General features: G+C 39.3%; 3 protein-coding genes, 1 long non-coding RNA gene, 1 other non-coding gene and 2 pseudogenes across 48 annotated transcripts in view; 4 read left to right on the top strand and 3 right to left on the bottom strand.

Moving 5' to 3' along the window:
• The window catches only part of Smarca2 (SWI/SNF related BAF chromatin remodeling complex subunit ATPase 2), a 226,474-nt gene extending 101,205 nt beyond the window's left edge, over window positions 1-125,269 (top strand). For 6 of the 20 annotated variants that reach the window (XM_087184032.1, XM_087184041.1, XM_087184036.1 and 3 more), the window contains exons 25-34: window positions 2,534-2,761; window positions 6,290-6,367; window positions 10,829-11,047; window positions 48,660-48,877; window positions 56,746-56,799; window positions 66,146-66,251; window positions 66,649-66,750; window positions 69,729-69,861; window positions 72,789-72,931; window positions 103,444-125,269. In XM_087184032.1, coding sequence (XP_087040158.1) covers window positions 2,534-2,761; window positions 6,290-6,367; window positions 10,829-11,047; window positions 48,660-48,877; window positions 56,746-56,799; window positions 66,146-66,251; window positions 66,649-66,750; window positions 69,729-69,861; window positions 72,789-72,931; window positions 103,444-103,572 — 1,410 coding nt within the window. In that variant the 3' untranslated portion in view covers window positions 103,573-125,269. Of the gene's footprint in view, window positions 1-2,533; window positions 2,762-6,289; window positions 6,368-10,828; window positions 11,048-45,449; window positions 45,591-46,831; window positions 46,928-48,659; window positions 48,878-56,745; window positions 56,800-66,145; window positions 66,252-66,648; window positions 66,751-69,728; window positions 69,862-72,788; window positions 72,932-74,528; window positions 75,433-103,443 lie in introns of those variants that run through there. The other 14 variants (XM_087184042.1, XM_087184044.1, XM_087184045.1 and 11 more) reach the window with 10 other exon arrangements.
• LOC147825942 (uncharacterized) lies at window positions 46,102-168,402 on the bottom strand. Of its 2 annotated transcripts, XR_015440109.1 has the most exons (3): window positions 168,048-168,402; window positions 104,911-104,990; window positions 46,102-63,688 (listed from the first exon to the last, which is right to left on the bottom strand). It is a non-coding gene; the product is annotated as an uncharacterized LOC147825942 (long non-coding RNA). The 2 variants fall into 2 exon arrangements; XR_015440108.1 differs by lacking the exon at window positions 104,911-104,990.
• On the top strand, window positions 144,629-144,735 carry LOC147825943 (U6 spliceosomal RNA). Its single transcript, XR_015440181.1, has one exon. It is a non-coding gene; the product is annotated as a U6 spliceosomal RNA (small nuclear RNA).
• Window positions 168,403-225,960: 57,558 nt separating the features above from the next.
• Window positions 225,961-226,068, top strand: LOC147825941 (small nucleolar RNA SNORA40; annotated as a pseudogene).
• Window positions 226,069-286,384: 60,316 nt separating this feature from the next.
• Window positions 286,385-485,494, bottom strand: LOC110347711 (uncharacterized). Of its 17 annotated transcripts, XM_087184028.1 has the most exons (11): window positions 484,550-484,714; window positions 410,674-410,849; window positions 402,395-402,487; window positions 399,138-399,179; window positions 398,890-398,934; window positions 397,967-397,996; window positions 396,561-396,726; window positions 366,093-366,267; window positions 364,467-364,546; window positions 289,182-289,271; window positions 286,385-288,229 (listed from the first exon to the last, which is right to left on the bottom strand). In XM_087184028.1, exons 3-9 carry the CDS (start codon window positions 402,397-402,399, stop codon window positions 364,509-364,511), a joined length of 501 nt encoding a protein of 166 aa, XP_087040154.1. In that variant the 5' UTR covers window positions 402,400-402,487; window positions 410,674-410,849; window positions 484,550-484,714; the 3' UTR covers window positions 286,385-288,229; window positions 289,182-289,271; window positions 364,467-364,508. The 17 variants fall into 17 exon arrangements, 8 of the variants coding, with proteins under 8 accessions (XP_087040154.1, XP_087040153.1, XP_087040155.1 ...); XR_015440104.1 differs by lacking the exon at window positions 396,561-396,726 and having other exon boundaries at window positions 484,550-484,774; XR_015440102.1 differs by lacking the exon at window positions 396,561-396,726 and adding exons at window positions 350,785-350,844; window positions 361,333-361,502 and having other exon boundaries at window positions 398,890-402,487.
• LOC110347710 (vesicle-associated membrane protein 4-like) lies at window positions 366,274-391,732 on the bottom strand (annotated as a pseudogene).
• On the top strand, window positions 485,431-520,263 carry Vldlr (very low density lipoprotein receptor). 8 transcript variants are annotated; one of them, XM_087184018.1, is made up of 22 exons: window positions 485,799-486,000; window positions 486,112-486,271; window positions 486,367-486,422; window positions 487,432-487,585; window positions 498,860-498,975; window positions 505,415-505,537; window positions 506,895-507,017; window positions 508,634-509,005; window positions 509,108-509,230; window positions 509,318-509,440; window positions 509,899-510,018; window positions 510,134-510,259; window positions 510,754-510,925; window positions 511,546-511,764; window positions 513,298-513,416; window positions 514,001-514,140; window positions 514,438-514,579; window positions 515,804-515,950; window positions 516,903-516,986; window positions 517,358-517,438; window positions 518,251-518,420; window positions 519,612-520,263. In XM_087184018.1, the coding sequence occupies exons 7-22, from the start codon at window positions 506,897-506,899 to the stop codon at window positions 519,645-519,647; spliced, it is 2,295 nt and encodes a 764-aa protein (XP_087040144.1). In that variant the 5' UTR covers window positions 485,799-486,000; window positions 486,112-486,271; window positions 486,367-486,422; window positions 487,432-487,585; window positions 498,860-498,975; window positions 505,415-505,537; window positions 506,895-506,896; the 3' UTR covers window positions 519,648-520,263. The 8 variants fall into 8 exon arrangements, with proteins under 8 accessions (XP_004838276.1, XP_004838278.1, XP_004838277.1 ...); XM_021252759.2 differs by having other exon boundaries at window positions 498,856-498,975; XM_087184019.1 differs by lacking the exons at window positions 486,367-486,422; window positions 487,432-487,585 and having other exon boundaries at window positions 498,856-498,975.
• The last annotated feature ends 56,453 nt before the right edge of the window (window positions 520,264-576,716 follow it).

Here is a 576,716-nt window from a genome sequence, read left to right as displayed (position 1 = left end):
GGAGCACCTGGCCAGATTTAAATCTGAGTGTGTCTGGGTTTGAAGAGGATCAGGATCGCAGCTCCACTTCCACTCCTGGCCCAGGTTGCCTGGAATCTTAGTATTGGGCCCATTACAGGAACTGTAGGCTGACTTTGCTCCAGAAGATCATGAAAAGGTTGGTGATGCAGAACTTGTCATCTTAGCCGTCACTTAGCTAGAGATGTGTTGAGAGAGATGGGGATCACAGGCTTGACAAGGAAGTGAAGGAATTTTTTTCCCCTCTGGGTTTTAATTACCCATCTCCTCTTTAGAAAATAATTTAAACTGGATGGGTCCCAGCTGTGTTCAAGGTTCACTATATTTATACTAACTTATTCAAATATCTTCTGAGAAAAGACTTTTGCCTAATCAGTCATGTAATTTCAAAGCTTTCTGTAGCAAAAATGAATCTCCTGAGCAGACTTTTGTCTATTTTCTTGGGCTGGGCCGGTAACTAAAGCTCCCTGGTCAAGAGGAGGGGTTTTTGAGCATCAGTTCTGTGCAAAGGATATTGCTAGGGACAAACTATTGCCCTAAATATGTGTGTGTATGTGTCTGTGTGTGGGGGGGGGTTGACCCAGTGAGAGAGAGTCTGATTGGAACATACGTAAACAACAGTCAACACTGGCCCAGCTCCCACCACAGAGACCACAGTGAATAAAAGGGACAGGCCAAATTTTTATCGAGGAGCTGTGAAATTAGATAACTGCTTCATAGATTTATAGAAGTCTTTATTTAAAGATCTCATTAATGCCTTTATCCTTTTTATTGCTGTTCTTTAAAAAATTTACCAGTAAATGTTTGTGATACATAGTAAATATATTCATTGTGAGGAATTGGTACATATGGCGTGGCATCTTGGTCCTTTGTACTTCCCCATCCTCTCCTCTCTGTCCCATCTCCCCCCGTTCCCAGGTCCTCTTCCCATCTCTATAAAGTCTATCTTTCTATTTCCTGTCATCTAAGATTAATATGTTTAAAGTCGGAAAATTGTTAAGCTGTGTATTAGCAAAGTGAAGATTAAACTGTGTCCATAATTTTATCACTGGAGATGTAAACATTGTTGGTACATTGGTGTCTGTCCTTCCCACCTTTTTCATGGTGTAAATAAATATCCAAGTGTAAGATAAATCTATGAACTCATTTATGTGACATAGTTTTCACTTAAAGCTTTGTGTCATTAGATTTCTACAATATAATTTTTAGGCTACTATGTTGGTATGTGTGTAAATAGAATACTATGATTTAATTAACCAATCTGTCAATTGTTGAATGTTTACTTCTACTTTTGTTTTTGGTACTGAGGATCAAGCTTAGGACCTTGCACTTGCAAGGCAGGTGTGGTGCCACTGAGCTAAGTCCCCAGCCCTACTTCTACATTTTATAAAAGTTATACATCCAGCTAGCCATGGTTGTATACACCTCTAATCCCAGCATTCTGGGAGGGTGAGGCTGAAGCATTGCAAGTTCAAGCCCAGCCCAGGGCACGTGGCTAGCTTGGCAAGACCCTGTCTCAAAATTACAATAAAGTAAAATAAAAAGAACTGGGCTGTAACTTATTGCAACAGCCCTGGGTCCAATCACTGGTACTATACTGCAAACATACACACACACACACACACACACACAATCACTGGTACTATACTGCAAACACACACACACACACACACACACACACACACACACACACGGTCAGTTATGCCAAGAAATCTTTGTGCGTCCTTGGTTGTTTCTTTAGGGTAGATTTTTAGAGGTGTAATTTCTGAGTCAAAGCCATACCCAAGTTTTCAACATTTTGGTACATTATGCCAAATTTCTATCCCCAAAAGTTTACCAGTTTAGTATCCCTTTAGCAGTCCTTTTCATTTCCGAAATTAAAGATTGAGTATTTGATAGTTAGATCCCAGAAATTTGGCTAGCTGAGCAATCTCTCTCTGTCTGTCATATATATTATGCTTATGTGCCTGTATGTATAATGCGTGTATGTACAACTGATGATGTTTTAAAAATCACCCTTGGACCGGGGATTTAGCTCAATGGTGGTGTGCCTGTCTCGCAAGTGCAAGGTCCTGAGTTCAATCCCCAGGACTGGAAAAAAAAAAAAAATCACCCTAACAAAACATGAAAGAGAAAGTACTTCTTGCAACTTAGAAGTAGTTGTAGGTAACATCTAAACCATACTTCTGACATCAGAAGTATTGACTTTTGCTGTACGTAGGGACCAAATTCAATGGTAAACCTAAGGGCAAATAAAAATATTTTGAGACGGTGTCAAAACCAGAGCTGTTATTTCAGTTGGCTTGGTTAATTTAAACCAAGCTTCCTCAGCTAGGAATGACCTTGAATTTTTTCCAAAGAAAGTAACTTGTGTAGTCTTTTTTAAAATGTAAGCAAGATTTACCTTGGTAAGGTAGATTAGATGGGCTTCCCACATTTCCCTCTTGGGGAGGGGCTTGTTTGCCAGGCCAATCCAGGCACCGCAGACCTCACAGTGTATTGCTTTTGCAAATAGGATCTGCAAGCACAAGACCGGGCTCATCGCATTGGTCAACAGAACGAGGTCCGGGTGCTGAGACTCTGCACCGTGAACAGTGTGGAGGAAAAGATTCTCGCAGCTGCAAAATACAAGCTGAATGTGGATCAGAAAGTTATCCAGGCTGGCATGTTCGATCAGAAGTCTTCAAGCCATGAGCGGAGAGCATTTCTGCAGGCCATACTGGAGCACGAAGAGGAAAATGAGGTATTAGAGGAAGTTGAGTTTATGAAATCGAACAATGACCTGTTGTCTCTTTAGGATTAAGAATAAACTCTTTGTTCTTTAAAGAATTTCCTGGGCTGGTGTTAATTAAAATGAATAAATTAGCTGCTATCTTATTTCCCAAGCACAGAAAGCCACTGAAAGTTATCCAAATGAATGTCTTAAAAGCTAATGCCAGAGGGCCCTCCAGACTTGTCCTATGGATGCTTCCAGGGAGATACTGCCAACATGCACATTGTATTGTAAACGCTGCCTCCTGTAGGATTGCTGTGGAACTGCAGGGAGGATACTTGGCAGACAAAATCAGCCAGAGGAGACCAGACAAACCTGGAAATGTCCCACCTCACTTTCTCTTTCTTCCATCCTCCAGAGGCCTCTGTCTCTGCTGCCTTTGCTCAGAGTTGACAGCACTTCAGCACGTCTGTAGGATAAGCTTTCACAGCTCTCTTTAGCTCACTTAGCCATACTTGCACTTGGAAAGCCTGACCTTTATCTCCTTTTAAAATTTTTCTTTAAGAGCTGACCAAAGGGCTATAGATATATCTCAAAGATAGAGCATTTTGCCTTTCAAGCTTGAGACCCTAGGTTCCATCTTCAACACTGAAAAAAAAAATCTGGCCTAAAGTTGCAAAAACTTCAGGTTTAAAAGTCTCTATTTGCCAACATGGTGTGAAGAGTATATTGACTATATTTCTTTTTAGGGAATCTTTAGATTTGTCATTTATATTTTTAAATTACCAACTTTACTGACTTTACACTAAATATTAATTTTAGGTCTAGGGATGTAACTCAGGGATAGAGTACGTGCCTAGTATGCCAGTGGCCCTAGGTTCTACACCAAAAAAACAAAACAAAACAAAACAAAAACCTAAAAATTGATATGAAATAGGTTTTAAAACATATTTATAGGGCCTGCAAAACTGTATAAAATACCAGCACCAAAACTCGATAGATGAACAAATTTGGTTTTGTATGCTCATGTTTATAAATTGAAGCATAATTTACATTAAATATTTACATGGAATACTATTTTCATTGCATATATTAGAGACAATTTGATTTTTTGTCTTTAAGTAGGATATGTGCTTTTGAAGTCTTCTGTAAATTAAGAACTGAATTCTAGGGCCGGGGATTTAGCTCAGTGGTTCCGGCACCTGCCTCACAAGCATAAGGACCCGAGTTTGATCCCTAGTACCAAAAAAATAAATAAATAAAAGAACTGAATTCTTTCTAAAAAATCTTACATAGTTTCCATTTTTGAAAAGAATCTAAATATGAAATAAAGCTTGATATTTTAGGGAATCCTAAAATGAATCCTTTTGCAAATCGAAGAGTACTTTGATATGATGGGTCCTAATTTGTCAGCTGTGTGTGTTTCATTAGTTATCTATTGAGTTTCATGAAAATGATGAAAAATACATACATACATGTACTCACACATAAACGCACATTTAAAGATTTTTGTGTCAAATAATTCACCATTTAGAGTCTTGAAGTTAAATCTTTGCTCCAGACTTAGCAGCAGGTTGTCAGGTGGTTTTGGTTGTCCTTTACACGATTTTTCCATGAGGCACTGTGATGAGCGCCCATCCTGTCACAAAGCAGATGTGAACAGAGCTGCCAGGAGTTCCCACTGCGTTTTTGCTCATTTGATTTTTGCAGGCCTTGTGAAAATACTGCCGGGCCTGGCTTAGATTGCGGTATGCAAGGAAGCTGGGGTTTTCTAGCCTTCCTAAGCCACAAGAAGATGCTGATCTGTCCCAGGCCTGGGGACCACCAGGTGGGGCCTGCTGTGGAATCTCATGCCAGCTGCTTCTAGCTGTGAGCAGCCCTGCTGGGGTTCCATGTTCCTTCCAGGGCACCAGTGTGTCAGACATGTTAGCACATTCTGGGTGGCCTGTGCCCCGATGTGAAACCAACCGGCGACACTGATAGGCTGCAGTCAGAGCTCTGGTCCTGACTCTCCCAGGCAGCAAAGTCTTCTGGCACCACAATTGGCACCCCATAAAGTACCAGGGCACAGAAAATCCAGGAAGATTTTATTGCAAACTGCCCAGGTGTTTGGTTCTCCAGGAGCTCAGGTCACGGTGGGTAGGTTTCCTATCAGCTTACAAAGAGAATCTTTTCCTCTTGGACATGGGGTCACCTAAGGACTCATCGTGCTGGGGATGAAAGAGTAGCATAGTTCTAGGAAGAGAGAAGGCAAAAGAGGACACCTGTTTACCTGAACATGCACTAACCAGATGCTTGGTACTGTCAGGTTTGACCCCACTCTTCATCTGAAATGTAATATTTAGACAAATTGACTCGAATCGATCTAGAGGTAAAGTAAAATAGAAAGTTTTTCAGCCGTAATTATTATCTTGAATCATAGGCTTTTTGCTTTATTGAATTGCATTCACTTCTAACACTTATTAAGTCCCTATAGTGCATTCAGATGTTATCTTGGGAACTGACATCGTCATCTCATTTAGGCTGCTAGTTCACTTATATTCTTTTTGTAAACACTTGCCTTGTTTTGAACATTTGATTTGTGTAATTGGATGTTTGAAGTTCTATGTTTTCCTCTTTCTCCCCTCTGCTGATACACTGATGTTCCCCAATTTGATTTTTAACAAGCCCACTCAGCATATGATAAAAATACTTGTGGAAAATAAGTCCTATACTATATGCCCAACTGTTAGAATCATTTTTTGTAAGTGTGTAAGTCATAGCATATCATTTCTGAGAAACTTAGAGCTGTTGGTTTCTGAGGAATTAGCAGAGAAATAATGTGCTTTAGTTTGACATAATATAAAGTGAAAATTTTAGCCCTTATGTAATTGCTTCCTCTACATCATTCAAATTATTTTAATTTAGTATAGTTTTGAGGGATTTTTGTATTTGATAGCTTTTGAATTGTCTTAACTACAGCCTTAACCCTTAGCAATAGTAGTACCTACTGAAATTGATTAAACATATCCTAAAGGTTACATGTTTAACACATATATATGATTTTCTGGTCTTCCACTGGGCTCAGTCACAGAGTTCCATATGTTCATATTCTTTGTAAGGCTTTGAAAAGAAGCATTAATATTTGGGATAAGGTCAGTGGCATTAAAAGAATTATCATTAAGTACTTTTTCCTGTGGATTTCTTTATTTAAGTCTTACATCCCCCCGTGAAGTGGATGTCACACCCACTTCACATATGAGGTCATTGAGGCCGGGAGATATTGAGTAACTTGTTATAAAAGTAACAGGATACAGATACACACCCAGGAGAACCAGTATTTCTTAGAGTACACTTCATTTCCTCCCTTTATAGATTTGGCTCTGTGAAGATGATGTGAAAAGCTTGCAAAATATGAATGACAAGTAATAAATTCAGGAACCCTTCTCTTTACTTTTTGGATTGAGAAATAGGACCCTTCTGGTGTGCAAGACAGATTCCCCTTCTGCATTTGTGCCACCCCTCAGCTGCCCAGCCCCTCTCCTAATGCCTGTTCAATCATTCTGTCTTTAACCCCAGGAAGAAGATGAAGTACCAGATGATGAGACTCTGAACCAAATGATTGCGCGGCGAGAAGAGGAGTTTGACCTTTTTATGGTAATGTTGCAGAAAATCATGACAACCTAACGCCTCCCTCCTCGGCTCCTTTTATCTGTTAACCAAGATGCTTGGAGCCTGTGTGCCCTGGCAGAACTTCAGTTGTGAAGCCTGTGCCTTCCTTTGGTTCAGGCTCTGCAAACTGGCTGGATTTAGCCTGCAGACATATTTTGTTTGGCCCACACAGCATTTGTTAAAATTTTGCATTTGTTGCCAACATGAAAAGAATCTTGAATTCTGGCTTCTTTTTAAAAAATGAGATTGGGCAGTATCAGTTGCAACACTCTGTATGGAAACAGTTGGCCAGAGCTGAGCAGCAGCTGTACCCTTGGGACAGGCCACGTGGTCCTATAGCCCCCACACCTAGACTGTCTAATCCCAGCCCAGTGTCATGCAGGAAACCTGTCCAACTCATGTAGGCATTTGAACACACAATTGGTCTAGCTGCCTCCTTCCTTGATGAAAGCAAATACACTCCATTTGTTGCTGAATGCCAGCTTGAGCAAATAGGAGCTTCAAGGTGCCTATCAAGAAAGGTGTAGCCATCATTTAAAGAGCAAAAGTACCTGGATTTTACTGGCACAAAGTAGGTGTAAAAGAACTTTGGCATTTAAGAAGTTAATACCCACTTTCAGCCTTGAAGTTCCATAATACATAGCACCTATAATTTTACTGAAACCTAAATTTTATTTATACGTATGGCCTGCTACAAACCAGGGTTCGAGGGGAGCAAGCTTGTTGGCAGGGAAGGCTGTGCAGCAGCCCACAGAGTGGCATTTACTACCTTCTTGCTCTTCTGTTTACTCTGTATCTTCACTGACCAGAACAGTCCTATGCATGTAGCTGTCACTTAATAGATATCTACTAAATGAATGGTGATACTGGCAAAATTTCAGACTTTTGTGAGGATGTCAGGATGGATTTGGATATGTAAAGTTAAGAGGTTCCCTCCAGAGCTTTCAGTCATTTTGATCTTTGTCAGAGACATTTAGCTTGATTGTGGAGGGACTGAATAAATGCAAACCATAGCTTTAGCCATGGAATGCTACAGAACCCTAAAATCAAAAGTCCTGAATTAGAACGCCCTTCAATCCCAGATAAGCAGTCTGTACAAACAAAGCAAGCAGAGAGGGTAAGTGGCTTGGAGATGCTGTGTCTGAGGACAGAGCTACAAGGTAGAAGTGTGAGAACCATGTAGCCAGAAATTATAACTTTGCAAGAGAAGTTGGAAATCTTCTTTTACATGCAATCTCAGGATTTCAGAATATTTGCAACTACATTCAGGGCTTTAAAAATTATTGTAACACTGTGGGCCAAGCAAAACACAACTGTAGCCCAAACATGACCCAGAGGGTTTGCAATTTCTACGTTTTTAGCCTGGACCATCTGAGTATGGAGCTATAGCTGTGTGGATGCTTATGGATTTTTGTCTGGGGAACACTGATTGTGTCCACGCATAATGATTCATGGTAAAAAGACCTTTAACTCTTTTTCAGGAAAACTGAGATAGCCATAGCAGTGACTCTTAGACTCCTAACGTGGGGCATGTAGTTCCCCTGTGCTCTCCCACCCTCCCCACAACAGCCACCTCACCAGGGCCAAGTCGTTTTGGAGAAAGGGCGAAAAGAAGACCTAGCCAACACAGGGTCTGCATACAACCCAAATTTCTTAGCTCCTACTGTCAGTCACCATCTTTATAGATTACTCTCTATTTAGGGAGGTTGGGGACACATGTTGGAAATAGACATCCTCCTCCTTGAGGAACTCATTCACATGTAGGTGGCATGTAGGCCAGAGGCCCTCAGCTTCCCTGACTGATCACTGATTGGCAGTAACTCAGCACTACTATGGCCTCAGATATTTTCAGGATGCAGGAGAAGATAAGCTGCCTGTCATTATGCAAATTAGACCAGGTCCAGAGTTGCAGAGTTCCATTGGCAGCCCTAAAATAAGGGAAAAAAGAATGTTTCTCCTTCCTTACTTTTGGGCTGGGTATTTGTAGAAATTGAAAAACCTCAGAAAAAAATATGAATGCCGCCCAAGGCAGAGTCTTCTTTTAACTTGGCAATATATTACCATGGGAAGAACAGGTGAGAATGGTTAGGGAACACATTTCTATAGGTATTTTGATTTTGTGAATCTTCATGCCTGTTTCTTAAAAGCTGGCTTCTGTTTTGGGGATTATGCAGATTTTTGTTTGGTTTAGTTTTGCAATACCCTCTAATCTACTGGCTGCCTTTGGCCAATTCACCGTTCATTAGCACCTCCACCAGAGGGCAAGAAATAAATTTTGAATTCTTGCCAGCTACTCATTAAAAAGTTTACTGAGAAACAAGAATGGAATGTGAGCTAGAATAAGTCTGTGGGTTTCAAATACTTAAACTCTTTATCAATTATTAGAAAAGAATTCATTCTCTATAAAATTAATATAATCATAGACACTATAAACAAGATAAGTAGAAAATTGCTTGAAAATAAAACCTTCCTTTTAAGCTTTTGTATTGCCTTTTCCGTCTAAAAATATGATTTCAGAAAGTTACTTTATCTATTGGTTACTTGTGAGTTTTACCTAAAAATGTTGACAGCCCAAGATACATATCTGAAACATTTTGCTAACATACAAACATTAGGCTTTTAGATACTGTGTTCTTTACAAAAGCAAGAAATAATTTTTAAAATTATTATACTTGTAAATACAAGGTTTATAATTAGGTCTCAAGATAAATATATTTACGTAATAACTAAGAAGTTATCCTTTTCTTCCAGTATTAAGATTTGTACCAGTTTGGTGCAAGTAGAATCTCTGGGGAGAGGTACTTTATTAGGACTTTAAACTTATATAATTGCATCTACCTTTCCAAAAGGAAAAAAAACCCCACACACAAATGTTTAATTTCCTCTTTGTATCAGAAATATTTATTCTCTCAATTTTTATTTAACTTAAGTAGTTTTACAGGGTTTGGTATAGATAATGGCACTGTAGCAATATTTTTAAAAACGAGTGGAAATATTTTGTCATGTGAGTGTAGGGCCTTAACAAAACATTTTTATTATTATCTAATAAGGGTTAGGAAGTTGCTTTAAGTAGCCCCTCTTTAGATCCTGCTACAAATGAACTATCTTTCACGTGCTCATTCTGAGGGTTTGGTTGATCCCATTTCTGATACTGAAGCATTAGAAGGCAGGATTAAGCAGAGCATTTCGAGCTAAGTATAACCCATGACAGAGCAGAATGGCCACATTTATCTGCCAATGGGACTTCACTGCCCGTGCCTACCCCATCCTGGAAGTTTGATTGTCAAAAATGTTGAAGTATACTTTAAGGAGCTTTGACCTTTAATTTTTACATAGATCCTAGAGGTCATATTTGGGTTCGAGTAGCAGATATTTCATTTTTAGCTTTAGTTGTAGCTTTTTAAAAACAAAAAATATCAAATCCCTGTTTCAGTACGGTAGAACCGAAGAAGAGGGAAAAGGTAAATAATTTAATGATTAATGGTCTCTTTGGTTGTGGAAATTATATCTCTAGCTAGTGATATATGTCATGTATTTAGAATTTCAGTGGTGGTTTTGTTCTTTTTTATTTCTCAGATTATTTAGTTATAGTTTAAAGCCAAGTATATTTAACTCAGTTTATTTAAAAATGAACTGGATTTTTCAAAGGAGAGCAGAGTGGGAATGTGGACATTGTGAAGGCTCAAAGAAAGCCATTTCGCATATAACTTGGTCAGTTAAGATTACCTCTGAGATCTGTTTCTCTGTGTTGTAATATTTTCATAAGAGCTAACCTTGTGAAAAGGAAAGAACTGAGGCGTGTTCTCACAATGTCCATGTTGTGTTGAAAATTCAGTCCATTCACAGCAACTGACTAAGCAAACCCTTTGTGTCCCTCCACCCACCCAGCTGGGAGTGGCTGTTTTGTGGTGATACCTTGGCTCACTTTTTCCCACTTTACTGCTTAATTACAAGAATGATGGGCCAGGGATTTAGCTTAGTGGTTTTGCCACCTGCCGTGCAAGCACAAGGACCCGAGTTCGATCCCTAGTACCAAAAAAAAAAAAAAAATTAGAAGCATGAACCCTCTTGAACAAAAGGAAATATATTCTTAATAAATTTTCTCTTTTATGTGGTCAACTCATTTCTTCCAGGAAATCAACAAATCATAAATTTTAAAATGCATCCCCACCTTGAATTTTCTCACTAACACCTAAGGGGATACTTTGCACAAACATAAGGAATTCTTGAAGGGTACTTTTAAATGCATAAATAAATTTAAAAGATTGGTACAGAGGAAAGGAAGGGGTTTTTCTTTGAGGAATCTTTCTTTAGACCCTGCTAGAACCAGAATAAGAGACCAAAGGGGACCCTGCAGCCATCTAGGAGGGCTTGTGAAAGTTGTAGGTACTGTAAGTTCTGAACCCCGTTCATTTCTCTTCGGTGATACTTGTGTGCATTCTCTAGCGAATGGACATGGACCGGCGGAGAGAAGATGCCCGGAATCCCAAGCGCAAGCCTCGCTTAATGGAGGAAGATGAGCTGCCCTCCTGGATTATTAAGGATGATGCTGAAGTGGAAAGGCTCACGTGTGAGGAGGAGGAAGAGAAAATCTTTGGTAGGGGGTCTCGTCAGCGCCGCGATGTGGACTACAGCGATGCCCTCACGGAGAAGCAGTGGCTCAGGGTAGGTGTGGCTTTTTTTGGACCGTCCATTGGTGGTTGGAATGTTTTTGGTGGCTTGGAGAAATCAAGAGCTTAAAACTGGAGTCTTGTGAGAGCTTCGAGTTGTCAATCAAATGGCAATGGATTCTTGAGGATAGAAGATAAAGTCATTCTGCTGGTGTAGAGGACTCATGCTATGTTTCAAGGCAGTGCTTGGAACAAAAATATATCGAAGTCTTTTTTTTTTTCTAGAGCAGAATAAGCCGTGGAAGCACAGGATTATTAGAGCTGTGACTGCCACTAATATTTTATTGCCTGGTCATGCCTCACTCTGTCAAACTGAGAATTGCAATGTGCAAGGGGACCTTAGAGATCTTTTTAATTGTTCCCCCTTATTACATGGTCTTTAATTGAAGTTTTATTTCTACAAGGCCTGAAGAGACAGTTCAGGGACAGCACTGCTTTCTAATTGAGTTATTTCATAGACCTATAACACATTTAGATATGGAAAATGCCTTTGTACTGTCTTGGTTTAGTGAAAAAAATGAAGCTCAGAGAGGTTATGTGAGTAGTCAGGACAGAGTTGGGCAGAATTAACAGAATCACCAGTGCATTTGCAAAGTCAGTTTTGGCTTCATCTGACCTGCCTATCACAAACACGTGGTATGGAGCCTGGGACTTGAATCACTGGTGGCTGGAAATATTTTTCTAGTTTGTTTGTTTGTTTGTGTTTTTTCCTTCCAAAAAATGATGATTTCTCACCTTGACCACAGTGAAATTTCACAGTGTTCCTTGTAAAACATACAGATACCAAGTGTTCATGGCAACCATGAGTATGGATATCAAGGGCATGTGATTCTTCCTTTTGAAGGTTTAGCTCTGCTTCTTTTATTGGGAGCAGACTTAATACTTTGACAGGCAGAGCAACCTGGGACACGCATTCCAGACAGGACCAGTTAATGCATGCTGAAAATAGCAAGTATGGTTGGGTAAAAACCAAACAAAATAGAAGAAATTGTTGGCAGTTGTTCATTTTCTCCAAAGGGAATATAATTCCCAAGCTTTGTAAGATGAGGGTTTAGGACCCAGGGCATAACTAGGTAGGTGCATGGAAAGCCAATGAAAAGGATTTTGAGATTGGATATCAAAGGCAGATGGGGCTTGGTACCACTTGAGATGTGATTTACTCAGGATGTTATATGATGAGAGGGATGTGACTTGAATTATGGAAGGATTGAATTCTGTGGGATTCTGAAAAGAGAGACTAGCAAAGCATTGTTCATATTTAGGGTTGAACAGTTGCATATAAAATGTAATATTTGTGTGATGGTGTCCCTGTCATAGCCAGTCATGTATTCTAGTGGCCTCAGAATACAAGGAATAATCAAAATATAAGGGGAACATTTAAATTTTTAAAAATTTATTACAGTAAAAGACACATTACCATTAATCCCCCTCATGTATTCTCCCTCACTTCAAACACACTTATCCCACCTTTCTTGCCATTTTCTGAAAGAGTTTTGGAAGTCCTCCTTTGAGCCTGTATGAGGTATAAATATATGGTAAATACATCCAGTGAAAAGGGAGGCATATAAAAACATTACGGTGCCCTTATCCACCTTATTCACTGAATCTGGCACCATTCAACTTCTGGTTCTTCCCAAATCTCAAAATGACCGTGAAAGATAAATGTTTTAAATTGATTCAGGATATCGAGGCAGCCATGAGAATGCAACTAAAGACACTCACAAAAGAGGAATTTCAGAACTACTTGAGAAAGTAGCAAGAATGATGGGACAAATGTGTTTAAAGTGAAGGGGAGTATTTTCAGGGGGATTAATGGCAATGTTCCTTTTACTGTAATAATTGTATAAAAATATTTAAACATTCGCTGAAATTTTTTATCACACCTCATAGGGTTCTATGGATTTTTCTTTTTTCACTATTGAGGTTATATAGTGCTTGTATAATTAAAGTCTGTTCTGTAATGTGAGGAGAGGTTTTTTTTGTCAGTTTAATATTCATTTCTGACCTCAAAAAAGTTCTATTCTGTTTCTGTTTCACTGAAGCAATAAATTGAGTACCTGGAATGTTATTACAAGGGATGAAACAACCATAATTTAGGTCAGTGATGGCAAACCTTTCAGCGCTTTCAGTGATAACAAACAACCCATTGTGGCACCAATGCTGGACTAGACCAAAGTTTTAAAATCAGTTTTTTTTTTTATATGAATAATCTGTGGACATTACAAGCAAAACAACCCTCACCACTAGGCGAGAATGCGCTGACCTTTTTTTTTCTTAGTAATTGTTGAGAATTGCTCTTCAGAAAAAGAACATGAATCTTAAGAAGTTTTCATATTTTGAGATACTTTATTTCTTTTCTTCTTTTTTATTCAGCTTATACTGCTGATGACTAGCACAGTGCTTCAGTGAATGCTTGTGAAAATGAAAGTATAATTTGGAAAGTAGAAAGTTAATTTACCAGTAATATTCGCATGGCATTTCTCTCCCTGGTGTATCTAGTAGACTTTTTATACACAGCAGGCACATCTAAAAATGGAGAACTAGTTTGTTATAAAACTGTGCTGTGAAATTGATGTTTATAAATTTAACCCTAACATGTCTTGCAGCATACCAAGTCATCCAAAAAGCCAAAACTGTTCTCCGCACAGCTTTACTGTTTCTGTATTGTGTCTTTCTAATTGAATCTCCTGAAAACTGTATGCCCATATTTCGTGAGAGCGGGCAATTGGCTGTTAACCAGGACATGTGATTAATACAGATGCGCATTGGCCTAACCACTCAGGATAGATGCTTCCTGTCCTCTGTGGTCTTGTTCACCAGCAGAAATCCCGTTTAATATCAGCCTGTTAAGTTTTCGCTGAAGTAACTGTGGAATTCAAGGGTTCTCATAGGCTGGATGCTGAGATTTTTCTCTCCTGGCTGGTGATTGAACATATTGAGTGAACCCAGTCAACATGCCAGCCTCGAAAGGAGGGTAGACAGGGACGGTTCTGTAAAAAGTGCTGGAATGGGGCTAAAATAATTCTTCTTTTTCCTGGCAATGTTCTTCAAAGCCTGCTAGAATGAAGCTTTGAAGACACGGAATCCCAGAATTAGAAGGCAGCTGAATGGAGCAGCTACCATCCGTGCTTACATCACGCTCTTTTGCAGTCCCCATACCAACAAGCTGGCTGTCCTTCCGAGGAAGCATACTATGTTTTCGTCTGCATAGCCCCTCTGGTTCATGGTCAGCCTGGATTGTTAGTTCTTTTTCCCTTTGGACTGAATTTTCTTTCCCAATAGCTCTTCCTCACTGGCCTCATTTCTATTCCCTGGGATGAATAGAATAATGTGCCCCCTGTCTTCAGTTAACATCACAGCCCCTTGGTTAAAATGTTTGAGGACTCGTCACAGTGGGGGGCGAACTTCCCTACCCTCCTCTTTATGAACATTCCTCATCCTTCAAGGCCCTGTTCATTTGCTCCCTCCATCCATGGGGCCTACTCAGATAAATAGGAATTGCCCTTTCCACTGTGTTGTCACGTTTCTTTGCTGGTCCTTCCATCACAACTCATTTCCAGTTTCCTAATATTCTGGGTCATTTCCAACCTGTCTGATTTCTTGAATAGCTCGTATGCTGTATCTTTATCTTGATACAATTGAGGACTTCCCTGGGAAAATAACAAGCGTACTCTGATTGCCACATTGTTCTACTAGGTTGATGTGTGAGAGTACAGACAAGGGGATAATGTTCCCAGCTACACCTCATGCACATAAACATGTACATTTTTAAAATTAAAAAACAAAAATGTATTTCTCACTCTCACAAAAGTCCAGATGTCTTCCCCACTGGTGAGGATGTTTGTTCTCCAGGGGGTGATTCAGGAATCCAGCCTCTGTAGCTTGGTCATCTCCATTCTCATGAGCTGGAAGTAGGGAAAGCACATGGGTGAGGAGGATGTAGAGTTCCAACTGGCTGTGCCTGGATGTTCATACATCACTTCCACTCACATTCCATTGGCTAGAACCTGGTCATGTGGCTTCTCCAGCCACCAAGGAGGCTGGGAAGTGTGGTCTGGTTGTGAACCCAGGAAAGCCATATTTTAGACAATAGCTAGCAATCTCTGCCTCAGCACATTTAGGTTAAGTTTAAGTGATATTGCTGCTTTACTTTAAAAATATATTACATGGGCTGGGGATTTAGCTCAGTAGTTTAGCTGCCTGCTGGACAAGCGCAAGGACCCAAGTTTGATCCCCAGTACCAAAAAAAAAAATATGTTACAGTTTCATCACAAACGAGTTTTATTCTGCAATCATACTATGCTAAAAAGAAATTCCCACAGTGTCCTTGAGAGAATCTGTTTGGATGGAGGATTGTTAAAAAAAATTTTTTTTTGTATTCATTAAGCTGGATCACAATTTCAAACACAGCTCAGTTTTTTAAAAGGAAATATTTTATGTTGCTTTGAAATCCTTGTTACCACTGAAACGTAAATGGGACCCTCATCCCATCTTCTTTCCCAAAGTGGTCTGGATATAGGAGGAAGCTGGTGTTTCAGCATGACCTTGGCAGCAGATGCCCTCGTTCTCCTCCTACCCTCTGGCTCTCTGTGGACCTCAGTGCAGCTCTGCTGGTCCGCTCCTGTCCCAGGAGGACATGACAAGCTGTTTTCGTCTCATGTTCTTGGAGACTTTGATGATATGTGCTCTTGAAGGCTTGGGTTCCCGGTCACCATCTCTAGCCAGAAGCTATCAGTCATTCTGGCATGTCATTGGGACTCCTGGTTTCTTTGGTCTCAGCTCTCAGGCCTTTTGTGACCTGTTTGGGAATCTATAAACTCTGGGTTGCTTCCTCCACACTGTTACTAGAACACTTGGGATGCAGTGACATTGGCCCCTTCCACAATAGCAGCTAAGTCACCCCCAAGAGTTTATCAAGGCCGAAGTTCCTAAAATCTAATGATTGGGTAGATTCAGGAACATTTCATTGCAAGCAATCCGAATGTCGTATGTTTACAAATTTTGTAAAAGTTTATGACCATATGAACACAAGGTAAGGGACTGTCCTAGGGCTTCAGATAGAGTTTATTAGAGCCCTGAAGCTCAAGCTATATGAACTTCACAATAAACTCACCTTTGAGTATTTTTAGTACCTCGTTCTCATGCTTCTCACTCCACCCTCCCCATCACTCAAGTTTGGCCTCTAAAGGGACCAAAACTATTCTATTTCAACCTAAACTATAAAACAGTGCTGGCAGTAAGTACGAATCCCATGAGTTAGTGGGCATAATTCCTAACAAAACTGCCCTCACTTCAGGGCCTGGCCACACTTTGGGCTCCCTAGGCTTTTTACACTTCTTTTTACACTTCTGGTTGTCTAGAAATGCAGAAGTTCCCATAAACCCTTTGGCCTCCATAATTTGTTAGAATGATTCATGGAATTTAGAAAAGTGCCTTTAGCACCTACAGGTTCATTAAGAAGTATACAATTCAAGTGGACCAGCCAAGAGAGGCAGAAGGTGAGGTCTAGAAGGGAAGCCAAGGTCCCCTGACCTCGCTCCATGGAACCAGGATACAAAGGCCCAGAATATCATCAGTGTGTTTCCCAACTAGGATGTCACTGAGCTTTAGTTCCATAGTTCTCACTGGGGCTTTATTACATAACTGTGATGGGTTAAACTATTGTCCATGTGACTGCACTCAATCTCCAGGCTCTCTGACCTCCCTGGAGATCAGGCTGGTACAAAGTCCAAACCTCCTGATGCCGATGTTTGGTCTTTATAGTGACCACCCCCCATCTGATACAATTCAGGGGTCCACCAGGAGTCACCTCATTAACATAACAAAGATATTCCTATCATCAGGAAATGCCAAGGGTATAGAAACACTATGCCAGGAACCCAGGAAAAGCCCACATTCTTTCTTATGCAATGGGTAGCAGTATCTTCAGGCCTGACCTCATTCTTGTCTTCCTCTTGCTCCTTTTCCCTCCATGGAAGAATGTTCTCTGTCTTGCCTTCCTGTCAGATAGCAACTTCTTGTTCCCTGTGTATCCCAAAAAGAGTGCTCCACACTGTGGCTTCTGGTGCCATTCTGATGATCTCACTCCACCAGGCTTGGCTTTTAACTGGGGAGGACCTTTGGAACCCTCTTTGTGGCCTCCTGGTGAATGAAAATCTGATAAGCACAGCCAGGAGAAAAAGGAATGGAGACTGGTTTGTTACTTGGAGCCAGAAAGGAGAGCACTGGAGTTAATTTGCAAAGCAGTTTTCTCCTCCAACTAAGAAAATGGGGGCTTGGGAGGGTGGCCTTTACATGTTCATGTGGGGAAGATTCATCATCACATGTAGAGATGGACACATCCATGAGCACACTAGGTTGAAGTCATAACTGTATGTTTTTTTAAAAAAAAGATGGAAGGTACATTCGTAAGCATGCTTAGTTGGGGTTTATAATCACAAGTTCAAAAGGAAAAATAATAGGTACAAAAGTTTCAGGGCAGAGAATTTTAACATTTTCATGAACAAAGTTTTCTTCAAGTCACCTAAAAAGAATGACCCAGAGTGACTTGGTGGTTTTGACTGATTCCTTTTAAGTTTCTCTGAAGAATCTTAGCTGAAATAAAAGGAAAAACAACTTTGAGGGAGCATTACCACACTTTTAAGGAGTAGCAGCTTTTCTCATCTAAGTATAGGACCCTGCCCCTAAAACTGCCTGCCTAACCTGGCAGCTGTCATCATCTTCTCTTTATCAGTGAAACCTGGTGAAGATCATTATTTCATGGCAGGTTCACGATCCTATTTTGGAAATCAAAGGTATTATTTGTCTTTGCACATCTACTTTATCATAATCTTTCTCCAGACAATGGGTCTTGCTCCTGAACAGGGAATGGCCCAGCTGGAAAATGTGAAAGAGAATGTTAATGTGGTGTAAAAATATTCTGTATATTACTGCTTGATAGCATGTTCATGATGTACCAAAGGCAATAGAAAATGCTGTGTTACTTATTCCATTTGTATGTGTGCAGTTTCACAACATGCACACACACACACAGTGATTGGCTTGTCTTGATAATATCTTGGGAAAATATCAGTGTCTTTAAGTGTGATAACAGGCATTTCATCTGCCGAGTTGGGAGAGACTTCAGACGAACCTGCTGGGCCGAGTTTTTTGATTTAACCTCAGCCATGTGTGCACTGGCCATGACCTTTCTAGCATCATAATGCTGCAGCCATCATTTTGAAGCAGGGGCTCTGTGAAATCGGGGTGACTGCAGAGCTAAAAAGTGGTCTGGAAGATGATTTCTGGAATGCCATTCTTACTCTTCTTCCCATTCCTTTGGTTCTTCTGCCAATTTCAGAATCGTTCCTTTCCTTAAAACACTTAGTGATAACCCTGAACTTATTTAATTGCTGAGTGAGTGATTTTTGCCCCATAGCACTTTAAGATAATTGGAATGCAATCTAGATTATGTGCTCTGTATAATATGTAATTGCCAGCCAGATGGGAGAATGAATTTTGGACAGTATTCTTTTGTCTCACAGTAGATCTGATGTCTTGAAACTAATTTTTAAAAGTCTCTCTCATTTGCAGGTGTTTCCTGTTACCTTTCTTAGGGCCTAATTTGTCTTCGGTGGGGCCTTTATGTATGAGTGTGTGGACGCTTCTTCTAGTACACTGAATAGGCTCCCAGTGTTGAAGAAAGATGGTCTTCTGTTTTGTAACACCCTGTGCTGTTTGGCCTCAATGAATACTTTGTAAATATTATTGATGAGGGCCACTTCCTCAGATCTGTATATCTTGAGACCTACACAGCTAGTTTTAGAGGCCCTAGGGTTCCGAGAGGAACCTTGAGGAAGGACAATACTTCCTTTTTCCTTGTTCAGTCAGCTATCCGATTAGAGATTTAGTTTCTCATGATTGATGTTCCTGAATGGGGCCTCCATGATCACTGTATCTGCTGCCCACTGAAAGAAATGTTGGGAGTTTTCTCTTCCCAAAGCTTGAAGTGGAGAAAAGAATGAATTTCTTGAAACCCATAGCAGCAGTAGGGAGTAATCAGTGACATAAAGTGTGGCACTGCCCAGTGGAATTTATTTTGGTGTCTTAAAAAGCTGCAGAGTGTTCAGGATGCACATAAAGGATTAGTTCCTTTAGTTGCCTTCCGATGACAGGTAGCCAAATTGCTAAATGCTACACAGGAAAAGGCAGACAAATCCCTGGAGACTTAAGTCACAAAGAATTGGAGAAAGAATGAGGAAAGGTTAAAGAAATTGGGCTTTGAAATATTTGAAGTTCAACTGAAATACACCACGAGAAGTAAAATATTTCCACACATATACGAATGGGAAGGCTGTGGATTTTTGTTTCTCTGGAAATCTTTGAGAGAAGACAGGGTCTCCCCTATTTGGGCAAGATGAATTATGACCCAGCCTGAAAGCATAAATGAACTGGCATCTCTCAGCTGAGAGAATTAGTGAAGGGAAATGTACCTTTCTCCAAAAACGCTTTGTTTTTATATTAATAAAATGTCTTGGATCTTGTATCTAAAGCACAACATATGGAACACTTTTAATATTTTCTTGCTTTTATTTTGTCACTTTGATTATTCCTTGCCTTGCATTACAAGATATAAAACTTCTAAGAATTGGTCTTTCTTTTAAAATCAAATGGCATTTTAGTTTTTAAAAATTAGGTCATCAGATTTACTGGGGCAAAATTTTCTAGTAAGCTGCATTTCCATTTTTATACACAAGGGAGAGCTAAGGCTCTAGAAAATAGATTTGGGTTTTACCAAATTCCAGGTTATTCAATACTTCAGAATGGAAGTGTTGAAAGAATTAATTATAGTTAAGAATTGTATACTGTTTTGGGGAATATTTGACAGTTGTAAAATGATTATAATAACTTTCTACAGTTTTTATTTTGTTATATCCATTTACTAGATTGCTTCAGTAGAAGTTGGATCCTAGAATTTTCTCTTTTGCCAGAATTCAGTAAGGTGAATTCAGAAGAAGAAATAGTCCTCAGAAGGCTGAATAAAATAAATATTAAAGGTTAAGAAATGAGATTCATTTCAAATGATTTTTAAAAAAACAAGCCTTTAATTCCTGGCATTTCTTGTCTTGAGTTTTAGCCTTTGAAATCAGGATTCAGCTCTGAAATCAAACAGTCATCAAAAGTAACTATTGAAAATTGAAAAACTAATGAAAGTAACTATTGCCTTATAGATACAAAAAAGGACCAGTAAGTTCACACCATCTTTAGATGCACTAAATATCATTTGTTTCTGCAGAAATAGTTTTAATACTATTTTTTCTTTTTTGAATCAAGATTTGGTTTTTGTCCCTTACTTTTTTTTTTTTTTTTTTTTTTTTACCTTTTTCTCTTTTAAATTTTTTTTTTGGTACTGGGGATTGAACTCGGGTCCTTGCGCTTGCAAGGCAGGCGGTGAAACCACTGAGCTAAATCCCCGGCCCCTAAATAAGGCTAAATGAGTTCCCGGGATTTAGCTCATTGGTCCAGCACCTACCTCACAAGCGCAAGGTCCCGGGTTCGATCCCCGGTACCAAAAAAAAAAGGCTAAATGAATAAAATCTTCATCCACAGTGTGGGATTGGAGGAGCATTTAGGAAAGTAGAGCCTGTGCCTGAGAGACTAGGTGGATACCAGAAAAAGAACTGTCGTTTTGCTGGCTCTGTCAGAGGATTTGAGGATGGTGGCTGACGGCATAAGCCTTGAAGTCTGATGATCCAAGGGTTTAAATTTCAGCTCTGCCTCATTAGTGTTGTGACCTTGAGTACCCTGGCAGCCTCTCAGAGCTTTGTTGTCCTGTTCTGTAGAATGGGCACTCCCAGTACCTACTAGAGAGTTTGTTCAGAGAGGTGCACATGTGTGTGATATAGAACATAGCATATAGGAAGGATCTAAAACAACGTATTAGTTTTTAAGAAAAACATTGTTTCTGAGAAAACCCTAATGGGTAATGGGAGAAGAAGAAAAAAATTCTATTGTGTATCTTTTTTTTTTTTTTAATGGTACCAGGGATCGAACTCAGGACCTTGCGCTTGTGAGGCAGGAGGCAGAACCACTGAGCTAAATCCCCAGCCTACTATTATGTATCTTGAAGGCAAAAATTAAGTACAGGAGAAAGGTAAAATGGGGAAGGAAGAGACTCTTTTCCCTCCTCACTAGTGGAGTTAAAAGAGGATATGTCTATAACTTCTGACTGTGTTACAGGACATGGACAGAGGCTTATGTACCTCAAGCAAAACAACCTAAACTCAGCCATTAGTTCTCTTTACTGTGGGTTTCACTTTAACCTTCCACGCCTACAGGAAAAACTTGGACTGTTATTCAGGAGCCTAGAGCGCAACCTGACCTATTGCCACAAGTGTGGTCTTGAACAGATCTCTTGACCTTCGTCCTAACTCCCAGTGTGATTGTATTAAGACCTAGCACTTTTGAGAAGTTATTCTATCATAAAAATGGAGCCCTCATGTGTGCGATTAGTGTCATTATAAAAGGGACCCCAGAGAGATATCTAGTTATTTTCTGCCAGGCAAAGCTGTAAGAAGAGGTCAGGCATCTGCAAACCAGACGAGAACTCTTACCCAACCCCCTCCATGGTGCATCCTGTTCTTAGACTTCTACCCTTCAACACTGGAAGATAAATTTATGTTTGTAAGATCCATTAGTTTGGGTTCTCTGTTTCCAAAGAAACAGAACCAAAAGGATATATATAAGAAGAAATAGGTTATAAGAATTGGCTCATGCAATTGTGGAAACTAAGAAGCCCCATGACAGTCCATCTGCAAGATAAACACCTGAGAAATCCAGTGTGTAATTTAGTCAGGGTGGGAGGTACTGATGATATATGTCCCAGATTCCAAAAGCCTGAGAAGTAGGAGCTCGGAAATCCAAGGGCAGGAGATGGATGCCATAGCTCCATCAGAGAGAAAGTACTCACCTTCTGTCTACCTTTTTGCTTTATTCTGGCCCTCGATGCAGATTGAGTGATACCAGTCTGCATTGGTGGGGGAGAGAACTTTAGTCAGTCCACTGATTCAAATGGTACCTCTTCCTGAAACACGCTCACAGACACATCTCTAAATAATATGGTACCAGCTATCTGGGCATCCTTTAGCCCAGTCAACACATAAAATTAACAATCATTTTAGCCACCCAGTCTTTGTTGTGGCAGCCCAGAATGACTAAGACATAGATCCTCTTAATAAACTTTGATTTCCAAGGCCTCTTCCACCCATCTAAAGCAAACCTGTAAAATTGCATGAAGCTGTTTTTACTTTTACTTTTTATCATGGTTTTAATAATGACCATCTCCTTTCTTATCCATGAACATGTGCAAATGTAATTCAGTATGTATTGAACATCAATCAGGTTAAGCCATACATACACTGTTTTTAAATAGGGAAGAGCAGTGTTGTTAGGTGTGACGGCTCACAGTCATGGCTGGCCCACCTCATTAATGCAATTAAGATCCAGACCCGAGAGGTGCCATTAGGAATGCTATTGCATAGTTAGCCAGCTTGAAGAGCTTGTCAAGAGCAGGTCTCTAAGTATACACAGATGGGAATTAACAGGGACGAAAACAGATTGTGAAATGCTCTAACTTGTCAGGTTCGTAAGTGTTCGGGAAATCAGCGGAGTTTAAACAACATGTATCTTACTAATGGTGAAGCTTCAGTGTCATCCCTCTGGAGGTGACACATACAAGTGTCCCTTCCAAGGTTCAGACTCCCAGAGGAGGAGAAGGCCGCTGCCTCTTGGGCCAGAATACGGTCTCCAGATACAGAAGGCAGCTAGGTTCCTCTTCCTGCTGCTGTTGGGAGAGGCCAGCTTTTCCAGGTGCAACAGCTGTGCTTGTATGGTTTCTACCAACCCTGCCTGTCCCTAAAGGAAGCAGAAATACAGCAGAGCAATTCATCCACCATTGTCCAAAGAAAAAGATAGAGGGTTCAGGTATTGAGATAAGCGTTGGGCGATGTGACATTTGCAGATCCCCGATGTTGCAGAGAATAGCTGTCCTTTTTGTTCAAAAGAGTTCAGATGGCAACCCAAAGGAGTCAGAAGGAAACTTCCAGAACAAATATTAGCTCTGATCACTGTCTTTGCATAACGCTCAGTGGCCTCCCATTCCAAGTGTCATGAAATCCAGATGCTTCAGTGTGGTCTATAATGCCACAGTCTCCTTCTCCCCCTGCTGCCTGGGCACCTGCCCCCCAGGACTGTCTGTCTGGTTCTTCATACTCTGGAAGCCTCTCTCCCAGGTGTTCACATATCCTCCTCATCCCGAGGAGCCCTTCCCAGAAACACCCTTCCTGGCCACCCTTGCTGAAGTCCATAGCCCCTGCTATTCATTGCCACCTCACATAAGTCAGTTTTCTACATGGCCATTGCTACTATTTAAAGTTGGTCTACTTGTCCTTTTCCACCAGTAGCAGGAAAGTCTGGGTCCTTGCTGTCTCTTTTACTGTTACACTGAACTACCTGGAGCAGTACTGTCCTTACAGTACGTACTCAGTGAGTATGTGAATAATTGAATGTACTAGACAGAAACAAGGACAAAGAGAGCAGATTTGGGCATATTATCATGGCATAATCAGAGTCTCATGCTTTCTTCTTTTTTTTATGGGTCAAGGTAGAAATCATTGACATTTTCTCTTATTAGATTCCAATGATCCATGTCTTCATGTAAAGATTTCTTACTTAAAAGAATTCTAAAGGTGTGCCATTTTGACATAAAAGTACTTTTTTTTTTTTTTTTTTTTGGTACCAGGGATGGAACTCAGGTCCTTGTGCTTGCAAGGCAAGGGGCAGAACCACTGAGCTAAATCTCTGGCCCCATAAAAGTACTTTTGATGGGCTGGGGATTTAGCTCAGAGGTTCCAGCACCTGTCTTTCAAGTACAGAGTCCTGAGTTCGATCCCCAGTACCAAAAAAAAAAAAAAAAAAAGTACTTTTGAGCTTTTTCAAGAATGTGAAGGCTCCATTCTAATCAGAACACATTGATAAAAGTTATTTAAATATGCATCAAAAGTACAGCCATTGCTTCAACCCCCCTATTCCTCAGAAACCCTCATAGATTTTATAACAGCTGTCCTCTAGCTTGGGTCCTTGGGTTTCTTTTTTAGCAAAAAAACTGGATTAATACAGCGCATCAAAATTAAGCACTAAAAGCCAAAAAAGCACTAAATTAATTGGGTTTCATTTCTCAGTCTTATATAAGTTCCCCACACGAGTATGCTGATTTGAAGTGTAATGCCATATTACCTTTTTGATGGTTTCCTTTCTTATTTTCTATTAAAGGATGAATTGTCAGAATCATGAAAAATTATGGATGGAACCATGACATTTTGCTTTAGGCAAAGCTTGATTCTTGTGCTGCCACTTCCACTGAAATCCAGTATTGAGGGTCATCACGTTCATAGTCTATCACAGAGAGCACATTCTAACATATGAGGCACTGTAATAAGAATAACTTTCCCTTGGACCTTGCAGAACATTTTTCCAAAGATTATTTTAAATGATGTCTTCTCCAAAGTTGAACTTTATGGAGCCAGCCAGTGATTCTCTTCCACTCTCATCTTTGGTAGCAGTGAAAGGACAGTGGATCAGACATTGAGATACAGGGATTCTGGCTGCAGATCTGTCACTGTTTGCCAGTGTGACATTCTGGATAAGTCCCTTTATCTCCTTAGCTTCCTTGCTGTACCCTGGAAACATGAATGGGGTTGGGCTGGGAAAGAGAGCACAGCCTGTCTTTCCTGCTGTGTCCTTGTTCAACTTTGCCTTTGGTGATCCTGAAGAGATCGCTGTGGGTCAGCCCTGGTTGGCTCCACTCTAGTGAGACAGTCCTCAGGAACTAGAACTCAGAGATTTGTCTCTCTGTTTTTAGACTTGCTCTCAACAATACATCTTGACAAAGGGTTCTGTGGTGTATCTGTGTATCTGTACCTGGTCCAGTATTAGATCTCAGTTCAGCTGGTTGTTGCACGTGAAGAGCTGCGATGAGTGACCCTGTGTGCTGATGGACTTGATGGATAGGATGCCAGCACGGGGCCCCCAGGGAAGGGGCCGCCTGCCATTGCACACTCCAGGGAGCTCTGTTCCTTTCACTGTGGTTGAGGGCTTCAGCCAGTCTGCATAAAGCAAGACCTAGAACTACCTAGCACTCTGTCATCTACAGAAACTGGGCATGGCGGGTGCGCACCTGTAATCCCAGCACTAGGGAGGGAGACTGAGGAGGAGGACCCCGAGTTCCAGCCACCTGGGACAATTTAGGAGCTTGGAGAGACCCTGTCTAAAAGCAAAGATGAAAACCCAGCAAGCTGACCAGCTGTCCTCTCTCTCTCTCTCTCTCTCTTTTGGTGGGGATTGAACTTACGACCTTGCACATGCTGGGCGAGAGTAAGCCTCCACATGCCAGCCTCCAGCTGGTCCTAACCTCCTGAGCACTATATAAAAGTGAACAGCTGCTAAATGGATCTGTGTTGTTCATTTTAAGAATCAAATTTCCCACAAATTATCAAGACCAAATCCATTCACATTTACTTTAAGTTGGAAATAAATCAGCACATTGATATCATGGTATAGTCAGCCCATGGTATCTGTGGGTTCCATACCCGGTCACTGATCAAAAATGCTGAAAAAAATGTGTCTATGCTGAACACAAACACGGTAAGATTTTTCTTGTTATTCCCTACACAACACATTGCAACAACCATACACTTAGCATTTACATTATATCATGTATGATAAGTGATCTAGAGATTATTTAAAGTATATGGGAGTATTGTGTAGGTTATATGTCAACACTATGCTGTTTTGTACGATGGACATGAGTTTTTGCGGGTTTTGGTGTCTGCAGGAGCCAATACCTCCTGATGCCGATCATTGGAATGAGTGGGGAAGGATATTGTGAAGCCCAAGGTGTTAACATTCCTAAGAGATCATTTGTTCTGCATTTATAAACCCAGTTTTGGGGTCAGCTGATAAATATTTACCATTGTTTTATCTGGCTACATGAATCTGGTGATTGACTCTCTTATTAGATGTATTTTTTAACATCTTAGAATCCTTATCCAGAACACATGGAGCTTTGTTGTTTTTTTTTTTTCATGTAAAGTTTAAAGTTTACTTGGAGACATTTCCTTGTCATAAAAGCATAATGAAAAATACAGAAGAGTGATGGAAAGAAAATAGAATCACCTACGGTATCATTGACCTTCGTGTATCCAGGATGTAGAAGGAGCCAAGGAAAAAATCACCGAGAGAGTTTATTTTGGTGCCATTCCATTCAGAAGTATTTTTAATCTGCTGGGAATCTTGGTTCTTTAGTTCTAGTGGTTTCAGTAAGGCCCAGCCCAGGATGCCTTTCAAGCCTCAGCCTGTTGGTGGTGTTTGCATGTCTTGTCTTTCCCCTCTACCAGGAGAACACCCTGTTTTACAGGGCATTTGTTGCCAGCGGACTGTCTCTTTGTTCTTCTGACCATATAGGGTATATGGGGGCATGCCTTCTTCCCACACTGGAACAGGGGATTTGCTACCTCTCCCTAAACAAGCCTCTAGTGTTTCAGAGGTTGTTTGTCCTTCTCTATTAGAAACAACTTTTCAGGCTCACATCTGTAATCCTAGCACTCAGCAGGCTGAGGCAGGAGGATGACTGTGAGTTGGAGGCCAGCCTGGGCTACGAAGCAAGACCCCTGTTTCCAAAAAATAAAACCCACCTTTTCACCTGTCTTGTGTTACGTAGTTTGTGCTTTTTTTACTGTTAAAAGTTAGCAAACATCACCCGTCTCCTCAATACTGAATTCATAACCAAAATTCCTTCCCATAGAATTTCCAGAACCTTTTTTTTCCCCTGTGGTACTAGGGTTTTTGCCCAGGGCCCCTAGGCAAGCACTGTCACTGAGCCACACACCCTTCACCCACAGGACCTTCCTTGAGCCCTTTCAGGCCCTTTCTCTCAGTGTCTGTCCTCATCTTTCCCTTCTCTGTGTTAGATAGTGCTGGGCAGGATGCTACAAATACACTCTACTTTTTTAGTACCCCCTTAAAGACTTGGACTAGGTATTCTCCCGTTTTATAGATGAGGATTTCAGCCTCCTGTGGAGAAGCCTCATGTTCATGGAGAGTGCACTTGTGGAATTTAGCATTTAGTTCATGACAGGTGTATTCGTTTTGCAAACTTGAATGCTGCTTATTGCTTTTTATGTTTGAATGAGGCATATCTGTGCAAGTCTGTGGGGAACCGACCACGGATGTTTGTAAAAAACAAATAAGTCCTATCCCAATTTACAGCCCCTTTGCCCACCGAGCTGACATCCTGTTCTCCTGGTTTGTGAATTCTGTCCACTTCTTGAAAAGGTGTAGGAGCGCAAGTGAGATGAGGGACAGGTGGTCTTAATGACCTGGGAGGTCTCTTGCTGGAAAGCTTTAGGACAGCCTCCTGGAGGGAGTGTAAAACAAATGTCAAAGGCTGTTAATCCCGCTCTTCCTATCGAGGATTCTCCATTCTTCTGCTGAGCTGCAGGACCCTGTGACATTTTAGAGCTGCAGGTCAGTTTCTCCAACCTGCTTTGGCTTTGTTTCTAGGGAAGGTAGGCCCTTTCTTGCCCTCTTCTTTATCTTAGACCTAGTCTAGTTATGCTCTGCTTTTGAACTAAGGGGTGTTGATCTCACTTCTTGGCTCAGGGTGATCTTTTTGCCTGTAGGAGTGTTTCTTTTTTAAGTCATTTAATCTCAAAGCTGAAGCAAGACAGACTATTGTGTAGTTACAGCTAAAATATAAAGGCACTTTAAAGAGGTAAACTGGAGCAGGATAAACTCTAAACAGGCCTTCATCTCGCCTCATTCATCTGGTTTATTCGAATTCACTGTGTAATTGTATACCTTCCTTTGACTAGTAATCACTTAAGCCCGGTGTTAGGATCTACTTCCTTGATAAACCCTGTCATTTTGAAAGCAGAGGAATAAACAATATAGACTTAATTTTATCTCACCAAGATTTTGGGGTCCCACCGGTGAGCGAGGCATCAATCTAAGTGCCTTTGGAAGCTTCTCTTATTAAAATACCTCTTTTTAAAAATTTCTGGAAGAGATTTCACTTACACGCAATTCAAATATATTTTTGAATAAAAGAAACTTCTACAAAACAGAATTAAGCCAATTGAGTGAAAGTATTTATGTTATGAAAGTGCAAGGGAAGGAAGGATCAGGTAGGATATTAACATAAATGGTATTTTAGCCCTTTCTTAAATGATGAGTGTGATTTGGATATGAATGGGGCATTAGGAGAATTCCAGGCCAAATGAAGCACAAGGAGACTTGAAAATAAGTGGCTCCTATGTGACCCTGCATATTGGAGGCCTAAGAGTTTTTATAGGCCTAAAATCAGGGAGGAAAAAGTAGGCTGGAGCCAGACCCTGGAGGCTAAGCATGGGAATAAACATGAGCTTTATTCCGGACAATAGAAAGAATTCAGAGGCCAAACAAATTTAAAGTGGGGGAATAGATGGGTGTCTGCATCCTTCCGAGCAGACACGGGATAATCATTTGCATTGTAAAGATTAGTTGAAAAGGCCCCAGAGAGAGAGGAGGTAGGGAAAACCCACTAGGCAGGCCATTAATTACATCTTACCCTGTGAGAGAGTTGGTCAAGGCGAGGAGACCTGTTCCAGTCTTACGTTAGAGGTAAACTATGGGGTGACTGCTAAGACTGCAGGGATGTGATGAGGGAAGCTGATGATTTTGACAGTCTCCAGACCAGATAATTGGGGGGAAAGGATGCTACCCTTAGATGAGACAAAAGGAGCCGGGAGGAGAAATATTTTCTTGGTTGGAGGAAAAATGGTTAACTGAATTTGGGGCCTCCACTAGGATAGCAGAAATCCCAATTGGTAACTCCAAAAAGAAGTCCAGGAAATAGTTTTTGAAGTGGTAAGGGAAAATTGGATCTCCATGGAAGACTTTTAACTCAGAATGAGGGGCTTGGTTCCTCTCAGGAAGCCGTACTTGAATAGTTAGGCGCTGCTGAGAGAGAAAGTGTTCACCAAGTGGAGGATCTGTCATCTCCAGGCTGCTCCAGAGTCTACCAAGGAGCCCTTCTCCAAGGAATGGTAAGAGTAACAGCCTTCCCAAGTTCTGCCTTCTATACCTTGTTTGGAAAGGCAGTTGTGAAGTCCTGCAGCAATAATTCCCCTAAAGGTCACTCGCAGACTCACCTTTTGCTGATGAGGATACAAAACTCTTTGATAGGATCGCTGTGGACCGAGCTGGGGCATGGACTCCTTTTGGTTATATGTTTGTAACACATGAGAGTGAACAGATAGGACTAAAGGAGAAGTTGGAGAATGTGCATTTGGGGGAGAAAAATGTACTTAGACAATTTAGGGAAACACAAAACTATAGCATTATAGGAAAGAGAGATTTTAAGTAAAAAACAGTGGAGGAAGAAAAATAAAATTGAGGCATTTGTAGGAAAATGGATGCACCTTGAGACCATAAAGTTAAGTGAAATAAATCAGACACTCAAATGTGAATATTGTATGGTTGGCCTTATATGAAAAATTTAATAGGAAAATAGAAACAGAAAAGAGAAAGAAGAAAAAAAGTAATTATGTTCTAAGTTTGTTTCTCTTGTCGGTCTCTGGTTTAACTCTAATGTGTGAGAGCTCACTTTGCAAGATTTATATTTCTTTGAATATGTTAAGGTCTTCATTGTTGTTGTGATCACAGTCTATTTTGAACGAAAAAAAAAAGTAAATTCCCAGAATAGGAAAATCTGTAAAGACAAAGTAGCTCACTGGTTATCTAGATTCAGCGGGGAGGGATGGGGGGATGATGGCTATTTGGTACAGTGTTTTGATCTGGGATGGCAAAAATGACCTAAATTTGATTGTGGTGGTTGTACAACTCAGTGTGCTAGGGGGTCTTACACAAGTTCATAAGTTATGCAGATTTGGGGTTTAATAAAGTTTCATTTGTAAAAAAAAGCAGTGGAGGAGAAAGTAAATAAAATAGGTCTTAGAGAAGATCAAGATGTATTGGAATTGGGAAGCGCGTCAATTATTGAAAAACTGTGTGCCTGCGGGTGCTGAGGAGCTGTACTGTGTGGTCTGGAAGTGTGATTGGAAGGTGACTCTGGAGCCCTGACAATGAAGGGAAGGGGAGCACACAGAGGTGCTAACAACAGTTTGATAACAGAGTTTATCATTCAGTGCTTGAAGATCACATAGTAATATCTAGAACCAATGTCCTTGAATTCATGATTAGTGTTCTGTAAGTGGATATACACCGAAGAGTAGTTTCCCCGGGGAGCTCTGTCTAAAAGTTGGCTTTATATTCAATTGTGTTCATAGTAGCTAGCCTACCCCTAGTACTCGGAGGTGTGCTGCAGGGGAATTGGGGAAAAATAAGGAAGGTGTGGCCTCAATAAGGAAAAAGCAGGATGACCTGGCACATCTGGGAAAGATGAGACGGGGATGACCCTGACCTCTGAGGCATGTGTTCAGTGAGCACAGGTACAGGGCTTGGAAGAGATGTTCTTGATGAGAAGGAGGGCAACCACAGCGGTGGGCAGGAATAAGGTGAGATCCTTCCGAGAGGCACTTTATGTATGTTCCTGTTATTTCCAGAATATTCACATAGCTGATATCTTAGTCCAGTCTTCTATAACAAAATACCTTATGCCGGGTAATTTATAAACAATAAAAATGCACTTCCCACAGTTCTGGAGGCTGGCAGACCTAGTTCAAGGCACCATTAGTCTTGGTGTCTGGTTGATATAGGACCTCTAAATAATCTAAATGGTGTAAGGGAAATATTTTAATTTCCAACCTGCTAGATAACCAAATGCCGAGTTCGTGTTCTCTAAAATTGAAGAATGAATTCTAGGAACAACGGAGGTTAAGAATAGGGGGAAGGTGAGAGAAAAATAGCTTCTGTCTGAGAGATGGAAGGGGGTCCAGCAATTGGGTTGCCCACCCACCCTGCTTCTCAAAGGTGTTTTATTGAGCAAAGCCACAAGGTGAGGCGGGTTCAAGGTGGGGCAAAACTACAGTCAGTTAATAAGATTACAGATATAGTCTCTTAGGTAATATTGGTCCAATAGGAAGTCATGAAGTGGGACAAAACTATGATCAACCAATAAGATTATAACAAGTATAGTCACTCAGGTAATAATGGTTAAATGGGGGCTCAAATGGGGAAGCAAGTCTCCTAGCAAGCCTACAGGGAATGAACTAGGATTTCCTGGAAGGAATGGGCTAGGAAGGTTTTGGTCCCTACCCAAGGTGATTGATACCTATTTAGAAAATCAATCACTGCTGTGCATCCCTAGAAAAAGTACGTGTATGTAGTTGTTCTTTTTTGAATCCTGGCCTTTAGAAAAATGAAGCTCAGGCCACAATTGCCTTCTGTGCTGAGGGCCCAGCCCTGCCTAACTGCCTTGTAATATTTTCTAACTGCTTGGCTGTCTACACCATGGTGATGCCACCTCCTGTTCACAGATGGCTTCATCCTGTCCTCCCATAGTGAGGGGGTGAGGGAGCCTCCTGGAGCTTGCTTTATAAAGACACTAACCCTAATCGTGACATTTCTGCCCTCATGACCTCCCAAATGCCCAAGTTTCTAATACCTTAGGGGTTAGGATTTTAACATAGAGATTCTGGGAGCAGAGCCTTTCAGACCACAACAGTGGGAAAAACGGCAAATCAGATTGGGTGAGAGAGGTCATCGTGATCTGTAGCTTCCAGATAGGCTTGGGATAGACAATGCTGAAGAAAACCTAAGAATATGGGTATGGCAGTAACCTGATGAAACAAGTAAAGATCTGACCAATGGAACATAGTCCGCAACTACTTAGAAAAAAAAATAGAGAATTAAAGCTATTAAGTCATGTTATAGCGGGGAGAAGGACAGAAACGAATAGGCGAGGTAATGTGACCTTCCTTGTGACCTCTCCCCTCCATTCCAAAAAGAAAGCACAGCAGAATCCTCCTTCACTGCAGCAATCATAAGCAGTGGTGTGTTGGTCAATGAACATGCCCATTAAGGTGAAAAATGGCCACTGGTGTGTAGATGATGATTTTAGTTGAGAAACGTGACATGTTTCTGCTGCACTTTTTGGTGTGAGGCTGAGGTTGCCCGTTTGAGTCTGTTGACTGGAATATCGTCTTCTTTCTTGCAAAAATGACACCCAGAATGTGTGACTTAGGATTTCCAGTTTGGGTGGTTTTAGAATGAGTGAGAATGTGATACTAGCCAAACACGCTGCATGTAAACTTCTCAAATTGTACCATCTCAGTCCTCACCAGATTCAAACATGTTGTTGGTGTTTTTAAAGAAATGCATTTTTTTGTGCTCAGTGTTTGTAGGAGTAAGAGCCCTGACGCGTGGAACTGTTGATAAGAACAGAAAGACTCCCTCAGAGAGGGTCTGAGTCAGCAGTGGAGCTCAGTAACGGAGCCTCTTGACTTCCTTCAGGTGTGGGGACTGTGAAGTATACACTCTCTAAGGTTTTTTCTAGATGGCTCAGTTTCTACAGTGTATTTTAGGGAATGCTTTCTATGTATGGATGACCCTGGCAGTTACAGCCAGCCCCTCTGTTTGTCTTTCTGTGTACATCATAGACGACGCTGCAGTTGACCAAGTCTCCTTGTGTTGCGTGCTCTGCCACCTCATTCTTCCCATCTTCATTTCAGCCTTTGATTCCTGGTAAAACTGCTAGTCCTGGCTTAGAATACCAAAAAAGTTAGGGAAACCAGGCAAAGCCAGGATAAAGCTGTGTTTGTTACTAAAGCCTGGTCATGTTTCCCTCAGCTTTTATTTCCTTGTTCTTTAAAATTAAAGATTTCTAACAGAGGAAAAATAAAATTTAAGATGAAAAGTTTACTGCACGGGAAGCTTTGTTTGAAGTGTGTGTGTGTGTGTGTGTGTGTGTGTCTGTCTGTCTGTCTATCTATCTATCTTAGGTAACCAGGACTGAAAATTATTTTTTCCTTTAGGATCATTTTTTCAATTTTGTTTTGAACTTTTAGCTTTGTTAAATAATGTAGGACAGTCATACTTGACAAATAACCTTAAAATATATTTAGGGCCGGGGATTTAGCTCAGTGATTCCACCGCCTGCCTCGCAAGCAGAAGGTCCCGAGTTCGATCCCTGGTACAAAAAAAATATATATATATATATATATATATATATATATATATATATATATATTTATTTAGAAGCACCATATAAACTCGATGTGAAATTACTGTACATTCCCATGTTGTCTTTTTAACTTTAATTGGAGTTAGACCTCCTTTCCTGACATTCTAGTAATATAAGTGTGTATGTGTGTAACAAGTTCATAGATACATATCTGAATATCTTGGATGAGTATATGTTTGTATCTGTGTATATGCCTCTGAGTGTGTGTATGTAATTCCAGCCCTGTAGGACAGCCATAGTATACTTGTTGCATATCCCTCATTGTCCTCTGTTTATCCATGCTTTCTACTCATAACAGTTTCTCTCTCTGGCTTGCATGCTTGTGCTTGTGATATTTATTCAGTTTCAGCTGCCATACCAGCCAGACATACTCTTTTACATCTGCATAAAAGAAGCCAGTCACTCTTCTATTTATGCAGAGACCTTCTTGCCAGGCTGTGTTCAAGCCTAGGGACTGGCCTCCGTGAGAATACCCATTTCTTTCAAATGTGGACAGGACAGAAATTGACCAGGAGGCAGATGCCATAGGTGGGGCTATTTTCCTTAGGTTAACAGTGGAGCATGAAAGACAACATCTCCTGTCACTTATCCACAGCAATGTGCTGTATGTACATCAAGGCAGTTCGCTTTGTACCTTTCCAGTATATACAGATTTCCATTACCATGGCACAGTTACATACCATTCCCTCAACAACAAATTTCAGTTACCATATGTATTAGCCTGCCAGGGCTGCCAGAACAGAACACCACAGACTGGTGGCTTAAAAAACAGGTATTTATTGTCTCAGTTTTGGAGCCCAGAATGCTGAGATCAGAGTGTTGTCAGGTGTGATTTCTTCTGGGGCCCCTCTCCTTGGCTTGCAGATGGTCGCCTCCTTTACACATGTTCATCTCCTGTATGTACCCGAGTCCTAATCTCCTTCTTGGCAGGACAGCAGTCATATAGGATCAGGGACCGCTCATATGGCTTAGTTTTCCCTTAATTACTAATTTACAGGCTCTGCCTCCAAATACAGTCATGTCCTGGGGTGTTGGATTAAGACCTCAACATACAAATTTGGGGGGACACTATTAAGCTTATAACACTGCGCCATAATAATCCTGAGTCATAGCATGTAAAATATAGGCCTTGCCTCTAGCTCTCCGGTCCTCAGATCACTGTAAACAACATTGCACATTATGGCCAGTGACCAATCACCTCACTTCTTTCAAAAGTATGCGATTAGTCTATGAGCATCTGTTAGTCCAGCCACAGACAGTGAAGTGTGTGGTTGTGTAGCTTCCTTACCTCCAGGTGATTAACCTGTGAGATATTTTCTAAAAGTAGTTCAGAAGGAGAGGGAATTGGCCTCCAGAGATAAAAGTGGAGCAAAGAAACAAGTCATAAGCAGGAAGTGAAACTGCTTCCAATTAGGAGATTTGAAAATCACAATACCAAAATGAAGACCACAGGGCCTGGGCCTACCTGGAGCTGTAGTACAAAGCATACTGAAAAAGTTCAGTGAGTGTGGAAAAACAAGGTGAAGTCTTCTCAACATATCAGTTTAAATTGCAGTCGAATCAGAAAGCCTTTTAATGGTTGAAATTGAGTTTTTACATCCACTTCAAACTGAAGACTATAGTAATAATAAAGCCCAATCAATTTGACCAGTATTCAGGCCAAAAGTATTGAAGTTAGTTGCCTTATTGAAATAAAACGATAATTACATGGAGACTGTAGAAAAACCTTTTACAGAGAAAAACTTGTTTCATTATGTCAGAAGTTGACATGAATTGGTTAATGTTAAAACTGTCTTGTGAGATGCTAGTGCACATAAGGACACTTCTGTGACATTTGCACCTGGAGTCTAAGGATTAGTGAAAGAAAGCAGGTTTATAATGATCCCCAAATATTTAATGCTGACGAGGTAGACCTTTTGGAAGACATCCTCATCAAGAACTTAGGTGAAGAAAGATGTAGGATTTCAAAGTCTCCGTTAAGAGACTCAGCCAGGAAACTTGTTGAAAAAGGTTAAGATGTCCCAGAGGAAGTACACCTGGCCAAAAAACTTCACATTAAAGGAGCTCTGAGGTATTTCAGAGCATTGAAAGGGCAGAATGATCCAAATTTAGGACTGTGGCAGTTTGCCAAGGCATAGAAAGGATGTTCGCTGCATGTCATGTTATTTCAAGAGGAAAAGAAGGCAAACACTATTCAAAAGGCTGTTGGTAAATTTATTACAAAGAAAGAAATACTTCAACATTTAGTTTTTCTCTTGTTAAATTGTGTACTAAGTAAGTGTTCATTTTATTGCTTTTTATTTCTACATACATAAAACTGACAGTAAATCAGTTTTTAATGTTTTGATGTGTCTTTAAAAGCCATGAGCAATCATAACTTTCCCATTGATTATTCACTGGCTTTGCACTTTCAACTTGCATGGATATTTCTGTGGTCTCACATTTCCATGCACAAGAAGGATTTTGTGTATTCATGTCTGTGCATGTCTGTGTGTGAATTTTGCTGGAAGTGTTCTTGGGATGTACCATGTTATGTTTTTACTTGGAGTTTTTACTGTGTCTAGTAAGTATATCTTGGTTTCTTCACAACGGTTCAGTCATTAAAAATAGCACTTACTATTGTATATTATCGAGTAGACTAGCCTGCTAGTGAAGGGTGTGGTCTATGCAGCCAAACTTCCAGAACCCAAATACTGAGTCTGGACTGGATTAAGACAACCCTTTTGCACTCTGCTTGACTCTGGGCAGCCATTGAAGCTTATCTTGTAAATCCTTATATGTTTATGTATCTTGTATTATATCTGTTTCTCTAGTTGGCACTCACTGATTCAGATTTTGGTACCTGGAGTGGCTCTAGAGAAACAGTTGCAAAGATGAAATTCTTTCCTAGCTTTAGTGGTTCCTGGAGTTGGCTGTGGTAATTTGATGAGACCTAAAGATGCCAATAGCCTCTCCTGGTAATGAGTGGAATACTGATAGTCATTGGTGTGAACTGTTCACAGTAATATGCAGTGTAGATCCATTTGGTTACCCTAATTCATACCTGCAAGATGTAAGGAATTTAGTGACTCCATATATGAAACTTTTAGCTATTTTTGGCAGAGTGGGAAATATAACAGTGCTGGCTGCTTGCTCTCAGCATCTCTGCACAAACTAGTGAAGGAAAACAGTGAGCTCAAAACATCCATAGGAAATGTAAAGTCTTCTGACTGTGAGGACAAGTTAAGAAAGGAAGATAAGGAGTTCAAAGATTCAAATTCCCAGCTCCAGACACATATAAATAATCAAAAAGTTTCTCAGTGTATCCTGAAAGAGAATCTCCTCTCCTTTAGCCACAGGGCTAAGATTGCAGAAACACAAACACAGGCCCTCATAATTTGATTGGGCTGAAATACAGTAAATTTAATGCCCACCTTCACAGGGTATCTGAAGTAAAGGTGAGAGCACTGATTGGAAAAGGACAGGATTTTGTAAATTGGGATGGAGATGTTTGGGAGGATCCTGACAAGGCTGAGGGTGTTGAGCTCCTGGACCAGTGGTGGTGAACCTATGGCACCCATGTTATTTTTCTTTTAAAGACAAAAGATGTTAATGTATAAATTGTTTTTTCTAAACTAAAACCTCAGTATTGAGGTTTAATTGCAGTATTTGCATTTTGCAATAAATAAGTGGGCTGTGGCTTATAGTTTGAGCACTCCTCTCTAAAAGGTTCGTCATCACTGTCCTAGACTCTAATGAGATTATTTTGCCAGAGGAAGAGATTTCCCCAACCACAGTGGAGGAGGCATCCCCACCCCCACCCTCTGCGGTGTTGGCCTCTCCTAGTGTACCTGAGGAAGCTGTTCCTGTGTGGACCAAGCCTGATAATGCTGACCCTCCTTAGGACCCACTCTCACCACTGCTTTTTCCTCTGGGCCTAGGACCAGACTCAAATCACAGATGGCTCTTGAGGGTGAGAGGAACATAGTATGATAACCCATGAGGAAGTCAGCTATTCTCCCAAAGAACTTTCAGAATTTTCTAACTCTTATAAACAGGCCCGATGAGCAAGTTTGGGAATGGATTTGACAGGTGAGGGATAATGGTGGCAAAAACATACATCTGGAGCAGGCTGAGTTTGTCAGTATGGGTCGGTTAAGCAGAGATTCTGAATTTAATATTGTGGTTTGTGGAGTAAAAAAGGTGTTAATAGTTTATTTGGCTGGTTGGCAAAAGCGTGGATCAAAAGATGGCTCATTGTGAATGAGTTAGAGCTACCTGATATTCCATGGTTTACTGTTGACAAGGGGATTCAAAGTCTCAGGGAAATAGGAATGCTGGAGATGATTTGTCATGTTAAACTTAATCCTCCGCACTGGGAGGATCCAGAAAATGTACCTTTGCTACCATCTTGAGAAACAGATTCATGAGGCGAGCACTCGCATCCCTGAAGAGTCCTGTTACTGCTGTTCTCTGTATGCCAGACCTTACAGTGGGGACCAGGATTACTCAATTAGGAAACTTAAGGGAAGTGCATTTAATTGGATCCCAGACTGGCAGGGGTAGAGTGGCAGCACTTAATTGCCAAAGGCAAGGTAGGTGCACGCACTTATCATAATGGACAGCAGAAGCAGAACAATGATTGGAATGGTCTGGTGCATGTAGACCTATGAATTTGGCTGATTAGGCATGGTGTGCCTGAAAGTGAAATAGACAAGAAGCCTACTAAATTTTTACTAAGTTTATATAAGTGAAAAAAGTTAAGGGCAAATGAACAGAAACCTGCTTCAAATGGTTGTAATGGAGAATGATGGCCTTTCAACCAATTACCAGATATGAGCCAGTTTACAGACCCAGAGCCCCTTGAATGAAAGGGAGTCTGGGTCCCCTTGAGGAAGAACTTTGGTACAACACCAAAAATTTTACAGTCATTCTTTCTCGCATCTTTCCCCAGAGGGACCTAAGGCCTTTTACTTGGGTAACTTTCTACTGGGGGAAGGGAAATTATCAGACATTTGAGGGGCTTTGGTTCTGAACTGACATTGATTCCAGGGGATCCAAAACATCATTGTTGCCCTCCAGTATAAGAGTAGGGGCTTATGGAGGTCAGCGGGTCGATGGAGTTTTAGCAAAGGTCCAACTCACAGTGCATCCAGTAGGTCCTCAAATCCATCCTGTAGTTATTTTCCCTGTTCTGGAATGCATAATTGGGCTAGATATACTTAGTACTTGACAGAATCCTCACATTGGCTCCTTAACCTGTAGTTTGAAGGCTATGACGGTTGGAAAGGCCAAGTGAGAGCCATTAGAGTTGCCTTTGCTTGGTAAGATAGTAAACCAAAATAAGTATCTCCTTCCTGGAGCGATTGCAGAGATTAGTGCCACTCATGAGGACTTGAAGGATGCAGGGGTGGTGGTTTCCACCACACCTCCATTTACTTTTCCCATTTGACCAGTGCAGAAGATGGATAGGTCTTGGAGAATGACGGTGGATTACCATCAACTGAATCAAGGGGTGACTCCATCTGCCGTGTCAGATGTGGTGTTCTTGCTTGAGCAGATTAACACATCTCCTGGTACTTGGTATGCAGCTATTGATTTGGCAAATACCTTCTTCTCCATGCCAATCCAATAAGGCCCATCAGAAGCAATTTGCTTTCTGCTGACAAGGCCAGCAGTACACCCTTTGTCCTACCTCAGGGTTATATTGACTCTCCAGCCCTGTGTCTCAACTTAGTTTGCAGGGATTTTGATCGCCTTTTTCTCCCGCAAGGTATCACACTGGTCTATTACACTGATGATACTCTGCTGATTGGACAAAGTGAGCAGGAGGCAGCCATTCTGGATTTGTTAGTAAAGCATTTGCAAGCCAGAAAATGGGAAATAAATCAAACAAAATTTAAAGTTTTTCTCCCTCAGTGAAATTTCCAGGAATCCAGTGGTGTGGGGTATGTTAAAGATATCCCTTCCAAGGTAAAAGATAGTTGTTGCATCTGGCTCCCCCTACAACCAAATAGGAGGCACCATGCCTAGTGGGCCTATTTGGATTTTGGAGGCAACACATTCTTCACTTAGGTGTTTTACCCTGAACCATATCTCCAGTGAGTGACTTGGAAGGCTACTAGTTTTCAGTGCGACCCAGAATAAGAAAAGGCTCTGCAATAGGTCCAGGCTGCTGTACAGGCTGCTCTGCTGCTGAGGCCATATAATCCAGCAGATCCAATGGCACTTGAAGAGGCAGAGGTAGGTAGGGTTGCTGTTTGGAGTCTCTGGCAGGCCCCCATAGGTGAATCACAGCGAAGACCTTTAGGATTTTGGAGCAGTGCTCTGCTATCATTTGCAGACAAGTACTCTCCTTTTGAAAAACAGCTCCTAGCCTGCTATGGGGCCTTAGTGGAAACTGAATGTTTGACCACGGGATACCAGGTTACTGTGCCACCTGAGTTGCCCATCATGAGCTGGGTATTATCTGATCACCCAAGTCATAAAGTTGGACATGTACAGAAGCAGTCAGTCATTAAATGGAAATGGTATATATTTGATCAAGCCAGAGCAGGTCTAGAGGGCACAAGTAAGTAACATGAAGAAGTTTCCCAGATGCCCATGGCTCCTACTCCTGCCATTTTGCCTTCTGTCTCCCAGCATGCACCTGTGGCCTCATGGGGTATAATGTATGATCAGCTGTCAGAGGAAGAGAAGGCTAGGACCTGGTTCATGGATGAGTCTGCATGTTATGCAGGCACTACCTGCAAGTGGGCAGCTGCAGCATTACAGCCCCTTTCCAAGACATCACTGAAGGGCAGTGGTGAAAGGAAATCTTCATAATGGGTAGAACTTTGGGCAGTATACCTGCTAGTAAATTTTACCTGAAATGAAAAATGACCAGATATGTGATTGGCTGGATGGTCAGGCAATTGGAAGGAACATGACTGGAAAATTGGTGCCGCAGATATTTGAGGAAGAGATGTGTGGATAGACTTTGCATATGGGCAAGGGATGTAAAAATATTTGTCTCATGTAAACACTCAACAAAAATTGACCTCAGCAGAAGAGGACTTTTAATAAATCAAGTTGATAGGATGGCCTGTTTTTTTTATCGAACTCAGGACCTTGCACTTGCCAGGCAGACACTGTGCCACTGAGCTACATCCCTGGCTGGATGACCTGATCTGTAGATAGCACCCAGCCTTGTCATTACCCAATGGGCTCATGAGCAGTGTGACCATGATGGCAGGGATGGAGGTTATTTATAGGCTCAGCAACAGACTCCCACCCACCAATGCTGATCTGGCTACAGCCACTGCTGAATGCCCAGTGTGCCAGCAGCAGAGACCAATGCTGTATCCTCAAATTGGCACCATTCCCCGGGCTTATCAGCCTGTGATGTCGTGGCAGATTGATTATATAGGACTACTTCCATCATGGAAAGGTCACTGCTTTGTCCATACTGACATAGACACTTACTCTGGGTATGGATTTGCCTTCCCTGTACATAATGCTTCTGCCAAAACTTGTATCCATGGTCTTATAGAATGCCTTATCCATGATCATGAAATTCTATACAGCTTTGCCTCTGACCAAGGAACATATTTTACGGCCAAAGAAGTGAGGCAATGGACTCATGCTCATGGAATTCACTGGTCTTACCATGTTTTTCACCATCCAGAAGTGGCTGGATTGATTGAAAGGTGGAATGGTCTTTTGAAGATGCAGTTACAGTATCAGCTAGGTGGCAGTAGCTTGCAGAGCTGGGGCAGGGTTCTTCAAAAGGCTGTATATGCTTTGAATTTGCATCCATTATATGGTACTGTGTCTCCTGTAGCCAAGATTCATGGGTCCAGGAATCAAGGGGTAGAAATGGGAGTGGTACCACTCACAATTACCCCTAGAGAAATGTTTGTTTTCTGTTCTCTCAGCCTTATGCCCTGCTGACCTAGAAAGAAGTCTTAGTTCCAGAGCAGGGAAGGCTTGTACCAGAAAGCACAACAATGATACCATTGAACTGGAAGCCAAGAGTTCCTCCTGGTCATTTTGGGCTCCTCATGCCTCTGAGTTAACAAGCTAAAAATGGAATTACGGTATTGGCAGGAGTGATTAACCCAGACTATCACAGGGAAATTAGACTATTATTCTGCAATGGAAAAAAGGAAGAATATATTTGGAGTGCAGGAGATCCCTTAGGGTACCTTCTAGTATTACCATGACCTGTTATTAAGGTCAATGGGAAACTACTACAACAGCCCAATTCAAACAGGATGACAAATGACCTAGAACCTTCAGGAATGAAGATGTAGGTCACCCCACCAGGGAAAGAACCAAGACTTGCTGAGGTGCTTGCCGAAGGCCAAGGGAATACAGAATGGGTAGTGGAAGGCAGTTCTAAATACTAGCTATGATCCTGTGATCAGTTACAGCAATGAAGATTGTAATAGTTCTCTCTTCTGCTTCTAATGCAGTATAATGTTGATAGGCATAATATTAGGTCTTAAGTATTGTTAAATCTGTTATAATGTTCAAATTATGAAATGTTAGGAGTAAGCATCACTCAAAACTTGTCTAAAATTCTGGGGAGGAAATGAGTGCATATTTTTACACACAGGGTAGTTGTAACATGTTAGGTGTAATTATGAACTCTGTATCTGGAGACTAAGTATGGTTTAAGCAAATGTGTCTTCTTGTCAAATCGACAAGGGGTGGATGGTGATAGTGAACTGATTGTGTCAATCTGAATGAGAAACCCCCAACTAAATTGGATCAGCATGGCTCTGGATGTGGCTGAAGGGATTTACTGAAGACAGTAAATCCTGGATGTGAGTGGTACCAACTAATAGGCTTCTTGGCTGCGTGGAATAAAAGGAAAACAAAGGCACACTTCTGTTTCTTAGGAGCTCCAGTCTTCTTTCACTTTCACTTTCACCTTGAAGGCCTTGTCTCCTGGCTTCCAACGCAGACTCTTCAACCTTCCATTGCAGACCTCCTGGTACAGACTCACACAGGACACTACAGTGTACTCTAGACCTTGGACTGGATTCTTCAGGTTTCCAGTGGGTAGACAGCCCTTTTGTCCTCTTACACACCTGACTCTGCAGGTGGCCATTGTAAACCTATCCTGTAAATCCTTACATATTTGTACATTTTGTATTATGTGTTTCTAGTAAGCACTGACTGATATAATCTGTAAATGACATTATAGTCTTAATCATTGCATTTTACTTGTCTGTCTGAAAAAAATATTGGTACTCATTTAAAGTGTAGAAATTATACCACAATGTGTTACTCTCTCTTGGCATTTCTTAGCCATTATTTTAATATACTGACAAAGAGTAGCCCTGCTCAGGAGCCAAATGGGTGGAGTTCTTGGCTCTGTTGACAATTGAGATTAACTGGATGAGTGGTCTCTGGATAAAAAACTGAAATGAATTTCTTGCTGTTCTTCACTGTATCTCTGAAGCTCTTGCAGGCTTGCAGATTCTCTCAGGTTCTTTCATTCCACCCAAGGGAATATTTGGTAGGCTCTTCAGGGCCAGATGTTCTGGGGGCTGTTTTCTAATGAACCTAAAAGTTACTCCCAGAATATAGTATTGAGCTTAATAGTGCTCAAAGGATACAAGTGAATTCTTAGTTGATCTCATGGCTTAAATAATTTAGTATTTGTTTCATTCATTCTTCCAAACTTCCATTTACTTTTCTTACAATAGTATGGTTTATCTCAGATATATAAATTGTGGTTTCCCTGGTCCCCCACAACCTTCCACTCCAGTTTCTTTATGTGGCTTCTTTATGCCATAGGGATAAAGAGAGAGCCTTGTATTCTCTCCCCCCCCCATACACCCAAACTGATCTGAGAATATTGAAAAGAAACTGTAAAACTCACTGTACCAGAAATTCGTTAATCTGGAGCCCAATTCACTTCTCACCTGTGACCAGCATTGTACATTTCAGTTCAGCTCAGGGAGAGCTGAGAGTGCAGTTGGCAGGCAAGTAGCCTGACAAATGAGTGAAATAAGAAATGAACAGGGCCTGTTGAATGAATATAGCATCAGTTCATTGCACCATAGGGTGGGCAGGGAGCTATATTCTGAACCATCCTTAGCTTTCAGATCAGCTCTCTTCTTGAATACTCGAGGCATTTCTTAACAAACAGAATTTGTGAATAGGTAAGTTCTAAGTATAGGTATTTTCTTACGTCATGGATATTTCATTACTAACATTTTGAATGGTTTTATAAGTGGGAATTTTCAAAAGCACTTCTAGTCATTGGCCAGGACAAGACCAAACATGTTACATTCTAAAATACTGAAAGATTTGAGCTCCAAAGAAAAGCTACTGAAATGTCACTGGTCTTGTGGGCAATGAGTTGAAGTGATAGGAATTCTTATGAATCTGTAATTCCAGGGTTTTTTTTATCACTATGAAGATAATTGGATATTTTGGGTGTATTTTTTCTTGTGGTAAAACACACATAAAATGTACTATTTTAACCATTTTAAGGGTACATTTGAGAAACATCAAATGCATTCCCATTGTTTTGCAATCTCCAGGACCCCTCTCATCTTCCCAAAGTGAACCTGCACTAGTTCAGCACTAACTCCCCCCTCCCCTTCCTCATCTCCCGGTGGGTGATCAGTGTCCTCCTCCTCATAGTAGAATCACGCAAAATTTTGTTCTTTTGTGCCTGGCTTATTTCAATTCAGTGAGTTTTTGATATTTCTAACAAGTTCCATTCAGAAATTGTAATATTGAAAATCTTATTGAACAAAGTCCTGAGTCTGAAATTCTCCATCCAAAAGTGTTCGTTTTTCTTACCCTAAGCAACTAACATGGTGTGTCTGTCATATTTGAGGAAGAGCTCCATATTCAGGATTTTTGGGGGGTGGGGGTTTACTGTTGAATATTCCTACTGTAAGAACTTTCCCTGTATGTAAGACTTTAAATTTTCATTAAAATTTCACTTTTTTGTTGTTACTGTTGCTCTTCTGCTTTGGGGGAGAGCGTTATCTGTGTTATGGGATTCCAGGCTCTCAGCCTGGCCCCAAGCAGGGAGGGCCTCCTTGAACACTGGAGTTTTCTTTGGTGATGTGTGAGTTGTCCTCTGAAAGCACAGGTATAATCCCAGCGTCCTAACCTGCTTTCTCTACTGCCCAGCTCTGAGCTCCCACCCCCAGCAGCAATGTGGGGTCCTCTCCTGGGGATCTTAATTACAGTGCCTGCCAAGGGGAGAAGGACCCCTCTCTCCCAGGAGAGAGAAACAGACCCATTTTAGTGAACAGAAATCACGTGATCTTTAAATATCAGCGTTAGTATTGGAATACTGATTCCCATTTCCTATCCAAGCAATTTCCCATGCATAGTCTAGGCAGCTTTACAATTGCTCCTGAATTTCTTAAGATGGCTTGTTCCACTGTGAGGGCTGCACCACACTGCTTGGTGGACTTGGAAAGGCAGAGGTGGAGACAATGCGCTGGAGTTGGCTCGTGGCCTTTTGTTTGCATGTCTGTGTTCCGCTGTGATATTGGGAAGTCATACATAATAGCAGCTCATTACCCCTGAGAACAAGCAGAGCACCTACGTTTTGGACCTGCCATCATTCAATCATTCAGTAAAAGATGTGGTTGATGTGTGTCATGATGACAGAGGGCCGTGACCGGAGCCACGTGTGGCCGATTCCTGGGTCTGCCATGTGCTTTGCAAGCTGCAAAGCTTTTCCTCCAAAGCAGCTAATCCTGTCTCACCACCCCCTGCATTTGGTTGTCAGAAGCCACATGCTGCTTTCTTAAGAACTAATTGAAGAGAGAGCCTGTCTGTATTGTGTTCCTGAACAGCCTGTGTCATGAAATTGTATTTTTCTTCTAAGTAAAATTGAAAGAAAGAAAGAAAGAAAACAAAAAAAAAGAGAGGGAGTGAGAGAAAGAAAAAGAGAGGAGGAAAAAAAGGTTGCCATCCAGTGGAGGAAGGCGTAATTTCCAGCTTCATTCAGGAAAAAACGCAGGCTGAAATATGCTTAACTCTTTTAACTTGGCTGGGGATTTTTATCACCAAATGAGGTTTTTTCTTGACATCCAGAGCTAGCGGGGTGCCCTGTCCCTTTAAGGAAAGAGGTGCCTGACCAAACTTCACTGTAGTTGTGTGTCACCGGCTAGGTAGGGAAGGAAAGTGTTAATTTCTTATTTGTACACTTTTTTTCCCCCGACTTCCTTCCTATTCACTTCATTAAATCTAGAGGCAGTTCAGCATGGGAGCCGTCTGTATGTTGAATTAGGGCTCGCACTCTTGCGCAACACGTCACCAGTCGGAAACTGGGGGTTTGCTTCTGTGATTTATTTCATTATTGTGCTGGTAAAAGGTTTGGAAGGGAATTCTTTTTGGGGGTAGTACTTTTAGTATTGTGTAGCAAGTTTTTTTTGTTTTGTTTTTGTTTTGGGTTTTTTTTGTGTGCCCCCCGCTTCCCCCACCCCCGCGCTGAGTTGAGTCAGTTGAGCTAGTTTGATAATTTTTTAAAATCAAAGAACAGTCTAAAATCTCCACGAATAATTTTCTTAACATGTTGGAGAAATCTTACTGTACCCTTTAAGTACGAAAAGCATTGGGAAATGTGTAGTGCATTGATTTCTATTAGAAAAAGACCCTTAGAAATCACAGAACCTAAAAGCACTGCATATGGATGTGTTTGGGGTCTTTGGGAAGGGAGGGAAGATGTTTTGTAGCTCTCTGCATTCCTGCATAAAACCTTTAATTTAGGGGGAATAATGGTCAGTACTTTTGGTGTTTCCTTGTAATTCCAGAACCTAAATTTAGTAAGAATCTGCACGAATTAGCAATTGTAATAAAAATTGTTTCACTAGTTCTGTTTGCAGTTTATTTTCGTTTCTTAGCTGCTCACAGATTTAGAGATTTAAAAGTCCAAATATCACAAGTTTATGTTTTGTCCTCCCCCCTCTTTTTTTCCAGAGCTCAAGGGGGTTAGAGTAGAGATATTCACAACTTACCCCTCTTCATTTATTCCACTGGAAAGAAAAACAATGAAAAATTTACAGCTTGAAACTGAAAGTGAAGTGTCACAGTTGTTCGAGATTTTTTGTTAAGAATAACAACATAGTGTGTTAAAATATTTGAACCTGAGAAAATGCACATTGTTTTTACTTACATGCATCTAATGGGGAAAAAATTATCTTCTATTTTAAAATTCATTTTAGGGTGCTCCAAAATCATGCAGCATATTTTTAAAAAGCACTAAAATGAGGTAGAACATTTAAAAAGAAACATACCTGTTTTAATTTTTAAAAATAAATTTGAATATTAATTTGTTTTCTTATTGGCTTAGTTGTTAAAAATGCAAGCAAGACTCAGAAACCACCTGAGCTAAAATCTCTCATTCTGCTGCCTGGAATAATAGGGGGAAAATATGATAAGTAGTTGTCAATATTAAAACAGGCTGAAGGAGGGAGGCTTTGGGCCTTGTAGTAGGTAGAATGAAACAGCAGATTTGAGTATCCACAATCCTTTCAGTAGTAAATTTTCAGTAAAATAAAATTACTTGTATATGAAAACATAGCCTTTCCCAGCTCTCTTTTTTTTCCTGATCAGCTGATGAAGAGACTAGCAGCTCGCTGCTTTGCTGGCTTGTTAATTTTATCCCCACTAACTGTGATTTCCGATAGCCGGCCTGCTGATAGTGGTAAGGTAAATATCCTTTTTCGTTGCCGTCTTGAAGAGTCAGTAGAACTACATCCCAGGCATGTGTAGGTGTGTAACACATCAAAAGCCGGTGTTCTCCGTATTTCTGTGTGCAACTGGGTGCTTGAGGAGAACAGTACCATTAACTGTTGACAGCCTTGCATGCTGTATTTATTATTAGCATGTTCAGCCTCCAAGATATGCAGGACAATTTCCTTTTCTTAATCTTCGCTTAGCTGCAGTGTGTTTAGCTGTATAGTGGGTGTCCTGCTTTTAGGCAAATGAATATTAACGCAATAATGTGAAGCTTTTTTTTTTTTTCTTTTTCCTCATAACTCATCAGATATCGCCTCCTTCATAGTGGTTTGCTGAACACTGTAGGATCGTGATGGAAATTGTCTTTTGATGATTAAGGCCTAGGCACAGGCTGTCCCTTAGGGTGCTGTCTGTGTGCATGTTGCTTCTATGGATTTGCACATTGGAGATGCATAAGAAACATTTTTTTTAAATCCCACTGGCATTTTTACCATGCCGGGTTGTTTTGTGTTCTGTACCAGGTTTTTTTTTCACAAAACCTTTCTTTTTCAGGAGGCATTGTACATAAGTGAAAGAAATTATGTCTGAGCTGTAATCACTCTTTATATTGATTGTTATACTCACATGATCATAAATATTAGCCATGTTTGGTGCTGTGGAGAAATGAAGGTAATTGCCTTATGATTAGAGCTCTTTCAGCTACGAGAAAGGATTGATTAGCATTTGCATACTGGAGGCAATATTGAGAGGCAGGAGGAACAAATAACAACATCAGTTATTTTGTGTGAGAAAGCAATTTAAAAATGTAATTTAAAGATTCTTTTTAAGAAAATTTCTTTTCAGTGGTCACATTTTCTTTTATCTGTGCTTTTTTGTTTTTTTGTCTGCATTTTTCCCCTTTTATTTTTCTTCTTAAGTTTTGAGACTTAGCAGGGGAAAAAAAGTTTAAACTTGTGGGTCTGTCACATGGATCTTTTAGTCCTTTACGAACAGGTTTCTTTTATACCTGGTTGTTTTTATAGCTATTTTATTATCTCTCTGCATTAGTGCTGCTGGCTGTGGTTTAAAGCAAGCGTTTGCAGGTAATTGGAAAAAGTGTTTGTTGTTTGTGAGTGTGTGTGTTCTTTATCGGATAATTTAAGTGCATTTATCAAGGAATGTGGCTTTGTACTTGCCGGCTTCCTTGTTTATTAATTGCTACCTTAGAATAAAATCTGGATGGGATTTTGATTTGTGTTGTGATTCATGAATAAATTGATGTTAAACCTTAAAGAAGAAAAGGTCAAAGCTTGTCTGATTGTTTGGACTTATTCTTAGGGGAATTTTTTTTTCTTTACCCCTATTTCATTTTTTATTTACCTTTTCCCTCCTTACAGTCATGAAAGAATTAGGGTTTTTATTATATGGAGCAAAAATTTCATTTAAATTCAGTTATCTTCAAGCACTTGAATGTATAGATGTTTTAATATTCATCATCCTTCACCATGGGTGTCTTAGGCCTTCACCATATTTTGCCTATGAAACAGATGTGTGTTAAAGATGCATTTTTCCAATATGGTGGTGTTTCTTTTTCTTCTTCCTTGATTATTATTAACTTTTATTTTTACTTTTTCGTTAGATTTTATTCTAATTATTCAGGCTATACGTATTTGTCTCGGTGATTTTCCTGCCTCCAATTTTTCCCTTTGTTCTCCACTAACAGGCCATTGAAGACGGCAATTTGGAAGAAATGGAAGAGGAAGTACGGCTTAAGAAGAGAAAAAGACGAAGAAATGTGGATAAAGATCCTGCGAAGGAAGATGTAGAAAAAGCTAAGAAGAGGAGAGGCCGCCCTCCAGCTGAGAAACTGTCACCAAATCCCCCCAAACTGACAAAACAGATGAACGCCATCATCGATACTGTGATCAACTACAAGGATAGGTGAGTGTCACGCCCCTTCACCATCCTTCCTGTTCACTGTTCACCCAAGACCGTGGGTGCCGCCACCTGAAGGGCCACATTTATTAAGCTGTACCCTTGGCCTTTAAGGTTCTTTTTTGTGTTTTATGGATTTCTCTCCAAAGGTGTCAGTTGCCTGTACTATGTCAAATGGTCACTATTGCTATTTCATATGATGGCTCACTGTGTAATTATTTAAGATAGTTGGAAATGAGTTTGACAGTTTTTTTAAAAAAAAAAAAACAACTCTAAACTGGGAAAGGACCCTGCAGGACCTCTACGATACTATCATTGATGTGAAAAGGGGTTAAGATGGTAGAATGAAATTGTTTGCTGAGTTTGAGTTATTAGAGAAAGAAGGCTCCTCGTGGATTTAAAGTAAATATTTCATGTTAAGGTTTTCTTTAAAACCAAATATGATTCCGCGGAAATACAGAGTTCCTTCTCTCCTTCTGACTCATGGGCTTCTGAGCACTTGTTTGAGCTGTCTCCCTAATTCTGCATAGTCAAGTGATATTTCAGTAAATTCACCTCTTTCTCATGGAACTTTGGGATGTGAACGGTGAAAGGGCTGTGTTGGACGTTTCTCAGACCATCTTAAACAATGAACACTTATCTGAAAACCAAAACAAATGCATTTTGGAGTGTCAGCCAGTCCTCTACAGAAGATGAATGAGTTAGGCTACATTCTGGTTAACTGATTTGGTTTGGAATTGGTAGTCATGTGAGAATGTTTTTATTTGAAAATATAGGAAACCAAACACATTTTAGTTCTCTAAATTTCACAGTAGTATTCAGTTTTTAGTTACTAGTATTTTTTGACATAATAGTACTGCTTTGTGACCTCGATATATTCAACACAAATAAATTGTGATTTTAATTTTTCATGTGGCTTTGGTGCATGTATTATACGGGGCACGGGGGGAGAACTTGTTATTGAGGTTTGGTAGCAGAGAAAGCAAAGAACTTTCCACCAGGAACTTTCATTAAGCTTCTCTTATCTCGAAGGAGCTTTCAGAAAGGTTAAAGGGCCTGGGGGATGGGTGACACTTGTGAAAGGGCAGAATTTCTAACCCCTCTTTACCCACCAGGTTCCTTAAGTTCCATGTTTACTATTTTTAGCATTTTCCTTTCCTTTTTTGTTTTTTTCTAAGTGCATTCTCTTTCAGGATTCTGAAGTGGCCACCAAGGACAGCCCCTTTATAGTGAGTTCAGATCCCTTGTACATTGACAAGGAGGGAGGATGACAGCCAGGAGGGAAAGCTTGATCATAAGTCCATTCTCTTCCCAGAGCGATCCCCAAAACTTCCTTGTGCAAACCAAGCATCTGGAACACTCTCTGTCAAGTTTCTGTTTACCCGAATCTCTACTTGGAGATCTCCCATAGATAGGAAGCTTGGATTATTACACCTGATTTTCTTATCCCCTAGTGTAAAGGAAAATATTACCTAGTAGAGAGTATCGCTGTGCACATACCTGGAGCTTTTCTGCTGTTGTCTCAGGAGAGCATAACATTTGTTTCTCTGACTAGATGTGCCCTGGTATTTGACAAACATTTTATTTGCTTGCTGAGTGAGTCCTGGGTAGTTGTAACACTGAGAGAGGCAGAGAAGGTCCTTGGAGATTTAAAAACTGTGCGTTGGATTCTAGAGTGTTGGCTGTGTCTTCCTTTGATGACGTAATGGAGGCCAGCGTCTACCACATGTTGCCAACAGATTGACAGATTGTTTTATTTATTATGGGGTTTTGGGAGCACATACATTTTTAAAGCAAATACAGTTTTTACATTTTCCACACACACGCACTTTTTTGAAAAACTTAACAAATCTGGTGGCGCTCTGCTTACCAGTGTCCTGCCTTCTTTATGTGGGGCACCATGGTCTCAGTTGCTACCTCTCCATCACACTCTCATTACTGCAGCTGCCCTCTGTCAGCAGACTTCTCCCAACTCACTCACTGTACTACCAGCTTGCTCCATAGCTTTTCCAGTTTGGGACTTCCTGGTGTAGGAGGTTATAGGATGAGGCCTTTCCTAGAACCCATTCTCTTAAGCTTCAGCAAAGCCCAGCCCTTTAGCTTAGGGCATAAGCTCTTGTTGTAACTGCATTTGAATCCTGGCTCTGGCATTTGTTTGCTGTGGGACGGCTGAGTAATTGACTTAACTTCCCCGAGCCTCAGTTTCCGCATCTACACAATGGAATAATAACTGCACCTGCCTCTGAAGTTGTAGTAGTCGACGAGTTCACATAATCCAGGCCCTTAGAACAGTTTAATTATTAATTAGCTTTTCAGACTCTTGTAGTTAGGTAGAAAGGTGAAGGGACCTCTGAGCACTGTGAAAAAAGATGTCCTCACTGATAGTGGTTTCCATAGTTTTGTTTCCATTAACAGGAAACGCTGTTTCACTGGGATTGATTAGGGAACATGTCTTAAGTTGTACTGTAGGTAAAGGATATTTAAATATTTTAGCATGTGGATATTTGGGCTTTTTCCTCCCTTTTCCTGCTTTTGTTTACTTTTTCTTTACCAAAGTATCCTCCTAAGACCCAGTGTGTTAGCTCCCACTTTCAGAGAGTATGTACTGAATTTTCCACCTCTGCATGTTTCATGTATATTTCATGTTAGTAATTCTCTAGAAAAAAGTACTTAATCTATTTATATTTTGTATTTCTCTTACCAAACTTGGTTCTCAAGTAGGAGGCACTCAAATTAGTAGCTCCTTAATTAGATACAGTGTCATATTTTTGGTTCATTTTAGAAAAATGTACTGGGAAATGTACATCTCACTGTTTTAAGATTTTTGCATCATTAAAGTCAGTTACTATTATAGTAACTCAACCTGCCTGGAAAAGAAATAGCACCTATATTAATCTCCTTCCCATCCCTTCTGTCCAGTGTGAGGGCTCTAACTGTCATGTGGATTAGCAGTGTATTAAATAAGAACTGCTGTCTCTATTTAATAAATATATAGGAAGAATTAATTAGCTCTCACGAGATAGTTGGGAACAGATGTATCTAGATATTTTTATAAAGACCTAATGTAATTTAAGTGTCTGTTTATTGCTTTGTATTCAGTACCAAGCCTCATTTATTTTTTTAAAAGGAGGGTATTTTTAAAAGTATGACCTCAGAGAACCAGTAAATTTCTGTGATTCATAAATGGATTGTTATCAGAGGAAGTTGCTGGTCTGCTACTGTTTCCTATCAGTTTCTTTCCCCAGATAGAAAATCTTACACCAAGTAGGACTAGAAGCTGTTTTGACTTATTAACATGCTTTGTTTTTGCTTATTTATAAGGCTCTTAAAAGTCTTATGTAGTTCTAATAATATTTAACCCAAGACTCTATTTCTTTGAAAAGGGGTTCGCCTAATTTGCATCTGTACCCTTGTAAAGTGCCCTGGGGTGCAATGTGAAATAAGATGGTGAAGAATATGGACTAATGGAGCTACTGCAAACCTACAGGAAGCATGGCTTACAGCTGATAGGATAAAAGAGAGATGTTCCCAGGCATTGTTAAGTCTGAAAGGGATTCTACCTGCTTCCACCTTCCCAGACCTAGCTGTGTCACCACCACCTCTGACGGTCACCCAGCCTCCACACGGGCACTCCAGCTTTAGCTCACTGTTTTAGGACGCTAAGGGGCAGCTCCAAGCACTGTAGTTATTTCCTGCAGTTAAGTGGACCCAGCCCTCTGACTTCTAGCTGTTTGTTCCTCTTGAACCTTCAGAGAATGAATCCAGTCTCATTCCAAGAAAAAGTATATCCAGCACAAGACTTTCCTCTTCAGGTGGAAACCCCTCACTTAGACTGCCCTGCTGGTTCACCCTCTTAGAAACATTCTGCTTTCCTCAGGTCCCATTTGAAACATGGCACCTTGGACCATAAAGGTACTCTTCCTGCTAAGGGTAATTACCTTATTGTTATGGCTTGGGTCTACATGTCCCCCCAAAGCCTTCTACAGTCATAGGTAGGGCTTTTTCAGAGGTGGCTGGATCTAGAATGTGTGACACTGGGATTGATTCATGGTGCAATGCTAGGCTCAAGGGCACTAGGATTAAGGGTGTGAGTGCTGCCTGCCCTAAGTAGTCTGGATAAGATATAAGGGATAGGAAGAGTTGTGGTCGACCCTTGTTGCTTTGCTGCTACCTTTTGCCTGCCGTGAACTATGCCACTCTGCCTTGGACTCAGCTGACTACAGACTGAAACCTCTACAAACTGTGAGCTAAATAAACCTGTCCTCCTTTGAGTGTAGGGTATTTTGTCTCAGCAAAGAGAAAAGTAACTACTACACTTATTCTGGACACCAAAATCCTGTTAACATAACAGAAGTGTTTACTTTTTCCAGCAACCTTGAGTTAATTTACACTGACCCTGTGATATCCCTTCCCCCTCAAAACACACATAGGTCTTTTCTCAAATGAAAACTGCCCAGATTAGCTGTGAACTTGGCATTATTTTGAAACTTTATCTACTGATTTTGTATTTCTGCCTGTATAGTCCCACCTTACTGCTTTTAGTTCTATCACTCTTGCCTATTGATGTAACTCTCAATTTTTATATTCTTTAAAACATCGTGTTTTCTTGTCCTAAGTTTTTGTCATGAAAGGATTTGAGATAAGCTGCTTTTGAGAAACTTGTGCAGGATAAAGGACAGGGCTCTGTGACTTGCCCCTGGAAAACATGTAGGTTGGCACGAATATATTAACCAGTCTCCCTTACAGTTGATTAACTGTCATGAACTCATGTGGTCCCGATATCACGTCACCCACATTTATCTATCCTTTCTCAAGGTTATCAAGAAAGGCTAAAACTAAGATACACGGTGTTTGTAGCCTCTCCAATCTATCAACCTAGAAACCCTGCTGAAAAAGTGAAATGAGGTTAGCATGCCATGGCTTTTTCTAAGAGACCTCCTGCTGGTACTTAATGGTGTTATTTATCTTTTCTTAATAGCCCCATGGCATCTGAATAATTTCTTCTAAATTTTTACCAGGGGTCAAAATCAAGCATACAAGTCTCAGGGTTCCTCTTTCATTTTGAAATTGGGACATTTGCTTATCTCTAGTCTTTTGGTTTGTTTCTGTTCTGTGATTTCCTGCACATTATTAGCAGTCATACACTTTCAGGATGTAATTGGTTTACAACTGGACACTTGGACTCATCTGAAGCACCTTAATATGTTCTTTTGTTTTTTATCAACGCTCCTATCAGGATCTTTTCTTTTGCATTATTGTGCCACGCTTTCCAAATCTGAGCGTTGTTCTCATTCCTGAAGAATCTGGAAACAGAATAGGAACTGAGTGTCCTCACCTCCTCACTGTTGGTTGTTGTTGATGCTCTATTTGCTGGCACCTTCCAGGAGGACCAGCCCTGCTGCTTGCACAGGATGTGGATGTCAGGTCCAGCTCTGAAGAGGGATGGATGCTGTGAAGCGGTAGCAGAGGCAGGAGAGCCTGCCTAACTGTCCGATGGATGAGCGGGTGCAGTGCTGGCGAACAGTGGGGCGATGGAGATGGCAGCCAGGTGGCTCCTGCCTCCCTCTCCCTGTCAAGCCCTACTCTTGCCCTAGCTGGGCCTGTGTTCTTCCTACCTCTGATTTTAATAAGCCTGACGGTATCACTGGGAATGGCAGTGGTAAGCCCCAGCTTGTTCTGAATTTAGCTGTCTTTGCATCAGGGAAAACTGTTCTTTCATCCTGGAAATACTTCCCACCTGTTATTTCCAGCATTGTACAGCTGAACCCAGCCATGGGTCAGAACTACAGGTGGCGTAGTCCTGCCTGCTCCCTATGCAGTGGAGGACAGAGTTCTTCTACTGAGTACTAAAGGGGCAGCTGGATGAGAAATTCAGGGAAGGTGTGGTCAAGTAAGCCCCATTACATGATGATACAGTGAGTGTCTGGTGGTTATGGTCACTTCTGGTTAAAAAAAAAAATTAGGTCATCATAAAGACTTTTGCCTGAGAAAGTGGAGCCAACATTTCATTACTTTACCTTTTGAAGGATTTGGTATTCCATAAACCTAATTCTACTAAATTATACTTGTTTAATTCCTATACACACTGGAAAATAATTTGTAGCATTTCCCTTATTTAGAACAAGGCTTAGCCACTATTTTTGAAGGCCCCCATATAATCAATCCATTTGTCAGAAGAACTGGGTCTTATTAAAAACTTGTTGCCTTATTCCAGCGTTTCCTCTCAAAAGAACTTGAAGTGCATTGAGGTTATTTCCTATGTAAAAAACTTTCCACATTGATTATCATTATGAGGCTTCATTCAGTGGACCATTGAAACCAGTATTCAAACTGTCTTTCTAAAATCAGACTGATAAACCAGGCATAGTGGTGCAGGCCTGTGATTCCAGCTACTCAGCAGGCTGAGGCAAGAGGATCATGCGTTTGGGTTCCGCCTGGGCAAGTTAGCAAGATCCTGCCTCCAAATGAAAAATACAAAAGTCTGGGAATGTAGCTCAGTATGAAAGCCCTAGGTTCAAGCCCTGGAACTACAATTAATTAAATTAGATTTATAGTAACACACACCTTTGTAAAACTAAGGATGCCATTATTTAGCACTTTGTTGTTATTATTTCTGCTTTTTTACCCAAGTCAGTCAGATTCCTCACATTCTTTTCAGAATGATTTGAAATTATTCTGTTAACATCTCTTTTGTTCAGGACCTGGCATTCCTATTGAGTTGTAATGTCTATTAGTCTCAGATTGTAGAACCTTTCCTTTCTCCAAGTTGAGCAGATTCTGTAAAATGCCTATGGTGGTACTTGTCATGCCCAGGTTCCTCTTGCTTCACTATTACACGTTCTGAGATGACATGTTCTGCTTTGACTTCTGCATCCCTTTGGTCAACACTGTCATCAGTCTGAGGTCTCAAGTGTGAAACAACAAAAGTTTTCCTTGTCCTCTTCCCTATTTCTGACAGGTACTCAAAGTCTCCTTACCACACAGGTCTCTCCAAAGCTCACTCCTCTTCCTGCCTGGTCTCCACTAGCCCCGCCCCAGGCTGCTCCTTGGTTTGGTGGTATCATGTCTGCCTGTTACTTAACTTTCAGTAGCTTCCCATTTCCTGCTCAATGATGATCCGAATTCTTGCCATAGGAAAAAGTCTTCCAGGTGCTGAACCTAACAGCCTTCCCAGCTTTATCTTCTAGCACATCCCTCCCTGCTCTTCCATGTATTCCAGGCATTGCAACTAACTCTGTATTTGGAATACTGCGTACACTTTCATACCTCTCATTTATAGTTCAAGCTGGTACCTTTCTGAATGCCTCTGCTCTAAGGCACAGTGGGGCAGCTGCCTTTCGATGGGCTGAGGTTGGCTGTTTTTGCCTAGAGGAAGATCTAAATAAGATGGAGGGTTTCTCCAAGATGTGTCCAACCCTACTGTTGCTCCCCTGCCACCATGCAAAGGGTTACCTGTGTTGCAGTATTTAGAAGTTCTCATCTGAAGAGGTTCTCCTAGAGGCCTGGCAGAGCCAAGCTTATTTTCATTTCCAGTTGAAGAGCACTCATTCAGTGATCTGTAATAAAACAGTAGAGTTCTGGGCAGCAGAGCTGACTGCTTAGGTGGAGTTGAGAAAGTAAACTGACTGATGAGGAACACTCTCCATGTGCTGGCTGCTGTAACAAAGCCACCTTATCCTAGTTCACAGTCATAGCTCCTCCTCTCCAAGGTAAGTGTCCACCTTTTACAAATGAGGGACCAGTCAGACAGGCTGACTGTCTTCTGAGGATCACTCACAGCCCTGATTCTATCAGGTCAAGCCTGGGAGGAAGGAGCTGGGCTGGGAGGAGGACCCAGGTCTTCTGACTCTAGTGTTCTTTCTACTCTACCGCAGGTGTAACGCGGAGAAGGTGCCCAGTAATTCTCAGTTGGAAATAGAAGGAAACAGGTCAGGATCTGTCTTGTTCCCGTGTCTCTAAATACAGGTATCCCTCCATACGTGAATGGATTCATAGAATCGGCCTTGGGAAGCAAATTTCTCTCATCGCCCTCAAGTTTCCCCTTCTTGTCGTGGGGGAATTCAGGCACAGATGCTCTTAACCACCTGCAATGCCTTTGAAGTTGCTTGTGCTGTGCTTTAATCTGGGAGCATCCATGCGGTAAATACTCATCTTACAAAGGTGGTGGGAGCCACGCGGACCCCCACCCCCCAACCTGCAGCACCTGGGAGGTGGATCCCTGCTGCCTTGCAGCGCAGCTTCTCTGTGTTCCGCGGGCATCTGAACTCTGTTTTGGCGTAGCAGCTTGATCTGCACGACATGAAGCAGTGTGCACATTCATGCTGTTCTACATCGTGGAGCTGATGGCAAGTGGTGTTCAGAGACACTTGCTGAGTGCCCGCTCTGTGTGCACTGGGCTTCCCCCCCATGCAGGATGTCAAACAGTTGAGGCCAGTCTGTCTAAGCACTTTGTCCTTCGCTTCAGTTGGGTGGGAAGCAGAAATCTTTTTCTCCTAGAGATAGGAGAATCAGATGGTGGTGGCTGAGTGGGGAAGATGGATGTGTATGATATATGAGGCTTAAGAGTTATTTCTTATATATAGAAAATAACATTTCTTTTGCTCTTTTGATTCGTCTGTAATTTTAAAAATATTGATACAGTGCTTGTGATCATCCATATTCCAATTTGGTCAGCTGACCCGGTGATGTCTTTTGCACCATTCTTTTTGATCCAGTCAGAGTGAGATCTAATCTAGGGCCAGAAGAAAAAAGAACTGAGGATGTATCCTGGATATCGGGGTAGATATTGATCACCAATTGTGACATTCCTTTTATAAGGAGTTAAAAACCAGAGGTTATTTGTACCTACCCACATCTATGTAGAGATGAAATTGGTGGGCAGCATGGTAGACGTTTTTATATTTCTTGTTGCTGTTCAGTAAACAGTGATTAATCCAAGAAACCAGAAACATAAACCATAGTGTGTCATAAGAAATATGAAGAATTGTGTTCTGTTTTTACCACTGTGAGAAGGAACTCAGCCTGAATTTGAATTTGGGGGTCCAAACAACTAACCCATGGCTGTTTAAGTTTGGGCAGTTTAAACAGTAAACTTGGGCAGCTCTTTCACCCTTACCAAGGCCTGTGGTGTAACCAGCATGACACACACTAACCAACCATCCCTATGAACAAGGACCAGCCTGACCTCCTTTTTCCCTTGCCCGCCCTTTCCTCTTCCATCAAAGCGATCATGTGACCATGAAAAGTGGATTAATAACTTTGAAGGGAATTGCAAGCCCCTGATGTCATGTCTGGGCTATTTGAGGGTAGATAACATAACCATATATAGTTAGGACCTAGACAAATGCATTTCTACCAAATACACATTTCAACTACAATTTGCAAAGGCATAGCAAGAGGCTAGGTGCTTGCTTCCTCAGGGCTCTTTGGAGCCTGTCTCATCCCTTACTGTCACATCCACTTACAGGTTGCATTCTGATGAATTAACCTTTCCTTCCAAGAAGTTACCAAAAAATCTTTGTGTTCAAAAGTACTGAGTGCTTTCTGTGTCTGTCTCTATGTAAGTATTGAAAATAGAAAAAATGAAGAAAATGGAATGCCTTAAATCCCAGTTGGGTAGAGATAAGACAAATGAATATTGCAAGGATCAGTCAGAATAAGATGCACCTGGTGAAGCAGAGGGATAGAGCAGGGGTGGGTAGGAATTGGCCAAGGAGATCATGGTGAGGAGGTGAGGCAAATGTGTTCAGTTACATGGGTGTGTCAGCCAAGAAGTGTGGAAAAGCAGACTCCCTCTAGTGACCATGCCTTCCAGTGTGACAAAGGCCCCAGGTGCAAAGGAAGAGGATGACAGCAGCGGTGAGGCTGCAGAGATAGCAGAGCAGACCTGGGTGCTGTGAGCACCTGGGAGGCACTGGGGGCTCCTGACTCCAGGGCAGTATCTGCTGTGGCAGTGACGGTCAAGAACACTGTTTCGGAAAGGAGACACAGCTGAGCTCTGGAGGAGAGGGTGCAGTGAGCAGCGTGCGATGTCTTGGGTAGAGGCTGCTTCCTTTAGGAGGAAATGGCAGTGGAGAGGAAGACAAGAGAATATGTCCTCGGAGGTGTGAATGTCAGGACTTGGACTGACTTGGTGTGAGAGGAGGAGGAAGGAGGTAGCTCTTGGCTCTCTGCCCTGGTGATGAGTGAATGCACATGGAAGGGAAGTCTACATGTGTGGGATGTGGGGTGTGTGTGTGTGTAGTAACCCAGCCCCTCCACACTGCACCACAGCAAACCTGAGTCCTCTCCCTGCCTATTAACAGCCCTTGATGTTGTCTTTATGTTGTTAGCATTGACCACCCCTTTAGGACCAACCAACAAGCTCTTTTAGACCAAATGTATTTTTAGGATTCTTGGCACCAGACATTCTGTATTTTTTTAAATGGGGACGGAGGCTGCTAGGATGGTCCTCACACTCGAGCACCTTTGTCTTTAGTCATTCTAAATAGATTACAAAGAAATTGCCATGAAATAGCTGTGTGGCCACGAGGATACATTTTAGGAGATCTGGATCTAGGTGACGGCACCAGTACTCTCTGTATCAGATGCTGTGGACCCAGCAGAGAGCTGACAGTTGATCTTGTAGAGTAGCAGCCTCCAGACGTCAAAGCCTGGTGCATTGTCTGGGATGATGCCTCCCAGAGTGTGATCTTCCGATTACCAGCTCTCGGCTCCCTCTGGAGAGTCCAAGCCCATCAGAGACTCTGGGGAGCCTTACTCTAAAGCTGTTTAATTTTGTTTAACCCAGGGTTCCCAAACTCACTTGACCAGTGAACCCCTTTTTCAAAGAGCACCACTGATCATGCATTAAGCTGATGGACTGTGAAGCACATCACGTGTAGGAGATGTGGGTCGCAGTGGCCCTCATTACAAATCCTGATGCTTTAAATGTTTACTGGAGCAGGCTGCTGTGACTCCTGGCGACTTGACACTCATGGCGCTCAGCCGGATGCACCCACGTGCAGCAGGTGCGCAGCCCACAAATACACTTCAGCCGTCTGCTTTTTGAAGCACACAAAGGCCCCTCTGGCTCCCAACGCAAGCCTGGCTCTGGAGCCCTTTTCCTCAGCGTCTCTGCCTCTCAAGCTCAGGGCCAGCACCTGCATAGATGACGCCTCTCCGGGAGGGGAAGGAGTCCCAACCGGAAATAACAGAACAGGTTTTCTTATAGGGCTCACAAACTGATTTCAAAACCACTCCATAAACATTTTGATCAAAAATAGATTGCTATGAAATTCACTGCTTATTTGGATATGTGGGAAGAATCTGTCTTACTCCTTTGGGTTCATACCTCGTGTAGTATCTTAAGAATTTGCTAAAATGGCCATTGTAGGCAAAGCAGTAGTGGTACCTGCTACACCCTACCCATTAAACAAAGCAGCATTTGGGACTTGCGCACAGATGGAGAGGCTTTTGATTTTGTTTGCCTGCAATTGTTTTGTGTTTGGTCACAATTCAGACAAAAGCTTTGAAGCATTGTTACCATTAAGGAATGGAGACAGTGCAGCATAAGATCAAAGGACAGAATATTCAGTAGAAGATCAATCCTTAACTTATTGAAAAAAAAAGCATCATTTATTTTTTCTTCTTGCAGTACTGAGGATTGAACCCAGGGCCTTCTGACTGAGCTATATCCCCAACCCCACTCTATCCCCCCTTTTATTTTTAGTTACCTAGGCAGGTCTCGAATTTGGGATCTTCCTGCCTCAGCCTCCTGAGTAGCCAGGATTTACAGAGTAGGCATGTGCCATCACATTTGGCAGGAAGGCATACTTAAGAGATCAGAGCAAGTCTCCAAGATGAGGTGGTGACAGCTGGGGAACTGGCCAGCCAGAGAAGCAGGAGGTCATTTAGCTATCCCGTTTAGAAAGAGACAGTGAGAATGCCACACCCATAGCTGTATTATGAAATGTCAGGTGAGGGTAGAAGGGGTGGGAAACTAGATGTTCTTAGTCCATTTTCTGAAAGTCAAGTGACTTTTCCTGGTAGTAAATCTACAGTACTGAAAGAAGTCTCCTCAAAATGCTTGTTAACAAACAAAAACGTCTCTGAATTGAATCCTTTTGCGAGCACCTGTGATTGTAGTAAATGCAACAAGAGAACCTGAAGAAGTATCTGGGAACTTTGTACAATAGATTGCTATGTTGCAATATCTTAGATAAGAATTTAATGTAATTATTTTATCTATTTGGCTTTATTGGCAGTGTGAAAAGGTTCCAGTTGGTGAAACATACTGACGTGATGATGTAATAAATAAAAGTTGGCCATGTGAACCTTCGATATCATTCCTCTGGGAAAAATGAGGTTGAGTTAGAGTATGTTTTCAAAGAAGGTAGCCTTATATTAAATGCCAAGACCTACTTTATGGATACTGTAGTCCTAAGTAACATCAATTATAAATCTTTTTGTTGAATAAGAGTACATTATTAGTGTTTATGCTTTGGCGTATTTCCTTTAAAGTTTTTTTTTTTTTTTTTTTTTTTTTTTTTTTTTAACATATTGGGGATTAAACCCAGGGCCTTCCTGGCTGTCTCAAACTTGGAGTCCTCCAGCCTTGGCCTCCCAGAATGGTGGGATTACAGGCATGCCCCACCACACCCAGCTTCCTCTTGTCCTTTATGTCTATTTAAAAACTTTGAAGTTGTACTGCACTTACGATTTTTATATATTATGAGTGCTTCAGTTTTTTTATAATGCCCTAACAAGCATTTCTTACATTGTTTAAAGGCACGACTGTACAATCTCTAGCATGCTATTACTTGTCCTTTCCCTGACTGTTAAACATTTCAGCTGCTTTGAATTAAAATAATCCAAATAAACATTTTCAGGTATATATATTTATCTGCATTTCAGCCTAGATCACAAAAGTAAAATTGTTTATCAGGGTGTGATTGTATCCAGGATGTGGGGAAAGTCTTGCTGCTGTTCTGCCTGAGCCCAGCAAGCCCTTTACATCCCTAAAATGGTGGCCTTTACCTTGGACCAGTCTGATGCAACTTTGTTTTTCTTAATAACTGAAGAGCATTATGTGTTTACAGTCTTTTTTGATCCTTAGGTTAGGGTGATTGTAACAACTTTCAATTCCGCTCTTGAAAATAAACCGACTCTCACCCTGCTGTGTTTTGCTGTTGCTTCTTAGATGCTTCAGGAGCCTGGGAAGTCGGAGCCAGTTTGTTAGGAATCTCCAGTCAGTACTCAGTGAGAGATGAGAGGGCTCAGCAGTGCATACAGGGTGCTTGTGACATCTTTGTCACGTCTGGCTCAGGTTTCTGGGGTCCTCTGGATACCAGGGGTACAGCTGTGGTCCTGAGGCAGTTTTTCAGTAGCATGTATTAAACGTGACAGGAGCCTGACCCCGGGAAGCCCAGCAAGCTTTCCACCCACCGCCCTGCAGGGCTGACCTCGTTTTTAAAGTTTTCTTCCCAAATAATTTCCTATGTGTGATTCCTTTAGAACTCTAATCATTTCCCAATAAAAAAATCCTTCCCACCCATAGTGAGTATTCCAAATCATGATGTCATTTTCTTACAGGTAAGATAGCCAAGTTTTTTAACCTTCATTAGTTAATGTAAGATCTCTGTTTCAGGACTAGCTATGCGGAGTTGTCAACCAATTAGCTGGTTAAACAAACAAACAAACAAACATAAAACAGGGAAAAAACACCTCACCCAATATCAATCTTCTTGCTTTAGACTTGCTTAGAAAAATCACATAAAGATATAACAGCCGATATTTTAAAGGATTGTTTCTTACCTAGCTAGTTTTTAACATGCCTGCGACTATGCCTGAAATGTAATCTGTAGTAAAACTGATATTTGTGTATAATGTATAATGTATGCAGTTTCCATTTTAGGGGCATAGTAAGATAGATGTGAAAATACTGCCTTTTTGCCTTGTGGAGGTAATGGGGAAAAAATTGGTTTCTAGATGAAGCATAACAAATTAAATCTCCGCTGTGTGAAAGTACCTGTATGCGCATGCGTGGGTGCACATTATGTATGCCGGTTTGTGAGCCAACATTTGTAAGTGCTGTGCAGAGCTCTTCCACTGAATCCATGTAACATCAAGGCCATATCGTTGTCATTCACCTCCACCGAGGAAGGGAAGGTGCTTGCCCACTCGTACTTGTCAACTCTTAAGTTCATTGCCGTTATTTAAATTTGTACTGTAGGCTAGCTTTTCCCCAGCCTGGTTGTCTTTGTCTAAGCAGAGTCACACTTCTTAGTCTGAGATAGATAATTGTACAAAATGGATTTGAAATCTAAGCCTTCTTGTAAACTAAGGGAAAGATTCTTGCTTTTGTTGTGGGAAGCAGTGTGCTTTGACTTAGCACTTTATACTTAGGCCTTAAATTGTACAAAATGACATAGTGGAAAATACCTTGAGGTAGAATAAGCATTTCAACAAAATCAGATCACCTGCTACAGACCATTGTACAATTAGTTCATTGTTCTGTACTTTAGAAATTCTGGCACTGAAAAAAAAGTTGAAAGGTACATTAAAAACCGTATGCCCAGCTCAAGTTTGCGAAAGGAATCCCAAGAATTCAAAATGCTCTGAAGCTGCTTTTTTAATCTTTTTAACCTGTAGTGTTTGGGGAAAGCAAGTTACTTACAATCCACTAGCAAGTGGTTCTGCTGCCTCCGTGCATTCTGTAGGTTTCATGAAAGTTGCGTGGTGCCCAGCACCCCAGGCTTTGCCCAGTTGAGCTGCCATCCAAGCCATTGGTCTGGCAAAGTGAGGAGGGGATTTGACTGTATGTAAAGCATTTGCACTCTGTAGGAAGGAGAGAGAAAACAATATATTTGGAAGAATGAAGTTCTGAGCAGTGACATATTGTGAGTTAAGAGTAATATTTAGGAGAATTTCCTCTCTCTTTATAGCAAATGGGTTCTTGGTTCTGGATAGCTCATGAAGTATTTGAAGAGGGCAAAAACAAAGCAGCTTTCAGCCCTGGAATGAAAGATGGTGAGGGCTGGAAGCCTGGGGTGGGTTAGAAAGGGAGGCTGTGTCATGGTCCATAGGGTCCACAGAGGAGATACTGCCGTGACCAGTAAGAAGGGGGAATATGTCCCGGAGGGCTGGGACAGCCAGACCGAGATGCTGAGTGACGGTGGAAGCAACATACTGGGAAGAAACCTTCCGTAGGAGCTTCTGTGTTATCCTTTTGTCCATGGCCTCTGGAAGAGCAAAAGGAAAGTGGCTAAGACCGTCAAGGCCAGTGAGGCTTTATTTTTAGAATAAATTTGTTTCTCATTTTATGGCATTGACGCCCAGTCTCACAACACTGAGTTCTCCCCTTTATGAGCACAAATAACTCCGGACTTGTCTTCAAATAAGGTTTAGGGTTTCTGTGTCCTGACTGAGGAGAGGGCAGACCATGTCTGCTTTTGCACCCCAGGCTCTGAGTTTTATCGCACTCTTTGTTCATGTCCCGTATTTCACCAGTCGCAGAGTGGAAATAAAGAGTATGTCTGTCACAGGTGTATAAAGCAAAGATGTGCTTGTAATCTGTCCATAGAAAAATGACACCATCTGTTGGCAATGTAGAAAATGACACAGTGAAGATGTCACCAAGGGTCAGATGTTAAATCCACGATTACAAAAAGGTCTGGCTTTTGGGTCGATACTAGGTTATAAAGAATGCTAATGTTCAAGAAGTCACTCATAGAAAAATTAGGAACTACAAATTCTTCTCATTGCCTTTCATATATCCTTTTTCAAAGAGGGAAAATGTTGGTGTGTGTAAAACTCAGGATGGTAGAAAAATATGCCAGAAACTGGCCCCATGCTGAAGGTGATAGTACATGAGCTAGTCTTTATGTGGCGTACATTCTGCAAGTACAGATGCATTTCTCAGCCTACAGGGAGGTGGAGCAGGCCCAGTTGTAAGGGTGAGGGAACACCTTGCCACAATAATCTAAAAATCCAATTCTCTAGAGTTCTGCAGTCCTACACCTCTTGTCTTTAGCCCTGATTTTAGTATCCATACAGCCCATATATGGATTAGAAAAATAAAACAGTGACCCACAGTAGCAGGAAACCTCGCCCATCCCTTTGACAGAGGATTTTCGGTTAATTTATGCAGGCCCCTTTGCACTTCAGCTTTTTCCCCACTGGTTGCTAGGCAACCCTTTGAGTTACTGCGCATGCCTTTTTTATGATAACTGTCATTATGATTATTTTTTAATTATACAACTGAGACCATGGATTAAAACAGCATATTGTCACTCATGCTTTGCCACTGCTTCCCAGCATTCCCGAACACACCCAGAATCACCTTCTGAAATTTACATAGCAGTGATTTATGATCATTTTTTGATGTTTCTGGCTTCACAAAGGAGCTAGAGGTGACATCATAAGGGGAGCCAGATTTTTGTGAAAAACGACTATACCATATATCACAAGCAGTTATTGATCTGAGTAGGCCAAATCAGATATTAGGATCTTGAACCTAAATTATTATATCTTTGTTCTGTTAACCATGTCTGCTTCCAGTATTAAGGGATGGGAAAGCTTATATTGCTTTGTAGCCTGTTTTACAAAATGCTAAGCCTTTGTAACTGTTAAACCTGCTTTTGCATAAACCCAACATGAATTTGGGGGAGGGTACAACACTGATCCTAGAAACGTGAGGCACTCATACTTGCCAAGGACATTTGTTCTTTTTTGCCCAAATTGCTCCACACACAGATAAGTGCAGTGAGCAAAGATGAATGGTTTCCTCGAGCAAATGTGTGTGGCTCAGCGTGTACAATACTCTGAAGACCAAACAGATAGTGACTAGGAGCGTACAAAAGCTTTTCATCTGAGTTTCCAGAGCATATTCTGAGTTATTTCTAAATATAAAATGAATTTGAAGACAAAGGAGAATGAAAATAATAGCTGTGTGTATTTTTAACCAACTCTGGTATTCATTTAAAAATGCAATTTTTGGTTAAAAAGGATATTTTAAATAGCACAATAAATTGAGATTTGCTGTAAAAGAAATCCACAGTGTGGTTCTCATATGTGATAGAAGTAGGGTCCTAATTGTGTTTTAATATGATTTGGAGTTAGCAGAATGAGCATTAATCTCCAATATAATTCTGGAATTTTCTTCATTTTCAACAGCCTCATGTCTGTGCCTATGTGGATGGGGTGTAATTTGCTTTGTTGCTGTGTCCAGAAGCAAAACCTTCACTGAGGAGTGCTTGATCTGCTTTGTTTCTGTTTGTTTCACCCACTCTGCAGTTCAGGGCGGCAGCTCAGTGAAGTCTTCATTCAGTTACCTTCCAGGAAAGAGTTACCAGAATACTATGAATTAATTAGGAAGCCAGTGGATTTCAAAAAAATAAAGGTAGATATTTTGTTCACTAACTTTATTCTTCAAGTAGATGAAGAAGTATGAATGTGTTGAGATGGTTAGACTCGGGGGTCAAGGGTGGCACCAGGCTTGCTCCCGGAAAGGCAGGGCTGTCTTTATGCCTTTCTTTGTGTGTGTGTTGCATAACCATTATGTTCAGAGGTTGTAGTATGACTCGCCCTGCCCTTTTTGTTTCCTGTCCAGAGCTCCTTCCTCCCCTGGGGGTGAAGGGCACTGGCAGGAGGGGTTTTCAGTGAGTGGCAGCTCCTTGGGTTGAGCAGTCCCATACCCCAGTAGGGCTGTGGGCCATGAAGGCAAAGAGAAGACCAGGCTTTCTTAAGTTAACAATTGTTGCATCTTCTTCCTCTATTTTATCCATACTTTCCATCAGGAAAGAATTCGTAATCATAAGTACCGGAGCCTGGGTGACCTGGAGAAGGATGTCATGCTTCTCTGCCACAACGCTCAGACGTTCAATTTGGAAGGATCCCAGGTATGTCTCTACTTGTATGAAAAGTTTTTAACCTTCAGCATGCCTGTGTTTTTTCAAGTAAAGCATTTCATTTTTACTCTCTCAGTGATGGCTACTGTACTCTAGCAGAACAATGAAAGAAAAAATAAAAGGTTATTCTGTGCTCCCTGTGTAAGGAAATCAAGGCTTTGACATTTTCAAATTACCTTTGTGCCATAGCTGGCCTGGCTGCTGTTCACACTTCCCTTCTCCCACACTTCCTGTCTCTAATTGGAGGAGGAATTCAGGTAAAGCATTTAAGGTAATGCCTTTTGAAAGGCTGCCATACCATTTTTGGTTTTAGAGGAACTATATTTGATTATGTTTACCTTGATTTTTCTCACTGTAACTTCACATTAGGAGTTGAAAGTACTATGATTTAAAACAAAGCACAGAGGGAAAAGTGCCTCTAATTGCTTTTCAAAATCCTTTTCATTCCCTTCTCCACAGTTAGCAAGTCTTAACAGTATATAAGTGACACCAAATTCATTAAAACAACAAACGGGAGGGCACTTCTGCTTTAATTACGCCTCAATTACTCTCACCTTTTGTTGGAAGTCACTTTTTTCTAGCTGTATTTTGACCTCGTGCTCTCATAGCCAATGAAAAAGGAAGAAAAAAATGCCTGGTCAGTGTGTCTGCTGAGCAACACTCTCAGGCCACCATTAAATTCTTAAGCTTCTTTCCTGACCTTAATCTTTTGCCTGCGTGTCAGTTCAATTCATCAAATTAAGGAAAATGTGAATCCTCAGGTTGTGCCTTCAACAGACTCTGCCCTTGAGGATTAATAGCCATTAATAGTACTGTTAACCAAAACAAGAGGTGTTGAGGACAAGCTTTCCATTTTAGAGACCCTCTAAAGAAAGTTGTGATCAAAGCCAAGCAGAAGACAGTAAGTGGAAGAATCAGAGAAGCCTTTTGTGTATGATCATTTTAGTCTCTGGGTAGATTTTTTGGGTCCCGTAGGTCGAGGTGACATTATTAACTACGATACGCATCCAGTCCCTTTCTGGTCCCACACCCTCTTTGTCTGTACTCTGTCTCACAGTTGCAATGAGGTGACAAATGGCCCTTGGTTGGTTTCACTTCCAGTCTGTCCTAGATGCTAGCTTAGCTGCTTATCTTGCCCAGGTGCTGCCCCTTAGGCTTCAGGGTTTCCCATGCTCCATCCAGAGTGAACTTGATCTCCATGGAGTGTTAGCTGCTGTCCTCTAGCTTCACCCCTACACCTTTAGCCATGCTACTTCCAGCCTACATAGTTGATGGTCCAATCACTCAGGTCCCACAAACAGCTGCTTCCCAACGCACTTCCTTGAGCTTTGAGATCATGGTAGATTTGCATACGGTTGTAATTTATATGGAGAGATCTGGTATACCTTTTACCTCCTCACCAGATAGTAACGTCTTGCATAGCAGAATACAGGGTCATAGCCCAGGAACTGACAATGGTGTCACGCCAGATACACCTTTTTACTCTTGCCTTTCCACCCTTATTCGTTTGCTCTCCTTCTCACGCCCTGCGATGTCTCTGATAAATGCTGCCCCTGTGGCTCTATCCCACAGCCCTCTCTCTCTCCTCCTACTGTTCTTCATTTTCCTGTAGTACTCACTGCTTAAAGGAAAAAAAAAAATGCATCCTCATCTTTACCATAAAGCGAAATGTTCCTAGAAAGCAAGGACCTATTCTTTTTCCTTTAAAATTTTTTAACTATTTTTGTAAAAGGGGCCACATAACATTTAAGTATATAGCTCCATGTTATGCAACAGATCCCTGAGACTTTTGCTTCTTGCAGAACTGATACTTTGCCTAGCGCAACTCTCTGCTCCCCTACCCTAGTTGGTACCCACCATTCTCCTTTGATCCTGTGAATTCAATTGTGTATTTCATACCTCATAAGTGGAGTCATTCAGTATTTGTCTTTTGGTGATGGCTTATTTTTTCACTTTGCATAATGTCCTCAAGATTCCTTTCATGTTGTAGCTTGTGGCAGGATTTTCTTCCTATTCAGGGCCGAATAATATTTCACCGTGTGTATGTACCACATTTTGTTTAGCTCTGCTTGGCTATTCATCTATCTGTAGATAATTTGGATCGCTTCTAACATTTGCTTGTTAGGAATAATGGTTTTGTGAACATAGGTATCCAAATGTATCTTCAAGACCTTGCTTTAAATTATTTTTGATACATAACCGGAAGTGGGATTGCTAGATCAGATAGCAGTTCTGTTTTTAATTTTTCGTGAACTTTGACAGTACCTGCACAGGGCCGTGCTGAGGTGTGTGCATACACTAAAAACAGGATGTTGGCTGGATGTATATTGGCTCGCACTGGTGAACTCAGTAATAGGGAATACCATTTTAAAGAGGTTCCTCTGCCATAGTGTTACCACAATATCTATCAATTCTTGGGAATGAATCCAGAGCCTTTGCACTAAGCTACACCACAGCTCTCTTTATTCTTATTTTGAGACAGGGTCTTGCTAAGTTATGCTCCAACTTGTGATCCTCAGCTTCCCCAAGTGCTGGGATTATAAGCTTATATGCACCAACATGCACAACTGAAATGCAGTTGTTTTTAAATACTGTTTTTCTTGTCAGAGATGTGGATATCTTATATACTTGTCACCTCCAGCTGTTTGTGCGTGCACATAAAACATTTTTTTTTGTTACCGGAGATCGAACTCGGGACCTTGCGCTTGTGAGGCAGGCGCTGGAACCACTCAGCTAAATCCTCGGCCCTGCACATAAAACATTTTGAAATGATTTTAACTGCATTTGGACTTGGTCCTATAGAAATGTGTGTGCCTGTATTTGGTTCTGTGTTTTTTTATAGGCACTAATGGTGATGTTTCTAGCACCATTCCTGTAAAATAATGCTAGTGCATTGCATAAGGAAGGGCACTCTGCTTTTGTGGGTCCCAGGCCCTCAGCCTTTAACAGATGCCACTTTGACCATTTAGATCTATGAAGACTCCATCGTCTTACAGTCAGTGTTTAAGAGTGCGCGGCAGAAAATTGCCAAAGAGGAAGAAAGTGAGGAGGAAAGCAATGAAGAAGAGGAAGAGGAAGATGAAGAGGAGTCTGAATCTGAGGGTGAGTCCAGACCCCTGGTTCCTTCCTGCACGTCCTTGTTCCCACCTGCAGAGATGTTTACAGGTGCTTCAGAGGGGGCAGATCTGGATTCAAGCCTTTGGTCTACTTTGTCACTGATGGGCACTCCAGGCAGCATAGTTAACCCGCTCAGCTCCATCATGGGTAAAAATGAGGTAAGTATGTAAGGAGGCACGCTGGGAAATGCTGCCTTTGAATGTTACAGTGGCACAACATTAGTATAAGCAGCACTTTTCTACCCTTCGGCACAGCTTCTGAAACCTAGAGGGCTTGAATCTGTATTTTGAAAGAGTTCTCACAGGATGTTGATGTGGCTGAGCTGAGGCCACGTTTTGGGAATTATTTTCTTTATCTTTTCTTTTAAACAGGGTCTCACTATGTAGCCCATTCTGGCTTTGAACTCATGGCGATCCTCCTGCCTCCAGAGTGCTGGGATTATAGGCATGTGCCACCAGGCCCAGCTTGGCAATTATCTTCCAAAGCCATGATGCTCAGACAGAATTGGAGCAGTGTGGTCCATTTTACTCACCCTGCAAAGTTTGGGGATTTTTTTTTGTGTGTGTGTGTGAGAGGTTATTTATCTTGGTTTTGTGTATAGTGCAGTTTTTGCATTGAGTTTTTCAAATTCATTAGAAAGGTATTTGGTGATCCTGAATTTTACCTTTATGGTGATAGCCTTGCTGTTTCAAAGAAGGTTGCCTTCAGAAGCCTAATCATGTCTTCCCTGCCTGCATCCCATTTTAGAGCAGTACAAGCAAACTTTAAATATTAAAATCACCCAATGTAGCATTGCATTTTGAGAAGTCTCCTAGATTTCATTCTTTTTATATATATATATATATAAATTTATAGCATAATTTTTCTATACATGAACATTTTCAAGGGAAGCAGTGAGTTTTTCTACAAGATGTATTAACATTCATTAACGAATGTACAAAATGGCTTTTACTTTTTGAATCAGGTTTCATGTGATCTTGTTTGAGCCTTTTTAGAATTCATTATTGCTACTATAACAAATTACCCCAAACTTAGCTGCTTAAAACAACACAAGTTTATCACCGTATAGTCCTGTGGGCCACAGGGTCAACTGGGTTCTTCTGACCTAAAGCAAGGTGGCTGCAGGCTGCGCTTGGTGGCGGAGGTGGGGGTGAGGGTAGCCCGCCGCCTCGCTCATGCAGGTGACAAGCACAGTTCAGTTCCTCACACTGGTAAAACCAAGCTTCCTGTTCTCTTGCCAGAATGCATCAGTGACAGGGGCTGTCCTTCTCGGGCCCATCTCTTGTACCTTCCCTTCTGCCTCCTCCTCCTCTTCCCCTTTTAATGATTTCCGTCACTGCACAGACTCACCTGGAAAATGACTTTTGCCATGTCAGGTAACAAACAGGTTTGAGGGTTGGGACTAGTATTCTGCCCACCTCACTTGATAACTAGAGCTTTATAAGGGCCCATGGTGGCACTGTAACACCCTAGGTAGCTGGTCATAGGGCTCAGCTAATGGTTTGGTTTATTAGCCTGCCTGTCCACAGCAGCCTGGCAGGTAGGATTTCTGGAGGTCCAAATCCATTGGTACACAAGTGGGACAGCTTTAGAATGTCCCACATTGTAGGAATGAAAATGGTTTTCACTCCTGAATGGATTTTTGTACACCCATGTCCAGAACAAGTCGACCTGGATAGAGGTAGATACTTCTCTTTTCCCTTCCCAGCTATTAAAAAAATGCCCCGTAGGACTGGTTACTAGCATCAGTTTTTTAGAGCCTGTCTCCCTGCAAATAAAGATCTCCCCAAGGCCCAGCATCTTCCAGCACATTAAGAAGCAGACATCTGGGAGTAATGGATAGAAACCTTGACTAGGAATTCTGAATGGTGGGTTCGCATTTACCCTCCTTGGGATGGGAGAAGGGCACATATAACCACTCCATTCTCATCTATCTGATCTTTTTTTTTTGGTACCAGGGATCGAACTTGGACCTTGTGGTCGAAAGGCAGGAGCCGGAACCGATGAGCTAAATCCCCGGCCCCTCCATTCTCATCTGTTTCCCTGGGAAATGTCACTGTGTAAATGTCTCACAGGTCCCTTCACAAAACCCATCTGACAATGTCCTATCTTGAAGGTTTCTGCCTGAGTTATGACTTGCCCCATCACAATATATATATGTTATCTAGGTACCTTGAGATACCTCACACATGGTATTCTAGATGAGAGAGCCGAATTCTCAGTAAACTGACCCTCAGGTACTGGAACTGCCATCTATGGGTGCCTGTCCCACAGCAAGGCCACAAAGCAGATTTTCTTTGTTCCTAGGATCCGCACCTACATCTGTCTGTAGTGCCCTGAGCATTTGCCACCTCAGGATGGCCCTGTCAGAATGGAAATAAGTAGTCTTTCTGAAGGTTACTTTGGCAGAGTACTGTAAGAAATTGGCCATACGAATGTGACCAGGCTGCCTCCATTCTGGCAAGAAGGGTTAACAAGTAGGTGTATGGCAACTTTGTAGTGGCAGAGAAGCCAGAAACTTCAGCAGCCACTGCAGCGTGCATGCCCGTAAATCCGCCACCACTGATCTAGTGTTACCCAAACAGTGAAATTATGGGTCGTTTTCTACTCATTTATATTTTTAATGCAAAATTTTAATGCACACACCTCCCCACACCTCGCTGTACCTGTCGGCCATGAGGAGATAGGAAAAGAACCCAGCCTCAGTGAGATTTCTTTTCCTTTCCATCTGTTGCCCATTTCATGTGACCCTCCAATTCATCTTCCGAACACACCGATCAGCTTGTGAAACAGTGCTAAGTAGACAGGACAGTGAGAACAGGCACTCTGGGTCCTTTGGTTTGTGAGCTTTTTACTTCTGTACAAGATTGCCCTGTGACTCCTCAATGGGATCTGTTTTGTTTCTGTTGTAGCAAAATCTGTTAAGGTGAAAATCAAACTCAATAAAAAAGATGAGAAAGGCCGGGACAAAGGGAAAGGCAAGAAAAGGCCAAATCGAGGAAAAGCAAAGCCTGTAGTGAGTGATTTTGACAGCGACGAAGAACAGGATGAAAACGTAAGTGTTGGTCTTGGCAGAGGAGTCCCCCCGACATCTCTGTCCCCACCTGGACTGAAAATGGAATGAATGTGTTGAGTTTTTAATGCTAAGAGTGTGAACAGAGCTGTATGGTTTAGGACAGTGGTGGAAAACCTGTTACATTTGTATCACTGAAAGCTCTAAAGGGTTTGCCATCACTGGTTTAGAAGAAAGAATATGAAACTTTGCGTGCTGCTTTTTTAATACTTTTTTTTTTTGTACCAGGGATCGAATTTGCCAGGCAGGCACCATACCACTGAGTTACATCTCCAACCCTTTTTTAATAGTTTTTAAAAATGAAAAGCTACTAAATTTCTTTTCTCTTCTTTTCATGCATTTACTTGCAAATATAGTTTTCTTCATGGCCAGTTAGTATTTCATACCCATCACACCCAGCATAGTACCCTAGAACCTAGTAGATTAGATTAGTAGAGCAGCTTAGGAGAAAGAATTAACAAAAATGTTGCGGTGTTACAGTCTGGGGCCTGTGTTCCTAAAGTACCTTCCACTTCATTCACTTTCTATGAAAGCTTAGGTTCCGCACCACCCACCCTCCACACGCTTTTCTTTCTGGACAGATCACTGTCCATTTTAGTATGTATGCCAATTTGCTCTCCTTTTAACACATTGTCACTCTGGTCTGATTGGAAAATTTCAGAATTATTTTTGCACCCCAGCCTTAACCCTTGACATAAGTGTTTACAACAAGTATATTTAAAATACTGTTTTCCTTAACTTACAGCAAGCAGGTATCAAATATATACCTGAAAATAAAAATTATTAGCCATAAACTTCTGAAGCCAAGGTGAAAGACAGCACACAACAAGCACAGCTGGTGGGGGTTGTGGGAGACTGTAATATTGATTATGTCCAAAGCAGGCTGTAAGCAGCACAGGCTGTATAAAGTTAACCCCACAATTGGCTTGTTTATAGAAGTGAGTCGGGCCAAAGCCTGCATCCCAAGGTCAGAGTAGCTTGCACCCAAAATCCGTTCCCACAACTAAAACTTTCTAACTATGACAATGTTTTAATTACAACCATATATTTTGTCTATTCTGTTCCTAATTTAAGAATCCTTTGTCTTGTCCTTTATGAGTCTTGCTTATATTAGTTTCCATAGAAACTGCAAGACTGTACTTCTCACATATTCCTGCCCTTGTATGTAGCTTACCTTTACCCTAATTGATTACTAATAAAAATCAGTGGCTTCAGCTGGCCAGTGCCTTCGTTGGTTGCACTGGCACTGGTTGTCCTGGTTCCCTGCTTTCTCTCTCAGTTCTGTCTTTTGGGTTGTTTTTTTTTTCTCAGGCCTGTGTTATATACTGGGCAGGAAACTGGAACCTAACTGTAGGGTTCTCTGATAAAGTGTTGCTTGGGACTTTCCTATTAGGAATGCCACTTCTCAACTCAGAGCTTGGCCACACCTCTAAGTGTCTTTCTGTCTTCCCACAGAGATTGAGTGTTCTGAATCCCAAAATGTCATTTCTTTATCATTTTGCCTCATGAGAGTTTATTTTTCCTTTTTTTTGGGGGGGTGGGACATGTGACTATGCTTCATGTTACCTTTTACTTTCAGGAACAGTCAGAAGCAAGTGGGACCGATGATGAGTGATCCTTGTGGACATTTTATCCATGGTAGATCTGAATAGTTTCCTCCCCTCTCTCATTTCGACCCAGTGAATTCACCTGTCATTTGGGCACTGGGTTCTTTCTGTGTGCTCATCATCATCTTATAAACTAGCTTTAGAATAGTGCCAGACAAACATATGATATCATGGTGTAAAAAACACACGCAAATATTTGTAACATATTGTGACCAAATGGGCCTCAAAGATTCAAAGATTAAAACAAAAGCTTTTGATGGAAAATGAGGGTGGATAGTATATTTCTATGGGTGGGTCTAATTTGGTAATGGTTTGTGCCTGGTTTTATCACCTGTTCAGATGAGATTTTTGTCTTTTGTAGCACTGGTAACCAGGAGAAGCCATTAAAAGCCACTGGTTATTTTATTTTTCATCAGGCAATTTTCAAGATTTTTATTTGTTCGGTATTGTTTTTTTTACACTGTGGTACATATAAGCAACTTTAATAGGTGATAAATGTACAGTAGTTAGATTTCACCTACATATACATTTTTCCACTTTATGCTCTATGATCTGAAAAATGCTTTTTGAATTGTATAAGATTTATGTCTACTGTAAACATTGCTTAATTTTTTTGATCTTGATTTTTAAAAGTTTTGTTGAATTTGCTATTGGATATTGCAGTCTATATAGTGTACTGGATGGCTTCTTTTGTCCACCTGATTTCCTATGGTACCAATGTGTATTGTCTCCTTCTCCCTAAAGTGTACTTAATCTTTGCTTTCTTTGCACAATGTCTTTGGTTGCAAGTCATAAGCCTGAGGCAAATAAAATTCCAGTAATTTCGAAGAATGTGGTGTTGGTGCTTTCCTAATAAACATAATTTCGCTCCACTAATGTTGCCTCTTGGTTTTCAGTCCTAGGAGATTAAAACTTTGTGCCTCCTTCAGAGAGCTGGGAAGGTTCTAGCTGCAGAACATTTGGAACAGATTGAGAGAGCCAGTCTCCTAGAATGATCTAGGTGTGTTACAAGAAAAGAGATTATTACTTTCCTGACTGTAAACTATAAAATAACAGAAGAGATGCTGCCAGGGCCCAAGCAATACTAAATCCCTTTTCAGTGTTGTCCCATGGCTTAAATTCTGTTTATTAGCCAGAAAACCTATAAAGCTATTTTATTTTCCCCACCTCCTTTTTAGTAAGCCATTGGAAAATAAATTGCGGTCATCACAACTCGGCACCCCTAATACTTTAGCACAAATAGGGAGAGGAAAGGGATTTTAAAAAGATGTGTTATGTACATGTACCATTATTTACTGCAAATATACTAATAAAAATTAAAAGTAGAGAATAGACCAATCACAAGTTCCACAACTATACCAAAAATAATTAGTTCCCTAATATCTAATATGCAAACCCAGGCATATTTCTCAGTTGTCCCCAAACTGTCTTATATTTGTAATTACGATCTTGTCAAGATACATACTTTGCATATGATTGTCATGCTTGTCTCAGTATCTTTTTTTTTTTTGGGTACCGGGACTCGAACTCAGGACCTTGTGCTTGCGGAGCAGGCAGCAAGCCACTGAGCTAAATTCACAGCCCTCTCAGTATCTTTTTTAAAGTTCTTAAAAAACTAGCCTAAAGATTGGTGCATCCTTTCCTAAGAAACATGATGATAGGATCAAAACATGAATTTTGTTTCTTTACTAACCCTTCTTAGAGTCGTCAGATCTCTGAAATACTTGTGATTATAAAAGATGGAATTGCCAACATTACATGTTACTTTGAATTTTAAAGAAAATTGGACCCATACAGAGAAGGCAGTTCTCCTAAGAAACTTCTTTCTCTCCCTAAATGTCAACTCTTCTTCCAAATTTCCAGTTCTGAGCATTACAGTGTTGAGTTTTCCTCCTTAATTTGTTTGTAAGATTTACTGACTGCAATGAAAGAATAGCTGTATTAGGTTTTCTTGCTGAGATAACTTAGTACTATTCAAAGAAAATTGTTTTTCTCTTGCTTCCATTTCTATATTTTCCTATTTTGTGTGTTTTTGTAATCCCTTCTTGGCTTCAGAGGCATTGCTATTCTAAAACCATCAAACCCATTGTCTTCACGGTTCAAGATTTCTGTTGTGTGAAAATGTTCTGCAATCCTGCTGTGACTGACTTTGCTTTGTCGTCCTCCTTGACTGGTGGAAATGAGCATCATCCCTCAGCACATGAATCATCCCTTTGTCTAGTGGATCCATGCTGTAGACACTACCCACCCATTAGTCACTTAGCAAGTTCTCAGATATCAGATCAACTGTCACAGTATTGTAATGCTTCTGCTCAAATAAGATCAATAGTAGCCTAACTGTGCATCCTAGTGTCTACATCATTCCTCTCCCTTAACTCATCAGGCATTGTATCATCCCATATCATCACAAGATAAGAATGTACAGGAAGCATACCCCATTGGTACCTGAGGAAATCATGGGGGCTAAAAACTTCCTCTAAGTAAACACATGGTGCTGTCATTGAGTGGGGCGGATGTGAAGTTGGTTCTGTGTGTACTCGTAGCTGCCCCCTAATGTATGGGGTGGGTCAAAGGAGGAATGATACCTGGCCCCAGTTGTCACCGGGGTGCAGAGGCAACAGAGTGATTTGTGGGCTATCCTGAGCATGCACATCACCCTGCTTAATGTGTCCCGGCAGTTAGCTTGTTCAGCCTGTTGTTGAGCCCATCAGAAAGCCTAGTTATCTCCAGGAACTGTGGTTTACAAGGAACAGAAGGAGGAATCTATGGGTATCAGGCTAGATACTAGGCCCTTTACATACATATAATATTCAGTTCCAAAATCCATGTAAAGATGACACAGTTCATTCCATTTTGTAAATAAGGACAATACAATCGAGACTGAATTGCTGTAGGCTGTGCACCAAAGCTAGATTTAAAAGGTCAATGTGTTTGACTCCAAAGCCACATTCCTTATAGCTGCTTCTCACCTCCCCAGGCTTTGGGCCTGGAATTGGTCTTGATGAGTCTTGGACACCTGTAGACCTAGCACGCACTGACACAACTGGGCTTGCTATAAAACAAAGTCATGGTCCAGTCTCCTGTTTCCTGTGGTTGAGAATGGAATTTACTGCCGAGACCCAACTTGCTTATTTGTGTCTTGCTGCCCTGGCTATTTCTCCACAGGCTGTTCCACAAGGGATGAGGCTTCATTCCTTAAGCCCAAGCTACAGCCAGATCCTAAAGGTCGCTGCACCTAGCTAAGATGGATGTCACTTCTGCCTCGATCCACCTATCAGGTGTGAGTCAACCATGAATATAGAGACTAAGTTCACATTTGCCCCACCGCTGACAGCACGAAGGGTTTATTGAGACAAAGACTGTAGGCCCTGTGATATCTATAGGCACTTGACAGGGTACACTTAGAATGCAATCACAGTAGTCCTCCCTTAATATGCTATTTTAACTTTTTGTGGTTTCACTTATCCAGGGTCAAGTGTGGCCTAAAAATATTAAAGGGAAAATTCCAGAAGGGACTCATAAGTTTTAAATTGCATATGGTTCTGAGTAGAATGGTAGTGATAAGGTCCTGTACCATCCTACCCAGCACAAAAATCATCCCTTCCCTCAGTGGTGTCATGCTACATACAGCACACTACCTCCCCATTGGTCACTGAGCTTTTTCTGTTATCAGATCCACTCTCAAAGTACTGCAGGGGTTGTGTTTAATTTAGTTCAGTAATACCTGACTTCTCATCACAATGTCTACAGCATTTCACCATGTCTTATCCTGTAGATATTACATTATCTATCAAGATTCCACATTCACATGTTATTACAGTTTGGACATTAACCAACTCAAAGAGAAAGGCTTCTTTTGACTCACAGTTTTAGAGTTTCCAGTCCATAATCATTTGGCCCCATTGCTTTGGGTCAGTAAGGGTTCATGGCCAGAGAGAGTGAGGGAGAATAAGGAACCAGGGTCCCACACTTCCCTACAGGGGCATACTCCCGTTGATCGGAGTATCTCCCACTAGGTCCTAGTTCCTAAAGACTCAGGCACCACCCTACAGCACCCTCTGGGATAGAAAGCCTTCAGTACATGAACCTTTGGGGGACTTCGAATCCAAACTATTGCAAGCGTATTGTTATAATTATTTTATTATTGTTGTTGATCTATTACTGGGCCTATGAGATCAGGCGTGTTCAGGGTGGTATGACCATAGACAACTATTTCATGATTGTGCTTCCATATATATATGTATATATATATATATATATATATATATATGTATATATATATATATATATATATATATATGACTAGGTACAATGCACACTTTCATGCAACCACTGGAGGTCTTAGAGTATATCCCTGTGGGAATGGGAGTAATATGAGAAAATGGAAAAACAGAAACAAAATCTTTGTAAATAGGGAGGAATGGAGGGGTTGAAGGGAGGGCTGGGCAAGGGTGAAAAATAAGAACCAAGAGAGACTATGTAAAGGTGCAAATTTCCAATGATGAATGTCATTATATTGTATACCTAAAATGTACCAATGATTAGAATGAATAATCGATAATCCAAAATAGGAAGAAAAGGTCCAAAGGGGTAGGGGTAGTGGGAGGGGCAGGGGAAAGGAAAGAAGGGAAAGGAAAAATGATGAGCAATGGAAAAAATGGAAATAAAGTCTTTGTAAATAGGGAAGGGTGGAGGGCGTGAAGGGAGGGCTAGGAATGGGAAAAAATAAGAACCAAGATGCATTATGTAAAGGTACAATTCCCAATGAGAAACGTAATTGTGTTGTATACCTACAATGTACCAATAAAAGAATTTAATACAAAAAAAATAAAAATGAAGTATATCCCTGTGGAAGCTACTCGTAGCTCCAAGCCACACCCTCACTTCCACATCAAGGCAGGCTGGCATTCCCGTGCACTTCCCATGTGGAAATTCGAAAGCCCCCACTCAGCCCACCTTTAGAATAGACCCTGACTGCCCCACCCTAGCCTGGCCTCAGGGCCACACCAGTCTCTCAGCTCTAGTTTCAGGCTCTTCCGTGTACCTGCTTGGCAACACATCATGTCTAGCTCTGCCTGAGGTAAAGCTTGTGCTCAGAAACAAGCTACATGGTCCTAAATGAGATGATGTTGACAGGTCTGGCCTTCAGAATGGGATATTCTAAATATGTACCTCTTGATTTCTAATTAAGATAAGATTGTATAGCCAGCAAGTACTAGAGCCAGATACAGTCATGTATCTCCTAATAGGACATCTTCTGAGAAATATGTTGTTGGGCAATTTCATAGATGATTACATGAATTATGATTACATGAATTTTTATTTTCCTGTACTGGGGAATGAACCCAGGGCCTTCACAGCAAGCTACATACCCAGACCTCTTTTTTTTTTTTTTGAGATGGGTTAGTTTAGCCACTAAGTTGCCCAGGCTGAGCTTGAACTTGGGATCTTTCAGTTGTTGCAATATAAATTAAGGTACTACTACTATATATATGTAGTCTGAACACCATTATAGGGTACATGACTGTACATTGCAGAGGGAAGTTAAGGTGTTTAAAGACCTTTCTTTTCTCAAGCTGTTTATTTATCTTTAAAGTATAATTTTTCAGTTGAGAGCCTGAGTCATGCCCCTGACCTAGAAATCAAATATGTGGGTTATTCTAGACTTTGGCATGGACTTAAGAGTTTCAGTTTCTTCTACAAAAAGTGGAGAGTAAGTTGTTCTATAATTCTAAGCCTCATAGTTGATATATACTTTTATATTGCCAAAGATTCTTATTGTATTAGAAACAAAATGAGTTATGAGAAACCCAAATTATAAATAAAGAAAAATAAAAGGTAGGTAATAGGAAGGAGGGAGATAGATCTTTCTCAAAGGCAAGGTGATCAAGAGACAGAGGGGAGGGAAAGGATGAAAAAAGGAATTAAGATGGATTATGTTCATGTACCAGCTCCACACAAGGAGTGCAAACATGTACTGCAAGTGTGTACTGGCATACACATACATATATACAAAAAAATTCACAAAATTAAGGAATAGCCTAGAAGTGGCTTCTAAGGGCCCTTCAAGCACTGATGGCTTCAAAATCAGTGTTTCTCAAAGTGTGATCCCTGGACTAGCAGAATCAGTCATTACTTGAAAACTTTGGAAATAGAAATTCTTATGCCTTATCTGAGACCCACTGAATCAGAAAGTCTTAAGGCTGGGGCCCAGCAATCTAACAAGCCCTCCAGGTAATGCTAATGTGTCCTGAAGTGTGGGAAGGGCTGCAATAAATCTATCAGGATCTTAATCTCCATTATTCCATTCCTGGGGAACAATATGAAGCCACATTGGCCTTGATTTAGATGGCTGGTACAGGTATGAACACAGAGCACACAGTTGTCATTCTAGTGAAAAGAAAATGTAAATGGGAATAATGAAAAAGGCTGAATATTTTTTCTGTCTCAGAGCTCTTCTGTCATACATGTTACAAGGCAACAATCTTCATCTGTCCCTACTTCAACTTTACGCACAATATGGTGTAATACTTGGGGGATTTACTTTTTCATTTACTTAGCAATTAGAGATTTATTCTCCCCTTATGAACAAATGTTCCCACAAGAATTTTATGCTAACATCAATCATACTACACTGGTTTCTTGGAAGTTCGCGTAAGTCTGTTTTCTTAAATTTACTGCTGAGCTGCCTGATCAGACTACAGAATACAGTTTCCATCCTTGTGTGAATATATTGTCATATGGCATATGAGTGAGGATCAGAATCTCATTTGCTTGGGAACAAAAAATAAAAAATGATAGGGCACAGAGTGAGAAATGCTGACTGATAGGGCCAGGATGGCTGGACCATGGTCCCGGGGAGCTGTGTTCACTCTGGCTATGGCTTAGGACGGAGCTTCATGAAGGACAGAGGTGATATATTCCAAGTGACTGAGCAAGAAATTGTTTCGATTCGACATCACTTTCAGTAAGGACTTTTCAGTGGGGTTTTCCAAGTGGAATAATGCCAGGCCATGAAGTCTGGAGATGATAGGGAAGCTTGTTTCTTGTTTATAAACACTGCTTTTTCTTAAGTACAAGAAAGCAGTTTCATCCTCTGAGCCCCAGAGCAGTTGTGACGCAAGGCCCACTGTGGGATTATGAACTCAAAAAGAACAGCCTCCGCGTCCCTCAGGCCAATGTACTTAATTCTCTCGTAAAATTGTAAATTAAATTCCTTCTCTGGGATTATGCAATAGACATGTCTACTACAATCAGTGAAACAGTACAAACATTAATTTAAAATTCACCTCCCATCAGGCAGTGGGTATTAACAGCCTGATGTGGTCACTTTCTGTGCCTTTCTTCTTGGTCACAAAAACACAGACAAGCCTATTTGCTGAAAATGCTGGCCATCCAGTATCACCTGCTAAAAGAAGCAGCTGAATTTATTGCTCCTTGATAGTTTCTTTGAGGGAGAAGTTCAAGGCTGGGTTTTACTAAAATTTGATTTAATGTGTGTCAGTGTTGGGTTTGAACAAGATTTAGAACAAGTTACGATACAGATTAGGATTGGGGACAATGGTAAGGTGAAGATTTTGACGAAGGCGCAGGAACCTTAGGGCCTATCAGATGATGCTTTTTACTGAAGTTGATGTGTCTTTAAGGAAGCCCCTGTTGTGAACTATAATCATTTGACAAGAGTCTCCTGGAATACTAAATTTGTGCTAATGAAAACAGAGGGAACTGAAGTCGTTTTAATGTCACTATTGAGCTATGTGGGGGTAGAAGTCTGCAGTTCTTGGCTGTACTTTTAAGAATATTTCAGGGTTTTTCTTTTTGGTTTTTTTTTAAGTACTATACTATTTTATTTCAAAGTACTATACTCTTCTCTGTAACGTGCCTTTCTCACTTGATAATACATTGTCTTTTCCTCCAAGTTAAGGTACAGGAAAAAAACTTATTTTCCTAATATAAAGAATATTAGTTTTTTCTTTTTATTATAAAATGAGCACATGCACCTTGCAAAAAAGGTGGAAAGTGGTATGGTGTGGGTGTAAGTTGAGCATTCCCACAAAGAGGTAGATATAAAGGGTTAGCCCCAGGCTGGCTCCCCTGGAAGGTGCTAGAAGCTGTGGGAGCAGGAACCGTATGGGAGGTTCTTAGGTCACTGAGAGTGTTCCTCTGAAGAGCACCATGGGACCTCAGCTGGTTCTCCCTCTGGCTTAGGGTGGGAACACTTGCCTCTAAGAGGTTGGCATGAGCTACTGCCACCACCATCCATGTCAATCATCAGAGAGGCCCACTTTGAACCTCCAGAACTGTGAGATAAATAAACCTCTCTTTACTTCTAAGTAGACTGTCTCAGGTATTTCATTGTAGTAAGACAAAGCTGACTGATCCAATAATAAAAATATAAAGAAAAAGATCACTCATAATATTACCACTTAGACATTATGGGGACTTCCATCTTGTACAGCATGAGAGGCACTTGAAAGTTCTCTTTTCCCTTCAAACAAGAAAAAAGAATAGAAGAGACTGAAAAATCAGCAACTTTTCTTAGATCTAGCAAAGTACTGGTGGTCATAAGGCAAACCACTGCTCCCAAAACTGGGCAGATACCAAGAGCCATCTACAGAGCAGCAGCCCATGAATAGAAAATTCACAGTAGGAAATATCTGGGTAGGAGAACCTAATCTGAAATTAAAGAATTGCTGAAGACAATGTGGACGGTTTGAAAAAACTAAAAACTCCGGTGAGGACCTGAAATATATCACTTTCAAGAAGGCAAAAGGAGAAAGTAGCCATTTTAAATTCAAGTACTTTGTTCCTAACAAGGCCTACAATTAAGAGAAAGTATTTTAGCAGAACCTAACCTACCTGGGTCTTTATTAGAGTCCAACCAACTGGGCAGAAAGGAAATATGCAATTGTAGTGGCCTCTAGCCTTTCTGTCTCTCCTGGGAAGGTGGAGGGAGGAGCAAAAGCAAACATGAGAAGCATGTGTACAGTATGCAGATCAGAGCCCAAAGATAAAGTCTCACTAAAAGACTGAGATCTAATCAGGTCTATAGGATCCTTCCCCTTCCTTGACATCTCACTACTATGTTAATAGAGTTCCTGTGTAGTAACAGGTCTGTGCATCTAAAGTGGTATTTCAGAAGTCTCTAAGGAAACCCAAAGACAACAAGGGGAGATAAAAATAAGAATACCAAATGAAAGTTGAGTTTCTGACATATAACCAATAGTTATTTAATACAGCATAACCCCTAGACAGATCAACATACAACCACACACCAAGACCTATTTACCTCAGTTCTTTTCACTCAGCCCATCAAAAAATTACAAGGTACACAAATATAATACAAAAAAAATTAATACTTTTTGAAAAGACAGAGTAAGCATAAGAACCATACTTACATATGGAAAAGAGAATTATAATTGTCAGAAAAGGGATTTAAAGCAGCCATGATTAATATGCCGAGGACTCTAATGGGTAAAGTAGGCAACAGGCAAGAACAGATGGAAACTGGCACAGGTATAAAAGGTATAATAAATTCATAGAGTAACAGAAGGAGCAGAAAGAGAAAAAGAAAAACTACCTGAAGCAATAATGACAGAATTTTCCAAAACTTATGAATGACACCACATCACAGATCCAGAAAGCCCAGACAATGCCAAACAAGGTAACATCCAGAATTTTTTTTAAACTAAAATTTTAAAATCTACTCCAGGACACATCATATTCAAACTGCTGAAAGTCAAAAATAGTGGAAAAAAATTATGAAATAAGCCAGAGTGAAAGGATCATGCATTACCTCTAGAGGAACAAGCATAAGAATTACATTGGACTTCTCTTCAGAAATCAAGCAGGCAAGAAAAAAGTAGAGTGAAATATTCAATGTTAAAAGAATCACTAGCCTAGAATTCTGTACTTAGAGGGAGTATTCTCAAATGTGAAAGAGAAATATTTTCTCAGACAAAAGTAATTAAGGGATTTTTGTCATAGGAGACCTCCCTTGCAAGAAATGTTAAAAAGTTCTTCAGACAGTAGGAAAATTATAAAAGCCACAGACTCAAATCCACATAAAGGAAGGTTCCCAAAACTATCTACAGTTTGAATTATCCCTATCAAAATACCAATAATATTCTTCACAAATATTAGAAAAATAATCTTAAAATTTATACAAAACTACAAAAGAATATTCAGAGCAACTTGGGGGGAAAAAAAAGATCAAAGGTGGAGGTATTAAAATACCTGACTTCAAAATATACATACTATAAAACTAAAACAGCACAGCATTGGATAAAATCAGACCTATAGACCAATGAGATAAAATATCCCAGAAATAATTACACACACGGCCAAAGGATTTTAGTGAAAGATGCCAAACACACCTTGAGGAAAGGATGGTGTCTTCAATAAATGGTGTTCTGAAAACTATATATCCACATGCAGAATGAAATTAGACCCCTATTTTTCACCTTTACAAAAATGAACTCAGGACTTCCAGGAAAATGGCAGAGTTGTAAGCAACAACAACTCAGCCTCTCTGAAATTCAGAGTCCAGACACTGGAAAATAATAATGTGAAGAAGGTAAAAAACAAAAAAACAACAAACAACTCAAAAAAGGAAATAGATCCCCAGAAACTAGGAATGATCTGACAGGAAAATTAAAACCCACCAAGAAACTGAAGAGACAGAACACAATGCCAAGAAGGAAAGGAAAAATCTTCAGTTTCTTCCTGATTCCTGACTTGTGAGATGGAGCTGACAGTTTGAACCTAGGACTCAGAGCAGCTGTGGGATGACTACATTTCAGGGCTCCCAGAGTTATGTTCCCACAGTGACTGGGAGAGGCAATCCCAGGAGACAGCCATGATCAGAGAGCCCCAGTCAGGCTGGCAAGAAACTCCTCGTGGGATTTAAGCTAAAGGATATAGGCCCCACCTCTTGGCCAGAACTCAGTTTCAGCCTGAACTGATCTGGATTTGCAACTCGAAGAATTGGTGCCCTCACCCTAATCCTGCTACCTGCCCGTGCCTGCATCCAGGATGGATCTGGGATCTGAATGACTTCTTTATTTACCAGTGTTACCAGGGACATTTCTTGACTTGGACACCACCCCAAAACTGTAGATCCTGAAAAAAAATCTACCTGTTAAAAATCTCAAAAGAAATTTCTTTTTTTGTTGTTTTTGGTTTTTTAGTTTTGTTTTTTTGTGAGTGCATTGTTTTTAGTTTTGATTTGTTTTGGCTTTGCTTTTTTTCTTCTTAGTTTATTGGGGCTTGAGGAATTTTCCTTTGTCCTTCTTCCTTGTTTCTTATCTATTTTTCTTCTTTTTCTTTTTTTTTCCTGTTCTCCCTTTAAATTTTTCTTTTAATTTTTTCTCATATTTTTACTCTTTATATACTTTCTTTTTTCTTTTTCTTTTATCCTTTATTAGTTTTCTCTTACCTTTACCTAATTCTATAAACATCCTTCTACTCCCCCACCAATACGATACTTTGTACCACTTCTCTCTCTCCTCCTCATACCATAGAATTTAAGGTTTCAAAACTCTCCTCTTGTAACCCCCAGTTCCAAATCTTGTGTCTTTAATGGTATAAATGTAAAGCTTTGTCAGTCTTCTGACAGTTAACTCTGTAAAATTACTGTTGAATTCTTTTCTGCCATTAATGGAGATATAGCTGTCACATGTATCTATAAGCTATAAGTTGATACCTGGGTTGTTTTAATGTTTATACCATAATTGTGGATTTATTCTCTAGTATTAAGGGAGGTTAATAATTGATTCTTATGGTATGTTAATGTCCAGTTTGTCTTGGACAATAATACTTTAGCTGATTTGCTTACTATTAATAGGGTCTCATAGTTGACTATTTCTGTGTAAACCAACACTCAGATTACCCTTGTGACAGTAACAATACTAGAGTACATTTCTAGAGAATTTGGTTGTTGGGCTAATTACACTGCATCTTCCCCTCCCAAATTAATCAAAGTGGTCAGATCTTGGAGCTGTGACAAAGGACTATAGTTAGTCATATCTAAAATACATCACTAAAAAACAACTAAAGAGATCTCATAGCAACAAAGTCTTTAGTTTATTAGCATCAACAAACCTTAGAACAAAACACAACAACACAACAGAAACATGAGAAGACAAGGCAACAGAATGCCTCCCAAAACTTCCAACTCCCTCCAAAGCCAATCCAGGGGATACCAAGGGGCAGAATAGCATAAAGCACATGCCTGAAGTAATCAAAAGGATAACTGAGGAGATTAGGATACAGATCAAAGAGGTACTCTGGAGGATCAGAGAAGATATACCCAAACATAATAGAAGTGATAACCAAAGATATGCAGGAACTTTCAGAAGACACTCATAAAAATCTAGATGAGCTAAACAAAATGATACAAAACATGAATGATCAGTTACCAAAGAATTAAAAGTCCATGAATAGGTTTCAGTCAGAAATCCAGGAGATTAAAAATCATATTGCAAATATGGGCAGCAAAATGAATCAATTTAAGGACAGAATTCCAGACCTGGAAGACAATAATGCCTTTAAAGACCAATTACTCAAAGACACCTTAAAAACAAGAGCACATGAAAAATGGTTCCAATATCTGCTAGAAGATGCAATGCAGACAAACCAAAGAATAATTTGAAAAAGTGAAAAAGCAAGACAGCACAAATGGCATAAAAATACTTGTTCACAAAGATGATGGCAGAAAACCAGCCAATTACAGGGAAAGAAATATGCATACAAATAAATGAGGCATATAGAACCCCAAATAGCCATGACCAGAAGAGAACCTCTGCAGCACTTTTATTCAGAGTACCAGAAATCCATCACAGGGAACAAAAATCTTAAAACCTGTTAGAGAAAGGCAACAAATCACATGAAGGTAAACCCATTAGAATCACAGCAAGCTGCTCTATACAAACCTTAAAGGGCAGCAAGACTTGAAGTGAAGGGTTTCAAGCAATAAAACATAACAACTTCCAATCCCTACTTATATACCCTGCAAAACTAATTGACAGAGAAGGGCTAGGGATTTAGCTCAGTAGTGCCTGTGCCTCCCTTGCAAGCACAAGGTCCTGAGTTTGATCCCCAGTACAAAAAAAAAAAAAAAAAAAAAAATTGACAAAGAAAGAAGGTATTTTCACGACCAGGAGCATCTCAAGAAATTCATGACCATCAAACCAGCATTACAAACATTTTCAAGGATGTTCTAGAAAGAGACAATAAAGCCAACAATGCCAACCAGTCAAAAACACTGAATACACCTAGTAGAATGAGAAGCTAAGCAAAAGAAAAATAATCAGGAAACAAAAAATAATGCAAGGACAGAAATAAATCAATATCTCTCAGTAATAACTCTCAATTCCCTAATCAGAAGACACAGATTGGCAGAATGACTCAAGAAACAAAACCCAACAATATGCATCATATGAGAAACATTTAATTCAAAAACAAACTCATATTAAAAATCAAAGAATGGACAATACTATTCCATGTAATTTGGGCACCCTAAAAATAGCAAAGTAGCTATCCTAATTTCAGACAAAGTAAATTTTAAGCCAAGACTTATCAGAAGAGATAAAGTTATTACATATTGGTTAAAGAAACAATTTAACAATTTAACAGGAAGAGATAACAATTATATATATATATGTATGTATATATACACACACACATATATATACCAAATACTGGCATACTCAACTTTATAAAACATACTGACACACCAGAGAAAGACACTGTGCCAGTATGTGAACTCCCTACCCTGTGGCCACCCTCAGCAGCTTATAACGTATCCCCAAAGTTCTCTAATCAAAATACGTAGCTAATCCAGTATGAGGAGCCCCTGAGTCTGAACAGCTCAGATCCCAAAGGACCTATATATAGAATGTGAAAATAACTGGAGGACCCCCTGCACACACACAAGCAAATGCAAATATACTAAACCCATATGTTTTTTGCATCTTTGACAGTAATGTCTTTCAATCTACGATATCATAGATACCAAGATTTTAATCAGCATTACTTTTCCTTCCTTAGAAACAGTTACAACTGATAATGTGTTAGTCGATAAAATATTATTTTTCCTTAATGCTCATTGTATGTAGTATAGTATGCATTTTCTTTTACCTTATCTTTTGCGCTTAATTTATGCTGGGGAACATTCAAGTACAAGAATAAAGAGCTGCCTCATTCTTTCTAATCATCGCCTGTGTTCCACTACATTATCATAACTTCTCTAGTTCCATATTGGTGGGATATTTTCGTTGTTTCTTGACTGTGTTCATCATTGGTGAAAATGATGAACACTGGAAGAGGGGTGACAGCCAAGTACTGTGGGGGCAGAGACTGGAGAGTCACCAGTGCTGGGGAGAGGCACTTGAACGTTTAGTGGAGGATGTGAAATCTTGTTTGGGGCTGGAGAGAGAGGAGACCTGAGACAAAACTGTATTGGGAATTTTAACATGGTTAGGCTGCAAGAAAGGCCTCACTAAATGTTATTGTATGGCCTTGAAATATTCAGGTTTCAAGCAATTCCCAAGAAATGTCTGCCGTGGAGCATTCAAACTTCAGGATTTATTAAATCAAAGGTTTCTGTGTTCTGTCCCCACAGCTTTTCATTCACTAGCTCTGGGGGAGGCTTGAGAATGTCCATTTCTGACAATTCCACAGTGAGAATTGTTGCTCTAGATCAGAGATTATAAATTGGTAGCCATGGCTTGGATCCAGCTAGCAGGTCACTTTACTGAGCCATACAGTGTCTTAAATGTCTTTTTTTTTTTTTTTTTAGGTAATTACCAACATTTAAAAATAGGCAGGCTTCTCACTAGAAATTCAGACTCCAAACTTCTGCTGGAAAATTTGTAAATATAGTAATATAGTACTGTATTTCTGCCTGGCAGTGAGCAGCAGAAGCCATGACTGCTCTTTCTTGAAAGGTTGAGAAGGCCCACTTCGGTTATTTATAATGCTCGGCCCCTGTGGGCACTGAGATGCCATTTCAAACTGTCTAGCTGCTGGACTTCCCTCAGTACTTAAAACAGCCTCTCTCTGTCCTCAGGCACTTCACACACAGGGCTGTCCACTGGAGCTGTAACCATCACTTCTACTCCAACCTTGTCGACCTCACTGACCCTTCTGGCTTCAGCTGAAATATCTCTGCTTCTAAAAAGTCTCTCTGCTGTCCCCATGATGGAGTAAAAGTCCTTCTTGTGTGCTAAACCTATCACATCTTAACTGTATTTTCTACCTGGCTCACCCATCTGATTCATCAATCTGACTCTTGCCCATGAGTATTAGCTCCCTGAAGGAAGGTAACAATCACCTTTCTGCTCACCTCTCTAACAGATTGACACATCAGGTGTACAATAATTATTCGTTGAACAAATGAGTACATGAAGACATAAAACAGCTAGAAGAGGCTTTTAAATAATAGTGCCCAATTATTGACTTTCTTCTTGGTTGCTGCAATGGAATCTTAATGTTATTCCTAAGAAGCAACAACAATAAAATAAATTGTAAATTTTAATTAAATTTCCATTAAAAGTGCCATGTGAAAAGAAAAATAAATCTAAACTCCTTATTTAAAATACCCCACTTGCTTGGGCTTCAGTTTGAGCTTCATTGCACCCTGCATGAATTTACTGCAAGCCAGAAGCAAAGACGTGAAACACAGTACTACTACGTTATTAACTTACCTGCTCCTGTGCATCATCTGCACTGGCCTGATTTTGCCAGTTTAAAGCAAACAGAAAACTCTCTCCTCAGAATGCAAGTATCCGTATTATTTTAGAAACTCGTGGAATTCAACACTGAAAATTTAAAGGTGGCCAGGGTGTATACAGGGAAGAGAAAGAAGATTGTGATTCCACAGTCACATTGATACAACCTGTGTTACACACTTAGGGATCATTCAGCTGTAAGAGGTAGAAACTTTGCTCAAGGAGCTCATTGGTTAGTAGAGAAAATAAGATATGGACACAAATAAGTGTAACAGATGATAGGATAAGGCAAGTGACTGGTAAAGATGTCACATGAAAATTCACAAAGAAAAAGCACTTCAGCTTGGGGAGAGATGCAGAAGTCTTGTTTTGTGTAGATGACATTTGGTCTACACAAAAGATAATAAGATTTAAAATACATATATTCTCCAAAAATTAAATTTATTTTCAGGTGCATTCAAAAATCTTTTCAATCTTTTTAAAAATGTGAAATATATACGGAAGCAGGTTAAAGATAAAAGAGCTCTGAAGAATTTTAGAACCATCTTTTCCAGGAAGTAGTTTGTGACCTTCAGAAGTTCCTTAATCTTTCTGGACCTGAGTTTTCCCATCAGTAAGCTGAGCTGTAATAAATGATCTCTGAAGTCCGTTCTGGTGCTATCATTCAAATGAGTGTCTATATTCTAATTTTTTACACTGATTAGATTTTTGTGGTTAAACGCAATTAGTTTTGCTATGTGCTTCACAATAAATCCAGGCTCTGAAACGCTTCATTATGCACAGAGGTAGTCATGTCTTATTGCTTAGGAGACAAATGAATTGTCAACTTCATTCTGAGGAAAATGATTAGAGATTATGTGTCTGGAGGGGAACAGGAAATCTTATTCAAAAGTGAAATAACTTGAGAATGTCTGAGAAGGACTACTAAAACATTCTTCAGAGTTACACAGTTAAAGAAAGAAAATTGCATGACTAGGTTCCCAGATGCAATGGGACCAGATAATGGATGTGTCATTCAATAAGTGCCATTTCATTAGTCCTCACTAGGTAAAGAGTGGGTGGGGGAGGTAGAATTTCCTGATACTTTGTCCAACTTATTAAACACCCAGACATAGCAATGAGTATACTGCAAGAAAAACCTTTGCTAATGAGTATGACCAGTATTCGCATACTTTGTTTACTTTATCCTACTTATCAGTAGTTAGGATATTTGCTTATAAACTATGTACAAATAAATGAAATTAAATAGCCCAGGAGCAGGAAGGTGGTAAAAATCCATAGCAACACCTCTGGGCAACCTCATCTGTCAGTGATGTTTTGTTTAACCTGGCTATTATGCTAGGGAGTGTTTGGTAACACTCATGGACACAGATGGAGTTGCTCCTGGGTCATACACCGAAACAGCTCTCCATGGAACAAGTCTGTAGAGAAAAGAAGCCCCAAATTGATCTGTCTTTTTTAGAAGATAGTTGCTTCATTGAAATTTGAAAATAGAGGGAAGACTCCCCAACCCAAATTAACAGTGAGATTTCAGTGTCTTTCCCGTGGAGCTACAGTCTTCTCTGTCTCACTGGTAGAAAACAAGTCAAAAGCAAGAGGAAGGAAACAACTCCAGGAAGACCTAGTGCTCAGCTCCTGCTCATCCAAGCTCAGGCACTTGGTGGTTCAGCCCTTCCCAGTAGGCTTGGCAGGTAAAGCAGCCTCAGCCTGGAACACAGAGCCCCAGCCACAAGCAGAGCCCAAGGGTGCACAGAGGGGGACCAGGCCCCTGAGGCACTTTAGTGAACTTGAGCTGATCTTAGGAGAGTTTGCCCAGAAGGGCAAAAAAGAAAGCTAAGATAAAAACAGGAGGAGATGGGATTAGAGAGCTCACACATCATGCCAACTAAGGGTGGACTCAAAGCTGTGGTCCTGCCTTCTTACACAGTCTCCTGGAGAAAGATGAGGCATTTTATCTGGGAGGCAAAGAGCCATGATGAGAGTTGGAGCCACAGAGCTCTGGATAGAATCACAGTGACCTGGATGAATAAATGAAGTAATGAGCATAAAGTCTCTGGCAGGGTAGGTGATACTCAGTGTCACTTTTCTTCTTCTTCTTTCTTTGTTTTGGTACCAGGGATCAAACTTGGTTCCTTGTGGTGGCGCAGCAGGAAGCGAAACCACTGAGCTAAATCCTTGGCCCCATTTTTCTTCTTTTATAAACTATCCCAGTGTGTCCAAGGACACACCTTCCAGGTAGATTCCATTTTCACTACATGGATTAAGAATTCTATTTTTTAATAAAACGCAAATACATGGTAAAGTCCATGTTCATTAGCGATATGTTATTTTTTGGGCTTTTGACCTACATTCTCCTAAATGATAATTCTTCCTAACTTGATTGTGGCTTTACTATGTAGTAAACATAAATCCAACTGGTGCTCTAGAAATAATCTTCAAAATAAGTCTACAAGGCAAAGCATTGTGATTCTTATTTTATAAATGGGAAGTCAGGCCTGAAAGCTTAAACAACTTTTGTGCAAGGTCACTCAGAAAGTGGCAGTGCCAGGATTCCAGCAGACAGTATGGTGCCAGAGCCCTTCTTTGTTTTTAATCCCTCTGACAAGCTGCCTCCCGACACATGCATGTTATTCTTTATTAAGTGCGTAGAATCTAGACCTAAGACATTAATCAGATGAACATCAAGAGAAGGGCACAAATATCTTAAGATAGTTTATTACCAACCTCAGAGACAAAACTTATCCACAGGAAAGAATATTCTGGTTTAAAAAGTCTTAGCAATACAATAAATAAATTGGAATATGGCTGTATAGCCTCTCCCCCATCCCATATGCTTGAAGTTCTACAACTGAACCTTAAGAGAAGCTATGATTTAGTGACTCACATTATCCTACATATTATCATTAATTCAGCCCACAAAAGTTATTTCGTTCTAATAAGAACAGAAGCTGGGTGTGGTGGCACATACTTATAATCCCAGCCCTCTAGAGGCTGAGGCGGGGGATGGCCATGAGTTGAAGGCCAGCTTGGGCTACACAGTTCAGGCCAGCCTGAACTACACAGGGAGACCTTGTCTCAAAAACAAAACAAAACAAAACAAAACAAAGAACAGAGTATTGTATAAGGCATGCTAATTCATTGTTAAATACATTGTTAAATAAGCAGAAGGCTTAAGTCTACCACTGTGCTTTGAGTTCCTTTGTAACAAACTGCAGTGGTAACTTAATACATTAATAAGTCAGAACCTAACTAACAGTGTATTTTTTGTAACAAGTAGCCTGATTTCAGCCAGTCACAACATCGAGGATTCAGCCAATCACGGGCAATGATCTCATCATACCATGCCCAAATAAGGTAAAGGCTTCATCATTTATGCCCTAAATAAGGCCGATGTATATCTGCAGCCAATCTGACTTCTCTACTCGGTTTATCTGAAAGCTAATTTACTCATACTGCTAGGTGGAACTCTCTGAACATCTTCTAGCCTTTATTTTCACTAAAAGTTTTAAAAATTATCTTTCTTGATAATATGCAAGTGCTTGAAAAAGACTATCAATGTTTATTAGATAGTGATTTTTTTAGGCTTTTCATTAACTCTTTACTAAATGATAATACTGACTTAATTTTAACTTATATGAAAGCCTACTTCATGAATCATTCTTCACTCAAATAAACTGTTAAATGTTTTGTGCCTGTCTCAACTTTTTTCTTTCAATATGTAGTAAATGAAAACAAGTAGGAAATATGAATGTCTGCAAAACAGAGAAACACTTGAAAATTATTATAGCCAACATGGTATACAAAGTAAAATTAAATGTCGCTATTATTTTGGCTAAGGTCAGCACACATTTACCAATGAAGAAATTGAAGGGGATGGTTTTCTACTTAAGAAAACAATCTTCAAATAGCTTCAGTCACTTTAATAGTATTCCTTATTCATAAAAATATATATTCTGGTTAATAGACATTTGACATTAAGATTGCAATTTTTGTATTATAAATGTCTTGTTAGCCCCTACCTATCTACTTGGAACTGAACTTTTGTCCACTGGAGAGGTGATTATGGGTAGCCGCCCCTCTGCCCACAGCCAAATGGATCAAGGCACAGACTCAGTGGAGACAATGAAATTCTCCTGTCCTTGCAAATGTGAAGTAAAAACACAGAAACCATTTTTAGAGAATCCTCGATTTGGGCTAACAGCAGAAACCAAAAAAGAAAGCAGAGAATCTAAAGTGGGAGAAATGATCTGATACAAGGGTGGTCAAAATATATGGTGAATATTTAAATTTTAAAAATGTATTACCGTAAAAGACCCGTTGTCATTCATCCCCCTCAAAGTACACCCACTTCGCTTCAAACACACTTATCCCATCATTCACCTTATTTTTCAATAACAGCTTGTAGATACCCACAGAAGTTCAGGGACAAGAGATTAGAGAGACTCATGAATTCTGGACATTGTATCCTACGTGACAGGTTTGAGAAATGAAAGAACTCAGACTTTTTTGGCCAAAGAAAGCAGGGACTTATTCTCAGATCACCATGTGATCATAGCAGGGAGAGATATCCTGGAGACGTTCAGGTGAAGGAAAGAAGAACTTATGCTATTCTACTCAGATGCTAAAGGCAGGCCTCAAAGTCAGTTGTCAGCACGTTAAAAAAAGTTATTTAGAAAAGATTGCAATGCTTGTTATTAAAACATAGATCTATTCCTCTGTTGAGAATTTTCATTTCTCTCACCAGCTACCATATTATGAGGTGCTTATTTCTTTATCTACTTGGCTGTACCTGACTACTAGTCAATAGCTATTCAATAAGGCCATTCTTTGCTGGCTCTCATTGTTTTCCTTACAGACTTAGTAGAGCTCTTCTGGAAGTAGGTCTGAGCAAAAACTGAGTTTGCTTGTAAGTAGGACCCAAGTAACACTGGCAGAAATGTGGGAAGCTCAAACAGGAAGTAAAAAACTAGTGCAATGAGTATGCATGAGAAGGTCGTGACTACAGGCCACCAGAGTATAGTCCCACTGGAGATCTCTAGAAGATCATGTCAATCATGACCAGAGTTGCCCCACCAGAGTGGTGATGAGCTCAGGTATTTATCTGCTGTTGTTTATTATTTTTTTAATCAATACCACATTGCCTTAATAACTGTAGCTATATATTAAGTCTTGAAATTGGGTAGCATCTTCCAACTTTGTTTTTCTACATCAACATTGCTATGCTGGGTCATTTGCCTTACCATATAATCTTCAGAATTTGTGGGTAGCCACAAAATTGTTTGGTTGGATTTAGACTGAGATCATATAGATAAAGTTGGGAAAAACTGAAATCTTAACAATATAGAGTTTTATCCATGAACATGGAATTCTAATTAGTTATTCTTTGATTCTTTTTTTTTTTTTTTTTTTTGGTACTGGGGATCGAACTCAGGACCTTGTGCTTGCGAGGCAGACGGTGGAACCACTGAGCTAAATCCCTGGCCCTCTGATTCTTTTCTTGAAAGCCCTGTTAAATTTCCTCATATAGATCTTTTACATATTCTTAGATTTAGCCCTAAATATTTTTCTCTCAGAAGTGCTAATGTACATAATATTCTTCTCTAAATTTCAAATTATTTTCATTTAATCTTGTTATATATGAAAATGATTGCCTTTTAAATAGTAGTTGCATAACCTGCAAACTTGGTACAAGCTCTTAAAGTGGTAGGAATATTTTTATTCTTTCAGATTCTTTTTCACATGATCACATCCATCCATTTACTTTTAAATTAATTTTATTGGTACATTTTAGGTATACAATATAGTGACATTCATCATTAGAGATTTGTACCTTTACATAATCTCTCTTGATTCTTATTTTTTCCCCATTCCCCTGCCCTCCCTTCAACCCCTCCTCTCCTATTTACAAAGTCTTTGTTTCTATTTTTTCTTTTTCTCATGTTAATTCCACTCCCTTCTTTCCTTTCCCCTACCCCTCCCACTTACCTTTCCCTTTCGCACCTTTTCTTCCTATTTCACATTATCTATTATGCATTTTGATCCTTCATCCATTTATTTATTTATTTTTGTTGGTACCAGTAATTGAACTCAGGTCCTTGCACTTGCGGGGCAGACGGTGGAACCACTGAGCTAAATCCTAGGCCCTATCCATGTACTTTTAATCTATAAGCATCTTAATATTTAAAATGCATTTCTTATATACAACATATAGTTGGGTGTGGTTTTTGGATCCATTGGAATAATCTCTGTCTTCTAATTGGTGTACCTGGGCCATTGTCATTTAAGATTTTCACTGATATAGCCGGGTTATTATCTGTCATATTTGTTACTGTTTTCTATTCACTGCCTTTATATTTTGTTTTTATTTTGTTTTCTACTCTATTTTTGTGGTTTTAACAGAGCAATTTAAATGATCCCATTTTTCTCTTTTTTAACATTTTTATACTATTTTTATACCACTGTAATGGTTGCCCTAGAGCAAATGTGATGAACCTATGCCACACATACCACAGCAGGCTGTTTGTTATCACTGAAAACTAACAGGTTTGCCATCATTGTTCTAGAGTCTGCAATATACGCTTTTAACTAATACAACGCCAAATTTAAATGGTCATATCACTTCATGGGAGGTATATAATAACAAAATGACCCCAAGTTTTATCCCTGTCCTTTATATCACTGCTATCATTCATCTCACTTATACTTGAGCCAACAAAATCTTGGACGTATGTGAACTATATGAATATATATTTATATATAAGTATACTTAATATGATATGTTACTCTTATAATTTTGACTAAAATGTTATAACACAGGGTCCTGAGTTCGATCCCTGGTACCAAAAGAAAAAAAAAAAAAGAATGAAAAAATAAAAGTTTAATTTTACTTTCAGCTTTTCTTTCTCCAATATTGTTCCTTTTAAAAATATACAACTGAATTTATGGCCTATGTTACTTTCCTTATATCTCTAAAAACTGTAACATTCTTGTAAGACAAGCTTACAACAAGAGCTTTCCAACAAACTCTCTTAAATTTTGTTTAGAAAAATATTCTCCATTACATTTGAAGGATAATTTCTCAGGTATATCCATCTGTTTTCTATTACTATAAGGAAAAACCTATAACTGGCTCCTTTATAAAGTAGAGAGGTTTGCTTAGCTCACAAGACTGAAGGGCGAAGGGCCTGGTGCTGGCATTGGCTTGGTTCTACAATCATTATCGTGGTGTCCTAAGTGAGAGTGCGTCTGGGAGGGAGATCACTTTGTGAGACACAAAGTCAAAGAGGCTGCTGGCCAGCCACGCTTGTCCTTTATTAACAACCCTCTCATGCACAGCAACTCAGGAGTCCCACAAAAAGTACTTTAATCCTTTCAGATCCTCAGTGATTTAAGGAGTTCCTAAGAAGTGCCACCAGCTCTTAATATTGTCACACTGAAGACCACGTCTCCAAGCCAAGAATCCTTGGAGTAGTAATTTCATACTATTTTAAAACTATAGCAGTAGGGAACACAATGCTAGGCTGGTATTTGGTTTTTGTTTTTGGTTTGGTTTTTCTCTTTGAGCTTTTGATATCTTACCATTTCTCTCCCTTTCTCCCTCAATCCTTCCCTCTCCCACTCCCTCTTTCTCAGGGCTGAAGGTCAAACTGAGGGCCTTGCATACTTGAGGGAAGCTCTTCACCAATGAGCTGCATCCCTTGCCCTACTTGCATCTTTCATATATGGTTTCTGCGAAGTTTGCTTTAATTCTTATCTTTGTTCCTGTGTAGGATCTCCTTCTCCTCTGGCTTTTTCAAGATTTTTCTCTTTTCTTTTTAGCAGGTAAATATAATACACCAAGAGGAATTTTTGTTGCTTTTGTTATGCATTTTTCTTGCTTGGTGTTCTCTTGTTCTCTGAGCTTCCTGGATCTGTGATTTAATGTCTGACATTAATTTGAAAACATTCTCAGTCATCATTGCTTCACATATTTCTTCTAGTCCTTTCTCTTTTTCCCCTTTCTGAAATTCCTATTAAATTTAAGATATACATTTGATATAATTATTTCACAGTTCTTGGATAATGTTTTTCCCTTTTCATTTTTGATTTTGGAAGTTTCTATTTTAAAAGTTCTCAAGTTCAGAGATTCTCTCTGCAGCCATATCCTGCCCAAAGACATTCTTCATTTCTATGAGTCTTTAAAAAAATCTGTAGTAATTCTTTTTGCTTCTTAGACTTTTCATCTTTCTGTTTCCATTGTCCACCTGTTCTTATATGCTATCTTCCCATTAAAGCCTCCCACATATTTTTCACAGTTATTTTAAATCCCAAGCCTAATAATTCCAACACCCCTGCCATATCAGAATCTCTTTCAGATGCTGTGTCCTTAAAACCATGTTACTTGCCCTTTAATATGGCCTGTAATTGTTCTCCCAATAGCCAGACTAGAGAAAGTGAGCTGTGGTGAAGAGGCCTGCGGTGATGCAAAGGTGGGGTGCGAGGAGGGAAGCATTTTGCAGCCCTGAGTAGTCCTACGATTAATCTTAGCCTCCTGGTGAGCCTTGGCTCCAGGCTGCATCTTCACTAGTGCTTCTGGGTCCCTTCTTTACAGGTGGTGTGCAAAGGCTGTCGGTGGCCACAGTTGGATATTTCCCTTCCCCTAGGGTTGATAGGCTCTGAAAATTCTCATTAGTTTAGGCTCTGGTAAAATGGCCTTTCCTTTGGGCAGTCCTTGTTAACAGTAGACTGCTCTGACATATTTCAAATGACTTTCCTTTGCCTCCTGCCAGTAGCAGTGGGGGTTTTTATCTGATATTTACTGTGAATCAAGTTTTTGGGGAGTAAAACTCACAAAAATGTGCGGTTCGCCCTACGATCGGCTATCTTGGAGTTTTTAACACTCAAGACTTGCCCACACTGAGCCTTTGGTAATTTGTCAACTATACTTCAGGCTCTTCTAGCCCAGGAGTGGTTCCCAGGGAGGCCTCAGCTCAGAGGTTCTACTCCTCCATTGTAGTTCTTTGTATCTACCCACATCTCCTATTCTGAGGGGAGCAGCTTTCCTGTGACCTCACATCTCTGACAGGTCTAAGAAGGGCTTCTAATTGCTTGGTTTGTTCAGTTTTTTACTCGTAGTTAGGATAGAGCAGTAACTTTCAAGGTCCTTACATGCTACAGCGACTAGAAACTTGAAGTATCCTCCCTTTACTTTTTGTTCCTCTATCTGCAAAGCTCAGAGTGGGCTCCAGTTGAAAGAGGTGTAGTGGCAATGATCTAGCTGGGAGGAGCTGAGCTGGTCTCTACAATACAGGGATCTGCCGGGCCCTAAGCAGAGAGAAAGCCTTAGAAAAGAGTCCTATGGTGAGAACTCTGGACCTGTAACATGTTGTGTCTAATCTGAAGCTTTCCTTTTTACTTGTGATTCCTCTACTTATTTCCACGCCTTCAACAGATTTTCTTAAAATATTACAATTTGCTATTTTTTGTGTTTTGGGAGTTTAAGGAATGGGCCAGTATTCAGGATTGGGAAAAGAGCATTTATATGGGCAAGTAACTGAGTGATGTTCAAATTCAGGAGAAGGGTCCAATTCTCACACATAAGATGAACAGCAGCCATCAAACTTGCAAATACCAGCTTGCAGCATCACGAGGCAATAGGGCTGCCAGGAGAGGTATGTGGCATTGGGATACATTATGGGAAAGTTCCAGAAATATTTTGGGTAAGGAATCAGGGGGAAATTACACTTCCAGATGATGTTTCAGACTCATGCTATTTGGGCACTAAAAGGGAAGAAGATATCCCCAAAATGCTGGAGGAGTTGGGGGCATGTAGGGTATACTTGTTGACTCTCCAAGCCTGTACTTCTCCTCATCAAAGTCCCTTAACACACCCCTAAGTTTGGTGGTTCCCACCCCAGTTCCTTCTAACATTGGCTTTCTAGGACACTGTGCTTTCCCAGTGAGATCTCAGAAAATCTTACCAACTTCGTTTTCTCTTCCCAAGAACCGCATCAGCTATGGGCTTTTTTGCTTTTGACTTAAAAGTGGTATCTAAGAATGTGAAACTGAAACTGAATAAAATTCAGAAGTATCTTCTCATTCTGCAGCTTTCTATACCAATTTATTATAGGTTTAGTGTCTGACTAGCGCTCTGCTTATTAACCTACATGGCTGAATAGACCACAGTGAAAGCAATTTCCCAAAGAATTTGTTTAAGGCAGGGTGCTGAGCTGGTAAATTCACCTGGGAGCCACTTCCCCAGATCCAGAGCATCACAGGGGTTCCGCAGTCACACAGGTCAGGGACACCTGCCAGTTTCAGCCACATATGGTGCATGTTTATTGCACGTGAGCCCTGGGCTCTCTCCTCATGAATCACTAAGAATCATTCTTGACAGCTGTCATCCCTCTCACTTATACTTCTTTAGAAGTCTTCATATGTTACTGTTTCATATCTTGAGATTTTTCCATTGAAACCATTTCATCTACTTATTCACCGCCAATGTCCTGGTCTACTATGCATTAGCTTCTGAACAATTCTCCCCCATTCACACTTGCCCCTTAGATCCATCTTCCAGAAAGAAGTAATAAGGATTATTTGAAAAGCAAGCCTAATCATGGCACCTCCTACTGAAAGCACTGCAGGAGCTAACCACGGGTTCTTACAAAATTCTTAATGTGGCCAACACTGCCGTGAACTGCCTGGCCCATCTACTTCTCCTCTACTGTCTTAGTTTCAGCTTTTCATCTGATCTACATCGTTTCAGTTCCCCTTCTGCCACATGACCTTTGCACATGCTCCTCTCCCTCCCTCTTCACACAGAACCTCCTTCATCCTTGAGACCTCAGTTCCAATCTCCCCACTCAGAGATCTTGACAGTTCCTCTGAAAAAGTGAGGCCCTACTGCCAGTCCATGACTCTGGCACATAGCTATGTACACGTTTAATGCATTTTACACTATAGCCATTTACAAATGTACATCTATGAACACCAAAATATTACACAGATATAATTTGGGTAAATTCTTAATGGAAAGAAAATGCAGAAAATTTAAACTTAAAATTTCAGCTCTGTGAATTTTTACACAATGAACACATCCACATCACCAGCACTCAGATCAAGAAACCAACCATGGCCAGAAGCATCCTCCCAGAAGCGTCACTTTCCAGGGACTACACACTTTCCTAGAAGGAGAGTGGCCATTGTTTTGACTTCTGACACAAGTGCATTTTAATTTTTAAAACATCCTACAGTCAACTTAAAGCGTGAGTCTGGCAAGTTCTTTTCCACAACGATTCGCTATGTTGCCTCATTTTTTCAATCCATATTCATATGTATAAATGATGTATGTGTGGCAATCTACATTTTTTTCTCATTATATTGTAATTTTACATTTGTGTGACAATTTGATTTTCTGTCTCTACCACAAAGTATAGGGACCAAGCCATCAACAGTATTTGCTCCTGTTTTTCTCCCCAGCACTTAGCATGGGCCTGGCATGTCCACTGTGTATGCTCCACTAATATGGTGAATACATTAACAAGCATGCAAGGCACTGAGACCACAGTAATGAGCAAGACATCCGTATTCACTGCCACTGAGCTCTTCCGGTTGGTCGAGCTTGATTGATCAGGAATTTATCGTAAAGCCTCTCCAAGCTGATGTGCTAAAGCCACAGTTTTTTCCTTCCTCCCATAGATGCTACACACCCCAAAGAGCTGTTCCCTGAAGCATCCACCCTGCTCTAATAAAGGGGCTGCTGCTCACCTCCCCCCCACTCAGCCGCTCTGGGTGGGAGCCTCAGGGTTTAAAAATAGAGGAGGGCTGTCCCTCTGCCTCCATCCAACAAAGCTCCACACATTCAGTAGAAATAGCTAAGGTGATGAAAGGCTTTCTGCTTAGGAGTCAGAAGATTCAAGTCCTAATGCTTCCGGTTTCTGGTGACCCTAGGACATCACTCAGCTGTTTGGGCCTAGGTTTCCTATCTATCAAATGAAGGGGCCAGGATGGCAAAAGCTCTAGGGTTCCTTTCAGTGCTAGTTGTCTGATTTTTTTCCCCCTGGTACAGGGCATCAAACTCAGGACTTTACACTTGCCAGGCAGGCAAGGCAACACTGAGCTACATCCCTGGCCCTAGCTGTCTGATTTTTTATGACACAAAGCACCAATGCCTGAAAGCAAATAGCATGTCTTTTCACACATGGCCTAAATCCCAGTGACAATTTAATTCCCCCCCAAGGAGGCTTAAGAGTTCTGGAGCTGTTTGGTTTCTTCATTACACAGGTCAGTTTTACGTGGTCTCTCCTCTCCAGTAAGATACTGCAAATAGCAATAGCAGAAGGTAGACAAATATTCCTTTAGGAGAGGTGATGCGGATGATCAATAGTATCTTTGAAAAGGCCAGTAAGTTTGTACATTTTCTTTTAGAAATCTTCCTTCAGAAAACTTGTCTTTTGGAACACGATAACCCAATTTTCAGGGATGGAACAATTACAATGCCAAGGCAATGAGTTTTTACTCCTACTTGACAATTAAAGACTAAAGGAAAAGAAAAAAACAGTAGGAGCCTCACATCCTCATCTGATTGAATCACGCAGAGTTGCGATCCATGGGAATAGATTTGTTGTCTGGAGAATAGGTTTGAAAATCCACACCCACACCAGATTTCATACCTGGGCTGCTTGGTACTCGGCAGCACAATGTCCCCCTGTTATAATCCCTTCCAGTGTTTGTGGGTAGCTGCAATTCTTGAGGTGAGGAATAACTCCCTAGGAGTGGGACTTGCTTGGTCTCCACTTTCCTCAATACCCAAAATACCAAGAATGCCCTCAGCCTTTGGGGACTGAGGATATGGTCATTCTGACTGAGCTAATCTCTAAGTCACCGTCTAGCTTATTTCTAACAGAAGTGCTCAGATTCTATCTTACTGACTCCATTTAGCAGGTGAGGAAACTTAAATCGCTTTTCTGATATCCCAGGACTAGGGCAGAACAGAATTAGGTTAAAGTTCACATCTTAGGACTCAGGCTCATTTCTCCAGCGACACCAAGGAGAGCTTACAAGAGCTGCAGCTCCTCTCCCCCATCCTCTAGTCTATGAAAATTACATGGCATATTATAAAGCCAGTCATGTAAACTGGGCAGAGTAATAGCCTCATTCTGCCCTCTTCTCTTACCAGGCACTGAGCACAAAAGGGGATGGCTGGGTACCCCCTCTCTCCTACAGCGCAGAATCATCAGGCTGCTGGGGGCTGCACCCAAGGCCAGAAGCAGGATGCAAAGCACTTCCTCAACCCTCGTTAAAATGAAGTGATGGAGTTGGAAAGCTACTCAGTAAAGGTGAGCAGGAGCAGCTTCTCTGGACTTGGGCTGGGAGAAGAAATTCAGAGAAGGGAGAGTGGAAAATGGATTTTAGTTTCTTGGTTTTGTTTTGGTGGAAGGCATTATTATTTTTTTCCAGAGCATAGCACTGTGCCTGATGCATAGTGAGGACATGGGGTAAACTAACAAATGTGTGAAAAAGCCTTGTGGAGGGAAGCACTTGAAAGACACCGTCAGTTTTGCCTCATCTTCAGTAGGGCTCTGTCACTGAGTAACATGCTGAGACCCTCATCCTCAAATATACACTGCAGTTAAGCCTTCTCCCAACATGGCAATCACCTTGAATTACTCTCTCTTGCACCATCATACTTGTAGAAGACAGTAGTTTATAATCGCCACCTCTAGTTTCCCATCATCACCTTCTTCCTCTTTAACTATACGAGGTATGACTCACTCAATTACAACAGAATTCCATCTTAATCTTTTACTCCCAGTACACGACACATCTGATGACATGGGGGTCCCTGCTTTGTGGATAATACCTACATTCTCTAAACGTGCTCCTCCTAGTCCACTCAGGAACTAGGCACCTTGCCCTACAATCTCCTCTGTACTCATGGTTCTGGACAAGGCTGGAAACATCTCCTGTTCTATATGAAGTCAGCTATCTCCCTGCCCCATGCTCCATCTGAAGTAATTTGTTTGAACCTGGAATTGGCAACTGATTCAAAGACAAGGTATATGCAAACAAGACACTGGCTTATGAGGTGAGCTGAGCTAAAAAGTTATGTTCATACTAAAACCAGATACACAATTACTGGATCCTGTGAATTTGGATTGAAAAATATGAAAAGAACCAGGCAGAAGAAGTAGTGAAGCTTCTGGTCATATGAAAGAGTCGGGATCATGAATAAACTAAAGTTTCAAATAAACCAGTGTTCTTAGGACTGAGAAACATTAATAACTGGCAACTATGATGGATAACAGAGGAAGATAAGGTAATATAACAGCGAAAGCAGAAGAACTGTGAAGCCATGGGAAGAGAAGTAGACAATGAGAGGGTAGCTAGGCTATACTACTGTGCTAGATTGAACCAAGGATTCTTAAGCTTTTAAGACTTTCACATAAGTAAACTTGGGTGTAGAATGCATTATTTCCAATCATAGTTTTAAGGGAGTTAAGACACAGAATGGTCTCCTAAGGATTACCACTGAGACCCCAGTTCTGGTTTGTACCAATCCTTTCAACTTAAACTTTCTGGGGAGATTCTACTGCAAGCACATAAACAGAATCCAACTGGGTTATATGGAAGTTGAAGATGATACCTTCTTTCCGCAGTATACTGATGGAAATATTAGTAGATCAGAGTACTTGAAATGCTGTCATTGGTTCTTCCAACATCCACCTACAGAAATATGGGAAAGTCAAATGATCCAGTGACAACAGGTGTCATAGGCCATCAGGTCAGCATTTTATGCACTAAGCTTTGTAAACTTTATAGTTTCAATGATAGTTACCATTTCCCCTCCTCTCCTCCTTTGTTTATCATATATCTGGGAAAGTTCATTATTTCAAAGATGAGCTCAAGTGGATTGCACCAAATTAAAAAGCTTTTATACAGCAAAGGATACAAAACTAAAAAAGAAATCTTATGGAATGGAAAATATCTGTGATTAATACCCAAAATATATGAAGAACTCACATAAGTCAATAGTAAAAAAAAATTAGAAAATGGGTAAAGAATTTGAAAAGAAATTTTTCAAAAGAACATATATAAAATGGCCAATAATTTTATGAAAAATAATGCTCAACACCCCTAATCAAAATCAAAATACACATGAAGACCATAGTGAAATTTCACCACACAACTGTTAGGGTAGCTATTACTGAAAAAACAACAAAGTAACAAGTGTTGGTGAGAATGTAGAGGAAAGGAAATGTTTGCATATTGCTAGTGTGAAAGTAAATGAGTCATAATAGAAAATAGGATGAGGTTCTTAAAAAAGAATTATCATATGACCCAGCAATCCCACTATTACGTATTTAGCCAAAGGAAATTAAAATATATTGACGGGAAAGCTACACTCTTGTGTTCATGCAGCATTTACAATAGCCAAGGTATAAAATCAACTGAAATTGTCTGTAAATAGATGAAGAAAATACAGTATGCATACATTATTGAATATTATTTCACTTTAAAAACCTGGAGCATACTATGTTAAATGAAGTAAGCCAGGCACAGAAAGATGAATACCACAAGATTTCATTTATAGAGAGGAAGGGGATGAAAAAAAATTAAGATGTTTTATGTACATGTACCAACTCCCCACAAGGAATATAACCTTTCTGTACTGCAAATCTGTACCAATGAAAATAAAAATTATAGCCCAGGGCATGGTGGTGCACACTTGTAAACCCAGCACTTGGGAGGCTGAGGCAAGAGGATAACTGAAAGTTCAAGGCCAGCCTGGGCTACATAATGAGTTCAAGATCAGTCTGAACTGCATAGTGAGAGCCCGTCTCAAAAAACCCAAACCAAAAAGATATATAAAAATGATACATTTGAATAAATGTCGATGTCAATTTTCATTGAAAAAAGTTGAACCACAGAAGCTAAGAATGGAATGGAGGTTCTAGGGTCTGAAGATGAGGAGGGGCTGGGAAGCTGTTGGTCAAAAGGTATAAAATTTCAGTTAGATAAGTAATGAATTGAGATCTATTGTAGAACATGATGACTATAGTTAAGACTTGTGCCTTGTTGAAAACTGCAGAAAGAATGGATTTTAAATGTTCTCACTACAAATAAATGATAAATGCTAACATTAGTATGTGAGGTAATAGATGTGTTGATTAGTTCAACCATTTTTCTATCATCAGAACTTCACTTCCTATCTCATGAATACACACAGTTTTGTCAATTAAAAAGTCAAGAAAGAACTGCTTTTTCTGTATCCTATTTACAAGAATATAAAACAAAGATGAGCTCAGAAGGGAATGCCTGCTAGTGGAACTGGAAATTCTAGTAGGGAGTGACATTGTACCAAAGTGCTCTTCTGAACTACTAGGACAGCTGTGTTGAACCAATGGCACAGGTGCCACAGCAGGCTGTTTGCATCACCAAAAACTCTAAAAGGTTCACCATCCCTGCACTAGGTTATAATGAAGGTGGTGGAATCTATGGGTACTGAAACAATTTGTCCAAAGTAAAAAAGCATTTAGTGACTCATAACATGAACATCAAACACAGCAGGGTTGAAGAACATTGCTACCATACTACACCATCTTTCCTTTGCTTAGATCACCAAATTTGAAAAACCACACATTCTTCACATTCTTGTATTCTCTAAGTTAACCCACAAGGTTATCAGCTTAGCAGATCAAATCCAAAACAGGCATCAGTCAATTACTCCTTAAGCAATGGCTTTATTCAGAGAATCCTATTTCTTCTCTTAGAGCCTGACAAGACAAAGGAAGCAGGCACCAGAGGGAAACTTGATTCCTTTCAAAGGAAAAATCTGCTGATTAAAATAAAGTTCAAAATCTTATTATAAGTGGAAAGTGCCTTTAGCTAAATGATTTAGATCCTGGGCTGAAGCTGAGTTCTTTTTTTTTTTTTTTTTATCATGTATGGATTTGCTGTAAGTCTCAGCTAGGTGTTTCTGGAGGGGTCATATGACCTCCACAATGCAGGGCAATGGCCCTCAATATCAGACCAAACCCAAAGCAAAGTTTTCATGAACAGACCTTCCTTCCTTTCTCATACTCTTGAAACAAGGTCTCATATCTGAAGATATTGGGGGGCAACTTCTGGGAACTGAGCACAATCATTTCTCATAGACCCTGTCTTCTAACATCTGCTCTAAATAAGCCAACAATCCAGATAAATACAACATGCTGCCCATGTATTTGGAGTTTCAAGTTTCCTAATTTCATATCCCACACAGCCTCTCAATTCTGAAATGCTCTTAAAAATTTCAGGAGTCTAACTGCTTTACAAGGAGTGAAAAACATATTGTTTTAGAGTAGACCCAAAAGAAATTAGATATCACTGATTTTTAGCACCTATTTTTATTGGTGTAGGGCTCTAACCTATAACATATTTGGTTCACTGACCTGAAGAGGGTGCTAAAAAAAAGACTGATCAATTGTTTCTCTTCCTGCCAGTTTCATTTGCCTGTACTGACATCTCACAAGTAGTACTATACAATGGCTAAGAGAACAACCTCTGTGTTAGCCAGGATTTGAAATGTCTCCCTACTTACATAACCCTTGCACTTATTATGTAACCTTGCAATAGGCTGGGAGAAGAAAATGAGTTAGTATGTTTAAGTGCATTGCTGAGCACTCAAAACAGTGCCTGTCATATAGTGAGGGCTCATGGGATTCCAGCTAACATACTTGGTCCCTCAAAGTGCTATTGCTAGATTATTAAAATGATACCTACCAAAATCTTACCATAGCACCAAGCACATCATGCTCAACAAATTTGTTCTTATAGTTCTCCAGGAGGTTTGAAAATAGCTTCCTAGAGTCCAGACTACTTACTGATCATAAAGGAAACAGAGCTGGTGATTTCTTTTATTTCAAAGTGAAGATATCTTGTTATTTGGGAGGATGTTTATAAGTTATGTAATATTGAACATAGGTGACTAACACAAAAGCCTTAAAACTGTTGCTTGCTTTCTATAATGTGTTTAAGGGAATCTCATAGTACCTGGCACCCATACTTCTGTTCAATGGAGCAGACAAGATACCTTGGCCAGGCTGGTTAAAAATTACCACCTAAAGACTTAACAATGTCCATCAAAGCCCATATTTTTGGCTTTTTAGTGCTCAGTGATTATTACTTTCATGTTTGGTAAACTCCATATAATCCTCAAGCCAGGGAGAGAAGGTCATGTGGTAAAGAAGTGTGTCATCATAAAACAATGAGCTAAGCCTCCTTCTGTCTGTTTAAGTAGGTGCCTGGAGCTGAGCTGATGGTACAATTCAAGGTTTTAGAGCTCAAGAACAATGCAAACATGGCCAGATGCACCATCCTGATGGAATGGGACTTTTTGTTGCACAGGCTTCATGGCACCCAGACTGTTTAAACTACATCTTTACAGCTGTCAATTTCAGTGGAAAGAAAGCTCCTCTTTCTCAGACTTCCAATAGAATTTTCACAACACAATCTCATAGGCCTGGGTCAATCATGTATCAAATCCTGAACAGACCACATGATCTGTGGCTGGCCAGTTTGGTGTCGAAATTAGGATAAATTACCCTCTTTGGCCACAATGGGTTATATTTTCACCCTACCTTCTGGGAACATCAGGTGAGCTCCATCCAAACCAGGTAGAAAAAAAAAAGAAGGTGGGGATACCCCAAAGAAAAGCTGGGTACTGTTTCCAAAAGAAAATAGGTACTGGATAATAGGTATTGGACAGATAAACCTAAGTTATACATTCTATCTGCCTCTACTTCTGGACCATGAGTAAATCACCTGACCTCTCTAAGATACAGTTTTCTTTGTATAAAAATGAGAGACTTGAGTTAATTAGATCAAGGCTTCTCAAATTTCAGAGTACCTAAGAATTTTCTGAAGGGTTTGTAAAAACAATGTTTTGGACTCCACTGACAGAGATTCTGATTTGGGAGGTCTGGGATAGGGACAAGGATTTGGTTTTCTGTCAAGTACCCGGATGATGCTGTTGCTGCTCTGGGACCACACTGTAGTATCACTGAGCTAGGCGACTGCTCAGTTTCTTGGCAAGCAATGATGCTTTGAGCAATTAAAAATCTTCATTCTGATACTCTAACTAGAGCCTCTGCTTCTTCAGAATGGGAAGGACAATAGAAGCCCAGGTCTTAGCTACTTTCTCATCCCTGAGGCACATTACCTGGCACCCACAACTCTAAGAGGAAAAGTTTATTTTGGCTCACAGTTCTTAGAGGTCCTGGGGCTTGGTTGGCTGGAATTAAGGCAGGGAAGCATGGCAGAGGAGAAACAGTCCATGCTGTGGCAGAAGAAAGCAGAGAGAGAGAGAGAGAGAGAGAGAGAGAGAGAGAGAGAGAGAGAGATCAAGGGAGGAGGGTGGAAGATAGACCCTCCCAGGCCATACTCCTAGTGACCCACCTCCTCCCAACATCACACTTAGCTGTAAACTCATCAGTGAACTAATCCACCAATGAGTATCACACCCGTATTCAAATCTCTACCAAGGCAGGCCTGAAGCAACGTGTTCTTGCTAACTTCCTTCTACATTCTCACAAATGGTCTGAAAAAGTTTCACAGGTAAGCAGAGGGCTTTTTCTCCCCCTGATTAAGAACACAGATTTTGGTGACAGCAAGGCCTGGACTCCAATGTTCATTCTATTCATTCAAGACTTCGTGAACTTGGGCAGGTTATGTGATCCCTCTGTTCTTCAGTTATAAAGTTGGGTGTGGGTAAGACCTTCCCAAAGGGATTGCTTTAAGGATTAACATAGAGAGGCCATAGGTTTTGGCACAGAACATGCAAGTATAAATGCAATAAACGCTAGCAGTACCACACTTTAAATTCAGTGTCTCTGCACACTCCAAGGATAAACTTCTTTTAACAATCTGGGCTCACATCCACCCTCAGTTGTTCACATCAACTCCTACAGTTACATTTTTAATATTCTGGGGTCAAATGCATTTGAAGAATGCTCTGTAAAAGGAAGTTTCTTTACTGTGGGATCTTTGAGGGTTTTACTACGGTACTTTTCACAGAGAACCTCCAAAAGGGACCTTAGGTATTCTGTGGTTCCCAAACCTGTTGGACCATCAAACCTTTCTGTTTTGTTGTTGTTGTTGGTTTTGGTACTGGGGATTGAACTCCGTTCCTTGTGCTTGCAAGGGAGGCGGCAGAACCACTGAGCTAAATCCCTGGCCCTCTGTTTTGTTTTTAATAAGGAATGAAATGATTAAAATGAATAATTGATAATTTGAAATAGGAAAAAAGGTCCAAAGATGAAGGAGTGAAAGGAGGGGAAGGGGAAAGGAAAAGAGGGAAAGGAAAAACTATGAGAAAAGAAAAAAAAAAAATGGAAATGAAATCTATGTAAATAGGGAAGGGTGGAGGGAGTGAAGGGTGCACAGGTAATGGAGAAAAAATAAGAACCAAGATACATCATGTACAGGTACAAACACCCAATGATAAATGTAAATGAATTGTATACCTAAACTGTACCAATAAAATGTACCAATAAAATAAAAATAAAATAAAATAAAATGTATGATAAAAAAAAATAAGGAATGCCTATTAACACAAAATTTTCCGATATTACAGAAGACAAGCTGAGAAACTCTGCTCTTGAGCCAAACCATATCTAAAAGGCTCCAATATGTTGATACATAGGCACATCCAGTCCAGGGCTTTCCTACAGTTCCTATGAACCAATACTGAATATCAGCAGCAGTGATGTATCCTGATTAGTTAAGTAGTTTCCATGCATTCCAATATTGAGGTTATATTTTGGCATCAATTTAAACTAATTTCTTCCATCAGCAGATATAAACACTTTGAAGCTGAGGTGCAAATGTTCCAGTCTCTACTCTGTTGTAATTCAAGGTGGGGCATAGGAGCTGAGGAAGTGCTACCTCATTGGAAGGAAGTGTTCACATCCTCATTGTCAATGGGAAGAGAGGGTAGAAGGCCAGCTGAGAATGCAGAAAGAAGTTAGAACAGGTCACCCTTTGTGAAATAGTAGGGTAGAGACTGTGGTGGCTTTGGGCTCAATTCACAGCTATCATTGCTGATACGTATCACAGGTACTTGCAACCTCTCCACGAGGCTTTTGGCTTCTAACAACGTTATTAAAGTTGCCTAGGTCAAGAGCCAACTGTAAATGTGGTCAAGATTACGCAAGATTTATCTATAATATAAAAATGTGATCCTAATGATTAAATCAGGGTCGCAAGGGGCTGCCATTGTAAAAATAATGACAGATACAACTGGGATCTCTAAAAAAATGAAATGTAGAGGACACTTGGCCAGTTAGTCTAATGTGAAGAGTCTTTGAGCTCCGTGAAACTGCCATATCAGTGCACTTTCCTGGGATTTCGTGTGACATGCTGAATTCTCTCAAGAACATTAAATAACTGGGACATAGCTTCTACCAGCTTCTTATTTCATGTTACATAGGTCTGGCTAATCTTAGTCAATTAAGAGGAGCTGAACTTTAAAACATGTAGAAAACAGGCTGCTCGTGCTGAAGCGCTCATCATTAAAAAACAGGCACAATGGTCTTACAGCCATCGACCAGGCTGAGACCCCCCATCTCTTGGCTCCAGCTCTAACCAGCTGGCCTGTCTCATCTCACCAGTAGTGCGGGATTTTGAAAAGCTCCACCACAGATGGGCTTGAGACTGGGAGACCCACTACTTCCATTGGCTGGAATGCACTGCTCGCATTTTTAGGAGTGTAGCACACGGTATGTTGCCTTTTCATTGCAAGGAGAGGAAAATGTTTTGAAGGCAGCTGGCAGGCCTCATGGAAACTCCTGCCAGTGGAGCTTCCTACAGCAAACTTCGTTTACCCCAAGGCTTAGGTGATTCAGGTGGCTCTTTAGTGAGCCACTCTTTCAGCCAAACCAGTCTGTGTGTCTGGCTTTCCTCTCTGGTGTTCCCAGATGTGCTTTAAAGCCTGCAACTGCTGAATTAGGCAGGGCACTGATCAACTTTCCTCCCCTTGACAGTGGGGGCTGTTGGTAACGGATCACTGTGGCACAGTGTCCAGAGCAGCCAGGGAAATCTTCAGCCCTCTCAGGCCCGGTGTGCTCTGGCAGCACATTCATCTTAATGCACTCTCACTCCACTTCTATGTGTGCTAAGTGAGAGTCCCAAAAGTCACTGCCATGGGACGTTTTAGAGAAAAAGAAAAGTTTTGAGGGCAGTAGAGCAAAGAAATATCAGATTGCTAAAAAAGCATCAGTCCTGTTTCTCTGGATGACAGCAGGATTTGACAGACAAACCAGAGGAAAAGTGAGAACTGCTCATTTCCTGTGAGGGTGGAAGACAGTGCAGCTGGTAGAGAATGGCACTGGCACTGAGATGCTGGCTGTGCTGATTTCTCCTTCTAAGTCCCTGTTCAGTGCCTGTCATTCACTTCCTCTTTCCACTACTCAGTGTTTCCTTTGGATCATAAAGGTAGAAATGGGGCCCACTGTGGAGCCCCCAGGTGCCGGCCCTCAAAGGGGATTACTCTCTAATGAAGGACTCAGCAGTGCTCAACTGGGGCCAGTGGGCAAAGGCACCCATCAGCTGTAACTACATGCAGATGATGAGGTTCCTCAGATTATATATAGTAGCACTGAGGATGAGCTGGTACTCAAAAGCCAAAGTGACAGCTCTGAACTATACCCCCAGCCCCACACTGGGTACAATACCCAGAGTGCCAGAACATTTCTTACTTGATTCCCATCTGAATGGCTTATCCACCATTCTCTTTCTGAGGAGACAAGAATTCACATGTAGTGAAAACCACCAGTGAGACTTGTTGGCAAGAGGGCCTTCCACAGGATTTCATTCGGGGCAAGATGAGTATTTTACTCATCTTTAGGCTCTGTATGTTAAGGGCAGTGATGGAAACATAGGTGACTGAGTGCCTCTTAAATGGCAGCAAGCTGCCATTTCATCTGTTTATTACATTTTTACTTTTATAAAATAATTTTGTATTTTTATTCTTACTGGAGGCCTTTAGGGTTCTGTTCTGTAAGTGGAGGTGTAGATGGGTTAAGTGACTTGCTCAAGATGAAAAGCCAAGTGAGCATCAGGAATGGTACTAGAACTAGCTGCTGGTTGGGGAGGGGACACTTAAGGTAACAAAGGAATAGTGAGAACTCCCAAGTCCTGCACTTCTGTCCCCAACTTATTTATAAGGCTTTATATTTAAATATCTCATGAAGGATTGAGGGTTTTCATAGTTGTGAAGTGAAAGTGAAAATATATAATAATAAAGACTACTCTAGGTTATAGATGAATAAATGTCCCCCTCTAGGTTAAAACTCATGCTAAGACTTTTATTAAGCTAGTGAGTAACAATAAAGTGATCAGACCTCACCAGAAGGCACAAAACTCCATCAGAAAGAAACAGTATCAATTTTATTAATAGTGGAAAATAAGAAATAATGATTGTGTAATTGGGAATTGTTTACCATAGAAGTAGTTTCTTTTGCCAGGAAAGTAAACATTTATACTTCTTGATACTAATCTAGCAGCAGGGGACTGTCACATGTGACAGCACTCTGATCAATTAATGTTATCTCTTAGTTATTTCTATAAACTACTAACAACATAACTGAGTGGATCAGTGGCCACAGAGTGTAATTTTGTACTTGCACTGTTATGCTGACACTGACATTTTGTCTCTAGAATAAATTTTTAACACTTCCAAATCTCAAATAGTACTAAGTGTTATTTTTATCGTTATATACAATTCTTTAAAAGCTATTAGTTTCTAGATCATATATTTTCAATGGGGACCACTGCTCCTTAGTGGGTAAAAATTGGTTGAAGGCAGGAAGACAGTGACAAAAGCTTACTTTTCTATGTATAAAACACAGACATACATGCCATACATAAACACACATACAGTGATCTCTTAGTATCTGTGGAGGATTGCTACCAGAACCCTCAAGGATATAAGAATGCTCAAGTCCTTTCTATGAAACAGTAGAGTATTTGCAAAGAACCTACATATATCCTCCCATATATTGTAAAACATCTCTAGATTACTTATAAGAACTAATACAATAAAAATGCTATGTAAATGGTTATTCTGTACTGCTTAGGGAGTAATGACAAGGAAAAAGGTCTGTATAGGTTCAGTACAAATATTTTTCCCAAATATTTTCAATCCACATTTGTACTATGGACATGGGACACACAGATGCAAAATTCTGATTGTACAGTGTATCTGTGGTATTATAATCTATGGGGGTTGCAATTTAGGAAAAAAAAAGTCTTAAAAGACTCCTGGGAAATGGTAGCCAGGATAATAATGAAAACAGATTTAAGCAACACTGCTAAATACCTGTGCTTAGCAAGCCTGGCTGCTGGAGCGAGATGGTGGCCGAGTTCTTAATAAACACACCAAGTTGAACAGCTATTCATGTGCCAAACTAGGAGAATTTGGTAGGAGACCATAATACCTGCTTTTATTATAGTAAAATGAAAACCCACATTGAACAAGGCTGGAAGAGCTGCTGTATCATGCCTCCACCAATTCAAAGCAGCTCAGCATGGACAGAGACACCTTCTGCACAGGGGAGGGAGAAAGAATTAAGTCCAGACCAAGACCTGAAACCCAGAACCAGGCTTGCCACAGTAAAACCTATTGCTGGGCAAAACCTCATGACACCTACCATCAGCTTATGGACTCAGCCACTGGAACTTAGGACAAATGCTGACTGCCTCCACCATCCCTCTTCAAACCTTTGGTGGCAAAGTAGGGAGCATGGCTCACTTGCTTGGAATAGGGCATAAAACCTAGCACAGAGCCTTGTCTCAGAGCCCAGTGCCAGACCTATGACAGTGAGATCAAGCACCTAGTAGAAGCTGAGGGCCTTGCACACAGGCTAGAGCTCATGGACAGAGTCTTTGGATCAACTCTGGCATGAGGTAGAGACGTGTGCACCTGCAGAACAGACCTGAGTTTCTCTTGCATCAGTTCTAGCCTTCAAGTGGGCCTGGGGCACACATTCCCTCCTCCTGAGACGGTACAGGCCCCTGCAGCTGTAAAACTCCAGTACGGCTCAACTTAGCAGCAGTTTTGGTGGTCTCCAAACTCCATCACTCACTCCCCAACCTCAGGCAACACAGCTCTGCCAGCCCAGGGCTCACAACTCAACTCTAAAGTTGTCCAGCATCAGGCAGAGACCTGTGTCATGGTGAGACAGACTCGTGTTTCAGTCTGCATCACTGTTACCTGTGACAAACTTCAGGGTAACCTTGAGACTGTGTAGAGGCTTACAGCTGAAGTGTCAGGCACAAGCCAGCTTAGCATCATCCCAAGTGACCAAGGGACTGTCTTTAGCAACACTACCTCAACTTGGACAACACAGAGTGGTACAAGACCTCACTTGGTGGTGAAAGATAAGGTAAGGAGACTGAGACTTTACCCTGAAACTTAGTGTTGGGATGGTGAAACCTAGCAGAGAGTGGATACTAAATGCCACTATCCCCAGGCCTGCCCATGGAAGGAGCCTCTGAAATAGTGCCAGTGCCAGGGAAGACACAAGGCTCTGGGCTCTTATTCCTGCTAGGATCACTTGTTACTGGTTGCAATGGTCTTGGTCCATAAGCCAACTTCTGTGATAGGAAACCCATGGAAATGAAGGTCTTGGTCCTGGCCCAGGGTTGTGCTAGTCTTGGTGGACTGTGAGCTCAGGGTATGGCACAGCCTGGAAGCTTTGGTAGTCACAGATGTGAAACAAGAGCTTGGGATTTGTCCATCTATGGTGACACTGGCCATAAAAGAGGAATCTAAGCATAACCCAGGGAGAGGCTTGCAGAGAAAAACAACTCTGTCTAGGTTATGCCCTGTTTCTTTCTGAGCAAGGCACCAACAGAGTATTTGGGAGATACTGAGGTTTGGGTTACCCTCTTGTACTGAAACGATGACAACACATCAACAGCAGTTTTCTGACAAGCCTGGGTGTGGGTACCATCTTCAGCTGAAACAATGGAAGTAAATATAGGATTAAAGAAAATAAGCAATCTCCTTGGAATTTCTGGAAAGACAAGCACTAGCAAAGCCAGATTAGGAAAACTGGAATAAATATCTGATCCTTCAATGTCCAGTTGATGTTGCCTGCCAACAAGCACTGTGCTTTCAGGAAACCATAACCTCAACTAGGGTACTCAGAATAGAGTGTTGGAAACTGAATCACCAGTAATCTGTATTGAGAACACTCAAGTCCTCCTCAAGACATCTTAAAACAAAATTCTCAAAGGTCAAAGATAAAGAGAAGATTCTCAAGGCTGCAAGAGAAAGAAATAATAGAGAGAGTGCCTCGGTTCACCTGACAGGTGACCTCTCAGAAGAAACCTTGCAGGCCAGGAGAGAGTGGGGTGAGATTCTGATATTACTGAAGGGAAGAAGACTGTCAATCAAGAATAGAGTAGCAGCAAAACTACCTTTCATTTCTAAAGGCTTTCCCAGACAAACAAAAGCTGAGAGAATATATTTCTACCAGACCTGTTCTACAGGAAATGCTAAAGGAAGTTCTTTAAATTGAGAGGTGTTGAATAAAAAGAAAACAGGAAAATATAAAATCTACTGTGAGAGTAATTATACAAATTTAGAATGCTCTAATATTATAAGCATAGTGCATAAATTATTCACGTCTTTCGTATGAAGCTAAAAAACAAAAGTTTTAAAAACTGCCTATCATTAATGTTTAATAAGCAGTATAGAAAGATGTCAAAGGGAATATCAAAAATTCAAAATATAGGGAAGAATGAAACAACTAGAGAGTTTTCTGTTTTCTTTTATTCGCTTGTTTGCTTGTTTTTATTCTTATCATCATGTTTATAAGGTGCTAAATTTCAAAATAGCTTGTTATAACCAAAAGATGTTTTTTGTAAGCTTCATAAACACCACAAAGCAAAGATCTATAATAGATAAACCAAAAGTAGTGAGTAATGAATAAAAGCACACTACAAGGGTAATTCTCTTAAACAACAAGGAAGACTATAAGAAGGGGAGGATGAAAGAAAGAAAAGAAAAAAATCCTGGAAAATAAGTTACAAAATAGCTATGGCAAGACCTTACCTATCAATAATTACCTTGAATATAAGTGAATCAGACTTCCCAATTAAAAGAGAGTGGCTGAATGAATTAAAAATAAGACCCAATTACACATTTCTACAAAAAATTTCACTTTATCTCTGAGAACACACATAGAGTAACAGTAAAAGGATGAATTAAAATATTCTTTCAAGTAGAAGTCAAAAGAAGGCAGGCATAGCCATACTAATATCAGATACCCAATGAGTAGAATGCTTATTCAAAGAGATAATGACAGAAACTAACTCAAAAGCAGCAAAGAGAGACAAGGATTTAATTATATAATGATAAAAGAGTCAATTCAGCAAGAGATAGTAACAATTCTAGGCATATATGCACCCAATATTAGAATACTCAAATATATGAAGAAGTTACAGTTGGGGACTTTGACACTGCATTTACAGTAGTGGACAGATAGTTCAGACAGAATCAGTACAGAAACATCCTACACCCTAGGCCAAATGTACTTAACAAACACGTACACAACAGCTACCAAATTCCATCCAATAGCTACCAAATACATGGCTTTTTTTCATCAGCACACAAAACATTATCTAGAATAGAACATAAGATAGGCCACGAAACAAATCTCAACAAATTTTTGCAAGTTGAAACCACATTGATTATCTTTACTGACTGCAGTGGAATAAAGCTAGAAATCAACAAGAGAAACTTTAGGAAATATAAATATATGTAAATAAAAAAACTTATTTTAGATAACCAATGGATCAAAGAAATCAAGAAGGAAATTTAAAATTTTTCTGAAACAAATGAAAATAGAGATACAACATACCTAAAACCAAAGGACACAGCAAAAGTAGTACTAAGAAGGAAGTACTGCAGTGTTCATAATCAATGTTCACATCAAAAAAGTAAACATATCTCAAATGTTTACAATGTTCACATCACGAAAGTAGAAATATCTCAAATAACCTATCACTTTATCTCAAGGAACTAGAAAAATAAGAACAAACTAAATCCAACATTAATAGAAGGAAAAAGATAATGTAAAATGGAGACTAAAACAATACAAAAAATCAACAGAGCAAAAAGCTGGCTCTTTGACAAGATGAACAAAGCAGACAAACCCATAGCTAGACTAAGAAGAGAGAAGTCTCAAAAGATCATTAGAGATTATTATGAACAACATAAGCCATCAAATTTGGTAATGTGGAAGAAATGGACAAATTCTTCAGCACATTCACCTTAGCAAGCCAGATCATAAAGTAATAGAAGATCTGAATGGACCAATAACAGGTAGTGACAGTGAAACAAGAATAAAAAATATTCCACCAAAGAAAAAGGACTAGATGGCTTCACTGCCAAATTCTATCAAACATTTACAGAATAATTAATACCAACTCTCTTTCAGTTATTCCAAAAATAGAGGAAGGAATTTTTTCAAACACATTCTACAAGGCAAGAATTACACTGATACTAAAACCAGATAAGGACACAATAGGAAAAAAAACTATGGTGGACCCTTGAGTTATGACCCACCTTACAACTTGGGCTATGACCACAATTTTACCTTAAACTTATGACCACAGTCTTGAGTTATGGCCCAAATGTCAGCTACTTGTGCACTTGTAAACAAAGACTTGTAATGCCAGAAAAGCATATTGTAAGCATTCGTAAGGGTCTGTCTGAGCCCAGATGTGAGTGTTTGTGGATATGATTTTAGTCAGTGCTTTGTATAATTGCTACAATTAGTGCTATCAAAATGGCCCCCAAAAAGCTAGAAAAGAAACTAAGGAAGGAAAGGAAGGTAAAGAAAGCAATCACAATTGAAAAGAAAAAGGAAATTGTGGAGAAATGAGAGTGGCATTTGTGTGATTGATCTCACTAATATGTACAGCATGTGAAAATCCACCATCTTGACAATCTTGCAGAGAAAAGATTTGCATAAGGAAGCTAGTATTGCTGAAGGTGGTACTCATATTAGTAAGTCACAATCAACAATGTTAGCCAAGGTAGAAAGGCTATTAGTGTAGATAAATGAAAGGCATTTATCGATAAGTGAAAGATAAATGATGGCAGGTTATACCCTGAGTCTGTAATTTGTGAAAAAGTTAGGACTCTAAATGCAGATCTTGTAAAGGATAATCCATCAGTGAGTGATAAGAGTGAAACATTTTGTGCCAGTAAAGGGTGGTTTCCAATTTTAAAGTGAGAACTTGGGTTCATAGTGTAACTAGGCATAGTGAAGCAGGCAGGGCTGATGAAAGGGCTGCTGAAAATTGCATACACCACATCAAAATGATGACACATTATCCGCCACCAGTTTGGCCTTGCAGTCAGACCCGGGTGGCTGCACCTTGCTTTGTCTGGCTTGCCCCATGCACTTTCATCCAGGAGACCATGAGGACAACCCCTGCCCCCGCCCCCCGGCAGGCCCACCAGCCACCAGCTTGGCCACATAGGCACCTGTAGCAACAGCCAACACCCCTCCCCCTGCCTCTGGCTTCTTGGCTGTGCAGCTACCTGGTTCCACACTACAGAGGCACAGGAGGACATAAAAGCCATTATCCTGAGTTGCAAAAGTGAACAACAGAGAGAGGGCCTCTCTTAGGCTCCCTGATGAAAACTGAAGCCCACTGGAAAAGTGAAGAAAATCTCTGCAATATAGGCACACCAGGCCACTGTACTTGGTAAGTTGGAGGGATCATCACCTCCCATTTGATCCTGGACTATTTTCAGGGGAAAGACAGCTGGAACCTGTAATAGAAGCTTGCAGAGTTCAACCCTGCAGGAGAGCAGGGAGCTCAATTTGGGACTTGAGCAAGAAATCTGCCTGAATCTCATGGGTCTGTGACTGGCTAAGACTCATTGACTTATAACTGACAGTACCAAAAATAAAAATGAGAAGACATTTAAGCAAGTCATAAACTCAGACTTCCACCCAACAAAAGGCAATTTCTGGGGAAAACAAGGTGGAAAAGTCTGATAATCAACCACCTGGACACCCTGAACTGATAGCACAGGAAGTAACAAAACAGATAAATGAGGCTCTAGAAAAATTCAAAGCAGAAATAATTTCCCAGATAACTACAGATATGGTGAGCAGAGTGAAAGACATGATTAGAGGTTCTAGAACACAAATAGATAAAAAAAATAGATGAGCTTAGAAACATGCTGGAAGTCACGAATACCCAGCATAAGAAAGAAATGGAAACTGTGATTGCCCAACATAAGAAAGAAATGGAATCCATGAAACAGATTCAAACAGATACTCAGGAGATTAAAAACTCCATTGAAAGCAGGCATAGCAGATTAAGGGAATCTGAAGATAGAATATCAGATATAGAAGACAAGATTGTGGTTAAGGACCATGAAAACAGAGATTTTTAAAAAGTAGTAAGGGACCATGAGAAATCAATCCAGCAGCTGCTAGATGATGCAAGGAAGAATAACATAAGATTGATAGGAGTCTGGAAAAAACAGGAGAAAGTACTATTGACATAAAAAAAACTGTTCACAGAAGTAATAGTAGAAAACTTCCCAGACAGAGGTGGAGAATTGGACATACAGATAAGTGAGGCACATAGAACTCCAACTAGCCATGATCAAAAAAATCTACACCTAGACACATAATAATCAAGGTCCCAGAAACCCAACAGAAGAACAAAATCCTACAGGCAGTTAGAGAAAAGAAACAAATCACCTATAAAGGAAAGCCCATCAGAATCACAGCAGATTTTTCAACACAAACCTTCAAATCAAGGAGAGCCTGGAGCCCTAAAAGAAAATAACTTCCAACCTAGACTGTTGTATCCTGCAAAATTAACTTTCAAAATCGATGGGGAAATTAGATACTTTCACGGCAAAGAACACCTGAGAAATTTCATGAACACCACACCAGCACGCCAAACAATCCTAAGCAATATCCCAGAAAAAGACAATGAAGATCACAACTCCATAAGGCCCAACAGAGGGAAGCCACAAGGCAAGGTAAGAAACTAAAGAGAAAGGGGGAAAAATAAGAAATAAAAGTGCTAACAACAGTAAAACATCATGACAAGAATGAGTCAATATTTATCAATGATAACTCTCAATATTAATGGCCTCAATTCACCAATCAAAAGAAACAGACTGACACAATGGGTTAAGAAGCCAATCCAACAATATGCTGTATACAAGAAACACACCTAACTCAAAAAGAAGTACATAGACTGAAAGTAAAAGGATGGAAAACAGTTCTCCATGCCACAGAAGCCCAGAAAAAAGCAGGGGTAGCAATTTTATTTGCAGACAAAGCAGATTTCAAACCAAAAGTAATTAAGAGAGACAAAGATGGTCACTACATCCTTGTGAAGGGAAGAATCCAAGAGGAAGAGATGACAATCCTAAATATATATGCACCAAATACGAATGCCCCCAACTATACAAAACAAATATCAATGGACATGAAAAACCAAATAAGCACAAGTACAATTGTAGTGGAGGATCTCAACACCCCATTATCACAATTAGATCATCTAGACAAAAAATTAACAATGAAATTCTAGAACTGAACCAAGATATTGAACAAATGGACTTAATAGATGTTTACAGAGTGTTCCACCCCACAAAATCAGAATACACATTCTTTTCAGCTGTACACAGGTGATTCTCCAAAATAGACCGCATGCTAGCTCATAGGACATGTCTAAGTCAATGTAAAAGAATTGAAGTTACCCCCTGTATATTATCAGACCATAGTGCAATAAAATTGGAGATCAATGACATAAGAAACTGCAAAACTCCCACAAACACATGGAAATTAAATAACACCCTCCTGAACAACCAATGGGACACAGAGGAAATTAAAGAAGAAATTAGACAGTTTCTACAAGTAAATGAAAATGCAAGTACAACATACAGGAATCTATGGGACACAATGAAAGCAGTTCTATGTGGGAAATTCATAGCAGTCAATACCTATATTAGGAAAACAGGGAGAAATCAAATAAATAACCTAATGCAGAAACTCAAGCTCCTAGAAAAAGAAGAGCATAACAAACTCAAAGCTCATACAAGAGAGGAAATTATAAAGATCAGAGCAGAAATCAATGCAGTCGAGATTAAGAGAACGATACAAAAAATTAATGAGTCAAAGAGTTGGTTTTTTGAAAGAATAAATAAAATCAATAAACACTTATCAAAAAAAGGAAAGAAAAGACTCAAATCCATATAATCAAGAATGAAAAAGGTGAAGTCACAACAGATCCAGCAGAAATCCAAAGCATCATCAATACCTACTTCGAGAACCTGTACTCTAATAAAATGGAAAACACAGAAGAAATGGACAGATTCCTAGATACATACAAATTGCCAAAGTTAAATGAAGAAGATATAGAAATTCTAAAAACCCTAATTACAATGAATGAAATTGAAAATGTAATACAAAATTTACCAACAAAGAAAAGCCTAGGTCCTGATGGCTTCGCTGCTGAATTCTACAAGACATTTAAAGAAGAACTAATGCCATTACTCTTTAAACTCATCAAGGAAATTGAAAGGGAAACAATACTTCCAAGTTCATTCCTGGAAGCAAGTATTTTGATTCCAAAACCAGGGAAAGACACAACCAAAAAGAGAACCACAGGCCTATCTTCCTAATGAATATTGATTTTAAAAATCCTCAACAAGATACTGGCAAACAGAATACAAAGAGTCATCAAGAAGATCATGGGACAGGGATGTAGCTCAGTGGTGCTGCCACCTGCCTCGCAAGCACAAGGTCCCAAGTTCGATCCCTGGTACCACCAAAAAAAAAAAAAAAAAAAAATGGACATCGTATTTATTAAAAAAAAAAAAAGTTTTTGGGCTGGGGATTTAGCTCAGTGGTTTTGCCACCTGCTGCACAAGCACGAGGACCTGAGTTCAAGCCCCAATACCAAAAAAAAGAAGATCATACACCCTGACCAAGAAAGATTTATCCTAGGGATGCAAGGATGGTTCAACATTTGTAAATCAATAAATGTAATATGCTATATTAACAGTCAAGGACAAAAATCATATGATCATCTCAATAGATGCAGAAAAGGCAGTTGACAAAATCCAACACCCGTTCATGATAAAAAACCTACAGTAAATTGGAATAGAAGGTCTTTATCTCAACTTGATTAAGGCTACCTATGAAAAACAAACAGCCAACTTCATACTAAGTGGTCAAAAACTGAAAAATTTCACTCTAAAATCAGGAACAAGACAAGGATGTCCACTATCACCACTCCTGTTTCATATTGTTCTTGAAACACTAGCCACAGCAATTAGAAAAGAGAAAGAAATAAAAAGGAATAAAAATAGGAAAGGAAGAAGTTAAACTGTCATTATTTGCTGATGATATGATACTTTACATAGAAGACCCAAAATACTCTGCCAAAAGACTTCTAGACTTAACTGAGAGATTCAGTAGAGTAGCTGGATGTAAGGTCAACACTCAAAAAACAATAGCCTTTTTATATAACAAAAACAGATTCACTGAGAGAGAAATTAGAGAAACAATTCCTTTTATAACAGCATCCAAAAAAATGAAATATCTAGGAGTCAATCTAACAAAGGAAGCAAAAGACCTCTACACTGAAAACTATAGCACTCTGAAAAAGGAGATTGAGCAGGATATAAGAAAATGGAAAGACAACCCTTGTTCCTGGATAGGAAGAACTAATACAGTGAAAATGGCCATACTTCCAAAACTACTATATAGTTTTAATGCAATGCCAATTGAAATTCCAACAATATATTTCACAGAACTAGAGAAAACAATCCAAAAATTCATTTGGAACCAGAAGAGACCCAGAATAGCAAAAGAAATTTTAGGCAACAGAGATATGGCTGGGAGTATTACAATCCCCAACTTGAAACTATACTACAAAGCTGTGATAAAAACAGCATGGTACTGGCAAAGAAACAGACCCGAGGATCAGTGGAATAGATTAGAAGATGCAGAAACAACTCCAGACATACTCAGCCACCTCATCTTTGACAAAGGAGCCAACCATCCTCATTGGAGGAAAGATAGCCTATTTAATAAATGGTGTTGGAAAAACTGGATTTCAACCTGCCAAAGATCAAAACTAGACCCATACCTATCACCATGCACTAAACTAAGATCAAAGTGGGTTAAAGATTTAAGTATCAAGACAGAAACACTATATTTGCTGGAAGATAAGTTAGGTAGAACTCTTGAAGACATTGGCATAGGAAAAGACTTTATGAACAAAACCTCAGTGGCACAGGAACTTGCACAAACAACTGGGATCTCATCTTATTAAAAAGCTTCTGCACTGCAAGAGAAACCACCAACAGAGCTAGGAGACAACCTACAATGTGGGAAAAAATTTTCAGCAACTATACCTCAGACAAAGGACTGCTATCTAGAATATACAAAGAACTGAAAAAAATCAGACCCCCCAAATTCAAAGACCCAATTCAAAAATGGGCATCTGAAATGAACAGACATTACTCAAAGAAGTAAAAGCAGCAAATAAATATATGAAAAAAAGTTCACCATCACTGGTCATTCGAGAGATGCAGGTGAAAACAACAGTGAGATTCCACCTCACCCCAGAAAGAATGGCTGCTATTAAGAAATCATCCAATAACAAATGCTGGTGGGGGTATGGGGAGAAAGAAACCCTTCTCCATTGTTGGTAAGAGTGCAGACTGGTGCAACCACTGTGGAAATCAGTATGGAGATGCCTCAAAGTATTAGGCTTAAAGGTCCCATTTGACCCAGCTATCCCCCTGCTGGGTATCTTTTCAAAAGAATTAAAAGAATCATACCACAGGGATATATGTGCACCCATGTTTATAGTGGTACAGTTTATAATAGTGAAAGCTTGGAAACAGCCCAAGTGCCCATCAACTGGAAACTGGATAAAGAAGATGTGGGTTTTTTTTTTAATAAAATGGAGTACTACTCAGCCATAAAGAACGAGAAACTAGAGACATTTATAGCTAAATGGATGCACATTGAGGCCATCCTCTTAAGTGAAATAAATAGGACACATATGTGTAAATACCGAATAGTTTCTCTAGTGTGAGGTACTGAAAGTGTAATTAAGGATACACACGGATGAAATTACCTAATAACATTTTTCTCGGATTGTGTTTCCATCGCATGTCATATGACTGCATCGAAATTTAAATTAGGGAGAAGCTTGGCTTACATGGAGTCTGCTAGCTAACTGGAGTTGTTTTCCAGACCACTATGTGTTCAATGTTGGTTTTGGGGATCTTTCTGAAACAAATCACATCCTCTGGTTCTTGTTGGTGATTGAGATGCTTTTTTAAGTTATATGGAAAAATGTTTAAGTGCTTTTCAGTTTTGTTTTGGTTGAGATCTACTGTATTTGAATATTATTGTAGTTTTTTTTCCCCTTGCATTTGTTCTTCTTTGAATGGTTTTTTGTATGTGTGTGTTTGATAATAAAGTTATTTTAAAAAAAAAATATGTATTATTTTTTAGAAAAAGGGAAGGCCACATGTTAAACATGCAGAGGGCATGGCCCCGGTGGGTGGGGTGAGGAATTGTTGTTCCTGCTAGGCATGCAGGCCCAGCAGCAGCATGGAGCCCTCTGGGTGCCCCTGGGGCTGCATGCCACTGCTCCTTCTGTGGCTTGGGCTGCTTGCCATGCTGGGGGGGAGGAGGAGGGGGGAGGGGAGGGGGGGGGAGGAGGAGGAGGAGGAGGAGGTGGAGGTGGAGGTGGAGGCGGAGGCGGCGGAGGTGGCGGCAGCGTCATGGTGCTGCCCCTGGGCTGCAAGCACAATGGGCGGCCCCAAGGGAGTGTCAGGGCCCAGGCACCCATGTAGGGCAAGGCAGTGTGCAGCAGCCTGGAGCTCACACAGGTCCTGCCCCCAGACACTCTGCCCAACCACACGGTCACCCTCCAATATGGCTTGCAACCAAAACTGTGGAAAGAATTAAGTCCGTGAACCAATGTAGTACTGTAATTATCACGTTACCAAAACCTTAACTTTCCCACAGCAGACAGAAGCCGTGGTAGTAGCGCTTGAACTCGCCCAGCACCCTCTGTTTCAGTGACTTCTTTGCTGCCACCAGGGCTGCTGGGCTCTACACCCTCCTCCAGCTTTTTGTTCTTGACCTTCAGGGACTGGAGTCATGGCTGAGAGGGGGCAGCGAATGCCAGCCACGCACCGGAAGGTACCAGCCCCCCAGCAAACACACCAGCTGCAACGGGAGTCCATGGTGCTCCTGCCACCCCACACAGGTGCTCAGGCCTCGGCATCCAGTGGCTGCTGGGCTCGGCTCTGAGGCACAGCTACAGCTTCTACTGTGATATTGAAGACAACTTGTGAGAAGAGAAATCTTTGCCATATTTCTGATCTCAGCAAGAAAGATTTGTGCCTCTCATGCGATGGTATCTATCAGTGTCCTGTAGATGTTCTTTCAAGGGATACTACTGAGAATGGCCATTAATGGAATGTTGCTCCAAGAATGATGCAGGCAGGGTCAGCTGAAGAAGCCACGATGCAACCAGACTCATGGTCCCTAATGTTGAAGATATTTGAAGTCTTTATATTCTGAGATGGTTCGTTATGCAGTGATAATTGAACCAGGATGCTGATTTCTGTGAAGACATCAGGATCTGGAAGTGAGGGGAGGACAAGGAACTGTTCTGCCTCCTCTTGGACATCAGAGAGCCCCTGTGATGGAGGTGCGGAAGCCACACCAGCCCCATGCACAGGATCTTGCTATGTAGTTCGGGCTGGCCTTGAACACAGTATGTAGCTGAGGCTGACATCAAATGCATATCCTCAGTCTCCCAGTGCTGGGATTACAAGCATCCTCCACCACATCTGGAAGCAGTTAACAATTTGCTGGCAACACGTGACCTGATACTTTCTTCCTGATAAACGCTGCTGCTCCCAGCCGGCCACACAGTCATGAAGGGTAAACAAGCAGTGCTCCGAAGGGGACTGTCCTGTACAAGCTATCTTCTTCAGGTTCACCTCTTTGCAGATCCTGAAATCAAGATTTCAATAACCCAACGTTGCTGTTATCAGGTTGACCCTCACGTAGAAGAAATTTGTTATACAACTTTCTAGAGTAGGCCCAGGGACACCATAGCCACATAAAATCCTCAGATGGACTTCACAGTGCAAAACAGCAAAAAACTGGAGGAGCAGAGCCCCCCTCAGTGCTGAGGAGGTGAGCTGCGTGGGTGCCAGCAGCACCACTCTCCCCCCCACCCCAGTGGCTGCGCTGAGACAGTATTTGGATCCACAGCACAGAGGCTCAGGGGGTCATAAAGGACATTGTTCTGAGCTCCAGAAGACAGAACAGAAGTGAGCAACAGAAAGACGGCCTCTCTCAGGCTCCTTGATGAAAATGGAAGCCCATAGGAAAAGTGAAGAAAATCTCTGCAATAAAGGCACCCCAGACCACTGTAGTTGCACACTGAATCAGGCAGGATGGTGTGTGACTGCAGTCCCAGCACTCTGGACAGCTGAGGTAAGAAGGTCACATGGGGGAGTCCAGCCTGACCAATTTGCTAAGTTAGTGAGACCCTTAGTGGGTATCTGGAGTAAAATGTCTGAGGATAGAGTTCACTGAGGAGATGCAGAGTACAAGCACCAGTAATGCAAAAGTGAAAAACTAACAGATAGATGACAGATAAAAATATTCATAGATCCTTAGACAAAAATAACAAAATAAGTGGCCACAGATTTATTTAGTATGAAGAAAGAGTGGCTGTCACGGGCGGAGACAGGGGGAGAGTCCCCACTGTCCCGGGCCTGACTCTCCCAATGACGCAGAAGGTTGTGAAAGAATCAGATAGAGACCGAAAGTGTAGAAGCAAAGTTGTACTTTTACTGAGCAAGCATGCAAGAGTACAGCTGCCTTCTCGCAGAGAGACAGGCAGGGGTGCCCCAAACTGAGCCACCATTGCAGGGGGGCTCAAGATGCTGGTTTTCTAGTAGTCGGGGCCTATCCTGCCCCTGGGCTGAGGGTGCCCCTATTTGATTGGTTAATGATTAACTTAGCTCATTACTAGGGACAACAAGGAAGGGTCTTTTCAGGGGCCCTTTACATTTTAGGGCCAAGGTTCTTTTTCCTTTTGATCTTAGCAAACCAAGCTTTGCAGGGTACAGCATGAAGAGGAGGTTCAGCCTCAGCAGACTGTCAGCTTTTTATGGGTGGTTAAGCCTGTTCTGCCAGCTATCTGAACTCCTTTGGGGAGGGGCTCATCTCTCCCTGCCAAGGGGTCTCTATCCCTACAGGGCTATAGGCTTTTCTATTACATGGAGACTCAGGTTATGGAGCCCCAAGACATGAGCTCACTTCCTTGGCAACATCTCCAATCAGAACTTGGAACCCTTGTTAATGGGTGTCACAATCTTGTAACAGCCATCTCCCAAGCTCACTTGGCTAGAGATGGTCAACAGCGAACATGCTGAGCTGCTTCTCCACTTCGAGAGGCCACAGCCTCAGGATCCCAGGCAGAGAAAGTATCTGTGAAAGACTGAGAAGATGGCTGACTCCACCCAGACACCGCAGGCCACGCTGCAGCAGCCGCAGGACTGTCACAGACACCCCAGGGATGGTCTCCCTGGGAGTGATCACCAGTGACCTACCACAATCAAGGTACCCCAGTGAAGTCTCCCTGAGCCCAAATACCAATGGCACAGAAACTGGAAAGAGCATGGAGCAAGTATCACCAGGCCCAGAAACACCCAGTAGCTCTGGGCAGGTCTACCCAGAGCTGGGCACAGAAAACCTAGAGAGTCAAAGTCCAGGGGGGGAGACCGAAGTCACAGCCACCGGCCCCCGAGAGACATTGAGAAGCCTGGTGTACATCCATCCAGACCTGGCCGCCACTATTGGAAACAACTTCACAGAGAGCCTTGCAGGATTCTGGCCAGTGTGGTCCCTGCGGGCAGGCAGGCCGCTCTCATTCTCTGAGCCCTGCCTGCCTGTTTCCCTGGGCAGCCTACCCGTCTATGGTCCCTTCTTCCCAGGCACCTCCACCACCCACACCTCTACCCAATCAGCCCTGATTTTGGGAAGAGACATCATGACAAGGTCTCTTGAGAATTCCATCCACTTTGAGGGCCTGTGTGATAAAGATCGAGATGTGTGGTGTTTGGGCAATAAACAGCTTTTCACCACACACTGGGTAGAGGAGGAAGGAGACCCATATACTGTGTCACCTCAGTTGGAGTTAGAAGAGGCCATTAGGCTTTCTGAACTAAAGGAAGATTCTGAGCTCTTAATTCATTCTACCTTATATACCAGAACATCCTAAAGTGCCTTGTCCAGGAGGAAAGAAATTCAACCACTGCAGAGCTGCAGGCTGCTGGAGAAAGCTGTGTTATGCGAATGGCCACACTTTTCAGGCCAAATGCTTCAGCAGGAGAGCACACTGTGCTGTCTGCACAGACAGTGTAGGGGGACTTGGCCTCCAGGTGTATAAGTGCACCAACTGCAAACTCTTAGTTTACAAGAAGTGCCACAAACTTGTCACAATTGAATGTGGGCAGCATTCTTTAGCATCAGAGCCCATGGTGCCAGTCGATCCAACATCCATGGCTTCAGACCCTGCACACACAGTGATCCCACATAACCTTTCAACTCATGAGGCTTTAGAACAAGGTGATGAGAATGAGGCAGGGAACACCGGGGAAGGTGGCAAAGCTTCATCTGGTCTAGGTCTTGAGGACTTTGACTTGCTCCACATGATTGTCAGAGGAAGTTATGGGAAAGTACTGTTAGTCCAATTGAAAAAATCAGATAGTATGTATGCCATGAAAGCAGTGAAAAAAGAGCATTCCTACATTCATCGGGTACAGAGAGAGAGGCACATTCTACAGCAGACATCCAATTGTCCTTTTCTAGTTGCACTGCATGCTTGCTTCCAGACAGAAAGCAACTGTTCCTTGTTCTAGACTATGTCAGTGGGGGAGATCTACTGTTTCATGTGCAGCAACAAAGCACGCTTCCTGAAGAACATGCCAGGTTTTACTCTGCAGAAATCAGTTTAGCACTCAACTATCTTCATCAGCAAGGAATACTTCACAGAAATTTAAAACTGGAAAATGTATTACTGGACTCAGAAGGGCACATTAAACTCACCGATTATTGCTTGAGTAAGGAAGACTTACAGCCAGGAGACACGACCCGCACTTTCTGTGGCACTCCTCATTTCATGGCTCCAGAATTATAAGAGAGGAAGATTACGGTTTCAGTGCGGACTGGTGGGCTCTTGGAGTACTGATGTATACGATGATGATCGGAGAGTCTCCATTCCATCTTGGTGAGAGCTCTGATAACCCTTATGAAGACTCAATCGAGAATCTCTTCCAAGTAATTTTAGAAAGAGACATTTTCATACCTCGTTGTCTGTCTGTACAAGCTGCAAGTATCCTAGAGGGTTTTCTGAACAGGGACCCAAAAGAACGACTGGGTTGTCATCCTCACAGGGGCTTTGCTGATGTTCAGGAGCATCCATTCTTTCAAAATGTGGATTGGGACATGATGGAGCAAAAGCAGGTGGTGCCTCCATTTAAACCAAATATCTCTGAGGGATTCGGTTTGAACAACTTTGATCCTGAACCTGTCTGGCTCACCCCAGATGATAATGACATTGTGAGGGAGCTTGATGGATGTGAATTTGCAGGTTTTGAGTATATCAATCGTCTTATGATGTATGAAGAAGAAAGGGTCTGATCCTCATTTTTCAACCATGCATTTTGCTTATGTTGCCGTTTAATGCTTGGAAAAACTTGTTACCAGCCTGGATAGAATTAACCATTTCAGAGTTGTTTGGAAGCTAATTTTAATTTATTAAGTTATATTTAGATGTAATACTTGATTCTTATAGTCTATAGTAGAGAATACGGAACTTTTTGTTCATAGATTAGATTTTTATGAACTTATTTAAATAACCATGAGCCAATTGGTTGTTAACCACACTTGTATATACATTCCACTTGTTGAGTGGACATAATGCCTAATATTTTTCTTTTTATTTGTGATACAAGAAAACAATGTCTTTTCAGTAAAATATCTTACCTATGCTAGTTTCTCTCCAACCACATTACCTGTACTTTCTGGGCTCAGTTTATGTAGTCTTCAGGAAAATCCAAAAAATAGCAACAATTTTGATTAAAACACATACACTTGTATCTTTTTTTTTTTTTTGGTACTGGGGATTGAACTCAGGTCCTTGGGCTTGCACAGCAGGCAGCAGAACCACTGAGCTAAATCACCAGCCCATACTTGTATCTTTTTTATGTGAGGAGGATACAATATACAACTGCAGGCTTTGGAGGGGTGGTGATTCTTGTGAAGTGGGGCATCTGAAAATGGTTGGAGGATAAGTTTCTTAAATGTTTACAAATTTTGAATTGTTCTAAATTTGAAACTAGATCATTAACTAAAATTAAATTAAACTAAGATTGTACCATTATAACTTATTTACATTTAGATGATGATGGTTATCTTTCAAATCCTTGGCATAAAAATGATACTAAAACAGAGGGATGATATATAGCATCTTAATTTTATTTAACGATCTAGTTTTGAATTCATAATGATTTGGGATTTGTAAACATTTAATAAATTGTCTTTTGATCTTTTTCAGATGCCCCATTTCATGAGAAATATTACTTTCCCAGGGCTTGTAGTCACATATTGTCTTTTCTTCATATAATTTAGTTTGAAATTGATGAAAACATCAAAGGAAAATGCTTATACACATTCATGTGTTCATTTCCGGGGCACATATGTTTCTCTTAATGCCTGGAACTTGTTTTAAAACAAAAAGCAGTATTCACAACATAAACTTATAGAGAATTCTAACATGTCAGAAATATGTTTAGGATCTTGCTTTTAAGTGTTGCTCTTTTCCATAGGGCATTTCAGAATGTAGAATCATCACCCAGGGTGTTTGTTTACCATGTTTATTACTGAGCCCACATTAGAATTCTTCTAGGCTTTTGAACCTTATTTTGAGAAACACTTTCTTCAAGATATTCTTTTGTCCTCCAGTTAAATAGTAGAAAGTGTGTTCGTGGTTTAATATTTTAAGATGTTACAAGCAGAAATTTACAACTTTATGAACATTTTTGAACAAATTTTACATGAATGACTTCATTAGATACCTTCCTTGTTCCCCTCAACAAAATCTTCTCAGTTTTCTGCCAATGATATCCAAATGATGAGCATTTTTCTTTGTTGAGGTTTTCACCATAATTCAGGGTGGTCTTTTGCTTTTCAATTTTTTAAGTAATAAGATTAACTGTATATTTTATAGAGAACTGCATTACAAATATGTTTTCAACTATTTTTGAAATATTTAAGTGTTATGTCAGTTCTTTTCATGTCATATAGAAATTGTCTCAAAATACTCATTAGGGGAATAAGTCAGTTTATAGTCAGAATGGTTGACATTCTAGTGTTCTAAAAAAAATTATTTTGCATAATCCTGTAGTCAGATCATTTTATGCATATGTACCTTAGGTTAAATTTCAAGTATTGTGTTCAGCACTGGTATATTTACTGCATACATTTGTTTTGTTTTGATTTTTGTCATGTAGAACACTGACTTGGTCATCATAATGCAATCTGTGTTGTGTTCTTCTTTTTTCATGTTACAGCCTTTAAATAAAACATTTAATATAAATTCAAAACATGTTGAGCATGCTTGCATGGAATAAGACAAGGATTCTACTTTTACAACTTTTATTCATTATAGTTCTGGAAGTCCTAGCCAGAGCAATTAGTCAAAGGAAAGAAATAAAAGGAATCCAAATTGGAAAAGAAGACAAATTGTCACTGTTTGCAGATAATATGATCTGCTGGCCTTGAACTCATTATGGAGCCCAGGCTGGCCTCAAGCTCATAGTGATCATCCTGCCTCAGTGCCTTTGGAAATGCTGGGATTACTGGCATGCGCTACCCTACCTGGCTGATTATATATATAGAGAGAGAGAGAGAGAGAGAGCGCGCCAAAATTTCTCCTAAAGATACTATTAGAACTAGCAAATGAATTCAGCAATGTTGTAGGATACAAAATTAACATATAAAAATCAGCAACATTGTTATATGCCAAAAGAGAATTAGTCAAAATAGAAATCAAGAAAGCAATTTCATTTAGATTAACTACAGAATGAAATGAGAGAAAGTACAAATTTTACTAAAAGAGGTAAAAGATGTCCACAATGAAAATTATAAAACACTGATAAAATAAGTTAAAGAGGACACAAAAACATGGAAAGACATTTTGTGTTCATAGATTAGATGAATCAGTATTGCTAAAATGTTTGTATGACACGAAGAGATTTACAGATTGAGTGTAACCTCAATCAAAACACCAACTGCAATCTCCACAGAACTAGAAAAAACAATTTAAAATTTATAAACACACACAGCCAACGTCATCTCAGGCAAAATGAACAAAGCAGAAAACATTATACTTCCTGTCTTTAAAACAGACTGCAAAGCTGTACTAATCACAACAGTGTGGTATTAGCATAAAAACAGGAACACACACCAAAGAGAGCCTAGAAGTGAACTGATGCATGTACAGCCCGTGGATTTTTGACTGAGATTTATGAACATACACTGGGGAAGGGACATTCTTTTCAATATATGCTGCTGGTAGAACTGGCAGAAGAATGAAGCTAGCCACCACCCACTCAAACAGCTAAAAAGATCAACTCAAAATAGATTATAGACTTAATGTAAGACCTAAAACTCAGGACCTTGCACTTGAGAGGATGGTATGGTGCCACTGAGTTAAATCTCCAGGCCTTAGATGTTCATCTTAATACTAGCATCTAAGATTTAAATGTTTATCATCCATCCAGTGGACATAAAGCCATTTCCAAGAGCAGGAAGTAACACTAAGTTGTAGTTAAATTAGGAAGCTTTAAGTGGAAAGTCAAAGGAAATAATTTCACATATAAGAATATCTGAGTAGCTATGAGAAATTTAAAAAATATGCCTATGGAAGTAAATGTACATTAAAAATCAAATTTGATATATCTGACTACATAAACTATTTCCACACAAACTCATGTACAGACTTGCATGTGTGCACGTGAAACATGGAATTCTGAAGGAATCATTCAGTTATCATCAAAGATTGGGAAAACAGCTCACTTGATATCGCTTTTGACCACGGGTTCCAGGACCGGCGGCTGAAATGATGTGAAAATGAAGAGTGGTGTGGGGGTCAGATTCTTCCCTCAGCGCTTTTACTCACTATATCCCCTCTTGCTAAGAACTGTCCCAATCAGAAATAGTCGCTTATCACTGGTGTCTCCTCTTCACTCAGAAATCCAGACTTCATCCATCTTTTATCCTTTCTGAGGAATCCTGTGGTGCCCAGAGTGACAGGAAAGAGCAGGGCTCTGTTGGCTGGGAAATGGGCTAATCGCCCTTTGCATGTCTCTCTGGTGACTCAGTCCTGCTCCAAGCACCCACCACAGGTTTTTGTTTGTTTATTTGTTTGTGTTTGGGTACTGGGGATCAAACTGTGGACCTTGCGGTTGCAAGGCAGGCAGAGGCACCACTGAACTAAATCCCCGGTCCAACCAAACATGGCAATGGTTCTTAACTGAAGATGGGGAGCAGGTGGTGAACAGTACCTTTGTGGGACACAATGAGGCGCCTCAGCTGTAGAGATCAGTTTGGGGACTGCAGCCTAATACACTTACAGTTAAGAGTATCCTTATTCTTTAGAATCAGGGTGCCCAAGACTGTGTCCTTATTTCATTCAGCCCTTGCATTAACACAAAACATTCACATACTTATGAACACAAAACACTCACATACTTATGTCGCCTACAGTTGGTGCTTGTTGCTTTGGAGCTTAGTGCTGTTAATAAACATTAGCTCATTAGCATTAATAAAAAAGCATCTTGTCACACCATAATCCACAGTCGCCACTGAGCTCTCTAAAAACCTGCGATCTGCTTTGCTTTGAGCAAAGCCTTCGTTATTGATGGCTTCTGAGGACGTAGCTGACATCAGCCTTCGCGGATCTCAGCTCAGTATTTCCGATCCACTCATCCTGGCTCGTGGGGTCACAGAGATGCGATCGGCTCCTTGCTTTCTTTCCCGAGGGTTTTGTCTGGGCTGGGCTCGGCATGCTTGTTTAAGGTAAAGGCTCCAGCCCGTGACCTCCTCCCGCCGGGCGGCTGTTTGTCTGTGGGTTCTCCGGGGCACCAAGCAGAGCGTTCCAGCTTGGCCCCAGCACTTGGCAGACAAGCCCCTTGATTGTGTGGGAGATCGCAGGTCACTTGGGGCGGAGCACCCCTTTCAGGAGCCCGGGAGGCTGAGATACGCATGCATGCAGATGAGGGGAAATGTGCTGGGGAGCAGGCGGGCCTAGATGTCTGCCCGGTGGACAAAAGCTACTATGTCAGCTTGATTTGCGAGATCAACATTCATGAGTCCGACCGCTCAGGAAGGAGGATTATCTACAAACAGTGGTCTGAATGGAAGCCATAAAAAAGTGATTTCACACTACCAAGCAGGAAGAATATTCTCCCTCCTAAAGTATTCTCAGGAGCATGTTCTGCCCCTCCCAGGTTCCCACCGCAGGCGGGGGGCGGGGGGGGGGGGGCGGGGGGGCGGCGGAGCTCAGCCGCGGACTCCTTGGAGCGTGCGCCGATGGGAGCAGCGCCAGCTTGGCTTCTCCAAATCCACCCCGGGTTTTGCCTGGCACAGCTCGTGTGGCCCATTCCAGACCCAGGGAGCTCCAGGCAAGGACTTCCCTCTCCCCGACGTCCGATCAGTCCTGCCCCGCTGGGGCTCCCAGGCTGAGCCCTCCGCAGCCCAGCCTTCGTCACTTCAAAACGTGCCGAATATGCATCTGGCATCAAAGGCGCTGGGAGGGTCTTTCATCAGCTGCCTAAGTAGGGACAGGCTCCCAGCCACCCGCATTTGTAGCTGGGTTTGCTGCTCTGAAATGGAAATGCACCTCCTGATGCAAAGAGAAGGGGTGGAAGGGTTTTTTTGTTGTTGTTTTTTCCCACCCGTGGACCTGGTTTCTCCTTTTGACTGGCCCTCATCGTCCTTTGTGTACGCTCGGGCTGTGTTAACCCTGCAAGGCTCCCTTGACGTGGTCCCCTGGTAAAGCTTGACTTCAGTCAGGCTGTCACGGAACACCCCCACCCCCAAATTTAGTTGTAAGAAGACACCGGTGGATGTTGGAGTTCTGAAGTATAGGGAGTGGGGCGAAGGCAAAGCCTGGGAAAACTCTCTAGCTGAGGCCAGAGTACCTGCCCCAGAGCCCCACTGGACCCCATGTCTTTGTGTCCCTGGGCCGAGCCTCCTGAGCCCTCCCCTTAGCCTGGCTAAACCCCTCCACTGTGCAGCTGTTGACCTGGCAGAGGCAGCATCCCGGATTGAAGGGCAGGGTGCTGGAGATTAAATGTGAGCAGCCTAAGAGCAATCTCCAGCCGGAATGGTGCTCTCATGTATAATGTTGACGAATTACCCAGCAGGCAGCTATTTTTAAATTTTTCCCTCTTTTTTTTCTTGGGGTGGGGGGAGACTCCCACTGTTATAGAAGCATTCAGTCCTTTAAAAGAAAGCCGGCAAGCAGGCATAAGTATGTGTGTGTGAGTGTGTATGTGTATGTGTGTGTGTGTGTGTGTGTGTGTGTCTATCCAGTGGAGAGAGGAGAGAATTTAGGTAAGCTGAGCGATGGAGGGTAGAGGAAGGAGTTGAGCACAATTCTGTAGTACAGAAGGACTCGTCCCTCCACAGTTTATTTAGGAGGGAGGATGAATCAGTCAGCAAGGAAATATTTGGTAATACATCCATACTGGGTAGAGGGAGTCCATGAGGGTCATCCAGGGTGTTGGTACAGAAGGATCTGCACTTTCAAACTATGGGAAGATAAAACTCAGGAAAGAACACGGTGGTAGGAACGGCCTTTGGTGGGGCTAGTTGCGAGGCATGCATGAGAAAAGTCTATATATTGTACTAAGACACTCGCTCATGGAAGGTAGGAGACTCACAGGTGAGCGTAGTTCTCTATGGAAAGACACAGGTGTTTGCTGAGTGAATGGGGAGAGCAGAAAAGCCTGCTAGTCCCGGAAGAGCAAGGAAATTGCTCCTTCTTGACAAAGTATACATAGTCCTTTGTGACAATTGTCCTTTTTGACAAGAGAGTATATATAGTATGCTAAGTTTTTAATAGTATGCCGATTTTTGTAAAAAAAAAAAAAAAAAAAGGGAAAGTGAGAAAGACATATCTACCCATTAAAAAAAAAAAAAGAAAGGTTGAAACGAGAAAGTAATGGCGTGCGTCCTACCAGGAGCAGGTAGGAGACAGGAAGGGGGGAGATGAGTGAGATACAGTGTTTGTCTGGTTTTATTTTTGGAAGCTTGTTAATTTTCAACATATTTTAAAAATTATTGGGAGAGAAAAATATTCAAAAAAAAAAAAACCAAGCTGAAAAAAAAAATGAACCTAATTCTATTTCAAGGGAATAATCACACTGAAAAGGCAGGGAGGAGGGTGGTCCAAGTAATTTGTGACCAAGCATTAGGCAAAACCCTGAGACTTAGGGAGGGTGGAAACAACTGCAAATAAATACTAAGCTCTTTTTAATACGTGTGTTTTTGTAATGCCATGGACAGAGTGATTCTGAAATAATTTGGGATATTTTAGAGTAAATAAGGAAATACATTGATGTTGGGAGCAAGGGTTCTCATTGTGGGAGGAGGGAGTTGTAAATGTGCAAAGGAGGATATACAGGTATAGGAGGAATGGGCTGCAGTTGGAGTGTGTATGTGGAATCATTATTCCTCAGTGAGTGTACAGGCACACGTGTGTGTCATGTATGCAGACACACACAGAACTACACATTGGTTCTGCAGCCTTAACTAAAGGCCCCTGTGTAAAGGCATGGCTGGCAGTCTGGGGCTATTGGTGGGTGGTGGGACTTTTAGTAAGTGAGGCCGGTGGAAGGAAGTTAATCCTGGGAGGTGTGTCCTTGAATTAGCACGGGGACTCTGGCCACTTCCTGTCTCTCTCTTTCCCTTCCCATTGTGGTGAGTAGCTCCTGCCAAGCAGCACCATGCTACCATATGCCCAGAGAAACAGGGCCAAGCCACCAGGGACTGAAACCTCTGAAACAAGGAACCAAAGTAAATCTTTTATCCTTGTAAGCTGTTTGTCTGAGGTATTTGTCATAGCAACAGAAGGCTGACATTCTCTGTGTCTGCATACACACATGCACACAAACATACACGCAGGTTCATCTCTCTGCATACCGACAAGATTAACTCTGGGATTTCTATGGATATCAAAATCCAGGCACATCCATGCACGCTCAAATCCCCTTTTATAAAATTGCATAATATCTGTGTATAGCCTACGCATACCACTTGCACACTTTACCGCTTACCTTATTTTTGGTACTGGGGATAGAACTTAAGATCTTGTGCTTGAAAGGCAGGCACTGTGCCACTGAGCTAAATCCCCAGCCCCCCCCCCCACACACACTTTAAAGCTTCTCTAGATTATTTAGAATACCTAATGCAATGTAAATGTCAGTAAATAATTATACTGCATTGTCCAGGGAATGAGAAGAAAAAAGACTGTAGTATTTAGAACAGACACAATTTTTTTTCTAAATATTTTAGATCCACTGGTGGCTGAATTTATAGACTGGGATGTAGAGGGCCACTGAAACAAAGATACCTCCCAACAAAGATACACCTATGAGCAAGACCTTGCTTTTTAGTGCAGCTTAGGAACCAGGGATCCTCAGATACAGGACTTTTAAAATCGAGATGACATTCACATAACAAACTTAACCATATTGAAATGTATAATACAGTGGCTTCAGTGGCATTTGCTATATTCACAGTGTTGTGCAGCCCCCACTTCTGTAGCGAGCTGGAGCATCCTCTCATCCCAGGAGGAAGGAGGGGCTCCCACCTGCTGGGCAAAGTCCTTCAAACAGAGGAGCCACCCTGGAGGGACTTTATGAGTCTGCGATAGTTCAAAGGCCAAAATAATTCAGGATAGTAACAAATTATAAGGCACTGTAAAAGAAAATAAGAATTAGCCAGGGATTTAGCTCAGTGGCTCCGCCACCTGCCTCGAAAGCGCAAGGACCCGAGTTCGATCCCCGGTACCAAAAAAAAAAAAAAAAAAAAACCCAAAAGAAAATAAGAATCCATCTCATATACTAACAGCAAGTAAATGTATGAGAAAAAATGTCTTTTTTCCAACAGAATGCTACTATAGACGGAATTGCCTCTCCCCTCCAATATTGAAGCTATAACCAAAAATGTGCCTAAGAAGTAATTAAGATTAGACAGTTCTTAAGGGCAGAGCCCTAGACCAATAAAAGTGGAGTCCGTAGAAAAGGAAGGGACACTGAGAAGTGCACACAGAGCAAAGGCACATGAGGACAGGGCCCGGAGACGCCATCTGCAAGCCAAGGAAAGAGGCTTCAGAAGGAACCTACCCTCGATCAAGAAGTAGAACTGTGACAAATACACGTCTCCTGTTAAGGCCACTCAGGCTATGGCATTTTGCTCTGGTAGCCTAAGCAGACAAATACAAACATCTAGTGTCAGCTGGTAGATATGGAAAGAATGGAATTTAGAGGGAAAAATTGGCGAGGTGCAGGTTGTTTGCATGATCTTAAAGTGTCTACCCACAGACTGCCTTGCAATTGAAAGGGAAAAAATTATAATCATACAAGTGGAGACATCAGACAACACCTTGGCCGAGGATCAAAATTAACATTGAAGGACAGATGGACATCTTATGCATCCAGATATGAGGCCCTAGAGAGGGCACAATACTATTCATGTAACACTTGGCTAGGAATGCATAGTCTGAATCTAAAAGAGGAGACACATCATACAAATTCCAAACATGGAACTTAGTTTTTTTCAATTGACACAGCTTTATTTTTTATTTTTAGGCAAACTTTTTGTTATAGCATATGTTTATGAGACATAACGAATACATCAATCATTGGGAATTGTTGCGTATCCTTATTCCATTATAAGCTTTTTCTTTCTTTTCCCCTTCTCTTCCCATCCCCTAGATCCCCTTCCGGTTTCCACAAAGTCTACTCCCTGTTTTCTATCACCTATCTTTTAGTTTGTCCTTTAAATAATTTATACTGTGGGTTTCTCATATCCGTAATACTGTGCCACCTTCTGCATCTGATGTATTTCACTTAGCATTATGGTCTCAAGGTGCATCCATCTTCCCACAAATGACTCAAACTTATCCTTTCGTTTTAAGAGAAGAACTGTGTCAGTCAGAAAGGAAAAAAAAGACTGCAGAAATACGCCAAATAAATGCAATACATAATTCTAGGCTAGATCTTGTACTGGAAAATATCTCTGGGTGTGGTACACAGCTTCTGAGATGGTCCTTAATAAATAATCTACCTAGTGTTTGTGATCTGTGTAATCACTTCCCTTAAATGTGAGCTGGATTTATTGATTTACTTCTAATGCACACAGTATTACAGAAGTAATGGAATATCTCTTCAAAGGTTATGTTACAAAGATGACTGAGGCTTCCATTTGGGGGAATCGCTCTCTCAGTTGTTCTAAAGTAGGCCACTCGCCATGCTCTGAGCTTACTAGTATGAAGAAGACCATGCGAGAGGAACTGAGGGCCTCTTGCCAATACCTAGCCAAGCACTGAGTCCTTCAACTCAGTGAGGGACCATGAAGGCGGCTCCTCCTCTAGCTTAGCTTTCAAATGAGAACCCAGCCCCAGCTGAGACCTCACATCCAAGGACTCTAACAGGCCCCACCAAATACCTAACCTAGGAAAATGAGATTATTACTTTCAACTGCTAAGTTTGGGAGTGATTTATTGTAGAGCAATTGTCACTATACCATGTCAGGTGACACAATTGGAAAATGGACTGTAGATTATATAGAGGGTCATGTCAGCATTAAATTTACTGAACTTGATAACTTTGCATAACACTGTAGGACAATGCTCTAGTCTTAGGAAATGTACACTGCACACTGACAGATGAGGTAAAGGGTCATAATGCTTGCAACTCACTCTTAGAGAAGATTGTCAAATTTTACATATTTAAAATTTATAAATTGCTATGAGGTCTGAGTATATAGATAAATATAAATGTAGAGAGAAGGGAGAGGACAGGTGACAAGGATACAGAGAGTAAGCACCCACAGAAATGATCAAGCAAACGGAATATGTGGGTAACACATAGGAGATGGGTGTTCTCTGTACTATTCACACACCTTCTTCTCTCTGTATGTTGGAAATTATTTCTAAAAAGTATCTGATCACTCTAATATATCTTCAAGAATATAGGTACAAATAATCTTTCCAGGCCTCTGAATTACTATTGCAAAATGACACATAACACCGCTTTACTTCAGGTACATCTTCTAGAATTCTAAATTCCTCATAACACCAAGAATCCAAGCGGTAGACAGCATTATGCTTCTATGAATCTCCTATATTTTGTCCATGCATTTGCTTCTTTCTTTTTTGGTATTGGGGATCGAACTCAGGTCCTTGCGCTTGCACAGCAGGTGGCGAAACCACTGAGCTAAACCCCCAGCCCCTTGTTTGCTTCTTTCTTAAGGTGTTTATTTTATAATGTTAATCTTAGCAGCTAGCATTTTCAGCAACACTGGGAGGGCTAATCTTTCCAGGCTTTTCTTTAAATAATAATTTTAAGATACAATTAATATTCCATTAGATTTACCACTTTAAAGCCCATAATTTAAGGATTTTTTTTTTTAGTTATCAGCAGGTTGGGCAACCATCACAATGACCTAATTTTAGAACATTCCATCACTCTCCACCTCTGTCTCTGTTTGTTCCTGCCTCTCTCCAGCCCAGGAAGCCACTGATCTCCTTTCTGTCTCTAAAGGTTTGTCTATTCCGTATAGTTCATGAAAGTATGATTATGATACAGTTTTGTATGGCTTGCTTCACGTACCCTGTTTTTAGAGTTCAGGCCTGTTATAAGCACATATTTCTGTGTTATTTTTACAGCACTAGAGACTGAACTCCCGGCCTCAGGGATGATGGCCAAGAGCTCTACTACTGAGCTACACCCTTGTCATAGTTGATTCTTATTTACTGTCAAATAATATTCCTTGGTATGGGTATAACAACTTGTTTATGCATTCATCACTTCTTGGATATTTGGCTTGCTTCTACTTTATAGCTACTGTGAATAATGCCTCTATGGATGTGCACAAGTTTTTGTGTGGACACAGATACATACCCAAAATAATTGAAAAACCTGTGAGTGGAACTGCTGGGCCGTATGGTAACTATATGCAATATTTTGAAATTTCTAGGTTTTAGTATGCTTTTAGGCTATGTTCTTTTTTCTAGAAGTGCTTTAACCCACCTTATGGCTTTCCTGTCCTGTGCACATTTGCTTGCCTGCATTTCTCTTTGTGGTTTTATGGTAGGAATACTTCCAATAAACTACAATGACTTATGAGCAAAGAGTATACAGGTAGAAGCTACTTCCTTATCAATGGATCCTATTGCAGCCCAACCTTTTTCCCTTCTGATGAATGATTCTTTAGATTCTGTGCCAACCTTTCTGGCACTTACATTTCCTGCCTAGGATCACATTTTAAGTATTTCAAGTGCATACCTTTTGTTTCCTAAAAGGCCATCAGCTGCTGGAAAGCAAGATCCATGCATTATCTTTCTTTCATGTCTTTCATCATGCTTAGCCAAGTATGTGATTTAATTAAATTCTAAATGTTAAGCAGGGACTATCTGTTATACTTTAATTCCTTCACAGTGGTTAACTAAGTGTTGGGCATATAAAAGATGTTTATTTAATGCTGAATACATGGATTTTTAACTTCCTAAGAGTTTTCCCTAAAATTTTTTCTAATTTTGAGCTTGTCAGCCCAGTTCCCACTTGACAAATATAGTTACGGCAACCAGAAAGTTCATTCTGCCTTACACTCAGGAAAGATTTCTATTTCTCTACAGTGACGCTATGAACATATCTGATATCCATCTTCTATTGGTTTGCTAGAGAAGAGAGCAATTTCTCTGAAACATGTCTGTTTCCTCTATTCTCAGCTTTTTCTCATGGAACCACTTTGCAGTAGTATTTTCCCCAATGTGCTGGGTAATAAAGGTGGGGAGGAGAATATTGAGTTGAGGTGGAATTCTGGAGACTTAAAGATTAACTTCAGCTCCAAAACACCATGTCCAGAAAGGCACTGGTAGAATCCTTTCCAACCCAAAACACCTTATCTTTAAATGTAAATATGTGAATACTGCAGAAAAGCTTATCTGAACAATTCTTGGTTTTGCAGCACAGTTGGAACACAACGTATCCTGGTAATGATTACACTGATTAATCAAGATGTGTTACACTCAATACCTGGGTCATCATTTTTAAAGAGCTAAACTATACCGACATATTGAGCACCACACCCACCTGGACCTAATTTAAATCTCTTTTGAGGATTCAGAAGATATTTTAGGGTTTTTGCAACGTTTAACTATTTTACCACAAACCTGCGAGAGTGCCACAGAATAGAATATTTTGAAGAGAATTTCAGGTCATAGAAGGATTATCACATTCAAACACTATACCCATTATACTCCTTGCTCATATGAGAAAGCAGAGCAAAGACAAGGACAAGTGACATCAGAAAGTAGAAACAGGAAAGCTTTTACCACTGTCATCTTAAAAAGTCACACTTTGCTTCTCTTGGAGCACCCAGTTCTTCTTGTAATGTGATTTCTTCTGGTGTGTGTGTGTGTGTGTGTGTGTGTGTGTGTGTGTGTGCATACATGCATGTGCATGCCTTGGTTTGTTCACTGAAACAACAATTAATGAGAAAGTGTAAGAGAGTTTCCCCTGAATTTTATAATTTATAATTTACATTTATAGTTATTCACATTTTTATCTTTCCTGAGCTCTGTCTTCTTGAATCACTCAGTTCTTTTGAATTGCATAATACCTTGCCAAATTCCAACTGCACATTCTTCAGTCTAACAAAGCTACTGTCAGAAAATATTGAAGGCTGATGTGGTTGAACACACCTGTAATCCCAGCACTGGGGAGGCTGAGGCAAGAGGATCGCCTCACCATGAGTTCGAGGCCAGCCTAAAGTACATAGTGAGACCCTTTCGCAAAAATAAAAACAAACAACAAATGGAAGGATTCCTCTCCAGGGAGGTGGTCTAGACAGAAATTGTCCCTCTGGGTATCTCAAAAAATTTGGAACAGAGAGACTATTAAGAGACGGACCCTTGTGTTCGCTTCGGCAGCACATATACTAAAATTGGAACAATACAGAGAAGATTAGCATGGCCCCTGTGCAAGGATGACACGCAAATTCGTGAAGTGTTCCATATTTTTAGAGTTCCCATTTGACCCAGCTATTCCCCTGCTGGGTATCTTCCCCCCAAAATTAAAAGAATCATACCACAGCGATATATGTGCTCCCATGTTTATAGTGGCACAGTTTGTAAAGCTAAAGCTTGGAAACAGCCCAAGTGCCCATCAACTGGAAACTGGATAAAGAAAATGTGGTTTTTTAATAAAATGGAGTACTACTCAGCCATATAGAATGAGAAACTAGAGTCATTTATAGCTAAATGGATGCATATTGAGGCCATCCTCTTAAGTGAAATAAATAGGACACACATGTGTAAATACCAAATAGTATCTCTAGTGTGAGAAACTGAAAGTGTAAATAAGGATGAAAATTATTAAAACGAATAATTGATAATTTGAAATAGGAAAAGGTCCAAAGGTGGAGGGATGGTGGGAGGGGAAGGGGAAAGGGAAGAAAGGAAAGGAAAAATTATGAGAAAGAAAAAAAATGGAAACAAAGTCTATGTAAATAGGGAAGGGTGGAGGGGGTGAAGGGCACACAGGTAATGAGGAAAAAATAAGAACCAAGATGCATCATGTTCAGGTACAAACACCCAATGATAAATATAAATGTATTTTATACCTAAAATGTACCAATTAATATAAAAAAAAGAGATAGACCCTTGTCTTAGGTAAGGTATGAGCTTTGTTCCTCACTATGAGGGGTTGGTAGCTGTTTATCAGGTGTGTTGCTTTCCTCAGGTTGCCTCACCCTCAGACCTGCTTGTCCACACAGGACAGCATCCAAGAGGCTGAGAGCAGAAACCACCAGCTTCTTAAAGCCAAGACAAGACTCACAACTTCACTTCCCATATATTCCATTGGCCAAAGCAACCCTCAAGTCTAGCCCAGATTCAAGAGCAGAGAAAACAGATTGCGCCTCCTAAAAAGAGCAGTTGCTAACAATTTGTGGCCATTTAAAAAAATTATAAAACCTAATCACAACAATTTCTTTTCCTCTTCAGTTTCTAATATGGCTCTGTAAGTAGATGGTTAGGTTCTAGCTTTTGTAAGTAAATGAGTTTTATACTGCATAAGTAGAAGATCACATTGGTTTGAGTTCTCCAGGTTGTCATTTAAAAAATATTTTCAAAAGCATTTGAATGAGTGGCCAATTTGCAGTGGTATTTCTGCACTGTCACTAATTTGTATGTTTTTTTCTTTTGTTTTGTTTTTACTGAGTTAATGTCTTACAGTAGTCCACTTTCTGGTGCTAGGACACAACTGGGCCATTTATAAAGAGTAGAAGTTTATTTGGCTTGAGACTCCAGCAGCTGTGAAGCCCAGGAGCCCAGCACAAGCATCTGGTTGAGATCTGGTGAGGGGCTCTTGCTCTAAGGTGGCAGAGGGAAGCACAGGGTAAGATGGAGTGAAAGTACTGGCTTGGGTCTCTCTTCCTCTACTTATGAAGACACCAGTGACATCCTGGGGATATAATCCTAATTACCTCCCACATGTCCCACCTTCAAATACCATTAACATATGAACTTGGGGATTAAGCTCCCAACACATGAACTTTGGGGGCCAAATTCGAGCCCTAGCAGTGAAGCAGAGCCTGTGGAGGGTAACCTGCATCTCTTGGCTCTTCTGTAAAATGACCCCTCAGCCTGCCCGTGAAGAGTGAAGACAGGTCCCTCTTTCAGGACTGTCTTATGGGGCTGCTGTGGCTTGCAGAATACTTTTGGGAAGGTCATGTCCCTTGAGAACTGGCTTCTGAAAGTCATTCCTTTTCCCATGGGAAAAGCTTTTAGGGAACAACTTGAGTCACCTGAAGAGGAAAGTGTTTTATAGATAGTGAGGCTGGGCTGTCAGAGGAGTTTAATTCTAAGGGCTGGAGCATTCATTTCAGGATGAGACACCTGTGGGCCCACAGTCAGGCAGGCACTAAGTCAGGAAGTGGCTTTTGTGTGGCTTTTACAAAAGCTTTGTGGGCTGGGATTTCTCCTGGTACCTTGGGATTTGCATTTCAGGGAAGTAAAAATGAAATCTCAGAGAGTAGAACTAAAATTTAAAATAGTATAAGTGATCTTTATCCATGCAGACCTGACTCTTATATTAAAATGCTTTGCTCCCCCTGTGGTTATTAACATTTCATTTCTTCAAGTGACACTTCTGGTCTCTGGCTCCCCTGGGAAATCAGCTGTATTTGCCTTCATGGTCAGTGGTCAGCTAAATGGCTGTTTTCTGGTTCCTACTTACTCAGATTCTCTCTCCTGCCTGAAAATAGGGCTCAGCACTGGAGCAATCTGCCCTGGTAAAGAGGAAGTGGTTAGAAAGGTAGAGGAACTGGCCCACTCGTATCAGGAGTAAAATATTTTCAAGGGATTGACCTCAGAGTTTCTGCTGGTTGGAAACCATGGTAACCACTGCTGGCCCCTGGAAAATTATTTCTTTTTACAGCATCCCTGTCAATCAGCACATGCTGCCTCCAACTTCGAAAGCTGTGATCCTTACAAAGGGTCTGCCAACTAGAAGCTATTGCTGAAATATTGGTGTTTGAAACCCTGGAAGGCATTGGCCTTCAGTGATTCACCTGGGAGTCCCTCAGCAAATAATAATAGCTATTGTTAATACAACACTTAACACATACCACACACTTTTAAAAGCATTATGCACATACTCTATTAGCTCATTTAATGCCGTCAACCCCATAAAAAAGCTACTATTATCTTCATTTTACATTTTGGGAAATAAAGCATGAGAGATGAAGAATCTTGTATGGAATTACTGAAGCAGGCTTTGTTATCCAGGCAGCCAGCCCTGGAATTCAAGTAAAAACCATGGTGTTGCCTCTCATTAAAGACAGGAAGGGCTTTCTGGCTCGAGGGAAGATTGCAACCCTTTGTCAATGAGCTTTCCTCGCTTGGAATATGTCACTCTTTGCCACTTCATTGTCCTGGTTTTGTGGCCCTTTAAATTCATTTGAGGCTAGCAGAAAAATAAAAGTCACTTCATTTATAGAAGTTACCTTGGACAGGGCATCATTACCCAGCTGACAGAGGACTTTTAACAACCTGGATGAACCTGGAATATGATATATTAAGCAAAAGAAGTCGAGCACAGAAAGACAAAGACCATGCAATCTCCCTTATGTGTAGAATCCAAACAAATTGGTCTCAGAAGTTGACAGCCGGCTGATGATTACCAGAGGCTGGGATGGGTGGCAGGGTAGGCAAGATGAGGAGAGGCTGGTGCATGGACACAATGTCACAGATGGTGGGGATACTCTCTCGTGTCCTGTTGCACAGTGGGGTAACTATAGTCAACAGTAATCTAGTGTGTTTTAAAAAGGCTAGAAGATTTTGAATGTTCTCATCACAAGGAAGTGATAAATATTTAAAGTACTGGATACAATCTTATCACGATTAGATCATTATACAATGTATACATATATAGAATTGTATTGTAATACTTAAATATGCGCAATTATTTATCAAAAATGAAAACAACCAGCTGACTAAAATATGTCCTATAAAAATATCCAGACTTAACTATGAACACTATCTACTACAGCTGGCTGTTATATTTACAAAAGAAGTGCTCCAGTTTATAACTTTCATGTTCCTAAAGACCTGTCAACATTTCCAGACAGGATTTCACTTTATTTCTCTTCTAAGCATCTTACTAACTGGGGCATGTAAAGTTTAATACATAGCAACTCATGAACAATTCAGAACTTTTTTAAAAAGCCAGGTTCAGTTCTAGCATAGGGTCTCTGTTTCAAGCTAACTTATTTTTCATTTGATGCAAAATTAAATATGACTAAGCCAGCAAGTTAGGAGTAAAGGGATTCGTGGCTACAAATCACATTGAAATTTCTTTCCAAGGACTGGATTTAGCAGAGGAAGAATGTGAGTTTTCCTAGAACTTACACCTTGAATAAAAACACTGTTTTCTCCTTTTCTCTGTGCTGATCAGGACAGATTGCTAATGAAGCAGAACTATGAGTTTAATCCTGATGTGAGGCAGGTGGCTTTGTTTTTATAGATTTGAAATTTCTGAGCCAGAAGGGGCCTTAGAGGTCATCTAATTCAATGCCTCCATTTCATAAATTGGAAAAAAACCCATCAAAATAAAAGCCAGAAAAAAAATAAATAAAAGCCAGAGAGGTTGAGTGACCAGCTGCTTGTCATAATTATGGCTGTAGACTGCTTTTAACCCTGGTCATTCCCATAGCCTGTTTGCCTTTGTAGAGCAGCCTTTCAAAGCACCTTCCTCAGCTGTGTGCATCCAGAGTTGCACCGTTCAGTGAGGAGGGGAGCACACTGCTGTGGGAGGGAGGGGAGAGATTTGAAGGACACAGGAATCCATGTCCCAGCACCATCCTGCCGCGTTCACTTCCTTTGGACAGCTTATACCCTGGTCCTTCAGCACACCTACTAATACAGGGGCTCGGGTCCCTGCACGCTGTTTTGTTTCTATCCCTCCTGGGGATTAAATGTAGTGTCTTTGCACTGAGCTACATCCTCAGTCTTCTTTTATTTATTTATGGTTTTGAGATGGGGTTTCCCTAAATTGTTTGAGTTGGCCTCACACTTTTAATCCTCCTGCCTCAGCTTCCCAGAGTGCTGGGATTGCAGGTGTGTGCCACCATGCCTGGCGGTGTGCATTGGTGTTGGGGACTGGATGCAGGGTCCTGTGCACACTGGATAAGCACTCTATCAACTCAGCTACATCCAGAGCTAATATTCTCTTTTTAGAAAAGAGAAATGATAGCAATTGCATTGATGATGTTGCAAGAGAAAAAAAAACTTGACTCTAGATCCCACTTTAACAAATGGTCTTTCAATGAAACACTATATACCTAGGCTTATTTTTGTTATCATTCTATGACTGACTTTACACTAGCATAGTGACTTGGACAGCAATGTAAGCTCACTAGATGATAGAACAAAACCAGCGATGACCTGCAGAAAGACAAAACCTGGGCTCAGAGGACTCCTGTGTCTCTAAAACTCACTTCAGAAAATAAGTGTTAAGCATTGTATTTTGGACTGCTTTGCTTTGTATATAATCTTGTTTGCCAGGCAGTTTTCAGTAATTGAAATTAGTTGGCCTTTTCTGTGGAATGCCTACACCTCTGCATCCGTTATCTTGGCAGTCCTGGGGTAGTTTTGGCAAGTACAACTAGGTGTCTATCGCTACCCCCAAATACTTGTATCCACTCACAGCCAGGCAGACTTGTGGTTTTCAGGTAAAAAAAAAAAAAAAAAAAAAAAAAGACATATGTTGAATTAGAAATACCCAGAGGAAGGGAAAAAGAAAGCAGGACAACCACAGTACAGAAGAGGACAGGGAACAAAACTTACACCTGCCTACATCCATCCTCACCCCAAGGGAGAGAGTAAAGAGCTAAGGAGGCATAAAAAGGTTCCAAGAGAATCGCAGCACAAGCATTGCTGTATCAGGGCCTGAAGTCCAAGTGTAGCACAGAGCTGGGGAAAGGGATGTTTCCCAGGCTGCCCCCAGGCATGTGAGCAACCTATGCAGATTTTGGCCTCCATTAACAAAGCAGTGATAGCACCAGGCACAGAGACAGCTAAGGAGAGCCTGAATGAGCTCAGTAAAGATGGGCACATTTGTCCAGGAGCCTTGGAGATACTGCCAATGCCAGAGCTTTGCAGAGAGATCGAGATGCTACTATTAAGCAGAGAGAAGCTCAATGTACATTGACAGTTGATGTGACTATACCCACACACATCAGCTCATGAGTGCCTACCAAAGAGTCCATGTACTCTCCTAAGTCTCACAGTTTTATTTGCAGTTGAGTGGCGAGGTGACTGTTCAGGCTGATGAATTGTGAGCAGAAATCAGATTTGCCCCCTCTAGGTTAAGAGCTGGTGACTTTTCTCCATTTCTCTTCCCCTTCTGGGTAAATCTCAGAGTACAGGCAATGCAAGGCCAACTGACGGAGGAGAGCCACTCTGCTGGGATCATGTGGGAATTAATGTGTGCCAGAAATAAGCCTTTATTGTGAGGCCACTGAGATTTGGGGGTTATGATTAAGTGGCAAACATTAAATTATTACATTTAGGTGCTGGGCAGGTAAAGGCAAGACTCTTCTCTTTGGAATATAATCTATGTCAGTATGCCACCAATACCCAACTTGCACGGATTCTGCCTTCCTGGAGTCTCCATTCCCACTCCAATCTACGGTATTAGGTGCCTAGTGTAGCAACTGCCAACTGTTTTCCCTACCTCTAACCTCCCCTGGTGCTAAACTATTCTTTATCCTCCTACTGTACTAGGATTATCTTTATAAAACCGGTCTACAGTGTAAAACACAAGCTTATTAGGTACTTAAAACCATGTCGGATAAGCTGGGGAACCATGCCAGTAAGTAGAAGGACCAGAAGGACAGTGCCTCCAACCAGGCAGGGCTCTGGTCACCGCCATCTCTGCATGTCTGCTGCTTGCCCTGCCCTCTTGCTGTTGCAGTGATCACTGCAGATAGCTTTGAGTTCAAAGATAGGCAGTCCAAATTCCAATCAAGTCTGTCAAGGCAATCGTATACTCCAACTCAAAGTATTTAATAATTTCAATTGCCTATCCTTTACACAAATTTGTTTTCTCATTGAAGCAAATTATATTTGTCCTTGGTATGTAAACTCTTTTAAAAAATGTTTTTAAGTAGAAATTCTGGTTTTTAACCCAACAAGCAAATGTTTGTCTACAGGTGATTAGATTCAATTGGGATGCAGATGGGGAGATCTGTTTACATATGAATGCACATCCATGTAGATACATATAGATATACTTACATCTGTGTGCATATTCGCGTGTTCTTTAATCATTGCTGAAAAAGAGCATCAGCTTTTGTACCATTTTATTTCACCTAATTAAGGATCTGCCAGGCTGAGTACAGATAGTATTTTGCTTCTCTATTTGTAACCTTCAGTCCTGCCACAGTAATAACCCTTTATAAGACAGCATTTAATTGGTGTATATTGATGACTAAAATAATTCATGTGGTTTTTCTTACACTGCAAATGTGTGTGGCCTGCCTCTGTTTAGTGGCCCTGGGTGGCATTTGTGGGCCTTGCAGGACTTGTGGTTCTGCCTCTTTGTTCCTTTCTGATGCCTGTGCTCCAAATGGCTGAAGGCCAACTAAGCCAATCCACTATTGTCCCTCCTCTGCTGTCTGCAGCCCAGCCAGTTGTCATGTTGCTTAGTGTTCTACTTCAGTGCATCCTTGGACTATCCATTTGCCCTTTTGGCTCGGCAGTGACTGGTTGTATTTTATCAATTAAATGTAGCAGGACTTCACACAGTACTTTCCCTGCATAAAAGAATGAGATGAATCAGAGATGACAGCAGAGTTTAAGGCAGTGTCTAACTGGCATAGAGTAAAGGGACCATGCCATACTTTAGGGAGGTCTTTCTTGCCTGGTGACTTGGCCCCTTCGGGACAGGCCATTTCTTGTTACTGAGTCAGTGACAATTATTTTTGCTCACCTAGAGGTGTTCTATTCAGTTCCTGTGACATCAAATCAATGCATCTCAAGATTTGGGGCAGGCTCTAGGGCTTGGGACATCACAGGAAGCACTGATTAAGGATTAATGTGATCTGGGGAACATCCAAGTCCAAATAATGGCATTGACCCAATGCCAACATGTGGCTGGGTTAACCCAGTAGCATCCAGGATCCACTGAGAGCTGGGGCTCTTTGATTTCTAACCTTTGAAGGGGGAAAAAAAGACTTGCCAGAAAGCCTTGAGTCATGCTGTGGTGGTGGTCCTAAGTTCAGCATCAAATGACCACTTCATCTTCAAAGACTCCTGAGTCTGCACAGCTCTGATGGAGACGAGGATAGGAGTGTTATTTTAATAGTCACTGTTCAAGTAACTTGTTCTAAGTGTCTTGTGCAAAGTGGATAGTGGACCTGTCTTTTCTGTGTAGACCCCTGACCTGGCCCATTGGAGAAGTTCCAACTGAGTAGATCAGGAATTGAACCAGGGCTCAGTGGAGAAGTATCCCCATTAGAGATGGACATCCTGGTAGAGACTCCAGGTAGCTCATAGCCAAGCATCTTCATCCACACCAGAGACATGAGCTCACATATCAGGAATCCTCTGCTCTTCTTTCCAGGTGCTCCATTGAGATCCATGCTTTTCTCCCCCACGTTTGAACAGCTGCAAGTGGACCACAGAGTCTAGTTGTTCCTGATGTGGCATCAAGGATATCTTCTCACTCTGAAGAGGTGTTTCTAAGTCATTACTAGAGGATACTTTCATTGACATAATTCTTCAGATGAATTGCCCTCATAGAACTCTCCTAGTGCTTTTCAAATTCTTGGCATTATGCCAAGAAGAAAACATCAGACAGATGCCTATGGCTATTAACATCTCTCTTTGATCACCTGCTAATCTCCTCTCCAGCTCAGGACTATCTGTGGACATCAAAGAACAAGAACCAGTCCACACTGGCACCTGACCCCCCCACACCACCAGAAGACCTCTTCAAAGAATTTGGAATGGTTTTGAGGAATGTTCTTTTGCCCTCTTTTTCTAATTTCAATACTTTGGGAAAGTAACTTCATTTCTTTGGTTTTCACTTAGATTTTTCATCTGGAAAATGAAGGAATGAGGCTGAAATATCCTAACATATATCCTTCTAGTTCAAAACCTTAGCATGTCTTCCATGTATTATTCAACACTTGTCTGAATATTTGCAATGTTTTTAAGATTAAATCAAGAAATCAGATTGTCCTCAGGAATCTTCCATTTAAAAAGTTTCTTTATACAATGTGTGTCATTTGATCTCCCCTTAAAGTCATATAAAGTGGGCTAGGTAGGTATTATTCTTTCCCACATACAGATGGGAAAGTGAAATTCAGAGAAGTTAAGTGATTAGCTATGATATGTTTCTATGAAGCAGAGTGAGGAACCCAGGTTCTTCACTGCACAGCTGCCTCTCACCTGACAAGGTTGCCTCTGTCAATTACATAGATTTCTCAGCATTGAGGGAGTGCTTTGCAACCTACTTGATCATGTTGCACATGAACTAAAATTTGATTGTGAAGGGCCTTGGAAATTAAAGGTGCTGCTGAAATATTCCGTATCATAAATGCACTCTACATCTGTCAATTCTATTGCATCTTCTGTACCTGCTTTTTGAGTTTTCTTGGGAAAGAAAGCTTAAGCTATCACTGTATCTGCTCCCTCTTAGCAGCTCTCTGCACCCTCCTGCACTTTCCTTTTAAAAACAAAACCACCCACAAGGCAGAGGCAGTTTGTCATCTAAGACTTCTGGAGGAATTGCTTGGCAAATGGACTTTGACAGCTCTGCAGACACTCCTGCGACTGGCTGCTGCCACACTGTTCCCCTCCATCCGCCTTGATTTCTTCTGGGACAAAGCCTCCACAGTTGGAGGAAGAGGGATTTGAGCCAATATAAATAACCATAGCCCAAGAATAGGCCTCAGAGGTTATGCTAAGTTTCCTGATGCTTTTCTACTTAGAAAAGGATGTCTAGGGAGGAGAGGAGGAAAGCGGTTTTGCATAGGGCTTGGGTAAGAGTTGAACTCTGTGGGTGGGCAAACAGAAGTGTCCTGGACTTAGGCTCTAGAAGTGGGGGGTAAGGTGTTCTCAGGCACAACTGTTGAGGGCAAAGCAGTCTAAATTGTCACCAGCCCCCAAGTGGGCCAAGTGCAAAGCTGGACTCTGAAGTGAACACCAAGAGAACCAGTCTAAAAAGCAGACCTGGTGTTCACATGGCTCCGCCTTTCAACCACTTCTCCATTGTTCCTTTTTCTCCCTCTTGCCTATAAGGGAAGGTTTTCAACTAGCACTCAACCAGCAACTGCACCACATTAACTGAGGGACCACATCATGCCCAAGCCTGGTGACAAGAAGCAATGAATGCATTTGTTAGTGAATTAAGTTCTGTTTTATTATTGTCATGCATTTTGATTCTATATGTTTTAAACCTCAACATCATTATTACTATTTTGTTCAGTCCATTGATTCTTCGATTCTGTTTTTTCTGATTTTTATTTGTTCTCATACCAGGGTGGATTTCTATATTCCTTTAATTTAAAAAAAAATAAAAATTTTTTTTGGTGCAAGGGATTGAACCCATGGCCTTTCCCTAGAACTACACCCCTTTTTAGAATTCTGAGACAGTGTCTTGTGAAGTTGCCCAGGCTGGCTGGAATATGTGATTCTCCTGCCTCAGTTTCCCAAAGCACTGCGGTTACAGGCATACATCACCACACCTGGCTGAATTCATTTTTCTTCCTGAAGAAATACTCTTTCTGCCTTTTGTAAGTGCAGTTCTGCAAGACATGAAGTTCCCAGGCTTTGTTTGACCAGAAATATCATTTTCCTTTCTAAGGGTATTTTCCCTCCCTACAGATTTGGGATTGGAGGATTTTTCTCTTCATGCCTCAATGATGTCCCACTTTTTTGCCTTTTAGCTTTCCCCATTTCCATTGGGAAGCCTTCTCCGCCTGATTTTTGTGCCTTTCCAAGTAATGGGTCTTTTGATAAAGCAGCTTTTAAGATTTCCCTTTTTCCTTCGTATATGGCACTTGTATTATAATATATAATTTTATTATAATGTATGATTTTTTGTATTTAGCTTGCTTGTACAGTGGACCCTCAAGTCACAACTGGCCTGTAATATGAATGACTTGGGTTAATTAGGTTAATGGAAGATTCCTCTGCCTCTTGGTATCTGTAGTATGTACCCAGGTAAACATCCAGATCTCAGCTGTATTGACTTACAACCAACTTGAGTTACAACCAGCCCTCTGGGACCAACTGAGTTCATAAGTCAAGGGTCCATTGTATTTCATTTATAGAACTTCTGGAATCTATGGCTTAATATCTCTAAAAAGTTTTAAAAAATTATCAGACATTTTCTCTCCCAAAATTACTTCTTTCCCATGTCCTCCTCTCCTTTCAGTGTCCTGAGTATGTTAGACATTTTCCCTGTGTTTGTCTTGTGCTGTTTTATATTTTACATTCTTTACTATGCCTGTGGTTTAGCTTGCATATTTACAGCGAACTTCATTTGCAGTCAACTAGTCTTGGCTGTATCCATTACCTGTTAAATCCACTTATTGAGATCTTAATGTCAGTCACAAAATTCTCATTTGATCATTTTCTAAATAGATTCCAGTTCTTAATGAAATTCTCTTTTATGTGTTTTCCTGAACATAGTTAAGGCAATGTTTGGTAATTCTAATATGACTTGTCTATAACTCTGTTTATCTCTTTTTTCTATCCTTTCAGGGTTTTTTTTTTTTTTTTGAGACAGGGTCTTACTATGTAGTTCAGGCTGGTCTTGAACTCACTATGTAGCCCAGGCTGGCCTCAAACTTGCAGTAATCCTCCTGCCTCAGCCTCCTAAGTGCTGGGGTTGCAGGCATGCACCACCTTCAGGTTTTTTATTTTTTGTATTCTTGATAAATTTTAATTGCTTGCTAGAGACACTGTATGTGCAAAAGAGGAGGGGCTCTTCATGACATCATCTACTCTCAGAATACTCTGTCTTCTGACATAGATTAGGAACAGTTCACCCTGACCCAATTAGTAACTAAGCCTCAGTTTACTTTCAACTTTTCCCTGCTCCTAGAGCATCAAGATTCTCAGGTGAGATCCAGAAGTGCTTAATATGGCTAATTTGGAACTCCCTTTTTGTCTCCTCAGAACTGAAAGACTGCTAACAGCCCCACTCCAGTTTTCAGATGATACTGCATTGACCTTTAAGCCCTTCAACCAAAACATTAAGTGTCTCAGGGAGAAACAACTACTTAAGCGTTGGGTTCATGTCTCTCTAGGTTCCTTCTTTCTAAGTTCTAGGCCACAGAGGACACGGTGCACTGGCAGTCTCAAGAGTGAGGGTTTCCTCCCTAGTGTTGGGTCACATTCACGAGCTCCTTTTCTTGGCCTTTCAAAGTCTGACTTTGGGGTTATTTTGTGATGCCTTCAGGCAGGTGGACTTCATCTAATGGGTACCACCTTTCTTGTCATCGGTTTGCTACAAGCTACAGTGGTACCTCAGTTCACGAACTGAACTGGTTCCACAATCCTGGGGAAGATGGTCGGGGTAGTGATCATTGTCTGACACGGAGTTTGAGAACAGAAGCAGATTTTACTGAACACTTCTGTTTGTGAGCTGAATTGTTTGTTAACAGAAGCGTTTGTGAACTGAGGAATTGCTGGACTTCGTAGTAGGAAAACTAATGAAAAGTAGCAAAATAGTACCTAGAAGCTTTCAAAATGAGTAGAACACTGGGAGTGAGTGGGAGAGGTAGAGGGAAAGGGGATGTAGGCATTTCAATAAGCTTCTCTGGAAGAAAGTTTAAACTGGATTTTAAAGAAAAGGAGATCAGCAAGCAGAAGTCACAGAAATCCTAAGCAAAGTGTACATGTCTACAAATAAATCCTCTTAATTCATTTTTAAAGAAGGATTTATCGAGATGTTGCTATTTGCCATCTACTAGGAAACGTGCTATTAATGAAATAAGCATTTGGATATTAGCAATAAGCAGGAAATGGTAAAATGTTAAAATATATTAGACAAGGGTCTATTTGGTTGAAATGATGGTTCTAGGCAGACAAAAATACAAAAAATGAGAATAGGGTTGACAGTGTTGAAGAAAGCCAGTGAGCAAGAAAAGAGGGAGGAAGGAGGAAGCAGATGGTAGAAGACAGTATGTGTGGGGGCCATATTTGCAGGGCCGGCTGAAGAGTTTTGCCCCTTGTGGAGTTGGGGAGTGTCATACAGTAGGATATGTAAGGAAGATTATTCTTGTACCAGACTTCCCAGGCGCATCAGAAACCAAATTAGAAAATCAATGGGAATGAACCCTTTGCACTGTTAGTACGGTGAAGGTACATCCAGGAACAGATCTTCCACTAGCCAGCTTCACAGGGTAGCACTTAGCATCCTGTTCTATTTTTAAGTGATACAAAAGAGTCCAGAAACAATTAAGGTTTCTGACCCCACTGAGGCCAATAACTGTGACCTTCTTTGTCCTTTGCTCCTCCCCCGTATCTTCTACTCTCTTCCCTATTCCTTTTTCTTTTCTCTATCCTCTTTCCCTTTTTTCTTCATTTTCTTTCATTTCTTTTAGTTTCTTGCTTTCATTAGAAACATCATTTGCTACTATGGAAACTTCTAAGATAAGAAATTCTGGGGAACTCCTTGTCAACTCTGGAGATCTACAAATGACTCAAGACATGCGAATCACAGCCCTCAAGATTGTACTGCTATCTTCATTCCACTTTGCTAGCTGGTTTAAAGAACATTATACATGATTCCTCTGGCTCCCTTGTTCTTTGTCCCTACAGAGAAAGTTGTATAACCAAGGCCACATTGTGATCCTTTCCAGGGATGGTGGTTGGAGCTAGGATTGGAGACCGTCTCCCTCCGTATTCATGTCAGCAGCTCAACATGCCAGGGTCATTCTCTATGCATTAACCTCGGTGCCTGCCTCACTCCATCTCTCATCAGCTGCTTCTTTACCATGGAAAGCACACATAGTTCAGATAATTAAGCACTTGTGGGCATTTTACATTTTCATGAGTCAATCAGCAGTGAATTATTTTCAAAGGCACTCATGCAGTTTACTCCGTCTCTAAGCCACATTTTGCAGATGAGCAGGAGTGGTCCATCATGAAGCAAATGGGGCTGAAGCTGGCCTCTTACTTGCAGGGGTCCCCTCCAAGCCCCCAGAAGGAGCCCTCACAATTTTGCATTAGCAATTTGTGTTTTTTTCTTAATGATAGTCTGCCCTATGCTGAACACCAATAGTATAAGCTTGAGATTCTGCAATAACTGACTCCACCCCTGGGGAAACTAAGTATTTTCATCTAAAGAATTACAAAATGAGAAGTAGCAAGACTCTGGTTACCAGGCTAGGGTTATTGTCATATGCATCAGCTATTGCTCTGCCTTTGTCAATGATTTTTGATGTACAACTTTGGGCTTGGGTTCATAGGCAGTTTGTTCTTTATGTGTAGGCTATTTACCTTTCTTTTTCTCTTAAAGATGTTTCTTGAGTGTAAGGATGATGAGGATGTGCCTCACTGAACTTCACTTATAGGGAGCTTAATTGACCAAGGAGCCAACAGCTGAGCACTAAAAAGCCAAGAATACTTTGTCCCAATACTTTGTCCCAATACACTATGGGCTACTTATGGAACAAGAATATTGGGGCCAATCCTGGAAGACATAGTTCTGTGATGGCCCACTCTAAAACAAGGTGTCGCTGACTACAGCTGAGCCTTCTGTAGGCTTCACAGCAGTTTAGGACGCTTCTACTCAACTTTCCATCCCTGTTCCCCTCATAAGACCCCATCCTTTGGGGTCATAATTGGTCATAATGTTTTTCCCTGGTTTCTTCTCATTTTCTGCCACACAGGCATTTCCCCTAATAAAGTCCTTATACATTGAATCCTGTCTTGGTGTCTGGTTTTAGAGGTCGCAAAGCAACACACTAAAATAAGAGGAACAAATACAAGTTAATGTTGGAATGCATTCATAAAAATCCCGCTGAATTTTCAGAGTTCAGAGTAAATTTAACTTTAAAAATAAAAAATACTCACATTCATATATCACCCTGTCTTTACCTTTTGCCCACAACTGAAAACTTTTCCTTCTTTATTTAAATCTCTGATGCCCCATTCCATTCCATCTCTTCATTCAAACCTTGGTTTTTCTTCTTTTGAATTATTATAGTCCTGACTCCATGAACTTAATCATGGTGATTTCTGATCAATGTCTAGTGATCAGTTAATCCTCAGGCCGTGAAAGGACCAGTTTAACCTAACAACCTCCACATGTCCTTCTAAGCTTACAGGCCAGTATTTCCTAAATCACATTCTAGTGACAAGAGATAATGTATATTTTAAATGAGAAAACTTCCACAGTCAAACAAATGTTCAGGAAGTCCCCACTAGGTACTATGACCATTTATCAGCTATTTAAATGCATCCCAGTTCATTGAAGGTCTGGAATCTATGAAAATGGCTTTAAATGTGTATTCTTCAAACCTATTTGTCAATGGAAACATTGTTCCCAGTAAATTTCTATTAACAGTCATGGATTTATATTTTGCAATATGATTTGAAAAATATGATTGATGATATCTTTAGGGACATAATTGGTATCAAGCCAGACTCTGGATGTACATGTACTTAATGGAGATGGGGAGGAGATGAAGGCCACTGGGAACACAGACGTCTGGGAGAGCCTCCTGAACTCAGCCACGAAATTACAATCAGAGGGGTCAGCAGTTGAGGAAGGCAAAGCGTGCAATCCAGGGTCTGTGAAAGCAAGCCTGGGGGTGGGAAAGGAGCTTATTCTTGTTGGTTAATGCTTAAAGGAGAGAGCAGCAGCTTCTCTCTCCTGCTCAGAAATCACACTGTCATCACCTGTAGGGAACACAATTCAAAGAAGACCCGAGAGCTCTGCTGCACTGCTGTGATTTGTAGGCTTTCACAACATCCCTCCAGTTCTCTTTCCAGTTTATCAACTGAGGTCCAGGGAAAAATGTTACCATTCTTTAATTTGTCTTAACATTCAGCACTTATTCATCCAAGAAATATTTATTATGTTCCTCGTATGTACCAAGCCCTGTTCTTGGTGATGGGGACACAGCAGCACACAAAATCCAACATTTCTGTCTTCATGGAACTTAAACTCTAATTGAGTGAACAGATAACAAACCCAATAAACTGAAATAGAACAACATTAGTACTAAGTGCTACGAAGACAATAAAGCAGGTTAATGGATTAGAGAGAGCATTAGGCATGAGGTAGATTCCTAATAAATATTGATTGATGAATTAGGTACGGCCTTTGGATTGCTCCAGTGACTCTGTAGCCTTCGAAGAGGATGTGCATGAGGAAAGTGCTATCTTGGCTTGCACAGCCAAGCCGTGATCACTTTCTAAAAGGTGCAAAGATTTCAGAGTGGGCAATACAGAGATGCCCTGTATAACCCTGTTCCCGCTACTCATCAGCAGGCAAAGAGCCAAGCGTTCCAACTGTCACTGTCAGTAGTACCTATTTAGCACAGTTGCTCATGGTTTGAGGACCTTCAAAACCCTGCTGCCTTTCTCACATCCTCCTACCCATTATCCCCTTATAATTACTGCAGTGATTTCAGATTAAGATGTTAAAGTCCAGAATGTTTGTGCAAAAATTAGCAAGCTGTCACCTTCAAATACCCAGCTGAATTGCTGAATGAATAATGCAATAATGCTTGCTGAAGAGAAGAATAAATAAAAAGCTCATTGCTGTGCAATAAATCCTTTTCTGTAAAACACCACTGAGGAAACTGGCTCTGAGCTTATCGCATTTCGCTCCAAGTATTCAGGCCATTTCATTTTGTTCTTTTCTGTGCTTTATTCTTTTCCAGAAGCTGGTGTATGGTCCTACTCTATTGTTCCTCATGAAATATTAATGCTACAGAGGCATATAGAGAGAAACGCCAGCTACATAGTTGATAGGCAACACCAGTGACTAAAATAAGGGATTAATACAAAAAGTGGCATTGAAAGGGAGAAGCTCACTGTGGACAGAATTATTTTACTATCCTTCAGCCAAAAGAGGAAACTTTTAAACCACAGAGCAAGATTTCAGGGTATTCATTTTGCAGGCAGCAGGGCAGCTTTGCTTAAGTGAAAGGTTGGTATACCAAGGGTGATTACTTCTCTCCCCCCCACAATGTACTAGAGCTGGATTTCAATCTCTCTGGAAGGCTCCACACTGGCCCTTAGCTTGGGCCTTGAGCAAAGCTGTAAAGCAGAGATTCATCAAATCTGAGGAGTCGGATAGATGTAACAAATAATTGCACAGTAACTACTATTCTGTGTTTTACTTTGTCTATGCATATGGGGTCAGGTGCATCGTAATCTCATTTGATTCCCCCAGATAATCCTGGAAAGTAGAATATTTTTGCCAATCTTGAAGATGAGGTAGTCAAAGTTCAGAGATGTTAAGTAATTAGAACAAGACAGAAAGCTAGCAAGAGGCAGGGTGGGACTCAAATCTAGGTCTCTGACTCCTACATTGGAGCTTTAACCTCTCCGCTCTAAGATCTCCTGTTCTACCCAGGCCCAGAGGCAGCAGCAGAATTTCTTCACAGACACTGGGTGGTGTCTTCCTCTTCTCCACCTGCTCCATTCTCAGTGAGCCAAGTGCTGCTGGACCAGCCAGGCCGCAGGTGCTGACCTAGGAGGACTAATGCGCGTGCACCTGATGAACATCACAGTCCTAACAGTCTCAGGGACATAAAAGCCCCCCCAAAAGACCCAGGAAAGTTTAATATTTAGGAAAAGCTGATATTGGAAAAATCCTTGGAAGTCCAGGTTGAAAATTCGACTATGTAAGAAGGCTGCTGGTGAGCAGAGTGGAAACACCACAGTAGAAGGAATAGAAGAGGTCAGGGCTAAGAGAATGTTGTATCACATAGATACTGAAAAAGTAACACTGGGTAGAGATCCAAGAGCTGCACTTTAAAAACATGGTGCAAATAAAAGAAAACCAAGAAAACAAAAACCGAAACCAAACACAGTATACCTGAGAAAGGAGACCCGAGTATAAAAACAGCAAGGAGTTTAAGCTTCTGAGATGAGGATAAGCCCAGATACAGGGAAGGTAGTCTGGCAGCAGAGGGGAGCAGAGCCCTAGGAGGTAGCTGCACATACTCAAGCCCCATCTGCATCCCATTTGATTGGACCTTAGTGGGTGGGGGTAGGACTCGTTCTGCAGATGGGTGTCACTCTGCTTGGAAAGAAACAAGCCAGAAATATTCAGGCATGTTCCCTCAGCTTTCTTTTTCTCCTTCTCCTCCTCTTCATACATTCTATATGCTCTAATCTCCAGAGCCTCCACCTCTGTGTCATACCCCAGTTTCTTCTACCACTTGTCCTAAAAGTCATACACCTCAAATCTAATATGGATAGAACTCCTACTCCTCAGTGTAACAACTTCACTCTGGTTAACATGAAACAAGTGTCCAGTAACTCACACTACTGTATAAGTGTTTCTGTATTATTAACTTTCCCAAAGATTAGTTTGTTTTTCAATAGCATGTTACACCAAACGCCTGCCTGCTGCAGGGGAGAAGTGGAGGGGCAGGAGCTGTGAGGTCAACAGGGTACCCTGAAGCCAGTTAGTCTCCTATGCAGATTCATGTTCAGCTGCTGTCTAGTGGTTCTTTAATAACGCCAAGTGCTAAGCTGTATGTCTTCTTCCCCACTACAAGGAAGGTCTGGAGAAGAGAGATGGCCTCTTGGAAGTAAAAAAAAATGCTGACTTCTGACTGCTTCCAACAAGACCAAATTAGAATAAAGGATTTTTTTCCGTTTAGTGATAGCTATGGGGCTAGGAATTCAGTTGTTGGCCTCTCCTGTGGAAGCTGCCTACTCATTCCAGTTGCCTGGTGTTTGCTAATTAAGCACCTTTAAAGCAAGGAAATGAACTCATTTGCTAAATGCCACCAATGCTTTTCTATACATTCAGAAAGAGCATTAAATCCAATTCCAAGAACATAATTTCAACGTAATTCAAACTCTCATCTGCTTTAGAGATTAAAATAGGTGTGGTTCATGTTTATTAATAACAACAGCATTGATGACAAAAAACACAACAAATGGTGACCACGACAACAACAGGTATGCTCCAGGTTTGTGGGTGTAGCAGCCCAAGTTTTACTATTGTTTAAAAAACTACCAAAGTTTGTCAACATCATTAAAAATCTTTTTGAATCATCTCAAGCAGTATAATTTCTGATCAAATAGATCCACTTCTGAGATGTCCATGTATTACACTCTGTGCAAGATGGAGAAACAGAAGAAAACAAAGCAAATGAACACAGATAAGAGCCTAATAAAGGAACTCAGGATGAGATGCTTTTAATTATGAAAAGAACTGGAAAGGCCCTCATTTGATGCACATCTGTTTGCAAATCTATTTACCATAGTTGTCTTCTTTTTTTCTCTTTTCAACTTCCTTCTATTGTTATATTGTTAATTTTTTTCTCTCTCTTTTTCAGCAAACAGAGAAGGAAACAGCCTTTTAGCTAATAAATTGCATTTTTAATTTGGCTTGTTTTCAGGGATTCTAGCTTTGACTTAATGTATTAAGCAAAGTCCAGGATTTAATCAAGGAAAGGAGGCCATCAGGAAAATGAAAATCAACTACACAGGTGAGTTAATCTGAAAATAATTTGCATTTAGGAGCTGTGCATCATGATGTTTGGTCCAAGCTTTCATGAGGGAGATAAAATGAAAATGATGTGCTTTGTTAGTTCAAAAGTCATACCCTTATAATAATAAGGTACTAGGAAGCTTTTCTGATTTATTCTGTTGAGCCATCAATATCTGGAGCCATTTGCACTCAAGGACCCCTGGGAAAACATTAATTGACCAAAAAGAGGCTGCATTTATTGTTGAGGCAGCATTGTGTATCTTTCCGAAATGGCTAGTCCTAACCTGGGATCTTGACCTTGCTTCCTCAGATTCCACTTTTTATGAGACAGGATGGATCTGCTGCCAGACAGCAAATGGTGCCAGGGTGAAAAGGTTTATCAATTCCAGAACCTTACTGAGTACCTCCTCCTAGGAAACTTGAATGCCAACACCCTGGCTAGCATCTCAATTGTGCACTTGTGAGATTTTGTCTGTAATTCAAAGAGAACAGAAAAAAATTATTCCTATTGTGTTGTAAAAATGGAAATGGAAAAAGAACTGTTGATTTTAATTCCTTGACCCAGGACTTCAGATGCCAGTAATGGCTGCTATGAATAAACACCCACTGAGTACATCCCAGAAACTTAATTGTTCTCTTCTTGTGTACATGGACCATGCTGAGTCCAAGGGTCTACAGGCTCATTTAAGGAGCCATGCCTGGCTCCTATTACAACCCAAAATGATGGCTATACATGTGAAAGGTTAGGAAATCCAGAAATGCTAAAGGGGAGAATAAACTTTTTCTTGATCCTTTTGTTCCTGTGTTTTCTTATTCCTTTTGTTGGCTGCCTAAAAAAGGTTTTAGCCCTTCTGGGAATTAAGGTAAGGATACTAGTTTCCTTTCTTTTGGGTCCCATATTTTCTGTATTGGGAAGAAGGGATTTTTGAGGAAGGGGCAAAAGGAATGGTGGTATTCCAAGAAAGGAACCCTTGAAGGGAACTAGAGATTGCCTAAAGAGTAAAAGGGTGGTTAGAGGAGATGTAGGAGAAAGAAAGGGAATTACTTATTGGGTAACACAGAACTTGGAACTGATTTGGATACGCCAGTCAAAAAAGGGGAGAATTATTGTATTAAATAGTAGCTCAGTGGCAGAACACTTGCCTAGCATGTGCGAGGCCCAGTGTTTGATTCTTGGTATTACAAACAAAAGAGAACAGAAAAACCAAAGGAAAGTAGGTAGGTGGATGTTCTGAGGGCCCCAGAAGGGGAGCCGTTTGAGTATTTAGAAGCTACCTGGGTGTTTGAACCATTGCTTTGCTCATTTCATATTTGCAAGAATAATTACACTGTCCTATCGCCTGTGCCCAGAAACAATGCAGTGAAGGACTTTGTTATATATACAGAGCAGAAAGGTCAGTGACTAACGACAGTCACGTTAAAACAAACAAATGCCCAAACCTAGATTATCAGCCCGTGACTTGGTCCACCTAGCCCTTCTGTTCAGAGGGATTCAGTTTTGCTGGTGTTGCTACACAAGCTGCTGTTTCTTGACCCTTTGGTCACTTTCATTTAGGCTTCAGCCCTGTTGGTGGAATGAGGCCAGACCCCAGGAGCCCCGTGGCCAGTGTGACAGTATGGAAACCAGAATAAAATGTCTGTTTTAGGCACACTCAATGGAGATCCAGAGCTGCTTACAGCATCTTAGAAAGTGATAGGAGCAGTGATTTATTTTCTTTAGGTTAGTGTGAAAGTGGAGAAAAGAAACCACTTACTAAAAAATCAGCAAAGTTCTTTTATTAAAGCAATATTTGCTGACAAGTCTTAGGTTTAGGGTTTTAAAACTAGGATTCATGCAATCTTTAAAATCTCCCCTCAGATATTCCACTTTTAAATAATACCTGGGGTATGGTCTCTAGAGAGCCAGCTTTCTCCATATGTAGACTGAGACAAATATTACTTCTTTACACCTAATACGACCCTCACTACAGTCTGCCTTTAGCCTGCAGGTGAAATTCCTTCACTATTGAAGTGGCCGTTTGCCCTGGAGTTAATGTATCTGTCCGGAGGATGGGGATAGGCAAGGAGGGTCTGCCCTTTTGCTACAAATGGACCCCCAAAAGCATCAGCAGGCAACTCTTCAGAGAATGTGTGGGTGAATGATAAAGCATTTTGACCCCTTTTATGATTTCAACCAGAGCAGGAATTAAGGACTCCTGGCAACATCCAATTCCAAGCCTCTGTGTTCTTTACACTGATTGTCATGCTTGTCTTTCATCTTTTAGAGAAGCATTTCAAAAAGCAAGGATAAAAAGTTCCCAGAAATTTAACAATGACCCTTCAGCAATAGCATAATTACCCAAAAGAAATTTTTCTTCATAGGAACTTTGAACAATACAGTTTTCCTCTTTAAGCAGATAGGCTGGAGCTAACTAGAAAGGGCTCATAACCTTCTCATCCTTTGCTTATAAGACATAAAAGTCTGTTGATCCCAACTGCTTTTACTAGGACAGAAATCCTTGGGATGGGATGTCAGTGGCATAAGCCTCAGGGCTCTTTATAATGTCCATCCCATCCTCAAGACAGTTATTCTTTTTTTTAAAAAAAAAACAAACAGTTCATTTACTGCTGGAGAAATCTCTTGCAGGCCCCATCTGCACCCTTGGCTCTGGGTACACCACTTCTCATATAATAATTAGGATAAACACTGATTCACTGATGCTAGACCGCCAAATTTAATGTAAGAATTCAAGGCTTGCATTGCCAGACTTCAAATGCTAACATTACCTTCCAATTTTCTGTTCACTTGAAAAAATGAGTCCTGAGATTTTCTAAAAAGTTTGAAACAGATGTGCCCTAAGGCCTTTATATCACATATGATTAAGTTCAGGTGCACATAGTAGAAAGCCCAAAGATAGTGATTTAACAAGATAAAGGTTCTTTTTCCTTAGGAAATGGAAATCTGGGTAGGTAGCATAATTCTAAGCTAAGGCCAGAAACTCAGGTTTGATCTATCTTACTGAGCTACAAACTTTAGGGCAGTGGTGGTGAACCTATGGCACTCGTGCAACGTGCAGCTGTGGGCTGTTTGTTACCATTGAAAGCCCTAAAAGGTTCTCCATCACTGCCTTAGGGTATGGTATCTATCCTGAAGGTCATATTTTAGTCAAAAATAGACCACAGTGACTCCAGCTATGGGCAGTTGTTCTAAAAGTACAACCTCCAGGATTGCAGCAGCACCTTGGAATTTAGAAATGCAAATGCTGTAACTCAAACTAACTACATCGGAACTCTTGGGCTAGATCCAGCAATTAGTATTTTAACAAGCTGTCCATGTGATTCTGATAAGCTTAGAAGGCGGAGACGCAAGCATTCAGAAAGCACACATCCAGGAACTACGGGAAAAGCAGAAAGGTGCCGACCCTAGCAGCAGATAAAGGCATAACCCTCGAAGAGGTTTTCTAAGAGGCCCCAAAATATGACTTCAGACTCCTTCTCCCTGCACCCTACTCCAGCCTCCCCAACCTGTAAATGCAGCTTCAACTAAGCTGCACTGTCATACTCAATGTGGAGACGGTGAAAGAAGGAACAGTAAACGCTTGGCAGGCAACCAGCAGGACAATAATATGAATAAAACACAGGACTTGGGCACACTTGCCCTATTGTTTTATACCGGGTATTGGTCAAATGGATTGTTTCAGTGGGTAACTGATTATATTCTTTCACCTTATAATTTTGTACTGCACTTGTATGAAGTGCCTGCATAGATTATGTATAAGAAGATTAATTCACCTGAGGGTATATTTAGTCAATGACCATTTATTAGTAACCAAAATTTTAAAAGTTTGGTCACATTTTCTCTATTTGAGTTTTAGATTTTTCAACAGTAGGAAAGGTATGTAGTCAAACTGGAAGAAACTCACTTTTGTACATCTATTCCCACATAATCAAATGTTAATTATGCTCTCCTTATCTTGATTGAATTGACTTATGAGAACTAAAGATCACCAAAACAAGATAAAGCCAGATTCCATTCATCAGATTCTCTCTACCTTTCTTATCAGTATTCCATTTTTGAAAAATGAGCCCCTTGACAAAAAGTATCCAGCTCAAATTGGGATTCTAATTTAAAAAAATTGACTTACCAGTTAGGTCAACTGGTCAGAATGGACTTGTCATCTTTTACCGCTGTGTCCACTTCTGTGTCTGCAAAATGTAGCTTCTCTGTTCACAACTGCCCTTGATTGAGTTCCCATGGCAGAAACTGTGGGACTCTGAGATTTACATGCAGTTTTACAAGGCAGAAGTCTCAAGATCAAGGCGTGGAATGAAAGCAGGAGCTTCAGCTGATGTTACAGACACTCTGAAGCTGGTCTGACCAGCGTTAGCTTTATCCCAGGTGAAATGAGAGGGTGGAGCCTTGGTAGCCACACCCTGGCCGGTCATTGGCTGACTGTGCTGTGTGCGTGCGTGCGTGCGTGCGTGCGTGCGTGCGTGCGTGTGTGTGTGTGTGTACGCACCAGGCTGAGGCAACTCCTTTACATTGCCAATTCCCGCTAACACTCTCATTACCTGTGGGAAGGAGGGTGTAGGTCCCAAAGTGTGATCAGGGTACCTGGATGAAGGTTTAGCACAGCATCCACTACAGAAATTATCAGACCATTTTCAGGTCCCAGTGTCAAAAAAATATTGACAGTCATCAAAAAATTAAGTAAAATCTCACTCTTCCCTATGACCTGCAGAACCTACAGTCCGGCTCCTGGCCACTTCTTGGTCTGCAGTCTCAGTCTTCACCACCCTCCCTGCTTTCTGTTCCTTAAGCATGAGTAGCTCAGGGCCCTTGCATTTGTTGTTCCCTCTCCTGGACCATGTTTCTCTCTAGATAACCATAGGGCATTCTCCCACATCATAGCCACGTGTCTGTTCAGATATCAGCTCTGTGGAGGGGCTTTCCTGACCACCCTATCATAGGTATCTTCATCCCATAGTCCCTTGTTTGTTCATCCTCACAACACTTGTCACATTGTATTGTATATTTCTTTGGTTTGTGTCTGTCCCCTAGCTATAAAAGGAAAACCCAATAAGACAGAGCTTGGTCTGTTTGGTCAATGATGTACAATACCACAAAATAGTGTGTGGCGTATAGTAGATGTTCAGTAAGTGCAGTGAATGAATAAATGAATTAATTCAAATAGATTCTCTCTGATGAATGTATCAAAATGGAAGAGGTTAATTTGGAAAGAATGAAGGACACTAATAATCTTTAGAGAAGCAGAAAGTTTTAACCAGTACATCTTAACTCCCAGCAACCAGTCCTTTGAAGACATTGTTACTATAACTTGTACAGTATCTTGCATTGGCTTGGAATGAATATTTATGAAATTGATTTACCCATACTAGACTGTCTTCTGCCTTTCCCATTTGGTAGGCACGTCTTTCATCATTTTTTTATAACTTTTTAATTTATTTAGAATGGTCTTGAATTATCAATGCTTTTGAATACTAGGCATACTTAAATGTATATCATCTCTAGATGAAAATGTCTTCATCTAGATCACAAAATATGCAATTTTTCAAATAAATGAGTATCACACAGTCAAAAGCAATCAAACACATATGCAAGATACCATGAACAGAAATCTTTAGAAACAACAGAACAAATAAACAACTAACCAGATTTTAACAGATTTTTGATGTTGGAATTGTGAGACACAGGCTGTAAAACAACTATACTTAAAACAACTATGCCCACCAAGGGTGTGTGTGTGTGTGTATTTTAATGTCTGAAAAAGAGAGCATTTTTTAAAATCCTGGAGAAAGCTCACTTATTATTGGAGAAAAAGAATAAGTAACAGGAAAGTATACAAAGTAATTTAGAGCTGTTTTAAAAGAACCCCCCCAAGAATGTCTATAAATAACATTTCAATACCTAAAGTTAAATATTCAATAATATATTAAGTATAACTTAAGACAGAAAAAATGAGCTAAAACTAGATGAGACAAAATATCTAAATGTTATATGAGAGATAAAATATAAAAAATATAAGTATTACAAGATACAAGGATAGATGGGAAGATCTGATCTATACTCTGTTGAAGCTCTACAGGGAGACAGAATAGCTATTACTGTTTCTTTATTTTTAATAAAACTAAATTAAAATTATTAAGCATGAAAAAATTATTTAATAATAAGTTATTTGAGCATACATAATAGAAAATATAGAGTATAAACCCACTTGTCTATTTCCCATAAACTACAGTTATTAAGTCTTTGACACATTTGTTCATTTTCTTTCCTTTTCTTTATTCCTTTCTTTATTGATATCTTTAAAAGACATTCCTAGAGGTCTTATCATCTTGTCCTTAGAGGCAATATTTTAATTTAGAATTGTTGGAACTTTTTCTTTTTCTTTTTTTTTTTTTTTTGGTACCGGGGATCGAGCTCAGGTCCTTGTGCTTGTGCAGCAGGCGGCAAAACCACTGAGCTAAATCCCCGGCCCAAACTTTTCTTTTTTTTTCCCCCCATTAAGTTTATTGGTACATTTTAGGTATAAAATACATTTACATACATCATTGGGATCTTGTACCATTACATGAGTCTCTTGGTTCTTATTTTTTTCCCTTTCCCCTCCCCTCTCTTCACCCCCTCCACCCTTCCCTATTTGCAAAGATTTTGTTTCCATTTTTTTCCTTTTCTCATATTTTTTCTTTTCCCTTTTTTCCTTTTCCCTACCCCTCCCACTTCCCCTGCTCCTTTAGACCTTGACTTCCTATTACACAATATCAATTATACATTTTTAAAATTGAAATATCAAGACCTAGGAGACATTACCACAGATTTTTCAGAATTTAAAATGATATAGAAAGCATATTACAAAAATCTGTTTTAAAATAAATTTGACAACTTCTAAGAAGTACCTTGGAAGGGGCTGGGGATTTAGCTCAGTGGTTCTGGTGCCTGCCTTGCAAGCACAAGGTCCTGAGTTTAATCCCTGGTACCAAAAAAAAAAAAAATAAGAAGTACCTTGGAAGACAAACTAATGACACTAACTCTGGAGAAAATATAAAATTTGAATAGCACCTATTAAAGAAAGTATATTCCTAGCTTGAAAACCTACCTCTATTACAACAACAGGCTCATACATTTTAACTGATAAATTATATCAAACATTTAAAGCAGAAAAAAAAAGGAACACTTTTCCCCTCATTTTAGGAAATCAACACTGTGCTAATCCTAAAACTGGATAAAGATAATAGAAGAAAAAAGTATGAATATAGATAGAAATTTGTTTAACAACAGTTAGAAGTCAGATCTGGCAGGATGTAGAAAGTGGTTTTGTTATAGGGATGGCAGAGTTGGTTCAGCATTGGAAGATCCAGCCCCAAAAGTCATCATTTTAACAGAGGAAAGGAAAAAGCCATATGATCCTGTCACTAGTTGGAGAAAAAGTATTGGATTAAATTCCACAACTGTACATGGTAAAAGCTATCAGGAGACTAGAAGTAGAACAGAACGTTCTCAACAGATTGAAGACATGTACTCCATACTTCCAGTGAGAATGCCTTTTATGAATGGAGACGATACAATGCTTTCTCCTTAAGATGAGGAAGAAGGGCAGATATGCTTACACTTCATCTGTCCATTAAACTTTGAAACCTAGGCCCAAACCAAAATAGTCTGGCAATAAAATGACACAATTAGGATAGGATTGGCAAGGTAGAAGCAAAATCTTTATATGTAGACAAAATGATCATCTTCAGAGAAAATACTAAGAAATCTCTAGGAGCCCCTAGAACTTGTATCTGAATTTAGCAGGATTAGAAAACACAAGGTATATATAAAAATTCAGGTCTGTGTATACTTGCTATAAATGAAGAATTGGATATTGAAATTTAAAAGTTATGTAGGAGTACAAAGGACCTAGAAAAGTAAAAAGATAAAAACAAAACAAAACAGTGTTGGAAGACGTTTACTACCTAATTTTAAGACTTCTTCTAAAGCGACAGTAATCAAGGCAGTGTTGGTGTAAGGAAAGACATATAGATCATTGGAATAAAACAGAGAATCTAGAAATAGAACCACACATATATGGTCCACTGAGTTTTGAAAGATTATTTAACATTAGCATTTTATAGAATACAGACTCGGTTCAAGAGCTGAGGAAGAGATAGTGTCTTCAGCAAACGGCACTAGAACACCTGGTATCCATATATAAAAAATTAACCTCAACCCTTTATTTCCATACATAAAAATAACTTGAAGGGATCTATGAACCTAAATATGAAAGCCTAAGAGTATAAAACTTTAAGAAGAAATTATAAGAGAAAATATTTATGAATTCAGGGTAGCCAAGAACTACCTAGGATACAGAAAACATGATGTATAAAAGAAAAAAATTGATAAATGAGATTCCATCAAAATGTAGAACTTTAAATGACATCATTAAAAGGAAAAGTAGTCCTTAAACAGACCATATTTACAATGCATATAACCTATGACCAGAATATATAAAGAATTCTTACAGCTCATTAATAGATAATCCAATTACAAAGTAGACATAAGAAGATGATAAATAGCCAGTACAGCTCAAGGAAAAGGGTGCAACTCTAGAATCAGAAAAATACTAATCAGTACAATAACAAGGTTGAATTATACACTCATTAGGGAGATGAAGTTAAAAGTTTTAAAAGCCTTGTCATGACTTTTTCTTTTTGTTGGCTTCTCCCCCTTTGCGTTTAATTTGTCATGCCCAGTGGATTCATTCTGCTGGGTTTCCTGGGGTATGATCCTCATTATCTCTTTCTAGGATATTGTCTAAAATTTTTTGGAGTGCTGGTTTGGTATTCATGAAGTTCCTGAGGTGCTCTTTATCGTGAAAGTATCTTATTTCTTCATCAGTTTTGAAAGATAGTTTTGCAGCATACATCAATCTGGGTTGGAGGCTGTTTTCCTTTAGGGCTTGAAATACATCACTCCAAGTTCTTCTTGCCTCGAGGGTTTGCATTGAGAAGTCTGCCGTGATTCTGATGGGCTTTCCTTTGTATGTGATTTGTTTCTTTTCTCTCACTCCTTGTAGAATTTTGTTTTTCTGTTGGGTTTCTGGAATCCTAACTATTATATGCCTATGTGTAGATTTTTTTTTTAATCAAGGCTATTTGGAGTCCTATATGCCTCACTTATCTGTATGTCAAGTTCTTTTCACCTGCTTGGGAAGTTTTCTGCCATCACTTCTGTGAACAGTTTTTTTATGTCATCTGCACTCTCTCCTCTTTCTTCATTGACTCCAATCAGTCTTATGTTATTCTTCTTTGCATTGTCTAGCAGCTGCTGGATTGATTTCTCATGTTCTCTTACAATTTTAAAGCAATTTTTCTTTTCCTGGTCACTAATTGCAATCTTATCTTCTATATCTGAAATCCTATCCTCACATTGGTTCATTTTGCTGCACAGACTTTCGATGGAGTTTTTAATTTCTTGGAAATCTGTTTGCATCTGTTTTATGGATTCCATTTGTTTCCTATGTTGGGATTCCATCATGTTCCTCAGATCCTCTCTTTTTTTTTTAATGTGTGTCTTCTCTAGATTTATTAATCATGTCTTGCACTATGAGCACAATCTTTGCTGTTATCTGAGAAATTATTTCTGATTTCATTTTTCCAGATCCTCTTTTGTTGCCAGTTCCGAGAGTCCAGGTGGTTGAGTGTCAGAGTGTTCCATCTTATTTTCCTTTGGGGTTGCTGTAGGTGATCTGGAAGTCTGTTTTTGAGGCTAGTTTACATGTCTTCTCATTTCCACGGGAGGGGGGTTGCTTCTGGCGCCCACACGGCTCACCTTCTCTGCCCTAGGAGTGTGGAATGGCGGTGGGGGAGCCTCCTTCTGAGTGCTGGGACTGGCTCACCTTCTTTCACGTCTTTCATCATTGTTTTAGCCTCCATCACCTTAGCCACATCCTACAGCGAGGAACATGTAAGATACCCCACCAGGCCTGGCCTAGATCAAACCACCGTTTCTCACTGATCCAAGCTTGGAATAAAATTAGGATGCTCTTTAAACCATTTTTTTTTTCTTTCTGTCTGTATAGGTTAAGGATACTTTATTTAAGGCTGCTAGACCACCAAGCCTGGGCAAATGACTTCAGCAGTCCAGGCACAGCAAGGCCTGTAACTGGTACTCATTCTCTGCTGGGCAGGCAGTCTTACTCCACCTAGAATTCCTTTTGATGATTCCCTGGGAGCTGTCTTCAGACCTGGAAAAGTCAAAGAAATGTTTGGACTGAAAATGAAGAAGTTGGAGGGGATGGCCTGGTCTCCATCTCCTGTAAGGATGGCTAAGTGCCTCCATGGTACTGCCAGATACAGCCAGAGGTGCCAGAACTGATCTCATGAGGGGTTTGTGGGAATTGTGATCACACTAAGGTTAGCTGCTGGACTCAGATTACAAAGTGTGGCCCCCTGTTTAGGGGGCCCACTCATAGCAGCTCTGCAGAGCACCCACTGCTACTTTGGCCCCCAAGAACTGACAGCTTTAAGGTCATGGAGACAGTACAACTGGCATGAACACTGGCATTGCCATAGCCAGCAATGGGAGAGGCGCAAGAGTTTCCTTTATGGACAAGTAACCATGGCAAATAGGGTGGGGCAGGAGAGAGATACAGGGACAGGGAGTGTAGCAACTACTGCTCCCTGTTTCTTGGGCTCGGAGACAGCCCTCAGAGCCTTCCAGCAACATCTGGGGCAAGGGGCACTGGCAATTTTCTTGAGCATGTATGGAACATGGAAGCACTGGAATGTTGGCATCAGTTTAGAAGCAATCCTGTTTGCATCCTAGCCAGGTGTCTTTTAGGTTCAGGAATGATTGGCCTAGACTCCTTATGATGCAATTATCTGGAAATCTGCCTCTTAAAAGGCTTAATTTACATTACAAATAGAATGCATATGTTTTGCAGTTCTGTTTTGGGTTTTTTTTCTACCATTGTTTTTACAAAAAAGTGGTTTCTACGACTAGAATATTTGAAAAATTCAAGTTCTAACTCTATAGAATTGAGCCAATATAGTATTAAAGGAACTCCAAACCCACTTACATTGCCCTTGAGAAGCATATAGAGCTCAACTTCACACTGCCTTTATTTTACAAATGCCCAGAGCCTCTAGATTCCTTCTATCTCCCCCTGGCCTCAGGAGAAGATGCCTAGAGTCTACTTTGGATCTTGTCATCATGCCAAATATTCTTAGAGCTAAATGCTTCATGTTTATGTCTTCTAATTCTTTTTTACTTAAGTTTTACCATCCAAAGAAGTAGAAGGTAGTATTTAATTCCATTTTATAGCAGAGGAAGCTGAGGCATCAGCACCAAAGGCAGAGCTAATGATCCATGGGGTGGGACACTGAGGCCTCTAACTCTGTACTGCATCCCATCAAGAGTCAGCCCATCTTGAGTTTTTTGGGCCCATTCCTAGTGGTCCCCTGTCCTCAGGCCACCTTTGAGTCTAATCTAAAAACTCACAGTGAAATGACTGACCAGCTCCTTTCTGGATATCACAAACAAAACTCTTAGGAATCTGCTACTTGCCAGCATTATGATGACTGGGGATGGGTTCAGAGCCTAAAGAAGAATACAGTGCTGCCTGGCTGCCTGCAGCATTCCCACCTGGGCTCTTCAGCAATCATTTCACACATTTTGCCAATGCAGGGCTTTTGAAGTCCACACCAGGTTCCTTTCCCTCCAGCAGTCCCAGCCTACCCAATGTTCTGACAGGCAATTTGATATCTTTCCAGGCTTTTATGTTGGCCCTGTCTGGAGTAACAGTGGCAAGGCATTTAAAAGAAAGTTAGAGCTTGCACATGGTTTTATTGTGCATAGGAGAGTCACTGGAACTGATTTTAAAAATTAAAATGGCAAAGGCTGGCCAAGGAAGTAGAGGGTTCAAGCTGCCTGGTTAGGGAGACTTGGTTTCTCACTTTCACCTTGTTGGAGTCTCTCCTGAGCACAGCAGATTGTTCAGCTGCCTGTGGTTTGGAAATTGAAAAACACCAGCCCTCTTACTATTATTATCAAGCTTCCTTTTGGTGGAAATTTGGTTCCCAGTCCCAAATCACTTAACTCTATTTGTGTCTCCATAGCCTTTATTGGTATTTCATTAGCAAGCATAAAATCCTTCAGATGATGCTCCTGTGCTTTGTAAAAACCCATCCAGCATCCTAACGGGATTCAACTGGTCTTGCTCCTCTCTAAATTTAGAGTTGTTTCTCACACTTTTTACCCCTCTCTGATCACAGGGGAGTTGAGCTGCTAACCTGTGTAGCAGCCCACATTTTTCTTTAGCCTAAGAAACTTCCACATGTCCCCTCATCCCAGACTATTCCCACCTTCAGCCACACTCCTAACTCTTTGCCAGCACAATCCTGACTCACTCTCTCCATTCTCAAAGCCTTCATCAAAATTCTCCATTCTTAAAAATACTAGGTTCTCGGTAGTATTGGGCCTTTGTATGTAGTTGTTGCTAAATAAATGTGATTGGATGGGTGGAAGGATGGACAGACAGGTGGAGACCAAAGAAGGTAGTGGAAATGAACTTTGTGAAAGCTTTGGGGGGGGGGATGAGAACTTGGTCCCAAAAAGGGCCTACAGAGACATTTTTCATTTCCAGGGAGGAAAATGGAATGTTCTCTGTGAATTGTGATTTCTTTCCAAGCCCTGCTTAATTCCTAACTCCCTAGTCAGGGGTGACCAAAATAACTCCTGGAGGCACCTCTTGCTTTCTGACTGTGGTTAGGAAGGCTGGACTTTGGTACCAGCCCAGTGACCACTTTGCTGGAAGTCACAGGGATGATGAAGTGGGGGAGAAACATCAAGTCCCCTGAGCTCTCAGTCGGTGAGGTCTTGGTTGACCCCTGTCTCCCCTCTTTTCACCTTTTCCTCTTTCCTCACTTCTCTACCCACTTCCCCACTGGACAGCAGCAGGAAAGAGGAGGAGGAGGAGGAAGGCAGAGCCACTATGGCCACTGCCATCCCATCAATCCACACATGGCTGCTGTCTGCCTGGAAGTGAGTGCCCCTGGAATGGCAGAATGGCACCGTGGGGCACCTGCTTCCTCTGCCTGGGCTCATAATTCCCAGAGCAGAGTGGTTGGAGCAACCCTGCTCCCCTTCTCACTGTGCAGACACGTCAGCCCCTCACTGGCAGAGAGTGTGCCCCATACCCATGCACGGATCTGTGCTTCAGTCTGAGCTACTTTAAGAAACTACTTATACGAATACTGCATGGAAACATTTTGGTTATAAACTTTACAATGTAAACATAAAAGCAGAGCTGAGGTCTGCTCTGACCATACACTTTCCCCATCCTCCCCCTCCGAGAGATAACTGCTATCACCTTTCCTTATCCATTTAGGGGCCTATCTTACAATACAAAAAAAAATAGGTTTCATATTTTTTAAATGTACTCATTATTATATTACATAGCATTCAATAAATTGTTTTGTTTTTTCTCTTGCTAATATTTCTTTTCTTCTCAACATACACAGATTGGCCTCATTATTCTAGGCTTCTGCACGTAGGATGGCTATGGATAGCAATATGTATTTATCCCTCCCTTATTAGTAGGTATTTAGGCTCTTTATAGTTTTGCTGCTAGAGACAACATGGTCACAAAAACCCTTGTACATGCTTTCCACTTTGTGCCTGAATGTGAATGTTTCCATGGAGCAGAAGCATGGTAGGCACATATTAAATTTTAATATACACTAGCAAATTGTCCTGTTAAGGTAGCTAAAGCAATTTACATTTCATCTGCCCAGTACTGGAGTACAATTTATTACTTCCTAAATAATATTTAGTCATTTCAGATATTAAATATTTCTATTTATATTCATTATTGTTATTCATTGAGTCCTTGGCTTGTTCAACAAACATACTGAGTCTTTGCTCTGTGTCATTCACACGGCCAAAGGTCCCACAGGCAGCAAGGGCATGAAAGCCAACAGCTTGCAAACAGCAGCCTACCTGTGCAGTGATTTTGTGTCTGGAAGTCTCTAGCTTTGCCTAGCATCCTTCTTCTGTTTGCTGTGGATGCCTTTAGTATGGGACCTCAGCACCCCACACCTAGTGAGTTACCACATTGTCAGAACTACTTGGAGTGGAGGCTTCATATTCACTGGAGGGACTGATGCATGCTAAGATTATTCCTGAGAAGGGGTTGGCTGGAGGATTTAGGTAAAAGGGGAGAACTGCCAATTGTGGGTAGGGATGAAGACAGGCAAGGTTTTGTCTGCTTCAAAGTATCTCCCCTAGAATCAGTTGGATGCTACTACAGACTTTTTGTGACTTTAGTGTTTTCCCTCATATTTTGAGAACAATTTATGGACTATTATAAAGGGCCTAGTATAATGATGGTGATGATGATAATAATACTAATGTTTCATTGACTCTTAACACTCTGTTGATCTTTTTTTTTTCTTAAATTCTTTTATTGGTACATTTTAGGTATACAATATGTTTGCATTCATCATTGGGAGCTTGTACCTGTACATGATGTATCTTGGTTCTTTTTTTCCCCCCGTTCCCTGTGCTCCCTTCCCTACTTACACAGACTTTGTTTCCATTTTTTCCATTTCTCATAATTTTTCCTTTCCCTTCTTTCCTTTCCCCTTTCCCTCCTGCTTCCCCTACCTCTTAGAACCCTTTCTTCCTATTTCAAATTATCAATTATTTGTTTTAATCATTTTAATCCTTATTGACACTTTCAGTTTCTCACACCAGAGTACTCTATTGATTTTAATAGAAGCCGTCATTTTGTGAGCCACTGAGAAAAGATACTGTCAAATATAATTGTGATATGCTATTGATTATCTCACTTAATATATGTAGAAGTATAAAAATAAAAAGTCCTAGAGTCTATGAAATATAATAATTCATAATTCTCAGGAACCTATCATGTACAAGATACTGCAAAACTCTTCAACATGATTTACCTTCTTTAATTATCACAAGACATGTAACATCTGTCTCTGAAAATATTTTTAAAAAGTGCTCTGATTTGTAGCTTTTGCCACTTGCCATGCTGTAAATACTCCCACCCAGACATTTTTAACCTCTCTGCTGGGAAGAAAAGCAGATACTCAGCACTGGGTCCAGCACACCACTGGAGAGGCCCCATTATTGCTGCCATTTCACAGACAAAGTGACTGAAGCTTGGAGAGATTGCATAACTGCTTAGGACTAGGCATCTAGTCAAGAGCAAAACTTGCAGCTTTACCATTATTTCCTTTAAAACCCCTCACAAATAGGTGCATAGGTGTTGTGGGTAAAGGACCTGAAATCCTTCACACCACAACCCCCTCTGATGAGCAGTCAACATCAGCTGACCTCTAATTCTCACCATGTGGGGATAGAGTATTTTGAGGGGCAATGGAAACAACTAAATTCTGTTTCCAACCTAGTGCTGCCCTCTCTCCTATGGGGATGAATCTATTCTGTTGTTTTCAGTCAATGCAGCAAATATTTATAGAGCACTTACAATAGGCAAGGCACTGCCCTAGGCACCACCACTTGGCCTCCGAAGGGCATGGGAAGGCCCCTAACCCTACTTCCAATTGGAAGCAGGGGAATAACTCCTTGTAAATACATATTAGAATTGTCAAAAGTCCGTGAAATCAGCTATGAAAGTATGGAACATAAATCAGGACTCTGTGTTGAGGTGAAATACTATAATTGTTTTTAACCAAGAAAAAATTAAAATCTACTCTATACTCTTCTCCTTGCCACTCAACATTTTAACTAAGCTTTGCGATAGAAGTTACCAGAATGAAGACAGCATCTCTGACTTTTTTCATTCTCCAACTCCTCAAGCCTAACATATGATTAAATTGGTAGGTCCTCAAGAGCCTGGGAAAGCATAGTGAATTTGCAGTGTCCTTGAAAATATATTATCATTCATGGGTAAATATCCCAAATACGGAGCACTATAGAGAGCCCTGGCTTTGCAAGTTCACTGATAAAGGATGAGAATTATTACATCTGTGCATGTGTTACTTCTTGGAGCTCTGACTCTGCCTCCTATGAGTGGATTATAACCAGATGGACTTCTGCCACCCGGGTACACCAACAGCATGCAGCATGTTTAATTTATTTCTCTGCAGCTATGCCCTGTGTCCTTTTGCTTTGCCTGGCTATTTCCCACATAGCCCACAGGCAGGTGTCATGTTCTTGGTGGCCTGATCCTCTTGTAAGAACACTTCCAGCACACTAGGACATGACTGCCTGTGCAGTTGCCAGATGGGGAAATCTTGAATGGAAATATTCACATGTTGAAATGATGCCAAGGCCTAGGCAGTCTTGCAAAACCAACATGGCTTTGGAGACACAATGCTGCTAATGAGTGAGAGGTGCAATAGTATTTGTGGAACCTTAGCTGTTGTAGACTGTGGCATTAACTTGCCTGGCTTTGGTGACAGTGGTCTGAGTTTGGGATCACTGAATCTTAATGTAGAATTTTTTTGGTCTCTATTCTCTGCTGGTAAACCGTGATCTTGAGTCTCAGCTGTAGCTGTCTATTTCCAAAGACAGATTTTTTTCCAGTTCCATTAACAAGAATGTATTATATCACATGGCCTTGTATTCACTTCCAAACTAGAAATTCAACTTTAGTTGGGAACTGGCCTAACAGGAGAACAAAGGCCATGTAAAAGTTTCAAGGAAAAGGAAGTTTTCTCACAATGCTATGGACTCATGCAACAATGCAAATGTGTGAAATTCAGCAAGGAGTTGGAGTGAAAACAGAAACACTAGGCCAGTGATGGTGAACCTTTTAGATAACCCACAGCCAACTGTGGCTCGTGTGCTATAGGTTTGCCATCAGAGCACTAGGCTGATCTGGTCGTTTAGAACAGAGAGGCATAAAGCTGGGTTAGGAAGAAAGAATGGAGCCTGGCTCTTCTGAGATACTGTTATACCCACTCTTACCCCCAAATATGAGGAAGGCTAAGGAAGGCTGATTACCTGTTGTGATATTTGTCTAATTCTCTTCCTTGTTCCATCTCCTCAATAGAAAAATGAGTGAGCTTATCTCTCATCTGTCTTTCAACCTCATGATTTTACAAATGATTGCCTGAATACTATCTATAACTGAGCCTGGCCTGAGCCCTACTTTGGGGCGCCACCTGTAGCCCACCCACCACTGACCTTATTTGGGACCTAGACCGGCTATTTTGTTATCCCTGATCCTCAGGCAAATGAGGGTGAATGACAGCGGCACATGGAGTCAGTTTAACATGCAGGCAGCCAGAGGGCTCTTGCTTCTTAGTAGGCAGAGGAGCCCGCAGCATCTGGCTCATCTTGCCTTTACTCACCCAAACACAGGCACAAGCAATCAAAGTAACACAAGATTCATCTGCTTTCCAATATCCATTAGTATGCACTCTGGTAAACAACTTAACCTCAGGTGTCTTAACTTTTCCCTAGACCCTGCAATATGTAATCACCTTTGAGTCCAGTCTTTCTCCTTTGTGCTCACAGAAGAGGCCAATTAGCCCTCAATGCTCCTCTGGTCTCCAACACTTCTCCTTGTGCTAAGCAACATGCCTGGAGCATTGAATGATGTGGAGAGCTACAGGACTCCTGTTTTGAGAAGCACTCAGTGACATATGCACACACTGTATAGCACCTGTAATAAAAGAGAGGGACAGGAAAGGCTCGCCTGGGGGTGAGGTAGCTTTCTCACTGTAACAGGAAGCAGACTATGGCTAGTTTCTTTGTCTTTTGTCTTTTTTCATTTTTCTTCTCTGCAAGGGAAAAGCACAAATTAAATGGGTGACACTAGGCAGGAGCTAGAGAACTATAGGAAATTGAATTGCAAAGCTGCAGTGGCTTGCCTGGCTGAGGTTGTCAATCTTTTGAGTCCTGAAATCCTAAACCAGGCATTTGTAGACTCTTGCCAGATGAACCTAGGCTTTTCCCTGGCTTCTCCATCTGTTCCCAGGTTCCACCTGCTAGCCAACTCCCAAGTCTTCACCCTTACTGTCCAGCACCCATGTTATTCCCTTGCTCCCTAGAATTACTGGTTTGCTGCTACTGAGCTCTTCCATGTGTCCTAGGAATTATAAGTGCTGCATGATTTTCCAGGCAGGCAGTGGTGTTAAACCTCATGTGAAAGGGGAGAGAATACTACTCTGCCTGAGCATCCACTGGGTTGTGGAGGCTCAGTGCAAACTTGGGTTGCCTGTACTCAAAGCCTACACTCTTCTTATTTTGGGGTTTGCACAGTGAGGGTTTTCATGACACAGGGAATGCCTAATGCAAAAATACCCACAGGGTACACCTGAGACTCTGCTTGACAACTTATTAGGATGATGAGCTTCCTTTGTCATAGTCTCTATGGATCTCAGATGCCCCAGTTAAGAAATAAGTGGTGTTGGACTGGATGATCCCATTCTACGCTCTAAAAGTCCCTGAGAGCCCAGGATGATGCCACTGTATCTCTGTTATTCCTGGGAACCCTGCACCACAGGCTGGAACCCTGAAGAATTCATTATTAGAGAGTAACCCCTGCTATACAATGAACCTTATAAGAGATTTTTTTCCATGCTAGTTCATAGTATTTCAGTATTTTGGCCCTTCATTCCATGAACATACACAAATGAATGTTTGGAGGTCCCAGAGACCTGATTTTGCTTGGAAAATAAAATATCCCTTACTCAGTGTGAATAAGTCCTATATTTGGAAAGGTAAAGAGATCAAATCTGGGGTATATTCGGGGAGGGGGGAACTTATTGAAGAGGTGAGCTTATTGCAAAGCTGTATAGAAGGAATGAGATTTAAGCAGTTTATGTAGATGAGTTCTGAGACCTTGCTGAAATATAAGACTAGGAAAGAAAAGTGGTTTTATCTGATCATATGGAACAGAGGTAAAAGCAGCACTTTTACTGCCAAGATAGATGACAGGGATGATGAGAAAAGCCAAGGGCATATTACAGTAGGCTTGATGAAAGTCAGCCTGAGCGCTAACTCAACATTTGAATGCTATAAATTGTGTTAAGAAATAGAAGGCCAAATAAACCTTTGGGGCTGTTTGGGACTGATTCAAGATGACTGAGTTTAAACTGCTGCTGATGAAATGGATGGAAGTAGAATAATGGTATTAGCAATTTGAAAAAATCCTAATAAATCAAGAATGAAACCTGATTTAGCTTACATAGAAAGTCTTGTCAGAGCACACAGCTTCGGCTCAGCTGAGGTCTGTGGTTAAGATGGGACCCAAAGTTGGAGCAGGGAGTCACTGCTGTTTTGGACGCACTTCCATATCCCAAGGAGGCTCCAGGAAGCGAAGCTGAGAAGCATCTTTTCTGACAAAGTGCACAACCTTAGCAAGCCTTGTATTTTCATAAGATGCCAATCTCACGCAGGAACCCATTTTATCAACACTCTCAGTTTGGGATCGCCTCATCCATCCCTCAGTGCCCACCGTAGTGCAAAGACTTCATCCCTAATTCAGAATAGATGGAGACATTTGTGTACATTCAGTTTTCGAAAGGTTAATTTAGTGCATTTAGAAATTTTATTCCAAATTACATAACTAGGTCATGTTCACCGAAGATACCTACAAAGATATCCACAGCAGGAGCATCTGTAGTTGCCAAAAACTTGAAGCAGCTCCCATACTATACTACACTCACATAGTAGTGTAACATTACTATCAACAGTGTAATGTAGTATATTCATATGATGGAATTCTTTACAGCAACAAAAATGAATCAACTATAGCTACATGGAAAAATGGATTTTTTTTAAAGAGAGAGACGGTCTCCCTATGTGATTCAGGTTTGTCTCGAACTCACAGAGATCCTCCTGCCTCAGCTTCCCAAGTGCTGGGATTACAAGCATGTACCACCACACCCGGGTAGAATGGATGATTCTCATGAAAATAATTTTAAGCAAAAAAAAAGTAAAACACCAGTGGAAATATACTACAACATTCCATTTTTGTAAGATTCCAAATCAGCAAAACTAATCTGCTGTGTTAGAAACATTAGAACAATGACCTTTAGGATGCAGAAAGAGGCTATGTTGGGAGAGGGCAGACAGGGGCTCCTGGGAGAGGTTCAAGCTCCATTCTTAACCTCAATGATAAGACATGTGTGCTTAATATGTCATAGTTCACTGAGCTATGTATTTATGAATTATGCACTTTTTGGGGAGCTTCTAGTTACATTGAAAAGTTAATGACACTTGCATCATGACCACAGGTATCTTATGGTTCCTACTCAGCCCTAGGAAGCAGCACTTTGCGAGTACATCAGTAAGTATCTACCGAGATCAGATGCCTCCTGCCTCAAAGCTCCACTTGTCAGAGCAAAATTCTCTAAGCATCTGTCTCCTCTGGGCTCCTATCCTTTGCTTGTGGCCCCATTTTGTGTGTCATAATTTGTTTTCACCAGCTCACTCCTTGTAAATTGCTTTTTTTCCACTGAACTGAACTTTCTAGATGCATAAATCATGATTTATTTATCTGTATATCCCTTAGAGCACCTAAGACACTGATTAGTTGATGTTCAAGAAGCATTTGTGGACTCAGTTTGACCCCTATATTTAAGTTGTCCTATTAAGATAGTGGACATCTTATTTTTTTGGACCTGGTGACTTTAAAAACAGAAACCAGTAAGCAAAGAAAGTGTTAGATACTTTTGCACTGTTACCTGCATCTTACAAAAACCTGTATTCTAACAAACACACTTTAAACATCCGCTATGTGCCAGGACCTGCATTTATGAAAAACATAGTATCTATCCTCAAGAAGCCCCCAGTTAGTAGACTGAAGAAGAACAAATGAGAATACCAGGACACCTCCAACTTTCTCAGAAAATCATGAAAAAAGAGAGATTGCAGGAAAAATGTCTGAAGGGGAATTTTTTTTTTTTCCAAGAATAAAACAGAACAGCTTAGCAGAAAAAGTGCATCTGCCTATTTCTACACCAACTCTCCATAGTCATGATTTTTACTTCAGGCTAGGCCTGGCTGTGGAAAGACAGTCACAGTTTACAGTCACGTAGGACCCCCCGACCTCTGCTCCAGACTCTGCACCCTGCGTGGCCTCTCGCCTCTAATAACACAGGTCTCATGGCTGATCATGCTGTTCAAGAAGCAAATACAAAACACTGATTCCGCCTAGAGCCAAAATATAACCCAATCCATCTTTCAGAGGGTCTCAGCACTGAACGCACAGCTAGGTATCGAAAGGCAGCCTCTGGTTTGATGAGATCAGGGACCATTTGGGGCCACGTAAGTGTTTGCTGCAGGGGGCTGTCATGTGTGTGATGGGGTGACTAACAGCTCCACAGCCTCTATCTGTGACATGCTCCAGCACCCTCTGAAGATGTGACTGCCAAAGTGTCCCAGACTCCAGACTGTCCCAAAAGTCTCCTGGGAGGGAAAAACCACAGGCAGGTGAGCCCCATAACTTAGAGGGACCGTGACGCAAGTTTCCAGCCAATGATTCCACTCGACAGCTCTGCTGCAATTTGATTCCATATTAATAGAAATTTAATATCAACCACTGTCCATTTAATATTAATTATTAATATATGATTAGAAATTAATAACATACTTTATTGCTAAAGGAAAGGCAGAAGGATAAAGAAACCTAAAGGGAGAGAAGGGTGATGGTCCAGACCCTGTGAGCCTTAGACCCCCAGGGAGCTCTGTTGAGCCTTTCCTGGGGGATCCTGAAAGCCTGCTAAGAGAGTTAACTTAGCCATCAGGCTGGGAAGGAAAGGCTACACTGTATGTCTCCTCTAATTGGAAAATAGAGAGGATGGTATAGCACGGAAGTCAGGGAAGATTAAGACTTAGAAAAAAGTAGTCAGGCCTGATGACACCTGCCTCTAATCTCAGCAGCTCAGGGGGCTGAGACAGAATTACAAGTTGAAAGCCACCTCTGGGCAATTTAGGGATTTAGTGAGGCCCTGTCTGAAAATAAAAATTAAAAATTTTAAAGGGTTGGGGTTGTAGCGCAGTGCAAAGGTCCTGGGTTCAATCCCCAGTGAGAGAGAGAGAGAGAGAGAGAGAGAGAGAGAGAGAGAGAGAGAGAGAGAGAGAGAGAGAGAGAGGTCAATGTGTCTGCCTCTTAGTAGAAGTGTCCATTCAGACAAGGGATCTTGCTTCCCAAGCCCCATCTCTGTCATCTCCCAGATGAAGCTCATGACACAGACCTCATGGCATGCGTGGCACATAGGGGCTCTCAGTAGGGCAGATGTCATGGGTGATTCAGTACGATTGCCCAGCCTGGGCCCCTGGGTCATACTGCTATAACTGACTGTGCAGGGCTCTCCGGGAATCATTACTGCTTATAGGAATGTTTCTCTAGTTCTCTGGAAGGAGTGAGCCAGGATAGTCTCAAGGCCACAGCAGAGAAATAAAGCTTAGGTGAAATGTAAGTCTGTAGGTTACACATCAGTCATGGAAAAAAAAGTGGCTGAGAGCCGGGTATAGTGGCACATACCTGTAATCCCAGCACTAGGGAGGCTGAGGGAGGACAATTACAAAATTGAATTCAACCTGAGCAAATTAATGAGACTGTCTCAAGATAAAATAAAAACAAAAAGGACTGGCGGTGTAGCTCAGTACGAAGGCCCTGGTTCAATCCCTAGTGAAACACACACACACACACACACACACACACACACACACACACCAGAGATTTTTTTGATCCTTTGTAAATTGCAAAATGAATCATTTCCTGACAATAAGTTCTCTGGAAGAAACATGATTTTTTTTTTTAATGGTACTGGGGATGGAACTTAGCACCTTGAGCTTGTGAGGCAGGCGTGGCACCACTGAGCTAAATCCTTGGCCATAGAAACATGCTTATTTTATCTATGAAGAGAGATAAAAAGATATAACCCCAAAGGCATGTTTCCATTTTCATGTACTTCTTTTCCCTTCACTCCCCTTCCCTTTTATAAGGGATTTGCCCTGTAACACAAGTCATTTTTCCTAAGAAAAGTTCTCTAGCTGGCATTGTCACTCCCTTTAACCACTACCACAAGTTCCTTGAGAGGTGTGATGGACCAGCCCATGGTTGGCCACCAAGTTGGTAAAGCACACTAGTAGGGTTGGCCATGCTGCCCAAGGATCAAAACTATGGAAAAAGTGACGTCTGATGCCTTGACATTCAATAAGAGGATTGACAGATCTCTGTTGAGTTAGTGAATTTAGATGTTCAACCAACAGGTGTAAATGTGGTCACCCTTTAACTAAGACCAGTGTCCCTAAAATAAGCACAGCATGATGAAGAGGAAAAGGCAAATTCTAACACTGCATGGAGCATGCATTTACCAACAAGTATCTCTGCAATGAATCTTAGCTTTTAGACGTCTCTGATGCTCAAGAAAACCCTAGTTTTGTAGGATCAACTAATGACTTAAAAGTTATTACCCCTGTATCCAGATGTTGCAAACAGAACCCCCAAAAATAAAATAAAAGAATTACCAGCTGGGTTTTCAAAGAGATCATTAGACTCGAAGAAGCTGCCCAGTTTTTAATTATACTGAATGTGAAAGCTGAAGGTTCGCCAACAAACCTAAGAAAAAGAAACTTGACACTCGCCAGGATGAATTTTCAGAAATGTACATGCAAAATTTCCTCTTTAACCTTGAATCTTGAAGATGAAAACCTACCATTAAATTTTATCAAACTATAAGCCAACTCATTCTTTTCTGAAATAACTACAAGAAATATTAATGTTCTTCATTTTTTTCTGGCCAAAAATTGTTCTAAGTCTTAAGGATGAATCTTTGCAAAGGAGTCTTCTATACTTACTTCTTCCAAGACCAACTTCTTACCTGGAGCCTCTCGGTAAGCCTGGGATCTTCTTGGAGATTAAAGGCCGGCACAGAAATAACTACCACTGACTTATGTAAAATAATTCATCAAATATATCCACCCAAATACTGTGCTAGATCTGGGAATAGAGAGATATTTTCAAAGTTCAGTCTCTTCTAACAGATCCTTATTATACTGTGTGATACATGGACAAGAGGTTGCATGCAGGGAATTATGGGGAATAAACAAAAGTGTGCCAGTCTGTGTCAGGTGTGCAGAGAGAGACAGTACCAAAGACAGCTGCCTCCCATCACCTCTGCTTCCCTCCTTTATCCTCATTCCTCTGTCAATTAGCAGAAGTACTCTCAAAGCATCATGTTTACCCAGAAGCTGTCTTCAAATTCAGGAAGAAGAGGGGGAAATAGATCTGTTTAAATAATTTAAATTTAAATTAAGTGGATATTTGTCCAAAAGAATCAAATAGTGTGGAGACATTAGTAGTTGTCAAATTCTGCCCCCATCTTGACTCTGTCTCACTATTTAGTAGGATTTGGAGAGAGGCTGGTAACAGGGAAGACTAGGTCAGTTAGAGCATATAAAGAAGGTTGGGCATGGTGGTGCACACCTGTCATCCCAGCACTCTAGGTGGCTGAGGCAGGAGGATCACAAGTTTGAGCCCAGCCCGGACAACTTAGTGGTTTAGCAAGACCTTGACTCAAAAAATAAAATTCTGTGATGTAGCTCAGTACGAAGGCTCTGGGTTCAATTTCCAGTGCCACAAAATGAAATGAAATAAAAATATAAAGAAGCTTTCCTTTTTTTTTTTTTTCCCAGTACTGAGGATCAAACTCAGGACCTTGCACTTGCGAAGCAGGCAGCAGAACCACTGAGCTAAATCCCCGGCCCCAAAGCAGCTTTTCTTGTTTATTTGTACTGGGGACTGCATCCAGGGACTCACACAAGCTAGGCAAGCATTCTACCACTGAGCTACACCCCAGTTTGCTTATTTGTTTGTTTGTTTTTACCAGCACAGTGAGGTATGTATACATTTGTAATCCTGCTCTAATGGTTGGTTTATAGCTCTTAGCCCGTTAGACAGATATCTCTTAAAATATTCCATTGCAACTTGTCTGAGATTCCTAGTCCTCAATTTTCCCTATAAAGGAGGGATGAATTGCTGGGGAAACACATACTCTTTTTCAGCTTTCAGAATCATCCCATTAAAACATGACCATTTTTCTCATTCTTTTTGGAGTGTGTTGGAAGAACCACCTCATTAGTGAACACTTTTGCATTGGGAGAGGAAACTGCAGCCCAATAATCTTCCGCTTTTAGGTTTCCTAAAAGTCTCCCAGGAGTGTTCTACAACAAATACCTGACTCCCTACCTGCACACACTAGAGGCCAGGTATAGGAGTCAAGATGACAGCCTAACCAAGACATCACCTTTCCTACCAGGTGCCAAACACATGCTCTTCAGCCAGTGGGTGGAATTCTACCTCATGACTTCTGTTCACATCATGGCAGAAACACAGCTGAGCCAAACCTTGCCCAAATTGCTGATTCACAAGATGTGAGAAAAAGATACAGTGCTGTTCTTTTTATGACTAAGTTTTGGGGCAGTGTAATAAGTAAGCAGTCAGGTAGAAAGAAAGTGAGACAGAAAGTCAGGAAAGAAGGAGTTGAGATAACTGTGTGGTCTCAGGGGTGGTCCAGGTAGGGGCCGAGTGGAGCCTTGGGGGCAGGCAGCCTTGGGCAGGTAAGGATGATGGGAAGCAAGGGAGGGTGTCGGAGGGCAGGAAGGATTGTAAAGAAGCTGCAGACGTGGGGCACACAGAATGTTTTGAGCTTGTCAGGGTGACTGGAGTTACGAGACTGCAACAGGAAGGGATTAAAAATTTACTAGGTAATGTCAAGGCAGTGGGTGACACCAGGAATGCTTATTGCTACTGAGAAGGAGGTGTTAAGGGGAAGGGCTTGCCTCTGGCTACTGCTTGTGTAGGAAGCTGTCAAGAGAAATCTGTCACAGTGATGCACAAATAGGCTGACTGGTACAGCCCGAACCTTGAAGTGACTTTTCCCTCTCTGGTGATAGAGTCCTACACTGTAGCTTGCATTAAATCCATCTCAGCTTTAGGTGGTCTCCTGGTCGTGGATTAAACCTTTTGAAACCTATATCCTCAAGGCTCCATGCAAAAGAATCCAATTAATACCATGAGTGAGCTCCCTGTAATATATCTACCCAGCTAGTGTACAACTCTGAAATCTGCTAATGGTTATTCTTTTTCAGCTTTCAGAATCATTCTATTAATACATGACCAGTCTTCCCATTCATTTGTTCAACAAATATTTCTTGAGAGCTTGTTACTATGTGCTAGGGACTGTGTGTTAGGTACTTCCCAACACAGAGTAGGACAGAACAGGCTCTGGTCCTAGGAAACTTAGGTTCTAATGGAAGAAAACGATGGTAAACAAGTAAACTAAAAACAAGATCAGTGTAAGAGGTAATAAGAAGGAAACAAGCACATGTAAATAAAAGTGACTGAAGGTAGGGAACAGCATTTGATAAGTGGCCACAGAAAGACTCTCAAAGGAGACAACATTTTCATTAAGACCTGAATCAAAAGGAAGAACCAACCATGTGAGGCTGAGGGAAGGGCTGTTGAGCAGAGGAAAGGACCAGCACAAAGACCCAGCAGCTGGACTCCGTTTAGTGTCTGGAGAACAGGAGAGTGTGCTGTAGTAACTGGAAGGGCAAGAAGCGGACAGCTCAGGGAGTCGAGGGTGCTGAGCATGGGAGGGTTGTAGGGTCTGGTAGGGAACTGGATCTCATTCTAAGTGCAGTGGGAAGGAGTAGGAGAAGGCATTGATTAAAACAGATCTTCAGCAGATGGAAGAAATTATCAGTATCATTGATAAAGCTACCAAAGGATTCAATCAGGGGTTGGCCACAGTTTTCTGTAAAGGGCCAGAAAAGGAAACAGCTCAGGGCTTTGGACAGATTAGCCTCTGTTGCAGCCCCTCAATCCTGCAGGCATAAACAGCACTAGGAGCACTGTTTAGAGTTTTGGAGTCCGCTTTAAGAAACTGAACATAAAATTATAAATTAAAAAAATTAGGACCAGGGCTTTGGGAAGAACCAGCACATAGGGAAGGCCCTGAAATGGGAGCTTTATTAGCTTCAGGGTAAATCCACCTTGGCTTGTGTGTACCGCCCACCCTTCAACACCCACCCCCACTCATAGCAGAACCTGAGCCTTATTAAAGGCTCCAACAAAGGCTCCTTGGTGAGATCTGGTACAGGACTGCTACTTGGAAACACTCAGAATCTTAAAAAGTAATGAGGCACCTGCTCTGGGTAGATGGTGGGTCCTGCTGTGTATGTTTTGTCACTGGGAGCACACAGGTGCTCAGGCCGGCCACATCTCACTATCCTTAGCAACGCAATAGCAGCAGCTTGATACCACACCACTGGCTTTGAGGCTGATGTCTGTCTTGTGTCCTCGCACAAAAGGTGACTCTGGGACCTGAGAAAGGATGAAGGCTGGTGCTGGAGGAGACGAAGTGGAGAAACTTCTATGGACTTTATTCCATTTCATCCTGAAAGATTCTGCATGTGAGACTCAGCCCCTTCCTTGCAATCCATAGATCTTTTCTGGGAAAGTACATTGACAAGCCCCTGGGGAGGGAGCTAAGTCTTCGATACACTGGATATGGAACAGCCCTTCAGAAGGTGAAGGGAGAGGGTTTGCTTGGTGACTAAGGAAGAGGGAAGATGAGAGAGGGCTCAGGAAGCAGGAATGAAAAGCCATTGCCTCTGGAGTGGGATCTTTCTTTGACTCTCCTCTCTGCCCTTTCTCTATGAACTGAAATGTCAGTGAAATCTAAGAAGGAAGAGAATAGGGGAGAAAAAAGGATGGAGGGAGAGAGGATGCAAAGTGATGGAAATGTTTGGATGTCTTCAGAAACAGGAGCAGCTGAGTTCTTCAGGAAGCATGTGGGGGAGGAAGGAGAAGTGGAAAGCGGTAAACAAAGCAGGTAAGAAGGACAGAAACCATGGAAACCTGAGATCTGTGGGGGACGGAAGGTTGGTTCCAAATGTCACCGAAACTATGAAACATGAGGGTCCCTGCCTGCCAGCTGTGATGGCAGCAGACAGCGTGTGGCCTGTGGAGCCTCTGCAGGTGACAGCAGCACCCAGCAGGTCCAAAATGTTGGGAAGTGCATGGCTGTAAGACATCTGTGAAGAGCCCCAGAAAGCCTGGATGATTGAGTGAGGCAGTGAGTTTCCATGTGAGTAGTTGGACTCTTGGAAATCAGTGAGATGGGGGTATAATGTCATGTGATCTCGCTGGAGATCTCAGGAGAAGAAGCGCAAGGGCTGGTGGAGTTGCGGTGGGTTACATAACTATGTACTCCACTTGCTGTGAAGTCGTTGAGGTCACAAACCTTGATTTATTGATTTTCATAACTCTGCTTGCCCCCAGTCATCCTTTTCATCTTACTTAGTGCCTAGTAGAGCTCCTGGTAGACACATTGTATTCGCTCTGATTGTATGTGTAATGAATAAATGAATGAAGACTGAGTTAATAAAACACTCTCACTCAAAAACCTGTACCCAGGCCCATGACATCCTTCATTTTGGATCAACTTCGCTTCTTTCGTTGGCTTTTGGTCTCTCTCTATCTGCCACAACAGAATTGATGGTGCTATCATAAACCCGTTCAGGCTGACATTTAGAATTACAGGATGGCAGAGCTGGGAAGGACCTTAGCGACACAGTCCAATGCCTTTGATGAAACTGAAACCCCTTAGAAGAAAACCTGAGGCAGATTTCAGTAAACTCCCATTTATCTTCAGTCCAAATAAGCAGCAAATGCAAATGCATAGAATCTTTTACACATTCTTGGCCATATTTTTATCTGTAAGAATATCTTATATGGTACATGTAAAGGTTTATATGAAACACCAAGCCCTTTCACTTACATTATTTCATTGGATCATTGCAGTATCTCTCAACACAGCCATTGGTCATCTTTAGTTTTCAAAGGCTACATGACTTGCTTTGAGTCATCCAGCCAGCACCTGTCAGGTGGGTTCAAAGGGGTCTGCTGAATCTAGGTTTAATGTGGTGCACACCACCTGGTAGAGGCTTACCACACCACGAACAGTAAGGCAAGAGGTTCTCAAATACTTACTTGATAAGAAACACAGCTTCTAGGTTCTCTCAGTCTCCTACTGTTTCAACAACTCCAGGGGGATGTGGTAAAATCCTGGATGTAAATTAACTCTGTTGTTCCACTAATGCTGCTGAGTTGTGAAAAGGCCTGAACTTAGCATTACACTGAGTAAAGAAGATTTAGTAGTTTCTCATTGCTGCTGTAATAAAGCTCCACTACTGTACTGTTTTGGAAGTCTCACAGTTCTAGAAGGCAAACATCTGAAATGAGTCTTATAGGGCTACAGCCGAGCTACCAGCAGGGTGGATTCCTCTTGGAGACCTCAAGACACAATCTGTTCATTCCAGCTTCTTAAGCTGTTGACATTCCTTGGCTTGTAGCTGCTTCCTTCTGATTTCTGCTTCTGTCCTTACACTGCCTTTTCCTCTGACACTGGCTCTCCTCCACTTCCTTTAAAGCCCGCTGTGATTTCATCAGGGCCACAGTGTAATCCAGAATCATCTCCCCATCTCTAAGGCCTTCATTCAGTGACACCCACAAAATCCTTTACCACATAAGGTATTGTTCCTAGGGACTGGAGATTAGAACACAGATATATTTGGAGGCTGTTATCTAGCCTATTATAGGATAGAATTTTATTTTCCTAATATATGAGGCTTGGTGGTTTTAAAAGAGATTTTAAACTTTTACCAGTCAATAGATTTATCAAGAATAGGCAACCTATAGCACAAGAGGCCACTGCATTCCCAATCAGGGGGAAGAAGATACTCAATCTCTCTGGGGCGTGGACTGACCTCACAGGTGGAGACAGCCAGACTTCTACCCAGGAATAGAGACAAATCCTAGCCTTTGAACCCACCCTACCTGTAAGTGGAAAGAATTCCAAATGCCAATATTTATGTACATTTGTGAGTCTTTGGTATCAGTGCTTTTTGGGGGCAGAGGTGTGTCTCAGAGGACATACAGGAGCTAGGAGGTGACCTACAAGAGGCCACTTTGCCTGCAAGGACCTAGGAGCCTGCAGAGAGGGATTAGTTGCCAAGGAGGAGAAAGTGGAAGCTCAGGCTTGGAGTGGAAAAAGTAGAATGGTTTGGTGGTAAGGGGCCATTTCTGTCCCTGAGATCACCAGGGCTAATGGCCAAGAAAGTTCGATAGTGAAACTGAGCAGAAAGAGGTATTTCTCAAGAATGCCAGGGGTGGGCGAGAGCACAGGAAACCCTTCTCTGACTTGGCAGCACAGTGCCACTGGCCTGGGCAGCGATAGGAAGTGGCACAGGCAGTTTTGCCATGAGTTGAACAGTGAAAGCCCAGTGAGGACTCTCGAAGGAAGAGCTGCAGGGATGAAGAGCTTTAAAGGTCAGCTGAAGCTCTTAAGATTGTGAATTCCAACAAAACCAGAGAATATTTGTAGCAGAATAATATTTAAAAATATAAACAGGAGTCCTAATTTTCTTATTATTTGCTGTTATCTTGTAACCCTGTAACCCTTCCTTGTTTCAAGTTCAGACTTGGATATATCCTTTGCAGTGGAGAATTTACATTATTACAACAGAGAAAAAGTTCTGAGTGTCAAAAGCCTAACCTTGAGAGTACTTAAGGCCTAAACAATGGATTTGGACTAATACCCAGTATGTTAGGGGAAGGTGTTTTATCTTTAGATTAGAAGCGAGTCCCTGAATTCAGGTGGTGGTAGCAGTGGTGGAGAGAGACAGAGATGAAGAACGTGTGCTGTGGACTTAGGGGGAGGGCAGGGGTGTGTGCTCTGTACCACCTGTCACTCACCTGGGGTGGACAGCACCTCAAATTCAGTCAGGGAAATCTGAGATCCAAAGGGCCTTGAGCCTCCATGTCCTAAGTAGTACCCCAGGAAGCCAGGCCCCAGGGAAGGTGCTCCTGTGTGGTACATTTAGGTACTCAGCACCCTACATAGCCTCATGGGCCTTACTACAGCATGAGGAAGGAACCCCAGAATTGTTCCCTGCCCCTTGGTAGAGCTGGGACCCAGGCATGAGGGACAGTGTAGTGATTGCTTTCATGGACAAAGAAGTTCCAGTGGGAATGGGATTATTTCAGAAGATGCTTGTTTGAAGAGACAATGATATAGAAGGACTCTCTTTCCAAATAATTCTATCTGAAGTGCCTCCCTACACTTATAAACTATCCCAGGGAAAGGGAGACTCCAAAAATAGGTTGTGATTCAGCATAGGCTATTTGGGCATAAGGAGAATTCAAAATAGAAATCAGATTGTTCAGTGGTAGAAAAATAAAGTCTCATTTTGTTCACATTAAATTAGGGGAAACATTTGTATTCTCCACCATCTGTGGATACATTTGCAGGTGACCTTAAAGTCCCTGACATATATATGAAGATGTCATTTTGAAAGGATAAAATCTTCAATCCTCTATATAGGGAAATGAAGTATTCCTCAGAAATATGCTTCTACCTGACACCAGTGCCTTAATGCTGCACTTGCAAATAAAGTTAACTTCACTGGGGGTGTGAAAAGATTACATAAAATTTAATTTGCATTTACCTATTGTATTGCTCAGAACTAAAGAATAGGACAGTCAGAAGAAATTCTATGCTATAATGATTTTTGTGAGTGTGACGACTGGGGACAACCTTAGGGTAATATGAGTTATCTGTCTGTCACCTGTGATATGCATCTTCAAAAAGTGCTCAACAGGACCTTTAGATAGAGCATAGATTATTTTTTGAAAGTCATGCAAAATTCTGAACATACCTCTGAATAGAATATTATACCTCCATATTCTCAACACTCAACTTAAATTATTAAAATTCTGCCAATCTGAAAATACAAAATCTTTACTCTCACGCGAGTGATCTCTCTGGTTCTCCACAGAGAGCAAAATTATGCACTCATCAATAGTCAATAGTCAGTAGTCATCTCATTCCACAGTCTACCATTCTGGGTAAATGGAAAGTGCTCAGTAATCTTCACTGAGCTTAAATCCTCTGCCAGTGAAGCTGGCTGTATACAGGGCTGCCCAGGGTGGCAGAGGAGCTGAGGCAGTGAGGCACATAGGATGGAAAATTTAAGGGCGCTCAATCTCAGGGTCATACATGCACAGGGTCAGGACCTCCCTCACTTCCCCTGTTCTGTCCCTGGGGCTGTCATTTCTTTGCCATGGTTTCCAACTCATATTAATTCCAGGAGCTCCAGACTTGCCACCCGACACCTTTCTCATGGGATCACATCCCCTTGTCAGTAGAAGGCAGTCATGGCGGCCTGGCTTGGACACCTCCCGCACTTCAAACTCATTTGATATTAAGTGCCTCCTGTATACCAGAAACAGGGCAAGATGTTTAGATGTGAATATGAATAACTCAAGAGTTTTGGCCTGGAAGGCATAGAAGTCTCATAGGGACCCTTTCTAAGTGGTTCATTTTTCTCTTTATACTGAAATAGAAGCCAGGATGAAGTTAATTCCAGGGAGCACACTATAGGTGACAAAGCAAGGCTGAAAGCTGGCAATTTGGAAGGGACATGCTGTAGAGTGGCTATCTGAGCAGTAGGAGAGGCCCCTGGAATGGCTCACAGCTTCAAGCTTTCAGCTCAATCTGTCATTTTTCCATAGCCACCATCAGATTGTACCACATAATGCATTTCCAAAGAGGCAGCCTCATTCTGTCCCTGTGCTTACTAACAACATGTGTGTTCTTTGAATTATATCTGCTTCCTCCCCTAACAATATGCAGACCCTAAGCTCTTAGAGGTCATAAGCCATGAGGGAAGGGGCGTCACCGAGTTCCTTTATAGAGCTGACCTCCAGGGACTGAACTAGGCCTGGGCTGGGCAGCCTCTTTCCAGAAGGAAGCATGCTGGGCTTTCAGATCTGAGAATGAATTCAGTTTATCTCTGAGCTCACTCATGACCAATAGATACCCAATTTTAGAGTATCATGGGCCGGGTGTGAAAAATGTTCTTCACACTGTGAAAAGCCCCAAGCTCAAGTATGGAGGTCTCCGAGAGAGATCAGACAAAGTTTCAAGGGCGTGTAAGGAAGCCAAGGGGAGAGTTTCTTCATATTTCTCCCTCCCATATCCCATCCTGGCCACAGTTTGTGGTAACCTGTAAATTAAAAACACATAGGTAGAAGGATCGTACTTATCTATAGAACAGCACAGATATGTGCACTGTTAATTTTTGAAAATGGAAATATTCATTGCAATTTTGTTACTTTCTCATGTCATTTCTTCATTGTGGTTTAATGTTCTAAAGCATCAAAATTTGAATTTAGTCTTTTGTAACATCTGAAGGTCATGCCCAACCTTCTTCAATTTTTAGGAGACTTCCTCTCAAGAATAGAGAGCATTGATTCATAAGCTACTGGTTTACTTACATTCTGGATTTCATTTAACTTCTCCATGCCACATCAAGAAATTAATTAATAAGCTGTGTCAACTCCCACAAAGTGGCTTTGAGGAATTTGAGGCAATTGACTGAGTTAGGATGGCTCTAAAAATTGTTCACCATAAATGTGAGGGTAATGGACACAAGGATGACTTTATCTTTAAATTATCTGGAAAACTGCACCAAGTCCATTGTAAATTATAGTAAATAAATACATTATACAGATGTATGTATCTCACTGTAAAATATACAATGTCAAACACAGTGCTTTCATATTGCAGAAATCATGTCCATAGTCAGCTTTAAATTGCAGTGGTACCTTGGTTCGTGAACTTCATTCTTTCCACAGTTCTGGTCACAAACCAAATTGGATGAGAACTGAATCAAATTTCCCCATAAGATAAATGTTGGACCCAACCATTGAATTTGGCTTGGTTCTCCTTCTGGTTTGTTGACAGAATCATGGGAAGAATTAAGTTTGTGAATTGAGGTACCATTGTATTTTAAAAAATAATGTACCATGGGCTTCATGGGCATAAACATTTCTTATATTTTCTATCCTACCTATGCTGTAGAAAAGATCTGCATGTTTGATTATTTCACCTGAGAGTATGTGCCTTTTTTGGTTCAGTTCAGGGATCATGTGTCCTGTAACCAACTTGGTCATATAGTGGTGGATCCAGGGTCTCTACAACCTACACAATTGTGACAGCACTTGGCTGTTCAAGTTTTTCCAGCAATCAACTTTTAGACACTTCCTATCTTTCTTGTGATGAGACACTCTGTGACTTGCTCTGGCAAGTGAGTCGTAAGTGGAAGCAACATGTGCTCCTAGGCCAGAGCATTTAACTGTTGATATGAGACCTTTGGAGCTTTCTTTCTCTTTACCAGAGAAACCAGGAATTTTCTAGATTGTGCCTGCTCTGTGAGCTGACATCTTGGAGTCAGATGATCTATAGCATGAAAAAGAGATGAACAAATTCAACTTCTGTTATATAAGCCACTAAGATCCTTCTTCTCTGTAATATAATGTTGTCTATCTTAACTAATATATTATCTACAAGAGAATATACTATGTCTTTTAAAAAGCATTTAAAATTACTTTGGCTGCTGTCCAGTCTTTAAAATTATGCTGTCTTACATTTTTAAAAATTTTTATTTTTACTACAATCAGGGCAATCATATAACACCACACTAATGCTAATGGCAAGCTTTTTCTCATGGACACAATCATATTTCTATCTTCTATCCTCTTATCAATAATATTCAAATGAGAGTCCATATTTCATTAGCATTTTACTTGTTCTTAAGCCTCATGCCTCAGTTTCCCATGAGAGGTAAGAGCAGGAGATGAATGAGGAGGGAGAGGTAGTTTTGAATCTGATCCCCTCTGGTTTAACCGGAGAGGCAGGTTGACCATCTCTGCATATTGGGTTCTGTGTAAAATTTAGTTTAAGTGGAGACTCAACTATGTGAAGTAACCCCATATTATGAAGTTCAAAGTCTGTGTTGCTATTGATTTCAATAGTCATAGTTCTTAATCTATTAGTAACAGAATATTTTAGCAAGCATATCATGAAGTGGGGGGAAAAGGAATGCAATGGGATCATACAGAGTTGGGATTAGAGCCCAACTATTAAACTGACTAACCATGTGATCTAAGGCGAGCAGCTTAATTCTTCTCATTCCAATAGCTGTCAAGGTAGGGGTAATCAGATGTTGTGATAATTAAATGAGATTTTTGTGCATAAAGCGCTAAGCACACACTGGGTAAGTGTTTAGTAAATGATAGCGGTTGTTATTATTATTACTATTACCTGACCGATTTGTGAAATATAAGCACCTCTAAGGTAGAAAAATCATTTTAAGAAGAAAAAGGAACAGAGCCTGTGTTGAATCTAAACCTACTTGCTCTGAAGTGATTGACATGTTCAATATCACCACAGGGGTAGATAACACAGCCATACAATTTTCTGTAATGAAATTGCTTGTTTCAGCCAGAGGAGGGAGAAAAAACCGGAAGGAAGTTATGTTGGCTCTTCTATTGTATCTGGTGCACCGCAGCGTATTTGTTGAGCACAAAGGAGCAGGAGGTGGTGTGGTTGAGAGAGGAAGGCGTTCAGAATTTAGAAACAAGCAGGACTCAGTTTGAGTTCTAGTCTTATTCTAGTCATATAAAGAGGAAGACAGTTACTGCCTCTTCAACTCAACAACTCTCGTCTATAAGATGGCCCTAGCAGTCCAAAGTGGGAGTGGTTCCCCTCAATTTAGCAGCCATTGATGAGGCTTTTGTGAGTAATAAGAGTAGCCAATACAGAGAAGGTACTTGCTGAATACTTGTACACATGTTGGCTCTTTCCAGTGTGAACCCACCAGGTAGTTTACTAGGACTGCCTCAGAGAGACAGATGCAATTACTAAGTCACTGAAGAGTCAAGGCCCCACATCTGGTAAGTGGTGGAGTGACGCTTTGAAACTGGGAAGTTTCCAGAGGCTGTTGCTTCTCATGCTAAGTGAAAGCTGGACCATATATACTGCACTCAGAAGCCCTTCTAGAATCACCTCTTTCCTCTGTCACTTGGAAATCCCATTGCTTCTCTCCTATACTGTCTATGCACAAGTCAGGATGCAGTTGAAGGCTACTTCCTTTATGAAGTGTTCTCATATTGCTCTAGCCCATTCAGCTTTCTTATTCTCTGGAACTTCTGTGATACTAACAAAAATGCCCAGGAAGATCTAGTAATCAGATCTACCACTGTTTAAGGAGATTTAAAAGCCTTTGAGTCAAAGGATTCTAGATATTCAGCACAGAATGCACAAATTTGGTGTTATAAATGACCCCACTTCTTCAGCATGTGGAGGAAGGAAGTCGTATCCCAATAGAGCAAGAGCTTCTAATATGATAGAAAGTTCTGGGGCCTCTGGAATGAGTGGATACTGGTGCTATTTTGGAAACTCTCACCTTGAAGTTCCTGAAGACTCTGAGGAGTTACTTTTGACATGTTCACAATTCTAAAGGAGCCATAAGGAGTTGGTGGCTCTCTGACACATCAATTCTCATGCTTTTAGTGCAAACCATGCACTCTGATTGGCTGCTGATGACTGCATTTGTGAAACATGAAGAACTAGGGGCATTGACAAGAGAACTGGAGCCAGAATTAGAGAGAGATGGTGCCTAAACATCATGCTTCCAGGACAGGTTAGGCTTGGGCAACAAGGAAAGAACAGTAGCTACAGCTTGGGGCTGGTTTATATACTGCACTCACTGCTTATTAGCCTCACAGCCTGGCCAGTTTAATTCTTTCACAATATATTGCTACTTTTTGTGTATCTTAACTGTCCTTGGTTGCTATGATAAAGCAGCATAGATGGGGTGTTTTAAGCAACAGAAATGTATTCCTCACAGATCTGGAGTCTAGAAGTCTGAGATCAAGGTGTCTGCTGACTGGGTTCCTGGTGAGGGTCTTATCCCATCTTTCAGGTCTTCCTGCTGTACCCTCACATGCAGTACACATCCTTGTAGATGTAGGGAGGTAATGGTTCTCTGCTGTTCCTAGGTTCTGAGTGCCTCATCATCTTTTGTTTGTTACCTTAAACCAAGATTTGTCAACCTCATCACAGTGGACATCTTGGGTCAAATAACTGTTTGTTGTATGAAACTGTTCTGGACACCATAGAATGTTTATTAGGATCCCTGGCCTCTACTCACTAGATGTCCTATATCACAGAGTCACACACCACAAGTTACACAATTGTTAGTCGTACAAACATGTGAAGCCTGCTTTTTACTTTAAAATATTAAAATAGTATTTCATAATGCATGTTGTTATTGTTATGACTTGTATCTGGATGTCCCCCCAAAGCCCACATATGTGAGGCTTTTTGGAACTGGCTATATCTAGGGTGATACTGGGATTAAAGGCATGTGGTACTACATTAGTCCACTGGTTGGTTTAGCAAAGTTTTGGTTGTGGATAATGGGAAGGCCCAACCTGTGAGTGGGTGGAACCACCCAAAAGTCTTGTAGCCTGGCTGCAATAAAAGGGAAAGGGAGGCTTACTTCACTGCTGTCTCTGTTGCTTCTGCTACTGCTTGGTGCTGCTTTCTACCTGCCCTGCCATGAACTGTTTCTCCTCTGCCATGCCACCCTGCCTTGGAGCCAGCTGACTATGGACCAAAGCTGTGAGCTAAAATAAACCTTTCTTCCTTTAACTTTGGGTGTTGGGTATTTTGTCTCAGCAACAAGAAAAGCAACTGAGTTATAAAACATAAAAGTGTTCCATTTCTTCAATATATCTTCTAAATCTTGGAGTTATAAAGCATAAAAGTGTTCCATTTCTTCAATATATCTTCTAAATCTTGTACCAGTGCTCAATATAACTATTATTAACATTAGCTCAAGCCAAATGACATTACCATTTTTCAGATAACTAAAAATTTATCAAATATTGCAGTGTCATGGAGTTGAACCTAACGTGTGTTCTTCTAAGCTTGGCCCATGCATTTATACATACTTATATGTACAAATTTGCAACATGTCATTTTAAAACACAAATCACACTACTTTCTTCACCAACAATGTGCTTTGGTAACCTTTCCAGTCTGTCTAGATTATTTTAGGGTCAGTAGAATATTCTATTTTATAAATGAACCAAAATTTATTTAGATTCTGCTTGACATATTTTTTTCATAGAATATTCTATTTTATAAATGAACCAAAATTTATTTAGATTCTGCTTGACATATTTTCTCAATTTTATTGCCATAAATTATAACCTTACACATTACATAAAAATGTATGTAAATATTTACACATTTTTTAGAATGAAATCCTAGAGTAGAATTAGGGAAGATATATACATTTAAAATCAAAACAGATTTACCAATCTTTACCCTGTCACTGACAGGATACAAAAATCTTATTTTCCTCAAATCTACAACAGTACCAAATATTTAAATTTTGAAAATGTGATGGGAATGGAAAAAGATAGCTTGTTATAGTTTTAATTTGGATTTCTATAGTTACCCATAAAGTTGAACAGCTTTTCATGTGTTTATTGAAATTTTGCTTTTCTTTTGTGAATTGTTTGTTTCCCAAACCTGTATCTCTACTGGGATATTTATCCCTCTCATATCAATTTGTAGAAATGTTTGTAAGTACTATATATAAATCCTCTGTTTATTGTACATGTTGCAAATATCCCTGTTTGGCTATCTTTTTAACTTTGTTTATAGTATCTCCCATGATTCAGAAGTTATGATATTTATGTGAACACATCTGTCAGCTGTCTCCTTGTTGGGACTACTGAGCCTGACTTCCAGAATGCTGGTGCATTATTCTAAGATACTCTAAGCCAGGGTCTGAATACTGTCTAGAACTGGGATACCTGTTGTGTTGGAGAAACAAACTGCTTTTCCATTACTCTTACCCCCCACCCCCACCCCGCCAACAAGCAACACAGAAGATGTCTATGAACTTAACAGGCATAGGGATTTAACCAGCTGGGGATCCTCTAATCTGATTCCATTCTGACACTATCTAGAGTTAGCCTCAGATCCCACAGCCTGAGGGCTTCTCCTCTCCAAGTACCAACCTCAAAAGCCAGATGTCTCACCTGTGTTTCCCACAAACCTCTTGTCAGGTTCCCTTACTCTTCTAGAATGGCTCACATCTTCTGTATCCTTTGTAATATTATAAAGAATGTTAGATATGCATAGGATGAGGTAAGGAGGAAAAATCAGAATTTCTATGCCCTCTGGGTTTGCCACCCCCCAAGAAACCCTCACAATTCACCTGTACAGAGGCTTTCTGGACTCTGGGTTTTTCTAGAGGCTTCATGATGCAGAGGTAATTGATTTAAGTTGTTAACCATTGCCCCTCAGCCCCTGTTCTCTCGCCAGAAGTTGAGGATGAGGTAGGGTTAAAAGTTTCTCCGTCTAATCTTGCCTAGGTCTTTTGGGTACAAGCCCTCATCCTAAGCTACCTAGAGATGTAGCCATCAGTCAACACGTTAGCATATAAAAAATTACTATCATTTTGGAGATTCCAAACATCTTAGAGCTGTGTGCTAGAAAACAAAGTTGAATATCAAATATATGTTTCAAAATATCACATTTGTGTTTTATTTTTCTCCCTTCATATTAATGGAGGTATATTTTTGCAACCAAACTTATGCAAAATCAAAACCCAGAGCACTAATCCTTATTCACACCATCTGCAAAACAGAATGTAGGCTTCCGGTCTCAAAGCAGTTACATTGAAATATACACACACACATACACACAGAGTTCTCTGTGAATATAAAAATTTTAGTAAGAATGAAAGAGATGACAATATGTATAGAGTATGTATTAGTGTTTAAGCACAAAACTTTTTCTTAAAAAGCAAGTCCTTAAAACTTTCCATGTGCCCTACAGTAAGCCTACCAATAAGTAATTATTTATAAACTATCAGTCTGTGGATAGAATGTTGTTTTTTATTGTTCTTCTTATAAGACATGGAACCATAGCTCACCAATAACAGATAATAACTTTTCAAAAGTCACAGCTTGTAAGTGGCAAGATCAGGATTGGAACCAAGATGTTCTGGCATGTGCAGTACCTTCTTTAGTTTTCTGTAGTCTGCTGTTTACATAGTCAAGATGTATGTGTGTGTGTGTGTGTGTGTGTGTGTACGCACGCATGCATGTTTATGAGGCTACTTTTTTAGTTTCTGTGTTTGTGTCTCTCTCTGTATATGGTGTGTGTGTCTATATGTTTGTGTGGGTGTGCATGTACATATTCCCATGAGCATGTGTATATTTGTATATGTTTCTGTTTGTGTGCATGTAATCAAGTATTTGTGCCTATGTGTACACATGTGTTGTGGATATCTGTATATATCTATGTAAACCAGTGTGCATGAATGTATCTGTGAGCCTTGGGAGAAATGATAGAAATAGGACAAAGTGTATAGTAATTATGAGGGGAATTCATAAAATGGGTTACCATGTACTTATCTAAAAACTGTTATTATTTTGTGAAAAGAATGATCATTTATTTTAGCCAAAATATTTACAAAATCAAGCATATCAGCTCAAACCTTGATCCATCTTTTTTGGTTTCCCTGTATTTGTCTACTTCAGCTCCTTAAACATTCTAGATAAGACATATTCTCAGCAGGGCAAGGAAGATAATCTGGAAGCACTAGCTAATTTATGTTTATAAATACAGGCAAGTCTGGAGGAACTATAAACAAATGAAGCTGATTTTCTATTGATTGGGAATATCTTTGGAGTCAGTAAGAATTATTCCATTTGCTTTATGGAACTGGGGCTCACAAGATCATAGTGCTACTGTGTGGTTAACGTGGTTAGCTTTTTCTCTTTCTAGGACAGTGATGGCAAACCTTTTAGGGACCGAGTGCCCACACTGTAACCCCAAACCTACTTATTTATCACAAAGTGCCAACGCTGCAGTTAAACCTGAATACTGAGGTTTTAATTTACAAAAAACAACTCATAAATTAATCTCTCTTGTCTTAAAAGAAAAACACAATAACACGCATGCCATAGGTTGCCACCACTGTCCCAGGGGAAGTACAGTAGTTCAGTTCCTAGCAGTTGGAAAATGTATGGACTTGCTGGCCACCCATTGCACAAGACGAAGTCAAGACAAGGAGAGAGTCAGAGGTCCAGAGAGGTCTGCATGTGTGAGGTCAATGTGGAGAGCAAAGCCACCTACAAGGAGCAAGACTGGAAGGAAGGTCAAACCAGAGGAGAAGAATGGAGCATGTGCTTCTGGTCCACCTGATTGAGGGCTTATCACATAGCATACTTCCTACCTCTTCAGGACTGGCTGATCCTGAATCCATATTTTACATTTACTCTGATAAACTTCTTCCAGCAAGCTCTCCCTGTAACTCCTTGCCATGGCTAGGGGACTCACTTCTGGGCTTTGAAATTTCTCTGTGTATGTCTGATTGGCACATTTAACCATACTTGTTCTAAAGTGTTTCTTCCTGCATCAGACTCTGTACTGTGAGCTTTTGATTCATCTCAGTAGTTTTAGGACAGATGCATCTTTATAATAACAATATCCAGCTCTTAGTGTGTTCTATTTTCCAGGTTGTTTTAATCACTTTCTTGTCACTGGGATACAATACCTGCTACTCAAACTTAAAGAAAGAGAGGTTTATTTTGGCTCACAGTTTGTAAAGGTTTTGTCCCTAGCTGATTGGCTCCAAGATGGGTTGGTATGACAAAGAAGTGTTGCAGAGGAGAACTGCTCATGGCATGGTAGACAGGGAGCAGAGAGAGAGAGAGAGAGATCAAGGGAAGGGGAGGGAGATAAACCCTTCCAGGCTACACTCCCCCCCATGACCCACCTCTTTTCCCCAAACCCCTCTTCCTAGTGGCAAGTCAGCTATAGTGCCCCCAACAGTACGCATACCACAGCCTCAACATTAGACTGCCTTAAAATTTCCTCTCCCAGATTAATTACCACTGCTCTTAATCTCAGTCTCCCATAGAGTCTCAGAACATGAGCAAAACAGAGATAGATTTTCTGCCACAGCATAACACATACAGCCTGAGTCCAACTGCCAATGGAGTCCTTGTTCCCAACTGAAACCTCTGAGCCTGGTCCTTTCTGTCTGCTTTTTGTATCAGCATTCTGGTCTTCTGAGCTCCAACCAGAATCTCTAAAAATACTTCGCTTATAACTTTCTATGGCTTTTCTAGCTGGTCTCTCCAAACTTTTTCAAATTCCTTCACCAAGGTAGTTCCAAAGGCTCTGAACCACATAGTCAAATAGCATCCCAGCAGTGACACCACTCCTAGTACCATAACCTGTCTTAGTGACTTTCTCATTGTGGAAACACCATACCAAACACCTACAACTTATGGAGAGAGGTTTATTTTGGCTCATGTTTCACTCTGCAGTAGGCTGGCCCCAAGAAAGAACAACATGACAGAAGTGAACGGTGGAGGAAGGAGAGACAGACAGATCACGGAGGAGCCAGACAAGAAATAGATACCCCTAGGCCATGTCCCCAGTGACCCGTCTCTTCTGAACAGAGCACACATCCTAGCAGAAAGTCAGCTATAATGCCCATCTGATCCAATCACCCTTCAAAAGCCCCACCTTTAAGTGCATGAGGCTTTAGGGGGTTGTCTAGATATAAATTGTAACACAGGTCCTGTCTAAAGAAGTCTTATTCTGTATGTATGAACACATTTAGTACTCACTAGACTTATAGGAAGGAGATACCACTAATACCACTATTTTACAGGTAAATAAAGGCACGGAGTAACTTAACTAAGGCTAAGTAACCTACTAAAGGTCTCATACCTAGTGAGTGACGGGGTTGGTTTATACCTTATGCTCTCTGGCTCTTACTACATGCTTTTAGTGTACTGTACAAATGTAGCATCTGGACTCCTATTTTTAAAATAACAGGACAAATGACTTATTTCATTCTGACAATGATCTCTCAAAGTAAGAGAGATATATGCGAAGAAATAAATACATGGCTAGGAAGAGGAAACTTTGGGTTCTGATCCAGATATGTACTTTGAAGGCAGACCATTATTAATACTAAAATGTTGCAAGGATATTGGTGAATCAGGAACCAGAAGTAAGTAAAGAATCTTCACTGTGTACACATTTGGGGAAGCAGGCAGAGGGACAGGCTCATGAGGACATTGGAATGGTGAGGGTCCAACTGTGCCATTTTGTATTGGGCCCTTACTGTTTTTTAATGGTCTCTTAGGAAACCTCCATACTCTTTTATGCACTGGACTTCTCTTTGCCTCCCACCTTCACTCCTTCCCACCCTCCCTCTTCTCCTCTTCCTCCTCCCTCATCCTCTCTGTCCTCTTTCTCTCTTCCCCCCAACTCTTCCCTCTCATCCTCCCTGCCTCCCTCGATTACTTCCAGGGAGCCAGGGAGGAATTTTTCTTGTGGGCTTCTTCAAAGAATGGAGTGATGATGACAGAGAAGGCCAAACTGGTTGGACTCAAATTCTAGCTCCATCTTTTTCTAGCCATGTGACCTTCAGCAAATTAATTCACTTCTTTATATTCTTGTTTTCTTACCTTTAAAATGTGGATAATAGGAATAAGTATCCACCTCACAGGGCTGTTGTGAGAATTGAAAAGACTAATTTATAGGAACATTTATGATCCCTGGCATATATAAGCACTCAATAAGTGTTACTAGCTATGTTCATATACTCACATGGTATTTGGAAAGAGCACTATTAGGAGTTAGGACATTCGAGTCCAGTCCTGTCTTCTTCACTAGAGGTGTGAGTTTAGCTAAATATACAGGTGGTTCCTATTTGTAATGGTTTGAAAAGTGATACTCAATCAGCAAAAACATACTTTGTGGATTCTGACACTTTTCCAGGCTAGTGATATGAGGCAAGAGACCCTCTTGGGACACTTCAGCAGTGAGATGAAGCTCCCAGTGAACACACAACCATGACAGGTAAACAAATGATGTTCCATGGTCTCTGTGTTGCTTAGCAATGATGATCCATAGGTCAGGTGTATCACATGCATTTTGACTTAGGATTCATATTTTCAACTTACAATGTCCCTATTGGAAGTGGAGGGGTATCTGTACCCTTTTATTTGATTACTTGTTCATTACCAGTGAGTTGGGCTTGATCACTTCTGCTTTCTTTACATTAGTCTATGTCAAAGGGTCTGGAAGTGTGTTTCTCTTTTTCAGTTTTGCAGAAATCAGACCTGTGGAAACAGGACTGCTCCAGGGACTATCTTGAGCCAGCAAACAGAACTGTGAAGACAAGTAAGGAGCCCCAACCCTGAGAACACCTTACAGCAGGACTGAAACCACCATCACTGACCTAAGGGGGTGAGGATGACAGAAATTGGAAGACACTGGTGTAACGTGAGAACCGAGGAGACCGCAGAGTTGACAATATCTCCTCATACACTGCTGACTGGCTGTCTTGACTTTCTTCGGTGGAATATCATATATCCTATAAATAATCACAGATTTGTCATTTTCTTCCCAATAGTTATATGTCCCATTTCTTTATTTTTAAAATCATGTTATCTAGGCACTTCAGTAAAATTTTAAATGATTATGATTAAGATAAGCAAACTTATCTAGCTTAAATGGAAATGATTGTTTTAGCATTAAGCATGGTGCTTATTATGTGTTGTAGTAGATACTCTTATCACAAAGAAGGATGGCTCTAGTTCTAATTAACCAAGAGCTTTTTCCTTCCTTTTTTGTTTTTGTTTTCAAATTCAGTGAGTGTAGTAATCAGTCGAGGTTCTTCAGACAACAAGAGAGGAATGAATTATTGAGTGGAGGGATGGATGGATTGATGAATCAATAGATAGATATTTTAAGGAACTGGATTTCACCATCCTAGAGACTAGCAAATCCAAAACCTGCAGGGCAGGTTGGAGGTGAGAGACCCAAGGGAGAGTTGATACAGCAGTTTGAGCCTGAAGACAGTCTATTGGCAGAATTCCTTCTTCCTGGGGAGAGGCAGGCTTTTTTCTCTTAAGGCTTCAACTGCCTGGATGAAGTCCACCCCCATTATGCAGAATAAGTTGCTTTACTCAAAGTCTGCTGATTTAAATATTAATTTTTTAAAAATACCTTCATGGAGACATCTAGAATAATTTCTGGATTCTAATATCTGGATTCTGTAGCCTAGCCATACTGACATACACAATTAAGCACCACAAAAAGGGACTTGGATTTTATCAAATGTATGTTTAATATGTATTACGTAGTTTTCTTCTCTGCTAGAATACTTAAGCAGGGAATATTTAATATTATCAATATAGTTTTGAATATTAGCTTCTCCTAGTACTCCTAGGGGAATTCATACCCACTAGATATCCTAGTATTTTAAAAAGTGCAAAGTTACAAGTTTTGGCATATTAGGAAATGGATGCAAAGTGACAGTCTTTTTGGAGAGCTAGTTAGCAGGATCTACACAAATTTTAAGTGTATGTCTTTTGACCTATCAGTTCTATTTTCTTCCTTCCTGTTCTCAAAAATAACTAAATTAAGAGGCAGGTGGTAGACTGCTCATTATAGCATTGTGGGAAAAGTGAAAAATTGGAAACAGCCAGGGTCTTTAGGTGGGAGATAAATGAACCATTGATGAGATAGCTGAAAATTCTGCAGCAAGCAGAATTTAAGTTAGATCTATGTCAATGTATCCATCTAGAATTCTATAACATATTAATAACTTTTTTAAAAAGCAACTTTCAGACCATAATCATAAAGACATTATATATTAAAACAGAAACAACTTTTCATATGCATATTATAATATAAATGTAAAAATTTACATTATTTTATTGGTAATAATTTTATCGCTGAAGGGTATCATTAGAGAAGACTGCTTTTTACCTCCAATGTTTGCATCTTTTTTATGATGAGAAAGTATTAATAAACCACTTGTGTATTTAAAATTTAATATTAAAAGTTATAAATTTATGAAATATCTTTTTATTTTAAATATTAGAGTTTAGTTTTGAAGCTATTTATGTTAACTACATACATTAAAAGACTCATTGGAGGACACTTTACATAATATTTTAAATTGAACTTTATATTGAAAAGTTAAATACTGAATTCTTACAATATTAATTCACAACATAAAATATCTAATCCCTTGATAAAAAAATGAATCTATTTTATGGGAAGTCAGATAATTGTGCCTTGATAACAAATTTCTCCTTGTTTGGATAACACAAATTGATAGAAGGCCTAATTTTAGTTCCCATGATATTCATCTGAAAAGCAAAGATATATTACTCTTCCATAAAATGTTAGCCATGTTACAAAACAATCTCCAACACACTAGGCACTGAACCTCAGAATTCCTCAGTAATAACCAAGGGGAAAGAGAAAGTAATAACTATGATTTAATAAACATAGTTTCATATAAAAAACTAACAAACAAGTGGAAATATTTCTTTATAATTTCATTAAAGAAACAAAAGTCCTCTAGGTAATCAAAGGCTGGAAATTATCTTTTGATACTTTTATTACACCGATCAATAACATATATAGCTTTTATGAGATGGTTTTTTGCTTTTGAGAGGGAATATAACATATAATAGCAAAATAATCTCACATTTATTTGATTCTCATACGAATCCAAGCTTTCTTTTTAATAAAGAAAATAATTTAAAACAGTCTGGCCTCCTTGTTGAGAGCACCTTTTCCCAGTGAGTAAGCCATTCCAAGCCAGCTAGACCCCTGGCCCTTCTGCAGGGATGCAGGTCCACCAGGAAAGCAAATCCTCCTGAGATAGGATATGATTTCCCCAGCATTCTTATGGCACAAAATGTGTCACTTTCCTACCTCTCCATCCCATCCTGTTCTCTTAGTCTGGGATTCCCTTCAGCACTTCCCATTCAATGCATTGTTATTCTAGTGCCCACATCGGCTGGCTTCATGGGTGTCATAGGGCCTCATACTCAGAAGAGCCTCATGAAAGGTTTAATATTCTGCTGTGGCTGTCTTCAAATTCTTAATTTTATCTTTGAACTTGTGTTTTGTAAGTGAAACCTGATTCAACATTGTAATATACCAGAGAAGACACACAAAATTTGAGTGTCTTTTGTTTCTTGCCACCCTATTCACATATAATATTCAAGATGTCCCATGGGTACAGAATGACAGTGGTCCATGAATGCACAGGAGAACAGATGAGTCAAGGTCAATGTCTTTCACATACCCAACTAAAAAGGGCACTGATAGCCTGAAGAGGGGATGCTTTCTGCTCTAACCAGAACTTGCTTCCTACACAGAAAGAAGGCAGTAGAGTTCTAAAAAACAGTGACAAAGGAATTCTAGCATAGCCTTTCTTTGTTTTTATGCATATTACCTCCCTGTATTAGCTAACTACATAAACTGAAAATGGTAATGTAGAAGAAAAAAGGTAGGATAACCCATAGTTTCTTTTTCTTTAGTGCTTAGAATAAGCTGACGGTACAGAGTGATGGTAGGATTGTACACACAATGGAACAAAAAGAGCTCAGCTTTGTGCTGCTTTTCCACTGCTCTGGTAAGAATGGAATGTGCATGTATGAACTCTGAAATATAAATTGTTTGATGTCAGTGATTCTGGGTATGAATTAAACACTTAAATTTGCATTGAAAGTGGACATTATGCAGTATAAATTTAAATGATAAAATTCATGCAACTAATTCAAATTTTATTTTCCTATATTTACCATGTCATTAAACAGTAAATAAAAAACACCATGACAAGTTGAGTCTGAGAAAGTGAATGCTTTATATTTTAGCATAACTGATGACATGTTTTCTCTGTGTTTTGAACAAAAAAACTCAGATTTTCATTTGGCACTAGACTTTGCAAATTATATAGCTAGGTTTGTCCCAAATGCCTCACTGAAGTTGTCTTTGGTGCTTACAACTGCCCATTGAAAATTAATTATTCTTTACTTTTCACTTTCTAATTATTTTTAAAATTGCATTTATCATGTTATTTTGTCTATGCTGTTTGTAAGTACAGTTTCTATGTGATTTCCTGTAGCTACTGCTAGTGTTATGCAATTTTTCCCAAATATCACCTGAGGGTCGCCTATATCGGGAGGTGCTGGGAGTGCTGGTGGGGGAACCATTAGTAGGGTGCAGTATTTCTCTAAATGGGGTCTGAGGACAGGAACATCAGCATCACTAGGATCTTACTGGAAAAGAAAATTTTTGAACCCCACCCCAGATCTCCAGGACTGAAGGGTAGTGATTTGTGTTTTACCCCATCCTCCAGGAGATTTTGATATATGCTACAATGTGAGAACCACTGAGGTGGTGGGCAGAACATGAGTTCTTAAAGCAGCTGGACTTGGGTTTGAATCCTGGTTGGGTCACTTACTACCTCTCTCTCTGACTTTGGGCAGCTTCTCTGTTGAGGATATGAAGCAAGTTGAGGAAATTGTGTTACCCATAGATGCCCTATGAAAAAACTCCCTTTGTTTAGAAACTATACTTCTTTGTCTTCGATGTTATTGTTGAACAGTAGGCATAAATCTAATCTGAATGCATCAGAAGAGTTCTAATTAGCTATCTCACAAGGCCCTGAGGCTCCCTAAGAAAAGTGAGAGAGGGTCAAGGCCTGTGTCCCTCTTGGTGCGGGGGCCTGAGTCATGCTGCAAAGCGTTGGCTGTGGGGAAAGAAACCTGCTTGGAGGTCAGCACTCAGTAAGTCACTGGTTGAGTTGATCCAGGTCAGAGGCACTGAACTGAAGAGGGAAGAATCCCACTCTGACTGCAGCGGTGAAGAAATCCATCATGTCTTGCATTTATTAGGAGATAAAACAAATAGTGAAACCCTTTGGGCCAGCCTCTAGCTCCTGCTGTCCTGAAATTCCTATTACACTGTGACATAGGAAAAACCAAAATACAATTTTCCCCAGAGAGAGGTGACAGCCCAAATTTTGCTAAGCTCTGAAAAACCTGTACATTTAATGAAATGGTAGAATTTGGAATATACAGGGGAAAGATACAGACACCGGTTCTGTGCCTTCCATGTTCCCTCTGTGTTTGTTTATACTATATATGCTTGCATGGGTGTGTGTTCTGTGTGTATGTGGCTATGGGGTTTCATTGTGTGACTATTTTATAATTTTTAGCAACTTATTACTTGATTGCAATGCCAAAGCAAATGTCAATTTTATTAATTTGGTATTTATTTTGCATAATAATGAATTACTAGGACTGATACTAGCATTTCATGCTTTTTGATATATTCAGAGTTTTCAAGGAAAATGCAAAACCAAATATTTAATGTTACGAGGCCAACATCAAATATACCCTAAAACAAGTAAAAACGTAAAATTTAAAAAACATAAATATTAAACATGTTATTCCCAAATCACTTACTAGCAGTAAGATTAAAAAAATAGAGTATAGTACTACTCAAAGCATTATATAAAGTGAAAAAGCTTATCAATCCTAGAAAGTTGAAAATTAATAGCACTTAAAACTGATATTATTTAAAAGTTCAGTTTATCAAAATCAGCAAAAAAGTGCCATAGAGTCTACTTTGGTGCACATTCTTCCTTTATAGGCAGGATGAATGGCGAAATTAGAGCCACAAACTGACTCCCAGTGATTTCCTCTGACTTAGCATGAGGGGTTTTTGAAAAGGTTTCCTTTTTCAAGGTTGTCATCTTTGTCATGAGCACAAGCTAATTTTGCTTGAGTGTTGCCTGCTTGCCTTTGACTCTTCTGGTTTCATCACATGTAGATGGAGTATCTAATGCAGTTACCTACATCAATTTACTTCTATCATGTTTATATTCTACTTTCTCAAAAATTTTTTGTACTAGAGTAAGAAATATTCCTTGCAATAGAAGCTTGGCTTCATTGATTGTCATTTTGATTCTCCCCTTGAGGATTATGGAAGTATAGAACAATGCTTTTTAAACGAGTGCTGTTTTATTGGATTTGAAATTTTAATGTAGCAAACAACTTTGAGTATATCTCAAGGTTATAAAAGATTCAGACATCAAAAAATATTTCTGAAAGTGTCCCAGAAAAATCCATGTATTTTAACACTTTTAAAAACAATCCACTGCAATTATTTCTATAAATAAAGATCATAGTATATTTACACACACACTAACTTGTGCAACTAATTTTAAGTAAAATCTCTATTTCAGGGTCATTTATGGTGTGAGCACAACATGAAGTGTGAGGAGAGTATGTTTCTTCTGAGCACAGTTTGTGATGTTTGGTTAAGGAGTTGAGTGGATCCTGATACGCTCTCTTTCTATAATCAAAACATTGGAAAACACCAAAGTATCTACCCACTTTGGACTCTGGCAAGTGCTGAAATGCTTATTGTAGACCAGCTGGACCTTAGAAGCAGCTATGGAGTGTTCTGAGGACCTCTGGGCAGGAAGCCCTGCTGGCCTGTTCTTCTACATGTCCACTCTGAGCTCCAGAATTAGCTGAGAAGCCTGCCTAACCCAGCAGAATTAGAGCCAGATTGGGAGCCCTCAAGATTCCCAATTCTCCAGCTCATGGCGTGGCTCCTGGCAGCTCCACTCAGCAGTGTCAAGGAAATACACACACGAAGTCTGGAGGCTGGCTGAGTTTGCAATACAGAGTTCGAGAAAACCAGTATGGGCTTTTATAAGGTGCCCCCAACAGGGCTTCCATCTTTTCTTTGGGCCATAAAACAAATGTGAAGTTTTATGCTGAAAAAAAAAGCAACCCACAGTTTTCCAGCTTTCTTTCCTTATTCAAATCCTCTCAGCACTGAGGCCAGACTGTTGACCACTCCCGCCTCTGGTCTAATTTCTAGTGGGTAGCTGGCCCGTGGGGCGTATTCCTCTTTCAGGACAGCTGGATCATCCCATGTAATCTCTGGCTGCCAAGAAGCCTAGAAAAGTTGCCTTTTCAGCAGATCAAATCAAAAGCAGATGGGGAGAGAAAGTTCAAGACTAAGAAGCCTGGTAACTCTCCATAACCCATTTTCCTCTGGGAGATTGGAGCCTGTCCAGAACTGCACACCTCTTTGGAACTATGGCATGCTTTCTGACTTTCTTGGTTGAACTAATAATGACTTATGAGTCTAAAACCACAGTATAGAGTAGACTGAAAAAAAGTGAAATTCATGAAATTTTCAATAAACATTTGTGTATACTTTTATGTCAGGGATTATCCTAGAAGCCAGGATATAAAGACAAATAGAATAAAAATTCAAATATTCAAGAAATTCACATTGCAGATGTTTAAGTATTCACATAAATTAATGAGACAGAGGTATGGCTAAGACACTTTGGAACACAATGGAGGTCAGGCGAGGCTTTAGGCTCCTGACACAAGGAAGTTCACCCGAGCTACGTCTTAACAGGTAAACAGCACCTTACCTGGTACTAACAGGGTAAAAGGAATTAACAAGGACACATAGGAGGCAAGAAAAACCTTGACTATATTTAGAAAACAACAGAAAGCATCAGAGGGTTGAGTGAATGATTTGAGCGAGTAAAAAATGACCCAAAATAATATCACACATAAGTGTGGCTAGACCCAGCCGCAAGGGGCACCATCTGTAACATCTATTAACATCTATTCAGGGTTAGTGGAAGAAAACCATCACTAGATTCCAAGCAGGGAAGTTCACTGATAGCTCATTCTAGAAAGTTCACTTAGGTGGCAGTGAAAAGAAAAATGGAGGCAGAAGAAAGAGTTAAGGACACTGAAAAGAAGAAGGAGATAGAGTGATTTGTTTAAGGGAAAACAGATTGAGGAAAGATTTTTTAATGGAGGAGATCTGAAAATGCTGTAGGCTGAATGTCAGTTGCCATTGCAAATGGGGAGGAATGATGGTAGAGGAGAGAGCAGAGATAACTGATGAAGATTTTTACCTATGCTCAGCCTAGCATGCTGGGTTTCTCATAAGTAGCTGCATGTAGTATGTTAGTATTGGTGGATTTATGAAAGAACACATTAAATAGTGTCATTGCATAACACTGTAAGAATATAATGAGAAGAAAGCAGAGGTCATTTGAGAAATGCCTTCATCTCAGTGTAGATGGAATGATGTAAACTAAAATAGTTTATCAAGAAAGAGTAAAATGGTGGGTGAGATAAGATCATGTCATAGGATATTCAAAATTACCTGCCCAAAGTGCTGTGAAGGGAGTAATCAAGAGTGAAAGTAGGGGAAAGGGAGAGATCATGAAAATCAGACAGATAATGCACAGAAGAAAATGACAATCAGATGAGAAGGGAAACAGTGGCAGAAATGTCAGTGTAGTTTTGCAGAAGGGAAAATAATGACTTGGGGAGTTTCAACCAGCCTACAAATTCTGCTATCTTCTACCTCTCACTATTCTCAAGATACCAGTTTTAGCTTGTAGCACAGGAGAGTGGGGTTCACTGGAGATGATTTGCATCATCTCTGCACCAATCCATAGCTGTCTATATTTTCAGTTTAGCTGACCACCACCTATATTTACAGATACAGCTTCCTGCAGGATGACCTAACCCCACGATCCCTAGAGACACCATGACTTTCTTTCACCTTCAATCACCTATTGCTTTCTAAGCAATAAGTAAAGGCAATACCATGCTTCATGGTTCAAAGACTGTTTACTGCTCCCAGAGTGATAGATGGGAATGGTGACAGGCAAGATATTTATACTTACTAGATTGCTCCATAAAATACGTTCTGAGCCTAGCGCAGTACTTCTAAAGTTTTGACGTACACAAAATCATTTAGGTGTCTTGCTAAAATGGAAGTTCTGATTCAGGAGGTATGGGGGTGGGGCCAAGGTTACAAATTTCTAATACAGTCCCAGGTGATTGACACCCACGTTGGTGGCACATGCACCACACCTTCAGTAGCAAGGTGCTAGGAAATACTTCTTCTTCTCCTTGTAGAGACTGCATGGACATGCGGCAGGATGTCATTGCTGCTTTACTACTGGCCAAATGTTGCCACAGACCTATCTTTGGCTGAGTTCAATCTCCAATAAGCTTGACCTATGTTTTTCTGACCACAGTGCAGTGAGTCTGGGTTTGAGGAGATCTAAATCATAATTTCCTCTTCTGTCCTAATGGCATAGGAAAGAGGACTGGTACTCCTGGGATTCACCCAATCAATGGAGCAGAATACATGAGCCTACAGAGGAATCAGATTTCCAAACATCTTTTGCTTATGACCTGATTTACATCTCTGTAAAGAGTGAGAGAAATAAGTTACTTTCCCAGTCTAGATCTTATTCTTTGATGAATGAACTCTGTTTGGGGTATGGGAGGAAGAATCCAAAACATGAAGATTTGTGCAAAGTTCACTTGACTAGCAAAGCAGATGTAGGAAAAAAATTTAGAATATTTATATTTAGATTCTGCCCAAGGGGAGAGTTTTTTTTTAATCACCTGAATATGTCACTTCAGTTTGATAAACAGCAGGAGAAGAAATACTGGCATCAAAAAATGCTTAAAAGTCTGCACGATGCTTCACTTAGCTCTGGCACAATGGATTCTTATAAGTTTTATTTACAGTACTTTGTGTCACTTTTGCTCAGTTCAACAAACACATGTGAGTGTCTGTTATATAGCAGGCATTGTGCTTGGTGCTGAGCTCACAGCAGTAAGAAATGGTCCCTGTACTTGGAGAGGACTCAGTACCACATGGAAGGCAGACAAGTAGAAAGACAGTGTCTATCAGTATCTTTTACGCGATGACTGAGACAAGCACATGATGTGAAAGAGATTTGGAGTTGAATTGTCCAACTGCAGAAAACAATAAGGATTGCAATGCTGGTAGTAAGTGCATTGTTAATAACCCGATAGACAATGACATCACCAGTAACTAAGTTTTTACCTCTCATTGAGGGAAAGGTTTAGAAATCAAGTAACTATAGTATTTCAAAAGTATAAGGGAAGTGATTTAGATATTTTTGAGTAATATAGCTGAGTATTAGTGCACTGGACTCATTGCAAAAATAAAACAGAATGCAGACTCACATGAAAATCCCAGGGCATAAGATGGCACACTGAGAAAGTCTCTCCAGGATCTTTAAAGCAGACTTTTAGTTCCCTAGGTTTTAAGAGCTGAATGTCAGGCCTAGGAGCTACAAAGCTCAGGCCCTGAAAAATAGACTTTTGTGTATATAGTTTTGACAGGTTGCTTATGTGAAAACAAGGCTGTAATAGAGAAAGAATGAGATCTTGGAGCATGCAACATCTGCATGGATTAACCTTAGTATTTTACAGCCCACTCATTTGCCCCTTCCTCATTTACTGGATAACAGGCCACCTTACCTGGCTACCATGTAATTATTTCATGTGAAACAAATACAGTACATTAAAAGATGATGCTTATTTATCAGTATCTACCCTACCACCTCTCATTGCTTGCAGGTCAAGAATCAGAGCTAAGAGTCAGCACAGTCCAGCAAGAAAGCATAAACTCTGCTTCTGGAAAAAGTAGTCTACATGCTAAGGGAATTATTTTCCCTGGCTGAAGTTACTGACGTGATCCAGGAGAACGTGTGGTATGAGAATGAGTTCAGAAGATATTGGACTGGAGAGGGATGCAGGGCACAGAATATGTATTTGATAGGGAAGAATTTATTGATCTGGGGAACTCATTATGATTTGAGAGTCAATGTCAATGTTTTAATAAGGGTGCCTAAAGCTTGTTCAGTATTCTGTAGAGATGGATATGAAATACTGAACATGATGAAAGGATATATAATAATGAGCTGAAGATACCCCAACTTCTTTGCTATGGCATTGAAGAACATATCAGAATATCTAGGGAGATGAAGTGCCCTAAACTTAACCAAGGAGTCATCTCAAGTGCAGTTATCAGATCAGATGTAGCAATATTTTCTCAAAAACAGCATAGCCTTTGGACCATATTCTGTTACTATGGATTTCATGAATTCCTTCTTCTTGGTATGTATCAACAGGTAGCCTCATCATGTACTCCATCATCCTGAAATTTCTGGGTCCTCTTGGTACTTCTTTGAATGAGGAGTTACCCTATAAAACAAGGGTCAACAAACTATGACCTGTGGCCCAAATTTAGCCTGCTACCTATTTTGGAAAATAAAGATTTCCTGGAACACAGCCATGCCCGTTTATTTATGAACTCTGTACATTTGCTTTGGCACTATAACAGCAGAGTTGACTAGCTGAGAAAGAGACTACATGGGTCACCAACATGAAAACTTAGTATCCAGTCATTTCTGGAAAAAAATTCCTAACTCCTAATACAGGACATAGTTTCTGTATCAGTCAGTTTTTGTTTTATTTTTTTAATCACGGAGACACATTACCCAATGCCTAGAACTTAAAGGAGAGGTTTAATTTGCTCATGGTTTCAGTCCATGATTGGCTGGCTCCAAGGCAGAGACATTATGGTGGAAAAAACTGTTTGATTCATAGTAAACAGGAAGCAGAGCAGAAGAAGAGTGCCAGAGCAGAATGGAAGAGGGACCAGATATAGATGGCAAGGCAAAGCCTGCATCACTAATCCCTAGGGCTGATCCCAAAGCAATCAAATTGAAACTCCACCCTGATCCTTGAAGTCTCTTATTTACTAAAGAGATACCAATGGGGCTGGATGATACAATGAAAATTGAAGATGAGATAATCTTTTGTAGGGCAAACTTTGATCAATTTTCAAGAGTTGAGAGAGAGTAAGCATGCTTCTTCCCTTCTCTGGAGTATGTTTTACCTCAGTTTAATCTCAAGCTGAATAGTTATAATAGCTGCTTTAAAGTTTTTCATCTGGTAATTCCAACATCTGGGTCATCTCAGAGTTGCCATCTGTCTTTTACTTGAGAGTAGGTCAGATTTTCCTGGTCCTTTATAGGTTAAGTAATTTTGGATTTTATCACAAACATTTTATATATTATGCCGTGAAGCTCTGGGTCTCATAAAAATCTGAAGAAAATAGATTTTGTTTCTTTTAGCAGGTAATGAAATTGCTTTGCCTTCTGAAGCAGTGGATGCCAGTACCAGTTTGACTTTCAAAGCCTTTGCTCTGCTGGTTGGCTCTACTTCTCACTTGTGCTACCGAAGGGCTAGGCTTGGACCTGGGCAGTGGCTCCCAGTGCTTGTGTTTCTTTGGGAGTGTTCGGTACATGCGCACGTTGAGGTGGACGTGGCATTTGCAGCAAGACACATACGGAATGGGAGGATCTCTTTCTTTCATTCTCTTCTCTGTAGCATTTCTCCTATTCTCTTTTGCTCCCTGTATTACATTTTTCCTTTCCTCTGGCTATGAAAATGGGGTTTTTCTTGTAGTCATGGCTACCATCACTTCTGCTTCCACAGAAAAAAATGAGGAGGAAAAGCAGAAAGAAAATTGACAGAATTCCTTCCACACAGTGCAGAAGAGGATCCTGTTTTTCTAATTCTATTATTCTGAGATGGGTTTATCTCAGGATTTCCTGATGTTCATATGACTGTAGCCGAGCTACTCTGTGATAGACCTTGGAGCAGGACCAGCAGAGAAAAAAATGGAAAAATGACCACAGTGATTCCCTCCCACTGCACAGCTGTCATGGGCCCCTGATGTCAATTTATTGCCAAGATGATAGGGTTCTCTTAGAGTTTGGGGATCTACACCCACTATCCAGTTTCCCTGTTTGACTTACCCTTTGGTCAAAGCCCAGAAGATACAGGAAGAAAAGCAAACCAACACCAGAATAGCCAATGGCACCACATCAGTTATTCTTCAGGTTTGGACTTCTCTCCACAATTCATCTGCTACCATTACTTTTCAGAGTTTTTATTTTGTCAAGAGTTTTAGTTCTAATTAGCCAATGAGATAAGGCTTACTCTGCCTTGGCCAGAGCTAGGAGGGCCTTATCAAAATACCAGGTCCTATCTGCATCCCTTTGTCCTTCCCTCGAGTTCTTCTCCATGTGTTTCTTGCTCGGTCAACTAGAGGCTCCTTCACATTGGTGGAGAGAATGTTTAGGCCATGGAGGAAGTTATAGGAAGTCAGAAGAATGAGGCAGAGACTAGAATTGACAAAACAGTCTTTTTCTGGGGAGTTCAACCTGGAAACTCCTCCAAGTTGCCTTGAGATTTACCAGATGATCACTGTCTGAGTGAAAAATCTGTCAGAAAATAAGACAGACATTGGGAACAAAAATTAAGTTGACATAATCTTGTCAAAAGAACTAACATACTCTGAGAAGAAAGGAGATTTCTGAAGGTTAGTTCATGTGAACTTGAGGTATGAAATGCAATTAAACCTGTAAAATGAGGTCAGTTCCCACTCTAAACACACCATATACATAGGTGAGCATTCACAAAAGCCTGGAAGCCTTGGGTTCATCCCCAGTACCTCCTCGCCCCATAAAACCTGAAGAGTAGATTCCCTTCCCTCAACTGCCAACACTTCTTCTAAGGGCTTGAAATCTTTTTCAGTCCCCTGAGCATGGAAAAGAGCAGGGCTTGCTGTGGGGAGTTAGCAGTGTTCTGTGTCATCATCACAGCCATAGCTGGCCTTGGCCTTCTGTCTAACACCTACAGTCAAGGCAAGGAAAGGAAAGCAGGCATGGGGTGAAGAGGGAAAAGGGTTTGTACCCTGTAGCAGCAATCAGACCGGATGTCACTACTGACTCTTCAGTGAGACACATGATACACCCTCTCTGCCTAGGCCTTAGCTGAGTTGCTGGGAAAGCAGGAAAACATCAGCCATATTGAAAGGTTGTGAAATAAATGAGACAGTGTTTAAAACAGTTCCTCATCCTGACTGATCTCTAGGCTCCCGTGAGACCTAAATTATAGGTTATATTATTCAAAGAGGAGATTTATATCCTCAAATGTTAATTAAACTCTGCTTATAAAATATTACACAGTAAACATTCTTGGATTGCCCGTATTGAACAGGTAGGAATGATTAATAATCAACATGCATTATTCATGTATAATTGAATGTTTCAAAAATTTTGAAATCCACTGTCTAAAGGTAGATTAGTATTTTTGTCTCCATCTTATATAAATTATTAGCACAATAATTTCCTTTTTTATAGGAAAATTATAAATTCCTGGAATGAATAAAATTTTATTTTCCCACTACAAGCACTAGCTTTTCTTCATGCTATTCAGTTTTTAAAGTTTGGTCATAACTTTGATTCCCTTTTCATGCCACGCACAAAGACCAACAACATGTTTGTAATTAACAGGCACTTAGTAACTATTGATAAAATTAATTCATGTCCAATGATACACTTTGTCTTATGATTTCTCCTTAGATTCAACAGAAAAGATCCAGTCACCTCAAATATTAACATTAGACAGGAAGAAAGGAGAGGCTTATGAGCATAGGTTAATTCACTTTGTGTATCTTCTAAATTTTGGCCACTTGTAAATGTTAAATTTCTAAGCATAGTTAAAAGCTTGCATCAAGATTTGATCACTGCAACAACTAAGCTGCAATTATAATTCCACTGTCTCCTAGCCCAGCAGTTCGAGCCAGGCACAGCAGTTTACAATTATTAGTGGAAGAGGGAGGGGGTGAGTGGTTTCTCAAACAATAGGTCATTTATCTCTATTTATACCTTTTAGGTTCTCTTTCCCCTATGACGGCACACTGTCAGGAAAGATGAGTCTGGAACTTTACTGAGAAGACAGGAAACATTTGCCAGCAATGAGGCCTATCATTAGGTAGGCAATATGGGAATTGGGAGAGAGGGGAAGGACATGAATATTCATTGAACGTTGCTCTGCATCAGTAGCTTTAGGTACATTCTTTCATGTGTTCTGCTCTTCGGAACGATCCTGGGAGGGAATAATAAGTGATATTTATTGGAGACTGGTACTACACCCAGCACTTCACATTCATTATCTCAATGAATCTGCAAAACAACCCAGGAGGCGCGATTATATGTCCCTTAAAGGAAAGGCTTTGTGGGTCAAAAGCCTGCCTGTCCAGGGTCACACAGCCACCCAGAGGAGCACAAATTGAAAGTCACTTAACCTAACTTCACATTCTGAACTCTTTCTCAAAATAAAGCTACCTTTTCTTATTATATAAATAAAATATATTGATTGGGAAAAAAATCAATAAAGGAAAAACTCTCCAAATAAATATTTATCTATTTAATTTTTTGAATAGGCAATACATCTTACGGTTGCAAAGGCAAAGTTGTTTTTGTTTTCTTAAGGTAACCATGGTTGTTAATCTACTGTGACTTTCTCTGGAGGGCTTTTACACCTACATAGATTTATTTCTTCCTTTTTATACTGATGGCAGCACATACATATTATCTCATACCTCACTTTTTTCCATTTCACTGTAGATTCCAAATTAGACCATGAAGAGTTTTTAATTCATTTAATAGGGGGATCTATTTTATTTTATTTTCTAAATATTTTAATTTATTCTATTTTATTTATTTCTAAAATTAAAATGCAAAATTTGACCCATTCTTAACTACTAGAGACTAAAGTTGTCTTCATTTGAGGCTCTATGTCCAGTGCTGAAGTACCCCTTCATATGTACCATGTGTGTTTACCTCCGAGTGGCAGTCTATCTGTAGGATGTATTGCTGGGGCAATGACTGTTAACTTTAGCAGATACTGCCCTTGACCCCGAAGGAGCTGGGCCAGTATGTTCTCTCACCAGCAGGTTAAGGGTGCCAGTTTCCCTACAGCCTGTCACCAGCTTTTTATCAAACTTTTGGATTTTTGTTAATCAAATATTTAAAATTTTATAATTTTATAAAGTAGTTTGAATTCTTTCTTTTATAATGAAAAAGGCTAGCCACTTTTACTATATTGATTTAAGAACATTTATATTTCCTTTTTCTGTGTATTATCTATTTGTACCCTTTGTCTGTGTCCTATTGGATGTTCCTTTACATATCAGAGAGTTCTCCCTTTGTGATATGAGCTGTGAGCAGCTTCTCCTAGTTTGTCTTTGGTCTTGAACCTTAAATATGGTATTTTGCTCATGGACAGGTTTTTGGTTTTTGCCTTTCTGGTCCACTGAAAAATATTTAGCTTATGAGTACATATGTGTCATACACGATGTTTACATTTCTTATGGGAAGTTGGTATATGTACATGACACAATTTCTGTTTTCATCTGCTTTCCCCTCCTTCCCCCCTCTTCCCTTCTCTTCAGTCAAATTTATGAGTTTTTCTCTTATCACCTCTAACTTTGACTCCTAACTACAAAGACCATCACCAAATCTAAGGTTATAAGATAATCTCCCATGTTTTAAATCTAGAACTTTCATGGTTTCTGTTTTCACATTTAAACCATTAATCTAGGTGGAAACAATCCCACTGCTTAAATTAATGCATGCATCCAATTTTATATTTATCTAGATATATCTCCAGTTTTCCCAATGCCATTTAATGAATCATTTCATCACTAATTTGAAATACCTTATTTATTATATGCTATGCTCAAATCTCTATATAGATATGTCTTTCTGGACTTTCTATTCCATTCCATAAGTCTATCCATATATTCCTACTGTACTGTTTTAATAAGTAAAGGTTTTAAGTATGTTTTAAATTTTTTAATATCTAGTACAACTAATACTCTATACTATTCTGAGAATTTCATTGGCAATTCTGATTTATGTGTCCATTAGAGCTCTAAAATCATATCTAGTTTTTAAAAACATCTTGGTTTTTTTACTGAATTGCATTAAATATATAAATTAGCTTATGGAAAATTCACATCATTATTTTTTGTGATTCTTTCTACTTTTAAAAAGTCTTTTTAGGTCTCTAAGATATTGTGTATGCTTTCATTATGGACTCTACTTATTCTTACTAATTCTTGTCTTAGTTGCTATATTCATGTAGTCTTTTCTTATACTACTCAATTGCTGGCATATATACATACATGTGATGAAAGCTAATGTATCTGTTATTTTTATACCCTAAAACTTTTCTAGACTCTATTGTATATCATGGTAGCTCCTCATTTAGATTTCTTGTTTTCTCAGCTCATTGTATCTGCAAATAATGATAATTTTTCCTTTTTCTGTCCAATTTTTAGAACTATGATTTTTTTCTCTTTGCCAGTGGTAGTGTTTATTGCTTCTAGTACAATATCAAGTTCTATTTCTGACTTTAATGGGGATATTTCAGTGCTTCTCATTAAGCATAATGCTAGCTTTGGGGTTATGATCAAAGTACTTCATTTTACTATAGACTTTAATCCTATTATATTGCATTTTTTAAATATTAGGAATGAATGTTGAATTTTGTTGGGTAGTATTTTTAATACCCCTTTTCCATGCTTATATAATTTCAAACATGGTGGTTTTGCCACTGGCATATAAAAATGGTCTCATGTTGCATACATTTATCTGTATTTGGTATTTCACAACACATAATACTTTGTGGAATTTTTTCCCAAATTACCTCATTTACATGTAGCTCATTGCTTTAACAGCTACATAATATTCCACATTTTGGATATAGCTTATTTATTTAACCATTCCCCTGTGATAACCTTTTTTTTTTCTTTTTCCCTTTCCTACAAACAAATCCGCATTCATTATCATTCACTATTACACGTGTGATGGGCGAAGTCTGTATGAGACTTGGTTGCTTTTACTGATCGTGACTTTTTCGTCTTTGGAGCCTACTCTATAAGCTGAAGGGCTGAAAAATGCAGTCAGCTGCATCTGCCATCTGCCTCACTGCAGGGCCACTTTCTAGTTGTGTCTGAATGATTCTTAACACTCACATGTTGAAGCCTTAATCCTCCATATCTTACAATGTGGCTGTTTTTGGAGATATGGTCTTTAAAGAGGTAATTAAGTTAAAACAAGGCCTTTTTCTTAATGGTTGTTAACATCATTGATGTTGGAGTTCCTGTTTCATCTCACTGGGTTCCCACCATCTTTCTATGTGATCTCTTGCCTCTGATCTGTTTTCATTTTGATCTCTGTATTAGTCTGCTATGGAAAAATGTTACAAACTGTCTACTTAAACCACAGACATTTATTTTCTTACACTTCTGGGGGCTGGAAGTCCAAGACCAAGGTGTTGGTAGGATTGGTTTCTCCTTGAAGCCTCTCTTCTTGGCTTCTAGGTGCTCACTTCTGTGTCCTCACCTGGCCTTTTCTCTCTGTATATTACTCTGGTGTCTTTCTTTGTCCTAATTTCCTTCTCTTTTAAGGACACCAGTGACATTGGAGTAGAGATCAATCAAAAGGGCTCATTTTGTGGTACTTGTTTGTCTTGTTTTTATCTAACTTATGGGCAGATGCAAAAAATAAATCCTCTTTTGCAACCCAGAACTCATTGAGTTTTGATACATATAAGAAACAATATGCTTGTTGTTTTTTTTTGGTACTGGGGATCGAACTCGGGAACTTGTGCTTGTGAGGCAGGCACCAGAACCACTGAGCTAAATCCCCAGCCCAGTATAAGAAACAATATTACCACCAGGCACAGTGGGGCAAGCCAGAGATCCCTGGACTCCTGAGGCTGACGCAAGAGGAATGAAGTCTGGTCTATATAGTGAGAAGCTGCTTCAGAAAACAAAGCAAAAACAAAAAATTATGATAATCTAATACAGATTAAAGTGATGGAAGGTGTTAATAACCATTAAGAAAAAGACTTCATTTTCACTTCATTACCTATCCAAAGACTGTATCTCCAAATACAGCCACATTGTAAGGTACTGAGGATTGAGGCTTCAACATGTGGGTTCTAAGGGGGTACAGTTCAATATTGTCTGTAACAATCTCGGTACCCTCTTCCCCTCTACCCACCCTTTGCCCCCTGCTGTAACTCAGATCACACAATACACGCCAGCCCTGGTCCCCTTAACTACCACCTGCTTCTTTTCCTCCTGATTTCCTGATGGGACCACAGACAGACCATCCAAAGCCAATTGGAAAACATTATGACCTGCTAAGAATCAAATTAGGTAAATTCAGAGGACCTATTCATCAGGCTAAGCCATTTGTAGGTCTAGAATAATGTCCTTTGGCATTTTTTTAGAATAACATTTTGGTTCCTGCAAAGATAAGTACCACTTTGTACGAGTAAGTATAAAAGCCACAAACACAAGTAGTAGCACAAGTGCCAAAAAATACATGATGAAAGACCGGTGGAAAGTTCCATTATTTCATTTTGCACTGGGCAACCACATCAGGTGACAGTCTGGGATCAAGGACCCTTGTAAGTTTCAGTCTCATTTTTGTCACTAAGGATGTAAGAAAAGGACATCTTAGAACTTCTTTGCAGTTGAAGATATCCATTGTTCTTTTTTTGGTACTGGGGATCGAACTCGGGTCCTTGTGCTTGTGCAGCAGGTGGTGAAACCACTGAGCTAAACCCCCGGCCCTATATCCATTGTTAAAACAAGGACAGCCACACTTTGTTGACAGCTCAAAGTAAAAGCTTTGGAAGGTCTTGAGCTCTGAACTAAATGTGTAACCGTGAAATCTTGTTTAAAAGGATACTATTGTTTTCCAGATTTCATCTTGTGTAAAATCATGTCTCATAGTGCCCAGTGCTGAGTGCCTCGTTATTGTAACAGGGAAAGACTAGAAATGGTCCTTCTTCTTAGTCCCTGGTGCTAGAAGTACTCTTAAATCCTGGAACATACAGTGTTCTTCCTTTCAACTTCCTGAAACAGATTAAGGAGCCAAGGGAAAGAGAGAGACAAATGAAACAAAGCTTTTGAAATCATGAAAAATGAAACAAATCTTTTGAAACCACAAAAGGAAAAAGAATGTGGATTTCTAGCGTGTTTCTAGAAAAAACAAAGACAAGGCATAGATTCATTGATTCTGCCTCTGGTAGTGGGTGCTTTCTGCAGTGAAATCAAACCACCTGAGGTGTACCTCCAAGTGCAGTTGCGTAGGCTGGAAAGCTCAGGGGCAGGGAGGGGAGGCACATGTCTCCAGACACTTCTGCTGACTTTCAGAGGAGACAAAGGGTTACCCTGGAGGCCTTACAGGCACCCTGAGGCAGGAGGGAGAGTTGATGCTTATGCCCTCTCTTTCATCCCTAGGTGGAGAACAGCAAGTGAGATTTGGGGACAGAAAAAATTGAGAGTGGGGTGGAGATGTAGAAAACAGGAACGCCAGAGTAAGATCTATCTCTTGACCAATGCCCCGGCACAAGTTGAAAATGTCTGACAGCCTGATGCTAATTAGGATTCTATCTTGAGAAAGAAACTGAAGACAGTTTCCGAGAATCATAACCTTTTCCAATTACAATATTTTTACGAGCCTCTCTCTCATAGGTTTCCATGTATTTACTATCAGGCTCATGACAGTTCCCATTTTTCCTTTTCTTAGTTAAAATTTGACTTTTCACATCTTCTTCAGGCCTTTTTCCCATGGCCCTTTAACATGCAAAAAAGGATGTGTACCTGTGCATATGTGGAAAGAATGAAGGAAAATTAATAAACTAGCAGGAGGATTGGAGGGCAAGTTACAAAAGGAGGGTGAAGAGCTAAATTTATATAACCTAGAAAAAGAGAAGGCTCTGGAGGAACATGATAAAGTTACACTTCACAGAAGCAATATAAATGAAGGGAGGGAATTATTCATAGTCTCATAAGATGGCAGGACAGAAGGGCTGGCCCTAAACCAAGCCTGGGAAAGGAAATCATGATGGATGGCAAAGGCGGGAAATGAGAGGGAGCTCCTGATGTGGGTAACATTGTGGGACTACAAAACCTTGTAATCTTAGAATTCTTGTAGCCCTGACTGCAATTAAATGTGAGCTAATGATTAAGAAGCTTGTTAGTTCTGGGAAGTTAGATAAAATTTGTAACAGATATAGTTTTAAAGGTAAATTACTCAACTCCTTGTTTGCCCGGAGATCGGACGTTCCTGGACCCACTATCAGTATGTGACAGTCGTGACAGTGTGTGTGCCGACCATCAGTACGTGACAGTCGACCACTAACCCTTGTTTCTTTTCTCTTAAAATCTACATGTTAACCTCCCCCTCAACCCCCTATAAAAACAGCCCCGGACTCTGAGCCAGTTGCCTCTCTAAGCTATTTTGCTTTGGGAGTGCCGTCTGACCAGACTAATAAAGGTCTGTTTTACTTTCCAATTTGTCCGGTGTGTTTCCTCCCGGGTGTTCTTCGCTGCAGTCAGCTCCTCGGAGCGTTTGGTAAGGCCCACGGTCTTACAACATGACTCCACCCTTCCTGTTCCTGTGCAGTGGACACGGAGGACCCAGCGAGGTCATGGTTAGCTGAACAGGTCCACATGACACTTTCCCATCCTCAGCTCCCTCCGAGGCTGGCAGAGTCTCCTGCACTGCAGTGGACTGCAGCATCAGGGAAAGAGAAAGATATATATATTTTTCCAGTGTGGATAAATTTCCCCTGAAAGTAACTTAAAAAAACCAAATTCCCTTCCGAACCAGAAATAATTTCCAAACATAACACTCTAGTGATGTGTGTTTAGTTTAAAATTTTGTCTTGCTCTGTTTTTGATTGGTTAGAGCCATCTTCATGCTTGTGAAGTATTTGCCAAGCCAGGCAACGAGGAGGTTCACGTTCACCCCGAGCATCAGCCTGGACAGTTGGCAGTTGGTAAAGGGGGCTCCATGCCACCAATACCGATAGTGCATTGAGTGGGGAGAAAGAAAGCAGGAGGTCAAGCTGTACCACTCCCTCTGCCACTGCATAGTCATGTGTTGCTTGATGATGGGAATCTCTTCTGAGAAATGCAGGATAGGTTGGATTTGTCACTGTGCATACATCACAGAAATGATGTGAGTCAATCACGCAACCTGGCCTTTTGACACAGTCATTGAGGTGTGTGAGGCTGTTGCTGGTGTGACACGGAGTAGTTTTACAGAGTACTTTTTCTAAGTAGTAGCAATATAGTCTAAAATAAGGATAAATTGTATGGTAAACACATACCAGTAACATAGTTTGTTTATTATCATTACCAAGCATCAGGCACTGCATGTACCTATAAATGCTACACTTTTATACGACTGGCAGTGCAGTAGGTTTGCTTTACCAGCCTCACCATAAACACATGACATGTTGTGCTATGACATCATGACAGCAATGACTTTACTAGGCAAGAGGATCCACTGGAACTATGTTAATGCTTCCTCACAATCTTAGGGGACTGCTGTGGTTGGCATAGTCCACTGGTGACTGAAGCATCCTTATATGACTCATGGCTGTTTTCTGTCAAGGTACTGGGGATTGAACCCAAGGCCTTGACATGCCAGGCAAGTGCTCTACCACTGAGCTGCTTCCCTGGTCTAGTGGCCTCCCTTGAATGTAGGCTTCCTTATCATCTATAACAAATGTTTTTTCCATAGCTGCAGCCATGGTCCTTCAGGAGGCTGCAATTGAGGTGAGCATTGTGCCCCAGACATCTCAAAGCTTGATGGCCGCAAGACCACTTCCACACTCACTCAGTGGTTGTTGTCAGCACTCTCTCATGGACTGTTGCACTGAAGACTTGAGTTCCCTGCTAGCTGGTGGCCAGAGCCCACCCTCAGTTCTGTGCTATGTGGGCCTTTCCACATGGGAGCTCGGTTCACCAAAGCGAGCAGTCAACAGAGCAAGGAATGAATGAGAGGCTCCCAGTGAGACAGAGGCCAGACTCATAACCTCTTCTTGGAAGAGGTTTTTGAAAAACCTCATGTTTACTGTATTGTATATGTTAAAAGCAAGTCATTAGATCCAGCTCCCACACAAGGGGCAGGAATTACACAAGGAGTAGATAATAGGAGGTAAGGCCCTTCAGAAGCTATTTTAAAAGGCCGTCTACCACAGCATTGACAAGATAAGAAAATTTAAAAGGTGGTTAAACCAGATGTGGGTAGTGAATTAAAATGCCTGCCAGAGTCTGAAAGGTTACATTAATATATAAAATGAGTCACATGTGAGAAAATAAGATTATAGGGCTCAGATAAACTATATCCACTCCGCAGGACATAGACTATTCAAGATCAAATCTCTTTAAAAAAAAAAAACATAGGCCAATCAGAAGAATTTCAGTCAAGGTTGTATCTGCATGTTAGCAGTCTGCTACCATTCTAACATGTTGTTCTAAATGGATGGCACACAGTAGAGACTTTTTGTATTCCTGTCTCCTTCCATTCTCCCATCAGCTATATCACTTTCCATCTGACCAAAGGAAATGGCGCAGAAAATTCTGTAGTTCATAATTCCTAACTCTTTTGAGGCATCAATACTCAAGACTATATGTGTTTCATTGAAACACTGAGTTATTGCCAAAGCAAGTGCTATGACTTGTGTTTAGATGTCTCCCCTTATGTGGTCTTACATGGGGCTTTTTCAGAGGTGGGTGAATCTAGAGTATGTGATTGATTAATGGTGCAATACTAGGCCCCAGGGCACTAGGATTAAGACTGTGAGTGTTCTTGGAAACAGCCCAAGTGCCCATCAACTGGAAACTGGATAAAGAACATGTAGGGTTTTTTTTTTTAATAAAATGGAGTACTAGTCAGCCATAAAGAATGAGAAACTAGAGACATTTATAGTTAAATGGATGCACACTGAGGCCATACTCATAAGTGAAATAAATAGGACACACATGTGTAAATACTGAATAGTTTCTCTAGTGTGAGAAACTGAAAGTGTAAATAAGAATTAAAATGATTAAAACAAAAAAAATACAATGATGCTGGGGCATTAACAGGAGAATCTAGAAGATGGATTTTCCTTGGGAACCACAGCACTCTCATGCAGTAAGGTTTCCTTGTGAATAAATCAGATGAGGTAATGTCAAATACAAGCCTTTTAATTTGTTTCAAAATATATTTTCTCTCTTCAGGAATCTTAGTTTGAGCAAGGTGATGAGCAGTGACCCGATATATCCTTTTCTGTAGAGATGACCGAGAAGCCAGGGGATGAGGGCTGATTTTCCCAGTGTCTTGTTGTTTTCATCTCGTAGGAATTATGACTTGAAATTCACTAATCAGTGATCAATCCCAGCACTAAGTGAACCTCTGTCATCATCACTGAATTCCAACTCATAGATCCAACTCACTTTATTCAGTCATATATTTCTGATATTTTATAAAATTGTATTATTTTGCTGGAAAATTATGTTTTAGTGCTGTTTATTTTCTCTCTTATTCATATATCATAATTGGAACTGATACATTTTTCTGTCCCTAAGTTAACCTGTCAAGGAGTTAAGAATCTAAGTAAATATTTAAATATGGAAAAAAAGAGTGTGAGTGTCACCTGCCCTACGTCGTCTGAATAAGATTAAAGGGGTAGGAAGAATCTGTTAAAATGTTAAGGACCACTTGTTGCTTTTTGGTGTGGGCGCCCTGAACTATTCCTCCTCTGTGATGCTCCTATGCCACTCTGCCTTGGACTGAAAACTCTACAAACTATGAGCTAAGTAAGCCTTTCCACTGTAACTTTGGGTGTCGGGTATTTTATCTCAGCAACGAGAGAACAGCAACTAAGACAGCCAGGGAATGCTGGTTACTAGCTGGAAGGTAAACTGGCGGCAATTCAGGATGCTCCAAACTCTAACTTTTTGAGTGGCAACATGATGCTCAACAAATTTTAGATTTTAGAGCATTTCAGATTTCAGATTTTTAAATTAAGGATATTCACCTGATAAAGTCTAGACAATACTCCAAAACCTGAAAAAACTTCAAAATATGGACCACTTCCGGTGCCAAGTATTTCAGATAAGGGACACTCAAGCTGTAATAAAAAATGATTGGCATATTATTGCTTCTTTGACAAGTATTTAGTGGCGACACCAGGATGACACCAGGATGAATAAGACATGGATCGTCAGGCTCTCCCAGCCCATGGAGGACACAGCAGCAACACAAGGTGAAAAGTGCAGGTCAGAAGGGTGCAAAGATTACAAAAATCGCAGGGAAGGAGCCAGGATATCTGTGTAGGGTACCTAGAGGTGGCTTCAGAGAACAGTGGCGGGCCTCACCTCCTCCAGAGGGTAGGATCCACAAGCCCCATTTCTGCTTTTAATGTCAAAGTGTTTTATGATGGGATTATCGCATTAATCCACCTGACACTCTGGGATGGCAGGAAAGACACAGGTATTATTCTGCCTGATAGGGAGAGAGCCAAGTGGGAATCCTATGACATAAAGTAGAAGTTTTCCTAATGACCACTCCAGTGCCTAACGAGATCCCAAGGTAGGGGTATAATCCAGTCTCTGGCAGCTGTTGAATTTTTTGGTTCTGCTATGCTCAAGAGAGGAGCTGGCTTGCCATAGTATTACTTATGGCATTTATACTTTGTTGCTTTGGCATGAACTATGTTATCACAGACATGGGTAGTAATAAAAACAATGACAACATTGTGCTTTGTATAGCACTCTTGAAATTTTTCATTTGGTAACACCATAGAGTTTGAATAGAAAAAAAAAGCATTATACTCTTTCATCAAGCCTTAAATGGCCTGAATACAGAGCTTTTATCAGTACCACCTAAACATTTCTGAAGCACCAAGCCCAGGATAAAGATAGGGTGCTTACTTGGACTATGTAACTACTTAATATCAGATCTAAGAGCTTCACTTTGTTTTATTATGCACTGTTACTGGGGGGAAAAAAAAGCAGTTTTTCCTGTTTTCCCTTTTTATCTTACCTAAACTGTCCCTAATTTAGATTTTTAAAATTCTTGGTGGTTTTCTCTCTTTTGTTTTGTTTTTTTGTTTTTGTTTGTTTGTTCATTTGCAAAGCTATTGTTTTGTCATTAGATACCTGGCTATTAAAAAAAGTATTTGCATCAGCTCTCCACCTTTATGTTTATTAGTGAAGCCAAAGTACTGCTTTTCTCTGATTTAAAAAAAAAAAAGGAAAATTCCCTGTGTTTACCCATCAGGGAGCTGTATAATCAGTCACTGTCTATTACTCGTGAAAAGCAGTTCAAACAGCTTCCATTCAGATTGAAGACCAATTAAATAATTATCAAAAGCATCAGGAAGACAGCAAGGATAAGACTCAGAGGAGGAGCACACAGAGCCCGGCAGAAGAACACAAGCGTTTTGAATTCTTTCCTTACTCCCCACTTACTAAACCATGAGCTGCCACTGACCTCCACATATCAAACCCAGCCTTGGGCAGCTCTCTTTGAATGTGCAGACCTCCCTGAGCACAAAGGAGTTCCTGGTATTCTGCAGGCTTAGGAGGAGATGGTTTTGTTTTTCCAGCTGAGCTACCCAGCAATCAGGGCTTGCAAATGTGAACTCTTGCTTCCAGACTGAGTGAGATGCGCGTTCTGGCTGCTTGTGCACGTACAGCTTGCTCCTTTGAACTGTGCCCAGCACACCCATGTGGCTGGCCTGATGTGACCATCATCTTTAGCATGCTTTAACACAGTGGTAAATTCAGAGCCTGATTTTTCATGGACAATTTCTTCTTTTCTCTGACTTCTTTGTTCTGTTTCTGCCTTGTTCAAAGATGCAGACCCAGAAATATGTGAACCAGTCCCTTCTGAAAATGAGCAGACACCAGCCTCCTACCTGGTCCAGGATCTCTGTGAGGTTCCCCCCGAGGGTTGGCCATTATCCTGCCCCACGTGGAGGCCTATGCATTTGCTCTTGCTAGGGACACAAATGGTCAGGAAATGGCCTATTCAGGGCAGGTTTGGAACTTATTATAAGAGAAATCCCAGAGGTGGCCCAGCACAAAAGGATGCAAATGACAAAGGGTCAACAGCAGATGCGGAATAATGGAGTGGAAACAAATAGCATTCACAGGCTCTGTGGGTTTTGTGTCTCCCTCAGGTGGTGCCTCATTCTTCCCATGTCATTTTCAATTTCAACTATTCCTATCTTCATGTCCACAGGAGCAATGTGAAGGGCATCTGGACTGATTTTTGCTGAGGTTTTCTGCCCATGGATTAAATTGGGCCTCTTCGGTCTTTCACTGTTTGGGTTTTTTCCTCAGAATAGGATATGTATCTGCAAAGCTTTATACCTGCCCCATCCTGCCCTAAGTTAGAGAGATGGCTGTATTTTCATACTGAGTGGAAGAGACTACATTGATATAATCTTTGCATAAGAATTTAAAATCTGGATTGAAGTAAAACTTGGACTTGCCAGAGTTGTAACTGATTTTGAGCTTAAAGACAAAGTACTAGATCTATAAATTTTTATCAAAACTAGACCATTCTTCAATGTCAGAAATGAAGGGAGAATGTAGGCACAAAATGCACCCACATCTCTCCCCCTCTGGACACCTGAGAAAAGAGGTGCCGCCTCATCTGTCACAGGAACCAGAATGAAGCTCAAGCAGTTATAAAGAAAACGGCAGATGCGCCGCACTGAAGTCACACTCAATCAAAACAGAGACGGCTTCTCTTCTTTCGTAGATAGTGGTAATAATGAAAATAAGGAAAGCAACATTTTTTTAATGAAGACTATGTTCCAGGGACTATTCTAAGAGCCCCTCTAATGAGCTCACGTGTCCCATGGAGAAATTAAGCAGGCACAAGGAGCTTGACTACATTGTTCAAGGAAAGACATGAGACAAATATGGGAAGCTGAAATACAAACTCAAGAAAACTTGCTCCAAACCTAGCTTGTAATCAGAAGACCTCATCAGTTAGCACTAGGAAAAGTTACATATTAATGGAAAACTAAAAATAGCAAGAGCCAGAGCACATATAGGTTTATTTTATTTTTCTGTGAATAAAAGCCTTGAAGTAGCAAGCCCAAGGTTGGTAGGGCAATTCCCTATCACTGGGGATCAGCTTCTTTCTTACCTTTGTCCATAACCATCCTTATGGAGTACCTACCTTCAAACATTAATGTCACCTCATGGTACAAAGTGCTCCTTGAACTTCAGCCATTATGCCCAATTCCCAGAAGCCCTCCTCCCAAAGGAGGAAGAAGGGCAAACATATATGCAATTGGCTCTCTTTCCCCTTTAAGGAGAGTTTCCCAAAGCCCACCCAACCACACCCACTTCTATCTCATTGGCTAGAGCCTAATTACATGACCACACCTTCCTATAAGAGAGACTGGGACATACATATTACTTTTAAGTAGAATATACTGCCACTTCAAATAAAATTAAAATTTCATTTTAAAAAAGGAGAGAACAAAGCCAAAGGGATTTGCTGGAAGGTTATTGGGTGCTCTTGGTATTGTAGACAGCTAAGTTAGTTATAAATATTACAGCCCTTATACAGGGCTGGGCCTTTGGCTTGGAGGACAATTGTGACCTAAGGCACATTCACTGAAGGCCGGGATTGTAAAAGGAGAGAAACTATGCACACCCTTGTGCTTCCCCTGGGGATGAATATCAGTGATTGATATTCTAAATAGGTATCAATCACCTGGGTTGGGGGGGAGGTCAAGGTTTTAACCCAGCCTCTCCAGGAAATATCCCTGACCCCTACTCTTACTGAAAGTCCTTGTATGCTTGTTACATGACTTGCTTCCCAATTGGACCGCCATTACCTAAGTGACTATACTTGTAAACTTATTGGATGGTCATGGCTGTGGTCCACATTGTACCCACATGGCTTTCACCCTATAAAACTTCTCTGTAAAGTGGGGTCTTTGGCTACCTGCACAGGACTCCTCCTGCCCCTCAGGAGCTTTCCTATCAATAAATATCTTCCTACCTTTAAAAAAAAAAAAAGGAGAGAACATATATGGGTAGGGAACCAGCAGGATAGCCACAGGTCCCATGGCTTAGCTGGCGATTTGGCTACAGTAGCCTCAGGGTAAGTGGGCCCTCACCCTACTGTGCACTTGTCTACATGATCTTCTGATTATCATGAGGGCCAAGGATCTTTTGGAAATACTTCATATTCATCTAAAACTGAGATTCTGACATATAGCACTCAGAATTTCCAGTGCTCTGGGTAGAGTCATGTGGGCAGCCGCCCCCCCCCCCCCAACCTCTGAGAAAACTACAGTGCCCTTGAGAGAAAATTCACTATGAAAAGGAAGGAAGCTGAGTCTGAGTGTGAGGTGAGCCGACTCTGAGCAAAGCCTGGCAGCTGTTATTAAGACTCACTGTAACCCACCCAGTCTGTGTCTGTCCAACCCAGAGACAAACATGGCTTTGCATATTAACCCAAGTGACTGCATGATTCAACTCAATCCCATATCTGGACACAAACAGCCCCATGTGACACTCTGGGTATAACACAGAAGGGAGGAAGTCATTTCTTACTGTGGTTTCACAAGTCACTGTTGAATTGTTCAGGTGACTTGCAGGTTAAGCGTATGCAGCTAGAGAGATCTACAGTATGGGCACCTTATAGAGGGAGACAAGGAAGTCAGTGTAGCAGGGATGAGAATGGCAGAGGGCTTTCTGGTTACTAAGTGAGGTATGCAGAATGACCTTGGACACTCTTTCAAGTTACTTGGGGTGGGTGTCTTTTCAAGGGCTGGAAAGTCTGTATGTAGTGGCCTGGATATTAGAGTAACATTCAGACTTGCTGGTTAATATGATGTCATTTATTCATAAACATACTGAAGCCTGGGGATATTTGTTACATTAGTTTCACACAAGTTTCAACTGAGTTCTATTATTTGCTCAAATACCAGAGCCTGGAAGAATACAGCTCAGGTAAAAGGAATCTGGCTTCCCCACTTACCCTCCCCTACATTCTCCTGCTTAATTTCACTCAAACTCAAGCGGTACAGTTTGTAGAGAAAAGAGGGAGGAGAAAAAAGAAAGAAGAAAAGCAGGACCATAACATTAAGGGAGGCATCCAGGGAGTGTAAGGAGGAGGAAGAAAGAAAAGGTTGTCAGGATGAGGGAAAGAAAGACATAATTCTCAAAATCATAATCATCACTAGTAGCACTAACAATGGTAATGCGATAAAAGTTAGCTATGTATGGTTTTATTTTCAGGATAGACAATTATGTAACTTTAAAAAAATGGACCATTGACAATTGATAGATAGCACATTAATTCTCCTAGCCCACTTAGAAATGTTAGAATGTTTACCAGACAGTCCACCTACCAGAAATTTTATTTTAGGACTATTTTACATTAGAGTTCTGAAGACAATGAGCATTGTGTTAGAAGATCACTAAATAGGGAGAGTGAAGTTTTGGCTGATAGGCCCTAGTTCCCTGCCCTAAAATGCACTAACTGTCCCTGCCTTGTTTAGCTGACAAGCATAACGGGAGAGTCAAATCAGAAGATAATGTTTAAAGTGCCTTCTAAACTTACAAGTGTCATAAAGATGTTAGTTGCTACGTTTAGCAGAATTGAAGACCCAGGCTAAGTGTAATCAAGCCAAGTAAGTTAGAAGTCATCTGATAATCATTATCACATAAAAATTTTGTAGATGTTGCTGAGCTCTACCAAAATAAAGGGAGAAAACATTACTTCTAACAATGCCACTTTCTGAGAGAAATGAATATTTGGAGAGGCACAAAGTGGCCCTTCGCCTTTCAAGCCTAATAAGTGGGTCTCAGAATAATATCCTCTGAATATTTTAGGGTATTATTGAGAAGATTCAACCCTATTGTATGGAATAACCCTAAAACATGCATACACACATGTACACACATACATTTGATTTCAAGAATGGGAATCAAGTTATTTGCACTAAAACTATAGGGAAAAATTATTTTAAAAATTTAAGACTTTTAAAAATATCAGCTTACATAATGCAGGAAGTCAAATCTAAGTAGAACTAGAACTTGGAAAATTAAAGAGAGCCAGAACATCAAAATCACTTTTATTTCCCAAGCACTGACAATTCTGGCAATTAAAAATGTAATCAAGGAGGATAGAAGTTTGGGGTCCATTTCTTTGGACCTCAAAGGGAAACTTGGGGTAAATGTGAACCTGAAATAAACTCTTATCGATACCATTCCCACCTCTTGCCAAAAGATTGTAGAGAGGATAATTTGATGCTAGACAGAGCAGAAGAAAAACAGAAAGGGAAAAACACATTCATAGCAAGTTTGGGGCTACAGCCCAGTGAATGGATGGATTTGTAACTTGGGTTTACATTGCCAGTATGAGTCACTGAACTTTAAGTCATGAATTTGTTTTACTTATTTATATTTTGGCTGGTTAATGCCAATAGAATCCAGAGCCTTGTGCATGCTGAGCACACATTCCACCACTGAGCTACGATCCCACTCGATGAACTTGTTTTAATGACCAACAAGTGACCATACTTTCAAGCGGGAATGAATACAAATCCTCTATAACAGAAGACACATTCATTCTAAGCCTCAAAAAATACCTACAGGGGAAACAGAATAATCAATAAATGTAAAGGGTTTTTTAGGTACATGTGAGAACTTTTATAAAAATTAACCATATCCTGAACAAAGCAAGACTCAACAAAATTTAAAGACAAAATACTAAATATCATGTCTTCAATAGCCATGTCAATTAATCTAGAAATTAGTAGCAAAAAGATAATTAGAAAATCCTTATTAATTTACAAATTAAGCTCTTCTAAGTAATCTGTGGAACAAACCATAAACAGAAAATTAGAGGAAACTTTTAACAGAAGAATGAAAATGACCGCTATCTAAAGAGGCAGACATAACAGTAGGTGGACATTTATAACTGTAAATGTTTGTTAGAATTAAGTTGAAAATTAATGAGGTATTTATCTGAGAAAATCATAATAAAAGTTGAATAAACCCACCCAAAAAGGAAAAAATAAAGGAAAGAAATTAAGATAAGATCAGAATGGGACTTAACACAAGATACCCATAAAATAAAGAGAATCCACAAAGCCAAAGGTTGATTTGTTGAAAAGATTAATAAGACTGAGAAACTTCAGGCAAGAATGAAAAAAAAAGACAAATAGTAAGTATAAGAAATGAAAAGATGGAAATTCTACAAACATTTAAAAATACAGTAAGTGGATGATACCGTAAATACCTCCATGTGAATAAGTTGGAAACAATGATTCAATGGTCAAATTCTTTAAAAATACAGCATGACTGACTGAAAGAGAAATAAAAAACCTGGACACCTTTCCAACCATTAGTGAAATGGAACCAGAAGTCATTAAAACATCTTCTAATGAAAAACATTGGTGAGTTCTGCCAGCAATCAAAGTAAAAGACAATTTAAATTTTATAGAACTTCTTTATACAAGAGAAAAAGGAGGATAGTTGATATTAGTGGGAGTAATGTATGCCATGCTCTAGTCCTCTGTTGTGTAGTTACTCCATTTGAAATACAAGTGGTCTATGTGAGGAAATATGGAGAAGGAGCCACAACTCTTATCTGGGCTGCAAGAGCAGTTCTGGGTACTCACATTTTTATATGTAGAGAATGCAGAAGTGAAGTAGCATGATTTTGCCCCATATACTTCTCACATTTTATGAGCTAACATAACCCTTATTAAAACTTCACAAGGACAATAATAAAAAGTAGAAACTAGAAGCCAATCTTTCTCACTAATATGGATATACAATTGCTGAACAAAATATTAGCAAATTGAATCTAGTAATACATGAAAAGTATAACACATTAAAACCAAATTGGGGTTCATTCTAAGAATGCAAGTTTAAAGGTTGGTTTAGGATACCATTTGTTACGATTAGTCACATTAACATATTAATGAAAAAATCAATATGCCAATAAAGAAAAAGCTTACCCAAAATGCAATTATTATTATTAATTTATGATAAAAATTGCTTCGCAAACCCATAGTAAAAAGTGAACTACCTGATTCACAGAATATCTATAAAAACACCATTCAACAGATATCATGCTTAATGGTGAAAAACTATTTTCCCTTTGAAATCAGAATAAGAAAGTAATTGTTATTACTACTTCTGTTATTTCAAAATTGTAGTAGCTAAGTGCAGAAAGTCAAGAGAAAAAAGATTTAACAGTTGAAAACAAAACCTACACTTTTTATGGGTGATATGATTTTTATGTTGAAAATAACAGATACACAGAAAATTTTTAGAACTGAATCAACTCTAAGCTTTGACATCATCATTACCCCAAGTTGATTTATGTATTTTCTAGAAGTTGTGGAACTCAACACGTTAATTCCAAAATTTATCTGCAAGTACAGGTGGCCAACAATAACCGTATACATCCTTGAAGAACAAGATGGGATGTATTGTTCTATTAGTTTTCACAACTTATTTTATAATAATTAATACAGTGTAATATCCATGTGGGGATAATATACAAATGCCAATAAGGTAGCATAGAAAATACATCCATGCATTTATGGCCTGCCTCTATGTACATGTAAGAGAAGCCCTGAGGAAAATTAGGATGAAAAGTATTTTCAATAAATTGGCACAGATGGGTAGCAATATAGAAAAAATATTATTGGCCTCTATGTTACACCATACAAAAATGAATTCTATTTACATTAAAGACCTGTAAAAGGCAAACCTGTAAAGCTTTAAGCAGATAGCACAGGAGAGTGTCTTCAGGATAGGGAAGAATGTAAGACACACAAAAAAGCACTAACCATAAAAGAAAAGTGTAGTAAATTTGACAACATTAAAAATCAAGAAGTTCTTTTCATCAAAAGATAATATAAAAGGAGTGGCAAGGAAAGCTATTGAGTGGCTATTTGTGTCACATATGACTTATGAAGGACTAGACTCTAGAATATATGAAGAATTAGAAATTGATAAACAGTACACAGAACCTAATAGAAGAAAACTTGAAAAATCATTCCAGAGAATAAGGAAATTATAGTGGGCAATATATTATAGGAAAATGAAAAAGTCCTCAAGGTCTGCAGTTATCATGAAAATGCAATTAAACCCCATTGAGATATGGAGACAACTTTACTTATAGCTACCCTTAACAAACAAGGAAATAAAACTCCAGAGATTTGATAGTCTCAGTGTTGGTGAGAATGTGGACCAACCGGCTGGAGTTTGTATTTTTAAATACCCTTGGGAAACTGATCTGGCATAATCTACCAAAGTAAAAAGTAACCCTTGTTCTTTGATACAGCAAGTCTATTCCTACATATATACCCAGCAGAAACCCATGTGTATAGGTAACAGAGGACATGGATGGGACATCTGGTATGATATTTCTTATAAAATTCAAACCCTGGGGCCAGGAATGTAGCTCAGTGGCACTGCACCTGCCTGGAAAGTGCAAGGTCCTGAGTTCGATCCTCGGTACCAAAAAAACAAGAACAACAAATTCAAACAGACAAAACTGAACTATACAGTACCACAGTTAAGCATTATTTAGGTTCTAAAACTGGTTTTAGAAAATCATGACCACTAAGGCAGGATAGTGGTTACTGGTGGAGAAGAGGGACAGCAGTAAGCAGAAAGGCTCCAGGCTACTGGGAGGCTATTTGTTATCATCTAAGTGAGAGGCCAGAGAAATAGGAGAGGGGAGAAGAGGTGGGAGAAGGTGGGGAGAGAGAAATGAGAGAGAGGAGAGGGAGGGAGAGGGAGGGAGAAGGAAGAGAGAATGAGAAAAAGAGACTGACTGATTATATGACATCAATGTGTGCAGTGGGCGGCAGTGAAGTCCCGTAGTCCGCTCCCTACAAGTCGGTGACCCGGTGTCTTTGTTTCTTTCTTCATCACTGCTGGAACACAATACCTGACACCAATAAATTAAAAGAGAAAGGTTTATTGAGGCTCACTGGCTCCAAGGCAGCGACCTGGCAGAGGAGAGAAACCCTTCCAGGCCATGCTGTAGTGACCCGCCTCCTTCAGCCAGACTCCACCTCCCAATGTCACATTAAGCTACTCTGCTACAATTAATCATCTCAGCCAGCAAACCTTTTCTGTGAAGGTCCAGACAGTCATTATTTTACGCCTTTGGACCAAATGGTTTCTGACACAGCTACTCAACTCTGACATTACAGCCTGGAAATGGACGCAGGTGATGTGGGAAAGAATTGGCATGGGGTCTGTTCCAATAAAGCTTTATTTACAGTAGCAGACTGCATTCAGCCCATGGGGCGTATTTGCCAGTCCCTGTTCTAGATGATGTTTATACAAGTGTTTACTTTGTAAACACGTTTTATCCATTTTCTGTCTGTATGCCGTATTTCACAAAAAGAAAAGGACTCAGACCTAAGTTAGATATTTAGCCAAGTTTCAGCTTTAGGGTTACAGAGTGAAAACCTGGGTGTGATTTGTGCCTTATCCCTTGACAAGGTACTGGGCCTAGCTTAGCAGTGTACATCTCTACACCAGGGTTGTGCTAATACCTATCTAATTTACTCAAGAGTGGCTGAGATGGTCAGTTAGGTGCTTAGTAGAACTCCTAGCACATAATAGCTTAGACCTTATCTTTTTTCTGTCAGATAAGGCATGTTACTAAGGCATGTTCAAGTACTCTTACTAAGTCTCTAAAGGAACTCTTATTGCTGTTGGCAAAAATTATCACCTAAGGAAGAAATTTATAGAAGAATAGAAAATACACATAATCTCCTCTATATATAATGTGGAAAGATTGCAAGAAAACACGGTACGCTGCCTACTATTTCTTAGAAAGTATTTTTCTTAGCATACTCTGGGTACTAAACAGAAGACTTGTAAAATATATATTTTTACATGCATTCCAAATGTAAATTATGAGAGGAAAAAAGTCATTCCTTATTCCCAAGCCAAAATGACTATGCTTCATACTTCAGGGACATCTCATTGAAAAAATAAAACGTGACTGTCTACAGAGTGGTAATTGTGGTAGGCAGAGTAATGGCTCCCCAGAGATTTCTATAACTGAATTCTCTGAAACTGTGATTATGTTACCACAAATGGCAAAATGGACTGGAAATTGGAAAAATAACCTGGATTATCCAGGTGATCTCAGTGTAATCATAAGAGTCTTTATAGGTGACGAGGGAGACAGGAAGGGCGGAGATGCCAATCCCAGCAACCAGCATTCTGGGAGGCTGAAGCAAGAGGATCACAAGTTTGGGCCTAGCCTGGGTAATTTAGCTACTTGAGACCTTGTCTTATAATAAAAAATAAAATAAAATGACATAGAAAAGGGCTGCAGATGTAGCTCAGTGAGAAGTCCTTGAGGTCAGTCCTTAGTACTGCCAGAAAGAAAAAACAAGATGGGGAAAGGGGCTCCAAGGCAAGGACATGAGACCTCTAGAATCTGGAAAAGGCGAGAAGTGGATTTGCTCCTGGAGCCTACAAAAGAAAGGCAGCCCAGCTGGCACCTTAATGTTAACCTAGTGAGATCCATTTAAGACTTCTGGCCTCCAGTAGTTTTAAGCTACTAAGTTCCTGACAATTTGTCACAGCAGCAGTTGGAAACTGACAGAACTGTCTTTCTGGAGGTTAGAGTGGCCTACGGGGCTAAACAAATTCTTAAGCTGCCCCCAAACACTGTGTTATACATTTTTATGATTTATCCAAAATGTGCTTATTAATTACTTCCCGGGACCAGGCACGAGGGTTGCAGAGATGAATAAACATGGTTTCAGTCCTCAAGCGCTTACAGTCAGTATCAATGGGAAACTGTCACACGTTTCTACATATCTTATGAGGTAAGACGGAAAGCCTTCATTCAAGATTATCTTTTCAAAGATGCACATTTGTGAACAGCTTTGGAGAGTAGCGATAACGTCTCCCTCCAGAGTGTGGGGTAGACAAACCTACACCTGAGTAAAGATGTGGTTTCCCTAAACTCAAGGTTGTTTTGTCATGAGGCAACCCACTGCATGTGACAATATCATCTTCCCCTCTGTGTGTCATTTCTTGGGGACTGAGATTGGAGAATCAGCTCAAAAAAATGCTGATACCCTGGCTCTGCTATTACTGTGAGTAATAAACCATCCTTTGTCCCTGAGATTCTTTTTTTGTCTTCTGTTAGCATCCATGAAATTGTAGCAGGTTGACTTGTTAGCTTATAAATCTCAGGGTAAAGCCTTACATCCTTCACAGTTTCTGATAAATGGGAAACAAAACGATCTATCTCTATAAACATCATGGGTCTGGGTCTACCAAAAATGTTCATAAGAGAAATGGAAAAGGGCTGCTTCACAGTCAGTTGCTATGCCATGAGCACTTCTCCTCCACCCAGGTCCTCTGCCATGCCCCCATGGCCTGGAGACAGCCGACCATGCAAGCGTGACGTGTGGCAGAGAGGAATGAGACCACCTGAGCACGCCAGCGGAAAGCTAAGAGGCATGGACATTATTCACCTGGATAGAGGTGGACTGCGGGTGAGAGGCCCATCAGTGTGAAAAGACAAAAGGCAGGGGTTTGAATAGGAGATTGGGAGGGAGAGGGGTCTGGCACATGGGTCATGTGTGGGTCGGTGCAGACACCTGGGATCAGGGTCCATGCAGTGGTCAAGGCAGGAAGGATGTCGTGCTGCACTGTACTTTGTGCTCTACTTTGTGGTCTTTCCTGTAGCATACCGTCCTGTGTTCCGTCTGCTACAGGCAGTACCGTCTGTGTTGAGTGGAGACAGCACCGCTCGCCTCTGTTGCATGTTTTCAGTTAAACTGTAGCTTGGGCTGGGCATGGTGGTGCCCACCTGTAATACCAGCACTTGGGAGTCTGAGGCAGGAGGATCGCTACAAGTTCGAGGCCAGCCTATGCTAGGTAGTGAGTTCAAGGCCAGCTAGAACTACAAAGCAAGACACCATCTCAAAAAACAAAAACCAAAACAAAAACCAAAACAAAATTGTAGTTTGGAATTGCATAGCAGCACACTCATTAGCTATTTCATGACCTGATCAAGCCTGACAGCAAGGACTGAGATTACTGAACTGGGAGCCAAAATCAACCTCTCTTCCTTTAAGTTACAGGTGTCAAGTGTGTCTGAGCAACAAGAAAAATGACTAAGATTTTGGTACCAGAGAAATTTGGAAAGATTTGGTGATTCTGCCCAGCCCTAGAATACTGTAGGCTGAGCTTGATGGGAGATTCTGGTCAAAACTCAGAAGACCGCAGCCCATAAAGACCAGGCCCAGAGGTTGGGAACAAGGACTCTGTTGGCAGTTGGACTTCAGGCCATGTGTATTATCTTCTGGCCGAAAAAAGGGTCTACATTTTGCTCATGTCCGGAGACTTTGTTGGAGACTGAGATTAAGCACAAATGAATTAATCTGGTGGACGAAATTTCATGGCAGCCTAATATTCATGTGGTGGCCTGGGTACTGTTGGGTTCTTTTAGCCAGCTCTACTTTGAGAAGCAAGAACAAATGGCACAACTGAGTAATTTTAAAAGTTTGGAGTTTGGCCAGAATGGAAGCTCTGGTAAAGGCCTGGCCCTGCAAAGATGGGGCAGAAGAGAACTTGGTTGCTAAAAAGATTAGCATTCTTTTTAAGTACTTTACAACAGGGCAGTAAGAAAGATGGCTTTCAAAAGGTGATTGGATTATGGGGAGAGCTTACGGGCTCATACCACTTTTATATGTTGTATTTATAGATAGGCATATAGCTAACATATAGATACATAGATATCTGGTATTGTGCTAAGGACTTCAATCATTTAATCCAGAATACCATAAGTCAGGTGTACAATCAACCCTACTCCACAGGTAAAGGGAGTGAGTTATAAACATTTTCTTATTTACTGAACTGCTATCTTTTTGTTTTCACATATAATAAAGTCTTATTTTAATAATTTGTTTTCAGAATATACTTACACGTTTATAAAAACTTAGGGTTTCAATATTTTTTCTTTTGAGTTTTTAACAGAAGTAACCAGGAATTAGGAAGGAGATGGTATTTTATCTGAAAAATTTCAAGACATGGAAATATGCCTTAAAAAGCAGGAAATAGGTTAGAAAACAGTTGCCTCAGTTCTGGTATAGACTAGAAATGATCTAACTAGAATGAAAACAGAGAATTTTAGATAAAGACAGGTAGAAAGTAAGGTCCCAAGAGTTTAAAGTAACTAGCTCAAGATCACACACACATTTGCAAAGAAAATAAAAAGACAGGAGAAGCTAGACATGGTGGTGGAAGCCTGTGAGCCCAGCACTCTGGGAAGTGGAAGCAGGAGGATCTCAAATTTGAGCCTGGCCTGGGCAGGAGATGTAGTTCAGTGTCAAGACCCAGTTCAATCTCCAGTATCACCATGAGAAAGAAGGAGAGGGAGAGGGAGGGGGAGAGGGAGGGGGAGAGGGAGGGGGAGAGGGAGGGGGAGAGGGACGGGGAGGAAAAGTTTACTAGAAATAACAAAATTTGGCAACTGATTCAAGCAAACCCTGAGATGAATCTGAAGTTTGAAACTAGGTGAATTCAGCACACATTATCAAAGATGAGTTCTTTTTGCACTTTGTTTTGGAGAGAGAGAAACAGGCGACCTACCACAATGCTTTCCATTTTAAAATGTTCCATTTTTAATTCTCCACAACTTATCAGTCTCAATATTTCAAACATGTGTATCTTCCATGATTTTCTCAGTGTATGAATTTCTTCCGTTGTCAAGTGTCATTAAACACTGCATGTACTGCTTACTAGATGCACCATTTTATTAGCAAAGAATATACTAAGCAAAACTTTTACTCAGACTGGTGTGAGAAAACTGCAAACGACAAATAAAGGGAAAGTATAATTTAAAAAAAGAAATGAAAAAGAAAGAGACACTACATGTATTAGGTAATTTACAAGAATTGTCATTATGTTTCACATTACTGTCGCTCTGTAACAGAAATAGCTCAAATTAGCAGGTCACTTATGATTCAGATACAAATGGCTCCCCACACCCCAGTTACCTCACTCATTACAAGACTTTAAGGAAATCCAGTACTCCCAGAAGACTCCAGAGCAGTGGTTTTCAAATGGGATGATTTCATCCCCACTTGATAATGGCTGACGATATTTTTTGGTAGTCACAACTTAGGGTAGAGCTATTACTGGCATTCTGAGGCTAGCAGCCTAGAATACCGCTAAACATCCTACAATTAATATGATAGCTCCACAAAAAACTATTTGGTCCAAACTGTTCAGTGATGCTGCAGTTGAAAAACCCTGCCCTAGTTTATAATGATCTCTGCCTCTAATGTTCTGCCTCCGTTAATAACTGTCTTAGTTACTTTTCTCTCATCGTCGAGACAAAATACCCGACACCCAAAGATAAAGGAGGAAAGGTTTATTTGGCTTACAGATCATAGAGGTTTCAGTCCATAATCAGCTGGCTCCAAGTCAGGGTGGCAGAGGGGCAATAGTTTATGGTGGCGGTGGAAAACAGCAAAAGCAACCTGGAACCTTAACAGTGTCTCTCTGCTCCTTTTATCTTCTTCAGGCTACTTAGGGCTGGTAGCACTCACACCCTTAATCCTAGCACCCTTGAGGCTAGCATTGCACCATGAATCAATTCCAGAAAAAGCCCCACCTGTGGTTGCATGAGGCTTTGAGGGGACATGTGGACACAAGCCATAGCAACAACTTTTGCTCTTTTATCACACTTCGGTATATATCCAAACTCACCTTCCTCTCTCCTTAAAAGAAGGTCACCACCAGACTAAGTCTATTGCAGGCAATAGAAATTTTGCTTCAAATTTTTAGATGTGAGTACAAGAGTAAAAAAGAATCACATCACACAGCAAGTGAGCTAAGAAATATACTAGGAAGCTGGGTTCTTAAAATCTTTTTCACCATCATTGGGCTAGACTTTCTGTGGATGCAAATTCATGCCTTTCATCAACTTGCTGGCTCCAGTCTTTGCATAACCTCTTCCCAACTCCAGATTCCTCACATTCTACCTGGAAGTCATTCAGTACTCTCAGTAATCTACATCTACACTCAGGCCTCTCTTTACCTACAGCAGGGGTTCTCAAACTTGAGCATGCATGTCACTGGAGGGTCTTCTTATGACCTCGCTTCCTGGGTTTTAGTTCCTAGGTTTTAATTTAATCTGCACCTTACAAGTTCTCAAGTGATGTTGAGGCCACTAGTCTAGGTTAGCAATTTTAGAACTACTATAACAACAACAACCACCACCACTACCCATACAAACCTATTCAAATCAAACAACCATTATTTCAGTAGCAAGGATCTACAGAAGCCCTGAGGTGAAGGTACCTCAGTTCTTTCCCTGATTCTGGGCTCATATTTGTGGAGAGAAGATGGCCATGGTTGTGTTCTTCAGCTGATGCAGAGTTTTCAAACAGAAGCAAAATTTTGCCAACCGCTTCTGTTTGCAAGCCAAATCATTCACGAACAGAAGCATTCGTGGACTGAGGTATTACTGTATTTCTCTTACCTTGATCCACTTCAGAAGGCAGTGGAAGCTCTGCGTAGCATTCCCCACCTGGAAAAGGGATTGGAGACTCAGAGCGGTCAACAAGGAGGCTAAGACCCAGGGCCAAGTTCTATTGGATTCTGAAGCTTGCATCTGTGTAAATTGTGTTAAATTAGGGGTGAATATAAAACCTTCGCTTACGATCATGCACAATTTGTTCAACAGTCTGTGGCAGCCCTGGTAGGTAGAATTCACAAACATAACTTAGGAGTCCATTTATGTAGTAGCAGTAAGGATATGAACCTTTACTGACAGGCTTCATTATTAATTATTCCCTAGGCAAAAGCATGGCAACAATACTATCAACGGGACAGCAGCTGACAAGGTCTGAGGTGATTCTCAATCACAACCGGGAGTGCTAGTGCTGGTATACAGGGGAAACCTGGCCTGCATTGGTTGATGTTCCTGTGAAACCTCCGGGAACTGAGTTATAAATGGCCTTCACAACAAAGAAGCAACAAGTTGTAAGACATTAGCATATAACATAATTTTCTGAGAAAACAGCCTGCTGATGCCTATTCTGCTTATTTCCCAAAGGAAAAAAAGAGGTTGAGCTTGCCATCTGGAATAAACTGGGTCACTGGAGTAATGCAGTCTAATAGTGGCTTATAATTCAAGCTCCTCACATCTCACACTGGCAAATCAGGACACAGTACTTGTTGACAAGTACTATTTTCTGGACTGCTCTATGTGGTTATGGGATTGTTTCATTTATCTTCCTGGCAGGTTGTTACATCAAATCAATCTCTTCCACAATTATGACTGCTAAGATAAATATAAATTATCATGATCACAAAAGTCTATTTTCTAGGCAGAAAGTAAAACAAATAGTATTGAGGTCCCTGATTTTCATAGACAATGACCAATAAAGGACCATATGTTTGGAGTACAGGATTTAGTTCTATTTGATGCAATGTTTTGCATGCACCTACTCTATTTAGGAGATATTTGTTGAGGTATGACTCTGGACATATACCACACACTACCTAGAGTTATATATAAGGACACCATTCACATTGGATAGGAGTGTACAACAAAGACCTCATTTTAATTTTATTAGCTATGCAAAGACCCTTTCTCCAAATAAGGTCACATTCTAGGATCCTGAGGATCAGGACTCCAGCATGTCTCCCCCCCCGCCACGGGAGGAGGGAGCAAGAATAAAGACAAATGTGTGTAAAAGAAGAAACAAGGTGAAACTAGCAAAATAAATGGGTAAAATAACAAGAGGACAGAGAGTGAGAAGAGAATGTTTTCCTTATCACTGACAGAAATCTAAGATTGTCTCAGTCCCTGAGCAGCTGCTGACACACTATGCTGCTGGTGATCTATGCCCAGCCATCCTGCAAATTAGAGATCAGGGATCCCTTGGGAAAGACACAACACTTCACACCTTCTGCTGTGTCCAGCCAGCACCACTGAACATTAGTTTTACAAACTCACTTCCCTAGATGCTTTTCCCTAGAAAACAGAATTTTCCTTTTTAAAAACCAATACAATCAATAGAAATGTCATGAAAATTTGCTAAAGCTTGAATTCTTAAAATTATTGATCATTGTAGGTTAGGATTCCGCTCTGTATCTAGGCTCAAGGAGACAAAAGTAAATGACATAAACAGTGCTATTTACACTAAAGACTAGTTGGGGTTTTTTTGTTAAATTCTTTTATTGGTACATTGTAGGTATACAACACAATTACATTTCTCTTTGGGAATTGTACCTTAACATAATGCATCTTGATTCTTATTTTTTCCCAATGCCTAGCCCACCCTTCCCTAATTACAAAGACTTTATTTCCATTTTTTCCATTTCTCAGCATTTTTCCTTTCCCTTCTTTCCTTTCCCCTGCCCCTCCCACTACCCCTACCCCTTTGGACCTTTTCTTCCTATTTTGCATTATCAATTATTCATTCTAATCATTGGTACATTTTAGGTATACAATATAATGACATTCATCATTGGAAATTTGCACCTTTACATAATCTCTCTTGGTTCTTATTTTTCACCCTTGCCCAGACCTCCCTTCAACCCCTCCAGTCCTCCCTATTTACAAAGATTTTGTTCCTATTTTTTCCATTTTCTCATATTAATCCCATTCCCTTCTATCCTTTCCCCTAGCCCTCCCACCTCCTTCCCCTTTGCCCCTTTTCTTCCTATTTCACATTACCTTTTATACATTTTAGTCCTTATTTACACTTTCAGTTTCTCACACCAGAGAAACTATTTGGTATTTATACACGGGTGTCCTGTTTATTTCACTTAAGAGTATTGCCTAAATGTGCATCCACTGAGCTATAAATGTCTCTAATTTCTCATTTTTGATGGCTGAGTAGTACTCCACTTTATAAAAAAACCCACATATTCTTTATCCAGTCTCCAGTTGATGGGCATTTGGGCTGTTTCCAAGTTTTAGCTATCACAAACTGGGCTGCTATGAACATGGGCACACATATATCACTGTGGTATGATTCTTTGAATTCTTTGGGGAAGATCCCCAGCAGTGGAATAGCGGGGTCAAATGGGACTTCCAGTCCTAGTTCTTTGAGGTATCTCCATACTGATTTCCACAGTGCTTGCACCAGTCTACACTCCCACCAGCAGTGGAGCAGGGTTCCTCTTTCCCCACAGCCCCACCAGCATTTGTTATTGGTGGATTTCATGATAGCAGCCATTCTTTCTGGAGTGAGGTGGAATCTCAGCATTGTTTTCATTTGCATCTCTCTAATGACCAGTGATGTTGAACATTTTTTCATGTATTTATTTGCTATTTCTACTTCTTTGTCTGAGAAATGTCTATTCATTTCAGATGCCCATTTTCGGATTGGGTCTTTAAATTTGGGAGGTCTGATCTTTTTAAATTCTTTATAGATTTGAGATAGTAGACCTTTGTCTGAGGAAGAGCAGGTGAAGAGTTTTCCCACATTGTGGGTTGTCTCTTCACACTGCTGGTGGGTTCTCTTGCTGTGCAGAAGCCTTTTAATAAGAAGAGATCCCACTTGTTGATTGTTTGTGCTAGTTCATGCACAACTGAGGTTTTGTTCATAAAATCTTTTCCTACACTGATGTCTTCAAGAGTTCTATCTAACCTCTGTTCCAACTGGTTCAGAGTTTCTATTTTAATATTTAGATCTTTAATCCATTTTGATTTTAGTTTAGTGCATGGTGAGAGATATAGGTCTAGTTTTAACCTTTGGCAAGTTGAAGCCCAATTTTTCCAGCACCATTTATTAAAGAGGCTATCTTTCCTCCAGTGAGGGTGTTTGGCTCCTTTATCGAAGATGAGATGGCTCAGTGTGTCTGGCGTTGTTTCTGCATCTTCTAACCTGTTCCACTGGTCCTCAAGTCTGTTTCTTTGCCAGTACCATGCTGTTTTTATCACAGTAGCTTCGTAGTAGAGTTGCAGGTTGGGGATTGTGATACCCCCTGCCATGTCTCTGTTACTTAGAATTGCTTTTGCTATTCTGGGTCTCTTCTTGTTCCAAATGAATTTTTGGATTGTTTTCTCAAGGTCCATGAAGTATGCTGCTGGGATCTCAATTGGAATTGCATTAAATCTATGTAGCAGTTTTGGAAGTATGGCCATTTTCCATAGTTTTCAGAGAAGGGGTCTTTGATTTCTTTTGTTAGGTTGATTCCTAGGTATTTCAGTTTTTTGGATGCTATTGTGAAAGTAATTATTTGCCCTATTTCTCTCTCAGTGAGTCTGTCATTGGTGGAGAGGAAAGCTATTGATTTTCGTGTGTTGATCTTGTAACCAGCTACTTGACTGAATTTGGTTATTAAGTCTAGAAGACTTTTGGTGGCATTCTTGGGGTCTTCTATATAGAGTATCATGTCATCTGCAAATAATGACAATTTGACTTCTTCATTTCCTATCTTTATTCCTTTTATTTCTTTCTCTTATCTGATTGCTGTGGCTAATGTTTCCAGAACTATATTGAACAAGAGTGGTGACAGTGGACATCCTTGTCTTGGAGGGTTTCAGTTTTTGACTAGTGCACCCAACTGTATAAAAGAAATACTAATGGACATGAAAAGCCATATATGCACTAATACAATTGTAGTAGCGGACCTCAACACCCCACTGTCACAAATAGATAGATCAACTAGACAAAAAATAAGTAATGAAATACTAGAACTCAATCAAACTCTTGAACAAATGAACTTAACAGATGTTTACAGAGTCTTCCACCCCACAAAATCAGAATACACATTCTTCTCAGCTGCACATGGATCATTTGCCAAAATAGATCACATACTCACACATAGAACATGTTTAAGTAAGTGCAAAGGAACTGAAGTTGTCCCCTGTATATTATCAGACCACAGTGGGATGAAATTGGAGATCCATAGCAAAAGAAACTGGAAAAATTCCATAAACATGTGGAAATTGAACAACACACTTCTGAATAACCAATGGGTCACAGAGAAAATTGAAGAAGAAATCAGACAGTTCCTTCAATTAAATGACAATGACAATACAACATATCAGAATCTATGGGACACAATGAAAGCAGTCTTACCAGGGAAATTCATAGCAGTGAATACGCATATTAGGAAAACAGAATGAGCCCAATTAAACAACCTGATACTGAACCTCAAGCTTCTAGAAAATGAAGAACAGGACAACCCCAGACAAGGGAGGAAATTATAAAGATCAGAGCAGAAAACAATGCAATGGAGACTAAGAGAACGATACAAAAAATCAATGAAGCCAAGAGTTGGTTCTTCAAAAGAATCAACAAAATTGACAAACCTTTAGCCAACCTTGTCAGAAAAAGGAAAGAAAAGGCCCAAATCCATGCAATTAGGAATGAAAAGGGTGAAATGACAACAGACCCAGCAGAAATCCAGAGGATCATCAATACCTACTTCCAGAACCTATATGCCAATAAGATGAACAACACAGAAGAAATAGACAGATTCCTAGATACATATGAATTACCAAAGTTGAACAAAGATGACCTAAAAATTCTAAACAACCCAATATCAACTAATGAAATTGAAAACATAATTAAAAACTTCTCAACTAAGAAAAGCCTAGGCCCTGATGGCTTCACTGCTGAATTCTACAAGACATTTAGAGAGGAACTGCTGCCACTACTGTTTAAACTCTTCAATGAAATTGAAAGGGAAGCAATACTCCCAAATTCATTCCTGGAAGCAAGCATCACCTTTATCCCCAAAGCAGAGAAAGACCCAACCAAAAAGGAGAACTATAGGCCAATCTCACTAATGAACATAGATGCAAAACTCCTTAATAAGATACTGGCAAATAGAATGCAGAAGATCATCAAGAAGATCATACACCCTGATCAAGTGGGATTCATCCCAGGGATGCAGGGATGGTTCAACATACGCAAATCAATCAATGTAATACACTATATCAATAGAGCCAAAGACAAAAACCATATGATTATCCCAATAGATGCAGAAAAAGCATTTGACAAAATCCAACATGCATTTATGATTAAAACCCTACAAAAAATTGGAATAGATGGTCTCTACCTCAAACTGATAAAAGCCATCTATGAAAAACCAACAGCCAATATCATACTAAAGACTAGTTTTCAAAGGAAAAAAAAAGCCAAAACAGCTTTTTAATATTAATAGATCTCCTATATGATACACATGATGAAGTGGCATCTGGGACTACTAATTAAGTCTTCCTGGATCTCTGCTCCTCAGCTACACTACAGATATGGGGAGATGTCTATGTAAAGTCATTTATTTAAAATATGTATTTGAAGTAATTTACAAGGCTAAGAACCTGAGTGACAATCCAGTCTGAGACAGTGGACTTGTATAGCTGCAAAGACTTTTCTCTAGGTCAGATACAAAGTACTCTTTGCAAAAGGATGCAGAGGCCAGGGGAGTCCAGCCTAATGTGTCAAACTTCCCCATATTTTTTCCTGATTTCTTTATTTTTATAAAAATTACTAAAGTCATACACATCTGTTACCAAAAAAAATCAAACAGAAAGTATGTTATTTCTCCATCAATTTTGAAGGACAGTTTTGCAGGGTACATCAGTTTGGGTTGGAGGCTGTTTTCCTTTAGGGCTTGAAATACCTCATTCCAAGCTCTTCTTGCCTTGAGGGTTTGCATTGAGAAATCTGCTGTGATTCTGATGGGCTTTCCTTTGTATGTGATTTGTTTCTTTTCTCTAACTGCTTGTACAATTATGTTCTTCTGTTGGGTTTCTGGAATCTTAACTATTATATGCTTATGTATAGATTATTTTGATCAAGGCTGGTTGGAGTCCTATATACCTCCCTTATCTGTATGTCAAGTTTTTTCCCCCTGCTTGGGAAGTTTTCTGCCATCACTTCTTTGAACAGTTTTTTCCTCATCTTCACTGTCTCCTCTTTCTTCATTAACTCTGATCAGTCTTATGTTATTCTTCTTTGCATCATCTAGCAGCTGCTGGATTGATTTCTCATGGTCCCTTACTATTTTAAAGCAATTTTTCTTTTCCTGGTCACTAATTGCAATCTTATCTGTTTTATTCCATTGATCTGTATGTCTTTCCTTATGCCAACATTGCCTTGATTACTGTAGCTTTAGAGGAAGGCTTAAAATTAGCTAATAAATGTCTTCCAACACTATTATTTTTTTTCTTTTTACTTTTCCAGGTCCTTTGTACTCCTACATAACTTTTACATTTCAATATCCACTTCTTCATTTATAGCAAGTATACATAGACCTGAATTTTTATATATTTTTATATATACCTTGCGTTTTCTAGTCCTGCTAAATTCAAATACAAGTTCTAGGGGCTCCTAGAGATTTTTAAATATTTTCTCTGTAGATGATCATTTCATCTACATATAAAGATTTTACTTCTACCTTGCCAATCCTATGCTAATTGTGTCTTTTTATTGCCAGACTATTTTAGTTTGGGCCTATGTTTCAAACTTTAATGGACAGATGAAGAGTATGCATATCTGCCCTTGTTCCCCACCTTAGGGAGAAAGCATTGCATCTTCTCCATTCATATAAGGCATTTTTGCTGAAGTATGGAGTACATGTCTTTTATCTGTTGGGGAGGTTCTGTTCTACTTCTAGTCTCCTGATAGTTTTTATCATGAACAGCTGTAGGATTTAGTCCAATACTTTTTTTGCAACTACTGATAGGATCATATGGCTTTTTCCTTTTCTCTGTTAAAATGATGACTTATGGGGGTGGACTTTCCAATGCTGAACCAACACTGCCATCCCTATAATAAAATTACTTACTACATACTGCCAGATCTTACTTCTAATAGTTTGTTTTGTAAGACAAATTTTTATTTAGGTTCATACTTTTCTCCTCTATTATCTTCATCCAGTTTTAGCATTAGCACAATGTTGATTTGCTAAAATGATGGGAGAAGTGTTCCTTCTTTTTTCTGCTTTAAATGTTTGATATAATTTATCAGTTAAAATGTGTATGAGCCTGTTTTTCTCATATAGGCAGGTTTTCAAGCTAGGAATATACTTTCTTTAATATTTGCTATTCAAATTTTATATTTCTTCCAGAGTCAGTTTCATTAATATTTCTGCCAAGGTACTTCATAGAAGTTGTCAATTTTATTTCACAAAAGATTTTTGTAATATGCTTTCTATATCCTTTTAAATTCTGTAAAATCTGTGGTAATGTTCTCTAAGTCTTGATATTGTAATTTTTAAAAAATGTATAATTGATATTGTGTAATAGGAAGAAATGGTCTAAAGGAGTAGTGGAAGTGGGTGGGAGGGCAAGGGGTAAGGAAAGAAGGGAAAAGAAAAAATATGAGAAAAGGAAAAACATGGAAACAAAGTCTTTGTCTATAAGGAAGGGTGGAGGGGTGAAGGGAGGGCAGGAGAATGGGGAAAAAATAAGGACCGAGATCATGTAAAGGTACAAGATCCCAATGAAGAATATAACTGATTTTATACCTGAAATGTACCAATAAAGTTAATGGAAAAAAAATCACCCAATATCTTGATGTCAATTAAAAATCAACATTCCTTTCTCCCCCATTCCTAGTCTATCTTTTCAGAAAGATCACTGTCCCATGTTATATATATATATATATATATATATACACACACACACACACACACATTTCCCTGATACATATTTTGTAAGCATACAATTTTATTTTTTGCAAAGTAGAATCAGGCTATATGTATTGTATTCCCATGCTTATTTAAGAAAATTCAGAGAACACCCAGAGAGAAAAGGAGGAGGGACCTAAGCATCATTCACATTGTGTCCCAAGGACAGTCACCCAGGGTAGTGGCTATATTTTCTGATAGCCTCCTCTCTGTGAACATTTGTTTTGTCTTCTTTAGTTGTGATCCTTTTGGTTGTGTTAGTCTTTTTTGTTGTTGTACAAATATTTGCTCATGGTAAAAATAGGAAGCATGGTCCACACATGTGCAAAAGAAGCAACATTACCTAAAAATCTACCTTTCCTGAAGTTATACAGTTGTTCCATCACAAAGGAAGTTTTAAAATATTGTACTTGAGCTTCAACTGTTATCATAGAATGGAGAATGTCTCCCAAAGGCCCCATGCTCTCATGGGTGGGGTTTCTGAAATGTGATGGAATCATAGAGGTTACAGGGCTGAGTTTCTGTTAGGAGGTGGGGCTGCTCAGAGAGGCTGGTCTTTGGGGGTGAGCTGGGAGGGTGTCTCTCACTTCCTGGCTCCTCCCCGCTCTCTGCTTCCTGACTGCCATCATCTAAACAGCTTCCTCCTGCAACCCCCCCCCCCCCCCGCCAGCCCATCTCTGCTCTCGGGCTGACCAGTCTTCATGGACTGTGACTGAGAGTCAGAATAAACCTCTCCTCCTCTAAGTTGTGGTTGTTGGGTCTCATGTCTCAGTGATGAGGAAAGTGACTAAGACAGCCATAAAGGATAAATACCACCTACAGATCTTGATAGATTTGTGGAAGCTCCTATCCAGTTTCATTTACTTATATATGACATCTGCAGGTGGCTTATGTTCTTGTCTTGTCTAGAGGGAGGGTAAAAAGTAATTTGGTGATTTTTAGTTCTCTTATCATGGAACCAGCATTCTGGGAAGGGTCTTGCCTTCTTCCCATCTGCCCATGCCTTGTCCATCACTGGCCTCCCTCCATCCAAAAGCTTCCCAAGAAAATGATATTTGCTACGTTTTTTTCTCTTAAGCTTGATAGTTAGGTATATTTTGATTTTTTAAATCAGACTAAAAACAACGCGAACCAAATCAGGAGAGACTCTCCTGCAGAATTTTTTACTCCATAGCAAGATGCTTGTTTTCATTGACATTGAAGAGGCAGATCTCTGCTGAGGCTCTCTTAACACACCTTACACTATTGAATTTTTCCACACATCTCATACACCCATACACACACACACACACACACACACACACACACACACCCTATGATGGTTTGTGTATATTCTCAAGGTTTCATATATCAGAAGCTTGGTCCTCAGGGTGGTGTTTTGGGGAGGTGTAGAAACTTTAAGAGGTGGGTCTTAGTGCAGGGTAATTAGGTCATTGGGAGCATCGATCTCAGAAGGATTTAACATAGTTCTCCTGGTACTCTAGTTGGTTCCTGCATAAATAGGTCATTATAAAAGACAAAGACTGGTCTCTTCTGTTTTCTTGTTCCCTACACCTCCATGTGGTGCTTCTCACAGGTAACAGCATTGTGACAGCATTTGCTGTGAGGCCGTCACCAGAGATCAAACCGAGGGGAGTGCCTAATCTTAGCTTTTCAGGCTCCAAAACTGAATTAAATAAATTTCTTTTCTTTATAAAGTAGGCTGTGGTATTTTTTATAGCAATGAAAATGAACTAATACACATATCTTATCACAGAACATGTTTAATCTATATAAAGTGATTACTTTTTACAAAACATTTTTCAGGCCACAGACTTTAAGCATTTAAACTGTTTTTGGAAAATTTTTTAAAAGAATAGGAAAGAAAATGAAAATTACGCATAAATCCACCTCCTGCCAACTATCATTTTTGGTTGACATTTTGGTAAATTTTCTTTCAAACTTGTTTCTAAGTGCGTGCATTTTTAGTCACAATGTATATGTGATTTCAATGGCTATGTAGTTTTTGTGATCAACTAACTACTATTGTGAATGCTATTGTTTTAATGTATTGTTAATTATTTTATAAATTGTCTGTTAGATCATTTTAATATTTGGCTTATGGTCCAAACCCTAGTGCTTCCAGTTAGGGTGTCAAAGAACTCAATAGGATTTCCCTCTCACCTCCAGGATACAGACATAGGCTTTAAATTTCTTTTCTTAATGTTCTTGTGCTTTTGTTTTCCTGCTCTGGCTTTTGACAGCACTAGCTAATTAAAAATATGTTTGCCTTTACAGGTGTCCTGTTAAACTTCTGCTTCTAGAATGGTTTCTCCTCATCCGATTCACTGCAAAGTTGCAGAATACTTGGAAAAGCTAAACTGTCTCTGATCTCTTCATCTTGTAATTATCTAATTCCTCAACGAATTTTATTGAATGGCTATGAAGCACAAGTTTTCTATAGGTACTGGGTTATACCATTAAATAAGACCTCCTGCTACCCTGGACTCTCCGGTTGCAAAGCCTGTACTGGTTACTCAACTGCTTAAAGGCAAGATCCATGTCTGTTCCACCTGGGTATCCAACAGCTCCCAGCAAACCACCTCTGTCATAGTAACAACTTAATACTGCAGCTATTTGCAAAATGAAGAAATGGAAAGTGCATTGCTTTAGAAACAAATCAATTTTACTACAATCTTTGAAGATTTATTTCTTTGAATGAAGGAAAGCCAGTTCTAGTAAAAACAGAAATATCTCTAGAAGGAATAACATAGGAAATACTTCTCATCCATTAATAGATTGGTAGGAATAAATCTCCCAAACTGACTTCCAAAATTGAACTGGAAAGAGAGAGAAAAAAAAGACACTTGCTTTAGGTGAAGAAAGATTACTTGGGACAGATGGGGACATCATCTGGGGGCACCTGGGAATCAAAAGTAGTACCTAGGAAGGTCAAAATGAAGGATAAGAAAACTTAGATGACAAACTATGTAATTTAACAATGCTACTCAGAATTCTTACAAAGAGAAAGTGACCAGATCCATTGAATATTAAATATGTTTGCAAAGAGCTTCCAGCAATAACTATAGAAGTGACAAATGACACTCGCAATCCCATTTGGGAGCTGGGAGACAAAGCCAAAATGAAGCTCCTTCCCTTTGTGTCCCACAACAGGCAAAGGTCCTGCTTTGCAAATTCAGTTACTCATATTGTGATTTATTTTCTGATTTACAGAAAGTAACCTAATGGGACATTCTCTTTTAGGCAATACTTAGCTGCTTGAAGTCTTGGTTTTGTGAAAGCCAGTATGTCAGCAAACTGAGAAATATGAGCAATGGGGGTAAAAGCCACATCTTGGAGGTAAGCTAGAATGTGATGGCCTTATAAATTAGACATGTAGTTTCTCTGCCATTGAGATTCTAATTGTGAATCATTCACGTAAACTTCAATGGAAAGCAGATGCAGAATCTATTTGCAAGTAACAATCTATAAAGGTACTTTTATACAGTGACAAAATACACAATTCACAATTCTTTCTCTCTCTCTCTCTCTCTCTCTCTCTATATATATATGTATAAATTTAGATTTGAATGTCATAAAGACAAAGTATAAAAAGAACTAGATAGAAAAAATCTTTCGGCAATATATAGTAAATTTCCATTGGATTCATTGACTTGGCAACTTGAAACTGAGATGTCTTGGGTTTTATGTCCTTTTGGAAGCTTCTGACTGTCTTTGGCTGGTTTATAGCCTTTCATTCCAAGGGGTTTATCTCAGGGTTTGAAGCAAGAAAGCAAATAAAATGTTAGAAGGAAAGCAATATCTAGAATTTTCTAGATGTGTGCACATACACATTCCTTCACATAAATGCTGATAAATGTATGCAAATAATTTCATCTTATACTTATTAAAATAGTAGAGTTGAAGTGGGATATTATTACATCAGATTTTCTGAAATTCAAATTTAATTACTTCATTTTCCTACTTTAAAATATCTTGTGAGGATCCCCACTGGATTTGGTCTAATGTTTAAATTCTTAGCATGTTATATCTTTTACAATATATACCTTAGCCTTATCTCCTAGACAACAACCCACTCTGTCAGTCCTACCATGGGCTGTCGGTGCCTTTCTTTCCCAGATGCAAAGGACACTTCTTCCATGAAATCAACCCTGAATCTCCACGTTGGGCCTAGTGCCTTTTCTCTCAACCACGTATGGCCCTTTGCATAACTCAATGTTACTATTTACATAGCAATCATCTTCCTTAAAGTATGTTCTCCTCAAAGATATGGACACTATCCACATCATCGCTGTAGTGCTAGGATGTGGCCCAACACAGCACAAACTCAAAATATTTACTTGTTAGGTTGAACAGAATTGAATTTAGTGAAGCACTATACAAGGGACTAAAAACTACCCAAGTGGAACGGAGGCTGAGATGACTTTCCTGATGCTGGGCACATCCCCATTTGGATTGGCTACATGTCAACATGACACACATCTGCCTTAGGATAAAAGAGGACTGGAAATAGGGTAGAAGCATCACTGTAGCTCCATTTTTGCCCCGTGTTTCTGCTCATCTGCTTTTCATCTCTCCTCCTTTTCCCTGAACCATTTGCCACTTCAGCACACATGCACTTTCAGACACCCTCCTCATAAATGGCCAAACTTCCCATGAGACCAATAGGTGGTTGGGATGTGGGAGGAATTTTGAGACCAATTGGTTCATGCAGAGACCTGGATTAGATTTGGGCAACTTCAAGAGATAAGCAGATGTCACATGGCAAAGAGCATTGAAACTGATGTTTTAAAAAATGATTTGGGAGTCGAGCAGAACACGCCGAATCAGCCCGCTGCAGACAGGCAGGTCTGCAGATGCCATACCAAGGTCGCGAGTCATGTGGAACATGCCGAATCAGCCAACGCCCCTGCAGCAATCGACTGGACCCCCCCCATCCTCTGGCCTCGTCTCTGTACAGCCACCTGGTTCCATACTACAAAGACACAGAGGACACCGGACCACCAGACCACTGTACTGGGTAAGTTGGAGTCATCTTCACCTCCCATCAGGACCGGGACTATCTTCAGGGGAAGGGCAGCTGGCACCTGCAATACAACTCTGCAGAGTTCAACCCTACAGGAGGACAGGGAGCTCAACTTGGGACTTGAAGCCAGAAATCTGCCTGAATCTCACGGGTCTGCGACCAGTTTGCTGAGACTCATTGACTTATATCTGCACAATACTACCCACGTTGTCTATTGTGACAGCAGAGACATACCCTGAAAGAGGCCCTTCTTCTTCACTGTTATTTTTTATTCCCAAAATTAATATTATTAGTTTGTTTTTTCTCTTTTCTTTCCCTTTGCTCCTCTTATCTTTAATTTTTTCCTACTCTTTGCAAATATTTGTTTTTCTCTCCTTTTTTTCTTTTTCTTTTCTTCTTTCTTTTCTCTTTCCTTTCTCTCTCTCTTACACTCACTCTCTTGCTCTCCCACATTGTTCATCTTCCCTTTTTGTCCCTGTTTTGGTCCTCATTTGGAGTTCTTCTTTATTTTCCTATTATTCTCTTTTTTTCCTTCTCACCTGTGTCCTCTGGCCACACTGCTAACCTTCCCCTATCCTTCTTCCCATCTGTTCCTCCTTCCCCAACCCCTTCTAACTCCCCATCCCATAGGGTAAAGTTGTTATATTGAAGAGTTTATTCACTATATGTTGGGTTGGTCCTTGATCTTGATTTAATTCACACAGCTAAAGGTGATAGATTAATAACTACCACAAAATGTCATTTTTGAAGATGTACTTGATGCAATGGTGTTGCTGATTGTATCACTTGGGCTAAGGTGTTGTTATTGATCTAGTCAATGAACCTTCCTAGTATAAGGAAAATGAGATAGCCTTAGAGTCATTAGAGACTCAAAACTTAAAGACCAGCTATATCTGGAAGACATCCCTGAGAAGCGATCATTCCATAAGAGTTCTAATTACAAGCAACAAAGATACCTACAATAAGCAATTTCGAAGTATCAACCCAGGAGTTAAACCAAGGACAGTACCAAAAACAAAAATGAGAAGGCATTTAAGCAAGGCACAAACTCAGACTTCCACCCCACCAAGGGTAAATCCTGGGGGAAATGAGATGGAAAAGTCCCATAACCAACCACCTGGATACCCTGAACTGATACCACAGGAAGTAACAAAACAGATGAATGAGGCTCTAGAAAAATTCAAAGCAGAAATAATCTCCCATATACCTACAGAGATGGTGACCAGAGTGAAAGACATGATTAGAGGATCTAGAACAGAAACAGATAAAAAAATAGATGAGCTGAGAAACATGCTGCAAGCCATGAATACCCAGCATAAGAAAGAAATGGAAACCATGATCGCCTAACATAAGAAAGAAATGGAATCCATGAAACAGATTCAAACAGATATTCAGGAGATCAAAAACTCCACTGAAAGTATTCACAGAAGATTAAGGGAATCTGAAGATAGAATAACAGATATAGAAGACAGGGTTGCAGTTAGAGACCATGAAAATAGAGATTTCTTAAAAATAGTAAGGGACCATGAGAAATCAATCCAGCAACTGCTAGACAATGCAAAGAAGAATAACATAAGACTGATAAGAGTCCATGAAAAAACAGGAGAAAGCACAACTGACATAAAAAACTGTTCAGAGAAGTAATAGTGGAAAACTTCCTAGACAGAGGTAGAGAACTGGACATACAGATAAGTGAGGCATATAGAACTCCAACTAGCCATGATCAAAAAAAATCTACATCTAGACATATAATAGTCAAGATCCCAGAAACCCCACAGAAAAACAAAATCCTACAAGCAGTTAGAGAGAAGAAACAAATCACCTACAAAGGAAAGCCCATCAGAATCACAGCAGACTTCTCAAAACAAACCCTCAAATCAAGGAGAGCCTGGAGTGAAGTATTTCAAGCCCTAAAAGAAAATAACTTCCAACCTAGACTGTTGTATCCTGCAAAATTATCTTTCAAAATCGATGGGGAAATTAGATACTTCCACGACAAAGAACACCTGAGAAATTTCATGAACACCAAACCAGCACTACAAGCAATTCTAAACAACATCCTAGAAAAAAGCAATGAGGGCCACAACTCCATGAGGCCTAACAGAGGGAAGCTATCAGGCAAGGTAAGACACTAAAGGGAAAGGGGGGAAAAAAAGAAATAAAACAGCCAACAAAAGTAAAACATCATGACAAGGATAAATCAATATCTATCAATTATGACCATCAATGTTAATGCCCTCAAGTCACCAATCAAAAGAAATAGACTGGCAGAATGGATTAAAAAGGAAAATGCAACAATGTGCTGTATACAAGAAACACACCTAACTCAAAAAGAAACTCATAGACTGAAAGTAAAAGGATGGAAAACAAGTCTCCATGCCACAGGAACCCAGAAGAAAGCAGGGGTAGCAATCTTATTGGCAGACAAAGTAGATTTCAAACCAAAACTAATTAAGAGAGACAAAAATAGTCACTACATCCTTGTGAATGGAACAATCCAAGCGGAAGAGATGACAATCCTAAATATATATGCACAAATACGAATGCCCCCAACTATACAAAACAAATATTAATAGACATGAAAAACCAAATAAACACTAACACAATTGTAGTGGGGGACCTCAATACCCCACTGTCACAAATAGACAGATCATCTAGACAAAAAGTTAACAACGAAATTCTAGAACTGAACCAAGCTATTGAACAAATGGACTTAATAGATGTTTACAGAGTGTTCCACCCCACAAAATCAGAATACACATTCTTTTCGGCTGCACATAGGTCATTCTCCAAAATAGACCACATGCTAGCTCATAAGATATGTCTAAGTAAATGTAAAAGAATTTAAGTTACCCCCTGTATATTATCAGACCATAGTGCAGTAAAATTGGAGATCAATAACATAAGAAACCGCAAAACCCCAACAGACACATGGAAGCTGAATAACACCCTCTTGAACAACCAATGGGTCACAGAAGTAATTAAAGAAGAAATTAAACAGTTTCTACAAGTAAATAAAAATGCCAGTACAACATACAGGAAACTATGGGACACAATGAAAGCAGTTTTACGTGGGAAATTCATAGCAGTGAATGCCCATATTAGGAAAACAGAGAAACCTCAGATAAATAACCTAATGCAGAACCTCAAGCTCCTAGAAAAAAGAAGAGCATATCTAATCCAAAGCTCATACAAGAGATGAAATTATAAAGATCAGGGCAGAAATCAATGCAATGGAGACTAAGAGAATAATACAAAAAATCAATGAATCAAAGAGTTGGTTTTTTGAAAGAATAAATAAAATCAATAAACCTTTAGCCAACCTTATCAAAAAAAGGAAAGAAAAGGCACAAATACATGCAATTAAGAATAAAAAAGGTGAAGTCACAACAGATCCAACAGAAATCCAGAGGATCATCAATACCTATTTCGAGAACCTCTACTCCAATAAAATGGAAACACAGAAGAAATGGGCAGATTCCTAGATACATACGAATTGCCAAAGTTAAATGAAGAAGATATAGAAATTCTAAACACCCCAATTACAATGAGTGAAATTGAAAATGTAATAAAATATTTACCAACAAAGAAAAGCCCAGGTCTGGATGGCTTCACTGCTGAATTTTACAAGACATTTAAAGAAGAACTAATGCCATTACTCTTTAAACTCATCAAGGAAATTGAAAGGGAACCAATACTTCCAAATTCATTCCTGGAAGCAAGTGTTACTTTGATTCTAAAACCAGGGAAAGACCCAACACAAAAAGATAACTACAGGCCAATCTCCCTATGAACATAGATGCAAAAATCCTCAACGAGATACTGGCAAACAGAATACAGAGGGTCATCAAGAAGATCATACACCCTGACCAAGTTGGATTTATCCCAGGGATGCAAGGATGGTTCAACATTTATAAATCAATAAATGTAATACACTATATTAACAGAGTCAAGGACAAAAACTATATGATCATCTCAGTAGATGCAGAAAAGGCATTTGACAAAATCCAGCACCCATTCATGATAAAAACCCTACAGAAAATTGGAATAGAAGGTCTTCATCTTAACCTGATTAAGGCTATCTATGAACAACCAACAGCCAACATCATACTAAATGGTCAAAAACTGAAAACTTTCATGCTAAAATCAGGAACAACACAAGGATGCCCACTATCACCACTCCTGTTCAATATAGTTCTGGAAACATTAGCCACAGCAATTAGAAAAGAGAAAGAAACAAAAGGAATAAAGATAGGAAAAGAAAAAGTTAAATAACTGTCATTATTTGCTGATGATATGATACTTTACATAGAAGACCCAAAAAACTCCACCAGAAGACTTCCAGACTTAATTGACAGATTCAGTAGAGTAGCAGGATACAAGGTCAACACTCAAAAAACAATAGCCTTCTTGTACACAAATAGACTCACTGAGAGAGAAATTAGGGAAACAATTCCTTTTACAATAGCATACAAAAAAATGAAATATCTAGGAATCAATCTAACAAAGGAAGCAAAAGACCTCTACACTGAAAGCTATAGCACTCTGAAAAAAGAGATCAAAGAGGATACAAGAAAATGGAAAGACATCCCTTGCTCCTGGGTAGGAAGAACCAATATAGTGAAAATGGCCATACTTCCAAAACTGCTATATAGATTCAATGCAATGCCAATTGAAATTCCAGAAATATACTTCATAGAACTAGAGAAAACAATCCAAAAATTCATCTGGAAACATAAGAGACCTAGAATAGCTAAAGCAATTCTAAGCAACAGAGACATGGCTGGGGATATCACAATCTCCAACTTGAAATTATACTACAAAGCTACTGTGATAAAGTCAGCATGGTACTGTCAAAGGAACAGACCTGAGTATCAGTGGAATAGATTAGAAGATGCAGAAACAACTCCAGACTTGCTCAGCCACCTCTTCTTTGACAAAGGAGCCAACCATCATCATTGGAGGAAAGATAGTCTATTTAATAAATGGTGTTGGAAAAACTGGATTTCAACCTGCCAAAGATTAAAACTAGACCCATACCTATCACCATGCACTAAACTAAGATCAAAGTGGATTAAAGATGTAAATATTAAGACAGAAACACTAAACTTGCTGGAAGATAATTTAGGTAGAACTCTTGAAGACATTGGCATAGGAAAAGACTTTATGAACAAATTCTCAGTAGCACAGGAACTAGCAGAAAGAATCAACAACTGGGATCTCATCTTATTAAAAAGCTTCTGCACTGCAAAAGAAACCACCAACAGAGCTAACAGACAACCTACAATATGGGAAAAATTTTTTAGCAGCTGTACCTCAGACAAAGGACTACTATCTAGAATATATAAAGAACTGAAAAAAATCAGACCCCCCAAATTCAAAGACCCAATTTAAAAATGGGCATCTGAAATGAACAGACATTTCTCAGACAAAGAAGTAAAAGCAGCAAACAAATATATGAAAAAATGTTCAACATCACTCATCATTCGAGGGATTCAGATGAAAACAACATTGAGATTCCACCTCACCCCAGAAAGAATGGCTGCTGTCAAGAAATCAACCAATAACAAATGCTGGTGGGGTTGTGGGGAGAAAGGAACCCTTCTCCATTGTTGGTGGGAGTGCAGACTGGTGCAACCACTGTGGAAGTTAGTATGGAGATACCTCAAAGAACTAGGACTAGAGTTCCCATTTGACCCAGCTATTCCCCTGCTGGGTATCTTCCCAAAAGAATTAAAAGAATCATACCACAGTGATATATGTGCACCCATGTTCATAGCGGCACAGTTTGTAATAGCTAAAGCTTGGAAATAGTCCAAGTGCCCATCAACTGGAGACTGGATAAAGAAGATGTGGGGTTTTCTTTTATAAAATGGAGTACTACTCAGCCATAAAGAATGAAAAACTAGAGTCATTTATAGCTAAATGGATGCATATCAAGGCCATACTCGTAAGTGAAATAAATAGAACACACATGTGTAAATACCGAATAGCTTCTCTAGTGTGAGAAACTCATAGTGTAAACAAGGGTTAAATGATTAAAATGAATAATTGATAATTTGAAATAGGAAAAAAGGTCCAAAGACGAAGGAGTGAAGGGAGGGGAAGGGGAAAGGAAAAGAGGGAAAGGAAAAACTATGAGAAAAGAAAAAAAATGGAAATGAAATCTATGTAAATAGGGAAGGGTGGAGGGGGTGAAGGGCGCACAGGCAATGGGGAAAAAAATAAGAAACAAGATATATCATGTTCAGGTACAAATACCCAATGATAAATGTAAATGAATTGTATACCTAAAATGTACCAATAAAAGAACTAAAAAAAAAAACAAAAAAACCCCCATGATTTCGTATTAGATTAAAAATGGTGGAGTAAAGACTGACAGGAAAATATAACCTCTCTGAGACCTGGAATTGAGACACTTGGAAAGCAACAACTTGGTGAAGACAACAAGGTTGATCTCTGGGAATTAGGAGGGCAAAAACAGGAAAAATAGAAACCATAGAGAAGCTGGAGAAACGGGGCACAACACAAATAAAAGAATGAAGCAAGCAGAGAAGAAAACAGCACAGTGGTGACCAGCAGCAAAACTCAACCTCTCCAAGATGCGGAATCCAGACACTGGAAAACAACTTAGAGAAGGAATAAAGAGAAATAGACCTCTGGGAATCAGGAAAGAACTGACAAGAAAATCAGAAACTACAGAGAACTTGGAGAGATGGACCACAATGCAGTGAAAAGAACAAAACAATCTGGCCTCTCCCAGCTCTCAGCTCACAGGAAGGGGAACCTGGCTCCACAGAAGTAAGGTAAGTGCCCAGGGCCTGGGGATCCAGGGAGAAAGGATGGCAGATTGGGCTGAACTGTTGTGAACTGCAAAAGTGTGTAGAGTTTTTCTCTGAGGGGCTCCTTCCATGCAGCAGGCAACAACGTGAGAGGAATTCCAATGCAGGGACCTGCCTCATCACCAAAGAGTGCTTAAGCAGGTGCCATTCTGGGATGCTCTTATTTAAATCTGGAATCCAGAACAATTAAAAAACAACTTCATTTCAGGGCTTCCAGCGTACTCTCCCACAATGACTGAGTGAAAGATAGCCATGGGACACAGTTGAGGAGAGGGAACAGGCCAGAAAGAGATCCACTGAGAAGTTTAAGCACAGGCTAGGAAAGACATGCTCTTCATGGTGAGAATCCAGGCCCAGTTTGAGTTGTGCTCAGAAATAGCTGGGTCTGAAAGTACAGGCATTATGTACTTCAACCTTTTCCCTGATCTCTATGTCTAGCACAGATCTAAGGTCCGATTGCCTTCCCTATCTACCAATATGAGCAAGGACACATCTCAGTATGGACACCACAGCCTGGGGTAAACAGAGGGACCAGTGGAACAGGGAGTGCACCTCACACACCCACAGACCACCAGCCCAGGTGGAGAAAACCATGACTTGCTGGACTCCAAAACTGCAGATCCTGGAAGGAAACCACTCATTCAAAAATACAGAAATTTTTTTTTTGTTTTTGGACTCATTTTCTTTACCTCTTTCTTCTTTACTAGTTTATTCGAGTTTGGGGAATTGTCTTTGTCCCTTTTTTCCCCTGCTTCTTCTTTTTTCTTTTTTTTTCACTATTCCTTTTTATGTTTTTCCTTTTAATTTTTCCCCATATTATTTCTTTTCTCATTTTCCTTTTATCTTCTATATCTCATTTTTTTCTGTTACCTTTAATTCTTAAAATATTATACTCCTTTATCTCACTTTTCTCTCCCACTATTTAAGTATTCAAATTTTTATCTTGCATGCTTGCATTCCCAAATTCCTATACAGTGGTACCTAAATTCATGAATGCTTTTGATTGCAATTTTTGTTTTCAAACTCTGCATCAGGTGACAAATATGACTGTGGGCATTGTTTTCAAAAATTGTAGAACAAATTAAGTTCATGAACAAAGGTACCACTGTGTCTTTAAAAGTGTGATCAATGGGCTTTATTAATCTTTAGATAATTTATTACTGAATCTTTTTTTGTCATTAGTGGTGATATAGTTTTCACACAGTAGATATTTTCTGTATCTCATATTTGGTTTGTCTTAGTGTTTATACGTAATTATAGATTTCTGTTTTATGGCTAAGGGTGGTTCTTATAGTATGTCAATATCCAGTTTGTCTTGGACAATATTAGTGTTGCTGATGTACTTGATATTGCCAGTGTTGCATACTTGTTGCTATTAATAGGTTTTCTCTGTATGTCAATTCCTAGATCATCTTTGTGACATTACCAATACTGCAGTCCATTCCTGGAGAACTAGATGCTGGGCTAGTTAGACTTCATCCTCCTTTCCCAAATTAACAGAGGTGATTGGATCTTGGGAAAGAACCAAAAGACCATGCCCAGAGTGGATCACTGAAAAGCAGACTAACTAAAAAAATTTCCACACAAGCAACAAAGTCTTTCCACTATAAGCAGAATCTAATCACCCAAACAAAACAAAACCTCACAAAACTCCCACCTTCCCCAAAGCCGATTCATGGAGCATCAAAGGAGAGGGAAAGCAAAACCCATACAACTGGATTATTTGAAAAGATAAAAGAGGAGATTAAAAACAGGTCACTAAGTTGCCCAGAAGACAGTTCACAGAAGATAGACCAGTGGTGGCAAACCAATGACACATGTGCCACAGTGTCACAGCAGGCTGTTTGTATCACTGAAAGCTCTAAAATGTTGGCCATCTCTGAGATAGACTAAACAGATAATGAATGTAATAAAATGATCAGGGAGCTTGCAGGTGACATTAATAAAATGCTAGCTGAGCTAAATAACAAAAATACAAACCATAAATGAGCAGTTTTTCAAAGTTGTTAAGAGTCCATAAAAGGTTCTACACAGAAATCCAGGAGACTGAAAATTATATTGGAAGTATGGTTAGCAGAAGCAACCTATGTGAGGACAAAATATCAGAATCAGATGATAGGAATGCTTTCAAAGGCCAGACTCAGAGATACCTTAAAAACAACAAGACAGCATGGCAAATGGATCCAACAGCTGTTGGATGATGGAAAGAAAACTAATCTAAGATTGATTGGAATAAGTGGAAAATCAGAAGATAGCACAAAGGATACAAAAAACCTACTTACAAAAATAACAGCAGAAAAATTTTCAAATAAGGGAAAATAATTTAATATACAGAAGAGTGAGGCATATGAAACCCCAAATGGCCCCAATCGAAAGAGAACCTTTTTATGTCACATCATAGTCAAAATCTAAGAGTTCAACAAAGGGATAGAATCTTAAAAGCTGGTAGAGAAAGTAATAAAGCACTTAAAAAGATAAACCCATTAGAATTATAGAATATTTCTTAGCACAAACTCTACTGGCCAGGAGAGCTTGGAGTGAAATGTTTCAAGCCTGAAAAGAAAACAACTTCCAACCCAAATTTATGTATTCTACAAAACATTCTTGCAAAATTTATGAAGACATAAAGTATTTCCATGACAAAGAGTACCTTGAGAAATTCATGACTACCAAACCAGCACTACAAAAAATTCTCATGGATATCCAATAAAGATATAATGAAGCCAACAATGTAAAAACAACCAAACCTAATAAAATGAATACATCAGGCTGAGTGAACAGGTAAGCAGAAAGAATGAAGGAAAAAATGAAATCAGCAATAGGTAAATAATGTTGTGACAGGAACAAGTCAACACCTCTCAGTAATAGCTCTCAATATGAATAGTCTCAATTCCACAATCCAGAGACACAGATTGGCAGAATGAATCAAGAAATAAAATCCAACATGAAGTATATAAGGAACAGATTTAATGTAAAAAGATATTCACAATTAAAAATCAACTGATAGAAAACAATATTTCCATAAACCCAGAGAAACAATCCTAATTCCTAAAAACATCCTAATGCCAGAAAAGTGGATTTCAAGTCAAAATTGATCAGAAGAGGCAAAGAACAATTCAACAGGAAGAGATAACAATTATAAATATATATTCTCCAAATATGTATATGCCAAATTTCATAAAACAAACATGAACACAATTGTAATGAGGGGACCTCAATATCCGACTAACACAAATATATCGACTAGACAAAACAAGTCAACAAAGAAATATCAGAGTTGATCCACATCTTCAAACAAGTGGACTTAATAAATATTTATAGTGTTCCACCCAACAACAGCAGAATACACATTCTTCTCAGCAGCACATGGAACTTTCCCCAAAATAGATACTAGCCTATAAAGCATGCTTAAGTTGCAAAAAAAATTGGAATTATTCCATACATATTATCAAATCATAATACAATGAAACCAGTGGCAGTAGAAACAACAGAAATTATACCAAAAAAAAGAAAGGTAAATAATTCCCTCTTGGATAAACAATGGGTCACAGAAGAAATAAAAGAAAATACTAGTACTTAGAATCAAATGATAATGCCTGTTTAAAAAAAATACCAGAATCTATGGGACACAACAAAAGCAGTCCTTAAGAGGAGAGTTTAGGCCCTACCGAGGTCCTGAGTCACACAGATCACGCTGAATCAGCCCGCTGCAGACAGGCAGGTCTTTGCACGCCCTACAGAGGTCCCCAGTCATGCAGCATATGCCGAATTAGCCGACTGCACACAGAAAGGTCTGTGCACTCCCTACCAAAGTCCTGAGTCATGCGGAAGACACCGAATCACCCCGCTGCAGACAGGCAGCCACCTGGTTCCACACTACAAAGACGCAGAGGACACCAGACCACCAGACCTAGGTACTGAGTCCTGCTGTTCCCGGCCCAGAGGTAGGGGCTTCTGAGCCATCCTCCCACTGCTCCTGGTCCAGAGGAAGGGGCTTCCAGGTCACCATCCCTACCGCTGCTCCTGGCCCCTGTCCCACCTCTCCCAGCTCAGAGGAGGTAATCCGTGCAGGCGCTAACAGCCCCCCGCCCCAGTCAAAATGAGAAAACATGTAAATAAGTCTCAAAACCAGACTTCCAGATCACCTACAGCAACCCCAAAGGGAAATGAGATGGAACACTCTGATACTCAAACACCTGGACCCACTGAACTGGCAACAAAAGGGGATCTGGAAAAAATGAAATCAGAAATAATTTCTCAGATAACAGGAGAAATTGTGCCCCTAGTGCAGGACATGATTAATAAATCTAGAGAGGAGCTCAGAAACATGATGGAATCCCAACTTAAGAAACAAATGGAATCCATAAAACAGATGCAAATAGATTTCCAGGACATGAAAAACTCCACTGAAAGTCTACACAGCAGAATGAGCCAATGTGAGGACAGAATTTCAGATATAGAAGGTAAGATTGCAATTAGTGACCAGGAAAAGAAAAATTGCTTCAAAATTATAAGGGAACATGAGAAATCAATCCAGCAGCTGCTAGATGATGCAAAGAAGAATAACATAAGACTGATTGGGCTCAATGAAGAAACAGGAGAGAGTGGAGACGACATGAAAAATCTCTTCACAGAAATAATGGCAGAAAACTTCCCAAGCAGGGGAAAAGAGCTTGACATACAGATAAGTGAGGCATACAGGACTCCAAATAGCCTTGATCAAAAAAAATCTACACATGGGCATATAATTGTTAAGATTCCAGAAACACAACAGAAGAACAAAGTTTTCCAAGCAGTCAGAGAAAAGAAACAAACCACATACAAAGGAAAGCCCATCAGAATCACAGCAGACTTCTCAACACAAACCATCAAGGCAAGAAGAGCTTGGAGTGACATATTCCAAGCCCTAAAAGAAAACAGCCTCCAACCCAGATTCATGTACCCTGCAAAACTATCTTTATTTATTTATTTATTTTTTGGTACCGGGGAGCAAACGCAGGTCCTTGTGCTTGCGCAGCAGGCGGTGAAACCACTGAGCTAAATCCCCGGCCTGAGAAAGTTAAACTTTAATGCAATAATGGTTGGGGACCTCACGGACCCACTTTTGATAATGGACAGGTCATCTGGACAGAAAATCAATAGGAAAAATTGGACTTGAAGTCTATCATAACTGATAAATGTCCTATCTCAAGGCAGAAGCAGTTTCCTTGTGCCTTTTGTATCTCTGAGTTTCCACCTTGGATTTAGTCCAGTTAAATATCTTCAACCTCTTAGAGATTTTATAAAGGTGTTTTCTATATTCTATCACTGGTTTTTCATTCTCAGTATTAGAAAGATTAGTATAGATACCAGTGCTAATACATTACCAGAAAAAGAAGCTTCACTTTTACTCTAGAATAGCAAAATAACTGATACTCCTTAAAGACATGAAATTCTCTTATTTCTTTGGAATTCTAGAATAACAGTTATTTCCCTTAAAAATTTAAAAATTTCAGATATAATACCACTTACTATTTATTATTTCCTTATTGGACTGCACTACTGGCATTCAATAATAAAATTTTAAGGTTCATTATTGTATTTTATACCTGGTTGTTTTCAGAGTTTTAAAAAATCTGAAAATTATATCACAGCACAGATTCAGCTATATCCCATGTTTTGATATGTCCTATTCTCATGAAAATATATCCATCCGTTAATATATTTTCTAAATGTCATTGATTATTTTTTCTTTGACATCTGAGGTACTTAGAAGAATATTGTTTAATTGCTAAACATTTGGGGATATTTAATTCATTTGTTGTTATTGACTTCTACATTATATCCACAATAAGAAAATGTTATTATTTAAATGCTTAATATTCATCAGTACTTGCTTCACAGCCATGCATAAAGCTAAATTTGATAAATGGTTCATTTGTGTTGAAAATAACGTATTCTCTGTTGGTTGGGTTGAGTGTGTTTTAATGCTCAAGATTGTAGGCTTCCTTGTTCGTGTTTTCTCCATTCTTACCTAATTCTCATGTTGTTCTACCAGTTATTGAGCAATGTTGCAGGAAACTTCTACTGATGTTTCTCAACAACTCCCATCTCTTGGTGTTCATGTCCTCCTGTGATCTTCTCTCCTCAGCTGGACCTGGTGACTTGCTTCTAAGAAACAGAGTGGTAAAAGCGGTTGTGTGTCATTTCTAAGAGTGTATTGCAAAAATACTCATGCCTTCTGTTGGCCTCATGTCCTTATGGAGGGATCTTGTAGCAAGGAACTGAAAAAGACTTTTATTCAGTGAGAGGAAGTGACACTTTGTGCACAATAGCTTTCAAGAGCTGAATCCTGCAACTACAACATTAGAAGCAGATTTTTTTCAAGGTGAGCCTGTCATAGAGAGGCCTGAAGTCAGAGAACCCAAAGAAGCTACGCCAAGATTCATAATCTATTGAAACAGAGACAATATTTATGGCTTTCAGGAGATAAGTCTTGGGACACTGTGTTAGTCAACCATAATTAATATAAGAGATTCATCTGTGTAGTTATCTTCTTTTATTTCTATTACTTAGAATTTTTTTAAAAATTTAGTACTAGTAAAATATACATAAAAAGCTGGGCATGGTGGTGCTCGCTGGAAATCCCAGCATTCAGGAGGCTGAGGGAGGAGGATCTCTTCAAGTTCAAGGTGAGCCTGGGCTACATGGAGAGGTCCAGGTCAGTCTGAACTACATAGCAAGATCCTGTCTCAAAAAAACCATAATTTCTCATTGTAACTATTTTTTAGTGCTCAGCAGTGTTTAGTACCCTCACAGTGTTGTGTAACCAATTTCCAGGTCTCTTCATTTTGTAAAACTCAATTTTATACCATTAAATGATAACTCCTTAGCACCTCTCCCTCTTCCCACCCTGGTAACCTCTATTCTATTTTCTATCTGTATAAATTTAATTACACTAGGTACCTAATATAATATAATATAATATAATATAATATGGACTAGGTATCTCATCCATATAAGTGGGATCATACAATATTTATCTTTTTGTGACTGGCTTATTTTATTTAACAAGTGTCCTTAGGGTTCATGCCTATTGTAGTATATGTCAGAATTTTCTTTTTAAGAGTAATATTCCATTGAATGTATATGATACAATTGGATTATGGATATACATTTGTGTATATCACATCACCTGTTGATGGACTCTTGGTTGCTTCTACCTTTTCACGTATAGTGAATAATGCTGCAAAGAACAGGGATGTAAAAATCTTTCTTCAAAACCCTATGGTCAGTTCTTTCAGATATACACCTAGAAGCAGAATTGCTGGATCATTAAGTTAACTCTATGTTTAATCTTTTGAGGAACTGCCATATTATTTTCCATAGTGCCTGCATAGTCCTATGTGTAATTAACTAGGGGACTAATGTTGCTGCATTCTTACCAATACCTATCGTTTTCTAAGAAGTTTGTTTTATAATAGCCTTACTAATGGGTGTGAGTTGAATTCTGTCACTTCTAGCCTTATATATTGTGAAATTATGTTAATATGCAAACACATTTAAATTTTCATAAATAACTGATTTACCCTTTTGTAAATATGAAATGACCCTTTCTCTTTAACAATATCTCTTCCACAAAGTGCACCAAGAGTATACTTTGTCTGGTAATAGTAATGCTACACCCAACTTCTGTTATTTGCATGTATATAGAGTCCACCAAAAATATATACACATTTTAGCAGTTCGCCATACTGTCGGGAAGCTCATGGCCACTACGTTGAGCATCTCTTGTAACTCTAGAGGCCAAAGGTAACTTTATTAATCTCATGATGTCTCAGTAAATTGAGTATTAAAATATTTATACAAGTTTTTCTTTTCCTTATGTATACATGTTTTTAGCAGACTCTATTTTTCTATTCTTTTACTTTCAAATGCCTAGGGTCCTTATATTGCATGTGTAACAGATAATTACATTGGGATTTTTAAAAATTGATTTGATGAAGGGGGGTTAGGGTTGGAATACTTATTCCATTTTCATTTAATGCAATTGCTGTACATTTGGATTTTTTTTTTTTTTACCAGGGATCGAACTCAGGTCCTTGCGCTTCCGAGGCAGGCAGCGGAACCACTGAGCTAAATCCCTGGCCCCATTTGGATTTTAATGTATCATATTCTCTTTATTTTTCCATTTAGTTTTAAATTATGCTTTGATTCATTATTTCCACAATTTGGTTTATTTCTGAGTCTGACTTGTCTTTTTTATGCTATCCTCTCCTTTCATTGTGTTTTTTTTCCCTTTAAGTTTGTTATCATTAGGAACACATCTGTTTGATAATTTCCTGAAGCTTATTATCTCAGTTGTGGGGGGATACAAATCCCCTTTTATCCTGTAATCAATTGTTCTTTAGAGTAAGTGGGTTATTTAATCATATATTTTCTAAGTATTATCATCAACTTTTCCCTCTTTGTCCCTTAGAAGATTGATATGCACTGAGTTAAAAATATCTTTCTCCAAATAAAATGTACATTTTTTTGGCCAGGTCTCCATGCTGTGCTTATTATGCCACTATATACATATATATCACTATATATATACACATATATATACATATACATATATATCACTATATATATACATATATATCACTATACATATACACACATATATATCAATTCCTCTACTTAAATGTTTCATACTATATGGATAATCTAAATTAAAATGCCACATCTCTGTATCATATAAGTTCAGGTATTTTGTATCTATAGGAAACGTTTTGCCCAATCCTGAGTTTGCCTCCTGAGTTTAAATATATGTTGAGTCTCCAGAGCCCACAACTTAGTTAAATATCATTAGGGGCTGCCTGTTCAGCATCAGCTTCTGTGCTCATCCTTCTGGTGGTATTGTTTTTTGGTAGTGAGAAATTTCTCATTCTTCCTATCAAGCTCAGCCACCTTGATTAAAATCTTTTGCATTTATACATATTTGTATCAGGACAAGAATGGAGAAATTTACATTTAATTCACAATTATGCTGGAACCATCTCACACCAGTAAAACAAGGAATCTAGGTGATATCTAATATGGTATCTACTATCGCTTGCATATTTGAAGTTCCATCTTTTCAGTACTATTCTTGACCTTATCTAATGCATGTTCATATATACTGAATTTATTCCTGTATTTCTCACATGCTACTGATTCCTTAAATACCAGAAAATGTCATCACAAGAATTTCCATCAGAAAGCATTGTACTGTATAACTGCATATTCATAAAATGCTAGGCTCAAGCAGAGTTTCATATAAGCATCTTAATAAATACATGGCAACATGACCAAGTTTTTTGTCTACTTCCTTTCCAAAATACAATCTCTGTATTGGTTATCACAGTCATTGGTTTATTCAGCATCATTTCATCTCTCTTTTTTTTGAAGCATGTGGTAGGTATGTCATTCCACTCTCTCCTAAATTTAAGTGTGGCAATGTGGCTCGCTCTGGCCAATGAAGTGTGAGTAAAGGATAGTACTTTCTGGTGGAAGCTTTAAGAGTTGATGTGCGCTTCCCCACATTTTCTTTTCCCTCTCCCACAGGCTGACGGTGTTCTTGAGAATGTTGTTTCTTCAGCTTAGCTCCGAGAATGAGAAATATACAGGGTGGAGTTCCCAACTGACTTATAACTGAAATGGAATTTTAGTGAAAAATACACCTTTGTTGTCTAAGATGTTGGACATTGCTTGTTACTGCAGCAAAATTTAGCCCTTCTGATTGATGCAAGAATAAGTGGGGAAGCCAAGCATGTTGGAGCGTGCCTGTAATCCCAGCACTCGGGAGGCTGAGGCAGAAGGATTGCTAGGAGTTCAGGGCCAGCCTCAGCTACATAGTGAATTCAAAGTCAGCCTGAACTGCATAGCAAAATCCTATCTCAAAAACAAATAAACAAAAAAACAAGTGGAAGAGCTTATTTTTCATTGTGTTCTTCATCTCTCAGCACAAGGCCCAAGATAGTGTTTGTGACTTATTTAGTCAAATTTTAAAAGGTCTGTAACTCTTACGGTAACAGGGTCAAAAATGGGGCTCTATGGTTTTCTGTGAGATTTGGTCTTGAATCCTCAATATATTGAATCCATCTTCCCATCTGGAGGGAGGGAGTTTGACATTTGACTTAGTCACAAAAGAAAATCATTTAGTTTGGTATGAAGCCCACTAAAAAAGGCAAAGTGTATTTCTTTCAGTGGGTAACCTGCTACGGCGTCTCACGTAAACAACAAATACCCTGCTAGCCTGTGAAAAACAGTGCTAAATAGAAGAGGAAAGGGTTTGTTTGTCTCTTATTTCAAAACAATCAGAGAAAAAACAATTTTTGATAACAAAATTCTATAAACAACAAATACCCTAGTCTGTTAACCTGTGAAAATGGCATTAAGCAGAAGAGGCAAGGTTTTGTCTCTTAGTTCAAAACAATGAAGGAAGAAATAACTTTTGATCACAGAATTCCGTGCTTAGGAAGGACTTCAGGATTGCTTGGATCTACGCTTTTGCCTATAATAATTTAGCTTGGAAGATGTTCTTCATTCTCAGAAGACAGAAAGCCATTGTTTGTCTAGGAAGCTATATGATAAGATTTACCAAAAAATACTCATTCTCTTTGTCAGATAAATATTTTACAGATTTTTTTCTAACAAGTAGAATAACCATATCATATACTACCTAAGCATAGAAATATCTGAGAGCTAAAGAGGGTACTATTTCTAATTATACCAGGACAACCACCATACACTGATATTTTCCTAGACAAAGGCTATGAACACTTTACAAATGGGGACACTTGTGAATATGGATTTCATAACGTATAACCAAAGCATTAAATCCCTTGTTCTATGAACAGCCAGTTGACTGAATGATGAAACAGTCAAGGGAAGGAAATATCACTTCCAGTTAGGATTTTGATGAACAACATCATTTTTTCCATTAGCAGATTATGACTAAACTCTCTTCAGATGTGCCCCTAGTGTGATCTGTGATTTCTTTGCACGAATTCATGAATTATTTGCCTGGCCTTGAAGGTCTTTTTCTCCTCAGGAACCCCCCTGACACCAAGATCTAAACTAAATGTCACTTCCTTGCCATGGGTCCTCCAACATCTCCAGATGTGGTTTGCCTCTGGCAACTGAATTCCCCCAGCACAATGTAGACACTTCTCTGGCAGCACTCCCACGTTATACTGCATTTCCCCATTTATGTCTACCTTCCCTCATAGAATGCTTAAGGGTAAAAACCTTATCTTATTTCCTTTTCTATCTTCCCAAGAAAAACTTATTTTTACCTAAAGGAAACTACTCAGTAAATTATTGAAAAATTGAATCCAGAGTACTACTCATTTAAAAAGGAACATTATGCTTATAAGGATTTCCCAGCTTGAGCATGAGATAAAATGAATAAAAAGAATGAACTAATTTACCAGCTGTTTTCTTTTTCACAAGGAAAGAAATATAGAGTGATTCTGAAGTGGGGGCAGGGAAGAAACAAAACAGTTCTTTCATTTTAATTATATTTGATTGTGATGCCATTTCAGGATAGAACTCACAAAGCTGTAACTGCTAAGAGCCGTGTGTTTATTACTTAAGGGAAAACAAAGTAATATATTGATCTTTAAGAGATTTTTATAACCCATGTTGTAGTACATATTCTAGGAATGACACGAAGCATAGATCCAATTTTCCCCAGGGGTAATTACAGAAATTAGAGGTGCAGAGAAGTCATCTGTTCAGGCTCACAGAACAGCACGCGCAGCGTCACCTGAGCCTTTTCTGTGTAACTTCTGTCACTTCCCAGGACTGGGCAGAGTTCCTACCAGCACAGAGAAGACTGCTTTGGAAACAGAAAGCAGGCACTCAGTTCCTGATGCTTGATGGCCTAGGTGAAGGATTGGGAATTGACAGATGTTAAACTGGCAGAACTCTCCATGCCACCAGGAGTTAAAGCTAAAGCCCGCACTATTGAGAAATCATGTATGTGTGACTTCTACCCCAAGGGCAGGTAATGATGCCATGAGGTATGGGATGCTGGAGCTTTGTAGGTGTAAGTCTCTAGGGATTGATGTGGTTAGGAATAGGGGATTTCAGGGAGAGAAGCAGTGTGAGCAAAGGAGTATCACAGTGCTAAGGCGGCCCACGGCAACCTCACACTTGTAACCCTGAGACCCAAGTGAAGAATCTGCACACCAGCCATTGTTTCCTTTGGTCTCAATTTGGCCTGAGATGTCCCCTTTGTGCATTCTGGAGCTCATTCTTTGTTACCTTGTGTTTGAACATGTCTGCATTCCACCTTTGCCGATGATTTGATTGACAATTTGGCTAAGATTACTTCTTGTCTGGAAATAATTTTCCTTCAAAATTCTGAAGGCATTTCCTGATCATTTCTAGTTTTCACTGTGGCTTGAATCAGATGCTATGTGTGATGCCTGATATGTGGGAGCTCTTTCTTCCCAATTGACCATAAAGTTTTTAGATTCTTTGTTCCTAGTAATTTACCTTGATGTATTTGGTTTTATTATTGTTTCAGTTGTGCTCAGATACACATCATATAATTTGCTAACTTAACCATTTTAAAGCATTCAGTTCAGTGGCATTAAGTACATTTACATGGCTTTGCTGTTACTTTTCAATGTATAATTTTAAGCACTTGATGGGATCCTTCAAACTAGAGATGCATGTTCTTATTTTATTTAATAATTTTTTCTTGTTTTCTTTTTCTGGAATTTCTATTGGGTGATGTTCGATCTTTGGCACTGCTCCTTTATGTGTGTTTCCTCGCCTCTATTCTAAAAACCTAGCAGGAGAAGTATGGGAGTGAGGATTTTGCCACTAGCTATGGAGACTTTATTCTGGTTTTAGCACAGTATTTCGTTCCTTTCTGGACCTGATGTGCTTACCTCTAGGGCCTCCCAGGTTCATACTCCCCAGTGAGCCTCTCATCTCCTGGAGCAGGAGGCAGGGAAGGTGTCTGGGTACCACTGGCTTCTCCTACAGACTTTCAACTTACCCTTTCCACCTTAACGTCTTCTGAGGCCCCAGGACTCCTTATTCCTGAGCCTTTCCTGGTTTTTTTCCTTGAATCATTTTCTCTGCCTATCAAATTTCCTCCATTATACTAAATCAATTATCATTTATATATTACTTTCTAACATTCTGTCTCCCTAAATTTTTTTTTCCTTAAAATTCTTTTATTGGTACATTTTAGGTATACAATATGTTTACATTTATCATTGGGTGCTTGTACCTGAACATAATGAATCTTGGTTCTTATTTTTTCCCCATTACTTGTGAGCCCTTCCCTATTTACATAGACTTCATTTCCATTTTTTTTCTTTTCTCATAATTTGTCCTTTCCCTTCTTTCCTTTCCCCTTCCCCTCCCACCACACCTACCCCTTTGGACATTTTCCTATTTCAAAGTATCAATTATTCATTATTAATCCTTTTAGTCCTTATTTACACTTTCAGTCCCTCAATTTTTTGAAATCTGTTATCTATGGTTATGTCCTATTCCCATCTCCTTCATGGCATATGGGTTTTCTGTTTAGTTTCTATTATCTGAGATTTTTATGCATAGAGTTAAGTTTGAGCTGTTTTTGTTTTGGGGTTGTTTTTTTTTTTTTGGTACCTGGGATTAAACTCAGGACCTTACACTTGCAAGGCAGGTGCAGTGCCACTGAGGTAAATCCCCAGCCCTTGACCTATGTTTTTATCTGCCATATTTAACCAAAAGTCCTTTTCCTTATATTGGATCTTAGATTTTTCCTCCTGACTCTCTTCAGACCTTCCTTCATGCTCATCCTCCACTCTATACCTAGTGTTATAGCATAAGATAGCCTCATTTAGCAAATAAAAATACAAAATACCCAGTTAAATTTTGAACTTCAGACTAACAACTATTACACCGAACATACCTAATCTGAAACATTATTCATTATTTTTCTGAAATTCAAATTTAATTGGTTATCCTACATTTTGGGGGAACTTAGTTCAGGTTGTTATAACACAGAATACATTGGCTGGCGTATAAACAACAACATTTTTCATAGTTCTAGAAGCTGAAAGTGGCTGGTTGTGTCCAGGTGAGAGTCATTTCCCAACTTCTCATTATAACCTCAAATAGTAGAGAGGGCCTGAGAGAGCATCGTGAGGTCCATTTACAAGGGGTACTAACCCAATTCCTGAGGGCTCTACTTCACGACGTAATTATTTTCAAAGATCTCCCTATTTCCTAGTTCTATAAAAATTTCAACATATAAATTTTTTTAGGACACAAACATTCACTCCATACTACAACCCTAGCCAGATAGAAAATTCATACCCTAGCTTGGCCCTTCTTGAACCCAATTCATATGTCCAACCACAGAGCTTGTGCCTCAATAGTCCTTCCCTGTTCTATTGCTGCAAAAAGCGGTACAGTGCTAGGTATTCACCCATGGCTCACGGCCTTCTATACCCCACTAGAACAAGAAGTGTAAAACATCTGCTCTTTACATTTTGCTTCTGTTAAGCTAAAGATTTTGAGCCCTGGAGAACTGCCAGATTGTTTTAACAGAGATAGCATGACCAGATTTGGATTTTAAAACAAATTCATGCTGTGTCATAGAGTCTGACAAGATTGGGGCAAATAAACCTTGGAGTAACTATTGCAGTAATTCAAGCAAGAAGAGAAAGCATCTGGAGCTAAGGAAGAACAGGTGAGAATAAAGAGAAGATGCAAGGAATATTAAAGAGGCAGAAACTACTGGACATGCAAGTTGAACAATATCCATGAAAGGAAGTGAAGTGTTTCTGGCTTGGGCAAATGATGGTGAAAATTTACCAAGAAAAGAGTACAAAAAAAAAATGATCTTGGGGAGAAAATAATCATTGGTTTTCTCCTAAACAGTTATTTACATGGCAGGGTGGAGGATTCTTTTGGGAATCATGAAATGTCTGATGTATTTAACATACTAAAGTCGTCTGCAAACTGTTGCTTCTCCACTGGCTGTGGGTGGGCTCATCGGATGGAGAAAGGCATTCCCTTTCTTTCTTTCTTTCTCTCTCTCTTTCTTTCTTTTTTTTTGGTACTGGGGATCGAACTCGGGTCCTTGCACTTGCGCAGCAGGTGGCGAAACCACTGAGCTAAATCCCCGGCCCAAGACATTTCATTTCTCCCGAGATATTGTGGGGGTACTTGTTGGCAATGGTGAGCTCAGCAACACTAGAAATAAGTTTCATTTTTCTCTAGCCCATGATGACCAACAGAAATGATGGGATGTTCTATGTCCAACCTGAGTTGAACTAATGGATTCTAGACTGAGACCTGACTGGGGCTAACCTTAGAGGGGCTTTTTTTTTAACCATCAATGAGCCTTCCCCTTCGCTTTCTCTCTTAACTTATTGATAACATAATTTGTGTCAAGTTCTCTTACTGCACTAAATCATATTCTTGGAATAATTGTTAGGAATAATTTATCAGCCATAATCAGCACATATCACTTCCTGAGGAGTTAGAAATAAAAACTCTTCTATTTTTTGCTTTTCTACTCACACCAAATCTCATTACTGAACTGAGCAAGGTAGTCAAGAGTTTAACATTAACTTTAATACCAGCTCTTTGCTCCATTAATAGCCAAGCCAATAAAGGCACTTGCTATCTGTTAGGCTAATGAGGCAGGGGAAAATGATGGGAAGGATGGCAGGTGAGGCCGGTTCCCCACTCCCTGAGTTTCTGCGTTGCCCAGGCAACTTATTCTGCAACTATAAATGGCAGAGTTTCCATCTACCCCGTTTTAGCAGACTGCCATTCCCAAAGGACTGGCCTCACTGCTTTGTTTTTCACAAGGAATATGTAGGATGAATTCCGGCTAACCACTTCATAGCAATTCTAGACATAGATTCTTTATCAATTTCTATTGCTGTCAATTCAATTTCTTTCTGAAAATGTTATACATAACTGGAAGCACAATTTTGCATATGAAATTACCAGCACAAAGTAGCAAATGATTATAGTCCCTGGGAAAAGGAAGGCATAGAAGAAAGACATCTTAAAAACTGGGGCTGGAGGAGGCAGCTGAATAATTCTAAAGAGCCCATTAAAAAAATAGGATAAAGGTTTGCAAAACTTGTAGCATTATGAATTCAAAATGCATTACTGTGCCAAGTTTGCCTTATCAAATAAACTATTAAACTCAAATCAAAGGACAAGGAAATAATAGCTAACCAAATAGATATTTTTTTCATAACTTAGGATACAAAACTTCAGTGGAAGCAAAGGGAGACATTAAACCTTACTTATAGGATCCCAGAAGAAATGAACGTTCATGAGCCCATGTGGACTGCTTTTTGCTTTGCTTTTTAATCAGCCACCTTTCATGAGGTAATCATTGAGTATAATCAGTTATATTTACTGTTGGGATACTTTGCCTCCAAATGCATGCCTGTCTGAATACATACCAGCAAGGCCTGAAGCTGGTCCACCAGTTTTCTAGAAGTACTGTTATGCAATGGTTAAGAATCTGGTCACTGAAATAAAAATAATTTGGGAGGAATCATTCATTCTCTAAGCCCCAGTGTACTACTCTGAAAAGTGTGTTGGTGGGGGGTGACTAAAAGAAAAAGCCACAAAGCACCATGCATAGCATCTAGCCTGCTCCAGCTGCTACATTGGTATTATTTTAGGTGACTTGCCTGTAAAGACTGAATTCTTTCCACTTCGGTTCTCCAGCTGGAGACCAACAAACAATGTCCTGCTCCTTAGTTTCTTTGTGAAAACAGCTCCCTAAATCCTTGCCCCTCCTGCTCTGTGTTGCCAGCCAAGTGCAAAGCCTCCTGGTTCAGGGTGGGTGGAGGCTTGTTTGTTTGCTAGACTGCTGTGAGGATTCCCCAGGAGGACTGTGTTAGAGGCTCTAAAGAGTCTCTGCTTAACAGTGACTGCGTACTCCCCTGGCAATTGGGACAGAGAGAAACACCTTGCACAACAATTAGCTTTTCACAGCCATTAACAATTTGCAGTCATTAGCACAACAGACACACAACAAATAACACTCAGGAAGCAAATACCACTGTGATCACAGCAAGGCTCCTGAGCTGCATAGGCCCCAGCAAATCAGGGGTCTGAAATCCTGAGGCTACCAGGTGGCGCCTGTCCACTCCAGCTGACCCACTTTGTAACTGAGAGTGCTTCTCTTCCTTCCCATCCCATCTTTGAAAACAGCTCTGTCAAGCACATTATTTCTTTCAGTAAAATGTAAATCTTTCAGAGGAAAAGTCCAGAAGATACAGTGCATAGTAAAGTAATTCTGAATCTCCTCAAAGACCAAGAAACCTAAAGAAATGAGTGGTTTAAATAATTAAACCTTGGGTTGAGGGAAACACCAGTGTAACACAATGATTTTTACATCCAAACCTGTTCACAACAGCATCACGAAATACTGGAACTCTGATAATAGGATTGGTTGAATAGTTGAACTATACCCATTTAATGAACTAGAAAGCATGCTTTAAAATTATATTTTTGAACTACAAGTAGGTTACATCACAAGGATTATAAAGCACAATTAACATAAGTTTTTTTATTGCAAAGATGATATACACCTGGTAAAATATTAGCAGTGATTGTCTGGGTGCTGGGAATGAGCATGCATCATTTTTAATTTTCATTTGTTTGCTGTTTCATTTTGCTTTCTAAAATAAATGTATATGCATGTATAATTCTTTAAACTAAAGAGAGGGGAAAAAGAGCAGAGAAAGTAAGCCCTGTCTGGCTCAGTGGTTGTGACATAACTGCAAAAGTTTTAAGTAAATACTTTATTGAAGCATGGTATATAGGCATAAATAATAGGTACAATTTGATGACTTTTCACAAAGTACATAAGCCCAGATGCAGAATGAGTCTGAAATATCATGGTTGCCAGGCTTGTGGTCCACAAATATGGTCTGTGTGGGGAACAGTACAGATAGGATCAGTGATGCACACTGATAAATTGGAAGCCCATGGGAATCTGGGAAGGGTGGTAAATCTTCATTTTATAGATGCAGAAACTGAGCCACAGGGAGTCATCATAAGTGAACCCAAAAGCTTAAAGTAGAACCTCTGGGATGCATTCCCAAGACGTCAGGCTCTTGTAACAATGTCTCTGGAGGAAGGACAAATACACATTGTACAACTAGCAGAAGGCCAGGATATCTCTAAATGCATGGTGATGGGAGAATAGGCAAAAATGTGTAAGGGAGGACAGGAAGGCTTGTATGTTAGGAAAGAAATACCAGTTCCCAGCAATTTCTACAAAAGGTAGATGTGATCATTAATTGTGTTACGTCAACTTGGCTTGAGTAAGAAATACCTAGCAGATCAGTAAAGCTCTGGGTATGTCTGAAGATAACTGGTAAGTAGATCAAACTAAAGAGGAAAGGCACACCACAGATATGCATAGCACTAACCAACAGGCTTATAGGCTGCACAGAATAAGAAGGAAAAGAAGGAAGTCTTTCCTTCTCTTCTTTGAGGAGCTCCAGTCTTTGCCATTCCATTTGGATGTTCATCTTTAGTTCCTTGAAGCTTCCAGGGCAGACTCTTCAGCTTTCGAATGTAGACCCTTTGGATTTCTAACAAAGACTCATATTGGACTCTACAGTGAGCTCTTGGCCTTCAGTCTTCAACTGGATCCTCCAGGCCTCCAGTGTAGGCAGCCATTTTTCATTTTTTCACCCTTGATTGCACAGGTGGTGATTGCATATTTTATATTAAATCTGTTCCTCTAGTGAACCCTAACTAAGACAGCAGACCAGTGATAAAATTAATACCTTTAAGTTTGGTGACTTTGTACATTTATGGTTCATGTGGAACCAAGAGGAGGTCTTGAGACTGGTGGACCAGTGATATTCTCCGCCAGGGCTCTGGTCTCCTTCAGAAGTCATGGTTGGCTAAGAAGGAGCACGGGGTCCAATATGTACTTTCCTTATTTTTGCTGATTCATAGCTAAGCAAGCCACTACTCTTAATCCTCCTACTCAGAAAAGAAAACCAGTCATCAAACCTGTTCTCCTTTTGAAGTAGCTCTGCCGGGTGACTCATTCAGAGGGCACCCGGGCAAGGGGTTCCTCTGGAGAATGTAGGGAAAACGTTAAGGACTGAGTGTGATAGCATAGTCACCTCCCAAAGCGAACTTGGCTAGAAAGGACCAAACTTGGTACATTTTCATGGACTCTGTGTCATGAGGTAATGTCTAGGAATTTTATTTCTTTATTAACTCAGTGGCAGCTCTATGCTTTGCTGAGAGAACTGGATCCAAGACTTGATAATACTTCCATGTGGATCATCACCCCTGCTTTGACCCCATGGGCTTTTCAAGGAAAGGAGATGTGTGGTTGTTCATCTTTCATCCACAGTGAGCAGTGAAGTGTCTGATAGAGAGAAGACATTAAAGGAATTGTTAAGAAATGGACAAAACACATATTCTAAGGTTTTCTAAGGCAGTACTGCTTTAAATATTTCACTGAGTTATGTACACTGATTTGGGTCACTGAAATACTGATCATCAGAGGGTTAGGTATAAATGTGGCTGATGAGAGTTTCTGGAAATTTTCAAGAGAGATTTCTTAGCAATAGCTACTAGACTAGTCATTGTTTATTTACTAACAGATAACTTTGTGTGTTTTTATCATGTATCGTCATTTTTGATAGTTCTTCCTAATCATTCTTTTGTTCCAGTAAAAGTAGAATCAGAAAAAAACAGCAGAAAGGCAATCAAAAATTTTAAAGAACCTGAAATTAGATCCTGACCCTCATATTTCTGCAACTCTCAAAATTATTATCATCTAAACTTTTCATTCATTTATCACAGTCTTACTAAGGGCTGGGCTTATACTTAATGCTAAAAACATAAAAATCATAAAACAGAACCTAAAAGCATGAGAATAGATAAAATAATAAAACTATTTGGATAGTATTTAAGTCATGTAAGATGTGTTTGGTTTTAAGCAACAGAAAAGAAATAGTTACAACAGAAATTTTTCTTCATTTCACAAATCCTGGGAAGTCTGGAAGCAGATATTTCCAAATTGGTTCAGCAGTTCAATGATACCACCAATGCTCTGTCCTCCTACTATTGGATCCTTTGCCCTTTGACTTCCTGCATCATGGTAACAAAAATGTTTGCCATAGCTTTAAGTACAATGTTCTCAAACAATTGTGTTTAGCCAGGGAGGAAGGAAATTGCTGTTTCTCCTACAATAGAAAGCAAGTCTTCTGAGAAGAACGTACCAATAGACTGTCCATGTGGTCATATTGGTTAGAACTGGATTATTACCCTAAACCCAAATTAATCACAGGAAAGGGGGAACGGGGTTTCCATACTTGGTATAAGTCAATTATGCTCATCTTCTCAGGCTTGGGGATGGCTCCATCTCTCCTCAGCAGGTTTCTATGCCTCCCAAAACGGAGATCCTATAATGTAAAGAAGAAAACAAAAAGGAGAGTAGAAATTAACCAACAATGTTTGCCACAGGGTAAACATAGAATTATGTGTGTCAGTGTACCTTATTTCTTCGAAGAAATAGAAACCCCACATCCATTCCTGAAATCCAGTAGCCCAAGGCTGCTAGAAAACCTTGGCCTTTTCTTCACAATGCTCTGGTCTTGACCAATTCAGTGAAGGGAAGGAAAGAAGCTGTCAGATTCAACTCTAGCCCTGTCCTTGAGCTCTAATAACCTTAAACTTTCATGATTCCAACCAACTCTAAAACCCAGGTTGTTTAGGTGAGTGGGAGTTTTGAATGCTGGAGAAGGGTGAAATTCAGGTCAAAAAATGAGATTTGAATGGGTTTTCCTTCTGAAATGTAAGGTTTCTGCGTTTCCTCAGGACTCTGAACTCAAATAGCCTCTCCAGAATGAGAAGGGGGACACATTTAGGTAAGGGCAAGATGGCCTAGCACAGGTGTAATTGAAGGTTGTTTTAGAGGAAACACAAGCAGACTATTGGGTTCTATTTTTAGAATGAATATAAGAGAAACATAAAGGGTAAGGGGATGATTGGAAGAGAAGTCTGTAGAGGATATGACTTTGGTCAACATATCCACATCTACTGGTCTAACAAGGCCACGATCAATACACTACTGCCTATATATAAGACTTCTATATATAATGTAATGCTATACAATGTAATACTGCTATATAATTATATTTATCATACCATGTTGATTGATATGTCATGACACAATATGATGTAATATAATATAATAACAATATAATGATAGCCATAACTAAAAGTGAGCATTCATTGGGTGTTAAAAAGGATGCAAAATATTGTTCTTACCAACTCACTCATAATCATACAGGTAAGCTCTGATCTAATCTAGAAGCTAAGTCCCTGGTGCAAGGTGACTGACAGATGGTGAACCCAGGACTCATGGCTACAGGGCTGTCTGCCTTTCGAAATCCTTTCTTCACCTTTTTGTTTTCTGTTTCTATTTGCCTCTTTTCTACGAGGATGTTAACGAGTTTAGTGGTGAAAAGGCCAAATGGTAACTACAGACAAGAGACTTGAGAGAGCACAAGTGAAAAACAGCTCATTGGGAGAAAGAATTCTACTAGTTATAGAAACGAAAGGAATAACATCAAAACTTTTTTTAGATATTCAAAGTACAAAACAATTTATAGTTTTCTTGTGTTACGGTTTATATGTAGATGTTCCCCCAAAGCCTCATGTGTTCATAGGTGGGGTTTTGGGAGGTGACTGAATCATGAGGATGAGATACTCAACAGCGAATTAGTGCAACAATGAAGTTATAGCTAAATGTGAAGTTGGGAAGTAAAGCCTGGTCTGAGGAGATGGGCCACTGGGGGCGTGGCCTGGAAGGATGTATCTCTCTTCCTCCTCCCTTGATTGTTCTCTGCCTCCTGCCACCATGCCACGAGCTGTTTTTCCTCTGTATGCCTCTCTGCCATGCCCCCTGCCTTGGTACCAGCCGTTTTACAGTCTTGGAGCCAGCCTGAAACCTCTACAAACTATGACCCAAAATATACCTTTCCTCCTTTAAGGTGTGGGTGCTGGGTACTGTGTCACAGTATGACACAATAAGTAACTAAGATACTTTGTTTTATAGATTTCTGAGGAATACAAAAAGGAAAAAGAAATTTATATCAGTAGAAATTATATAAACAAATTATCTTTTTCCATCATAGAATCCTTCCAAATGTTTACATCAGTAACCAAGGTTTTATAATTCCTTTTGTATTTTTTCAGCAGGCATTCTGCAGCCTAGATAGCTGATTAATTTACTTGCTAATTCAAAAACTTGCTTCTTCCTTTCATTCATTCATTTACCTAGTGATTCATCAGATGTTTATGCAGACTCTTCCATGCACTAGGTACCAAGGAGGACAATGGAGACTTAAGAATAAGGAAATACTACCTCCTACCTTAAATGGGGTGGAATTTAATATACTCACAAGGTGATTTCCCCTTCAGATTCACTCTCTGCTCTCCATTACCTGTGAATGGTCCTCTACTATGGACACACATCCTTTAGCCCCCTGGTATGGCACTGCCATAATCTAGGGAGTTGCCTATCATTGGTTGAGGACTAGGAGTGAAGGTTCAAAAGATGCAGGACTAGAGAACAGAGGACCTTAGATATCTTCCCTTTCTGATTGGAGCAACTCTGGTTTAGGGAACCCTGAGAAGATCTGAGACATTGATATCCTATAGGACTTAAAGATATCAAAGCTTCTAGGAACTGATCAACTCAGTTTGGTCTCTTCGGAGATTTCACTCTCACCTATAGAGGAACACTAGGCTAAAAGTACCATAGGTGCCAAGGACAATAATTAATTCTCTGACTCATCCCCAAAGAGTTCATCCTCCAACCCTGCCCCTGAAGCTGGTGCCTGATAGCCTCTCTGCTGCTTCTGGCTTTTTGGCTTAACTCATGGATCCTAATGCAAGCTTCACCTCTCCAACACTTTCCTCTGTATACTGAAGAGCCAGAGATGAGCACCATTCTTGAAAGAGCTCTAGAAGTGTTCACACTTCTATATACCCTGTCCAAGGCTTCTATTACACAAAGCCCCCAAGAACTAGGGATCACACACACACACACACACACACACACACACACACACACAAACTGACTCATCCTGATCACTGGTAATGGCCTATGTGAAAATGGCTCCCTGTAATGATGGCAGATTACTAAGTCTGAGGCAGTAGGTTTCTGGAGGAGGTATCCAAGTATGACCATGATGGAAAGGATTATAGAATAGGACCAAAGAGACACCTCACAATTACTTTCACTAAATCCTGGACGTTTATTTCTAATCATTTCTATGTCCAGATTGCCTCCTTTAAAAGAAATAGTTAAAACTAGATGGGGCCTTAACTCCTATCAAGCTTGGACAATCTGACTTTCTGTGTACTGTGTGTATTACCTGCTTTTGCAGTTTGCACTGAGAACTAAATTTACAGATTTGGCAAATCCTAATGTTTGGTTCAGGTTCCATGATAAGCAAGAACCAAACATAAAAACCTGTGTATCTCTGGGTTTCTGGAGTGAGCAGGATGGATAGCATTCCTAGCCCAGTCCCCAAGAAGTTGAAGAAGCAACTTTGTGAAAGGACACTGGTCTCCGTGAGAGCCAGCCTGACCCCTTGGCAGAGGGCCCCTCCAAGGAGGAAGGGGAACCATAGCCCAAAGTGCTGAAGCCTGGGCAGAATGCCCCAGAGCTCCACAATTCCAAATACCTATGAATGAGAGAGGAGAAGAGGCAGTCCCAGTATGCATATTTGGTATGCAAAGTCCTGTTTGATCTTAGAAACTGAGAAGCCTTTGGGATATGGAAATGCTAATACCCAGAGGCTGTGTGGTACACTGGAAAGAGAACTGGCTGTGGAATCAGAAGTTCTGGTTTGAATCTTAGCTCTGTTCTGGCTGGCTTCGTGACTAGGAGCAGGTCTCCTAACCCTGCAGAGTGGGAGTTTTCATGTCTGTCCAATGAGAAGCATGAGCTCTTCCCTAATGACCTCATGGGGCTGGTTTTTCTTGGTTACTTTTCCTGCACACAGTGTACAAAGCCCACAGTGATGCTTTAGTCACAACCTGACAACAGTATTAGGGCAGGATAATGATAAAATTAATATTAATTTTCGTAGCAAATATAAATCACGATTGCTACCAGCCCAGCTGTTTGGTTTTTTTATGTTCCAGGCACTCTGCTAAGGATTTTATGAACATTATTTCATTGCTCAAGGTCACATGGCTGCTAAATCTTACAGTAGGACTGACCTCAGACACCTCTGACTGCAGACCCAAAGTATTGACCCCACCTGTGCTTTAACCCTCATGATCAGCCAGGTTTCTTCAAGCCCTGGCTGGCAGAGAATGAGAGTGAGAGGTACTACTGCCTTGTCTACTTACATGCGAACAATGAAATTGTCAATCAAATCCTTTAAAATAGCCAAACAGCAATTTGAAAAAATAAAATGTGGAGCAGAGATAAATAAACATGGAGACAAAATGATCTTTTTTTCACTGTTTGTTAACCAGCATTGCTTATTGTCTTGTATGCAAATTTTTCTTTTCTTAAGCTTAGACCAAATAGGCATCCACCCCAATCATCCACTAAGGCCAAAAAGAGAAAAATAAAATTACTGAGCGCTTGCTCTGTAGCAAGCACCCATGCTATGCTGAATGAGGTATCTCTGCCCCCAGGAGGCAGAGGACATGGACGGAGAAACAATTTGAGAGTGTGAAAGTCCTTTGATGGGGTTTCAACAGGGTACTAAGGACAGACAGAAAATTAGAAGTTGCTACAGCCTGAGGGTGTCAGAGAGACCTTTCTAGAAGAGGTGACAGCGAAGTGGAGCAGGACTCAAACTATTGGAAGAGAGGGATATGAAAGGTCTAAAAAAGGAGGATGGAAGAAGCAGGGCATGTCAGGAAGTGGGAGTATCTTGTACAATGGCCAAGAGGCAAGAGAAGTGACCCACTTAGAGAGCTTAGAGAAGTTCATGGCCACAGCTAAAGGTACAGAGTCTGAGGACAGGAAGGTGAAAGCCAAAACAGGCCAGGACATGCAGAGCCATGTATGTCCTGCAAGAGTCTGCACTTTAATCATTTTGGAAATTAATTGAAAAAGTTCATGCTGGGGGTCAGCAGAGACCAAGGGCATGGTAGGAGTGGACATAATCCCACGTTTGTGTTGTAAAATATGTAACTAATGAGAACACATCTCCCGTAGTCCCACTAAAAGTTGAAGGTGAGCCAGGTGAGGGTACTGACAACAGGAGTGAAGAGAAATAAAAACACAAGAATGCTTAGCAGGGCAAGGCAACATGACTTACTGAGCGGATATTGGTTTGGGAAGTTGTGGTAAGGGGGTGCTAACCTATTCTGTTCAGGTTCTTTCCAGTCAAGATAGAACAGCTATGTGTCCAAATTTTAAAATCCTTCAAACATACTTTTGACATGTCTCATTTCTTCTTTTGCCCATATTTTCTTCCATATCTCTCTATATGATTTAGGTCAATGTGAGCTATTGTACTAAATCTGGAACTTTTAGTAATTTAACACAATAGTTTATTACTTGCTCCTATAAGAGTTCTCCCTGGTCAATCAATGGCTTTCCTCCATACATGGGTTCAGAAAGTAGGCTTCTTTCCATTGCAGTACATTTATAATTCTCTAGGGACTCAGATGTTCAGCAGCCAGCTGATAAAAGGGAAAGAGAAAGGGAAGAAAGGATCCTGACTGCTTAAAAAATCACCTGCATGTCCATTAGTAGGAGCCTGCAACAAAACCATACCTGAATGCACAGGTATATCCCAACACAACCACATGAATGAACAAGTATGAAATCTTGTTTGATAGCTAGCTACCTCTGTCACACCCTTTAGGATCTACATTCTCATTTCTTCTGTGTTTTTAACTTCTCCTCCCACTAGCTGATCATTGCTAATCATTGAGATGGTTATAAACATTTTCATTCATCTAGTTTAGATATTGGAGGAGGAGGACATTCCTCCAATGCCCAAACATAATAGACAGGATAATTCACAAGCTGTCCATCCCAAAGCAAAATGATAACCACTGTGCTGCTATTAAGCAACAGGCTTTAAATTTTGGTTTCATCAGTAGCTCATAGTATGACTTAAGGCACTTCACCTTTCTGGACCCCAATTTTCTTATTAATAAAATGAGTGATGTAGGCTATGCCACTGTTTCTCCAACTGTGTTATATAGTACATTAGTTCCTTAAGATGCTCTGTGAAAAATTCTTTTCAGGTCAAATAGATTTGAAAAATATTGTAAACTTTAAACCTCTCCTTTGGGACTGAAGGCTCTGAGAAGTTATATATATGTACTGAGAAAATATGTTTGCCTTTCTTTTAGCCTGGGATTGTCTAATCTTGAGAGCTGAAATTTATATAACCAAGTATTAATCTATGTGTGTTAGTCAGCGTCTTATTATTGTAACAAAATGCCAGAGATAATCAACTTTTTTAAAAAGGAAAAGTCCATCTTGGCTTACAGTTTCGGAGGCTTCAGTCAATGATCAGTTGGCCCCATTGCTTTTGGGTCTGAGAGTGGAGAAAGCCACTCAACTCATGGCAGTTCTGAAGTAAAGTGAGAGGAAGACGATCTAAGATCCTTTCTTACTCTAAAATTCAGTGTCACTCATTTGATTATTCACAATGGCCAACCCTGAGCCAGTTCCCATATTACCAGGAATTGAGAGAATGAAACAAGTTTTACCACAGTTTCAATTTTAGCTCTCCTTCTAATTACTTAAGGATATAAACTGTTTGCACTACAATGAACCATTTTTTCCAGAACAATAGGGAATTGTGACCTGGTTTCTGGGACATTTTAATAACTTCAAATCAGGAATGAACATAATTTGTACCAATTAAATATGTTCTAGTGTTCTTTTATGTATACTAGCTGTACTCAAACATGGTTCATATACCATACACCTACTTAAAGTATAGAAGTCAATGATTTTTACTGTTTTCCCAGAATTGTACATCCACCACCATAATCAGTCTTAGAGCATTTTTATTACAAACAAACTCACAGCCATGTATAGGAACTCCCCATTTCCTCTAGTTTCCCAGCCCCAGGCAACCACCAAACTTCTTTCTGACTATGCAAATTTACCTAGCTTGGCTATTTCACAGAAATGCAATTATACATTCATGTACAAGTGATTGTATAGACATATGTTTTCCTTCTCCTTGGATATAGACCTAGGAGTCAAATTGTTAGAGATGTATGTTTAAAGTTTTTGGAAATTGCAAGCCTAGTTTCCCAAAATGTATGTATTGTGTTGTAGTTCCATCTGAAGCATATAAGAGTTCTAACTTTAATACTTTTTTAAAAATGGCTTTTTAATTATAGCCATGCTAGTGGATATGAAGTTGTACCTGATGGCTTTGATTTGCATTCCCCTCATAGCTAAGGAAGTCAAATATTCTCTCATACACTTATAGGACATTAATATGTTTTCTTAGGAACATGTATTCAAATATTTTGCTTATTCTTTAATTGAGTTATTTTTCTTTAATTAATGAGTTGTCTTTATCCCTTATCAAATGTATGATTTACAAACATATCCTGTGGATTGTCTTTTTAACTTTCTTAATAGCATTCCTTGTAACACAAAAGTTTTTTTTAAACATTTGGATGAACTACAATTTCATTTATTTATTTATTTATTTATTTATCTATCTATTTGCTGGGCTTTTGGTGCTATTTCTATGAAACACTGCTAATCCAAGGTCATGAATATTTATATCCAGAATTTCTTCAAAGTATTTTCTGCTTTTGCTATATTTAATTTATTGATCCCTTCCGAGATTTATTTTTCTATATGGTGTGCAAGAGAGATCCTGCTTTATTCTTTTCCATTTGTTTTAGCACTTTCACTGAAAAACGTATTCTTTTCTTCATTAAATTTTCTTGTCACTCCAGTTGAAAATCAGTTGAATATAAATAGGAATAAAATCTTGATTCTAAATTTTATCTATTTGATTTTTATGTCTATCCTTATAACCAAGGCTTGCCATATATATCTTAATTTTTCAGATTTCACTTAGATTTATAAATCTAATTTCAGGGAAATGTGGTAAAATTCTTTCTATATAGCTGTATTGACTCTTTTCCCTTTCTGTGCTAATAAAAGTCACATTTGCATATATTATAAATCCAACTGTATAGTGTTACAATTATTACTTTATGTAACTTTGTGCCTTTTAAAGGAGCTGAGAAAAGAAAGGAGAGCAAATGTACATTTATAAAATTTGTTATATTAAATACCTTATTTGCCATTTCTGGTTCTCCATAACCTGGTTCTCTAGTTTTCAGTGACTGTATGGTTTCATTTCCATCGCAGCTCTTTTCTACCCCTCTCCTTTCTTGCTGTTATAATCAGTGTATTTCATTTCTATGTTTTGGGCTCCCAAATATAATTTTGTACATACTGCTTTATATGATTGCTTTTAAAGTAAGGTAAGAGAAAGGAGAAGGACTAGGCATTTATACTGTATTTTATAATTACGTAATTACCTCTATTGGTGTGCTTTCTTCTATCACATGAGTTTGCTCTAACCGTCACCTACTTTTAGCACGAAGAATTTCTTTTACTATTCATTGTATGGAATTCTAATAAAAACAAATTTCCTCAGTTTTATTTATCTGGGGATATCTTGATTTTACTTGCATTTTTGAAAGATTGCTCTGTTGACAGTTTTTGTTTTCTTCTGGCATTTTGAATGTGTCACATTTCAAATAGGTGGTCTTTACGGCCTCGTTGCTTCTGGAAAGAAGTCAGCTGTTAATTTTTTGGAGGCTTTCCTTTTGTATGAGTTGTACTGAGGATCGAACTCAAGACCTTGCACTTGCCAGTCAGGTATGGTGCCACTGAACTACATCCCAGGCCCTTGTATGAGTTTTTATCTCTTACCACTTTCTAGATTTTCTCTTTGTCTTTCAGCATTTTAATTATGAAGTATCTGGTTGAAGATTTCTTTGATTTTATCCAACTTGAAATATGTTGAGGTTTTTAGAAGTAGTGATCACACTGTTTTTCATCAGATTTCAGGAGTTTTCAGCAATTATTCCATTTATTTTTCTACTCATTTATTTTCTCCTCTCCCAACATAATCTAATTATGCACGTGTGCTACATTTCTGTGAAGTGCTGTTTCTTTGGATTGCATAAATTACATTATTCTATCTTCAGGTCATTACTTCTTTCTTCTATCAGTTAAAATCTACTTTTGAGCCACTTTCAGTGAATTTTTCATTTTAATTGCTGTATACTCAATTCTACAACTTTTATTTAGTTCACTTTTATTCCCTATTTGATGTGATATTGTCATTATACTTTTCTTTGCTTCTTTAGTAATAGTTTCCTTTAGTTCTCTGAACATATTACAGTGAACAGAAGTCTGTCAAGTCTGCCATCTAAGGCCCTCCTAGAGGCAGCTTTGGTTACTTGCATTCTTTTGCCTTCTGGGTAGCTGCCATGGTACTCTGTTCTTTTGAATGTGTCATAATTTTGCTGAATTGTTGTTGAAAACTGAACATTTTTGATACTATGTTGGAGCAACCCTATAACTGATGTACCTTCCCCATGTTTGTTTAGAAATCTGGTATACGTTTGCTTAGTAAAGTAGCTAATGTATACTTTTTAACATTTTATTTTTATCAGTACACATTGGCAGGACATTATGATTACGTTTATTGTGGGAGTTGGTATGTATACATAACACATCTTGATTCTTTTTCATCCCTTCCCCTTCTTTCCCTCATCTTCCATCTCTTGGTCTCCTTCCCATTTGCAAAAGATCTATCTCTTTATTTCTTATTATCTATCTTTCATTTTGTTCCTTAATTTATATATATATATATATTCCATTTTTATATAAGAGAAACCACGTGATATTTAAGCTTGTGTGTCTGATTTATTTCACTTAACATTATGGTCTCAAGGTGCATCCATTTTCCTACAAATGACTCAAATTTATCCTTCTTTATAGCAGAATAGTACTCTATTGTATATAAAGAGCACATTTTCTTTCATAGGCTGCTTCCAAGATTTTGCTATTATGGATTGTGCTACTATAAATACAGGTATGCATGTATCACTATAATATTAGGTCTTTAATTCTTTGGGGAAGATATTTAGAATGGAATTAGCTAGATTGAATGGAATTTCTATTTTTAGTTTTGTGAGGAATCTCCATACTATTTTCCACAGTGGTTGTACTAGTTTACATTACTAACAATATAAAAGTATTCCTTTTTCCCTGAAGCCTTGTCAGTATTTGTTTTTATTTGATTTCTTGATAATAGCCATTCTTTCTGGAGTCAGATGGAATCTGTGTTGTTTTAATTTGCATTTCTCTAGTGGCCAGAGATGTTGAACATTTTTTTCATGTGATTATTGTTCATTTATACTCTTCTGAGAAGTGTCTATTCATTTCACTTGCTCATGTTTTGATTGTGTCTTTTGTTTTGGAGTCCAATATTTTTAGTTCTTCTTACATTCAAGATACTAGCACTCTGTCTAGGGAATATCTGGCAAACTTTTTTTCCTATTCTGTAAGTTGTCTCTTCTCTCTGCTGGTTGTTTCCTTTTCTGTGCAGAAGCTTTTGAATTCCATTTGTTAATTCTTGGTATTATTTCTGTTCAGAAAGTCCTTGGTTATGCCTATGTCTCCTAGACTTTTACCTATTTTACCTTCCAGCAGATTGTTTCTGTTTTAATATTTAGATCTTTGATCCACTTTGATTTTAGTTAGTAAATGGTGAGAGCTATGGGTCTAATTTCAATCTTTTGCATATGAATAGCCAGTTTTCTCGGCAACATTTGCTAAAGAGACTATCTTTCCTCCAGTGTATGTTTTTGGTCCCTGTGTCAAAGATCAGATGGCTGAATGTGTCTGGGGTTGTCTCTGTACCCTCTGTTCTGTTCCACTGATCTACATGTCTGTTTTTGTGGTAGTACCATGCTGGGTTTTTTTTTAATCGCTTTAGCTTTGTAATATAACTTGAAATCTGGGATTGTGGTACCTCTTGCTTCAATCTTGTTGCCTAAGATTGCTTTACTATTCTGGATCTCTTCTAGTTCCATATAAATTTTAGGACTGTTTTCTTTAGTTCTGTGAGAAATGCTGTTGATATTTTGATTCAGATTCCATTAAATCAATGTATCAGTTTTGGTAGTATGGCCATTTTGACCATATTGGTCTTCCCTATCCAAGAATGGGATATCTTTCCATGTTCTGGTGTCTTCTTTGATCTTTCCTTTTTTTTTTTTTTTTTTTTTAATTCCAGCGTACAGTAGTTTTGGTGTTGAGGTCTTTTACTTCATTGGTTAGGATAACTCCTAAGTATTTGACTTTTCTTGATGGTATTGTGCATACTATTGTTTTTCTAATTTCTTTTTTGATAGGTTCATTATTGTTCTACAGTAATACTATTGATTTTTGTCTGTTGATTTTGTGTATGCTACAGTGCTCAATTTGCTTATTAATTCAAGTCTTTTGGTGAATTTTTCTTGGTCTTCTATGTAAAGAATCATGTTATCTGCAAATAATGATAATTTGACTTCCTCTTTCCTCTATGTATCAGTTTTATTTCTTTCTCTTGCCAATCCCTCTGGCTAATGTTTGGAGAACACAATATTGAGCAGGAGTGGTGACACTGGACATCCTTGTCTTGTTCTTGATTTTAGGTGGAAAGACTTCATCTTTTCCCCATATAACATGATGTTGGCAGTTGACTTGTCACAAATGGCCTTCATCAGATTGAGATAAGGTCCTTCTCTACCTATTTTCTTCAGAGTTTTTATCATGAATGGATGTTGAATTCCGTCAACTATTTTTTATTTTTTATTTTTTATTTTCTATTGTTTCTATCAAAACAATCATGGATTATTGTTCTTGATTCTGTTTATGTGGTGTAGTGCTTGTTTTGAGAGCACATATCCTCAAACTGTTTATGTGGTGTATTACATTTATTGATTTGCTGGTATACTTTAATAAAATCTATTTCCCTTTCAGTGTGAATCCTCCAATGTCATTTTTTCTTTTTTTGGTACCGGGGATTGAACTCGTGTCCTTAACTTGCGAGGCAGGTGGTGGAACCATCGAGCTAAATTCCTGGCCCTCCAATGTCATTTGTGAGAGAATCCAGACTTTAGCAGTGCATAGTCACTCTGGGGTGACCCTAGGCCCTGTGGTATGTCCAAGCTTTGGCTCTGAGGTTTGTACCTACCCGAGAAGAGCTCATCTTCACAGTTCTCTTTTTGCTTGCTTTTCTCCAATAATCTAGTTGGCCCATAGTTGTGCCAGTCCCTCTCACTAAGCTAGCAGCATCCTCTAAATTGCTAACACAAAAGTCTTTATTATTCTTTGAGAATTCCTTCAAGATTGAACTTAGCCACTCTTACTTTCAAAGAAATTCCATCTATTTGGGGAAAGATCACATACCTGACATTCTTTTTGCCTCCTTCTCCCTCTGGTAAAATTTTGGAGCCACTGCACTGGATCCAAGAGTAGGGACAATGACTCACTTCACTTGGAGTACCATTCCGGCTGTATGAGCCAGGCACTGGGCAGCTCAGCTTGCTTCTTCCACTACAGAATATTCTCACTGTGAAAAAACTTGGGTGAGGATAACTGGACCCCAGTAGTACCCATCTTTCGTATCTGGGTAGAACTAGTGGAGCTTTAAATGGGTTGGTGGTGGAAAGGAGTCCTTGAAGTCTTGACCCCATTTGTTTGGAAAGTAGGGAGGGGGGATCTAAAAATGCTGGTAGCCTGTCCATCCTGCCTAGGGAGATACCTTAGAATGCTTGACTGGCAGCTTAGGGGAGAGACAGCTCTCTTTGGAGTGGAGCTTTCATCCTGTTGAGCTAGGGGAGAAGTGTAAAGGAGGAAGTGGACTGTGGCATAAGTGACACAGTCTTTCGCTTTTATTTCAAAGATTTAGTGAGCTTTGTTTTTGAAATATATTCAATGTGTACAAGGTGCTGTTTGATATACATATACACTGCATAATAGTCATAACAATTAAATGAATCCATTTGCACCCACCAACACCCACATTGTACATTAGATCTCTAGAACTTGTTTACCTTATAGCTGAAACTTTGTACCCTTTGATCAACATTTCTCCAATTTACTCACCCTCCTAGCTCTGGTACCAACCATTGTACTCTGTCCTTTCTTGAGTTGACATTATGAACAGACATTTTTCCAACAAAGATGTACAAATGACCAGCAGGTATATGAAAAAATGAAATCACTAATCATGAAGGAAATGCAAATTAAAACCAAAATGAGGTTTTAACATGTCACTTGATATGTTAAAATGAAAAAAGATGAAAGGTGATATACGTAAGTGTTGGAGAGGGAGTGAAAACAATTTAACTCCTGCGTACTGTTGGTGAGAATGTATATTAGCACAGCCATTATCAAAAACTGTACAGAGATTCCTTTAAAAAGTTGATAATAGTACTACCATGTGAGCTAGCATCCTGCTCCTGAATATAGTCAAAGAAAATGAAATCAGTATGTCAAAGAAATATCTGCACCCACATGTTAACTGTAGCATTATTTGCATTAAACAAGATATAGGAAAAAGCCAAGTGTCCAATGGCAGATGAATGTACAATAAAATATTATACAGTTATAAAGAAAAATGAAACTCTGTTATTTGCAACAACATGGATGGAACTGGATGATATTCTGCTAAATGAAGAAAACCAGACTCTGAGAAAAATACTATATGATCTCAGTATGTGTGGAATCTCAAGAAGTTGAATTCACAAAATACGAGTAGATATTTTTCCAAAGAAGATAGGTAAATAATGAGCAAATATATGAAAAATATATTCATAAAAATATCTATTTGGCCCTTTTAATGTTTAAAATTTTTTATTTATTTACTTTTTATGACAGAATTATAAATCTTTACGGGGTACAGTGTGATATTTTGGGATTTTGTGTATTTTGAATTTATCAACTCATGACATTTAGGTTATCAATCATCTCATTTATCATTTGTGATGAGAATATTCTAAAACCTCTTTTAAGCTATTTTGGATTCTACAATACAATATTGTTGACTATAATCACTATAATAGAACATTAGAACTTATTCCTCTCTTGTGGCTAGGACTTTATACATGTTAACCAGTTTCTTCCCACCCTGCCCTTTCCCATACACTCCTTGGCTTCAGGGAACCACTGTTTTACTCTCTATCACTATGAGTTCACTTTTTTGGATTTTATGTATGAGTGAAATCATGTGGTATTTGTCTCTCTTGGCCTCCTGTGCCCAATTTTAAACTGATTTTTTTTTTTTTTTTTTTTTTTTTGCTGTTCACTTGTATGAGTTCCTTATTTTTTTTGAATATTAACTTCTTACTAAACATATGCTTTTCTAATATTTTCTTCCATTCTGAAGATTGCTTTTGCATTTTGTTTAATTTCCTCTACCATGAAGAAGGTGTAATCTGGGCAGGGTATAGTAGTGCATGCTTGTTATCTCAGCACTCCGGAGCCTGAGGCAGGAGGATCACTGTGAGTTCAAGGCCAGCCTGGGCTACATAGTGAGTTCCTGAATTACATAGTGAGATCTTGTCTTTTAAAAAAGACTGTACCCCATTTGGTTTTTGGGTTGTTTTTTGTGGTTTTTTTGCTTTTGTTGCCCTATCCAAAAATATTGCCAAGACAAATGTCAAGAAACTTCTTTCTGTTTTCTCCTAGGAGTTTTATGTTTTAGATCTTAAATTTAAGTCTTTAATTAATTTTAGTTCATTTTGGCACATAAGAAAAAGATGCATTTTCCCTCTTTCTCTCTTTTTCTTTTATTAACTTTAAAAATATTTAAACTAGATATCCAGTTTCTCTAGCTAGGATCACTGATTCACTGAATAGAATTTTCTTTCCCCTTGCATATTTTCAGTGCGCTTGTCAAGATTAGTGGACCATATAGATTTCCTTGAATAAAATCTATCTTCACTTGTTGCATGACATTAGGGATTTTATAGACTTGAAATAGTTGCTGGGTTTTTTTAAAGTGACTACTAGTTAAGGTTGTTTTGTAAGGAAGCATATCTGTAGAGTATTCTTACTGCCATTCTGGAAGTCATAGCTCTACAATTATTTTTAGATGAAATTTAACTGATTAAGGGAAAGGAAACAAATTAATGCAAATACAAAGAGAATAAACTTGAAGTGTAACTAATTTGTATATTAGTGGTAATTAGTATTTATAGATACATCTATTAGTAGCTCATTAACTGAAAACTTGCTTCATTTGTGCTGTAGTTCATTAATCAGAAAAATATGTTGAATGATGGGGCTCTAATGTGGTTTTACTTTTTAAATAAATTCCAAGATTTGGATATCGAATTGCAGTGGAGCATTAAATAAACACTACAGGGGATAGAAGAATTCCTGATTATATGTGTTTTCTGTAATACAGATACTTTGGTAATTTAAGGTCAGTGGGATACATACTCAGTAACTAGAGAGGTCCTCATATGTCTGTTCTTTATCGTATCTTATAGCTGTACAACTTGCATAGTGAGAAATAATTTCGTATAAGCTGCAAAGGATCTGAGTTAATTAAAAAATATTCAGAGTATTAGAAAATCACTGCATTAGAAGATACAGATAACTCAACAAGTGTAGTACAAGACACCTGTCTCTCACTGAACTGGTAACACAGTCTCTAAATACATTTAAAAAATAATTTCTTAGACTGTACAGTTTGGTGACAGATGAGTGGTACAGAAGGATCCAGAGGAGAATTAGACCCTTTCAGATTAAAATTGTATTTTTCAGTTAAAACCATGGCTTAAAAATTACCAATCATTTCATTTTTTTTTTCTCATACATGTTCATTTGGGGCAGAGCTTGGTGGAAAAGCGTATTGGGTATTCCATGGAATGTTAAAGAGGGAGTGGCAGGGTGCTGATTAAATGAAGGCTGGAGGACTTATTTGTTCCCTTGTATAACTGCTTGGAATTACTAACTCAGCCTTTGCCTTTTGTCTAAAAACTTCTTGGATTCTCCTTGAATACTGATTAGATACTCCTAAGCCCAAGAAGGGAGAGTCCGAGATTTTACTTTATCCCATCTTTGTAAATCTGAATTGAGATGCTTTCAGAAGATAGTAAGTAGCTCCCTATTCCTGTCTTTTGGGAGGAATAATACCATTGGAAATTAAGAGAAAGATGAGTACCTCCAGCAGTGTAAAATAGGGTTGAGGGAGCAGTCAAAATTAGGGTAGTGAGCGAAAATTTCCATAGGAATTGCAATAATTTCCTGCAAAGGCCTGTGAGGCTTTACTCACCATCAATTATTTGGAAGCCAAAGGTACCTGAGACTGAAAAGCCCACTAAAGATTGTGCTGATAATTTTGCCTTGATAATTGTTGGAAGGATTATTTGCTGCCAAGGGGATGCATTGATAGGAGAGAAAACAAAGCATGACCAGGAGGCAACTTAGGTTAAGAACCATTACTTTCCAGAGTGACCCTACTGATGAGATTCCTGCATCAGAAAGCTCCAGGGTATAGTCTGCAAGGGGAGGTGACCTCAGCTCCTGGCCATCTTCAGTGATGAAAGCAGGCTCAAAGGGGCTGAAGATGTCGATACTTTAGCTGGAAATGTCAACAGGCAGTGCTGTGAGCCCCTGAAATGAAACTAAGGAGCTGATTTAGAATCAAAGATTGGAAACATTTTTTGCAAGTCAGTGGTCCAACCTGTCTCCTACTGAGCACTGGCCTTAACACTGATAAAAAGACTGACATTTAATTGACTTCAAACAAAAAGTAGGTAGTATGAGTAGTATGAAGAGTATGAGCCTTGGAAACTGCTTGAGATGAATTTGCATCCATGTTATTACTTACATTTTCCCAACTGTAATTTGTCTGTTTCCCTGTCACTTTTTTTTTTTTGGTACCGGGGATCAAACTCGGGTCCTTGTGCTTGCACAGCAGGCGGTTAAACCACTGAGCTAAATCCCCGGCCACCCTGTCACTTTTAAAAAAAATATTAGAATGCTATGAAGAAGACTAAATGAGAAGAATTAATACATTCGATAGAACATGGCGTATTACACATACTCAAAATAACAAATTATGTTCTTTCATATCTGGACCTCATATGAAATGTAAAGTGATAAAACTCCAAGACCCCCAATCAGTCACTGAGTCCTTAAATTCTGTCCTGTCTCCTATATTCATATAGAAATAATGTACTGAGATACAGTCTAGGAAAATTACTAAATGAAGTACTAGAAGCAAGTCCTGTGCCTGTGAGAGCCAGTGCACTGTTACAAGGAGGTGAACTTGCAATTGATCCTAGCAATTTCATGAGCTTTAGAAACTGACATTCCTGAAATTCTATATCTTTCCAATAATGACTCCAAAAGACATTAAAATTAAACTAGTGAAAGAACTGTAGTCAAAAAGAATTTGTTTCTGGAAAGAATTTTCAACATGCTTCCTTCACTTAATGTATAAAAGATGCAAGTAAAATTTCTTTTAAATTTGATTAATTTTGCTTGATTAATTTTCCCTTGCCCCAGCTCTGTGTGTAATAGTTGGATGTTTTGGATATCACTTTGCAATTCAAAACCTGAACCTTCCATACATGTTTTTTGATTTGATGTTCCAGGTGGCTAAGGAGAAAATGGACTTTAAGTGATTCCTTGTGGCTTTAAAAGGTCATGATCCACTTCCTTTTCAGCAGGCTGGAGAATGTCAATCTGCACCTGAACCTTATGCCTCACATTTTTGTGATTATGGATATAAATCATATAAGAGTACCAAGCAATGAATTTTCATGCATACTCAAATTTCAATTAAGGCAGGGCTCAAAGCTGACAGGCACTTCTATGATTGGCAGTTCAGAGGTGCATTTATTTCAATTCTACACTACTCTTCTTAAGTCCAGTGTCAAAGAAACTTGACAAATTTGACTGATGGACAAAGGGGAAGCTATTACTCACTTCACATGTATTCATTTACATACTTAGAGCTCTCAAATTGTGTCATGTTTTATAGTTCAAATTTTACACATAATTCATTTACTAAAGATAACATATATGACATACCTCAAGAAAATATTGCAAGAATTATGAACATGAGTATTTGATGCATTATCAGATAGTATAAATCCATAAAATTTATAGAGCTATTACTATTTTGGTATAGCATCAAATCACTGACCTAAGAGACCCTTTGGCCATAATGAAATAGCATTTGCATCTAGAGTATAGTACAGATAGCCATATAATTAAAATATCTTTGAATATACTACATTAATAACTTGAATTCAGTGAAATAATTTCAGGTGTTTATTTAATAAACATTTAAACATTTTTTCCCAAGCTGTGAACTAGAATTGCATTTTAAAAGGTCTATTTCTAGCTGCATGTACATACAACAAATTCTACATACATACATAACATATCAAAGATTTTGAGTTGGGGATTTAGCCCAAGTTCGATCCCCGGTACCAAAAAAAAAGATATATATATATATATATATATATATACACACACACACACATATATATACATATATATACATATATATAACTATATTATATATGTTATATATATTATATGATATAATATATTATTATATATCATAGAGAAAGCAGTATGCAGGGATAGTGAAGCTTATGAGATAATCTACTTTAGACAGAACAGTGACAGCCTCCCTAGAACTTATTAAAGTCACATTTGAGCTGAGACCTGAAGAATGAGGAGCTAGCTAGAGAGCATGAAAAGTAGTTCAGGTTTAGGAAAAGTAACATAGAATTGTGGCAAAGAAGAGAATTTGGCCTGATGTGATTAGAGAAACATGTACAAGGAAGATTGGAATGATTCTAAGTGTGTTCATGTTTTCTGATTATCCCTATTTAAGATATGAGAAAAATGAGCCTCCGAGACTAATTGTTGAGGCATACAGAGGCAGTGAATGGCAAACCTGGGTATGGAATTCTGGCTGCTATGGTTTAGGTCTAAAAGGTCCCCCAGAAGCCTCTTGTGTATGGAAGGTGATTGAAACAATGGGGCACAGCAGTCACCACCAGTGAATTCATCCACTGATGAGTTCAGCAGCTGAATATGCTGTTAGAAGGTGAGGCATGGTAGAGGATATGCCACTAGGGGGCATGACTTAGAAAAGTGTATTCTTGTTCCCAGCTTTTCCCTGCTTCCTGGTTTCCACACAATGAGCAACTGTCCTCTACCCAAGTCTTTTTACCCATGTCATTTCTGCCCTGGAGCCAGCCAACCACGGACTGAAACCATGAGCCAAACTTTAGAGTCTATGATCCTGTGCCTCTTTCTCTCCGGCAGTTTCCCTCTCTGCTCCCTGGCTGCCATGAGATGAGCAGCCTTCCTCTGCCATGATGTTTCTGCCTTGGAGCCAGCCAACCATGGTCTAAATTCTCAGAAGCATAAGCCAAGTTAAATCTCTCCCCCTTTAAGTTGTGGGTGTTGGAATTATGTACCAGCAATGGAAAAGGTGACTAAAACTACATTTATTATTATTCAGTTTGTAAAATATAAGCAAGATGACATATACCTAGGAGTACTGGTTTTTTAATCCCTTGGCATTTTGTCCTGATTTTGAAATAAGATGATTTTAATGATGAGATGCTTCTGAAATTGAATATTATTAAAATACCAAGAGAAGAATATCTCTATAGGAGGGAAATGGAGTAGTAATAGCCCCTGACATGCTACAACATCACAAATTACTAGGAAGCTCACCAGTGGCAAAGAAGGATAGAATACTGGCACTCACAGATTTTCCAGTGGTTGAGAGATGGGATACCAATGGCAATTATAAGAGTTATGAAGTTAGCAGGCTTAAACTAATCAACCCTTAATTTAGGGCATAATGTATAAACTCAAAGAGATCCTTGACTACTGCATTCAGAAGGCAGATTTGCCTGAAAATCAGACCCAGGACCTGATGGTGACAGTCAAATTGCAGAGAAGGTTTAATATGAAGCCTTATTAAGTCTTATACTCTGAAGTCAGGGCCTTGGTAGGGAAAAACAGACCATTAGGCCTGGGTTGAGGACATGTAGGTAGCAGAATTTGAGAACCCTATGTCCTCAGAGTCAAACTTCTAGGGCTGTTGAAAGGTCTACTATTCTTTGCCTAAAAATATTAGAGAGGCACCCCTTGAGGCAGAGGCTTTACGATATGATAATACTTCTTCCTCAAGATTTATTCCTACCTCTCATGACATTAATTCTTTCAGGAGCTCCACTGCACAATCAGTTAGCACACGGCACTTACGTAACTCTTCCAGAGTGATTAATGTATAACTATAATCAATATGATGCAAAATAACTTTTCAATTACTATTTATACACCCAAAATGTTTCCGTTGCTGAACATATTTTTGGAATTCCATTAATGGAAATCGCTTCACATTTTTGCAGTGCTTATGTGGCTCTGAATGACTGCCATATGACTTTCTGTGATAGGTGGCTGATTAAAAACTCTTGAAGTCCAGAAATACGATCAGATTTGCACCCTACTTACTGTGACCTTCACCAAAACACCAACTCTTTGAATGAATGAAGTTTAGTAACTTAGTTCTTAAATGTCATATTCATGTCAGGTCATTGAGGTAAAGTAAATAGCTTATTTCCTTTCTGACTTTACTTTTAGCTCTTCTGTAATATTATCAGGTTTTTCTGGATGGTTCTATTCCATTTGTAAGGTATATACATTATGGTGGTGGATAAAGTGAGATATCCACATGCTGAGCATACTTTTACTACATTCTTTGGCAGAAACAAAAGAAGACACTTGGAATATATGGCAACATACAAGTATAGCTTTCTTTGGAGCTTTTAAAATCTGGGAAATACTGTTAGGGAAAAAAGAGTCCAGGGAATCATTTTATAATTTAACCTATTACCTGGGTCACCCTCTTCTCTCTTAAACCACATGGAGTAATCCATACACGTAGCACTAGATGGTTTTCAGAGAATGGTGGAAACAAATTTAGGTCACTTGTACAATACCTCCTGTTTTCTTTTTTTTTTTCCTTAGCATCACAGGATGGAAATTGTCCCAGCTTGCTTTGCTAGTGCAGGAAGGACTCTATAAGTACTTGGTGAAATAAATCCAGGTCAGACCGTGTTCCCAGTGCAGGGATACAAAGATAAATAAGACACATTCCACCCTGGAGCACCTCACAATTTGGCAGAAAAACTAGAGAAGCTAACAAAGGGAGTAATAAAATATTATGTAAGCAAGTTTCTTTGGAAATCTGGTATTGACTAAGATTAATTGTTATGTGAAATTGTGCAGGGTTCACAGGAAGAGTGACATCCTTAGAGAATTGCTAAGCAGAGAAGAGAAAAAGGAGAAGGGATTCTCAGAAGCATCTATAAGATCTCAGTGAGAGAAAGCATTACGTATATTCATGGAACTTGTATACATCTTGGTTTGAATGAAGCATGAAGATGCTGAAGGAGGGCAATAAGTTAGATCCGGAAAAGCAAGTTGAGCCTGGGTTGTAAGAAGCTTCATAAATCATGCAAAGGAGTTTGCATTTCATTTTCCCCACTGGAAATTCAATTTTGAAAGTTGCAGATAGCCTATAGAACTGGGTTTTCCAAAGGCAACTCCTGGGCATGCTAGCTCTGTAGGATATTAATAAGTGCTCTACCGTAGTACCTGTCCAGCTTTTAGATGAAGGTAGATGGAAAATTATCTGAAGCAGATCACATGGAGCAGCAGTTGTGGAAAAAAGAGAATTTCCCGAAATGTGCATATTTCATCCATCCATCTCAAGCAAGTTAAACCAACATTGTCTGCATAACCTACACCCATGTTTGCTTCCTCCAATGAAGGGTTTTATAATACCTTCATCTATTTATCTAGTGATATTGAAGGCATTTTGCATTCTCCTTCATCATCTTGGAGGGTGGGAGCTGAGATTTTAAGAGAGAGACTCAGTTATAGTTCCTGGCATTAGTACATACTAACCAGTATTTATTTCTGGTATTGTGGTTTTTATCAACCTCACCCACTCCATTGTAGTCCCCCACAATGATAGAAGTGAAAAGGTGATATATCTGACTACCTGAAGTGTTTCCTAAATTCTACTTTAATGCTCCCAACTTCCATTAAGAACATCAGTAAATGGACAGAAATTAGTTGAGCAATTACTAACTGCAAGGCCCTGAACCTTGTGCCATGAAAGAGAAAAGTGAGTATTGTACATCAAAGAGATGGTAAGGGGGAACTTCTAATCTGATGAAAGAGATATAATATCACTATGAGCCTGGAGATCCTTATCTGTAGAACAGGAATAGCAAAACAACCTAGCTCATGGGGTGACTGTAAGGATTCTGAATTTATGCATGTGAAGTGTCAAGAAGAGTTCCTGACATATAGTAAGTGCTCAGCTACTATCAGTTGTTTAATTGGCTGTTATTACTATTAGTTATCTTTCTATGTGGCCACTGTCAGAATATACAGCCATAAGGGGCCCTAAGTATTCAGATAACAGAAAAATTATTTCCAAATTGAGCCATTCACCAGTGGTTCCCAGAGGAGGTGAGATCTGAGCTGTCCTTGGGTGATGGAGAGTATTCAGCAAGGCAGAGAGGAACATGGAAAATCCTCCTGTGGACAGAAGCTCAGTGAAACAAGGCAGGGGTAGTATCCTAGCCGGAAGAGCCTTCATGGGATCAGGGGACCCAAGAAGGAGATTCATGAGTGGCACCCAGGCACAGGGCCCTGCCCTCTTCCTTTCATTGCTCACACCCACAGTATTACTGTCCTGCTTCCAATTGTGTGCTGTTCTCTGAGACCTCTGAGCGCCTTTCTGTATCCTCTGTCTAAAAACCAAAAGGAAAATTATCACGGAGTGTGGTGATTATAGGCAGCTAGATATTCTGTCTGCTCTCTCATGGAAGTTCTTCTACACACAGCCTCAAAAAACTGTAATTCTATTTTGGGCAATCAAATGCTTAGCAAAAAGTTTAGGAAATGTGAAATGAGAAGGTGGCAGCAGAAATTCCCATCTGTGCAGACACTGAAAGGCCTTTATTAGGCAATGTGAAAGAGAAATGTGGTGAGTTCAGGCAGCCACAGTTGGGCTGGTTCCAGGGTACAGGGTGCAGTGAGCAGCACCCCAAATGCCTGATGCTACTTCAAACACAAGTGTTCCTAGGTTCCTTCCACACATCTATCTGTTTGTTTAAAGAAAATGAAGTGTATCGTTTTTAAAATGTCCCAGAGTCTGATATTTTTAGACCTCTAAAAGTTTGGAGGGAAAAACCTTGCCAGTTCAAAGCTGATCATTTAGATAACTAATCACTATCCTTGTCCGAAGAAGGAAAACCAATTTTAAACTGTAGTGGTAAAGTGTGAATCAATAATGTCTGTGGAAGACTCTATTGGTGTGTGCAAGGTAATAAGATTATGGCTGGTGCTAACAGGACTGAGATAACAAGCAAAGAGTGAAATTTCAATCCTAATTTGTTTACCCATATCCTGATTTATCCCAAGATTATTTGAGCTCGCTGAAATTCAAGTTGAGAAGTCAGACTACCTGAAGAACACCCGTGACATGATCAAACAGCATATTTCTTAAATCAGATGCTACTGCCCAAGGAGATATTGGTTTAAATTTTCCTTTCTGCCATGGGATACCATTCTGAGAAGAAAAAGAGAACCAATCCAGCTGGCAATTCACTTGGGTCAAATCTGCACTATTTGTGTCACTGTCCTAAACACCAGAGAGAAACAGTTCAGAAAGTAAACTTTTCAAAATTAAAAGTTTAATAGAAGTTTAAGATACAGAAATATGCACAAATCATAAATAGATACCAATTTAAATTTTCACAGTGTGAAAAAATCCATATATCCAGCACCCAGACCAAGAAATAGAACATCTCTTTTGTCCCTGTTGTCCCCTATCAGCTACTCTGTACCTTCAAGAAATTACTCTGTTGGGTGAATTTTGACATTATATATCACTGATATTTTGTGCCCTACTTTTCCCACTTAGTATCACACTGTTGCATGTAGATGTATGATTCATTTTCAGTATTGTATGGATTTACTTATTCTAAATGCCATGATTTACAATTTCATTCTATGACTAAAGCTATTGGTTATTAGGCTTATTAGTATTGGAATGAATATAAAGAACACTGCTGTTAAAATTATCATACATGTCTTGCAAATTCTGGGATTATACCCATGAGCAGAATTGCTGGATATAGTTTTGATGCTTGCTATTTACTAGAAACTATGAAACTAAGGTAGCGATTGGAATAAAATCACAAAAGACCCACCGTCTGCTGGCAAGGAGCACGGGATGCAGTGAAGGACAGACATGAGCCAGAAGAGACTATTCAATGTCAGTATAGGTGCTATGCAAGTGCACCTGGGCTGGATGAAGGAACAGTGGTTAAGGTAGACCGAGTCCTCTTCTCAGTGGATGACACTCAAATTGCATAATGAAGTGCAAGAAGGCATCAGCTAAGGGATAAAGTAGGGAAATCAGAGAGAGCTGCACATGGAAAGACAGATGAAGGAAAAGGTTTAAAACCCTTGAGTTAGAGCAACAGAAGAAGGTGGGATGTGTGGAGAAGATGAAGACAAGTAGACAAGTTGGGGTCCCCTCATGAAGAACCCTGCAGGCCATCTATGGAATACATATTTGATCCTGAATATGACGAAAGCTACAGATAACTCTTGGATCAACACTGCTGGTGTATTTAGCTGGCTAGATGGAGTTGGGACTGGAAAAGGAGAGCCTAGAAACTGGAAGGTGACAAGAGAGGTTGCTTTTTCTGGAAAGCAGGATGGGGTGTTGTTACCAGATGGCTTCTTTCTAGGTTTTTGGTGTCCTAAACAAAGAACTGGACAAGACACACAGAAAAGGCAGCAGAAGTGTACATTTATTGAAAGCAGAAAAAAGGCAGAGTCAGAGCAGGCCTGTGAAAAGGCTAACAGTGGCCCTGAGGACAAAGGAAAGGGATCTCTTATTTTTGGTTAAGTCCAAGTCTCTTCTTGAATGTTTTTGACAGCTCATACAATGTTATGTTCTCTGTGTTAACTGCACAACCTTTATCCCATAATACACTCTGTTAGAATTGTATCCATGAGATGCAACCCATATATACGAGTAGATAATGAGTTTGTCTGCAGCCAAATGTTACTTTTGAATACTTTGAGGTGTTTTTGCGCCTGCAGCAGTGTTAGGAATTTCCCCACAAACTGATTTATGGGCTACTACTTTGTGGCTATTGTTTGGGAGTTGGAGAGGCGGATCAGTAGGCAGGACTAGGACCCTTAAAGATTGATGAGGAGGTGTTCCTTAGCTCCTGACTGATAGAAAGGCATGCCCTGGCCCGTGCTGACTACTGTTCTAGTGTGTTGTCTTATAATAAAAATGAGGTGATTGTCTCAGGAAAGCATGGCTTTGGCTCAACATCCACACCAAGAATTCGATGGCTTCTAATGGAACACAGAGTGTGTAGGGGGAAGAGTAGGGAAAGTACATGAGTGTGAGTGTGTGAGTGTGTGTGTGTTTGTGTGCACACGCACGCACGCACCCATGCTAAGTTTCAATGTGCAAAAGCCATACACCGTAATTCATGCAGAAAGCTTTTGGGGCCAGCAGGCCACCTGCTGTCCCCCAGCCTGGTGCAGACAAGGAGCCTCTGCTTGAAAGTGGAAAGGTGGAGCATATGTGTAAGGACTTCAAGCCAAAAAAAGCAAATGCACTACAACACGGGCCTGAAAGCAGTGCCAAGGTCTCTCAGCAGCTCCCATCTCCTCTTGGGACTAAGATGGAAGGCCAAGTGGAGACGAGGAATGTCTAATCCTACCCAGCTTCCAGCCAGACCCAAGAGGAGGCTAGGAAAGTCTTGTTTTCACTGAGTGAAGTCACAAACTCAATAGGAATGTTGTGTGAACAGGTCCCTAATGGAGTGGGCTGGTTGGAGCCCAGTTGCCTGGTGTTAGTAGTTACTAGAGATATTTGGAACAGCAGAGACATGTACAAAATAAAGCAGAAAGACAGAATTAACTTACTAAGCTCAATTTTATATTTTAAAAATAAATTTACTTTTAGTTTCGTTAAGTATAAAATTGGTAAAATATGAGAAAGTATGGAAATCCATGAAAGTAGAAAACATTTATCCAAATTCCAGTACCTAAGGAAAGCTGTTGGTAGGAGAGAAACTTCTTTCCTTTTATTGTGTGGTATTGGAGATTGAAGCCAGGGTCTTGGCACTGAGCTGTATCCTCAGCCTCCTACCTATTTTAAGTTTTCATTTTGTGGCAGGATCTTGTACATTGCTAAATTGCCTAGGCTGAGCTTGAACTTGTAATTCTCCTGCCTCAGCCTCCTAAAGTGCTGAGGTCGAAGGTGTGCACTACCATGCCCAAATTTGCCATTTATTTTTAATAATGACAAATCTGGAAAAGATTAAAATTCTCATCAACTAGGAACTGATAAATAAATTAAAAGGCATACAATAGAATGTTCTAGAAGTACTAAGATTATGCAGATCTTTATATGCTCACATGGAAAGATAGTTAAAGATATGTGTCATTGTCATGATCAACCTGCCTTGACTCAGATGCTGGTTTCTGGCTGTGTGACATGGAGTGAACAGTGTCCCATCTCTGTGCCTCAGTTTGCTCACATAAAAAATGAGGAAAATTTATTGAAGCTGCAAGATTGTGAGCATCAAAACTAACTCATATATAAAGTGTTTATAACAATAGCCGATTAACAGCCAAGTATTAAGTGAATGTTAGCTATTGGTAATATTAATAATTGAAAATTGCAAGCCAATGTCACCTTCTTAGGCCTGGGGGTTGACCTTGTGGGGCTTGAGGTAAAGGATTACTTTTTTTCCATTAAGTTTATTGATACATTTTAGATATAAAAAACAGTTACATTCATCATTGGGATCTTGTACCTTTACATGATGCATCTTGGTTCTTATTTTTTTCCCCTTCCCCTGGCCCCCCTTCAACCCTCCACCCTTCTCTATTTGCAAAGACTTTGTTTCCATTTTTTCCTTTTTCTCATATTTTTTCTTTTCCCTTCTTTCCTTTCCCCTACCCCTCCCACTTCCCCTACTCCTTTAGACATTTTCTTCCTATTACACAATATCAATTATACATTTCTAAAATTACAATATTAAAATTTAGAGGACACTACCACAGATTTTACAGAATTTAAAAGGATATAGAAAGCATATTACAAAAATCCTTTTAATAAATTTCACAACTTCTAAGAAGTAACTTAGAAGACAAATTAATGAAACTGATTCTGGAGGAAATATAATATTTGAATAGCACCTATTAAAGAAAGTATATTCCTAGCTTGAAAACCTACCTATATGACAACAACAGGCTCATAAACATTTTAACTGATAAATTATATCAAACATTTAAAGCAGAAAAAAGAAGGAACACTTCTCCCCTCATTTTAGGAAATCAACGTTGTGCTAATCCTAAAACTGGATAAAGATAATAGGAGAAGAGCGTATGAACATAGATAAAAATTTGTTTAACAAAACAAACTATTAGAAGTCAGATCTGGCAGTATGCAGAGAGTGGTTTGATTATAGGGATGGCAGTGTTGGTTCAGCATTGGAAGATCCACCCCCAAAAGTCATCATTTTAACAGAGGAAAGGAAAAAGCCATATGATCCTGTCACTAGTTGGAGAAAAAGTATTGGACTAAATTCTACAGCTGTTCATGGTAAAAGCTATCAGGAGACTAGAAGGAGAACAGAACCTTCTCAGTGGATAAGACATGTACTCCATACTTCAGCAAAAACGCCTTATGTGAATGGAAAAGATACAATGCTTTTTTTCCTAAGGTAGAGAACAAGGGCAGATATGCGTACTCTTCATCTGTCCATTAAACTTTGAAACATAGGCCCAAACCAAAATAGTCTGGCAATAAAAAGAATCAATTAGCACTGGTTTGGCAAGGTATAAGTAATATCTTTTTTCTTTTGGTACCAGGGATCAAACTTGGGTCCTTGAGCTTGTGAGGCAGGCAGCAGAAACACTGAGCTAAATCTCTGGCCCTAAGTAATACCTTTTTTTTGGGGGGGGGGTACCAGTGATTGAACTTGGGTCCTTGCACTTGTGCAGCAGGTGATGAAACCACTGAGCTAAATCCTTGGCCCCTTAAGTACTGCCTTTATAAGTAGATGAAATGATCATCTACAGAGAAAATACTAAGAAATCTCTAGGAGCCCCTAGAACTTGTATTTGAAATTAGCAGGATTAGAAAACACAAAGTATATATAAAAAATCATGCCTATTGTATACTTGCTATAAATGAAAAATTGGATATTGAAATTTAAAAGTAACGTAGAAGTACAAAGGACCTAGAAAAGTAAGAAGAAAAGAAGAAGAAAAAAAACAGTGTTGGAAGACATTTATTACCTAATTTTTTTTTTTCTTTTGGTACCAGGGATTGAACTCCAGTCCTTATGCTTGCAAGGCAGGTGGTGGAACCACAGAGCTAAATCCCCAGCCCTTATTACCTAATTTTAAGACTTCCTCTAAAGCTATAGTAATCAAGGCAGTGTTGGCTTAAGGATAGACATATAGATCATTGGAATAAAACAGAAAATCTGGAAATAGAACAACACATATATGGTCCACTGAGTTTTGATAGACTATTTAGCATTAACATTTTATAGAACATAAACTCAAGAGCAGAGGAAAAGATAGTGTTTTCAGCAAATGGTACTAGAACATCTGTTATCTGTATGTAAAAAATTAAACTCAACCCTTTATTTCCATACATATTTTCCATACATAACTTGAAAGGATCTATGAACCTAAATATGAACGACTAAAACTATAAAACTTAAAGAAGAAATTATAAGGGAAATGTTTATGAATTTAGGGTAGGCAAGAACTACCTAGGATACAGAAAACATGAGGTACAAAAGAAAAAAATTGATAAATGAGATTCCATCAAAATGTAGAACTTTAAATGACATTGTTAAGAAAATGAAAAGTAGTCCTTTAACAGATCATATTTATAATACATATAACCTATAGCCAGAATATATAAAGAACTCTTACAGCTCATTAAGAGACAACCCAATGCTGTGCAAGGAAAAGGACCCAAGTTTGATCCCCAGTACCAAAAAAAAAAAAAAAAAAAAAAAAGAGAGAGACAACCCAATTAAAAAGCAGACACAAGAAGATGATAAATAGCCATTACAGCACAAGGAAAGGTGTGCAACACTAGAATCAGAAAAATACTAATCAGTACAATAACAAGATTGTATTATACACTCATTAGGGAGATGAAGTTAAAAGTTTTAAAAGAACAGATGTCAGCTTAGGTGTGAACCAGTTAGAACTTTCAAATACTGCTAATGTGAAAGTAAAATGATAAAACCATTTTGGAAAACAACATAGAAATTACTTGTATTACTGTTAAGAACCAACAGTTGTGTTCTTAAATTTTTACTTGAGAGGAATGAAAACACATGTTCACAATAGATTTGTACATACAAGTTGACTATCCCTTATCTAAAATTCTTGGGACTAGAAGTGTTTCAGATTTTGGTTTGAAATCCACTTTATTTGCAAAGAGGATAGCTACTCCTGCTCTTTTTTGGGTTCCTGTCACATGGAGTATTGTTTTCTACCCTTTAACTTTCAGTCTATGAGTTTCTTTTTGAATTAAGTGTGTTTCTTGTATACAGCATATTGTTGGATCTTGCTTAACTGATACGTATTGACTTATCATTGTCATGACTTTTTATTTTTGTTGGATTCTCCCCCTTTGCATTTAATTTCTTGTCGAGCCTAACAGATTTATTCTGCTGTGTTTCCTGGGGGTGTGATCCTCATTGTCTTTTCCTAGGATATTGTCTAAAATTTTTTGGAGTGCTGGTTTGGTATTCATCAAGTTCCTAAGGTGCTCTTTGTCAAGAAAGTATCTTATTTCTCCATCAATTTTGAAAGATAGTTTTGCAGGGTACATCAATCTGGGTTGGAGGTTGTTTTCCTTTAGGGCTTGAAATACATCACTACAACCTCTTCTTGCCTTGAGGGTTTGCCTTGAGAAGTCTGCTGTGTTTCTGATGGGCTTTCCTTTGTATGTGATTTGTTTCTTTTCTCTAACTGCTTGTAAAACTTTGTTCTGTTGGGTTTCTGGAATCTTAACAATTATATGCCTATGTGTAGTTTTTTTTTTTTTTATCAAGGCTAGTTGGAATCCTATATGTCTCACTTATCTGTATGTCAAGTTCTTTTCCCCTCCTTGGGAAGTTTTCTGCCATCACTTCCATGAAAAGTTTTTTTATGTCATCTGCACTCTCTCCTGTTTCTTCATTGACTCCAATCAGTCTATGTTATTCTTCTTTGCATCATCTAACAGCTGCTGGATTGATTTCTTGTGGTCCCTTACAATTTTGAAGCAATTTTTCTTTTCCTGGTCACTAATTGCAATCTTATCTCCTATATCTGAAATTCTGTCCTCACATTGGCTCATTCTGCTGTGTAGACTTTCAATGGAGTTTTTCATGTCCTGGAAACCTATTTGCATCTGTTTTATGGATTCCATTTGTTTCTTTTGTTGGGATTCCATCATGTTCCTGAGCTCCTCTCTTGATTTATTTGTGGGTTTTTTTGTTGTTGTTGTTACCAGGGATCGAACTCGGGTCCTTGCACTTGCGCAGCAGGCAGCGAAATCGCTGAGCTAAATCCCCGGCCCATCTAGATTTATTAATCATGTCTTGCACTAGGGGCACAATTTCTCCTGTTATCTGAGAAATTATTTCTGATTTCATTTTTTCCAGATCCTCTTTTGTTGCCAGTTCAGGGAGCCCAGGTGGTTGAGTATCAGACTGTTCCATTTCCCTTCCCTTTGGGGTTGCTGTAGGTGATCTGGAAGGCTGGTTTTGAGGCTTGTTTACTTGTCTTCTCATTTTAACAAGGTGGGGGGGAATGTGCTGCTGGTGCCCACGTGGCTCACCTCCTCTGTGCTGGGAGTGGTGCTATGGCAGCCTGGGAGCTTCCTCCTGGGCACTGAGTGGCATTACTTTTAATTTTTAATTTATACTGTTTAGATTTGTTTCAGTGAGGATAGTACTTTTATTTAAACTAATGAATTAAAATTATTATTTAAAAATATACTGGATAAAATCTGTAACCTGAGCACTCATGGAGGCTGAGGCAGGACCTCAAGTTCCAGTACCACCCTGACAACTTAGAGAGACTCTGCCTCAAAATAAATGATAAAAAGTGCTGGGGATGTAGATCAGTGGTAGAGCACCCCAGGAACCCAGTACTGCCAAAAATAAACAAATTTAAAAACACACATGTATGTATAATATATTGGGTAAGAAGATAGTTATAAAAAAATAAAACCACATCTCAGCCCTCAGAAGGCTGAGGCAGGAACTCAGCACTGTGAGTTCAAGGCCAGCCTGGTCCCCAGAATAAACTATGTCTTATAAGAAAAATAAATCACAATAATTACTGATAGATGCATAATTAATACATTATGAACTGATTAATGTGAGAAATATCTTACATTTAATACCTTACACCTATCTGTAATGCATTTTAAACTTAGCAAAAGTATTCCTATATTCATGAGGTCATATCTAACAATTTCCTTGGGAAGCCAATTTTACACTTGATCTTAGCCAAAGGGCCGAGAAGCAATTGGGAAGCCAATTTTCATTCATATTATGAGAGAACAAGAGAGAGAACACTAGTTAGTTAGCTAGTTTGGTTTTTTATTTTTTAATTTACAGGAAAGTTGAGTAGTTGGTAAGACTGAAGCTTAGAGTGTTGAAGCCTTGCTTAAGATCTGACCGCTTTTAAATAACAGAAGTAGATGAAAAGATACAAGTTTGCAAGGAGGAAACTCCACTCAACCACAAGAGCCCTGTAAACTGGGCCACTACAACAACAACAGCAACAAAAAACATATTTACAACCCATTCCTATACACGGACACAATCAAATATGTCATTTGGTAAAACGTGCATTCTTGGAGAGTACAGGAAAGCATGTTCAAAATACAAATTCTTGAAGTTTTTAAACAAAGCCATGACAGACTCAGGATACCAGTGCCCTGACCCATGACTGATAATGGATACAGTGGAACACACACCAGGCTATTGTCCATCGCACCCTCATGTATGATAATGTCAGTGAGATTGACTGTTACCTCTGAATGTTACCCCAGAGAAAATGAACCAATCAAATTGGTGGAACCAAGAGTAAAACTAAAAATAGCTGCTATGTGAGATAGTTGAGGGCAGGATCATATAGAACAAATCTAAAACAGGGCCAAATAGCCTACTACTGATGCGATTGTTGGAAACTCCTTTCTCTCTCTGTTTTCTGATTTTCTTAGTTGTAAAAATAAACAAGTTAGACTAAACAGCTTCTATAATGCCTTTTCCTCACCTACAAATCTACTCATTCAATAAATAGGTACTGAGTGCTTTCTTTGTGCAAGCCATTGATGAGATTGATAAGATCACTGTTCTTAAGGAGATTACATTCCAGTGCAGGAGAGATAATCTATAAGCAAACAAGTAAATAAGAAATGCATTAGATAAATTATCCATAGGAGGAAAATAGGCTGATGGGAAAGAAAGTGATGGAATAGATGATCTATGTTGGAGTCCAGAGAAAGCCTCACTGAGGAGGTGACATTTTAGATGAAATGAGAATGTAAGAAAGATGCACCATGTGAGTAGATATGAGAGAATCATATTCACCCAGAGGAAGAGCTGGTTCAAACACAACAGGGACAGAAGGAGGTTGGTGTTGTGAGGAACAAATTGTGAAGGGTTAGCAGGCAACAGCCAGAGCATGGAAGGCCCTGAGGCCTTAGAGAGCTGGGAAAGGGGGTGACAGAGAAGTCCAATATTAAACAATGATATGCTTTTAAAAGTTCATTACAGTTACTATAGAGAACACTGGAAGGAGAAATACCAGGTATTGCAGCAGCTCCCCCCCAAATTCCATGCTTTACTAAGGTAGCAGTGAAGGAAATGTAGAGCAATGGACATATTTTTGTATTGTTTAAGTGTAGAGTCAAGAGTGTTGGTAGATAAATGGCTTTTGTGGGTTAAGTGAAAGAGAAGATTCTTGTCTTCGAGTGGCCAGATGTTGGTACAGTTTTCCAAAATGGGAAGAAAGAGGCATGTAAGGGATATTTAAGGTATGTCCAGGTGGGAAAGACCAGAGAGCTCTGTATTGGTCATGCGCTGCCCCATGAATGTCCTACATGAAGATGTCAAGCAGGCAACTAGTAATGGAAGTTTGGGGATATAACATGATGGGAAAAAAAAATCTGGAAGTCATCAGCATATAAAAATGGCATGGATGGAATCACATACAGAGACTAGGAGGACAGAGGAGAGAGGTGATGAATACAGAATCCTTATGCATTTTCTCTTTAGAAATCAAGTGGAGGAGATGGACTTAGCAGAGGAAAATGAGAAGAAAAACTAATATGATAAGACTGAAGAAAACCCAGAAGAATATGGTATCCAGGAAAACTTCTAGAAGCAGAGGACAATCCAGTATATCAAATACTGCTAAGACGTTCAATAGGATAAGAATGCAAGAACAAGCATTTTATTCCAAATAAAGAAAATCATGTATAAGAATCCAGCCATATTCACAACCATAAAGTTCCTCCAGCATTGAATGGCTTGGGCAGGACTCTTTAACACTAAGTTAATACCATCCAATAATATTGTGGTTCCTCAAAAAACTAAAAACAGAACTACCATTTGATCCAGCTATAGAATTCCTTGGTATATACTTGAAGGAATTAAAGTCAGCATACCATAGGGATGCTTGCATACCCATGTTTATTGTAACGTAGTATACAATATCCAAGATATAGAACCAGCCCAGGTGACCATCAACAGAAGAATGCATAAAGCATGGTATATATACACAATAGAATATTATTCAGCCATAAGAAGAACCTAATATTGTCATTTGCAGAAAAATGGATGGATCATCATGTGGAGTAAAATAAGCCAGACTCAGAAAGACAAGTATTGGATGTCCTCCCTAATATGTGGAATCTAAAAAAGATAACAAGAAAGTAGATGAGAGGCTATTATTAGACAAGAGAAAGAGAAGAAGGAAAAAGAGGGGATGTAAGGATGAGTAACAGGGGACATAAATGTGCTCAAACTACATTATATATACTGAACCCCTCCCAAAAAATCATGTGGACTGGGGAGGGGCATAATGCGGAGATGATTAAAGTGTGTATGTACATGTAGAAATCTGCCAAAGTGAAAGCCATTAATCTATATAACCAATCTGCACTCATAAAAAGTGGGAAAAGTACTATCCAAAAGGTCTAGGGACTTAAATTGCAAGTTAATAAACAGGACTTTTTTTTATATGACTTCTTATATGCAGAAAATCTCAAGCATATACAGCAAGAATGTAAATAAATGTGCTTTTGGCAGAGTCACTGAAACAAATGGATTGATATAACAAGTCAAGTGATATATTTCAAGATAACTGTAATTATCCCAATGAGTCATAATGAATGGAATGAATGCTACATGCAATAACTGCACACCACCAGGAAATAAGTACATGTAAGTTGGTACCAGTCCAGAAATTAGGCTTATCAATAGCTGTCTCATAACTATTTGAGTCATTATTGCAACAACTGCTATTTGGGTATATGACACACATGGAACAATAGTTCTGCTTGATAGAATTGTCTTCATTAAGGAAAAAACTGGTAAAGCTGATTAAGGCAAATAAAAGAGCTTTGAAGATATGAGTCAGCATAATCCTGACAGCTCTACATTAAAAACAAATAATAATTTTGTAGTAAGGAAAAAAAAAGAAGACAGAAGACAGTACTAACAAATATTGCTGGCAAGCAGAACTCAGTTTACAGAGAGACATCAGAAAGATAATACTGGAGAACCCAAGTATCTCACATTGAATTTTAAAGTTATGATGCTATAAAATAAATTGCCTCATTCTTATCAGAACTTTAATACAATTTTATGCAAGTAAGTACCTCATGTTCCTAGAGAAAAGATATATAGTTTGGACTATGATGTTTAAAAAAAGCCTATAATGTAAAAGATAAAAACATCAAAGCAGAAGAAAAGAACCATCAAAGAAACAGACACTACACACTCAAAAGAGTACTTTAATCAAGCTACGTTTATTGACCTCAGAAAGATAAGATAAGCTATTTGTCCTTAAAACAAGAGGTCATTGTTAAGGAAAAAAGGAATAGGCAGATATTGTTATTAGAAAAAGAGTTCTTAGAAAATGTAAATATGAGAGCTGAAATAATGTGTGTTGTGTGGGGGGTTGTTTGAGAGAGTGATGGAAACAGAGAGACACAGAGAGATTTAGGAAATAAAGCTAAGGAAATGTCTCAAAATTGTTTTTCAAGAAACAGAAAAGAGAGGACACTAGAATGCCAACTCAGGACACTCAGCATTCTATCAAGGAGATCCAGAAAGGAAAAATAACAAGAGATATGTCTTGTTATTTTCTGGACCAGAAAAACATAGGTCTCCAAACTAAAAATACTTATCAAGCCCCCAGCACAGTGAAGGAGAAAAGACCTATTACTTTTATAAACTTTCAGTACACCAAGGAGGTAGCAAACATCTCAAGACAGGAAACAATAAGGAGGAAGAAAGGAAGGGAGGGGAAGAAGAATTAAGATGTGTTATGTACACATACGAATTCACCACAATGAATGTAATCGTTATGTACTGCAAACATGTACTGTTAAAACATTAAAAAAAAAGTTTCAAAATGAATAAGAATGTCCACAAATAGTATATGCAGTGCTGTCAAGGGAGAATACAAATGTTTCCTTACTTTTAAGATCTAAAAGAATGTGAGCACCCATGCAAGTTTCTCATGAAATCTTCCATAAGATGGGCTTCACCTAAAGTGAAAGAAACTAGGAAGGAAGAGATCATATCCAGCAAACAAGGAATCAACACTGGGGGAAGACAAAAAAAATTTCCCTATACAATAATAAAAAATGAGTCTTAGCATGATAACAATGCCCAGGTTCAGCAAACAAGCAATCCAGATGTAACCAGAGGGCTGAGAAATAGGAAAGAAAGGCTCAATTAAGAAAAAAACCAAACTGATTGGATTCTCCAGCAGATTTGCTTGTGTAGAAAGTTGTACATCAAGCAGCTGTAGTATGCCTGGGGGCATGAACTCAGGGGCCAGATTGCTAGGGTTCTAGTCCTGCCCTTATGATCTTATGGGAGCCAGTTAACCACTCTGTGGTTCATGTTTCCCATCTGTCAAATATGAATCAGAGAGTTAACCTCAGTAAGTTATTGTAAAAATTAAATATAGAGAGAAGCTGAGCCAGTCCCAGCACCCGGAAGGAAGCTCCCCTGCTGCCATCCCAGGCTCCTAGGGCAGAGAAGGTGAGCCACGCGGGTGCCAGAAGCACACCCCCTCACCCCCTGTGGAAATGAGAAGACATGTAAACAAGCCTCAAACACAGACTTCCAGATCACCTACAGCAACCCCAAAGGGAAAGGAGATGGAACAATCTGATACTCAAACACCTGGACTCTTTGAACTTGCAACAAAAGAGGATCTGCGGAAAATGAAATCAGAAATAATTACTCATATAACAGCAAAGATTGTGCTCATGGTGCAAGACATGTTTAATAAATCTAGAGAAGACACAGATTAAAAAAAAATAGAGGATCTGAGGAACATGATGGAATCTCAACATAGGAAATAAATGGAATCCATAAAACAGATAAAACAGATTTTCAGGAGATTAAAAACTCCATCGAAAGTCTGTGCAGCAGAATGAACCAATGTGAGGATAGAATTTTACATATAGAAGATAAGATTGCAATTAGTGACCAGGAAAAGAAAAAAATCTCTTTAAAATAGTAAGGGACCATGAGAAATCAATCCAGCGGCTATGAGACAATGCAAAGAAGAATAGTATAAGACTGAAAGGAGTCAATGAGTAAACAGGGGAGAGTGCAGATGACATAAAAAAACTGTTCACAGAAGTGCTGGCACAAAACTTCCTAAGGAGGGGAAAAGAACTTGACATACAGACAAGTGAGGCATATAGGACTCCAGCTAGCCTTGATAAAAAAAAATCTATACATAGGCATATAATAGTTAGGATTCCAGAAATCCAACAGAAGAACAAAATTCTACAAGCAGTGAGAGAAAAGAAACAAATCACATACAAAGGAAAGCCCATCAGAATCACAGCAGACTTCTTAAGGCAAGAAGAGGTTGTAATGATGTATTTCAACCCCTAAAGGAAAACACCCTCCAACCCAGATTGATGTACCCTGCAAAACTATCTTCCAAAATTGATGGAAAAATAAGATACTTTCATGATAAAGAGCACCTCAGGAACTTCATGAATACCAAACCGGCACTCCAAAAAATTTTAGACAATACCCTAGGACAAGACAATGAGGATCACAACCCCAGGAAACCCAGCAGAATGAATCCATTGGGTGTGACAAATTAAACACAAAGGGGGAGAATCCAACAAAAAGAAAAAGTCATGACAAGGCTTGTAAAACTTTTAACTTCATCTCCCTAATGAGTGTATAATTCAATCTTGTTATTGTACTGATTAGTATTTTTCTGATTCTAGAGTTGCACACCTTTCCTTGTGCTATACTGGCTATTTATCATCTTCTTGTATCTACTTTTTAATTGGGTTGTCTATTAATGAGCTGTAAGAGTTCTTTATATATTCTGGTCATAGGTTATATGCATTATAAATATAGTCTGTTTAAGGACTACTTTTCATTTTACTGATGTCATTTAAAGTTCTACATTTTGATGGAATCTCATTTATCAATTTTTTTCTTTTGTACCTCATGTTTTCTGTATCCTAGGTAGTTCTTGCCTACCCTAAATTCATAAACATTTTCCCTTATAATTTCTTCTTAAAGTTTTATACTTTTAGGCTTTCATATTTAGGTTCATAGATCCCTTCAAGTTATTTTCATGTATGGAAATAAAGGGTTGAGGTTAATTTTTTATAGATAGATACCAGGTGTTCTAGTGCCATTTGCTGAAAACACTCTCTCTTCCTCGGCTCTTGAATTGAGTTTATAGTCTATAAAATGCTAATGTTAAATAATCTTTCAAAACTCAGTGGACCATATATATACGTGTGGTTCTATTTCTGGATTCTCGGTTTTATTCCAATGATCTATATGTCTTTCCTTACACCAACACTGCCTTGATTACTGTAGCTCTAGAAGAAGTCTTAAAATTAGGTACTAAACATCTTCCAACACTGTTTTTTGTCTTTTTCTTTCTTTTTTTAACTTATTTAGGTCCTTTGTACGCCTACATAACTTTTCAATTTCAATATCCAATTCTTCATTTATAACAAGTATACACAGACCTGAATTTTTATATATACCTTGTGTTTTCTAATCCTGCTAAGTTCAAGTACAAGTTCTAGGGGCTCCTGGAGATTTCTTAGCATTTTCTCTGTAGATGATCATTTCATCTACATATAAAGATTTTGCTTCTACCTTGCCAATCCTATCCTAATTGTGTCATTTTATTGCCAGGCTATTTTGGTGGTGCCTAGGTTTCAAAGTTTAATGGACAGATGAAGAGTAAGCATATCTGCCCTTGTTCCCCACCTTAAGAAGAAAGCATTGTATCTTCTCCATTCATATAAGACGTTCTCGCTGGAAGTATGGAGTACATGTCTTTAATCTGTTGAGAAGGTTCTGTTCTCCTTCTAGTCTCCTGATAGCTTTTACCATGAACAGCTGTAGAATTTAGTCCAATACTTTTTCTCCAACTAGTGACAGGATCATATGGCTTTTTCCTTTCCTCTGTTAAAATGATGACTTTTGGGGGTGGATCTTCCAATGCTGAACCAAACACTGCCATCCGTATAACAAAACCACTTTCTGCATACTGCCAGATCTAACTTCTAATAGTTTGTTTTGTTAAACAAATTTCTATCTATGTTCATACTTTTTCCTTCCATTATCTTTATTCAGTTTTAGGATTAGCACAATGTTGAGTTCCTAAAATGAGTGGAGAAGTGTTCTTTCTTTCTTCTGCTTTAATTGTTTGATATAATTTATCAGTTAAAATGTATATGAGCCTACTGTTGTCATATAGGTAGGTTTTCAAGCTAGGAATGTACTTTCTTTAATAGGTGCTATTCAAATTTTATATTTCCTCCAGAGTTAGTTTCATTAATTTGTCTTCTAAGTTACTTCTTAGAAGTTGTCAAATTTATTTCAAAAAAGATTTTTGAAATATGCTTTCTATATCCTTTGAAATTCTGTATAATTTGTGGTAATATCTCCTAGATCTTGATATTGTAATTTAAAAAATATATAATTGATATTGTGTAACAGGAAGAAAAGGCCTAAAGGAGCATGGGAAGTGGGAGGGGTAGGGGAAAGGAAAAAAGGGAAAATAAAAAATATGAGAAAAGGAAAAAATGGAAACAAAATCTTTGGAAATAGGGAAGGGTGGAGGGGGTGAAGGGAGGGCAAGGGAAGGGGAAAAAAAAATAAGAACCAAGATACTCATGTAATGGTACAAGATTCCAATGATGAATGTAACTGTATTTTATACCTAAAATGTACCAATAAACTTAATGGAAAAAAATTAAATATAGCACTGTAACTAATATGTTTTAAAAAAGTGGCTTTGGATATTATAGGCTATTGGAAGAGCTGAGAAAATTGAATATATATGGAGCAGTTGGAGTCATTTTTTAAATGAGCACATTGTCAGCTCCAAGAAAAATAATAATTGAACAAGAAAGAGATTATAATGATAGTATGATCTTTGGCTCAGCAATAAATATTTTCATTTTCAGAATAATTCAAGTTCTGAAATGATAATGCAAACAATATAAAAGGATACAGGAAGTGTAAAAAGATGTAAGAGAGAAATCTTTGTCTACTATAATAGGAAGGGAAAAGAGGCAGACAGCATTCTGTTTAAAATGTGCAATGAAATTGTAAAATGAGTGCCTAAATATATTTGAAGTAGTCAAAAAAGAACAAGGCTTGATTAAATATGGCCGTTTGTTTACAAAAATATAAAGAAAGAAAGAGAGAGATGCCACAGGGACAAGTGTGGTTGCAGTAACTCCACAGCAACAAGTTCCAAGAGAGGCCCCAAGGTGAGAAGCTGGTGAAACTGTCTACAGTGGGGTTTACACTGGTGCAGAACATTCTCAGGAAGGGAAGGCTGCCTACTTCAGGGTTCACTGCCCAGGCCAACCATGGCTCTCCATTACCCTGGAAGGTTCTTTTCCTATGTGAAAAACGGATCCACAGGGACAGTTTAATCACAAGCCAGGGAAACTTTTTTCCTTTTTTGATTTCTACCCCATAGGACATGAGATAAGTTTGGCTTGATACTATACTCACCCCTAAACCAAACCAAATGAAAAGAATACATTCAATTTATAATAAATATAATAAAGTTATATTTTTGAAACAGAAAGTCATAATATAAAACTAACATTTAAAGGCAGGTGACTGACATATAAATAAAAGAATAAATATCGCTGATGTTCTCTGACATGAGACAGGATGAGGAAAGATTCTGCCAAAGAACAATTAAAAGGATGAGAGAGGCCATACAGGTTGTCCATGTAAGGACCAAGCTGATGTGCAGCCCAATTTTGCCTGAGCTTCCTGTGACATTTCAAAGTCAAGGCCAGCTGTGGACATCTAGGTGTTGGTGGCATATCATTACACCAGTGATTCATCACCAGGTGTGTCTTCATCCTTAGGCAGGTACTTCTGAGGCACTTGGTGCCTACACTATAGTTAAGGGTTGAATAAAACCACAAGACTAGCCAGCATGAGGAAGTCACTTCATTAGACATTTTTGTTCCTGGGGTACAGATGTGTTTGGATTGCAATGAAGTTGCTGACATTTCAACAGCTGAGCTAGAGGCAGCTGCTCCAGAAACCCAGCAGAAGACCTGAAGCTCTTGTAACGTGGCAACACTTTTGCTGCTGCTAATGCATAGCAGAGGCCCAGGACCTTTGTGAGGGCCTGGAGATGATCATATTCCCAGCTGTTTCCAGAAAAAAGCATTTGATACAGTCTCAGGGATGCCTTGCTTGGGTCACAGAAACACCAAGAAACCACGTGAGAAATCCCGCAAAAAAAATATAAGCCAATAGACATTTTACAGCAGCTACAGGAAATTGGGATTTTATAAGAAGCAAAATAAATGTAGCTGAAGTTTTTTAAAGATCTGAAATTCTGAGTATGTAAATGGCCCTTAGATTTATAATTCCCATGAAATTTGGTGTTTTCAAGGATGAGGAGGAGCTCTGAGACTTGGCATTTAATTCCTTTAAGAATTTTTCTATAAAACCAATTCACGCTAGCCATTTTCTCAAGGAAAATACTTCAGTTTATGGTCTCATTTCTTCCATTTACCAGAGTCCATGGTAAAAAGAAAGGAGATTAAGGACAAAAACAGAGTTTATATTTTATAAAGACCTCATCACGACCTCCTGTGTCCCTTCTTCGGCTTTGCTTTTTTTTTTTTATACCGAGGATCGAACTCTGGACCTTGTGCTTGTGAGGCAGGCAGCGGAACCACTGCGCCAAATTCTCGGCCCTGTGTTTTGGCTTTGCTTTTTTGTGTGTGTGTTCTTTGTTTGTTTATTATTCATTTATCATTTACTTATTGTTTTAGAAGCTTTGGCCACATAATCATAAAAAAATCTGTCATAATTCTAAGCAAGGAACTCTTATTATAACCATTTTAAACGCCAATACACTAAATATCAGTTTACAGTACGTCTAAAATTATAATGCTAATGAAGAGTACAGCAAGATTAACAGAAGGTCTTTATGAATCTTTTGTGTTCTTGTTGATACCTTTACTCCCATGTTCACTGCAGAATGGTTCCTTATCCACCTAAATGTCCATCAATAGATGAACAGATAATGAAAATGCAAGGTGTGATCAAGACCTATGGTGAATGTTTAAATAAGAATGAAAAACCTAATTACAGTAAGACAGCTAGCCATTAATCCCTCCAAAAATACTCCACATGGACTCAAACACACTTAATGCCATCATTCTTGCCACTTCCCGAAGTCGTTCTGGAAGTTTACTTTTATGAGTGTTTTTTGGCAGCTGTCTTGGTGTCCTGAATGGATTAAAAATGTTTATGGCAATTTCTGTCAAACAAAAACATTACCAGCCAGGCAGGGTGGTACATCCCCATAATCCCAGCCCTCAGGAGGCTGAGGGAGGAGGATTGCAGTGAGCTCAAGGCCAGCCTGAGCTACATAACCAGACCCTCAAAAAACTAAAACAAATGAATAAATAAATAAATAAATAAATAACAGTACAGTGCATCCTCATCCTCTTTATTCACCAGATATGGCACCATGTAATTTTTGGCTCTTCCTCAAAGCCAAACTGACCGTGAAAGGTGAACATTTTGAACTGATTCAGGACATCAAGGCAGCCATGACAGTGCAACTAAAGGCACTCCAAAAGAGGACTTCCAAAATGGCTTCAGAAAATGACAAGAACATTAGGATAAATGTGTTCACAACAAGGGGCAGTATTTGAGAGAGATTAGTGGCAATGTGTCTTTTACTCTAATATTTTAAAAAACTTAAACATTTACCATATTATTTGATCACATCTCATATATACACAACGGAATACTATTCAACTTTTAAAAAAAAGAAATTCTAACATTTGCCACAGCATGAATGACATTATGCAAAGTTAAACATGCCAGGCATATCACATGCTCTCAATTACATACGAAATCTAAAAAAATCCAAACTCATAGAAGCAGACAAGTGGAATGGCAGATACCAGGGCCCAGGGGCAAACAGGAGTTTGGGAGTGGCTGGGTAAAGCATATAAAATTTTAGTAACTTCGAGAGATCCATTACATGACACAATCACCGTATTAATAACAATGCTTTGTATACTTGGAAATGAATGAGCATAAATGTTGTGCTCTTATCACAAAAATATTTGAAATAATGCGTATGTTAATTGGCTTGATATAGCCATTCTACAGTGTATTCATATCTCAAAACATCATGTTATACACCATAAACATATACAATTTTTTAATTGTTAATTTAAAAAGTAAATATCAATAAAAGAGGTCGAAATAAATGAGGAAAGAAAAATATGTTCTTTCCTTTATGTCATGTTCCTTCTGATGAACTCCAAAAGCAGACCTTTTGTTTTCTCTTACACATTAAAGCAGTGCTGCCAACAAAGACAGTACATTCCATTAATTCCTGTAGCATATGAGAGAGTCCATAAATTCAAACTGTGAGAGTGAATGCACTTATCTCTAGTTTATCAATTAAGATTCCTGCTGCAACACATTTCTCTATTTTGCCAATATATAAAAGTCTTCTTTATTCATTGCTTCTCACCTTGCTCAACTAAAATTAGCAGTGCTGTTATCCTCACTTAATAACCAAAGTTACCGAGGGAATAACCTGGATTAGAAGCTATGATACCCAAAGCTCATGGATAAGTGTTTTGAGTCTCCTGTCTAGACTCAATGAATAATTCAGAGGTCTAGTTGGTGGAAATCCAGTTAGGAGTCTGGCAGATTTGATTGCTTTTGCACTGTGGCTTCCCGGACGCTATGATTTTCTGCTTTCCTCCTATTGCTCTGATCCCTTCTCCTTAGGGAAAAGCCTCTTATTTCCCAATCTTTTAAGAAGTGGTATAACAAAAGGTTCTGGTCCCAGCCTTCTCTTTGATTCTTTTTCTTCATTCAGTCAAAAAAACATGTGAGCTCCTATTTTGTGTGCAGGTCAATTGCCTGTTAGCTTCCAGGTCTATTTCCAGATTCCCCTTTTATGCTGATTCCCCTTTAGATTCTGGTTACTTACAACCCTACTTCTTCAGCCAATCCAGGCAGCCCCTACTCCTGCCTCCTGTCAGACAATGGACTGTCATAATACTCTTCTTTACTGTCCCTCCAGCTCTATGGGGATATCATCTTCCAGCTGTTAACTAACCTCTGGTCGCTTCATTGCTCCTTGTCTGGCTTCTCAGATTTTCCATCACCATTTAATCAACTATCTATATTAAATTCCATCTGTGCAAAAAACCTAGAAGAAATATTCTCCTGGCTGGATCTAATGGATATATTCTCAATTAAAAGCCACGGAAACCAACCCTGACATTTTGGTCCCAAAGGAATTCATTACAAAAGATACTGGAGAGCTCAAAGAGCCAGGCTCAGAGATAGGCAAGGAGCAGTGCTCAAAACAATCTCAGATTTTTCCATGAAGCCATCACTGCCGCCATGCTTCAAGTCTAGGATTATATCACAGGTGTCACCAACACTCCCTACATAGAGGTTAGAGGTTTAACTCCTGAGTGATATTTTAGTTTGGGCAAAACCTCAGAAAGGGATTGAAATGAAAGTAGTTTGTTTGGGAGGAGGGGGAATCCTAGGAATCACTGGTGAAGAAATAGGGGAAGTGAGAGGGAAAATAGTCAGTTGATGGTAAATCATCAATAAAGTGTTCACCATGGGTGACTTGAGTTAAATAGCCTGGGGAGACTGGTAGTCACAGCTCAGCATTGTCTTGTCCAAGGGGTCAGGGAGTTGGGGAAATTATCCCTCACTTGTTATCTGACCCCACTGAGAGCAGCTGAGGATGGAGCTTAATTTCTCCTCTTCCCAGCCTCCTTCTTCAGTGAGCTGAGCAGGCCTCAGCAGCCAGAGAAAACTTTCAGGCAAATACACCTATGTGCTGACAGTAGAAAGCTGGGCAGGCATAAACTGAAAAGTTAAGGGAAGGAGATTTAGCAGGACACCAACTCCATCTAGAAGATGAATAATAAAGGTTCACAGGCATCAGGATATATTGAGCATTGAGGAAACAATAATGAGCAAGAGAGGCACATTCCTGGCCTTACTAAGCTGCTAGTTTAGAGATTCAGATGTGTAAAGAGGCTAGTACCAAGCAATGGGACAAAAGCAACAACAGAGACACACAGGGAGCCAGCCAGGCTTCTGGCCTCTGTGACCAGGTGATGTGGACAGCTCCCTACTCATTTTTGAACCCCATTGCCCAGGGTGGTACTTATTCAATTCGTGTTCGTGTGTTCTGGCCCACACTGAAGGGTCAGGCACAGTCCTGGTGTGCCACACTCATTGTCTGTTTCTTACCGTATAACCAACAAGGTGAGTATGGCCTCATTTTACAGGAGAGAAAGTTGAGGCATTCCTGTTTACCCCTGACTGCTCCTAATTGTTCTCCAGAGTGCGGCTTCTGCATGATCCCTCTGAGAGTCTAACCTGAGTGCCGTGCCCCCTCTCCACTCCATCTGGGTAACCGGCAGCTCATTCTCACATATTCTCACGAGCTGCCCTCTCTGAGAGAAGGAGCTGGGCCTGTTTGGTTAACAAAGCAGGCCTAGCACCCAGCTTCCTGCTGGGACATTAGAGGCATCAGTTACCTTCACCTTTTTAAAAATACATTTGTTTTGGTGCCGGAGATCGAACTCAGAACCTTGCGCTTTCGAGGCAGGCAGCAGCACCACTGAGCTAAATCCCCGGCCCTACCCTCACCTTTTGAATGATTGGAATAAGTGAATAAGTTCAGACATGTTAAGTAAACTAACCAGTCATAATGCCAAGAGGGGCTGAGCTGAGGCTCCAACTGTAGTATCTATCCCTGCATCTCCTATTCTTTCCTGAGCTTTCAGCAATTCATCTATGTGTGTGGTAACCAGAAAATTTAAATTGCTTTAAATATTGGCATTCCAAGGTCACAAGGCAGGGAGGGTCTAATAACTTCTGATAATTAGCAGGCTGAAGAATTACAAACAGAACTCTAGACCAAAAGAAAGCTAGAAGGCCCTTCACAAATGAAGCTTCCTCTCCAAAGCTTTGATTTGGCTGAACAAGCTTTAAAAGTGTCCCTACATTTAATATCCTAAAATTCTAATTTTTTTATCTACTCTCTGGGTAAAAGGAAAATTGTTCCCTCTAGCACCAGTAACTAATTGATCTCATCAGCTAAATAAAACAAAGTAATTTAAAAATATTAGCGATAAAGTGATCTTTAAGGCACCAGATACATTGTTTTATTCTCCTGTAGATACTAAAAAAAAAAAGTCATCTCACATTCCCAGTTGTCAGACATTCACAGGGCTATATTCAATTGAAAGGGAAGAGACAATGGTTTGAAAAATTTCAAGGAAATTCTTTGTCTTCTTTAATGAGACAACGTTCTCCTTCCTTTGGTTTGCAAAGTCAGTAAGAGACATCTATACTCCACACTTCAGAATATCCTCAATTCTAAAATAACCAAAAAGCAATAGACCTAAGAATAGTCTTTGGGTCCTAGGGGTGGGCAAGGGAGGTGCAGGCCCGGAGGTGGCGATAGATCAGAGAGGAAATGAAATGTGAACTGTCCACAGGAATTACAGCATACACATCCTGGTTTGAAAATGCTACAATGAGACCCCAAGAAATCCTTTGCATCGAAAAAGTATGCTAACTACCAAAAACTTGAAAGAAAAAATAAAATCTTCAAATGTTATTTTGAAGACCCTATATATTCTGTCCAAATGTTATTTCTAGGCATGGTTAAATTATGAGCATCAGCAAAAGGTTTTATATAAATTATATTTTCATGACAAAAAATTTCCTGAAACCACTTAAAATATTTAGATTTGTTACTGAAACTAGTAAATTGAAAACACACACACACATATATACACAATCATGTGAGTGCTTCAATAATCAGTACGAGCTTTCTTCGATAATCAGTAAGAAGTAAAGTAGGATCTAATTTCTACTTTAGTTCTTTTTCTTCTGGAGAAAAATATCTCTATTCCCCATCATCTTTCCAATGGGAGTCCATACGGGCAGAAAACCAGATCAACAGTTCATCAGTCATCTGTCGGACTTGGTCACTGATTTGGTAACTCAGAAGTGAGCAGTGTGTTGTATTTCATGCTTTCCACCACTTCAGTAACTTCCAGCACAGCCCCGCCACATCGCTCACCAACAGGATTAAAACAGCAGCCCAAAGCAAAACACCCCTGTCAAAGGGTCAACTCTGGACGCAGGCTTTAAGGGTTTCAGTTCCAAGCTGTCACAAGAAGAACCAAGAGCAGGACAAAGACACTAAATGTACATGCCGAGTTAAGGGATAGTGAAAAAAAAAATGTAAGATTAAACATTTGCATCACATAAGCTAGGCAAAAAAACACGTGGCACTGATACCCTGTTGCCCCTTCTTGTGCCTACAACTCAGGTCGGATCAATTTCAGAGCCAGATGCAGCTTCAGGGTCCACGTTAAGCCACTCCAGACCATTGGACTTACGACCAAGATAGAATTCTTTGCCCACATCACTGAAGACTGAGTAGTTCAGTACATGAACATAGTTCAGTACATGAATGTCTCTCATATACATTCTACCCTGGCCACACTGAGCTACTCTACACAGTTTCAAGCACCTAGACCACGGGTGACAAACCTTTTAGAGCTTTCAATGATACAAACACCCCACTGTGGCACTAGTGTGTAGGTTTGCCAACACCAAGACCTTTGTTTATTTAGTTTCCCCTAGGTGAAAGTATCTTTTATCTACTCCTCTACCTGTGAAAATATTATTTTTTTATAGCTCTACACACCAATTTCCACTTTTGTGAGACATGTCTTATTCATTACTTCTAATAAATTGTTGATAATTGTTCATTTATTCCACATTTAGTACAAGGGGCCTAGGGGATCCAAAAGAAAAATTCAGACCAAATATCTTCATCATAATAATAATTATTATAATATAGCAATATTTACATATAAAGTATATTTCAGTCAAAACACAAAAATAAAGAGGGAAATATGAAATTTATCAGCTTGAATTCCTTTTCTCATTTTTATGAGGCTGTGGATTATACTATAAAGTGAATCACATAAAGTTTAGTGTAAACCTGAATTCCTATTGTAAAATATAATAAGGATAGAAATTCAAACATAATATCACTTTGTCTTGAGCTACAAAAACTTCTATCAAGGCAGAACATCTTACACCACAAAAATTATTTTAAGGGTTAGCAAATGTTCTAGTTCAGTTATTCGCACACTGGGCTGATATCCAGAATCATAAGGGGAACTTTTGAAAAATATAGATTTCTTGGCTTCATGCTTGTCCTGTGAGTCAGCATCTTTAGGGTGTGGGACCCAACATTCCTATTTTATAAAAGCTCCTCTAAGGGAGCTGAAGACCAGTTAGGTTGACTCTCGTGACTGATGAATTTTTATAACTAAGTATCTTAGCTGGGGATTTTAGTAAATGCCCCTTACAAGTATATGTCAGTGAATGTACACATGCAGGCACAACAATATCTGGATTCAGTTTATGCTGTAAACTTCAGTGGCAACACAGGCCATTAACTCATTTTGACATTTTAGGGGAGAAGATGGACTGCTAAAAGTTTCAAATCTTAGCAGATTCCTGAAGTATAAAATATTACCTTAATAAATATGGCTGTCCTCTGTCTAAACAAGAAAATTCTTGAGAAGAAAAATTTGTTACAATTCAATGTAATCGTGAATATAGCTGCTTTCACATTTTAATTGATTGACTGATTGATTTGGCATTTTGAGATAGGGTCTTGCTATAAATTTCAGGCTGGCCTTGAACTCACTTTGTACCCCAGTCTGGCTTTGAGCTTACAGTGATCTTCTGGTCTCAGCCTCCCATGTGTGCCAGGATTACAGGTGTATATCTCCACACCTGGCTTCCCATTTTAAAAGACAGTATGGAAACCCGTTTTTTTAAAAATTTGATTGTGTTTATTTGTTTTATGTAGTAAATTTGTTGTAGATGGTTATCGTGCCAAAATAGCTTTGTTTTTAAGCCTTCTGTCACACAATTACTTTAGTTTCTCAAATGAAAGAATTTATGTTCAAAGAGATCAAAGTTTACAATAACAGTATTTTATAAAATCAGGATCCTTCTAGATATAATTTATAGTTTGCAGCCAGGGATTTAGCTCAGTGGTTTCGCTGCCTGCTGCCCAAGCGCAAGGACCCAAGTTCGATCCCCGGTACAAAAAAAAAAAAAAAAAATTTATAGTTTGCTTAGGGCTACCAATTCACACAATAAAATAAAAGGAGATTTAAATCTAGTGGACTCCACTAAATGGATGTTTTCTGACAATCCTTTAAGCACAGCTGTGTGGGTAATCAATAAATGCTTGATGAATAGTTTCCCACTAATGGTGGTCTATGCACTCATGCCCCATTTGGAACCAAGGACAGTGGGGACACAAACAGATGAATTGATTCAAATCTAATAAATAAATAAATAAATAAGGAATGGATCTGATTCTGAACACAGTAAGCTAAACACAACCTTCAATAAAGTGAGGTGAGTAGATGAGGCCAACAATGTGCATTTGAAATCTCATCGCAAAACATTCACTTTCATTAATTTCCCTTTATGTTTGGGGAATAAGCTTAGAAACAAAAACAAATACTACAGCCCGGGGATTTAGCTCAGTGGTTCCGTCGCTTGCCTTGCAAGCCCAAGGACCCGAGTTCGATCCCTGGTACCAAAACAAAACAAAACAAAAAACAAATACTACAAACTTACAAGCTTTGGGGTCAAACCAGGCAAAGGTACCTCATCCGGGAACATGTTAGTTTGCCTTTGAAGTTAAAGTAAATTTGAGAGCACACAGGAAAACTAAAAATTATGCCTATAGTAGGCATGGGCAAGATAATGCTATAATGTAAAAATTCTTTGGTTTGCAGATGGGGAGATGAAAAGAAGTTGAATGAATGGCTACTAAGTCATAGTAAAACAAGAGTAAGAAGTTCTAGTGTGTTACTGCACTGTAGGATGGCAATAAATAGTGATAATATAGCATATATTTCAAAAAGCTAGAAAGACTTGGAAAGTTTTTATTATAAAGAAATGATAAATGCAGTATTATGTTTAACCTGATTTAAATATTACACATGCATTAAAATATTAGATTATACTTCATAAATAACATGCACATTTTATTTTTTTATGTATCAGTTTAATTAAAACAAAAACTCTTTGGTTTCCCACATAAGTATTTACAATTTTCACATTCATGAATGTGGTCTTGGAGTGGAGGTAAAATTGTAATTGTAACACCCAACTGTGGGAACTAAGACAATTTGGCCAATTTTCCATATTTTCACTACAGATGACGCCAGAAAGAAAGGGCTGATTGTGACAGATTATATTTTGAAAAATGACCACACTAGTATTTCTGATCCTACTTGTTCTTGTAGAAATTGTTACTCACCCATCAAGAGAGAGTCATCTCGACAATAAGAATGTGGCAGAAGTAGTGCTGGGTAACTTCCAGGATTAGGTCCCAAACACTAACAGAGCTTCAATCTAGTTTTCTTGTGGGACACTCACTTTTCAACCCCACCATTATACGACATACAGCACATGGAAGGGCCACTAATAGTGGCTTCAGCCATAGCCCTTGATGATGCCAACCAACAACTAGAGTCAACCCCAGACAAATGAATGCAGGCCTTTCTAGATGATTCTACCTTTCACCCTTTTTGTCACCATGCCTGATGTCAAATAGAGCAGAGACAAAATGTCCCCACCATACTGCAACCAAACTCCAAATCTACAAGCAAAACACATTTTACTATTTTTATAAGCCACTCTTTTGGGTTTGTTATGTAGCAACTGGGGTATATATCTAGTCCTATTCTGTTTGATCTTCTGTCTACAATTTAAATCATATTTAACCCTGGAAAACGATTTAACAATCATTTAGCACTGGTTGCATCTGCAATGATTCTTATAAAAGTAATATATATTCATAAAAATTTAAAGTTTATAGACCTCCCCACACCTTAACACACATGCATGCACATGCGCACACATCCACTTAAACATTTCTCCTATATAGCATGAGTTTCTTTTCAACATATTGGTAACATAAGCCTGTTGATAATAAAACTAGGTAACTGTGATTAACAGATGAAGATGATGATGAGGTAATAGTGATGATATTGCCATTTTCTGAGTTCTTACTATGTGCCAGGCTATTGCTAACTTCTTTACATGCATTATTTCATTTAACACATTACCTATGAAAGTGTATAAAAATACTTAAAGAAAAAGGGCTCAGAAAATAAATCCAGAAAGAAAAAATAAGTTCAACACTCCTCAAATCTTTGCCATGCTGGCAAGATGCATTACTTTTCCCTTATACAGATGACAAAGATCCCTAAGAAAACCCTAGGAAAAAGAATAAAATAGTATAAACCGCCACATTAGCGCTAGAAAGATGCCTGGTGCCTGAAGAGCAAGGTTCATGACACAGGGTTCCTCCCACTATATCTACATGCAAATTCCTCCAGAATGGATACTCTAGATCAGACCAGAGCCATAAATCCACTTAGATGTCTTAAAGATGTTTCAAACTCATCAAATCCAAAATATATGATACGACTTACCACACATGCACACACACACACACACACACACACACACACACACGTTCTCATACCATGGATCCAGATAGTTGTGCAAACCTCACACAGACTAGTAATATATTGAATCCTAGCTCTTACTAAGTCCTCTCAGTCTAAGATCATAAATATCTGTAATCTCTCCATTCCTTTCCATTTTATAAGCATCTCTTACACAGAATACTGTTAACAGACTACTGATTGTCCATTTGAGTCAACTTCAACTCTTTATCCAACTATTTCAATTTCTTGTAGTTAGAGTGATCAGTGTAGTTTGCTCCATTATTTTACTCCCAGACTTAAAATTCTTCAATGGATAACCTTTGTGCTATAGGTTTTGTTTTTGTTTTTTTGTTTTTTCACTAGGGATTGAACTTGGGACCTTGCACTTGCAAGGCAGGCGCTGGAACAACTGAGCTAAATCCCTGGCCCCTGTGTTATGGTTTTGATATCAAATATTTCAGCCAAAAGTTTCATGCGTATGGAAGGGGCTTGGATTTTGGGTGCACCATATTCACCAGTTGATTCATCCATTGATATATGTCTGGTAGCTAAATGTGGTATTAGGAGGTGCAACCTCCTTGGGGTAGGTTACTGGTGATATGACCTGGCAGGGTGTGTTCTTGTCCCTGGCTTCTCCCTTTTCTCTGCTACTTGGTTGCCAATGGTTTGAGCACTTCTCCTCCACCACACCCTTCTGCCATGTTGTTCCTACCTTGAGACCAGGTGACGATGGACTGAAACCATGAGCAAAAATATACCTCTTCTCCTTTAAGTTGCAGGTTAAGTATTTTGTCCAAGTGATGGGAAAGCTGACTAAAACACCTTGCTTTTATCATAAGAGCCCACATTCTTATCATAGCTTGTAAGCCATACATGATTCCTCCTATGGCTTCAAACTGATCACATACGTCTCTTTCAGTTCTCAGCCACAGAAACTTTAATTTCTTCAAATAAACCAAGTTCTTTCTCACCCCAGAGCTTTTGCATGTCTGTAACAGATGTCTGAAATGTTCTCCCCTTCATCTAGTAATCTTTTGTGCCTTAAGCTCTCAGCTTAAAGATTAGCTTCCCAAGGAATGCTTCCAGTGTTTCCACAATCAAGTTCATATGCCTTTATTACATTGTATTATGATGCCACATTCCCTTTCTTCCCAGCCCAAATCACACTTTGAAGTTGCACTTTTATTGAAGTAATTTGTAAAATACAGTTGATATGTCTCCCCAGCTTGATCATAAACTCTTGGACAACGAGGGCCAGTAGTGGGCTACAGTCAGATCACACTGCCTTGCTATGGATGGCTGTGCCCATATCTTCTGGTCCTGTAGGATGATACCTTGAAATTGGCTAAGGTAGGGATATTTACACCATAGAAATTGGCAAATACTATGGGTTGGAATTTTTCTTTTTGAAAAGCCAGGTGTTAAAACGGCAAGGACAAAATTTGCATCTATGACAGTATCTAGACCATGGAAAGCTCTCAATAAATATTTGTTGAATGGATGAATGAATGAATGAATAAATGGGGATTCTACACACAGGCTCAGACAGCATTCCAGCTGATCCATATTTAGAATGAATGTAACCTCCAATTTTATGAATGAGTACACTTCCAAAATGCAGCTGCTATTGTTCTTCACTTTAAGACTTTTCATTTGGAAAACTGGGTTACCTTCTCTCTCAGCCACCAGAGCCAGTGGTATAGCTGCAGCATGCAATTTACTGGGCGGCACAGCTCCTGAATTGCCAACTGATTGTGGTATAACACATGTAAAACTTAACAAAAAGTATTATTGTTTCTCTTTCTCCCATCCATTTTTGTAGTGTTAAAGGTGATAAAATAATTTCAGAAGTAAACAAATGTTTTAAAGTAGCATATACAGAAGTATAGATGTATTTTAGGAATATGTATGTGAGCATGCATATAAGCACAGACAGGCATGCCACTCTTTTTGGAGGAATCTATATACATAATAAATCTTCTTTAAACAGAAATGAAAGGAGAGCTGATGAGAAATGGGGAAGAAAATGAGCAGCACAAAATATAAAAAGGACAACAGCTTTATAGTTAGTCAAAGGCAGGATATCAAGTTGCAAGATTCTTGCCTCCAAAATTAACTGACTACCCAGACAAATATAAGCAACATATCCACTTTAGGATTAAAGGAACCAAGAAAACATGGTACATGGTAATAATCAGGTGGAAGGACAAAAGCAGTCCTTGAAAATAAAATATTATTCAACCATTGTAACTGTTCCAGGTTTCAGGTCACTGCCAATTATCATGATTTATAGAATGATAAATGTCTACATGGAACTTCCCCAAATTCCACCTCTGCTTAAAATTCAAATGTTTTCCACAGCAGTTTTATTTTTTCAATTAACTTTATTATGGGCTCCAAGAAATTCTGTTGGGTTAGGCTAGATCTGAAAAAGATGAAAGGTCGAGATAGAAGTATTGGTTTGTTTACTAATTTTCTCTCAAGTGGTCCTCTTCAATACTGGACTAACAAACAGTAATGGTATTTGGTTGAATTATTTCTTTTCTTTTCTTTTTCTTTATGAAATTCCAGAAAGTTTTAGAAATCTTCTGCTTCTATAACAGCAACATCAACAAAAAATCCTCATAACGTATGGCAAATACTGGGTGACTTTTGCAAGAATCTGACCTCACTGGTGAAAGTAGATATTCTGTGGTCCCTTGTTTCTGAGTCACTGCAATTATTTCCACTACTGAAAATAAAGCAATCATTCTTACGCCATTTCCAAAATCAAAGGCATTGAAAAATACAAAGAAGTTAGGAAAAAGTCTTGGATTCTTCCCATAGAAACCAAAAAGAATGAAATTTAAAGAATGTCTAAGAAAATATCTAGCATTATGAAACTTTTTCATGTCAGCAAAATAAATTAACTTATCAAAATATCTTAAATAAAATAGTACAAACCCCAAAGGATAGCACATTGCAAAATCCAAAGATGAGTCAATATTAGAAAACCTATTAGTGTAATTCATAAAGTTGTAAGTAAAAAGAGAAAAATAGCTTTATCTTCATTCTCTTCCTACTCCCCTTCTCTTTATGAAAAAAAAAATCAGTCCAAAAGAAAAATTAAAAATCAGTCCAAAACCTAGGCCCAAGAAGGAGTAGAGGTGCGGAAGAACAGAAGCTGTGTGAGAATGAAGGTGGACTTTATCATATAAGTAACTATTATAAGGATAAAGGAAATCAAGTTTCTCATTCTCTGTAAAGGAAGCTACAAATGTGGAAAAGGAGAAAACTAAGCTAAACCTATGGAGTTAGATTGAAGTCAAAGTATCAATATAAATTAATGGTGTTATACATATGGTTAGATGGACGGATGGATAAACAAATAGATATAGAGATAGGATGGATGAATGGGTAGATAGATATACTTTATAATATAGAAAAGTATGCATGCACATACACATAAAAATATATCTGTAAGCAATGAGTAAACTTCAGAGATCAAGGATTAGTTTGTAAATATAAATACAAATAAAAACCTAAAAGAAGATAGGGCTTCTTGAAAAAATTGGTTCTAAGATTGTTGTATACAAAGTAACAGATGAAATCACAGCAGCTTCTCCTATCAGAGAGAAAGGAAACGCTCAAAGAATGAAAGGAACATTCACAAAGACACAGAAGCCAGTTTGAAGGGCCAAATCTGACACAATGTGAGTTGCAAAATAGGCCATTTTAGTAATGGATCACAACATGGCACATTAAGAGTGAAAGCATGGGTTCATTCTGATATAAACAGACAGGTACTGGATGAAGAGTGGAATCTTTATGCAGTCTCAACATACCTTTCTACACACACACACACACACACACACACACACACACACACCCTGTGTGCATGGACACATCCACATGCACAGATTTTAAATAGCAAAAGAATAATATTACAGGGAAGAAGCATGAGAGATAACACCTGAATGAAGTTAACTGGTAATGGGACAAATTGAAATCATGCAATGCTTGTTACCATTCAATATGGATATAGTGGGCTGGGGATTTAGCTCAGTGGTGCTGCCACTTGCCTAGCAAGAGCAAGGTCCCGAGTTTGATCCCCGGTACAAACAAAAAAGAATATAGTATCCCTTTTCTGATATTTCTGGCCAAGATGTGTGTGTAACTTGAATCTAATCATGAGGACACATCTAACAAACTAAACCTAAGGAACAAGCTACAGAAGAACTGGTCTGTAATTTTCAAAAGTATCTAAATTAATCCAATCAAGAGAGACTCAAGGGGCAGATATGATGAAAATATCACACTGAAACCCAATATTTTGTAAAATTAATAGGCACTAATAATAAAAGTAAAAAATGACTAAATAATTATCCCATATTTGAGAATATGATATAGTCATAAAAATTAAATGCATGAAAATTAAATGCAATGATTTTTTTTAAATAACTGCTTTACTGAGATATAATTCTCATCTCCTAAAATCACCCTTTCAAAGTATACAATTCAATAATTTTAATATATTCATGTTGTACAAACATCACTATCATCTAATTTTATAACATTTCCATTACCCCCTAGAAGAAATCCCACACTAGGGAGTATTCCTTTTCCCAATACCCTTGATTCCCTAGATAATATTAATCTATTAGTCTCTACTGATTTGTCTTTCATATTCTGGGCCTTTCATATGAATGCAATATATGCTCTCTCACTTTTTAAAGATTATAATGGAGCTGAAAATTTCTAATGATGACATAGCAATGGAAACACTGTAGTGTAGTCCATTACTCATGTTTGCGATGTAAACCAAACTACTGGCTGCCAGTCATCCAAAAGTAGAATGCACATCATTTTGTACAGTAATATACTTGGTAACAAACTGCTATGTCACTGGTTCATGGCATTTCCTGTGCTACACTCTTATCATTATTTTATAGTCCTCTGCTTGTATTTTTAAAAGTTAACTATTAAACAGGATGCTATGTTATACCAGCAGCTGCCTCATATATCTGCTATTTATCAAGACTTATGATTGCATCATTTTCTCTTATGCATGATTTAACTCACATTGTTTTGTTCATCATGGCCTAAGAAGCAAAAGCTATACCATATACATGTATACTGTTATCCTAGTATGTGGCAGGCTATTCCACCTAGGTCTTTCTAGGATACTTGGTGATGTGTGCATAGTGACATCACCTAACAGTGAAAACAGTGAATTCCTTGGCACTGTTAAGTGACCTAGAGAGTGAGGATGAAGGACTATTCCCTGATAGCATCTAGGGACAAAAAACAAAAATGTATTTCCAAAATTAAACTCACTCCACAAAGGAGCAGGAGTTGAGGCACAACAGAGGTCTTCACACAGAGTCTTCTAATGACTCATCTGGGCAACGAGGGAATGAAATACTGAGCCAGGCTGAAGCATCGATGAACCTTGAAAACATTATGTGAAGTAAAAGAAGCAAGATTTCAACAAATTATAAAAAATTGAAATCCTATCAAATATCTCTTTCTGATCACAATGCAATGAAACAAGAAACCAGTAACAAGAAAGAAATTATACATACATAGAAACTATAAATACATAGAAATTAAACAATATACTCCAGAAGAATCAATAGCTCAAGGAACAAAATAAGAAGAAAAATTTAAAAGTTCTCAAAACAAAAGAAAATGGAAATACAACATACCAAAACCTATAGGATACAGAAAAAGCAGTACTGACAGGAAGTTTATAGCAATCAATACCTACATAAAGAAAGCACAAAGAACTTAGACAACTTATCATCATACCTCAAGGAACTAGAAAAACAAGAACAAACCAAATCTAAAACTAGTAGAAAGAGAGAAATTAAAAAGATTAAAAAATTAAATAAAGACTTAAAAATCAATAAAAGTTTTTAAAAAACATGAGCAAGGTTGATAACTCCATAGGTAGACAGAGAGAGAGAGAGAGAGAGAGAGAGAGAGGGAGGGAGAGAGAGGACTGAAATGTAATTAGAGTTGAAGTAAAAAAGGAGATAATACAACTGACACACAAAATACAGAGAATCACTACAGACTATTATGAACAATTAGATGCCAACAGATTTGATAACGTAGAAGAAATAGACAAATTCCTGGACATACACACCTTACTAGGTAAATCATGAAGAAACAGAAAACATGAACAGATAAATAATCAGAAATATTGATATTGAGTTAGTAATAAGGTCTCTCATTAAGGAAAAAGCCAGAATATAATGGCTTCACTACTAATTTTACCATTACTTAAAGGAGAACTATACCAAATCTCTTCAATTATTCCAAAAAATTGAAAATGAAGAAATTCTTCCAAACTCATTCTATAAGGCCAGGATTACCCTGATACCAAAATCAGACAAGGCCATAACAACAACAAAAAAAGCTATGAGCCAATATTCCTGATAAACATAGTTGCAAAAATCTTCAACAAAATACTAGCAGATTGAGTCCAAAAGCACATTAAAAAGGTTATTTATCATGATCAAGTGGGATTCATCCAAGGATATAAGAATGGTTCGACATACACAAATAGATAAATGGACATACTACATAACATTGATATTATGAAAGATAAAAACCACCTAAGCATCTCATTAGACACAGGAAAAGCCTTTGATAAAATCTAACATCCCTTCACAGAAGGAATATATCTGAACAAAATAAAGGTTCCACATAACATGTCCATAGCTAGCATCACACTAAATAGGGAGAAACTGAAAGCTTTCTCCTGGAAATTTGGATTAGGACAAACATGTCCACTTTCTACATTCCTATTCAATGTAATAGAGGAAGTACTAGGCAAGAGAAGGAAATAAAAGGCATCCAAGTTATAGAGAAATAAGTCAAATTGTTACTATTTCCAGATGACATGACCTTATGCATAAAAACCTAAAACTTCACCATACTATCAGAACTAATAAACAAATTCAGTATAAAGATTCAAAATCAACATACAAAAATCAGTAGTGTTTTTATTGGCCAGTAGTGAATTATCTAAAAAAGAAATAAGGAAAAGCAATCTCATTTACAATAGCTACATTAAAAGAAAAAAACTGGGGAGAAATTTGTCCAAAGAGATAAGAGATCTCTACCATGAAAAGTCTAAAATATTGATGAAATAAATTGAAGCGGACACACAAAAATGGTTGGCTCCATTATAATCTGTCATGTACACTCTCTGACATTGTTGACTGCCACTGCCATATATGCATTCCAATGCTGTTGCCTGATCAATAGACCATTAGGGTGGTGAATAGCTCAAATCAATTTATGAGTTTTCTCTTCTTACTAGAGGGTTACCTACCCAATAACAAGGTTAGTGTTATATTTGTGGTGTATTCAGTGTCTCCTCAATGCCTGGGATACATTGAGGGCTCACTTCTTGCTTCCTGGGTTGAACTGAATTTTAAGGTACTCAGAGAGAAGGCAGAATTTTAGCAGGTGCTCAAATGAAGAGCACCTTATACATACTTAAAATAGTATGGTGGTAGAAAAAACAGCTAATATTTTTCACTGTCCATGTTCTTTAAATGTATTATGTCAATTAGTCCTCAGAAAATTCTATGTACTATATCCCATTAATTCCTTCATTTTATCAATAAAGACATTTCCCCAAAACATACTGCTACTGGGTGGAAAAACCAAGACTTGTTGAAAGAGAGAAAAACAAAGTAAATGGCATTACTTGCAAACATACATATCAAAAAACAAAATTTGAAAATAAACTATGTTCATGGATATGAAAAGCCTTCTCCGATACATAAGCCTTTCCTCAGTCTCATTTACCAACTCCTCTAGGATCTTTCCAAGAGTTTTGTGATATGCTGAGTTTTCCATTATGCAGACAGAGCTCTACAGATTTTTAGACCTGACATTTCTGGCTTGATATTTAATACTCACTTACCCCTATGTTGTTTGCATTCTGCCTGACTTATGAAGATGGCAGAATTTTTCAAAAACTGCTCCAGGAAGTCACCTTGCTGGGTGCCTGATCTTCTCCCTTTATACTGAGAAAGAGTACTGCATAGACAGCTTTCCTCCACTCCCACCCCATAGGGAGGGAAGCAGTCACTGTTGATATGTGCTCCTGTTTAAGGGAACTGGGCTGAACTGTGCCTCAGAAAAATGATGCAGGTTTTAATTTTTATCATGTACAAAAATTTCATTATCTGCAAACCACAGGAACCAGAACCACATCTGGCATAGAAAATGAAGCTGGAGATGCAAGGCAAGACTAGATTAGGAGAAGTCTTGAAAGCAGGCAGCTGAGTTTAGATTTGATGCGGTGGGAAAATAAATATCCCTGGAGGGTTTCTGAGCATGGGAATGATGTGATGAAAACAGTGATTAAAGAAGATGAAATACAAGGGGGACAAATTGAAGGGAAGGACTAGAATCTGAGAGGAAGCAGTAATCCTGGCCCAAGGGAGGCAGAGAAAGCTAGGCTAATAGGAGAGAGATCTATGATTTTATATGAATTAATTAACACATGCCCACCCCTTATTTACTTTAATAACAAGTCACTACCCAGGTTTTTTAAAAATCCTCCTTCTACTATATTTGGCAAAGCAAAAATAAACCTATGAGGATCTGAGTATTAAAATGACAATAAAATTTCATCTCTGTGAATATCTTGGTTTAACTGTCTAAGCACCCTACAGAGTAAATAAGCTGGATCGTGAGCCTGTGGAACAGTTTCTTGGGCAGGAATGGATTTCAGAAAAATTTATACTAGGCCCTTATTCACAGAATAAACAAGCTCAGTGAAAACAAAACAGCTTTTAAAAGCAAACTCACACTGATGAAGCTCAATGAGGGGAGAGAAACAGTTGCCCTCAAATCCAGTCTTCAGCCCAAGTGTCCCTAAATCATCATCTTATCTACCTGTCTACAAAGTTAACTCCTCCTGGGCAGGAAATGTGTTAACCAGCCTCGGCCGACCCAGGAAGTCCTACACTCTAAGGTATCCTGTCCTTTAATTTGAATTGCAATTTATAAATTGTCCAGAGACTCAAAAGTTATTTGCACTCAAATTTACACCTGAAAAGGACCTTGAAGAACCCCCTAAACTGATAGTTTAAGAATATTTTCACAATGTACAATTCTTTTTGCCCATTAAATCCAATGGAAATACAGTAGATCAATATCAAAATAGAGCCCTTTGGGTAGGGATGGGACGAAAGGCTTAGATCTTCTACTACTCACTGCCTGTCCTTACTCACTTCTCTAGAGTACACATACTGCAGCAGATCCTAAGTCTCTTTCCATGACCCTGGGGCTACAGGAAGAAGGTATATGTGCGTATGTATGTGTATGTGTGTTTTCTTGTGACAGGTGACGACCTTAAGGGCAGAAAACTTAAAACTGGATTTCCATTTCCAATAAATAATCTGGAAAGCCACCTTCTCAAAAACACAGCATGCTAGCCAAATACAAATATCTATTTAAATGATTTGAACTCACAAAGACAAACTCATCGGTTTGAAAATAATGAACACAACCTATGACCCAATAAGTCCATATCTAGGCATGAATCCTGGATTGGTGTTCTTCAGACTGTCAGTGGAGATGCATCCCTGGGTTGTGGTATCACTTCAATCATCGCAACTAGCATTTCAGTCTGAGAAACTCATGTTCCCACTTATACATATACATACGTTCACACAAATGTAACACATATGTGTACTGGGTTTCTGTGTAAAGATTACCTTTTACTGTGAGTCTACTCAAAACATTTTTTGAAAAATGTTATCTTGGAGAAGCTTTTGCATGTTAAGAAGGAAAGACACAAGAAGCGTTGTTTATTATGGTGCAAAATTAGAAGCAATCTAAGTGTTCATCAACTGGAGAATGGATAAATTCATAGTACTCTCTCCATTAACCATTATACCCAAAACAGTTTAAGTGAATGAACCAAAAGCGAAATTGCTGAACTAGAATGTGAAATTCAAAAGTGGCAATTGCAGAATAATTTATAGCGTGCTTTCATGTATTTAAAGTTAAAACCTGCAAAACAATAGCACATATTGTTGAGAGACGGATGCACACACACAGTATGAAAGCATGCGAAGTCAAGACAGTGCTCCTCTCTGGGGTGGGAGGAAGGGGAGTTGGGTGAAGGAAAAGTCCACCAAGAACATTCCCTACATCTGAAGCAAATCTATCAAAACGTTAGGGTTGCCTCAGACTGCAGATGGCACACAGGGTTTTGTTATTTTATTCGATTGTATTGCTGTTGATTAAAAACATTTTTTTTAAAGTCACAGATAACAACATGAGCTGAGTAACTGATGGCTTGAATATTCTAGATTAAACCCACCAGTGGAAGATCCTTATTGATTCCAAGTTCAGTCTTTGCGCACACATCCCAGTTCATGATCTGTTTGAAAATTGAAGGATTTGCATCATTTGAGTGTTAATCTTGGTAATTTATTTTTACCTGAAAGATATTGTTCCCCATAGTCCATCAAAGCCACATCTGTTCTGGCCAGAAATAGCACAGAACATGGTTGCCTTGCGAATGCTGAGCTGTTACTTTGCATTCTAACACTTGGCTCTTCCTGTGCACTGCAACAAACTGTAAAGCCACTGAAAGGTCAGTAGCGGGATGATTTAAATATGTAAAAAAGAAAAAAAAAAAAAGAAAAATGAGAGAGAGAGAGAAAGAAAAGTGGAAAGAAGCTTTGAATGAGGAAGTAGACAAACTTATGGGAAGCAATCAATTTAAGTCAGAATATTGCGGAGAGACCATATAACAAGCATGGGGGTTATTTTAGATGATGGGAATAACTTGAAATAGTCACATTTTATATCCTTTAATCATAAATATATAATCAAACAAGCAGGGCTTACTAACACTTCCTTCTAGTCTACTTTAAGACAAAACAAAGGACAAATGATACCTTGGCTATGACTGGAAAACCCTAACACAGAAAGATTTATGATATTCTGGAAACATTCAAGGCCGTGGTTTTTATCATTGGCTCCTTCAAGTTATACTGGCACCCCTTGAGCTATGTAACAGGCTCTCACCTCTGTTTCTTGTTTCAGACTTAACAGTTAATAATAACCTCCAGGTCAGCTTTTGCTTTTCAGATGGGCAGGCTAAAGCACTCTCTTCCTGGACTGGGTGGAAATAACCCTTGGGGTACAGAGCCAGCAGCAGATCAGTCTCTGGTGTTGAGAAAACTGCACGTGATTGTACCTTTTGGATACTCTCAGGCCGGAAAGCCCACCCACTGTGCTGAACTGTGAACTTGTTCCTTTTGTACTTCCTGGAAAACTCAGATCTGTGACAGAATTCCTGCAGTTGCATCAAGAGGAAGTGTATGAACAGCTAACATTTATTGAGATCTCACTCTTCTAAGTTGGTTACTTCATTTCAACACCTTCTCAAGAAGTTTCTCTTACTAGCTCCATTTTACAGATGACAAAATTGAAACACAGGAAAGTTAAGCAATAATGTTCTCATCCTGACCGACCATTTAGGCACCACACTAAGTCTTGGAGGTGATATTTAAAATAAATAAGTAGGAACAGTTACTGAGTTGATACCTTGCCAAGTTCTGTGAGGAGTCATGGGCCCCTGTGAGGAGATGGATCTAGAAGGGAGTGTTCACACCAGGGATGGTGAAGGTACATCACTAAAAATCAGAATCCTTTGTTTAGAGCTCCTAACAGCTCAAAAGACCTGGTTTAGGAATGGGGCAGAGGCTTTTCAGGGTCTGCCTAAATTATGTTTAATTTCTGCTATTCCATCAACCCCCAGAAGATAAAAGTGAAGATAGACTTGGAAATGATACTGGATGAAGAATCAGAAGAGTTAAGCTGGGGTCCAGTATTGCCACTTCCTAAGTGGATTGAACCTTTCTGCCCTCATTTTTATTGTCTATGAAAAGAGAAAGATAATGCCTACTACTGAACATGGGACAACGAGCATCAAACCAGAAAAAGGCACAAAGAACTCTGGGACACACCGTGGACCTGAGGGGTTTTTTTCTTGTTCCATAAGTCAAAGAGTGCATCAGAGTGCAATGCTACAAACCTCTATGAAGCACCCAGTCTCTCCCAAAGAGCCTTCCTCTGCGGTATGATCCTTCACCCTGGTCAGGTCATTTTTTCTTTCTTTTTTTTCTCATCTAAAAACACTAAAGTTGTGGCCTCTTTTGATACTTTGTGTTTTTTGTGCTCTGAGCCCAGGAGGACTGAATCTAAGGTGTCTAAGTGCCAGGTTGAGCACACATAGGCCACCTTGCCCTCCCTAAGAACAATCACATCCTCAAAGTCCCACCAATCACACAGGAAATCTACAATTATAATGATTCCCAAGATACAATTATAATGGTCCTAACTACTGCCAAGTTCAAGCATTAAAGGAAGAGAACTAAATTTTCTACCATAGCAGAGTGGAAAGCCAGTTTTGCAGGCCCCCTGCTGGAACTGGGGGTGGTGGCATCCCAACACTTCTGTTGCCAGATGCAGGAGGAATGTAAGACAGGATGACCTTTGAGAAAGATTCTGGCCCTGGACTACATGTGACTGCTTCACTGATAAGTAGTACTTGAAAATGGTGTGGGGTATGAGCCACCACAGGCTCAGGCTCTGAGCCACTGCAGGCCTTGAGCCCAGCCCAGGGCTCTGCCAGGCTCCCTGCCTCCCTGTAGGTCTCTCTATGGGTGGCTCCCAGCAGGAGACATATCCCACACTGGCAGCTCTGGCTGTAGAAGTGGCTGGAGTGTGCCCTGGAAGCAGCTGTGTGCCAGCTGAATGCTCTGCCAGCCCCTTCAGAACGGGGCTGACCCTATTCCAAAGGAAGCCAGTTCTGGCAGCTCAGGTGAAAGATAGGCCTTAGGGGAGGGAGTGGAGGCTGGGGTGATGGATCCATTCCTGAGTCACTTTGATTTGAGTCCATCACTCCAGCAAATCCCTTCCTCTGGTCTCTGACAGCCTGCAGCATATGATAGGAAAATTCGCACTACACAAAACACAGCTCAGGCACAGACTTGCGATATATCCTGAGGCAGTGAACTGAGCCAGTGACAATGAGCCCAGCATGGGTGGCCTCCCTAATCACTATGCAGTGTGGCACCCATCAGTGACTCATTCTGCATCTCCGGCAGGGCGCAGGCCACGCCCACTCACCTCGGGTGCCTGTACTGCCCATGCCCTCCTGAGGGGCTTGGCCCTTGTCTTGCTCAGCCAGTTTCCTTGTGCAATTTGAGCCTCATTTCTAATACCATTTGCTTAGGTCCTGTACACGGCCTTCTCAACAGTCTAACACAGCATCCTACTCTATGATTTTATAGAGCTTCTCACTATCCGAAATGATCCTGTTCAGTGAATTTTCATTGCCTATTTTCCCTTTTAGATGGCTTGTTTAATGAAAGCCAACATCTTTGTCTTCACTAATCTATCCTCAGCACCTAGGCAAATAGCTAGCAGATAATGAGGGATCAGTAAAAGTCAGTAGAATTAGGCAGTTAATTAATTCCATCTAGGACTGGTATGTACCGGCAGTTTCTGGGCTCTGCAGCAGTGGTGGGATTACAGTGCTCCTGGGTCACTTTGGTACACGCTTATGAGTATTTCCCCATTTCGTGAGCCGTTTCCTCCTCCTCTCTCCCATTAAAGACCTGAGAATCATTCTAATGCATAGGAATTGGTTCTCGGTATTTATGTGTTACACTTGGGAATACTTTTTTTATAGGTAAAAACAATACCTACACTCTATTAAAGTATACTGTCATTTCAATGAGTCAATTCTTGTTTTTCTCAAATCCTATCAGATGAGGAGGCATGCATTCCAGTATGAGCGTGGCACCTTGGCCATGTAGGAACATGGCTCCTTCTCTTTTGTGCACTGTATTCCTAGCATACAGCTTTCAGCTTATGCTTATCATGTTTGGATCACAAGATAGCTGCTGTACCACCAGACATCATACCTGCATTCCAGAGAAGAAAAGGAAAAGCAAAGGGAGAAAAGGGCATTGGCTGAATCTGTTGTTCCTTTTTATAAAAGGAAAATAAAAGCATTCCTAGAATTATATCCAGCCAACTTCTGCTATAGAAAGGTCACATGGATAATTACTGACAAAGGGAAATGGAATTATATGACGGGATAGATTTACAATTCATCCCCTCAACTAGGGAAGGATCTGTTTTCCCTGAGGTCAAGCTATTGCCACCTTCTGATCAAATCAGGATTTTAATGGAAAGATGAAAAAGATAACTGTCAGATATGTCATAGCTAAATGGTGTAGAGTGAACATCTGATACAAAACTGGACTTATAAAAGTCTATATTTCAAGAACTACAGATGAGACACACAGAAATTGAGCTTTAGAGGCAGATCCCTTAAGCTGTCATGTTTCTAAACCTTCTTAAGGCTTGGGTGTTTAAATTCTTTAAATTCCACCTTATGCTTAAGAATCTTCCCCCAAAAAGCAGCCTTTTTTCATAAGCTAGCTCAAAGTAGTTTCTGTTGTTCAAAACCCAAGGCTCTTTGCAACGAGAGCGCCTTATCTGCCAACATCCTGCACAGCATGGTCAGGCAGCTTCTCCAGCGTGTTAGGCCGGCATTCACACCTCCCTTAGGACCCACATGGCCCCGTGTCCCTAACACTCTGCTCCTGTGAGATGACCCACACCGTATAGACATTATGTCATCAGCCTGACAACGTCCTCTTCCTCCTCCTCACCTTCAGACAGTGTTTACTGAGGTCTGGAGGGGGGGCTTTGTGGGTGCTAAAGCCTGTGCTGGACAGAGGAAGGTGTGTTGGCTGTCACACCACACTAACAAGGGAGCCCTACAGTTGCTGAATGTCACAGCACAAAACTGTGCTCAAGGCCAAAAGCACATGATGCCTTCTGATCACTAGCCCAGTGCCTTTGTTTTGCTTTCCAGCCACTTGCTTATCCAGGTCAAATACACACAGTCATGCTCACCCCCACATTTAGGAAAGACCAGAACAGGGGAAAAGCCTGACCAGCCATTCTAACAGCCACAAGGGGTATCTTGTGACAGAGCACAAGGATCTATCACTCGTGTGACTATCCTTCATGCAGATGGCTGCAGATCGCTGCTTCATCCTCTATGCACTTACTCTAAATTCTTTTTCAATGTATATCTCTCTTAAGCTTATGCAAATTTTAAACAGGATTTGTCAAAATATGTTACTTGCAACGTGCAAGTTTCACATGAACAAGTGGTGCCATGATCAGAAAACTTTTGGAAACACCTGGTTTGAGTGAAATGGCTTCTTCCCTAACAGACATGGCAAAGCCTTTGATATCCAAGACACTTGAAGAATACCTGAAAGAGGGATGCAATGTGAGGGATGCAATTGTTTTCCCTGTCATATATATAGAATATGATGATCCAAGAAATAGGCTTTAGGAAACACTGTTAGTGCGAAGGAGAGCAGCAGTATACCATAAAATCTACCTAGTACCTTTTCTGATCACCAAGAAACATATTCTATGACATGGTTAGTATGCCACATGCAAACTTAAGTGTACCCTGAGTGTATGTGGCCAGACAGTTAGTGCCATCCCTTAGCCCATGCCTTTTGAGTTCTGCACCACAGGTGCCATCCTGGATCAAAGCACATTGTTCTAAGAGGGTTTTGCATTGTGCTTCTGAACTAACCATGTTATTTTTCTCATCACCAAGTTACCCTCCTTCAAAACAAGCATGGAAGGCTGTGTGGGAATAGGGAGAATGGAGTCATAGTCAGAGCGTTTAACACTCTAATTTTCTTCTGCTGTAACATTTAATCAAAGTAATTTGGATAGACGTGAAGGTACTCAAGCCACACTGACCTTGATGACCTGGTACATGAACAAAAACTAATTTGTCTAGTTTAAATCTACCTTCCCCAAAAGGCCATTTGCTCTAACATAATAAAAATATCCTCCCTACCAAATGTGCAAATACATCCCTGAGGTATATGCCACAATTTGGATGCTTCCTAAACTGCATGTGCTCTAAGCACCTGTATCTGACAAAACATTTTAGGAGAATTCAATGCCTTGATTGGAAATAGTTCTGCCAAAGCCTCCTCCACAGTTCATCAGGAAAGAAAGGCTTACTCCCTGGAAGCCTTTTTATCCTCAAGATGAACAGTTTCAGGCTATATTAATAAGGCTCACTACTCCCCTAAATTTACTGTAGTCTGATATTCCCCTACCTGAATTCCTCAAAGTATCCGAGAAAGTCCAGGTTCTAACCCCACTTTCCCTGCTACTCCCCGGAGAAAAGAATGACCCTCTCTGCAGCGAACTAGAAGTGGTGGTAAGAGAACACAAATTCTATCCAATCTTCAGGGAGCTGGTGTTCTGGGTTGAACTTTTGTCCCCAGAGAAATCCTATGTTGAAGTCCTAACTGTCACTCTCTCCAAATATGATTTTATTTGTAGATAGGGTCTTTATGGAAGAGGTAATCAAGTTAAAATGAGGTCATTAGGGTGGACCCTAATCCAAAAGGACTGGTCTGCTTGCAGGAGGAGGCAATTTGGACACAAATATGCCTTGAGGGAGGGTGACAGGGACGGACACAGTGAGAAGAGAGCTGCCAACTAGCCAGAGAGTACGCTGTGCAACAGAATTTGCTCTTGTGGGAAACCAGACCTGCTGAGACCTTCATTTTGGACTCGCAGCCTCCAGAACTGTGAGACGGTGACTTTCTGTTGTTGAAGCCCCACGGTTCACAGGACTTTGTTATGGCGGCCCTGACAAACCAATGCCGCTGCGATTCTGGGCAAGTCTTTCATACCTCAGGGACTCAGTTTCTTCATCTAGCCTCAGGATGTGGACAGCCTTTGAAATTACTTCAATGTATGAGGTTAAGGAGCAAGGAGGAAGGCAGCCTCTTGATAGACGTAGACCTCACTATCTTCTTTTTTTTTTATATAGACCCTGAGAAATTACTTACTACTGAATCAGTCATTCCTAAAGACCAGGCAAGGAAATTTACATGTATTGATTAATAAATGATTGTGCCATACATTTAATTAATGGAATTAGGAAGACAACTATTATTCTGTTTTGCAGATGGGAAACTGAGACTTCTGTGGGTCACTGCGGTGGGAAATAAAAAATCTGAGGTTCACACTTCACATCTGACTGAGGCCTTGTCCCGCTCCATCCTACCATCCAGCACATCAAACCAAACTCGATCATGTGCATAGGTTGGTGATAGATGTGTCAAGTACCAAAAGGTTTTGGCTGAATGGCTAAGTAGGTAATAGCAAATACTGTGGGCTACAGGGACCAGGGTTCAAATTCAGCTCTATGACTTGTTAGTGGGTAAATCTGTATGAGCTATATCCTGTCCACATTGTATTCTCAACTAGAAAATGGGACAGCAGAGCTTACTCCTTTTAAAAGTTGGGACATTCGAATAAAAATGCTCAGAAAGGGTTTAGCAGGTCATGCAGACTGTAACTCCTTCATTCCTCACAATTTCCAAAAATTCCTAGAGAACACTGATTAATGGTTAGTCTTTTTTAAAACATTGTGCTTGAGGTACTTAGATAGCTCTTGCTCAGAAAACTATCAAAAAGCACACTTGTTAAACAATAACAGCTTACTGGGTATTTATTGTCTACTGGAAGTGTTACATAGACTATCTCATTCAATCTCATAATTCTGTCAAGAATGTACATCATTCCCATGAGGACATTTAAAAACTATGATTTAGAGGGGTTAGGTAAGTTGTCCAAGTTCATAGTTTGCCAGTACATTGCCTTTTGGTCTTCTTCCAAGTCTAAGGTTGCAGCAAGTGGCATTTTTTTTGAAAAAAAAATAGGAAGAAGCATCACTATATTCCCAGTATCTCTAGCAGTTGTGAACTAAAAAGTATAAAACCATTTTTAAAATGATACATATTATTCTGAGGTATAGACGGGTCTGAACACACCGATTACAAGGAGGCTAGTCCAGTCACCTATCTTATTTAATCCTCATAACAGACTCATAAGATAAAAGTGTTATATTGTGCCTGTTATTCAGGTAGGAAAATGGAGGCTAAGCAGAGTCAAAGGACTTTCTCAAGATCAGCCAGGAAGGAGGTGCTCCAGGCAGAGCTCAAACTGAGAAAGATCTGAATCCAGAGCCCATCCTAGACTGGCAGCTCTCTGAACAAGGTCAAAAGGGCTAAAGATATGACCTGTCCTCCAGGCTGTAGGGAGAGCCCTCATCTAAGGTACAGACTGGGAACACTGGCCGCCACCCTAAGGGGACCGCAGACTCTGGCCCTCGAGTCCTGCCTGGCCAGCCCCCAGTGAGCCCTGGCATTTGGGCTTGTTGTACTGAAGCAGACATTCTCATTCAGGCAGGGTTCTTACGGCCAAGCTCTTGGCTCACACCTTCTGGGTTCCCAGAGATAAGTCCTATTCGGCAGGGTCAAGGGTCCTTCAGTATCTTTGGAGAAAAGTTTTCCCTCTTATCAACAGATCAATAGATTGTGGGCAGCTTGAAACCCCTTCGATTATCTTGCCTGGGCATCCTAACTTATACTTCAGTAATGACTTTAGAAAGCACAATAAAGAGGAAAGGAAGCTCAAGCTTATAAGTTCATATCTTTTCACCAGAAAATCATCATTCAGAAAAACGGGCTTCAAAATAGATTCCTACCGAGGTGCTGGGGTGGGACTGAGAAGAAAAGGTCAATAACAAATACACATTTGATGACATGGCTCCCCGTGGCACACTTTCTATGAAGTAAACAATAAAAACACATTTTACTCTCCCTTCACAGCTTATTTCTGGTCTCTCTCTTACTAAAATGTTTATCATGAAAGGAAACATGATCCAGGGGACAAGTATTAAACTTCAGAGCACTGCTGTCCTGCTCTATCTCACCAATAAAACAACAATGACTTCCTGCAACTTTTGTCAGTCTCTTATCTGGGTAGGAACCCAGACCATTAATGCATCTTCAAAGCCTAGAATGGAAAATTAATACCAGAATCATAATGCGTAACAGGTCCATTTTGGCAACTGAAAGTGCAATTTTAAATGCTATAAAACAGCACCAATTTTCTTGTTCCTCTTCCTCACCTCATTGAATGTATAATCCTCTGCCAAAGGAAATAGGAAAATAAGCATTCTACTCTAGGATATAATTTTATCATTGCAATCCAGAGTGACCTTCTTACAAGCAGCTGTACACTTGGCTTAGGATCAACTGCATTCAAGCGCACAGGGCTTGCCTTGGTCAGGGTCCTGGTGAGATGGAACACTCATATTAGAGTAACTCAAATATTTCTTTACTAGGGAACTTTTTCTACACATGTACATAGGGTATAGGAGTGGACGGGCATTAATCCAGGTTTAGAAGCTGAAACACTTTTATCACCCCTGGGCACAGGACACAAGGGAAAGAAGTTACCAGGACATAGAAGGAGAAAGCCATTGTGAAAAATCTGCCCCTAGAGAAGACAGTGAAATGTGGCCTCACAAAGAGGGAAGCAGGGGACTCAATCCCCTGCCTTCTGCAACACCTTCTGTTCCATTTGCTGCCAGAGAATCCCATTGACCACAGCTAAACAGAGTCAAAAGACTGGTGCTCACTGGTGTGGCACATAAGGGTCAGTCCTTGAGGAGCAGGGTGGATAACTGGATGTTATGTAGCATAGTGCTAAATAAACCCCACAAACTCACTGGGTTATCTACACATCTGGAGAAGAGAAACTTGTATGGTTTTATTCACTACTCTATCCCCAGCCACATCCTTCCAATATCAACCAATTCTCTGATTTGCTAACGCCAACTAGGTGGCAAACAATTCAGTTCCATTTAGACACTACTCATTCACCCTAAAAGTTAAGGACACAGTTCAGGAAGATGCTATCACTTGAGGGATCACCTTTGAATAGGGTCTTCAGGCTACCCTTTACTTCTGCTCAGCCTACCACCAATATGGGGTGGCCACCACAACCACCCCTACATTCAGTACCTGTATAGAATGACTACAGGACTCACGAAAGCTCCCTACTTTCTATTACACTTTTATTGTAAACGGTGCAACGTAGGAGAGCCAAACGGAAGTGTTCTACAGAGCAAAGCATGGAGAGGAGACCACAGAGCTTCCATGCCGCCATCTGTCATTACTACAGATAGGATCCTGGGGGTGAGGAACTCACTGCCCTCCACTCACTTGAGCTCCTACTCCACCTTAGGAGCATTTTACACCAACCCAGACCAAAGCACATCCAAGCTGTATTTTTCCTCTCTCACTCTTCAGCCCAAGACCTTGTTTATCTGTGCAGCAGGCAGTGTCCCTTTTTTTGTCACCTATTTCTCTATTCATGAGCTTCAGCAAACACAGCTGCTTTTCTGCTACCATTGAGTGTTTGCTTTGTGAGTCCCTGCTTGCCATGCACAAGAACTTGGATCTGCCAGATCTACCATGTGGTAACAGCATGCTGTCCTCCCAGCAGGTCAGTGAGTTCCAACCAGTAGGTTCCCTGAGCATCACTGTTTCAGAGATTTTTAAGGAAGCTTCCTTATGCAGGCAAGATTTACGAAATTTTGGGCCAATGGGGAGAGAACTCAGTCTCCAGCCTCCTTTCCTCTCTGGAGGTGGTGGAGTGCAGAACTGACATTTCTAACCTTCTAATTGGGTGCCCAGCACTTATCCTGAAGCTTTCTAAGCTTGCTCTCTTTTTGTTGCCTCATTAGCATACAAAAGACAGTCCTGTCACTCAAACAATTCCGAAAGTTTTAGAAGCACTGTGCCAAAAACGGGGATCAAGACCAAATCAATCAATCTGTCTATCCTGTTACACCAGCACATTGTATGACAGTGCTCAGAACATAACAGACATTTAATATTTATTTAGAAATAAATAATGTAGTTCTCACCAGGCTACTCTAGAGATCTTTCTTCATTCTTCTCATGACACAGTGGATTTTTTTAAGCCTACCCTCTACATGGCTTAAGTTCTCCTCCTCCTCCTCCTCTTCCTCTTTCTCCTCCTCCTCTTCCTCTTCCTCCTCCTCCTCTTCCTCCTCCTCCTCCTGTACCTGGAAAACTGACAGGAGACAAGCCCTGCTGGCTCCCAGTTGTCACATCTCCCACATCCCAAGCACAGGCAGACTCAGCAGAAACTTTCACCAAGATGTTTTAGACCTAGAACCTCCCCTATTGGTTAACTATTTTCCCCAGTTTCCTCACAGTTTTGTTCCTTTCTCCATCAACCAATAGGTTCTAATGTCCTTAAAGAGAGGGAGAAGCTGGGTTTGAATACTTTCGGGGGTTGGTAGGATGTTTTTTTCCCCTAATGTCAGTCAGCGCCATGCCACAAAAAGGAATTTATATTCTAGATAGTTCCCAATGCTAGGAATCCTGACTTAACCTTTAAAACCCCTACGTGATCAACATTTTACATATTACAGGGAAAATTGGGTTTTCACCAGGAGAAAACTTAAAACCAAGGATAAGAAAAACATAATATGGTTGGGTTACTCTAAATCAATTTGAAGAAAAAATGAAAATGCAAAACAAACATGGCCCAATCTGGACTAATATGCTTTGAAAATGTGACATAAAATTCCAACATTAATTAGGCATGGGGGGTGTTAAAGTTTTCTCTTCATCAGCATGGCATTGGCTGTCATTCTCATGAAACATTAGGCTTCGTTATGCTAGGAAGAGCCTTCTGATATTAAAAATGGACAAAGTTCTATGTAAACTCTGGATTCTCAATCTGAATAGGAATCCAAGGACTTGAACAGATCCTTTTGGAGAACACTTTAGACCTGCTCACACCCTCATGGCCACCTTTCCATGAAAGCAGGGGGCCCTTTAGCTTGAGCAAAAACACAAAGAGAAAGGTCCTCAGCTCAGTGCCCCTCTGGCTAATGCATCCTGTGTGTGCGCGACAAGTCCTTTGATCAGCAGCACAGAATATTATTACTTCAGGCACTGATCAGAAAATGGATTCAAGAACAGACTGTAATATGCAGCTTATTGTAGTTAGCTAAAGACACTTGATATTGGAAAAAAACTAAGGTCATTGTTGTAAGCTAAACTAATAATCATCCTCAGTGACCTGGGGAAGAGGTAGTTGGAAACAACCAGTCAGACATCTAAAAGAAAGACAACAAAAGAGAATAGAGTGAGTGTCTAGGCTCCACCCAAGGTGTATGGAATTAAAATTTCTAGAGAGTGGGGTCTTTGTAAAGCCATATACCCACTTTCATACAATGGCAAAAGGCACACTAATTATCTTAGATTGGGTACATTAAATATACACATGGGAGAACACCCTGCCCACCTACCTATGGCCACCATTTGGATAAACCTTTCACGGTGGTGACCTATGCATTTAAAAGGAGTACTCTAGAGGATATTGCTGTCTGCTCTTTCCTTCATGCCACCCTGTCTGCAGCTGAGATTCACAGGGTGCCAGTCCTATAGTACCCTCATTCACTAAAATGGAATATATTTGGGTCACATGTCTTAATTCTCTGCTGACATACCTCCATGGAATTTTTATTTAACAATACACATTTAGGTCATCAATGCCTTATAGGAGTCAATCTACTTGAATTTTACATTGTTATGGCTTGTGGAAAATCATGGTTTCACATATCTGATATGTTACCCAACACATCCATTATATAACCACTTCTCAGAAGTCCATGTCAGAGAAGAGATTGTCCCTCCAGCTGAACATGGCTGTACCTTTCCAACCAACAAGGATGATTAGATGATGCCATTGCCCCAGAACCCTAGCTGCTGGGAAACTTTTTTTTTTTTGAGCAAGAGCTGTGTACATTGGGAGGATCCTGGGGAATGGTAGCTTGTAAGGCAGTGTTGTGATGACAGAGACATCCCACATGCACACTTCAATTCAGTAGCTACCGTGGTTAGTTAGCACTTAACATGTGACTTGTGATATCAAGGAATGCATTTTTAAATTTTATTAAATTTTACATTTTATTTAATGTCAACTAAATTTATGTGGCCATGTATGGCTACTGGCTACACTGAACAGGACTGCTGTAAGATCACATTTTTCTTTTAAGCTTGTAGTTAATACTAAGTGAAGCTATACAGATTTTTAAAGGAAGTTTCAATTTAGGTGCACATGCTATATTTAAATTGTAAGAGTGTCATTGGCTTATAGTAATATTATTTGAAAGGATCTGTGCATATCTGACCTTGCCTGTAGAACCCTGGCCGCTCTTCATAAAAGAAGGAAAAGGCACAGGTCCTCTCCTGGAAGCAGCTCAATTTAGCTGGACACGGCCCTAGCCTGGACTGCCACAGAACTGTGGGAATCTGAATGCAGAACCACTGACCTTCCTACACCAAACCCCACCTGAATGGCAGGGCAGTTCCCTTTACTCTCCTCTATTGTTCCCACACCACCTGTAAAGGAAGGGCAGGAGGCAGCTCTGGAGCCTGCTTTGTTACGTTTGCAAGTGGAGAGGAGGTTCTGTGTTTAAGGAAGAGTACAGTGGGTTTGCAGCTTGTCTCGGGATCTGCTCAGTCCTGTCTGATAATTCTTGGTTGGGGTGGGAGGCAGCGGAGTTATACACTGTAGGGTATTTAGCAGTATCTCTGTCCCCACCTGTTAGGCACTCTCATGTCTCCTACCCCTCCCAGCAGTGATAACTAAATATTTCCCCAGACATTAAGAACCACTGACTTAGACAGTAAGGTCTTAGACGGGGGATAACTCAAGAGAGGAGATCAAATCTTACTTAGTGTTTTGCCTTAGTATTATTTTTTAAAAATCTCTTGTACCTAGCAAATGCTTGTGGTATGATATGCATTCAATTGACTATTGCTTAGATGAATGAATGACTGAATAAATAAATAAAGTCACAATTATTTTTTAACTTTTTAAATGTCCTCCTCAAGGTCTCTCATAAGCATAAGATTCAATCAACAAATGTTTTCTTACAGGCTTTAACCAAATGAAGGAAATCCGACTAACAATTCTTTAAGGAAGAAAAATTGTAGGAAAAATAACCTTTTTGCATACCTTCATATGTATGAAGCTTGGGAAGCTGAGGCAGAGGGTAAATCAGAGTTCAGGGCCAGTCTGGACTACACAGCAAGACTCTGTCTCAAAAAAATAAAATAGAAATTGCATGAAGCAATCCCCAGATGGTTAGGTTTTTAAGCAACGAATATAAATCTAAAGATGGAGCCTCATCATTTCCAAGCTAAGTGCCATAATGTCCGCGAATGAGGAAGCAAGGCTCCTTCACCTCTCTGCCTCCTCTGTTCTTAAAAGTTCATCTGCATGCTGGGGTAGGAAGATCCCTTTCTCTCTGTCTGCTCCCCCAGGAAGCTCAGCTGCCAGCTTCCCTGCATGGTTCCTGAACCTTTAAACTGCATTTGTCAGTAGATAATGCTTTTATCTCATTTGTCACAATCAAAGTCCACAGAATTATTCTACTGTCTAATGAAAGCCAAACCTTTTGCATCTAAAATTTAGGGGATGTCTCACCCCTGACTGCCTATGAAATCACTTAACTGAGGGAAAATGAAGGCATTCCCACCATACATACATTTAAACCCACAACACATTTAGCGTAATCTGCCCTTCACTGCCTATTTATCTTAACTCTTTATGGTATTTTAAGCTTCTGGGCAAGATTTTAAATTTAATGTGATATAACACTCTTGACATTCCTATGACTGGGCATTTAAAGGACTGCTGCATTCAAAATCATTAAGTCATATTGCTATTTTACTAGAGACAAGGTCAGAACATTTATTATGATTAAATGAAAAAGTGGAAGGAAAAAAGAACAGCTTGTTTGCAGAAACCAGCTCCCCATAGAATAGTGGATTGCTGGATGCAAATTAGAATCATACTGGGAGCTTCTAAAAATCTTAAAGGTCAGGCTACATCTCTTCAATTAAATCAGAATCACAGGGGTAATATCCAGGTGTAAGAAACTTTTTTATATGTTTTATTTTAGAATAGTTCTAGGTTTACAGAAAAATTACAAAGACAATGCAGAGTCCCCATGAGCCTCACTCCCAGTTTCCTCTCTTATTGAATTGTATATTAGTATGGCACATTTGTAACTCTTAATGAGCCAATATGGACACATTATTATTACCTAAAGTCCGTATTTTATCCATATTTTCTCAGATTTTCCTTAGTGTCCATTCTTCATTTCTAGTTTCTCCTCTAGGAATCTCATCACCTTTATGCATCATGTCTCCTTAGGTCCCTCTTAGCTCTAACAGTTTCTCAGGTTTTCCTTGGTGTTTGTTTGTTCAGGTTTTGGTTTTTTCAGTACTAGAGATTGTGGAAAGTTCTCACTACATGGCTCAGGTTGGCTTCAAATTTGTAATCCTTCTGCCTCAGCCTTCCAGGTCACTGGGATTACAAGTGTGCACTGTGAGGTCCTAACTTCCCTTAGGAGACAAAACTGTTCCTTTCTCATGCTCACATCTGGGGTCCTATGTCCAGTCTATACTCTAGCCAAACAACAACATCCTCCTTCCCAGGTAACAGACCCCAACTACCTACTTAGTCTTGCTTAACCCTAGCAACCCCTTGTACCAGTAACAGCCTGATGAAAAGAACCCACCAGCCCAAACCAAGTAGATATGGCCCTACAAAACAAAAGGGGCTTAGCCATCTTACCTGCCAAGAAAAGAGGCCTGTTTATTCTTTCACAAAGAGCGCTGTTTTGGGCCACATCAAAAAATTTCTTCTCAAGCCAGTCTTTCCTTGAAAAGTCAGGAATGTGAGGAGTGAAAACAGGACCCTCTTCCAGGCAGATGGGCCACGTCATTTCTGAGAGACAAAAACCTTCCTTCTGGAAAATAAAATTTAACTCAACTGAAATGACCCAGTGATGTCATTTCAGAGAAATAGAAACTTAGAACAACAGAACTTAGTTCATCCTATCATCCTTACCTGCTTTGAACCTTTCTGCTCAATCACCCTTACCCACATCTCCTAAACCCAGATCCCTATTTACAGCCCTAAACCCCCCTGGCAGGGAGTAGGGATGGGGACTAGGGTGGGGTCTTCTGGACTCAAGTCCCAGGTATGTGATCAGCAGAGGCAATAAAACTTCCACTTTAAATTTTCTTGAGGCTGGTTATCTTGCTGGTTTCTCTAGGGGTCTTCTTTGACCTAACATGCACCTCCATACAAGACCAAATTTTCCTTGTTTTTCATTACCTTGACTTTTTCTGTAATCCTCAGATAACTTTTTAAAATCATATAAATATTTCCTTTATTTTCATGGTTACAAATTTTAAAATGATTTCATAATTTTTAATAGCTGAAAGTGGCATACTTTATTAAAAGAAACATTGGAAATGTGGAGTCTTTAAAAATAATCTTCATTTTCACTAATAGGTATAGTAGGGGAGCCAAATTTTTATAACAATTAATAGAAAATGAATCACTTACAGGTATAGTTCCAATACAAATAAAGGATACTCATATGTATGTTAGGACTGATTCTGCCCATTCCTTTACAACAGTTCCATTCCTGATCTATTAGCTACTGAAACTTGAAAAATGTTCCCTCTTTGCTAGGTACCCTCTTTACTCAGAAATTTATTAGCAGTTCATATGTTGTTCACTTAACTGACACTACAGAGTGAAGAGAGAAAACAAAACTATAATATGTAAGAGCTTTATCTCTTTTCAAATGCTCTAAAGTAGACTATAAAATTTAGCATTTATAACTTTATAACTTGCAAGTGTCTGAATGTCTCTCAATCGGCTTTCTTCCTTCCAATTTCTAAACAGAGTATTGTTTCTTAATATTAATACTGTAGAGTTAAACATAAAAACAAAAACATCCAGGTTCTATGTTTTATACATTTTGAATTAAAAAGAGCAAAGAAATAAAATCTATTACATGGGATAGATCATTATTTTCCCTTTTTAAATGCTGGTTCTTTCCATTAATGCTATTTCTGATTTAAGATGTACATGTGCACAAGTTTCTACAGAGTCTCCAATTTTATTGTAATGCTTCCTCCTCACACACATTAGTATGAATTTTCATTTTGACTTGTGTGAACAAGGAGGCTGGCACGTTTTAAAACTAACATATCATTATAAAAGAAGGCAAGGATTAATGGTGACCACTCAGCATTTGGTGCTGGCTGACTGATTCTTCTACATTCAGGTTATCCATGCTCCTGACTTTGTATCTGATCACGGTTGGTTTGGACACTTGATTGTTCAACATGCATCTCCCCAAGGATGATGAAGACAGAAAACTGAAAACAGATGAAGGCTCTAGTGCTTCTGGTAAAAGAGTTACAATTAAAGAGAAAATCTATTGGTAAAAATAAAGGAAAAAGTTACAAGTGGATTTCACTTACATTAGGACTGGTCCCTCCTTATTGGAGTTTAACTGACCACAGACTTGACCATGACTGGCAGCTGTTTTGGTCATTTTAAAATACTCCAATGACAATCTCTAGCAGTTTTATTATCTTCAGTTTTATGGTGCCAAACTATGTTTCTCACACTGTTTAACTTTTCCATTTCTATAGTTCAAATACCAGAAAATTAGTCCATTTTCCCTTATACAGTCAAAAATAGGTTTACTGGAATGTTTTTAGTTAAAGTCAAAAGCAGAAACATTTAGTTTTTGTTACACCCATAAACATGTGGAAACTGCTTACAAAGCAGTCATATTATAAAAAGAATGACATCCTTGCAAACATTGGTGGAATGGTTATGAATCTCCTTTAGCGTAATGAATGATTTGGTTCTCCACATAGGCTTTCGGACCCCAAGCCTGACCCCGACCTTGATGCAATGATGCAAGACCTTATGCCACTAAAATATTAGTATGATGTACTGTCATTCAGTGTTTGACTATACACAAATAATGAACTGGAAAATATATAGTTTCCAATTAGATCCTTGAAATACAGCAAAATAGTTGTCTTTGCTTGATACAATTATTCAAAGTATATTTTGTTGGAAGGAAAGAAGATAATTGGACATTCTTAATGCTCCAATTTGAAGTGATACTTGGCTCTTAGTTTCTTGAAAAAGAAATTTTGAAAGTTATATACATAGGTTTCATTTAAATTACACTGAGTTAAATCCCCGACCCTCACAGCAATCTTTTATTATTATCATTTTCCCAGATCTTGTTTAATGAGGAGCTCTGTCATCAGATCACGTATGATATTTCACAACTATAAGAGTTATGATCACTAGCAAAAGGAAAACAGCAACCAAAGCCATGATAGCTTTTATTTTGTATCCAAACCACCACATTTGCCTTCAAAGCTGTTTGGATCTGTTTTTTCTTTAAATACAATTGCTTTATTTCCACATTTTTACAGTCCCCAATATTGTATCTGATAGGAATCTTCATCTCTAAAAACCCAAAAATATTTCAAGAAAGCATGTTACAATATAGTACATATAAGCAATAGTTTGGAAGAATTTTATCAACTAGTTCATACCCCCCAAAAATGAATTTTAAAATAACCATTAGTTTTATTTAATATATGTTATATCTTAACATTTAAAATACCACAGTTTAGTTAAATATTTCATCAACAACACTGTATACAAATAAAATATTACACAAAATATATTTAAGAAAATGTTTTGGTCTTTGATCTGAACAATAAATAAAAACACAGCACTTCTACACTGTGACAGTGAAGCAGTCACTACCTAGAATAATAATTTTGTATAAGCAGCATGTGAAAATATGGCAAGAATAGAATCCTGGAGTTTTAAGCTGACAAACCACTTAAAACCTCTGTAACTGCCATCTTTGAATTTCAAGTTCAAAAGTCCTAATCCACATTGAAAATTTATAAACCCATATGAATGATTGTCAGGGGAGATTCCATCATCAGTTGGTCATTATGGAATCACACTTCTTATTTTCAAACTACTAAAATTATGTAACTATTATGACATCACCCATAAGAGAAATTAAACTTCTTTTCATGATCATAAACCACAACAAGATAAACTGGATATGTCATACAGTGATTCTTATTTTATAAAATTAACTAATTAATTAACATAAGAAAATACTGATGGGGTGGCAGGAAACTTCGATATAGTCCGTTTTCTAAACAATTTTTAAAATTCAACCACATCTCAGCTGGGTGTTGTGGCACATGCTTATAATCCTAGCATTCAGGAGGCTAAGGCAAGATGATTGCCACAACTTCAAGGCTATCCTCAACTACATAGTGAGTTCAAGGCCAGTCTGGACTATATAGTGAGTTTCTGTCTCAAAAATACAAAAACAAACAAGCAAAAACAAAATTCATCCACATGTCATGAAAATAACATAATTCCATTTCACAAAAACCACTGAGTCATGAACAAGATCTTGGTAGCAAATAAGTTCAAAATACCTGAATTACAGATAAATCAGTCATTATAATGGAAGTAAGAATATTCTCATATAGAAGGGCAAAACAAAAATAACTTACAGTGGTCAAATTCTAGAAACATGACTCAGATGAAAGGGGAAAAATTAGAAAATAATAATCATTAGCTAGTAGAAAGGATTAGAACCAATCACCCTGCCATATCCTCCATAAAAAATTGTCATCTGCTTTCCCTCGTCACAAAAGTACCAAATCAAAGGGCTGGGAGGCCCTCAAATGGATACTACTTATAAAGGCGTTCCAATGGTTTAACATACAAATTATCTCATGTGACAATACAATATGGGAACTAATCCAGATATGCCTTTCTATGCAAAACTTAGCTTGTATATAGTTTAGCATTTTAAATGAGCACTTTGCAACCTCGACCAAATATCAATCATCTCCTGAGGTTTTCTACTATGTACTAACATCACATCTACATAGGAACAAATGTTATTCCTGGTTTTCTCCTCAACATCAAATGTCCTGAAGCCTTTGTGTTTCTCTGGATTGAGGCTGAAGCCCATTCCAGTACAAACATCATCAATGGGGTAGAGAAGGACCCGGTCAGTGATGTTGTACAGCCTCAGGGCCAAGTGGCCGAGTAGAGGAATCCACCTCCCCCTGGCTAAGGTGGGTATACCCCAGAGTAAACAACTTCCGGGATGGGGATGTAGTACTTCAGTTTCTTATCACGATGGGGCCCAGCATTGTGGATCACATCAGCTATAAACAAATCTTCAGTTTTGCTCTTGAACAAGCTATTCAAGTAATTCAGGATGTGATGGGTGTTCACAAAAACATCGTCATCGCCCTTGAAAATGAACTCGGTGTCTGGGCAGGAAGTACTCACCCACCTGAGAAACAGCACTTCATTCAGAGACAAGTTAAAAAAAAGTGTCTCTGTAGTTCCAAATAAGAATGGCTTGGTGTTTCTCACTCTCAAATTTCAGGGTATTTGAAAGGTCTGGATGGTTGTCCTCCGGGGACGTCTGGCCCAGCAAGAAGACTTGCACCATTATCTGGTTCCCTACATTGGTTTCTCTGCCTCAGGATTCCTGAGTTGCATGTCTTCTGGTGAAACATGGAGTGAGGGATATAATAGCCAGCAATAAGAAGGGTTTCTTTGCACATTTATTTGGTTGATCTATAATTAGTGAATAATTTCGACAACTCAAATGTAGGAGAAAGTCTTTAAATCTGTCCGGCAAATTGTTAAAATGTGTTATAACTGATGTGACCCCTCAAATCAGGTTCACAGTAATTCAGATGGCTTATATTTGAAGACCCATGTCCATCCCCTGTCTGGTTGGCCGGCATGCTCAAAATGGGATTGTACTGCTTGTTCAGCTTTTCCTGGTCTCTGTTTCAGTATGCCTGGGGAGCACTAGATATCTTCCAGAACTTTTCTTTGGATATTATTACTTCCCCCTTTCCATTTTTTTTTTCTTAGCTACTGCTTTTGGAGACTTGCACAATCAAATAAGAAGACTTTTGCCATCATCAGGATACCCACCAACTTTATTCTTCGAAGTCCAACACTCATTTCTCATATCTTGTCCGGGAGCAGCTCCAGCTAGGCGGGGCAGGGACGGGAGATGGCGGCTGCATCCACATCCAGGCTGCTCTCATGCACCGTGCCCGGAAGGGCGGCTCGTGGGGTCGGCAGTAGCAGGGCTGCGGTGGGCCTCCCACTTGATCTGTTGTTAAAAGCAGTTGCATTATCCGATAAGCTTTCTGATTTGTCCTGTAGTTCATCTAGTCTCTCCCCTCTTTCAACTACCTTTGTAATATTTTCTTCCATGGCATCATAACTTCACCCACTTGATTCTGGACATGCTTAATTTTATCATTTCTAGGTCCAAATCTAGGTCCAGATGGTCCCTTAGAAAAAAAGTCCTCTGCTTCATCATCATCTTCCAAAAGATTTCTCCTTTCACTTTTCACAGAACCAGTGACATCATCATCATTTAGGTGGCGCTTGAACTTGGGTGGCATACTTTTTACTCCTGGAGTACTTTTCTAGTTCCCAGTAGAATAAATATTCTGCCCATGCCCTACCGAGGTCCTGAGTCACACAGAACACAACGAATCACCCCGCTGCAGACAGGCAGGTATGCCCATGCCCTACCAAGGTGCTGAGTCACACAGAACACGCCGAATCAGCCTGCTGCAGACAGGCAGGTCTGCCCATGCCCTACCAAGGTCCCTAGTCATGCAGAATATGCTGAATCAGCCCGCTGCAGACAGGCAGGTCTGTGCACGCCCTACCGAAGTCCTGAGTCGCATGGAAGACACCGAATCACCCCCCTGCAGACAGGCAGCCACCTGGCTCCACACTACAAAGATGCAGAGGATACCAGACCACCAGACCAAGGTACTGAGTCCCGCTGTTCCAGGCCCAAAGGTAGGGGCTTCTGAGGCGTCATCCCACTGCTCCTGGTCCAGAGGAAGGGGCTTCCCGGCCACCATCACTCCCACTGCTCCCAACCCAGAGGAAAGGGCTTTTGGGCCACCTTGTGTCCAGCTGCTCCTGGCCCAGAGGAAGGAGCTTCTGGGCCACCATCCCTCCCACCGCTCCCGGCCCAGAGGTAGGGGCTTCTGAGCCACCATCCCACTGCTCCTGGTCCAGAGGAAGGGGCTTCCAAGCCACCAACCCTCCCAACACTCCTGGCCCACAGGGAGGGGCTTCTGAGCCACCAGCCCACTGCTCCTGGTCCAGAGGAAGGGGCTTCCCGGCCACCATCCCTCCCGCTGCTCCCGGCCCACAGGAAAGGGCTTTTGGGTCACCATCCCTACTGCTGCTCCAGGCCCCTGTCCCACCTCACCCAGCTCAGAGGAGGTAATCTGTGTAGGCGCTAACAGCCCCCTGCCCTAGTTGAAATGAGAAAACACATAAATAAGTCTCAAAACCAGACTTCCGGATCACCTACAGCAACCCCAAAGGGAAATGAGATGGAACACTCTGATACTCAACCACCTGGACCCACTGAACTGGCAACAAAAGGGGATCTGGAAAAAATGAAATCAGAAATAATTTCTCAGATAACAGGAGAAATTGTGCCCCTAGTGCAAGACATGATTAATAAATCTAGATGGGCCGGGGATTTAGCTCAGCGATTTCGCTGCCTGCTGCGCAAGTGCAAGGACCCGAGTTCGATCCCTGGTAACAACAACAACAAAAAAACCCACAAATAAATCAAGAGAGGAGCTCAGGAACATGATGGAATCCCAACAAAAGAAACAAATGGAATCCATAAAACAGATGCAAATAGGTTTCCAGGACATGAAAAACTCCACTGAAAGTCTACACAGCAGAATGAGCCAATGTGAGGACAGAATTTCAGATATAGGAGATAAGATTGCAATTAGTGACCAGGAAAAGAAAAATTGCTTCAAAATTATAAGGGAACATGAGAAATCAATCCAGCAGCTGCTAGATGATGCAAAGAAGAATAACATAAGACTGATTGGAGTCAATGAAGAAACAGGAGAGAGTGGAGACGACATGAAAAATTTCTTCACAGAAATAATGGCAGAAAACTCCCCAAGCAGGGGAAAAGAGTTTGACATACAGATAAGTGAGGCATATAGGACTCCAAATAGCCTTGATCAAAAAAAATCTACACATAGGCATATAATTGTTAAGATTCCAGAAACACAACAGAAGAACAAAGTTCTCCAAGCAGTCAGAGAAAAGAAACAAATCACATACAAAGGAAAGCCCATCAGAATCACAGCAGACTTCTCAACACAAACCATCAAGGCAAGAAGAGCTTGGAGTGACATATTCCAAGCCCTAAAAGAAAACAGCCTCCAACCCAGATTCATGTACCCTGCAAAACTATCTTTCAGAATTGATGGGGAAATAAGATACTTTCATGACAAAGAGCACCTTAGGAACTTTGTGAATACCAAACCAGCACTCCAAAGAATTTTACACAATATCCTAGGAACAGACATTGAGGATCACAACCCCAGGAACCAAAGCAGAATGAACCCATCTGGCGCAAAAAGAAATTAAATGTAAAGGGGGAGAACCCAACAAAAAGAAAAAGTCATGGCAATGACAAGTCAATATGTTTCAGTTATAACCATCAACATTAATGGTCTCAATTCACCAATCAAAACAAATAGACTGGCAGAATGGGTCAAGAAGCAAAATCCAACAATATGCTGCATACAAGAAACACACAATTCAAAAGGAAACTCACAGACTGAAAGTTAAAGGGTGGAAAACAATACTCCATGTGACAGGAACCCGAAAAAAAGCAGGAGTAGCTATCCTCTTGGCAGATCAAGTAGATTTCAAACCAACACTGATTAAGAGAGATGAAGAAGGACACTACATCCTTGTAAAGGGAAGAATCCAAGAGGAAAAGATGACAATCATAAATATCTATGTACCAAACACTAGTGCACCCAACTATATAAAACATATACTAACGGACATGAAAAGTCATATATGCACTAATACAATAGTAGTGGGGGACCTCAACACCCCACTGTCACAAATAGATAGATCAACTAGTCTAAGAATAAGAAATGAAATACTAGAACTCAATTGAACTCTTGAACAAATGAACTTAACAGATGTTTACAGAGTCTTCCACCCCACAAAATTAGAATACACATTCTTCTCAGCTGCACATGGGTCATTCTCCAAAATAGACCACATACTCACACACAGAACATGTTTAAGGAAGTGCAAAGGAATTGAAGTTATCCCCTGTATATTATCAGACCATAGTGCGATGAAATTGGAGATCCATAGCAAAAGAAACTCAAAAAATTTCATAAACATGTGGAAATTGAACAACACACTTCTGAATAACCAATGGGTCACAGAGGAAATTAAAGAAGAAATCAGACAGTTCCTTCAATTAAATGACAATTCCAATACAACATATTGGAATCTATGGGACACAAGGAAAGCAGTCTTATGAGAGAAATTCATAGCAGTGAATACTCATATTAGGAAAACAGAATGAGCCCAATTAACCTGATACTGAACCTCAAGCTTCTAGAAAAAGAAGAGCAAGACAACACCAAAGCTCATACAAGGGAGGAAATTATAAAGATCAGAGGAGAAATCAATGCAATAGAGACTAAGAGAATGATACAAAAAATCAATGAAGCCAAGAGTTGGTTCTTCGAAAGAATCAACAAAATTGACAAACCTTTAGCCAACCTTGTCAGAAAAAGGAAAGAAAAGGTCCAAATCCATGAAATTAGGAATGAAAAGGTGAAATTACAACAGACCCAGCAGAAATCCAGAGGATCATCAATACCTACTTCCAGAACCTATACACCGATAAGATGAACAACACAGAAGAAATGGACAGATTTCTAGATACATACGAATTACCAAAGTTGAATGAAGAAGACCTAAAAATTCTGAACAACCCAATATCAACCAATGAAATTGAAAATGTAATTAAAAACTTATCAACTAAGAAAAGCCCAGGCCCTGATGGCTGAATTCTACAAGACATTTAGAGAGGAACTGCTGCCACTACTGTTTAAACTCTTCAATGAAATTGAAAGGGAAGCAATACTCCCAAATTCATTCCTGGAAGCAAGCATCACCTTGATCCCCAAAGCAGAGAAAGACCCAACCGAAAAAGAGAACTATAGGCCAATCTCACTAATGAACAGAAATGCAAAAATCCTTAATAAGATAATGGCAAACAGAATGCAGAAGATCATCAAGGAGATCATACACCCTGATCAAGTGGGATTCATCCCAGGGATGCAGGGATGGTTCAATATATGAAAATCAATCAATGTAATACACTATAGCAATAGAGCCAAGGACAAAAACCATATGATTATCTCCATAGATGCAGAAAAAGCATTTGACAAAATCCAACATGCATTTATGATTAAAACCCTACAAAAAATTGGAATAGATGGTCTCTACCTCAAACTGATAGAAGCCATCTATGAAAAACCAACAGCCAACATCACACTAAATGGTCAAAAACTGAAATCCTTCACACTAAAATCAGGAACAAGACAAGGATGTCCACTATCACCACTCTTGTTCAATACAGTTCTGGAAACATTAGCCATGGCAATTAGACAAGAGAAAGAAATAAAAGGAATCAAGATCGGTAATGAAGAAGTGAAACTGTCATTATTTGCAGATGACATGATACTCTATAGAGAAGACCCCAAGAACTCCACCAAAAGTCTTCTAGACTTAGTAACCCAATTCAGTCAAGTAGCTGGTTACAAGGTCAACACACAAAAATCAATAGCTTTCCTCTACACGAATGACAGACTCACTGAGAGAGAAATAGGGCAAATAATTCCTTTCACAATGGCATCCACAAAACTGAAATACCTAAGAATCATCCTAACTAAAGAAACCAAAGACCTCTTCTCTGAAAACTATGGCACTCTGAAAAGAGAGATTGAAGATGATATCAGAAAATGGACAGACATCCCCTGCTCCTGGGTAGGAAGGATTAATAGAGCGAAAATGGCCATACTTCCAAAACTGCTATATAGATTTAATGCAATTCCAATTGAGATCCCAGCAGCATACTTCATAGACCTTGAGAAAACAATCCAAAAATTCATTTGGAACAAGAAGAGACCCAGAATAGCAAAAGCAATTTGAGGCAACAGAGACATGGCAGGGGCTATCACAATCTCCAACCTGCAACTCTACTACAAAGCTACTGTGATAAAAACAGCACGGTACTGGCAAAGAAACAGACCTCAGGACCAGTGGAACAGATTAGAAGATGCAGAAACAACGCCAGACACACTCAGCCATCTCATCTTCGATAAAGGAGCCAAACACCCTCACTGGAGGAAAGATAGCCTCTTTGAGAAATGGTGCTGGAAAAATTGGGCTTCAACTTGCCAAAGATTAAAACTAGACCTGTATCTCTCACCATGCACTAAACTAAAATCAAAATGGATTAAAGATCTAAATATTAAAATAGAAACTCTGAACCAGTTGGAATAGAGGTTAGGTAGAACCCTTGAAGACATCGATGTAGGAAAAGATTTTATGAACAAAACCTCAGTTGCCCGTGAACTAGCACAAACAATCAACAAGTGGGATCTCTTCTTATTAAAAGGCTTCTGCACAGCAAGAGAAATCACCAGCAGTGTGAAAAGACAACCCACAATGTGGGAAAAAAATCTTTACCTGCTCTTCCTCAGACAAAGGTCTACTATCTCAAATCTATAAAGGACTTAAAAAGATCAGACCTCCCAAATTTAAAGACCCAATCCAAAAATGGGCATCTGAAATGAACAGACATTTCTCAGACAAAGAAGTAGAAATAGCAAATAAATACATGAAAAAATGTTCAACATCACTGGTCATTCAAGAGATGCAAATGAAAACAATGCTGAGATTCCACTTCACTCCAGAAAGAATGGCTGCTATCATGAAATCAACCAATAACAAATGCTGGTGGGGCTGTGGGGAAAGAGGAACCCTGCTCCACTCCTGGTGGGAGTGTTGACTGGTGCAACCACTGTGGAAATCAGTATGGAGATACCTCAAAGAACTAGGACTGGAAGTCCCATTTGACCCTGCTATTCCACTGCTGGGGATCTTCCCCAAAGAATTCAAAGAATCATACCACAGTGATACATGTGCACCCATGTTCATAGCAGCACAGTTTGTAATAGCTAAAACTTGGAAACAGCCCAAATGCCCATCAACTGGAGACTGGATAAAGAAAATGTGGTTTTTTAATAAAATGGAGTACTACTCAGCCATAAAAAATGAGAAATTAGAGACATTTATAGCTAAGTGGATACACATTGAGGCAATACTCTTAAGTGAAATAAGTAGGACACACATGTGTAAATACCGAATAGTTTCTCTGGTGTGAGAAACTGAAAGTGTAAATAAGAACTAAATGTATAATAGGTAATGTGAAATAGGAAGAAAAGGGGCAAAGGGGAAGGAAGTGGGAGGGCTAGGGGAAAAGATAGAAGGGAACGGGATTAATATGTGAAAATGGAAAAATAGGAACAAAATCTTTGTAAATAGGGAAGGGTGGAGGGCGTGAAGGGAGGGCTAGGAATGGGGAAAAAATAAGAACCAAGATGCATTATGTAAAGGTACAATTCCCAATGAGAAATGTAATTGTGTTGTATACCTACAGTGTATCAATAAAAGAATTTAATACAAAAAAAAAAAAGAATAAGTATTCAGGTATCCTGCGGTGGGCAGACGGCAGGGGTAGGTTGCTCAGATATCTTATACAGTGTCCCCAACTGGGGCTTGTCTCACGATTAGACTGGGATTGGGAAGAAGACTACAGAAATAAAGTGCCGTGCTCCTTACAGCCAGTCAAAGGTACTTCAATGCAACTCATCACCGCTTATGTTGACCTTCATTATCTGGCTGAGGAAATGTGTAGGTCAGGTTTCTCTCTTTCCATTCTGAACTCTTTGGAAGGAAGGGACTATTTTCACCCTATAAACAATAAGGAATTATGTTCTGGTTCCTGAGAGCAGGGTAGGTATATACATTATGTGATATTCTTTAGCATGAGAAATTTACCTATTCTCCATTTATTTTTTCAAAATTTGCTCATTGGGGCTGAGGATTTAGCTCAGTGGTTCCGCTGCCTGCCTCCTAAGCCCAAGGTCCTGAGTTCGATCCCTGGTACCAAAAAAAAAAAATTTGCTCATTTTGGTATGAACACCTATATTTATTTTTTGCTTTGGATTTCAAACTAATACTGCTTTCTTTTGTTCAAATTTCCCATCTTTGGCCATTCTTTCCATTGGCTCCATGTTCTTTTGATATATCCTCACTGTTGTGTGTGTGTGTGTGTGTGTGTGTGTGTGCGCATGTGTATATATGTGTTTTCTCTGTACTTTCTTCCTTTTTGGAGCTCCACACTTATGTTTTACATTTCCTGCCATTGTCTAGGTCACTTAACTAAGCCATATTTTTTCTTTTTGGCTGGAGAATAATATTAGAAACCAAGATCTTGCTAGCTGTGCTCCTCATAAATGGGCCATTATAAATTCTCAGTTATCTCTGCTGATGGAGCAAGGAAATATAGGTGTGTGTATACGAACTCATGTATGTAACATATGTATAACTATTTCTACATGTAATCTATAAATAGTTCTATATGCAAACATCCATATCATGTAAAAGGAGTTCATATCAATATCTCCATCTCTAATCTATTAGCACATGGGTGATTTCAGATTTCTCCTCTTGCTTATCTGTAACCTCTTGCTCCAACAGTGAGAAACTTGGCCTTGACCATTGTCAACTTATTTACTTAATGGCTCAATTCCAGTATGCTTGTGTAGAAGAACTTGAACCCACATGAGAAATAACTTAATCAACTAGAAAACAGTGCTTATGTACAGTTCCTTTAACCTTTAGTCTTATAGACAGCACTCATTTCCAAAGTATTAGGTTAGCCCCTTTTATCTCATACCCTTCAGTAAGATTGTTTAATCCATTTGCCCTCAAAATACTACTCCTTGCTTTGAACGCACTTATCCCACCATTCTTGCCACTTTCTGAAGCAGTTCTGGAAGTCTGCTTTCATGTCTTTACAAGGTGCAATAAAAAAAAAATATGGTGAATGCTAGGGCTAAGTATCATCCAACAGAAAGGCAGGTTCATAAAAACATTATAGCATGTCCTCATCAGCCTTGGTCACTAGATCTGGCACCATGTGACTTCTGGCATTTCCCATAAAGTAAAAATGACTATGAAAGATACACATTTTGAATTGATTCAGGACACCATATCAGTCATGATATTGCAACTAAAGACACTCATGAAAGACTTCCAGAACTGCTTCAGAAAGTGGCAAGAATGATGGGATAAGTGTGTTTGAATTGAGGGGGAGTATGAAAGGGGGATCAATGGCAATGCGTCTTTTACTGTAAATTTTAAAACTCAAACATTCACTGTATTTTGTAATCACACCTTATACAACTAGGTTGTTTTATCACAATTCTGCATTTCATCCTGAGCTCTCGCAGTCTCCTATATGAATTTTTAAAAGTCTATATACGTTAAGTTTCATTATGCTATAAAACCCTATGGGTTTTGACAAGTGCATAATATCATGTAATCACAATTATAATGAAGAAGAGTCTCACTGTATGAAAGTATTAACAGTGCTTCACTTATTCAAAGCTCTGCCCCTTCTCCTGAGCCCCTGAAAACCCCTGATCTATTATCTCTATAGATGTGTCTTTTCTAGAAAGTCATATAACTTGAGTCACATAATATATAGCTTCTGCACACTGGCTTCTTTCACCTAGTATCATGTACTTAAGATTCACCTGTCTTGGGCTGGGGATTTAGCTCAGTGGTTTCACCGCCTGCTGCGCAAGCGCAAGGACCTGAGTTTGATCCCTGGTACCAAAAAAACCCCCAAATAAACAAACAAAAAAGATTCATCTGTCTTTTTTGTGGCTTGATAGTTCATCTATCACTGAACAATATTTCACTGTATGGATGCACTAAAGTTCATTCATTTATCTTTTCAAGGATATATTGTTTGCTTCCAGTTTGGGTAATTATAAATAAAGTTGCTATAAACACTTACATGAAAGTCTTTGTGTGTACATAAGATATCAAGGAATAATTTAAGCATTCAAATCAGTTCTTTATAGTTTAATTACTGGACAGTACAGTAAGACTATGTTTAGCTTTGTAAGAAACTGCTACACTGTCCTCCAAAGTGGCTGAACCATTTTATATTCCTACCAGCAGTAAATAAGAATTCCTGTTATTCCACATCTTTATCAGCAAGTGATGCCAGTTTTTTTTTCAATTTTAGGCATTTTATAGGTATATAGTTATCTGGAAATTAGCAATTCCTTACAAATACTGAGTATATTTTCACATGTTAATTTTACATCTAATTTTTTTGATGTGGTATGCTATATTCAGATGTTTTATCCCTTTTGAGTAAGACTGTTAATTTTCTTATTGTTAATTTTTAAAGCATTCCTTGTATTATGTGGATATAGGCATGTGTTTGTAATATTTTTCCCAGTCTGGGACTTGATTTTCTTAACAGTGTTTTTCACAGAATTTTAAATTTTAGTAAAGTCTAACTTACTAATTTCTCTTTTATAAATCATGTTTATGTGTACACAGCTAAATCTCATCGTGGAACCAAGGTCACATACATAACTTTTTTTTTTTAAGGTATCAGGGATTAAACTCAGGACCTTGCATTAGCAAGGCAGGCACGGTGCCACTGAACTAAATCCCTGGTCCCACACAGCTTTTGTCTTATGTTGTTTTCTAACAGTTTTACAGCTTTGGGTAATCTAGTTTGGTCTATTATATTACCTATTTTTAGTTAATTTTTATGAAAGTGTAATTCCTGTCTAGGTTTTTCTTTTTAAACATATGGACTTTCAGTTATTCTAAAACCATTTGTTGAAAAGCTTATCATTTCTCCACTGAATTACCTGTCTTGTAAGGACTTAGGGAAATGGTGTGCATGTACTGAATATATAGAAATATTAAAAAGAGGTATCCAATAGTATAAATTTTTATTGAAAGTGAGAATAAAGTTGTTTTAAAGATTAAGGCAATAGGAAAATATTCAAAAAGCACCTTTTTTTGAAGCAATAATAGATTTTGTTGTGACTATAGCTTTGTACTTTTTATTTGGACCATTGTTTTAGTGCACGGTTACACCAGTGAGATAAAAAAAAGTGCAGTTCAAAGATTTTTGTATAAGTGTTATTTGCCTTCAAAAATCCCATCCTTCATTTTGCAGAATAAAAAATGCATATATAAACAAGGAAGTAAGCAAACCATACTAAAATCAAACGTCTGAAAAGGTGAGAAGAAAGCAAAAAATTAGAGCTAACATTTTTCAAGCATGTATGTTCCACGCTCCACAGTAGGAATTTTACACATTTAAATTACTTAATCCTCATGACAAATTTAATTCCATTCTCACTTTACAAAATCCCAGAAAAGCTATGTAACTTGCTACAAGGCATTTAGTTAACTTAGCAGTGCCAAGATGTTCCCAAATGTGCCTCAAATCCAGGCACTCTATTCCCATTCCAGGAATTGTTCGTCATAATGCTCTAACTCTTTAATATCTTAACAGGAGAGAGAGCATGGGAAAAATTTTAATTTCATAAAAAATATCCCCCAAATCCCTGGATATTTTATAAGCTGAACCCTAATCCTGCTTATACACTTACATGGGTATCCTCAGGATTCTGGCATTGCTCTTTTAACGCAAAAGAAAGGAAATCTTTCATTCATTGCAGGATACATTCAACCTGGCATCTCCTAGACAGGGATCCCCTATTGCATCCCCAGGTGTCATTAGTGAGTCCCAGGGGTCTCCATTCTGTTTTCAAAACATCTGCCACCCCAGCAGTGGTGACAATAATGAGACTCAGCTACAGTGTAACACGCTAGTGACTCACAGAAGAGAAGGCACAGGCCTTACCAGATTCTTCACAATAAAGCTGATGACAAAACTCAAAGAAATGAAAATGCCAGGAGGTCAGAAGTGGTCACAGAAACCCACTGTGGAATCCAATTAAAAGTTGGTATTTCCCAGCTTCTCTTGGGATGGGGACTTTTGCACACAGCTTCCTGTCATTTCCCTGAGGAGCAGGGATGAGACACAGACCAACAGAGTGGAAAACACTGCTCTGAGAGAGGAACTAGCAGAGAAGTCACAGCAGCAGGTGCAAAGCAATTCTGGGGCAATTAAAGGCACCAGAGAAAACAGCCCTCTATCATGTAAACTAGCAGAAAATGGGGAATCGGTGACTGAAATTTCAAGACTTTTTAAAATAAATTAAAAATTCTAATTGACATATAATTGTACATATCTGTGGGCTACTTTGTGATAATTCAATTCATACATACAATGTGTAATGATCAAATCAGGGTGAGTAGCATTTCCATTTCTTTCCATTTATCGTTTCTTTGCACTGGGAGCCTCCAAACTCTTCTCTTCTAGTTCTTTGAGGGCCCCTTGTCTTTCTACACACAAATCATGCTTGGAATCCCAGGCAGAATTGCTTTGAAGGTCACTGGTCTTGTGTCTGATCCTTCATCTCACAAATCCAAATTTTCAGCTTCATCCATTTATTCAGAGCTACATAAGTTCATAACAACTGCTATGCTAACTGGCTTACTAGATCCTAAAACACACAGTAGTAGTGTTGCTATTTTCATAATATTTTTGTTTGTATTTTTAATTTATAATAATAGACAACATTTTCTATCTGTCATAACATTCATTTAGAAAACACTGATTATCAATTAGCTATTGTTCTATAATAATCATGACAAAATTCAGAGATTTAAAACAAGTAAACATTTGTTTTTATTCACATGGCAGAGGTCAGCAGGGAAGTTTTCCTGATCTGGGCCAGGTCCAGTGGATCTCTCCTGGGCTCTTGTGGTCAGCGGGTGGCTAGCTGCAGACTAACTGATCTAGAAAGGCCTCAGACATGTGTCTGATGTTGTATGATGATCAGCTGGAGCAACCAGAGATAATGGGCCTTGCTTTTCGCAATTAAGCAGGTTTGGCCTGAATGTATCCTCATAGTGATTTGTAGGACTCAGAAATAGAGAGGTGCATTCAAGGCCTTTTGTGACTCAGGCTCCGAACTGGCCCACTATCATTTCTACCATAATGCATTGTCCGGAACACGTCATGAGCCCAGTCCAGGTTCAAGCAGTGAAGAAAGAGCCTCGACCTATGGAGGGGATGAATTGCAAAGACACATTGCATGGGGCCTAAATTCAGGGAGGGAAATAATTATAGTTATGTTAGCATCAATCTACCACATTTCCCTTTCTCATGCTTTTGGAAACTGAATTAATAAGCTCAGGTAGCTTGGTGAATACAAAATCTAATATAATTCAATGGCACTTGGGATTATTTAAACCAGGCTTCCAAAGAATTTGATGAAGTATAATACCCTGGGTCCAAAACCAGAACACTAGATATTCTTTCTTACTTTCCTCTCCCTCTCTCTCTCTCTCTCTCTCTCTCTCTCTCCTTTCAAATGTCCACCTGAAGATCATTTCTCAGCATGGATTCCTTCTGCAGATGCATGCCACTAAACTCTCATTATTGCTAATTTCACCTATATGGTGACACTTCTTTCTACATAGTAGATTTACCTTACATGATCTCTACAAAAATTATTATATTTGGCTTTTGGTTTATAAAATTTTAACCACTGCTTAATCCTTATAAGAACTCAAGGGACAAATTTCTCTCTGATTTCAGAATGAGAAATGTGTGCAGCTTTTAAGCATGAGGAGTGTTTTGTGGTGGCTCTTGTCTAGACAATGAGAGTCCTATGTGTTAGGGCCTCTCCCTTGCAGCACCTGCTGGCCACTTTACTGCCAAACCTGAGGTCCATCTCTAGTAAGTTTACAGGTCTTTTTGTCAAGTGAATTTTAAAAGCCAACCTCATGTGGCTTTGCCTTCCTTCCTTAGTTCCATATACATTTGGCTCTGCTTCTTCATTAAATGGTTTTATATTTATTTGGTTCCAGTTAAGGTACTAATTTAAGCAGTCTTAAATGCTTTATGGAACCTCAAAGAGAATAAATAAGTATCAATTTTGGTAGAGGAGGAGGCTTCCGGGTCGATGTGCCACCACTCCCAGCATAGAGGAAGAGGTCTCTGGGCCAATGTACCACTGCTCCCAGCACAGAGGAGGCTTCTGGGTCAATGTGCCACCACTCCAAGCACAGAGTAGGTGAGCTGGGTGGGCGCCAGCAGCATCCCCCCCCCCTTGTCAAAATGAGAAAACATGTAAACAAGCCTCAAAACCAGACTTCCAGATCACCTACAGCAATCCCAAAGGGAAACAAAATGGAACACCCTGATACTCAAAACCTGGACTCCCTTGAACTGGCAAAAAAAGAGGATCTAGAAAAAATGAAGTCAGAAATAATTTCTTAGATAACAGCAGACATTATGCCCATAGTGCAAGACATGATTAATAAATCTAGAGAGGAGCTCAGGAACATGATGGAATCCCAACATAAGAAATAAATGGAATCCATAAAACAGATGCAAATAGATTTCCAGGACATGAAAAACTCCATTGAAAGTCTATGCACCGGAATGAACCAATGTGAGGATAGAATTTCAGATACAGAAGAAAAGATTGTAATTAGTGACCAGGAAAAGAAAAATTGCTTCAAAATTGTAAGGGACCACGAGAAAGCAATCCAGCAGCTGCTAGACAGTGCAAAGAAGAATAACATAAGACTGATCAGAGTCAATGAAGAAGCAGGAGAGAGTGCAGACAACATAAAAAAATCTGTTCACAGAAGTGTTGGCAGAAAACTTCCCAAGTAGGGGAAAAGAACTTGACATACAGATAAGTGAGGCATATAGGACTCCAAATAGCCTTGATCAAAAAAAAAATATCTTCACATAGGCATATAATTGTTCAGATTCCAGAAACCCAACAGAAGAACAAAGTTCTACAAGCACTTAGAGAAAAGAAACAAATCATATACAAAGGAAAGCCCATCAGAATCACAGCAGACTTCTCAAGGCTAACCCTCAAGGCAAGAAGAGCTTGGAGCGATGTATTCCAAGCCCAAAAGGAAAACAGCCTCCAACCCAGATTGATGTAACCTGCAAAACTATCTTTCAAAATTGATGGAGAAATAAGATACTTTCATGACAAAGAGCACCTTAGGAACTTGATGAATACCAAACCAGCACTCCAAAAAATTTTAGACAATATCCTAGGAAAAGACAATGAGGATCACAAACCCAGGAAACACAGCAGAATGAATCTGTTGGGTGTGACAAAAAATCAAAAGCAAAGGGGGAGAATCCGACAAAAAGAAAAAGTCATGGCAAGGATAAGTCAATATGTATCAGTTATAACCATCAATGTTAATGGTCTCAATTCACCATTCAAAAGAAATAGACTGGCAGAATGGGTCAAGAAGCAAGATCCAACAATATGCTGCATATAAGAAACACACTTAATTAAAAAGAAACTCATAGACTGAAAGTGAAAGGGTGGAAAATAATACTTCATGAGACAGGAACCTGAAAAAAAAACAGGAATCCTCTTTGCAGATCAAGTGGATTTCAAACCAAGAGAGACAAAGAAGGCCACTACATTCTTGTGAAGGGAACAATCCAAGAAGAAGAAATGACAATCATAAAGATGTATGGACCAAACACTAGTGCAGCCAACTATATAAAACAAATATTAACAGACATAAAAAAAACAAATAAGCACTAATACAATAGTAGTGGGGGATCTCAATACCCCACTGTCACAAATAGATCAACTAGACAAAAAAAAAAAGAAATGAAATACTAGAACTCAAACTGTTGAACAAATGAACTTAACAGATATTTACAGAGTGTTCCATCCCACAAAATAAGAATAAAGCTTCTGCACAGCAAGAGAAACCACCAACAGTGTGATGAGACAACACACAATGTGGGAAAAAATTTTCACCAGCTGTTCCTCAGACAAAAGGTCTACTATCTCGAATCTATAAAGAACTTAAAAAAATCAGACCTCCCAAATTTAAAGACCCAATCCAAAAATGGGCATCTGAAATGAACAGATATTTCTCACACAAAGAAATAGAAATATCAAATAAACATATGAAAAAGTGTTCAACATCAGTGGTCATTCGAGAGATGCAAATGAAAACAATGCTGAGATTCCACTTCACTCCAGAAAGAATGGCTGCTATCATGAAATCAACCAGTAAATAACAAATGCTGCTGGGGCTGTGGGGAAAAAGGAACCCTGCTCCACTGCTGGTGGGAGTATCAACTGGTGCAACCACTGTGGAAATAAGTATGGAGATACCTCAAAGAACTAGGACTGGAAGTCCCATTTGACCCAGCTATTCCTCTGCTGGGGATCTTCCCCAAAGAATTAAAAGAATCATACTACAATAATATATGTGCACCCATGTTAATAGCAGCACAGTTTGTGATAGCTAAAACTTGGAAACAGTCCAAATGCCCATCAACTGGAGACTGGATAAAGAAAATGTGTTTTTTTAATAAAATGGATAACTACTCAGCCATAAAAAATGAGAAATTAGAGGCATTTATAGCTAAATGGATGCACATTGAGGCAATACTCTTAATTGAAATAAATAGGACACATGTGTAAATACCAATAGTTTCTCCAGTGTGAGAAACTTAAAGTGTAAATAACGACTAAAAGGAATAATAGATAATGTGAAATAGGAAGAAAAAGGGGTAAAGGGGAAGGGGAAATTGGAGGGGTAGGGGAAAGGATAGAAGGGAATGGAACTAATATGAGAAAATGAAAAAATGGAAACAAAGTCTCTGTAAATAGGGAAGGATGGAGGGGTTGAAGGGAGGGCAGGGGAAGGGGGAAAAAGTAAGAACCAAGAGAGACTATGTAAAGGTGCAAATTTCCAATGATGAATGCCATTATATTGCATACCTAAAATGTACCAATAAAATTAATTTTAAAAAATTAAATCTATCAATGCCATCTATTTTAACAACATCATCCAAAGTGGCACAGACAATAGATCACGGGTACTGCCTTTCAACTTCTTCCCTCTATTTTGTGTAACTTATCCTGCTTGTTCAAGGTATGAGAGAATTTTCTGCCTTCATTTGTGACTCTGATTGGAACTTCAGTAGATGGAGTTTATATGAAAACTTAGAAATTCGTATCCTCTAGGAAAAATACTACCTTTGAAGACATGTTACTGAGATAAGAATGAATAGTATGATACTTCACCAAACACCAGTGGAATTAATAACAGTGGTTCAAAGAATTATGTGGAAAAAAACTCTGGAGGTTGAGTATGAACTCAGTAGGTAAAAGACTGTGACCAGCCTGGGGCTCTACTGTATTAGGAGGTGAGGCCTAATTGAAGTAAGTTAGGTCCCTGGGTACACGCCTTGACATTATGCCTCCTAGATGCCCAAAGGCAAAGGAGCCAACCAACCATGGACTGAAAACTCTGAAACCATGAGCCAGAATGAACTTATTCTCCTGTAAGTTGATTCTCTCAGGTATTTTTGTCCCAGCAATGGAAAGGTGATTAACACAATCATCTTCTCTGTAGCATTCCTAATGCTTATTATGCCATTCCCTGTGGTGAGGTTTATGTATATTATCTCATTTAATCCTCCATACTGTCCTATGAAGTAGTTATCTCTATTATATTCATGAGGAAATGGAGGCAGATTAATGAAGTAACTGAAGTAACTTGACTCCAAACCACACAACTAATGGGTGATAGAGCCAGGAACCCAACCTAGGTGATTTGCCTCCAAATCCTAAGTCTTAAATCTGCCATATTATTCTTTATTCAACATTCACAAAGTTTTACTTTAGGTTTACTCTGGGATAAACACAAGTAAAATTCTAAACTCTCTTTAACTGCTTATCTCATTAGGCACTTGAGAGCACTGAAATTGCTGGATGACACTTGGAATGCTTTATAAAAGTTAATTAGTTGCATAATTTCTATAAACCAATTCAGGATATAAAATGTTTTCAGAAATCAGGTATTTGTTTCTCTGGGAAAGTCACTGAGTTTTTCTGCAGTTTCAGGATTTCTACTTTCCTTTTTCTTAAACTTATTTTCCAATATGGTGACCCTATCGAATACCACCAAGTTCTGTAGGGATAAAATACACATGACTGAAACAACTATTGCTTTCACAAATCTTTTGCTTCTTCAATTACTATCAGGCCAAAGATACTGGGGAGAATCTATGATTTTTTTCCAACTGAGGAACTTTTGTTGTAGGTCCTGTAAGATGATTTTGGCAATGATACTGATTATTTTGCAGCTTGTATATATGCCATTGGTAACTCATATAGTTTCAAATAGTGTGATCACTACATACAAATCTGTAGGGGGATAACTGCAAGTTGCAGTGATAAATTCACTAGAAATTATTTACAATACCTAATTTAATAATATACAACAGTATTTTATGGACTGAGCATATCTTGCTTACCTGTTCACTATCAGGTATCAAATCCCCAAGTAACCAAACATTCTGGAGAAACCTCTTGAATGGGGAATGAATGTCCTGTGACTCTACAGAAGTGGATAGTCAGCAGCCTCGTTTTTCTCTAAAGGTGCCCTTCTTCACCCTCACCTCCAGCTCACATTCCCATTGGAAAGCTCACATCCATTCCTTCCAGGGGGGTATGCTTCCTTAAGCTTCAGATACCTACAAGATTCATTCTCTTTTCACAATTGTAGTGTTGCTTTATTCTCTTTGCCATTGTATTTCTTACTGTAATTATACTTATTTGCTATTGATAACCTTCATTGCCACACTGCTTTCTCCATCTGATAATCTTATTAATATCTTTTTACTTTCTATACTCTCTTCTCTCTCCTTCCCCTTCTACTAATCTGCTCCTTGCTCTAGACTGAACAGAGCATCCATTCAAGTGGTGGTTTTCATTTGGCACTGTGGAGTGGGTCTTCCCTGCCCCCAACAAGTTTAGTTGAACACACCCCTGGGCTGGGGATTTAGCTCAGTGGTTCCACTGCCTGCCTCGCAAGCACAAGGACCCGAGTTCGATCCCCAGTACCAAAAAAAAAGAGCAGCAAGATGCCATACTGAGGTCCTGAGTCCCATAGAACATGCTGAATCAGCCCGCTGCAGACAGGCAGGTCTGTGCACGCCCTACCGAGGTCCTGAGTCAAACAGAACACGCCGAATCAGCCCACTACACACAGGAAGGTCTGTGCACTCCCTACCGAGGTCCTGAGTCACACGGGAGACACCGAATCACCCCGCTGCAGACAGGCAGCCAGCTGGTTCCACACTACAAAGATGCAGAGGATACCAGACCACCAGACCAAGGTACTGAGTCCCGCTGTTCCCGGCTGAGAGGTAGGGGCTTCTGAGCCGTCCTCCCACTGCTCCTGGTCCAGAGGAAGGGGCTTCCTGGACACCATCCCTCCCTCTGCTCCCAGCCCAGAGGAAAGGGCTTTTGGGCCACCTTGTGTCCAGCTGCTCCTGGCCCAGAGGAAGGGGCTTCCAGGCCACCATCCCTCTCACTGCTCCCAGCCCAGGGGGAGGGGCTTCTGAGCTGCCATCCCACTGCTCCTGGACCAGAGGAAGGGGTTTCCCAGCCACCATCCCTCCTGCTGCTCCCAGCCCACAGGAAAGGACTTTTGGGTCACCATCTCTACCACTGCTCCCGGCCCCTGTACCACCTCACCCAGCTGAGAGGAGGTAATGTGTGCAGGTGCTAACAGCACCCTGCCCCAGTCGAAATGAGAAAACACATAAATAAGTCTCAAAACCAGACTTCCAGATCACCTACAGCAACCCCAAAGGGAAATGAGATGGAACACTCTGATACTCAAACACCTGGACCCACTGAACTGGCAACAAAAGGGGATCTGGAAAAAATGAAATCAGAAATAATTTCTCAGATAACAGGAGAAATTGTGCCCCTAGTGCAAGACATGATTAATAAATCTAGAGAGGAGCTCAGGAACATGATGGAATCCCAACATAAGAAACAAATGGAATCCATAAAACAGATGCAAATAGATTTCCAGGACATGAAAAACTCCATTGAAAGTCTACACAGCAGAATGAGCCAATGTGAGGACAGAATTTCAGATATAGGAGATAAGATTGCAATTAGTGACCAGGAAAAGAAAAATTGCTTCAAAATTATAAGGGAACATGAGAAATCAATCCAGCAGCTGCTAGATGATGCAAAGAAGAATAACATAAGACTGATTGGAGTCAATGAAGAAACAGGAGAGAGTGGAGATGACATAAAAAAATCTTTTCACAGAAATAATGGCAGAAAACTTCCCAAGCAGGGGAAAACAACTTGACATACAGATAAGTGAGGCATATAGGACTCCAAATAGCCTTGATCAAAAAAAATCTACACATAGGCATATAATTGTTAAGATTCCAGAAACACAACAGAAGAACAAAGTTTTCCAAGCAGTCAGAGAAAAGAAACAAATCACATACAAAGGAAAGCCCATCAGAATCATAGCAGACTTCTCAACACAAACCATCAAGGCAAGAAGAGTTTGGAGTAACATATTCCAAGCCCTAAAAGAAAACAGCCTCCAACCCAGATTCATGTACCCTGCAAAACTATCTTTCAGAATTGATGGGGAAATAAGATACTTTCATGACAAAGAGCACCTTAGGAACTTTGTGAATACCAAACCAGCACTCCAAAGAATTTTACACAATATCCTAGGAACAGACATTGAGGTTCACAATCCCAGGAACCAAAGGAGAATGAACCCATCTGGCACGACAGGAAATTGAATGTAAAGGGGGAGAACCCAACAAAAAGAAAAAGTCATGGCAATGACAAGTCAATATGTTTCAGTTATAACCATCAGCATTAATGGTCTCAATTCACCAATCAAAACAAATAGACTGGCAGAATGGGTCAAGAAGCAAAATCCAACAATATGCTGCATACAAGAAACACACTTAATTCAAAAGGAAACTCACAGACTGAAAGTTAAAGGGTGGAAAACAATACTCCATGTGACAGGAACCCAAAAAAAAGCAGGAGTAGCTATCCTCTTTGCAGATCAAGTAGATTTCAAACCAACACTGATTAAGAGAGATGAAGAAGGACACTACATCCTTGTAAAGGGAAGAATCCAAGAGGAAGAGATGACAATCATAAATATCTATGCACCAAACACTAGTGCACTCAATTATATAAAACAAATACTAACGGATATGAAAAGTCATATATGCACTAATACAATTGTAGTGGGGGACCTCAACACCCCACTGTCACAAATAGATAGATCAACTAGACTAAAAATAAGTAATGAAATACTAGAACTCAATCGAACTCTTGAACAAATGAACTTAACAGATGTTTACAGAGTCTTCCACCCCACAAAATCAGAATACACATTCTTCTCAGCTGCACATGGGTCATTCTCCAAAATAGACCACATACTCACACATAGAACATGTTTAAGGAAGTGCAAAGGAATTGAAGTTATCCCCTGTATATTATCAGACCATAGTGTGATGAAATTGGAGATCCATAGCAAAAGAAACTCAAAATATTTCATAAACATGTGGAAATTGAACAACACACTTCTGAATAACCAATGGGTCACAGAGGAAATTAAAGAAGAAATCAGACAGTTCCTTCAATTAAATGACAATGACAATACAACATATTGGAATCTATGGGACACAATGAAAGCAGTCTTACCAGGGAAATTCATAGCACTGAATACACATATTAGGAAAACAGAATGAGCCCAATTAAACAACCTGATGCTGCACCTCAAGCTTCTAGAAAAAGAAGAGCAGGACAACCCCAAAGCTCATACAAGGGAGGAAATTATAAAGATCAGAGGAGAAATCAATGCAATAGAGACTAAGAGAATGATACAAAAAATCAATGAAGCCAAGAGTTGGTTCTTCAAAAGAATCAACAAAATTGACAAACCTTTAGCCAACCTTGTCAGAAAAAGGAAAGAAAAGACCCAAATCCATGCAATCAGGAATGAAAAGGGTGAAATTACAACAGACCCAGCAGAAATCCAGAGGATCATTAATACCTACTTCCAGAACCTATACACCAATAAGATGGACAAACAGAAGAAATGGACAGATTCCTAGATACATATGAATTACCAAAGTTGAACGAAGAAGACCTAAAAATTCTGAACAACCCAATATCAACCAATGAAGTTGAAAATGTAATTAAAAGCTTATCAACTAAGAAAAGCCCAGGCCCTGATGGCTTCACCCTGATGGCTGAATTCTACAAGACATTTAGAGAGGAACTGCTGCCACTACTGTTTAAACTCTTCAATGAAATTGAAAGGGAAGCAATACTCCCAAATTCATTCCTGGAAGCAAGCATCACCTTGATCCCCAAAGCAGAGAAAGACCCAACTGAAGAAGAGAACTATAGGCCAATCTCACTAATGAACAGAAATGCAAAAATCTTTAATAAGATAATAGCAAACAGAATGCAGAAGATCATCAAGGACATCATACACCCTGATCAAGTGGGATTCATCCCAGGGATGCAGGGATGGTTCAATATATGCAAATCAATCAATGTAATACACTATATCAATAGAGCCAAGGACAAAAACCATATGATTATCTCCATAGATGCAGAAAAAGCATTTGACAAAAGCCAACATGCATTTATGATTAAAACCCTACAAAAAATTGGAATAGATGGTCTCTACCTCAAACTGATAGAAGCCATCTATGAAAAACCAACAGCCAACATCACACTAAATGGTCAAAAACTGAAATCCTTCACACTAAAATCAGGAACAAGACAAGGATGTCCACTATCACCACTCTTGTTCAATACAGTTCTGGAAACATTAGCCATGGCAATTAGACAAGAGAAAGAAATAAAAGGAATCAAGATCGGTAATGAAGAAGTGAAACTGTCATTATTTGCAGATGACATGATACTCTATAGAGAAGACCCCAAGAATGCCACCAAAAGTCTTCTAGACTTAGTAACCCAATTCAGTCAAGTAGCTGGTTACAAGGTCAACACACAAAAATCAATAGCTTTCCTCTACACGAATGACAGACTCACTGAGAGAGAAATAGGGCAAATAATTCCTTTCACAATGGCATCCACAAAACTGAAATACCTAAGAATCATCCCAACTAAAGAAATCAAAAACCTCTTCTCTGAAAACTATGGCACTCTGAAAAGAGAGATTGAAGATGATATCAGAAAATGGACAGACATCCCCTGCTCCTGGGTAGGAAGGATTAATAGAGTGAAAATGGCCATACTTCCAAAACTGCTATATAGATTTAATGCAATTCCAATTGAGATCCCAGCAGCATACTTCATAGACCTTGAGAAAACAATCCAAAAATTCATTTGGAACAAGAAGAGACCCAGAATAGCAAAAGCAATTTGAGGCAACAGAGACATGGCAGGGGCTATCACAATCTCCAACCTGCAACTCTACTACAAAGCTACTGTGATAAAAACAGCACGGTACTGGCAAAGAAACAGACCTCAGGACCAGTGGAACAGATTAGAAGATGCAGAAACAACGCCAGACACACTCAGCCATCTCATCTTTGATAAAGGAGCCAAACACTCTCACTGGAGGAAAGATAGCCTCTTTGAGAAATGGTGCTGGAAAAATTGGGCTTCAACTTGCCAAAGATTAAAACTAGACCTGTATCTCTCACCATGCACTAAACTAAAATCAAAATGGATTAAAGATCTAAATATTAAAATAGAAACTCTGAACCAGTTGGAATAGAGGTTAGGTAGAACCCTTGAAGACATCGATGTAGGAAAAGATTTTATGAACAAAACCTCAGTTGCCCGTGAACTAGCACAAACAATCAACAAGTGGGATCTCTTCTTATTAAAAGGCTTCTGCACAGCAAGAGAAACCACCAGCAGTGTGAAGAGACAACCCACAATGTGGGAAAAAAATCTTCACCTGCTCTTCCTCAGACAAAGGTCTACTATCTCAAATCTATAAAGGACTTAAAAAGATCAGACCTCCCAAATTTAAAGACCCAATCCAAAAATGGGCATCTGAAATGAACAGACATTTCTCAGACAAAGAAGTAGAAATAGCAAATAAATACATGAAAAAAATGTTCAACATCACTGGTCATTCAAGAGATGCAAATGAAAACAATGCTGAGATTCCACTTCACTCCAGAAAGAATGGCTGCTATCATGAAATCAACCAATAACAAATGCTGGTGGGGCTGTGGGGAAAGAGGAACCCTGCTCCACTCCTGGTGGGAGTGTTGACTGGTGCAACCACTGTGGAAATCAGTATGGAGATACCTCAAAGAACTAGGACTGGAAGTCCCATTTGACCCTGCTATTCCACTGCTGGGGATCTTCCCCAAAGAATTAAAAGAATCATACCACAGTGATACATGTGCACCCATGTTCATAGCAGCACAGTTTGTAATAGCTAAAACTTGGAAACAGCCCAAATGCCCATCAACTGGAGACTGGATAAAGAAAATGTGGTTTTTTAATAAAATGGAGTACTACTCAGCCATAAAAAATGAGAAATTAGAGACATTTATAGCTAAGTGGATGCACATTGAGGCAATACTCTTAAGTGAAATAAGTAGGACACACATGTATAAATACCGAATAGATTCTCTGGTGTGAGAAACTGAAAGTGTAAATAAGGACTAAATGTATAATAGGTAATGTGAAATAGGAAGAAAAGGGGCAAAGGGGAAGGAAGTGGGAGGGCTAGGGGAAAGGATAGAAGGGAATGGGATTAACATGAGAAAATGGAAAAATAGGAACAAAATCTTTTTAAATAGGGAGTACTGGAGGGGTTGAAGGGAGGTCTGGGCAAGGGTGAAAAATAAGAACCAAGAGAGACTATGTAAAGGTGCAAATTTCCAATGATGAATGTCATTATATTGTATACCTAAAATGTACCAATGATTAGAATGAATAATCGATAATGCAAAATTGGAAGAAAAGGTCCAAAGGGGTAGGGGTAGCAGGAGGGGCAGGGGAAAGGAAAGAAGGGAAAGGAAAAATGATGAGAAATGGAAAAAATGGAAATAAAGTCTTTGTAAATAGGGAAGGGTGGAGGGGGTGAAGGGAGGGCTAGGAATGGGAAAAAAATAAGAACCAAGATGCATTATGTAAAGGTACAATTCCCAATGAGAAATGTAATTGTGTTGTATACCTTCAATGTACCAAGAAAAGAATTTAAAAAAAAAAAAAGAAAGAAAAAAACCACCCCTGAAATTGCCTCACAAGTAGGGTATGGGTATGTATATGTGTGTGTACAAGTCACACATTTTTCTAGGGAAGAGGCCATGTCGAGCCCTATGGATTGCTTGCCCCTGAACAATTCACCACTACCCTTGCTTTGATCTCCCTTATTAAAGAGGATGAAATACTAAAATGTATAATTTCTCAACTTACTTTGTTTTGAACAATGAGAAGGAAGACCCCTCCTTTTGGGTTTTTTTTGTTTTTCTTTTTGGTACCAGGGATCGAACTCGGGACCTTGCGCTTTTGAGGCAGGCGGCAGAACCACTGAGCTAAATCCCTGGTCCCTACCTCTTTTTGAAAAAGAAGCAACACCTTAATAGGAGAAAACCGTTTACCCTTCCTTTTCTCCTATTATTCCCACCTGGAATGTGAATATGTGACATTCCACAGTGATCTTGTGGGCCAGATGGAGGTGCCTGCATGTGCGGGCTGAAGAGCAGTGAGCTCGAAAGTGCTTTAATTTCTAGGGCCACCATCCCAGCTCAGGACTCTCAACTCCAGACATGTTTTCATATATTATAAAAGATAATTTTTTTAAAGTTAAAAACATAAACATGAATTCTTAAATTTTCTTCCTGCTCCCTAACATACCTTGCATAATTAGAAGTTAGTATCTCATTCTGGACACCTTTGCTAAATTACTAAAGCATCACTACAGTGGAAATCAACAGAGTTAAATAGCACCAATGAAACGGGAGGGAAACACCCTGAAAAGTATGTTGTATAGGAAGAGAGTGTGACTTCGTTTTTGTGTTACACACGAATGACTGTAAAGACATACACAGAAAGTTAATGGTGGCAGCCATTAAACTACATGTGTTCATAGTTCTCTGTATCAGTCACACATTAACTGTCAATTAAAAATCATAAGAAAAAGAAATGCTATTTTGTATCTAAATAATTTCAGACAGGCCCTTACCTCCTTCTGGAGCTTACTTTTTCCTTCACGCTGCCCTGTGGTGGTACTGAATGTCCCCTTGCCCTGAATAAACATGCTCCATGTTGGCACCTCACCACAACGACAGCTAGGCAGGTATGGTGGTAAGGACAGGAGGTGATGTCTCACTTCGGGTGGCCTCAGCCTGCTGTGGGGGAGAGAGGCTTGGGGAGGAGGAAATGAGCTCCCTGGGGGACACTACCCTTGGCGACTACACCCATCCTGCCTAGGTCAGTGAACTTCTGCCATGACGCACTGTGCTTATCACAAACTGCCCTAATTGTACCCTGGCACAGAATGAACAGCATAGGCTGTTAGCCCTGGAACAACATGTAGCCCACTTTGATCTTTTCAGACTGGGAAGAGCAAGCTCTGGAAGATTAAGGGTTTCAAGATCAAATAGGGCTAAGCCAGCAGCAGAGTGAAGACTGGAACGCTACCGGTCATCCACCACCACCACTGCTACCACTGTGACTGCCATGTACAATCCTTCCTGAAGGTAGCCTGGCCCTGGGTGCTGCCCATGTCACTCATCCTTACAAAACCCTACCCAGTAAGAGTTTTCACCCCTGTCTTAGAAACTAAAGGCTCACAAAAAGATCACATGATCTTCCAAGGCTCGCAAAAAGAGATTCAGGAGTGGAGCCCAGGTCTGTCTGGCTTCCAGATCTAGGCTTTCTGCACAACTTCAGTTACCACAGTGTCTGTATGATCTGTTTCAGAGGTGCCTGGGTAACATTTTGCCATAATTCATGTCCTTAGCTTCTAGAGCCTCAGAAAATCCATTTCAGTGCCACATCCCTCTCCCCTTTGGGGTAAGAGATGCTTCTTGAAAGTGCCTGTTCTCTCAGCAGCTGGTGATATTTGATTTGATTAATACCATGGGACCTATCGCCATACTTAAAGATGGTGCCTAATTAATTGCTTACACTAAAGAGCTGGCACTTTCTGCATTTGGTTCATAGTTTTAGCCTCAATCATGTTTTCATTTCAGCAATAATATTTTCATGATTAGCAAATAGTCAATTCATACTCTGGTGTGGACCTAAGCTCTGTATGGGACTTCCCAAAGCAGATGTCCTTGACAGGTGTAAAGAAAAAGGTTTTTGTTTTTTTTTTCAGAAAGACTGTCTCTGTGCTTTTCAATAAAAAAATCATACTTGGATTAAAAAATATTCACTGATAGACAATAAGAAGTAGGGAGCTCGATCTTTCTTATACAGGAAGGTGATTAAAAGATTTAGGAAGAGGGAGGGGAAGGCGTTGGAAAAAAACTTAAGATGTGTCATGTACTTATACCAACTCCTCATAAGGAATGTGACCATTATGTATTAGAAATATGTATCATAAAGAATAAAAATTGAAAAATATCTTCGTTGAGCACATACCTATTCCATGTGCCAGACATTTCCAAGGTCCTGTGGAGGGGGGGAAAAAAAGTGAATCACTGAATAGTCTCATAAGACAACTCAGTTTTAAATCTATTTTTCTCTTATTTTATCATTTATTATATATTTATGTGTTTATTTAGGTCTAGGATCTTTATGCACTAGCAAAAGTCATTCTATATTAGACAGCTAAAGTTCCAAAAAGCATTTGTGGAGGTCTCCCAACACATTTTCGTGCAAAACCCAGAAATATATGGTTTGGATGATACTACAATTGAGTTTGTAATATTAAATGACTTCTATGATGTGATTGGAGGTTAAAATGTAAAAAAGCAAAGAACCACAAAAATGTTCTTTGCAGTATTTTACAACAATATTTTTGATAGTGAAACAGGAGACCATGATTAGATTTTTTTGATAACCAAAGTAGTAAGGAATAAATCAGCATATTGGATGATTAATTTCGGGACAGACTGGACAATGGACTGAATCACTGTCATCATGACATTCAATAAGAACAGATGCAAGGCTGGGGATTTAGCTCAGTGGTTCTGCCACCTGCCTTGCAAGCGCAAGGTCCCGAGTTCGATCCCCGATACCAAAAAAAAAAAAAAAAGAACAGATGCAAAACAACCACCAGGAAAGTACTCTCTGGGGGAGGATGTGGCTTCTGGCATCAAGTGTGGGGAGGACGTGAGGGCTGCAAGCAGCCCAAGCTTAATATGAGGCAACAGTGATCTGTGGCCCAAGTTACTGACGGCTCAATTTGACTGCACTGGTAAAGTACAATCACGATGGTGAGACCCCTGCTCTAATTTTTATGAGTTAGACCACTCTTACATATTACACTCAGTGCAGTTTTAAGTAGTTTGATCATATATGATAGTAATATATTCAGGACACTTTTGAGAATGGGCTGTTACCAGATTGTAGGTCTTCTTCCCAGGTTCTTGATGTTCTGAAGAAGACTGAAAAAGACACACAGGAAAAGCAGCAAGGGTGTATAATTATTAAAGGTGAAAAGGAAGTACATTCTTCAGAGTGAAAGGAGGCAGGTGAAAAGGCTCAGAGGGGCCAAGGGTAAGGGGAAAAGGGTCTTTAATATCCAAAATACCTGGATTGACCTTTCCCTCATGCAAATAAGGCATTGGCACGGGTATCAAAAACTGACCTGGCCTTGCTCCAGATGTACACGAAAGACCAGGAAGAATGCCTTTTGATTGGTTGTGCTCCCATGTAAATGAAGGATTAAAAAGAGCATCTGATTGGTCCGGCACCATATTGAGTTGAAGGATTGAAAAATTATCACTTTCTGACTGAAAATTTCACTTTTCTACATATAGCGCTCAGAAACCATAGAATCATTTTGAGTCCTGTGTTCTTTGCATGTCCTATCTTTTCAGGAATCATCTTGCTCAACCTGTTAGCCAGGGCTTTTATGACCTTTAACACATTTTTCCCAGTTAGTGGTCTGGTTTGTCCTGCCCTAATCTCCTACCTCAGGGCTGCTAGTGATAATTAAACTTGAGGAAAAGACAAAAGGTAAGACTCCTAGGTAAATGGGAGCTATGTCACATAGTTGTAAAAAATATAAACAAACTGCAGGATATCCAGAAGGGACACCAAGGAACGGCCGAACCTCAAAGATAATGACACATCACTGAAGAAAGAAGTGTTCGGTCTGGAGAAGTACAACTAAAGCTTTACATATTTGAAAGCTTTTTTTTTAGATTTCTGAAGGTAGCATATAAGAGAGGGATGGGACTTGTTCTTGAAGTACATGATAAGTTATCTAGACTTACAGAGAATGGCTTCTTTTCAAGGGAACTCCAGTCCAAAAGGAGGGAAATGAAAAGATGACCACCTAGATATTCCAGTGCTATTTATCCTCCCCAATTCCAATGTAATGGTGATTCTTTTTCACAATTATTCCAATTGTCACCAAGATGTACATTATAAAAGATTTTTTTGAAACTCTACCTAGGTACATCCATCAGTACCTGTTCACTTGCTTACTTAGTCCTTCACACATTTCCAATAAAATAGGAATAATGCTTTCTTAAAGAAACACAGCCATTGTTCCTTTAAAATGTTATTTTATTTAAATATATGGTGGTTTTTCTCTCCTTTTTCAGGGTTCAGAAGTTGGGTTTTATGGAAATTAGATATACATAAATCTGTGATTTATTGGGCTATGGCTACAGTTTTATGTATGCTTATTGTGGTGATTAAGCTAGATTGTCAACTTGATTGGCTTGAGAGTTGCCTAGAGCATTAGTAAAGCACACATCTGGGTATTTCTGGATGAGTCATGGAGCTGTGCACCTGGTGTTATATCTGGTCCCTCATCCCTTTTCCTCTGGCACTGCTTCCCTGCTCTGTTTCCCTGCTGCCATGAACTAAGCAGCTTTGCTCTGCTTTGCCCTTCCACCATGACATTTCTGTCTTAGAGTCAGGTGACCATGGACTGAATTCCCTGAAATCATGAGCCAAATTAAACCTCTGTTCCATGAAATTTTGGTTGTCAGTGTTGTGTCTCAGTGATAGGAAAGCTCGATTCTAACTGCTAACTATTTACCAAGAATAGAGTACTATTTGGAAAATCTTCTTTACAATTCCCCATTGTAAACAGCAACACAAATATCATATTATACTGAATCTAAGATAGTTGTAAAGTATCAAGACGTAAAATGGTAAGAGCTGTAGTAAAAAAACACCATGTTATATACCACTATGAGAGAAAAAAATGCTGCCAATTACACTCTACCCCAAACTTCTTCACATTTAGAGTTAAACTCTCCTGAGTCACTTTTTAATTTAGATTTGGCATATCTAGTCCCATTCTTATATGATACTGGTATCTGTGTCATTAAGAGCATTTAGAATGCAGCAGTTTAAAAGCATTCCTCTAGTAACTCCAGAATTTTCTTCCAAGCAATTAATAATAAAAAAGCTTTGATAGTGTTACTTTTTAAAATTTAATCAGCAGATGACAACAGTAGGTTCTCAGATAACAAACAGACTTTAACTTTGAAGATAAGCCATGTAATTTGCTGACTGAAATTTGAGGGGTTAAAGTTGTCCAGCAATGTTACCATGACGGACGACAAAATTTGGATTGTATGAAAAAAATAACAATTATCTCCAAGTGGCACCAGGGCAACAGATGCTAGTATGTTAAAATGTAAACTATGGATATATTAGAATTGATAAAACATAGAAACTTTCTTTTTCATGCCTTCCTGTTATCCTAGGCTATCCCATTTACCTGATGATTCCAGCATTGCTCTCGCAGCTGGCTGTGGAAACCTTCACCAGCTCTTCTTTACTTCAGGTGTCTCCTCTGGGCCACCAGTGCATTGTCCTTATTTTATTTTATGACCAACCTACAGTATTTTGGAAAGATTCCTAATCTTTTCATTTCAGCTAGTTTTCCATTTTATAGCCATCAACTGAGAGAACACAAAGCAAAACTATAAAGATAAATCAAGATTTTGTATCTTGAAAGAAGACATGGTTCTTAGGAAGAAACATACAGCTTTACAGACAAGAGGCAATTCTTAACTCTTGCTGGGAAGTAAGACAATTTGCAGAGATCTTTAAAATATAGATTCCAGTGGGCGATTCCAAGATGCACTGACACTCTCAAATTAAAAGGCAAGGCTAGGACATAGGCACTTATATTTTTCAGAGTTCCCCATCTAAATGCAAAGTCCCAGAAAGAAAAGGACATGAGACATTTTCCAGTTCATCTAAGGACAACTCTATTGGCTGATACGAACACAAATTTAAAATTAAGAGACCCAATTCTAAGTGTGCCTCATAAAGCTGTTCACAGGTATAGACCACAGTTTTATTCAAACCACTATATTCATCACATCCCATACTCAACATGATTCACTAAGTGGTATGAACGACACTGTGATGAGTAGGCATGGTGAGATACAGACAGAAAACAGGGAAGAGATTTCTCATGTCTCAAAGGCTGCTTAGTTTGAGACCACAGAGGTGACTTCTTTCAGCTTTCACCAGCAATGACCTTGGAGGGCTATATCAAGGACAAGGTAATCTGAAGCATAATTAAGAGATCATGAATTAAGATTCCATGAACAGGAACATTCTGTAGCCTTTGCGCAGAGGGCTACTCATATCCCCTAATAATGAGAGCTTATACTCAGAAAATATGCAAACCTTTGCATAAACAGTTCTGAAGCTGGTATTTATGACTGTAGAGAGCACCAGTATTCCCCCATAATCAATTCCATTTTAAGCAAAATTTCTTCTGGATTTTACATAAGCATAAGATCTCCCATCTTATCTAGGTGAAAGTAGGTGACATGATTCTATGGTTGCCTCCATGGCTTTTTAATTGTGCCAGAAAATTCGGAATGCAGTTTCCACGCAAATCCTTGATCACTTCCTACCCACCTCATGGATCCAGTCCCCTCTGGTTTATAACCAAAGAGTCTAAGATTGATTCTCTTCTATCAGCATCTTTTTCTTGTGGACCTAAAACAGAGACTGAAAACAAGAATACCAAAAATGCATATCATTGCAAATCAGTTCTGATAGCTGAAATATTTATGCTGTCCTTTTCCTCTTGCTACCTGGTGCTAAACACATACCATGTGCCAGGCCCTTTATGTACATAATCTCATTTAATCTTCACCACACTCTAGGCAGTAGGCATTGTTGGCCACTCTCACTTTACACAGGGAGAAAATGATGTAAGTTAGGCAACACTGCCAAGGTCATACAAGAAGTAAGGGCTGATTGCAGAAATTAATCCCATATCTGACTTCACAGGTCTCCCAAAGACTGGCTGTGTTCAAGTCTGTGAGGTGGGCTAGAGGGATAAATAGATGGATGGATAACATAAATGTAATAGAGTATGTATTCTAGAAGCTGGGTAGTCACTAGCTGGGTTTTCACTGAATAACTCTTTAAACTGTTTTGTATGTTTGAAAAAAAATGGAAATAAAGTTGGAGAAAAAGAAGAAAAGCAGTGAGGGAATCAAAGACTATTCAGTTAAACATCTGTTCAAGCATCTGTGTCATGCTTCACTGTGTGTTTTAGAATTTTAAGTTCAATTTGACTTGACAAATATGTGTTAAGGCTGTCTTACATCCCAGGTACCAAAACAGCTGCAGTCTAGGATGATAAATTCATGGTAGGTACTATGGATGCAGAAGATGGAACGCTCTGGGGGGTCACAACCCAGTAGGTGAAACCAACTTAATGAAACATCTGTGGTACAAAGCTGATTTTGATAGAGTTAAAATGAAGTGTGAAGGACTGAAGTAACAGGAAGGTGGGTAAAACAATAATAATAGAGAGCTGGAAAAGTATCTGGGAGAAGGTAAAATTTGCACTGTGGTTTAGAAAATCGGGACGATGGAAAAAAAGACAGGGAAGAGGAGCAGAATACAAAGTAGGAGCAATTTAAACAAAGGGGTAGAGGGTGAAAAGTGCAAAGAATGCACAAGAAAAAGGAAAATATTCTGGGGAAAAAGGAAGGAAGAGCATAACATTATCCACAAAAACTGTGGGACCAACATTCACAATGGAGATGCTGCAGAATTACTAGAACTCTCAAATTTCCCTCTGCTGGTCTTAAATTTATTATTAGTCAGATGGGAATCATATTTAATCTAAGGGGTACTGTTTCAAGGATTAAAGAAAATGATGGAAGCTTATAGAGCCCAACACAAAGCCAGCACTTAATAAGCAGAGTTGAATGAGCTATACCCAGGATCCTAGAAGGTTGCACACAACCTAGGTACACAGTCATTGTTCAAATCTGGGTTAGGATACATAAAATGCTCCTAAATTCCAATAAGGAGGAACGGAATAGTTTTGTCACATATATCTAATATTTTTTCTAATTTTATTGACTGATTTCTTTTACTTTTGAGTTCACATTTCAGTCTATAAATTCTACAAGAAACATAACTTTATTTTTCCATGATTTATGTATGGGGCCTACCTTCATGTTACAACCATAATTTCACTTCACATTAACTCTGTATCCTTGCCCTTCTCACTGGGTCCCCAGTACAGGGCAATGGAGACAGGCACATCTTGTGCTTTGTGCGACGCTGCCTTTGCACCAGCTTGACTGAGATGTCCTTGCTTCTAGTAGATCTTTTTATTGAGCAGTTCTCTGGCCTAATACTTTCAGCTGTTGGCCCAGGAGACTTTATTACATTGCTTGTAGGCTACACATGCACCAGGACAGTGATGATTCCTTTGTTACTGCTCTGGTGACACTTTGGAGCTCAGAAGACTCATCCTAATATCTGCATGCAGAGCCCTTGTGTACTCTACTCCCTGAAGGTGCTTCTTTGGGCACTTCTGTTTCTATCATCCACTACTCTCCTCTCTGGGGAGTCTCTTTCTCTGAGAAGAGAAGGGTCACAGTGTCTAAGAATGCTCTCTGCTTTTCCTCCACCCCTTTGCCCCATGCCCTCACCCTTACCTCCCCTACTGCATCTACCAGTTCACTTTCTTCCCTTGATCCAGCCCTCTACTCACAGCCCCAACTCAAAATCCTCCTGCCCTACCTGGGCTAGAAGCCTTGCTCCAACTCATCTTTTTTCTTTAGTATTATTTTATTGGTAATTTTATGTATACAGTATGTCATTCATCACTGGATATTTGTACCTTTACATAATCTCACTGGGTTCTCATTTTTCCTCCTTCCCCTGCCTTCACTTCAATCCCTCTATCCCTCCCTATTTACAAGACTTTGTTTCCATGTTTTCATTTTCTCATATTAATTCTATTCCCTTCTTTCCTTTCCCCTGGCCCTCCAATTTCCCTTTCCCCTGTGCCCCTTTTCTTCCTATTTCACATTACCTATTATACATTTTAGTCCCTCTTTACACTTTCAGTTTCTCACACCAGAGAAACTATTTGGTATTTACACATGTGTGTCCTATTTATTTCACTTAAGAGTATTGCCTCAATGTGCATCCATTTAGCTATTAATGCCTCTAATTTCTCATTTTTTATGGCTAAGTAGTACTCCATTTTAATAAAAAAACCACATTTTCTTTATCCAGTCTCCAGTTGATGGGCATTTGGGCTGCTTCCAAATTTTAGCTAATACAAATTGTGCTGCTATGAACATGGGTGCACATATATCACTGTGGTATGATTCTTTTAATCCTTTGGGGAAGATCCCCAGCAGAGGAATAGCTGGGTCAAATGGGACTTCCAGTCCTAGTTCTTTGAGATATCTCCATACTGATTTCCACAGTGGTTGCACCAGTCAACACTCCCACCAGGAGTGGAGCAGGGTTCCTCTTTCCCCACAGCCCCACCAGCATTTGTTATTGGTTTGATTTCATGACAGCAGCCATTCTTTCTGGAATGAGGTGGAATCTCAGCATTCTTTGCATTTGCATCTATCTAATGACCACTGATGTTGAACATTTTTTCATATGTTTATTTGCTATTTCTACTTCTTTGTCTGAGAAATGTCTATTCATTTCAGATGCCCATTTTGGATTGGGTCTTTAAATTTGGGGGGTCTGATTTTTTAAAACTCTTTATAGATTCGAGATAGTAGACCTTTGTCTGAGGAACAGAAGGTGAAGATTTTTTCCCCACATTGTGTGTTGTGTCTTCACACTGTTGGTGGTTTCTCTTGCTGTGCAGAAGCTTTTTAATAAGAAGAAATCCCACTTGTTGATTGTTTATGCTACTTCACAGGCAACTGAGGTTTTGTTCATAAAATCTTTTCCTACATCAATGTCTTCAAGAGTTCTACCTAACCTCTGTTCCAGCTGATTCAGAGTTTCTATTTTAATATTTAGATCTTTAATCCATTTCGATTTTAGTTTAGTGCATGGTGAGAGATATAGGTCTAGTTTTAATCTTTGGCAAGTTGAAACCCAATTTTTCCAGTACCATTTCTTAAAGAGGCTATCTTTCCTCCAGTGAGGGTGTTTGGCTCCTTTATCGAAGATGAGATGGCTGAGTATGTCTGGAGTTGTTTCGGCATCTTCTAATGTGTTCCACTGGTCCTCAGATCTGTTCCTTTGCCAGTACCATGTTGTTTTTATCACAGTAGCTTTGTAGTAGAGTTTCAAGTTGGAGATTGTGATACCCCTTGCCATGTCTCTGTTGCCTAGAATTGCTTTTGCTATTCTGGGTCTCTTCTTGTTTCAAATGAATTTTTGGATTGTTTTGTCAAGGTCCTTGAAGTATGCGGCTGGGATTTCAATTAGGATTGCATTGAATCTATATAGCAGTTTTGGAAGTATGGCCATTTTCACTATATTGATCCTTCCTACCCAGGAGCAGTGGATGTCTTTCCATTTAATGATATCATCTTCAATCTCTCTTTTCAGAGTGCTAGTTTTCAGAGAAGAGGTCTTTGATTCCTTTCATTAGGTTGATTCTTAGGTATCTCAGTTTTTTGGATGCTATTGTGAAAGGAATTGTTTGCCCTATTTCTGTCTCAGTGAGTCTATTGTTCATGTAGAGAAAAGCTATTGATTTTTGTGTGTTGACCTTGTATCCAGCTACTTGACTGAATTTGGTTATTAAGTCTAGGAGACTTTTGGTGGCATTCTTGGGGTCTTCTATATAGAGTATCATGTCATCTGCAAATAATGACAATTTGACTTCTTCATTTTCTATCTTTATTCCTTTTATTTCTTTCTCTTGTCTAATTGCCATGGCTAATGTTTCCAGAACTATATTGAACAAGAGTGGTGATAGTGGACATCCTTGTCTTGTTCCTGATTTTAGTGTGAAGGATTTCAGTTTTTGACCATTTAGTATGATATTGGCTGTTGGTTTTTCATAGATGGCTTTTATCAGATTGAGGTAGATACCATCTATTCCAATTTTTGTAGAGTTTTTATTGTAAATGCATGTTGGATTTTGTCAAATGCTTTTTCTGCATCTACTGAGATGATCATATGGTTTTTGTCCCTGGCTCTATTGATATAGTGTATTACATTGATTGATTTGTGTATGTTGAACCATCCCTGCATCCCTGGGGTAAATCCGACTTGGTCAGAGTGTATGATCTTCTTGATGATCTTCTGCATTCTGTTTGCCAGTATCTTACTGAGGATTTTTGCATCTATGTTCATTAGTGAGATTGGCCTATAGTTCTCTTTTTTGGTTGGGACTTTCTCTGCCTTGGGGTTCAAGGTGATGTTTGCTTCCAAGAATGATTTTGGGATTATTGCTTCCCTTTCAATTTCATTGAAGAGTTTAAACAGTAGTGGCAGTAATTCCTCTCTAAATGTCTTACAGAGTTCAGCAGTGAAGCCATCAGGACCCGGGCTTTTCTTGGTTGGTAAGTTTTTAATTATGTTTTCAATTTCATTGATTGATATTGGGTTGTTTAGAATTTTTAGGTCTTCTTCATTCAAGTTTAGTAATTCATATGTATCTAAGAATCTGTCCATTTCTTCTGTGTTGTCCATCTTATTAGTGTATATTTTCTGGAAGTAGGTATTGATGATCCTCTGGATTTTTGCTGGGTCTGTTGTAATTTCACCCTTTTCATTCCTGATTGCATGGATTTGGGTCTTTTCTTTCCTTTTTTCTGATAAGGTTGGCTAAGGGTTTGTCAATTTTGTTGATTCTTTCAAAGAACCAACTCTTGGCTTCATTGATTTCTTGTATCATTCTCTTAGTCTCCATTGCATTGATTTCTCCTCTGATCTTTATAATTTCCTCCCTTGCATGAGCTTGGGTTTGTCTTGCTCTTCTTTTTCTAGAAGCTTGAGGTGCAGCATCAGGTTGTTTAATTGGGCTCGTTTTGTTTTCCTAGTATGCATATTCACTGCTATGAATTTCCCTGGTAAGACTGCTTTCATTGTGTCCCATAGATTCTGATATGTTGTATTGTCATTGTCATTTAATTGAAGGAACTGTCTGATTTCTTCTTTAATTTCCTCTGTGACCCATTGGTTATTCAGAAGTGTGTTGTTCAATTTCCATGTGTTTATGAAATTTTTGTGGTTTCTTTTGCTACTGATCACCAATTTCATGCACTCTGGTCTGATAATATACAGATCATATAACTTCAATTCCTTTGCACTTACTTAAACATGTTCTGTGAGCGAGTATGTGGTCTATTTTGGAGAACGACCCAGGTGCAGCTGAGAAGAATGTGTATTCTGATTTTGTGGGGTGGAACACTCTGGAAACATCTGTTAAGTTCATTCGTTCAAGCATCCGGTTGAGTTCTAGTATTTCATGACTTATTTTTTGTCTAGTTTATCTATCTATTTTTGACAGTGGGGTATTGAGGTTCCCTGCTACTATTGTACTAGTGAATATATGAATTTTTATGTCCATTAGTATTTGTTTTATATAGTTGGGCTCACTAGTGTTTGTTGCATAGATATTTATGATTGTCATCACTTCCTGTTGGATTGTTCCGTTTGCAAGGATGTAATGTCCTTCTTTGTCTCTCTTAATCAGTGTTGGTTTGAAATCCACTTGATCTGCAAAGAGGATAGTTACTCCTGCTTTTTTTCAGGTTCCTGTCACAGAGAGTAATATTTTCCACCCATTAACTTTCAATCTATGAGTTTCTTTTTGAATTAACTATGTTTTTTATATGCAGCCTATTGTTGGATTTTGCTTCTTGACCCATTCTGCCAGTCCATTTCTTTTGAATGAATTGAGACCATTAACACTGATGGTTATAACTGATATGTATTGACTTATCATTGTCATGACTTTTTCTTTTTGTTGGATTCTCCCCCTTTACATTTAATTTCTTGTCACGCCTGATGGATTCATTCGGCTGTGCTTCCTGGGGTTGTGATCCTCATTGTATGTTCCTAGGATATTGTCTAAAACTTTTTGGAGTGCTGGTTTGGTATTCATGAAGTTCCTAAGGTGCTCTTTGTCATGAAAGTATCTTATATCTCCATCAATTTTGAAAGATAGTTTTGCAGGGTACATCAATCTGGGGTTGAAGGCTGTTTTCCTTTAGGGCTTGAAATACATCACTCCAAGCTCTTCTTGCCTTGAGGGTTTGCATTGAGCAGTCTGCTGTGATTCTGATGAGCTTTCTTTTGTATGTGATTTGTTTCTTTTCTCTCACTGCTTGTAGAATTTTGCTCTTCTGCTGGGTTTTGGAATCTGAACAATTATATGTCTATGTGTAGTTTTTTTTGATCAAGGCTATTTGGAGTCCTATATGCCTCACTTATCTGTATGTCAAGTTGTTTTCCACTGCTTGGGAAGTTTTCTGCCATTATTTCTGTGAATTTTTTTTATGTCATCTGCACTCTCTCCTGCTTCTTCATTGACTCCAATCAGTCTTACGTTATTCTCCTTTGCATCATGTAGCAGCTGCTGGATTGATTTCTCGTAGTCCCTTACAATTTTAAAGCAATTTTTCTTTTCCTGGTCACTAATTACAATCTTATCTTCTATATCTGAAATTCTGTCCTCACATTGGTTCATTCTGCTGTGTAGACTTTCAATGGAGTTTTTAATCTCCTGGAAATCTGTTTATATCTGTTTTATGGATTCCATTTGTTTCCTATGTTGGGATTCCATCATGTTCCTCAGCTTCTCTATTTTTTTATCTGTGTCCTCTCTAGATTTATTAATCATGTCTTACACTATGGGCACAATCTCTGTTGTTATCTAAGAAATTATTCCTGATTTCATTTTTTCCCGATCCTCTATTGTTGCCAGTTCAGGGAGTCCAGGTGGTTGAGAATCAGAGTGTTCCAACTCCTTTACCTTTGGAGTTGCTGTAGGTGATCTGGAAGTCTGGTTTTGAAACTTGTTTATGTGTCTTCTCATTTGGATGGGGGTGGGGTTGCTATTGGCACCTGGGTGGCTCACCTCCTCTGGGCTGGGAGTGGTGGGTAGGTGGCCAGGAAGCCCCTTTGCTCTGGGCTGGGAGAGGTGGAAAGCTCCAACTCATTTTAGATAAGACATCTTAGATAAGATAACTCATTTTAGATAAGACAAAGTTTAATTGTCTGACTCAAACTCTCAGAGTCTTTAAACATCAAAAGCCTTTCCTTCCCAATCTGTGTTTTAACTCCCTTTTCCTGATACAATAAATGATACCTGAATGGGGTTGCGGGGAGGAGCAAAGGCAACTGGAGCTCACTCTCAAAGGGAAAAATCGAATTAATATATTTAAAATATTATCCTGCAACAGTGTTCTCCCCAACCCCTTAAATTCAGGCCATCCCTTGAGCAAGCAGGGAAAGTTTACTCAGGATCCTTCTTGACGGAGGGGTTGAAGGGAAGGCAGGGGAATGGGGAAAAAATAAGAACCAAGAGAGATTATGTAAAGGTGCAAATTTCCAATGATGAATGTCATTATATTGTATACCTAAAATGTACCAATAAAATTAAAAAAAAAAAAAGGATCCTTCTTCGTAGCAATGACTTCCCCTTGTTCCTGTCTTAGAATTTCAGTTTCAGGTGACCTGTTTTCCACTGGGCCATAGGTGAAATCCCGAACTAACCCTAATATCTGAAGATGATGAGTCTCACCCTGTGAGTGTTACTTCTGATGTGTCTCTGGAGGCTTCCTTAAGAAAATCAGAGAAAGATACCTGAGCTAAAATCACAGAAATGTGTAATGCTTTGGAAATGTGGCTGGTGTCTCTGTGGGACAGTCATTGAAAACCTGTCACACAAGATCTTGAAACTGGCACTATGTGCTTGACAAGCTTCACATGCTCATACTCACAACAGGGAGTGCAACATTTCCCATATCATGACCTGGTTGTACATGTCTTGCCTGTGTCTTTCCCTCTCCATTGAGTTGTAGTCCTCGTTTCCTAGGGCATGCCTTTAGCTAGATGCTCCAGTCACTTCTTTGGTTTCAGTTACCCTCTCCGAGAGTCTTTTCCATAACTGTGGGAACTGAAAGAAAAATAACTTGGTTAAAAAAAAAATCAAAGCCAATGATGCAGATGTTTGAGAAAAATACTATCTTAATTCTTTTCTACACTAATTTCCTCCCTCAGTGAGATGCAAAAGAGTTTCTTTTCTAAAAAATAACTGTCTATTAGAAAGACCCTCAGTTCAAGTAAGTAAATTACCCACTGGCCCTATTTCCCACCACAAGCCCATACAAATAAAGGTTAAACATGTTTCTCCCCACTAATCAGAAAGAAACTTTCCTTGCCATAAATTAAAGTCCTCCCTTATAAATTATGGACTTATCAGCAAACTTGCTCATAATGATTATCTTATAAATGGTGATTTGGAATAATAAATCATTTTCTCCTGATAACAATACTGCCCATATTGATTCAAAACAGCAGTGGGATAACAATAGTTCTATGGAAAAAGTGGAGACATGGATAATTAGAGTCGGGTGGGATCCACGTTTCTAAGATCTGAAGGAAAACATTTAGCCATGTGCATACCTTTACCATTTTACACATTATACAATATCCAGAAAATATATGAACCTCAGATGTGCTAAGGTTTTGTTCATTTTCACCCATCCAATGATTGAACATTAATTACTTAGTTGAACTTTTATTATTAAGTAAAAATAAAATAAAACAACAACAAAATTCACAAGATCATTCAGGGAGTATGTGTGTGCCTAAACCCCTTCTTCTGGTCCTTCTCCCCACCAGTGATGAGGAAGTTTCCTTTTACTTCAAGAATAAAAATTTAGGCCATAAAACCATAATGTTAATATACAAAGTATATATGTATTAGGCTTGGAATTCTGAAAATAAAAAGCCTCTAACAGCTCAAGCAGCGATAATTTTAAACAATATCCAGAAATACACTATTTAAGGTTTTTTTTATCAGTTACCACCCCTGTCTTTTTCATTCTGTTTAAAATGCACAAAAAATTTTTCTGCCAACATTTTCCTTCAAAATAAAGCACAAGCTTACCAAAAAATGATCTTTTGCCTACTTAGATATTTTCTAAGAAGCATGTACAGGTATTTTTAACTCAAAGCAACATTCAGATCTGTTAAATGTTTTTCAACTCATCAGCAGATGGGAGTCCATAAACTTTACCTAGTCTGCCTGACTTAAAGTAGTGTGAAGCAAGATTCATTCACATGTAGAATTAAACAATGGAATTTTCTAAGTATATACATGCTGTGAGAATCAATAACCTCTTCTCAAACCAGCAAATTGGTTTCAAGTATTTGGTTCACTGGTTACATGCAATAGCTGTAAATAAGAGGCCACCTTCTGAGTGAAAGGGAAGGTGGAGATGAATTCTTGAAAAATGTGTTCTCATCAGAATTCTGTTTTTACTGCATGGATGGTATTTGTAAAACTATTTGAAACAAACACTGGATTTAATTTCAGGCAATCCTTTTGCTGGAATTTTAATAATAAAAATTTTTCAAAGTACTGTGTTCTAGCTTGTTTCATGAAAGTAACTCATGGCAATGTAATTGCTTATCTAATTTGATATTTTCTGGATTTTAGATTTGTTGTAATATTGTAGTCCAACTCTTCTTTCTAGAATAAAACTAGTATTCTCTAGAAAGGCTTATTTGATGTAACTGGCCCTTGTACTGAGCTATGCTGTGGGAATATTTGTCAGATAATCAAATTTCGATGATTTTTTTTTTTTGGTACCGGGGGTTGAACTCAGGAACTTGCGCTTTCAAGGCAGGCACCAGAACCACTGAGCTAAATCTCCGGCCCGAAATCAAGTTTTGAAAGCAACCGTCTGTGTCCCACACTTTCAGGTAGCCAGTGTTTTCCCTTTCTCTCTTTCTTCCTTTTCATTCCTTGAGGACATCCATCCACCCTTCTCTCCAGCAATGAATGTCTGCTGTCACCTCCACAAACTGCCTCTACTCCCCTGCTCTCATGTGGCTTCTGAACTCATTTGGTACCTTTGGAATTTCCTTTCATGTTCTCCCTCTTGTCACGAGGTATTTCCAAAAAAATTCTTGTTCAAACTGTGACTACTTCTATCATCTGGGTGAAATAAAGGTCTTCCTCCAACAGGGTAGGCTGTACCTTCTATTTAAAAACATATACGTTCAAAGGGACACATTGGAAAGGAAGAGGGACCCATCCTGTCCAGCAGAATCACCTGGCTTAGGGGAAACTTATTCTGTGAATGGAGCCTGAGGCGTCCCTCAATCCCCCTGCCCTGGCACATGCTGACTAGCAGAACTGCAGATTTTCAAGATGCTTCTTAGAGCAGCTTTCTTCCATGGAGCTCTGGGAGTTACTATCAATCAAAGGCCTCTCCCCTTCCATATCCCCTGTATCCTGTCAGGGCTCAGAGGCGCTTAGATCTCAGGAGTCACGACTGCTACTTTAGAGGTGCAATGGGTTTAACAGGGTTCTATGAGATGGGCTAGCATATTACTGTTGATTATATTTCATTTACGAATGAACTTATACTCCTTCACAGAAAAGGGATTTTAGTGCTATAGAACCAACATGTATGACAGTGATACTGTGGAGTCAGTATTAACTCTTGCCTTGGATAATAACAAACCATTTGCAAACAACAGCAAAGACTCAAAGTTTTATTCCTAGTTACTACCAGATGCTAAGGAGTGACCAGGAAACAAATTATAAAATTTATAATGAAGATAACTTTAGTACCTCTATTTACCATCATTCATCTACCATACAATGAAACATACCAATGTATACATTTATCAGTAGAAAACAACGCACACTGAGCCAGGTGTGATGGTGCCCACCTGTAATCCCAGCTTTTAGGAGACCGAGGCAAAAGAACTGTGATCTTGAGGCCAGCTTAGATTACATAGAGAGATCTTGTTTCAAAAAAACAATAAAGCCAAACAGAATGAAAGGGAGGGAGGGCGAGGAAGGAAAAGAGGGAGGGAAGGAGGAAGGGAAAGCAGGAAAGAGGGAGGACATTGCTAACATTTCAGTCAACTTTCTTGGTAGGAGCAGTGAACAGATCAGATTTTGAGTCAAAGACTTGGATTCTGGTCATACTACTTCTGTGACATGGGGGAGAGGGGTCATGTACTTCTCCAAGTCTCACCTATAAAGTGAAGCTCACCCCTCATTCATTACCAGCGTGAGGAAGTAAGCATTAAAAGTAAAAACATGGGGGTAGAAAATGAAGCACCAAGGAGGCAGTGCAAATAGAAGTATGGATTGTGCAAAAATTAAGAAAGTGAGACCCATAAGAACTCCTAGGATTTGGGGAGGCTGAAATGACAAGTGATCAGTATCTACACAGAAGCTGTAGAACAAGATAAGGGTGAAAACTCAGAGTCTTCTGAGGATCTATAAACATTATGAGGGCTGGGAGGCTGCTCAGTGGTAAAGTGCTTACCTTGTATGCATGAGGCCCAGAGTGAATCCCCAGCCCCACCCCCCACCCCCACCACAGTTGGAAAACAGAGGCACAGGAGTGAGACCCAAAGGGAATCAATACAAACAGGCCAGGCAAGGGAAAGATTCTGAAAGATTCTAGACAGAGAGCGTGATTTCCAGGTGGTTAACCTCCAGACTCTGCATTTCCAGTTCCCCCACAGGTTTAGTTGTGTTTAATCTCTTTTTCAAACAAAGCAAAAAAGAGGTACCCAGCTATTAATAGTAACTTTGACCAACAGAAAAACAAAGTTCACATTATTTCCTTTAGCTTCTTTATCCAGCACAATTACCCTTCCATCTTACTGCACCTCAAATTTTTCTTTCATGTTTCCTTTTTATGATAAGCTGACATTCAGATTAGCTGCCTCTCAAGAAAGCTTTACTCTCTTTTTCAACTTCCCGTATTGTTTTGGCCTCTATCAGATTTTATTTTTGTATTTTCAGACTTCACTAAATCTCAAATCACTTGTATAAGCATTTTGTAGTTTTGAATTTTCTACTGCAGTTTCAATATGATCCCAAAAGCAGAGTAGGGGATATGAAGCCACTTTTAATTTAATAAGTAATTTAAATAGCATAAAAAACACCTTATTTTCAGAGGTCATTCCTATTTAATGTAGAACTCCCATTCTCAATGGAGTTGGTATTTCTCCAAAATGGCAAAAATTGGTTACTGGAGGGTAAAAAAATCTTAGGACATCTATCACTTAATATTTCATGGAGGATAGTGACAATGAGAAAAAATTCTAAAATGTCTCTTTCTTGGAGAAATAATGAAAAACTAGAAACAAGGAAAAATATTAAAACAGATTTAGAACCTGTACTTACAGTGTATTAGTTTATAGTTAAATACCATTTTTCATTTGATACCAAAAAATTAGGTGAGTTCAGTACTATTAATCCCTTTTCCTGATTATAGAATGATGATCACAGAGGTTACAATTTGGTTGTATGACTTTGATGGCTTCTTCTATGACAGCACAGCATATACATATTTTAAAGCAGTTTGGGGACTACTGACATTTTAGGCAGGATAATTCTTTGCTTGGAGACTCCTGTACATTGTAGGATGCTCAACAGCATCCCTGGCACTTACTTACCTACTGGATTCCATTAGCAACTGGAATCCCCATCACTACCAGATGGGACAATTAAAAATGTTTCCAAATACTGCCAAAAATCCCCTTGGCGGTGGCATGGGGAAAATCACTCCTGGTTGAGAACTACTCATTTAAAGCCTATTTACAAAGACAGATTACTATCTATTGCTTTTATACTCATTTATGTGTCATGATACCTAACAGTTATTGAATATTTACTATGTATCAGGCACTTTATATGCATTGGCTCACTGAATTCTTCCAAGAACTCTTATGAAATGGATGCTAGTGTATATCATGTCCATTTACAAATAAGGAAACCTGGACCATAAACACTGCAGCCAATAAGTGATACAGCTAGAATATGTGAATACTGGTGTTGTATTTATTTCAGAAAGAAGAACTTGAACTATTAACCCAAATATAACTATTCACTTACAAAGTAAACTATATTATGTTTATGATTAGTATGTTGACTTTGAATTTAAATCCAAGCTTGAGCACTGAACCATCACACACTGTACTGCTTCAGAACCATAATGACCACAGCTATTCTCATTTCTAAATTATTTTCCTTCTGTTATTCCATTTTACATACAAATGTCAATTTCTTATAGGGTTGCTTTTTTAATCTATTGATTTGTTTACTCAATATATTAAAAATAAAATTGTAATAAAAAGATATCTAAGAATGTATATTAATAAACGAACTTTTCAAACTTTGTATGGTTAGTATGATCCCATTATTGCAAAATGTTATGTATACTGTAATGTACATATTCACAGACATACACACTTATATACAGAGTAAAAGGAAAAAGGACTGAAAACGTACATATCTTAACAGAATTTACCTTTAGAAAGTAGGAGAATGAACATTTCTATTTTTCCTTTTTGCTGACTTCATTTTCAATCTTTTCTACTAGTACATTTTATAGTTATACAAATGCTATGTGAAATAAATCACACACAAGCTTAACTATTGCATAATAAAGAGCAAAATAAAAGATATATAATAGGAAGTAGGGAGATAGATCTTTCTCAAAGGGGGAGGGGATCCAGAGATGGAGGGAGGGGGAAGGAGGGGAAGGAGAGGGGATGAAAGGAGGAACTAAGATGGTATGTACCTGTACCAACTCCTCTCAAGAAATATGAACATTATGTACTGCAAACATCTACTAATAAATAAAGACTTTATGAGTTAAGTGAGTAAAGACACCATTTTGGAGTAGAAATAAAATGTTTTAGGCTACATGAGGTCCTTCATTTCTAATTGCTTATGTACTAACAGAAGAGGAATACCATGCCCACACACAGATGCAGACTAGACAAAGGGATCTCAATTTTCTAACAAGACTGAATAATACCCTTTTCCATATTTTTAAAAATAATCATATTAAGAGAATTTAAAGGTTTTTTCTGGGGCTGGGAATGTAGCTCAGTGGCACTGCACCTGCCTGGCAAGCTCAAGGTCCTGAGTTCAATTTCCAGTCCAAGTTTTTTCTGACTTTTTTTATAAAATAGATCTCTGCCTCTGCTTGTTTCTAGCGAGGCTATAAAACAGCAATACAGTATATGAACAAATGAATGAACAGCAACTAGTATTCAGGGCAAAACGAGGACACCTAAGTAGTTTAACATATACTTATTTTGTGGGGTTAGTAATCGTACACTCATATTACTTTCTATTTTAGTGATATTATTAAAAAGGCCAGTTCATGACTTCCAAACACTGTAATTGCTAAACATGGTGAACTACACAGAGTTCCACAGTAAAACCGCATTTGATTTTTCTTTATAACTCCCACCAACTGGATGTGAGGAACCATTAAGTTAGTAATGAGCTTTAATAAATGAATCAATGAGGAAAGTATTAAGTATCATAAGTAGAATAAAAGAAACAAATGACATGAGAATTCAAAAGAGAAATTCCAGGCTGAGTTGAAGAGACAGAGACTAGTCAACTGTCTTCCAATTTGGCTTTTTTCTCTTGGGCACACAAATCTCCCAGCATGGTGTGCACCTAGGTGTGGAAACATGACTCCCATAGAATGTGGGCTGAAGGTACAAACTATTTCTGGACCTGGTCCACAAAACTACGAGTTAAGGGGAGAGAACTTTGACCACCTGGAGGAAGATAAAGCTACTACATGGAGGAATCTTGAGGCGTATGAAATGCTGCCTAGGTGAGAGCTGCTCAGCTAGGAACTCCTTCTGCCCATGAGCTCCTAAGCCTCTGGAGCTTGGGAGCTGTTTGTTACATCAGTTAGTTACCCTGGTATATTTGCTTCAATCCTGAAACCACAAATGCTCAGAAAAAATTCCAGTACTGGAAGTCATGTACAGGTGCAAATTCCCTATGATGAGTGTTATCATTATGCATGCCTAAAATGTACCAGTAAATGTTTTGCTATAAAAAACCCATTGTAGATCCCCCCTCAAAAAATAAGCTGCTTCATAAAATCTGTAACTATACTGCTTCCCATTTGTCTTGCCTCTGGAGACAATAGCACCACCATTAAAAGGATAAAGATAAGGATACAAAACAAAAACACGTCTGAACTAAGAAATGGGAAATAAAATTCCCTTCAATCAAGTTTACTGAAAAAGGTCTGTTTTCATTGCTATGTACTTCTCTTTTTTTCCCCCATTAAGTTTATTGGTACATTTTAGGTATAAAATACAGTTACATTCATCATTGGAATCTTGTACCATTACATGAGTATCTTGGTTCTTATTTTTTTCCCCTTCCCCTCCCCTCCCTTCCCTATTTGCAAAGATTTTGTTTCCATTTTTTTCCTTTTCTCATATTTTTTCTTTTCCCTTCTTTCCTTTCCCCTACCCCTCCCACTTCCCCTGTACCTTTAGACCTTTTCTTCCTGTTACACAATATCAATTATACATTTTTGAAATTAAAATATCAAGATCTAGGAGACATTACCACAGATTTTACAGAATTTAAAAGGATACAGAAAGCATATTTCAAAAATTTGTTTTGAAATAAGATTTGACAACTTCTAAGAAGTACCTTGGAAGACAAATTAATGAAACTAACTCTGGAGAAAATATAAAATTTGAATAACACCTATTAAAGAAAGTATATTCCTAGCTTGAAAACCTACCTATATGACAACAACAGGCTCATACATTTTAACTGATAAATTATATCAAACAATTAAAGCAGAAAAAAGAAGGAACACTTCTCCCCTCATTTTAGGAAATCAACACTGTGCTAATCCTAAAACTGGATAAAGATAATAGAAAAAAAAAAAGTATGAACATAGAAATTTGTTTAACAAAACAAACTATTAGAAGTCAGATTTGGCAGTATGTAGAAAGTGGTTTTGTTATAGGGATGGCAGTGTTGGTTCAGCATTGGAAGATCCACCCTCAAAAGTAATCATTTTAACAGAGGAAAGGAAAAAGCCATATTATCCTGTCACTAGTTGGAGAAAAAGTATTGGACTAAATTCTACAGCTGTTCATGGTAAAAGCTATCAGGAGACTAGAAGTAGAACAGAACCTTCTCAACAGATTAAAGACATGTACTCCATACTTTCAGCAAGAACGCCTTATATGAATGGAGAAGATACAATGCTTTCTCCTTAAGGTGGGGAACAAGGGCAGATATGTTTACTCTTTATCTGTCCATTAAACTTTGAAACCTAGGCCCCACCAACATAGTCTGGCAATAAAATGACACAATTAGGATAGGATTGGCAAGGTAGAAGCAAAATCTTTATATGTAGATGAAATGATCATCTACAGAGAAAATACTAAGAAATCTCTAGGAGCCCCTAGAACTTGCATTTGAATTTAGCAGGATTAGAAAGCACAAGGTATATATAAAAATTCAGGTCTGTGTATACGTGCTATAAATGAATTGGATATTGAAATTTAAAAGTTACATAGGAGCACAAAGGACCTAGAAAAGTTAAAAAAAAAAAAAAAAAAAAAAACAGTGTTGGAAGACATTTAGTACCTAATTTTAAGACTTCTTCCAGAGCTATAGTAATCAAGGCAGTGTTGGTGTAAGGAAAGACATATAGATCATTGGAATAAAACCAAGAATCTAGAAATAGAACCACACATATATGGTCCACTGAGTTTTGAAAAATTATTTAACATTAGCATTTTATAGACTATAAACTCAATTCAAGAGCCGAGGAAGAGAGAGTGTTTTCAGCAAATGGTACTAGAACACCTGGTATCCGTATATAAAAAATTAACCTCAACCCTTTATTTCCATACATGAAAATAACTTCAAGGGATCTATGAACCTAAATATGAAAGCCTAAAAATATAAAACTTCAAGAAGAAATTATAAGGGAAAATGTTTATGAATTCAGGGTAGGCAAGAACTACCTAGTATACAAAAGACATGATGTACAAAAGAAAAAAATTGATAAATGAGATTCCATCAAAATGTAGAACTTTAAATGACATCAGTAAAATGAAAAGTAGTCCTTAAACAGACCATATTTATAATGCATATAACCTATGACCAGAATATATAAAGAATTCTTAGAGCTCATTAATAGACAACCAATTAAAATGTAGACATAAGAAGATGATAAATAGCCAGTACAGCACAAGGAAAGGTGTGCAACTCTAGAATCAGAAAAATAATAATCAGTACAATAACAAGGTTGAATTAAACCCTCATTAGGGAGATGAAGTTACAAGTTTTACAAGCCTTGTCATGACTTTTTCTTTTTGTTGGATTCTCCCCCTTTGCTTTTGATTTTTTGTCACACCCAACAGATTCATTCTGCTGTGTTTCCTGGGGTTGTGATCCTCATTGTTTTTTCCTACGGTATTGTCTAAAATTTTTTGGACTGCTGCTTTGATATTCATGAAGTTCCTAAGGTGCTCTTTATCATGAAAGTATCTTATTTTTCCATCAATTTTGAAAGATAGTTTTTCAGGGTACATGAATCTGGGTTGGAGGCTGTTTTCTTTTAGGGCTTGGAATATGTTACTCCAAGCTCTTCTTGCCTTGATGGTTTGTGTTGAGAAGTCTGCTGTGATTCTGATGGGCTTTCCTTTGTATGTGATTTGTTTCTTTTCTCTCACTGCTTGTAGAATTTTGTTCTTCTCTTGGATTTCTGGAATCCTAACTATTATATGCCTATGTTTAGATTTTTTTTGATCAAGGCTATTTGGAGTCCTATATGCCTCACTTATCTGTATGTCAAGTTCTTTTCCCCTGCTTGGGAAGTTTTCTGCCATCACTTCTGTAAACAGTTTTTTTATGTCATCTGCACTCTCTCCTCTTTCTTCATTGACTCCAATCAGTCTTATGTTATTCTTCTTTGCATCGTCTAGCAGCTGCTGCATTGATTTCTTGTGTTCCTTTACAATTTTAAAGCAATTTTTCTTTTCCTGGTCACTAATTACAATCTTTTCTTCTCTATCTGAAATTCTATCCTCACATTGGTTCATTCTGCTGCGCAGACTTTTGATGGAGTTTTTAATCTCTTGGAAATCTGTTTGCATCTGTTTTATGGATTCCATTTGTTTCCTATGTTGAGATTCCATCATGTTCCTCAGCTCCTCTATTTTTTTATCTGTGTCCTCTCTAGATTTACTAATCATGTCTTGCACCATGAGCAAAATCTTTGCTGTTATCTGAGTAATTATTTCTGATTTCATTTTTCCCAGATCCTCTTTTGTTGCCAGTTCAGAGAGTCCAGGTAGTTGAGTATCAGATTGTTCCATCTCCTTTCCCTTTGGAGTTGCTGTAGGTGATCCAGAAGTCTGTTTTTGAGGCTTGTTTACGTGTCTTCTCATTTCTACGGGGGGGGGGGGGTGTGCTTCTGCCACCTGCGCTGCTCACCTTCTCTGCCCTAGGAGCTTGGGATGGCAGCTGCTATGTACTTCTTAATACTATAAACAAAGGATATGATTATTTTCATTCTGGGCAGGAGGTAAACATTAGTAACTAGAAATATGATAAGAACCAAAACTAATCTGTGAAAAAATATGGACAGGGACTGCCCAACAGACTCAAGATATTTTTCTCTGAAAATGTCCACTGCATTTTCAGTTAATGTTTATTGAGTATTTGCTATGTGTGAGTCAATATACTTGTTATTGGAGATATAAACATGATAAAGCTGCTGTGTTACTTGCATACACCCTGCTCAGGAGACAAGGATATATACAGTCGATTCTGTAGTGTGACACTGATATCAACAGATATGCTTAGTCTAGCCAGAGACACAGGGGACATCAAAGAACAAGTGCTGGCTTGCCCCCACTTGGGGTCACTTCACAAAGGCAGAGATCCTTCAGAGTCCCAAGTGTACCTTCGATGAAGTGGCAATGTCTTTTACTTTTCTCCCATCTATGTAAATTAAGAGCTTTACCAGAATACCAGTGAATTACCCAAATAAGAAGATGCAAAAAAGAATATGGAGGCTCCCTTATCAAGAAGAATTTGAACACGTGCCACCTATTTATCTGCATGAGCTAGTCAACTTCTGCTGACACTATATAAGTATTAGAAAAAGTGATTGTGCAGTATTAAATTAAAATAAACTTATTTCCCCCGTTAGTCAACAAATATCTTGGGGGAGATACTTTGAGACTATGAAAGTCCCTTTATTTCTCAAACCTTTGCCCATGGTGTTTAGCATCTATCACAAGGTGATCTCCAATCATCATCACCACAGAGATTGCCCAGTGGCAATTTTCTTTCTTTTTTTTTTAATTCTTTTATTGGTACATACATTTACATTTATCATTGAGGGCTTGTACCTGTACATGATGTGTGTTGGTTCTTATATTTTTTCCCTATTAACTGTGAGCCCTTCACCCCCTCCACCCTTCCCTATTTACATAGATTTTGTTTCCATTTTTTTTCTTTTCTCATAATTTTTCCTTTCCCTTCTTTCCTTTCCCCTTCCCCTCCCACCACCCCTACACCTTTGGACCTTTTCCTATTTCAAATTATCAATTATTCATTTTAATCATTTTAATCTTTATTTACACTTTGTTTCTCACACTAGAGAAACTATTTGGTATTTACACACGTGTGTCCTATTTATTTCACTTAAGAGGATGGCCTCAATATGCATCCATTTAGCCACATTCTTTTCATATTTATTTATTGAGATTCTACTGCAAAAAAGAGCTCTCACTTCTCCATATATAATTAATTTTCATTATTCATAGATTAAATATTTGAGAATTTACCTATTGCTAAGACTTATTTGTAACTCTGAAATCAATACCCATGGCAGTTTCTTGGCCACTCCCAAGTGTGTGCAAAGTAGCAAAGACATTTGAGTACTCAATGTGTACATTCCCAACTGAGGCAAACAATGTGGCTCTGCATTCCTGTTGCACCTGTCATAAAGGCTAGTGCATATTTTTCACATTTTTCTGCCTTATGGGGTCATTTTTCTGTTTACAATGTCCCAAACCATACTGCTGAAGTGCATTCTCTTATTCCGAAGCATAAGAAAGATGGGATGATCTTCATAGAGAAAATGCCTGTGCTAGAGAAGCTTCAATCAGGAATGAATTGTGTAATGTATATTGCTGTTGGTTCTGAATTCAGTGTTAATGAATCAACACAATATATTTCACCAAGTGTTTTTAGACAGAAATACACACAAAACAATATTATATACTGACTAACCACAGACTCACAGCAATCTAAAAGTATATGGGAAATGAAGCAATGGTGCAGTATTTGCTAATTCAGTGTTCATGATGACTTTATATAAAGTATTACATGAATAATGAGAATCACCTATACCTATTTAACTATTTAGGTCATTATGAACTCATGGACACATACATCATTCTATGGGTTACAATGAATGCTATCATTATGTATTATGTTGCTCAAAATTATTCCATCTTTGATCATTAGAAGAGTAACATTATAGTGGCAATCATCTTGAGCAGGTGACAAACACTAACATTGCCAACAGGAACATATATGGACATGAATGCTGTGATCTGATGCATGGAGAAAGATGAGGAATAATTTTCGGATGCTCTTGATGGGGGTTGCATATCCGTGGTCCAATAATAAGAAGATTTCAGACAGGCTTAAATTGAGGGGCATGCAGCAAAAAAAAAAAAAAAATAGATCAATAGTGTTCATGGTATTAAAGTCATGAAAGACAAGGAACAACTGAGGACTTGTTGCACATGCCAGGAGATCAGAGAGACGGGACAGCTAAATGCAAGATGGAACCCCGAGCAGAATGTTGGGAACAGTAACAACAGTGACACAGGTGGGAATCTTCAAAGTGAAGTTCAAAAGAAGTTTTCAGCTTATGGTACTATACCAGTGTTAATTTCTTGGTTGTGATACCTATGCTGTGGTATGTAAGATATCAATAATAGAGTTACTGGGTCAGGAACATACAAAAACGCTGTATTATTTTTGGAATTTTTCTGTAAGTTTAAAAGCAGTTCAAAATTTTGAGCAATGGGCAGTGTTGCATAGCCTTGGCTGCAGAAGTTGTGGAGGCGAGTAGGGATTGGGTGGGCAGGAAACCCCAGTTCAGAGACCATGGACATGCAAGTATTCAATCTTTCAAATAGTTCTATAAATTTTAAAAAATGCTTTGCAGGAATAGTAGAATAAATAAACACCTTATATCTTAAAATATTAGAGAAGACTTGGTTTTTCTTAGTCAGGAAACTTCATTTCTAGCTGGTAACCTTGGGCAAATCACATTCTGTTTCCTCAGCCATAAAATAAGGGGATTGAAATAAATAATCTTACCTTATATCTCATTACCTTTAGAGTATAAAATCTTTTGATTCTAAATTAATTTTATCATTTAGTATTTGAAATCGGGTACTGCAAAAATATCCTTTTGGGTGCTTACTCATTCTGCTTTCACAGTAAAAACCAGCAGTGTTGACATTTCACAGAAAATCCATGAAATAAATCACATAAATTTGATCAAATTCAGCGGCAGTGCCCCTTGAAGCTCATCTACAAAATAGATAGTTTACATGTTCACAAACAATAAATATACACAAAACATCAATAATTCTGCAGCTCTTTAAAAAGTATTTCACTAAAACATGGAAGAGTAGATTGTAAAAAGGCACATATGTAATATATCAGATTAACATTTTTCTCATTCAAATATTTTTAGATGAAGAGGGTGTTTAATTTTGATAACACTCTGATAGATCAGTGTTTTAAGAGACATAAGTCTCTGATATTATGAAAATGTACGCTATGTACCAAAATGTAACTTTCTGAACCAACAATAAAATGTTTTTCCATTTAATCCTCCCTATGTTATAATAAAAATTATAATTTGTTAAATGTTGGTAAATCAGCAGAGAATTTTAATTTCTGCCCAATAAATAATGGATAGCATTCTGGAAATTTTAGGAGACTAGAATGAGAGTGAAAGCAATAAAGTTAGAATCCACCAGTGTGTGATGATCCATCAACCTGGGTATCAGAGAGAAGCAGAAAAGGAAGAAAGTGAATGTGAATCTCTTATGGGTTAAAACAACAATGTCTTCTCTCCTTTTCTCACATGATAAATTCATTCATTCTTTATGAACAGGAAAAAAGGAAGAGAAACAACTATAGCATCAAGAATGGAATTCAATCTGCGGTATTTCATATGGATATTAATTCTCTGCCCCATGTTTTGGGCAGAATGGTACTCTGTTAAGAATCTTAAAATTGTATATTTTGAACCATAATCAATACATATTAAATAATTTGATTAAAAGTTAAGAATTCATCAGTTTTTAAAATACTCTACTCACTAATAAATTCAATTTAAATAATAAAATAATATGGTGACCAAATTTGCATAGAATTAATACCCTGGACTCTTGTCTACTTGGGTTTACATTCCGACTTACCTTAGTGGAGTAACTTTTTTCTATATGCCCTATTTTATCACATTTGGCATGGGGATAATATAAGTCATACCATATTGGATTACAATGAAAATGAGATTAATTAATGCACATATCATGCTCTGTATGATATTCAGTAAATTCCCTATACAATAAAGATATCAATACACTGAAAATTTTTAACACACAAATTGTAAGTATGCACTTCTGTAATTAATAAATATATGAAGGGGCAGGAGAAAATATAGAGAAATATTAATGATGATTACCTCTGGGTAATAGGATTATAGTCAGTATATTCTCCTTTATTAGGTTTCTTTCTTTTGCTAACCTTTGTACAATAGATGAATATTTCTTCTATGACAACATATGTGTTGTTTTATAAGCCAAGCAAGGTAAACAACAAATAAATATCCAAAAATACTTATCTTCCTTTCCTTTTAATGGTAAATTATCTAGTTGTTTCTGATCCAAGCAAAAAGATAGGTATGAATGAACAGTTCACTTGATTTTGATCCAAGTTAGTGTGTTTTTTCCAAAGTTTTTTCATGTTCAGAAATAAAAATGATAAAAAAAATTAATGGAGGGCAGGGTGGGGAACAAAGAAGGAAGATCTCCAAACAGTGACAACACTATCAAAATTAGAGACAGGAGAGATAGAAGTAAGCAAGTGAGCACTGGCAAAATTCTCACAGATCCAAGAGAGGCTACTAGCAGAGAATCAGAAGAAAGGACCAGATTTCTATTGTAGAGTATTTTGTGAAAGAATCATCCACAGGAATCTTAAAAAATCTGTTTGAGACTTTTGTACTCTGAACATACAAGGAGCTTGGAAATTGCTGCTCCATCCTAATAGCAGGTAAAAAGCTGAACAAACTGGAAAATCAAGAACGCTTCTTAAATTTGTAAAAGAACTGAGATCACAAACAGGAAAAATTGCTATCCCTCAAATTGTAAAGGCAGACAGTTGGAGACTGAGAATCACAACTTACCAGAGTAGAGCTCATGAGCAGAAAACTTGACAGGAATGAATGCAGGGCTAGGAAACTTAACTGTAATTGGGAATTGCAGGAGGCTCAGTGTGGACAATTCTGATAGTTAAAAACACCAGGGGACCAGGGCATTGGCAGTCCCTTACTCTTTCACTAGTTTTACTTCCTGGAGCTTTACCAGGTTCTCACAGTGGATTTGGAGGGTGGGGGGAATCACACGCTTCTAGAAGGGGGACACCAAAAGAAATCATTTTTAATATGTCAGAACAAACTTTGTTTTAATAAGGTCTACATTCAGAAGAAACTATTTAACAAGAGCTTAATCTTCTGAGAAAAACTGATATGGGGAAGGAACATTTTTCAATTCCTGTCCACTCCAGTCATCAGATCACAAGTAACAAAGGAGAGAAAAACTTGGAAAGTTCACAGTGTAAAGGGAGTGTAACTCCAAGACACACCTAATCAAAGAATGCTTTCCCTTCCCCGACATTTCACCTCAATATTACTAGAAGCCTATTTATAGTAGTTTAGTTGGGCTCTCAGGAAATTGTTACAAGGCAAACTATATGACAAAAACACAACATTAAAGAGACAATGCAAGCATCAGAATCAGGCTCAGATATGGCAGGGAACCTGCAATTATTAGGCCAGGAATTTAAAACAATTATGATTCATAGACTAAGGGATCTAATGCATGAAATAGCATATAAAACCTATACAAGCAGATAGATGAAAATTCTAAGAAAGAACCACAAAAATATGTTACAGCTCAAAAACGCTGTAATGGAAAAAGAAGAATGCTTTTGATGGACTCATCAGTAGACAACACAGCTGTGGGAAGAATCTCTGAGCTTCAGAATATTTCAACAAAAACCTTCAAAACTGCAAAGGAAACAGAAGAAAAGGTGGGGGAAACAAGGCCAAATAGCTAAGAACTGTGTGGGACAAATTCAAAAGGTGGAACACACACATTATGAAAATATCAGATGGAGAATAAAGAACAAAAAATATTTGAAATAAAGAATAAGAATTTTTCCTAAATTAATGTCAGACACCAAATCACTGATCTAGTAATCTCAGACAACACCAACCAAGATATATGCAAAACAAAAACAAATCTTTCATAAGCATATAGTTTTCAAGCTACAGAAAAACGTTAATGATTAAAAAATTCTAAAAGAAGCAGGGGGACACTTTTTCTACAGAAGAGTGCAAAAACAAGAATTACATCTAGTTTTTCTTTAGAAAATAGGTAAGCAAGTAGAACAGAGTGAAATATTTCTGATACTAACAGATAAAAAGCCACCCAGCTTAAATTCTGTACTCTCAAAATCATCCCTCAGAAGTGAAAAAAGATATAAACACTTTGCTAAACAAAAAAATTTAAAGGGCTTTTTTGACAGCCTTTTATGAGATTTTTTTTAAATGTTCTTTTAAATTTTTATTTTAATTAACAAATAATTGTATATATTTGTGGGGTACAACTGAAGGTTCTGATCTACGTGTACATTGTACAAAGATTCAATTAAGGTAATAAAGCTTACAAACTTATCATTTCTGTGATGAGAATATTAAAAAGTATTCTTTCAATACTTTAAAAATAATACATTATTATTAACTGTGGTCACCAGTACACTAGATCGCTAAAACATATTCTTTTAGTCAAACAGAGACATGGTGCTTTTTGATCAACATTTCCCCTTTCACATCAGCATCTTTCCTCTCATCACTTTTTCTTGTCCCCAGTGCCAGCCTCTGGTAACTATCATTCTATGCTAGGTTTCTGTAGATCAACATTTTACATTTGCCTTCATTTGCCTAGATTATTTCCCTTAGTACAATGTCTACCAGGTCTATTCATGTTGTTGGAAAGCATGGAATTTTTTTCTTTATCTTTTGATTTAATTGGTACATGTTTGTGATAAATAATAATTACATTTGCTTCAGAAAAAAAATTATATATACTGATATATAGTCTACCACTTTCCTCTTCTCCTGCCCCCCCTTCACCTCGATTAAGTCTCTTTGTTTTTACTTTTTATTCATATAAGATAAACCATGTGGTAATTAACTTTCTGAGACTGATTTATTTCACTTAACATTATGGTCTCAAGTTTAATCCATTTTCCTAAAAATTTATCTTGAATTTACCTTTATGGCTGAGTAATATTCTATTGTATAAATATACCACATTTTCTTTATTCTTTACCTGTTATTGGGCATCTACATGGCTTCCATAGTTTGGCTCTTGTGAATTATGCTGCTTTAAACACAAGTATGCATGTATCTCTATAGTATGATTTCTTTAACTCTTCTGGGAAAATACCAAAAGAAAGGTATAGGTATGTCAAATGAAATTTCTATTTTTTGTTTTTTGAGGAATCACCATATTGTTTTCCACAGTGTTTTTACTAGTTTACATTCCCATCAATAGTGTAGAAGCACTTCTCTTTCTGCACATTTTCACCAGCACTTGTTGTTTTTTGTGTTCTTGATGACAGTCATTCCTACTGTCCAAGGTGGAATCTCATAGTTGTTCTGACTTGTATTTCCATAATGGCTAAAGGTGTTGAAATTTCTTCATGTGCTTATTGACCATGTGTGTTTCTTCTTTTTAAAATATCTATTTAATTTGCTCATTTTTTATTGAATCATTTGTTTTTTGAGGGGGTTTTTCAGTTCTTTATATATCCTAGATATTAATCCTCTATCAGAAGTGTAACTGTAAAAAAAATTTTCCCATTCTAAAGTATTGTCGTTTCCTTTGCTTCACAGGAGCTTTTTAATTTAATGCAATCCCATTTATTGATTCTTGATGTTATTTCTTGTGCTACTGGAGTTTTGCTCCAGAAGTCCTTGTCTATGTCTATGTTTTCAAGTGTTTTCCCTATTTTATCTTCCAGAAGTTTCAATGTTCCTGCTTTTATGTCTAGGGTTTTGATCCATTTTGGTTTTAGTACAGAGAGATACCAGTGTAGTTTCATTCTTCTTTATGTGGATAACTAGTTTTCCCAGGACCACTTATTAAAGAGGCTATTCTTTCCAGCATATGTCATTAGCACTTTATCAAAGATTAGAGGGCTAAAAGTACATTGGCTTGTTTTCATTGTTCTATTCTATTCCATTGGTCTATGTGTCTATTTTTGTCCAAGTATCATGCTGTTTTTGTTCCAACAGATTTGTAGTATAACTGGAAATTTGGGATATCTTCTGCTTTGTTCTTTACACTCAGAATAGCTTTGGCTATTCTGGGTCTCATCTGGTCCATATAAACTTAGGATTTTTTCTGTAAAGAACGTTGGTATTTTAATAGAAATTGCCTTGAACCTATATATTGTCTTTGGTAATATGGCCATTTTAACAATATTAATTCTGCCTATTCAGGAACAGAGGATGCTTCACTTTCTAATATACCTTTCAATCTCTTCAGAATACTATAGCTTTTATTATAGAGGTCATTCATTTCCTTGGTTAGGTTGATTCCTTGGTATATAATTTCTTTAGACCTATTGTTTCCCTGGTTTCTATCTCAGAGAGTGCATTTTTGTTGTGCAGAAATGCTACTGATTTTAGTGCTTTGATTTTGTACCCTACAACTTTGCTGCACTTGCTTATTAGCTCTAAGAGTCTTCTGGTGGAATTTTTTGGTTCATTTATGTAAAGGATTCGTATCATCATCATATGGAGATAGCTTGACTTTTTACTTTCTCATTTGTATCCCTTTTATTTCTTTTCTTGATTAATTGCTCTGGCTAATATTTCAAGTACTGTATTGAGAAGAAGTGTGAAGTAGATACCCTCATATCCTTCCTGATGCTACAGAGAAGGCTTTTAGTTCTTTCCTCCATTTAGTATGATGTTGACTGTGGGTTTGCACTAAATGGGCTTTATCAGTTTTAGATACAGTCCTATACCTACTTTCACCAGGGCTATTTTTTATCATGAAAAGATTTTGGATGTTGTCAAAGGTTTTTCAGTACCTATTGAGATGATTGTGTGATTTTTTTTATCCTTAATTCAGATTATGCATATTTTATTTTTAATTTACATATGTTTTATCACCCTGTATTCCTAGGATGAAGCTAACTGGGTCATAATAAATGACCTTCTAAGTGATTTGTCTCATTCTGTTCGCAAATATCTTATTGACAATTTTTGCATCAATATTCACCAAAGATTTTTGACCCACAGCTTTCTTTTTTGTTGAGTCCTTGTCTGGTGTTGGTATTGTGGTAATTCTGGCTTCATAGAATGAGCATGGCAATGTTCCTTCCTTTCCAAGTTTAGGCCAGAATTTGAGGATATTAGTAATAGTTTTCTGAAGTTCTGGTAAAATTCAGCAGTAAATCCATCAGGTTTTGAGCTTTTTTTAGTTGGAAGAGTTTTTATTACTGCTTCAATTTCATTGCCAATTATTGGTCTGCTCAGGTTTTATATATCTTCTTGGCTCAATTTTGGTATGGCATATGGGTCTAGGTATTTATTTCTTTCCCCCTAGATTCTCTGATTTATTAGAATATAAGTATTTGGAATAGTTTCTTATAATCCTCTGAATTACAGTGATCTCTTGTAACATTGCCTTTTTTTCATTTCTTTCTTTTTTTCCAGTACCAGAGATTGAACTCAGGACCATGAGCTTGCCAGGCAGGCACAGTGTCACTGAGCTACATTCCCGGCCCACCTTTTTCCATTTCTAACTGCATTAATGTGGGTCTTTTCTTTCCTGTCTTTGGTAATTTGACTAAGGGTTTATCGATCTTATTTATCCTTCATTATCTTGGCTGCTGTGAATAATGTTTAAGGGAAGGTAAGAGTATAGATATCTTTTTGACAAGCTGATTTTAATATCTTTGGAATACACCCAGAAGTAAGATTGCTGGATCATATAATAACTCTGTTTTTAAGGGACCTCCTTGATAGAAAATATAAGTTAATGTAACCATTTTGAAAAATAATACTGAATATCCTCAAAAACACCTTAAAAGATGATACCAAAACTGGACAAGGACACACACACAACTGTAGACCAATACCCATGATGAGTAAAGAGCCAATAATCTTTAATAAAATACATGCAAACCAAATTCAACATCACATGAAAAAGATCACATCCCATGATCAAGTTGGCTTCATTCCAGGGATGCAAGGTTGGTTTAAATATAATACAATAACATAATAAACATAATACACTACAGAAACAGAATCAAGTATGAAAATTACACAATCATTTCAATTGACACAGAACAATGCTTTTGACAAAATTCAATTTCCCTTATTGATAATAACTCTGAAGAAATGAGGTATTGAAGGATCATTTCTCAATATAGCAAAAGCTATATGTGACAAACCTGCAGCCAACGTTATTCTGAATGGGGAAAAATTGAAAACATTTCCTTTAAAATCAGGAATAAGGAAAGGTTGTCCATTGTTTTCCTATCCTATTCAATACAGTTTTTAAAATTTTAGCTAAAGCAATGGGGCAAAAGAGAGAACTTAAATGTATAGAAATAGAAAATGGAGAAGTCAAATCATCCTTGTTTGCAGACGGTATGACCGTGTACTTGGAATACCCTAAGAACTCCACCAAAAGAGTTTTAGAACTGACAAAGTTAGCAAAATAATGAGATATAACATAAATATTAAAAAATCAGGGGCTGGGGATTTAGCTCAGTGGTTCCGGCGCCTGCCTCACAAGCGCAAGGTCCTGAGTTTGATCCCCAGTACCAAAAAAACCCAACCCCAAAACCAAAAAACAAACATACAAACAAACAAATCAACAACTTGTCTATACAATAATAAAAGACTAGCTGAGAAAGAAATCAGAAAAACAATTTCATTCACAGTAGCTTTTAAAAATGTAAAATACATTGGGAACAATCTAACCAGGGAGGTAAAAGATCTCTACAGTGAAAATCTCAGAAAACTGTAGAAAGAAATTGGAGACACTAGAGATGGGTCCCATGCTCATAGGTTGGTAGAATGAATATTGTTAAAGGAGCCACATTACCAAAAGGAATCAAATTTAATGAAATTCCTATTAAAATAATAACATTCTTCACAGAACTAGAAAAAAAATCACCTAAAAGTTTATATGGAGCTAGAAGAGACTTAGAACAATCAATGCAGTCCTGAGCAAAAAGAGCAAAAGGAGCAGCAGTACAATCCCAAATTTCAAGTTATAGTACAAAGCTATTATAGCAAAAACATTGTGATATTGGTACAAAAATAGACACATACACCAATGGAATAGAATAGAGGGCACAGAAACAAACCCATGCAACTATAGTCATCTGATTCTGGATAACAGAGCCAAAAATATATGTTGGGAAAGAGACGGCCTATTAACAAATGGTGCTAGGAAAACTGGCTATCCACTTATAGAGGACTGAACTATAACCCTATCTCTCACCTATAAAAAATCAACTCAAAATGATTTAAAGACCTAGGTATAAGACCTGATACTTTGAAACTCATACAAGAAGATATTGTGAGAAGATGTGAAGCAATGGGCACAAAGACTTCCTAAATATGACACCAAAAAGCACAGGAAATAATAGCAAGAATCAACAAATGGGATTATATCAAGTTAAAGAGTTTCTACACAGCAAAGCAAATAACTAACAGAGTTAAGACACAGCCTACAGAATGGGAGAAAATCTTGCTGGCTATTCCTCTGACAGAGGATTAATATTTAGAATATATAAAGAACTCAAAACCACCAAAAAATCAAATAGCCCAATCAATAAATGGGCCAATGATCTGAACAGACACTTCTCACAAGAAAGACAAGAAGCCAATAAATATATGAAAAAAATGTTTAGCCATTAATAAATGCAAATCAAAACTGCACTGAGATTTCATCTCATCCTAGTCAGAATGGCTATCATCAAAAATACAAAACAAAACATTAAAAAAATCCTGGTAAGGATGTAGAGGAAAATGAACCCTTCTACACTTCTAGTAGGAATGTATATTAATATAATCATTATGGAAATCAGTATGAAGTTCATCACAAACCAAAAATACTGATACCATTTGATCCACCTATACCACTCCTTGCTATATATTTGGAGGAATTAAAGTCAGCATACTATAGTGATATCTGCATACTTGTGTTTATTGTGGCACAATTCACAATAGCCAAGATATAGAACAAATCTAAGTATCCATCAACAGATAAACGGACAAAGAAAATTTGGTATGTAGAAGCAATAGAGTATTATTCTGCCATAAAGAAGAACAAAATTTTGTCATTTGTAAGAAAATGGATAGGTCTAGAAATCATCATGTTGGGCAATGTAAGCCAGACTCAGAAAGACCAGTGCCAAGATGTGGAATCTAAAACAAATGACAAGAATGTAGAAAGGAGACTTATTAGATACGAAGGAAATAGGGGAGAGGAAGAGGGTGTAAAGACAGGTAGTAGGGGATATGGATATGATAAAAATATACTATAATACTTTGAACACCCAGAAATGTGAAACTAGAGTGGAGAGTAGCGTAAGAGGGGTGATGGAAGGAGGAAAAAACCCTATGTTATATGTATGTATAAATCTGCCAAAATGAAATCCATTTATCTGTATAATCAATGCACTAAAAAAGAAGTGTACATGATAAGGAGAAAGAAGAAAAATGGACCATTCAAAATGTTCAATTTAAACCATAATACCTATATAAAACTGAAAGACAAAAATAGGAACAAAAAAAAAAGGGAAAAACCAAAAAACAGTAACAAATGGTAGCTATTAATCCAAAACTGTATCAATACCCACATTGAAAGTCAATGGCCTAAGTGAACAAGTTAAAAGAGATTGTCAGCATGGACTGAAAAATAAGGTCCAAATATGTAGCTTATAAAAAAAATGACACCTTAAATAAAAAAGACATATATAGATTAAAAGTAAATTGGTAGAGAAAAATATGACATTCTGGCACTAACCAAAAGAAAGCAAGATTAGCTATCAGAGAGCAGACTTCAGAGCAAGGAAAATTACCAGTGATAAAGGGAGCATTACATAATGACAAAGTGGTCAATTTTTCAAGAAGACATAATAATCCTTACATATACATGCCAAGCAATAGAGACTCACAATATGTGAGGCAAAACTGACATGAACTGTAAAGAGAAATAGATGACTTCATCCCTATAAAGTGCACCATCCCTCTATATGAAATGGGGAAATGCAACAGATAGAAACTCACCAAGCACACAGTTAAACTCAAGAATACCATCAGCAGACTGAACATAAAGAGCACCTATAGTGGCCAGGAATTTAGCTCAGTGGTTTGGCCGCCTGCTGTGCAAGCACAAGGACTCGAGTTCAGTCCCCGCTTCCAAAAAAAAAAGAGCACCTATAGAATAATTCATCCAACCATAACAGAAATGTATAGCTCTGTCAAGTTCACATGGAGCATTCACCAAGACAGATCATAATCTGAGCCATAAAACATAGCCTAACAAATTGAATACCATAATGGAATAAATCAGGGCCACCAGCAGAAAGACAGCTGGACATGGACACAAAAATCCTCAACAATATATTAACAAGAATAATCATATATCATAATCAAGAAAGAATTATCTCAGGTTTTATGGTTCATACCTAGATGTCTCCCCAAAACCTCATGTGTCAAAGGTGGGACCTTTGGAAGGCAATTGGACTATGGAGACTTACAGCTGACTTGCTATTAGGCAGTTCAGTCACTGGAGTCATGGCCTAGAAGGGGTGATCTCTCCGTCCAGCTCCTCCCTTAAAATCTCTTTGCTTCCTGTCAGCAATGCTATGAGCAACCCTCCTCTGCCATGCCCCTTGTGCCATGGTATCCTGATTTGGATCCAGCCAACTATGGACTGAAACCTCTAAAAACTCAGTTAAAATAAATGTCCCTCTTATAAATTGCAGGTATCAGATATTATGTCTTATTGATGGGAAAGTGACTAAGAAACTAAGATACCAAGTATGCCAAAATATTCAATATTCAACATTTTCTGTAATGTTATATCCAGAGGCTAAAAATGAAAAGTAAGATGATCATATGAATAGGTGCAGAAAAAGCATTTGGCAAAATCTAACACATATTCAGAATCAAATCTCTCAGTATACTAGAAATATAGGACGATTTCCTCAACTTGAAAATGAATGAATATAAAAAATAACCTACCACTAACATCATATTTAACAACAGTGAGTACAAGGTTTCCCACTAAGATCAGGAACAAACCAAGGGTGATCCCTCTACAAGTTCCTAATTTGCTAATGCAATAAGAGAAGAAAGAAATAAAAGGCATACAGAAAGGGAAGAAAAAAATGAAAACTGTGTTTGTTCATAGATGATATGATCATCTATGCCTCAAATCAAAATGATGCAATAAAAAATCTTCTGGAACTAATAAGTAATTATACCAATGTTTTATGATACATAAAAAAATGATTTGTTTTCCTACACACCAGTAATAAACATGTGGAATTTGACATTAAAAACAGACTACTGTTTAAATCAGCACATAAAAAATGAAATACTTAGGTAAAAATCGAGCAAAACATGTACATTTTGTAGTTAAGGAAAACTACAAAATCCTGAAAACATTGAATAATAGAGACACAGTCCGCATTTGTGGAAATTATAACTCAATATTATAACCATATCAGTCCTTCCAAAATTTATCTATGAATTCAATATGATCTCAATCAAAACCCCATAAAATTACTTTGTGAGTATAAATGAACTGATTCTGAAGTTTATATTTTCAAGTTTATATGCAAAATACCAAGAATACTCCATACAATATTAAGACAGAGAAGAAAGTTGAAGGATTGAATTTATTAACTACAACATATACTATAAATCTACAGTAGTCAAGACAATGTGGCACTGGTGAAAATATAGAAACATAGATCAATGGAGCAGGATAGGAATTCAGAAACAGAGTCACATATATAGAGACAACTGATCTTTGAGAAAGAAGTAAAGACATTATGACAGAGAAAAGAGAGACTTTTCAACAAAGGGTACTTAAACAACTGGGGATCCACATGCAAAAATAAAATAATGCATCTGGACACAAGCCTTACTCCCTTCATAAAAGTGAACTCAAGAGGCTCACAGAACTAAATATAAAATACAATTCTTTAAAACTGGATAATATAGGAGAAAATCTAAATGGTCTTAGGTTTGGGTATGACTTTTTAGATACAACACTAAAGGTATAATCCATTAAAAGGTAATAAACTTGACTTCATTAAAACTAAATACTTCTTCTCTACGAGAAATGCTGTCAAGGGTTTGAGATGACAAGCCATAGGCTGCAATACCTGCAAGAGACGTGGGGTAAAACGCTATTACCTAAAGTACACAAAGAACTCGCGATCATTAAGCTTGATTGTATCAACTTGATTGGCTTAAGAAATGCCCAGGGGATTAGCAAACACACGTTTTGTGGGTAGATCAGGAAGATGTGACTTTGGTGCTATGTATGGTCCTTGGCCTCCTTTTCTTTAGCACTGCTCCCCTGCTCTGGTTCCCAGACACTATGAATAAAGGATTTTTGCTCCATCATGCCTTCCACCATAATGTTTCTGCTTCAGAGCCATATTACCATGGAGTGAATCCCCTGAAAGTCCAAGTCAAATTAAATCTCTCCTATTTTGAGGTGAGTGTTGAATATTGTGTCTGCTGACAGGAAAGCTGGCTGATACCGAAAACTGGTACCGGGGAGTTTGGGTCATTGCTGTGACTGTACCTGACTATGTGGTTTACAAGCTTTTGAAATTAGTTTGTGGGAGGAATGTGAGAAGGTTTGGAAATGTGGGGTAGAGAAGCCATAGAATGTGACAGTTGCATGGGTGCTAAAATGAGTCCAGACAGTTAAGGCCAGGCTAGGAGGTTTCAGTTGGGAACAAGGTCTCCATTGGCAATGGACTAGCGGCTATGTGTGTTACATTCTGATAGAAAACTTGTCTACATTTTGCCCATATCTGAGACTTAGTGGGAGACCAAGATTAAGGATGGTGGAGTGATTGATCTTGTGGAAGAAATTTCCAGGCAGCACAAAGTTGAGGTTGTGGCAAGAGTACTGCTAGCTGGTTTTAGCCAGATTTATAATGAGAATGGAGCAAAAAAGTAGGGCAAAACAATTGAAAAAACTTAAATTTGGACACAGCAGGAAGCATTTATAAAGTTGGAACCAAAAGAGGTGCGGTTGCTAAAGAGATTAGTGTCATTAAAAGGAAACCAACTGGGCTGGGGATTTAGCTCAGTGGTTCCAGCGCCTGCCTCACAAGTGCAAGGTCCTGAGTTCAATCCCCAGTACCAAAAAAAGGAAGAAACCAACTACTTTGTACAGGGAGAAAAGAAAAGATGCTTTGTGGGGATCTCAGAAATCAGCAAGACCGTAGCCCTTACAGACTCTTGGGTACAAAAGTGTAAATCTTTCAGGTCTCTAGGTACAAAAATGTAAATCTTTCATTTGAGAAGAGAATCCATGAGGCTCCTGCTTATGAAGGGTCTCTTAGGGAAATGGTTCTCTGGGACTTATTTCACTCTGGTCAGCCATCCAGGCACTCAGAGGATGCTGAGGGGCCTGGCTACTGCTCACATTGATGGTAGACCTTGGTATCATGATGCTGGTTTTACTAGCACATAGAATACAAGAGTTGTGTGCTCAGAGACTTTCACTCAGATTTCAAAGGAAGACCTGGGAATCCAGGCAAAGAGCTCTTGAAAGGGCAATGTGCAAAGCTGTGGGAATGAGGCCAAAGGTGCAGTGGAGAGCCCAGGAAGTAAGAGATCCCAGGAATGTGGAATATCTGCTGAGGAAACCTGCATGCTGTGAATGGTTCCAGCTCAAGAGAGAGGACACAGGGGCTGCCACCAGAAAATCCATAGAGGTGGAAGTAAAAAGTGAACTTTACCACCATGTGCCCTGGATGTTGGATATGGAGTTACAAGAATTAATGTTTATTGTGTTCACTATCAGTCTTGCTTTGGTCTTATTCATTTGGATTGCCCTATTCTTCTCTTTTGGAATGGGAATGTTCACCCTGCCATTAGATTTTGTAATTTGCTTTTTATTTTTATTTTCACAGCTAAGAGTTTGCCTTGAGTCTCAGAAGAGATTTGAACTTGGACTTTTGAAAAAATCTGAAATTACTGAGACTTTGAGAAAGGGATTAGTGTGTTTCAGTTGTAAGCAAGATAATTCTATAATATTTGGCAGAATTATGATCTTGCATTTATTTAGAAATTAAGTATGTTTTAAGGAGATGTATTTGGATGTCAAGTTGAAAGTTAAAGAATCAAAGTATATTCCTAGGAGAAAGAAGTCACATTGAAGACTACATATTATATGATTTCAGGTTTGTGACCTTCTGGAAAAGGTGAAATGATAAAAATAATAAAAAGATGAGTGGCTTCCAGGAGTTAGGAGAAAATGAGGAATGAATAAGTGCAACACAGAAGATCTTTAAGGTAGTGAAACTACTATGCATGACATTATAATAGAATGGATACCTGTCATTATACATTTGTCCAAACCTACAGAATGTACAACAAAAATGAGCATAAGTTAAACTATGGTTAATGGGTGATAATTATGTGTCAGGATTAAGTCTATCAATTGTAGCAAAGGTAGAGGATGTTAATAATGGAGGAAGTTGTAAATGTGTGAGGACAGGGTGTGTACAAAATTTCAGTACCATCCACTTAATTTTGCTGTGAATGTAAAACTTCTCCTCAAAATATCTAATTTTTAAAAGCTACTGCATACCATTAAAATATATTTAGAGCTTACTATAGTGAATGAATCTTGCCATATCACTGAGAAACCATTCTTGATGGCTCTTTTTCCAGTCATGCTCATAGATTAATGGTTATTTACATTTCATTTTGAAATTGTGTGAAGAGACTTTTGACAGTGATAAGGATCTAAATCACTACCAGATCAGAAATGTTCTATTCACACTTCCTTCTCTTAATTAAACATCTAGTTTATTTTTATGACTATTCATGGTGTTACCCGTGCATCTACAAAACTACTCTAGAAAGGTCAATGACCTCACATAACCTCTAGGAAGACTGGGAGGCAACTCCATTGCCCTTATCTCTGGGATTAGTAACTTCCCTTAACAAAACATGATTCTATAGACCTGCCACTCATTACCAGAATAAATTTTCCAACAGAGCTAACACATTTATGATTACCCAACCACTTGTAGAACTTCTTAATCCTCCCCAGGGGCCTATTTGCCACAACTGATCACGGTGAAAGGTACAGCCAGTGACCACAGGAGAGAATTAAACTGGCAACACAACAGGGGACTCAATCCATGACTTGGCTTCTTTGAATTCATGAACCAGATAGCTATCTACCATCCAGTGAGTAAAAGGTTAAGGATACTCAGTTGCAAAGTCTGATCTGGTAGGCAGAACAGAACTAAAAGTATGATTTAACACCACTAAAGAACTAAAAATATGACTTCTATTTTTTGGAAAATCTAGAGAATATTTATTTGTAAATCCCAAGTGAATTATAAAGGTCACTAAATATGTTGTTAATAAACTAAACTTAGTATGTTGCCAGAGTTTAACAAGGATTTACTTTAGATTTTCCTAAAATGGCTTAGTGTCAACCAATGGTTACTAATTGTTGAGAACTCCCACTGGGCATGGCCCACGTATAAAGAGAATTTCTACAAAATTTTAGAAAGGATACGTAGGAAGGAGTCTCACCACTGTTAATTCAAGTTTTTCAGGCTTTTAATTATCATCAATTTTCCTGAATTATATTTTCCTTAGTTTAGCATTTTCATTATGGATTTAGTTGATCAGCTAATAACAGCAAATAGTATTTGGGAGTTTAGTTTAGTTTTGGCACTGTGCTGAAATATTACATGTGTTTTAATTGCTCTTAACACTTCTTGGAGACAGATAATATTATCCTTACTTTCTAGATGAGGAAACTAAAGCAAAGAGAAACTAGGTAGTTTGCTAAAGATTATATAGCTGGATTCTGCAGAGGCCAACTCCAACTCCCAGGTTTGTTTGTTTTTTTAAATGAGACAGTCTTGCTAAATTGCCAAGCCAGTACTTGAACTTGCAGTCCTCCTGCCTCAGCTTCCCAAGTATTGGAATTAGGAGTGTGTGTCACAGTGCCTAGCTGTCAAACTCCCAGATCTTTACTGTAAATTGGGAGCCAACAAACCTTTTCGTAAAAGGTCAATTACCAAATATTTGGCGCTTTGTAGACCAGATGTTCTCTATTCAGCCCTGCAGTGGCAGCTTCAAAGTAGCCATAGACATAAACAAATGGGCTGGGCTGGGTTCCAATGTATCTTCATTAACAAAAACAGAAAGTAAGCAGGGTTGGCATGTGGGTCACCATTGGCTGAGGAGAGCTCTATAGTACTCCCTCTTTATCACTATGCCATTCAAATTTTCCTTCTTTAAGTGAAATACACATCCAGATTAAAAGATGAAAATCCTGGGCCAGGGATTTAGCTGAGTGGCGCAGTGTCTGCCTCGCAAGTGCAAGGTCCTGAGTTCGATCCCAGTTGCAGAAAAAAAAAGACAAAAATGCTATACTGAGACACAGAGGCATTTCAATTCAGATATTAATCATCTATGGGTTTATTGGTAGAGAAGATATAAAATATATGCCTGCATAGTAGTATGCTCATTGACGATGTGAGGGAATTTTGCTTGCTTTTTTCCTTTAGTTGTAACATATAATCAAGCTGAGGATAATTTGATTATTTGATTAATTAAATTTATATTATATATTTATAATATATATTATATATAAACATATAATATGCTTATATTTATTATATCTAAAGTCTTTACATAGGTTTATTACTCTAAAGTAAGTATGTGATCTACATTTTTTTTTTATCTCAATGCTTTATTTAACATAGTTGGAGCACATGAGGTAGGGAAACCAAGGGATCTTCAGAGCCACTAAAATGGCTAAAATCCACAGGTGCTTCAAAGCCACCACACAGAAGGAGCAAGCTAAGGAGGCCTCTGGGGGTTTATCATTTCTGGGAGCAGATCCCAAATGGTAGCAGCAACAGGCTGACACAATGGTTCCTGTTAAGAACTGAATGGTGACTCTCAAAATCCCTAAGTTGAAGCCCCAACCAACAGGTGACCATATTTAAAGATAAATCCTTTAAAGAGATAACTAGGGATAAATAAAGTTGCAGGGGTTCTGAATCCAATAGAACTCAAGTCCTTATAAGAAGAGGACAAGACGGGCTGGGGATTTAGCTCAGTGACACCATGCCTACCTGGCAAGTGCAAGGTCCTGAGTTTGATCCCTGGTACCAAAAAAAAAAAAAGAAGAGGACAAGACACTCTGGCTTCTCCCCTCCCCTCCCTTCTCTCTCCCCGCTCCCCTCAGAAAAGGCCATGTGAAGATATAGAGGTTGGTTTCATCAGAAACCAACCCTCCAGGCGCCTTGATTTTTGCCTTCCAGCCTCCAGAACTGTGAGAAAATAAATGTCTGTTACTGAAACTACCTACACAATGGCCGTATGGCAACCCTTACTGACCAGTAGACCACCCCCCTTATTTTGCTATATTGGGGATCAAACCCAGGAGCATTTGCCACTGAACTATACCCCCAGCCCCTTAAAAAATATTTTTTTGAGCCAGGGTCTTGCTAAACTAGCCAGGATAGCCTTGAAATTGTGATTCACCTGCCTCAGCCCCCTGAGTAGCTGGGATCATAGGCATGCTACACTATGCCTGACTCCAACTTTTGAATATAAGACACTAATATGAACTTCCACAAGCTATTAGTTGTAAATTAACTAATTTACAATTGACTCACATTATATAGAGATATGTATCCATATAATGCTTACATTAATACACAATTTGATAAAAGGAATTTAATAATATTCATATGATGCTAGTCATAATACATAAAATATTTTGGGGAAAAGTTGTATATATATTTGGGGAATATAATTTTATATTCTGAAGATATTGCTAACTTATTTTCACATCAGCCCTCCTATAAAGGTTATCCAGCAACCCCCTAGCATGCTCAGTCTTTGGAACAGGAATAATCTATTTCCCACCCCATCAAGTCTGGCTAAGTTTTCACTACCTCAACTTGGTCTCTCTTCCACACTGTCTCCCTTGACGCTAAGCATGGTATCCATGAAATGAAATGTGGTGGTCACAGTTTGAAAAAAAATCTAATTACAGGCCCCCATAGCCAGCCCAGCTTTTAGGCCAGGAAAGCCTCATAGCAACAATGGGATTAAAAGATAACCTGCTGTTATGTAACTTAACACACAGCAGTTTTATTTGCTTGAGAATCAAATGTCACCAAGAGGAAGAACCACTAGCTTCATCTTAGATCACCTTCTACATTTTGTTGCATTTATGACTGTAAAGGCTTAATTGTGTTTAATGTAAGAGGGTTCCAAAGTAGGGGCTTCCAAACTTGGAATCAGCATCACCTAAGGGTTTTTTTTATAACTCCTGCCCTGAATTTTTACTGCAACCCCCCTTTAATTCTGATGCAGTCATTTTGGCATTATTTACCAGGTTTTCATGGGACAACCATGTCAGGTGAATCTCACAAGTGGTCTCAATTAATAGCCACCTCAAGTCCTGTCCTTTTGCCCTGTTAACTTTGCAGTTGGCCAGCAGAATTATAGCAAAGTTGACACAAGCAGAAACTTGGAACAGTATTTGCCTGCATGATTCCATTTGCCTTCTCCAACACCTGCCACTACAATGTGATTATCAGAGGCCAGCCTGCTGGAAGGATGTGAAAGAAACATGAGTCAGTCCAGCTAAGGCCAGGCTAGACCAGGCAGCCCCAGCCTACTCACCAGCTGACTCCAGATCCGTGAGTAAGCCTAGCTAAGATCAACCAAGACCAATGCAGACCAGCAGAATCACCCAGGGAACTGTAGATTGGGCAGAAATAATAAATGGCTATTATTTTAAGCCCTTGAGGACTGGGGTGGATTGTTTGATAACACAACTAGCTGATAGTGCAACCACACTGCAAGGGACCTGAGGGACAGAGCATCTAAACTAAGGGCGGGCATTGATGAAATCTCATAAAAGAATGTATTTATATTCTGTAGCATGATATTGAAAAGAAAAGAAGGGAGATTTTGAAATGCAAAGTTAAATTTAGCACTTTTCTTTACTACCAGATTTCAAAGCCTTTCATATAGATCATGATAAATCTTCCAGTGGAAGTACTTGTAAGCAATGTTTCCCAAACTTATTTGACTTCAGAACCTTCCTTATTTTCTGCCTAATGCTAAGAATTGCACAAACTGAATATTTTATAGAACACTTTAGGACATTAAGAATTGATCTTGGTATTGTTCCAGTGAGTAGGACTGTTCTTGAAGCATGAAAGTTATAGGAAGAGGAATTGGGATTAAAAAAAGGACTTAAGCAAGGATTTATCAACAATGAAATTTACCCAGAAATGGACTTGCTAGCCTTGTGAAGCGATGACCCCAACCTAAGATTGAAAGCATTCAAAGGGAGGTGAGTATGAGATTTAGAGGACTTTTGTGGTGCCTAGTGACCTTTATTGAGATTCCTATTCCTCAATAACACGAGAAAGAACTCAGATTACTCCTTTTAGTCATAAATTGTGTGCTGGTTATTATGTATTTATTTGCCTAGTCTATAGTGCCCTGTGCTTAATCCAACATTAACTGTGATATTTCTATGGTGGTATTTTATAGATGTGATTCACCTTCATAATCAGTCGATTTTAAGTAAACCAGGCTACTCTCCACATGTGGATAAGTTTTATACAACCATCTGAGGGCCTTAAAAGCAAAGACTGATTACTTCCTCTGCAGAAGGAATTCTGCTTCAAGACTGGAACATACAAACACTGCCTGCATTTCCAGCCTGTGGTCCACCCTGCAGATTTTGGATTTGCCCAGCCCCATAATCATGTAAGAAAATTCCTTAAAATAACTCTCTCTCTCAAATATAGAATACACACACACAACACCTTCAATTGGTTTTATCTGAGAACCCTGACTAACACAGGTAAATATCAAACATCACATATATGTTATCACAATCCTAGTTTTTAAAATGTCTAAAAGTTCTACTCTGGTTCTTCCTAACCCTGGCCTTGGGCAAGTGAAGTATTAGGTTTCTTATGTTTCTTGTTTGGTTTCTCTGAAGACTCTTCTAGGCAAACAGCTGAGAAGAAGATCTTATAACTGCATTATAGTGAAAGCCAGGAGGTGACACTGCTAATATTCCCTTTTTAAGAGGGACAGATGTCATGATTCACCTTGGGTGGCATCATATTTTGTAGCTGTGTAATGTTTGTAAGGAACTCACAGTCCCCTATGAGCCACAGTGACCCAACTTGGCAGGGCCCCAGCACCTATTTATGGCCCGAAGTACAGGGGAAGAGGTCACAAGAAGTGGTTTTCTCTTCTGGAACTGAGTCAGACAGATGATAACGCTGCGGGTCAGAGGTAACACAAAGTCTGATTTACTGTAGCACATTCTCTCAATGACTTCCTGGGAGTCAACATGAATTGCTAGAAATCCCATATCGATATCCAAGATCTAGTCATTTACAAAAAAAAGGAAAGAATGTGAAAAATACCAGTAAAAAGGAGGACTTTAAGAGAAATAATCTTGGAAAATACCAAATGTAGTCCAGTAACTGTAGGAACAAGAGAGGAGCTATGTTCCAATCATTCATGTGTTTCTTTTACCTAGTTTAATACGTGGTATAGAGAAGGAACTTAAAATATTCCATGAGTGAATGAGCTTGTAGAAACATAAAGTATCCTACATATTTATAGCTAAAGTAACCAGCCAAGAGTGTTTTTCATGCTGTAACTATGCTGAGCAAACCCAGCATAATCCGGCACCTGATAATATTTCTTCCTGTTAGTCCTGATACATATGGGCTGTTGAAGTTCTTCAAATTAGGGCCAGAGTCCTCCTATTTGTGTATGTGTTTGTATTAGTTTTACTAGGGGTGCCATAACAAAGGACTATTGGCTATGTCCCATGGCTTAAACAACAGAAATTTGTTTTCTTACAGCCCTGGAAGTCAAAAGACTGACATCAATATGTCAGCAGGGCTGATTTCTTCTGAAGTCTCTCTTCAGCTTATAGACAGCTATCTTCTTTCTGTGTCTTTATGTGGATTTCCCTCTGTACCTCTCAGGGTCCTTATTTTCTCTCCTTAGGGTGTATCCGTCATACTGGATTAGGGACTGCTTGACCTCATGTAATTTAATTACCTCATTAAAGTCTTATCTCCAAAATAGTCATATTCTAAGGTTCTGGGGCTTGGGAATTCAACGTAAAAATTTGAAGGGGGCCAAATACAAACATCTATAAGATAAAATGAAAATATTTTCAAGTTGGAATACTCAGACCCCTTCTTCAGGTGTGAAGGTAGATAGACATGTTTCTGTATCATTCCTGTAACTGAAAGTTAATTAAATGACTTCCAAACTAATACATCAATTTCATTTTCATTTTTCTCAACATTCTACCTCCTCTTATAGAATTCTTGAAAGCGGAAAGAAACAAGAACACAAGAATCTAAAAGTGGTCGACAAATAAGTTATTTGATCCTGAGCTCCTTGATAACAGGCTGGGTTGTTTTTGTTGTTTTTTTTTTTGGTACCGGGGATTGAACTCCGGTCCTTGCGCTTGCGAGGCAGGCAGTGGAATCACTGAGCTAAACCCCCAGCCCCAGGCCGGGTCTTTTATCTATATGTTGCCAGCAAATACTACATGACCAGGCATTTAAGTGGTGTTTTTAAAACAGTCTGGCTAAAATGATGTTGGCAGGAAAAAGCACATTATTCTAGCTTCCTATTTTCAGGTTTCAGAATCATATTTGACCCCCAAGCAATACTAGTGCTTGCTAATATTAGGCCCATTGTCCCCTTTCTACTTAAAAACATATATATGTAAAAATACTTGTTTCCTGGTGTTTCAGCAGACTTGAGTTTGAAGGCATTTAAGTTAGCACAGTAGACGACTGGAGGTCATCTGTACAGAGGGAAAAACAGCACTAAGCTGCAAGACAATTAGCACTGCCCAATTCAGAGATGAACTCCAGAGCACAGGGATGTAGCTCAGTGGTGGAACACTTGCCTAGCATGTGTGAGACCCTGGCTTCAACTCCAGCTCTAAAATAGTAAAATAAAAAATAAAAAGATGAGCTCCACAGGAACATACACCAACAGCCACTCCAGGCTGTCCTGATTCCCACTGCCAGGGCAGATCACTGACGAGTGAAGCGCTGGTCACTGTCAACCTGGCCTCTAAACCTGCCTTTGCCCTGGACAAAGAGGCAGCAACAAGAGAAAAGTATGAGCACATGGTTAGTTTTCAAGGCCCTTTTTGTCTAACATCAGCCAAATATTCCCAAGATGGAATATCCATTTATAGGAAGACCCTTGCTGAAATCTTGAAAACGTAATACCTAACATCCTGTATTTGACCCCTGGCTTGCTATTTGACTCTGATCTTTGAATAATTTCTGAACTAGTTAACATCCTGTCTTCTGGCTCTGGATCCAGACTATATAAACAGTCAGTCTGTAATATTCATGGATTCTACATCTGTGGATTTAACCAACTATGGATCAAAAACTTTTTGGGGAAAAAAATATTGTATCTGTATTAAACACAAAGACTTTTTTTATTATTCCCTAAACACTTTTTACATAGCATTTACATTGTGTTAGATGTGACTTAAAATATAAAAGAGAATGCACGTAGCTTATATCCAAATAGAACAACATTTCTTTTAAGGGACTTGAACATCCACAGATTGTGGTACCCACAAAAGATCCTGGAATTAGTCCCCTGAAGATATGGAGAGGTGAATGATTGCCTTATCATTCCTGTAATGACTTGCTTATCTATCTGCCAGAGGATGGGGAAATAAGTAATAACTACTATAACAGGGTGGCTAATTAGCAAATTTCTATCTGTTCATTCAAAACAGAATGTAAAAAATAAAATAGAAAACTAAGTTTCATGTCCTACATATTGACACTGAAGAGTTTTGTTTGGTAGCTATGTACATGGACCCAAGCTTACCTCTGGGAAATTTCATTATTAGCTATAAAATCAGCTATAATCTAGTGATTCCATCCTGCCATGGAACATCAATGATCAAGTCCCTGAATGCCAGCTATCGGTCGCTAACATTGCCATACCAGTCCACGTCACTTGAGGGCTTAAAAGTGTGATGAACCCTGAACTCAAGGACATAAGAATCAAGACTCAGCTCCCTAGGAACTATTTTAAAGCAAGTTTCTGAGCCTGCTTTTTCAGTTTATCAAATCAGAACACCCGCATCTGATCCCCAAATTAAATGCTGTGAGGATTAAATAAGAATCATTGTGGCAGTTAGTCAGCATGTGTTTACTAAGGGGATATCAGGTGCTAGGCACTGTTCTGGGATCTAGAAACACATCCCTATGGCTTATACGTGAGTGGTAGAAGGAGAATATGGACGATGAATTAGTAAGTACTTAAATGTGCAGGGATGGAGAGATGATGAACAATAGAGCTTGGAGATAGGAGACTTGTTTATACTATTATAGGTAGACTTTATTCTTTCATAGGAAGCAGCTGGATGATTTGAGCAGAAGAGTGATATAAGAATACCTGTGTTTTCATGTGCAAATGCCGAATAGTTTCTCTGGTGCGAGAAACTGAAAGTGTAAATAAGGATTAAAATTAATAATTGATAATGTGAAATAGAAAGAAAAGGTCCAAAGGGGTAGGGGAAGTGGGAAGGGTAGGGGAAGGGAAAGGAAAAAATATGAGAAAAGGAAAAAATGAAAACAAAGTCTTTGTAAATAGGGAAGGGTGGAGGGGTTAAAGGGAGGGCAGGGGAATGGGGGAAAATATAAGAGCCAAGATACATCATGTAAAGGTACAAGATCCCAATGATGAATGTAACTGCATGGTATATCTAAAATGCACCAATAAAAGAATTTAAGGGAAAAAAAGAATACCTGTGTTTTAAGGGATCACTCTGGTTGCTGGGTTGAAAAAAGACCCACAGACAAGATTGGAAGGAGGGAGACCGGTTAAGAGACTATGACAGTGTTGAAGGGAATAAGACTGGAGGCCTGGGCTAGAGTGGCAGGCCAGACAAGTAGGTGGAATTGGAACATATTTTTAGGTAAAGTCAATAGGATTTGCTAATAAATTAGATGTGGATATGAGATAAAGTCCATAGCACATAGTGTTACTCAGTATAAAACATACTGAGGGTACTCGAGACAGGTAGTCCTCTTAAGAACACAGGCCTGAAGGAGTAAGATTACACCCAATGCTAAAATCAGGACGTAATGGCTCATAACCAAGATTTGCAGTTCCACTTTTACAAGACAACCCAATGCCACTGCCAGCTTGAGGACAGCAGTGCTCAACTGCTTTAATACAGCTAAAGAAGGGGTGTGTCAGAAAAATGGGGGTTGCCAAGACATGAAAACATACATAAAAAGAGAATTACAGAAGCAGAAGCTAGCTGTTCCTTTCTAAACACCATTGGGAACACAGAGAGTCTTTGCCAAGTGATTACAACTATGATGATCCTATTGTCGAGGTCGTCTCTATTGTAGGGATTGGTAAAGGGAATCATGGCCAACTGACTCTGAGCACCCTGGATCTTTGGCAAGATAGGCCTTATTGTGAAGATGGATGTTGATCGCCTGGCAACTAGGGTAGATCACAGTAAGGGGAAATGTGGCTGTTGCAACCACAAGGAAATGGCTACTAACAGGAGAGCAGACATTGAGAATAAAAGGGCGGACAAATTGGGAAATCATTGGTCCTCAGCCCAGGTGAAACAATTTTGGTCAAACCTAGGTCTCTCTTCTATGGAAGCCTAATGCATATTATCACCTTTAAATTAAAAGGCAATAAGCCTTGTCGGGCTTTGAAGGGTTTGGATAGGAAAATAAAAAATTTTTTCAACCTTGATGATAGCAAAGAATCTAATAGAATGTTTTCCACAACTAAAATGACAACATTAAATTTTGTTATCTCTTGGGATAATTCAGTTAAAAAAAAAATTCTTTGAAAATTGTACCATGTTGACTGACCCTAGAAAGTACTTAATAATTGTCTGTTAACACGTGAGATGTATCAAGTTTCAGAAAATGAGCCATTCCACATAAACAGATATTTCAAATGATTGATTGCAACCTACAGACATATCAATACTTTATTTAGTACACTGACAAAAATAATTCAAAAACAGATCACACTCTTTCTTGCCCTACATACGACATTGAATGTACTTTTTAACAACTTAGATTCATGAGCATGAACATTAGTAATCATGATTCTGTGAGGAATCAGTGACCTTCATAGAGGGCCATTGTCCCTGCACTAAATGGGTATTCTTAAAAATGAATTGCTATAATAGTTTTTTTTGTTGATCTCTCCATATCAAACACCCATTTCTCTTTTGACTACTGCTAATGTATTTGACTTTAAGCTCTCACCTATTTGGAGATAAGACCATTAGGAAGTCATTAGGATTTGATGAGGTCATGAGGGTGGGGTTCCTGAGACAGGGTTAGCCCTCCTATAAGAAGAGACAGAGCTTGCTCTTGTTCGCTGTCCATGTGTAAACACAGAAGAAAGGTCACTCAAGAAGTCTGCCTTCTGCACATCAAGAGGATGACCCTCATCCAGAACCTGAGTCCGGCAGCACCTTGGTGTTGAACTCCCAGCTTCCAGAACTATGAGAGACATACGTGTGTATTGTTTCGACTGCTTTAAGGTCTTCATTACTACATTCAAACTTCAAGTTAAATTTGGAAGTTGAGTATTTACATTTATTTTCTAGACTGCCCATAATTGAAAGTTGTTTAAGAAAACTAACAATGTGGGCTATAATTGTTGTTTTGTTTGAATGTAAGGAAAAGGAGGAAAGTCTCCAATTGTCCTTCACATCTGAATTAAAAGAAAAATCTTAAACCCTTTCAAGAGTTTCCTTCAAGAAATGATAGTAATATCCTGTGAATGGTTGAAAGAATGGGGGAGTGCATGTGATAACATTTATTTTGTCTTCCAGGATATAGTTTAGATGGTATTTTTCGATTCTAGTCCTTCCTCAAAGTATAATAATATTTAGGAGCAAGGAAGGACTGTTGCTAACAAAATCTCTGAAATAATAAAAGTAATTAGTATGCAGTACACATCAAAACATTATTACTGTGGTTGGGTGACAAGATAAGCATAAACTGCAAAAAACTATTATTCTCAGAGTAAATAATGTGACTTCTGACCAGTTTTAGCATTTGCTTTAGGTAGGGAAAGCTAAAAGCCTGCAGGGAGCCCACTGAGCAGTTTTTGGTTATTTTATGATTTTTAGCAGGTGGCTTAGAGTGAGTGGCTCAGATGCCTAATAGAATGCAGTCAAGGAATATCTGATGAGGGGTCGAATTAGGAGATGAAATTTTAAGAGTAGCAATTGCTAATAATGCCCTGAGGAGGAAAAAACTGGACTGTGCAAGTAATGACTTGTTATGCCGGGTGCACTTTAGGCCATATACATATACATATTTCAAGGGTTTCGGGATGTAAGAGAGGAAAGGAAATGAAACTTAGTTATAAAGCAAATAAAGGAATCATTTACTGATGTCCGCTTCCACCTTTGGAGAAGGGCCAAGTGCGTCATGTGGGTAATATGTATAATGAATACAAATATCCTATGGGCCAGGAGCCAGTACTTTAGGAGTGGCAATTAAAAAATAAAAAACAGAAAAAGCAAGCAAGAAAATGCTGTGCCTCTCTCTTATCTGTCTTACAAGCACAAAGTTCCTAGGTATAGTTCAGTGTCTATCTAAAGTTTTCTTACCTGCTGAGGCTTAGACATAGCAGGGCAGCTAGCAAATGCTTGTGCAAGAAATAGCCTCAGTTGTAAGACACCTTGCTGAATACGCTCCGCTAAATTATCCCCAGAACTTTCTAAAAGAGATTGCATTTTTCTTCCTCATTTATAAATGAGGAGGGGAAAAACTCAAGAAGTTCTTTGCCCAGTATCAAACAACTAAAAAGAATCAAAGAAGGCTCTCTAACTCAGACAAGTCTCCAAATTCCATGGCTTTTCCACGAGCCATGTAAATAAATTACACACCAAATGGAGAGGCGTACTGATTGAATTGCACTGGGTTTGAGCACAGCCTGACAATATAATAAAAATTAGCTACAGAGTAATAATGCGCATCCAAGTAATTGGGTTTGCACTACATCTTCCATTTCCTAACTTCTTTCAGAGTTCTCAGTCTACTCAAAAGTACAGTAACATCCTGGCTTGGAAAGCATATTTCCCCACACACCCTACTGTACATACTTATTCACTGGAAAACATGTATTTGCTCACAAACTTTCTATTATTCATCATGCAGCTTTCAGTCAGCTGTCTGTGGGCAGCACTTGAAAAGACAGAGCTTATTGGGTAATTTCTGGTGAAGCTCAAGCTTATGGACCAGCATGATAAAATGTGTTCAGTGACATTGAAAATACCACCACATCAACTAGTCTTAAAAGTTTTTGAGTTGAAAGATTTTTCCAAGATACGCATAAGAATCAGCAAGTTACTCAGACATAGCATGAGTTTGAATTGGAGATAATTTCCAAGGCTATTTTTACACGGTGGTTTTGAACAAAGATTTTGTTTTCCAAAAATTTCATAGCTCAACTCTTTGTTGCTATCTCCGACCTGGACTGTTGTCTATTCTGCCCTACCACACGTTCCTCATAGCCTGACGTACCTTAATTCCACCTAAAGGTTATAAACATGTTAGGTTTTATTGAGTTACTTTGACCTTCTTGTTTAAATCATTAAGCTTGACACTTAACATATGTCATTTGTCATTTCTTTATACAAAGATATCTCTTATTCGTCAAGATGAGCATAATATATTGTATGCTTATACTATAGTAAAATTCTGCAGATGGATAAAATAACTGCATTGGGTCAATTAAGCCAAGTACAGTGGTATACAATTTTAATCCCAGCTACATGGGACAAAGCTGGGTTACTACACCACTTCCTGCCCTGGAGAAAAGCCCCATTGTTCTGTTCCTCACAATAGTACAGACCCATTGTTTGGGTTGTCCTCTGGAGGCTTTTTACCAATTCAGGAAGAGGCAGCCAAAAGGAAAAGTAGCACCTCTTCAAGTCTCAGGGGATAAAATAATGAATGTCTATCCCCGGGCTTAGTAAGAGAGGATGGGTCATCCTGACAGGTGTGAACCAGAAGCAGACTGGCTTTTGCAGGAATTTCAGCTCAGCTTGAATCATTTTCATCCCTGAAAACAGATTATGGTGATTCTTGATGCAAGAGTTGCCAGGCAATTAGAAGAAAACATAAATCTTCCCTGCTGGAAGAAATGATCCTAGGCATAAAGTTATTTCTACAAATGATTACTTCAGTAAGTAATTGTTTCTGAAATAAAAAATGAAGGCAAGAATAAGAGATAGTAGAACCAACAGATAATGAGAATGGACACACAATAGGTCCACATATTGGCCTTATCAGGCATGAACTTTAAAATAATATAGTTGAAGGCTGTTGATAATTATTTAAACTGGATGATAGGGTCTTGTAGGCTCATACCCTTGTTCCTTTACTATAGTATAGGTCAGAATTCATATAAGAACATCTATGAACCAATACAAAGAGAATCTGAGCTGGTTCTTTTGTATTTCTCTGACATTCACGTGTATGGCACAAATAGCAATGAAACACAGGTAACATAGAAACAAAACTATATTTATTCTTTCAAGATAATAATTGACCAGATTGTGAATTTGGAACAAAACAGAAATTATTTTCAGAATACATCAGATTGGAAAAGAACTGAGTACATATTCTATAACTGAAATATACAATAACCACACTTCAGACTTGAATGGATCAATTTAGAATAATTTATACACAGACGAAGAGAGACTAAGTGAACTAGAACTAATAGACAAAGTCAGGGAAAAAACCCCACTCAGATTGAAGCATAAAGAGACAAGAAATTGGAAAATATTTCTTTTGGGGGTGGTGGCGGTTGAGACAAGCTCTGGCTATGTGGTGCAGGCTGGTCTTGAGCTGACTATGTAGCCCAGGCCGACCTCAAACTCACAACAATCCTCTTGCCTCAGCCTTCCAAGGGCCAGGATTACAGTCATGCACCACCATGGTGGGCTGGAAAATAGTTTTAAAAGAGGGCAAGAAGGTAGAGAAAATAGAAGTCAAGTCTAAAATATTTATGAAATCCTATAGGGAAAGGTGAGAAACAATGAGACCAAAGCCATGTTTGAAGTAACAATTGATAGCTGAGATTTTCCAAAGTAATGAAAAAACACCAAATGATAGGTTCATGACACTCTATGAACTTTAAGCAAGATAAAGAAATTCTTCCCATGGCAAAACTAGTGAAATCCAGATGCAAAAAGAGAGAAGTTTTAATTGTAGCTAGAATAAAAAGGAAATTGCTTTCAAAGAAAGCACCGAAAGAGCCACCTTCTCAAAACATAAAAGGGAAAGACAGACGTTAATTGAATTTCATCAGAGCAGTTGCCTTTTGAGGAAAGAAAATGACTAAGGAGATATAAAAAGACAACTTCTGGGCTAGTGTGAATGTTTGACTTCTTGACCCAACATTGGCTTCATGAAAACCATGAAATTAGATATTCATATGTTTTACGCACTTTCCTATGTTTGTAATAATTCACGTAAGGTTAAAGAATAGATCATAGTAGAAAGAACTCTATATAATTTTTTTATAATTATCTGACCTCTCTTATTTGAAAGCAAACTTTTAGCTACAGAAGGAAAAGGCTGAATACTTGAAAAAAGTGTTATGAGTCTCAGAATTCTACCTAAAGCTGGACTAACTTCCTCTTTCATGTGATCCTAAAGAAGCCCAGCTATAATAAATAAATAAATACGCTAATCACAAATATTCATAACTATAACATGCTGAAGATGCTTCCAAAGTCCTTCACTGAGATGTATGAAAGCCATTTTCCCCAAGACTTCAACTATCCACCATCTACTGCTCTTCACATTGTTTGTCAAAATTTAATAAACAATAAAGGGAAAGACTAGGTCTTTTCAAATTATCCCAAATATAAAGTACTTACACTATCTTAGATAATTTATTTTTCTTGCTAATAAAATTTGTATGTCAACATTATAGAAATGAAAATAGTATGGCACCATTCCTTGGAGTGGTCGTAAGCTCCCCCCTGCCCCCCATACCACTTGTCATACTCCCCGGGGCTGCCAGGAAATCCTAGAGAAGCTAATTGCACATAGTAAGAGTTTTAATTGATGAGTACTTGACCATTACAGCAATTTCCACTTCCAGAAGCATCCCGGCTGACATAGTTATAGAGTAGCATAACTGAAAGGAGTTGGGCTAATTGGAGCAATTAATTAAAAGCACACGATTAGCTACTACGGAGAGGGTTTTTCTTCCCTTCTTTTCCTCATTGCTTGAGGTCTGTAAGGGTTTGTTGAGTCCTACTGCATTCAGGGATGTATGTGCTGATAATTAAGTAGGAGAGACTGGAAAAAAAGGAATTGGGCTCACAGCCCTACCAGGTAGGTGGCTTGGCCACTTTCCTCCTTGCCAAGCCAAGAAAAGAAGAAAAACGCAGGCCCTGAATGGGAACACAGGACGGGGGTCTGAATAAGTGCTGCTGAAACTGAGAAATTTAATTCTCTTGCCAGTCCTTCCATCGGTAAAGAAATAATATGACTATTACTCATCTACTTCTCAAGATTACAGAGAAGACTCATCAATAATTACGGCATTGGCAAGAAAGTATACTGCCCTTCATAGCTGAGGTTTGCTACTGCACACCCTAAGGTTGGAGATTTCAAAAGGTGGCAGCTGGTGTCTACAATTAAGCCTGATGGGGGGTGGGGTGGCTCCACCTTTAAATGATACCAAAGAATCAGAGCCAAAAAAATCTCTAGAAAAATCTAAGGTCAAGAAAAAGACATACTCTCTTCATTCACATCCTGATCTCACAGACAACAGACCCAGTTCCCGCCTGGAACATACCAACAAGCCTCGGCACGAGGTAGTGCGCAAAAACACCTTGGTTTTTAAAATCAAACCATGAGGGTAAAGTTTATACATAGTTAGTTACCAGCCACAAAGGAAGATAGAAGTGAATTGAAAGTAAAGGTTTTCATTAATAACAGCCTTTTTCAGAGAAAAAGTCATCACTCAATCTCAGGTGTTAATCCGCATACATCTATCCAGGTTTTCCCTTACAATCTCTTCCTAGGCGTTCTGCTAAGAAATACCACTCTACTCTGTTCCTTTCTTTCCATGATCAGTGTCTTTTGCAATTAGATGGAGCCAGAATTATGGGAAAAAAGACCATGAAAAGAAAATGCTCCATAAACAAGAAATATGAGTTAGGCTCCAAACAAGCTCTTTTACATAGCTGCTTTCATGGTTCACCACAGGTCACATCTGAAAAAGATAAAACTGGCGATTCTTGGTTACAAATAAACCAGGTCTTTGTTTCAGCATTTCAGGTCAAGTCCAGAATAGTAATTATAGATTTTTTCATTATATTTCCACACACTTAAGATGATAGAGGCAATAATGGGAAAATCAGTTCTATAACTGCTTACATGTCATGAAAGAAATCATGAGCATATAAAAATATCATAAAACCCATCCAAAAATCTCTCAGCTAAAATTCTGAAATAAAGCTTGTGATGATACTACAGAGGTAAAGAAGTTAAATTTACCTTTATTTCCAATTTGATGCAACACTTAGCCATTGTACCAATGATTGAATATTTGATATATTTCTCTTTAACCTCAAAGGATCTGCATTCACTTGGCCATCTCCCAGTGGAATGTACATAAATCATAACCATTTGTGTTCAGTAAATATGTACATCACATAGCCAATCAAAAATTTACAGTGCTTCAGTTCCTGATGCAAAATGCCAAAAGGTTTTAATTGCTTTGTATACCCAAGGCTTTAGAGTCACTCTAACAAAACCAATTAAGGCACTGGTATGACATTTGACAGCACAGAATATATATGTGTAACCTCAAATTACATTCATTACCAAAACCAATTCAATCATTATGAGAGAAATTTTGCATCAAAATTGTAAAATAATAGTATTTTGATGGCAAAAGGTACTGGTATTCTGTCTTAGATATTAGACTTTCCATACCAAGACTATTATCGAGAAAGCTACAAGAAACAATGACATTAGAAAGCATCTATGATTAGAAAGACCCATTGTTACATGTGCTTGAGGGCCACTAATACAAAGCTAAAAGCTTGGAGAAAGTGATACAGACAATTGCTCCATTTGCTTTTGAATTAAACCTCAATAGCTTTAGAGTGAAGCAAGTTGACCTATTAGCATAAGGCAGGAATATAATGAGAGACAGATAACAAGGAGCAATGACTTTTACCCAGCTCTTACCTCAAGTGTGACCACTGTCATGGGAGAAAAGACAAAGGGAGGAAAGGTGGTCAGGCCTCCCCTCCCTTAGGAACAGTCTTGACCTTTATAATTCAGGCTTTACATGAAATCGATAGGAAACTGCAAGGTACAATCAATAGCTAGCTGTGATATTGACTAATATTTGGGAGAACCAGGAATGCTATCAGCTGAAAGTAATGGGAAACCCATCTAACAATGACTTAACTAAGGGTGTGTTTTCCCCACACCAGAAGTCTGCATCCGACAATGGTTAGCATTGGTTCAGCAGCTCAAATTGGTCAGAGCCTTCATCTCTATGATTCTCTTGATCTTTCTGTCAGATCTGCTACTTCATTGTCACAAGATGACCAATGTCCATGTACCACATCTGAATTCAAGGCAATGCGTAAGGAAAGGGGGTCCTCCTATCACAGGAAATGAACCTTTTCCCCAAAGCCCTCAGCAGAACTCGGTTTATACGTAGGTGGACAGGATTGTATTGCATGACACAAAGTCTCACATGGTGAGAGCTCAAGGAAATGAGTAGGAGCATGTGGAGAGGCGCACAGGGAGTCCTTCTCGGGAAGGACTGAGGGGTGAGGCCCAGTGCAAGGCAGAACTGAGATGACAGCCTTTAAGGCCACAGTGTCCACCTAACGTCATATTTTGAGGTAAACAAGGGAGAAAACATTTTCTTCCCTTATTTCATACACACAAGGGAAATTTTTTTTTTTTTTTTGGTTTTTTGAGACAGAGACTCTATGTAATTCGGGCTGACCTTGAACTCACTAGCCCAGGCAATCCTTCTGCCCCAGCCTCCTGAGCGCTGGGATTACAGACGTGCACTACCACGCCTGGCAACACAGGAAAATATTTCAAGAAAGAGCAGAACATTACTCATCAGCTTGTACTAACAGGATGACCAAAAAGGCCTTCTCAGCCAGGACTGAGGGTGTGTGCCTGCAGGCCCAGCACCCAGTACTCTGGGAGGCTGAGGCAGGAAGATTGAAAAGTTCAAACCCAACCTGGACAACTTAGTGATTTAGCAAACAAGAAAACAAAACAGAAAATTAAAAAAGGGCTGAGGGTGTAGCTTAGTGAAAAAGCCCTTTGTTTAGTCCCCAGTACCCACCCACACGCACACATACCTATGTGTGGGAGTACTCCCTGGTACTGAATTAAAAGCAAGACCCTGAACATGGGAGTTTCAACAAACCTTCACTGAAACAGACAAGTTAAACTTGCTGGCTATTTAGGGTCTTTAGTACTTTTATCTACCAAACAATAAGTAAGACATGAGTGGAAATAATGCCACCCTAAGACACAGAAGAAACCCTTGAATTTGATAATGTTCTAAAATTGAAAATGCCTAACTAAATGAAATATTTACCAACTAAATAGTGATATGAAAGGCAAGACAATTGAAATTTACTATTTTTGAAAGAATTTCTGGTATAAAATTTAGAGATGAAATAAGAAAAAGAGGAAAAGGCATTGTAAAACTTTCCTAAAAACTAATGGGTAAAAGGGAGTAAAATGCTATTTTAGTGCAATAATGCCCTTCTTTTCTCCAAGTACATTTGGTTCTCCGTATCTGGGAGTTCAATATCTGCAGAATCAACCAACCTAGATGGAAAACATTCAGAAAAAAAATTACATTTGTACATAAAGTATACAAACTTTTCGGTCATTATTCTTGTATTAGTCACTTTTTTACTGCTGGGATGAAATACTCAACACTTGTAACTTAAAAGATGAAAAATTTATTTTGGCTCACAGTTTCAGTGGATTCAGTCCATGATAATCTGGCTCTAAGGGAGAAGCAGCAAGGTAAATAGCATAATGGAAGAAAACTGTTCTCTGCCTGGCAGTCAGAAAGCAGAGAGACAAGGGAAGAGCCCAGGATAAGAATACACCCTTCCAAGTCAAACTTACAGTAATTGGCCTCTTCCGACCTCCTGACGAGGCTCCGCCTCTGAATGTGAGATTTGTGGGGGACATTTAAGATCTAATCATAATTCTTTCCTGAATGACAGAACAACTACTTACACAGAATTTACATTCTATTAGGAAAAATAACCTAGAGATAATCTCAAGTATGCAGATGTGTGTAGGGGAAGCTATGTACAAATACTGTACTGTACCATTTTATGAATGTCTTGAGCAAAAGCTTTTGGTATCCAGGGGGTGTCAAAGAAGCAATCACCCATGGAGACCAAGATACAATTGTGTATGAAAATACAGTCAAGTCAAAATATTTTGGCCAGGATTATAATTTCGCAGTATGTTTTTCAAGCTAACAAAATAAATATATACTACTTAAATTCTCATGTGTCTTGAGACCAAGCAAGTTTTAGAACACAGCTTTTTAAATTTATTCAATTAACAAGTGATTTTTTTAACCTCTTGTATCAATTAGACTCATTTGGGAGATTTTAAAGTTATAAATTATCCCCCTCCCCCAGATTCTCCACTCTGATTAAATTGCTTTGGGATAGTGTTCAGTCATAGGCTTATTTACTGGTTTGTTGCTCCTGTGTAGATTCCAATGAAAATCCAGAATTGAACCTTTGGCTGAAGAAAACAATACTCAAAGGCACTGAAGATCAGTGTTGGAGCACATGTGAGCACTAATGAGTAAAAATTAGTGTCATCTGTCTAAAATACATTTGGCAACATGTCAGGTGCCTAAATAAATCAATTCCTTTTCTTTTCTAAGAATACATCTTAATGAAATGGGCAGAGAATCAAAGGTTAATATGCTGAAATATTCACCACAACATCAGCTATTAGGAAGAACATCCAGTGAGTACAATTATATACACTGACATATTTGTGTTAAAATGAAAGAAAAACTTTAAAGATGAGAAACTATGTATGAAGTTTGAATAAAAGTAGGATACAAGTGAATATATTATTGTATGATATAAATTATATAAGGAATGCATGCATTAAAACAAAAAAAAGAGTATATTACAAAGAATTTACAGCAGTCTCATGGTAGAATCACACTGGTAATGTTCACCTTTATGCTTTAATATATTTTTCAAAAAATCCATGTACATGTGTTAATTTTATGACTAGATAAATATCTCCTTTCCAAAGCCTTTGGTTACTATATTTGTGGGACCCTTACTCTGATTACTATCATATTAACTATGTACAAGACTTCTAGTTTTAAGTGTAGGTTTTAAATGATCATTAAATGATCAGGTCAAAAATTGGGAGTACTCAAAAATATATTTTTAGTTTCCATAGTTCCTTTATGAAATTAGCTCTTGTGTTTATGTAAAATATGATTTAATTCCAAAAATGCAATTTTAAAGGAGTATAATTTATATAATATGTATAATAACAATTTTATACAGTCATTGCCAAAAATGTTAACTTCCTGGGGGAAATTTGACCAGGATTTTTTCTTAATATGTTAAATATACTAAATAATCCATGATATAATAAGCAATATAAAAAAGTTGCAGATATTCATTTGTAAAGATACTACCCAGACCTAAATATTCTTTTTTTCTCCTCCTTCTACACATTTCCCTTTGTCCTCAGCATCTTCCTCCCATAAAGAGAGCTAGTCCATTGCTTCTCTGAACTGTCATATTTATGGTATTTATACTTGCAATACTTAGTTGTGTTTCATGGCAGTTCATGGCTGAGCCAAGCACACTGCAGCACTGGTTTCCCATTTTACATTCCCCAGGGAAACAGCTGGCTGAATGGCATAGTTATTGAGTTAATTGCTGTTTTGACGACTTGGGGTAGTGACTTGTATAACCCCCTAATTTAAAGCACTTCAGAAAATGTGCAGTGTCTCTGTTAGGTATGAACAAAGGTCCAGTCTGAGTCACTGTGCTATAGAAAAAGATAAAAGAAAACCTCCACTTCTATGTGACACTGGCCTGGAAGTTGTGAAGAGAACATGACTGCTCTCCTGGTGCTATGGGGGAAGAACGCCTTGCTGTTGACTTATCCATCATGAGCAAGGAAAGGGTTCTTGTTTAGGATAGCCAGGCTTGACCTTTAATGTTCAAGTCATGAGCCTTGCATTCACTAGAGAGAAGAGGTGAATATTTTCCATGAACCACACATAGGAATATTACAGTTTATACAGTTTAGGCTCAGCCTAATCTGTGCAGAAAGAAGCCAACCTAATAGCTGGTGTGATTACAGAGTCCACGTTTATTAAGGGCAAAGACAATGAACTATATATAGATTGTATTCTAGGCAGGCCTAGCAAAGCAGCTAAATGGAAATTAGTTCAAGAAAATCTATAAAACAGACCATTTATCTCTGGACATTTCTCACCTGCTCTTCATACTGGTTTTTCCCTGGTACCAACCCCAAATCCTGTTTTTGCTTTCAAAGAATTGTCAGCTAATACCCACTAACTAAAAAAGCAAAGGAGCTGGTTAGAAAAATTTCAAGCAGTGATGCTTCTTGAGTCTATTTCCATTTTGGAGTAAAAGTAACAAGGATGTGGAGAATTTCAGACAAAATAGAAAACCATTTTCTGTCTTGAAGGATAAGCAGTTCCCCTCCTCTCAATCCACTCAACAGCAGGTTCTGTGAAGGAGCCCAAGGCAGGTCACTATTCCTGGCTCATCCTGAGGAACTGGGTTGGGGACAGGAACTGTGCTAGAATTAAAGTATCCTAGAGATGACTTAAGATTTCACTTACATCATTTAAAAGAACAAAAGACAGTATGTCTTCTCTGAAAAGCCACTGACTATGTGCCCAAACTTTATAGTTTACCATACCCTCATCTCAACTCTGCCAGCACCCCAGAAATTCAGCCAGGATCCATGACCGATCCTTGAGAAAATATTGGGATCATGTTATAATAATAATTGCTGAACATTCACTATGCTTTAGGTACTATGCTAAAGGAACTTAGGTATATCATTATCAATTTCTAGCCACAGAAATAACCTAAGAAAGGTGAAACATTTTGCTCTGGGTGACCTAACAAGAATAGATGGAAGCCAAGATCAAACCCAGGTGATTCTTGACAAGGAATCATGTGTTTTGAACAACTTCAGAAGGAGGAGAATGAAGAAAGAGAAAAGGCTGACAAAAAAAGCAGTGATTATGAGTCAGCCACACTTAGCACTTTTTACACACTACTTGTGCTAATTGTAATAAGCTAAGATGGGTTTGTTTTGCACATGAGAAAATTGAGGTTCAAAGGGCTTAGATAAGTGGTGGAGAACCTATGGCATGCATGCTGCAGCAGGCTGTTTCTTTTTTTGTTGTTGTTTGTTTGTTTTTGGTACTGGGGACTGAACTCGGGACCTTGCGCTTGTGAGGCAGGTGCCGGAACCACTGAGCTAAACCCCCGGCCCTGCAGCAGGCTGTTTCTAGCATTGAAAGCTCTAAAAGTTTCGCCACCACTGGCTTAGATGATTTGCCCAAGGTCCATAGCTGGTAAATGCTAGAATTAGCAGAGTCCAGACAGCTCGAGGCTCCAGTGACATTTGACCCGATATCCTTGCTGCTGCCAGGAAGAGCCACTGACTGAGCATTCTGGCTAGAAGCTTAAACCTTGAGTATCTCCTAATTTTTAGGAGGATCTGGAATGAATTTATTTTGGTCTAGCTTTGTTTCATGTTTGGTATCATTTGGTTTATTTTCCTTAAGAACCTGAAAAGATATTAAAGTTGTCAAACACTATAACTTAACCTAGAATAGAGATGGCTCAACAGCACAAAGTAGAGCAATTACTCTTTTTTTTTTTTTTTTTTTTTTAGCAGACCACAGGTTTAATCACAGGGGGCTATAAGACCAAATAAAGCTAAAAATAGAATGTGAAAAAAATAGAAAGAGGCTTGTTCTTTAGGAATATAATCTTTTTAGAAATTAAGTCCATCCCCAGAAGCAAATATTATTTACAGCACAAGACCTGAATCTCAGATGCCTGTTGGAGTCTGTTACTTACCATATTTTTTCCCTAGTATTTGAAGAAAAGTGAGAAGGGATGAATAAAATTTTGGCAGGCTTTATACAAGGCTGATCAATATTTTTCATTTCCCCATTTATGTATTTCTGTAATTCAACAGCTGAGAGGACAAGTTGAGTGGATTCAGTGTAGGGGAGAAAGTTAAGCAGACCCATGAATCAAGGCAAAGAGGAAAGGAAAAACATGGAAAGAAGTTGAAGGAAGAAAGGTTAGAAGGAGCAAAACAAGAAGTTCATAAAGAAGCTTGCAAGTTGGCTAGTAAACATATCATAAACGTGGAGGGACAAGTGACAAAGTCACCCACATACCCTCAGAACTAGCCCAGCATCATCCAGGTCATTCTCAGTATCACTGTCAATAGTTTCTGGAGGCCTGGAGAGCAGGGGCTTCAGGTCTCAGACTCAGCACTGAGAGGACCTAGAACATTGGAACTGTGGCCAATTTCAACATCACTCCTGCTAAGATCTGTCTTGCCAGGCAACACGTCACCCATTAGAGTTTATGCTGAGATCCCAAGCTCCTTGGCAGTGAAAAGTTGTAGTGCTTTGCTCTCTGAGTTCACATTTGTTCCTCTAGCACCTGAGAATTGGCAATAATGGAATGATAATAGAAGACCTACAGGCAAAATCAAATTTTAATCAAGTAGACAACCAGCCTTTCCTATCTCGGAGCTTGCTCTGATGAATTATTATGCAGAAACTATATCATCATAGTTGGTTAGTTTCTTTGACTACATTAAGGAGAGCTTGGAGATGATGTAGATTTAGGAATATCAAAGCCAAACCATCACACAGCCAGAGAATAAAGAAACAGCCATGAGCCAACATTAGAACTATAAACATTAAACCCCCTAAAAAACAAAGAAAACAATAAAGAATGAGATTAGGAATGCTAGAGACCCAAGTGAAGTCCCTTGGAAAGTAAGTTAGAACTCACCAAGGATCTAGCTGCTTAGATATACAAGAGCTAGAAAGATGGAGCTCCAGCAGACACAGCTCCTGTGGGATCCAGAGGATCTAGCTGCACCTGGTGATAGTTCCTACACTCATTCTTCTTCACAAATTTACCCCATGGAGCACACAGTCTGCTTATTTTCCCATGCACTTTGGATAAGAGATGCTTAGTGAATTTGCTTCTGGGCTATTCAGAGCCACCATCTAGGCACACATATTTGAGTGTTCCTCATCTGAAATGCATGGGGCCAGAAGTGTTGAACATTTCTGAGCATTTTGGATTTCAGATTTTGGACTAGGGATGCTCAACCTGTCTATTGAACTAATGACCAGGAAGGCAGCCCTCTATGGGCTCCAAATGGCCTGGCTGTGATGACAGAGAAGAGCCATTAGATGAATTGTTTGGCCCTATGAGGCACTTGATAGGAGTTACCTCTGGGAAGGGCAAGCAGAACAAAATGAGACGAAAGCACCAAAAAATACTTTAATTTTCTCTATACTATTTTGCTTTATTAAAAATAAAATGGGAGCTTTAAAATGTTAATTATAAATTTTGTATAATTTTGCTACTTTTTTTTTTACTGAATCAGAATAAAAAGAAGAAACAAAAAAATGATGACAGGGAGTAAGAATGAGGGTGGAAGAGATGGGGTAGGGCTGGAAAAAGAGATGGGAGGGAGGGGTGAGAACAATGAGGAGGACACTTCCAGGTTTAGGACCCTGCGAAACTATTAGCAAACCACATGGTTAGATAACCTAGAACAGCAGGTCTATCAGAAGCTGTAAGTATCCAAACTAAAGGAATAATAAAGATAAAATTCTAGAAGTCATGAATAGAGAGGCAGAAATTCTTAGGATCCAAGGAAAGACCCAGAGAAGTCTTTTCAAGAAGACTGTCACCAGCGCTCCAAAGAAGAGAAAGCATTCTAGTGAACAGGTCAATTCCACTGATATTCCCAGAATTCCAGGTACCTGCTCAACATCTGAACCTGTCATCAGACACTTCAAATTGATTCAGATAGTCCAGCATGGAAGTGTTTCTCCAGTTTTAAAATAAAAGGTATTGAGAAAAAAAAATTGAATTCACTTTGCAATTACCTTCTGAATCCGTTTGTCAGGAAATTGACCTCTGTGTGCTGGGGTGCAGCTATACTGCTTTGACAGTTCTGAAAAACGAGTATGGGCTGAAAACAAACAGACCACCTAGTGGTAGCCCACCTGTTACACTAGAACTTCAAAAGTCCAGTCTCATTTTGATGGAAGAAAGAAAGAATTTTTCCCTTATAAGACCTTAATAATTAATGGTAAAACTAGAAACGAATGTATTGATTGTTTCCTTGCTTTAAGTGAATGTTGGGTAAAGAAGTTTTCATAACTGCAGACTAAATCCATCCTCCAGTCAATCCCAGCTGCTTAATTAAAACAAGTTTCTAATTCTGTTATGTCTTTTCAGATACTCACACTCATTTATTGGAAAGGGACAATTTTAGAAATAGTCTGTTACTACAAAGGAATCATACGACACAATTCCCAGACAGATTCCCTCCCTGTCCCTTTTAAGGCTGTCAGAGAACAAAGCAATCATACACACTGGGACTAATTTCTGTAAACTGCAGATGATAAAAAGAAAAAAGACTAGCCTTTTCACTGGTAGTCTCACTACAGTCCCTGGAGACTGTGGAATTTTACAACAGCATCTGGCCAGCAGAAAACTACCAGAATTTAGGGAAACACATTCACACATCCCTTCCTGGAACAGAAGTTAATGCAAAAGAGCAAAGAAAAAGTGAAAAATTTCAAAGTAATGCGATAAGGGTACAAAGAAATCTGTAGATGGTTAAAGAGTGTTAGGGTTCAAGTCTAGATGGCCCCTCCAAGTCTCATGTGGTCATAGATGGCTGAATCTAAAGTGTGTGATGCTGGGATTAAGGGCATGTGATGACTAAACTAGTACACTGATTGGTTTGGTACTGCCCTATTCCCAGTAGTTTGGATAAAAGATAAAAGGGGCAGAAAGATGCTGTTCAGGTCCCCTTGTGCTTTGCTTTCATCTGTCCACCCTGAACTGTTTCTCTGCCAAGCCACCCTGCCTTGGAGCCAGTGATTATGGACTGAAACTTCTACAAACTGTGAGCTAAATAAACCTTTTCGCTTTTAATTGTAGGTGTCGGGTATTTTGTCTCAGCAATGAGAGAAAGTAACTAAGACAAACAGTATCCAGACCCAAAGGTCAAGGCATGCCTTCAGTGAATTTGTGGTTGTATTTAAGTTTCAGAAATGTTGTGAACAGTAGATTATTAAGAAGAAGTGCTTGCAAAGGTGGTCTAGTTGGAATGGAAACACCAGTGTCTCCCTCTATAATTACTAGATTACTTTTACCCCCTCCCTTCCAAAGAAAAAAAATTGTGGACTATGGAAAAAAGTGACCTCTAGAAAAACTTTTTTTTTTTTTTTTTTTTTTGGTACGGGGGACCAAACTCGGGTCCTTGCGCTTGCAAGGCAGGCGGCGGAACCACTGAGCTAAATCCCCGGCTAGAAAAACTATTTTAAAGGAGAAAAAACTTGCCAAATAGCATTTCTCATTATCACAAACCAGGAAATATTCTATTTTTATCTCTTTTATGAAAGGCAGATGTTACAAATGTCTATATATATTTAAAATATGTCAGGAGGTACACTTATTCCATCTTGAGATAAACATAAATTCTCCAATCGCACATTCAATGTGGAGCTGCAAGAAATCCCTAAACTCCCTTAAGAGAGTTTCCACAGATGTTTCTCCTGAGTTTATTTCTGCTGAATCATCCCTACATGGGCTCTCACCTTCCAAGACTCCTTTGGTCCCTTTCTTGATCCCCAGTCTGTTTAAATAGCCTCTTTTTTTCTCATTTTCCTAAAGTATCACTTACTCATGACATGTGGTGCATAACATGCTCTATGGAAGATCTGAAGCCAAGGTGACAATTACATTACAACACCCCCACACTCCAGCAACACAAAATGTAATAACTTATTTTATTCTGCTTAGTTAAATGAACAATGAACAATGAACAGTGTGCATACCCTGACTGTGTCAACATTACCTATGGAGAGGTTTTTTTTTAAGGGAAATATACAAAAGTGTGAGTAGTGGTTAAGATAATAAAATTCACATATTCTTTTTCCTTCTCTCACGTTTTCTGCATGGTCTTTGATGCCCTTGCCCTTCTACGTGCAGAGGTGAGCGGTCTTTTGAGGCCAACAAATCTGTGGGCTCCCTTTTATATCGATAAGGGTATCATCTCTACCCAGTTTAGTGAACTGCTTCAGCCTGTGGTTTTACATTTTCACATCTGTTGAGGAGAGTTGTACTTCATCAGATGTAACCTCTAACTCTGCTGCTCAATTATTTTGAAAGAAGTCCAGTTGAAATGAGTAGAATAAATGGACAATTGCCTGGAGGTTATTTCTTTTTCCTTTGTAGAATTAAACTGTGGCAAAATGCCAACTGTGAAGGAGTTATTCAAAGCAGTCCTGTACAGTTTGGTGATAGTCATTGCGAGGCATTTCAGGAAAGAGGCGAGAAGAGCTCCAAATATCCTTTTGATGAGTAACCATGAGAAAACTTACCTCTATTCTCAGTGCCAGGAACAACTGAGTTTTGTCTAAAGAACTTTATTTTTTAAACTCATGTAACCAAGTAAGATTTTCCTCTGCCCTTGTCACTATGGTAGGAAGTATATAGTCAAATTTTTATTCCACAATCACACACTTGCTAGCCTAACTTTATGTTATTTTTTCCTTTAATCCTCATTTATTTTGTATTTTTTTCTTTGTCTTAAAGTCCTTATCTAACAAAACAGAAGAAAATACTTGCCTTACTATTACAAAGGAAAACAAATTTTTTAAATTGCCCATAGAATGATGGGGGCATATGATCAGAACTTCATTTCATTGTCTTGAAAATGACAGCCAGCATGTTCTTTGGCAAAATAACAGTGATAAAGGAAAAGAAGAATACTTCTCCAACTTTCAGTATTTTCTCTAAGAATCTTGGGCTGCTCTCCATAAGAAAGCTGGATCTCTTTAAGAAGTTCTGAGCTAGCAAAATGTTTTTATTAAAAACATTCAAACAGCTTTTCTGTGTGGTTTGTCCTGGGAAACTGTGTGTGAGTGACTGGGTGTTTATTTGCATCAGCCATTCACGCACATTTATTACACTCATTGTCAGGAACATGAGAGCAGATAAGGACAAGCCACATGAATTTCTCTCCCAGGGTACTGGTACTAATATTTCCAACTCTGCTTAGCTGGGAACAAGTCAACAGCAGTGGTCAACATGCAGTTCCATGGCAGACCTGTGGGTCCCTCCCACTGTACAAAGGTTACTGTGTGGTATCATACAGCTTGGTTACTCAGAGATCCTTTGGAACTCAGGATGAAGTATTAAGAGTGAACACTTTTAAGTATTCAGGTTCAGGGAGAACATATTTGCTTTCATATTTTAAACACTGCATACAAAATGATCCAGCACTGGCTTTTCTCCCTTAATTACTTTCTAGAAAAATGTCCATCCCCTTTTGCTGAAATAAAGCTGTACTTTGTCAGTGGGTTAGTTTATGTAGCATCAACTTAAACTAATGCCCTTTCCCACAGAATTAAGTCCTCAAAAGATGACTGTATTATCTACCCATAAGCAACAACAGTTAAATGGAATAAGTTCTAACCATGTGCTTGGAACCACGCAAAGCTCTTTAAGATATTCTTTATTACCAAATCTTCAAAGTAGGTACTGTGGTATGAATGTCTGTGTCCTTCCAAAACTCATATGTTGAAACTTAATCCTCAAAGCAATAGTACTAGGTAGGGGATCTGGGATATGATTAAATCTGAGGGCAGAGTCCTCATAAATGTGATTATGCCCTTAAAACAGGGGCCCCAAAGAGCTTGTGAGTCACCTCCACTATGTGAGGACACTCAAAAAGCACTATCTATGAGGAGCAGCTCCATGCTCACACATGAAAGCTGCTGGCAACTCGACCTTGGACTTCTCAGCCTCCAGAATTGTTGGCAATAAATTTCTGTTTTTCATAAATTACCTAATCTAAGGTACTTTGCTATAGGAGTAGACTGCCGCAATAGGTCAATCCTCATTTATTGTTCAGGCTCAAAACACTGAGTAAGCTGTCCAAGGTCACACAGCTACTAGAAGACAAAAATAGGATTCAAACCTAGGTCCGTCCAACTCCCCACTATACACTCTGAAACATGACATGACAGGACTCTGATCATAAGAGCAGAACATCTAGGCTCTCTTTCCATGATCTGCTTACCTCTAATAGATCTAAAAAGTTCCATGTACTTCTTCACGGGTGAAAGGTCTGATAGTCTTGCTTTCTCCTACTTTAGATCCAGAACTCAAGCCCACTTTTTTGATTCCAGAAGATCATAACAGCTTCCCACAGAAAATGGTTGCTTTGGAAAATAAAATTAGGTCAGAAATCTGGTATCACATGAATCTCCTAAAGGTCCTCCATTGGTCCTCCAGTGCCTTTAATCAAAGGCCCAGTCACATCCAGCAATGTCTGGAGCAGTTTGGGTGAGGCTAGATCTCTATGCAAGCTCTTTTCAATGACAATATATTAGTATCCTAAAAAGATGTCTTGAAAATAAGATGGTACATTTGGGTTGTCACAATGCCTAAAGGTGTGTTGTCGGGTTTTTGTGTGCAGGACCCTGGAGTTCATACATCCTGAAAAGCAGGTGACACATTCTAGTCATTGAGGAAAATGGTCCACACCACTCAAATATCCAAAGATACTCCACTAGGCATTAAAGGTTTCTCCTTGCTTATCATTATCTGAGAAAAGCTTCCAATTTATATAGATAATTATATATATATTATATAATCATGTATAATATAGCATTTTTAATATACCATGCTTCAATTGTGTTTTTATATAACAGAATTCTCTAGGAATGCATATCTATCATGTCTAGTAAAAAGAAGATCCAGCACAATTGCTCATGCCCCCCACAACATTTTTTGGTTCTTTAACACAAAGATCTTTAGTTAACCCACAGTACTAGGTCACTCGGCCCATCCTGAAGGTTTCTGTAACCGGAAATTACAATGAGATTTTTTTGTTCCTTTCTTCCTAGGAGGGCCACCTGTACCAATTTACTAACTCCAACCCTATACTGTCATAGCAAAAACCTCACTGGGCACCATCTACTGGAAACTGGATAAAGAAGATGTGGGTTTTTTTTATAAAATGGAGTACTACTCAGCCATAAAGAACAAGAAACTAGAGACATTTTATAGCTAAATGGATGCACACTGAGGCCATACTCTTAAGTGAAATAAATAGGACACACATGTGTAAATACCGAATAGTTTCTGTGATGTGAGAAATTGAATGTGTAAATAAGGATTAAAATGATAAAAATGAATAATTGATAATTTGAAATAGGAAGAAAAGGTCCAAAGGGGTAGGGGAAGTGGGAGGGGAAGGGGAAAGGAAAAATTATGAGAAAAGGAAAAAATGGAAACAAAGTCTTTGTAAATAGGGAAGGGTGGAGGGGGTGAAGGGAGCACAGGGAATGGGGAAAAATAAGAACCAAGATATATCATGTACCGGTACAAGCACCCAGTGATAAATGTAAAGGTATTGTATACCTAAAATGTACCAATAAAAGAATTTAAGCAAAAAAAAACCCCCCAAAAAACCAAGAGCTTGTACACAAATGTTCGAAAAAAAAAACAAATCTCACTGGGCACTCCACCCAAACCAATACTCATTTGTAAATATATTCTCTCTTTGGGGCCAATTGAAATGTTATAACTGGAAGAAGTAAAACAAGAATTATCTGCTTTCCATCACTTAAAAAAAGGAGCTTTTGAGTTCAAATGCTAGTACAGGTCATATCATACAAGGCAATGAAAATGGAAAATGTTGCAGTTATCTCAGAGTCAAACAAGCCCCTTCTACAATATTTTTAAAATGCATTCTTTCTTACTTAAGCAAGGTAACTAGAGTCACCCTCTGGACAAGCAAATATTACTGGACAAGAGACTATTACTTATAATTCAGACAGCATTTTATAGCCAATCTAAACTAGAAATGCTTTGTGTGCATTCCTCTGTGTGTGTGTGTGTGTGTGTGTGTGTGTGTGTATACACGTGTACTAATTGGTATGCTCCTGGGGATTGAATCCAGGACCTTCACATTGAGCTACATTCTCAGCCGATTGACTGATTCAGTATTTTGCTAAGTTGCTAAATCACCCAAGCTGGGCTTGAACTTGCCATCCTCCCGTCTCAGGTTCCCAGAGTACTTGGATCACAGGTGTGAACCATCATTCCCAACTTGGAGGCACAAAAAAAATCTTTTTAAAACATACACAAACTCACACATGCTCACGCAAACTTCCATATGCTGCATGCTCAGCTGCTTATTAATGAGTCATGGCTAAGTAGTTTAAAATTTTATCTAAGGGCTGAAAACTTCATTTTGGAATTATTAAACACCATTGGCTTATTAACCCCTTCATTCCTGAACTCAAGGGCCCTGGAGAGCCTGGGGAAGAGCCGGAAGCTTCAAAAATATCATTTTTAGGATGCTTTCCTCACCACAGTAGAACTAATGTCTCTTTCAGTTCTGATATTTCATCTTGCAAAGGCCATTCTTCCTTTATCCTTGAAGACACTGGGTCTCTTACCACTTCTGCTGAGGGCACCTGTGAACCCAGGCTCTCCTTGGTAGTCCTTAGAGCTAATACAGTAAGCTAGTCTGAAGGTCACACACAGATCAATAAGGAAACAGGGTTATAGGTTTCTGGAGCCAGAGTAAGCACTGCTTGACAGGACAATGGAATATCTTCAGGCAGAATATGCAGGGAGTCATGGGCACCTCCACTGGCCATCCATCAGAGTGTGTGTGTGTGTGTGTGTGTGTGTGTGTGTGTGTGTGTATGTAAAGACTGGAGCCTGTTGCACATTATCTGTATCAATGAACATGAACTACAGAATCACATTCCATGGTTTAAAACTATACATAGGAGAACCTTTTTGTTAACTTCTTCCAAAGAAACAACTTTAGTAAAAGATGCCATGTTATCCAAGCATTCAGGTATAACGTGCAGTGTCTATGTCAGGTCTGTACTGTGTGTTCCAAATGTTAACATTTTAGATCTGAGCTCAGGTTTCAGTAGGAGCTGTAGGAGTCCAGAAGGTCCAGTATGTACATTCTGGATATAGATTACCCTCACTGGTCACTGTGATATAGGGGGAATAGATGCAACTCCCAAACCTGCTAGATTCTGAAACACAAGCTCATGTTCTCTAAAACAGAAGAATGAGTTCTAGGAACAACAGTTTAAGGGCAGGAAAAATTTATTGAGAGGAAGATAGCTTCTAAGAGAGACAGAAGGAGAACCTGAAAATGGGCTTCCCACCAACCCCACTCTTCAAAGGTGTTTTATAGCCAAAGCTATGAGATGAGGTGGGTACAAAGTGGGACAAAACTATAAGACCCAATGGAAAGTTACAAGGGGGGACAAAACCATGACCAACCAGTAAGATTACAAGTACAGTCACCCAGGTAATACTGATTAAATGGGGATCAAATGGGAAAACAAGTCACATGCAAGGAATTTCTCCATTTAGAATATCAATCACTGCTATTCATCTCTAGGGGAAGTAATACCTCTTTTCTTTTTTATAATGCTAACCAGTGAACATGCCTCAATTGTTCTCCATGTTGGCTCCTTGAGGGCCAGCCCTAACTACCTACAAGATATCTAATTAATTTACTGATCTACAATAACTGAAAGGGGCCTACAAGTGCATGCTGGGGCTACTGTGGGGTAGGCTCTATGGCTGGGGAGCCAACATTATAGCAATGTCAACACTGTAGAGTTGAAGAAAAGGTCAAAATTAAATAAAGAAAGACACAGTGATCTGATAAACAAAGAGTAATGCCTTTGTGATGCCAACATTACTGAATGAGACAAGTGTATCATAACAATAATTTTCACAGGCTCCCTCCCACATAACACTAGAGATCAAGGTTGAGGTAAGTATGAGAAAACTCATGACTATAGCAGGGGGTTCTGTGTGGAAAGAGAGGACAAGGAGCTCATAGGTGGAGGGAAGAGGTTCTGCATGCCCACATTAATGCATCTATTTAGCCTTTGGAAAGAAAGACACTGAAACTTGGAATAATGTGTACAACAAGAAGAGGTGAGAAGATGAATTTGGCAGTGGAATTATAAATTCATGCCACAAAGAATCACAGTCACTTATTCAGTCCAAATAAATCAAAGATTCCCACTATACCCTCAAGAAGATTTTTAAAAATTAACAAGGGAGTATTTTAGTAGAAAAACACAAACAGCCCTTCCAAAATCCATTTAACTGCATGAAAGGAATTGTCGACTCTCTGCTTTGCTTCTGAACCCAGTATGAACACTGCCAAGTCTAAATACAGGACAAGTATTTATAGCTGAGCAAGATTTATATGGCCAGCAATGTTTCCTAGAAGAGATACTTTGGTAATTAAGAAAATAACATTCTTACAGATATCAAAAGGCTGGGGTGGTGGGGACTGAGGAAATGGGGAGTTACTGATCAGAGGGTGCAAAGTTTTAGATAGGAGGAATAGGTTTTGAGATCTATAGAAAAAGGTAACTATAGTTAATAATGATATATTTTCATGTTTTAACATAACTAAGATTGAATTTCAAATGTCTCACCATAAAAAATGAAAATATGTGAGGTGATGTTTATTTTGTTTGATTTACTCATGCAATGTTACATACATATATGAAAACACTCTACCATATGACTATATGTACAATTATAATTTATCCATCAAAAATAATAACTAATTTTAAAGTAGAATTTTAAAAAGAAGAAGAAAAGGAGTGAAGGGAGAAAAGAAAGGCTAATGAATAGCTACCCTCTCCGACAGGGTATCAGATCTGTTTGTTGAAATAAACTGAAGGTACTCATATCAGAGGTAAAAGAAATTGGAAGAGAATTTGACCTCATAAATAGTTCCTGTTTTCCCCTTCAATTTTCAAATAATCCTGTTGCAATATTTCTGATAATATCTCCTTTGAATCATCTCCTGAAATAAACTTGATTTGAAAAACTGATATAAGATTCCCAAATCACAGCTTCATTTCTCTTCATATCCTATGAACTTTTTTCATGGGCGGAGCCTCCTGAGATCTCTTAAGACAACCAACCAGCAGGATGAACAAGGTTGGGGGGGAGAGAATTTGTTTTTATTTTTGTACCGGGGATCAAACTTGGGACCTTGTGCTTGATAGGCAGAAGGCGGCACCACTGAGCTAAATCCCCGGCCCAAGAGAAGATTTAACAAAGAGAAAATAAGAAACTTTTTACTTGATGTGATTAAAATTTTCTTGCAAAAACAGAAAGAGAAGTTATAACTACAGCAAATTACGACTGTTGCTTCATTTCCTCCTTTACGTTAACAGAATTTCTAACTACTGTACTTTACTACAAAATCATAATCAGAACAGCGGAGAGAAAGAATGCTTTCACTCCCCTCCTCAGAAAGTCCTGTAAGACTCCAGCTTTTACCATCATCAGGGCATCAGTTTGGTGCTAAGTCATAGTAACATAAATATGACCTGGTATCCGTGGTTTTTCCTCATTTTATTTTTGTCTTGCTTGAGGAAAAAAAGTATTAAATGAATATCAACTCTAAGAATGGCCATTTGGGAGAAGTAAGTAAGAATCTATCAAAATTTACAGTGCACCTTTTTTAAGCATGAGGCATGGAGTTCATCAGGAGGTCTCCCTTAGAATTCACTTAGCCTTGTTAAGTATTGATGCTTATTCTCTTGTGTGTGAACATTAGGGTTCAAACCATTTGGGGACACTTTGCATAGACTCAGTGAGGGCACAGCTTTGTGCTTGAGCTCCTCCTAACTGCTAAAATGAGATTGTTCTCTTGAGTCAGTCCACAGTCTCCTCCCAGGGAGTAATGATGTCATATTTGAAGAGCACTTTGAACCTATTCAGAGAAAAGCCAACAGGCAAATTCAAGACATTCTTTTCACAGGATGCAAATCAGTTATTTTTTTCCACGTGTAGAAAACTACCCTTCTAGACAGGCCAGTTCTATAAAGTTGCTGTATAAGGATGAAGGGATCATCTTCCACAACCTTTGTAGATTGTCTAAACATATTGTTTTCAATAGTGTTTCTACCATTCAATCCTCTCTCCTTCTGTTCTTTGTTCTTTCTTGCAAATCCTGGCAAAGAGAAGAAAGGGGGGAGGAAGAAATGTAAAGAGAGAAAACTAAACAATAATCACCTTTCTTCTAGTTGTTTATTTCCTGAAAAGTGCCGTTCCCATGTTTACGAAAAGAATCTGCTGAAAAATACCTATGTATCCACTCAATTGCACCATTAGGATTGGCCCTGCATGTATATAAACCATAAATTTTATCTTCAGGGTACTTTTTGTAGTAGAAAAGGAGTAGGTTTGATTACAAAGAAGGATGTTGGTGACCTTGGATGCTGTGGTTAAGAAAGGAAAAGGCAAATGTGAGAGGCAGTAGGAGTCTAAGGTATGTCCCTCCCCATCTCCATCCCAATATCGCCCCTCCCTGTCTATCCACACTGAGACTTCTGATCTTGATATAGGACACCCAGTAACCCAAAAAAAGGAAATACCATACTCCCAACCTGCTAGATGTCTGAAACGCCAAATTTGTGTTCTCTATAATCAAAGAATGAATTCTAGGAACAACAGAGGTTAAGAGTAGGAAGAATTTATTGAGAGAAAGATAGCTGGACTAAGAGAGACAGAAGGGGGACCGGAAAGTGGGTTGCCCACCCACTCCTCTTTTCAAAGGTGTTTTATTGAGCAAAGGCACGAGGTGAGGCGGGTTCAATGTGGGACAAAACTACAGTCAACTAATAAGATTACAAGTATAGCTGCTTAGGTAATATTGATCCAATGGGAAATCATGAAGCTGGACAAAACTATGATCAACCAATAAGATTACAAGTATAGTCCCTTAGTAGTATTGATTAAATGGCGATCAAATTGGGAAGCTAATGATTTAGCAAGTGTACAGGAAACAAACAAGAATTTCCTGGAAGGAATGGGCTAGGGAGGCTTTGGCCCCCATTTAAGGTGACTGACACCTATTTAGAATATCAATCCCTCCTGTTCATCCCTAGGGGATGTATGTGGATGTAGTAGTTTCTCTTTTTTGAATCCCGACCTTTTAGTAAAATGAGTCTCAATCATTTTCTGGACTGAGGCTGCCTTATAATATTTTCTAACTAGCTTAGCTGTCTAAAATAATATGTATTTCCAAAAGGCCTGATGTTAGGCTTGACCTGGTCGTGAAATAGTTAATGAATATGCTCTTTAATTCCAGCTACAGTTTGACAAGATACAAAAAACCACACCAAAACAGGCAGCCAATGCAGGTGCTATCCCCCCCACCCCCCCAAAGCTGGGCTATCTCAGAGCAGATAGAACACAGAACACAGGACGGGATGTTCTCAACATGGAGATAACAACTAGAAAGTACAGCATCTTTTCAATGCCAAGTCACCTGAAAATATCCACATACCTGCCTTGATCGTTGCATGGACCCTGACTGCAAATATTTGCTCTGACCCCTATACGTGATAGACGTGCCAGACTTCTCTTCCAATGCCCTATAAAACTTCCTGCCTTTTCTTCGTTCAGGACTGAGGGCCTCTTACTTGCCGTCAGTCAACCTCTGGCCAGGTTAATAAAGTCTGTACCTCTTTACTTTCAGTAGCCTGCTCGGATGGTCTCGTTCCTCCACCTTTTGTTACACCTCCCATCAGCTTCTTCCAAAAGTAAAGCCAAGTCAGTTTAGGAAGAGGATCTGATTGGGTCATTAACCATTGATTATCCTTCAATTTGGATCAATAACCATGAGTTCTTCAACTTTACAGAAAGTTCACCTCTCTGAAAGGGTGAAGCTTCTTATTCCCCTCATTTTCATGAATTATTCATTAAGAAAAACAATAAGACCCAGAAATTTTCTGTAAGTAATACACCTTCTGAGAGAGTTCAATTTCTCCCAGGGTAGAGGAACATAACTCTTAAGATCTCCAAATAGAATTTAAATTTCCACCAAGTCTTAAGTTTATTTTACCATGGTTTTCTAAAAGAACCACAGCCTGCACCTTGTTCTTCTATCAGATGAAATCATAATTATTTTATGTTTAAAAACACACTTTCTCTCCCACACAGCTCATTCAAGAGCTCCTTTAAGATTTCAGTGAAAGACTTAGATCCTTCTAAAAGGGCTTCAATCACAATGAAATCCCCTTAACACTTTGATCTGTCCATCTATTTATTCCAGACTTGACTCCAGGAATCATTAAGTGGTCTTTCCTTTCTTAGATGGCAAACTTTGTCATGCCTCATAATTGAGTGGGCACTCGATAAATGAATGCTATAGTACTTTGAGAAATAATACACTTCCTATTGGCAGCAAATCCAAGGGAAACTTCCTTAGAAGAGAGGACTGTCAATTACCACTTAACAAGCCTGAGTTGGCTCCACAGAAAAAGCCAACAAAACTATAACAACTTGCTCCCCAGGAGTAGCGCATTGCTATCTGGTTGCTGCCCTCCAGTCACCTGGCACACTGCTGGTCTCATAGAAGCTGCTCCACAAGTCCTTGTTGGTAGACTGATTCATAAGGCACGAAGCTGGTGATATGTAATCCATCACTTGATAGGTAGACGCCAGCTGGGTTCCTCACAGTCTGGCTGTGCCCAGCTTCTGACCTCCCATGGTCCTTGGCTCTCATGCAGCTGACAAATCTAGCTGGGTGTGAGACTCTGAGCCAAGAGCAAGAAACACAGACCAAGGACTAGGAGGATGTTTTGAAACACTGGCCAGCGATTTGCTTTTGCTTCTCCGGCAGCAGCTGCCACAAGATCCCTGTTTCTCTACGAGTGAAGTCTCATTCAAATTTTCCCACACAGCTTTCCTTCTCTGCTACCGCGGGGCAGAGCTTCTGGCTCCACACCAAGTGATTCACAAGTAGAGTGCACATTAGACTCACTTGGGAAGCCTCAAAATGTTCATGCCCAGGCCTGCTTCCCAACACTATTATACCACAGCAGAGCTCCAGAATTTATATCCTCGTAGGCTCTCCTAGAGATTTTAATACGCAGGCAAGATTAAAAACAAAAACCAAAACACTGCCTTAGCTGGGTGTGATAGGGCATGTGCCCATAATCCATCGCAGTATTCTGGGAGGCTGAGGCAAGAGGATTGCAAATTCCCCCTAGCCCAGACAACTCAGCAACTTGTTGAGACTGTTTCAAAATAAAAAATAAAAAAGGAGCTGTCAAGACCCTGGGATCAGTCCCAAGCACCACAATATGTGACTAAATCAATCAATCAATAAATGGGCTCAGTCTCACAATAAGTGAATAAATCAATCAATAAATAGCCTCGTATTGTTCAAACCCTAGCCCTTACCTCTAATACCTTTGCCTTTGTTTCATCATCACCATCATAACAACAACAGAAGCAAATATCATCATTATTACCAAGAATAGCTAACAACCACTGAAAATTTATTATATGCCAAGCACTATTCTAAGTGCTTTAATTGTACAAATGCATTTAATCCTTATAAAAATTAAGTGCTGTGGCTAACCCCAGTTTTCAGGTTTAAAAAAAAAACAACCCTGGTATATAGAGAGTTTAAATAATTTGACTAAAGTTTCACAGCTAGTTCCAGAGCTGAGCTTTGAACCAGGATGCCAGATTCCATCACCTCCTATCTTAACCAGCTACTTTCACTGCCTCTATCCATTCATTCAATGCACAAAGACTTAGCTACACAATGGGTGGCTACATCTTTGGGATCCTGTACAGAGAAATCACCTTCTCAGATACTCTCAAATATATATATATATATATATATATATATATATATATATATATATACCCAATCCGACCATCTCTAGATCACAAACCTTCAGTGCCTTACTAACCGCTTTTGGACTAAAAACCCAAACATCATATTTCCTCCACTGTACTCAACTACCATTCTGTATGTCCCCCTTGTTATCTGCCAGAAATTCTGAATTACCTGATATTCTTGAATCTACCACATAATCCTAAAAGCAAGCTCAAAAACCGGGGCTCCCCTCCATGCCACATATGGTCCCTACTAACATTAGAACTTCACGTGAATGTGTTTCTAAAGCAACATAGACATGCTAGGACAAAACCCCCCCAGAAAGCCAGCATGGAAGAATGTATACTCAGTCCTTCGAGGAGTGCAAGCAGAAGTATAAGCTGAATTTGAACCACACATGTACCTAGGAAAGAAAGCCTTGTATACATCAGCTACACATCTACAAAATTCCTAAAAGTTTCAAAAACCTGGCATTATCATTGTGAAATTGTACTGATTAAAGAGCTTCCTGTCTTACAACTTACAGATTAAAATTCTTATGTCCTAATAGACAATTTATACCTAGCTATTTCAATTAGAGGCCACCAACTCTCCATTTCCTTAGAAACTCCTATTTTAAGAGTGTTTTAAACACTGAAGCACTACATTCCAAAACCTCCTCTAAATTGCCTCTGTGACAAGTGAGAACAATCAAATTTGAGACCACAATCATAGAAATTATCAGAGTTTCCAGAAAGTGGTCCAGCACCTTATTCCTGCATTAAAAAAAAAAAAGGAAACAAAATCTATCATTATGCTAAATAAAAGGCATTGAAGAGTTTACAACGCAGCCCAGAATGTGTCCACTGTTGACCTACTTCAACTTAAAATGTAAACTACGGGACTTCTGAGTTGCTTTACATCTCTCAGGGCTGTAAATCTATCTTCTGCCTCCTCTGGCATTTCATTCTCATCTTCCATTGACTGGGTAATGACCATCTCTCCTTTACTTGTCTAGAGAAAGGACAGCTATTAGGCCTCCCAAGTCCTAAATAACATCTCCTACCTATCCTAAAGGTTCACACATTACAGAGTCATGTCATAAGTCCAGACCATGACATCTGTTGTGGCTCTGCTGACATTTTGAGTTGGATAACTCTGTCGTGGAGGGCTGCCCTGCGTACCAGAGGGTACTCAGTTCCATCCATGACCTCTACCCACTAAATGTCAGTAATACCTCCTCAACCAGGTATAACAATCAAAAATGTCTGGAGACACTGATCAGTATCAAATGACAATGATGAATGTTTCCTGGGGGGTATAACTATTCCCAGCTGAGAACCAGTCAACAGTTGAGCCTCATACTCAACCCATTTTGGAATTTCTCTTTAACTATGAATTATTTTTACCTCACCCAGCCATATTTTTACTTTCTGAAATTATTTAAAAACAGTCTACAAAATTGCCTTTTGCCTTGGGAGTTTAAAAAGTAATTGTTCTTACTGGATTATTATAAATGGTTCATTTGTAATAGTTCCACATTAAACATTTGATTTAGGGTTGAAGTAGGGGTGGGGAGTTGATTTGGCCAGGACACCTGAGAAAGCAGTGTTTAAGACAGTCCTTCCTAATCTCCATATTCCTCTTCTGAATCTTCTCCAGGAAAGGCTGGATAGGTCATTTCCACTGGGCGGCTACATGTGCAGTTTTGTCCACTGCTTTACCCTAAGCACATTACATCCCTGGAGAAGGCACTTCGATAAATTAGGTATATGTAAGAGGTCAATCTGAATTGACTTATTAAAAGGGAAACATTGGCTCAGGTAAGTGTGAAGTCCCCACAGAAAGGCAGCTTCCAGGACAAGCTGACCTGGGCTCAGGCTCACAACTTCCCTTGCTGTTTGTGATTCTCTCAGCTCTCCTTTTTCCATGAGTGAGTCTTATCGCAAATTGACTTCCTGCATTGTAGTAAAATGGCAAAAGCAGTGCTGGTTTTATGCCCACACATCACTTTAGATAGAAGAGACTACCTTTCTAAAAGTTCCAAACAAAAGTTCTGAGCTTCACAATAACTGAATCAGCTTGGGTAACGTGCTTAGATCTTAAACATCCAATCAATGGGCCAGACAGGGCCAGAGGCTGACTGGTGGGGGCCCAGAACCAATCACAGTACATAGTTCCAGGAGGAAGTGTATACACATGGGTTAAAAAGTAGAAAACCTGATCCCTGACCAACGTCATCTGCCTCTCATGGAAATCTGTTGGAAATTCAAATTCTTAGGGCCCTAACATCAACCTGCTCAATCAGAAACATTGGGTATGGGTCCTTCCAATCTGTATTTAAGCAAGCCTTTCAAGTGACTCTGATACAAGCTGAAATTTGTGACCCATTGCTTACCATCAGGTTCTGTTCATGAGGCAGAAGGGTGAATCCTCTGTGTTTTGCCAGGCTCTGACACAATAAGAAAATGCTGGAATGGAGGCCTGGGAAGTTAGCATCACAATATTTCAGAAGGGGAAGGTTCTTTTCAATTCTTCCTTCCGATACTGAGGTTGCATAGATCAGTGCTACAAATTAGCAAATTGGTTTTCAGGTGACTTCAAAGGCCCATATTTATTAGTGTAATGGACTTAAAGAAAAGGAAATGACAAGCATTAACCTTAGCACTTTCTGTGGGCCCTAACTGACTCCCTTCAGAGAAACGGGACAAATTTATACATATTTGACAGAAGTAAAGCTCCTTAGCAATGAAAAAACTGCACTGAAGAGTCATTCTTTCAAAGAGTTTCTTAATCAGGACTACTAATGCTAAGAATCAACTAGAATCAAGTTACATACATAGATCCCTGGGCTCTACCCTTGACCCAGTGAATCAGAATCTTCAAGGAAGGGGGCTCGGAGTCTGTGCTGAGAACAAGTTTCTTCCTCTCCTTTCTTTACTCTACTCCCCCACAACCAGTGCCTTTAATTTTTCTTCATCTAATCTTATTCAACCCTGCCTGCCAAATAAGTTACCCTTCGTACCACTGCCAGAGTGCTCTTGTAAAAGAAAGTAGGTGTCAGGTCTCTAAACAAAATTTATTATAAGGCCACACATGCTTCATACAATAAAACTGAAGGCCTTAGCACAACTTCAGGTTCCACCTAACCTCCTTGTTGCTTGCTTCTTGCCTTACTTCCCCTGAACTGTCCTGAGTCCGTCACTTCCCATCATTAGTCCACTTGAACCTCTGAGCCATCTTGAATCCTTACACTGTCTTGAACACATGGGCTTCCTTCCCTCTTCCCAGTATATTAATTGAATGAATGCTTGGTTATGGCACAGTAATAAAACTCAGTAAACAAAGACAACAAAGTTTATCTTTTACATGCTCTATGTCAAAAGTTGGCAAGTTTTTTTCTCTGAAGGGCTAGATATTTTTGACTTTATCAGCAATAAATTCTCTACTGTTTCTTTCTCCTCCTCTCCTCCTCTTCCTTTTTGTACAATATTACATAAATATAAAAAATCATTAGGGGCCAGGGATTTAGCTTAGTGGTTCCACTGCCCGCCTCATAAGCGCAAGGACCCGAGTTAGATCCCTGGTACCAAATATATATATATATATATATATATATATATATATATATATATATATGTATGTATCTCATTCTTATTCACAGGTCACATGAAAACAGTCTACTGGCTAGATTTGGCCCATGGGCCCTAGTCTGCTGCTGACCTCTGCTATATGTGACCACTGCCAGAGAAATGCAGTGAGCAGGGAGACACATATATACTCAAAGGAGGAGTTTTAAGTAAGTCTACTCATTCAGAAACCTGGGCTAATGGAGCAGCCGCTTCTTGAATGTTTCTTGTCATGATGCAGACAAAAAGATGATGCACACAAGCAATTAAATGCCCAGGTGTAGAAGTGGCACCTGAAACTTTCGTTCACAAGCTGGCCAAAGTTAGTCTCTCAGTGGACCCAACCAGGTAGTGCAAGCCTGCCATGTGTCACGAAGTAGGGAGAATTTGAATTACTTGGTAAAAATGGTGAGTACACTCAGCTCACAGACAAACATTCTAGAAAGCCTTTCCTGTTACCCTTATTCTTCTCTTTTAATCTTGTGTGTATACATGTGAGTGCAAGTACTCTACCACTAAGTGACACCTCCAGCCCCATTCCTATACAACTATAATCATAGCATCTTAAGCATCTCTAGATTATAGTGCCATACTCAGGGCACTACAATTGCCTACGAATCTGCCTCCCTAAGTGTGTATATGCTCACTAGCTGCCTCAGGTAAGTCTATATGCTAACTTGCATAGCACCTACCTCCCCCAGATGTTCAGTGTGTGTTGCTTCAACAAAGAAACAAATGGTAGATTGTGGAAGCCAGTAAGATTGCCTGCATATTTACTAACAGCTTCTGGAAGCTACAGTGTTAATCTCTCCAATCCCTGTTAGTTCAAGCACATCAATCTCTATTCATGGTTGACTTATTCTTTTAGTTATTGTTTATTTTCTATATCAAATAAATTCCTCCTTATAACCCTCTTTGTCTAATAATCAACCCTTACTTCAAGAACTGGCTCCTGAAGCTATGGAACATTGTATATTATGTGGTTTGGTTTTGCTTCCAGTATACTGGCCAGAAGGCAAGCTTAGAGAAGACCGATGACTTTATCCATGTTGCACAGCCAATCATACACTGAGTCAAAGTTGTGCTTCTTTTTGATTGAACAAAAAAGCTTCAGGATTGAAACACAGAGCTGCAGCTTAGTTTGCCAACAGTTTATTTATGCTAGAAAGCATAATACATATTTGTCAGATAAGTCGTATTGTGTCGTATCAGTATTTAGCTTGTAGTGTACTTTTCTCAGAGTAAAATGTTAAAAAAACAAGCCACATGACTGCTTACTAACGTCGTGCCCTTTCATATTGATTCCACCCATGCCCTCACGCCTCTTTTGTCTTCTGTAAAGTGATAACAGCTTTTCAGAACCCAAGAACACCTGCAACTAAGGTTTGACCTTCCCACCTCAATACCTGGAAAGTGAAACACACCAACATGCATTTGTACTACTACACAGCACAGAGTTCTCTTGTTTCACAAGTAACATGTGTGTGGCCGCAGCAGTTTATGTCAACCATATAACCACAGGGTGCATCTCCTGGGTAAAGTCAGTTCTTAAATAAACCTCATCTCTGAAAAATGCCCAGGAGAACCGGGGCAAGGAGAATACAGCTGGGTGGTACTTTCTCCATCTCAGAACACCAATAGAGTAAAGCCAGGACCCAGTATTACTGAAACCTGCTAAGGCTGAGCCAATCAAGATCAAAACAACTTTTAAAAATATATTTATAAATGACTTTAAAAGGTGAAATAGTTCGGTATACCCTGCTTCTCTTGTTAGCTGTTTAACAGACCACAGTAGACAATGCACTTCAGCAGAGGAAAGCGTGCAAGAAAACCCAAGTACACAAAAACCCAATTATATGCTCAGGCACTGTCAGACACAAAACAAAAAACACTCATTTCTAGCAGTGTTGCCTTTGCTTCCTTTTTTTTTTCTCTAACCCCTGCGATTGAATATAACAAAGTGTATCAGGAAGAATAAATCTAAGGGCCCCCCTCTCCCAAACCAGAAAAGGTTAAGCTTTTAATTACAGCCCTCAAACTATCATTTTGTGCAATTAGCAATTATCTATAATCGGTGATGAGAGAATGCAGAACTGTGCTAGCAATTTGCCTCCTCCTCATCGCAGACTGGGTTTTTCTATTACAGAGGAGAAGCCACAGCCGCGCGCACTCCCTCACTTAGACACATTTACATTTTAGCAAAACGGCATCTCAGCCTGCGACTGAGATAGGCAGGCACCCCGAACCCAACACCAAAGGGTCAGATTCCCTGCTTTTCACTTTCCGGTTGGAGAGAGGCCCGAGGAAGATGCTACCTACCAGCCTCTCTTAGGGGTGCAGGAGAGGGTGAGACAAAGACGTGCGCTGTCCCTGGAAGCTGCACCCCACGCCGGCCAGCTGCGAGCCCCGAGAATGGGGAGGCGAGGACCCTCGCAGCAATAGTTGCATCAACGCTAACTGCTCCCGCCGCGTTCACTGTGGGCGGCTGCCGGGAGGGTACACTAAAGACTGTAGCGAGCGCACAGCTGCTGGGGCGGCAGGTTCTCTGGATCAGGAAATTAGGACAGGCACCGGGGATTGGAGGCGAGGACGGCGCGTGAGCCAACCAGCGGCCGCCCCGGGCCCCGTGAGCCCCGGGCAGACGCGCGGAGCAGCCCGGCCCCTGGAGCAGTCCGGATGGCGGCAGCGGCCACGACTCACGCACGGACGCTCACACTTGCACACACACTCGCACACCCCCGGCGCGGGCACCCGGCTGCCCGGCGCTCGTGAGGGAGCGCGCCCCGGAGGAAGGCCGAGGCCGCCGCGCCCCCCTCTGACCACTCCCCCTCCGGCCCCCGCCCGGCCGCTCACCCAGCGCTCCGCGCTCCGCCGCCGCCCGTCTGGGTGCTCTGCGGCCGGCTCTGCTCTTCTCCTCTCGGCTCCCCACCCCTCCCCCCTTCTCCCATACCCTCCCCTCCCCTCCCCTCCCCTCCTCTCCTCTCCTCTGCAGCGCCTGCCTTATTTTCTGCCCGCGGGCTCGGCTTGCACCGCCGCTGCAGCCCAGGGAGGTGGGGGGGGGGGCTGGCTGGTGGGGAGGAGATTCTGTAAGTTGCAGGGGAGGGGGTGCCCTCTTCTTCCCTGCTCCCATTCCCCTTCTAACTCCTTCCCCCTCCCCGCCCCTCCCCCTCCCCGCCCCCACCTCCTTCCTCCTTTCCGAAGGGCTGGTAACTTGTGTGCGGAGCGTGCGGCGGCGGCACCATCCAGGCGGGCACCATGGGCACGTCCGCGCGCTGGGCGCTCTGGCTGCTGCTCGCGCTGAGCTGGGAGCCCCGGGAGAGCAGCGCCACGGGGACGGGTGAGTGAGGACGCGCCCCTCCGCGGACGGCCTGAGGCCACCGGGGCGCGGGGGCGCCTGTCGGGCGGCCCGGGGCCCGGGTCTCCTCCCGTCCACCCCTCCGAGGAGGCGCCTCCGCGCTCCTCGCCTTCTTTCCCTCCCCACCCTGGTGGCGCCCATGAGCTGTCAGCGCAGCGGCCACGGGAACCGGGGCTGGGGGATCGCGGGGTTTGGGGTGCTTCGAAGCCTCCGCCAGAACTAGTCTTCGTTCCCTTGGACCCCCTCCCCCGGAGCCGCTCTTTGGCCGCGTTTCTCCTGCCCTTGACAGGGGCCGGGGAATGTGGGCTTCGGAGCCCCTGAACAATGGTGCTGCCTGCGCCGCCAGGCGGGGTGTTAGCGAGGAGGCTGCTAGCCGGGCCTGGCCGGGAGGTGCGCGGACTTCGGCGGGGTGAAGGTGGGCGGCTCCGAGGGCGCCGGGTCCTGGTGCACGTTCGGTGGGCGGCAGCCGGGAGGCTCCGCGGAGCAAAAGTGCGCAGCCTGAGCACCCCGGACTGCGACTCCCCAGGCGCCGGGTCATTTGTTGGCGTGCAGTTGGAGAAGTGTGGCTTTAAACAGGACTCTCCCCGACGTGCTTCTCCCCTCCCCACCCCCGGCGGCGTCTGGAAACCTCTCGGGTCGTCCCCGTCGCCGAACGGGGGAGGGGAGCGCGACACTGACTTAATCAGGTTAGTTTGCTGAGCCCGGGTCCGGGGACGCTTCCTCGGGAGGAATCGAATCCTCCTCGTTTATGACTGTAATTGGCCTTCATTCTAAACAATAGATCAAAGGAGCCGCACTCGAGCTGGTGTGTGGCGGTGACCGGTCCGCAAGGGCGAGGTGAGGACCGCGACCGCCGAGTCCAAGTGCCGCGGGGTCTGGAGCCCCGGCCCGTCTGCAGCCGCGGTCCCACTCAGGCCGAACAACTTTCCTGGGCAGGCGACGGGAAGCCCTGGAAGAGGGGCTGCTCAGAGACTTGGCGGACCCCTGAAGCTATCTTACGAGGCGACCCCAAGGGGCTTGCGGGAGGGTGTTAGGAAATTGGGACAGAAGGGTCCCCAGCCCTAATATGCAATCCGGAGTCCCCACCTCCTGTCGCTTGGTGGCTGAGAGGGCCCTGCTGCCTTCAGTCACGTGTCGCCTGAAGTGAGAGCGAACTTTCCAGTGTGGTCTGGTAGCCTGTGGTCAGGCAGTACTTGGGGTTGTTAAGTCTCGGAATGCCCTCTGCCCCTTGGTTCTTGGTTCCACCGTCCTGGGGGTGCGAAGCGGGGATGGGCTTCTGTGCCCTCTGCGATTGGTCGGCTGCCCGATCCCATTTGGCGAGGTCACGTGGCTCCGCGGACTTTTAGTAACAGAGTAGCAGCTGGAGAAGGGTTATCTTTGAGGGAAAGTGAAAGGCCCGGCAGGCTCTGGCTGTCACTTCCCTCTGATACTTTCTCCTGCCTGGACTATTTGAGAAAGGAGAGTGTGTAGAGAAAATGGAATGTGGTGTGTAAAGACCTAAGAACCTAGAAAAGTCCTGCTTACAAGAATTTTTAGGCGCTAATATTAATCATTCCTGGAGATAAAGAATACTAACTTACTAAATAGTCTCTCAGGATATTGCCACGACTTGCATTACATTTTTTTTGCAACATTTCTAAGCATTAAGATGTACCTTAACTGTTGTCAACTATCCAGGGAGGTGACCCCCCCCCCCAAAACCCATTTTTGCTTCATGTTTTTGAAATTTAAAAAGTCATAGCTTTCCATTCGAGATTAACATTTCCCTATAGAATGAGAGGAATGGACCTAAACTGTGGAAATGAGTTAGTCAAAGTCATATGTTTCCCTTGTCATTCATTGGTAGGTGAGGATCCCTTTTTTTACTCACCTTGTGACATGTGAAAGAGGTGGCCTGCCATGAACAGTGGAAGAGAGAAGCCCACACAAACCTGAATTTGTCAAAGGAAGGGGAGTGATTCCCTTCTGAACTGGAGCACATTTGGAGTTGGCTGAGGCAGGTATTGACCCTAAACCAACCCAGACTGGCTCCTGTCTTAAGCTCCAAGTCCTAAGACATGTGGGGTGAATCTCTGGCTTTGGTTTTCCCTGCCTACCCTTCTCTCCAGCCCTCCCCTCCCCCAACAACACTCGCAGCCCTGGTCCGAAATACTGTAGATAGGACAGGTGTGCACAAAGACTTTCTCGAGAAACTTAGTAAGGCTAATAAGAGAAGTTACAGTATCTGACAGCAAATTCCCTAGGGGCTCTAGGACATTTTTCTCCAACCTAGTTACAGATTAAGATCTGGAGTACCATAGTGGTACTGTTTAAGGTCAAAGTGTAGAAAAACCAAGTTTTGTGCGAGCTACTCATATAGCTAGCAACCAGCCAAAGAATACAAATAAACTTCCCTTTTTGTGGGGAGTGGGTTGATGTAACAGGAAATACTAACAGATCGAAAGGTAGGACACTGAAAGGCTAAAAGAAAAGACACCTGGTTTATCCAGGTAAAGCCAAGGGAATATGATGATAGCAGTAATCCTTAAATCTGTAAGCCCAAGAATGAGCATAAGGCGAGCCTTCTAAGCTCCTTTAAAAAGGGTCAGCAGCCAAACTGCCATGTGTAGCAACATTTTCTCAGCAGCTATACTCCCAGAATCTCCTTCTTGCCCACTTCTTGTAGCGCTTACCCCTGGTGCTTGTCCTGTGTCATTTGATTCTTTGCTTTCATTCCTCAAGCCTACCTAAAGCAGGTATAGAGGCCAACTTCAGTAGAGCTATCAAATATTGAGAATCTAGTATAAAAAACTGCATAGTTTAACATTAAGCACCGCTAACAGAAGTGGCAGCCTCCAAATGCAGAAAAAAACAAATGCAGAACTGATCAATAAGTGTTTCTGCTTCTTATAAAATTGAATAACAATGTACTTGACTTCACTTAAGTAGTTTTCTAACAGTTCTGGAAGAGGTGAAATGTAGTTACAAGCTCCTTCTGTTCTAGGAGGGGTACAAACTAAGACAAAACTGAGGCCATGCTATATATACTATTCTCCCAGCACCTAGCATGTATTCTTTTGCTTAATTGTTAATTGAAAGCCTTAAAATAACTAGCAGCCCCAAGTATAGCATGCAATATATAGCGTGGCCATAAAAGCAAGGGAACAGATAGTATGTGGCTATATGGTTTCAAGTTTTGATCCCAAAACAGTAAGGCTTGACACATAGCACAGAAATATCAATAATTTTATAGTAAATATCTAGACTATTTTCTGTTTCTCATGGATTGCAAATAACATCATTCCCTGTATAGGGAATAGTGATCAAGATAAGGCTGTTACCTACCTACTTCACATTATCACTGATTTCACTTTGTAGACTGACTTTCCACTGGAAAGCCATCTCCACCTGCTAGCCCATAAGAAATTACATGACTTTCAGGATTATGATAAAGTCTATAATGATGTTTATCAGATATACCTGCCTCATGAGAGCATCTCATGGTGGGGTAAGTCAGTGGGTTAGTTCAGAGACTCAAAACTGCTTGGTTTACTTCCTTCTAGTTTGAATTAATCTCAAAAGTGCATAGGTACAGTGTGTCAGACTACTTTCAGGACAAACAGTCCAAAAATCCTTTTGAGGTTATGGGTGAGATGTACTTGTTGAATAGAAAAGTAAGTGGCTCAGGGATGAAATTTCTCCCAACCATAAAGGGGGAGAATCTAAAGAATGATAACTTATCTGAGGACTTAGGAGAAGAGTATTTCTAGGAAAATCTGATTTTGTAGCAGAAAACTATCTCAATTGTAGTCTCCATGTTTGTTAATGTGTATCAGCCTCTCTTTCTTAAACTGTGCTGTTGGCTTACAGTAAAAATTCTAGCCAGGAGTATCAGCACACTCCTATAATCCCAGTTGCTCAGGAGGTGAAGCAGGAAGATCCCAAGAGTTCAAGGCCAGTCTGGGCAACGTAGTGAGACCTTGTCTCAAAATAAAAAAGGCTAGGGATATAGCTCAGTGGTAGATCACTTACCTAGCATTTGTGAGGCCCTGGGTTCAGTCCCCAGTACCACAAACAAAACAAGACCCAAATCTCTAAACACTGTTAATACAAATGAGTTAGACACATTTAACTGCTCTATAGGAGCTAAATACAATGATGGCAAATGATACCTTAAACTTAGCCCATGAAGTCCCCTAGGAGAACTTGGGCCTGCTGGTTATTTTAAGACTTTCAGTTAACAGTTAACCAAGAGAGTACCTGCTGGGTGTTCTGAGGATAGGCATGGAGATCTGCTAGAAATGTCTTAGATCCTTTGCCTGCTTTGGGTCTTAGAGATGCTATATGAGGGGTCTGGCCCTGTAATTAGGAGATAACTTTAGGGGAAGAAGCCTTAAACTGGCCAGAGTGGCTGGTCTTGGCGACCAGTGTGGCACATCTGGGTTGGCCCTGGTGGCTAGTAGTCTTTATATGAATAGACACAGTGTTGGTGATGGGGTAGAGGGTGGAGGGATATGCAATTTGCCAAACAAGGAAGATGATAAAGTCTGGTGACAGACAACATTTGCAAATGACTTTGTGTTGTAATGTAATATTTCTTCCAAATATTATGAGTAAATATGGTTCCTATTTTATAGACTGCCTGCACTAGTACTAACTACGTCCTAGGTTCTAAGTTATTAACTGCTCTGTAGGTTTACTAAGTCCATTATAAATTGAAGCCAGTTTCCTTCATACATCTCCTTAAAACAACTTGATGTCCATCTACTGAGCACCTATCACACACCATATGGCACCAGGCAGAAGCATATGGCACTAACTATGTGACCACACAGTCGCTTTGTGGCGTTTCTTCTAGAGAGGAGGTCAAACTGGGAAATCAGTGATCCAAAGACAGCCTGAGATAGAAGCTGAATTGGAGTAGCTCCAGTGTTGGACTTTATCATGAAAGCAGATAGCACATGAAGATTGCTGGAGCTTCCACGTTCTGTTTAGGTGACAGCTTATGAATTTTCCCTAAAATCATCTAGAACTTAGACTTTAATATACAAAGCCAGAAACTATTCCATCTCTACAGATGATCTTGCACAGGTGATTCAAACAACAATGGATTGCTGCTAATGTTGCCAAAGAACACTAAAATGTCAGAAATAACATCTGGATCCGATACATCAAACTTCTTGCCAGTTAGCTGCTGCTAATTTCCCCCATGTGTCAGAATCTCTGTCCTCACGAGGAAATAAGGATACCATACACATTCTCACAGACAAGTGTGTTAAAGTACATTAATTTTAAATGATAACATATCACAAAGAGAGATGAAAATATTATATGCATAGGGAAGGGGGCCCTTCAGAACCTGGTCTTCCACAGTAACCTAGCTGCTAAAACACCTAGTTTCAATTTCAGAAAAGCTGGGAAGAATATTTTGACAAAAGCCTTCAGTTCAGACCAGTGAACTAATGAGAGAGCTAATCTGCATTCGTGACTATTAACTACTGCCTAAAGAATCTTTGGATGTCAGGCAGCAGGTCCTGAGTTGCAAAGATGAATTCTAGACCCTGTCTCAGGAGATTCCTGTATCTAAAAGTAGAAACAGGTAAATAAGTAGATCTTAGTGCATAATGATGATAAGACAGGCACAGGGAACTGTGGGAAAGCAACCAAACTACACCTGGCTCTGCCTCATTCCAGAGGCCTCATCTGAGCCCACTCCTGGTAGTAAGTGATCCGGAGCAACATGGGCAAATGGAGACAACAACTCGGAGGGCAGACAGAAGCATGGGGACATGGGTGAGGCCCCTTTGAGCTGTTAGCTGATGTAGCCTGACCAGGTGGTGGCTGGTGACCAATTGGAAAAAGTCTGGGGAAATGAGTAGGGAACCTAGATTCAATCCTAGAGACAGTGGGAAGCAAGAAATTGCCCCATCCTGAGCTCTTCTGGCCATTGTAAGTTGCTTGGATCACTGTCTTGATTTGGGTAGAGCATGTGGCAGCCTGGAGGCAAAGGAACAAGAGATTAAATTTAGATCAAGTGAGAGATGAGGGATTAGACATGGCCAAATGTCAGGGGAGAGGCATCTGGGGTTATTTCTGTTACTGATTTAGAGTAAGAGATAGGGTCCGTTCAAGATAGGACTCATAAAGAGAGGAAGATAGATTTATTGTTCTCTTTTGTTTTGTTTTTTTGAGAGAGTCTTACTATGTGGCCGAGGCTGGCCTTGAGCCCATGAACCCAAGAGAGTTCACCTCAGCTTAGCAAGGCTGGGATTATGGCTGTACATCACCACGTCTGGCTGGAAGATAGATTTTGAACAACTTCTTTACCATGCATGACTGTTAAGGCATCTAAATGAATTTTCCTGCATAATGGGCTCAAGAGCTTCGCTCAGGTTGTCATCATCAAATCTAGCATCTGTCTCCTCTGTCCACTGAGGATGGACATGAAGGTTTAGGGGGATTAACAGTAGATACAGAATTACAACCTTGACAATGAATCAGCCCCTTCCATTATGTATAGTATCTGTAGCTTGATAACCAAGGACCATAGTCTTTCTAGAAAAAGATCTGCTAAGGGAATTTTAACATATTTTTAGAAAGCCAAAATAGGAAAGGGAAGTAGAGGTATAAAAAAAAAAAACTATTATGAGAATGTCTCCATAATAAGTGAAGCCACTTAATTCTGGATTAAGTGAGTTTGGGTACCTAAATTCCATGTTAACAGAATATTCTAGAGGTACATGATCCTGAGTTGGATGCTCTACTTTATTTGCCTGCCGAGTAGCATGATATCTGGAGCTAGAGTGCCTGGGTTCAAATTCTATCTCTGTCCAAGGTGATTTGGGGCAAATTACTATATTTCCCTTCTTTAAACAGGTTTGCTGGTCTGTAAAGGAGAATAATAGTGTTGTCCACGTAGAATTGAGAAGTATATACATTAAAAGACACAACGTCTTAAAGTAGTATACGGCCAGCAACAACAAAAACAGCATTCAGTTATTTATCCAAGATTCATAATAGTCTGTGCATCATATGTAAATGGAGAAACTGACAGTTTAACTGTAAAATTCACTTATTTCAGTGAATCAGAATAATTAAGAATTTAACAGTTTTTAGTAACCTCTAAACTTGTTCTTAAAGCTTCTGAAGCTGAATTTAAGGCCAGACCACAGCCAACCTCTTCCTTCGCACCTTGTCACAGTATTTTGCCATTTTCCCTGTAGGAAAAGTTTTTTGCTGACTCAGACATCTGCTTGTCCTAAATGGAGTTTTAGCCTATGAATAGAATGACTGGCATTAAAGTAGCAAGCAGTTGAACTAGACTAAAAATAAATGCCCTTGGTAACCCCAAAGTGCCAGAACAAATGGACTGAAGAAACCCCAGCAAATGAAAACACTTACGCTCAAGCAAGAAAGAAGGGCATGACGGAAGTGAATACTTGGCCTTGGCAGCCTCAGCAGTGTAGCAGGATGTGCCACTATGTAAAAGTTCAAGTTCACTCTGAGCCTGATGGTCAGAGATACTTCTTCTATATTCTGGGAATTTGTGTTGATGAGCTTCTGCCAAGATGCTACTCAGAGCCCTACAGGGAAATCTGTAGCCCATCTTGAAGGCTTGGAATTTACTGTTAAAGTCCATGCAGTTTTTACTGAAGCCTACATATTGTTCTTGCATGTTAACCCTTGAAGGGATGACTAGACAACAGCAGGCTGGCACCTGTATATTAAAAACCCTGAGTCTCTTGAAGCCAGTGAACTGCCAACAGGTCTGGGTAGCAGCTTTATCTATGTGGGTAAGCAAGGCTCCCGGGACATGAGTAGTCTGTTTCCATCTAGATGAGTGATGGTAAAAGCTAATCATTATTTGATACTTGTGGGAATTTGTTTTTATTTAGATAGCCATGTAAGTGAATAGGTCTAAGTAACTTCGAAACACCTGACCCATACCCATATTCAAAGTATTAGAGCTAGAAGAAAACCTAGATACTTTGATTTTATTTTATAAAGAACATGTTTAAAATTCTTGCACAAGACTCCAGTATTCAAAATCTTCCTGGCTGAAAGAGCTGAAACATCTAGAGCCCCGTCTGTCATGGTCTTTCCCCTGACTTCACCCCTTCACCCCTCAGGCATTGCTTGTGAAACATAATGACATTGAGAAACCCTGTAAAAGTTACATTTTCCTCCAACTTTTCACCTGTATGAACAGACAGCTCCTGCGAATTAGAGTGCCCAGTGCTTCAACTTCCAAGGTTATATTTTGAGGTTTCACTGGCTTTAGCTTTGCATAGAATTAAAAGAACCTTATGTATTGATGATTTCAAGCTCAGCCTGCTCCCTTTATGAAAATGTAGTACTAAACTTGAGATTTAACTTTCATGGATGGGAATAGACTACAGGGCTGCAATCCTATAATCCTCCAAAGCTTTGGAAACCTAAACCTTCTTTACTCATTTGGTGCTTTAAATTCTCCTGGACCTTTGTACAGTACCAGTCCCAGTCAAGCACCAGAGAGGGCAAGGGAGACTCTCTCTGGAACTTGGAGGAAAAATACCCACAGTGTTGCAGTCAAGGGGCTGAGGTCTCAGCATTCAATTTAGCATCTGAGCTCTTCCTGCTCTGCATGAAGCAGGGAATTAACAGAATTAGGGAGCACTTTCTGCCGCGTAGCCGTCTCGAAACAAAGTGCTTCGGAAGCTAAGAGGCATGGCCATAAAGCTTAAGGTCTTTATTTGCCTGTCCTTAAAGGGTTTCTTAAAAAGCCAGCTTGCCTTCCTGCTCCCACCCCTGTCTCCCGCCCCTTTTAGACAAGTAGGGATATGTTAGAGCACACTGTACGCCTACTACCAATTAGTCCTCCTTCTTAATGGAGTGTCCTGTGTGTGTGTGTGTGTGTGTGTGTGTGTGTGTGTGATGGTAAAAGTTTTATGAAAATCAGGCAGAGTATTGGGTGAAGTGGACACATCTGGGATAAGAAAAGGTAGAAATTAAACTCCTTTTTATCATAGGACATTGAAATGAACACTAAGAAAATGCTTCTATGTTATGAGCCTACTCGGTATATACTCTTGAGGCAAAGTTGCTGGGAGTTTAATAAACTTATAACTATTGATAGCTTATGTACTACAGCCAAATTCAGAGATTTTCTTTAAGGTGATAGTGGAAAAGTGTCAGCCTTAGAATATTGCATCTCCACACTTTAGCCCAGGACATCACGATCATGTACAAAATCTGTAGAAACAAAAAATCAGCTCATTTTTAAGGGGGTCTTCTAGGTACCTAACCCTAAAATGGAAGGTCTTCACTTGGCATCTCTATATATTTTTTAATTGTTTTATTGGTACATTTTTGGTATACAGTACATTTACATTTATCATCGGGTGCTTGTACCTGTACATGATGTATCTTAGTTCTTATTTTTTTCCCCATTACCTGTGCACCCTTCACCCCCTCCACCCTTCCCTACTTACATAGATTTCATTTCCATTTTTTTTCTTGTCTCAAAATTTTTCCTTTCCCTTCTTCCCTTTCCCCTTCCCCTCCCACCACCCCTATACCTTTGGACCTTTTTCTATCTCAAGTTATCAATTACTTGTTTTAATCATTTTAGTCCTTATTTACACTTTCAGTTTCTCACACCAGAGAAACTATTCAGTATTTACACATGTGTGTCCTATTTATTTCACTTAAGAGTATCACCTCAATGTCCATCCACTTAGCTATAAATGTCTCTAGTGTCTCATCCTTTATGGCTGAGTAGTACTCCATTTTATTAAAAAATCACATCTTTTTTATCCAGTTTCCAGTTGATGGGTACTTGAGCTGTTTCCAAGCTTTAGCTATTACAAGCTGTGACTTGGCATCTACATTTAAGTCTCTATCCAAGTCTGAATATATGGTTACTATTCTACCTATGTAGATTTCAGTGTCAGGGTTTTTGTCCCCCCCCCAATTAACTTTATTGGTACATCCTAGGCATACAATACAGCCACATTCATCACTGGGATCTTGTACCATTACGTGAGTCCCCTGGCTCTTACTTTCCCTTTCCCTTGCCCTCCCCTCCCCCCCCACAAAGACCTTGTTTCCATTTTTTCCCCCTCCCATATTTTTTCCCCTCTGTCTCTTTTTGACTTAATCCTCAGTAACTAAAACCCTTGAAAAAGTCAGACTTTTTCAGAGCTTTTCAGCTTTCACTATTCTAACGGCAGCTGAACTATTCTTTTCAAGTGCATTGATACCTATAGTCTCTGACTGCAAATTGTTCTTTTTCTGCTTTTTAAAATAAAGTACCCAAAGTAGACTCTTCCCATTCCCAGTGCTCAGTGGTGGTAAGGATAAACCCTAGCAAATGGCCTGTATGGTGCCAACACCAACCTGAGACTACAGTGGCAATGGGGTGAGGAGAGGAGACAGCCAAGTAACTCTCGCCTGCCTTAGTGGCATAAAAATAAATAGGCCATGCTTCCTGACAGCAATCTATCCTTCCTCTTATTCCCTTGTCTAACTCCCTAATATTCAATATGCAAAAATATTGTAAAATGAATAAATATTATGAAATGTTGACAGGAAATACCAACAAACTATATTGCTTTGTAGCTGGGTTCTAGCTGAACCAAACTCTTAGCAGCTGAGTGGTAAATACAGCTTTTAAGGCAATATTGTTGCTGTACCTGAAGATAACCACACTCAAATGGTAATCTTTACTTGGATCAAATTTTAAACTGCCTGGAAATTTCACAAAGTGCAGAATTCTCCCCCACAGCAAGGAGTAGTTGATACGAGGGGACCGACTAGAGTATTGTACACATAGCACAAGAGTTCCAGCCTGTGCTTGTCTCTGTTCCCATGCCAGTGTGTCCCAGCTGCAGATGCTGTGAGGTGGCAGGGAATCGGAAGGCTTTCTGCTAGGAGCCTCCCTCCCCCAGTAATCTGCATGCACTATATGATTCCATTAGTTTCCTCCAGTATTTGCAGGAAGCTGGCTTAAGTCACTACATCCATGCCTTTTATCTCAAAGTAATCACAACCTCCAGAAGAACCGAACTGCTAATGATAAGAAACACCTGAACATTAGCTATTGCATGCCTGAGTGCCCTCCAAGCCTCAGTTCATAACACTGAATTAAATGCCTATCTGAGCTAAAGAGAACTGAGCTCAGAAACAGAATCCATTTCTGTGGTGCTCACTCTCCTTTTTTCTCATTACTAAATTAGAAATTATCTCCTTCTGTCTGTTATGTATACTTTCTTGATGTTTTTATCTTGGCACTATTTTGTAAGCATGTGTTTTTGCAATTAGCCCTCAATTTTTAAGATGAGGAACAATTTCCAGTCTCTCCTTACTTCCTTCTAAATCTGCTTTACTTTGCTTGTGATAGGAACATGATGTATGGATGTGGGAGAGAAATATCATGAAAGTGTTAGGCTTGGCTGTACACTTATAGTTACACTGGTCACCTACACAGATGAGGAAAATGAGACAAGAGGCAGATGCAATGCCTCTGTGGTCTCTGGGAAATCTAAGTTCCTTTCATCATGGTCTGGCTCCACTGGCCCAAGATCACTACTCCAGCTACCATGCCCAATTTTCAGGGATCAAAAAGAGATGAAGGGGCCCGGGGATTTAGCTCAGTGGTTTCACTGCCTGCTGCACAACCGCAAGGACCCAAGTTTGATCCCCAGTACCAAAAAGAAAAGAAAAAAAAGAGAAAAAGAGATGAAGGGAAGGAAAATGAGTCCCCTGTCCTTTTAAGGATACAGCCATACAGCATTTGATGATGGGCATATGTTCTGAGAATTACAATGTTAGGCCATCTTGTCGCTGTCCAAATATCATGACATTTACCTATACAAACCTGGATGGTCCAGCCTACTGTACAGACTCAGGCTATACGGCATATACTGCTAGCCTACAAACCTGTACAGCATAGTACTGTACTGAACACTGTTAGGCATCTGCAATGTAGTGATAATTATTTGCATATCTAAACATAGAAAAAGCACAGTAAGGATACAGTACAAAAGAAAAAATGGTACACTTAGCATGAATGGAAGTGGCTTTGGGTAAGCAATGAGTGAATGGGAAAGGCTTAGGACATTTCTGTGCTTACTACTTTAGACTTTATAAGCACTACACACTTAGCCTGCACTAAATTTATGAAAAAGATATTTTTCTTTTTTCTTAATAAATTATCCTTAATGTGCTGCGAGGCTTTTTTGTTTGTTTGATTTTTGGTGTTGGGAAGTAAACCCAGGGCCTTGTACAAGCTAAGCAGGAACCCTACCACCAAGCTATGTTCCCAGCCCTTACCATAATTTTCTTTGATTTATATTCTTTTTAACTTTCTGACTCTGTGTAATACCGCCTTAAAACTCAATGTACAGCTGCACAAAATTTTTTCTTTATATTATTCTATAAGTTTTTCTATTTTAAATTTTTAATAACTTTTTGTTGTTAAAAAAACCAAGACACTAGGCTGTGCAGGGTCAGCATTATCAGTCTTGCTGGTTTCCACCTCCACATCTTGTCCTACTGGAAAGGCTCCACAGGCAAGAACATGCGTGGAGCTGTCACTGCCTGTGCTAACAGTGCCTTCCTGTGGATGCCTCCTGAGACTTGCCTGAGGCTCTTGAGTAGCTGTCACTCTCCTCAGAAACATGCTCACAGTAGATTGCTTGCTTGTTTCATTTTTCATTATAGATTTGCTTGTAAGTTCCATGGACATTGCTCTTTATGAATGAAAACCGCTCAGCATCGGGGGTCCATGTTTTCAATCTTTTAAAGGAGCTTGTTGACTTCTGCAAGAGTTTCTCCTAAACCTTTCCATGTGAATTTTCTTGAACTTGTTCTTTCTCTTCTTCAGTTTTATTTTGCCTTTTCTTCAGCTGTGTGTTTACTAGGTGATAGGAATTTTTAAGCTCCATTGTAATCTTATGAGATCACTGTTGTTTATACAATTTATATTGACTAAAACGTCATGATGTGGCACCTGACTGTATTTCTTAGAAGTCACATATACCCTGTCTGTTTACATCCCATTAACCAGAACTGAGTCCCTTGCTTATGCCTCATAGTGTTGATCATTAGGGTATGCCCAGCTCATCTCATTACACACAGTTACCACCTCAAGACCCATCCATCCATTGCTGGCCCCTAGAATGTTATAACCCACTGAATCAGTAGCTGTACTTTTGAAAGGATCACTATCAATGGATTCTGAGTAATTTCGTATCTCTTAACTTACCACCCTTCTTTCCTTGATTTGCTAAATGTTCCTTCTTGATTCTAGGGAGAAAAGCAAAATGTGACCCTTCCCAATTCCAGTGCACGAATGGCCGCTGTATAACTCTCCTGTGGAAATGTGATGGAGATGAAGACTGTGTTGATGGCAGTGATGAAAAAAACTGTGGTAAGTAAAGAGTTTGATCCTTTCAATTGCCACCTCATTTGGACTTATGCGTTTTATTGAAATGTGATGATATTACCTAAGTTTTTGCAAATATATTGAAATTCTGCAAATAAAATCCATTCCAAAGAATTGCTTTGAACCAGAGTCCAAAGAATCTATACTGCTCCTTTTAGAGGACTATAACTGAATGTTTGACATGGGGTTATCACCTTGAGTATGGAAGGCTGGAGGTAAAATGGAGCTCCTTTCAAGTGACAGGACTTGGTTTATCTTAGGTCAGCAAATATGAGGTATAGGAAGATAAGGAAAGGGAAGGGAGGGCCAGAAATAGAAGATTGCTTAGAAGTAATTTTTTTTTTAATTCACAAATTGTCTTGATCCCAGAAAATAAAGCAGGCTACAGACACAACAAAATCCCCCAAAGTTTCAAGAGGTTAATTAATTTCTAATATAGAAACTATAAGCCATCATATAACAAAGATCAGATAAAAATTCTTCTGTAATTCTCACAATAGTTGATGATTCTAAAGCATTAGGCAGGGCAGAAGACATTCTTTCTCCCAGGGAATGGGAATATAACATTATACCATTGATCTCTATCTATCAAAAGAGCATTGTGAGAAATGCCTATGTGTGCAGTCTACGTAAACTCATGTCAAACAAACAGCTGAGAACTGATGTCAAGGTCACATTTAGGTGCCCCAATTCATGCTGAAGTTTACTTTTTGTTTTGTGTTGTTCAAGTCCTAAAGGAATATTGCGTGTGATTATAGGTGCTATTGTTGCCATCTACCTTTTAAAAGATGTTATGTATAAATATATTTTCCTATACAACGAGAAATGCAGAAGAAAAATAGAAGCTAAATGAAGGTTTTGTTGCCTGCCATCTTATCCCTTTTTCTAAAATGTTTTAGAGTACATTATTAAAATGTTTTAGAGTAGACATCATGACAAACCTTGTCCTGTGCCTGCTCTCTCCATACATCATGGGGTTTTACGTCAATGAGCAGATCAGTAGCTCCTTTGGGAGCACAGAAAGTCCATTCTGCAGTCTCAGGGAAACAGCTTTCCTCCAATTTCAGGACCAGGAATAGTTCTTCAGTGCTAGACATTTCTATTATTTGTATTTAACACTAAGATTTTAATCTACTTGGAAAACACTGGGTCCTGTGCTATTTCTGGGTTACCTAGGTAATATAGTTCTCTCATAAAACATCTCACTAGGAGAACCTCACTCTTCTCATCTGTTTTCTTTTGTGTAAGTAGCAGTTTTCCCTCTATTCAGAATTATGTATTGGGCAAAACCCATTGATTTTTCTTAAAAAGTAATTATTTCATTCATGTTGTAGAAGTCTTCTTTTATCATCCAACTCAGTGGAAATGAGTCTGGATCATCTTAGGGTAAAACACTGACATTTCCTAGTATAATTTTTGCATAAATACCTTCTGCTATCCTTATAGTAGGAGGGTTTGTGTGAAGGAAGTATGTAAATGGATAGTACAGTGAATCAAGATTATTTGAAGTGGGAAAATTAAATCTATCCTTGGCCAGAATTTGTCACCACCTCTGAGATATGAAGGTAGGAAAAGAAAGTGGAAGCCTTACTGAGAATGCTTATTTTGAGATGCTTCTTTATGAAAGGGAAGAAGTTCATGATTGATTAAAACTTCTAAAGGCATCTCTTGATTTCCCTGTATAACCTTTTCTTTATGAAACTTGCTTACAATTTTCAGCAGAGCTCTTTCTTTTAAGCATGACAACTACTGTCATATTTAGTCAACTTCAGCTTAGATCCCATGAGCCATGTGCTTCTTTTAGCCACAGTAACTCCTTTATTTTTTTTGAGTTATGCTGTGCTGGTTAATCAGCAGCTGAGGCACCTGAAATGTGTAACTGCTAGTTTTCTTCCCCTTGCAGCACCTCTAAATCTCTAGTCATATCTCAAAGTCTGTGTTATGGTTTGTATCTAGATGCCCTCCGAAAGCCTGTGTGATCATAGATGGGGCTTTGGGGAGGTGATTGCATTATGAGGCTTATAGCAGACTTGCTATTAATATGCAGCATCTTGTTGAAACATGTAAGTCACTGGAGCTGTGGCCTAGAAGGCTATATTTCCCTTCCTGACTCCTCCTTCAACTCTTTCTGCTTCCTGGATGCCATAATGTGAGCAACTTTCCTCTGCCAGACCCTTCCACCATGCTGCTTCTGCCTGGAGTCAGCCAACTATGCATAGACTGAAACCTCTACAAACTATCATCCAAAATAAACTTTTCTTTCTTCAATATATTGGTGTTGGGTATCGTGTCTCAGTAACCAGAAAAGTAACTAAGACAGATTTTGGTACCAGAGAAGTGGGTTCATCAGATGACTGTACTTGACCATGTGGTTTAATAGCTTTTAGAATTGATTCAGTTTGTAGAAGGAGTTTGGACAAGTTTGGAGAGGCCAACTCAAGAAACCCTAGAATGCTATAAAGCAGAGCTTGATAGGAGATTCTGGTCTGAGCTCACGAAGCCAGAATGCTGATAAAAATAGTAAAGACCAGGCTCAGGAAGTCTCAGCTGGGAAGAAAGACACATTGGCAATTGGACTCAAGATCATGTATGTTATGCTCTGGCAGAAAATTTGCTAATATTTTGCTCCTGTCCTGAGATTTTGTGGGAGACTGAGATTAAGGCAATAGAATAATTGAACTGGCAGAGGAAATTTCAAGGCAGACCAACAATGGGACTGTTATAGATACTGTTGGAGCTTTTAGCCAGGTTTGTACTGAAAATTAAGAGCAAAGAGCTCATTTTAAACATTTTTAGTTTTGCCAAAAAGAAAGCACCCGTAAAGATGGAGTTCAGGAGAGCTTGCTTGCTGAAGAGATTAGCATTAAAAAGAAACTAAGTATTTTGGATGAGAACAATTTTTAAAAAATAGCTTAAGGACATTTCAGGAATCTTCAAGGCCTCACCCTTTGCAAACTCAAGAGTAGAAAAACCAAAAGACTTTTCTTTGAGAAGAGAGCCCCAGGGCATACTGTTCAAGAAAGGCTGCCTAAGAAATTGGCTTCCTGAGATTCCATTCACAATGCTCAGCCATCCAAATACTCAGAGGCCCCTGCAGCTATGATGCAAAAGGGCCTAGCTACTGCTGGAGCTGGTGGTTGACCTTAGCATGATTCGTGTGGTGCTGGTATTATGGGCATGCAGAATGCAAGAGTTGTAGGGTCAAGAAGGTTTCCACCCAGATTTCAGAAGAATGTCTGGGAGGCCAGGCAGTGTGCATTGTGTAAAGCTGTGAGAACGAAGCTGAAAATGCAGTGGAGTCCCTAGAATGTTGGAGAATCCAGCAACATGAAATGTCTGAGAAAAACCACAGAAACTGAGCAAAGCCAGCCCAAGAGAGAAGCCCTGAGGGCTACAATGACCAGCAACTCTGTAGGAGTGGCCATCTAAGCCATTTCACATCCATAGCTTGCCTGATTGTTGGACCTAGAGCTGTAGGATTTAATGTTTGCCCTGCTGGGTTTCAGCCTTGTCTTGTTCCCATTGGTTTCTATCCCCCATCTCTCCCTTTTGGAATGGGAATGTTACTCCATGCCATTGTACGTCAACAGTGTTTAACTTTCTTTTTGATTTTGATAGGAGCTCATAGCTAAAAGTTTGTTTGAAATCTCAGAGGAGACTTTGGACTTGGACTTTTCAGCAATGCTAGATCTGTTAGGATCTTGGCAACTCTTAGAGATGAACTAAATGCATTTTGCATAATGAGATGTACCGGAAGTGTTTGGGGGCCAAGGGCAGAATGTTAGGTTTACGTATAGATGTCCCTTGAAAGCCTCATGCAATCATAGGTGGAGCTTTCAGGAGGTGGTTTATAGCTGACTTGCTTTGGTAGGTGGGGTCTAGTTGGAAGAGGTAGGCCACTGGGGGCATGGCTTTTTGTCTTCTTTCTTGACTTTCTCTGCTTCCTGGATGCCAGGATGTAAGCAGCTTTCTTTCACCAGGCCCTTTCACCATGCCCCATCTATCTGGAGCTGGCCAATCATGCATGGACTGAAAGCTCTACAACCTGTGAGCCACAAAAAACTTTTCCTTTTTTAATGTGTTATTATGTCCCAGCAACAAGGAAAGTAACTAGGACAGCCTGGTCCAAATGTCTTTTTTCACCCTCCCAGTCTATGCTCCGCATGGAGAGAAAGGAACTCCGTACCAATTTTTCCAGTTTATCTTTGTTCAAATGTTACACATCCAAGCTTTCATATCATCATGACACTTTCTACTTCTTAAAACCAAGACCATTCTCCTTCTCCCTTTTCTAACTTCAGAAGAATATCACAGGTTGGATTTTATCAACTAACCTTGCAGTCTCTCTGGCCTCTTCCTCCTCAGTCAGGAGAACCGGCATTGGATAGCACTGAATATGCTAACACTAGGATTTATGTCTTAAGGTGACTTTAGGAATAGATGTGAGTCTAAGAGCTAACATGGCCTTTCTTGTTTCCTTGGCTACATAATTCAAAGAGACAAATAAGCCTTTTTGGATCATCAAAATTTTTACCACTCAAGATGGGTTGATGAATTAACTACCACCACCATCTCCCCAATTTGCAATATCTAAGGCTAAAATGGCCCAGGGGTATGCGGCAAACTCTGAGTCCACTACCTATCTTCAACACCTGATTTGAAGTGGCCCCTTTCAAATTTTCATCAAATTGTGCACTTTTAGTGGATTTGGAAGCAATAACTATTGTTATAAAGGATTTTTTGAAATGGAAATTCAAGTAGAAAGTATAGGTGGGTAGGCAAGAAGAATATAACCTAAGACCGATAAGCCTAGGGTGTCCCATCTGGCTACTTTGTCAAGACTCTTCCATATTCTGTGACTCCTTCATGAGTAGGGTGCACAAGCTTCACAGTTTGCTTTTTCTTTATTCTTTTCTTGGTATAATTAGCAGTATCCCTTTGAACCACCAATTGCATTGTAACACTAAGCTTTGGGGAAAAGACTTGTCCTAGGAAGAATTAGGAGCCGAATTGATACTTTGCCTTAGGTGAATATTAGCACTGGCTGTTTCAGTGACTTAGCTAGTTGATGTTAAAACATCCTTTGACTAGAAGGGCTAAAATCTACTCTCCCTTGAATTCTAAGTATAACACTCTTGTTATATTTGCCTTTAAATTTTTTCCCTTTTCAACTAGGTGAGTTCCTTTGCCCTATTACACCAGTAAGGGTGTCAATCCTTAATAGACTTAATAGTCAATCCTGGGGCATCACCACCTATCTGTTCATTAAATGCATAGAAGTGTCTTAATTCATACTGCTCTAACAAAAATACCATGGACCAGGTGGCTTAAACAACAAAAATGTATTTCTCACAGTTCTAGAGGCTAAAAAGTCCAAGGTCAAAGCCCTGGAGATCTAATGTTTGGTGGGGGATCTTTTTCTGATGTGCAAGTGGCCATCTTCTCCTTAGACTTCCTTAGACTTAGTCTGCTCCATGAAAAGAGGGAGAGAAAAACCAAGCTTTCCTGTTTCTTTTTACAAAAGCACTAATCCAGTTTGTAAGTTTTCCAAACTCATGGCCTCATCACTTGCCGAAGATCCTTCCTCCTAGTACTATTTTAACATATGAGTTTTGGAAGGACACACACATTCAGTCCCTAAAAAACAGTTGTGCTATGGTCCAGTCATAGGATAGGATGTTTGGCACTTAGACTTATTGCTGTGATTTGTGTGCTCTGAAATGTATGTTAAAATTTGATTCCCAGTGTAATGGAGGCAAGCGTGAGGCATTTAAGAAGTGAATAGCTCAGGAAGAAGGAATAAAGCGTTTCTCCTTGGAAGTTTAATCTTCTTTATGGAGAGAGTAGATGGGTGTAAAGCAAGACTTCCCCTTGTGTTTCTTCTCTTCCGCATGTGTCCTCTAGGTCCCAGTGTTTTTCTGCCATGTCATGGCATGGAAGTGTACCCTCATGAGAAGCCAAGGGGTTACCAGAGCCATGTTCTTAGACTTGCCAGTCTCCAGAACCAAGAGCCAAAATAAGCTTCTTCCCTTTATAAGTTACCTATTCTCAGATATTTTATTGTGACATTTATGAAGTATGTAAATGACAAATGCATAAAGAGATTTAAGTGCTACATAATCTCACTACTATAAACAGGAAGAAAGTTCATCTTATGGTGCCCTTGTATTGTGATACAATGGACAACTTTTGTCTTTCCTTGATTTCAGTATTCTCTATGTCTCTCAAATCAAAAATGAACACCTTTTTCTGGGGACAAAAAGAGTTTTCTAAAGTTTCCCCTGGATGTTAGCAGTTGGGTATTAATCACCTAGGCTATATTTTCACAGAAAGTCGTGCCAAAACGTATTTTTAGCCCTAATAATGATGACAAGGATCTTGGATAAATGACCTCAACTTTAACCCTGAAAATAATCTTCTCTAGTAAAGAAGACATGTGCTGAGTCTGACTTCGTGTGCAACAACGGCCAGTGTGTCCCCAACCGATGGCAGTGTGATGGGGACCCTGACTGTGAAGATGGCTCCGATGAAAGCCCAGAGCAGTGCCGTGAGTGTGACTTGCTTTGGACTTGATCTTTCCCGAGCTGTTCTGTGTCTCATGGTTCTAAGTAATGCTTAGTCTACTACTTGTTATTCATTTTCCTTTGCCTGCCTTAAAGTTTAGGTTAACTGACTCCAAGGTCAGTCAAGTTGTTAACAGTTGATCAATTTGCTTTAAAGAATACTCTCCCGTGTCTAGCAAGACTGACATTCTCTTGGGTAGCTTCACTATTCAGTATTTAAGACTGAATCCAGTAGATTTGATGAAGAACTCCTTGACTAGGTGCATAGATTTCAAATGTTGGATAATAACAACTCTGAGCAGATGGTATTCTAGTCCTGGAAGCTAAGTCAAGATGCGAAGGATCCCCATGGGCCAAGTATAAGCTTTTAGCTACACAGCTTTTCATAGTAGGGGAAAAAAAAGAGCCATTACTGAAGAGGTAAGGTGACTAATGATTGAGTGATTTAGTGATTTTTAACCAACATGTAACTCAAAGGTACTGAAACCAGGATCTTATAGCTTGTTCTTAGGTTTGCAAATGTGTAGTTCTGTCTGTAGGCTGATATGCAGGGAAAAGCGTATGAGGACCATAGAGGATGGTGGCTTTGGATCATGTAGATTTGGATCATTTGAAAGCCCAGGTGAAGAAGGTCTTAGAATTCATTGTAAAGTAGTGTAGGTTGGCTGATGCAGTATAAAGGATTAACAAATAGAGTTTAAATTCAGAATGTGATTATAAAAAAAAAGCAAGCAGAAACTTTCAATTTTCTAAGTAAAAAATAAGGGGAATAATTATATGAGTTAAAGCAGGCCATTTAAAGATGCATAAGTTCAAGACAGGTTTTATAAAGATCCACCCTCAAATTTTAATGTAGGATAATGTGGAAAAGACAAGAATTAGGGCCTATTCCTGCTTTCAAGATACTAATCTAGAGAAGGCTGTGAAAGAGGCCTTTAGAAACCGAGGCAATGGAAGAGTTCATAGGTGTTAGCCCTTCCCACCTTGAGTGAAGTCAGAACGAAGTGACAGTATCTGGTGTACCCACACTATAGCCAACATATACACAGTGGTGTAGGCTCAGGCCAGCCAATCATCTTAACTGTGCCAAGTAAAACAAAAGCCTGAACCAAGCGCACCATGGAACCTGAAGGAGTGACATGGTCAAGGCTCTTAGATACACTGCCTGGTGGCATTGGTTGGCATGGCTTGGAAAGAACGGAGCTGGAAAACTGCCCAGGCTTCAGCTAGATGATCTGCCCAGTTTGCCAGGCCACGGAGTTCCAGGTGTTACGCTTCCAAAAGCAGCAGCTTTGCATTGATCACTTCTGAGGCTCTTTTGAGACTGTATATCATCAACAGATATGAGAACATGCCGCATAAATGAAATCAGCTGTGGTGCCCGTTCTACTCAGTGTATCCCAGTGTCCTGGAGATGTGATGGTGAAAGTGATTGTGACAGTGGAGAAGATGAAGAAAACTGTGGTAAGAAGATCAGTGTGGAGTGCATATCCCAAAGACCCCTTTCCTCAAAGAAGGGTGGGCAAGGGAACCTAAATTAAGCATGAAGATGCAGTAACATTGACTCACTTCTCAGTGACTTCACTGTCTGCTCAATGCTTGTCCTTCATAACTGCCCTAAAACTCAGAAAGATGTTCTCATGGCAATTAGCCATTTCTTAGTGTTTCTTTTAGGCAAATAGAAATAAGACGGTAAGTCCTTCCGGGCAGTTACATTTCTCAGTAGCTCAGTGAAGCAGCAATTATATGGCTTTTGTCTCTGTTATGACAGTAATTCATGGTCCTTCCTCACTTTGACTTAGGAAAGCTAGAAGGCAAGTAGGCCCAGCAAACACATCCATAGATCTTAAATAGGTTGACTTATTGGAGTAAATTACTTGAGTATTATACAAGCATTTCTTATCCCCAAATGGCAGGGAAACATGTATTAACAGGTTGCTAGCAAGTGCATAAAGAAAAGTCTAGCCAACCTTTGTCCCCTGTTACGCTTCCTATCTCTGAAAGCAAACTGTTTCCTATTCTTTCATGTTTCTGTTCTTGGAAAATTCATAGTAAAATGTTACATCTTAAAGGTGAAGCCCTGGGAAACGTCTCTAGGTTGAATAAACATTGGTTTGAGAGATCTTTCAAGCTACCGCACTTTATATAGGGCCTCTAAAACCTCCAGCTTCCAACACTGAGGATTGTGGCCACCAGGGCCCTTGCAATTGGAACACCAGTCTTGCATGTAGAAATCATCTCTTGAGGTCAATACCACTGCACCTAGTCCAATGAGTTTTAGTGTTCAATCGTAGAACTATATATGTATTGGTAAGCACTGTAGCTGCCAAGTATTTCCCTCATAAATCTAGACTTTGCTTCCCAAGAGAGTCATGGTCTGCGTTCCAGTTACCATCAAATTGTGACCTTAATATGTTTGGCAGGAATTTAAGTTGAAGTACAAACCAGCTAATATGACTAGCTCCTTACTACCTTCAGACCTGATTGCAAGATTGTGTTTGTACCCCTGGCAGTGACTTCTTAAAAATTAAAAGTGTTTAAGACTTCTTATTCCTCATCTTCATTTAAAGGATCAAAAAAGAAAGAACCATGTATAGTGCTATATGGTTTACTTCTTTTTAGATATAGCACCTTACTGACTATTGTATTATATAGCCTCTATGCCTGACGCATGATATTCTCAGCTAGCCTGGCCTGACATGCAGTATGTTGAGTTAGGCATAACTCAGTCCTGCCTTCTAAAGTGAAATTGCTTATAACTCTCTATAAGTTATTGATCACTATCCCTTTATGAGTCAATTGTTGTTCTTGTCTCAAATTAATTTCTAGTCTTTAGCCATTTTCTTGGTCCTTTATTTCTGTTCTTTTCTTATTCATAGTGTGCTTGCAATTTTTTTTACACAGTGAGATTGTTTTTTTCTTCATATCCCAGGAATTTATTCTTGCCGTAATTCCACCATTCCTTTTAAGCTAAGCTAGGAAATGAATGATCAAAGATCAAGATACTTGATTTTGGGACAGAAGTCTTGTGCAAAATCGATGCTGATGCCCTTTCAATGGGGCATCTTCTCTCTTGGCAGGCAACATAACGTGTAGCCCTGATGAGTTCACTTGCTCCAGTGGCCGCTGCATCTCCAGAAACTTTGTGTGCAATGGCCAGGACGACTGTAACGATGGCAGCGACGAACTCGACTGTGCCCCACCAACCTGCAGTGCCCACGAGTTCCAGTGCAGCACCTCCTCATGCATCCCCCTCAGCTGGGTGTGTGATGATGATGCAGACTGCTCAGACCAGTCTGATGAGTCCCTTGAGCAGTGTGGCCGCCAGCCAGTGATGCACACCAAGTGTCCAGCCAGTGAGATCCAGTGCGGCTCCGGCGAGTGCATCCACAAAAAGTGGCGGTGTGACGGGGATCCTGATTGCAAAGATGGCAGCGATGAGGTTAACTGTCGTAAGTCACTTTCTTCCCAGCGTGGCACGCTCTGTTCTCTTCTGTGTATCAACTGAGGATACATTGGCTGGCTTCATTCCATGCTGTTCCCTTCCTTCATAGCTTCTCGAACCTGCCGACCTGACCAGTTTGAATGTGAGGATGGAAGCTGCATCCATGGCAGCAGGCAGTGTAATGGCATCCGAGACTGTGTTGACGGTTCTGATGAAGTCAACTGCAAAAATGGTGCATAAGGGTTCTTCATGTTGGTTAGGGGAGGGATTGCTTTGATCATATCCACCAGTGGAAACTCTTCTCTGTTTCTCCTTGCAGCCAATCAGTGCTTGGGCCCTGGAAAATTCAAGTGCAGAAGTGGTGAATGCATAGATATGATCAAAGTTTGTAACCAGGAGCAGGACTGCAGAGACTGGAGTGATGAGCCCCTGAAGGAATGTCGTAAGTGAAGGGTTGTTTGGGACAGAGCTGGGAAGATTAATTTAGCCCAGAATGGCTTATGCTGCTTGGACCTGGGGTGCTTGGTTAAACTCTGAATGAACCCAAATGTAACTGTTAGGCTTGAGATCAAAATGTTGTGACTCGAAAATCTAGACACTAACAAACTAGTTTATAATTTAACCTCCTAAAAGATAGTTCATTAGCAATAGAGAAATTTGACTAAATACTGCTTAATTCATTGATGATTTGCCAAGGATTTTGAGGTTAATATCTACATCCACATCTTAGGATAGATGTGGAGATTATCTATAAAACAAATCATTAGTGCTTAGAAAAATCATGGGTTTGAATGGGCCAGCTAGAGAAGTTATCACAAATAACCTGGATTTTAAATGTAACAAGACAAATACCACCTGAGAATAAATTGTCAAGTGATTTGGCTGTTATTCTTATTCCAGATGTTAACGAATGCTTGATAAATAATGGTGGATGTTCCCACATCTGCAAAGACCTAGTCATAGGCTACGAATGTGACTGTGCAGCTGGGTTTGAGCTGATAGATAGGAAGACCTGTGGAGGTGAGTTGAAGAAGGTAACCTGGCCCCCTGGGGAGATGGGAAAGGGCAGTGTACATCTAGTAAGGTACGTGAGGCAGTGTACATCTAGCAAGACTAATTCTAATTTCCCTCCTAGATATTGACGAATGCCAAAATCCGGGAATCTGCAGTCAAATTTGTATCAACTTAAAAGGCGGTTACAAATGTGAATGTAGTCGTGGCTATCAAATGGATCTTGCCACTGGCGTGTGCAAGGCAGTAGGTAAATGGACTTGGACTGGTGTTGCTCTGGTACCTTTATGAGTAAGTGCTTATAAAAGGTACAGCCAGTGATAGAAACAGTCAAACCAGATATGAAATTAAATAGCGCTTGAGAGCAATGCTACTACACTCCTAGTGCAATAGGATAGGTGAAATAGCAGGTCATCTCCCCAGGCATGTGCCGTGGGCTTTCCTTTTGCATATGATAACATGAACACTTACCAGGTTTGCTTACTTTCTGCTTCTGAAACTGAGTCCAATTCTTAAAGGTAACTTGTTCATCAGCCGCCCTATTGTTGAACAGTATAACATCAGGACTGCCTTCCTAGAACGTGGGAAGCAATTTGAGGTCCCAGGGCCAAAAACTCCAGACTGGGTGCTACTGCTTTTAGCAGTACCTTTACTTTGTAAGTGCTCCTCTGTCGAAAGGAGATGACTTAGAAGAACCTTCCCTTCTTATGGAAAAGCTGAGTCCCCTTAACTCTTGTCTTGCAGGAAAAGAACCAAGTTTGATCTTTACTAACCGAAGAGACATTAGGAAGATTGGTTTAGAGAGGAAAGAATATATCCAACTAGTTGAGCAGCTACGAAACACTGTGGCTCTTGATGCCGATATTGCTGCTCAGAAACTGTTCTGGGCTGATCTGAGCCAAAAGGCCATCTTCAGGTAACTTTCAGTTCCATTCCCTTTTCTTGGCATAAGTCACTGTCACTTGGCCTGTGGGAAGATGTGGAAGGGGTTCTCTTATCTTTGCCTCCGACTAGCATTTACTTACCTTAGAAAATTAAATCTCATAACGATTCTTTAACTATTAAGTTACTGTCAGTTTGTAATTAGAAATTAACCTTTATGAAGTAAAAGGTGATTACAGAAGGAAGATTGCAGCAGATGATACCTTCATTTCTCATATTTTCTCCCTTTCTTTGCAGTTGAGAACTGCTTCTTATTGCTACAAATAGAAATGGTAGTAGCAGCTTTTCAAAATGGGAACTGTAGAGAATTCACATGATGGCTACTGAAACAAATAACTTCACTTAGAATTTTGCTCTGTTTGTACACAGAGTAAATATCAGCACCTAGAAAACCTAGTAAACTAGTATTACTAATTCAACATCAGCAAGCAGCATGAGTGGTGAGCTACGATGTTATTAGCCATGATGTTATTAGCTATGATGTTAGCCTTTCTGAATAAAGAAAGTCCCTGGCCATTTCATAGGCAGAAAGCTCCTTCTCCAGGCTCTAATGGTGACGAACTCATAAATTTCTTGTGACCTATTCTGTTTCAGTGCCTCAATTGATGACAAGGTTGGTAGACATGTTAAAATGATCGACAATGTCTATAATCCTGCAGCCATTGCTGTTGATTGGGTGTACAAGACCATCTACTGGACTGATGCGGCTTCTAAGACTATTTCAGTAGCTACCCTAGACGGGACCAAGAGAAAGTTCCTGTTTAATTCTGACTTGCGAGAACCTGCCTCCATAGCTGTGGACCCATTGTCTGGGTTTGTATTCTGTTTCCTGTCACACGTCCCAAGACTTATCAGAAATATGAATTATCTGGTTCAGGATGTCAGTAGTGCCATGATGGAATGTCCCCCTCTATGATCTCATGTGTTTATGCCCAAAGCTGTGTTTGAAACTTTGAAGACTTATGCCTAACCAACTTCTGTACAAGTGACTTTTTTTGGCTGAATATGCTGCTGGGTTAGCTATGGATGAGCAGACCTAAATAGTAGCATGAAATATTGAGATTTTGATAATCACATTGCTTCAAGGCTTCCATTTAGAAATGCAATTTGTTCGAAATTTCTGTTGAAATAATCAGACTTTCCTAGAAACATTTCATTGAAGGGTTTCCCTAACTTTGACTAAGGGTGATATTTTTGTTATTGTGTGGTGGTTTTTTTTTTAAGGTAAAGGGAACAAGAGCAACAAAGCTTATTCATAAAGCCTGATTCATCTTTAATTTTCTATCATTTTAGAATGTGATTAAAGAAAAACCTTGAATGGCTGTAACATGACGTCAGAAACTATTCACAATCACTGAATACAAATAAATACTTTCTTTAATATTTTACCATTCTGGAACATGGTTAAGGAAAAAAAAATTATAGAGAGAGTGGCATTAAATGCTATCACCTTCTTATTTCAATGAATACTTCAATCAAGTAGAAAACCACTCAGGATCAAATAATAAATAATTTGGAAAATTGCAATGAAATTTATAATGTTCTCTTGCTCCACAGTAGGGTATTTTGTTTTCTCCTCTTTTCTGAGAGAGATCTCTGAAATGGGTAGAAAGGCTGTTCGCCCTGTCCCCGCCCCTGCCCCATGAGAAAGGGAATGTCCAGCACTTCCACAAATCACTGTGTCCTACATTTTGTAAGGGGTCTAACTTGGGCACAGTTGGCTGGATCAGGGCATAGTAGACTACACATGCCATCCTCCTTCAGGCTGGTCAATGGCCCGAGAGGTAACTGACATAAGATCCTCGGTGCTCAGAGGCACTTTAGATTGAAGAGTATCTGATCCAATTAGATGCAACTTCTCTGAGCAGGTAATTATGAGATACACATACAGAGACTAACAGCAGTGTAGGCAGATCACAAAGACTAAAGAAATAAGGCAGTAAGGAGGTGTAAGGCAGAGGGCCTAGCAGAGTGGGAGAGAGTAATTATAACTGGCCTCTGTGAAGTATCATTTGAACATAATCAGCCAGCATCTACTATTAAATGATATTTATTTACTCCTCTCAAAGAGTTCTCCATTTATAAAGGAATATATTTAACCTTGTGACTTTGGGCTGAAATTTAAGAGTCCGACTGATACAGATTAATACAGTTGATAATGAGTTTGTAGATTCTTGGTGTTAAATTTTGTTTACCCTGAACATAATTTAGACCCCTAAGTGTCACTATGCGTCTCTGGAGAATCAATTTCTCGAGTTTCCTGTTTAAACTTTAAACTTTTGCTTCAAGCTATGACTTTATTCCTTCTAAACCTCAAAGGCATATTTCTGGTTTGATTCTTCCTAGCTTTGTTTACTGGTCAGACTGGGGTGAACCAGCTAAAATAGAAAAAGCAGGAATGAATGGATTTGATAGACGCCCACTGGTGACTGTGGACATCCAGTGGCCTAACGGAATTACCCTTGGTATGTATGCTGTTCTTGCCCACGAGTGTAACCATCTTCAGAGTGTTTCAACTCCTCTCCATCAGAAATTCTGGACTACACCAGATGACTGTCCTGATTCTTTCCATAGCAGGAACTTTGTATAAGAGTAACTGAACATCACAAGTAGAATGATGGAATTAACAATTACATGCTCCATAATGACTGACTGACTAGTTATCCATTCTGGTCAACATGTGACACAAATTCAGTGAACACTGAATTCTCCCTGCAAAGGTCCTTAGCATTTCCAGAACTGTAATCTTGTAACGTTTTGGATCTGGCTCATCCCAGATAAAGGACCAAAATGCTAGCCTCTTTTAATGCTTTCTACAATGTCACATTTCCTAAGGTAGTTACTTTGAGATCTTTAGATACCCCCATTAGTCCTCCAAATGAATGTAGATACAGATTCTGTATGCAGCTTCACAAGTTTTGTGGGATCCCCATTAAGAACCCCTGATGCAAAAGGAACCAGGAAAGTATATTAGATTCCTCAGCTATTTTAAATGGAAGCCAGAACAGTAATCACTACCATATAATGACTATTTTTTTTTTCTACCTAGACCTTATAAAAAGCCGCCTCTACTGGCTTGATTCCAAGTTGCACATGCTTTCCAGTGTGGACTTGAATGGCCAAGATCGCAGGATAGTCCTAAAGTCTCTGGAGTTCCTGGCTCACCCTCTTGCCCTAACCATATTTGAGGTAAGATGTATGTTGCACATCTAAGTTGCTAGAGACTTGGAGGAGAAAGATGAGGCATAGAGAAAGGAGGGAAGATCATAGGACACCATGAAAACCTACTTTCACTTAAAATCCAGTACAAATTGAATAGCAATTCCTCGAAGCACTTTGAGAAACCTTTATTTGCTTCTCTTATAGTTTTATAATCTAATATGTCATTAGATATAAACCTTAGTCCATGAAGAAGCCAGAAAGTAATGATGATCTCAGATAATTCACTTGTAGGGGTATATACTAACCACAAGGGCTCTGTTTCAGGATCGTGTGTACTGGATAGATGGGGAAAATGAAGCAGTTTATGGTGCCAATAAATTCACTGGATCAGAGTTGGCTACTCTAGTCAACAACCTTAATGATGCTCAAGACATCATCGTCTATCATGAACTTGTACAGCCATCAGGTAACGTGGAGAAGTGCAATCTTTAGTGACACCATAAGGCAGCAGCATGACCCAAAACCTATTGGGTGTCAATCATTCTTTACCAGTTCCACTTTCCTTACAATGGAGCTTCTGCCCTCCTGTTCCCCACCTCACATACTACACACTCCATGGCTGGTACCTTATGTCTGCCATCTCCATGAGAGAGCTTCAGAACATCAGCTCATAGCTGCCTTCTGACTCTCCATGTCAGAGCTTTTGTCTCTATTTCTTCCATATCCCCTTGACCATCCATCCCTCTTGCTAAGCCTCTTGCAACAGACTTCCTAGTAGCCTTTTATGCCACAAACATTTTCTGCTATTCATTTTCTAGGGTTGCCAAAGCAAAGTACACAAATGAGTGTCTTAAACAACAGAAATTCATTGCCTCACAGTTCGGGAGGTTAAATGTCCAAAATCAAGGATTGGGTAGCTTGGTTCCTTCTGAGGACTGTGAGGGAAGGATCTGTCCCAGGCACCTCTCCTTGCCTTTTATAGATGGCCATCTCCCTTTGCCTGTGCATATCATCTTCCCTCTACCCACGATATGTTCAAATTTCCTCTTCTAAGAAAGAAACCAGTCATACTGGAATAGGGCCAACTCTTCTGGCCACATTGTAATCTGATTATGCCTGTAAAGGTACTGGCCATTAGGACTTCACTATGCAAGTTTTAGGAAGGGACACAATTCAACCCATAACACCTCCCTCCCCACTATGACACTTCTTATACAGGATTGTACAGATCCTCAAACACATATATTCTCCTTCCCAAAACACTCACCTGGCCCATCGCAAATCTCCAGCAGCTAAGCTCCCTTCTGCTTTGTAAGAACGAGTCAAGTAAAGCCAGAACACATGTGACCTCCTTCTGAGCTTTCATTCTAGCCTTGGATGAATAATGAGAGCCGATCTTGTGCGAGTACACTCTCTCACCGTCTGCCTCCTTCCTTCCCTCTCCTCCCTTCCCTTTCCACCTCTACCTTTGGCACTTTTCTCTGGACATACTGTAGTTCTTATTCTACCTGAAGTCTTCCTGAGCCTCGTGTCCTTAGAGCTTGCTGCCTCTGCCCTAATACCTAATTTCCATTGATATTACTCTCACTTGAAGATTCAACAGAGTAGATAAGTATAAGCTCTATGGATCCAGAAGTTTCTGTATAGTAGGCCCTGGAATACCTATATTGAAGGACTTTTTTCTGAGTAGGTAAAAACTGGTGTGATGAAGACATGGAGAATGGAGGATGTGAATACCTGTGCCTGCCAGCACCACAGATTAATGAACACTCTCCAAAGTATACCTGCTCCTGTCCCAGTGGGTACAGTCTGGAGGAAAATGGGCGACAGTGCCAAAGTAAGGCTTTTCGTGTTTCAAAACAGGGAGGACACACAGAGGCAATATAAACCAGTAGCTATAGAAACTGGCCTGGAATTCTGTTTTAGCTAACTCTTAGAATAAATTTGAGAACATACCCTCTACTGTTGCATGTCAGATGTTCATGTTGGTACTTTAGACCTAACTTGTAATCCATGTCAATGTTAGGTGAATTTATAGGTCACTAAGAAATCAACATACCTCATGCCAATTTGTACCCCCTTAGTCCCATAACAGCACTGAGCTAGCTGACTTGTAGATAACTAAACAAAGTCTTAACATTTCCTTCCATAGAAGGCAGGCTGAAGTTATTCTTAAGGGAGGCCTTGCTTACAAGAAACCTCATGGCCTATAGCAGTGATGGCAAACCTTTTACAGCTTTCAGTGATAACAGACAACCCACTGTGGCATGTGTGCCATAGGTTCACCACCACTGGGCTAGTGGATAATAGTAGCTTGAACTGAACTTGCATTTCAATCTTTTTTTCTTAGCTTTCAATTAAGTGGCAAATTAAACTTGTGAGCAAGGAACTCATGATGAGGCTCTTATGAGCTTAATTCTGTGACATGACAGGGACTAAGTCACTGCTGAGAAAGTAGTTGCAAGACAATTTGGTGAGCTTGCTACACTGGAGAATCTAGAAGACGTTTCTTGTAACTTCCAGGAGTCTGGAATATTGTTAAGAATGGCTAAGTGTGGCTGTGCATCTTTTTGAATTCGCAAATTCTACACTCTGACTGTTCAGTCCTCAGTTTCATGTATCTCTATTTTTGCATAAAGACTATTTCTCTCAATTTAGATGCATCCACTAGGCAACTTAGGTCCCTTGCACCTGGTATTAAAATAACCTTTTGCATGGCTTGTCTGAACGAAACAGCTAGCCATTCAGGAACCTTGGCATTAACCAGGTTCTTGGTTTTTATAATCCAGGTACTGCAACCACTGTGGCTTACAGGGAGTCAAAAGATACCAACACAACAGAAATTCTACCAACTAGTGGACTAGTTCTTGGAGGTATTTGGCTCAGTACTGCAAACTGTTAATCACAACTAACAGCCACATTTTTATAGCTTAAACAATTAATTCAACCTTTAACGACTAGCTCTGCCCCTTATTGGTAACCTGTATTTAAATTCCAAAGACTTGGAACCTCATATCCTAGATTACCCCCACTTATTAATGTTTCTATTATGGCACTGTTAATGAAATGACTCTTAGAGCATGGGACTTAGATAGTTCCAGGCCAGAGTGTTTTGGGGTATATAATTGTGGAAGACATTGGACATCAGGATGGGATGCAAAGGTACAAGGGTCTCCACCTGGTGGGTAGATTTCTGAGTCTGGATTCGGGTCCTTATAAATTGATTCCTTTTCTTCTCCTGTAGGGATCAATGTGACCACAGCAATACCAGAGGTCAGTGTTCCCCCACAAGGAACTTCTGCTGCCTGGGCCATCCTCCCCCTCTGTAAGTAGATTCCCTTTGTGTGTGGATCTGATAAGTTTCTCAGATAACAAATGGACATTTCCAGTTCTCCTGGACTCACCTACCCATACACTGTCATAGCCCTTGCAGCACCAAATCACATTCCCTCCCCCACCCAGCACACTATGGCTCCATATTTTTCTTTAGTTTATTCAGCGCTGAGTGTTCAGCAGTTACATAAAAGGTGCTTACTGCCTTCTACTTTAGAGTCCTAAGGCTGGCCTAGCCCCGTGTACCGTAAGTCCCTTTAACAAGAATCCTATTCCTTTGAAATGTTTCTGCTGCTTCATGCAGAGAAGATGCACAAATGTTTAAAAGCTTTTCTGAAGAGTTATAGGACTTGTAGAGGGTGAATGAAAAGTAGTTAAGGATTTTCAAGCCCAGGGAAGAGGACTTCTGAAGCTATTATCAGACATATAAACTAAAGCACTTTGCTTTAATGGTCTCTTTATCCAAGATTACTTGCTTCCAACCTTATTTAACACCAGAAACACCTAAATAACACTCCAGAAGCATCTGCAATTTTAATTTAGTTGGCCTTGGGGTGGGGCCTGGGACTTTATGCTTGCATGGCTGGATGCAGCTAGTTCTCTTCTAGTACACAGAATAACACAACCACTGAGCTAAGCTTATTATTGCCTTCTGGCTCATTTATATGCCAACTTTTAGCTATCCCAGCTCTCTAAAACTTGGACCTTTTACTAATTAATGTCAGTGGCCGTGGATCCCTGAACATTACCTTTTGCACATGTTCAGAACCAGACCTCATTTTATCATCCTCTAACTTTTTTCAGTACTCTTAGCAATGGCAGCAGTAGGTGGCTACCTGATGTGGAGGAATTGGCAGAACAAGAACATGAAGAGCATGAACTTTGACAATCCTGTGTACTTGAAGACCACAGAAGAAGACCTCTCAATAGACATCGGCAGACACAGTGCTTCTGTTGGACACACGTACCCAGCAGTAAGTCAGCTTTGTGTCTCAATACACCGTGACTTGAAGTGAGACACTTCTTAAAGGAGACCACTAACTTGAGCTATGGCTGCTTGGGCTAGGAATAGCCATTAGGATCATATAGTAGACAGGCTAGCCTCTTAGAACATAAGTCAGTCAGTTGATAAGCATCTCATCCACACAAGACGGCAAGTAGGTCAATTTAAGGTCATTTCTGTACTACGGTATTTGAAGTATGTTTGTTACAAAAACAGCATGTAAATACTAGCACAAACCAAGTAGCTTCTTTTAAAACTGTGAAATCCTTGAGTTCTGGGTACATAAATCATCTTATGTAGGGAATATATGTATATGAACGAGTTGGCTTAAATCAGTATAACCAAAAGTATTGATTTATTTTACTTAGAAAAGTACCCCTTTCTGCCTAGTGTAGCTAGCTTGTCTTTCAGAGATGGAGTCATTCATTTGTCCTTCAAATGGAAACTCGAATGAGTATTTGGCCTTCACTAAGGAACAAGCTGAACAAAATGTACCGAGCACTCCCCTCTTGAGCTCTCTGGAGACGCATGTAATAGTGGTCAGTTTGTAGCACACCTGTGTCTTTTCAGATTTTTTTTCCCAAGGGCTATGATCATTATATAGAATCTGCAGAATCAGTCATACTATTTTTACTCTCTGCCAAGTAGGTACAGGTTGTGTAGCCCTTATCCAAAATACTTGGAACCAGAAGTGTTTTAGATTTGGGATTTTTTTCAGATTTGGGAATTACTGCATATACATAATACATAATGAATTGTTTGGGGATGGGACCAAAGTCTGAACACAAAATCCATTTATTTAATGTACACCTTGTACACATAGCCTGAAGGTAATTTTATACAGTAGTTTTAGCACACGTTCATGTTCATTTAGACTGCAATGCATCTGTAACATGAGGTTATGTGTGAAGTTTTCCATTTGTGGTGTCATTGGTGTTTAAAACGTTTGAAATTTTTGAGCATTTCAGATTTTTCAGGCTAGGGAGTTGAAATCAAGTTAAATGCATGCATGGTACCATTCACTTCTGTTTCGTTTTTGACTTCCCTCCTAAGTACTTTGGGTCTTTGAATAACTAACTCAAAAGCAGAGTGCACTTCAGAGACCAGAGTTGCCACCCATGAGGGATCACTGAACTCACTCTGAATTTTTTCTTTTCCACAGATATCAGTCGTAAGCACAGATGATGATCTAGCTTGACCTCTGAGACCTGGCTTGACGTTGAGGTTTAAAGCAGTAATAGCCACTTTGGAACAGTAACCCAGCCCGCAGCTGAAGTCTGTTTCTTCCTCCCATCTGGAAGAACATTGAGATACCTTGGTGTGGATCAAGCTTGTATACTTGACCATTTTTATATTATTTTTGTAAATATTCTTGTCCACATTCTACTTCAGCTTTGGATGTGGTTACCAAGTGTCTGTAACCCTTGAATTTTTAGACAGTATTGCCACCTCTGGCCAAATATGCACTTTCCCTAGAAAGCCATATTCCAGCAATGAAACTTGTGCTATAGTGTATACCACCTGTATATACAATGTATAGGCCATCTGTAAATATCCCAGAGAACAATCACTATTCTTAAGCACTTTGAAAATATTTCTATGTAAATTATTGTAAACTTTTTCAATGGTTGGGACAATGGCAATAGGATAAAACGGGTTACTAAGATGAAATTGCCAAAAAATTTGTAAACTAATTTTGTACGTAAGAATGAGATCTTTGACCTCAGTTGAGGTTTACAAAGACTGAGTGTTCAAAAAACTGCTGTACATTTTTTTTTCAAGTGCTAAAAATTAAATCAAGCAGCTTAACCATGGTTTGTGCCTGTTCCTCTAAGATGAATTGTTAAAAACAGCCTGAGTAGCATCAAGTCTTCTAACTAAATGTATGAGCTGCCGCTCTTGATGTTGTTGTGTACTAAGCCTGTAATCGGGCAAGCTTCTCTCAACCAAGTACTAACTAAAGACAAGGTACTATTTAACATTTTCTCTCCAAATATTTCTTATTTTGTAAAAGATACTACCTTAGTCTGTACCCAGAATTCCTCCTGATTACAGAACTCCCTTTTTCTTTCATTTGTTTGATCTAGAAGCATGTGCGGAAATTTCTAATTCTCCTGCTTTGTACACAATTCTCTGTTTTCCATATTCTGTCATATGTAGATCAAGGACAAGTGCCTTCTAAGGCATAGGGAAGGGCTTTCTTCTTATGAAAGTCTACTCTGTCTTACTATGAAAATGGTCAGGAAGGACAACAACCACCATCATTCTTGAGTCTAAGGTGTTAGTTCTCAGTGTGGTCCTGGGTGCAGCAGCATCCATATCATGTGGGAGCTTGTAGAAATACACATTCTGAGGCTCCCTCCCAGACCTACTGAATTAGAAACTCTGAGCTTGGGGCCCAGGAGTCTACATTTTCACAAGCTCTTCCCATGATACTGATGTCACCTAAAGTTTGAAAATCATTGCTCTAATGTTCTACTACCATTGTAGTATCTTCAAAATTGTCAGCCTGGCTAGACTAGGACAGATTCCTTCTGTGGGCCATTTCTGGAACTTTTAGTATGAAGAATAAAAAAGGAGTTTGAGTATGGTGAGGTTGGTCATCACTTCCTTACTATAAAGTCTCCAGATGTCTGGAAGCAAAGATGCAAAGCTTGAAACACTGAGAAGATGCTGTAGATCCATTGTAGGTGGGGAGTCTACTGTGGAAGGTGCAGTGATCCATCTGGAATTAATGACAAGTGCAACAGCAAGAAGATGAGCAGAAGATGTTTGGCTAGATACATGGATCGATGGAACATTCATAATACACCTGCATATGGAATAGAAGGCGTTCTTTCTTTTGGCTTAGGTAAGAAGATCAATAATTGTATATGAAGAGGAAGCTGATTTTGTTACCTCATGAACACTCCTTTGCGATTTTGGTCAAATGAATGGGAAAGAGAAAGGCTAGACTTGGACCTTTATTTTATGGGACGTATGGAGGTGAACCATGCAGAAGGAAAAGCCTGGAGGCATTGAGGTAGGACTGTCTGCTGCCTACTTGTTTCTTACCCTATAAGTACTCATCATAATGAACAGTGCATACACCTTGCTGAGACAGGGACCAGCTGAAGTGCCTGTTGGGTAAGTAGGTTGGTATTTATCATACGTAAACTCTGAAGTATTTCTTTGGTGCTTTGACCCTGCTATGGTACTAAAACCGCTGATATATTTTTTTTAATGTAATACCAAATGCTCTTTTAGAAGCTTAAAGATACCAGTGTTTTCCCCTATTATAAGGATATACAATGTTAATCAATTATAAGACTCAAAATCGTAGTTTTGCAAATAAAATAAAGCATTATTCTCTGTCATCTTCTTTAGGCTTATAATCCATTCTATGTGTTCTTTCAGATTCTGGGTACTAATTTATGACCCTGGAAGAGTCTAAGACATCTCATTGTTTTTACCTTGTCCTCAGTAAAAATCCAAGGTACAACTCATTGTACGTAATTTAAGAGATACAAATTCATTTGGGAAAAAAATGAAGTAACTAAATAGTTATATTGAGATAAGAAGAATCACATAGCTAGAGTGTTAGTCAAGTCAGTATGTAATAATAGTTCATAAGGGACTACCACCCTAGGCTTTATCACCCTAGCAAAATTTTAAAGAATCCAATATGAGATGTGTTGGCATAAGGTTGCTGTCTCTAAAGCTTATTAAGAGGTAAAATGTGAAGCTTATCAAACACTAAAGGAAGATATTTGCCCTTATATGAGCCTTTTATAGAAAGCAACTGAAAGTGGGTCCTCCAGAGATTTTAGGAATTGCTATAAATAACAGAAAAATCAACAGATTTGTGGGCCCTGGTAAAGAAATCTAGGCAAGTCTCTGAGACCAAATTTTTAAGTAGCCTCTTTGCAAGCTATCTTCTGTTTGGCAAGAAGTAGTCCCAGTAGGTCACAATACCTTACAGATATTTTAAAGTCTTGGTATCATTTCTCAGCCTCTGGTTCTTGAACTCACAGCAAAAAAATATTGAGGCTTCAAATTTGGCAGTTTCTCCTTTTTTCTCTTTCTATCTTTGGAAGTCTGATAGGCTCTCTCAAAAATGAGAAGACAGGCTTTGAGCAGCAGCACTAGGGACCATTTAAAGGACTAATGCTTCTGTTAAGTACATAGCAGAAGCTGCAGACTAATCTAAAGTCCAGCTCTTAACTGTTTTCACCCCAAACCAGAAGATTCATGGGGGGTTCTCTTGAAGGGTTTCTCTTGTAGTATATAGTCCAACTGGAATGATTACCTAGAATTCTTACCAAGTGAAATCTTTCCTAAGCAAATAATGTGTTGCTTTAAATGCAAAGAAACCTGTACTCCTTCCTTTTAATAGTGATAAAACTTAAAAAACAGAAAATCACAGATCTTTTTGCTAATTTAGATTTAAGAATAAATAATATACCTGCTAATCCTGATCTCTAAATCTAAGCCCCTCAGTTTTATAATATACTGTTTTAAGCTCAATATTTAAGAAAACTGAAAGGTGTATATACATGTTTCAGCCATATTATGGTCCTAAATTGTGAGAGTTGTAGAATAAATAGAAGTCTAGAAAAATCTTCGAAGGCACCTTGTTTTCAAGTACAGGAGGAATTAATTTGAAGATGAACAATTTTATAAACTTATTTCTCTCAAATCTAGCATGGAGGTTAACAGCTCAAAGAAATTTACATGAAGGATAATCACCTGTATTTGTATATACTTCATTCCAATCTTCCTTCATTAGTACAAAACTGAACGTAAGCCAGATATGACCTTTGGGAGATTCGTAGATACAATGAGTCCCATTTCCCATGGTGTCTCCTGAAACCATCATGTTTCTGGTTTATCTGAGAATTGGGATTGAAGTAGGACCACTGACACGGTCCCCTTCCACCTGTGGACACTAAGGCAAGAATAAGTCAGGGAGAGTGTGGGGGTTGTGGGCTCTGCAGGGGACCTTGGGTCATTTCAAAGCAGTTTTCTGGGAGGCCAGGTGGTTCTATTGTGAAGCAGCAGGCTGCACATTTAACAGGACAAACTTCTGTGATGGTCTTTTATGTGGTAGCTTGGCAAGTTACCAAGCCCTCCTGTCAGATGGAAATGTTGGGGACTGTCTCATCGACTAATCATGGCAGAGATTAAGAGAGATTCACTCAGAGAGCTTAACACGGTGTGCAGCATTTAGTATGTACTGGACAGACATCACTACTGATTATCACTATAGATGTAGGGCCTGTCTCTTATAGTACAGTCCAGGAACTGGTAAGTGACTTTACCAGGGACAGTTACAGGTAACTTCACTTGATGAGGATAAAAATCCATGTGACCCTGACCCAAGTGTTCTCCCTTACACCTTTCTAATGAGGCCTAAGTATGACACTTAGGTAATCATGTCACCTTGTATAGTTAAGAAGGCTTAAAGGATTACATGGTAAGCCCTAGAATCATAGCTAGCATGTGTCTGCCTCAGTCTTTTGACTTCAATGCCTATGACATAGAAACAAATATTTAGAGCCTATGTAATCTTAGATGGTCACCAAAGAAATTTTAAGTCAACTTTAATTTCTTACCACATGCTTAATATCATGTTAAATGCTCTCATGTCTTGTATTGACTCTTCACAGCAGCCCTAATAGGCAAGTATTAGCTCCATCTTGCAGATGTGAAAACCAAAAGATTCTAAACATTATGAGCTTACCACCATCTTCTCTCAGAAAAGGATGCCATGTTATATAAAGGTTAAGCTGGATGCTACATTGTATGTTTTCTGGGTCCCCCTCACTACTGATTTTAGGGTGCTTCAGCAGCTTCCACGTGTCTCAGGTGTCCCTTCCAATATGATGGGGTATGGAAATATAAAGCTGGCACTACTACATTAGGATAGCACAGAGTAACTCAGTTACATGTCATGTCTTTAAGATACTAGACATTCCAGAATTATTTTCCTTGTTCATCCAAGTGAATTAAGTAAATTATGAGATGGCAAAGAAAAAGAGATTCCCCAAGGAATTTATAAACAGGTAACATCATTCATGAGGGTAATATTTGGGGGAAAACAAGCTATAATACAATAAATCTTGATTTCTACGGCTCTCATATAGGAAGAGACATACCCAAGAAGATAGCAGGAATCACGACTTTTCAACTGATTAATGATTCTGTACCTACGAAATTATATTTTAGGTACCCTACATGGACACCAATACCTGGATATTTCTAAATTTACACACATGCACAGGGAGAAAAGTTTTCGAACAAAATGATTGGTTTTCCTAAAAGTCTAATGCCGTTTGTAAATGTCACATTTGATACTAAAATGTGATTTAAGAGCGTGTACTGCCTCAGGAGTCCCGCTCATACAACCAAATTACCACACTCAGAATCTTAAAAACTCTACAGGCACATGTTGGAACTCATCCTGTCCTGCTGACCTCTAGATAAATGTTTCCCCTTTATTAATGAATTGTACTTTTAAAGTTTATTTTTAAGATAATTTTTTGCAAGACTTTTTTTTTTTGGTACCTAGGATCTAACTCAGGTCCTTCTGCTTGCGCAGCAGGTGGCGAAACCACTGAGCTAAATCCCTGGCCCTACATCTTCCTTTTTTTTCCCTGACACAACTCAGTCACCCATTTCTGATTAACACATTCCTGCCAGCTTGAACATGCATGGTACATGCATGACTGTCACATCAGGCAGTTTGTACCACTGGGGGTACAAGCATGACTGACCTATAAGGTGCCTTGTACCACCCAACGGTACTTTCCCATGCTGCTGGATGGGCCAGTCATAATTGTACCCTCAGTGGTTTAGAGCCTCCTGGCAGCAAGACGTACAAATTATGTGTTAAAAAAAATACTAGGGCTACCCAAATCTGGCCTCACTTAACTGAAAGAAAGTGATGTCCCTCCCTTGCTGTACTTAGGAGGACAGTTAGTGCCCCACCACAAGTAGCCAGAGAGTTACCCTCACAAATTACCCCTTCTGCCACTCCCATGAGATAAACAAAAGTCAAAGCTACAATTACCAAGAAATGTTCATTACTCCAGATCTTTCTCCTTCTGGGTGACTGAAAATAGGTGGGACCTGGCTAATGGGAAAATCCATCCCTAGGGGGCGCTGGCAAGACTGTCCTTGACAAGCCAGGGGAAGAAGCATTGTGATGCTTTCCCTTCATTAGTTCTTCAAAGTCTATGTTGAAATTAATTAAAAATAGGACTGAATCTTTATGAGCCTTTATATTATTCTACTTAAAAGTTTTCCAAGCAATCATCCCCCATTGTTTGAATTATGGTGGCTGGTAAATCTTGATCAACTCAGAAGACCAGAAGAATAGTGGGGAAAATAAGTAAACTGAAGAAAAGAGAAACTCTCAAAACTCTTACAACTCAATAGTGAGTCCTTAATGAAGGTAATGTTGAGCTTACAGCTTTGCAGCAAGGTGGAGTCATGTATAGAAAGTCTTCCACAACTTAGCCAGCTGTGGCCCTAGGCAAGTCGCTTACCATCTCAGCTATAGTAATCTGAAAATTACAGCACCTACCGTCAAAGGCGTCTCATAAGACAAAGAGGGAGGGGCAATGTGTATAAAGTGGTTCATTCAAGTAAAACTATTTCTCTACACCAAAAAATCATAATTCATCAAAAAAAAGTCAATCTTTCACTGCTATTCGTTTGGGGGTTTGGTTTTGAAATGCACATTAGTATTAACACCTCATGTGCAAGCATTCTTGGTTAAATCTTCCCTTAAAATGCCAATATTGAATATCTTTTTGTATTCCAAAAATTCAAGATTGTCCTGCACTTATTAGCTTTGTAGAAAGCTCCATTCATGATTCAAGTGACCTTCTGTTGATTAAAAAGTACACATGGTTGGCTTAGGTTCACCAGCTATACAGATGGGTCTTTTGAATCAATGGTAAGACAGGATAAACTTTCTACCACTCAAGGTAAGGTTAGTGCACTCTTTGGATTTTTTATGCACACCAAATAGGTTGACCCATAATCTAGGAAAGGGAGAATGTTAAATATCACACCTGAATATCTAAAGCTACAGTATCTACTTCTGAGAAAGTATGTTTTAAACTCTTAGCCTTGTTTATGTTTTTCTAAATTCATACATTACATGTAAAATTTGCTGCGGATTCATTCTTTAAAGTTGAAAGCAAATTTGCCTTCTTGCTTGATCCCAAGTGAATGTGGTTTCCTCAGAGAGATTTCTAGATGCTGGAGAATAACTTAAGATAATTGGACAGCAACTGGTATTCCTTCTCAGGCTTCAGGACACTGACAGTAACAGGGGTGCAGGACAGTTTTGTAATGGGCATATCCCAGATTGAACATCAGGGGAAAATGCAAAAATTTCTTCACCTTTTAATGAAATGGATAAAGGCTATAGACCAGTCCATTCAGAAGTTACCTCCCTTCTTATGTACACACACTCACCCGACACGCACTGTCATTACTTCAGTCATTTGTTCAGCACCTCTTATACCAGGCATTGTTCTGGATTCTGGGGAACCAGTGGGAACACACAGGGCAGGGTCCCACCCTTTAGGGGGTTTATTTTAGCTGGGACTCGTGCTAAACACACATTAACGTTTCAGGCAGTGCTAAGAGCTACAAACCAAAGTGAAAAGTATAGGAATAGAGAATAACAAAATGTGTTATTAATATAGTCAGACGCTTTCTACAGAAGTGACTCAAGCAGAGAGCCTGGTGGAAGTTTGGGAGTGAGCCACTGAGGAAGTACCAAAGCAAAGTCCTGAGCCAAGAGCATGCTTGATTCATCCAAGAAAAAGCAAGGTGGCCTTGTAGCTAGAGGTGACATGGGCAAAGTGGTGGGGAGAAGGGAGCATGGATCAAGAGCCATGGTTAGTTCTCAGGAGTTTAAGTGATACAAGATCTTTAGAGAACTCAGGGCACCAGTATAATATCCAATTTAAAAAGGCCCACATTGGTTGCTTTCTTTGAAGAAGATAGTAAGGAGGCAAGGACTAAAACAGGGAGCAAGTTAGGAGATTATACAGTCAAGTAGCTGGCCATGGTTGAGTTGGGCCGTTGGGGATGGAAGAAACTACTTATCCAGTCCATCATGTGAGGAAGGTGTATGCACAGTGTATTTCCCTGGAATAGAGAATGTGGCATGATATGTGTTCCCTCTTCCATGGGAGTATAAATGGGCTTCTATCTCAGCTGTACCCTCTCCCTGCAGGCAACAGTTTGGCTGCCTCCCTCACTGTACCGTAATGACAGTCATAACACCAGGATGGGTGAGAAAACTCAACAAAACTGTGTAGAAACTGGGAGGAAAACCATGCTACTCTTCCCTAAGCAAGTAAATTCAGAATCTAGAAGAAAAGAATTAGAAGCATAATTTCCCATCCAAAACAAAATTTAAAAATGCAAGGGCTTCAACCTTTGAAAGTCAGTCCTTCCCCACCTTTACTGCAAAGCCGTTCCAGGAATTCATTTTGGCAGGGTCATCACGGTGTAGAATTCTGTGCGAGCTCTTTGGTAATGGTGTCTGGAGGCATGTTTTCTCTGAATGGCAATTTTTCTTTTTTAATGTAATGGGTTTTGACAGGGTCCAGTATTTTCTGTCTATCCAACTGCTTTATATTTCCCTGCTATTCATTTGGTTCCCAAAAAACATTGGAGAACCATCAAAACTACTCTCCATAAGAAATATTAGAAACCATGCATTTCTGAGCTAAAAGAAATCCTAAAGTGACTGAGTCCAATACATGTCTGACAGAGGAGGTAACAGGGAAGCAGAAGATGTAGGGGCCCATTCAGCAATGCCTCAAGTCTCATCAAAAGCTTTCAAATTCAACAATAGCTCATGATCCTTTAATATAAAAAAAGAGCATCATTTTGGGGGGAAAAAGGTTCCTGGGGTCCAAAGTTTGAGGACAGGGTTGTTGTTGTTTTGTTTTTGTTTTTGTTTTTGTTTTTTTAATGAGCTAGGGAGTGAAGTGAGTCTCTGAACTGCATCTACGTATGTCACAAAATAGAAACCAAATACTAATGAAGAGCTTATGAAACAGGAAACAGCTTCTTCCCAGACTTAGTTCCAAAACCTGTTTCTATTCAGAAAAGAAAGCCTGCCTTCTAAAAATCAGGATATGGCAATCTCCAGAAAGGATAATGCTGAAAATAGAGACTACATACAAGTTTCCTCAATCCCTCCCCTGCAGCAGACATGGAGTTCTCAACAATCTGGGAACTATCTCCATTACCAGATAGACAAAGTTTTGTTTTTTGTGTTTTTTTTTGGTACTGGGGATTGAACTCAGGTCCTTGCACTCGCGCAGCAGGCAGTGAAACCACTGAGCTAAATCCCCGGTCCTAGACAAAGATTTTGATTAGCCTAATTAATAGCGTTGATTCACCAAAAAGTGGCTCACCAGTTTGAATGTAATCTCAGTCTCTTCAGAAACCCAGTAAAACTGAGGTAGGAGATTATTTAAAAACCAAAAGATCTTCTCTTTCCTTATGAGGAAGACTGGGAATGTCTCTGAGAAAGGCAATCCCTGTATTGCAATAAAAGATGGAAAATCTTTGAATTTTCTGGAGAGATCCTGAGTTTAATTTGGGAAGAAAGCTACCAATGGCTGAATTGATCTACATCTATAAAGAATAAGGTCAGGGATAGGGAACAGGGTGGAACCATAGTGAATGCAGTGGAAGATTGGGGCCAAGGTTCACAGACAAGAGAACATGTAATACATCCAATTTTGAATGTTAGTAAGGCTAACAGAGTGGCATTTGATGAAAGTCATTGATAGGAGCCCAGTTCAAGACCTGGGTTGACATGTCAGCAGAATCGCACAAGGACTTTGTTATGGTTTAGATCTAGATGTTCCGCTGAAGCTCCATGTGTTCATAGGTGGGGCTTTTGGGAGGTGAATGGATCATGGAGGTGTGATGCTTATCAGTAGATTAGTTCACTGATGAGTTTATAGCTAAATGTGATGTCAGGAGGTGGAGTCTGCTTGAAAGAGTTCTATGTCTGGGAGCATGGCCTGGAAGGGTGTACCTCTTCTGGCTCTATCGTTCACTTTTTGCTTCCTGTCTGCCATGCCATAAGTAGCGCCTTGAGTAGCTCCATGAGTACCTCTACCATGCCCCTCTGCTATGTCATCCTTCCTTTGAATCAGCTGACTGTGGACTAAAACCTCTGAAAACTGTGAACCGAAATAAACCTTTCCTCCTTTAAATTGTGGGTTCTGGGTATTGTGTCTTAGAAACTTTCTTGTCTACCTGACCATTTGGTTCAGAAGCCTCTGGAACTGGTTCAAGGAGGAGTTTGGAAAGGCTAGGAGATGCTAGCTGGAGATGAAGCTCTAAAATGCTGTAAGCCAAGCTTGATGAGAGTTTCTGGTTAGAGCTCAAAAGACCAGAATGCTGATAAAAAGGCCAAAGGTAAAGATGAGGCTCAGGTGCTTTTCAGTTGGGAAGAAGAAAGCCACTGGCAATTGGACTTTAGAGAGAAGGGAGCAATGATCAAAAGCACTAGCTGATGAAAGGCTCTGGAAGGAAATTTGTCTATGTTTTGCTCAAGTACTGAGACTTTGTGGGAGACCAAGATTAAGGTGGTGAACTAATTCATTTGGTGGTGGAAATTTCAAAGTAGTCCGAAATTCAGGCTGTAGCTTGGTTGCTGCTTTCTACTTTTAACAAGATATGCCACGAGAAACAGGAGCAAAAGGCTCATTTAAAGTGTTTTTAGTTTTGCCAGAAAGAAAGCACTCACAAAGATGAAGTAGAAGAGATCTTCGTTGCTAAAAAGTTTAGTATTAAGGAGAAGCCAAGTACAGTGCTTTATAAGAGGAAAATAGATAAGTTGGCTTAAGGGCATCACAAGAACCAGCAAGACCTCATCCTTCCCAGGCTCAAAGTTGTAGACTTTGCTTTGAGAAGAGAGCTCCAGAGCATGCTGCTCTGCCATATCTGTCTGCCATGCTATAAACAGCTCTCCCTACCATGTCTTTTTGCCATGTTGTCCTTCCTTGGAGCCAGCCAATGAGGCACTGAAACTTCCACAAATTATGAGCTCACATAAACCTTTCCTCATTTAAGCTGTAGGTTTTGAATTCTAACTCATCCATGAGCAAATGACTAAGATTTATACAGCATCCCTGCAAGAGCTTAGAGCTCAAGAGCATGAGCTCCCGGGGACTCTTGGAATGCTTTGGCTGAGATGGTTGACTTTCCTCAGAATGTGAAATGGAAGTTCAAGCCCATATTAACTGGAGTGTAAGGGGCAGAATGACTCCAGATGATGTCCCAAGGTATTAATTAAGTGGGATCACATGGCTTTTAAATGATAAGCACCCAGCATTTTGCAAGTCAGAGAACAGAATTTATAGCAACGTCTTATAGGAGCTTAGAATATTTCAAACCATGGAACCATTTTTCAAATATGCAAGTATTACTGTGTCAGTTCCAATCTTAAATCACTTCTTGTTGGCTATGGAATGAAGGCCAAGTTCCTTAGGTTTAGACTCAAGCCCACCATGACCTTGATATAGGAAAACTGTAACTCCCAACCTGCTAGATGTCAGATGTGCCAAGCTTGTGTGCCCTGCAATCAAAGAATAAATTCCAGAGGACAAAGGTGGTGAATAGTAGGAAAGGTTTAGAATAGGAATAGCTCCTGAGAGACAGGAGGGGTCCCGAGTGGGTTGCCACCCTTTTTCAGGGGTAATTCATACAACAAAGTTATAATATGGGTACAATGTAGGTCAAACTATAATCAACCAGTAAGATTACAAGTATAGTTGCTTAGCTAATATTGATCCTATAGGGAAGCAGGGCACATAGCAAGGGTATATGGCTGGCATCATTAACCTTGGCTTATCTGTGACTTCTAAAATAGGAACATTTTGGGAAAGGGATGAGTCCAGCTGTTCTGGTCACCCACCCAAGTGTCTGATGCATATCTAGACTCTGTGAGTCCACATCCACAGACTCAACCATTCATGGATCAAAAATATTTTTAAAAACTTTTTTTCTCAACATGTATATATTTGTTTTTCTTGTCATTATTCTATAAACAATATGGTATCTCAAGTTCCACACTAGTTAAGGTTCTTGAACTTCCAGAAAGTTTGGTGCCCACAGCGGTCCTGACCCCATTATTTACTGAGGGACACTGCACTCACAGAGTTTTATATTTAATTTTAGAGATCCCTGTATCTCCTAACCTGATGCCTATCTATGGCTTCTAAAGAAAGATGTCTCTGTCCCAGCTTAGAAACTTCTGACTCAAACATTTAAATAAATTCACATTTTCATTACTGCTTCCATATCCCGAAGGTCCTATATATAAGTTCTCTGAGATGTCATCGCAACAGACAGAAATAACAAAATTAGCATATTTTAAAACAAACTAAAAATGCTTTCACTATATAATTGTAACATTTGGAAGTTCACTGACAAATATTCAGCTCCAGGGATGTAATATTTAGTTGACTCATGTTGTGAACTAGGTATATGTATTATGATTCTACAAACTAGAATTCTCTTAATCACTACATCTGTATTTTCATTTTGGAGAAGCAATGTGCTATTAGGGTAACAGCACAAGAGCCAGAGTTAAAAGGCTTTGAGTTCCAATGTCAGTTGCCAGTTACTTGCTTTATAATCTAGTAAATTCCCTTTCATTGCTAAGCCTCCATTTCTTTAACTGTAAGATGAGTTGATAATGAAGTTTTGCTTAATCACTTTACACAGGTATTATGAGAACCAGAAGGGAAAACAGATGTGTATTTTCCAAATGTGAACTTCTCATCCCCAACTCCACATCCCTCCATCACAACCATGCAGGGCTGTTGACATTTGCCACGTGTACAATTTGCAGGTTCACTTCCTAGATAGAAAGTTTACTGAAGTTTGACGTCATGGACTTCTGGTTTACAATGAAAATCACTGTGTAGGATGTTCTGTGACTAAAATAAACCCACCCATATTGACAATGGCAAGTCATTCATACTAATGCCACTGAGAGCCACTTCCTGATGCATGAATTCTTCCAGTTATGTTGACTAGGACATCTTCCTAACACTACTTCATTGTATTAGAAAGATGTGTGTGCTTTACTAAGAGAAAGGTATTGTTGCAGTTGTAGCACAGAAATGCTTGAAAGATATCCTCATAAAACTTGTATTTTAGGAAATATTTTCATAAGCTGTAAAAAGGCATGTAAATATAGCAATTTCAGTCTTTTTTTTTTTTTTTTTTTGGTACCAGGGATCGAACTCAGGACCTTGCACCTGTGAGTCAGGCAGTGAGCAGAACCACTGAGCTAAATCTCCAGCCCTAGCAATTTCAGTCTTTACCAGGGGTCGAACTCAAGACCTTGCATTTGTGAGGCAGGTGCGCAGCCACTGAGCTAAATCCCCGACCCAGCAATTTCTGTCTTTAAACAAATTCATATCATCATTTTTACGTTTGGAGTTCCCAGGCTTTTTGCTTGGCTCTGGCTTACCTATCCTATCCTGAAAGCTGATGCAATAAAGTGCAACTCAATAAGAGTGGCTACTATAATCAGATAGATCAAATTGCAATATTGTTCTTCAAAAATAATAAGCAGTGCAGAAGGAAATGCAATGGGTACCATGCCAGAATGTAAGATTATGCTTGCTCAAAATGACAAATTTCCAGAGTTGTGCAAGTCAAAAACTACAGAGTTGGGTTATGCACAGCTCCTTCAGGTTTCTGTTTCTTTTATGATTCTTTAAACATACAAAGAAAAGAAAATCTAAAAGTCTTTAAAAAGTGTTAGTCACTTAAAAATGTTTCAGTCTAACTCTTGTCTTGCTACTTCCTAATGCAAGTGTCAAGCCAGGCTGGATTTACTTAGCTAAATTAGAAACCTTAAGTAGTAGGAGTCATTTTTCAGTGACAATGGTTGCAGCTTCCTCATAGCCTTTCAGTGAAGAATAGACTTATTTCAGACTAGTTTTCATCAAACGGGGTCACTTTCTCTCTTCTGGGAAATCCCAAAACCATTGAAAAATTAAACAAAAGCTTTATCTGCAGGAACTCTGGAAATTAGAATATAAGGTTTTCCTTGGTTTGTATTTATATCTAGGTCCTCACTGCCTGCAGCTGCCAAATTCATCTTCCCAAAATAAACTTTGTAAACATCTTCTTACCATGGGAACTAGTGGTTTCTGAGAAAAGTGCAAGCTCTTGAGCCTGGCATTGAAGGCCTTCCAAGTGGCTTTGCTAGTGAAGTCTATGAAATATTTGAGAAATAATACCATATCTATTCAATCCCTTCCTGAAAATTGAGGAGAATCTTTATCAATTCACTTCAAGAGACCAACATTATTCTGATACCAAAATCAGATAAAACATTCCCAAAAAGCAGATTGATACTGTTATGCTTTAAATGTGAAGGTCCCCCAAAGAAATATGTATTTGAGGGCTTAACCTCCAGTGAAGCAGTGTTTAGAGCTGGGTCCTAGAGATGAAGGTGCTAACTTCACAGATTAATCCATTGATGAATTCATAGCCGAATGGGCTGCAGGAAGTGGGGCCCAGTTGGAAGAAGCAGGCCACTGGAGGTCTACCTTTGAAGGGTACATCTTATTCCTAGCCTCCTCCTCTCTGGCTCTTTCCCTTTCTCTCTGTCTCCCAGTAAACATGAGGTGAGCAGCTTTCCTCCACTGCACCCTTCTGCCATGATATTTCTGCCTCATCACAAATATAAAATCAGTGGAGCCAGCTGACCGCAGACTAAAACCTCTAAAACCATAAGCTAATATAAATCTTTCCTCATTAAATTGTTTTTCTCAGATATTTGCTCACAGCAATGAAAAGCTGACCAACACAAATATTCCTCATGATCAGAAATATAAAAATTCTTAACAAAGTGTTAATAACAAATCCAACAATATTTAAAGAGGATGATATATCATGACCACATGGGGTTCATCATAAGGACGTAAGGTTGATTTAACACTTGAAAAAAATCAGTTAATGCACATTATGATACTAATATGTGATAAAAGAAAAACCATGTAGTTATCTTTATAGTTGCATTTTGACAAAATAAGGCATTTATTCCTGATTTTTAAAAACTCTCAATAAATGAGAAATAGTGGGGAACTTGCTCAACTTAAAAAAAGAGCATGTAAAAAATGTCTTTAATTCACATCAGACTTACTAGTGAATGACAATGACAATGCTGGGCCGGGGATTTACCTCAGTGGTTCTGCCACCTGCCTCGCAAGCGCAAGGACCCGAGTTCAATCCCTAGTACCAAAAAAAAAAAAAAAAAAGACAATGCTTTCCACCCCCAAATCAGGAAAAAGACAAAGCTGTTTTCTTTTACTACTTCAGTATTTGGGGGTTTTTGGGGGGGGGCGGGGGGAGGCGGTGGTACACAGGGATTGAACTCAGGTCCTTGCGCTTGCAAGACAGGTGGCAGAACCACTGAGCTACATCCCCGGCCCTGCTCCTTCAGTATTGTACTGGGAATTCTAGCCAGTGGAATAAAGTAAGGGAAAAAATACAATGTATGCAAATTGGAAAGTAAGAAGTAAACTTTGTTTATTCACAGATGATGCTATGGTTCGGATGAGTGTTCCCCAAAAGCCCATGTGTTAAAGGATCATTTCCCAAGGTGGTTCTATTGGAGGATAATGGAAATTTTAGGAGATGGGGCTTATTGGGAGGTCCATAGATCATTAAGCATGAGTCTCCAAAGAGTACTGTGGGACTCCAGCTCCTTCCTCTTTGCTCCTGGCCAAGATGTCTGCTTTGCCATGCACTTCCTGTCATGCCATCCAGCATACCCACCCAAAGCTCAAAGCAGTGGATCTATCTGGTCTTGGACTAGAACCTCCAAAACTGTAAGGCAAAATAAACCTTTTCTCTTTATAAGTTAAGCAACTCAAGTATTTTGTTATAGTGATAGAAGCTGATAAGCACAGGTGACATAATCATCTGTATAAGAAATCCTATGAAATCTACAAAAAGCCCTCTAAAATTAATAAACATGTTTATCAATTGTAGGATACAAGGGCAACATAAATATCAATCATCTTTCTATAAACTAGCAACAATTAGAAATTAACATTAAAATCATCAAAATCACTAAATACTTAGAGACATGTATGATAGAAGATATTAAGACCTGAATACAAGAATGAAATCTATCTTATAAATGCCACATGTACAAGCTTAAAAGAATATGTATTCTGCTATTGTTGAGTATTCCATGAATGTCAATGGGGCCAAGTTTGTTGTTCATATTTTTTATATTCTTGCATATCCCTTCCTTTCTTTTCTCTCTTTTTTTCTTTGTATTAGGGATCAAACCCAGGGCCTTAGCACGACAGTATCCCTCTAAGATGCTAAATTGGCCAGGCTGGGCTCAAATTTGTAATCTTGTTTTCTTGGCCTCCCAGAGAGTTGGGATTACAGGCTTGTACCACCACTTCTTGCAGGTTTTCTGTCTACTTATTTAATCACTTTTTAAGAAAGTGGTGTTGAAATATCTGAGTATGGATTGTCTGTTACTCATTATGGTTCTGTCAGTTTTGTGTTCATGTATTTGATTCCCTGCATCCAGCTAAAATCATCCTCTTCCACACCTGACAATGATAGCTTGCATGCATACCTACAAAATCACATACACACATACCTGCATCTACAGAACATTGTCACTTATGAATGCAAATTTTTTAAATCCCAAATAAAATGCTAGTAAGTCACATTCAATGACATTTTAAATGGCATAATCTACCATAGCCAAATCATAATTCTCAAGCTATGCTAGAAAAATTTACTATTATGTGATCAAATATGGCATATCAATCAATTAAATGAAACAAATCTTGTGTTTAAAAAATATCCAAAAGGTATTCTGTAAAATTCAGTAAGTAATTTTGAATAAAAACTTTTTGAAAATCAATATTAAAAAGACACTTCTTAAAAATGGAAAAGTGTATAGCAAGCCTAGATCTATAGACATTTTTCATACTTGATGAAAAGCATTAGAAGCTTTCCTTCTGAAAGCCTCAACAAAATAAAAAGGCTGTTTTATCCAAGATGTTTAGAACTTATTTACTTTCATTCATCAGGGTCCTTGAATTTTCCCAGTTCATGCCAGAGAAAGTAGGACACTGGATTACTTGGTGTCATAGGGGGTATAGCTCACTTCCTAATTTGGCCAAATAATTACGGCAAAAGTATCTCTGAGCTACAGAGATCTTTAAAAAGTATAAAATAGGACCAAAATGATTAGAAAAACTATTTCCTTGTAGCTTCATCAAGTAAACAAAGATTTTGAAAAGACAACATTTTAGTCACATTTCTTTTCTTTTCTTTCTTTTTTTTTTTTTTCTGGTACGAGGGATCAAATTCAGGACCTTGCGCTTGCAACGCAGGTGGCGGAACCACTGAGCTAAATCCCCGGCCCCTACATTTCTAAAGAACTCTATCCCTTGGCTTGTCTTATTAAGACATCTTTTGTCTTACAACATAAAATATTTATAGAGATGGCAATTTTGTAGTGAGGAGGATTTAAAAATATATATAAATGCATTTTTTACTTTAACCTTTATGACTATTTTCTTATGTACCAATATGTTCACCTAAATCATTATTTTACAGCTGTATGTCATGATATGGCTATATAACAATCTACTAAACCTTGTATCTAGTGCCGAACATTCATTTTGTATCCAATTTTTCTAACTTTACCATTTTACAGACTATTTCCCACCTTCTCCCATCCACATAGAAAAAAGAAAATTCCTGAGATTTTTCCCCATAATCTAGATAACTTTTTCCTGAATCCTGATAGAAATCTTCAAGAATACTCTGGAAAAAAAATAGATTAGAAGGGTTTTGGATTAAAATAGGATGATCAAGTTGGCAATCAATATAATCCATTTTCAGAGTCCAAATCTCCTTAGTTTCCAGCATGTTTCAGCCAGCTTTATACTCATGTCTACACACACACACACACACACACACACACACACACACACACACACACACACCCAGCAGAGGATTAGAGGTTTTGTTATAACCAAGCAAAAGGATCTGTATTCATCAGTGCTTGGAATTTTCTCCAAAACGGTGAAGTCTTAAACTAAACCACTATAGGCACAACGACCACTCGACAACCCCTGCTCATGTACACAAAGTTTTAGTCATCTTTTTTGTTCCTTGCTCTAAAGTATGAACAACCAGAAGATTACTGAACACTTTTTTAAGTCTCCCTACATGAAAAGAAAATTCAATTGAATAAAGACAACTTCAGAATAAATCATGTCAATGGACAAAAGGAAAGGTAATATTAAAGAAAAAAATCTATTAACTCATAGCTATAAGACATTAGGATATTATCTTTGTAAAACAAGAACAGGGTGCTATAAAACAGGAACACACAGAGTCTAAGAAAAACTCTTGGGTGCCAGGTGTGGTAGCATATGCCTGTAATCCTAGCACTCAAGAGGCTGAGGCAGGAGGATTGCCAGCCTGAATAGCATAATGAGACCCTGTCTCCAAAACAACAAACAAAACTTCTTGGAAGTTAAAAAGTACTATAACCAAAAATATAACAATCAGTAAAAGACTTCAGTGATAAATTAATTAGAAAAATAATTTCAAAAAGTTGAACAAAAGACAAAGAAAGAAAAAGTAGAAATCTATGGATGGCAACAAGAGAATCAGTCTAGGATGTTCAACACTCAGAGACTCTTCTAGAAAGTTAAAAAATATCATCTAATAATATGAGAATTTACTAGAAGCAGATGACTTGAATTTCTAGATTTAAAGAGCCTACTGATTATAAAGCACAAAAAAATCACAAACCCAAATAGCCCAAGACATATTATCACAACGCTTCAGAAAACTAAGGACAAAGTGAGCACCAGTAAAGAGGAAACAACAAAATGTCATTGGACTTTATAGCATCAGACACTAAAGAAAAAGGATTAATGGGTTTAATATGTACAGCTAGTTTAGCCTAGAATTCTATACTACATCAAATTATTAATTAAAGTGTGGGAGGTGATATAAACACATTTTCAGATGTAGAAAGTCTTAGATTTACCAAGCAAATTAAAAAGTTAGACAATTATTATTTTTGATGAAATAAAAAAGTGTCTGTATAAGAAAAGTAAAATATGCAGGGCTCAATTATAAATAAAATTTACAGTGCTATAAAATTATAAATACAAATTATTAAAATAGTGTAATGGAAGGATGTATGGGGAGTGAATGTGGAAACAGAGATGGGAGGGATTTTCAGTGAAATTCTCATATTTCATTGTAGCATGTCAATCGACAACCTCAATAAAAAATGAGATATAGCAATAAAATTGTACCATTAATAAATGGAGCAAAATATTAACAATGAAATAATAAGAGTCAATAGTACTCGTCTCTGGGCAGGTAGGATCAGAAGTGGGAATGGAGTGAGAAACAAACCTACTAATTTTCACTAAAATCATTGTAGGACCTTTTGACTTTTAAAGCTACTATATATTGGGGCCGGGGATTTAGCTCAGTGCTTCCGCTGCCTCCCTTGCAAGGACAAGGTCCTCAGTTTGATCCCTGGTACCAAAAAAACCCCCAAAACCCCTACTATATATTTACTTTTAACCAAAATTATGTTACGAGAGTATGAGCTAGGTATGGTTGTACACATCTGTAACCCCAGCTTCTCTAGAGGCTGAGGCAGTTCCATGGCAAGGTTAAGACCGGTCTGAACAACTTGATGAGTCCCTGTCTCAAACAAAATTTTAAAGGACTGGGGATGTAGCTGAGCATTACAGCACTTACTTTGTGAGAAGCCATAGATTCAATTCCCAATGAAAGAAAGGCAGACATAAAAAAGAAAAAGAACGAAAGAGAGGAGAGGAAAGGAGAGGTGGACTCTAATGGTGTGAATACATAGGGCTGAGGAAATACATGTATGCTTTAGGATAAGACAAATAAAAATGATATTCCAGTTCTTTGCTGTACTCTAGATTCCATGATGCAGTTAGGAATGTGTGCGCTGTGTCAGCAAAGCCAGGAGCACAAAGAAAGAGATCTGAGCTGTAGTTGGAATAGCTGCACAGAGAGTTTACAGGTAGACACCTGGATCAAAAAACTGCTTTCTCTATGGGAAGGTAGAAGAGCAGCATTTGTCAGAGACATAGGTTCTGGGTCACAGAACCAAATTTTACAAGATGGGAAAGTGGGACAGAATGATGGGAAAGGTGGGAGATACAAGGATGGGGAAGAGAGTAGGAGAGATTATGAACGAATTCTTTATTCCCTGCCTTTGTGTCAGGGAGTGTGCTAAACATTTTATGTACACAGTAATGTTTATTCTTGTATCACATTTCTATGCCTTACATTTTAAAACGAGAAAGGTGGAACTGTGAAAGGTGAACTTGCAAGGCCTTTAGTGAGTAGCAAGGATTGGATTTCAACCAACTCTATCTGAAGCTAAAATCTTTTCTCCCGTGATAGAATAAAAGAAAAGAAAGAAAAAAAAAGCTGACGTTTCCCTTGCTTCCTGGGCACAACAAAAGGTCAGGGGGTTTTTTGTGCTTTATTTTAACTGTGGCAAAATATACGTAAGTAAATATTTTCCATTTTAGCCATTTCAAAGTGATATTAAGGACCCTGAGAGTGATGAACAACTCTTACCACTGTTTCCAGAATTTTTCATCATCCAAAAAAGAAACTGCATCCATTAAACAGTAACTTCCATCCCCATTTTCCAGCCCTAGGAAGCTCTACTTTGATTTCTGCCTCTATGAATTTGTCTAGACTGAAATAAATAGAATGACACCATATTTATTCTTTTGTGTCTGGCTTATTAAGTATAATGTTTTCAAGGCTCATCCATGTTGTAGCATGCACCAGAATTCCATTTCTTTTAAAGGCAGAATATTCCAAATATTGTATCTATAGGGTAGATTTTATTTATCCATTCATTGTTCATCTGTTGATGAACACTTGAGTCATCTTCACCTTTTGGTTATTGTGAATTATGGTGCTGTGAACACCAGTGTACAAGTACCTGATTTCAATCCTTTGAGTTATATACTATTTATTTTTTAGCCTCTTCTCCTTGGATGTTGTTCTCTAAAAGTTTTGAGTTTCTCAAATTCATGCCCAACCCAATCTTCCACCCTTATTCTGTGGTTTAAACCTCTTCAGCCTGTGAACAAAAAACAAAGAAAAAGGCTACTTTTCCAGCACCTTCTGTACCTATTTCATAATGATCAACACCCTTGAAATTTTATTCATTCAACAAATATTCTGAGCATTTCTTTTATACTTGACACTGTTCTAAGAGCTTGGTATATTTCAGTCAAACAGATCTCTGCCATCAAGTTTATATTCTGTAGATATTTCTGACCCGAGTTTTTAACCATAACATTTCTAAATCATACCAGTGGTTTTTCATAAAGCAGGAGATGGTAAAGAATATTACTCATCTAAGAAAGCGACTCTTAAGAATAAGTGAATAGAGGGAAGACATGTCCTTTAAAAGATTTAGACTCCATCAGAAGGGAGTGGGTGATTATTTGACCCTTTTGCCCACATCCTAGGGAAGAGAGGAACTGCAGGAGGAGAAAGAAGCAAGAGAAGGAAGCATCAGTCTTGGTTGGCTCTAGTTAAGTATACATGTCACTTTGACAAATGCTCTTTCCAGGAGCAAACTAGAAGGGCCTTTGAATCCTTTCATCAGGACACTTTTTCAGTAGGACGAATTTGCAGTACATAATGATTACATTCGTCATGGGGAGTCCATGTACGTAACACAACTTTATGCTGTTTTATCCCTTTCCTCTCCTTCCCCTCCTTTCTTCCTCTTTCTTTTGGTCCCCTTCCCTTTTCCAAAGACCTATCTCCATTTCCTATTATCCATCTTTTATTTTGGTCTTTAATTTATTTATAAATTATATTCTTTATTGTTTATTTATTTGGGTTTTTCATATAAGAGAAAGCATGTGATATTTAAGGTTGTGTGTCTGATTTCACTTAACATTACGGTCACAAGGTGCACCTATTTTCCTATAAATGACTCAAGTTTATCCTTCTGTAGAACAGAGTAATAGTCCACTGTGTGTAAACACCACGGTTTCTTTATCTGTTCACCCGTTGATGGACACATAGGCTGCTTCCAAGACTTGGCCATTATGAACTGTGCTGCTATGAACATAGGAAAGAATGTATTACTGCAGTATAACATCTTTAACCCTTTCTGGAAGGCAAACACCTGGGTTGAACACAAGTTCTATTTTTAGTTTTTTGAGGAATCTCCATCTTGATTTTCAGAGTGGTTGTACTCGTTTACATTCCCACCAGTAATGTAGAAGAGGTTGTTTTTCCTCATAGCCTTGCCACTATTTGTTCTTATTTGATTTCTTGATGATAGCCATTCTTTCTGAAATAATATGGAATCTTGGTGTTGTTTTAATTTGCATTTCTCTAATGGCGGGCAATGTTGAACTCTTTTTTTGTGTTTTTATTGGCTATTTGTACTTCTGAGAATTGTCTATTCATTTCAGTTACTCACTTTTTGCTTGGGTTTTTTTTTCCTTTGATACCGGGGATCAAACTTGGGACCTTGCGCTTGTGAGGCAGGTGGCAGAACCCCTGAGCTAAATCCCCAGCCCTTGCTTGGGTCTTTTATTTCAGGGAGTCAAATTGTTTTGAGTTCTTTATATATTCTAGGTATTATTACTCTGATCAAGGAATAGCTGGAAAAAATTTTGTCCCATTGTGTAGGCAGTCCTTTTACTCTGTTGGTTGTTTCCTTTGCTGTGGAGATGCTTTTTAACTTAATATAAATTTATTGATTCTTGATGTTATTTTTTGTGTAATGGAGGTTCTGCTCAAAAAGTCCTTGCCTATGCTTATGTCTTCAAGAGTTTTCCTTCCAGTAGAATAAGTATTTCTGTTTCAGGTCTTTTATTTTAGTTTAGTACACAGAAAGAGACATGGGCGTAGATTCAATCTTCTTCATGTGTATAGCCAATTTTCCCAGCACAATTTGCTAAAGTGGCTATCCATCCTCCAGCATATATTTTTGGCTTCTTTGCCAAAGGTCAGATAGCTGAATGTACCTTGGGCTTCTATTCTATTCTACTGATCCACATGTCTGTTTTTGTACTAGTACCGTGCATTTTTTTTGTACTGGGGATCAAACTCAGGACCTTGCGCTTATTAGGCAAGCGGAGTGCCACTGAGCTAAATTCCTGACCTACGATACTGATTTCTATCATTGTTGCTTTGTAACATAACTTGAAATCCAGGATTGTGATGCCTCCTGCTTTGCTACTGTTGCCCAGGTTTCCTTTTGCTATTCTTGGGCTCTTCTGGTTCCATATGAATTTTAGGATAGTTTTCTCTAGCTTTGTGAGGGATGATGTTAGTATTTTGATTGGGATTTCATTAAATCCATATATGAGTTTTGAGGGTATGGCCATTTTGACCAAATTTGTTCTACTTATCCAGGAACAGGGGACAACTTTTCACTTTCTGATGTCTTCTTCGATCTCCATTTTCAGAGTAGTATAGTTTTCATTATAATGGTCTTTCACTTCTCATTTAAGTTACTTCCTAAGTACTTAATTTTTCTTGATGCTATTGTGAATGTTATTGTTTTCCTAATTTATTCCTTGGTGAGTTCATTATTGGTATATCTTTAACACATTTGAAAGGCTAGATTCCCTGATAATTTCACTGGAATACTTAGGAAAAACTAGCTAGCACTTTTCTGCCAGATTCAAAGTCCACTGAGGATTCTAAAGGAAGTTTTGAGTCTCTAACAAGTGGGAAAACATGACTTCTGCAACTTTGCTTCATACTCCATTCCAAACACAAAGCCTCATACTTTTTTTAAATTAAAAAAGAATCTGACCCCACTGAATCTGCAACTATTTTAGAAAGAGTCTTGACTTTCTTGACTCTGAATCCACTTTAAAAGCATCAATACCATTGCAAACTGGAGCATCAAGTTTCTCCCAAAGACATGGATTTGGGGTTTAGCAGCTGGGATCAATTCAAAAGCAAGTTTTACTGGTGTGCAAATCCAGTTGGTCTGCAAACAATACAGCATGGTGCTTTCTTGATCTTTTCGGTCACCAGCTGGAATTCAGTGAGAACCAAACAGGTGTACTTTAGTTTTTCTAGGTCAAGATCAAGTTTACAAAATGACACTGACAAATGATTTTGAAAATGAGCATTTCCCTAGTTTGGGCAAGAGGGACCAGAGGAACAAATAACTGGTTACAATCAGTAACACATAGCAACTTTAATCCCTCTACTAAAGCCCGCTAGGACTACAAGAATCAGCAAACAACCTGACTGAAATTCCCCTTAGCAAAGCAAATGGAAACAGGTCTACTAATACAACACTGCTCAAAAATGTTTATTGGATTTACTTTGGAGCTCAGAAAGCAACTGCAATGGAATCTTCTTGGGTCCTTTTTCTTTTTCTTTTTTTTTTTTTTCTTTTTTCTTTCAGCCGTCTAAGTTCCCTAAATGTATATTCTATCTAGCCTCATTTTTGTAGGACAGTGATGTTCTTTAAGATACCAACAGATTATAACATCCTCAGCCAGGTAAGTTTCAATAAATGACAGGTCAAATTAATTTTAAACCCTGGATATCTTCTAAAGAATGTTTAAAATGTAATGTGCAAATGGTACATTCTCAGGAGGGAATAACACATGCTAAAGATATGTAAGGAAAGAAAGCTCCCTCAGTGGATATGAAAGGTGCATACAGCAAAGGTGGTCTCATATCACTACCTCCAACTGGTGGCTCTTCAGTTGATATAGGTATTGTACCTGTGGAAAACTGAAAGCTCACTTTTCTATTCTTGTAATATGAAATTCCCACCACCTCAAACCTACAAGAAACAGAGGGAAGGCAAGTGGGTGAGTATGAAGACATGGAGAAGACAAAGAAAAATTTATGAGAAGACAGTGGTTATAAGATCAAGAAAGGTGAGAACTTATGACCAAGAATATTATGGTCATGTGACTCAATGGGAAAACCCCATTGTTGCAACTGGTAGAAACTGTCAGAATTTGAAGAATGTTTCTTTCATCACAATTGTCCAGCTCCTTTATTTTTCTATAACAATCTCTGTGTCACTCTGGGACTGTATGCTTAGAGTTCTGTGGAGCCTACTACAAGCAGATTGCTCTGAAACTAGAGCATCGGCACAGCGTTGTAGACATCTGTCACCAGAATCTTGAGAAAATTCAGTGTCTCTAAAAATTAAGTTTGTGACTGAAAGCATTCCTTCTAAAATCGGGAACAAAACAAAGATTCCCACTATCACCATTTCTATTCAACCCAGTACTTGAAATATTACCCAGAATAATCAATTAAGAGAAAGAAATAAAAGGAATACATATAGGAAAGGAAGAGATCAAATTATTAGTATGTGCAGATGATATGATACACTCCTTAGAAGACCCAATGAATTCCACAAAAACATTTAGAAATAATAACAAATTTCAGCAATGTAGCAGGATACAAAATCAACACACAAAAATCAATAGATTCATGTATACCACTAATGAATTCAATGAGAAAGAAATTAGGAACACAATACCATTCACAACACATCAAGAAAACGTAAATACCTAGGAATTAACCTAACCAAGGAAGCTAAAGATATGTGCAACAAAAACTGCTGTACTCTGAAAAAGGAGATTGACGAGGACATCAGAAAATGGAAAGAGGTCCTCTGCTCCTAGACAGGAAGAACCAATATTGTCAAAATGGCCATGCTCCCAAAACTGATATATAGATTCAATGCAATCCCAATCAAAATTCCAGCAGTATTCTTCACAGAACTAGAGCATACAATTCTAAAATACATATAGAACCAGAGGAGACCAAAAATAACAAAAGCAATCTTGGACAACAAGAGTAAAGCAGGAGGCATCACAATACCTGACTTCAAGCTACACAACACAGTAACAGTGATAAAAACAGCATGGTACTGGCACAAAAACAAATACGTGGGTCAAGGGAACAGAACAGATGATACAGAAACAGTCCCAGACACATTGAGCTATGTTATATTTGACAAAGGCGCCAAAACCATGCATTAGAGGAAAGAACCTTTTCAACAAATGGTGCTGGGAAAATGGCTATCTGTTTGCAGAAGATCGAAACCATACCCATATCTCTCGCCATGTACTAAACTAAAAAAAAAAAAAAATGTATCAAAGATCTAAATGTTAAAACAGAAACAATGAACCTACTGGAAGATAAATAGGTAAAACACTTAAGTTTGCAGGTGTAAGCAAGGACTTTCTGAATAAAACTGTAATTACACAAGCAATAACATCAAGAATTTTAAAAATGGTATTCTATCAAATTAAAATGCTTTTGCACAGCAAAGGAAACACCCAACAGCATGAAGAACAGGAAAGGAGACTGAATGGGAAAGCATTTTTCCAGCTACTCCTTAGAGGACTAACATCTAGAATATATAAAAAATAAAAAATGTAAATAATCCCAAATAAAAGACCCAATCAAGAAATGAGCAAGTGAAATAAATAGACATTTCTCAGAAGAAGTACACATGGCCAACAAAAACATGAAAAAAAATGTTCAACATCTCTGGCCAGTAGAGAAACGCAAATTAAAACAATGCTAAGTTTTTTATCTTACACCAGAAAAAATGACAATCATCAAGAAGTCAAAGAATAATAAATGCTGGCATGGCTGCAGTGAAAAAGAAACCCTCTTACATTGCTGGTGGGAATGTAAACTAGTACAACCATTATTGAAATCAGTATGGGGATTTCTTAAAGTATTAAAATTAGAAATTCCAGGGCTGGGGATTTAGCTCAGTGGTTCCACTGCCTACCTCACAAGCACAAGAACCCGAGTTCGACCCCCGGTACCAAATAAACAAAACAAAAACAAAACAAAGGGTAAAATTAGAAATTCCATTTGAAAGAGCTATTCTTCTAAGTATCTTCCTGAAAAAGCTAAGACGTCACATGACAGTGATGCATACCATTGTTTATAGTAGCACAACCCCTTGTAGCTAAATCCCAAAAGCAGCATGTATACCCATCAACAGACAAATGGATTTTTAAAAATATGGTATCGTGCCTAATGGAATACTACTCAGCTGTGAAGAAAGATAAATTTGACACATTTGTAGGAGAATGGATGCACCTGGAAAATATGATGGTAAGTGACGTAAGTCAGACACACAAGCTTACATATCATGTGGTATTTCTCACTTGAATGAGGCAAAGTACAAACAAAGTGAAAGTAGAGGATGGATAGAAGGAAACAGGAGGGCTTTCGGCTCTGCAGCCCCATACCACCTCACGGTGGCTGTCTTTCTTCTTTTTTTTCCATCTTTTCTCCCCAAATAAACCATCTTTTGCTATACTAGGAAAAAAAAAACAAAAACAGATGGGCCAGGGATGTAGCTCAGTGACATAGAACCTGCCAAGAAAGCTCAAGGCCCTGAGTTTGAGTCCTGGTATAAATAAATAAATAAGGAAACAAGGAGATCTTTTGCAAATGGGAATGGCTTCAGGAGAACGAGTGTGGAGGGGGCAGAAGAGAAAGGGAAGTAAGAATATTTACAATGTGTCATGCATAAGTACCAAATACCCACAATGAATGTAGATATTATATGACATGAATTGAGAATAAGAACCCTAAGAACAAAAATGGAGAAAGGAGAATCACAGACAGAGGGAGGGAGGTTGGTGGGAAGGGAAAGGAGATTAACAAAGAATTAAACCAAACTGTATTATGTCCATATACCAACTCCCTAAGGTGGATGTAAACTTCATACTGCAAACATGTACTAGTAAAACAAACAAAGACAAAAAATACATTTGGAGGATCTTTTAGACAAGTGTCTACAAAGACCCACTGCCAAAGTTGGAGGCAGGGGGCTTGAAAGAGACAGAGGCTGTGTGTGAGACAGAGATGAAGCGTCCAAAAGAGTGCTGCTCAGCAATTAACAAGTGGGGACAGGCCTAATAATAGTTTATCCTTCGCTAATCCTGTGATTTTCTCCCTAATACTATAGCTCATCGTGCAGAGGGTGGAGCTTACAGCAGGCAGCCTGCACACCCAACTTCAGCTGTGTGGGGGCGCTGAGTAAATACAGAATTGACATTTCTCTGTTTTGAAGATACTGACACCGCTGTGGGCACTTCACCTGAGTTTTACCGATTTACTTACTTGTGCCAATATCTTCCCCATCCATGGATTTCACCTATTATTTGGAATGGATTATTTTTGCCTATCACCACCCTCTCCCCAAAATCAAAGTTAGTCAGGTGCAGTAGCTCAGGCCTGTGAGTCCAGCTACTGGGGAGGTTGAGGCAGCAGTATTGCAAATTCAAGGCCAACCTGCACAACGCAATGAGATCCTGACTCAAAAAGAAAATAAAGGCATTTATTTTAGTTCAGTGCACTTTTCTAGCATGCATGCCCCAGTACAGAAAAAAAATCAAAGTTAAAAAATTGTAACCGATTACAAGTTAATCCACTTGAAAGTAGAGATATCCTTCTATAGTCATCCTCATAAATCCTTTTTAAAATTGCTCAGATCTGTAATAGCTCTCCAAGGTTTATAAAATTTTCAGTAAGTGTAACTTTTAAAAAAATCAATAGTAGACTCTTCTCTATCTTGGTAGTTTTTGTTCTTTAAAGTTTTTCACAACAACAGAAGGGACCAAAAAAAATCTTCATTTTCTGAGTACTGAGCTCTAAATTACAACCAATGGGAATGCTTTAGTTTTATCAGTCATGTGCATAATGTCTATAAAAGTGACAAGTAACAAAAAGAAAGTTAACTGTTTAAATCATAATGAATTTATCAATTTACTTTTAAAAAATCCGGAAGAGCTTCTCAAGAGTTGGTTATCGCATAAATTCTATGTGGCCATCAGAGACTCCAATTCTTTCCATATTTTTGGTTCATCATCCTGGGCTTCTCAGCTTGCATTCAAGCTGACTCTGTCATGATTGCAACACAGATGTATATATTCAGGAGTTAGATAGACGTATCAATGGGGAGAGTGCTTTCTCCAAGATGTTCTCTTTTATTAGTGAAGAAACTTTCCTAGAGCCCTAGAATTTATCATTGGCCAAAATTATATCACATTACCATGTTGAGACCAATCACAAGCAAGAGCAGTAGAATCACTGTGACTGGCTGGTGTTACTTTCTAGCACAAGATCTGATGACAATGTCACCTGAAGTATATGGCAATATAGAAGAGAGTGAACATTTAGATAATGACAGAATTGAAGGAGTAACTGCAGTTGGATAAGTCTACAGCAAATGCAAATACAAAAGCAGAGGTTTCAGCACTGTGATCATTGTTTGCATCCATTTTTCATTAATAATTGTTTCCTGGATGTAGTCTATGTGCCATGCATTAATCTAAGTAGCAGGGGGACACCACAGTAAAAAAAAAAAAAAGATTGTGGATCTGTGTTCATGGACCTCAATCTACTGGGTATTTTTTTTTCTGTACTGGGGATTGAACTTCACACATGCTAGGTAAGCATTCTTCCACTGAGTTGCATTCCTAGTCATTTTTTGTTTTGTATGTTGGGACAAGTTCTCATTAAATTGTGTTGAACTTCCGATTCTCCCTCAGCCATCCATATAACTAAGATTATAGGAATGCTCCACTACACCTGGCTCCTACTGGACTTTTCTTAATTGTCCACATTTTACATAATCATGAAGCTGGAACGGACCTCAGAAAAGCAAATATTATGACATTCTTATTGTAGAGTTAAATAGATAGAAGTCTGGAGTGTCTAAGCTATTTGCTGTACCAGGTTCACAAATGATTTTTGATTACCTATTATTTGTATTTTTGTGTCAATGATTAACCTGAGTGGAAAAGATTTTTACATGTAAAAATAGACGTCGTGCTAACCTAAGCTAAGATTAGTAAAGCAAATCACTTTAGATAGAACAATTTATTGTGTGGAAATGAGTCACAAGATTTATTTAGATCCATTAAATAACATTTATAAAATGTGGTTTTGATTTTTTGGGAGGTAATCTCTTTGTAAATCATGACAATTCAGATTTCTTACTCTGATATACCATCCCAAACCCTATCCTTCTCTCCTCTATATCTCTGTGCAGTGAGGATCAGATCAGTTCCTGCGGGTGGTGGGCAATGGGGCCTCCAATCTGCATTCCAGTGGGTCATTTGGACCTTTCATCGTCCTCTAAGGGATGAGTCCACTCCCCTCACTCGGTACATCTGTAGCCAAGACAATTCCATATCTATACGTTGTGTCCATATCTTCTAGGATCCCTATTCACAAGTGATTTTTGAAAACTTCCAGAACCTCTCAGCACTTACGGTGTGGTCTGGACATGAAAACTGTATTGGAAGTGGTCAACTTCTGATCAAAAGCTTTCCTATATTTATGCCAAATTTTGGTCTGATTAACTCTTTTGTGAATTTATTCTACAAACTATCACTGAAGTGCACAAAGGCAAATATGCAAGTATAATTGTTGTATCATTATTGCAAAAGGCACATATCAGAAACAATCTTAATGCTTCCTAATATATTACAACATACATTTGAACATCAAATGCTCAGTAGAAGGAAAGAAATAATTCTCCAAACTAATATGGAAAGATGGCCAGAAATGATGGTTCAGATGATGTTCTCAATAGAAATATGTCAGTACAGAACAATACCTATGGCATGGAATCTGTGTGTAAATAGAGATAGAAGGAATATGCTTTGATATGTGATTGAATTTGCAAAAAATGTCTCTAGGAATCAATGAACTAGGGCCATATACTCTGCTTCCATCCATCATGAACTAAGTATCTGTGCTCTACTACACCCTTCCCCCATGAGGTTTCTGCCTTGGAGCATGATGACCATGGACTGAATCTCTTGAAACTGTGAGCCAAACTAAATTTTTCCTCCTTTAAATTGTGGATGTCAGGTATTGTGCCTCAGTGATGGGAAAGCTAACTAATACAATAGTTATATCTATACACTTATAAATATATAATCATATATGTCCCTATGTTAAGTCTAGTTTTGTTCCAAAGTTAAAAACTATATTGCTACCTCCCAAATTTAAAGACCCAATCCCAAAATGGGCATCCGAAATGAGCAGACATTTCTCAGGCAAAGAAGTAGAAATAGCAAATAAACATATGAAAAAAATGTTCAGCATCACGGGTCATTCGAGAGATGCAAATGAAAACAACACTCTGAGATTCCACTTCACCCCAGAGACAATGGCTGCTGTCATGAAATCAACCAATAACAAATGCTGGTGGGGCTGTGGGGAAAGAGGAACCCTGCTCCACTGCTGGTGGGAGTGTAGACTGGTGCAACCACTGTGGAAATCAGTATGGAGATACCTCAAAGAACTAGGACTAGAAGTCCCATTTGACCCCGTTATTCCACTGCTGGGGATCTTCCCCAAAGAATTAAAAGAATCATACCACAGTGATATATGTGCACCCATGTTCATAGCAGCACAATTTGTAATAGGTAAAACTTGGAAGCAGCCCAATTGCCCATCAACTGGAGACTGGATAAAAAAAATGTTTTTCAGTTTATAAAAGCTAAAGCTTGGAAATAGCCCAAGTGCCCATCAACTGGAAACTGGAGAAAGAAGATGTGGTTTTTTTTAATAAAATGGAGTACTACTCAGCCATAAAGAATGAGAAACTAGAAACATTTATAGCTAAATGGGTGCATATTGAGGTCATACTCTTAAGTGAAGTAAATAGGACACACGTGTAAATACTGAATAGTTTCTCTAGTGTGAGAATCTGAAAGTGTAAATAAGGATTAAAAGGATTAATAATGAATAATTGATACTTTGAAATAGGAAAAGGTCCAAAGGGGTAGGGGTATTGGCAGGGGAAGGGGAAAGGAAAGAAGGGAAAGGAAAAATTATGAGAAAAGAAAAAAATGGAAACAAAGTCTATGTAAATAGGGAAGGGTCGAGGGGGTGAAGGGCACACAGATAATGGGAAAAAAAAGAAAAACCAAGTTACATTGTGTACAGGTACAAGTACCCAATGATAAATGTAAACCTATTGTATAACTAAAGTGTACCAATAAAAGAATTTAAGGAAAAGGAAAAAAAAAAACTATATTGCTGTGTAAAATTTTTCAACCCTTGTATTTGTATTTTATTTTTAATTGACAAATAATAATTATATATTTATGGGATATAATATGTGGTTTTATATAAGTATACATTGTGGATGTGGGAAAAAATCTTCACCTGCTCTTCCTCAGACAAAGGTCTACTATCTCGAATCTATAAAGAACTTAAAAGATCAGACCTCCCAAATTTAAAAACCCAATCCAAAAATGGGCAGCTGAAATGAACAGACATTTCTCAGACAAAGAAGTAGAAATAGCAAATAAAGACATGAAAAAATGTTCAACATCACTGGTCATTCGAGAGATGCAAATGAAAACAACACTGAGATTCCACCTCACTCCAGAAAGAATGGCTGCTATCATGAAATCAAACAATAACAAATGCTGGTGGGGCTGTGGGGAAAGAGGAACCCTGCTCCACTCCTGGTGGGAGTGTAGACTGGTGCAACCACTGTGGAAATCAGTATGGAGATACCTCAAAGAACTAGGACTGGAAGTCCCATTTGACCCTGTTATTCCCCTGCTGGGGATCTTCCCCAAAGAATTAAAAGAATCATACCACAGTGATATATGTGCACCCATGTTCATAGCAGCGCAGTTTGTAATAGCTAAAACTTGGAAACAGCCCAAATGCCCATCAACTGGAGACTGGATAAAGAAAATGTGTTTTTTTTTATAAAATGGAGTACTACTCAGCCATAAAAAATGAGAAATTAGAGACATTTATAGCTAAGTGGATGCCCATTGAGGCAATACTCTTAAGTGAAATAAATAGGACAAACGTGTAAATACCAAATAGTTTCTCTGGTGTGAGAAACTGAAAGTGTAAATAAGGACTAAACGTATAAAAGGTAATGTGAAATAGGAAGAAAAGAGGCAAAGGGGAAGAAAGTGGGAGGGCTAGGGGAAAGGATAGAAGGGAATGGGATTAATATGAGAAAATAGAAAAATAGGAACAAAATCTTTGTAAATAGGGAAGACTGGAGGGGTTGAAGGGAGGGCTGGGCAAGGGTGAAAAATAAGAACCAAGAGAGACTATGTAAAGGTGCAAATTTCCAATGATGAATGTCATTATATTGTATACCTAAAATGTACCAATGATTAGAATGAATAATCGAAAATGTAAAATAGGAAGAAAAGGTCCAAATGGTTAGGGGTAGTGGGAGGGGCAGGGGAAAGGAAAGAAGGGAAAGGAAAAATGCTGAGAAATGGAAAAAATGGAAATAAAGTCTTTGTAAATAGGGAAGGGTGGAGGGTGTGAAGGGAGGGCTAGGAATGGGGAAAAAATAAGAACCAAGATGCATTATGTAAAGGTATAATTCCCAATGAGAAATTTAATTGTGCTGTATACCTACAATGTACCAATAAAAGAATTTAATACAAAAAAAAGTATACATTGTGGAAGTATCAAATCTGGGAAATTAGCATATTAATCATCTGAAATATTTATCATTTCTTCATTTAACAGATTTGGAATATACAAGACACTACTATAGTCACCTTGCCATCCAGTAGAGCACCAGGGCTTACTTCTCCCACATAACAGTAACTTTCTACCCATTCACCATCTCTCCTTTCCCCATCCACCCCACCACCATTTTATTAATTGTTGAACAAAAATAAATAGAATAAATGCAAAAGATGAATAATATAATTTCATAAAAAGCATATTAAATTCAAATTTCAATAACCCATAAACAAAGCTTTCTTGGAACACAAATAGACCCTTGTATTGTCTGTTTCCATGCCACTAAGGCAGAGCTGAATGGTTGTGTAGAGATTTTATGGCCCACAGGAGGTGAAGAATTTATCACATGGTCCTCTACAGAACAAGTTTTCTGACGACTGCTCAAGAAGAATGTACAGCAACTAATGACCATGGTTTCCTCAGGGAAAGTGCACTCGAACATAAAAGCAAGGGTAGGAAGATTTCTGTTTTACTTTCTGCCCATTGGTAGTTTTTTGAACTTTGTAGAATGTGCATTACCTAATTTAAGAACATGAATAATTAATACGTTTAAATAATTTTCTCAAATAACTTAATTAATAATACAATAAAACTCTGCTCAAGATAAAAAAACACTGTGTCCTTATGGGGCATCCTGTCATTACCACACTTTCCTACATTGGTCCTTGAAGTGTCAGGAGATCAGGGAGCTATACCAGTATGTGTCCTATATTATTTTACCACTAAGTTTAAAACAGTCTGTTCTATGGTTAAAAACAAAAAAAGGGATGCCGAATGTTCTTCCTTCTGATGGAAAAATAAAAACACACTGCTGATTTTGTGTCTCATGCAGCATCACAGTACTTCATGATCAGTTTTTCTGTAGTTACATTGAAAAAATGAAAATCTTCCCTGTGCCTTGCTGGCCCAAGGTGTGCAGGCACAGAAGGGAGCCCCAGACTGCCGGTGTTGCGGGGAAAGGCATGTGGGAAAGCAGAAAAGAGCAATCAGATAACTTTGACCCCCTAGTCAGCACGAAAGTTAAGAAATTCCAGGAGGCCCCTCAACTTCAGAGAACATTGTCTTTAAAAAGGGTGATGGTTGTTATGTGTCCTATATTGTTGTATTTCAAGTATACCTTTAGAATATTCTAAAAGGATGACTTGAAGTTGAATCAGAACTGCTAGGAATGAGGTTCCCTGAAGATTCTCAACTACATTCAAGATTAAGAATCATTAACATAAGACACGAATTAAAAATAAAAATCATACCACAGTGATATATGTGCACCCATGTTCATAGCAGCACAGTTTGTAATAGCTAAAACTCGGAAACAGCCCAAATGCCCATCCACTGGAGACTGGATAAAGAAAATATGATTTTTTAAATAAAATGGAGTACTATTCAGACATAAAAGATGAGAAATTAGAGTTATTTATAGCTAAATAGATGCACATTGAGGCAATACTCTTAAGTGAAATAAATAGGACACACATGTGTAAATACCAAATAGTTTCTCTAGTGTGAGAAACTGAAAGTGTCACTAAGGACTAAAAGGTATAATAGATAATGAGAAATAGGAAAAAAAGGGATGAAGGGGAAGGGGAAGTGCGAGGGATTGGGGAAAGGATAGAAGGGAATGGGATTAATATAAGAAAATGAAAAAATGGAAACAAAGTCTTTGTAAATACGGAGGGACGGAGGGGTTGAAGGGAGGGCAGGGGAAGGGGGAAAAAATAAGAACCAAGAGAGATTATGTAAAGGTGCAAATTTCCAATGATGAATGTCATTATATTGTATACCTAAAATGTACCAATAAAATTAAATTTAAAAAAGAAAAAAAGAAAAAAAGAAAAGATCCACAGATTTGCTGGAGGTTCATAAAAAAGACCCTGAGCCACCTTAAAAAAAATCAATACTAGCATATTTCAAAAATCATAATGGGGAAAATACAAGAACTACAAATCCTTATCACAACCAAGTATTTGAAAATAGCCTTAATAAGAAATGCGTGGCCTTATACGAAGAAAATGATGAAATTTAAAGTCTTAATAATAAAGGAGTACTTTCCATGACTATTTGAAGGATGCCAATTTGTCTCTTCCTTTCCTTTCCCTAAAGAACACCGAATATTTTAAAGTTGATAAAATGAATTTTATTTTTGTTGCATTGGGGATTGAACCCAGGGTCCTTACTCTGGGCTACATCCCAAGCCCTTTTTAAATTTTTTATTTTAAGAGAAGTTCTTGCAACTTTGCCCAGGCTGGGCTCTAATTTGTGATCCTCCTGTTTTAGCCTCCCAGAATGCTAGGATTGCAGATGTATATCACCAGGCCTGGCCTCATAAAATGATTCTAAAATTATAGGAAAGAATAACTGTGATAAAATATCCAAAAAATGTGAAAAATGTGGCAGGAAACTTAGAAAGATAGTGCATCAATGAATCCTTCCTTTCTCACACACACACAACTCCACTCCAGATTCATCTCACGCCCCTGAGCCTAACATCAATTTAGGCACAGGATAGGGATAGGCAAGCTGCACCCGAGGAGTGTGGTACCTAAAACCTCTGTGGGAGGGAACCCACTGAGAGCTAGTGGGAGCTGAGGGAGGGCAGACAGCAGAATATAATTCCAGGACAAGGACCGGAACCAGTCAGCTTCTGAGAACTTGATCCCCTAGATGCCTGAGGAAGAAGTTGGCTTGAACCAGGCTGTGTGTTCCAAAACACTGGCCAGCCTCCCTGGGCCCAAGGGAGCTGGAAGGATGGACTGAGGATTGCCTGAGGCTGCAGAAGCCCTGGAAAATTTACCCCTTCTCCTTTCTCTGTGCCTTTATGAGCTGACGATTTCCCACTGCAGCCCAGGTGACTGTACAGGTCAGACCCCTGCTCCCTCTGTCACTCTCAGAATCCCACCCCACCCTCAAGCCAAGCTAAGCCATCCCAGCAGCTGAACTCCAATGAACAGCAAAGCAAACAGCAGATTCTAAGGTTGCTCAGCACTCTCTGTGAGGAAAGATAAATAAGGATTAGCTCTGGTGAAAAAAAGCTAACTGGAGCACACAGAGGAAAACCTATTTCTAAAAAAGTATAATACTGTCTTTCCTTCTTATCCAAAACATTCCTCAGAAGCCAGCGATTATGGATAGTGTCAAGTTCTGTATATACTTTATTTTTCCTATGCATATATACATATAATTTAATTTGTAAATTAGGCACAATAAGAGATTAACAACAGCAACTAATAATAGAATATAAAAATATATTGTGATAAAAGTTATTTTTAAATTATCAATTGTTTATGTTTTGACTTTTCTATTTTATATTTTTGGGCCATGATTGACCTTAGGTAGCTAAAAGCACAAAAGTGAAACAGTAGAGTGTAAAGGAGGTCTAATACAATGATGATGAAAGCACTTATGAAAATTTGAGTTCAGCACATGAAAGAGACTTCCTAGAACACATGCCTTTATTTAAAAAAAAATAGTATATTAAGGAGAAGATCACTAATGATTCTCCAATTTAGTGGCCTAGAAGATCAACAGGATCAAATAAGGAAAATCACAAGGCAAAAATACAGAGCTCGTATTCTTAAGGGGCAAGATAAGAGGGCTGTAAGTAGACCTAGCAAGCTGCCATGTGAACAGCAATGTCCTAGAAGAAAAAGAGGAGAAATAGAGAAGAAACAAAAGGAAAACATCCCTGAAAAAAATCTGAGTTTTTAAATCAAAATATATAATGAATTTCAAACAATACTTTTGAAAAAAAGAGATCCATTTGTATGTATCATGGCAAAATTCTCAAACTTCAAGCACAAAGAGAAAATTTTGAAACCATCTAGGTTGAAGCATGGTTGAACATTGAAAGAACAATTATCTTAAAGGAAAATAAAAATTTATAAACCTGTAAAATTTTCATCCTAGCGCTATTTCAAACAGAAAAGAGAAAAAGACATACATTTCCATCAGTAGAAGTAAAACTAAGAAAATGACAAATATATATAAAATTTTATGCAGCCATTCAAAACAGTCATTAAAATGATTCTATAGTTACAAGGGAGAAAAGCACAGATATAAGATAAAACATCAGCACCTTATAAAGTAAAATAGAAGATTACTAAACTGCCTGTGGTATGATTAAAACTTTTTAAAAATATGCATGTGAGAGAGAGAAGAAATAAGTGCAATAACAATCCTTACATGGAATAATTAATAGGATTATTGGGTTTTTTCTTTCTCTTTCCATAAACTTTCTGTAATGTAATATTATAGTGACAATTTTAAGTAATAGCTAATGTAAAATTTAGGGTTCTTTTTAAAAGAGTTTACAAAAATAATTAAAATGAAAAAGTCATGATTATAACGTACAGATGCTAAGAAAAAGTTCACATATAGCTCATGCCTTGAAACTGAGCCAGATTATGCAGGAATTCAGTGCAATATTCAAGATTGTACTACCCGGCAAAACAGTGTGCCTTAAAACTTGTTTGGGGGTGGGGGGAGTTAACTTATTCCCTTACTACATGAAATAAAGTAGGCCTCAGTGCCTTTTTTACCTGCGTGGTTAAGCAGAATCAAAACAAAGTTTTAGGGTTCAACAAAGGCCTCCCTCCAGTGGGTTACCCACTCTCCTTGACATCTCAATACACAGAATGGCAGAGGGAGAGCGGCCCCTCCTAATTGGAAGCTGGCCTGGCACTAGTAGGCAGGTCCTGGTGTTGCTAGAAGGCAAGGTCATACAAGGTCACTCTTACTATGATAAAATGGGGAAAAATTGTTCCACTCCTTAATCCTATGTGAACACAAACAATGATAAGATCACTGTGGATACCTCTGAACATGTCTCTCCCTCTACTTACAAGAGACTACAGCCTCTTACCGATCACAGCTCTAGTCACGTTTTGTATCTCCTGGTATCTAGATGAGAATCCAGATACACAATCAGAATTGCCTGAGTTCCCAATAACACCCAAACCAGAACAAGATCCTCCTTCTTCCAACTCTCCATCTGGTCATCTAAAGCTCAAATCCCATAGTATAAACCTGTAACCCCTTCTTCCTGTGCGCCCCTTAATGTACCAAGCCAGAAACTCAAATCGCTTTGACTCCCAGGACCTTCATGGTGGGCTTCAGCTTTAGAGCACTGACAAATGGAATAGTGTCTTTATTACTAGCTTTGATCACCTTTAAGAAAAAACAACCAAAATGTAATTTGTAACTCAGAACATCTTGTAGGTTCTTGCCATTGCTAAATCCATTGTTCATTATTAACTAGTAATTAGTGGAACCTGACTCATCGCTCATTAATATTTACCAAAGCTCAATGGAAACAATATAATACACAGTTTAAAAAGTACTCATCATCCCTGTCTTCCTCTGAGACCTCTAAAATTTATTCCTCCATTCAAGTAGACTGACAGAGACTTCTATACCCGAATCCCACTGTTGGGCATCTGTGGAGCTCCCCTTACTGAATAAAACTTTTGCAAAATGCTGTGAGAATTGTCATGAAATCTCATCACTCTGAAGATGCTGAAAACACCCTTCATTATAAAAAGCAGTTTTAGAACTCTCAGGATAGATTTCTTTTGATAATACCAGGAAGGGTTATCCTTCTCCTAAGCAATCTGTTTGTTTCCATTTTAAACAGTGTGACTATAACCGCAGCGCTTCCATTTTCAAGTCGGCTTCTTGAAAAGTGAGCCAAATCTGTGGCGAGACCAGTCTGTTTTCTGATGTTGATCTCACTCCTGGCTCCCTTCTACATCTCTGCCACTGTTTTCCTTCCCCACTTCTTCTGAAAGTGTACTATCCCACTGCATCTTATGTACCTGCCAGAATATTTTTAATTGGGTAGACTAAAAAGAAAGAGAAAATTCAAGCTTGAATTAGTGGCACAAATGGTAAGGCAGAGTGGACATTTAGAAGAAGGGAGCACAGTGGAGGATAGTTGGGAACTGGGCCCTGGGTTGTGCAGAGAGAGGACCAAGGAAGGACCAAGAGGACCAAGGTTGGAGGAGCAGAGTGCAGCAGGAGGTGTGGAAGCCAGGCAGTAAGGAGATGCATCTGACTGCCATGTAGCATTCATCCTGGAGAAAAGCCATGGATACAGAGCAGGAGGGGGCAGGGGAGAGGACGATGAAAACAGGGATAAAAAAACAAACAAACAGGGATATAGGTCACCTCAGCATGTTATATCTAACAAACACAAGGGCCCTTGTCTGCACATTCTGAAATCAGTCATGGAGGTGGCAAAAAAGGTGCTTTATTAGTCTGCTATTACTGTCATAAAGTACCAGAGTCTGAATGGCTTAAATAATAGAAATGTATTTATTTTCAGTTCAGCAGGCTAGAAGTTCAAAGTCAAGGTGTAAGCAGAGTTGTTGCCTTCCGAGGCCTCTGCCCTTGTTTTGTAGATGGCCATCTTCTCTCTGTGTCTTCACATCATCCTCTGTATCTGTGCTCAACTCTGCTTTTCTTATAAGGGAACTAATCATATTGGGTTAGGGTCCGCACTAATGACCTTATCTTACTTAATTACCTCTTCAAACTCCTGCTGATTATAATCCCAAATGTTGAAATCTCAAAAGATCAAAATCTGTTGTCTAAAATCACTAAAGTCTAACATCTCTAATGTCTAAAATTCAGAAAACTTAATTCCCAAAAACTTTAAATCCTGAACGTTAAAATCTTGAAAGCCCATATCCCCAAAAGCACAATTTCTTTGAGGGGGAAAAAAGGTTATATAAAAGGGGTAGATAGATGAATTCTAGGAAGGAGACTGTTTACATGGTATGACAACAATGAGAATTTCAGCTTAAAAGTGTATCATTTGTCTGCATTGACATTCCTTGCAGTTGCTGAAATTCCAGGAGCTTTTAACGAATAAAAGTTGTATTTTTCTGAAGAAGCCCTTAGAGTCACCCTGAGTTTGAAAACTATAATGTAATGAAGGGGCATGGTGGTGTACACCTGTAATCCCAGCTTTTGGGAGGCTGAGGCAAGAGGATTGCTGTGAGTTCGAGGCCAGCCTGGGCTACACAGAGAAACCCTGTATCGGAAAAAGAAAGAAAAGTAAGAAGACATTTATGTAACACTGTTGCTGTTGAATCACCATTATTATTTCTGCCAAATTTGTGGTCTATATATGGGTGCACACAGAGTGGATTGCCATGTACGCAAAACAAACTAGAAGAATGGCACACAAAATAGGAAACTTTAATACGGAATGCTCACACTGGAGTTTCTCAAACTGAAGGAGAATTTAAAGAGAGCCACCTATACAGAAAATGAACGCGAACATATTTGGACAGCTATGCCTCTCCGCAAAGAAAAAAAGCAGCTATTCAGCATGATGCCAGACTTCAATATACAGCTAATGATTATGAAAGTTGGCTGGCTCTTATGACTATCTCCATGCAATTGTCCATGACCAGTCCCTGTTACACAGTTTCATGTGTTAAATCTTTTTAGTTTTTTGTTCCTTTTTTAAAATCCCCTCCCACTATTTTAAATTGACAGCATTATTTTTTACTATTTGCTAATCTCTCTCTCTCTCTCTATATATATATATCACATTCATATAATTTTCTTTTTTAAAATTGATTTTATTGGTACATTTTAGGTATACAATATAATGACATTCACCATTGGAAATATGCACCTTTACATAATCTCTCTTGGTTCTTATTTTTTCCCACTTCCCCTGCCCTCCCTTCAAAACCTCCATCCCTCCCTATTTACGAACACTTTTTTTCCATTTTTTCATTTTCTCATGTTAATTCGATTCCCTTCTTGCCTTTCCCCTGCCCGTCCCACTTCCCCTTCCCCTGTGCCCCTTTTCTTCCTATTTCACATTACCTATTATACATTTAGTCCTTAATTACACTTTGTTTCTCACACCAGACAAACTATTCAGTATTTACACAGTGTGTCTTATTTATTTCACTTAAGAGTATGGCCTCAATATGCATCCATTTAGCTATAAATGTCTCTAATTTCTCATTTTTTATGGCTGAGTAGTACTCCATTTTATTTTTAAAAACCACAATTTTCTTTATCCAGTCTCCAGTTGATGGGAATTTGGGCTGTTTCCAAGTTTTAGCTATTATAAACTGTGCTGCTATGAACATGGGTGCACATATATCACTGTGGTATGATTCTTTTAATTCTTGGGGAAGATACCCAGCAGGGGAATAGCTGGGTCAATGAGACTTATAGTCCTAGTTCTTTGATGTATCTCCATACTGATTTCCACAGTGGTTGCACCAGTCTACACTCCCACCAGCAGTGAAGCATGGTTCATCTTTCCCTACAGCCCTGCCAGCATTTGTTATTGGTTGATTTCATGATAGCAGCCATTCTTTCTGCAGTAAGGTGAAATCTCAGCGTTGTTTGCATTTGCATCTCAAGAATGATCAGTGATGTTGAACATTATTTCATATGTTTATTTGCTATTTTTACTTCTTTGTCTGAGAAATGTCTGTTCATTTCAGGTACCCATTACTGGATTGGGTCTTTAAATTTGGGAGGTCTGATTTTTTTTAAGTTCTTTATAGTTTCTAGATAGTAGACCTTTGTCTGAGGAACAGAAGATGAAAATTTTTTCCCACATTGTGGGTTGCCTCTTCACTCTGTTGGTAGTTTCTCTTGCTGTGCAGAAGTTTTTAGTAAGAAGAGATCCCACCTGTTGATTGTTTGTGCTAGTTCACGGGCAACTGAGGTTTTGTTCATAAAATCTTTTCCTACATCAATGTCTTCAAGAGTTCTACCTAACCTCTCTTCCAGCTGGTTCAGTGTTTCTGTTTTAATATTTAGATCTTTAATACATTTTGATTTTAGTTTAGTGCATGGTGAGAGATTTAGGTCTAGTTTTAATCTTTGGCAGGTTGAAATCCAATTTTTCCAGCACCATTTATTAAAGAGGCTATCTTTCCTCCAGTGAGGGTGTTTGGCTCCTTTGTCGAAGATGAGGTGGCTGAGTGTGCCTGGAGTTGTTTCTGCATCTTCTAATCTGTTCCACTGGTCCTGAGATCTGTTTGCCAGTACCATGCTGTTTTTCTTACAGTAGCTTTGTAGTATAGCTTCAAGTTGGGGATTGTAATACCCCCTGCCATGTCTCTGTTACCTAGAATTGCTTTTGTATTCTGGATCTCTTGTTGTTCGAAATGAGCTTTTGGATTGTTTTCTCAAGGTCTGTGAAGTATGCTGCTGGGATTTCAATTGGGATTACATCAAATCTATATAGCAGTTTTGGAAGTATGGCAATTTTCACTATGTTGATTTTTCCTACCCAGAAGCAAGGGAAGTCTTTTCATGTTCTGATGCCCTCTTCAATCTCTTTTTTCAGAGTGTTATGGTTTTCAGAGAACAGGTCTTTGATTTCTTTCATTAGGTTGATTCCTAGGTATTTCAGTTTTTTGGATGCTATTGTGAAAGGACTTGTTTGCCCTATTTCTCTCTCAGTGAGTCTGCTGTTCGTGTAGAGGAATGCTATTGATTTTTGTGTGTTAATCTTGTACCCAGCTACTTTACTGAATTTGGTTATCAAGTTTAGAAGAATTTTAGTGGAGTTCTTGGGGTCTTCTATACAGAGAATCATGTCATCTGCAAATAATGACAACTTGACTTCTTTCTTTTCTTTATTCCTTTTATTTCTTTCTCTTGTCTAATTGCTGTGGGTAATGTTTCTAAAACTATGTTGAACAGGAATGGTGATAGTGGATATCCTTGTCTTGTTCCTGATTTTAGTGTGAACAATTTCAGTTTTTGACCATTTAGCATGATATTGGCTATTGATTTTCCATAGATGGCTTTTATGAGATTGAGGTAGAGACCGTCTATTCCAATTTTTGTAGGGTTTTTATCATAAACACATGTTGGATTTTGTCAAATGCTTTCTCTGCATCTATTGAGATGATCATATGATTTTTGTCCTTGGCTCTATTGATATAGTGTATTACACTGATTGATTTGTGTATGTTGAACCATCCCTGCCTCCTTGGGATGAATCCAACTTGGTCAGGGTGTATGATCTTCTTGATGATCTTCTGCATTCTGTTTGCCATTATCTTATTAAGGATTTTTGCATCTATGTTCATTAGTGAAATTGGCCTGTATTTCTCTTTTTCAGTTGGGTCTTTCTCTGCTTTGGGGATCAAGGTGATGCTTGCTTCCAGGAATGAATTTGGGAGTATTGCTTCCCTTTCAATTTCATTGAAGAGTTTGAACAGTAGTGGCAGCAGTTCCTCTCTAAATGTCTTGTAGAATTCAGCAGTGAAGCTATCAGGACCTGGGTTTTTCTTAGTTGCTAAGTTTTTAATTACACGTTCAATTTCATTAATTGATATTGGGTTGTTTAGAATTTTTAGGTCTTCTTTGTTAAACTTTGGTAATTCATACCTATCTAGGAATTTGTCCATTTCTTCGGTGTTTTCTACCTTATTGGCATACAGGTTCTGGAAGTAGGTATTGATGATCCTCTGGATTTCTGCTGTAATTTCATCCTTTTCATTCCTAATTGGATAGATTTAGTCCTTTTCTTTCATTTTTCTGATAAGGTTGGCTGAGGGTTTGTCAAGTTGCTTTATTCTTTTGAAGAACCAACTCTACTTTATTGATTTTTTGTATCATTCTTAGTCTCCATTGCATTGCTTTCTTCTTTGATCTTTATAATTTCCTACCTTGTCTGAGCTTTGGGTTTGTCCTACTCTTCTTTTTCTAGAACATTGATGTTCAGCATCAGGTTGTTTAATTGGGCTCACTCTGTTTTCCTAATATGAGTATTCATTGCTATGAATTTTCCTCGTAAGCCTGCTTTCATCGAGTCCCATAAATTATAATGTGTTGTATTGTCATTGTCATTTAATTGTAGGAACTGTTTGATTTCTTCTTTAATTTCTTCTGTGACCCATTAGTTATTCAGAAGTGTGTTGTTCAATTTCCATGTGTTTATGAAATTTTTGCAGTTTCTTTTCCTATTGATCTCCAGTTTCATTGCACTATGGTCTGATAATATACAGATCATATAACTTCAATTCCTTTGCACTTAAACATGTACTATGAGCTAGTATGTGGTCTATTTTGGAGAACGACCCATGTGCAGCTGAAAAGAATGTGTATTCTGATTTTGTGGGGTGGAACACTCTGTAAACATCTGTTAAGTTCATCTGTTGAAGAGTTTGAGTTCTAGTATTTCATTGTTTATTTTTTGTCTAGTTGATATATCTATTTGTGACACCAGTGTATTGAGTTCCCCCACTACTACTGTATTAGTGCTTATTTGATTTTTCATGTCCGTATTTGTTTTATATACTTCAGCACACTAGTATTTGGTGCATATATATTTATGATTGTCATCTCTTTCTCTTGGATCATTCCCTTTACAAAGATGTAGTATCCTTCTTTGTCTCTCTTAATCAGTGTTGGTTTAAAATCAACTTGAGCTACAAAGAGGATAGCTACTCCTGCTTTTTTTTCGGGTTCATGTCACATGGAGTATTGTTTTCCACCCTTTAACTTTTAATCTATGAGTTTCTTTAGGAATTAAGTGTGTTTCTTGTATGCAGCATATTCTTGGATCTTGCTTCTTGACCTATTCTGCCAGTCTATTTGTTTTGATTGGTGAATTGAGATCATTAACATTGATGGTTATTACTCATACATATTTACTTATCCTTGTCATGACTTTTTCTTTTTGTTGGATTCTCCCCCTTTGCATTTAATTTCTTGTTGCACCCAATGGATTCATTCTGCTGAGCTTCCTGAGGTTGTGATACTCATTGTCTTTTCCTAGAATATTGTCTAAAATTGTTCAGTGTGCTGGTTTGGTATTCATGAAGTTCCTAAGGTGCTCTTTGTCATGAAAGTATCTTATTTTTCCATCAATTTTGGAAGATAGTTTTGCAGGGTACATCAATCTGGGGTTGGAGGCTGTTTTCCTTTAGGGCTTGAAATATGTCACTCCAAGCTCTTCTTGCCTTGAGGGTTTGTGTTGAGAAGTCTGCTGTGAGTCTGATGGGCTTTCCTTTGTGATTTGTTTCTTTTCTCTCACTCCTTGTAGAATTTTGTTCTTCTGTTGGGTTTCTGGAATCTCAACTATTATATTCCTATGTGTAGATTTTTTTTGATCAAGGCTAGTTAGAGTCCTATATGTCTCCCTTATCTGTATGTCAAGTTCTTTTACTCTGCTTGGGAAGTTTTCTGCCATCACTTCTGTGAACAGTTTTTTTTATGTCATCTGCACTCTCCCCTGTTTCCTCATTGACTCCTATCACTCTTATATTATTCTTTGCATTGTCTAGCAGCTGCTGAATTGATTTCTCATGGTCCCTGACTATTTTAAAGAGATTTTTTTCTTTTCCTGGTCACTAATTGCAATCTTATCTTCTGTATCTATATCTGAAATTCTGTCTTCACATTGGCTCATTCTGCTGCGTAGACTTTCAATGGAGATTTTCTTCTCCTGGAAATCTGTTTGCATCTGTTTTATGGATTCCATTTGTTTCCTATGTTGGGATTCCATCATGTTCCTTAGATCCTCTATTTTTTTATCTGTGTCCTCTCTAGATTTATTAATCATGTTTTGCACTATGGGCACAATCTCTGCTGTTGTCTGAGAAATTATTTCAGATTTCATTTTGTCCAGATCCTCTTTTGTTGCCAGTTCAGAGAGTTCAGGTGATTGAATATCAGATTGTTCCATCTTGTTTCCTTTTGAGGTTGCTTTAGGACATCTGGAAGTCTGTTTTTGAGACTTGTTTATGTGTCTTCTCATTTCTACAGGTGCACGAGGTGGTGTGTTGCTGATGCCTGCATGGCTTACCTCCTCAACTCTGGGGGCCTCTGCTCCTCTGTACTGTGGGCGGTGGTATGGTAGCCCAAAAAGATGTTCATATCATTTTCAAGACCGGGGATATAAATTGGGTGAAACATTTAAAGAATTTCTTTCATGTATTTTTTCAAAATTCAAATTTGCAAAAGCACATTATCGCACCGTTAACCTTGTGTAAGCATTGTGTATGTATTGCATGTAAAAATGCTGGAACTCCCTCAATGAATAAAGAGATATCTTTTTGGACCTCTGCATTTGTCAAAGACAAAAATCTCTTGAAGTTTCAGGTCTTTCGATGACCCCATATGTGGCAGGGACCTAGAGGGGTTTTTTTTGTTTTTTGTTTTTTGTTTTTGGTACCAGAGCTCAAACTCAGGACCTTGCATTTCCAAGGCAGGTGCAGTGTCACTGAGCTAAATCCCTGGGGACCAGGAGTTTTTGATCAGTCTCAAGACTGAGGTTGTCTGTCAAACTAATTGAGATGATCCCTGTTATAAGCCTGGGTGGACACAATTAATGAACACTGATAGCCACTTATATGTTCTTCTTTTGACCTATTTCTTTATAGTACCATTTATCTGATCATAGATACTGTACCCACATGACTGTCATTAGTATACCTTAGTGTTTATGCTTGCAAAACTACATCTTATTGTCTATTTTGTTGTGTTAAGTGGCCTGTGAATTGTTGTCATGATTTTATACATTGCTTTTTTAAAAATTCCCTTTTAAAAAGCTAAACAAACATCTTTTAAAGAATTACTTAAAATTATTTTTTTTCAGAATTGTATTTTTATGATTTTGATCTTTTAGGATTTTAGACTTTAGAGATTTTGATTTGGGAAAGATTTCAACTTTTGGGATTATAGCCCAAACCCTTTTAAAATCCCTGTCCCTAAATACAGCCACAGTCTGGGGCATTGGAGGTTAGGGCTTCAGCACATGAATTTTAAAGAAACAATTCAGTCAATGCCAGGTACACCTGTAGTAGCCTCTGGAGGAGGCAGAAAGCACAGGGCAGTTGAGACAAGATAGAACATGCAATTTGTTTCTGCGAGACATGGCACCTCCTGAGGGAAGGAAGCTGGGATGAACGAGCTCTTTGAAGAAACACTGCCCCTCCCTAAACCCCCCAAAATCAAGTAGGGCTCATCATTCCCAAATACCCCTAATCAACAACATCAGGAGGGCAGGGTGAATTTAGGCTTAATGAGGATGAAAATATAATTTTACTGACAATGACTGTAATGAAAATTGCATGCAATTTACCATTTATACCCAAACATAAGGGGTGATAACATGTCCAGTCTCATCACTGGCCTGGCAGCCCGGTGATGAGAACATATCTGGTTTGTCCTAGAGTGATCATCTTCTGTTTTCATTTATGCTCTTTTCCACAGATACCTTACTATTGGGTTGAGGATCTAATTCTTTCTTTTTGGGAGATATGGAGTTGTGGCAGTGCTGGGGATCAACCCAAAATCCTTACACATACTAAGCATATACTCCAACACTGAGCAATACCCAAGAGTCCATTTCTCTCATCTCTGTATTTCTGATTACTTTTCACTGGAAGTTTATAGATTTTGCTAACATACTATAGTAATGTCTTCAATTGAGAATGTACCAATTGAATTCTATGAAAGCATGCCTTTCTTTCTTCTCCATATTCTCTGTAAACAATGGTGGCTTGTTTTTATATGAATCCAATTAGCCTTGGTCTCTTGTGAAGGTAGGCCCCTCTTCCTCTCTAACCTGAGCTTTAAGGTCATTTTGGCAGCTGTGTGCTTCATAGAAATAGTATTCGCTCCATGGAAACATCATTTCCGACAAAATTACCAAACTGCAGCCTGCTATGTATGTGGGCAGGAAATGTTAAAGCTGTTTTAACAGGATGAAATATTTCCTGTTGAGTCCAAATGAAAAATGAATCCTTCATTAGGAAGAAACAAAATCTATGACATTTTCTCTGCTACCTATTAAATGTCTTCTTTCCAATAGTAAGTCCTGGTGTTGTAATTGAGTTATTTCAATATTTAGTTTGTCAGATTAGCAAGCAAATTCTCTACTTGCCTTTATTGTCATCCCTTCAGGAAGATTTTTGGCTCTCTGTAATACCCAATCCATGTAATATTTCATGATATGACAGCCATTTCTGAAAGTTATACCCATTACAAATTCAGTTGACTGAGGTTGCCTTCCTTCATTATTTTTAATGGGTCTTTCTTCCTAAGAATATTATATGGATAAAAGTAAGTGCCAGATCTAACTTGAGAAGGGTTATATTTGAAAAACTTTCAGAATAACTGAAAGTTATTAGGTAAAAAATAAAATTAAACTTAAGAAAATACTGCTTGTAGCATTCAAAGCAGTTAAAGCCTGGCAAAGGACTGAAAGAGAAAGATGGTACAAGAACCATTCACAACAACCCACACCTGAGGTATTGATTCAAGTTTTTAACTTTACCAAAGCTATGAGAAAATAAGGAACAAAGAATGTTAAAAAATGAGCACAGTGAAAAAGAAAATAAATGCATCAGTCAGCCAAAGTGATAGGACAAAAGCCATGGAGAAAAGATGATGTAACCAAAGTTTTGAGCTAGAAAATATTTTAAGATCTTAGAGCTTAAATTAATTTTAGATAAGAACTCAACTTTGGAGGTGAATTCACAGCATCAAAATATGTGTCCCAGACTCCACAGCCCCATGCTAGGAGGTGTATCACAATACACCACCAAGGTTGTAGAGGATAAGACATTCCTAACAGAAGCTATTTGCTGCCAAGCACCTTTCTATGAACTCTCCTCTAAGCTGATTAGCTTTCTAGCCTGTCCCCACTGTGATACTGATAGGGTAAACGACAGTGATTTATGCTGTCATTGAGACTGCTAGCATCACCACCTGGCTCTTGCCACTGACTTGGTGACTCTGATTTACTGATATTACACTTGCTGATGGGAACAAACAACTGCCAAAAGTCTGAAGTAAGAAATAATAGTCAATAACCTCCCCATCCAGGGAAGAGTAGGAAAAGACAGGACATAACTAAAGTCTATCCCTGCCCCCATTCTCACTTCATCCCTTACTAAAAAATAAATATCTTGCATCTCAAAAGACCTTCTGTTTTACTGCCACTATGTAAGATCATATTTGGCCCGAGAGTGAGGGAAGATGAAAGCAAGATGGTAGGCAAGGAGGCTGGGGAAGAATGAACCGCCTCCCTTCAAATTCTACTCCTGCCACTTTCTAGCTATGACTTTGGTTTTTAATTTCTGAGATTCAGTTTCCTCAACTGCAAAACGCCAAAATAACATTGATTCTTCTCTGAAGATTGTAAAGATGAAAATGTATGACAACATAGAATGCTTTAAAAACAGTAACCATTGCCGTTATTAAAAGACATATTTCAAAATAAGCAGTATGGCCAAAGAGTACTGATCACAGTCTATGCCAAGCAGTTGATGTGAGTGACCTCATTGAATTCCAATATCTGTGCTACAAAATAGATATTATTTTCCTGGCTCAGACCAGTACAATTATTAACCCAAGTTCACTTTGTTAGTCAGGGTTGGCCCCAGCTGTCACCTTCAAGTCTATTTTTCTCCAAGGCCTCCAGCAGATGACAAATTTAACCAGGTAACTCCGGTCAGAACATTTTCCAAGAAACGTTGTTATTTTCCTGGACTTTTATGACCTTTCAGTTAACTGGTTGTTCCTGTGAAATTGTTACTTTGAAGTATGCCTCCTCGGTCATTGCATATTTTCAGATGCCCCTCAAAGGGAATCAGACATGCATTTGCATTTGCTTCAGCTCTCTTAACACTGTGACAAGTAAAATGCCACCTTTACATTGTTTGGTTGAGAATTATGCAAATTCTCTGCCCTTGAATCAGGAAAGAGTCGGTAGCAATATTTTAAGGTAAGTATTTTCCCTCCTTCCTACAGGTACATAGGTAAATTGTTGAGTGTATTAGTCAGGGTTCTGTAGAGAAACAAAATCAATAGGGCATACATACACAGATATTTATTATGAAGAACTGGCTTACATTGTTGAGGAAACTAAGTCCTGTGATCTTCTCTCTGTAAGTTAGAAACTCAGTAATTAGTGGTGTAATTCTAGTTGAGTCCTAAGGCCTGAGAACTAAGGAAGCACATAATGTAAATCCCAGGCCAAAGGTAGAAGAAGACCTATGTCTTAGCTTAAGTAAGCAGGCAAGAAGAAAAAGAGATTGATTCTGTAAGTTTTGCTTTATTCAGGTTCTCAATGGATTGGACAAGGCCCACTCACACTGGGGAGGCAATTCACTTTTCTGAGCCCACCAATTTAAAGACTAATCTATCTAGAAACCTCTCAACAAACACATCTGAAAATAATGTTTAATCTGTTTAATAGTAATGCTAGTTACTCAGTATTATTAATATAGTTATGCTATTGAATTGCAATTGCTTTAAATTGTAATTGATTTTAAAATGGTTTAAGTCAGGACACCCCAAACACTGGAACCAGGTCATACAACAGGAGGTGAATGGCAGGCAAGTAAAGTAAGATTTGTCTCTATTTACAGCCACTCCTCATTACTCACATTACCACCCCAGCTCCAACCTTTGCCAGATGAGTGGCAGCATTAGATTCTTATAGGAGCATGAATCCTACAGTGAACGATTCACTGCAGGGATCTAGGTTGTGAACTCCTTATGAGCATCTAATGCCTGATGATCTGAGGTGGAGCTGAGGTGGTGATGCTAGCACTGGGGAATGGCTGCAAATACAGATTAACATTAGTAGAAAGGTGTGACTAAAGAGAGACCATAATAATCAATTCTTTGCAGACTCACATCAAAAGCCTATCAAGTGAGTGGTAAGTGAAAATTAAGCTGCATCTGGTGGCAAGCCTTATGACAGTAGCACAGACTCACTTCAATTGTACAGCTGTCTGGTGACAGACTTTAAGAATCTAGCATTTGAAAAAATAGGGGCCAGGGATTTAGCTCAGTGGTTCCGCTGCCTGCCTCGCAAGCAGAAGGACCTGAGTTTGATTCCTGGTACCAAAAAAAAAAAAGAAAAAAAGAATCTAGCATTTATTTTAATCCATGGGTGGCTCACCCATTACTTTATTTACCATTTCATCTATGCCTCTTTCCTGCACTGTGCACTGGTCTCAGTGACAGTGTTGGTAAGCCCACAAGCTAATCCTAGCCAAAATGAGTAAGAAACAAATAACATTGGATATTTTCTGAAAAAGGAGAAAAAACGCAATCATGTGAAAGTGCACAGGTGCCAACAAAAACAAAGGTGCATTTAAAAGAAAATACCAAGAGTCCTACCTAAATTACAACCTCTTTGCAACAGGTAATTCATATTCTCCAAGCCCATTTTGTAGATGTGGCAACCAGCTATCTAACAAGGCCATGAAACTTTCAAAACTGCTTTACCCTTTGGAGACCAAGCACTCTTCACTAAAACACAAACCTATGGAGTTTTTCAAAAGAAAAAAATTAGCACCAAGAACAGAAGCAATTGTTGAAAGCCACCACTTCTTCAAATATGTCTGCATTGATAACATCATTCTTAGTGACTAACCCATTGCTAAAGCTAAGTAGCCCTTTACTATTGGTGAAGAGTTGATCTTGCTACTGCTAAGGACATTTGTTATGAACTTTTAGCACAGGTGGCAGGTCAAAAGATGGCACATGTTCCTCTTTCAGCTAGTACAATAACTAGACAAACTGATGAAATAGCAGAGGTTATTAAGGCACAATTGTTAAAGAGCATTAATGAGTTACCATGGTACACAGTCCAGGTTGATGCATCTACCAATGTTGACAATGAGGCAATAATGCTAGTTTTTTTGTAGCATGTTTTTCAGGAGGATTTGCAAGACGTTGTTATGTGCACTGTTGTTGCCAACCAAACACCACAGATGCAGAACTATTCAAGTCTTTGAATGATTACATATCAGGAAAACCAAATTGGTAATTTTGTGTTGCTATATACATGAAAGGAGCAGCTGCCCTAACTGGAGGGTTTTCTGGTTTCACTACTTGGTTCATAGAGGTCTCTTCTGAATGTGAGTCTATATACTGTGTTATCACAGAAAATGCTGGCTAGCCAACAAATGCCACCTAAACTTAATAATGTCTTATAGAATTTGACTAAAATTATCAACTACATTAAAGTGCATGCTCTGTGAGGAGATGGAACAGAGCAGAACACATGCATCATCTCTTACACACAGAAGTAAGATGACTTTCTAAATGTAGATCACTGGCCAGAGTTTTTGAATTAATGAGAGGTATTAGAGAGATTTATTTTAGAAAAACAGTCACAACTACTAGCACATTTCAGTTTCATAGAATGGGTCAGAAAGCTTGTGACATATCCAACCTACTCAATGTCACTTCAGGGGAGAATGACAACTGTGTTCAAGTTGGCAGATAAAGTGGATGCATTCAGAGCCAGACTGGAATCATGGGGGTGATGAGTAAACAGTTAAGTGCTTGACATGTTTCAAAACATAGCAGAAATTTTGAAAGGGACTGAGCCAGGCCAGGCCTGGTGGCACACACCTATAATTTCAGCCTTGGGAGGCTGAGTCAGGAGAACTGGCATGAATTCAAGGACAGCTTGGTCTACATAGCCAATTCAAGGCTCACTTGAACTATAAAGCAAGACCTTTTCTCAAAAAAATCAACAAGAGGGCCAGGGATTTAGCTCAGTGGTTCTGCGATCTGCCTCGCGAGTGCAAGGTCCCAAGTTTGATCCCTGGTACCAAAAAAAAAAAAAACCCAACAAGATTAATAGAGAGACAAAGAGACAGAAACAGAGACAGAGAGAGAGGAGGTAGCACTGAGCCAAGGACTTTCTCCCAGCTGGTATACGATCACCTATCTCAGCTTTTAACAGTTTGAGCATTACTTCCCAACCAAAAAAAGATCCCCAAACTGGGAAGGAACGGGTCTACAATTAATTTCTGAATAAGTCAGATGAATCAATTTTGTCTGTGCTAAAAAGGATCAATTGCTTAAGATATAAATGATAGTGGCCTTAAAAAGTATGTGTAAAACAACTTCAAATCTCCATATGTTCTGGAATAAAGTCAAGGTGGAATATCTGAAGCTTCCTGAAAACCACTGAAAAGTCTGTTTCCATTTCCAATATCCTACTTTGTGAATCAGGGTTTTCTGCAATGACAGAGCAGACTGGACATAAGCAACACACTTCAGGTGTCATAGGCCCACATCACCCTGATGGGACTGTCCAGTTGCAGGAAAACAAATGTGGGGTTCCTACTGATTTTGCATTAGGGTGAGTTTTATAATTATTTTATGAAATTACAATGTTATAATAATGGAAAAAAATCACAATAAATTTAATGCTCTTGAATCAATCCAAAACCATCCCCACCTTGCCAGTTCATGGAAATACTGCCTACCAGGAAACCAGTCCCCAGTATAAAAAAGACGGGGGATCATTGGTTTAAATTATACATAATGAGATATCTTGGAAATAGGATCTAAGTCTAAGCAAGAAATAAGAGCAAACATGAAATTCATTTGTGTTTTATCTATATCTATATGTACATTCCAAAGGTAATTTTACACAATACTTTTAATAATCTTGTGCATGAAATGAAGAGTCCTGATGTTGAATTTTCTACTCATAACGTCATGTCAGCATGCAAAACGCTCCACATTTCTGAGTATTTCAGATTTTAGATTTTCAGATGGAGGATGCTCAAGCTATAGTTACCATTATTTCATTCTTAAGCATCTTTTTTGTTGTAGCAAAATACATCAAATATAAAATATATTCAACTTGTAATTGTGTTACAACTCACTTAATTTTTTCAAGTTTCAATCTCCTCATCAGTGAAATAGAAATAATATCACCTACCCTAAAACACTGTTGCAATGTAATGAAACTCCAACACAGGGAAATCCTCAGTCCAGAGTGAGCCCCATTGTGGTGCTCTGCCCACATGTATCCCTTTCTTTTATCCAACACTAATACCTGTCCTCATTCACTGTTGCTTTTTGGGCTCAGCTAGAGGTGCTAAGTAATGTGTGAGCCAATAGGGAAGCCTGTCTGCTATTTAAAAGCAATAGAATGTTATCGATAAATTCCAGTACTTAATAAGTACATAATAAGTATTTTTTCAACTAAACTATACTGAATAGGTTAAATTCTAAGGAACAATGTAGAAATGATGGTGTTCTGTATGTAGGTATCAGAGACTTTTAAACCACAGGGGATATAAACAATGCTTGTTATTGATGAGATAAATATATTGTTCACTTGATTTTATTCCAGATTTAGGAGTTTTTCCTTTATATCTGAAACTGTCTTAGTTATTCTTTTAATTAATTTTATTGGTACATTTTAGGTATACAATACAATGACATTTATCATTGGGATCTTGTACCTTTACTTAATATATCATGATTCTTATTTTTCCCCATTTCCTTGCCCTCCCTTCAACCCCTCCACTGCTACCTATTTACAAAGACTTTGTTTCCGTTTTTTCATTTCCTCATATTAATTCCATTCCCTTCTTTGCTTTCCCCTACCCCTCCCACTTGCCCTTCCCCTTTGCACCTTTTCTTCCTATTTCACATTATTATACATTTTGATTATTTATTAAAAAAATAAAGCATAATTTTTATGCTGCAGTTACTATTTTGAATATTTGGAGCCCAGGGGAAATTGGTATTTTGTGGACTATCTGTAATAAAGGAAATGGTAATAATAGGTACAAGCAGCAGATTCACAGGGCATAAGTTACCTAATCTTTAGTTGAGATGTATCCTGAACTGTGGAAAACAAAAATAGGCATGAATTGGAGCCACCTGTCATTTTTAAGGTTGCAGAGTACATATAAGAGTGATCATTACAACTATGTTTTTAGGTTGTACTGCCTTTAAATTTAGATGAAGGAATATAAAACTTTATGCCATAAACATACAACTTCTGGACAGTTAAGATGGAGTTAAGTGAAAATACAAAAGGATGACAAAAAATGCTCAGTTGGTTTCAAGGGAAGTGAAACAGTCAAGTGCTTTTGTCACATCCTAATGTTCCCTCTGCCCTTTTTTGTGCCACCTGATGCTTGCTGTCCCTGTTTTCCCTGCCCCAGAGGAAGGCTTACTCATGCACTGAAATGCTCCAGGCAAGTAGGCAAGGGCATCCCAGAACCCTCACCATCCTTGTTCACTACTGCTATGTTCTGCCGATTTTATTATTTACACCTGTTGTGAATCTACCACTAATCCCTGGCTGCACTGGCCTAGGACATGTTCCTCTCTTCCTTGAGTAGAAAAAATGTCACCTTCTACTACAGTGGAGTCTATATGCTAGGTACCTGCCGTGGGCAGAATCTCTCAGTGGCAAACTGCCTTCTCCTGGCTGAGCATTTTTGTCTTCAGTAGCAGAATCTCACTCAAATAGGCATAAGTTCCATGCAGGGAAATGTACAATGTACATACTGATGCTCCTAGACACAGAGCGGGATTATATCTTGATAAACATATTGTAAAGTGAAAATACCATGAAAGGAAAAGACATTTAATACACCTAACCCACAGAATATTATATCTGAGCTACACAGTATGCTGTGAAATATCAGTGGTTCACTCTCACAATTAGATTGTGAGGGTGACAGGGAGTTGTGGCTCACTGCTGCTACCCGGAAGCTCAAGAGAGTATTGTGCTGCTTATTGCTAGCCCCAAAGGTAAAAAGTCAAATTTCAAAGCACAGTTTCTGCTAAGTGTGATTTGTTTCTACTAAATGCTTTTGCATTATTATAAAATCAACAAATTGTAAGTTGAACCATTGTAAGTTGGGACTGTGTGTAATACAGTATGGTTTTTTTCTCCTTTAAGACATGGCAGGTTAAGGAAAGAGGAGGATGAAGAAGGAAATGAAGCAACTGCTAGGACTGAGACCAGGGAAACCAGAGATCAGAAAAGAAATGTGGCTCTAAACAGTGAACATCTGAGCTTGAGCCAGGATCCCTGGACAGGTTCAGGGTTGCATCTGGACAACCTTCAGGGTTGCCCTTCTGCTGAGCCTGCAGATTGAAGTTCCTCACATCTTGAAGAGGCACAGTGCAGGGCAGGCCATCAGCACTAGGGTCAGTGGTCAGGGCCAGGTCTTCTATCTAGTGATGTAAGAGAGAAGGAGACTGGCCATGCTGAGGAGTCTGGCAGGCAGTGGGGTGCCCAGCTAGTTTGGTGCTGTATATCAGAAAGCAAGCAAGCACCTTTCAGGACACTTGGCAAGTCTCACCACATTCTTGGAACAGCATCTTGTGGGAAAAGCCCAAACAACAAGCAACAAAATAATACTGTGCTCACTTTTTCTTTCTCTCTCTCTCTCCTTCTTTTATAGTTATCATTTAATATAGGCTCAATGCATCCATTTCACTGGGAATGTGATATTTCAATATTCCTGGGTTCTGTGGCCTCTCTACTACCATAAAACTATCAAAACCTCACCTTATTCCTTACAGGGACCATCTCATATGCGGAAAAACTTAGGCCCAAGTGTGCATTCCTGATCTCACCTCTTAATGGTTCTGCATTTTCTTTCCTCCCCAATCAAATGAGATTTCAAACACTGACCTCACAGGGCTGTCCTGAGATTTAAATATGAAAAGAGCTTTGAGAAGTACTGTATTTTGACATGTTTGAGACCTCAGTCATCTTTGCAAGGTTTTATTTTTATCAAGGAGCATTGAGCCTAGGTCTCGGTGTCCAGCAGAAAATAATCTGCTCACTGAAGCAACAGCTTAG

This window comes from Heterocephalus glaber, unplaced genomic scaffold (genome assembly GCF_053883595.1).
Source record: "Heterocephalus glaber isolate CG9 unplaced genomic scaffold, H.glaber_assembly_v1.0 deba00001481, whole genome shotgun sequence".
NCBI lineage: Eukaryota > Metazoa > Chordata > Mammalia > Rodentia > Bathyergidae > Heterocephalus > Heterocephalus glaber.
The sequence above is the reverse complement of the archived record's forward strand: the minus strand, read 5'-3'. Positions and strand labels throughout refer to the sequence as shown.

What these genes read in the sequence shown, in the direction of transcription:
- LOC110347711 (XM_087184026.1), bottom strand. Translation starts at nt 410,744, where the DNA reads ATGGAGAGGGAAAGACACAGGCAAGACATGTACAACCAGGTCATGATA. An exon ending in GGAAGAAGACCTACAATCTG is followed by an intron (nt 397,997 to 398,889) that starts GTAACAGCCCAT and finishes CCCCCTCCACAG; the next exon opens with GACCTTGGAAATGTCTGGCA. An exon ending in AAAGTAAGCTCCAGAAGGAG is followed by an intron (nt 366,268 to 396,560) that starts GTAAGGGCCTGT and finishes TTTATTTTCCAG; the next exon opens with AAGGAAGGTTTTTGTCTCTC.
- Vldlr (XM_004838219.4), top strand. Translation starts at nt 485,486, where the DNA reads ATGGGCACGTCCGCGCGCTGGGCGCTCTGGCTGCTGCTCGCGCTGAGC. An exon ending in GAGCAGCGCCACGGGGACGG is followed by an intron (nt 485,568 to 498,855) that starts GTGAGTGAGGAC and finishes TCTTGATTCTAG; the next exon opens with GGAGAAAAGCAAAATGTGAC. An exon ending in AAATGGGCGACAGTGCCAAA is followed by an intron (nt 515,951 to 516,902) that starts GTAAGGCTTTTC and finishes TTTATAATCCAG; the next exon opens with GTACTGCAACCACTGTGGCT.